The 576,716-nt window shown below is 36.0% G+C and overlaps 1 protein-coding gene and 1 pseudogene across 1 annotated transcript; one reads left to right on the top strand and one right to left on the bottom strand.

Annotated features, from left to right (window-relative positions):
• Positions 1 to 220,127: 220,127 nt before the first annotated feature.
• On the bottom strand, positions 220,128 to 220,452 carry LOC127206041 (HIG1 domain family member 1A, mitochondrial-like). Its single transcript, XM_051165395.1, is given in 2 exon segments — positions 220,128 to 220,335; positions 220,337 to 220,452. Coding segments are annotated over 2 exon segments (324 nt in total).
• A 213,697-nt stretch (positions 220,453 to 434,149) lies between these two features.
• On the top strand, positions 434,150 to 434,767 carry LOC127200314 (ubiquitin-conjugating enzyme E2 S-A-like; annotated as a pseudogene).
• Positions 434,768 to 576,716: the final 141,949 nt, after the last annotated feature.

Raw genomic sequence — 576,716 nt, 5'->3', positions numbered from 1 at the left:
GCCAAGACAGGCTAAGCAAGTCCTCAATAGTTCTGGTCTCACAAATGTGTCTGTCAGATATACTGGACCAGAAAGCTGAAGGTGATGCTCCAATGTCATAGAGAGTTTTGGGTGATTGTTCAGGGAGCAAATTGTATCTACCATTTTTTTTTCTTTTTGGGAGCTGCTAATCTGCACTTCCAGTATACTCAGATAATTTATTTGTATTCCTTCTCAAATTCCTGATGGGTTTGAATACCAGATAGTTTAGTTTTACCATACCATTTTTACTGTTGCTATACAGTACAGTTTGAGATCAGGAATGAAAATTCTTCCAGAAGATATTTTATTATACAGAATAGTTTTAGCTATTCTGTTTTTTAAAAATCTGGTTTTAGAATTGATCTTTCCAGGTCTGTGAAGAATTGTGTAGTTATTTTTATAGGGATTGCATTGAATCTGTACATTTGTTTTGGTAAGTGTAATTTTTACTGTGTTGATCCTCCCCATTCATGAGCATAAGAGATCTTTCTACCTTCTTATATCTTCTTTAATTTCTTTCTTTTTGACTTGAAGTTTTTTTCATACAAGTCTTTGACTTGCATGGTCAGAGTTACACTCAGTTATATTATTTGTGACTGTTGTGAAAGGTGTAGTTTTCTTAATTTCTTTCTCAACCAGTTTGCCATTTGTCTACAGGAAGGCTACTGATTTTTTTGGATTAGTCTTGTATCCAGCAACTTTGCTGAAGGTTTTTATTAGCTGTAGGAGGAATTTTGGGTGTCACTTATGTACACTATCATATCATCTATGAATAGTGATACTTTGACTTCTTTCTTTCCTATGTAGATCCCCTTCTATTCCTTTTCTTGTCTTATTGCTTTAGCTAGAACTTCAAGCACTGTATTGAAGAGATATGGAGAGAGTGTGCAGCCCTATTCTTGATTTTAGTGGAATTTCTCAGAGTTTCTCTCCTTTTAATTTTATGTTGGCTATTGGCTTGCTGTATATAGTCTTTTAAATGTTCAGGTATGTACCTTTTATCCTTGATCTCTACAAGACTTTTATCATGAACAGATACTGGATTTTGTCAAAGGCTTTTTCTGCATCTAATGAGATGATCATGTCATTTTTTCTTTCCATTTGTTTAGATAGTGGATTACATTGGTGGCCTTTTGTATATTGAATCATAACTCCATTCCTGGATGAAGCGTACTTGATTGTGGTGGTTATTTAATTTGTATACCTGATCTTGATTCAACTTTGATAAGTGAAATTTATCAAGAAAACCATCCATTTACTTTAGATTTTCCAATTAGGAGAATACAGGCTCTTGAAATAAGACCTAATGATTCTTTGGAGATCCTCAGTGTCTATTGTTATGTTCCCCTTTCCATTTCTAATTCTGTTTTTTTGGATATTCCCCCTCAGACTTTTCATTAGTTTGGCTAAGGGTTTGTCCCTATTGTTGATTCTCTCAAAGAAGCAGCTCTTGGTTACATTGATTTTTGTATTGTTCTCCTTTTTTCTAATTTACTGATTTCAGTATTTAGATTGAATATTTCCTGTTGCCTACTCTTCTTTGGTATGGCATCTTTTTTACTAGAGATTGCCGGTATGCTATTAAGTTGCTAGTATGGGATCTCTCCAATTTTTTTTTATGAAGGTACTCAGGGCTATGAACTTTCTTCTTAGCACTGTTCCATTGTGCTCCATAGGTTTGGGCATGTTGTGCCATCGCTTTCATTGAATCTTAGAATGTCTTTAATTTCTTTATTTCATCTCTGACCCGGTAGTCATTGAGTAAGGACCAGCTCTTTGTTTTGTTGATTCTTTGGACTGTTTTCTTAGTTACTAATTTGTTAATTTCAGCCCTGTGTTTGATTATTTCCAGATGTCTACTCCTTTCTGCTTCTTTTTTCCTAGGTCTTCCAGTTGTGTCGTTAAGATGTTTACATGTGATGTTTCCAATTTCTTTTTAAAGGCACTTAGGGCTATGAATTTTCCTCTTAGCACTGCTTTCAATGTATCCCACAAATTTGGGTATGTTGTTCCTTCATTTTCATTGAATTTCAGAAACTCCTTGATTTCTTTCTTTATTTCTTCCCTGACCCCGGTTTCATGTAGCAGAGAGCTGTTTAGTTTCCACGAATGTGTAGGCTTTTGTTATTTCTGTTGTTGTTGAATTGCAGCTGAAGAGCATGGTGATCTTATAGGATACAAGGTATTATTTCAATCCTAATGTAGCTATTGAGGCTTGCTTTGTGACCTTCAATGTGATCAATTTTGGAGAAGGTTCCATGGGGTACAGAGAAGAAGGTGTATTCTTTCTCTTTTGGGTGAAAGGTTCTATAGATATCTGTTAAATCCATTTGACCCACGGCATTGGTTAATGATGTTATTTCTCAGCTTACTTTCTGTTTCAGTGACTTATCCTTCAGTGAGAGTGAGGTGTTGAAGTCTCCCACTATTATTGTGTGGGGATCTATGTGTGGTTTAAGCTTTTTTAGCAGATCTTTTACAAATGTGGGTGCCCTTGTTTTGGGAACATAGATGTTCAGAATTGTGATGTCATCTTGGTTGACTTTCCCTTTGATGAGTATGAAGTGTCCTTCCTCATCCCTTTTGATTAATTTTGGTTGAAAGTCTATTTTGTTCTACATTAAAATGGTTACACCTGCTTGCCTCTTGTGACCATTTGCTTGGGATATTTTTTTCCAACCTTTCCAACCCTGAGGTAATGCCTATCATTATGGGTGAGATGTTTCTCTTGAATGCAGAAGAATGTTGGATCTTGTTTATGCACCCATTCAGTCAGTCTGTGTCTTTTTATTGGAGAATTGAGACCATTGATGTTGAGAGATATTAATGACCAGTGACTGTTAAGAGTCTTAATTTTGATGTTGTTTCCAGTCGAGTGTTTGTGTAGTTGTGTTTTTGCCATGGGATAGTTATCTATTTCCTGGGTAGTTTTGGTTATAGCTTGACCCTTTGGGATGGAGTTTTCCTTCTAGTACCTTCTGTAAAGCTGGATTTGTGGATAGGTACTGTTTGAATTTGTTTTTGTCATGGACCATTTTGTTTTCTCCATCAATGGTTATTGATAATTTTGCTGGGTAAAGTAGCTGGTCTGGCATCTGTGGTCTCTTAGGGTTTGCAGGATGTCTGTCCAGGCCCTTCTGGCTTTTATGGTCTCTGCTGAGAAGTCGGGTGTAATTCTGATAGGTTTACCATTAAATGTTATTTGGCCCTTTTCCCTTGCAGCTTTTAATATTTTTTCTTTGTTCTGCATGTTTTGTGTTTTGATTATTATGTGGCGGGCAGTTTTTCTTTTTCTGGTCAATTCTATTTGGTGTTCTGTAGGCCTCTTGTATGTTTATAGGCATCTCTTTATTTAGATTGGGGAAATTTTCTTCTATGATTTTGTTGAGAATAGTTTCTTGGCCTTGGAGTCTGATATCTTCTCTTTCTTCAATGCCTATTATCCTCAAATTTCTTCTTTTCATGGTGTCCTTAATCTCTTGGATGTTTTGTGTCAGGAGTTTTCCAGATTTGGCATTTTCTTTAATGGTTGATTCAAGATCTGTGATTGTATCTTCTAGCCCTGAGATTCGTTCTTCCATTTCTTGGATTCTGTTAGAAAAGCTCACCTCTGTGTTTCTCACCTTCTTCTCTGAGGTCTCACGTTTTCGTTTTTCTTCTGTCTGTGTGTTTATCATTGACTCCATTTTCATTTTCAGATCTTGAACTGATTTTTTGATTTCTTTCATCTGATTATTTGTATATTCCTGAGTTTCTTCCATTGCCTCTTTAAGGGTCTTCAGAGCTTGAACTGTTTTGTTTATTTTTTCATCTGGTTGTTTGTATTTCTGTAAGTCTGAATTGATCGAATATGGCTCAAGTAGTTTACTAAAGTACAGACATGTTTTAATTACCACTTGTCTTCAATAGTGCATACAAATACATACTCTCATAAATCATTTTCTATCTAGTATTTCTGTAGTTTACTCTCATGATTTTAATCTATTGCATTTCTTATATTTCAAAGTAAGTCATTTTAGCAATTTGAAATATTTTAAGACACTGGATCCATCAGCAGCACAGAAGAATATAAGACAAAACAGGCCTAAAACACAGAAATTAATTTCTTTACAAGAAATATAAAGTTGCTTCTCTGAAGCTACTACTGGTTCTTTAAAAGTGCTCAGAAGAAGCTGGGTATATTGGTAATCCCAGCACTCAGCAAGGCGGAGACAGGAAGATCTCTGTGAGTTCAAGGCCACCTGGTCTACAAAGTGAGACCAGGGTAGCCAAGGCTACACAGAGAAATCCGGTCTCAAAAAAACAAAGAAACAAAACAAACAAACAAAGAAGCCAACAAACAATAAAGGGCTTAGAAGAAACCAGTTTGAAAATGTTGTGGTAGGAAGATGTGTCAGTCAGTAACCCACTTTCTAAGCATGAAGATACAAGTTCCACTGTTCAGCCCCCAAGTCTGCTTGCATGTGTATGTAACCCTAACTCTGGTTGTAGACATGTATGGCAGTCTCACAAACAAATAGATACTAAAAGCTGTCTGGAGTGCCAGTGTAGTTGAATGTGAGCTCCTGGTTCAATGAAAGGGCCTATCTAAACAAAATGAGGTGACTAGTGTTAGAAGCTTCCTAGGACCTCTGGCCCCTAATGCATGGACATACAAGCACACACTCACACACACAGACACACACAATCACACATGCACACTCACACACACAGACACACACAATCACACACACGAGAGAGAGAGAGACAGACAGACAGACAGACAGTGCATTTAGTTGGGTAAGATGGAAATAGTGTCTATTTCAAACATAGTGTCAATTAGCTAGCCATTGTCATAACATTAAGAGGCTAGATATAATTGTGAGAGTATTAAATAGAAAGCAGTTATATTAAATAATATATGAGATTGGGTGACCCAAGGAAAAGCTACTGAAATATATATTTTTTCAAATGCTTTCATTCAATAGTTGAAATTATGCCAAGGTCATTTGTGTTTGAGAGCTATCTGATGATTGTCACTATTCTCTAGGAAAGAATTAATTGAAGGTCACAATTCTATTCTGAGTACAGAGCAGAGCTGGCTTTCTATCTTAAGGCAGAATTCAGGGAAAGGTTTTTCTAAAGAGATGTATTTTACTACTGTATTAATGGGCATTGCTGTTTAAAACAAGCTAGCATAGTTTTTGTACATTGGCAAGTATTTTTTAAATGTGCTTACAAGACACTACTCATGCAATTATCATTTTCAATTAATTATTATTTTTTATAAGTGCTTTGATTGGAAATAGCATTCCATATATTATTGTACCTAAGTTTTTTCTCTATAATATATTGACATCTTGTTATAAGATCATCTAATAAAAATGAAAATTTCTAATAAAATGTTATTATTTGCTTCATTCTTATATAAGATGTTTTCTTCTTCTCTAGTATAGATACACTTTTTAAAGATCACAAATGTTTAATTAATACTGAAATGTTTGTTTGTATAGTGCAAATGTACTAACTACAGTGAATGATCCTACATTTAAAATGTTAAGTATAAAGTACAGAAATGTAAATGTGAGAAACACACACACATAGACACACAATGAGTATTAACCATTCAATGTAAAGCATTACTTATCATCAATGGGTTATCTTCTGACATCGCACTGGGTTAGAACTGTACAGTAAATAATGAATTGTGGGATGCAGCCAGGCTTGCAGAAAATAACTATTTGAGGGATGGTGCATGAACAGAAAGCTGTAATTTTGACAGGTGGCAAGGTGTCGTGTCACCAAGCCTTTCTAAAGCCTCATATCTCATACCTATTGATTAATGGCTCTAATTAAGGAATGAAATCAAGCATGTGAAGACAGGGGATCGCCGTAGGTCCTTGTTTGGTAGTTTTCTCTTCCTGGCACATGACTCATCCATCTAAATACGACTGCGCTTTCATTTATTACTGCTCTATAGTACCACAAAAACAGCAAAAGGGGTACATTCTCATCTCCTGGTTTTTAAAAAAATGTGATTTGGCAAGGGATTAAAGAGAAGAAAATTCTGGAATATCATTTGAATGAGTTCCACTGAGAGAATGCACTTGCAAACACCTTGGTGAGGATTTGAGGTATCTTCCATGCCCTCTTAAGGCAAGCAGTGGTGCTATTTTACATTATGAGATAGGAGCTCTCAAAATCCTTACTTTTGGATTTGAAGTCCATTTACTTAATTTGAAGTGTTTAGCCAGGTTGATAAGACTAACTCCTTCAAGCATAGCCATTTGGGTAATGGAGAAGAAAAATAAAACAAAATGTTGTATAAATAATACAAAGGAGTAATGTCCACCCTGTTTCACAATGTGGCTTACTAGCAAGACCCCATATCTGACAGAGTGCCATGTAGCTAAACAATTCCCAGAGGACATCCATGGTCCTTTGGCCTTGCATGATCATATTGGCTCCATAGCAAATATTCAGTTTGTGTTAGTTGAAGAGAGGCACCAGCAGGAGCTTAAGGTATACAAACCAAATATTATTTTTCTTTTGTAATTCATAAGCTATACCACCATTCTAATAGTTAACTACAGTCCCCGAGAAATTTTTGACTAGCTAAAAGAATTCTATATTTAGTATCATCGGCAATAAAATAAAACTATTTCGTGTGAACTAGAAATAAAGTTTCAGTGCTCAAGAAGTATTCATTCAGGCTGTGCTTTTAGCCAGGTGTTATATAGGTAGCAAAGTACAGTTCAGATTAAATGAAGTAAATCCAGATATTTTTATCAAAAGATATTTTATTGTAAAATTTTAATTATATCATTCCTTTACCATGTTAACTGCTTCTCTATAGAACTATTATTTTGTTCCAGATATTTGACATTACCTTTTGCTTTAGAGAACACACAGTTTGCAAGCAGAATGTAAGTTTATTTCTATAGTAAAAACCGTCATGTTTCACATGACTCAATTGCATGCAGACATTGTGAAATATAATTTAGAACCTTTAACAAAATGAAAAAAAACATAAAAATGTACACAATGTCAATTATCTAGAAGTTATATTAAACCTTTGCATTCAAGAAACAATGTATTCAATTGCATCAAAAATTAGTGCAATTGTTTCAAGATATATATTCCTGGAATCACAGCAAAGCTCATGCAATGGCATTTCCTTTACATGGAATTGAAAATTAGGAAGACTAAAAAATGTCAGGTTTAATTTTTCTCATGAGGTATTAATTTCTATAGTAATATGAGATAAGATTATTGGATGCAAAATTCATGTTTATAGTAATGAAAAACAGGAAAATATATGCAGCCTGATTACAAACATAAAGTATTTCTTTCTTTTAATTATTGTGTTTATTCTGGCTAAATTTTTCATTATCCTACTTTTCATTTATTAATTTTACCTTCTATCTTTCCTTTTTATTTATTTTTATTTTTAAGAGAGAGTAACGATAAAATCACTGCTTACTGAAGCAAGTAGACATTGAATCCAGCTATGCACATTAGAACGATGTTACACACTGCATACTTTTAATAATGATCATTTAGAAGATAATTTTAGCATCCACACAAGGGAAAAATGGATTTTTGATGAGTTCTTCTATGGCCATATGTGGTATTAGTCAGTGTGAGGTATTGCTAGCAAGCTCATTGCTTTCAAAAATCAAAGTTAAATGGTTCATCTATCATCAGAATTTGTGTCTGGGCGACTTGTCTGAACATCAGTATGATTTATGGTTTGAATTGGAGGAGTCAACCATGCATGTTTCTTAGTTTATCGTTTTATGCTGTCTTCAATTAAATGTCTATAAACACAGTGATGGCTTTATGACATTGTCCATCAATAAAGACTATCAGATTTTGCATGAGAATATGTAATTTTCAGAAAAATAATGACCTTTCTTGATTTCTATGTATCCTATGTGTTACTATAGCCCACACATACATTTAGTACTTCTTCATAGAAAAATTATTACCTGGTTTGTCACATGATCAATGGTTTATTTGATAAAATAACTTTAATTATTGCTTAAGATATTTAATACATAAAACTATCAAATAATAATAATTGGCTCTGAACTCACAGCTCTGTTTTGCACACCTTGTCATAAGTGATTTTTATAGGAGGCAAAAGTCAGTATATACTACAGTATTTTCTTGCCTGCTCATTCAAAAATCCACTTCTTTTATGGATTCAAAGAATTTAAACAGGTCTTTGCTAGGGAAAATAATGTATGTGATAAAATTAAATTAAATTATTCCACATAAAGGATGAATCCTGGAAAATCTTGTGTTTTCATTTTCTCCAGACATTGAATAATGATACTTTCACTCTTCATATTTATGAGTGTGGTGTACGGTCTTCACACTGGCAGCTCGTGAAGGCTGAATCATTTGCTCTGTTCCTCTGTTCTGATATTACTGCTGACAGGAATGCATTGTTAAAAAAGAATTAGTATTCTAGGTATTAAAGCTATGTTGAATGTCTTTTCAGTATATTTTAAAATAAAAAAAAGTGAAGGTTTTTAATATAATAAATCATTTCTATGTAGTGTAAGCATTGATGAATAGAAATATTATATTTATATAGGCTCAGATATAAACTCAAACAGATATATTTTTGTGTATACATAATTATCACATATATGTGATGTAATTTCCTATTGAAAAAGTACTTTCTACCATATATGACAAATTTTCATACGTGGCAGGTATAGAAGGCTTTTTTTCCAATTATGATCAAGGCTCATTTTTTCATGGGTAACACACTAAGATCCATGTACAGCCACAGATTGAATCTCAAATGTCTTTATGCATTTTGAGAAACACACTTTATTTCTCTACTATAAATTAACACAGCTGAAGCTATGCATAAATTGGACATTGAAACCCAAAATGACCTTTGACTTCAATTATCTACATAATTCATGCAAGTGAAAATCATACAAAGAAATGAAGGTCCTAGGTATTATTCCAAGCAGCTACTGAAATCTGGCCGTTCCACATTCTGCACCATTGAAAAATGTAAGTGGTTATGAGGGTCCCAGACAGGTAGAGATGTAAATATTTCAATATTATTTTTCTAGTTATAACAATGAGATATGTGTTGTTATCTCATTGTTTAAACAATTATTTATAACAAATAATCTAAGTCAATGTACAAATATATTCTAGAAGTCAGAGAAACAGAACTTCAAAACAATCTTAAATTTTCATTTTGACCATATCTTCAAAAATAAAATATCTATATAGAGAAAATGATGTAATGTTCTTTTCAAACTCATGTGAGCTATAGATTTGTAATCCAATGTCGTCCAAAATAGGGCTGATGGATGCATATTTTGTGGTCCAACTTTTCTAAAAGAATCATTTAACAATAGTTTTATAAAAATATAAGATAATGGTTGTGGTAAATATAAAATTACTGCTAGTTTTGAGAATTCCAAAGAGAATTTCAAATAATTTAATTTCCTAAACATATTTTAACTTAGTTGTAGACATTGTGTCCTCTATGAAGGAACATGTTTCCGTCTCCCTTAATAGAAGGACTTGCCTCATCTGATGTGAAATTTATTAGATTAAAAATAAATATCTATGACCACTTCAGGTTTTATATCCCTTATGGCTAGGATTCTTAGCTAGATTCACCATCATAGATTCTGGAAGTTTCCATTATACTAGGTTTCTAGCTTGTCCCAGAGGTGTCCCCTCACCTCAGATTCCAGTGCTCTCTCCCAGGTCCCTTGCTCTGTCCTCCCAATAACTGATCTCTTCTGTGTCCCTTCCCAGCACTCCACCACCTTCCGTTCACCCCTTGTTTATTCTATTTCACCTTCTCAGTGAGATTCAAACTTCTCCTCTTGTGGCCTTCTGTTACTTAGCTGCTCTTTGTCTGTGGATGTTAGAATGGTTATCCTATTGTTTATGGCTAATATCCACTTATAAGTGAATACCATGTTTATCTTTCTGGATCTGGGTTATCTCACCCAGGATAATCTTTTCTAGTTCAATTTATTTGCCTCCAATTTCATGTTGTCATTGTCATTAATAGCTGAATAAAACTCCATTGTGTAAATGAACCATATTTGTTTATCAAATATTTGGTGGAAGACATCTATCTAGGTTGTTTCCAGTTTCTGGCTGTTATGAATAAAACTTCAATGAAGATAATTGAGCAAGAGTTTTTGCGGTATGGTGGAGTATCTAGGCAAGACTTTCAATGGACATATGAGGACACAAATCTATCCAAAACTTTCACCCCAGAATTTGTTCTGTCTAAAAGATGTTCAGTGAAAAGATGGAACAGAAATTGAGGACATGACAAATGAGTTACTGGCAGAACTAGAGATGAATGTCATCAGAAAAAGTCCACCCCTGATAATATTAATGATATTCTGGTATACTTTCAGACAAGAGCCTAGCATAACTGTCATCTAAGAGGCTTTACCCAGAAACTTCTGGAAACTGACCCAGAGACCTACAGCCAAATTTTGGTCAGAGCTCCAGGAATCCTGCGGAAGAGGGGGAAGTAGAATTGAAGGAGCCAGAGTTGTTAAGGACACCACAAGAAAATCTACAGAATTAATTATCCTTGGCCCATTGATCTCACAGAGACTGAACCACCTATCAGAGAACATGCATGGGACAGAAATAGGCCCTCTGCCCATTTGCAACAAATAAGCAGCTTGGTCTTCATGTGGGACCACTAACATCAGGGACAGAGGTTGTCTGCCTTTTAATCCTTTACCCTAACTACTCTGCCTTGTCTGGCCTCAATAGGAGAAGATGTGTGTAGTTTTACTGCAACTTGATATGCAAAAGCAGGTTAGTATCCCTGGGAGGCTTTCCTTTTTCTGAGGAGAAAGAATGGGAAGACTGGAGGTGAGAGGGAGGGAATGGGAGAAGAGGAAAGAGGGGAAGCTTATTAGGATATAAAGTTAATAGGTTAATAAAACTTTTATTTAAAATTAGTTATTAAATAGCGTACACTCTAAGGAACAAGTATTCTTAACATAAAAACATTTAGTGTATTTATTGTATTCATTTGGTTTTTATTTATTTTTATTTTTTTAAGTTTTAATTTCATTAATTTATTCAGATTACAACCCAACTGTTTTCACATCACTTGGATCCTCCCACTCCCTCTTCCCTCCTGCTTTCACCCTATTCCCCTTTCTTAGGTCTAAGACTGAGGGGGACCTCCTCCACCACTGTATGGTCATAGGCTAGCAAGTCTCATCTTGGTAGCCTGCTTATTCTTTCTTTGAGTGCCATCAGGCCTCCCCACCATGGGAAGGTAGTCAAATATGGGGCACCAGGGTGAATTTCAGAGTCAATCCCCAGTCTCCACATAACTGTGGAGAATATTCTGTCCATTGGGTAGATCAGAGTAAGGGTTTGATGTTTACCACTTAAAGAGAAGAGACCAGACTCCAAGGCCCAGAAAAGATCTTCAACAAAATCATAGAAGAAAATTTCCCCAATTTAAAGAAGGAGATGCATATAAACATACAAGCAGCCTACAGAACACCAAACAGAACAGACCAGAAAAGAAAATCTTCCTGACACATAATAATAAAAACACAAAATATACAGAACAAAAAAATATTGAAAGGACCAAGAGAAAAAGGCAAAGTAATATACAATGGCAAACTTATGAGAATTACACCTGACTTCTCAGCAGAGACTGTAAAAGCCAGAAGGGCGTGGACAGTGGTCCTGCAATACTGAAAGACCACAGATGCCAGGCCAGACTACTATACCCAGTGAAACTATCATTAACCATTGATGGAGAAAATAAAATATTCCATGACAAAAACAAATTCAAACAGTACCTATTCATTCTGTTTTTAAAAGTTGTTTTATGTGTATATGTGAGTGCCTCTCTCATCTCTCTCTCTGTGTGTGTGTGTGTGTGTGTGTATGTGTGTGTGTGTGTGTGTGTGTGTGTGTGTGTGTGTGTGTGTGTTGTGTGCATGCATGTTCCATGGATGAGAGAGGAACATTTTTGGAGATACAGGAGACTGAGAACATAAGGATGCTGAGAACAGATTCTGGGTTCTTCAGTTTGGTTCTGCCAATCTTTCTGCCTCCTCTTTAGATTTGGATATTCAACTAAATCTTTCATTCTCTTCGTGCCCTCTCTAAATTTACTTAACCTTCACATAAAACTATCAGCTCTGTTTAACACTTTTGGATATTATTGTTGTATGAACAGATGTCTTCCTCTTGCCTCATGCTTAGCTGTTGTTAATCTAGGTCTCCATGAAGAGGTGGTATTAGTCTCATTCAGGGGACAGAACATGAGAAACATTGTAGTATGGTAATACTGAATAGATGCCAAAGTGTAAGCACACAGTTCACTAAGGTGCTGAAGAAATAATCATTTTACCCCTTGTTATATAGAAACCTATCTTACTCAGATAATGCAAAAGGGAATATTTCACATATTATTGAATGAAATGTGAGCTAGCATATCTGTCTTAAAATAGAACTTGTTTGCCTAAAATGAGTGGACTATTGAAAAAATGAGACAAAACTGTAATTAGGATCCATTTTTATTTTTGACAGAAAGTTTTATATACAATAACTTCATGACTTCAAATTAAGAGAAAAATTTATATATGAGACTATTTAGATAGTAGGCATACCTGTATTCTTAAAATATTCCTTCCAAACAATAATTTTTCAAGTATAATATTTAGATATAGACACAATAAATTATGTTCATTAGAAACTTATGACAATTTTTTAGGAGTTAATTTATACATGATGTGATACATATTTTCAAAAGTTAAATTAAAGTTATTTCAGAAATAAATGAATACTAAAAAAATGCTGTTTTTATTGTTTTGCAAGGGCAGTTATTACATTGAAAGTACTCTTCATGAACTGTGGTGGCCCATATTTGACCACCTCCCCTTGGTGGGAAGGCCTGGTGGCACTCATAGAAAGAATAAGCAGGCTACGAAGATGAGACTTGATAGCCTCTGACCATATAGTGGGGAAGGAGGTCCCCCTAGGTCATAGACCTAGGGGAGGGGAATAAGGTGAAAGAAGGGAGGGAGGAATGGGAAGATCCAACTGGTGGGATAACAATTGAGTTGTAATTTGAATAAATTAATGAAATAAAAAAAAGAGGGTTTTTTGTTTTGTTTTATTTTGGTGTGTGTGTGTGTGGTGTGTGTATCCTTGGATAATAGGGTTACAATGTCTTGTCAGCTACACTGATCTCTTTATTAAACTCAATTTTTCTTCCACTTGCCTCCAGTCTCTTCATAATTTTTATATTAAGTAAAGAATGTCAATATAAATTTACATGTTGAAATTTTAATATATAATATGTTAATTGAGCCATAGGGAACACAAAAAAAATAGCATGCAAATTATTTGATCACAGAGGCAGTACTGGAACCTTAGGGAGAGACAGCAATTTAGAAAGGTTAACCATATTTTCTCCATTTGGTTTCAGTCAATACATGCAAAACTTCCCTACTGGTTCTCAAAAAAGAAAAAGAAAAGCAAAATAAAAAAACCCAACAGTATTTGAAATAATAATGACATCCTAAGTCTTCTACTAAGGATATATCATCTGTGGTGGTCCATTTTTCTTGCATTCTGGCCTGATGAAATAAATGTGACTCCTTTCCTTGTAGTTTTGTTTTCTTTGTTTTTCATATTAGTATTCACTGTCTTGTCATTCATTTTTAAGGAGAAAATATGGCAGTAGTTAATTTTCATTGTCATGATGACTGGATGTAGAATGAACAAGGAGACATACACTTCTGTGTGTCTCTCATGATATTTCTGGGATTAATATGAGGAGAGAAGACTTTTCTTGAATATGAATAGAACTTTACATTGGCTTGGGTCCTAGACTGGAAAACAAGAACAAGAACAACAACAACAAAGCAAAAACCAAGTCTGTGCAAACAGACCTCAGGCGTTGTGCTTTCTCTGATTCTTGATCCACTGAGATATGAGCACTCAGCTTCTTACTGTGGCAGACAGGCCTTCCTGCACTCTAACCAAGTAAGTAAAGGACTTGCTTGCAGAAACTTCAATCTCTGAAGAAAGAGATTGACGATTGCATCAGAAAATGGAAAGACCTCCCTTGCTCATGGATTGGGGAAGTAACATTGTAAAAATGGCCATCTTATCAAAAGCAATTTACAGATTCCATGTAATGCCTATCAAAATGCCTAAACAGTTTTTAAAGACATTGAAAGATCAATTCTCAATTTCATATGGAAAAACAAAAAACTCACAATAGCTAAAACAACCCTGTACAATAAAAGATTCTCTGGAAGAATCTCCACACCTCATATCAAGCTGTAGTATAGAGCAACAGTAATTAAAACAGCATGGTACTAGCATAGCAATAGGCTCACTGATCAATGGAATCTAATCAAAGACCCAGAAATAAATCCACACACAAATGGACACTTGATTTTTGATAAAGAGGCCAAATCTATACAACAGAAAAAGTTTAGCATCTTTAACAAATGGTGCTGGTATAACTGGATGTCTCTACATGTAGAAAAATGAAAGTAGACCCATATTTATAACCATGCACAAAACTCAAGTCCAAGTGGATTATAGACTTCAACATAAATAAGAGACACTAAATCTGTTAGCAGAAAAAGTAGGGAAGAGCCTGGAACACACTGTACAGAAATCCAACAGCCCAAGCCTTAAGGTCAACAATTAATAAATTGGACCTCATGAGGCTGAGAAGCTTCTGTAAGGCAGAAGAACCTGTCAACAGAACAAAGCAATGGTCTACAGACTGGGAAAAGATCTTCACCAACCTTACATCTGACACACATCTAATATTCAAAATATATAAAGAACTCAAGAAGTTAAACACCACCAAACCAAATAACCCAATTAAGAAATGAGACTGTGAGCAGGGCGTGGTGGCGCACGCCTTTAATCCCAGCACTCGGGAGGCAGAGGCAGGCAGATTGCTGTGACTTTGAGGCCAGCCTGGTCTACAAAGTGAGTCCAGGATGGCCAAGGCTACACAGAGAGACCCTGTCTCAAAAAAAACAGAAAACAAAAAACAAACAAACAAACAAAAAAAAAAAGAAGAAGAAGAAAGAAAAGAAAAGAAATGGGGCTGAGAATTAAACAGAGAATTATCAACAGAGCAATATGGAATGACTGAGAAACACTTAAAGAACTGCTCAACCTCCTAAGTCATCAGGGAAATGCAAATCAAAACAACTCTGAGATTCCATCTTACACCCATCAGAATGGCTAAGATCAAAAACTCAAGTGACAACACATACTGGCGAGGATGTGAAGAAAGGAGAACTCTCCTTCATTGCTAGTGGGAATGCAGACTAGTACAACCACTTTGGAAATCTATCTGATGCTTTCTCACAACCTGGGAATAGGGATACCTCAAGACCCAGCTTTTCCACTCGTTGGAATATACGGAGAAGATGCTCCACCACACAACAAGGACATATGCTCAACCATGCTCATAGCAGCCTATTCGTAACAGCCAGAACCTGGAAACAACCTAAATGTTTCTTAGTCAAAGAATGGATGAAGAAACTATGGTACATTTACACTATGGAATTCTACTCAGTTATTAAAAACAAGGAAATCCAGAAATTTGTGGACAAATAGATGGATCAAGAAATGATGGTACTGAATGACTTAACCCAGACTCAGAAAGACTCACATAGTATATACTCACTTATAATTGGACAGATTGGGATAGATGTGAGGACTTCCTATTGGGACTCTAGGTGAGAGACATATGGGAGAATGGGGATATAGAAGGATCCAGAGCATCTTAGAAACCTAGAAGAAGAACATCATGATGGGCAGATATGGACCCAAAGGTGTCAGCTCAAACTGCTGCACCAACCAAGGACAATTAATGTAGTGAACATTGAAGCCCTACTCAGATCTAGCCAAGGGACAGGACATTCTCCACACTTGTGTGGAGAGTGGGGACTGACTCTGACATGAACTCTGGGGCCCTATATTTGAACATTTCCCCTTGGTGGGGAGGCCTGGTAGCACTCAGAGAAAGAATAGGTAGGCTACCAAGATGAGACTTGATAGTCTATGACCTTATGGTTGTGCAGGAGGTCTCCTTTGATGACAGACCTAGGGAAGGGGAATAGGGTGAAAGTGAGAGGGAGGAACAGGAGGATACATGTAAAGAGAAAACAATTGAGATGTAATCTGAATAAATACATTAATTTTAAAAAACACACACAAAAAAAGACAAGCTCAGACACTCTTTTAAGTGGTAAAACTAGACCAGATTGGAAAAAAAAAAAAAAGAAAGAAAGAAAGAAAGAAATCAGCAGGAAAAGGCAAAAATTAAACAAGTAAAAACAACTATCTCAAGTAAATCTATTTTGGATTTGTATGTGATCTGAGTGCAGGTAAGGGGGAAAGATTGGAAGGTGAATAAGACTGAAGGAAGGTCATGCTGAAGATGTCGGGATAAGGATTCCACTCAAACCATGGCACAGCTTAGTGCTCACCCTTTTCTCTTTTTTAATGATTATAATTGAGAAGGCTTTAAAGCTTATCTCTGAGGATTGCGAAGAGCACACAACTTTAGAAAACCAGAACATCCTGTCGACAAAGGTGTTGTATGTAGTTTTATAGATTCAAAAAGCTTTCTGTATCCCATGAGACTGAGTGCGATACTGAAAAGCGTAAGAACGAACAGATAGTTTACGCCCTGCACCCAGCGATCAGCGTACGAACGAACAGATAGTTTACGCCCTGCACCCAGCGTTCATGGCAAGCATAACCATGGTTTCTTCTAAAGTGAACATTTTAATTGCTACTTCAAGTCACAGTACTTCTTCTCAGTTTAATATATGACTAGGAATCATTGTTGTTTATGTGATATCGATTTCTTAAATTACTTTTAAGATTTATTTATTTACTTAGCATTAATTGAAATAAATAAATGTATAGTGTTTGGGAGCATGCAGACATACTGGAAAGGATAAAACACACTGATTAACTTATGTTATCTCACATAAAATTATCTTTGCAATTTTCAAGTACAGAATATATAATTGGTTGTAGGTATCATGAAATTCAATACATCCATGGAACTTACTCTCCTGTCACACTGAAATGTTTCTTCCTTTCACCTGTTTTTTCTCAGTACTCATATCCTCCAGGCCTGGTAATCACCATTTTGATCTCTGTTTCTATGGCCTTATGTTTTCCAGAAGCGAGTAAGCATTTTTACACAGCATATACTTCGTCATATTAGAGATGGTCTTCTATTTCTTTGACATTCCAAAATAGAGCATGGTTTCTTTAATCTAGTGGACACATCATACATTTTCTAGTATATGAGTGTATGTGAGTGGATTGTGTATGTATCTCTTTGACCAGGTTTATCTATAATACACTGTGTTTAATCCATGTTAGGATATTGCAAGTATTATGACAGAAAATAAAAATACAGAAATACAAGACTCAATAGTGGACTTAAACCCACATATGTTTCTTAAGCATAAACATAAAAATACCTTTTCCTTGGCCAAAATACATGCATCTTATATCTGAAGAGATGGAATTTAAAATATCTACTTTAAGAATTTTGTAAATTCATCTGCACTGGGCCCACTAAGAGACTGCATTCCTTGCAGTTCTGCACAGATGTATTGCATTATTTCCTAACACTTGATGAGTATATGACATATTACATTATCATATATGCTCAAAACAAACGAACATATTGGGACAGTATCTCTGTGATAAAATATTGGAATTCAGTAAAAGAATTTGAGAGTGGGTTCATCACAGAACGATCAGTAACTTGCTGCCCACAATGGGGAGAATTTGTCCAACATATGCATTTCTTGGATTTGCCATTTGGGAGAAACTTATTTTTAAAATTCTTTCAAGACAATATCCCAGGTAGTCATATCAGGTTTGGAAGTTGATTTTTTCTCTTTGTCTTGAGTCTCCTGAGCTTTAATTGGTTTTGGATTTTAGTTGTGGTTCTGATAAGCACTAAAGATGCTGCTACCATGCTGTGGGCTGGGGCTATGTGTCTACTTTTAGTAAAACGTTCTATGCTTTTTAAAAACAGACTTTCAACCAATTATTTAAGAATGAGTTTGACAGAGTTTTCTTATCTTATAATTTATTAACAAAGTGTATTTTGCATGTGTTTCAAAATATAGCTTCTTCAGATATTGTTTTCAGGTAGTAAATCATAGTTTATATTCTTTTAAAATGACATTCATGTCTCCAAAGACTCTCCTAACTATTTACTCTTTCTGTACAAACAGTGTGTTTTATTGTATAGTCATACTATACATAATATGAAAATATGTATTTAAATTCATTCACATGGAATGATAATCTCAAAATATATACCTAAGTAATTATAAAATTATATTAGATTTTAAAAGTTCAAAATCAAAACTGCACTAAACTTTTAGGGTTTTGTCAACACTGCAATTGGGCATGTGCATTTTTGTCCACTTAATACAAATTGAAACAGAGTTATATTGTCTTCAACGGAGAAATGAAGTTGTTGACTGCCTTTAAAACTTAGCAGATCATCATAAAACAAGAGAGCATAATCAAACAGCTACATGTCAGTATTACCAAGAATTGGCAGAGAAAAATATTATACTTTAAACCTGAACTGACAGTCTTGTTATAACTTCTCAGAATGAACAAGATGTATTTTAAAATGAAGAGAATAAAACATCAACTTCATGAAACTTTCTGAGTCATTTAAGGTAATTTTAGTGAAATTTCTGAGCTGATTTCACAGAAGAAAAGTTTATATTTTTATTACTTTGTGAGCTTTTGGGTCTATTATAAAAAGAAAATAATTTATCTGGTAACAAGAAACTAATGGCGAAATGGGCAAGGTTACTTATAAATAGGTATATCTATGCATATTTTTCTTGAATCACTTCTATTTTTTTAAATAGTTCAATTATTTGTGATAATTAGGTTTACCTAGAACTTAACTAGGTGATTAGAGTTTGTACAGATTTCTGTGTCTTTGTCTCTGTCTATCTCTCTTACACACAGACACACAGACACACACACACACTACATGTATTTCCATTTGTGTGTGTGTGCATGTGTGCATGTGCATCTTAATTCTGAAACTGAGTTATGTAAAGAGATCAAAGAAAAATAAAACCAATTTATTAGTAACGATTCACTTCTAGGTACTTCTTGATCAATCTAGAATAGTGGAAACTTTCTTTATTCAAGGTTCATGTGGAACTCTGGAGAACGTTAGTACTTGTTACAGCTTGGTGCATGTATGCATGTAGATGATTTCTTACTGGTACTTAACTGGTGGTAGCCCAAAATTCTGAAATACACCATATGATAGAAGAGCCAACTTCAGTAGGAAGCTATTCCATCTGTCATATCGGCTTGACAAACCATGGCTTAGAGAAAATGACTATTTTAAAGGCAAAAGTATTTAAGCACCCTAAACACCAATGTGTAGCCCAGTTCAAATTATTAGTACAAATGTTTCTGTTACTTATAAGCAAAGATGCTTTCCATGTGGCCTTCAGAGTCATGTGACTGTTCTCCACATGTACAATTCCTTTGTATCTTAGAAGTTAGATAATAAACTGGAGTTTATTTCCAAAAATAATAGAATCCTGCCCTCAAAGTGACAAACAATAAAGAGACCATAGACCTACAAATCTCAGTGGTAGATTTCATAGCACATTTGTTGAACAATAAGCATCTCTTGTGCACTTTCTTGGGATTTTCAGTTCACAGTGTTTAGGCATTCTAAGGTTGTATTCCTACCAGTAGTAAATTATAAGTCCTTGTTCTTTTACAGACAGAATTATATATACTTTCATATACAGATTCATCCTCTGAATGTCTACACCCAGTGGATTTGTTAGGAGATGAGGGAGGGGGCTACAATCAGAATGTAAAGTAAACAAACTAAAATTTGAAAAAAAATTATAATACAGGCGGTAACCTTTAAACCCCTACCCAGATCTAGCCAATGGTCAGAACATTCTCCACAGTTGAATGGAGAGTGGGATATGACTTTCTCACGTACTCTGGTGCCTCACATTTGACCATGTGCCCTGGAGGGGGAGACCTGGTGGCATTCAGAGGAGGGACAGCAGGTTACCAAGAAGAGACTCGATACCCTATGAGCATATACAGGGGGAGGTAATCCCCCTCAGGAACAGTCATAGGGGAGGGGAAAATGAGAAAATGGGAGGGAGGGAAGAATGGGAGGATACAAGGGATGAGATAACTACTGTTATGTAACAAGAATAAATTAATAATAAAAAAAAGAAAAAAAGAAAAAATCTGGCTAATTAAAATTATCACATAGTTGATTATATAATGAGAAGAGTTAAAATCCATTACTATTTTTATTAGTTGGGGAGCCATTACTATACGAGGGAATTCTAAATGCATTCATTCTATACAATTGTAATCATCCATCTTTTCTATGGTGTCATCTCTTCCTCTTCCATTCTGACTGGAAGAAGCTACCATGATAGTATGCATTGCTCTCTAGTTTTAATTTTTAAATTAATTTTATCATTTAAAAATCCAGTAAATAACAAGATGAAAAAAAATCACATATGATATCCACAGTTTACCCATCTCATCAGACTTCTGTGTAGTTAGAGTATGCATTCTGAAATTTTGGGGCCTCATGTTTTTCTCTACGCTGTCATGATCAAATATGTTTGTATGTGCTTATCTACTACCCAACCCGAAAACACAGGACAGAGTTAGAAGTCTCACAATAATTAGCTTTATATCCTCTCTCACCACCAGTACCCATTAACCCATATTCATGAACACCTCCATGTTAAAAATACATAAATAATGTTCTTCTTGTAGGTTTGTAGGACCCTCTGTCTCCTTCATGCCTCCATTCTCTTTCAGCTTTTTATTTCTCCCTTCCTCCTCATTGCTCACTCTGTTTTTCAATTTTAAATACGTTGAGTCTCTATTTATGGTTGTTTCTGGTGTGTATCTTGAAGTGAAACTGTTGGATGATTTGATATTTTTGGAAGCTCTTTTTAACAACAACAACAACAACAACAACAATAATAATAATAATAATAATAATAATAATAATAATAATAATAATAATAAAATTTTTGCCTTCCTACTGGCATTGTAGGAGTCCTCCAGTGTCCTTATATCTTTTGTCTTTGTGTTATTGAGTTTTAGATATTTCTCAAGTTAAAAAAAAAAGAGCTTTCTCTCTCTCTCTCTCTTTCTCTCTAGTGTGTGTTTGTGTGTGTCTATGTGAGTGTGTTTGTGTGTGCATGAGAGAAGCGTGGGAAAATGGGGAAATAGAAGGATCCAGAGGGCCCTAGAAACCTAGAAGAAGAACATTATTTCTGTATTTTTATCACAGGTATTCATGAATATCCAAAAGTAGATTTTTCAGAAATATCATTAGAATTTTATATATTATTATTTCTAGTTTAAATTACACTTTTTAACTACAAATATATCTTTTAAAATCCTAATTATTAAAAGAATATTAACTATTTGGTACACAAATTTTATAGATACAAATAATATTTTCAGACAAGACAAATGGAATAATTTCTAGTTGTCTATATAGCCTAGTATTAACTGAGACATTTTTGTTAAAGTTCATTGATTTTAAAATAATGTATGCTGAATGTTCAATTAAAATTAACCTATGTACTGGGAAAATTTTATCTTCTAAGTGCTGCAGCAATTACATTTTAAGATATATTATGCTTTGACTTTCTAAAATGTGTATGTTTTTACTATATAAAACTGATATGAAATCATTTTCTTACATTAAGAATATAATGAACTAGAGACTTAGTTACATTACTGTATGTGTGGGTAAATATTACCTAAAAGAGTACTGTTATGATTAATAAATTGTGTTATATGATATGCATTTCCTAAATTTTCTCTTAACTTAAATTTTCTTGATATATTTCTTTGCTGAACCCCACCTTTTTAAAATCTTCATCCTCCTCACCTTCATTTTCTCATTATGCTGGTTTTCATCTCCTATCCATTTTGGTCCAGATATTATCATTTTCAGTATCTCTTTCTAATCTCCATTAAAATTTATATGTAAACTTAATACTTTGCCTCATAATCTAAATTTAATATAAATTTTAACCTTTATTGTAAGATATGTTTTATTTTCCATAAAAAGAGGGGCTTACACCAGAAAAAAATTTTCTTCACAATTAAAATAAAAATACATAAATTGAAACCACATATTTGTTCATGATTGTATTTCAGAGTTTGTATATTGTTTCAAACTCTGAAGAAGGAATATATATGTTCATATTATTTTTATTTGTGTTTTAGAAGTCTACTATGCAAGAAGTTACCCAAAGTGATGTTTATGGCAGCCGAAGAAGCTCTAGCCTACTCTCAAATTCCATGTGTCAAGACCATCCCTGGCATATTCTGTTCTTGAGCAGTTAGTGCAATGGACAGGCCCTCAGTTATAGACAGAGCTCCAGCATAGGCTTCCTGGCACTGGTGTTTGGGGCTCTGCTGCTGAATGAGCAAGGAGAATGTAGATTGCTTCCCTGAAAGAACTGCAGAAATGGCGTAGGAAGATATGACTCTCTGCTCCCACTTCATCCAAATGGTGCGAACTGATCAACAGTGCAATGGCAGTAAGAAACGAGACTGCTGTAGAAATCACAAGGATAAGTGGTGAATCTACCTTCAAGAGAAGATTGGAGGATAGGAGTACATATGTTCCTTGGGGAACATGGCAATAGATTTGCAAGAAACGATAGTCTCCTCCTCCATTCTTTAAATATATTTAATTATATCCTAAATGTTCTTAACTATTCTTTATGAAATGTAACAATAACAAACCTGCTGCTTTTCCAAACAGTTTTTAAAATTTTTGTTTTTCATGAGACATACCCCTTGGCCTAGTGTCCAGATATAAGTGAGTATATTCTATTTGAGTCTCTCTGCTTCTGGGTTAGCTCACTCATTATGATCATTTCTAGTTCAATCCATTTGTCCACAAATTTTGGAAATTCCTTGTTTTTAATAGCTGAGTAGTATTCCATAGTGTAAATGTACCTCAGGTCTTTGTCGATTCTACTGAGGGACACTTAGGCTGTTCCATGTTTGGGCTATTATGAATAAGGCTGCTATGAATATGGTTGAGCATATGTCCCTGCTGTATACTGGAGCATCTTCTGGGTATATTCCAAGGAGTGAAATAGCTAGTGGTGAGAACATCCTAAGGTGGGAGAAATATAGGAGATAGGGAAATAGATAGATTCATAGGGTCCTAGAAACCTACAAGAAGAACACTATGATGGGCAGATCTGGGTCCAGGGGTTCTGCTCAATCAATGGCACCAACCAAGGACAATATGTTCAGTCATCATCAAACCTCTACCCAGACCTAGCCAAGGGACAGAATACTCTCCACAGTAAGTGGAGACTGGGGAGTGACCTTCACCCAAACTCTGGTGCCCCTTATTTGGCCATGTCCCCTTGATGGGGAGGCCTGATGGGACTCAGAGGAAGGATAGCTGACTATCAAGAAGAGACTTGATACCCTATGAGCATATACAGGGGGAAGTAATCCCCCTCAGGAACAGTCATAGGGGAGGGAAATAAAGGGAAAAAGGGAAGAATGGGAGGATACAAGGGATGGAATAACCATTGAGATGTAACAAGAATAAATTAATTTTAAAAAAAGAAGAAGAGACTTGATACTCTAGCATCATATTCAAGGGGAGGAGGTCCCCGTCAGTCACAGTCATTGGGAAGGGGATTGGGTGAAAGCGGAAGGGAGGGAGGAATGGGAGGATGCATGGGATGGGATAGCAATTGAGATGTAATATGAATGATTTTATTTTTCAATAAAAATATTTTTAAAATTTTGTCTGGTTTCTTGAATAATAGTACTTCCTATTGTCATCTGATGATTTATTTCACACTTGTTAAATTAGAATTATTGTTTAAAAATAAATTTCAATGTTACTGGATTAAAAAGAAAAAAGATGAGACCAGCATTGATTAGCTCAAAAAAATTCTGTTCTGATGAATGCTATTGCTGCCATTGTAAAAAAAAACCAAGGTAGGTTGTTTCCTTTCTGCTGGCTGTATGAGAGGGAACAAGAAAATAGCTTCTCTGAAGCAGAGAGCTTTCTTCAGACCCAAACAATCATGGGTTTTTTCATTGTCTTGTTATCTTTCAGGACTATGATAACTAAAATTCTAACTAATTTATAAATTACCAAGTGTAACATAGTTTGTATAGAATCTTAAATTGACAAAGAAAAGAATGAAGTGGTAAAAAAGAAATTATTTTCACTACTATTCTCTTTATGGTACAATTTTCTGGAGAAGAAAATAGATGGATATTGGAAAAACACCTGTAACTTGATGTGTTCTTACCTAGAAGGTGCCTTAAGGACCAATGGAATTCCTCAATTCATAGAATAGTTGAACAAGGAACAAAGCAGTGGCAGGTTCCAAATGTACGGTGACTAATCGTGAAAAAATTACTCCTCTTCTTTTCCTGCTCATAAAAAGTGCCAAAAGCATTTTTACTTTTATTTTCTTTCATTGAAAACAGAAATTTTCATACAATATATTCTGATTATAGTTTTGCATCCCGTTACTCCTCCTGGTTCTTACTTACCTCTCCTTCCATCCAGACCCACCCACTTTCTATTAATTGTTAAGAGAAAAACAGGCATCAGAGATGATAATATAATATAATATATTGGGAAAAACAAACAAGTCAGAAGGGGCAAAATTAACAGAATGACCGAAGCCCAAGAAAAGGCATAAGAAACATATAGAGACCTGGAACCACACTTGCTCACATACTCAGGAATCCATTAAACACATATAACCAGTAACCATTATAGTCACAAAACTTGAAGGATAAAATAAATAAAGAAACATATAAAAATAAAAACAAAATGAACATAAAAAATAAACGAAAGTACTGATATAAGACAAGGAACCTCCTATAAAGTCATTGAACCTGTTTTGTTTGTCATCTACTGCTGGGCATGAGGCCTACTCTTAAGAGTGGTTTACTTTCCCCCTAGATATTCCCTTGGTGAAAATTATGTCCTCAATTACAAGTCATTAGTTTTGGAGACAATTTCTGGGTTATTGATGGGGAATGTGTGCACTTCTCCTTTCAGCTCTGGAATGTCAACTGGTACTGAGCTGTGCAGGCCCTGAGAATGCTACCTCTTGTTTGTTTGTTTTTCAAGACATGGTTTTTCTGTGTAGCTTTGGCTGGCCTCAAACTCATAGAGATCTACTTGCCTCCCAAGTGCTGGGCTTAAAGGGTGTGGTGCCACCACCCACTTTAGCTCAATCCTTTTGAGTATTTATGTGCATAAGTCCAGCTGTGTTTACTATGTGTAATATTCCATTGTGTAAATGTACCATTTTATCCACTAATCCATTAACGAAAAATCTATTTACTTTTTAAATTTCTGACTATTATGAATATAACAGCAATAAGCATGATTGAGGAAGTGTCTCTGTGAGCTTTGCTCATATTGATTTAGAAGGCCTTGTCTCTTCCACCCTACCTGGCTCTTACAGTTTTCCACTTCTTCTTCAGCAGGGTTTCCTGAGCTCTGAGGGGAAAGAGACTTTATTTATTGATAAGTGTCCCAAGGGCTCTCATTTTTTGTGTAATGCTTAACTGTAGGTCTTTTTGCTTCCATCTGATGTAAGAGGAAACTTCTCTAGTGGTATCTGAACAAGGCACTGGTCTAAAACTATGATGAGTACAGAAAATATCATTAGGAGTTATTTTAGCACTACAGATTTCTTTCTTGCCCCAAGTATTTGGTTTTATCCTAGCTTCCTGGGATTAGTCTCTGTTTATTGATCACCCAAACAATAATAGGTATCAGTTCCTTCTTGTCCCCTGGGCCTTAATTCAACTCAGATATTGGTTAGATACTCCCACAAGCTTTACCCTAGTATATCCTGCGGACAGGTTGTCATTGTAGACCAAAGGGTTTCTGGATTTCTTTATGCTATATTTTTCTTTTGGTAGCCTTCTTGTACCAAAAATTCTAGGAGATAGGGGTGAAGGTTCTATATAGGTACCAACTCAATTTCTTCATGTTCAATGAGTTGTGCAAGTGTTGCCTCAAGTGATGGAGCCTTCTTGTCAATTGTGGATAGCAGCCTATAGGCATGGCAACAGACTGTGTTGTTTGGGGATTCCCATGGCATCCCTTGGGCCAATAACTCAGGTATCAGAAATCTTGTGACTGTGAGTTTCATTTGATGGCAAGAAATGGTTGGTTGGAACTATGTATTCCACATTATTTGGCAATTGTTTTTAAATACTGACTTCATATAATTGTATATTTTAGGACATTTAAATACTACCCAAAAGTGCCTCTTAATTTTTGCTGTCTCTGCTCTTCCTCAATTTCTTATTCATTCCCTCTCCCAATTTGATCATCTTGCTTCAGGCTCTCTGCTCCTATTCTATCTATAATTATGAGTTCTCTTTCCTTTTCCTAATGGAATCTATCTGTATATCTATTTGCTGTTATCTTACTCTATACCTACCCCCTCTGATTCTATAGATTGTGGCTTGCTTATTGTATCTTAACAGCTATAATTTACTGATTAGTGAATAAATACATTTGTCTTTCTTGTTCTGTGATACCTCATTCAGAATGATTTTTTTGTTGTTTTTAGAGACATAGTTTTTCTTCATAGCTTTGGCTGTCCTTGTCTCCTTTTGTAGACCAGGCTGGCCTTCAACTCAAAAATATCCTCCTGCCTTTGTCTCCTTAGTGCTTTGATTACAGGCATGTACCACCATGCCCGGTACTATGGCTAAGTTACTGTTTATTGTTTAAATCATTAATTTTCTTTATCCATTATTCTGTTAAGAGACATTTAGGTTGTTTCTATTTTCTGGATATTATGAATAGATCAGGAATGAACATGGTTGAGCGAGTATCCTTGTGGTAGGATTAAATGTCCTTTGGCTGTCTGGTCAAGAGAGGTATAGCTGACTCTTAAGGTGTAATCATACCAACCTTCCACAGGAACTATTAAGCTTATTTTCATAGTACTTTCACAAGTTTACACCAGAAATGGATGAAAGTTCTTAGTATGTGGATGATGTTTTTGATGTGTTTTTGGATCTGGCTAGCAGGTGTTTTACTGAGAATATTTGCATCTATGTTCATAACAGAAATTGTTCCGCAATTCTCTTTCCTTGTTGTGTCTTCACATGGTTTGGCTATCAGGATAACTGTGGCCTCATAAAATGAATTGGTCAGTGTTCATTCTGCTTCTATTTTGGGGAATAATTTGAAGAGTATTGGCATTAATTCTTTGAAAGTAAGAATTTCCTTTATGCATGTTATTATATTCCCCATTATCTCGCAGATTAAGTTAATGTGGATTTTCTCTCTCTAACTTTTAGTTAATTTAGTTAGGGATTTGTGGATCTTATTGACTTCTTAAAAATCTCTTCGTTCATAGATTCTTTGAGTCATTTTGTTGTTTTTATTTCTATTTCATTAATTTCAGCTCTGATTTGATTCCTTCTTGACATATATAATTTTTAGTGTGACTTCCTCCTCCTCCATCTGTTCTTCCTCCTCCTTCTCCTTCTTCTTCATTGTGTTTCGCAAGTTTAAGTAGGTTGTATTTTCATTCTCATTAAATTCTAGAAATTCTTAAATATCTTAAGTTCTGTCTTGACCCATTTTTTCATTCCATTTTGAATTGTTAAGTTTCCATGAATTTATAAACATTCTGTTTTTTCTGTTGTTATTTATATCAATCTTTAATCAATGGTGGTCAGAATAGGGTGCAAAAAGTTATTTTTGTTTTCTTTTATCTGTTGAGAACTGCTTTGTGTCTGGGTATGTGGTGAATTTAGAGGAAATTTGGTGGCATCTGAGAAGAATTTTGAACTTTTTAGACTTGAATGAAATAGTCTGGTTTAATGTTAGTTAACGTTAGTATTAGTATTTTTCTGTTTAGTTTTCATTTGGATGACTTGCCTATTGGTGAGAGTGGAGTATTTAAGTCACCCTCTATCAGTGTGTCAGAGTCAATCTGTTTTTTAAGCTGTCATAGAATTTCTTTTATGAACTTGGGTAACTTTGTTTTTGGTACATAGAATATAAGAATTGCCCACGGACTCTGGTGCCCAGTATTTGACCATGTCCCCTGAATAGGTGGACCTGGTGGCACTTAGAGGAAGGATAGCAGGCTACCAAGAAGAGACTTGATACCTTATGAGCATATACAGGGGGAGGTGGTCCCCATCAGTCACAGTCATAGTGGAGGGGAGATAGGGGAAAATGAGAGGGAGGGAGGAATGGGAGGGTACAGGGATGGGATAACAATTGAGATGTAATATGAATAAATTAATAAAATATATTAAAAAAAGAATTGCAATGTCCTCTTGGTAGACTTTTTCCTTTCATCAGTATTTTGTGTCATTTCCTACCTCTTCTGATTAGTTTTGTTTGAAATCTTTGCTCAAATATATAAATTGCTATACCAGCTGGTTTTTTACGTCCAATTCTTGGAATTTCTTTTTACATCCTTTTATTCTGAGGTAATGTCTACCCTTGATATTAAGGTACATTTTTGGGTGCTGTAGTATAGGTTGTGTTTTTGTAACCATTCTATTAGTCTGTGTTATTTTATTGGGCTTAGAGACCATTGATGTTGAGTGTTATCAGTGAACAGTGTTTGTTGACTTCTTTTATTTTGCTCATGTCATGTTTTTTCTTACTCTTTGATATTCTAGCCTGGGGATATTTATTCCTTGTGTTTTCGTTGGTGTGGTTAATTTCTTCAGGTTAAACTTTCTGTCTAGGCTCCCTTTGTAGGGTTGATTTTCTGCATAAATACAGATTAAATTTGTTTTTTGCTATAATGTTTGTTTTCTCCTTCTTTGTGATTGAAGTTATCTTGGGCATCTGTTGGTTCTTTGAGTTTACATAGAATACCTGTCTTCTTCATGGCTTTATAATCTCCATTGAGAATTCGGGTATTATTTTAATGGTTTTGCATTTATATGTCACTTGCAGTTATTAATATTCTTTCTTTGTTATGTACATTTAGTGTTGTGATTATTATTTACCAATGCGGATATTCTTTTCTGGGATAGTCTATTTGGTTTTATGTATGAATCTTTTAAGTTGATAGGCATTTCCTTCTCTAGGTTAGAGAAAGTTTCCTCTAAAATATTGTGGAAAGTATTTTTTGTACCTTTGACCTGGCTTTCTTCTCCTTCTTCTGTTCCTATTACTCATAGTCTTGATATCTTCACAATCTCCCAGATTTCTTGGATATTTTGTGTCTGGTGTTCTTTAGATTTAGCATTTTCTTTGACCTAAGTATCCATTTCTTCTACTGTGTCTTCAATGCCTTAGATTCTCTCTTCTATCTCTTGTATTCTGTTGATGAGTCTTGTCTCTGAGGTTCCTGTATATTTTTAAATTTCAGAGTATTTGATGGACAGCAAATTACTTTTGTAGTATTGAGTTAGAGTACTTCTACTTTCCCAACTCTCTGTCATTATGTTGTCTTTAAAGATACTAATTGTTCAGGCAGTTCATAGGCTAATACTGTTAAAAATATGAGAGATAATATTTTAGAACCATGGAACGCAAAGTATTTTGGGTAACTTTTTAAAAACATGCCAGTAGTAAATACAGCCTGAAGGTTTAGATGTTTAAAAACCTACTTTATTTAGGGTTCTTAAACACTTCAACCTCCCCTCTAACCCACTGACCAGAGGAAAGGGAGAAAAGACGTTAATTTAAAAAGGGAGTTGTAGGCCTGTTTGATGTAGTTTCTTGAGCCAACTCTACTCTGTGCTGTCATGTTACCAGCAGCGCAGTCCAATAGACAACATCAAACATCAACTGTAGCAGTGGCATAATCCAGCAGATCAAATAGTCTCAAGACATTGGAATCAGCCAGAATCAGCCAGAGTACCATGAGAAGTTTACTGAAACATTTCTCTCTGTGAAATCTACAGAAGGCCAAGGAATACCAGAAAAGGCAAGTGGAGAGTTTCAAGGCATAGCAATGTGGCAATGTAAGAAGCACTGTACCACTGTCCATGGGGTTCTATTTACCCTCACTCCAAACATCATGCAGCTTTTCATGTGTCTGCTCTCAGCAAAATATCATATGGCCTTTCACATGACAGCTCCCTGAAAATCATTACATGACACAATTAAGTGTTCCAAGATACTAGAAACTTATACTTCAATGGCCTTTGAGTACTTAAAAGTTTAATACTTCACAATGTTGTGGGAAACATATTTGTTTAGAGCATATTCCCATTAGCACCCATGGTAGATATATAGATATTGTATTACTTATTCTTGTGGGTTTAGTAAGAATGGCCCATATAGCCTCATATATTTGGATGTTTGCTTCCCAGTTGATAAAACTGTTCGGCAAGAATCAGTAGGCATTGCTTTTCTTGGGGGAATTGTGCCACTTTGGTTGGCATTGCGATTTTAAAAGCACATTCATTTCCCAAATAAGTTCTACTTATTTTGTTAGGAGACCATTTCCTGACTCCAGCCATCTCAGGAACAACATGTATTTCACTTACAAGGACAAGGCTTCGGAACCAACTCCATCTTGCTTCTTCATATGTTTCATGTTTGTCTGTTAACCAGTTAAGGATATAAAGTGGAAAATTGTTGTCATTCTGCTATATTAACTAAGGCATACAAGTAATAAGTGTCCTGCCCAGTCCTTTGTTCTCTTATCATTCTAATTTTGTGTCTCTTGATTTAATTGACTATGTGCAGCTGGCTCATTCCTTTTTATTTGTCTAAATTTTGGACCAAAGTCTAAGAGGGTACCTAACTGCAAAAGCTGAATCAAGAACACTGAAACCAGGTGATCAGGAAAGTCCTAGTCACCAAAGTTAACATTCTTGCTTAAAGCCTTGTGTCAAAATATGATTGGTCAGAAACTCCCACTCACCCTCACTTTGTGTTCCCATCTTTTCAAAAGCTCAGATCCCAAACTAGCCACCTCTCTCTGCACAGAAAATAAATCTTTCTTCTTTAACCTCTCAAGTGAGCTTTCTCATTTTCTCCCTTATTGCAACAATTTAACATTTTAGAAGAATTTTTAATGGTAATGCTATGTCTTACTACATTTACTCAGTAAACAAAATAATACAAATACTTCATTTCAACTAATAAGAAACAAATAATGGAACAATATTGTCCACTATGGTAAGGTTTTGAACTTGGGTTCTCTTTCCTTACAATAACTTTTTCCTTGTTTTGAGATTGACCATCAAACTTCCTCCATGATGCCATTTGAATTTGTCATTCCACCATCAGAGTGTTGCAAAGAGTTGTCCACAGGCTTGCCTGATGGGACTTTTAGGCTTCTATTCAATGCTTTGCTTAGGAAGCCTGTATTTCTAGATTATCTACGTCACAAAAAAAAAAAAAGAAAGAAAAAGAAAAAGGAAATAAGAAAAAAGGAAAGAAATAAAGAAGAAAGAAAATAAAAAAGAAGGCTAAATTGGGATTGAGGGCAGGTTCTGTGCTTAAGAGCTCTGGCTGCTTTGCCAGACATCCTTGATTTGATTCTCAGAGCCCATGTGGAAGCAACAGCCATATGTAACTTGAGTCCTAGGGGACACCATGGCTTCCATGTCCAGCAGGCATACACATAATGCAGAACATGCCGAGAGAACACACATACACCTAAAATAAAGAGTATTTTAAATATTTTTTTAAAACTCTAACTAATTGAAACCTCTGTAGGTCAATATTTCTTCTAGCACTATAATTTTGTTAGACATGGCTTCTTTCTTTTAAGCTCTTTGCATTTTTCCTTACCCAGAGGTACATTTTGTTACGTAGAAGACGCTAGTCTAGCAGGGTACTGTTGGCATACACAAGTGTTCCCAGCACTTGGGAGGCAGAGGCAGACTGATCTCTGTGATTTTGAGGCCACCCTGGTCTATAAAGTGAGTGCAGGACAACCAAGGCCACACAGAGAAATCATATTGAAACCCTCCCAAAAAGAGGCTAGTCTAAATATTTACAAACTATAAACATTCAATAAGCACATACTATCAGTAGGATATTTATTATCGAACTATATTTTGATGCAACTGAAGTTCCTATAATTATTGAATATTATTGACGTTATTAAATGAAAATAAATATCAGCCAGAAAGGAGAAGACGGGAATCTGATTCCAACCTTATCAGCTACAAGTTTTATCGTCTGGCTTTTCTATGATAGGACAATGATACAAAGAAAAAAACCTCAAAGTCATTATAGTTTATTCAAGGTAAGTGACTTTTCTTTTTTAGTAATGTTTTATTTGTAGATTGTCAGAACAATGTACATGAATATAGCTTTGTGAGATTCTTAAGATCTTGTAAGAAAACTCCAAGTAAACAAGATTCTTGTAACCTCTGTCACTTTTTAAAAAATTGTTTTATTAATTTATTCTTGTTACATCTCAATGATTATCCTATCCCTTGTATCCTCCCATTCTTCCCTCCTCCCCCCCCCCCGCCGTTTTCCCATTTTTCTCCTCCCCTATGACTCTTCCTGAGTGGGATTACTTCTCCCTGTATATGCTCATAGGGTATCAAGTCTCTTCTTGGCTACCTGCTGTCCTTCCTCTGAGTGCCACCAGGTCTCCCCCTCCAGGGGACATGGTCAAATGTGAGGCACCAGAGTACGTGCGAAAGTCAGACCCCACTCTCCACTCAGCTGTGGAGAATGTTCTGACCATTGGCTAGATCTGGGTAGGGGTTTAAAGTTTACCTCCTGTATTGTCCTTGGCTGGTGCCTTAGTTTGAGTGGGACCCCTGGGCCCAAATCTGCCTATCATAATGTTCTACTTGTAGGTTTCTAGGACCCTCTGGATCCTTCTCCTTAGCTATTCTCCCATGCTTCTCTCATTTAGAGTCCCAATAGGATGCCCTTCCCTCTGTCCCAGTTTCCTGGTAAGTGAAGGCTTTCATGGGACATGCCCCTTGGGCTAATATGCAGATATAAGTGAGTATATACCATTTAAGTCTTTCTGCTTCTGGGTTAACTCACTCATTATGATCATTTCTAGCTCAATCCATTTATCCACAAATTTCGGGAATTCCTTGTTTTTAATAGCTGAGTAATATTCCATAGTGTATATGTACCACAGTTTCTTTATCCATTCTTCTACTGATGGACACTTAGGCTGTTTCCATGCTTTGGCTATTATGAATAAGGCTGCTATGAACATGATTGAGCAAATTTTCTTGTTGTGTGCTGGAGCATCTTCTGGGTATATTCTAAGGAGTGGAATAGCTGGGTCTTGAGGAAGCCCTATTCCCATTTTTCTGAGATAGCACCAGATAGATTTCCAAAGTGGCTGTACTAGTTTGCATTCCCACCAGCAATGATGGAGTGTTCCTCTCTCCCCACATCCTCTCCAGCACGTGGTGTCACTTGAATTTTTGATCTTAGCCATTTTGATGGGCGTAAGATGGAATTTCAGAGTTGTTTTGATTTGCATTTCCCTGATGACTAAGGAGGTTGGGCATTTCTTTAAGTGTTTCTCAGCCATTTGAGAATTCTCTGTTTAGTTCCAAGCCCCATTTCTCAATTGGGTTATTTGGTTTGGTGGTGTTTAATTTCTTGAGTTCTTTATATATTTTGGATACTGGACCTTTGTCAGATGTAGGGTTGGTGAAGATCTTTTCCCAGTCTGTAGGCTGTTGCTTTGTTCTCTTGACAGTGTCTCCAGCCTTACAGAAGCTTCTCAGCCTCATGAGGTCCCATTTATTAATGGTTGACATTAAGGCCTGGGCCGTCGGTGTTCTGTTCAGGAAGTTGTCTCCTGTGCCAATATGTCCAGGCTCTTCCCCACTTTTTCCTCTAAGTGACTTAGTGTCTCTGGTTTTATTTTGAGGTCTTTAATCCACTTGGATTTTCGTTTTGTGCAAGGTGACAAATATGGGTCCAGTTGCATTTTTTTACACATAGACCTCCAGTTAGACCAGCACCATTTGTTGAAGATGCTATCCTTTTTCCATTGAATGGATTTGGCTTCTTTGTCAGAAATTAAGTGACCATATATGTGTGGATTCATATCTGGGTCTTCGATTCGATTCCACTGATCAGCCAGCCTGTTAGTGTACATAAGTGACCCTCAAAATTCCACCAGAGAACTCCTACAGCTGATAAACACCTTCAGCAAATTAGCTGGCTACAAAATTAACTCAGAAAAGTCTGTAGCCTTCCTATACACAAATGACAAGCTTGCAGAGGAAGAAATTAGGAAAACCACACCATTCACATTAGCCACAAGCAATATAAAATATCTAGGAGTTACCCTAACTAAGCAAGTGAAGGACTTGTTTGAAAAAAATTTCAAAACTCTGAAGAAAGAGATTGAAGATGACCTGAGAAGATGGAATGATATTCCTTGTTCATGGATCGGGAGAATTAACATCGTAAAAATGGCCACCCTACCAAAAGCCATCTACAGATTCAATGCAATCCCTATCAAAATACCTACACAATTTTTTAAAGACATTGAAAGTCCAATTCTGAACTTCATATGGAAAAACAAAAAAACCCAGAATAGCTAAGACAATCTTGTACCATAAAAGGTGCTCCGGAGGGATCTCCATACCTGATCTCAAGCTGTACTCTGTTCCTTTGTAACATGGGTTGTCCCTGGGACTGTACCCCTCCCAGGTCTTGTAAATAGGGATGAGTTTTACTTCACACTCCCCATCACCTTAACTTTCTTATTTAAACATGTTTGTAAGTCTAGGTTGTACTTATGACTGTATACAGCCCAAATGCATGTGAACTTCTCTCCTGGCCTTGCTTAACTCCCAGAATACACTGCAAATTAAAATTGTCTGATGCTATGAATAAAGTTGGCATTCGCATGAGACTTCAGTCGGCCACATTTTTAGTCTCCACTCTCCCAGGTCCTGACCTGAGTGGTAAGAGTAAATGTTTATATATTATATTTATGCATATGAGCAGAAATACATATGTACATATTTATCTATATATAGGCTTATATGCATCTAAGGAATTTTATAAAGTCACATTTAACATAAGAAAAACTTCAAATAAATGTCTTTAATATGCAGATGGCAGCTTGTTCCTAACAGTGCTCATTGTGGAGCATTAAATCATAATTCATTCAGCTTGAGTTATTCTGATAATGATAGGGTTGCTATTGGGACTCTGTTGCCTTTCTTTTTTACTCACGTGGAAGTGGAATACACTGTCATACATTTTGTCCCTTTTCACATCACTGAGTAAATTTTAACCAGGCAGTGACTTAGAAATAAAGTCCTTTTACATCATGTAGGACTCATTACTGCATTCTTCCATTATAGGGGCCTTTTAACAGAAGATTGATTCCCAAGAAGCTAAGAAAAAAGAGGACTAAGCATTTAATTAATTACATAATCAATGCTGAGGTGTGGTCTGAAACATTTAGTTGAGCTGTGTAGTGACTTGCTTTTCATATACTTAAGAGCATTTACAGTGATAGAAACTGACATCTGAGGGTCACATTCCACATTTCAAGCAGTTTACCTTGTGCTTTTTCTTGGGTGAACTCATGTGCTTACTAAATGATTAGTTCAGTGTTATCAGTAAGTATTACTTTTCTCTGTCTTATAAAGAAAGGGATGAGTAAAGCAAGCTCATAAAAAAGAGCAATTTTCTGTTCACATTGAAATAATGTGTTTCTAACATTTAATTAAAGAAAAACTATTATTGTTGTTATGTCAATTCAGTTTTCTTTTTTCTATTTACCCATTTGGCATATAAATATCCTGTACTAAACATTAGAACATTAGATGTTAGAGGAAAATATTATAGAATTCAGTCTTTTCATGAACTTCATATTCTGAGGTTAAAAATACATACTCAATAAATAGCATGTCATAAAGTAATGTTATAGGGATAAAACTATTGTACAAAATAGGAAATGACTACATCAGGTGTTTTCCTTTTACATGAGTTCTGAGAAGTATCACGTTTGTTCCTCACTGACACATAACACTGGGGCAGGGAACTTATGAGGTGTTCATAGTTGGGGTTTTTGGCTATTTAATTGGTTCTTTTATCTACTGCCCTTCTTCACCCTTCTCCATCCTTACAACTCCCCAACAATAGCTAGAAAGAAGAATAGAGGAGAAAGGTGGCATAATTATTGTTAGACTAGGTCCTGATGATTAGGAGCATAAAGTTCCTTGGAGCAAATTTCATCTTCTTTGTCAGGATATCTCCAACCTGCAACTAGCAACCAAGCAGCCAACACTGCAGAAGGAGCAGAGAGCGGAGAAAAAGGAGGAGCAGCCTCCACTGTGCCTCTTGGAACACTGGAATTTATATACCCTCTGAAGTGTCAACAGAACTTCAGATGTAAACTATCTTCAGCTGGCACCATCTTGCCCCTACCAGTGCACAAGACAAATCATAGTTAGCTGCTATGGCTAAACTGAAGTAGCTCCATATCCCACACCTGTGTTTTTAGAGAAACCAAACAGGTGGACAGATAACAGTGAGTAAATGCAGAATGTGATTCAAGAGGATTAAAATGTGTTCATATATGACATTTTAAAAATGCAAAGGGTGTAGTCATTATTTATGTCTTGTGTCTCTAAAGTCGAAACATCAACAAGCTACTTGTACTGTGATTTGTACTCGGATGGCTGAGAAAGAACATTTGATTGGATGTATAATTTCACCTATCTTTTGCTTTAGGTGAATTAGTATGACTGATCTGTGAAGAATACAGTATAGAAAAATCAGAGTAAAACCAGAAATTTAACTTAGGTCAAAATAATAGTCCAGACACACCATCAAAGCTGAGCACTGTCAATAACAAATTAGTAGAGGAAGTTATAGAATATAGGGTTGGTCATTCTTAATTCACAGAGAGAAAAATATTTGCCCATGAATAGGTATAGGAAAATTAATTTAAATATGGCAAGGCAGTCAATTCCAATCCTGAGCAAATGAATTAAGAAAAGGAAAAGTTATGGTAGAATAAAAGAGAAACTGCATTATTTAAGACATGGTAATTTTAAGGTATATCAAACTTCTAAGTGTAGATGTCAACTAAATATTAGGTACAGTGATTCAAATCTGAGCTGTAGGTTGTGATTTCTGAGTCATCATGTAGATATCATAGTTGGTATAAGTGCTGGCTATTTTTTATGTCAACTTCACAAAAGATATAGTCATCAGAGGGGAGGGAGTCTAAATTGAGAAAATGCCTCTATAAGATTGGGCTATAGGCAAACCCGAGGGCATTTGTTATTTAGTGGGTAATGTGGGTGAGCGTAGCCACTGTGGGTGTGGCCACTCCTGACGTGATGGCCCTAAGTGATTTAAGAAAGGAAGCTCATAAAACTACATGAAGCAGCCCCCTCCATGCCTATGTAGAAGCTCTTCTCTCTAGGTTCTGCCCTGATTGAGTTAGTGTCTCGACTTCCTTCAATGATGGACTTTGATGTGGAAGTGTAGAATAAATAAACCCTTTTCTCCCCAACTTCATCTTGGTTATGGTATTTTATCACAACAAAGGAAACTAACTAGCACAGTGTGTAAAGCCACAGAGGCCATGGAGGCTAGATGACTGAATGAAGTTTTTTTTTACAGAAGGAAAATGGGAATGAGCTCAGGAAAATGAAAGGGGTATCCATTAGGTAAAAAAAAAAAAATTTTTTAAAGCATTTGAGGAAAAAAGCATGGACTCTATAAACAGTTATAAATTCTTAGGTAAATGGATGGAGATGCAAATAGTCATGCTAGTGAGGTAAACCAGATACAGAAAGACAAACATAAACTGATTTCCCTCCTGTGTGGGCAACAATGGGTCATATCAGTAGAATTTAACAAGGGAAAATAGGGAGCAGATGCAGAGAGCCATGGCCAAATGTTAGGCAGAGCTCAGAGAACCCTGTGGGAGAGGGGAAGGAAGAATTGCAGGAAGTTGAGGCCTTGAGGACACCAGGAGAACATGGCCCACAGGGCTCATAGGGCTCACAGAGACTGAAACGACAACCCAGGCCCCAGTACAGGTCTGTGCTATGTCCTCTGTATATATTCTATGTTTGTGTACCTTGTGGTACTTATAACAGAGGGACTGGGATTGGTGTCTCTGATATGTATGGGTTATTTCCTTGCAAGAGCATGCCCTTAAACATCACATGCTCTTGCTTTTCTTCTGGTCATCTTTCATACCTTGATAGCAGGGCTGTATTGCTAAAGATACTACAAAATAAATTGATAGGACATTGAGAAATCAATCTGATACCAATCTGGAAGCTTCATTCCTACTGTATAGTTCTGGAAGGTCCTAGTGACACTACCAGGGAAGAGAGGTATTCAGCAATCTTACCCAGATGCGAACCTTGTGAGCTACAATAGTCACCAATATGCTCAATAGTACAAATAGTGGCTTGAATGTTACGGGACCAAACAATCACTTTCGGACTTAAAGGCTACTCCCCAAGATGCAACCCATGTTTGGTATTGTTAACCTGACTAAAGACCTATGATTGTCCAGGACAATTTCCTATCTTAAATTCATACATCATCATAATCACCTCCCCCATCATCATTATTATTAATTATTATTAGTAGTAGTATTTCAAGACAGGATTTCTCTGTGTAACAATCCATGGCTGTTCTGGACTTGTGTTGTACACCAGGCTGGTCTACTGAGGAATGTAAAACTATTATTCTTCTAAATGGGCATATTAAACTAATTTGCAAACTCTTATCCTTTTTTAAAATTTTTATTGATTTATTCATATTACATCCCAATGGTTATCCCATCCCTTGTATCCTCCCATTCCTCCCTCCCTCCCATTTTCCTCTTACTCCCCTCCCCTAAGACTGTGACTGAGGGGGACTTCTTCCCCATGTATATGCTCATAGGGTATCAAGTCTCTACTTGGTAGCCTGCTAGTCTTCCTCTGAGTGCCACCAGGTCTTATATCTACAGAGTACACAAACCTCCGTCTTAATCAGGCATTTTTAAATTGGTAGATGGTGACTCTTAAGTGTGGGAATAAGAGACTAAGGGGGTCTAAGCTCAGAATGGGCTGATATTGAACTTTTCTTCCTCTAAGAGGATACCTGAGATCATCAGAAAAGATGTAAAAGTTCAAAAAGGTACAAGTTTTTAATTTTGGTAGGAAAAAAGAGAGATAAAGGTATTTTCAGGCATTCCAGGTCTGCTCCACACACGGACTCATAGTTGCTATGACTGCAAGTACAAATACCATACAAAAACAACCCATCCAACATCTGGGTATGGATACATGATGGTTCTGTGGAGTTTCAACCCTAGCTCAGGAACTGATGGCTTTGGTGGGAGGTGGAATGATTTTCACTCAAAGAAGTGGACTCTAAGAAGCTACCCATGTCTCAGGGCATGACCCTGCATCTATGTACATACTGGTAGCAAATAGATAGATTCAGTGGAATAAAAACAATATTCATATGATTTGGGAGAAAAAAGTTATAGAGAGACAAAAAAGTTGGAGGGAAGGGAAAGGGGATGAATTTTTACAAGAACATGAATATGTATTCATGAACGAATTCTCAATAAATTTAGAATTTCTGTTTACTAGGTAGAAGGAGTTCTTTTAGATAAGTGGAACACAACACATTTAAAAAAAATTCAGCAATTTTAGATACATGTTTTATTTTTTCATAACCTCAGGGGGATATAAATTTCACAAGGAGACAGATAATAGTGCTAAATTTTGATATAAATGGAAGCATGGAATTTAAGAAGTAGCTATAAAAGAATAATGTGAGATATTTTAAAAAATAATATATATCTGGGAGTGATGCTGCACACTTTTTATTCCAGTACTCTGGAGGTAGAGGCAAGAGGATATCTATGAGTTAGAGGCCAGCATGGTGTACAACACAAGTCCAGGACAGCCAGGGATTGTTACACAGAGAAATCCTGTCTTGAAATACTTCTACTAATAATAATTAATAATAATGATGATGGCGGTGGTGGTGGTGATGTATGAATTTAAGACAGGAAATAAAAATGCAGATGTGATGAAAGTGATACTGGCCATGTATACAGGAAAGGATAAGTACTAGCCTGATGGGAGGAAAATATATCAATTGTAAATTTAAGTGTGTCTGTGCAAACATGGAAGACACCTTTGAACAGAGAGATGAGAATATAAAATACTTCTTAGGAGTAAGATGGACTATGAAGTAATGAGTAAGCAGCACCAAGTGCTCATCAGAAGGTAGAGGTCAGCAATATAAAATAAAGTTAATTAGCACTGTTACATTTTCCTCCAATTGCAATTAGAAGAACAGAAATAAATTGAGGGTAGCCACATGTTGGAAATAACTATGTGAAGATTTAAGTAGGAGCTTGTTGCAGTTGTGTGATATACCAGAGAGGAACACGGACTCATATTAAATTTCTATAAGTAAAATATGACCAGCAGAGAAAGATAAATACTAATTGATCTTACTTTCATGTGGGATGAACAGTAATTTTCTCAAAAAGGAGAAAATGAAATGATGATTAGTATTGTCTATTAGAGTGGGGATTAAGGATTGGAGAAATGCTAGGAAAAGGATATGAAAATAAAACAGGAAGAATGTTTTTAGAGAACTACAGTATGGCATAGTGACTACAATTATTAATAATGTTCTACCCATGAAGCAATGCTAAGGGGATGTAAAATTTTGTCATTAACATCATACCAGTAGCATGTGAATTCACTATACTGTCTACTGCTATGTTATAACATTGCATGGTTATGTATGCATATATAGGTATATGTGTCTAGAACTTTGGAATATTCATTGTAAATAAAGACTGTTTATACATTCTACCAATTTAAAGTAATTAATTTTGAAAAAACAAGTCAGAATGATGATTTCTCCTATAGTAATGCTCATGGAACAAAAGTTGAATAAGGGAGGACAGAGCTCCAGAGGCCAGAAGGAACTGTGCCAAGTTTGCAGGTCAGTGGCAGAAATGATGATGAAGTCAACATTATTCATACAGATATCCCATAAATAGGACAAAATAGGAAAAATTTGGCTTTCGGTTCAATCTTTTAAAAATCCCTTGTAGTTATTGATAGAATGTTTTCCTTCTAATGTCTGTTAATCAATATAGTGTAGTCATTGCTACTAAGTAGAGATACTTTTCTATGACATAAATTCTATTTTTATTTGATTTTTGAATAATGTGGTTATCCAAAAGATTGGTTTAAAAGAATCTTTCAAAAGAAAGCATGCTTTGAAAAGCTGTTGGGGGCCACGGACCTCATCAGAGTTATTTTCAATAGTGTTGAGTAGCGAGTTTTGTGCAGCAGGAACTTTGAGCCTGAATGAGTTAAACCTTTTGGATTTGAAAACCTGTCTGTTTCTTAATATAATCAGATATGTGAGTCTCTGTAAACTTTCTTTGCTTTCAAAGGCAAACATAACTAATAATTTCTGTAAAGGTCTTGAATCGTTCCAACATCTGTTCTTGGTTTACTATAAAAACCCTGCCTCTGATCTCATGTGTTGAACTACTGTATGTTTGCCACTGTCTATTTCCTGTGAAAAAAATACATAGAACAATAATAGCCTTTGTTCCTAACGTTCCAACCACTAAAACAGCTGAACAAATAACATCCACGCTTTCATTTGGAATAATTTATTCCATGTACATGTTTATGCAGAGTCATTTGGCTTATTGGATGTTTCATCATTTAAAAATCAAATCTTAGAATTTTAGACTACTGAAAACTTGGGTCTAATAGTTTCCTCATGCTTACAGTAATTCTCTTAACAGCATTTCCTTCCTAATTCATCATCTTATTTTGTGTATGGTTTAGTATATGTGAGTAGAAGTGGTTAAAAATTTCCTTTATTAACAAAGTTAGAGGAATTTTCCATCTGAGGCCACACATTTTGCAAATAACATTAAAACATTAAGTAATTTGCCATTTTAATCATAAAAGTAAATAATTTTATTCTTTTGTTGCCTAAAGAAATAATAACTATAGATTAGTAATAATACAAATTATAATACATTTGTCCTAGTTCAACACATTCCAGATGACTTCATTCATGGAGGCTCCAGCGCACAGCAAGACTAACCTGCATTCCACAAAATATCTTGTTACATACATTTCTATTTTAGACATTCAGTAAGCCATGTAATGATTAAATAAAAGAAATAAAAACCCTCTAAATGTTAAATAAAGAAGTTCTTTTTAAAAGAGTTTAAAATCACTTGAAGTATTTAACATGTGAAACTCTTCTATTTTTAAAACACTTCAGAATTGTAACAAATAGTATCTTCAGTACAATAGCCTTTTGTAAAACAAAACCTGTGTTCTGGCATTTAGCAAAGGCAGACTACCTAGAACTCTAAGAGAGGGCAAATGATTCCAGTTTAGATTCAGATGTTGTAATATATGCACACTGTGCTATGTCAGTTCTAATTTGTGTTTTGATGCCAGTGTTTAAGTTGTTAAGGTTTTATCAGAATCCAGTCATTTAAGAACTCACCACTTTCTTCTTTCCACTTCTGGATGCAATCTTGAAATCAAGGTGTCACCCAATTCATGTTTCTTCCCAGCAGATTTATTCCAGGTCTTTATGGAAGTCTCTGAAAGTTCTTTGCTTTTAGCATCAGAACTTCATCTTTCTCCAGGCATTTCCTAGCCACAGTGTGCCTCATCCTTTCCAGCTTCATTAAAAGATCATCTGTTGCCTTAGTGCTCATACTAAAGACCTCATTTTAACCAGAGTGCTTTCGTGGACATTATCTCATAACAAGATGGTATAAAGGAATTTTAATTCAGAATATGGGGGCTGTTCAGGCAAAATATCACATCCAAAGACCTTCTAGTTCTGTGTGATCTGACTGGAATACAAATATTCCTTTAATCCAGGACACAGAGGCAAGCCTGCTGTAGAAAAAGTTTCAGGTAAAGAAAAGCTTAGGTCCAGGCATGGCGATACATGTCCTTAATCCCCCCAAGTCACCCATGTTTAAAAGTAATGTCTGCTGCATGGCAAAAAAAAGTAACAAATCCAACAAATATTTAAGAGACCAGGATATGCCCAACTTTCAGGAGAAGTGAGAGGAGAGGGAAGCTACTTAAGGGGCCATACACACAGAGAGAAGCCAGTTTGCCCAGGAAGTAGTAGAGATGTTTCAGAGAAAGAACTCAGGTGAAGACCAAAAGGGCCAGGCAATAAAAAGGTGACAGAAGATTAGAAAAGATGGCTGGAGCTAGTTGCAGGCCAAGCAGAGCAATTCAGGGGCTATGGGAAAAGCCAGATTGAATAAGTCAGCTGGGAGAGGAGTTTGGTTGACCCAGAGCTCAGTAAGAGCAAGAAAGGGTGAGCTTATTAAGCAGTAAATCTCATAGACTGAGAGCATCTGGATCTAGATTATGTTGTATCGAGCCTAGATTTTTCCAGGACTAGGCCTAGGTTAGCAGACAGAGGAATTAAACATCTCAGAAAACAATTAAAAGAGGCAAATAAAAGATCCTTTTACAGCTGGGCGTGGTGGCGCACGCCTTTAATCCCAGCACTCGGGAGGCAGAAGCAGGTGGATCGCTGTGAGTCCGAGGCCAGCCTGATCTACAAAGTGAGTCCAGGATGGCCAAGGCTACACAGAGAAACCCTGTCTCAAAAAACAAAAAACAAAAAACAAACAAACAAAAAAAAAATCCTATTACAAGATGGGCTTTAGCAATTCAGAAAGAATTGGGTTCTAACTTATTTAAGGTAGAGACAGTTGAACGCATAATAACGTTTGATTTTGCCAGTCAGATTTCTCATAGATATAAGATGTATGTTCTGAAACTCAACAACTTTTCTCAGCAACATTATCCTGAACTTTCTATAAACTATATAATCAATATTTAGTGTAAATAATGTTATCTAAAATTATATAAATATTATTCACAGTTGTGATATGAAACTTAGAATCTTGCAGTTAGTTTACAAATTCTGATTCCTCTACATTGTAGCTCTTACTGGATACCTTGGTCTTCTCAATTGTAGGGAGGTTGATGGATTACATGGTTCGCATACCAATGATTGTCTATTGGAGTCTAGCTTTCAACTACAGTGATTGATGGAGACCCAGTTGTCTCAGTAAAATTTTTTTAAAGTTCCTAGGTCTCCAACAAAAGCAATCTTTGATGGTTTCTCTGTTGGCCTGTCAATAAATTACGTTCTTATTCTTATTTTTTTGACTTGAAAGGAGACTAAGCAACAAATACCAACCTTATACACCATTTTATCACATCGCCTATTTTCTTTCTACTCTTGATCCCGGCACAAGAGTTAGTCTTAGAGCTGGGAATGGGGCTTGGCGAATGAGGGCTGGCCTAACGTTCTCAAGCCGTTGGTTCTATTCCCATCACATATAAAACACGACCTTTAAATTCTCACTTTGCATTCACATTCCGTTCCTCATTCTAATAAACTAGTCTTCTTCACACAGTCTAATTTAAAATTGCCATCTAGCTGTACTTGCTGTTGTACTCTTTTTCTCGCTGATTCTTAATTTTACAGAGAAGGCTTATCCTTAAACAAATGGTACTCTTTTTCATGTTTCATTTCAAGATTAGATCTATTTGGGAGGAGACTGTGCATTTTTCACCTTTTTGAGTCATAATTAAATAAAAAGTGCACGTATGTGTAATGAACAAAACCGTCTGAGATTTTGAGATTACTTGTACATTCTGAAAGGGTTATAAAAACAGAGATCATTAAATATCCATAATCTCATATGACTTTTTTTCTGTGAGAACAGTTTTTCTAATGAGAATAATTTACTCCATGTCTACCTCAGCTCTGGTGACCAAGACTGTAATTCTTGTGATAATGACAAAACCAAATTGCAAATTTAAATCTATTTCCATTGCAGGTAAATACCCAAAAATGTATTGTATTTACCATTTTTTCTATATAGAAACTCTCACTGAAATGTGTCAGGGTATGAGGTAGGAATGGTGAGATCGGGAGGGGGCTACAATAAGGATGTAAAGTTAACAAATTAAAAATAATGAAAAAGAAAGAAAAGGGGAAGGCGAGAAGAAGAGGAGGTAGCCATGACAGAGAGAAAGAGACAGAGGCAGGGAGAGAAACCAAGAGAGCAAGAGAAAGAGGAGTAAAAGGGCAGTGGGTGGGGCGTGGTGGCAGGTACTATTTTTTTATCCAGCACACACCTGGAGTGCCCCTGGTAGCAGAGGGCCATATCTGAGGTTGTTGGGTCCCTGGAAGGCAGGCTAGTGGGACTACCTGTATGCTAACGACTGTGAGATTTAAAAATACTTATTTTGCCACATTCTGATTATCTTCTTTTCCTGCCTGATGTAGACCATAGTATTCTACATTAAACTAGGAGGATGAATTACCCTACCTGAAAGCAAGTATTGCATGAGCCTGTACAGATGTTTGCACTGCCATTTTTACGAAACAGACTCAAAATCAAGTCCAACTATAAACTAAGCACAGGAAGTAATCTATGATTATAAAAATATAATAATTATATCAATATTCCTTAATATAATTTTGACTGGGGTCTCTCTCAAGTTATTTTGTATTGTGTTCAGGTTTTTACTGACAAAGAAACAGTCCTTGGCTTCTATTTGGAAATTCATGATTGTAAGAGTCATTGTTCTTGTGCACTGGGGTTGCCATCAGCTAAACAAAGGATTGTTTTATCAAAACATCCTGCTGCTGTAGTTGCTCAGTCAACCTAGACAGCTGTTAGCTGGGGAAATAGCAGGTAATAGGCATGCCTATGATGGACAAAGGGATTTAGCACTCCAGCCTGGGACAGCACAGGAGAATTTGAGATTTTGTCAGTATACACAGACTTTAAACTTTAGGAAGTATTTGCTGCCTGAATTTTCCATTTACTATTTTCAGACCATCATTGATCATGGGTAGTTGCAGCTCCAGAAAGCTAAACCACAAACAAGGGTCGATTACTATATTTTTATTTAAAAAAAAAAAAAAACCTAGTCACAACTCATTAAAGCTATCTTGAAAATCACTCCTAGATAACTACTCACAGTGGAAAAACCACAGGATTAAAGTGTGTTTGCTTCTGAAAATGTTGCACAAGGCCACGTCCACACATATGCACATACTATTGTTCTGATGACACTTATATTCAGATCCTCATCTGCTCTCTGTAGACTTCATGTTTTCTGCCCTGCATCACAACTTCTGCAGTCTATTTTCACATGGCACTTGAGGGGTAAGATTAAAACTGCAAATATGTAAAGTGCAATTCTGAAGAGTGTGAGCTCATCAACAAACACATACAGAGGCCAGCTCTCCAAGAAATTACTGTGATGAGTGAAATGTACAGATAACTTTTATACTTATTTATATGTATAATTTCCATAATAAAAAAACAGGACATATTTCAGAAATTTGTCCAGTTTCAAAGCTTCTTCCTTCTACAACTTTCCACTCATCCTCTCTTTCTTTTCTTAGTAAATATTGTGGATGAAACAATTTCCAGGAGGGATATCTTGTGAAGCCATAAAGCTGTCTCTCCATTCAAAAAGAAAAGAAAAGCACTGTTATGGCAGGCATGTATATACATACACACAAACACACATGTAGCCTTACACACGTGTGCAAACACAAACACACAAAAAGAGAGAGAAACAGAGAGAGAGACAGAGAGAGAGAGAGAGAAGAGAGAGAGAGAAAGAGAGAGAGACAGAGAGAGAGAGACAGAGAGAGAGACAGAGAGAGATGAGAGAGAGACAGACAGAGAGAGAGACAGACAGAGAGAGAGAAAGAGAGAGAGACAGAGAGAGAGAGAGACAGAAAGAGAGAGAGAGAGAGAGAGAGAGAGAGAGAGAGAGAGAGAGAGAGAGAGAGAGAGAGAAGGAGAGACACTATCTCACTCTCCTTGATGGGAAAAACAAGGAGAAAGAAGAAATGACAGGAATGAAAGAAAGGGAAATGTATATTGATTCCAAGTGAACATATGGAATATAATCTATTTGGATATGAAGAATTCTTGCTATGTAGTTTCTCAAAACAAAAGAGAAGTGACCACATTTTCATCAATTTGATTTTTCAAAAGGTCCTTTTATTGTGTGGGGCAGATATTTGTACTTTCCCCTCTCTTCTGGCAGGTAGGGCATCACAGATACATAGGACAAAATAGATTTGCTCCCCTTGCTCTTCCATTTTAACCAATTATTCCTTATTAAAATAGATTCGCCCTAAGTTCAAGCCTGGTCTCTAGACTGTTCTCCTTGAGTGGTATTGGCAGGAGACTCTGACTTTCATTGGGATTTTGAGCGTCAGTGTCAGGTTCAGTAAATGGTTGATTAAATTATCCTATTTTATTTCTAACATACCATTTTTAAATGTCAAATCATTGCTAGATGTTAGACCTTTTGTTGTATGTTGAAAGTGCACTTCAGCCAACTTTTAAAGGAAAAAAATACTCTGTACGATACAGAATCAATAGAATCCAAGTGATAGACTTTTATGGAGTTGTGCCCAGTCCCGTGAAAAGAAATTGCATCGAAGAAGTTGTAGAGAGGTTCCTGCCTTGGTGTATGGGACACTGCCATCTGGGTTTCTCTAGGAATTCTGACTTAGATAAATAACATCTTCAGAATGAGTTCTAAGCATTTTATCAGTCTATATAAAAGAGTAGTGTGTGATGACAAATCATGCAGCCGACAGATTCTCTCAGTGTTAGTATTTTATGTTGTAAAAATATTACAACAAAGTTTTAGGACTGTAGGTTTTGGGCTAATAAAATTTTGTTCTTTGGAACTAAGTATATACCTTTGAGTAAATTATTTAACATTAGCTTTCCCTAGCCAAATCTATGTTAAAAACTGACATAAATCATTTAAGAGGAGATTGCAATAAATAATGGGCATTAAATTAAAAAATATTTAGGGTAAGGGTACCTTTCTTAGTTTCTGGTTTTTTAAGAAAAATAAAATAAATATAATTGTCTTGTGCATTTTCCAAACAGTGTTTGTTAATGAATTTCTCAATTTTAGTCAGGTGTAGAATAAAGAAGGCTCGAAGAGAATACCAGTTGTCTGTCCACTCTCTAACTTCTGCTGCTTGAGAAAATGCAATCTCTTCCATTTCCGCCATGTGCTTGTACATGGGGCTCTAAAAATCTAATATGTCGTTTATTCGTGCAGCAGCCTCAATCCCCCAGGGTAAGTGTTACCCAGTGCCCTCCAGGAATGATGTATTGCTCCAAGTTATATTTCAACAAGTTCTTATAACATTTCTTGCTTCCTGTGACTTCAGTTTGCTCCCTAGAATCATATTAGATGGTCTTCTATCATCAGTTTTCTCTTTGAATCCAGTTCAGTGGATCTTTTTAATATCACACAATGTTTAAACACTACTGGACTGATTGCATTATAAGATGCATTAATCTTGCCATTTGATATTAATAAATGCCTCTAAGGTATTGTTTTCTTGGTCTAAGCATCAACACAATTCTGGGTTTGGAGATCTACAGAGATTGTTCAATGTATCCAGGCTGGTGAAATAAGTTCTTAGGGCCTATTGGTATGGGTTTACTAAATACAACATTGAAGTTGTTGTATTTAAAGTTCTTTAGATATGCTGATGATGTTCCTGGAAAGTCCAATTTCATTAAGTATTGCAAATTGACTAGAGACAGGCTTAGAAATCATTGCTCTCTTGCATTTAACTAAAATATGCTTTTCATACCCTCAAAATCCATCCTGAAGCCCTTTTAAAGGGAATTTATTTGAAAGTAGGAATATAACAGAGAGCTAATATTAAAAGAGGCTACACAAGGGAATGCATAACTTAATAGTGTTAATAACCCTAAGCAGTTGAGAAACAGGGAGAGCTATGTAAGTCTCTGTCATGTGAAGACGGTCTAGAAGCTGTGCCGCAGACTAGGATGAGAACCATCACCACAAAGAGCATTGCTGGTAATGGGATCCTAAGCTGTGAGACAATATCCACTTTTCACCCACACTTAACCTATGATACTTTTTATAATTGCCCAATAGCATACAGCATTCACATTTTCAGACATCCAAGGAATGGCTTCTGTTCTTGGTATTCTTCATTTAATAGTGTTTTTCTCAAGAACGTGTTGCTCTGATTATAGGATTTCTGCATGTTGAAGTTCTTATTTTATATTCTTTTGACCAGTATGCTAGAGATTTGTATAGCTTCTATATATACTTCTGTAATTATTAAAATGATATGAACTGATTTTAAATTTACAAAGAAGCAATACAATAAATGGTAACAAAAATTATAGAAGTGAATCAGAGAACATAATTTTTCGATTAAAGAAATGGTTAAAATTGATACCTTATTCATCTGATTTCGTCTATTTTCAAAGACTCACAAAATATTCTGTTTGAAAGTCTATTGTAGCATTATTTTTACTGATTAAAAAGAAAGAATACAAGGTAATACATGTTAATAAAGAAAAACTGGACTCACATGCTGTAATTGCTTCGCTTGGGGTGTTCTCCTCACCGTGGAAGATGGACTGTCTCTGACTTGGTCCTTCTCTTGAGACCTGTTTCCTCCTACTGAGTTGCCTTCTCCAGCCTTGATGTGAGGGTATATGTCTCTCCTTAATGCATTGTGCTATGCCATGTTTGGGAGGTGTCTCTGGGAGGCCTGATCTTTTCTGAAGGAAAACAGAGAAGCAGTGGATCTAAGGGAGTGTGTATGGCGTGTGGGGAGACTGAGAGGAGGAGAGGGAGGGGCTGTAGTAGCTGTGCACTGAATAAGAGAAGAATAAAATAAAATCAAAAGATTGTAAATTAAAAGCATGGGCTTTTATGTGCAACAACAATGAGCGCTTGACTGTGACTATTCTGTTGTGTTTGATTTTGTCCTTTTTGTCAATAAAACCTGTATGTGCGTAAGGCATGTGCATGTTCATTACTTATATTTTCAGTAAATATTCATTGAATGAATTTAAGTGCCATTATTACTCCATATGGTAACTGTATTTTAACTCTAAAATTGAGCTTTAATATTTGTTTATTTTTGAAAAGTTTTGTTTTAAGATACAAGACTTATCTGAGGACACTGTAGGCTAGAAATGACAAAAAGGGTTTTGAAACATTACATTTACTCCCAGCTGGGCACATACATCAGTAAAATATTGAAATGAACTTGATTCTAAGTGCCTGATAGTATCTACATCTTAACTATACAATGAAAATATTTAAAGACAAAATGATACAAATTGTTTAAGCAATCCCCATGGTAGCAAAGTCACTGTTATGTTACATTTTATAAAATATATATTATCATACCAAGAGGAACATCAGTGGAATTTAATTTCAAATTTGCTAGAAAAAATTTAGTTGTCACATTTTATCCTATTATTAACAATAACTTGAAAATAATGGCAAATATATGGTAGCAATTTTCATGAAATAATATAAAATTTTATTTTCATTTATTACTATATTAAAATGCAATGTGATACTAAGTTTGTTGTAGATATAGTTATGCACTTATATAAATACACTATGTGATACAATTGTAGATGTAAATTAGCAATAATGCTTTATCTAGTAGATGTTTTTGAGGAATGGTTTGAGAAGTGGATTATAGATAAATGAAAGTCCCACTCATGAACACCCACATAAAAGCTTTCATAAACTTTTATTTTGTAATCTCAAAAACTTCTTTATAATGTCCCATTCACATCAAATGAACCGAGGAATCAGGGAATAACCTAAGTTTTGAGATACTTGTGGATTGACTCATAATACAATATTACCTAACCCTGGAAACCATTGTGGTTCTGTATGTCCCATAGCTGGGCTGCTGGGGAGCACCAGGAGTGCACGGTTCTCTGGCTTCGGGGAGGAAAATGGTGAAACCACATTAGCAGTAGTGGCAGAGAGTGTGGATGAATGCTACTTCCTGATCCAGTGACATCCAGAACCCAGGTCGGTTTGCTGCTTTGCTGTGGCCAGCTGATCTGGACCACAGGCACTGAACTCACTGAAATTGGCTACAGAGGCAGGCATGGCAGATCCTCTGCAGCTGCCTGGCTCACAGTCAAGCCTTAGGTCCAGTAGTGAGTTATTTGGAGAGGAGGAGAGCCCTTCGTTTCCCATACTAAAAGATAAGTCTCAGACGGTCATTGATAAAGAAGATGGTGCTGGCCCTATTGGTACTGTAAAACAGGGACTTACAAACCTTGGGCAGAGGGAGCGGCTTTGACAATGAAGGTGTCTTTGACTGGGACTAGGATGCTAGCGATGTGTTTGCATGGGAAAAGGTAACAGGAGACAACCTCACTAGATTGCCTGTAACCTTGAATGGCCACCTGTATCCTTGGGGCTTTATTATGCGCCTCTGATGCAGGAACAGAAAACAGCCAGAGAGCTCTGTCTCACACTTTCTGTTCTCAGGATGAGATTTAAATATCAAGTTTTGGGATTTCTGCGCTTTGAACATGCTCCAATCTCACTAGGCCCGTGCTAATTCTATGAGCCCAACAAACACAATATCTCAATTAGGAAAATATCATCCAAGCACACCTACTGGTTAACCCAATCCAAGCAGTTCCTCAGTGCAGTTCCCGTCCCAAGTGATTCTAGCTCTTGTGAAATTAACAATTAACAACGCTATACATAAAAATTTCACTTTTGGCAAATTTCTCTTATTTTTATCAGGAAAAGCTAACGTGCTCTCTTTGTGATTGTTGAAAGCATGGGGTTATTGATGCTTAATTCTCATTCAGAACGGCAAATAGCATAGACACTAGAAGCAGTTCCTCTGAAAGACTCCACCCAGCAGGGGATCAAAACATATGCTAAGACTTATAGGGAAACTTTGGGCAGAGCCCTGAGAGTCCTGTGGGAGAATGGGCGAATCCAAGGACTTGGAGTGGGGGGAACAGAAGTTCCATAAGGAGACCAACAAAGCCAACAAATCTGTACCCAGAGGGCCTGCAGAGATGGATTACCAACTGAGGATCATGGAAAGAGAGGACCAACAGGTCGCTGAGTCTCCATGTGGATCCCCTAGTAAGGGCGGCGGGAGCTGTCTCTAATGTGGACCCTGATGCCCACTTTTTGATTACTTCTCACTGGTGAGGCAGCCTTGCCAGGCCTCAGAGGAAGAGGATGCAGGCAGTCCTAATGAGACTTAATAGGTAGGGGTCAGACGGTAGAGGAGGAGGCTCCCCCTTTCTGAGGACTAGGGGAGGGTCCAGGGAAGAGGGAGGGAGAGTGGGGACAAGAGGAGATAAGGAAGGGGGTTACATTCAGGATATAAAGTGAATAAAATATAAAGAATAAATTTTATAATGGAAAGCATGACCTTATTGATGTTTCTGATAATACAGCATTAAACCAAAACATGCAAACTAATCTGTTGCTTCGAATACATCATTGTTTTCAACCCTTAAAAAATTAAGAGTAGAAAACAATGATGTATTCGAAGCAACAGATTAGTTTGCATGTTTTGGTTTAATTCTGAAAAAAAAAAAATTAAGAGTAATAGTTCATTCCCAAAACATTGCTTTAGGAACAATCTTGATTATTTTGTTTCCACTTTTACTTGAAAAGAGATGAACTGCAATAAAGTGAATAAACATACTATGCCTTGCTAAATCTTAAAATTATATGCTTGACAGATAGCATATAGTGCTTTCGGTGGCTTTCCTGGCATCTGTGCAAATGATTAGTGGTGATTTGATTGCCAGTGGCAAAACATAGAAAATTCTGTAAATTAAAACATTTGGCTATGGCGATGGGAACTTCTACATGGTAAGCAGAGTTTGAGTTGGTGGTAGAAAACTTTTGATCGAGAAAACAAAACAAAACAAAAAAACCTGCTTCAGTGTTTTATGAACTTGTGCTTGCGGGTTGTTTATCTCAAGGATCACACTTTCTAAACAATGTGGGAACTGCAGTAATTTTAGATGCAGTACAGCTGAATTTACAAGTTAAACCCCAGCATTGAGGAAAGAAGATCAACAGCAGTCTACCTTCCTCATTCCAGATGCTATCAATCTCGACAGTGGGCTGTCAATTAAAGTGGACAACCACTTGGCCCTTCTTCAAGTCCACTCATTTTTTGCCAAATCATTTTTAAATTTTTTAAATAACACCAATCTCCTATTTCCTGTCATCATAAACACTTAGGAGCTTCATTATCCTTTCTGTGTCCAAACGGATAATTTTATTGAAAAGAACAAATGTATTTTCCATCAATGGTACATGAAATGTAAACCAATATAATTTTTAAGAATGGAATGCATTTTCCATAAAGAAGTAGTCAACCCTACGCTCATTTTTATTATACAGTTTCAACTTTGATATGGAATAAACACAGATATATGTTTGTGTTATATGTGTTTTGTTAAAATGCAATATTTACATATCAAGTAAAAAGACCAAGGTAAGTGCAATAAGTTACTATCAATGCATAAATAAGAAAAGGAATAACTGATAATTCATTAATTAAACTTGTCAAATAATTCGAGTTATTGTGACTCTCGCCAGCAACTGTCATACACTGATAACCTTTGAGTCAACAGAACCTATATAAATTTTCACTTGTTTGAAACATCTGTAGACCGTGGTAAACCTTGCAGCACACAGTTCTAACAGCATTGTATATAATTTGAAACTGTTGAGGCCTGCATTCACCTTTTCCTTCACAACCTGCAACCTTTCTATTTCCTTTGTCTTTGTCTCTTTAGGAGTCCAATCCTTATTAGAATTTTAAACATAGCACATATGGTTCATGTTAGTCTGTCAAACTCTGAACCTAACGTCCTTATATCTTTGAGTGCAGTGTACATACATGCACCAATTTTGTTATATAAATTATACATTAAATATTCAGATTATGCAAAAGTTACATATTTATTAACTATCTTAATTTCTGTAAGATAGCCTTATGTATCTTATGGTATAAATTGACTGCCAAAATTTTCTTTCAAGTGTTAATGCTTGTATGTAGGCAACATATAACCTGAATTCACTGGCTCCTCTTTGCCTTTTTATAAAAGATGCAGGAAGAAAAATTGAGACAGACAGAAAGTGAATATTTGTACTGTGGTAGTCACTCAGACACCGAGTTCTCTGAATGGAATTGTAGTCATGGGAACAATTTTCAATCTCAATTGTAACATACAGTTTTAAGAAACTGGTCAAACAAAAAATAAGGGGAATAATTATAATTATTTTTCACTACTATATTGTTGGCTCTCAAAATGTTGCATTATGTGATTTTAATGTGAAATAATTTGATTTTTAAGAGATTCCTGGTACTTATTAGACTTAGTGAGTTTCAAATTGTGGCCCAGTTAAAATAATGAAGCCAGGTCACTGTGAATCGATTGCTGTACATTGTCTCTCTCTCTAAACTTAACAAAGGCACAGCGGCATGTAGTCACACACACACACACACACACACACACACACGTGTACACACATACACACACACACACACACACACACACACACACACACACACACACACACACACACCATAAATGTAAAAGTAATAAAGCCAATGAGTTAAGAATGAAGATAAAGTGCAGAATGTGTGGTGGCGCCACAACAGGAGGACATGGCTTGCATAATTAACTCCTTCTAGAGAGTTGTCTGAAGGATTCATTGTTTGCTTTGGAAATTATCATTAAGCTTATCTGTTCTAACTTCTCACAATTCCAGATTATACAAGCAACCTCAGGCAAATTGAGTGATATTTGCATTTACACAGTTGTGTATGATCTGCTCAACTAATTAGAAAGCTAATTATTAAGGCTATACATAGAAAATTTTCCTAACAGCCAAATCAAAGGTCCTTGCACAGAAGCATGCTGCTAGAGGCCTGAGTGGATGCTGGATGTCTGTAATAGCATGGTTCTCGTTGAGTTTACTCACTTGAGTGGAATAAGCAATAGATTAAGGTAATGAGAACTCATGACATCACAGGCTGTGACTTTTGTCATTAACGAGATCCTTGATTCTAAGATCAGTTTACACATGTATAAATTCAAATTTCATCTCTTTTAAAATGCCAGAATGAATGTAATCAACAAATAATATGCTGTGTGTGAAAGAGAAAAGGACTTTAGAGAGTGTTTTTGTTTGTTTGTTTGTTTAATGTGATAGGATTAAACATATATAATAGAAAAACAAATTCACCAAATCCAGTTTGTATGCCTAGTCATTTTAACATGTTCTTGTGCATTCATGTATGTGTGTGTGCATGCACACCTGTGAGTACATGTGTGCATGTGTATGCACACAGATGTGTTTGTGCATGCATCCGTGTGCATGAGTATGTAAGTGTGCATGTGCGTGTTTTCATATGTGTTTGTGAAAGTGAGTGTGTGTGTATGTTTGTGTGTGTAGATACATTGTGTGCATATATGTTTATTGACAACCTTAGTTTCTGGTTCTTAATTGCTGTTGACTTCATTTATTGAGATGGGGTTTCACATCTGCCTGATATTCAGTTGACAAACAAGACTTTCTGGCCAGGGAGCTCCAGGCATATGCTTCTAAATCTTGGGGTAAATACTGCATGTTATTATGCATTTTTATATGAATGTTCTGTAGAATATAACTCATATGTAGATAGATAGATGATAGATAGATAGATAGATAGATAGATAGATAGATAGATAGATAGATAGAGATAGAGATATGGGAAACATGTTATAGCAGATGAACTATCCGCCTAGTTCACCATACAAACATACAAACATTTAATTATTGTTCTTAGTTGGACATATCTCTTACCTAACATGAAGGTTTTCATTGACAAATACTTATTGAATACAAGTTATAAACCAAACTCAACATAAAAGCTGTAAAATTGGAAAACAGTTCATTTTGTGTTTATAATTTATTTCATTTTGCTAACATACATTCTGACTTCTAGTGGTTTAGACACAAAAAATATATCATTATATATTTTACTCCTAGCATATTCACTAACTTGCAATTTTCTTAAGAATGCACAGATAGAGTGGGGATTTGAGAAGATGTAACCTTAATGCCTGTATTTTGCTTAAAACTCACAGGTAATCCTTGGCCAAATTCTATTGGATCTGAAGTCCATAGAAATTAGTCATCTCCTCTCCACAAGACCTCCCAGTTGAGTTAAGCTAATGCTGTCTTTCATCAGGATATTATACAACAGTCTTCGAACTACAATAGTTCTGTTAGCCACTGGTCCCTTCTATTCCTTCAACACCTCGGTGGAGTAATCCTTCAGAGAACTATGCAAGCCAACTCTCTTGCAGCCCTTAAAGACCCTGGTGTTATCGGGGAAATAACAGTGAATTTTGAGCTCTTTACATGTAGGGTCATGCACAGCCAAGCAGCGATGGATTCAACAAATTCATTTTATATCATGCAATTGCAGTTTCAAAAGTTCTTTTTTTTTTTTAATAGACATCCTATTGCTTTGTACTGCACCACCTACAAATTTGCATTTCTCTTTTGCCTAAGTGATTCTTCTCTCTTAGACGTGTGTGTGTGTGTGTGTGTGTGTGTGTGTGTGTGTGTGTGTGTGTGTGTTGGAGATGTTGGAGTTAATTTTTTAGCTCGATACTTAAATTTTGGCCCATTAGCAAATCCTTTCTTTACCTCAGTAAGTATAGTCATTGTCCATTAGTCAATCAGGTTAACTGCCTTTGAATTTATTCCTAGCCAGTTACTCTGCATCCCACCACGAAGTGCTGCCTTCAGCCATTAACTACAGTAATTTTTGCACCATAAAAAGCACTTTTCCCCTCAAAAATTGGAGGGAAATCAGGGTGTACCTTATGGTCTGATTGCTGTTTTTACTGTATTTCTTGTTTTACTGCTCTAAAAACTGGGTGTGCTTTATGATCAGCTATGTCTTATGGGCTGAAAATTATGGTAGTATTTAAAACAAGTGTTACTTTTCTTATTTATGTATTTATTTACAGGATTATTCTTCTACTGCAGATATTTTAGCTTTCTAGTGACAAAATTTTCCTGTTACTCAGAAATATCTTCAAAGCTAAATAAAGTCTGTATTATAAGAACAAAAAAATGGTCTTATATTAGTTTTTTAATGAATTACTGTTTGTCTAGTATTGATCATTTCTCAGTACACAGTCCTTTACATTAAGGTTGAGAAGGAACAAACAGAAAAGAGTTGATTCATTCAAAAAACATTTTAAGGCATCAAATAAGGATCAGCTCCTATCTATGTTAGACAAGAAATTATAACTTTGAAAAACAGTAACAACAGCTTCAAGACATTGATAAAGAGGGAACAATATACTTAAAAGCTGTACACTTAAAAAGGCAAGAAAGTAAATTTTATATTATATTTTTATTACCACATTAAAAGTAAATAAAAAACTTATTATGTGTAAACATTTCTAAGTAAGACATTCTTTGAAGAATCACAAATCTACAAAACTGAACTGCATAATTGAAGGACTTGAACTACTGTAGGGAAGAGGAAGAGAAGGATCAAGAAGAGACTGATGAAGGAATAGTGCTTACACCCCAAAATCAAAGATATATAGGAATTGCCCTATTTAAGAGAAACATTTAACATTCTAGACACAGCTTAAACCTTCAGGGCTCAAATTAGAGGCTGAAAGATGGTAAGAGTAGATGCTAATTTTGTAGAGATGGTAAGTGAAGTGGGAGTAGGTTGCTGCCCTTGGAACAATCCTGAATTCTGTCATCATCTAATGTCATTTGAACTAGACTTTAGGTTTTGATGGGGCTTTCTTCTTTTAAAATTATTATTATTACCTTTTGGGGGGATTTTATACACCTATGTACAATTTATTTTAATCATATTCTCCCTTTCTGTTCAACTCTATCCCCAGATTCCAGCTGGCACCTTTCCATCACAACTGCTTGTATGTCATTTTTTTCTCCCTGACTAACTCAAGGCATTCAATTAGTATTGGTCACATGAGCATGGGTATAGAGCCTTCCACTGCAGAATAATCAAGCTACTAAACCCCTGCCAAAGAAAACTGACTCCCCGCCACAGAAGCAGAGGAGAGAGCTTCTGCAGGACACAGTGGTAGGAAGAAAAAAGGGACACTCCAGTTGAACACAAAATATGAAGTAGGGAACAAGATGAGGAAGTTCATACCATCATTACCTCTCCTCTGTTCTTTTTTCTGATTCCTAGACAAATAAAAGTAACATTCAATGTTTGTCTTCCTAAGTTTAGATCACCTTGCTCAGGAATAATAGCTTCAAGTTTGATCAATTTACCTAAAATTTGTATTTTTATTAAAAACCTGAATACTATCTCATTGTGTAGATGTACCACAGTTTTAGTATCCATTTCTCAATTAATAATCATTAGGCAATTTCATATTCCTGATCATCATTAAAGGAAGCAGCAAAACCATGTATAAACAAGTCTCTTTAAAGGAACACAGGATGTTCTTTGGGTTTATGCCTAAGAGTGACATTGCTGGATATTGTAGTAGATCTATTTTCACTTTATGAAGTAACTGCCACTGATTTCCATAGTGATTGTACCAATTTGACTCCTACTAGCAGTGAAAAAACCAATTATATTTCTGAAAAATCTACATAGGTCTGTGCACTACTGAGTAAAAGACAACACAGAGACAGGCAAGTTGTCAGTGTGCCAAGAATAAGAGACTCTGGAATGCTCTGCCTTAAATGGCATGCCTAGGAGATACTTCTTTCCTCATGACTCTGAATCTATGTGGAAGAAGGGGCAGAAATATTTTAAGAGGCAGAAGTGGTGGCATCAAAGAAATAGTGTTTAGCAATACTACAATATAATTTCACATATGCAGTCCTGATGATTCCAACAACATTCATATGACTTGAAAAGTTAAAGCCAGACAAAATTCAGGCATGGAGGAAGGAAATTAAGCATGAGGTCTCACATTTTTTGAGTAGCTATTGATAGTGGGAAAGAGAAAGTCAGTTTCCTTTAGTAGTATATTGCCCACACTCTTGGAATAGCTGGCCAACACAAACTGGACTACTAGACTTGACCAGACTCAAAGGAGAAAAGGGAGAAAAGAGAGGAGAAGAAGGAGATACAAAGGGTGGCTCAGGGGAGGATACAGTGGTTAGGACAGGAAGGGAGAGGAAGAGAGAGAAGGAGAGCAAGAGCTTGAGAGCAGGGGAGAGAAAGACAAAGAGACAGAGAGAGAAGAGAGAGAGAGAGAGAGAGAGAGAGAGAGAGAGAGAGAGAGAGAGAGAGAGAGAGAGAGAGAGAGTAAAGATTGGGGTAGAAGGAGGAATCTGGAGGGATTAAGGGAGAAGGTTGAATGTGATAAAAATGCATTGCATGAAGTTTTCAAATTTTATTAAGAGAACTATAAAAATGAATAAATGCAGGAAATTTTGGACATTCACATTTTACCTGAATGAAAGTTACTTTAACACATATGATGACATTGAAGTGACTGTCAGTTCTTACCTGCTGCCACAACAGAGGAACAGAGGTAAGATGGTTTAAATAACAGAAATTCAGTTTCACTTCTAGAAAACTGAAGCCCAAATTATTGACTTGGCTGATGCTGAGAGTTGTAATAAGAGGTGTTTAAGGACCTCCTTAGCTTATAGGTGGACATCCCTTTCTTGAGTTCATATTGTCTTCCTCTGTTGATCTTACTCTGTTGTGTCGAAATTTCAACTGTTTGTAAGGACAAAACTTATACTGAAGGAGGTCCAAGTCCCACTTAATAGTATCACTTTATCTGGATTATCTCAGTATGATGGTCTCCCAAATAAGATTACACTCTCTGTTATTGCGTGGGAGATTCAAATATACTAATTAAAATGTGTGTGTGTGTGTGTGTGTGTGTGTGTGTATAAAGACTATGCATAAATGTACATGTATGCATTTGTGAGTGCTTGTATGTGAGTGGAAGTATGCATGCACCACCACCTGTACATGTCTGAGGATACCTAACATGTTGCTCCTCAGCTTCCTACATATTTGAGACATAGTCTTCTGCTTGAAACTTTGCATAGTAGGGTATCTGTCCTGAGGACTTCCAAGTAGTCTTCTTTCTCTGCCTCCAAGAATTTTTGGGTTACAGAGGAATGCTATCTTACCTATTTCTATCTGTGTTCTTGGCATCAGAACTCAGGTTATCACATCCATGAAAGTATATCACTCCTTGTGCCATCTCCTTAGCTGACAATAATGTGTAAAAGTATATTTGTAAACTGAATAAAATGACAATGAATGAGCCAACCGTTTATAATGTATCCTACCAGGAGGGAATAAAAAGACACAGCATCTGAATATGTGATTTAAGAGAAAATTTAGACTTAGACACTCAAGATGGTTCTTGGGTGTATGTGGACTATTAAAAGCTACTTTTATAATTCTCTTTTTGGGTACATAGTAGATTTTGGGATTATCATTTGAATTCAAAGAAAAAGAAAGTAAATTATTGGCTTAAGAGAGGCAGAAACAGAGAAACATCTAAGATCAGGTCCAATATTTTTATTTTGAAAACCTAAGGACCAAAACTGCTTTCAGTTACCTTTTTATGTAACATTTATTTATATAGTGTCAGAGGTCTTAAGAATACATAAATCTAACCATAAAACTGACCTTTTCATAAATCATATGCATACATATTGAAGATAATTGTATCCAGTGCTTGTAAAAGAACCATTATTTTTATTACAACCAATCACTTTGAAGCAAAGTGTGGAATTTTCCAATTTGGGACTATAATATTGGTTCTTGAAACACTTCAAAGATTTGAAGCTTCCACACTTCAGATTTCTGTACTAGGCATGTTATATTACACAATGAGGGAGAACTGTGGACTGAAACATGCAGAAAAGGCTAGAATTTAGATGATAGAAGCCAGAAAAATTTCTGTCTACTGTGCTGCTTCCTGCATTAAGATTGAGAGCACCTTAATGTTATTTTTACTATGTAATGTTACTCTACTTTGTAAATAAGGGTAATAATGCTCAAATTATGCTTTAAATGACTCAGAGAGTAATGTTTATTGTTTTGGGCTTTTGATAGAAGAAGACTGGTAAAACTGAATGGTAATGGACAGAGTTGGAAAGGGGAGGGAAAAGGAATGGAATAAATAAAGGAGGGATGGGAAGGAATAGAGGACAAATGGAAGGAAAAGAGAGCGAGAGGAGAGCGGAGAGAGAAGGAGAGAGGAGAGAGATGGAGAGAGAACGAGAGAGAGAGAGAGAGAGAGAGAGAGAGAGAGAGAGAGAGAGAGAGAGAGAGAGAGAGAGAGAGTGTGATATCACAGATACAGACAGGCATACAGGCAAAGAGATACAGACACAGAAACTGAGACATAAAAAGACAGAGACCAAGAAATTTTGAAACTTCTAATGAAAAAGTGCCCTGGGGAGCAGAGGTACATATCAGTTTGGTTCTGAAGCCTAAAAGCAGGATCACCAGATTGCTCTATTCAGTTTCCCAATTCAAATGCTTATTTTTAGAAATAACGTCATGGATAAATCTCTAGTAATATTTAACTTATATTTGGGTTATCACATGACCCAGATGTTGATGCCAAATTAATAATCTTACTTTATGAAGAGGATAAATAGTTCAATAATATTTTTAAATGGTTCACTGTTGTAAGATAAAAGAGCGAAAGCACAAACTATGGTAGATATGAATGTATATGATTGAAAACCTACATAATTCTTTCTCCTGAGACAATCCTAATATACCTAACTGTATAGGGTTGAAGAATTATCACTGGTTTCTTTCATGCTATCACTGTTTCCTGATATAGTTGCTTCACATCACAATGCCTGAAAACTTTCTAGTAAATTCACTGATGACAAGTTCCTCCTGAGAATGCATATTGTGGCTGCTTCACTGCACCAACTTTAGATATTCGCCTAACATTTTCTCAGGTTTACGTTTCCTTTATCCAAGTTTTTATTTTATTTTCATTTTTAAATATATTTTATTAATTTATTCATATTACATCTCAATTGCTATCCCATCCCTTGAAGCCTCCCTTTCCTCCCTCCCTCCCATTTCCCCTTACTCCCCTCCCCTATGACTGTGACTGAGGGGAACCTCCTCCCCCTGTATATGCTCATAGAGTATCAGTTCTCTTCTTGGTAGCCTGCTGTCCTTCTTCTGAGTGCCACCAGGTCTCCCCCTCCAGGGGACATGGTCAAATGTGAGGCACCAGAGTTCATGTGAAAGTCAGTCCCCACTCTCCACTCAACTGTGGAGAATGTCTTGTCCATTAGACAGATCTGAGTACGGGTGCCATAGTTTGAGCAGGACCCCTGGGCCCAGATCCACCCATCATAATTTTCTACTTGTAGAGCACAACAAGAACATTTTCTCAACCATGTTCATAGCGGCCTTATTCATAATAACCAGAACAAGGAAACAGCCTAAGTGTTCCTCAGTAGAAGAGTGGATAAAGAAACTGTGGAACATTTGCACTATGGAATACTACTCAGCTATTAAAACCAAGGAATTCCCAGACAAATGGATTGAACTAGTATGATCATAATGAGTGAGTTAACCCAGAAGCAGAAGTGAGATATACTCACTAATATCTGGACACTAGCCCAAGGGGCATGTCCCATGAAAGTCTTCACTTACCAGAAAAGTGGGACAGAGGGGAGGACATCCTATTGGGACTCTAGGTGAGAGAAGCAAGGAAGAATGGGGAAATAGAAGGATCCAGAGGGTCCTAGAAACCTTTTTCCATTTTTTTAATAATTTAGTGCTCCTCTCTCTCCACATCCTCACCACCATGTGGTGCCATTTGAGTTTTTGATCTTAGCCATTCTGATGGGTGTAAGATGGAATCTCAGTGTCGTTTTGATTTACATTTCTCTGATGACTAACGAGGATGAGCATTTCTTTAAGTGTTTCTCGCGGCCATTTGATATTCCTTTGTTGAGAATTCTCTGTTAAGTTCCAAACCCCATTTCGCAATTGGGTTGTTTGGTTTTGTGGTGTTTAATTTCTTGAGTTCTTTATATTTTTGGATATTGGACCTTTGTCAGATGAAGGGTTGGTGGAGATCTTTTCCCAGTCTGTAGGCTGTCGCTTTGTTCTACTGACAGTGTCTCTTGCCTTACAGAGGCTTCTCAGCCTCATGAGGTGGGAATGCAAACTAGAAAAACCACTTTGAAAAGTTATCTGGTGCTTTCTCAGAAAAATGGGAATAGGGCTTCCTCAAGACCCAGCTATTCCACTCCTTGGAATATACCCAGAAAATGCCCTACGACACAACAGGGACATATGCTCAACCATATTCATAGCTGCTTTATACATAATAGCCAGAACATGGAAATAGCCTAAGTGTCCCTCAGTAGAAGAATGGACTAAGAAACTGTGGTACATTTACACTATGGAATACTACTCAGCTATTAAAAACATGAAATTCCCAAAATTTGTGGACAAATGGATTGATCTAGAAATTATCATAATGAGTGAGTTCACCCAGAAGCAAGAAAAGACAAACGATATATACTCACTTATATCAAAACACTAGTCCAAAGGATACGGTCCCATGAAAAACTTTACTTACCAAGAAAGTGGGTCAGAGGAGAGGACATCCTATTGAGACTTTAGGCGAGAGTAGCACATGGAAGAATGAGGGAATAGTAGGATCCACAGGATCCTGGAAACCTACAAGAAGAACTTTATGATAGGCAGATCTGGATCCTGGCGTCCTCCTCAAACTAAGGCACCAGTGAAGGACAATATAGGCAGTAAACTTCGAACCCCTACCAAGACCTAGCCGATGAACAGGATATTCTCCACCATTGAGTGGAGAGTGAGATCTGACTCTTACACGAACTCTGGTGCCCCTTTTCTGACCACATCCCCTGGATGGGGAGGCCTGGCGGCACTCAGAGGAAGGATAGCAAGTTACCAAGAAGAGACTTGATATTCTAAGAGCATATATAAGGGGAGGAGGTCTCCCTCAATCACAGTCATAGGGGAGGGGAGAAGGGGACAAGTGGGAAGGAGGGAGGAATAAGAGGAAACAAGGGAAGGGCTAACAATCGAGATGTAATATGAATAAATTAATAAAAAAATAATTTAGTGCAAGCCATTATTAACTTCAATGCTTGTGCTTACTGTCTTTTTATTGTGTCTTCATTCTGTACTAAAATATTTCCCTTTATTTTTTTAATATGTGAAACTGGACTATTTTTACATACTTATGAAAGCAATGCATCATACTTTTAGCTTCACTATTTTAAAAATAATATATCAATGCACAAAGGAAAAATACACACACATGTGCTCATTCTACACACATGTGTTCATTCTTCACGTCTATCCATTCTAGTGGAAGGGTCACTTGTAATGGCTGACATCATATTAGTCTTCTAAATTATTATTTATGAGGCTCTTTTAAAAGTAAATAATTCGGGTGGGTTGGTGGTGCATGCTTTAATCCCAGCACTCACGAAGCAGAGGAAGGCAGATCTCTGTGAGTTCGAGGCCAGCCTGGTGTACGAAGATAGTGCATGGCAGCCAAGCCTACACAGAGGGACCCTGTCTAGAAAACCACCCAAAAAGTGAACAATTTGGGGGGTTTAATCAACTTCTACTTTGATGAAATAAAGAAAGGGCTGGTTAATTTTCACACTTCACTGTTTCTCATTCTGATATAATTGTGTCATAACTTCATTTCCCAAAAGGGAAATACTGCTTAAAAATAATATACATACCCACAGTAACATTGTAATTCTCCAGCTACAGGCATTATCAAGTGAATTTTAACCGTAGAGTCTAAGCTTAGTAATACATAAATTTTTTCATATTTTATTTTCCTAACAATTAAATTCAAACATAGTCATAGGGATCTTTTTATTTATAACATTATTTGTTTTGTTTCTATTATTCCATAAACTTACTCAAATAGAAATCTGAAAATTCTATTTGATATTACATTTCTATTATGAAAATTTTCTTTCAAAATATTATAATATGTGAGATTTAATGCAGATTTGTTTTTAATTTCATGTTGTATGAAATGCTCTGTTTTTTAAATCTTATTTTGTGTAGACATTTTAGAAGAATAATTTTAAGTTGAGTAACCTTGGAAACAACAGGTAAGTAGCCATGACATACATGAGCTGAAATGTAAAGGGTACCTCACCATGCTGGAGAAGTTGTCCCAATTCAGATACATGAGCATGAAATATTAGATGCCCTGTCAATATAGCATATGCTGGGGCCATCACCCTGCATAGGAAGGATCCTGTCATAACACTATATTCTGTATTATGCAAGATCAGAGATCATAAAACCATTCTAGGGAAGAGATATTTCACAAGTAACAAATGCGATAAACACACACTCACACACAGAGAGACACAAACACACATTCATACACTAATCCAATAGCTTTAGCTATTACATTAGTGTTATATTTCACTTATATTTTTAATGGCTGCACTGAGATTTTTATTAATACCTTGGAGATCCTAGACAGAGGAAAAAAAAACCCTGAATTATCAAAAACATGAACTCTTTTCAGAATCTGTATTTTTTATAGGCTGTAACTAATTGGGATGTGTGTGTGTTGGTGGTGTTGCGGCTGGTGAATGTAAGGGATGACCTTGGTATAGTTTGTGAGGTTCTGAAGCAATTACAGAAGACACTGATATGGGCACAATGGCACAAAGTAAAGAAACCCGCAAGGAACCATCCAATTCACAGATTTAGCTAAGCAGCATTGGATGACAGTTAACTTTTAATGAGGGAAGACACGATGTAATTAAATCTTGACATACAATTATGAGAGAAAATATCAGGTAACAATCGTGCTACACCATATAAAAGAAGAAAAGACATTTTCTGAGAACTTGCCTGATGCTCTGTCATCTGAAACTATTCTTTATGAGTGCAGGGTGAAGGTCAAGACGGTAGCCCAACTCCATCAATCCTTTGGACAGTTACAAATGACCTTTCGTTTTCCATAAGACATTCAATATTCTGAATTGGAGGGATACATTTTTCTGTGTTTAGAAAATGGCAAAACTGAAACCTTTCCTACTGCAGGAGGCATGCTGCTGTTGACTCATGGACAGCCTCCTCATCGCCACAGCTTGTTGAGGCTGTGATCTCATTTACATGAATTGCTAACATGGAGTAGAACAACAGCTTTATGCCTTTTGTCAAAATTGTTCTGCCTTCTGAATCATTCACTGTGGCTTTTTTTTTTTACAATGCAATATTTGCCTAGTAAAGAATATCCTTTAAAATATTAGAGTGGACTGTAAGTTCTTGTGGCACATATTATCAATTTTACATTTGCATAAAAAGCTAACAAGGAGGACAGAGCAAGATTTCACTTCCTGATATTATTTTATTTAAGAATCACTATTTTTGGTAACAAATACAGAAGAAAATAATTAAGTTAAAAACTAATAAACATCTTGCTTTAGTGAATTCAGATGTGTGTATTATTTAATTTTAATTTTTCTTTATTAAAGATAGTTGTCATCAACATATGAAATATATAGGAGCTACTACCTAAAATTACATTTGTCAATGCCTTAATATAACATGCGATTTATATCTCACTTCTAAATAAGTGCATCGTGGTACATGGTCAAACGGTTATAAGCATTAAAATTTTGCCTGATACCAGTTGGAAAAGATAGCTGTTTTCATATTCACTTATTTAATTATTCATTTAACATGAGAGCACTGGCTTTCTATAATGTGGTGAGAGTTCTCTAAATACTGAGAACACTGCTCAGATACAAAAATAGATGGTATTACTGCCTGTGCACCAGTTCCATCATGGAGAGACAAAAAGCATACAGGTAAGTATGAAAATAAATTAATTATACAAGTCCATTGAAAGTAATGAAATAGATGGGGATAAGTTTCAGAGGAATATATGTTATTCTGATGTCAAGCTTACTTCGAATGAACTGTGTAATTTTGCCTAGGAGGCTATTAGAATTGGAAAATAAATACATGCCATTGGACAAGTAATTGATTGACATTTTAGCCACTGATCATATTTTTTCAAAGCCATTTTCCAACCTGAATCACTCATGCTGACTTTTAGATAGTTTCATTATCTATTTGTCTAAAGGAAAAAACGATATTTTATATTATATAATATTATAGAGATTAGAGCATGCGCTTGTTATAGCTGCAGTAATAATAGAATGTTAAGTCAGTTTTGTTGAATAATATTCAATGTCAAATTTTGAAGGAAATTACTATAGACAATTTTTTCATTTTCTATATGTTGTCTTTATTATTTTTGTAAATTTCAGAATTTTGTAGAATACAAGTATGAAATTACCCAATATTCCATTATATATTTTATAAAGGTTTATTTGATTTCACTTATGAATGCAATATATTATGACAGTATTACTTGTAGGTGACCAACAATAATCTTTGTTGGACTGTACAAATATCCATGCCACTAAAAGAACTTGAAATGAACTGACATGAAAGGATATATATATATACGTGTGTGTGTGTGTGTGTGTGTGTGTGTGTGTATTATATACTGTTACACAGTTGAAATATTTTGAAACTTAGTTCAGATAATGTAAGCTCATCCTATGGTAAGTTTTGATGAGCTCCAGTAAGATTATAGTTGGTGAGTTGACTCAAAGTTCATATGAAAGGTTGAATTCATCCTTGCTTATTGTCTCTTCTCTTCTGTAAACAAAGTGTCAATTGGAAGTTCAATATAATTAAGGAAAGCACTAAGCTTTAGAAATTAAGTTTATTTTTAGCATGATTTATTTTTAAACTTAAAGAATTGCACTTGCATAATCAGTTGACTTCCAGGGTAAAAATAGTGATTTTCACTTTGCACACTGTAAGACAATACATAATATATCCTAGTTTCAAATAATACTCATAACACTCAGAAAACTTGAATACTATTAATGTTTTCAGGTAAAAGTCACATGATCCAGGTGAAGCTGGAGGAAGGCGGGGTCTCTGATGTGTTCCCTCTTCTATTCGGCTGTATATGCTAAACTTAACCCTCACTGATCCATGAGACCTCCAGTGATGCTGGAGAAGGTTACTTGCAGGGAATGAGATTTTAGTCCCTGGCATATTTATTATACACCCAGTGCCTTACAATGTTTAGATGTACCTTTTCAGGAATCATATAGACACATGCCCACAAACCTCCCGCTTCCCTCGTTAAGTGCAGAGGCAGCAGTGCATCCAGAATGGCATCTCCCTAGAAAGCATCAATTGTATTCGTTTGTTTTTATTTGATGTGTGTGCATGTGTGCGTGTGTGTGTGTGTTTGTGTGCGTGTGTGTGTGTGTTTGTGTGCGTGTGTGTGTGTGTGTGTGCACATATGATGGTGGAGTACCTGTGGAGGGCAGAAGACAACCTTGATTCTTGGTCCTTTCTTTCTACCCTTTGGACAGAGGGTGTCTTTAATATTTGCTACAGCACAAGCCAGACAAAATGGATTAAAGGTTTAGAGACCCCCTGGATCAGCCTTTCACCTTTCAATGAATGCTGGGATTACAGATGTGTGACTCTGTCTCATTTTTATGTGAGTTCTGGAGACTTGAACTCTGGTCCTCAAGAATATAGGCCAAGATCTTTGCACACTGAGATATTTTTCCAACTACCAATATTACTTTTAATAAAGAAGTTTCTCATTGGGCTATTAAAAAATTTCATGGTAACAAATTTATTGTAGACACTATCTCAAAATTATCTACAGCAAGAAGTAAAATAGGAATGCAAGAGCTTCTTTTCAACTATATCTTTTCAATCAGCAAAAATGTTAAATTCACATTAAATGATCAATTTCATGTTCAGACACACTTGTAAAGGAACCATTATGTACAAGAGCATTTAGAAATGTTACTATAAGCACACATCTGAAATAAAAAGAAATTATAACTAGGAATTGCAAATTAATAAAAGTATTGAATTCTATGAAATGAATAACAATGTTTAGAGTGTGTTGGGAAAATGGAGTTAAATTTTCATCCTCATAGCATCCTTTCTGGCTATCTGGTTGATTACACTAGAATGATTGACTTTTTTATATAAAAAGAATATTTCCCTTATTATTCAAAAGACAATAAAAATGTTGGCAATGTTGCTCAAAATGGCACTGCTGCAGCAATGACAAGTACAGTGTTAAAGGACAGGTTTACCAGTCAGGCAAAATAAATAACCAGTATGATGACATCACATTATGCTGGCTGATGACAAATCCCCTTCACCCACTGCTGTGGTACAACTATCCTCTTTCAGCTTATGTTGAGGTGGGAATGTTTAAAGCTTGGACAAAAGTATGATCATATTTTGAGGCCTGTGATCTCATGTTCCTTTGGCAGTGGGTAGTTACTGGTATACAAAGGATGCGGTTTAAAATCACTTTCTCTACTGGTCCATTTTCTTATTGTAGTATTATTTTCCAACTTTTTATCATTTAGCAAGAAGGTCTTCAGTACATCCCCTTTATCCAAACTTCCTAGATTCTTTAATTGTGAGATAAATAATTCTATCTCTTTATATATTTCTCAATCTGTGCTATTCCTTTACAGCAGTGTAAACTCGACAAGACCATCAACATCCTTTACCACCACAATACCCATTGTGTGAGACTAGAAGGGAGCTGTGGCTAAAGAAGTGTCTTCACTCAGCAGAAACTTCTTTATCAGTTTTCAGAAATATATAGGGGAAAATAGTTGAAAGACACATTTTGTTATTTAATAATTGAAAAGTCATAATCTAGGAGAGTTTTACTCTTAAATTTTATTTTTATTTGTTGCAAGTAATTGCAATGTTGACTGAAAAGGATGTTTACAGTCACTTCTAGTGGAGTTACAAGCTTTAGAAAAGCCTCTCTGTAAATGGATTACTCAATTATCCCATGTCAGAATATTAGGAAGATATAGATAAAAGTTTTTAAATTGATTCTACTGTAAAAAAAACATTTACAATGTGCATAAGAAATGGACAGAGTACTACTTACAACTAATTACAGTACTTTTTACATGTACTGAATCAAATATTTTGCTTTTTGATAGTGAAATGTCTGTCTGATAAAAAAAAACTCACAAAAATCTTTATAGAAAATTGTCAAATGGATGATCTATTTCGTCACTGCATTAGTGCTATCAGAAAATTATTGATTGATATGAGAATGACTTCATTAGTGACTATTCCCAATACACAGGTTCTTTCTTTCTTCCCCAGAAGGAAAAATTCTTTGATATATTTACCTTCTATTGCTGCATGACAAATCACAATCACTTAAATCATATATTTAAAAAAGTTATCTTCTGTTTCTTCAGATCAAGTATCCATAAACACTTAGCTCAGTTCTCTGTTCACAGTCTTACTAGGTTGTCATGGAGGCCTCAGTCAATATGTGTTGATATCTGGGGTTTGTATGGGGATGAATGTGAATTTAGAAATTCATGTTATTGTTAAAATTACTCAGCCAAGTACTGAGATCATCTCCTGGAGACCACAGAATAATGCAGGGCAGCAAATAACACTGGGATCTTGGCTTCAAGGCTGTAAAGGGAACTTCTCTAGCAAAGACATTTCAATTATTTATTTTGGGCTTTTATTACATCTTAATATCTCTAATCAGTACAGAATAACACTTCATCATAAGAGCCAAAATCCATTGTCTTTTTCCATATGCAATTCATTAGAATCAGGTCACTAGATTCACTGGAGAATTATTATTAAAAAGCATGGCTTCTGTTAATATTTTATATACTGATATATTACTTTGTATTTAGAAAATGATACTTCATAATGTTTCTAAGTCATGAATTCTGCTTATCCTGTGTATCTGGGTTTTCCCATGTTCTTAGGTTCTGGTTTCCTATTGGCGTCTCTAGGCATCTTACAGATTGTAATACTGATATCTTTTGTTATGACTTATAATTGTTGACATCAGAAAATAAAGTTAACAATATGAAAGTTAGAATTCACTGTGCAGAAATCAGGAGGCATAAAGAAAGTTAGAAGATTTAGTTAGTAAGATGCTAGGAGAAGCAAGTAGAGAAAAATAAAGGGTGGAAATATGACTGTACATGATTAATAGCATAATACCAGTATGTATGAAAATGTCCTAGAAAATGATACTATTAATATGTGCTAATAACTATGCTAGTTCCCAAAGCTATCAAATACATAAACTTATTCAACTTCATAGATTCAAAAAAAAGAAATAAAATTTTATAAAATATAAAATAATAAAATATTTGATAAAACAATGATTCCAACAAACATTTAGAAATAAGTAGTTTTCGCTAAGCATATTTTATCCAAATATATAAAATTTTGTACATGTTTATCATCTTTTTAAAAGTTGATATTAATTTTTCTCAGCAATGATAGTAAAATGCATACAAACTAGTAATACAGGCATTACTTTTCTATTTTATTTGCATTTATTTATTAATTCTGTTTTTCTTAGTTACTGTTCTATTGCTTTGAAGAGACAGGACAACTAAAACAACTTAGAATAGATGTCATATAATTGGGAACTTGCTTACAGTTTCAGCAGGTTAGTCTATGGTCATTGTGACAGGGAACATAGTTACAGACATGAAGGAATGGAATTAGAACGGCAGCTGAGTGCTCACATCTGATCAAAAAGTAAGTTATAAGGAGGAAGAGATGATACTCAAGGGAATCTTTGAATTGTACCCCTTTGTAGAATCAAAAAGTATATTATGTGTTTCCAATATACAATGACACAGACTACATTGCCATTCAAACAGGGAGTAAAGGGGTCCTTGTGAGGAAATGCTGGACCAAAGCAAGACTGAAACCCAGCTGGGCAAACTCCAAAGCTCTGTCTTAGCTCTTCCTAATAGGAAGCAACACACATTCTCTCTTGAGATGGTTCCATATCGGGTCTGAAGCAATCCTTGGCAGGGATCCCAGGGCTGCTTCACCAACTTGGGATCGCCAGTCCCTAGAGACTTCACCATGACAGCTTCAGGCATGGCATCTCTAGACCTCCACGAAGATCTTCCTTAAACAATGAGGAAGATTCCTCAACCCCTCCACACATGTGCCTTTCATAACCATGTGATCAAGCTGCCTGATTCCGCTGCCTGCTTGTGTAGGAAGCTGGCTCCTTCCTTGAATTACATGGGTATAAGATTTCAGTTGTTGATGGTTTATTTTATTATATAGCTTTCCCTTTTACAAGCTGTAGGATAACCTACCTGGGTCTTGCTCCTATGGGATGATTCCTTTTATTGCATTTAGCATCTGGCCTTTCTTTAAACTTATCATCTATTTGAACACTTAGACTTGGCTCCAAAATTGCAATCCCTGGTTCTTTTTTCCTCTTAAACTGTGTGTTTTATTATTTTGCTCTACTTGCTTGTTATCATTGTAGATCTGTATAAGAGTGATCACTAATATCCCTGTGACCCGGTCAATAATAAACTTTCTTGAACTATCATCTGCCAATGTAAAAGTCCAAAATTGTTCAGTTTATTCTCCAGCAGCATTTCTGGAAAAGGGCAGAAACCAGCCAATTTCTTTGGCACCATTTAACAAAAACAGACTCTACTATTCTTCCCCTCTGATACCTCCTGACCTTGGTCTCAACAACTCACATTTCTCCCAGCATTATTGTCTTAAAATATCCAGCGAGAATGGCTCATTATGCTCTTACAGTATTCAACTATTTTCCTAACCTAAAGTCCCAAAGTCTTCAATATCCCTCTATACAGGTGTATAGTCAGGCCATATACAGCAATGCCCCAGTCTTGGTACCAGCTTCTCTCTTAGTCACTGTTCTGTTGCTGTGGAAAGACACCATGACCAAGACAACTTATAACAGAAATCATTTATTTGGGTGCTTGCTCACAGTTTCAGATGATTAGTCAATTGTTATCACGAGGAGGTTCTCGGCTACATGCAGGCAGGCATGTTGTGGGAACAGTAGCTGAGAGTTCACATCTCCTCCATCATATGCAAACAGAAAGAGGGTAGGACTGTGTCTGGCATGGAATTTTGATCCTCAAAGTACATCCTGACTAACACATATCCCCCAACAGGACTACACCTCGTAATCCACTAACTATGAATAAGACAGTCTAATAGATGAGACTGTGGAGGCAATGCTCTTTCAAGCCACCACATTCTGGATTGTACTTTGGAATTAAGACAAAGCTCTACATTTTGCATGATCAAATTAATTTGTGAAGCTTAACAAATTATACTAATAAAACAAGTATATCTGAAGCCAACATGAATGACTTGTGAGCTGTGAAAAATGTACCTGAAATTTTATATAATTTTTCAATAAAACAGATGAGATTTAGTAAAAAAAAAAAAAAATGCAGAAGCTCAAGAAAAAACTTAAATGCTTACTCAATGACTAAATAAAATATATAAATGAAAATACAATCGATTTCTTAAGGAAATTTTCCTAAGCATAAAAGTGATCTGAACAGAGGAATAAAAGCAATGGTTTTGGCCAATATAAATTATAATTTCTTCAGTTAAATAAAAGTGTAGGAGCTGGGAAGATTGATCAATGGTTATCACCACATGCTACCCTTCCAGAAACATAAAATCAGTTCTGAGTACCAACATCATATGGATCACATCTGTCTTTTAAATCCAGACATTGCAGACCAGCACCTATATCATGAAGAACACAACTGTCAGTTCCAGTTCCTGAATACCTCTTGCCCTGTTCTCATCTGTAAAGACGCAGCATATACATGCACATGTCATGTATACCTCTTTATAAATCTAAAGTATTGATATAATGATAATAATAATAATAATCATTTGCCTTAATATCTAGATTAATTAATTAATCTAAGACCTGATTAATGGTAGACAAGTTTAAACTACAAATATCCATTTCTTGCCACAGATTTCTTATAATATAAAAAGGAAATAGCTAAAAATGGTAGTAACAGTGATAAAGACTATAGGTAACATTTCAGGTATTTATGTCACTAATAGCATATATTTATCTGTAATGAGGTGTATTTCTAAATACATGGATAAGCACTAGCAGAAAAACTGAGATCCTAGATCTGGAGAACCCAGCATAGTACGTAGTATATGGTCTGGCAAAAACATTTGTTAATGGTGGCCTCCTATCTTCAAGGATATAAGAGGGGCCTTGTTTTTAATCCATTTCAAATTATTTATTATGGGATTCATTGTATCTAAAAATTCCCCACCTCTATGGAATAAGACATTACCATGATTACGACGCTCTATTGTCTTTCCTAAAAAGAACAACAACAACAAAAAACAAAACAAAACAAAAAAACCCAGACAAAAACAAATGTCTTCTTTCAATAGATATTTTTAAATTAAAACTTTGTTATAAATGTATTTTATAGTGTATAGTGCATATATTTTGCTAAATCTAAAACAGCCAGATATTATGCCTATTTGTTAATCCGACCATTTCTATTCAGTAATTTATAATTTCAGCATTCTATCATTCACCCTTTTTGGAAACCATTTTACATTGAATGCCGTATTGTCATTGTGTGCCAAGCCTGTAGCACAGATTATATTTTATATTAGTGCACTACATCCCTCCATTTTGTTCTCCACTCATATGATAAAGATTGAGCTGCGTATAAGAAAATTGGCTTTTTTTTTTTAAAGTTATCATTGAATAAAGTGTAGCCTTGCCACTACTGTCAAGCTTTAGTTTCAGCTGTCTGTATTTGATCTGAGTTTTTAGAAGAGCAGCCAGATTTTACAAAGAGAGTTCATAAACTCTAATGTCTTCTTTACTATTCTACCCTGCACCATTGCCACATGTGTCATACTCAGATCTAGGTAGTCACCTCTTCTACCTAGGCACAGTAGATAAAATACAGCACTATAAAACACAGTAGATTTCACCCATTTGAACACTTCAAAAAGACCAAAGTACATACTTACATCACAGTAAGAAAAGCATATCAACTTCCCCACACCAAATCACAAAGGATCAACAGACTGGAAGCAGAAGGGTAAGGGAGATGGCTCAGGTGGTAAAATGCTTGCCACAGCAGCATGAGCAACACCTAAGGAAATGGGGTGCAATATATGAACTTGTAAAACTGAGTAAAATAATGTTTTTGAAGTGCCTTAAAACTTTAAAGCATATCCTTCGTATATTCAATTCATTATAGCTAATCAGAGAGTTTCTTTTATTTTTTTCAATGTATTCTTCTATCATGCAGTTTGCTTTCCTTCCACTCCTCTCAGTAACCCCCTCCATCTCCTCCAGATCCACTGCTCCTCTGTTTTCCTACAGAAAAGAGCAAGCCTCCCAGAGATATTAACCACACACAGCATAACAAGTTACAATAATACTAGGCATGAATCTTCAAATCAAGGCTGGACGAGTCAACCCAGTAAAAGGAAAAGGGTCACAGAACATTTACGACTATAAACAAATATGAGCAATTGGTTACTGCAGATGTGAAAATTATTGGAAAATCAAACTTAAAATGACAACTTTATTTTCTTTTTCCTGTTTTAGAGTGAGCATGCAAAGTAATAAGCTTTAGTATTCCATTTTTGGACAAGTTTCCCTTCTACACACTTTTCCCCATCTCCCTTTACTACTTTCCACACTTGTATCCTCAGTAGTCAGCACATGGGCTAATGAACAGAGAACCCCCAAGAATAAATAATTTTAAAATTGTTCAATTCTTTAGGACCATTGGAAATGCATATTAAAAGTACTTTGTGAATTTTCTTTCACCCAGTCAGAATTAGTAAAATAAGAAAAAGGAACACAGTTGATTGTTAGAATATTGAGGTAAATCACAACATTATTTGGCTTATGTATTTACAAGCTATATCTGAATATCAGAGTCCTCTATGTCAGAATTGGATATATGTCTATTTACAGATAGACAGCCACTTTAATAATACATATAAAATTAAGAATGTGTCTTTAAAAAAAGCTGTGGAGTATTAGTGTTTCAAACATAACTCATAACTATTAGCCATAGCATATAAAGTTTTATACAGTTTTTACAACTTCAATGAATAACATAATAATTTAAATGAAAGTTTCGTGAAATTTGCTTTTTGTGTTACAGAGAAGCAAAATGAAAAAAGAAATGTTTAAACCATAATACTATTGTCACTGATCAACTTCAAATTTCCATTCACATTCACGCATTTCTTTCATGCAATACTGGATTCAATTGCATTTAGTACATAGAAGTTTTGCGCCAGGTCTTAGAAGTTCCACTTATTAAACATGGCATGAGACATCTTATAACACCACACTCATACATTAGCACAGAGTGGTTCCATGACAGAACACCAAACACAGTTCCATAGATTTAGAATCTGACAGGTTGGAGTGACAACAAGCAAAATCCTTACACTCACTCAACCAGCATGAGGTCATGTGGAACACGATGCATGACCTAAGTCCAGATGACTATATTTCATCTCAAAACTATTCACATTACTTAACAAAACAAGATATCCCTTCCAGAAATTAACACTTCCATTTCAATGTTCCCCGAGGAAAACAAGTTACAACTATTTCACCTTAGCAACTATGAGTATCTTGAAGGAACTTGAAGCTTATTTGAATACATGCCTGAATGATGACCAAAATAATCACAAACTGTTGAATAAAATGATGGAACAACTCTTCATCAATAGGTTGGATCAGGCAGAAGAGAGAATATTGGGTTTAGAAAACAAGGAAGAGGAAGTGACTAGAACACCCAGTCAGAGAAAAGGAAACTTTCCATATCACATAACAATCCAAATAATAAATTTACAGAACAAGAAAAGAATATCACCAACCTGCAAGAAAATGGTGAATACAAACAAGAAGAAAAATTATACAAGCCCTGAGTGGAATATGAAGGAACTTTGAACATGATAAAGAACAAACCTGTTGCCCAAAGATAGAAAAAATGGAGATGAAAAACAATAGATACTTTTTAAAAATCATAGAAGGAACATTTTTCAGTCTAAGAAAAGAAATGCCAGTAAATGTAAATGTTTTATTTCCTCAGATCAGGGGATGAGACAAAAAGTATACTCACACTATGTGAAGACATTGCTTGGGCTGAGCCCAGAACGTTTCTTTCTCTGTTTTTGTTCTCCTGAGGCATACACCTAGAATCTTCTAGACTCCATACAATCTATTCTTCTGCAAACCCTAACCTTGAAGGCTTCAGCTTCCAGCCTCCATCTGCTAACCTAGGCCTAGAGTGTTTCAGCCTGAGACATCCTACTGAATGAACTCAGCATTTTCTGAACTCTAGCTGGCTGGTTCAACTTGGCCCTTCTGGCACAAACTCTGCTCCAAGTTGACTGATTTAATCTTGATTCTATCTCAGCTTCAGACTAAGTTACTATGTTTGGCCTCAAACTTACTCTGGTATTATTTTATAATCTTTTGGCTCCTTCTCATTCTCTGGCTGTTCTCTCTGCATCTGTTTCTATGAAACTGTTTCAGTCGAACTTCCTCACACACTACTCCAATTATTATACTACATTTCTCTCCCTGCATTGCTCTTTTTTATTACTTAAAAATTGTTTAATTAATTTATTTATATTACATCTCATTTATCCCATCTCTTGCATCCTCCCATTCCTCGCTCCACCCAGCTCTCACCTGATTCTCCTCCCCTATGTCTGTGACCAAGGAGCAAAGGGGACCTTCTCCCCCATTATATGATTGTAGGCTATCAAGTCTCATCTTGGTAGCCTGCTTATCTGTTCTCTGAATGCCACCAGGCCTTCCCTCCAAGGGGAAGTGGTCAAATATGGGGCACCAGAGTTCATGTCAGAGTCAGTCCCTGCTTTTCATTCAACTGAGGAAAGTGTCCTGTCCATTGGCTATATCTGAGTAAGGGTTCAATGTTTACTACATGTATTGTCCTTGTTTGGTGCACTAGTTTGAGAAGACCCAAATGGGTCCAGATCTGTCCATCATCATGTTCTTCTTGTAGGTTTCCAGGACCCTCTGGATCTTTCTATTTCCCCATTCTCCCGTATTTCTCTCACCTAGAGTCCCAATAGGATGTTCTTACATCTATCCCAATCTCCTGGTAAGGGGAGGCTTTCATGGACTAGTGTCCAATTATAGATGAGTATATACCAGGTGAGTCTTTCTGCTTCTGGGTTAACTCAGTATGATTGTTGCTAGTTCCATCCATTTGTCAACAAATTTCATGATTTCATTGTTTTTAATGGCTGAGTAGTATTCCATAGTGCAAATGTACCACAGTTTCTTAATCTATTCTTCGACTGAAGGACATTTAGGTTGTTCTCAGGTTCTGGCAATTATGAATAAGTCCACTAAGAACATGGTTGAGCATATGTCCTTGTTGTGTCCTGGAGCTTCTTTTGGGTATATTTCAAGGAGTGGAAAAGCTGGGTCTTGTGGAAGCCCTATTCCCAGTTTTCTGTGATAGTGCCAAATAGATTTCCAAAGTGGTTGTATAAGTTTGCAGTCCTACCAGCAGTAAAGGAGTGTTCCCCTTTCTCCCACGCTCACTAGCATGTACTGTCACTTGAGTTTTTGATCTTAGCCATTCTGATGGGTATAAGATAGAATCTCAGAGTCATTTTGATTTGCATTTCTCTGATGACTAAAGACATTGAGCATTTCTTTAAGTGTTTCTTAGCCATTCGATATTCCTCTGTTGAGAATTTTCTCTTTAGTCCTGAGCCCCATTTCTTAAATGGGTTATTTGGTTTGGTGGTGTTTAATTTTCTTGATTTCTTTATATATTTTGGATATTAGACATTTGTCAGATGTAGTATTGATGAAGTTATTTTCCCAGTCTGTGGCTTATCGCTTTGTTCTATTTATAGTGTCTTAGGCCTTACAGAAGGTTCTCAGCCTCATAAGGTCCCATTTATTGATTGTTGACCTTAAGGCCGGAGCTGTTGGTGTTCTGTTCAGGAAGTTGTCTACTGTACCAATGTGTTCATACACTTCCCCAATTTTTCTTCTAACCAAATTAGTGTCTCTGGTTTTATGTTGAGTTTTTTATTCCATCTGGACTTGAGTTTTGTGCATGGTGATAAATAAGGATCTAATTGCATTTTTCTTAATGTAGAAATCCAGTTAGACCAGCACTAATTGTTGAAGATGCTATCCTTTTTCCATTGATAGGCTTGGATTTTTTGTCAAAAATCAAGTGACCATATTGTGTGGATTCATTTCTGGGAGTTCGATTCAATTCCATTGATCAATCAGCTATTGCTGTGCCAGTATCATGCTGTTTTAATTAATGTTCCTCTATTGTACAGCTTGAGATCAGGTATGGAGATTCCTATGGAGGATCTTTTATTGTACAGGATTGTTTTAGTTATTCTGGTTTTTTTTTTTGTTGTTGTTGTTGTTGTTGTTGTTGTTGTTGTTTTTCTATATGAAGTTGAGAATTGGTCTTTCAATGTCTTTAAAAACTGTTTAGGTATTTTGATAGGCATTGCATGGAATCTGTAAATTGCTTTTGATAAGATGTTCATTTTTACTATGTTAATTTCCTGATCCATGAACAAGGGAGATCTTTCCATCTTCTGATGTAATTTTCTATTTCTTTCTTCATAGATTTGAAGTTTTTTTCAAACAAGTCCCTTACTTGTTTGGTTAGAGTTACTCTTAAATACTTTATATTGCTTGTGACTATCATAAAGGGTGTAGTTTTCCTAATTTCTTCCTCTGCACAATTGGCCTTTGTATATAGGAATACTACTGACTTTTTTTTAGTTTATTTTGTATCCAGCCATTTTGCCCAAGGTGTTTATCAGCTATAGGAGTTCCCCACTGGGATTTTGGGGGTCACTTTTGTACAATATCATATCATCTGCAAATCGGTATAATTTGACTTCCTTTTTTCCCACTTGGATCTCCTTGATTTCCTTTTGTTGTCTTATTGCTCTGGCTAGAACTTCAAGTACTATATTGAAGAGATATGGAGAAAGTGGGCAGCTTTGCCTGGTCTCTGAGTTTAGAGATATTTCCTTGAGTATCTCTCCATTTAATTTGACTTTGGATGTTGGCTTGCTGTATATAGCCTTTATTATGTTGAGGTATATGCATTGTATCCCTGATCTCTCCAAGGCTTTAAACATGAATGGATGTTGAATTTTATCAAATGCTTTTTCTGCATCTAAGGAGATGATCATGTGGTTTTTATTTCTTTCAATTTGTTTATATGGTAGGTTACATTGATGGATTTTCTTATATTACACCATTCTTGCATGCCTGGAATGAAGCCTACCTGGTCATGTTCAATGATATCTTTGATATGTTCTTGTATTCTTCAGTTTGCGAGTATTTTATTGAGTATTTTTGCAACAATGTTCATAACATAAATTGGTCTGAAATTCTCTTTCTTTGTTGGGTCTTTGTGAGGTTTAGATATCAAAGTGACTATAGCATCGTAGAATGAACTTGGTGATGTTCCATCCATTTCTATCTTTTGGAGTAGCTTAAAGGGTATCCGTGTTACCCCTCTTTGAATGTCTGGTAGAACTCTGCACTGAAACCACCTGGCCCTGGGTGTTTGTTTGGGAGACTATCAACGATTGCTGATATTTCTGTAGGGAAAATGGGACTAATTACTTTTTTATCTCTTCTTGATTCAATTTTTTGCAAGTGGGAATTGTTCATGAAAATGGTCCATTTCCCTTAGATTTTCAAATTTTGTGAGATATCTGCCTTTAAAGTAAGATCTTATAATTCTTTGTATTTCCTCTCTATTCTTTTGTCTCCCTTTTCATTTCTGATTTTGTTGACTTGGATAGTGTCTCTCTGTCTTTTAGATAGTTTGGCTAATAGTTTGTTTATCTTGTTAATTTTCTCAAAGAACCAGCTCTTGGTTTTGTTGATTGTTTGAATTTTCTCTTTGTTTGTAATTTATTGAATTCAGCCCTGAGTTCGATTATTTCCAGACATCTACTTCTCTTGGGGGTTTCCTCTTCTTCTTCTTCTTCTTTTTTTCCCCCAGAACTTCTAGATGTGTTGCTAAGTTGCTTACATGGTACGTTCCCATTTTCTATATAAAGGCACTTGCTGCTATGAATTTTTTTCTTGGCTCTGCTTTCAATGTGTCCCACAAACTTGGGTATGTTGTTCTTTCATTTTCATTAATCTCAGGATGTCCTCAATTTCTTTCTTTATTTCTTCCCTGATCCAGGTGTCATTAAGTAGAGTATTGATTAGTTTCCACGTGTGTGTAGGCTGTTTGCTATTTCTGTTGTTGTTGAAGTCTAGCATTAGACTATGGTCAGCAGATACGATACAAGGTATTATGTCAATCTTCTTGTATCTGTTGAGGCTTGCTTTGTGACCTACTATGTGATCAATTTTGGAGAAGGTTTAGGGGGTACTGAGAAGAAGGTAAAATCCTTTGTGTTTGGGTGAAAAGTTCTGTAGATATATGTTAGATTCATTTGGCTCATGATATTGCTTGATGTCATTATTTCTTAGCTTAGTTTCTGTTTCAAAGACCTATCCTTCAGTAAGTGTGGGGTGCTAAAGTCTCCCACTATTAATGTGTGGGGAACGAAGTGTGGTTTAAGCTTTGTTAATAGTTCTTTTACAAATATGGGTGCCCTTCTCTTGGGGATTTAGATATTCGGAATTGTGGTATCATCTTGGTTAACTTTACCTTTGATGAATAGGAAGTGTCCTTCATCATCTCTTTTGATTAATTTTGGTTGAAAGCCTATTTTATAAGATATTAAAATGGCAAACACCAATAATTTTCCTGTATTCGTTGGCTTGGAATACCTTTTTCCAGCCTTTTATCCTAAGTTAATGTCTATCCTTGTGACTGAGATGTGTTTCTTGAATGCAGAAGAATGTTGGGTCTTGTTTTTGCATCCATCCGGATAGTCTGTGTCTTTTTATTGAAGAATCAAGATCATTGATGTTGAGAGATATTAATGACCAGTGACAGTTAAATCCCTTGATTTTGACATTGGTTGCAATAGGGTGTTTGTGTAGGTATGTTTTTACAATAGTTTAGTTATCTAAATACTGAGTACTTTTGGTTGCAGTTTTTCACTTTGGGTTGGAGTTTTACTAGTAACTTTTCTACGGCCAGATTTGTTGGTAGGTACTGTTTGATTTTGTTTTTGTCATGCAATATCTTGTTTTCCCCATCAATGGTTATTGAAAGTTTCACAGGGTATAGTAGTGTGGCCTGGCATCTGTGGTCTCTTATGGTTTGCAGGATCTCTGTCCAGGCCCTTCTGGCTTTTATGGACTCTGCTGAGAAGTTGGGTGTAATTATGATATGTTTGCCATTATATGTTACATGGCCCTTTTCTTTTGCCACTTTTAATATTTTTCTTTGTTCTGTATATTTTGTGTTTTGATTAATATGTTATGGGAAGATTTTTCTATTCTGGTCTATTCTATTTGGTGTTCTATAGGCCTCTTGTGTGTTTATAAACATCTTCTTCTTTAAATTGGGGAAATTTTCTTCTATGATTTTGTTGAAAATACATTCTGGGCCTTGGAATCAAGTACCTTCTTTTTCTCCATTGCTTATTATCCCCAGGTTTTGTCTTTTCATGATGTCCTTGATGTCTTGGATGTATTGTGTCATGAATTTTTTATTTAGCATTTTCTTGGATGGTTATTTCAAGACTTACAGTTGTATTTTGTAGTCCCCAGATTCATTCTTCCATCTCTAGGATTCTATTAGAGAAGCTTAAATCTGTGTTGTTTGCTTTCTTCTCTACATTTTCTCTTTCCTGTTTTTCTTCTGTCAGTGTTTTTATCATGGTTTCCATTTTCATCTTCAGATCTGAACTGTTTTATTGATTTCCTTCATTTGATCATTTGCATTTTCCTAAATTCCTTCTAGTGCCTCTCTATAGGCCTCTTTTATGTTTTCTACCTGTTTGGCTGCATCTTCCTGCATTTGATTATGAATTTTATTTGTTTTCTCCATTATCATCTTCATTACTAAGGATTTGAGATCATTTTCTTGTATTTCAATTGTGCTTAAGTTCTCAGCATTGCTTTCTTTAGGATAGCTGGGATCTGGAGATGCCATATTGTTTTGGTTTTTGTTGTTCATGTTTCTACACTGGCCTTTAGTTATCCTTCTGTGACTAATGTTCAGAGGTATTTTCTGGAGTCCATCACTGGTCATTGAGAGTAGTTTGTTGGTGAGTGATTATGGGACTTTGCTTGTGGTGGTCAGGGAACTCTTCTCTGGGACAGGCAGGTGACCTGGTTTTGGCTCCTGAAGACTTTGCAGCACACCCTGGCCTTCCCATTCGGTTAGCCACAGTAGTGCTGGTGCTCTCTAGCTCTAGTATCAGTTAGCGTTAGTGTATTTGAGCTGGTTTTCCTTTCTTTGCCTGGGCTTGCAATACCCTGCAGTCAAGCCCTGGGGCTTTGGGTCTTAGGCTTAAATTGCTGAGAGTGTCTGAATCCCTGCTGGCTTCTAGAAGTTGTTGATGTTTTTGCCTGCTCTAACCAGGTAATGGGGCCTAGGTTCCACCTGCCAGGCAGAGTGCAGCTACTGTCTTTTGATGTTGGTTGGCTAGATATTTTCTCTATATCCTCTGACCTTCCTAGCCTCTCCCAAGAGTGTGAAAATCCCTGCTAGGCTGTGGTCCTGGATAGGTGGGTCTGTTGTGACCATCTGTGCCAGGATAGTTCCCTGTGGCCAGCCATTTGACTTCTGCCCAGCCCTGCTCAGATGGCAGTTGAGGACTTTGGCATTTCTGGTCTCAGGTCATGCAGCTGTGGCTATGTGTCTCCAGTTTCAGAGCCTGCTGTTGTGGCTCGGTGAAGTGTCCACAACCTTCTGGGCCCCATGTGGTGCTTGGGCTTTCTGTGGACTGGCATGGTGTGAGTGGAGGCGGGAGGGCTCTGAAGACCAGTCCACTCATTTCCCTGAGATTTCCCTAGGCGAGGAGGTCTGATTCTCCCCCATACAATTTAGCCCCAAATATTGACTCCATGTTGTCAAGCAAGGTTGCCACACATGAAGCTTGTGGGTGGGATCCTGATCAGTCACTGGGGACTGGTCTGCCATCCTTCTTGTGGTGCTGGATGACTGGAGATCTGACTCACCCATGGTCCACACTGTGTGGATCTCTTTCATCCAGTTATGCCCAGATCCTGCAGGCCATGGCTTCTGGTAACTCCTGGTAGCATCTATGGTGTCTTCCCTACAGATCAGACACCTTGAGTTTTCATCACCGCTGTCTTGGCTCCCTCCCTCTCTCCCCTTATCTTAAGTAGCCTCTTATCCCTGTGATGTTCTCTTGAGAGTGGCATGTGTCCTGTCTATGATTTATACTATCAAATCTTTCTCTGAGTCATCACCTTGTCTGCCCCTCAGTTAGACATCATTTTCAAACAAGGCTGCTTCTTTTTATAAACTAATTTGTTTTTCATTGTTTGGTATTAAAGGTGTGCCTTAAAGTCTTGTCTGTGTTCCAGCCAGATTATATAGATCTAGAAAGTCTTTAGTTGTGATAGCTTGTCAGAGCAACCATGTTACTAAGTTGAAATTACTCTACATTTTACTGGAACCTATAGTTACAAAACCATGGATATTTTTGAGAAGCATTGCAAATCCATTAGAATTTAAACTTTTATGGAGACTGCAGTTTTATTGAGGTGATGAATATTTTAGAAAGGCTTCAACGTTAAAATATATTTTTGATGTCTCAAGAAAATAGAACGTTTTAAAATGTTTAAAATTTTAAAACATTTGAAATGTTTTATATAGTAGTGTCAGTATCGAAATGTATGTTTAGATTGAGCAAGAAAAAAAAAGTAATGTTTCACAATGATATGTGTGTGTACAAAGTTTACAAGGCATCAATTATGCTGGCTGGTTTCCTGTCAACTTATTAAGCTAGGGTTATTTTGGAAAATGGAATATTAATTGAGAAGCTGCCCAGGACCTCTTTTCTGGATTGATAGCAATTGTGGGATATCCCAGATCACTGTGTGTGGTACAATTCCTGGGCTGCTGGGCCTGGATTCTATAAGAAGACAGACTGAGTAAGTCATGAGGAGCAAGCCAGCAGTGAGTAGTCTTCTATCGTTTCAGCTGCTGCCTCCAGGTTCTTGCTTTGAGTTTCAGACTTCTCTAGAGTATTGACTGTTATTTGGAAGTGCAGTTAAAACAAGACATGGTATAAACCTTTATTCCAAGTACCCAGGAGCCAGAGGCAAACAGGTCTCTGAGTTGAGGCTAGCCTGGTCTACAGAGATAGTTGTAAGACAGCATAGCTACAAAGATAAACTTTGTTTCAAACAACTAAAAACCAAACCAAACCAAAGTCAAACTGCAAAAATAAAGAAAATAAAAAATAAACAAACCCTTTTTCCTCTCCATGTTGCTCTTGTCATGTTGTTTATCATACCAATAGAAACAACAACTGAGGAGCTAGTGGTAATGTACAGCCCCTGGGAGATTGACTAGAACAGGTGTTGTAACCAAGATTATTTGGACAATTCATATTGGAGTAGATCCTGAAAGGTAAAAAATAAAAAAGACACTGGATACATAGAGAAGTTGTGGATCAGAGAGGAGTTGAGGTAGAGGAGTGAATATGATCATAATACAGTGTATAAAATTCTTGAAGAATTAATAAACATATTATTAAAATTTCTTTTCATCCCATATCAAGTATCTAATGATTCTAATCATCGAATAGTTTAAAATATTGTTTGTTCCTGAAGGATTCTTTTTTTTTTTTCCCCTGGGTCCAGGAGTGTTTGCTCAAACTATTGCACCAACCAAGGAAAGTACAAGCAGTAAACATCGAACCCCTACTCAGATCTAGCCAACGGACAGGACATTCTCCAAAGTTGTGTGGAGAGTGGGGACTATCTCAGACATGAACTCTGGTGCCCCATATTTGACCACTTCCCCTTGATGGGGAGGCCAGGTTGAATTCAGAGAAAAAAATAGGAAGGCTACCAAGATGAGATTTGATAGCCTATGACCATATAGTAGGGGAGGACATCCTCCTTGGCCATAAACCTAGGGGAGGGGAATAGGGTGAAAGCAGGAGGAAGGAAGGAATGGGAGGATACAAGTAATGGGATAACAATTGAGTTGTAATCAGAATAAATTAATTAAATTATTAAAAAAATAAATGAAATAAAATATTGTTCATAAGATGCACTTAGTAAGTACACACAAATAATTCCATTAATAAATCAGATATTTAAATAAAACATACAGAAGAATAAAGGAAATGTATCATTATAATTTAATTATAATTAATAGGCAGAATGTATATCAAATTAAGCTTTTACTGAAATGGAAATATGAGCTATAAACATTGACTCTGTCAGTATTGTTTAGATTATTTAAGGATTATAAAATAGAGTAATAATCTTGCAGGGAATACAGTGGATTCTCTCTGTGTGCAGCTGGTCCACTAGAATAACAGCATAATGAATACCCTGGAAATTCAACAGTTCTTATTGCTCATTAATGTTCAATTAAGTTTTTGTCATCCTATGTATCAAATCTTTAACAGTAATTCTGTGAGCACAACCTAAGTTTCATCACTTACAGTTGTGTTTTTTACAGAAGCTGTGATGATAACTCATTTACAAAAACACATCTTCCTACTCTCATGTAGTCATGTGCAAAACTTACAGAATTTATTTTAAATTTCAGTTCTACCAGAATTACAAAAACTTCACTATCTTTGTTCATTTGTTTAAGCACAGAGAGAGGAGATTCTTTGAATTCCTTTAGGGCTAAAAAAATGTTCAGCTTTCTGCAGTGCTAATATTTAGAACAGACTCCATGGAAGAGTGTCAGGTTACTGGCGGAGCTCAGAAATAGCACAATATTACTACTACAGAAATAAGTTGCTGTGACTGAGGGATGTCAGATGAGTAGGCTTACTATTGAATTGATATCAAAGAATCAGAAAATATAGCTAAAGCAAAACCTAAACCAAAACATATACTTGCTTTATAAAAAGAAAAATAAATAGGTAGGGAGAATTAATTAAGCTAACATGTTTTATTTTCCCAAGTAGTATGAATACAACACTGTCCGTATTTTTTCCATTTCAAACAAAGTATATCTCAACCACAGGAATATACAGCATGAAGTAACAAAAAAGGACCTGAATTCCAACACTGTGGAGTTTTTGTTTGTTTGCTTTTTAGGTAGAAGGTGGTTAGCATACAGAAGTTGGTGTGTAAGTGTTAAATGTTCCCTATAAAATACGTATGAATTGAATGTTTATACAATCAGTTCTGTATTATCATTTAAATTTTTCTCAACAGAGGATTCTCTAATGGCTGAGAAGCATTTAAAGAAATGCTTAACATCTTTAGTCATCAGGGAAATGCAAATCAAAATGACTCTGAGATTCTATCTTACACCTGTCAGAATGGTTAAGATAAAAAACTCAAATGGTAGCATATTCTGGAAAGCGTGTGGAGAAAAGGGAACTCCATTGGTGGTGGGAGTATAAATTTGTACAACCACTTTGGAAATCAGTCTACTAAAAGATCATCCTGAGTGAAGTAACCATACCCAGAAATACATACATGGTGATTACTCACTTATAAGCATATTTTAGCCATTTAGTACAGGATTAACACACTACAATACAAAGACCCAAAGAAGATGAGTAACAGGGAGGATGCAAGGAAGGATGCTACAATCTCTCTCAAAATGGGAAATAGAATAAAAAGGGATAGTGAGTAACAGGAGTAAACAAGGTAGGAGATGAAGGACTGAGAGAAATAAGGTGGGAGATCTGGCCTGGGGAGGACAGAAGGCCAGTAGAGAAAACAGAAACTGTACGTAGGGGCATCTCTGTGACAAGCTGGAATCCTAAGTAAGAATAGTGCTCTGGGAGGATGTAATGGTAACTCTAGCTGAGACTCCTGGTAGCAGGGGCCATGGAGACTGACAAGGGTACTCTCTAAACAGATAAGACTTCTTGTGGAGGCAGGAGAACACCAACTTACCCACAAAAACTTTGACCCACATTTATCCAGCCTTCAAGACTTGCAGGGATAAATATAGAACCTATAGAACATAAATTGAGGAAACATCCAACCAATTCCTGGCCCAACCCAAGACCCACCCCCTGGAAGAGAGCCAACCGCTGACATTATTAATGATTTGCTCTTATAAGGAGCATATCAGAGTTGTCCCCTGAGAAGCTCCACCCAGTAGTGGTTTGAAAGTAGATGCTGAGACTCACAGCCAAACATTGGGAAAAGCATAGGGAGTCTAGTGGAAAAGTGAGGGGGAAGGATAAAAGGATCTAGATGTGACAAGAGCTCCACAAGAAGACCAATAGAGCCAACTTAACCAGTGTCCTGGGGGTCTGTGGAGGCTGAAGCACCAACCAAGGACCATACATGGACTACAATTAGGTTTTCTATATTGATGTAACATGTTGGCATCTCAGACTTTATGTGAGGAGAGGGTTTTTTTTTTTTTTATTACTTCCTCCTAGGGGGACTACCTTGCCAGGCTTCAGTTCAGGAGAATGAACCCTGTCCTAATGCATCTTTATGAGCTGGAGTGGGGGCTCCCAATTTCTGAGGAATAGGGGATAGGGAATGGGAGAGGGAAGGATTGGGAACAGAGGAGGAAGGGAGCTACTACTGGTAGGGCTATAAAGTGAATAAATGAAATAGTAATATTTTAAAAAGAGAAAAAAAAATCCAAACCTCAGAAAACACACACACACCCTCCCCTCCACTCCATTCCCTCCTCCTCCCTGCCCCCTATTCTCTTCTTTCCTCTCCCCTACCTTTTCCTCCCCTTCCCTTCGATTCCTCTCTTATCCATATCACTCACCTTCGCTCCTTTTCATTCCTTTCCCATTTCTTAATTTCTTATCTCTTTTTCCCTCCCCTATTTCCCTATCCCTCCCCTCCCATTCCTCCTTTTCCCCCTTCCTATATCTCCGTTCTTCCCTCCCCTCACCACTTCTCTCCTCTTATCATCTCTTATCTGTGAACTAACTCTAACCTTATAGACAATAAAGTTCCACATAAAGTCCGTGTACCATAAGTATTATGCTTGTGACTTCATTAGTTTTTCAATTTGGTATACAAAAGGATGAGTTCATTATGATTTGAATGTTCTGTAGAAGAGACAGCATTATTTTGAATTCAGCACTTGTGTGTGTGTGAGTCCAGTTGCTTTTCACACATTATAATGGCAGGACAGAGGAGATGCGACAGCAATTTGGGTTTCTTCTCTTCTTTCAAAGAAACCAGTCCTTTATAGGGTCTCATTATGATTTTTTTTTGAATAACAATCTAGTCACCATAACTGAGTACCATCAACAAGTCTGGTGTAGTGACATATAACATATGTAAGTTATCTTAGTCCTCAGGTATCTGAGGCCAAAACACTAATAAAAGTTGAAGGGCAGCCTGATCAACACAGAGTACTGCAGGTCATCCTAGGCTATGTGAAAAAACCCATTCACACCAAAACAAAACCAAACCAAACAAAACAAAAACAAAAAACAAAACACCAAATGGCATCAATATATGAATAAGTGGGTTGTTTCTAACATATAGACTGTGAATTCTTGACTCTTATATAAAATAAAATTGATTTGGTAGATCTGGAAATAAATATACATTTACATTATCATATTGTTTCTAATATATTGACTCAAAAGCAAAAGAGAGAGACAAAAATTAATATTAAGATGCATTACATTTCAATCAGTTTGTCAATAGGCATTGCCAACAGAATAAAAATTAAATCCGTGATATAATGAGAGCCATAAATGTTAAAGCACACAAATATCTGAAATGACTTGGAATAAAAATGCATAGTTTGAGTGTGTCTTATCAAAGTTATAGATTAAAAAAAATTCCCAAGTTGATGGTTTTTTGAACAGTCTTTTAGGGGCAATCAGGGGTTAAAGGCTTCCAGTACAGAATATTAGCATATTTTTCAAAGCAGATCTGCAGAGCTTGCGTGTCCTTATACCTTCTCAGGACTTCTGAGAAAATAACCATTTTTGGACCACAGAACTAACCTTACAAATCTTCTGGCATCTTGACTTTCTATCTTACATTCCCATAAATATAAAACATAAAATATAATGTTTATAATCACATACATATACATATTTTCTTTTATTTTAAATGTATATTTTATTTATTATAATTTATTCATACTCTATCCAAATTATCCCTTGCTCTTATCTTCCTGTTCCTATCCACCCTCCCCCTTCTACTCTATTCTCTTCCCCTAGACCTCTGATACAGGGGCCCTCATACTCCACTGTCTGGCTACAGCCTATTGGTCCTCATCAGGGTAGCCTACCTCTATCCCTTTCCTCTGTGTATCCACAATGCTGTCTTGCCAAAAGGCAGTGACCAAATTGTTGGCACCAGAGTGCATGTCAGAGGATCAGTAGAAACCTCTCCCCACCCAGACATGGAGAATCAGATGTCCATTGGCTACATATGAACAGGGCATCTTGGTTTTCTGCATCCATTGTCCTCGGTTGATGCATCAGTTTGTGAAGGACCCCTATTTCCAGATCCATAGGTTTTGATGGTTTCTTAGTGGAGCTCCTATTCACTCTTGGGCCTTCCATTTCACCACTCTTCCCTACAACACTTAGAACTCTACCCAGAGTCTAGGTAGCTTCAAGGCCCAGTATCTGTCCTAATTCCCTACTGGGTGGACTCTCAGAGGATATCTATTTGCACTAATATCCACTTATAAGTGAATACATACCATGTATGTCTTTCGGAGTCTGGGATACCTCACTAAGGATGTATGTTTCTAGTTCCATCCATTTGCCTTCAAATGTCAAGATTTCCTTGTTTCTAATAGCTGAGTATTATTTCATTGTGTAAATGTACCACAGTTTCTTAATTCATTCTTCAAGTAAGGGACATCTAGGTTGTTTTCAGATTCAGCTATTACAGCATTATTGCTGCTATGAACATAGTTGAGCAACTGTTCTTCTTGTATGGTGGAGGATCTTTCCAGTATAACCCCAAAAGTGGCATAGCTGGGTCTCGAGGTAGCACTATTCCCAGATTGATTTCCAAAGTGGTTGTATAAATCTGCACTCCTACCAGTATGGAGGAGTATTTGTTCAGCCTTCTCCACATCCTCAACAACATGTGCTCTCTCTTGAGTTTTCTATCTTAACCATTTTGATAGGTATAAGGTGAAATCTCAGAGTCATTTTGAATATTGAAAACAACCCTGGGGAGGGGGGAGATCTGGAGAACTATCCATCCCCAACTGCAAGTTGTACTATAATGCAACAGCAGTAAAAATAGCAAAATATTGGCATAGAAATAGGCATGTCGATCAATTGAACTGAATTCAAGATCCAGAAATAAATCCGCACAATTATGGACACTTGATTTTTGACAAAGAAGCCAAAACCATACAATAGAAAAAAGGAAGCATCTTCAACAAATAGTGCTGGTCTAACTAGATGTCGACATGTAGAAAAACACAAATAGATCCACATTTATCACCCTGCACATAGCTAAAGTCCAAGTGAATTAAAGACTTCAACATAAAACTGGACATACTACATCTGTCAGAAGAAAAGTTGGGGAAAAGCCTTGAACTCATTAGCACAGGAGACAACTTCCTGAACAGAATACTAACAGCTCAGGCTCTAAAATCTACAATAAATTGGACCTCATGAAACTGAAGAGTTTCTGTATGGCAAAGGATACTATCAACATTTTTTTTCTAAAGTATCCTAGAGAGAGTAAAGTAAAAAGAAAACAAGAACACTAGAATAGTAACATTCATAGAATATATACTCCAAAATGCTTTAACTAATAAATACTTGTAAAATAAGTATGCTGGCGAGATGTGGAGAGAGAGAACACTCCTTCATTGCTGGTGGGAATGCAAACTAGTATAACCACTTTGGAAATCTATCTGGTGCTCTCTCAGAAAAATGAGAATAGGGCTTCCTCAAGACCCAGCTATTCCACTCTTTAGAATATACCAAGAAAATGATTTACCACACAACAGGGACATATGCTCAACCATATTCATAGTAGCCTTATTCATAATAGTCAGAACATTGAAACAGCCTAGGTGTCCGTCAGTAGAAGAGTGGATAAAGAAACTGTGGCAATGTACACTATGGAATATTATTCAGCTATTAAAAAGAAGGAATTCCCGAAATTTGTGGATAAATGGATTGAGCTAGAAATGATCATAATGAGTGAGTTAACCCAGAAGCAGAAAGAGTTAAATGGTATATACTCACTTATATCTAGACAACAGCCCAAGGGGCATGTCCCACAAAAGTCTTCACTTACCTTGAAAGTGAGTCAGAGGGGAGGATATCCTATTGGAACTTTAGGTGAGAGAAGCATGGGAGAATGGGGAAATTTAAGGCTCCAGAGGGTCCTAGAAACATACAAGAAGAACATTATGATAGGCAGATCTATGCCCAAGGGTCCTGCTCAAACTACAGCACTATCCAAGGACAATATGGGCAGTAAACTTCGAACCCCTACCCAGATCTAGCTGATGGACAGGACATTCTCCACCATTGAGTGGAGAGTAGGGACTAACTTTCACACGAACTCTGGTGCCCCATTTTTGACCATGTCCCCTCATGGGGAGGCCTGGTGGCATTCAGAAAAAGGATAGCATGCTACCAAGAAGAGACTTGATACCCTATGAACATATACAGGGGTAGGAAGTCCCTCTCAGTCATAGACATAGGGAACGGAGTAGCTGGAAAGCAAGAGGAAGTGAGGAATGGGAGGATACAAGGGATGGGCTAACAATTCAGATGTAATATTAGTAAATTAATAAAATATTAAAAAAGAAGTCTTACAATCATACATATTGTATAATTATATTGCATAATTATAGATACATAATTACATGTATGTAATCATACATATTGCATAATTGTATATAAAGATGACAAATTAATTTTCTATTACCATAAACAGAGGAATTAAACATGTCAGTTTCCCTAGTCAAGAGTCTGGGAAAAGCAAAGCTGAGATTGTCTCAGGTGAGATTCAGGGTTGTCTCTCAAGCCCCTATAATTTATGGCTAAATTTACTTACTTGAAGTTGCACAAGCTACAAGGTTTCACTCCTTTAAGAAAATTCTTTAAAGACGATTTTCTATCACCTCTCCCTTTTTTAAAGAGGCAAATCTCCTTGGATCTCATTACCTAAGATAACCTTCTATTTTATGAACTCATAGTCAACTAATTAAGAATCTTGATAACATATTTATAATTCTCACTTATTCTCACAATGATGGAAACTAATTGTAAAAAGAGAGAGAGAGAGATCCTTTATATTCACATGATCCATTTGCTCAAGGGGAAATAAATTTTCTTTTTTTAAATAAGAATGTTTTTAATAATTTATTCACATTACATCCTGATTGTAAGCCCCTCTCTTGTCTCCTCCTATTCCCACCCTCCTTCCTCTTCCCCTCTACCCCCTCCTAATCTTCTGAAAGAGGGATCCCTCCTCCCCTACCATTTAATTCCTCATGAGGACTGCCTGCATCTTCAAACTCTGTTGCTTGGCAAGGAATCCCTGACAGGAGGAAATGATCAAAGAGCAGGCATCGTGTCCATGTCAGAGATAGCCCCTGCTCCTGCTCCCCTTACTAGGAGTTTTAGCTGGCCCCCTCACATGGAGTTTTAGCTGGCCATTGACTAATCCGAACAGTTTGGTCTAGGTTTTCTGCCTGCATTGTCCTTGGTTGGTGCTTCAGTTTTTGTAGGTATCCATGGCTTCAGAATTGTTGTCATTTGTTGGTCTCCTTGTGGAACTCTTATCCCATCCAGGTTCTTCTATCCCCCTACTTTTCCATAAGATGCCCAGTACTCTGACCAAAATCTGGATGTGAGTCTTAGCATCTACTTTGATTCCCTGCTGGGTGGACTCTTTCAGAGGACATCTATGTTAAACTCCACTCCTATTCCATATCTTCAACTTCTTCCAGTGTCTATTCTGTTTGCACTTCTGAATGTGAGTCAGGCATCCTCCTTATTACTTAGCTTCTTTAGGTCTGTGGGTTGTAGTATGGTTATCCTGTATTATATGGCTAATGTCCAATAATAGGTGAGTACATATCATGCTTGTCTTTCTATTTCTGGTCTACTTCACTCAGGATGATCTTTTATAGTTCCACCCATTTGCCTGTTAATTTCATGATTTCCTTGTTTTTAATAGCTGAGTAGTATTTCATTGTGTAAATGTACTACAATATCTGCATTCATTCTTTGGATCAGGGACATCTAGCTTGTTTTCAGATCCTGGTGATTAAGAATAAAGTTACTATAAACATAGTTGAGCAAATATCTTTGCTGTATGGTGGAGGATCATTCCAGTATATGCTCATGAGTGGTGTAGCCGAGTCTTGAGGTAAAGCTATTGCGAAAGTAATGGAACCTAGTAAATCCATCTGAGAAAGCATCAGATTGATTTCCAAAGTGGTTGGGCAAGTTTTCACTCTCAGCAGCAATGGAAGAGTGTTCCCTTTTCCCACATCCTTGCTAGCATGTGCTGTCACTTGATTTTTTTTTTATCTTAGCCATTCTGTCAGGCATAAGATGAAATTTCAGAGTAATTTTGATTTGTAGTTCCCAGTTCCCTGAAAACTAAGAAAATTCAGCATTTCTTTAAGTGCTTCTCAGCCATTTGAGGTTGTTGTGTCTATAATTCTCTGTTTAGCTCTGTACCCCATTTTTAAATTGGATTATGTGGTCTATTGGTGTCTATTTTTTTTTTTTTAGTTCTTTATGTATTTTGGATATTAGCCCTCTATTGGATATAATGTTGGTGAAGCTCTTTTCTCCCAGTCTATAGGGTGTCATATTGTTTTTGCTGACAGTGTCCTTTGCCTTACATAAGCTTTTTGGTTTCATTCGGCCCCATTTCTTAGTTGTTGCTATTAGAGCCTGGGTTGTTGGTGTTATGTTCAGGAAGTTGTCTCCTGTGCCAATGAGTCCAAAAATCTTCACAAGATTTTCTTCTAACAGATTTAATGTGTCTAGTTTTATACTGAGGTTGTTATTCCATTTGGACTTTGGTTTTGTGCATGTGATAAATATGGATCTACAGATTTGTATTCTTCTACAAGTAGACATCTAGTTAGACAAGTAACATTTTTTGAAGATTCTATCTTTTTCCTTTGTATGGTTTTGGGTTCTATATTAAAATTCAAGTGTCTGTAGGTATGTAAGTTTATTTCTGGATCTTTCATTCAATTCTACTGATCCACCTGTCTATTCTATGCAAGGACCATGCAGCTCTACAGTACAGCTTGAGATTAGAGATAGAGATTCCTCCAGAAGAACTTTCTTTTTTTTTTTAAATTAATTTATTCTTGTTACATCTCAATGTTTATCCCATTCCTTGTATCCTCCCATTTCTCCCCTCCCCCCTTTTCCCATTATTCCCCGCCCCTATGACTGTTCCTGAGGGGGATTGCCTCCCCCTGTATATTTTCATAGGGTATCAAGTCTCTTCTTGGCTACCTGCTGTCCTTCCTCTGAGTGCCACCAGGTCTCCCCCTCCAGGGGACATGGTCAAATGTGAGGCACCAGAGTACGTGAGAAAGTCATATCACACTCTCCACTGAACTGTGGAGAATATTCTGACCATTGGCTAGATCTGGGTAGGGGTTTAAAGTTTACCTCCTGTATTGTCCTTGGCTGGTGCCTTAGTTTGAGCGGGACCCCTGGGCCCAAATCTGCCTATCATATTGTTTTTGTACTGGATTTTTAAAAATCCTATTCTGGGTTTTTTTTTTTTTTTTTTTTTTTCACATGAAGTTGAGAATTGATCTTTCGAGGTCTGTGAAGAATTATACATGTATTTTTATGGGAAATTCATTGAATACGTAGATTTCTTTTGGTAAGATGGCCATTTTTACCACATTGATCTTACCAATCCATGAACATGTGAACATCTTACCATCTTCTGATACCTTCTTCAATTTCTTTCTTCAGAGACTTGAAGTTTGTTTTGGTTTTTTTGTTTTTTGTTTCCATACAAGCCTATCACTTACTTGGTTAGAGTTACAACAAGATATTTTATAGTTTGTGTGTGTGTGTGTGTGTGTGTGTGTGTGTGTGTGTGCGCGCCTGTTATTTCTTTAATTTCTTTCGCAGCCTGTTTGTCTTTTGTATAAATGAAAACTACTGAATTTTTGAGTTAACTTTGTATATAGTCTCTTTTCTGAAGGTGTTTATTGACTGTAGGAGTTCTCTTGTACAATTTTTGGGGTCTCTTATGTATACTAGCATATCATCTGTGACAAGTGATACTTTGATGTCTTCCTTTCCAATTTGTATCTCCTTGATCTTCCTTAGCTGTCTTATTGCTCTGGCTTGGACTTCCAGTACTATAGTTAAGACATACATAAAATGTATACAGCCTTGTCTTGCCTGTAATTTCAGTAGAATTGCTTCAAGTTTCTCTCCATTCAGTTTGATGTTGGCTATAGGCATCTCCTATATTACATTTACTATGTTTAGGTATGTCCCTTGTATTCCTGATGCCTCCAAGGTTTTAAACATGAACTGCAATGGATTTTGTCAAATGATTTTTCAGCATCTAATGACATCACTAAATGTTCTTTTTTTTTTTTTTCAGTTTGTTCATTTCAATTTTGTACCATATAGGCTTTTGTAGTAAGACCTAATGATTCTTTGGATTTCCTCAGTGTCTGTTGTTATATTTCATTTTTCATTTCTGATTTTGTTGATTTGGATATTGTCTCTCTGCCTTTTAGTTAATTTGGCTAAGGATTTGTCTACTTTGTTGATTTCTCAACAAACTAGCTCTTGGTTTCATTGATTCGTTGAATTGTTCTCTTTGTTTCTAATTTATTGATTTTTTTTTTTTTTTTTTTTTTTTTTGACCCTGCGTTTGATCATTTCTAGCACTTTACTCCACTATGGTGTGTCTGCTTCTGTTTTTCCCCCTAGGGCTTTCAGGTGTGCCTTTACATTGCTTTTATTAGATGTTTACAACCTCTGTTTGAAGGCACATAGTGCTATGAACTTTTCTCTCAGCACTCCTTTCATTGTGTCTCATAAATTTTGGTATGTTGTACTTTCATTTTCATTGAATTTCAGGAAGTCCTTAACTTCTTTCTTCCCTGTCATTAGAGAAAAGTGTAGCAACATATCTAGCAACTAAAAATTACAAGCAATCTCACAAATAGTGTTAGGATTGTGAATTCCATTACCTACTTCATACTGGAATTTAGTCTCATTTACACATGCTTAGGTTTTTGTACATAAGGTCCCGACTTCTCTGAGTTTCTATTTGTAGTTGTCCTGCTATGAACTATTTTTTTCTATTAGCTATTCATGGCCTCTGACTATTACACTTTTTCTGTTTTATCTTTACAGTATGCCTTGAGTCTCGAGATGGTGTCAAGAAGGTATAAGCATTTTTCGGTCTCTTAGTCTCTGTACTTTGGACAGTTGTGCATCTCTGTATTGATCAACATCTACTGCAAAGGAAGTTTCCCAGTGAGGGTTGAGAAATGCATTTATGCTATTGTTATAACAATGTCACTAGGGGTCAGTTTAATTGTGTATATACTTAGCAGTATAATAGTATGTTCCCACCAGGTTTTTAAAATATATTCTTAGAATAATAATACTACTTCCATTTTGTATAGAATGTATTAAATACAGCCAGTTGGTTACTCACCTAATGTTTGTGCCACTATTCTACCAGTGAGTGGGTTATGCCAGTCCACCTCACAGATTCACTCCGGTAGCTCATGTAGCATCTTCCTCCAGAATGAAATCTAGCCAGCAGGGATGAGAAGTCTAGGTACCTACATACAGCTTGATTTGGCAGGTTCTATGGTTTAAGTATGTGTTGTCTTCAAAAATAAAGTTTTGACATTATATTCTGGAGGATGATCAAGACTTTGTATTAGAAGCAATTGCCTGTAATAGTTTATGAGACCTCATCTGCCAACTTCTGCAAAAAAAGTAATCCATTGCTGACACTGGAATTCATTATTCTTTAGCCTCTTGTACCTAGTAGAGACACTGTAGTTCTCATTTAAATGGGATTGCTGTGAGCTTACAGACTTTAGGACATTTGCTGTGGATTTATCATATGTAGCCTTAATTGAGTTTATGTATGTTGCCTCCATTTATATACTCTCTGGGATATGAAGACATTTTGGATTTTTGCCAATGACTGTTTCTGAATTTATTAAGATGTCATATGGTTTTAGTGACTAAACCCCTTCATATGATTAATTAGATTTGTTGACTTATGTATGTTGAAGTAGCCTAGCACCAGGGTAATGAAACCAACTTGATCATGGTGGATTATGTTTTTGATAAATGTCTATGTTTGGTTTGCAAGTATTTTATTGAAGATATTTGCATACGTGTTCATCATCCATATTGGCCTTCAGTTTTGTCTTTTCATGTGTCTTTATTTGGTTTTGATTTTAAAGTAATACTAGCTTATTAAGGAGATTGAAAGGGACCCTTCTGTTTTTCAAGGAAATCATGGTTGACATAATGTTACTTATATTATCTTTTCAGGGCTGATTATATGGTACTGAATAATGAAGTGAAATGCTGTTTTCTGTGGAAGACTTTGTCTCTCGTTCCAGGCATTCTTTAATTTTGAGATTTGTGGGGTTTTTTGCTTGGTTGTTGTTTTGTTTATTGTATAGAGTAGAGTCTGCTTTTACCAGTCCATTTTGATATATCTGTGGGTACCATGCTTGTTCAGTTCAAGTTTAGGCAATCATGTTGGTGAGATTTTTATGGGTATAGTTTTTAACATTACTAAGAGACTTAACTATACACACACACACACACACACACACACACACACACACACACACACATGCTATAACAATTAATGAAAAAGGTTTTTATAAAAATTTAGGAGGAAGAAACAACTGATATATGTTGTAATTACATTTTAATCTCAAAACTAAGAAGAAAAGGAAGAAAAAGAAAGAAAGGACAAGAAAAAACCAAGATCTAGTCCTTGTTTTTAAGAAAGTTCTTTAAAGAGTTTATTTACCTATTTTTGCTTTTAATTTATTTTTATTCTTCACATATGTGAAATCCTGCCCGCAGTTCCTCCTGCCTCCATTTCTCTCATCTCCAATTTCCGCTCTTCTCCAGATCCACTCTTACCCCATTTACCTTCCAAACAAAAATAAAAGGAAGAGCAGAAGAGCAGACATCCTAGGAATATCAACCAAAAAAGGCATAACAAATTACAGGAAGGCTAGGCACAAACCTTCATATCAAGGCTAGTAAGGTGACCCAGTAGGAGGAAAAGGTTCCCTAGAGAATTTAATTGACTTTCCTTTTCTTGCCAGCTGTATTTGGTTCTATTTTGAGTCTCGGAGCTGCCCAGCTTATGGTTCCTACACACCCATACACTGTCAAATGTGGGCTTCCTTTCTTGAAGTGGGCCTCAAGTTGGAGTAGTCATTGGTGGGCCACTTCCATAGGTTCTATACCAGCTTTATCTCAGTATATCTTGCAAGTAGGGCATATTGTAGGTATAAGGATTTGTGGCTGGATTGATGTCCCAGTCTCAATGTTGGGAACTTTGACTGATTATATAAAAGAGTTGACTTAAGTTCTGTATCTCCCATTATGAGGAAACCTCACTAGGCTCACTTTTTGAATTTAGGGAGTTTCCAATACACTACATGTTTACACATCATCCCCCAAATCAGTCATCTCTCCCTCTGTCCTCATTGCCCCCCTTGATTACTCTTTTTCTATCTTCACTTACCATCGGTCAACCCACAAAATCTATTCTATTTACTAGGGAAAAGCATGTATCATTCCCAGCCTCAGTCCTCCTTGCTACTTAGCATCTCTGGGTCTATGGGTATAGTATGATTATCCTTTAGTTAACAGCTATGTCCACTTATTAGTACATATTAAATTTGTCTTCTGGGACTGGGTTACCTCCCTCAGGATGATTTTTTTTCTAGTCCCATTCATTTGTTTTCAACTTTCATGATGACATTGCTTTTAATAGCTGAATAATACTTAATTGTGTAAATGTACCATATTTTCTTTATTCTTTTATTGAGGGACATCTAGGTTGTTTATAATTTCTGGCTATTATGAGTAAAGCAACTATGAAACTATTTGCCCATATGTCATTGTGGTAGAATGAGATATCCTTTGGTATATGTCCAAGAGTGGTATAGTTTGGTCTTGAAGCAGGATTACTATTTTTAAAACTACAAACAACAACAATAAAAAAAAACCAACAAAACAAAACAAAAACCAACTAAACACCAAGAAAGCCAACAACTCAGTGAAAATATGGGCTACATGGACTTCTCAATATGAGTGAAAGGCTAATAAACATTATCTAAGTTTTCTTTTTATTGGATGTTATAAAACACTTTGACCAAAAGCCACCTTAGTAGTTTTTTTTGTCTTACAAACTTATATCCATTATTGAGGGAACTCAGGGCAGGACCTGAAGGGAGGAAACAGGAGGCAGTAGCCTTGGAGGATAACTGCTTGTGGGGTTGCTCTCTCTGGCTAGCTGGATGATGCTCAGCTGGCTTCCTTATAGTGGCCAGAACTGCCTAATAGGTATTGTAGTCTCCATAGTGGGCAGTGCCTCCCTATAGCAATTAATAATCAAGACATTCTCTTTTTAAAATACCCACAGCCATTTTCAACCTATATACTTTCTCTATTGAGGCTTCTCTTCTCAGACTCTGTCTTAGCTGACAATTAAGATTAAGCAGGACAAGCATTTATAAAAAGTTAATATCATTATCCATCAGGGAAATGCAAATTCAACTACGTGCAGATCTAATCTCACTTCATTCAGAATGGCTATCATGAGGAAATCAAATGACAGCAGGTGATGACTAGGATGTGGGGAAAGAGGAACCTTTGTCCACTGCTGGTGGAAGTGTAAACTATTCAAGCCACTTGTAACTCAGTGTGCAGCTTTCCCAGAAATCTAGAAATAGGATAATCACATGATTAAGCTTCATATCCTACTAATAGGATTCTTACTCATTTATGGTTGTTGCTGCTTTATTCGCTGTAGTACAGAAATGGAATCAGAGCTGGCCATCAGTTGGTGAATGGATAATGATAATGTGGCCGGCATGCACAATTGAGTGTGTTCATCTATAAAGAAACGTAAAGGTTACCTTGCACACATATACTGTAATATCATCCTAATCTTTTAAAATAAGCAATGGGTATCAAGATTCTGGGGGGCGGCAAGTATGTGTAGTTGTGCTAGACATGGGAATAGTTCATTTCCTGCTTAGAAAGGACAGAGGCAGCATAGAATTTATCATACCACACAGAAAGACAACCACTTAAAGACAAATTGTTTGTTTCCAACATTTTTATTCAATAGTCTCAGACAATGCTGTAAACAGTTTCAAAACTGGAACTCAAAACTGCAGATATGATAGGACTATTGTAATACAAAATCTATTTAAACATTCTTAGAGGAACAGAACAAGAATCTTCTGATCTTTTTATGAAGGCAGAAAAGTATTAACCTAAGATAATAGAATACATATCTACTGTACCACCCAAAACAGATCAGAATATCATGCCGGTCTTAATGGTTTACAAAGATAGGTAACTTATTAGCAAATTGTCCACATAAGACTGTTATTATGGATGGAGTGAGCCTTATCTCATGGATATACTTGTGTTGTCTACAAGTTGGGCTGATCTTAAGCTAGTACACACATTTAGCCTTTAAATGCCATCTCACTCTGGGCAATATTTACCCTGTTATGGTTCTAGAATGTCTGCTATGCAGATAACTTCTGGATATCTTCAATGAAGCAGCCAAAGGCCTCATATGAATGGCTTGCTCTCAAGCAGTCTGCTCCTAAGAGTCCCAAGACTTCCCTTTGCTATAGGCTCCACTGCCTCGCTCTTTCTTTTAAAAGTTCACCTCACATTTGTTCTGCATTCCGATAAGATGGAAGTATTTTACACCAGGAACAACAAGTCTGGTATACATTGAGTACTTAGTTTTAGATAAAATTATAACTAATTTAGTGGTCACTTTAGGAGATAATATATTGATTGGCAGCTCTGCATTGAAAGCAACAAGCTTGAGTATATAAGCATATTATCATATCAAGAAAAATAGAAGTAATTATAAAATTAAAAAATAAGTAAAAGCAACAAGCTCAAACAATTTTATATATAAATGTTCTATTTTTCAAAGTTGAAGGTTAAGCTTTTAAAAATGATCATTCAGTTAGTGATGAAACCCAGGCTAGGTTACACTAAAACCTGCACATCCCAATGGATAGCTCACTTTTCTCATTGTTGACTTTTTCCTTCCTCCTTATTATAGTCAGCATGGTACAATGCCTGTTCTTCTTACTGTGACCCTATTATACAACCAATCCCTGAAATCTTCTTAAAGACTGAAACCAACTCTGGGGATAAACTGCCTGGTCAGATTCCTTTCTAGGGGACACTGGGTAGAATCGTATTTCCTTATTGAGAAAAGCAAATGCCTGTCCTGATTGGAGGGTAAGTGCTACTGTATCCTACGCCTACCATTCTTAATGCAAGAAGTAGCAAGATCAGAGTTAGTGCTGTAGGAAGGGACAAGAAATAAGGTAATTCTCTTTGGGTCTTGCCTGGACAAGCATAAAGAGGCCACTATAAGGCGTGAGACAACGTGTTGAAAAAAACCATGCAATTAAAGGTAGACTGACAGCAGGGGGGGGGGGGGGGGAGAAGGGACACTGAGGTTTTAGATCAGAAAGTAGCAAGTTCAGATTTACAGGAGTCCATATACCTGAGGTCTGGAGCAGGCAAACCAGCTTGAGGCCATCTATCACCAGAGCAGTTACTGCTGCAGAGGCTGTTGAGTCCAAGATTCCTGGAGAGAGTACAATACCAGAGTGACTAGATCACAGAGCTTCTGACCCTGTGATTCGGTAAGTAGATGTCCATGAAGTAAGGATCAAGAGGTTTGGCTTTCCCTGGGCTCTTAGCTCTGCTGGGGAGCAGACATTCATTAGAGAGATAAGGCTCAAGTTTGAGAGATAGTTCTTAAGTATTAGCAAGCGCCTATCTGAGCCATTCCAAAGAAAAACAGCAGGCCATTCACCACAGCAGAGAGGGCTCAAAGAAGATACAACTGTGGCATCATAGAGGGCTTGGACCTAGTACATAATTTTATTATAAATGATGGAATCATGAAGAAAAGAAAATTCATGAGACAGGATAAAGACTAATCTTTCTAGCTCTAAATAAAGACTTCTGTTTACTTACAAAGGATTTGAGGAATATTTTATTCCATATGTCTCAGTAACTATATGCAAAATTAAAATGACTTTTTAAAAAAGCATAGAGAAATAATGATATAGGTAATTCTTTCTGCTGCTTAACAAAATCATAATTGAACTCACTTCATTAGTTTAGTTTTTCTAATTTGTCTAGAATCATTCATATATTATGGGGTGGTGAGAGGAAGAATGAGTGGAATGGTCATCTATAACATAAAAATCTATTTTATTGCATCATGTATATAAAGTTTCTTCATAAAAAGTTATTTACAAAATGTTTCAGGTGCTTTCATTTTTTAATATCAATACAAAATTTCAACAGCTTGATATATTATGCTTGCAGGAAGGCAAGGCCTTTACTTGTCATGAAATGAAAGAATGGATTATGAACAGCTCATAGTTCCAGTGACCTGTTCTGATATAGTCTATGTGTATAACATAAACAAGGTACTGAGGATGTCACCATGTATGGCTTTAAATGTTGCATATATAGAAATTCAAACATAAGTACAGAGATTGCCAAGTATATCTATATAGTTGGGTTAAACATATAGGAATCTTTCTATCTATAGACTTATATCTAAATAAATAAATAAATATAAAGATTACATGTACAAAAATATACTTAGTGTTAATATGTAATTTTTTAAACAGTTGTTAATGATTATATGTATATTTCTAAAATAAAACAGATGAGACTGAGTACTTTTTAAAATAGAGACATATTTAGCTTATGGCATCTTACCAACTTTGGTCCCTGCTCTTATAAGATTACCGAAGGGAGCGTGTACAGGGAGAAAACACATGGAAAAACAAGATGTGAAAGAAAAATTGGGGATCAAGTTGATTTTAAAACCAGCCCTCAGTTGGTACTGACCAGGGTCTGAACCCCACACTCTATATGAATTCCTTCCCAAGGAAGTGTTTCAACATTTCACTTACTTGCCATTAGTGCCTTGTAAGCATTGTCATTATCATTGCTGCTTAACTTATTAACAATGAGGACCAAAACCAAAGTACAGGAACCCTTGGAAAACAAATTCTAACCAATCCAAGCCAAACAAATAAGACACATCCTCTCTTGAGTCAGTTCAGCTATAGAAAACTTTATTTACTGTCTCTGTAGTTCAAATTACCATTGCATAGTATATACCATAAAAAGCAGACTGATCCCAGTGGTCTGAATTGTCATAATCCAGCCACACTCTCTGGCGTTTGTTCTGTATTTTTCTTTGTATATGAAAAGCACAAGATGGTCATACATTAGGGAAGGAGGGCTTCCCTCTCTAAGGACTAATGGAGGGAGGGAATGGGATCAAGATGTGATGAGGGAGTGGGCTGCAATTGGGATGTAAAGAATTCAAACTGCAAAACAAGCAGGTAACTAATATTACTAAACGTACTACATGAGAATAACTCTGAGACTGGCTGAGATTTGAAGGTCTATGCATAGACAAGGCTTCCTCTCAATCACAGATTCTCTGTGACTTATAATTAGAGGCCAATCTTAGTATGGCATGAAGGAAGATTTGCAGATATCGTATTTCTGCTCATACAATGAAAAGAGAACCAGCCTTAATTGCTCTGTGCATCCTGCATACCTCATACAATCATAATGTTAGAACTGTATAAAGCTTGTGAGAAATTACGTTTTCAGAAAAAAAGAACCGGACACCGATGCTGGTTCAGACCTGACAGGAATCATTCCTCTCAGTATGGTGGATGCTGAAATCTTACATCCTCCATGTTCCAGCACTAGGCTCCCCAGTTGCTGTTACTCATCAGAACAGGACAATGTTGTAGAAAGCTTCTGATCCCCATTGGTCCAGAATTTCAGAAATTCCTACACAGGACTCTTATTAAGCCTGGGATTTCACAACATTTGGAAAATGGTCCTGGTTTACTTAATTTTCCCAAATTATTTTGGGCAGGGCCCCATCAAAGGTATTATTTGCCCTAAATCAGCCTGAAGAAACCTTAAGAGAATGACATCCCCTTTCCTCTTAGGGGGCTTGGATAGGTTTCTGTTTGCTCTCTTGGTCTACAGATGTTTATTCTCATCTGGAGATGATAAGTTACTATTGGTCTTATACAGAGAGGAAACTAGATTTGCGTTAGCAGCGTCTCTCTTTTCCTTTATTGTTCCTTTGTAGGTAAGGAGATAGAAGCTGAAAAGAAAGAAAGGAGGATATAGAAATATATAGAGAGGATAGAACAAAAGGTAGATTATTGAATCTACTCCTCATCTCAGGACCTTAATTGTTACTCACAAATAAGGTTATTTTTTAACTCAATGGTGTTGAATTTTGTATATTGATGCACATCATGGTCATGTCAAAAACTAGTCTAATTTTATCACAGGAATATATATTCTAGGTCTAATAGATAGATATGATTCTATAAATATATAAGGTAAAATAGTTAAATAAGGTCTTCAAAAGCCTCAGAGACCTGCAGAATATAGCATTTAAAGATGTTTAATATCCCAATTAAGAAATGGGGCTCAGAACTAAATAATGAATTCTCAACAGAGGAATATTGAATGGCTGAGAAACATTTAAAGAAATGCTCAACATCTTTAGTCATCGGTGAAATGCAATTTAAAACAACTCTGAGATTCCATCTTACAGCCATCAGAATGGCAAAGATCAAAAACTCAAGTGACAGCACATGCTGGCAAGAACATGGAGAAAACAAAACACTCCTTCATTGCTGGGGGGAATGCAAACTTGCACAATCACTTTGAAAATCTATCTAGCTCTATATCAGAAAACAGGGAATAGGCCTATTCCGCTTCTTGGATATATGCAGAAGATGCTCCAGCACACAACAAGGATATATACTTAACCATGTTCAAAGCAGCATTATTCATAATAGCCAGAACCTGGAAGCAGTCTAAGTATCCCTCAGTAGAAGAAAGGATAAAGAAACTGTGGTACATTTCCACTATGGAATACTACTCAGCTATTAAAAACAAGGAAGTTATGAAACTTGTGGACAAATGGATGGAACTAGAAATGACCATAATGAGTGAGTTAACCTAGAAGCAGAAAGACTGAAATGGTATATACTCACTTATATTGGACACCAGTCCAAGAGCCATGTCCCATGAAAGACTTCACTTACCAGGACATTGGGATAGATGTGAGGACATCCTATTAGGACTCTAGGTGAGAGAAGTATGGGAGAATGGGGAAACAGAAGGACCCAGAGAGGCCTAGAAACCTACAAGAAAAACATCATGATGGGCAGATCTGGGCCCAAGGGTCCTGCTCAAACTACTGCACCAACCAAGGACAATACATGCAGTAAACATCGAACCCCTAATCAGATCTAGCCAATGAACAGGATGTTCTCCACAGTTGAATGAAGAGCAGGGAGTGACTCTGACACAAACTCTGGTGCACCATATTTGACCACATCCCCCTGGTGGGGAGGCCTTGTGGCACTCAGAGGAAGGATAAACAGGCTACCAAGATGAGACTTGATAGCTTATGATCATATAGTGGGAGAGGAGGTTCTCCTTGGTCACAGACATAGGGGAGAGGAATAGGGCGAAAGTGGGAGGGAGGGAGGAACAGGAGGATACAAGCAATGGGATAACAATTGAGATGTAATCTGAATAAATTAATTAAATAAAAAATAAAGATGTTTTTATTATTCTAAATATTCTTTCATAACAAGACAAATTAACTCATGAAAACACCCAGTCGGCCTGGAAGAAGATGATGAGCATCAAAGAACCTCCTTATGGAGAGCTTCAGATGTGGCAAACAAGCCTCTGAGCAAAATGTCCTCATTTCTGCCACAGAGAGAATTCTGCCTAAAAATAGGCAAGTTTATATGCAGGCAGAGTCGATGGCTAAACTCGGCTAAGACAGGGTAAACAAGTCCTCAACAGTTCCTGCCTCACAAACATTTCTGTCACATATATTCCACTGAAGATGATGCCCCAATGTTATACAGAGTGTTGAGTGACTGTCCAGTGTATACTGTCTCATTTTTTTCATTTTGGAAGCTGCTGACCAGCACTTATGGTTCACTCAGGTATTTAAGTTTTATACCTTCTTAAATCTCTGATGGGTTTGAAGACCAGATAGTTTAGTTTTTCAATTAAGCTCAGTAGGTTAAAGGTTAAGATATTTTTAGATCAAGAGAGAGGTTTTAAGTTAACAGAGATGAGATATGATAGATATTGATCTTCATTCAGAAATTTATACCCAACAAGAGAGGAAAGATGTTTACTTCAAGTTTGCCAAATACAAATAGCTGAGTCCCTATGAATTTATATAATTCCTGATTGTTCTTCCTGTTGTTTGTAGTTTATTTTATTCATGTATAATTTAGAGTGTATACATACATGTATGTATAATGTATACATTATGAAAGAAACAATAAAAAATGCACAGGGTGGCTTAAGGTGGAATTTTCTCTGCCTCAGTTTTCTGACTGCTGTGAATATTTCAGGTCACTATATTGCTATATTGCATTTCTTTACCTCTTCCTCTTTGATTTCACCACTAGCTGGATCTTGATTTTATCCGGCTTCCAATAGTACTGTATTCCATTCTGTTTACTTTTCTTTCACATTGTTCCTCAAGACTCTGGTAGTGCTTGTCTTGTTCTCATGATTTTTTTCCATTTCTACACTTACTAATTATTATCTTAGTATACACTACCCATTTCTTTTCTTCCCCAAAGTTAGTAAAGTAAATGATTAAATTTTTAACTATTTTTATCTTGAGAATTTCATAATCAGTAGCATAATTATATTATTTTTTACTATCCTACTCTTCCCTCCAATTCCCTCATAGCCTATTGGGCCTTATCCTTGGAAAACATTGATTTTTTTTCATCTCCCTGCAACCTATAACTTCCTGCAGCTCTTCTTTTAGAAGGGAAAACTTGTAAGAGTTAATCCAGTCACCTCAGCATATGTCTTAGTTACATTTATATTGCTGTAGTAAGGCACTAAGAACAAAGAAACTTAAAGAAAAAAAAATTATTGGGGCCTTAGAGTTTCAGAGCATTAATGTTCCTGGCCATCATGGATGAAAGCATAACAGACAGACAATCAGGCATGGTGCTGGAGAAGCAACTGAGAAGTTAACTTCTAATTCACAAATATGGGACAGGGAGAGCTAACTAGAAATGCTGTGGAGTCTTTGAAACTTCAAAACCTGCCCCCAGTGGCACACCTCCTACTCTTTCCCAAACAATTCCACCAACAAGGGTGAAGTATTCAAATACACGTGTTTAGGGCTGGAGAGATGGCTCAGAGGTTAAGGGCACTGACTGCTCCTCCAGAGGTCCTGAGTTCAATTCCCAGCAACCACATGGTGGCTCACAGACATCTATAATGTAATCTGATGCCTTCTCCTGGCCTGCAGATGTACATAATAATATATACATATATATAATGATAAATAAATATTAAATATATGTGTTTATGGGGTTCATTATCATTGAAACCACCAGAGCATATAAATTGGTATTCCTGAGTACAGTTTTTCTATCATATGCAGAAGAGACAATATCTCAAAGCAGATATCTTGTCTGGTTCTCTGACTCTTATATTCGATCTGCCTTCACTTTCATTAAGGTCCCTGAGTGTGAGATGTGGGGTTTGTGTTGCACATGTATTAGTTTTGACAATCACTTATTTTCTTCATTTTGTTCAGTTATGACTGTTTGTTGTGGGTTCTGTCTTCTGCAAAAAATGTGCTTCATTGTTGAGGTATGAAAGATATACTTATCTGTGGATTTAAGAATGAGAACTTAGAATGTAATTAGTAATTATGGACCCTAAAAGTGAACTTATGTCTGCTGCTAATTTTTTTTATTTCTGTAGAAGAGCTATTATCAGATATGGTTGTTTCAATTTATGAATTAATTATGGAGGAAGATTAAGCCTTGTTCCCTCAGCATGTGAATTGGGTGTTTCACTAGAGGGACACACATTGTAAGTCCAGTACAGAAGTAACAATTCAAATGTAATACAGCACAATTTACCAGAAGGAACATAGATAACTAAAATGTCTTGCCAAATAACATAATCCAATAAACACATTACTCAAAGCAAAAAGAAAAAATAAGGAAAACCAAAGGAATATAACCGTTCCAAAATTACATTGTTATTTCTGCAGTGGCAACCTCAAACAATAACAATTAAGGGATATTACAAAGAATTCAAAAGAATGATTGTGAGGTTGTCCAACGAAATCAAAGCGCATACACAATTGCATGCAAACAACCACACTCAGACAGTGAAACTTATGTATGAGTTCAGAGAATAGAATCAGTTGAGTGAAATAAAGAAGTCAATTAAGAATATGAAAATTAATCAAATAAAGAGATAAAATACTGAAAAATAAATTTAATTGTTTTTAAAATTAAGGTAGAATATCAGAAAAAATAGTGTATGAAGAAAGCCTGACCAATAGAATGGATAAAGTGGAAGACACAATAACAGGGCTTGAAAATAAACTAAATAAACTTGAATATTTAGACAGTGATAATGACATAATATAAAATATAAACCTATGAGACATCACTCATCTATCATGTTTATGAATCATGGGCCCATGTGTGTTAGTAGGTAGAATTCTACAATTGAAAGACACAGACTAGTAAAAATTAACATCTAAGGAAAAACCAAGTACAGCATGAGGATTAAAGAGTGGGAAAGGACATTTCAAGGAAATGGAACTAGAAAGCATATGAGTATTGGTATGTGGGATATTTTGACAAAAAATTCAAATGAAGGGATCCAAGATGGCGGCGAGCAGTGTGGACCGTGTTTGGAGGCTCCAGTGAACAATTCAGGGAATTGCACAGATTTCTGAGCCAGGAACACCGAGGTCCGAACATCACGGCAGAGGGAGTGCTTCACGGTTCGGAGGGACCAGGATGCAGAGGACCTGCGTGCCCCTGCACACGGGAGGAGCGTGGATTTTCTCTGATCGGAGTGGCAGCGGCAGAGGCAGCAGCACCAGCGGCACCAGCAGCCGTGGCTAAGGTTTGCAGCTCATAGCCTTCTGGTGGAGGCGATTGGTGTGGTGGGAGTTGCTGCGGGAAAGGGGACTCGGGACAGGATTTGGGTTGCGTGGAGCCTTCGGACCCAGACTGGACTCGGCAGACAGTTCAGCCCCAGAGTCCCGGGTACTGGCCCAGCCCAGCAAGCAATTCTGCCCGAGGCACGAACTCAGCTTCGGCCACAGTTCCCCTGCTGTGGCACAGGCTTAGTGGAGCGCGCAGCTCCACACTAGGCAGCACCTCAGCTCAGCGGCAGCTCCCCTGCCGTGACACAGTCTGGGCGGAGCACTTGGTTCCACCACCAGTGCTAACTCAGAGCAGCGGCAGTTCTCCTGCTGTGGCGCAGGCTTGGCCGAGCACTCAGTTCCACCCTAGGCGCCACCTCAGCTCAGCGGCAGCTCCCCTGCAGTGACACAGTCTGGGCGGAGCACGTGGTTTCACCACTGGCGCTAACTCAGAGCAGCCTCAGTTCTCCTGCTGTGGCACAGGCTAGACAGAGCGCTCAGTTCCACCAGCTCTAAGACTCTGGCTGGACACAGTGTGCAGTTTGAATCCAGAACTCCTGGCTGAAATTGGTGGTCAGTTCGGGCCCTGAGTCAATAACTGACCACAGGATGCACTTTGGTCCGAAAGTCCCTAGCGAAGCTTCGTGCGTAGTCCCAGCCCAAAAATTCTGGCTGGACCCTGTGTGCATTTTGGTCCCAGAATCCCTAGCTGAGCTCGGCAGAAGGTTCAGGCCCTGAAAATCTAGCTGAGTTCAGCCCGTGGTTCGGGCCCAGTGTTCCTGGCTGGACTTGGCAGGGGACACAGAAGGCCATGGATAACTTGGCCTGACCCAATGCTCATTCAGAGACCCAGAACAATTGCAGGATCCACAGCACAGGGGGGCTGAAGATCACTGGCTGTGAGAGACCAGAACAACAGGGCTAACCTCCTAACATCCACACCAGTGAAGCTTTGAGTTCGCAGCCTAGGGAAATCGTGAGAAAACAAGTGAATCTATCCTCAGACTCCCTCCATCCAACTCTGGAAGCTACCCAACAAAAACAAAGATGGCAAGATGTCTAAAGGACAGCGTGAAATCATGCGCAAAAAAACCCAAAACAACATGGCGTCTCCAGTTTCCAGCTATCCCAAAGAAAACAACCCAGAGAACTCAAATACAATGTAAATACAAGAAAATGACCTCAAATCCTTAGTAATGAGGATGATAATGGAGGAAACAAATAAAATTCATAATCAAATGCAGGAAGACGCAGACAAACAGGTGAGAGACATAAAAGAAGCACATAGAGTGGAACTGGACATCACAATTCTGAACATCTATGCTCCGAATACAAGGGCACCCACATTTGTAAAAGATCTCCTAAAAAAGCTTAAACCACACATCAATCCTCACACAATAATAGTGGGAGACTTCAACACCCCACTCTCACTGAAGGATAAGGAATTGAAACAGAAACTAAGCCGAGAAATAACATCATTAACCAATGCCATGGGTCAAATGGATCTGACAGATATCTATAGAACCTTTCACCCAAACAAGAAAGAATATACCTTCTTCTATGCACCCCATGGATCGTTCTCCAAAATTGATCACATCGTAGGTCACAAAACAAGCCTCAATAGATACCAGAGGATTGAAATAATACCTTGTATCCTATCAGATTACCATGCTCTTAGGCTGCAATTCAACAACAACAGAAATAACAAAAAGCCTACACATACGTGGAAACTAAACAAGTCTCTGCTAAATGACACCTGGGTCAGGGAAGAAATAAAGAAAGAAATCAAGGAGTTTCTGAAATTCAATGAAAATGAAGAAACAACATACCCAAATTTGTGGGATACATTGAAAGCAGTGCTAAGAGGAAAATTCATAGCACTAAGTGCCTTTAGACTAAGGCACCAGCCAAGGAGAATATAGGCAGTAAGCTTTGAACCCCTACCAAGACCTAGCCGACAAGCATGACACTCTCCACCGTTGAGTGGAGAGTGAGATCTGACTCTCACACGAACTCTGGTGCCCCTTTTCTGACCATGTCCCCCAGATGGGGAGACCTGGTGGCACTCAGAGGAAGGATAGCTAGTTACCAAGAAGAGACTTGATATTCTGAGAGCATATATAGGGGGAAGAGGTCTCCCTCGGTCACGGACATAGGGGAGGGGAGAAGGGGAGAAATGGGAGAGAGGGAAGAATGGGAGGAAACAGGGGAAGGGCTAACAATCGAGATGTAATATGAATAAATTAATAAAAAAAAGATGAAAAAAAATTAAAAAAAAAAAAAGAAATTGGAAACATCGCACATAAGCATCTTAACAACACAAATGGAAGCCCCAGAAAAAAAAGAAGCAGAAACACCCAAGAGGAGTAGACTCCTGGAAATAATCAAACTCAGGGCTGAAATTAACAAATTAGAAACTAAGAAAACAGTCCAAAGAATCACCAAAATCAAAAGCTGATTCTTCGAGAAAATCAACAAGATAGACAGACCATTAGCCAAACAAACTAAAAGGCAGAGAAACAGTGTTGAAATCAACAAAATCAGAAATGAAAAGGGAGACATAACAACAGACACTGAAGAAATTCAAAGAATCATAAGATCCTACTTTGAAGGCATATATGCCACAAAATTTGAAAATCTAAGGGAAATGGACGATTTTCCTGATCAATTTCACTTGCCAAAGTTGAGTGAAGAACAGATAAACAAGCTAAATAATCCCATTTCCCCTACAGAAATAGAAGCAATAATCGATAGTCTCCCAACCAAAAAAAGCCCAAGGCCAGATGGTTTCAGTGCAGAATTCTACCAGACCTTCAAGGGCGAGCTAATACTGATACTCTTCAAGCTACTCCAAAAGGTAGAAATGGATGGAAAATTACCAAATTCATTCTATGAGGCCATAGTCTCATTGATACCTAAACCTCACAAAGACTCAACAAAGAAAGAGAATTTCAGACCAATTTCTCTTATGAACATAGATGCAAAAATACTAAATAAAATACTTGCAAAACGAATACAGGAACACATCAACGATATCATTCATCATGACCAAGTAGGCTTCATTCCAGGCATGCAGGGATGGTTTAATATATGGAAATCCATCAATGTAATCCACCATATAAACAAATTGAAAATCAAAAACCACATGAACATCTCCTTGGATGCAGAGAAAGCATTTGATAAAATTCAACACCCCTTCATGTTTAAAGTTTTAGAGAGATCAGGGATACAAGGCACTTTCCTCAACATAATAAAGGCTATATACAGCAAGCCAATAGCCAAAATCAAAGTAAATGGTGAGATACTCAAGGAAATTCCTCTAAAATCGGGAACAAGGCAAGGCTGCCCACTCTCTCCATATCTCTTCAATATAGTACTCAAAGTTCTAGCCAGAGCAATAAGACAACAAAAGGAGATCAAGGGTATCCAAATGCGAAAGGAGGAAGTGAAATTATCCCTCTTTGCAGATGATATGATAGTGTACATAAGTGACCCTCAAAATTCCACCAGAGAGCTCCTAAAGCTAATAAACACCTTCAGCAAATTGGCTGGATACAAAATTAACTCAAAAAAGTTTGTAGCCTTCCTATACACAAATGACAAGCTTGCAGAGAAAGAAATTAGGAAAACCACACCCTTCACATTAACCACAAGCAATATAAAATATCTAGGAGTTACCCTAACTAAGCAAGTGAAGGACTTGTATGAAAAAAATTTCAAAACTCTGAAGAAAGAGATTGAAGATGACCTGAGAAGATGATCTTCCTTGCTCATGGATCGGGAGAATTAACATAGTGAAAATGGCCACCCTACCAAATGCAATCTAAAGATCCAGTGCAATCCCTATCAACATACCTACACAATTTTTTAAAGACATTGAAAGTTCAATTCTGAACTTCATATGGAAAAACAAAAATGCAGAATAGCTAAAACAATCTTGTACAATAAAAGGAGCTCCGGAGGAATCTCCATACCTGATTTCAAACTGTACTATAAAGCAATAGTAATTACAACAGCTTGGTACTGGCACAGCAACAGGCTGGTTGATCAGTGGAATCGAATCGAAGACCCAGATATGAATCCACACACATATGGTCACTTGATTTTTGACAAAGAAGCCAAATCCACTCAATGGAAAAAGGATAGCATCTTCAACAAATGGTGCTGGTCTAACTGGAGGTCTATGTGTAAAAAAATGCAACTGGACCCATATTTGTCACCTTGCACAAAACTCAAATCCAAGTGGATTAAAGACCTCAACACAAAACCAGAGACACTAAGCCACTTAGAGGAAAAAGTGGGAAAGAGCCTGGAACATATTGGCACAGGTGACAACTTCCTGAACAGAACACCAACGGCCCAGGCCTTAATGTCAACCATTAATAAATGGGACCTCATGAGGCTGAGAAGCTTCTGTAAGGCAGGAGACACTGTCAAGAGAACAAAGCGACAGCCTACAGACTGGGAAAAAATCTTCACCAACCCTACATCTGACAAAGGTCTAATATCCAAAATATATAAAGAACTCAAGAAGTTACTTTGATTTTGGATCTTGGCTTGCTGTATATAGCCTTTATTATGTTGAGGAACGTGCCTCGTATCCCCGATCTCTCTAAAACTTTAAACATGAATGGGTGTTGGATTTTATCAAATGTTTTCTCTGCATCTAAAGAGATGATCATGTGTTTTTTTTCTCTTCAGTGTTTATATGGTGGATTATATTGATGGATTTCCATATATTAAACCATCCCTGCATGCCTGAAATGAAGCCTACTTAGTCATGAAGAATGATATCTTTGATGTATTCTTGTATTCATTTTGCAGGTATTCTATTTAGTATTTTTGCATCAATGTTCATAAGAGAAATTAGTCTGAAATTTGCTTTCTTTGTTGAGTCTTTGTGAGGTTAAGGTATCAATGTGACTATGGCCTTAGAGAATGAATTTGGTAATGTTCCATCCATTTCTATCTTTTGGAATAGCTTGAGGAGTATCGGATTAGCTCTCCCTTGAAGGTCTGGTAGAATTCTGTACTGAAACCTTTCATCCCTGGGCTTTTTTTGGTTGGGAGACTATCAATGATTGCTTCTATTTCTGTAGGGGAAATGGGACTATTTAGCTTGATTATTTATTCTTCATTCAACTTTGGCAAGTGAAATTGATCAAGAAAATCATCCATTTCCCTTAGATTTTCAAATTTTGTGGCATATATGCCTTCAAACTAGGATCTTATGATTCTTTGTATTTCTTCAGTGTCTGTTGTTATGTCTCCCTTTTCATTTCTGATTTTGTTGATTTCAATACTGTCTCTCTGCCTTTTAGTTTGTTTGGCTAACGGTCTGTCTATCTTGTTGATTTTCTCAAAGAACCAGCTCTTGGTTTTGTTGATTCTTTGGACTGTTTTCTAAGTTTCTAATTTGTTAATCTCAGCCCTGAGTTTGATTATTTCCAGATGTCTACTCCTTTTGTGTGTTTCTTCTTCTTTTTTTCCTAGGGCTTCCAGTTGTGTCGTTAAGACACTTATGTGCGATGTTTCCAATTTCTTTTTAAAGGCACTTAGTGCTATGAATTTTCTTCCTAGCACTGTTTTCAATGTATCCCACAAATTTGGGTATGTTGTTCCTTCATTTTCATTGAATTTCAGAAACTCCTTGATTTCTTTCCTTATTTCTTCCCTGACCCAGGTGTCATTTAGCAGAGAGTTGTTTAGTTTCCATGTACGTGTAGGCTTTTTGTTATTTCTGTTGTTGTTGAATTGCAGCCTAAGAGCATGGTGATCTGATAGGATACAAGGTATTATTTCAATCCTCTGGTATCTATTGAGGCTTGCTTTGTGACCTACGATATGATCAATTTTGGAGAAGGTTCCATGGGGTGCAGAGAAAAAGGTATATTCTTTCTTGTTTGGGTGAAAGGCTCTATAGATATCTGTTAGATCCATTTGACCCATGGCATTGGTTAATGATTTTATTTCTTGGCTTAGTTTCTGTTTCAATGACTTATCCTTCAGTGAGAGTGGGGTGTTGAAGTCTCCCACTATTACTGTGTGGTGATCGATGTATGGTTTAAGCTTTTTTAGCAGATCTTTTACAAATGTGGGTGCCCTTGTATTGGGAGCATAGATGTTCAGAATTGTGATGTCATCTTGGTTGACTTTTCCTTTGATGAGTATGAAGTGTCCTTCCTCATGCCTTTTGATTAATTTTGGTTGAAAGTCTATTTTGTTCGATATAAAATGGCTACGCCTGCTAGCTTCTTGTGACTATTTGCTTGGAATATTTTTTTCTAACCTTTTACCCCGTAGGTAATACCTATCGTTATGGGTGAAATATGTTTTTCTGAACTCAGAAGAATGTTGGATCTTGCTTATATAGCCATTCAGTTAGTCTGTGTCTTTTTATTGGAGATTTGAGGCCATTGATGTTGAGAGATATTAATGACCAGTGACTGTTAAGAGTCTTAATTTTGATGTTGTTTCCAGTCGAGCATTTGTGTAGTTGTGTTTTTGCCATGGGATAGTTATCTATTTCCTGAGTAGTTTTGGTTGTAGCTTGACCCTTTGGGATGGAGTTTTCCTTCTATTACCTTCTGTAAAGCTGGATTTGTGGATAGGTACTCTTTGTATTTGTTTTTGTCATGGAATATTTTATTTTCTCCCGCAATGGTTATTGATAATTTTGCTGGGTAAAGTAGTCTGGTCTGGCATCTGTGGTCTCTAGGGTTTGCAGGATCTCTGTCCAGGCCCTTCTGGCTTTTTTGGACTCTGCTGAGAAGTCAGGTGTAATTATGATAGGGTTGCCATTATATATTATGTGGCCCTTTTCCCTTGCAGCTTTTAATATTTTTCCTTTGTTCTGTACGTTTTGTGTTTTGATTCTTATGTGGCGGGAAGTTTTTCTTCTCTGGTCAATTCTATTTGGTGTTCTGTAGGCCTCTTGTATGTTTATATGCATCTCTTTCCTTAGATTGGGAAAACTTTCTTCTACGATTTTGTTGAGAATAATTTCTGGGCCCTGGAGTCTGATATCTTCTCTTTCTTCACTGCCTATTATCCTCAAATTTCTTCTTTTCATGGTCTCCATAATCTCTTGGACGTTTTGTGTCAAGAGTTTTCCAGATTTTGCGTTTTCTTTAATGGTTGCTTTGAGATCTGTGATTGTATCTTCTAGACCTGAGATTTGTTCTTCTATCTCTTGGATTCTGTTAGAAAAGCTGACCTCTGTGTTGCTCGCCTTCTTCTCTGAGGTCTCACGTTCTCGTTTTTCTTCTGTCTGTGTGTTTATCATTGAATCCATTTTCATTTTCAGCCCTTTAACTGATTTTTTGATTTCTTTCATCTGATTGTTTGTATATTCCTGAGTTTCATCCATTGCCTTTTTATAGGTCTCTAGAGCTTGAACCATTTTATTTATTTCTTTCATCTGGTTGTTTGCATTTTCCTGAAATTTTTCCAGTTCCACTCTATGTGCTTCTTTTATGTCTCTCACCTATTTGTCTGCGTCTTCCTGCATTTGATTATGAATTTTATTTGTTTCCTCCATTATCATCCCTATTACTAAGGATTTGAGGTCATTTTCTTGTATTTACATTGTATTTGAGTTCTCTGGGTTGTTTTCTTTGGGATAGCTGGAAACTGGAGACGCCATGTTGTTTTGGGTTTTTTTGCGCATGCTTTCACGGTGTCATTTAGACATCTTGCCATCTTTGTTTATGTTGGGTAGCTTCCAGAGTTGGATGGAGGGAGTCTGAGGATAGATTCACTTGTTTTCTCACGATTTCCCTAGGCTGGAAGCTCTAATGCTTCACTGGTGTGGATGGTAGGAAGTTAGCCCTGTCATTTTGCACTCTCACAGCCAGTGATCCTCAGCTCCCCTGTGCTGTGGGTCCTGCAGTCATTCTGGGTTTCTGATTGAGCATTGGGTCAGGCCAAGTTATCCATGGCCTTCTGTGTCCCCTGCCAAGTCCAGCCAGGAGCACTGGTCCGAACCACGGGCCAAACTCAGCTAGATTATCAGGGCCTGAACTATCTGCCAAGCTCAGCTAGGGATTCTGGGCCCAAGATGAACACAGGGTCCTGCCAGAATTTTTGGGCTGGGACTGGGCACCAATCTCAGCTAGGGGCTTTTGGCCCAAAGTGCGTGCTGTGGTCAGTTATTGACTCAGGGCCCGAACTGTCCGCCAAGCTCAGCCAAGAATTCTGGATTCAAACTGCACACTGTGTCTAACTAGAGTCTTAGAGCCGGGGTTGTGCCTAAAGCTCAGCTAGAGTCACTGGGCCCAATCTGTCTGCCAAGCACAGTTAGTGACTCTGGCCCCAAACTGCACACCGAGCTCCACCTGAGTCTCTGGGGCGGAATTGTGCACCGAGCTCAACCAGGGACTCTGGACTCACACTGTGTGCTGAGTTTAGCCCGGGAGTCCGGGCCTAAACTGCGTGGATAGTTCAGCCAGAGTCTTAGGGTCGCCGAGCCTGTGCGCATAGCTCAGCTAGAGTCTCTGGGCCCAAGCTGCCTGGCCACTCTAGCTAGGGCTTCTGGGATGAATCTGTGTGCTGACCTCAGTCTGCCTCAGTGCCCCAGAAATGCCTGTCAAGCTGAGGTAGTGTCTTGAGCAGAACTGCTTGCTGAGCCGAGCTAGCACCTCTGGTGGAATTGAGCGCTCCGCCCAGCCTGCCCAACCAACAGGGGAGCTGTGACTGCACTGAGCTAGTGCCCCGGGCAGAATTGCTTGCTGAGCTGAGCCAGTGTCTCCATGGCACTGCACACTGAGCTGAACCCGGGACTCTGGGGCCTAACTCTCTGCCGAGTCCAGTCTGGGTCCCAAGGCACCACGTGACTCAAATCCTGCCCAGAGTCCCCTCTCCCACAGCAACTCCCACCGGCCACCAAACCAATCACCTCCACCAGAAGGCTCTGAGCTGCAAACCTCAGCCACCACCGCTGCTGATGGTGGTGCCACTGGTGCCGCTGCTGCTGCTGCTGCCTCTGCCACTGCTGCTCCGATCCGAGAAAATCTGCACTCCTCCTTTGTGCAGGGGCACGCAGGTCCTCTGCATCGTGGAGCACTCCTGCTGCTGTGGTGTGGGGACCTCGGTGTTCCTGGCTCAGAAATCTGTGCAATTCCCTGATTTGTTCACTGGAGCCTCCAAACATGGTCCACACTGCTTGCTGCCATCTTGGATCTCCTCGGCATTTAACTTTCTACAAACATCCATTGCATATCTTAACAGGTTTAGTGGTCATAAATGGATGCATACATATTAAAATAGGAAGGCTATTCCCTAATATAATAATGATGAATGCAATAATCCATATGCAACATTATACTAAATGACAAATGTCTGAAAGTATTTCATCTAAAATCAGGAATGAAACAAAGATGCTAACTCTCAATGCTTTTATTAAATATAGTACACTTAGAGGTTTGGTTTTAGTTATAGGAATAGAAGAAAATAACATATAAAAAGGATATAAATGGCAAAGTAAGATATGAGCCTAGCCTAAAAGACTTAAAGACCCTACCAAAAGTCTTCTAGATGTGATAAATACTGTGACAATATACACTTTCAATGTACAAAAAAGTCGTAAACTCTCCATTAGTCAAATCATAAACATGTAGTGAATAAGCCAAAAAAAAAAAAAAAATCCAAAAAACAAACAAACAAAAACAAAAACAAAAACACCCATCTCTCTTTGTGATATTGTTAAAAACTTTCCAATTCTTTAGTAATCCTTACCGAAGTAGTGAGAGACCCCTTCAATGAAAACATTTTGATACTAAGACTTTAGTATCTTTAAGTAATTTTAGTATGTTTAAATTACTTTAAGAAGACATTAGAACATAGTGAGACTTCAAGTGCCCATGGATTGGCAGAACAAAATCCTGAATATATCCATGCTACCCAGAGAAATATAGAGATTCCATGCAATACTAATCAAAATTTCAACAAAATCCTTCACAGAAAAAAAAAAAAAAACTTTTAAAGTCTTAAAATTCACATAAACTCAAGGAAGATTCCAGGTGGTCAATAAAATCCCGAACAGTAAGAACACTGCTTGAGATGTTAAAAATCCTCAAGTTATGAATCAGAGCCATGGAATGTAAGCAGCCTGTTACTGGCACAAAATACCGATATGGAAATCAGGGGAATGGAACAGAGGATGCAAAAATATACTTATGCTGCATTGATTTCCTGATTGTTGATGAAGTCACCAAAAACATATATTGAAAGAAAAGCAGTTCTTCAAGAAATTGTGCTGGGAATCCTGGATAGTCTCACGAGGAAAAATGAAACTTGGTCTGTATATTTCACCCTGCACAAAAAAATCAATTCAGAATGGATCAAAGGTCTTAACGTAAGATATGAAACTCTGAAATTGTTAGACGAAAACACTCAAGATAGGGGTATGAGCAAGGAATTTCTGAAAGAGACCCCCCCCCCCAGTAGTTCAGGAAATAAAGCAAAGAGAAGGCAGGTAGGGCTGTATGAAATTACAAAGCTTTTGCCTAGCAAAGGAAGCAGCAGGGGGAGGGGACAGCCCAGAAAACAAGAGGAACCCTTTGGAGAATCTTAACTATGCCTTTGACAAAGGATTGACACATAAAAAAAATCCCTCAACTCTCAAATCAACAATCACAACAAATCAACCAATAACTGATCACAAATGATGAATTAAAGCAGGAAAGTAACATATTCACATATTTTACCACCTCAGAAATGCAAGTCAAAAACTACATATGAGAATCTATTTCACCCCAGTCAGAAGGACAAACATTAAGAAAATAAACAACAAATGCTGGAATGACGCAGGGATACAGGAATACTTACTGCTGGTGGGAGAATGTAAGTTGTACGGGTACTCTGGAAATCCAACAGAGATACAGGCCCATATGTGTTTACTGAAGCAATGCTCAAAAGGGCCAAATGTTCCAGTTAGCAGATCTGTCATTCTGATAAACACCTGTGACCAAAAGCAATGTGGGAGGAAAAGATTTATTTTACTTTGCAGGTTTTAGTCAACAGCAAGGGACATCCAGGAAGGAACTCAACCATGGAACCAGGAAGAGGAATCTGAAACAGAGAGGATCCTGGAGCTTGCTGACTTGTACTCCTGTGGGATGTTCAGCTTCTGTTTATAACCCAAAGCTATCTGCCTAGGATGGTAGCACCCATAGCTGGCTGAGCCTACATCAATAGGTAGCAAATATATCCCACAGACATGTCCATCAGCCAATTTGATAAAGGAAATTTGTCAATTGTATTTCTTCCAAGGTATGCTTGAGCTTTTACTATGCTTGACATTAACATAAATTTGACATGAAGATGTGGAGGCAGCCTATGTGTCGTCAACAGTGAGCACATTTCTGGTTAGCTATCTGTCAACTTGACACATGATAGGGACACCTGGGAAGATAGTATTTTGACTGAAAAAAAAAAAAACTCCTCATCCAGATTGGCCTATAGGGAAGTCTGTGGGACATTTCCTGGTTAGTGATTGATGTGAGCAATGCCACACCTTAGGAGGATGATCCAAGAGGTATAAATTAGGCAGCTATAAGTTGCCTTCGGGAAGCCATGAGCGATCGTGCACACTTGTGATCCCAGCACTTGGATAGTCAGAGACAGAGGGATATTTGTGCGTTCAAGGCAAGCCTGGTCTACAGAATGAGTGCAAGAAAACCAAGGGTACACAGAGAAACCCTGTCTAAGAAAACAAAACAAAACCAAACAAACAAACACTCAAACAAAACACTACCTTGCAGAAGTAGGGGGGAAACTGTTTCTCCATGTTTTCTACCTGAGTTCTTGCCTTATGATTCAGTTCTGCCTGACTTCTGGACTTGGCTTCCATGATGATGAATTGAAAAAAAGAAAATGAAACAAACCCTTTCCTCTTCATGTTGCTTTTAATCATGGTGTTTATCACAATAGAAAGCAAATTGATAGAGAAATTATATGGTACATATATAATGGGCTTTTATTCAGATATAAAGAATAATTACTTTCCGTGGGGGTTCAGTACGATGAAGTAATTAAGGACCATTTTTTTGTTGTTGTTGTTGTTGTTTTTTCTTTTTTAGGTTTTTCAAGACAAGATTTCACTATATAGTCCTGGCTGTCTTAGACTCATTTTGTAGACCAGGCTGTCCAACTCCTGTCTGTGTGTAGACTCTGCTTTATGATAAGAGTGAGGTTTTCTCCGGGATTCTATTTTGGCTACTATATTAAATGATTTAGAAGCCTGTGAAATGCCACCAAAGCACCAGTGATGATTAGTATCACATGCCAACAAGCACACACTACGAGTGCAAATGAAACAAGCTTTAAAAATAAATAAACAGATAAAGAAATGAACAAACCAAGACTCTCCTATTTACATCCTTAAATGGATATGAATAGTTCCATTTGGGCTAAAGGACTGTATGCTATGATGCACATGAGCACTTTTCCTGTTTCTCCCTCAAAATTAACATAGCCCCTTATTTCTGCTAAATTTACATTATTTCTATTGGGGACTGCTATTATCTTAACTACCAGGATCTGCTTATTCACACATTTTCCAATTATTGGACACTATAATTATTCTATTCCTTAAGTACTAAATCTCCAAATTAGCAGGAGCTGGAGAGATGGATCAGCTGTTAAGAGCAACTGTTGCTCTTGCAGAGGACCCTGGTTTCTTTTCCATTGTCCCAAAAGTGTCTCAAAACCATTTATAGCTCCAGTTCCAGGGTACTGAATGTGTTCTGGGCTCCACATGCACGAAGCACAACCATGGCACACAGACCTGTAGGCAAACGCAAATTTAAAACTGAAGGTTAATGTCTACCATATTTCATAATTTAGTCTTTCTATGGATATTGTTCACTGAAATCAAATGCCCAGATTATATTTAGTGTGTTGCCTTTGCAGTTATTGCATAAGTAAGCTTCTATACTTACTTTGCCCAACATCCATGTAAACATTTTATATATCAGGTGCAGAGGCAGGGTTACAGAATGCAAAAAACAAACACAAGGAAACCATGAGAAAAGTCCCATGACAGTCCTCATTGTCAATGAAATCGTTACATCACTCAGCACATTGTATAGAGTTAGTTTAAAAGGTATTCTCAAATGGTCACAGTGAGCTCAGATTCTGTAATAGGTATGGATGAAGTTTAATTTCTTTAAATTTTGTAGGTTAGATAGCATCAGAATCTGCCTAAAGCCTCCAGTAAAAAGAAATACATACGAAAAAATATCCCCTTACTCCCTTTCTTACAGTACTTGTTGTCCCTTACTTCCTGTCTAATACCTCCTGATTTTAACTCCAGTTTTTACTGGTTTATGTAAGTCAGCATCTTCTAAGGTTATGTGATATTCTGCCTGGTGACTTTGTACTACAGGTACAGTCTTTCTGACTGTGCTTTATGTTACACAGGGTTGACTAGAAACTGTAGAGTTTTCCAAATTCTTCAAGTTGGTTTTCTTTGCTGTCTATAGTTTTGTACATTTCCACTTCTTATCTCCTATCCAATAAGTCTTTGATGATGTAGCCAAATTAGTCATTCATAAGCAAGAGTGTTATCTTCAGTTTCATAATGATTGCTCTTTGGTAATGAGGACACCTTCCACCATACTCAAGTTCCCTATCTAGAGACAATAAGAAAATACAGTAGGGGGTTTGGGGGCTGGAGAAAAACAGAAAGATGATTCACTTTCTATTGTTCAGAATTTCAACTTAAAAACAAAAGGCATAAATTGCGAATCATGATTTTAAATCTTGAGATTAGAGTTTCTTGAAAGATGACTTGAAAGCACTGTGACTTGGACATCTGACTTATTTCGACTAAATTACTACCATGATATGACATTGTTGTGATAACACTCAAATTTTAATTTAAATATCAACATTAATGTATTGATTTCAAAAACAGAAATTCTGTCATCAAAAGATATTACAATGCAAAAATTTACTGATTTATTATGATCATGTGTATGAAATCCTTTTGCAAAGTGTAGTATATTTTTGTAGAATTTGATAAGCATCTAGTAATTTATTACAAAGGTAAGTCAAACTGCTTCTGCATATTGAAGCAATCCTTAATAGAGAAATAACTTGGTTATATAAAACAAGGGTGCAGGTGCCTTGCTTTAGGCTTGTTGCAAAAATATGATGGTATTTCTTCCTGTAAGATGCATATTCAGAGCGTGTGGCTCTATCCCCAGGCTCAGATAATTGGCATCTCTTTGGAATTCTTCAGTTTCTATATTTACATTAGCTATATTACCAGAAAGCCATGCTTGTTTATTTTTTCTAAGTGTGTCTTTAATAATGTTTAGAGACTATAATGAATGGAATATAACTAGAATCTTGCACATTAATTTCCCATTTTGGTTATGTTCTTAAATGCAACTCAAATATCAGCAAAAGTGTACAAATGTGAAGAGAGGCGAAGAACAAGAGGCAGGGAAGCAGCTAACAAACGGTCCATATGTTGGGGATAAAGCTGTTCTTGCAACTGAAAAAATAGAAAAGACGTAGCCGGCATTGCCCTTGGGTGTCAGCGCTACCCAACAAAACCGCAAAGTGGAGGTTGTTCACCTGGGAAGGCTGAGAAGGCAGCTTGAAAGGCATTTTGCAGTTGCCAGGAAACAGACTGTGAGAAAACAGGAGCTATCCTTTTAGAAATGACTTTGCTATTGATAAGAAAAAGGAAACAGAATCACATTATCAGTCGCACTGGTTTCCAAATTTTTGAGATATATTTAAGTTTCCTGAACTGACCTTTCTCTTGCTATACATCTCTAAATCAAAAATACACAGTGTTACAAGTACGCACACCATCAATTTCTATTCAATGTAAAGCTTATTAAAAATTTTATCTATTAAGTAATGCCTAAGTATGCCTTGATTATAAATCAGCCAACATTATAAGTATAAAGCCTTCCATATTTACTTTGTTTTGTTGAAGCAAGAGTTTATTTTTATTATTGAGAAAGATGATGGCTCTGACAGGAGAAATTAACAACAGCTATTCAATTTAATTCACTTGTACAGAGGAGTCTATATGGAGTTTGTACTTGACATTGTCAACACAGTCTGATAACTAGACCTCAGCTCTGGCATGCTTATATCTTGGGAGAAGCTTACCAGGCAGACCACTATGACACACAGATTCTGACTATGTGGTATCCTACTAACAAAATATAGTTTTAAACGTTTGAAATGTTCTCATTAAGACTTTATAAGAGCCAGGCACAATGAGACAAGCCTGTAGTACCAGCAATCAGGGAGCCAGAGGCAGGCAGATCTTGAGTTGGAGGCCAGCCTGGTCTACAATTATAGTCAGGACAGGCAAGGCTAAACAAAGATACCCACCTGGAAAAACCAAAAAAACCAACCAACCAATCAAGCAACCAAACAAACAATCTCCCACAAAACCCCAATCAAACAAGAGACTGTGTAAGAATTAGTATAATATTCAATTAGTCAATTGAAATGCATTCCAATGTCTGTAATGTCGTGTCTTAAGAGTTTTCTAGCTCCTGAGTTTAAACATGTGTTTATAAAATATTTATAATGAAATCTAGCTTAGAATTTCAAAACATAATTTTTTGTAAGTACTGTCTTTTTAAATATGAAGTTTTGTAGGTCTGCCTCAAATCTGGGGGAGGTAAATGAGGTAGGTAGCTATTGGGAGCTCTCAGACATTTGAGTTTCCATAGCAAAACACATCTAAATAATAAATAATCTGTTAAATTTGTGGGGACTTTTGAAATCTTTTCTTATAGATCTCACTATTTAATAAGGAGACAACACTGACTCCAGATCACATTGGACATTCCTTAAAGAAAAGCCACTCAGAAGTGAAGAGGAATAATAATAATAGTCCCTGAAGAAATGATACATGGGGTGAGGCATATTTACACAAAGGCATTGCATTGCATGCCGTTTACTGAGTTTTATATACCTGAGAAAATAGGTGAATGTAAATAATTGTTGTGATAAAATTATAGGGAAACATATCAGTGGGTTTTAAGCTGTCTCAAGTAATTTTATGTTCTCAATGAATAATGTTTAACATTTGAACCAAAAACAGTTCGGCAAGAATAATTAAAGGCTTAAGTTAAATACATAGACAGTCATTTAAATTTAGATCTGCAATAACATTTACTATTATTCTCCAAGGCTTTGACTGCTTGACAGAAACAAAGTACTCTGGGATTAATTTCAAGAAATGGTGCCAACTGTGCAGCAATTTGCTGTAATTAAGACATGAAAGAACACTAAATATTCAGATTAAAAGAAGCATGATAGAGCATGATAGAGAGTCAAGGTGTGGCAGGAAGCCAATAAAATAAAGTCAGGAGTACCATATCGATGGGTTTGAAAACAGAACCAGCGTAGTGTAGTAAGATTTTCATTAAAGGATCACATTTGCTTATCATTCTCATCTTTGATCATATTCCATATATTTCTCCAGTCAGTTTCGTGGCAGAGCTATCATGTGCTAGAAAGATAATAAAGCTGAGAAAGAAAATGGCAAACAACGTATTCTCATAAAGCTAATGAGTTTAAGTGGTGTGGAGAACTCATTAGGAGGGCGTCATAATTATCTTTATGGTGGAGGAATTTCCTCGTGTGTCACATTAACACAGTTCCTTTGGAGCTAAATGAAAGCGCTACATGGGTGTTAACTCAAAGAGATTAAATACACCTTTTGTATTCATTAAATTCTTTTTACATTTTAAAGAGAAATGATTCATTTTGATCCAACTAGTCTCTCTTTTTATTCTCTAAGAATTATGGGAAATATCTTATTTGCCTTTGAACTTCTATGTATTGATTAACACTGTATTGGAGCTGATGGCGAATCTTCTCTCCAACTGACTATTTTTTTTTTAAAGAGAGACCCTTGGGTTTTGATCTTACAAGTGATGTGCATACTAGACCTAGTTGCTAATGAGGGGCTGTATAGTCCCCAGTATCCCATAGCTCAAAATAGCAGAATGCAGTATAAAAAGTACATCATAAAAGAAACTACTGGAATTCTCTTTGTCTTCACAGGTGGTATGCAAAAGATATGACTTGCTAAGACAGTCAAAAGCTGGGCTCCCACAGGCACACACAGCCATCAAACCCAAAAGGGCAAGGAGAAAAGTACCTTGCCAGTGTGGCCAGGAGGCTGAAATGAAGTACCTAAGGTTTCCAGGGAGGAAAACATCTGGAAAGAGAGCCTGTTAGAGGAGGACTGTAGAATCTTCATGGAGCCTGACTGTGGCCAAGCAACAGTGCATTGTGGGCAAAGCCCCAATGTGCATGTGATCTAGCTTAACTAAAGAGAATTTCACATGTGGGATATATGATTGGAAGCTCAAAATAGAAAATACAGGTCCTTTTAGGCTGTAAGGTAGACGCAGCAAAGAGTCAGCATCTTTGAGAAAAGCCATAAAAAGCAAAACTGAGTTGTTTCCATCATCTCAGTTCTTTATAGAAAATGTGTCTAATGTCTCATAGACACAGTATTCTTGCCAACTCTGCCCCTGATGTTTTGAATCTTCACTTAGAAAGTTGCTTATAGTTTAGAGCTTTTTACAAATCAAGTGCAATAACTAGTCTTTAATTTAACCATTTAAGTAAAAAAAGTAACAGAATAGCTAAAGAGAGACATATGACTGCCTTACAGATATTGGTCTGCACAATTTATGCTACAGAAAATTTTTTTTCATAAGATAGATACTGCCTGTAATGTTTTGTGTTTCTGTACTTTTTGTTAAGGGTTCAATACATAAATAGTAATGAACATTATCATTATTACAGCTCAGCTATTGTTTGACCCAACTTTTTGGTGTAACACTTTTTGAAATAATATTTTGAACTTAGTTATTAATATAACTATTAAATGTACTATAGATGACCTTTTTATATCCCTTAATTTTTCCTTCCTCGGTTCACAGTGTTGCCAGATACATGTTTCTTGATAAAACCCCCTAGAGGTCTCCTGCAAATTCTTTTTCAATACAACCAGATCATTGCAGATAATTGTATTACACAGTGTATCGATCCAAAATCGTTGTGCACCGGAAACATCTGAAAAAAACATGATTATAGCTTTCTGTTTATTGTTCGTCCATCATATAAGCAGGCTTTTGTGTGAATCACCTGTAAGAAAGGCAAGGTGGAAACATCAGAGAAATTACCTCTTTACAAGAATCTATTGATCACTTTAAATCAAAGAAGTATGTTTGACATAAGATTACCTGCCAGTTTGAACATTAGGTACACTATGTTATAGCCTGGGGCAGTTGTAAGTCTGACAAAGGGATTGTAAATAAAGCATGCAGCTGTGAACGCCTCTGGCTTGGGATCAACTCAGGCTCAAATCCAAGGCATAGGTAAACTTAAAATAATTTACCCCTTTTTAACCAGCACATAAAGATTTAGAGTAGACTCTTTGGAGAACTCGGGAACACAAATCTTTTAGTTACTTTAAAATAGTAAACTTCTTAGAAATGTCACATCAGACCTAGTTGATAAAACAAATAAAAAAAAATGTCCTCAGTTGTCTTTTGTAATTTTAGTCCATCTATATGTACAAGGAACATCTTCAAAAACAAGACTCCCTAAAATAGTTTGCAACAGTAGTCACTGATTGGAATGTGATATGATGCATCAAAATCCTTTTACCTTAATGATTGTTCTGCTTTGTGTCTAAAAACACTTAACAGCACACTTAAAAGTGACAGTGTAATTTTCCTTTTAAGTGGAAAGTCAGACTATAGGAAGGTAGAAAAATATAAAATCAACTATTTCTTGTAAATTGTGTATACAAGTGTGTGGTCAATGCTAGAATCTCATCACTACAAAAATCCTGATATTTTTTCAGTTGCATTTTCTTATTGGTTAAGAGCAGAGACTGTATTAGTGACAAGCTTGAAGGATCTGTTTTTGTAGTTTTAATTTTGAGAAAACTTCTTACAAGATGTTTCTTGGATTTTTCCTTTCTACATTTTAACATGTGTTGAAATTATTAAACATTTAACCCATTTGTCCAAGAGAGATTCTGATGTACTTGGAATTTAATAAATACGCGCTCTGGGTGATACATTCTTCCTTGTTAAATATTTAGCTGTTTGTGTTAGCTCTGCACTCTCCTTAGGCACAATTTTAAATTGTTAATATATAGCAGGTTTAAGCTATAAAAATGTTAGAAGCTGTAATTTTTTTCTGGGGCAAAACTGGCCATTTTGCACACTTGCAAGAAAATAATGCAAACATGCATGTGCATATCTAGTGAAATATATGCTCTCACTAGCTCAGTCTATAAATGAGAAAACTGACAGGCACATATTTTTAGAGCTGCATTTTCAGAACCATCATTTAACGTCAAAGATGAGTGATAAATGCAGAATATTTATATGTAGTAGCTTTTTTATGGGGTTGCCTGTAAAAGATACCTCTGATACGAGATTTTAATATTTTTGTTCACAACTTTATTGTTGCTTAAGATAAATACTGTTCTTTGAACATGAACACAATATAAACATCACCAAAAGGGAAGATACTCCTTTTATAAAAAAAAACTATGCCAGCATTTAGTGCTATTTGTGTTTATTTGTAGATCTTAAAATTAGTTCTTGTCCTTTATATTTGAGCTTGCAAGAAGAAGTTATTGATTTCATAAATATCATTTTGTTCAATGAGAGGTAATAGATATTATGTTCTATTAAAGATACCTCCAAAAATGTATTATGTAACACAATGTATAGTATATACTTAAACATACAGTATCAAGAAGTCTATAATGTATGATATCATTTACATTTGATGGTTTAAGTTTGAGGAAATGAAAATAAAATGAGACAATTCTTTAATATAGGCAAAATATTTGAACAAAATGCACAGATGTATATCTCTGGAAACAGGATCAACAAAGAACAAAGGAAAAATGTCTTTGTCTTAAATCACTTATTTTTTGAGAGCTTGAAGCAAGCTGCCTGTTTGCTTGGTTCAATGAGAGAGCGCCATCTATTGGATGACCTTAAAAGTACTCATATTTCATAAACTGAAAATAAGCCCCTGTTAAAATGTCATTTTTGACATAGTATATTAAAAATTATGTAAGTATTAGCCTTTGTCTGTGTGGACACACACACACATGCACACAATATACACTTCAAACTATGCTAATTAAAGAAAAGTATTTCTATATGTCAATAATATTTTCCTATAATATATAACAAGTAACCCTCTCAATCATTTGTCATATTAATCCGTGTAACTTTATAAATTAAACACTTTATAAATCCGAGGTAAGGACATTTGTCTTTAGTCCTCAATACATACTTTGTTTTCTTGCAGTTTATGTAACAGGGTCTGAAAACTGACTGTACGAGCTTGTGTTTTGACAAGGATCTGTTTAAATCTTCCTTAAAGTTATATTGCATTAGTGGTAAACATTTAAAAAGTAAAACAAAACACATTAGCTGGTGTGTGTGTGTGTGTGTGTGTGTGTGTGTGTGTGTGTGTGTGTGTGTGTGTTGTAAGCAATGCTCTTGTTTTATCTTTCAGCCCAAGAACTTGCCAGTCAAGATGAAAAACTTCTTCTAATGGAATCCAGCTTGAAAGCTGCTCCAGAGCGGCTGAGCGAAGAGCAACAGTTCGCCAGGAACACAACAGTAGAAAACCCCAGGCCGAGCTGAAGACAGTGACAGAGGGGATTATGGCTTCTGAAGAAGAATCAAATGACTGCAAGTGAGTTGTTTTTCAGTATTTCACAAAGTTTGACTCTACATACTGAAATCAATTCAAATCTTTAACTCTCATTGTTAAATATTTAATTCTGTCTCTTGCAAAAGGCTCTCAGTGTATCTGGCGGTTTATACAGTACAGTGTTGGTTATAGAGCCGAAACACATGAAAAGTGCCTTATTTCTTAATTATAACTGCATAGGGTGAAAATCAGAGCCTGTCCCACTCCAGTGCTGAGCCATGGTGTGACAGTCAATGGTGTGACAGTGTTAGGTAGAACTCACGGATATGGTCAAGGTGGGAGCAATGGCGAGGAGCGCTGTGTCTCCGCAGCGCCTACCTGCCAGGGCCTTCTCATCTTACAGCTTTGGAGTCCAAAGGTTACATATGGCTCTGGTTGCCTTTCTTTTTTTGTTAAAGTAACTGCTCTAAGCAAAAGGTAATCACTTTGTGCTTAAACGGAGGGACATTTAGAGGAGAATTTGGGCTCGCACCACTGTAGCCTGGAAAGGACTACGCAGAAAAGTAATAGAACGTCTGGGCAAGCTCTGTAACATTCATGAAAATCGTTTCTTAGTGAAACAGTTTGAATATTAATTATTGTTTTTGATCATTCAGATATATATGTAATAAATATCTAATTAATAGGGTATGTTCTTATTTTATCTTTTTCTCTAAATAAACGTTGCAGACTCTTTTGAAAGATTTCCTCATTTTGTGGTCTGTCTTCTCTGCCTTTTTCTTGATTACTCTCAGTATGTTATTGAAGGTAATACTGAAAAATGTCATAACCCACATTCATTTTCCCCCTTCCTTCCACCCTCCTTCCCTCTCACTCTCTCCTCTGTCTTTATCAAGCATTATACTTTACTAACTGAAGTTTGATTTTATTGAGTATTCACAGTTAGATAAAACACACATATCTAAACTAATAATTTTTCTCTCATTCATCTTTGAATAAAATCCTGAAGCCAAAACTAAAATGTGCATTTGTTATTAACTGATCCTTGGATGCCAACTCATACACTCACATAATGTAGCATATTTTCTTACATTGCATTTCAACTTATAATTCTGACTAATGTTATTAAAATTTAAATTAATGAATTTATTTTTGGTTTTCAATCCAAAGGCTTAGTACTTTCAAAAAAAAAAAAAAAAAAAAAAGAAGAAATAATTCTATAATTTAGATCAACATTTTACGAATCTCTAAGTAAAATAAAACATTCTGATGAATCTTGTTTGCATTAATGTCTCAGATATCAGCATTTACACAGAAAAAGCTACACCTAATAATTGGTAAAGAGGAGGAATTGGTGCTAAGGACTGGAAGTATATTTGGCAAATTTTCTTTGCAAATGACTAAGTAATATATTATCAATATAAATATTGTAATATTTTAAAAGGATACATTATATTAAGAAAAATTATATAATTCTGATATATTTAGAAAACAGAAAGCATGAGAGACTGACAGTAGTGTTAATATGAGCTAAATATTAGAAAAAATGATGCTTAGTACTTCATAATATTAGAGGTCACTGTAAACAAACAAACAGCACAACAACAGATCAAAAAGCCAGTCTTACAACCTTAGATTCCATAAGAAAATAAAGTAGAAAATGAGTTATCTGGTTAACGTACAGTGACTGTTTAGGGTAAAGTTTTATTTTCTTAGCCTACAGCTCTTTGTTTCATTTTACATGTCAGTTAATGTGAAATTAAAATATCATTTCTTAATATAAAACACTAGTGTTGTGGGCAATTATCAGATAAGAGATGAAAATAGAATAGAAACTAATTTTAAAACATTGTATTGATAAACAACTAAACATTTTAAGTGTCAAATTAAACACATTATACCATGTTTATGAGGAAAATTTCAAACATGAAACTTAAAATTGTCATCCTCAATTGTGATATTTTCATAAAACAATGAAGCCCATCTTTTTAATTATTTTATTTTATTTTCTTTCCTTTCTTTAAAAGAGATGTAGCCCAGGATGGCCTTGAACTTGTGTTCTCTTGCCTCAGTTTCCCCAGTTTTAGGATTACAGGTATGCTTTATTACAACTGCTCTTTTTTTCTGAAAACTAGCAACCAAAAAAAAAAAAAAAAGGTATATGTAGTATTACTGAACTGAATATGTCTATATGCTAAATGAAGGTGTGTATGTGGAAAAAAAAAGCATGCTCATAAATTTAATCCCAAGCAAAACACAGGCTTTTGGGCTAGTCAACCAAACATTAGGTTTTCTCTGTTTTTGCCAACTCACTCCACCGGTGGCAAGGGATGCAGGAATTAACCATTGCTTGGGTACTGATGACACCAAGCATTCAGCTGTCCAGCCTGTCAGCAGGAGGCCAAGCCCAGCTACTTAGCCATTCAAGCATCTTTTTATTATTCTTTTTACTTTTTACATATACATTTATATTATTACAATATGTACAATAAACTACCTACAGCAAGAAGAACTGTGACAGAATCAGGAATTGTATAAATGTTATATTCTTAATGTTTTGGCTATTTGTATTTGACAGCCTTGAAAAGAATATCTTCTACTGTCCTGATGAGTCTAAAATTCTGAATGTTAATCAATATCTATCTTGTCATTATCAGCTTAAAACATCTCCAGGCCTAAAAGTATTTTAACCATTAAACAACTAAGCTGAATTGTAAAACTAAGCTGTCTGTTCTTCAACTCCGTCAGAGACTTGAGAAGGAATAAAATTAATTACCTGAGTATACTGGCAGTGCAGGTTAACACCTTCTTAAAGGAGAAGATGACACAGAGAGTTCACTATTCAGGCGTCTTAACAAATTAATTTAACTTAACATTTATTTTCTGGAAAAATAGCAGGATACAAGTAATATCAGGTAAATTAAACATTAAAATTTTTAGCTAAATGTTTGAGTCATATTTAGAATAGGAATCAGAGCAGAGTTCAAATCATGTAATCGTTACCAAAACGATTTCTTGTTTATAAAAGAAGGAATGGAATGTAAAATTTAAGTGTTTTTTTAACATGTCATAAAACAGAAAGGCACATACAATGTTAAGATTTCATAGTTGTCTTCTTAATACTCCTCTTGTATCTGAGAGCGTTTTTGACAACTATTCCCTTCAGTATCTGACCTAGTTATTCAGAAGTTGCCACATTGCCATAGTACTAAAAACTCGCTACTAGGTTAATTCATGCATTGATAAATGTAAAATAAACGTTGAGAAGAGATGCACACAAGACTTTGATTAGCAAAAGGAAAAAAATTGTAACACATTAAAACGTGACTCGGTTTCTGTTGTCACAAAGTTCCATTTCCAGGAACTGAAGCTGAACCTGTAAGAGCCGTCCAGGAAGGATCGCCGCTTTTCTCCTTTTGAAGTAAAAACAGAGAACACACACCATGCACTTGGTATAAGCCTGTTACACTTGAAAGATTTGTTCTGAATGTCCGGTGGGAACCTGGAAATCGTAATAATTTGTAGTATCGATTGAGTGAAGCTATGCAGCTGGGGCCTCTGGTGAATAGACAGAAATAGACATTTTATTGATTAACTTTTACAGTCATATTTCCAAGACTCTGCTGCAACATAATTTTCGCTTCCCAGCTTTGTGTTGTTGTATCATGAAACTTGGATTCTTCTCCCTTAACGTTTACCCACGTGTGGGGAAAAGTATGGGTATGTACTGCCAAGGCTATGTTCGGCAGAAATGCATAACTTTCTGAAAATGACTTCTCCCAAGTACTCCTTTCTTACAATCATCAGAAGGAAGCTTTTAGAACAGTTTCTTTTGAAATATCATAATATCACAGAGTTGGTAATTAAACTTTTTTTATATTTTGCTCAGTCTTCTCATAGTTACGGATTCTAGTTTTCTACCTTAAATATCTGCATGTACCCATCAAAATGAATTTTCCGATGTTAGTTTTATTTGTATTTATGTGTGCATGGTATCTTGCTTAATACAAGAAGCAGAAGAAAAATTGTTGTGATACCAGTCTACAGCATAAGTCATAGAAGAGCTCTTGCATCACCACTTTGTTTAATATCCAAGGATAAAGATGTGACTGTAAATCTTTTGCAGTTCCATGGATATTTGCTTTGTATTTAATTGAAAAAATGCTATATTTTTATAGATGAACATATTACAAATATTTGAAATTTGGTTACTTGTTAACTTCACATTCTCATTACTTTTTATTTGTGATCACTGGAGAAACTGGTGAGCAAAAATTTGTAGAAAAATTCTCAATTTGAAAATATTATACAGTGATTTTGTATAATATTGAGGAAATATTTGAAAGTTGAATTGGTTTGGGAAAACGTCCTTTTACTTATTACTCAATACTCTTTTTATTCATATCTACATTTTTAAAATTTGAAAATCTTAATACGAAATACTAAAATACTAAATACTAAAATAAAGTAATTCAAATGTAATTTTTAAATATTTCATGTCATTAGATGAACTAAGAATTCAAACACAATTAAATTAAAGTAAAAGATAACAGTAAATTGAACAACATTTGTTTCAGATAATTTGTGAAGATGATTTTATTTTAGTAGGGTTGATAATTAGTATACAATTTGGCACTAAATATTAATAGATTTGATTTAGAAAATAGTCAGGTCATATAAACTCCTCAATTTATTTCCTAGAAATTGAAATTCAAAATTGAGTGAAGCATTCCTTTTGCTTACATTAAACATTATTCTCACTTACAAATATACCTTATGATCTTCAAGCTTGTCATTTGTTTCTTATTGATTTTTAAAGACACATCTATTGAAAATTGGTTTTAACATTTTTCCTTGAAGCATTAATTTATTCTATATAAATTAAATAGTACTTAAGGGTTACATTTTAATATTTTAAAAGTTTTCCCTTTGTTTACAAAAGTTTTTATGTTTTGGTTTTGTTAATGTATAATTTATCCTTGTAATATACCTGATGGCTATACCATGGTGACCAGTTCAATTCAGTGTGTAAAGACAATTAATAGTCCCAGATATGTCATGCATATTAAAAAGTTAATGTGAAATCTTGATATCGCATGTGTCATGAAACTCCAATTGTATATGTAAAACAAGTAAAAAAAGTCCTTTAACTTCCCATTATCATTAATAATCTAACATATTATAACATTTCAGTCACTTACATATAAATTGCTATCGTATGTTTATATAATCGATTGGAATGGTTTTACAGTGCAAGATTTTTTAGAAATTATTTATTTCAAGTGAATAGAATGAAGAAAATGATATATAAAGATCATAGCCTATTTAAAAATTGCATGTCTCTCCAAATGGAAGACTCTTGCTTATAATTAAGTTTTAAATTTACCAACACACACACATACACACACACACACAGAGACAATTAAGACAGATAAGTAATAAACGTAAGACACAAGAACCCTGAACTGAGGTTGATTTCACTATAATCCTGTAGAGGAATCCCCATTTATTGATCAGTGTTGAAGCCCATGCATGGCACTTAGAAAGATAAAGTACGCGAGGTCAGGTAATCAAAGCATTTAAATAGTAAAAACAGCAGCTGCCACTGTAGACTGCTAAAATAAATCCATAATACAAATTGCTTTAGTAAAAAGCGGATGAGCAGCTGATCTTCCTATTGAACTCTGATACCGTTCAGTGACCACACTGGGAAAAGGATTGGGAGAAATGCTTTGCAGATCAATATTGAGTGAGATGTAGCACGGATTCATTTTGAACACGAAGGCATCGCAGGTGTGAGAATACAAGCATTGCAGGAGACGTTCTCACATTGAGAATGTTTAATGCAGTTAAAAATTGCTTTCTATGCATGATGTTGCCGAACAAGCCATAGAAATACTTTTGGAATTGTTTCTACAGGTCATGTGAATGCATTTAAAACAATTCTAGCCTTTGAAAGTGTAGAAAGTTAACTTCATAGTAAAATAGATGCAACCACTTTTAATGCAATGTATTACTTCCCTATAAAAAGATTTCATGTAAATTTATTAGTAAACACTTAAGATGCCAAATAATTATGAGATGTTAGACTACAGTTCAATTCAGAGTTGTAAAATTAATCACAAAACAGAAGACAGAAGAATTGTCTTTGGGAATTTTGTAGGACAGAAAACTTCCATAGACTTGAACTTGCTGGCCTTTAGAGAGTATTGCTTTAATACCATGATTGTACTCTGGTGGCTGACTACATGTTGGATGTTGTGAATACACAGGAGAGTTTTCAATTATATAGACATATGACCAGAACAATTAGGTTTTGCCTTTCATACTGTCTTATAAAATTTTGATTTTTAACTCCTTTTATTTAATGAGAAAGTGCAATGGGTTCAACAAAGCCTTGAGAGAAACAATGAGTGTGTACACGTGCTTGTAGGTTTATTATACCTTAGAGTTTAGTGATCTAATAGTCAAAATGCACGGAAATATGATTTAATCCCTACCTTTTCTCAGGTTCCCATAAGTGTCAGTGTTAAGTGGTCTGTTTCCATGTTCATATTTGTCTACATGTTTATCACACAGATAGTATCGTGTCTTGGCAATATGGTTTTCCATGCACATGCGTACCTTGTGTGTTTCTGATGGGTTGTAACCATAGTCCTCTGGTAAGTTCACTGTTGTGATGAGAAGTTCATGAAACTTCTTGTTGATCTACTGTATTCATACTAGCATCTTAAACTCAGTTCCTCGATTAAATGACCAGACATAGAATTACTTTAGTTCATTTTTCTTCTAGAATAGAGAAAATGAAGGCAGAAAGGAGAAAGGAGATTGGTTATATTTGTGACTGAATTTCCAAATCAAAATAAATTGAGAAATCAGTATCAAGGCTTAAAAGTTGTGCAACTTCAGCAGAGATTTTTTCATTCTCTTTTTACTGTGATGAATAGTTATTTACAACTATTGTTTGCCTCCTGTTTACTGAATGAATTGCTGATAGCAGCGATTTTAATGGTAACATTGTGAAACTGTATTCATAGTTGTCAGAAAAAGGTCATTCTATTTGCATTCATTAGGAACTTGCAGGACTATGCAGTGTGCATTTCCTTTGGGATGCTGCAGCTATTGATTTATATACAGCTAGGGGAAAAATTAATTAGGATTATATTTCACTTATTACTGCAGGCTGTGTAATAAGAAAGAAAAACACTTTTTTTGTTTCAAAGTTGGACAGAATTACATAAGTGAAATCATTGTTTCTCAAATCACAACTACATTATCATATAATTTTTCTCCTTATAATGTGGCTAGAGGCTTACTGAATTTGTGGAAATTTAATTAGCACTTTGAAAAATGGATGTTTTAGTATATACCATAAAATAGTTATGATGATAATTCAAATTAAGCAAAACAGACATTTCCTCTTGTTAATTGAAACTTTCTCTTTCTGTGCTAAGTCAGCTTATATTTGTCTTCCCTAAATTTTTTCAAATTGAGTAGCTTTGGGGCAAAAGAGTTAAACAAAACAGGGAACAAGATCAAGTGAATTTTCAGGATAGAGAAATAGATCCCAGATATGAGACTTACTGCATTTGAACATTCAGGCTTGGGAGCTAACAGTATTAGGCTCGTCTGTGAATTTAACACTTCAACTGAACTGGAATATGTTGTGTTAAGGATATCTTCACTGCAATGATTTGAGAAATCACGTTTTAAAAAAATCGATGTGGTTCTTCTTATGAACATCGTGCACACTCTAAGAAGAATATAATTGAATGCAGTCCTCTACATTGTTTATGTGTGACACATGTTTGAGATTAATCAAATTGTAGTCACTTCTCATTAACAGCGGAGAATAATTTCAAAATAGGGCAAAGCCAGATGACAAAGAATAGCTTGTGTGAATTCAAGACATATTTTATGAATGGAAACACATGCCTATTGTGACATTCAACTTGATGATTTTATTTTTCTCCTATTGTTCTATCCACATAAAGCATTTTAAGAGAGCCTGGCCTATAGTGGACTCTTGGGTACACAGCCAGTATTTGGGACTTAAAAATATCAATGTGTAATCTTTTTATGATTCTACAAAATTTCAGCACATGGATGTATTTGATATTATTGGACTTTGTAGATTTTATTATAGAGTTTATAAAAAGTTCATAGGAAAGCAGTATGAGTTCAAATTTCGGCACATTATTATGAATAGCACATCTTATTGGTATTGGATTAGAATTGTGTTCCTCTCATCCCCATTTCTCACCTGTGACAGTAAGGATCTAATACTCAATGTGTTTAGTAGAATAAGAGTTGGTCACCACCTTGCTTTCTACTTCTGCTTCAAGTGCTTAGTGCTTTTTTCCAGAATACACAATTTTTACTTTAAGAAATATGTGGCTTCACATTTCTAGACTGTTTTCAACTGTTTTATATTTTGTGCTGTATCACTCAAACTTCACAAGTTTACTATAAAGCGCCCATCAAAAATCCTTGCAATGACTTTTGTGCTGAATGTAACGTTTATAGTTTATTCTCAGGATGATGCTTCCAGCAATAACATAACTAAGCATTTTATAACATCGGGAGAATATAAGACTAAGTATTTTATTTTCTTTTTTAAACTAAAAGAAAAAGATCACAATAGTTTTGGAGACAATTGAGTCATCAAGTTTTATATTGGCCTATAATTTGTTGAAAGGGTTATATTTTAAAGATGCTTCCTTAGGTTCTCAGAACACTAAAATTAACTCAGTTGTGGGCCTTTTGAAGAAAAATTTGCTAGCTGGTACATAGGAATACAAAGAGATAGACTGTCACAAGACTAGGAGGACTGGTGGCATGCTTTCAATTATGTAGGGAAATTATACTAGTTTGGGCAATGAGCTAAGTGTTTTGTTCAAAGTAGTAGTAAATGGTCAATAATGAAAAAATCTTCTTTGACATGGGCAAATACTTGGTTGGATATTTCACGAGAAAACATAGGAACAAAGAGAAAATGAATTTTTAGAAAGGGAAACTGGCCATTTATTTTGTAGAGAAAGCCAGGTTGTGTACAATGCTGAGGTGAAATTGGACAGTGTGTATTCTTCTGTGTGAGTAGCTGGTATTCCTACCTGGTTTGAAGCTAAGGGGGAAACAATCACCAGTGGTGATCAGGGAAGTAGGTATGAGTGTAGTGATGGTTCTTCTCTCAGCTTTTCCTTCAGCATTTCTAGTGGTTACTTCTCAAGCATGCCTAAAAATCACTTTTTATTTTCTCTTTCCCTGTTCCTTTCTCACGTCCCATCTAGATGGACTGTTTGATATTCTTTGCCTCTGTGGTGGCAGCAAATGAGTGCCCTCAGCATGTGCCTTACCGTAATATAGTGATTTGCATACAAAGACAAGCCAGTTTCTTTCACTGAGTCTTTTTTGTTCATTATTATTATTTTTTTTTTACACAATTGTAGGCACAGATATTTTGTAAGATGTTAAGACAGTAGTGAGTGAAAAGAACGTGATTATGTGTCTGGTTCAATTTGTTATTTATCACCCTGAATAATGCTGAGTTCTAGTGTGACTGCTACCATTTGTGTAAATTATGAAGTAAAAGTTGACTTTCACAAAAGTGAAGCACAAAGCCTTAACCTTTACTGTACATGTAATACAGAGACTCCAACCAAGACCATGAGAAATGTTTTGGGCAAATAATAGCTTCAGTGATTTTAGATTGTGACTTATAGCATGTTTGAGAAAAGAACAATACAAAATGTGTTTTATTAATTTTTCTTTTAATATTTTGTAAGGGAAGAAATGAAATAATAAAGTAGTTGTTTAAAGATGTGTCATCTCAGAAGCTTTATTTTAGATCCTGTTCCAGCATGGGGACAATAGTTAGTCATTGTCATATTGTTAAACTGCTAAGAATAAAATTTAAATGGCCCCATTATAGAAGGATATTTAATGTGATGAATATGCTATTTTGATTTACTCATTCCACACTGAACACAGATCATGCATTACTTTCGACTCTATGTATGTAATAAGAAGTCAATGGCCAACACAGCCTTATGTGGTGTGTATGAGAATTTATGGATGTGTGGACAAGAGGAGCACAAGAAAGCACACAGATGAAAGGTTGAGAATTATACCAGACATCTGTGGGGAGGGAAGATAGGTATTTCGATGTATCTATGTTTGAGATGGCAGTCTAAAAAAATGACAATGGTAGGACAGTAGTAAGAAGGAGTAGAGAGATGCCAAGAAAAGGAGCAAAGTCTCTAACAAAACCTTACACTAGCATCAGTGTGGTATGGAACCATCTGAGCAGAGCCAGGATATTTGGTAAAAATTATTGGCAGTGATATGGAAAGGTTGTCTGTGCCTAGATGTGTATAATAAATGTTTATTAGACAAAAGTAACTCAATTCAAGAAAAATTGATATTTTAAATTTCTTTAGTTTTTGTTAAGTTCCTGATGTAAGCTCTGAATATATCATATACAAATTAATCTAAAGCCTTCACATACTACTCCTATGATGTCCAAAACAGTAGTGCAAGCATTAGGTATAGAATGTTTGTGTATGGATTCACAAGGTAGATTTCTTCATTCACTTTAAACATTGATGTTATTGAGACAAATATATATATATATATATATACATATACATATGTACACATATATATTTGTGTGTCTATAAACCAAAGTCATTCCAGTAGCCTGACTAGACAATAAACTACAGGGATGTGGCTGTCTCTCACCTTCACCATCAAAGTCTAAGAGGAGTAGAGGTATTAGTTTTTCTGTTAAATTCATTTTGGGGAAACCCAACAGTTTCCTTGTGTTCCTAAGACATACTCATTGGTTACTCCCACTTTATATATTTTTAACAAAGATTTAGTTTGCTATAGATTTCAATAATTTGTCTTTTTTATGGGCTACTTATAATTACTATAGTTCCCCCTGTCTTTTTCTCAATTTACTTTCTCACACATATCTGCTTGCTCCCTTTCAAATTTATGCCCTCTTTTTTCATTAACCGTTATATATATATATGAACATATGTAAAATAGCTTATGAAAATAATGTATTGCTGAATCTTGAATCACAAACACCAAATTATGTAGGTGAATTTTTATGGGACTCAAACCTGAATCAAGATAAACTTGCTCAAAGAGGCAGGTGTGATGGAATAAATAAATATCCCATAGTCCCGGGTTCACTATCTGCTCGAGAGAGTTGTAGAATCTTGGAGGTGAAAGCTTTCTGGAGCAAGTAAGTCACCAGAGTTATGTCTGAGAGTTGACTGCCTAGCCCTGACATTGGTTTGATGCCTCTCTGTACTGTGTGCGAGGTTGTGGATGTGATGCTATGCTTTATGCTTCTTGTTGCTATGCATGCCCAATGCCATGGACCAAAATACGCCCTTTCGTCCATAAGTCACTTTGTTACTGTTGTCACAGCAATGAAAATAGCTAATTCACAAGGCTTCTGTGTGAAAAAATGGAAAATAGTATTTAATAAATAATATTTACCATTTATGAAAATTAATTGTTGGCAAGTCGTCTTTTGTTTAGTACTCATTGTAAGGCAGTACAATAAATACTACTAATACAATGTTTTATTTTGTTTTATTTCTTAATATAAAGTATAGTTTTATTAGATGTGCATTAGTACAATTGAATAAATAATATTATTGCTAATTTTTATTTTTATTTTTGATTGTGTGCTGTGCTGGTTTGTGCCTATGCCTGTATGAGTGTGTTTGCACATACGTAGCCGAGATTCACCTTGGGTCTTTTTCTGTTCACTCTCTGACTCCCACTTGAACTCAGAGATGACCAGTTTTGCTTGTCTACTACATTATCACACTCTGTAATCACCCATCTCTACTTGATATGTTCTTTTTTAAAATATATTTTAATTTATTCATATTACACCTCAATTGTTATCCCATCCCTTGTATCCTCCCATTCCTCCCTCCTTCCCATTTTCTCCTTATTCCTCTCTGCCATGACTGTGACTGAGGGAGACCTCCTCCCCCTCATAAGGTATCAAGTCTCTTCTTGGTAGCCTGCTATTCTTCCTCTGAGTACCACCAGGCATCCCCATCCAGGGGCCATGGTCAAATATGGGGCACCAGAGTTCGTGTGAAAGTCAGTCCCCACTCTCCACTGAACTGTGAAGCATGTCCTGTCCATTGGCTAGATCTGGGCAGGGGTTCAGAGTTTACTGCACGTATTGTCCTTGCTTGGTGCCATAGTTTGAGCAGGACCCCTGGGGACATGTTGTTGAAATGAAGGCATTTAGTGGGTGCTGGGGTAAATCCACTCACCCATCTTTCTAGTCATTGTTGTCATTTTTCTATAAGAATGCTAAAGCTTGTAGAGAAAAGAAATGTCTGGTATTCAATACCACTTCTTAATTTTAATTAATTTGTAAAATTGAACATAAAACAGAGGGTCTTGTGAGTAGAGACAAATACTCTACCAATGAGCTATATTCTTAACCAGAACTTTCTATGTATTAGGCTTTGAAGCTTACATACTCATTCAAAAAAAAAAAAAAAAAAAAAAAAAGAGAGAGAGAGAGAGAACAATATCAATTTAAAGCTACATATATAAAATGAAAAACAAAATTTAGTTTTGTTCAAGAGGATGCAGAATATTTATATAAATAGTAAATTGGGGTCAGAATTTATTTCAAGGACTGTGGATTATAAAAATTAACAGATCACATCGATAGAGCTATGTACCTGGTAAAAAATGATAAAAGTACTATAAGAGAAACTTTAATCATGGTAAGAAATTCTAACAGGTTTATCAAAGGGCAGTGTAGAAAAAATGGTTCTAACAGATCAACTACTTCTAATGAAGAGGTCAGAATGTGACACTAATGAAAAATTTCAAGCCATAAAGACAGGAGGATCTAATTTTGCTTGAAATACTTACAAAATTTCTTAAGCTAACACATGTATGCCTCAGACAACTACAGTTTTATTTAGAAAGCCTGTAAAACTAGATCTAAAGATCTCTTCATTAAAAAAAAAAAAAGGAAATTTTCATGAAATCTCTAGGGTTGAGTTGACAAATGCTTTCTAACCTATGCAGAATGAAGTCACTATGATGCTTTTGAGAAATATCTAAACATTTACCCAAAATATTATCTGCTTTTTTTTTTCTGTTTGATTGTTTTGTTTTATTTTTCAAGACAGGGTTTCTCTGTGTATCCTTGCCTGTCCTGGACTCATTTGTTGACCAGGCTGGCCTCAAACTCACAGTGATCCCCCTGCATCTGCTTCTGGAGTGCTGGTATTAAAGATGTGAGCCACGGCACATGGCTTATCTCTGTGTTTATATTTATTTTTGATTATTTCTTTTACATGGAGGACTATGGACAGTTTGTGTAATGTTATTTGTATGTATGTTATGAGTGCTGAGCACTTGATATTAGATACCAATTGGAATGTTCTACCCTGGATAACTCTATTTTGACCAACTCTCAGCATTCCTTAGCTGCCAGCATTGCATTGTTTATTGTTTAGACCTTGTTGTCTTTCCCCTGTACACTTTGGTATGCCTGTTTTTGTTGAGTAGTGAATTGATAACTATGAATTTGCTTTTAAAATACCAAACAGGTATTAATACATTTTCTCAAAATTTACAAATGAAAATAATATGAATTATACAGTACGCTTTTCCACTAAAATTATATGACAATGAAACAATGGGAGTAAGTGATGCATGAAAGGACAGTGATTACAGAAGTGTGAGGAGGCAAGAACCACTGTGTGTGTGCAGCTGGGACTAGTAAACTGACAAGTAAAATGAAACAAAGTGAATTTGGTGATAGGTGGATCATTCTGGTATTTTACACTTCCCAATGATTCCAAAGAGAGCCAGGAGCATGGAGGTGGGAGGTCCTGCTAGTGGAGAAGTGAGTTGAACCAATTCCATCATGATAAAGAGCTACTGAGGCTCCTGTGTGGATGGGATTGGTTTTGAGTAAAAGATATGTGTTCATGGGAAATTCCTGGAGAAAGAGATAAGTTTAAAAGTCCAGATTAGGACTGAGTCTATGGCTTAGAGTCAGAACACTTGTAGAGTATGTTTGCAGTGGGTGGGGTCGAGTCTCAATAAGTTTTTAACACACACACACACAGACACACAGAAACATACACACAAATAATAATAATGACAACAACAACAATTATAAAAGAGGAGGTCATGAATTTAGAGGAAGAGGAATGAGATTTCTGGGGGAAAGGATAGGTGGAAATTATATGAAAGTACTCATGTATTAAATTTTCAAAATCTAAAATACATAAAAGTTGAACACCATTTAAAAGAGAAGAGTAAGTATACTAGAAAATTTTTTTATTAATTTATTCTTGTTACATCTCAATGGTTATCCCATCCCTTGTATCCTCCCATTCTTCCCTCCCTCCCATTTTCCCATTATTCCCCTCCCCTATGACTGCTCCTGAGGGGGATTTCCTCCCCCTGTATATGCTCATAGGGTATCAAGTAAAGTGTTTCAAGGTATTTTAAATATTAATCAATATGTACAGCTTTGTCTTATCTATAGTTGCAGCCTCATCCCCTTTATCATTTTACCAGTCTAGCATTGTTTTCTAAGATTATTGTCTAGAAAACTCCTTTTTATTCAAGCTACACACTTAGATATTGCTTCTCCTAGATATTTTTCTTCTTAAACAGTTAGTCAGGATTACAGATGTAATACCTTTACTGAATGTTAGACATTAAGTTGGGAATCAACAGCAGTTTTACAAACTTATCCCCTTTACAGGGCTGTATGGCGTGCCCCAGCCTCAATGACCCCTGGGTTCCTTTCTTCTGAATCCAATGCTGAGTGAACCGGCCATATTAAGCTTTCTTTTGGTATTAAAGAATATGTTTTGGGACAGTAGGACTTCCACTGGAATACATTTTTAAGGAATGTGTGTGTGTGAGTGTTGTGTGTGTGTGTTTGTGTGTGTATATTAAATGTGTATTTGGGTGCTAACAAAGGGCTATTGGGTTTTGGAGCTGGAGTTACTGGTAGTACTGTGGAAGTCCAGCAAACTCTCGTAATATTGAGCTCGTCTCCAACTCTGAAATAGTTTTTTTGATGTCTAGCCTGATGGGCCTTGAACTTTATAATTACGTTTACTCTCAACTGTACATCTCACACACACACACACACACACACACACACACACACACACACACACACACATATTATTTCAGATTACATCCTGATTGTTATCCCCTCCCTTGCATCTTCCAGTTTCCAACGTCTCTCTTTCTTCTACCCTATTCCCCTCCCCTAGACCTCCTCCCCAACCATGTGACCGCAGCCTATCAGAACTCATGTGGATAGCCTGCTTCCTCTTCCTTTGTGTGCCAGCTGGGCCTCCCCACCAAGGGGAAGTTATCAAATGAGGGTCAACAGAGTTCATGTCAGAGGCAGTCGCTGCTCTCCTCACAACTGTGGAGAATAAGCTGTCCATTGGCTAGATCTGAACAGGGGTCTAGCTGCTCTGCATGCATTGTCCTTGGTTGGTGCAACAGTTTCTGCTGTCCTTCTCGTGTCCACATCTGCCAGCCTTGTGAGGTTCCTCCTTGAGATAAGCAAAGCTCCTCACAACTGTGCCCATAAATTAAGGAACTTGCAGTCACTTATAGCAAGTAGCAAAAGGAAGAAAAGTAGAGAATAAGGATGCAAATGCAAATATTTCTTTGTATTACATTTGTTTTATATGGACATTGGAATTTTAACTGTATTATATAGCTAGAAAATTAATGTGTATTTAGGTTGCCAAGAGGATATTGATGCATCTGACATTGGAAAACTGTTTACCGTCTCATCTGGATCTTTCTTAAATTGGAGTTCTCAATGAAATTGGGTTTTATAAACATGTCTTTAGAGTAGATAAATTCCACCATGTTTACCTTAGCAGAAGAATAAGAGCTTTAGTCTTAGCATCGAAGCTGTAAGAATGCAGAGTTAAAAAAAAAAAAAAAAAGAAGAAGAATTCAGTGTTCAAAAGAGTCCTTACCCTCAGGTGAACATTTCAAATATGTTACTCAGTGCTTCAGGTTAAAGTAAATTTTTGCACATGCAAGAAATAAATTCTGCTTAGGCAAAATGTAGTGTGTTAGTTTCTTTTTTTATAATTAATAAATGCCTTGAGAAATCAAAACTGCTGAGTACTATGAGAAAGCATGGTGTAGATATATTTATAGAAAGAAATACTTTTTTTTCTGCAATGGGAATCTCTTTAGGCAAATGGTATCACATAAGTTAAATCTTCTCACCAATTTATATACTAAAGCATGTAAATTGTCTAGTAACACCAGAAAGTGTGCTTACTTGAGTCTAGGAGAAAGGGCATTTGAAACAAAAGAGAATCTTTAATGTCTAGGATCCAGAGCCCCTGGTTGGATATGACTTCTTTAGAGAGATGACAGCATCCCACCGAGGAAGCAGCCAAAAGAACAGCACAATACTCCTTCGCAAGTAAAATAGAAGTGTTCTTTGAAGTACTTTACTCCATAACTGAAATATACATGTAGTTACTTGCTCATGATATTTAGTTTGGGTTTAAATATGCTAAAATGAAGCTATGGAATCAGTTTCCATTGTTGCTTAAAATCCAAAGAGTAAGCACTCAAGGCTGAACACAGAGATTGAAACTTGGCACTCACTGTACACCTTGGCAGATTACTTCCCTTCTAAGAGGTGGGGATTTGTTCCATACTTTGGAAATAATGTGCTCCTCATTGGGATGAGAAGAGATGGTAGGTAACATAGCATTGGGCTGGATAAGCCAGCAACAGACGTTCTGTCAACGACACTCAGATGTTATAAAGGCAGGAATTCTTCATTGACAGGCAATGTGCCTGCACACTTTCTAACATCAGCAACGGCACTGTTAACCCCTGCAATTAAAGATGATAGACAGAAGACTAAACAGAAATACTTATGTAGAAGATATTTTTCATATTCTCACTTTGTTTTTTTTTAAATTTTTTTATTATTAATTTATTCTTGTTACATCTCAATGTTTATCCCATCCTTTGTATCCTCCCATTCTTCCCTCCCTCCCATTTTCCCATTATTCCCCTCCCCTATGACTGTTCCTGAGGGGGATTACCTCCCCTGTATATGCTCAGAGGGTATCAAGTCTCTTCTTGGTAACCTGCTGTCCTTCCTCTGAATGCCACCAGGTTTCCCCCTCCAGGAGACAAGGTCAAATGTGAGGCACCAGAGTACGTGAGAAATTCATATCCCACTCTCCACTCAACTGTGGAGAATGTTCTGACCATTGACTAGATCTGGGTAGGGGTTTAAAGTTTACTGCCTGTATTGTCCTTGGCTGGTGCCTTAGTCTGAGCAGGACCCCTGGGCCCAAACTCAGCTATTAAAAACAAGGAAATACTGAAATTTGTGGATAAATGGATTGAGCTAGAAATGATCATGAGTGAGTTAACCCAGAAGCAGAAAGAAGCAAATGGTATATACTCGCTTATATCTGCATACTAGCCCAAGGGGCATGTCCCACGAAAGCCTTCACTTACCAGGAAACCGGGACAGAGGGGAGGACATCTTATTGGGACTCTAAATGAGAGAAGCATGGGAGAATAGCAAAGTAGAAGGATCCAGAGGGTCCTAGAAACCTACAGGTAGAACATTGTGATAGGTAGATTTGGGCTCAGGGGTCCCGCTCAAACTAAGGCACCAGCCAAGGACAATACAGGCAGTAAACATATTATCACTTTGAAACATCAATATTGAGTACACTGTGGCAACTTCCAAAGCAAGTTCTGTGTTTTTTCAGGCTTTGTTTTGCTTTGGCAACACTTTAGATAGGGATTAGTGGCTGAAAGACTTCAAGAAAACTGAGGGTTTGTTGCCAAAGTTCAGGAGCACCATACCTACTTCATTACTAATATCTTTAAGGTAAAGCATAATATTATTTTGTTAAGATATTCTAAAGTATAGTCTTCAAAATTTCAGCCTTTTAATTCTGTGTTGAGCAAATGTAGATATAACATTAGCGTAAGGTGCAAGAAGAAAGAGATTAATTTTCTGCTGACAAGAGAGCTCATCTTTCCCCTGAAAGGATGCATCTGCTTCCTATTCTGATCATGGCTCTACTTCCCATCTAATTGCCCTGTTAGACACTGCTCTGTTATTTTCTGAGCCCGAGTCAATACTTTAGGCCAATCATCGAAGACTACAGGAAGTGAGGACTTGGAAATTGTGAGTTACACATATAGATACTAGTCTGCATCACTATAACTGCTTCATATTTTGTAAGCATAAAGTTCTATGGTTTAAGGTTGTCCTCACAATGGCCCCAGGTGGGTCAGAATTATTGTCTTCATATGAAGTATAATATTTGTCATCTAATGATAAATGTCTGAATTCTTCAAGACATCTCTTCCAAATCAACTTTGCTCCTTTCACAGACTCTTGACCACACTCTCAGAACAAATATATGAAAAGACCTTTTGACAAAACAAAATTAGGCTGAAGAGTTTTAGTGATTTTAGCACTATAAATATCATTGCACAAAGGAATTAAATGTAGACTTTGAAAACAGTCTAAGGAGAAAAATACTATTTAAAGAAGTAGTCATTTTGTAAGAACTAAATCTAACTCAGATTCCATTTTTCTTCTGGCTAATGGATTAATATAAGTTTAGGCTGGAATATTACCCATTCTCTACAAAACCACCAATGGGCCCAATTCCATAAAAGCAGATTCCTGGGTAAACTACAGTGAATGGTCTTTGAGAAACAGAACTGATGCTGGGAAGAGCTGTATTTTCAAGCATGGTGCACCTGGATGAAGACTTTTATTTTGTGTCCTCTTTAAGAAACAGAACATTTAATTGGGAACATACCAACAATGTTTCTAGTTAGCACAGGAAAGCTCAGTGCAAAGGTTAGTCCAGGAGATGGATTCTCTCTCAGAATAAAGCTATTAACCTAAGAACAGTGCAGTCAGTTCAGACCCCCTCAGAAACTGTTCTGGATATCAGTTTCACCGATTATCTCTTGGATCCATGGCTGCATAAATGAAAAACATGAGATATTTGTCAAAATAAGTGCTTACTATCCTTTACAGAATGTTCATATGCCATGCAATCTTAATGCACTGATTTGCAGCTGCATGCAAACTTTACAATATCTTTATCTTACGTATAGAAAAGTCACAGTGCTGAGAAACAGCAGTGTTGAAGTTTAAATCTGAAATCTGCAACTGCAAAACAAATATTTACTCAATTATGTTATACTGGGAAGTCATGATGTTGTGACAATGAGTGGAATTTTTAAAGGATAAAACTTCAGTATTTTTTATAGTCTTCCCCTCAAATGCCTGAAAACCAATAATCCTTTCCTTAACAAGTCATCAGTGTAGAGTCCCCTTTCTTCCTCTCCACACATACTGTATATAGTACAGTGCTCTCCAATAACTGATGCTGAGATGACTGGAGAACATTCTTCACATGATAATTATATGCTAAACCCAAAGATATGTGTTTCTAAAATGCATATCTCATCTGTCTAGTCATTCTAAAAATCATGAAACATCATGCTTTCTCATGTTATTCTGATGTATGAGGGCTTTTTTAAAATATTCTTTTACTAGGAAATGCTTTGACAAAATAAATTGAACCTCCACACTTAAAGAAATACTCAACATCTTTAGTTATCAGAGAAATGCAAATCAAAACAACTCTGAAATTCCATCTTAAACCCATCAGAATGGCTAAGATCAAAAATTCAAGTGATACCACATGCTGGTAAGGATGTGGAGAGAGAGAAACACTCCTTCATTGCTGGTGGGAATGCAAACTAGTACAACCAATTTGGAAATCTATGTGGTGCTTTCATAGAAAACTAGGAATAGGCTGCCTCAAGACCCAGCTATTCCACTCTTGGGAATATACTCAGAAGATGCTCCACCACACAAGAAGGACATATGCTCAACCATGTTCATAGCAGCCTTATTCATAATAGCCAGAACCTGGAAACAGCCTAAATGTCCCTCAGTCAAAGAATGGATAAAGAAACTGTAGTAAATTTACACTATGGAATACTACTCAGCTATTAAGAACAAGAAAATCCTAAAATTTGTGGACAAATGAATGGAATTAGAAATGATCACACTGAGTGAGTTAGGCCAGAAGCAGAAAAACTCACATGGTATATACTCACTTATAATTGGACACTAGCCAAAAAAGCATGTGTCATGAAAGTCTTCTCTTACCAAGAGATTGGGATAAATGTGAGGACATCCTACTGGGACTCTAGGTAAGAGAAATATAGGCGAATAGGGAAACAGAAGGATCTAGATGGTCCTAGAAACCTAGAAGAATAACATTGTGACAGGTGGATCTGTTCCCAGGGGGTCTGCTCAAACTACTGCACTAACCAAGGACAATACAACCAGTAAACATCAAACCCCTACTCAGATCTAGCCAATGGACAGGACGTTCTTCACAGTGTGTAGAGAGCGGGGACTGACTCTGACATGAACTCTGGTGCCCCATACTTGACTACTTCCCCTCGATGGGGAGGCCTGGGGACATTCAGAGAAAGAATAAGCAGGCTACCAAGATGAGACTTGATAGCCTATGACCGTACAGTGGAAGAGGTCCCCCTCAGTCATAGATCTAGGGGAGGAGAATAGGGTGAAAGTGGGAAGGAGGGAGGAATGGGAGGATACAAGTGATGGGATAACAATTGAGCTATAATGTGAATAAATTAATAAAATAAAACTGAAGAAATAAGAAAAATAAAAAAATAAACCGAACTTCCTCTATTTTCCAGTGAGCCAAGGTTCATTGTTTTTCTTCACATTTTGAGGATAAATTAAGAAAATATTATTAAGGCTCCAATGAGACTTGTAGTAGTATAATGAATGATAAATAATATTTCCAGTTTTTTTTACTCTGTAATTTATTAGCCTATTCACTAAAGCCTAGGAAATGTGAAAGAAGTTTGGAATCTGTCACAATAATATTACGTGGAATAATTTAAATGAAATGCTGATAAATTGATTTTAAATTTACAAAATATCTTTGTGATTCAAGTTTCCCATACTATTACTCCCTGGATAATACTAGTAAATTACTAACAAACTCTTAATTCAGTTTAACATTTAATGGAAGACACTGCAGATACTCATATTAATAAAGGAATTAATTCAGCTATGGTCAGGGGAATGCAAACATTTACTTCACTAAAATATTGACTGAGAATACATGGAACTTGAATTATATGTTAGACTTTTATATGTTAGAAATATGTTCTTAAATTTTTCTTGTTAAAATTTGTGTTCAAATTTTAATATAAACTCAAATTTTAATTTAAATATTATTCATTTGTAAGTAATATTGTTGATCTCATCAAAAACTCAGTCATCACATTCCAATAAAGAAGAGAAGTATATATCTTGCTTTCTAAAAGTATATTGACAAATATTTATTTACCCTTACTGTATGCTTGGCCATTTTGAAGACCACAGAGACATATAACAGGAAACAAGACAAACACACAAAACATTGCTTTTCCTACAGAACCAATATCTAACTAGAGATATAGGCAAAACTAGAAATATATTTCTGGTTTTGATGAATTTTGTAAGAGGAAAGCCTTTGTGTATTAAGTGTGTGTATAAGTAACAACAATGGTTCCAATAGGTTAGATGGTCAAGTCTGTTTATGGTGGGGTGTAGTTTAAAAGTTAATATTTAATTTTATAGAAAAATTCTTCCTTAAAATGTAAAAGCAAATCTAGCTCTGATTGTCAATGAGGTCCAAATGCATTATACTAAGGAATCAGAAATATCAAGAACCCATAACATTCACTTTGAATCATGGCTTTGCGGGTCATTTCATATACGAACAAATAAGGCATGAAAACGAAACTTATATCTTAATCATATGAATCAATACCACTCTAACAAAACAGGCTGTCTACTATCTCTTCATGTACTCAGCAACATCTGAATCTTATTTGGAATAAGCAAGTAGAGAATATTCTGTTAATACTTATTTATCTGTGTCTACAAGGGTGTGCAGGAACATCCATGCTGTGACCATAGGAGGATGCATGGTGCCTTTCTCTATCACACGTGGGCTTGCCCCTTGAGAATTCCACTGCCTTTGTAGTCAAGGATTCCAAACAAACTCCAGTGATACCCATTTCTTCTTTTTGCCCAAAGCACTGTGGTTACAGGCATCCACAGCAACATTTGTCTTTTTACATGAGTTTTAGGGACCCAAACATAGGTTGTTATGCTTCCTAAGAGAGAGTTCTTCCTCGTTGAGATATCTTCACAACTCCTAGATCCTATATTTGTATAAATATATGTGTATATAATTGAAAATACTCTTTTCTCATGCAATATATCTCAGCCACAGTTTTACTCTCCACTTCTCTGGGCTCTCCATTACCCCTCTCTCACAGATCCACTATCCTTCTATTCATTCCCTCTTCATAAAATAGCAGGCCTCCAAGAGATGACAGCCAAACAGTACAACACAAGATACAGTAAGACAAGAGAAACACCCTCATATAGAATCAGGACCAGGAAACCAAAAAAGAGCAAAGAGTCAGATGTTAGAGTTCTGTTCAGGAAGTAGTGTCCTGTGCCAATGAGTTCCAGGCTCTTCCCAACTTTTTCTTCTAACCGATTTAGGGTCTTTAGTTTTATGTTAAGTTCTTTAATACACGTGGACTTGAGTTTTGTGTATGGTGATAAATAGGGGTCTACTTTCATTTTTCTACATGTTGACATCCAGTTATACCAGCACAATTTGTTGAAGAAGCTGTCCTTTTTTCATTGAATAAATTTGGCTTATTTGTTAAAAATCAAGTGTCCATATGTATGTGGATTTATTTCTGGGTCTTTGATTAGATGATTCCATTGATCAACCATCCCATTGCTATGCCAGTACCATGCTGTTTTAATTACTGTTGCTTAATAGTACAGCTTGAGATCAGGTATGTAGATTCCTTTAGAGGATCTTTTATTTTACAGGATGGTTTTAGCGACTCTGAGTTTTTTGTTTTTCCATATGAAGTTGAGAATTGATTTTTCAATGTCTTTAAAAACTGTGTAGGTATTTTGATAGGGATTGCATTGAATCTGTAAGTTGCTTTTTGTAAGATGGCCATTTTTACTATGGTAATTCAGCCTATCCACAAATAAGGGAGATCCTCCCAACTTCTGATGTCATCTCCTTCTTCAGATATTTGAAGTTTTTTTTTTCAAACAAGTCTTTCACTTGCTAGGTTAGTCACTCCTAGATATTTTATATTGCTTGTGGCTATAGTGAAGGGTGTAGCTACCCTAATTTCCTCCTCTGCATGATTGCCATTTATATAGGAAGGCTACTGCTTTTTTGAGTTAATTTTGTACCCAGCCATTTTGCTGAAAGTGTTTATCAGCTGTAGGATATATCTGGTGGAAATTTTGGGGATCACTTATATACAGTATCACATAATCTGTGAGTAGAGATAATTTTAATTTCTCCTTTGTCATTTGGATTCCTTTGATACTCTTTTGTTGTCTTATTGCTCTAGCTAGAACTTCAAAAATTATATTGAAGAGATATGAAAAAAGTGTGCAGCCTTGCCTGGTCTCCGATTTTAGAGATATTTCCTTGAGTATCTCTCCATTTAATTTGATGATGGCTATTGGCCTGTTGTATATAGCCTTTATTATGTTTAAGTATGTACCTTGTATCCATGATCTCTCCAAAACTTTACAAATGAATGCATTTTGTCAAATGCTAATTCAACAATTAATAAATGGGACCTCATTAGGCTGAGAAGCTTCTGTAAGGCAGGAGACACTGTCAAGAGAACAAAGTGACAGCCTACAGACAGGAAAAGATCTTTGCCAACCCTACATCTGACAAAAGTCTAATATCCAAAATATATAAAGAGATCAAGAAATTAAACACCACCAAACCAAATAACCTAATTAAGAAATTGGGCTCAGAATTAAACAGAGAATTCTCAACAGAGGAACACTGAATGGCTGAGAAACACTTAAAGAAATGCTCAACATCCTTAGTCATCAGAGAAATACAAATAAAGATGACTCTGAGTTTCCATCTTACAAACATCAGAATGGCTAAGATCAAAAACAAAAGTGACAGCACGTGCTGGCAAGGATGTGGAGAAAGGGGAACACTCCTTCATTGCTGGTGGGAGTGCAAACTTGTACAACCATTTTGGAAATCAATCTGGCACTTTCTCAGAAAACTGGGATTACGGCTTCCTCAAGATCCAGCTATTCCACTCCTTGGAATATAGCCAAAAGACACTCTACCACACAACAAGGACATATGCTCAAGCATGTTCATAACAGCTTTATTCATAATGCCAGAACCTGGAAACAACCTAAATGTCCCTCAATAGAAGAACTGATAAAGAAACACTATGAAATACTACTCAGATATTAAAAACAAGAAAATGTAGAAATTTTTGGACAAATGGATGGAACTAGAAATGATCATACTGAGTGAGTTAACTCAAAAGCAGAAAAACTCACATGGTATATATTCACTTATAACTGGACACTAGCCCAAAAGGCATGTGTCATGAAAGTCTTCACTTACCAGGAGATTGGGAGAGATGCAGGGACTTCCTATTTGGACTCTAGGTGAGAGAAGTATGCGAGAATAGAGAAATAGAAGGATCTAGAGGGTCCTAGAAACCTACAAGAACATCACGATGGATGTTCTGAACCCAGAGGTTATACTCAAAGAACTGCACCAACCAAGGACAAAACATTCAGTAAACATTGAACCCCTACTCAGATCTAGCCAATGGACAGGACATCTTCCACGGTTGTGTGGAGAGCAGGGAATGACTCTGACATGAATGCTGGTGTCCAATATTTGACCACTTCCTTTTGGTGGGGAGATCTGGTAGCACTCAGAGAAAGAATAAGAAGGTTACCAATATGAGACTTGATAGGTTGTGACAATATGGTGGAGGAGGAGGGACCCGTCTGTCACAGACCTAGGGGAGGGGAGTACAATGAGAGAGGGAGTGAGGGAGGAAGGGGAGATAAGAAGTGAGGGGATATAAATTGAGATGTAATTGGAGTAAACCAATTAAATAAAAAAATAAAAAAAGAACTGCCTTTCAACCATGCACATCCAGAGCCAACTATGCACATGTCCAGAGTCAATTATGTTCTCTCTGATTTTCCCAAGAACTTAAGTATAATAAAGTATCTTTTCAATCTTGAAAAACAGAGGAAAGAGTATCAAAAAACAGGCAAAAGTGTCATAGATACACTTGCTCCTACTGTCAAGAGTCCCACAAAAACACAGTACCAGTCAGAGTAAAAGCTACTGTGCTGAGGAAACTCCTTAGAACTCAATAGTGTTTTTTCCATCCAGAAACAAAGACAGACAATATAGAAACATGGACAACTCATCACTTAAATATAGATAAAAGTATGAATGAATAACCTCTGTGTTAAGTCTTAGAAAAGCTTTTTTTTTCCTACAGAGTTTCTATTATCAAGCAATCTATCATAACATTCAAGTATGAAGTAAGCTTTTCTAGCACCAATAAGCCAGCCAACCATAATCAAGAAACAAAGCAATGCTGAATGGGCAAAAGCTGTACTGTTATAGTGCTCATAAACGTGCCCTGCCTTTCACATAGTGCCTGCGTTAATACTACTTTATTTGTTACTCAGTATTCAGGCTCATCATTTATTCCCTGGTAATGAGGACATTGAACCACAAAGAGCTAAGGTGACTGAAGCAAGGGGCAAAGCAAGGCCTTTGATTTAAGCTTTTCTTCTTATCAGCCCACCATTGTAGAAATGATTTCTTTACTAGATGGAGAAGAAAAATTTCACTGAAACCTGACTTTCTAGTTTCTAGTTGTCTACTTAGCTGCTTTCTGTGAAAGTGTCTTTATTTTTATATTCATTTATTTTGTAATCTTTTGTATGCTTATGAGGCTGGCCTTAAATTGCTGGCCTCAAGCTACCCCTCTGTTTCAGTCTTTTGAGTGACTGGGACTGCAGGATGTACACAGTCTCTCTCTCTCTCTCTCTCTCTCTCTCTCTCTCTCTCTCTCTCTCTCTCTCTCTCTCTCTCTCTCTCTCTCTCTCTCTCTCTCTCTCTCTCTCTCTCTCTCTCTCTCCCTCTCTCTCTCTCTCTCTCCTTCTCTCTCTCTCTCTCTCTCTCTCTCTCTCTCTCTCTCTCCTCTCTCTCTCTCTCTCTCTCTCTCTCTCTCTCTCTCTCTCTCTCTCTCTCTCTCTCTCTCCATATATATATATATATATATATATATATATATATATGTACATGAATATGTATAGGTATGTACATATATACATGTATGTGTGTGTTAATATATATTGAATAAATACACTTCATGTATATGAAAATTTATGGAATCTAAAGCTAAACATTTTCTTCTTGAAAAAGTGTCTTACTATGGCCAGACTGACATTGAACACAGAACATGATCCCCTTGAATATATTTCTTAAATGTGGAGATTACAATTTTGTACCAGTATGCCAAAAAACTCAAATCATATAAAAAGACACTAAATATAAACAAGTTGTTATTTAGCTATAACTTAAACTAACATATATTTGATTATGTTTAGATTTTTCAATTTTGAGAAATGAATATTTCAAATTCCAATCAACAATTGCATAGACACAGTAGTAAGTTAGATGTACAATAGAGTTTATAGTTACCCAACATGCCAGAAAAATCAAGAGGGATGGTTTCTTTCCCTTTGTGATTGATATTTATTTATTGTTTAATGCATGATAAAAGTTCTTTACTCATTTATTCAGATTACATCTCAATTGTTATCCTCTCGCTTGTCTCCTCTCATTTCTCCCTTCCTCCCTCTTTCATTGTACTCCCCTCCCCTAGGTCTGTGACAGAAAGGGATCTTCTCATCCACCATATTGTCACAGCCTATCAAGTCTCATATTGGTAACCTTCCTATTCTTTCTCTGAGTGCTACCAGGTCTCCTCACCAAGGGGAAGTGGTCAAATATTGGACACCAGCGTTCATGTCAGAGTCATTCCCTGCTCTCCACACAACTGTGGATAATGTCATGTCCATTGGCTAGATCTGAGTAGGGGTTCAATATTTACTGCAAGTATTATCCTTGCTTGGTGTAGTAGTTTGAGCAGAGTCCCCTGGGTCCAGATTTGCCCATCATGATGTTCTTCATGTAGGTTTCTAGGACCCTCTGGGTCCTTCTATTTCCCCATTGTCCCATACATCTGTCACCTAGAGTCCCAAGAGGAGGTCCTCACACCTATCCGAGTAACCTGGTAGGAGAACACTTTCAGGGACATCCCTGTTGGGCTAGTGTCCCATTATAAGTGAGTCTAATCCATGTGCGTCTTTTAAGTCTGGGTTAACTCACTCAGTATGATCATTTCTAGTTCCATTCATTTGCCCACAAATTTCAGGACGGGGATTTATATGTAAATACAGAAAACAGAAATAGAAATACAAGTTGTTGCTGTCATTAGAGGGGTAGAAACTTATTTGAAAGCAAAAACAGTAGCAGATTAGAATGAAAATCCTACTTTATTTTCTCTCTGAAAAGCATAAATCTCAGCCAAATGATGAGCTGGGGAAAGGTATTCTAAATCGAGTATAGGCAAGCTGATGTAGCCAGGGAATGTTGAGGTGGGAGAAAGCTGGTGTTCTAGGAATGGGGAGAGAGATATCCTTAAGGCTTAGGAAGCTGATAAGGCCTTACTAGAAAAGTCCTCTGGATCATGACTTGGGAGTCCTGGTTTGTCCAAACTCCACGGAGAAGCTACCAGAAGCACCAAAGTCTAAGTGGTGCTTAATCTAAGTCAGTTCCATATGACTGACACTTAATGAACTACTTTTTGGAGGATGAGCTCAGGTAGGACAAGCTTTTTGATGTACTCTTTAGATGAATGCTGTATATCTTTTACCCACATTACTTTAAGTATTTATTTTATTTATTTATGATACATCAATTCGATGAATACAAAGCAAAATAATTCCTCATAAACACTTAAACGTAGCCATTTTCTGTGAGTTAAATGAACAATATTACTTATTTGTCAGTAGACTCAATGCCATTCATACTTTGTGGAAGTTCCACTGAAGATTTTCACATTGCCTATATTTTACATATATGTATTTTTATGGAAATTTTTTTGTGTTCTTATGGTCAAGGCAGTCAGGAAAAACAGTGTCATAGCAAATGCAAATAACTTGTAAGTTTACAAATGTCATTGATTCATTGGAATATGCCAAGCTTTGTGCTGGGATTTGTGGTGTAATATCAGAACTTGTTTGCTGTAACTTCCCTTCTACCATCCATCTAAAATAAGTACAATGTGAGATACAGTGGCAGGATTGGTCTATGCTTTCAACCATCATCAGTGTACTGACATGTCAGTGGAGAGACTGATCCTCTTCTTCATTCAACACATTATACTTAGAAGTTGGTCACGGTAGAGCCTCCTTTTGTGAATTGATTACTACTTGGTAAATTCATAAATAGATACAATGAACATATGCCCTAGATGTAAGACAATAGTTGTTATATTTCTCTTATAATCAGATACCATTTATTGCACTATTTGTATGTCAGGTTTTGACTTATCTTGGCATGAATGTACATATGAAGGTAGCTGTATAGCCAGAAAAAAAATAGCATAGGCTATTTGGTTTTAAACTTTATAACTTACAATTTGCCTTATGAAAAACCGTTCTTTTGGGAAATCTATAGTACGATGTGGTCACAGCATTGATTTTTTTTTTTTTTTTCTAGCCTATGCTTCCCAAAACATAGCTCAATGAGATTATTTCTCAGTTCAACACTTTCCCACTACAATCCTTGTTTTTATCTTGTTCATTTTCAGTAGATTTTGTTCAATATTTTCTGGAAACCAATTTCACTTGTCATAATCTTTTTTTCTAACCTAAAAATTCCTCTGTTCACTGCTGCTCTTGATTGACATGTCATAAACCAAAATAAATACACCAATTTATAAGATTCTATCTAAAAATAAATAATAACTTTGTAGCCATGTCACATACATTTCAAATGTCAGATGAATTTCCATTTTTTCAAATATTGAAAAGATCTTAGAGGTCTGTATCCTTAATGATTGTGTGAGGGACTTAAAATAAGAGCTCATTTAGAAGAGATGTTTAGCAAAATTCTCACAATGTTCAGTTTGTGGAGAAAAATATTTCATCTTAGAGCCAAGGATGACACACTCCATTATCAAAAGGCCAAATACTCATGTAATAATTTGTCTGACAAGAGAAAAAGTCAAAAATATTAGGAAGACACATATAATTAAAGGAAATGGATTACAATCTTCTTATTGATCAAATTCATAATATATCTATAATAACTGAGCAAAAGTTTTTCCTTTTCAGCTAAAGAACAAGGAGTAGTTCACTTTTAAAATAGTGTTTTTAACTGAGATTTGAAGTCACTATTCTTTATCATTTGCTGAATTCCAAGAAACTGTCTGTATCAAATTTCCCAGTTTGGGGGCTATTCAAAAGCAAGGGGAATTTGAATTGGCCTGAGCTAGTGACTGCCCTGTGGTGACCAATAATTATGCAGACACAGGTTTAGCAACCACTCTCTTGGAACCTCTGCTACTGCCAATTGGCTTTAAACATTATCATTATTACTGACCAGTTCAACATATTTTATAACATCCTATATGATTTTTTCCAGTGATCACATTATTTTAGAAGTATATTTCATTGATTTAAAGCTAATACTTATTGTAGTTTTAATTCTGTGGATTCAGAGCCTAGTTCCTGGCCTTTAACAACTCCAATTCTTTTACAATTTGAACAACGTTACAGTATTTTAGCATTTGATTTGGTTTGCTGGTGTTTATTTTCTTGGGTTCTTTATATATTTTGGATATTATTATATCTCAGTCCACTCTCTCTCCCTTCCTGACTCTGGTCCATACCTCCCTATTCCTCAGAAAAGGGGAGCCCCACTTCCCATCCCACTCCACCTCATCCAGTTGATAAAGAGTAAGCATGTCCTCTTCTCCTGCGGTAGAAATTACAATTCCTCCAACTTGTATTTTTCATTTGGGTAAAATCAATGTTTTTTAATTGCTTTTATCTTATTATTATTTTTTTCTTTTTACAAATCTTTGTTTGCAAATTGATCTCGTGAATGCCAATATCTCATGCTTTTTTTCAGTTCATGATATTTCTTTTCATTTTCACTGAGTGATAAGACTCATCCATGTGATGTAGATATATCCATGGGGGCTGATCTTCCCTTGATCCATCCACTGATCTCTCCATCATGCTCACTGTGGTTTTCTGCAGTGAACTCCGTGTGCTGTAAAGAGAGGCTTTGTATTAGAAGTAGCTGCACTTAGCTTGAGGATATAGCAAGGAATTAAGTTGTACTATCAGTGTGACAGTAATAGATCCATTTCTTATGCTTATCATACCAAAAGCCCCAGAATGTTGGCTACGTGTTCAGTCCATGATTCCATCCTTCTTACATAGACACACATACACATGTGTGCATGTGTGTCACCTGTGTTTGTATATAACAATATAATCAAAGCAAATGAAGCCATCCTCTTGAGAATAGGGGTACATGGAAAGGGTTGAAGTTGTACCTGAAAGAATCTGGAGAGAGGGAAAGTAATATAACTATATTACATTTTTTAACTAAAATTTTTGTCAATGATTTGTAGTTTATTTTAGTGCTACATAATCATAGCTTTAAAATCAAAGAGCCTCCAAATACTGCAGCTTCCAATGGGAAAGCTCATTGTTTCACTAAGATGGGAGACAATGTACAGCTAATCCCTTTGATCAGATACTGAGGCTCCTTCAGTTGCTGAATTCTCTACACGTAGGTCGCTGTGCCACCAGGTCCATAGGCTAGGGTGACTTAAACATTAGTACTTTTGGAACTAAGGGGTTTGTTCTCCTATTAGGGTTCTAAGTTTTAATCTAATCCAAAGAAAGTTTCAAGTCCAGGCAAAGGCATTGATAAATCAACTTGAAAAAAAAAAAACTCAATGCTTTTGATTTTGTTGTGTTGCTTTGCTTTCTCTCTTCTGAAGCTGTCTTTACTGGCTTCTCAGTCCTCATAAGATGCAGCCTTCAATCTGCACTTTCCTTCCCCTCCCTACAGGAGACTAACATGCCCAGAGTTCAGTTTACTCTGGAAAGGACTTTGCCTCATCTAATAGCCCCAACTTTGAAATTTTAAAATTCATAATAAATATGAACTACTGATTGACTAATACAGCATTTGGCAATACTGCACACTTATAAATATATCAGACAGTGTATTCAAGGTATACCTTAGAGTTTATTGTCCTCGAAGAGGTAGCATGAGAGTTACATACATTCAGTTGTTCATAAATGCTCAAGTTTTAAGTGGGTTATCTGTCACACTTATAATGATGTTTTATGTTATAGTGCTTCAGCAATTTCAGTGCGTGTGTAGAGAAAGCACAAGAATTTGCGGTGAAAACAAAACTTTCTGAAACCTGAAATATCTAATTAGAGGACTCAAAAATTTACAGAAAAGAAAGATGAATCCATATCTTTAATCCATAGAACTATTAAAGGAATGCTTTTTATATTTTTATTTTCTTTGTTTTATACACCTTAAAGATTTAAAGTATAACAAACACTTCAGATGCAGCTAAATAAAATTAGTCGTATTATATTTAAACTACGGGTGTTGTGTAAGGAACTATGCAAACAAGGGAATTATATTTTAAAGAATAATCTTTTAAGGTCTCACGTTCTCGTTTTTCTGTCTGTGTGTGGAATACTACTCAGCTATTAAAAACAAGGAATTCCCGAAATTTGTGGATAAATGGATTGAGCTAGAAATGATCATAATGAGTGAGTTAAGCCAGAAGCAGAAAGAATCAAATGGTATATACTCACTTATATCTGCATACTAGCCCAAGGGGCATGTCCCATGAAAGCCTTCACTTACCAGGAAACTGGGACAGAGGGGAAGGCATCCTAGTGGGACTCTAAGTGAGAGGACGCATGGGAGAATAGCAAATAAAGGATACAGATGGTCCTAGAAATCTACAAGTAAAAACATATGATAGGCAGATTTGGGCCCAGGGGTCTCGCTCAAACTAAGGCACCAGCCAAGGACAATACAGGAGGTAAACTTTAAACCCCTTCCCAGATCTAGCCAATGGTCAGAATATTCTCCACAGTTGAGTGGAGAGTGTGATACGACTTTCTCACGTACTCTGGTGCCTCACATTTGACCATGTCCCCTGGAGGGGGAGACCTGGTGGCACTCAGAGGAAGGACAGCAGTAGCCAAGAAGAGACTTGATACCCTATGAGAATATACAGGGGGACGTAATCCCCCTCAGGAACAGTCATAGGGGAGGGAATAATGGGAAAATGGGGGGGGGGGAGGAATGGGAGGATACAAGGGATGGGATAAACATTGAGATGTAACAAGAATAAATTAATAAAAAAAAATAAAAAAGAATAATCTTTTAAAATAAAAATTAATTCTAATGAAATTATTTTTTCTAGCAAAATATATCACAATATTTTAGTTGACATTTTGAACACATTAAAGAACTCCTATGAATTACTTTTCCTGCTCATACAAAGAGCAGAAACCCAGCCTTAATTGTTCCACGCATCATGCACACCTTATACACTCATAATTTTAGGACTATATAATGCTTATGAGAAATTATATGCTTTCAGAACAAAGAACCAGACACTGACATTAGATCAGACCTGACAGGATGCATTCCTTGCAGCATACTGGATATTGACATCCTGTTTGGAGAAAGTGGTTGAAAAGAAAGAAGAGGGAATATAGAAATGTACAGGGAAGATAGAACAAAAAGTAGATTAGTGAATCTACTCCTCAATTTAATTGCTCAACTGTCACTCACAAGATAATCTTAATTCACCGACATAGAATTTTGTATATAGATGCAAAATAAGTCCTAGACACAGTGGTATAGAATTGAAATGTAAGATTATCCTACACACTTTATATATTTCTACTCTAAGATGAGTTATTGTATAACTCAATTATAATACAAACTTTACTTCCAGTGCTTTGAGAGTGCTATCAAGCTGTTTATGATAAATAAGTTATACAAATTAAATATTAGTAGCTTATATCATGGTCATGTCAATTGCTAGCCTACTTTTATCACAAGAATATACATTTTAGGTACAGCAGATAGATATGACTATAAAGAAAGACAAGGTCTTCAAAACCCCATAGACATGCAGAATATGGAATTTAAAAATGTTTTATTACTTTAGAGATTCATTGACAATGAGAAAGGTTAACTCCTGGCAACACCCAGCCTACCTCAAAGTAGATGATGAACATCAAAGAACCTCCTTACGGAGATGGCTTCGAATGTGCCAAACAAGCCACTGGGCAAAAGGCCCTCATTTCTACCACAGACAGGATTCTGCCTAAAAATGAGCGAGCTTGGAAGCAGGCAGAGTTCATAGTCAAACCCTGCCAAGACAAGGTAAGCAAGTCCTCAGTAGTTCTTGCCTCACAAATATGTCTGTCAGATATATTGGGCAAGAAGGCTGAAGAAGATGCTCCAACATTATAGAGAGTTTTGGGTGACTATTCAGGTAGATACTTGTTTCTGTCATCTTTTCATTTGGAAAGCTACTAACCTGCAATTCTGGCATACTCAGATAATCAAGTTTACTCCTTCTCAAGTTTCTGAGAGAGTTGAAGACCAGGTAGCTTAGTTTTACAATGAAGCTTAACTGTTTGGGGATTAAGATGTTTTTAGGTCTAGATAGGTATTTTAAGTTGATAATGACAATATGTGATGAAGATTGATTTACATTCAGAAATTTAGATGCATTAAGTTAGGAAAGATGTATTCTTCAAGGCTGTCAATTACAAATAGCCAAAACACTAGGAATGTGATATTTATATAATACTCGATTGTGTCATGGTTCTTCTTCCCATAGGTAATCTATTGTATATGTGTGTGATAATATAAATGTATATGTAAAAAATAAACTAATTAAAAAAGAAAAAGAGAAAAAAAAAACAAAACAAAAAGATAAAATACCTATAAATAGGTAAATACTGAGGACACAGTTAACATTCTCCCACTAATTACTAATGCTAGTTATTATATATCTTGTTATTCTTTGCTCTTATTAAAGTACCATAAATTAACTGCAATTTATGCATGTTAAGAAAATGTTTTCCTATGTTAATATTCAAGTTCTTCCTTTAGTGTTGATTAAGCGACTACTAATAAGTCAATGTTATTTAATTCAGACACTTAAATAATTTGTAAATGATCATGTGTATGCATACCTGTGTTTGTGTTTTACCCCTGCTTTGGACAATGACACTGTTGAAGGGTTAGAGGACCACAAGGAAGATTCCTTAGGCAGCATCTCTCATGTAGGGGTGTTCTTTGGAAATTATATTTATGGAGTACAGAACTGACAACATACATATTTTCTTCTATCATTTTCTCCTTTTCCATAGAATAAAAATTTGTTCGTTCATAATGTGGTGATATTTTTAGTTCTCTTAACTTCATGACCATGCATAATTTATTAGCAACTCCTACTTGAATAGTTAGACTTCCTTCTGTCTCCAATCTTCAGTGATTTTCCTGAATAAAAGTATCTTTTTCCAAAGGAAAAATAGCATCTTCTGCTACATGGGCACAGACACCACACACATACACATGTGTACATGCATACACACATATGCAAATACACATGGTAAATCTGAGGTACATCATACGTACATACAGACAGACAGACATATACACATACATACATACATATATACATACATATAATTTTGAATGTCTTTTTACCCTCAATCAATAATTGTTTCCTACTTCTGCTGAGGAAGTTGTAGGTGTGTTTCTCCTTATCAACTTTCTCAGATTTCTAATTCATTCTCTCTTTCTTTGCTTTTTCTAGAACAGGGTGTCTTTGTGTAGCCCTGGCTGACATGGACGCTGTTTGTAGATGAGGCTGGCCTTGAACTCTTCAATACTTGCCTCGGCAGCTTGTTCATTATCTGGGAAATACTAGGTACTTGATACACAGTTGAATAGAAGACCAACAGGTTACTTAAAACATTTCCACTGGCTTCATTTAAGTTTTCTTTTTAGCTATTGAGACACACCCCTCATACCTGAAGTGTTTTTTTCCCCAAAATTTCTGTGATATCCTGTCTAATTTATGCTTCCCATGTGTTTTCATTTCCCACACTGGAAAGACAATTATGATGGAACAGGGATCTTGTGCTTGAATCTTGAGGCTTTCGCTGTTGCATTATCATGATACTTAAAAATCAATTTATGAGGATGAGGACTACTTTTCAGTGGTTATAAGGACAAATATTTAGAATGTTTTAAGGATTATGCTGTTTTAGTATAGTGGCAGTTATATATTTCACTAGGCCTGGGTAGCTGATTAGGTTTCCAATACCACATATGATTTCTGTCTTGGTGAATGGGTCTTTTTATTTTAAACCTAATTAGAGAGTTGTTGGTTACTGACAAGGTATGCATGCCCTCACTGCATCTTTAGGGTTATCGCGACATGCTGGTACTTGTGGTTCATAGGCATCATATATAGGTATAAGTGTTGTTTATTTCTCTCCTCTGTAAGCTTTCGTGATAACTGCTGGTGCCGGGAAAGCACTCAGTTCCATCGAATACCTTTATAAAAGTACTCCAGCTCTGAAGGCTCAGCAAATATTGAGGAAGATGAGACAGGAATATTATAAAAACCAGAGGATCAGGTAGCTTGATGTGAGATTATACCTCTTTGTAATGTCAGAAGCAAAACTCATAAAACCTCACCAACATGGCCTCCCAAACATGAGTTGAACAAGGACTACAGCAATAGACATGCTAATGTGGCCCACGGGGCCTCCATGCTACACAAAGAACTATAGGAGGCTAAGGTTTGATGAAAGAAGGAGAAATAGTCTTCCACAGGGAAGAGCACAGCAATTAGATATTCAACACCAAATGGTCTGCCTTCACACATAGATACAAATAATAGTATTCAGACAGAGCAGGTTGTATTTATGTATGTAGTAATATGTTTAAACATACATATGTATTTAACAATTAGTGAAAGGGAGATGTGGATATTACAGAGAATAATGAGCTCTACATGGGGAGATTTGAAAATTGAAAGGAAAGTAAGAAAGTATATATTTATATTATCACGAAGTGAACAAAACAAATAACTAAACAAAAATAATGAGTAAAAACCCTCAAAGTTTTACTCAATTTATTTATTGTGTGACTGCAATGATTGGCAAGAAGAAATCAGAGAACAAGTTGGGTAAGTTGCAGGAGTGAAATCTTCCCTTCAAATATGTAGGCCCAGGAGATTAAAGTCAAATCATCAAGCTTGTTGGCAAGCACCATTATTTTCTGAGTCTTCTCACTGGTCCAGAAATCAAATGATAAATGACACTAATTAGTGCACTGACTTCTTAGAGTTGTAATAAGGATCAAACCAATCTTGACAAAGAGTTTGGAATGAAAATAGTAAATGGTTGATATGGTCTTTGTTCTTAGTAATGTGCAGTGATAATTATATGCTCATATTCTGATAAGCACTGATCTAAATTCCTGGTTTATATTGATAGAACTGTTAGTCAAAATGTTGTCTACCTCTGCTGTCTAACATGCTGGCCACTGCCACTCTGGACTGCGTGTTTGAAATGTGGCTTATATGAATAAAGTTATAGACTGTTAATATTACTTGACTTTGAACGCTATAATTAAAATAAGAGGTCTATGACCAAGGTCCTTCCCACTGACCACAAAGCTCTAGACTTTTCCTTTTAGGTTCTTACAGAATGCTGTACTAGCACATTTTAAACATATTTGAAAACCTGCTTATTTGTCCATTGCAGACAATGCTCTTTTTCCAGTTCCTCTTAGTTAATAGCATCACCATCCTCCACAGCAAAATGTTCAGATGTTTTGTGATGTATTAGGATTCATTCTGAAATGAAAGGGGCATGACCTTTGAATCAAACACACCTGGCTTCAAACAGGGCATCTCCATTTCCTTGCCATTTGACCTTGGGCAAATTCAATAACCTGTGAGTCTCATTTTTTTTCACTTGTAAAATAGAAATATATATGTGTATCACACAGGGCTATTACGAGGATTAAATGGCATAGCATATGTAAAACACCTGGCATAGTTCTAGGCATAAAAAGCACATATACTTCATAAATATACATTACCTCTTACTTTCCTTCCCTTCAAATGGAGGAACAGATCCAATTGATCTGCAGCTGGTGTATTTTTTTTTTCAGTTTTTCCTTTCTTTCTAATCCTGTTGAATAAATTTCTATTAATCTTCTCATCAAAAATTTCCACTGTACAGTCTCAAGCAATACCTTCCCCCCAGTTCTGTTTCAGAAACCTCTTATTTCCAATCCATTCTCTAAATTTCCACAAATATTTTTATAAAGCAGATTCAATATCTTAATAATTATTGATTCATCCCCTGCTCCCTATCTACATAATTTTATGAAGCCAAGGTCTATTTTTTACATGTGTAGTACCGCAAAATGTATTATAGTAAAAATTTGCTGAACTGTAGGCTTTGGGTTCACAAACATGCTTTCATGTATACATAATTGTGATTCATATCTATTTCATAGCATGTATTAGGTACTCTTTTTTACTTTATTATATTGATATGTATTTAAGGTTGTGTTGAATGATCTAATACATTTTTATTTTGAGTACAATTGTGACATTTGGTAGGATTGATAGACACCACTAGCATGGAATTTGGAATGCAAATCTTTTTTTATGATTTTATTTTTTTTTTTTTAATTTTTTAAATTAATTTATTCTTGTTACATCTCAATGTTTATCCCATCCCTTGTATCCTCCCATTCTTCCCTCCCTCCCATTTTCCCATTATTCCCCTCCCCTATGACTGTTCCTGAGGAGGATAACCTCTCCCTGTATATGCTCATAGGGTATCAAGTCTCTTCTTGGAATGCAAATCTTAAGTGTACAACTCATAACAATGTTTTCTTCGCAGTTGTAGAGATCAGACTCATAGCCTTATGAATCTTGCCAGTAACGATGTCCTCACACATTATATTTTATATATACATTTTGATCATAACTAACATCTGAAGGGCTTCAAAATAAAAGCATATCTGAGTATTGAAATGATATCATTATATATGGAAACTTTTATAATTATGTAAATGATTTCACTAAAAATATAGAGAAACTGAAAAGATTGCATTACATCTATCTTCATAGGTATGTACATATTTTTTAAAGGTAATTCTTTGCTCAGACGTGTGTCTTTCCCAGATATCTCTACCATGCATAGGCAAATGTTTCAACGTTCAGAAAAACTGAAAATCTATAATGCCACTGGGCTCAAGCATCTCACATCATTAGAAACTCAGCCTGTGTATAAACTTCGAAACTACAAGCCAGACTAAGGTCTGGAAGAACTCCAGTATCTCAGAATGATTTCAATTTTCCATGACCTCTGGGAGTACAGCATTCATTCTGTCAATATTTCTTAGAGCATAGGATAAATATATCTTGCTGTAGGTCCTCCCTCAGAGTGAGTCGGAATGCCACTAATTAAGTGACTTTTGGTTTCTTATATCCTTTATAATAAGTGTTCCAGTTCTGCTAATGTGAAAGAATTTCATAAAGTTCTGCTATTGTTTTATTTTTTCACTAGCTATTGTTTTAAATTACCTTTTCATTTGACCACTACAAGGTGTATGATTATTTTCTACAGTTCTTTCTAATTACCGAACCTGTCGTTTTATTAGTTTATTTTTTGTAATTTACTGCTTTTCAAATTATGTAGTCTGAAATGTTATTCTTTAAATCATATAAAACTTCAGTTAACTAACTCTGTGGTATGTTTTTCTATTTGGTAATTTACATTTGATTGAAATAAGTTCTAAGTTTCATGTAGTACATTTTTATATATTTTTATTTTCGTTAATGAAGTCATCGTACTAATTAACATATTAAATTTTTCAAAATACTCCAGGGTTTATTTTCTTTGCATTTCATTGTTCTAAATGTTACATTTATTTCTATGAATGATCCATATGGAAATAATCTGCGAGAACAGAAGTAAGTATTGTTACAATCCATTCTTTCCATGTGAATATTTGGTTGACCCACCATCATCAATGAAAACATGATATTTTCTGATACTGAATTATGGAAGTAATTTTGTTATAAATTAAGTTATTAAACAATAGTGTGTATTCTGAATCTATTATCAAATTCTATGCCATTTAAGTACTTCCTTTCCTTTATTTTAATGCTAAAGTTTTAAAATATATTTTATAAGAGTGAATGCAAGAAATTTCTGTGTGTATGTGTATGTGTGTGTGTGTGTGTGTGTGTTATGTTCATGCATGCACATGTGTGCATGGTACAAGTTTATATGAAATCCGTAGGTCAGTGCTGAGGGTTTTTCTCAATTTTTCTCCACCTTGTTTTTTTTGAGTCAGCATCTTTAAATTTTGCTAATTTGGATAGACTGGCTGGCCAGTAATCCCCAAGGATGCTGACATTTCTGCATTCCTAGTGATAGGGTTACAGGAGGATACTATTGCTTTGGGAATATGAGTCAGTGTTTTAGGCTTTTCAGCCAACACTTTACCAACAGAGCCATGGTCTTAGCTCCAGGCTTGTTAATTTGAAGGTGATCCTTGCTATTATGGTTTTTAGATGCTTTGAATTTCTGTATATAACTTAAAATTAACTTGCTAATCTTGAAAAATATCTTCTGGAAATTTGAAAATTCCGTGAAGTTAAAGTCAAATGGGCTAAGGCTTGACATTTTAGAATGGGGTTTTCTATGCCTGTACCATGCTGTTTTTATTACTGTTGCTCTATAGCACAGCTTGAGATCAGGGTCTTCAGTATCAACACACAGTGCAGCTATTTACTTAGCTCTTGTTTGCTTAATAATTTTGCACACAGAAAATTTACATATTGTCTCTTCACATATAAGTAGGTGAAATATTATGTATTATTGTTATTTCTTAAATACATTCTACTGTGTTTTGCTTTGTATGTAGAACTGTAATCCATACTCATAAATTGATTTCTATATGCTAAACTAGGGAAATTCTCTCTCTGAGGATCTCAGCTGGTGAGTCACAATCTAGGCTGTCAAACTTCTATCTCCAAAAATCTTTTCTTACTATTTGTAACAATAGCAAAATTACAGTTATGAAGTAGCAACCTAAATAAATTTATGGCTGGGGATCACCACAAGATATGGAACTTTATTAAAGGGTTGTTGCATTAGGAAGGTTGAGAACCATTGAATCTAATAATACAGCTTATAATTAATTATATTCCGATGTTTTGCATAAAACTTATTGCTTTAAAATGCTGACAGCCGTAATTTTCCTTTTCAAAATTTGTAATTTAAATGACATTTATCTGCCTTAGTGTACTAAATAGAATCCATGCAATGATCTTTACAAACAAGCAGAGAAGACTTTTAACTGTCTAAATGATTAATTAGTTAATTTACTTTATATCCTGATCACAATTTCCTCTTCCTCCTCTCCTCCCAGACCCTCCCTCTCACCTCTCTTCTTCCCCTTCCTAGCATCCTCCCTTTTCTCCTCATAAGAAGATAGGCCTCCCATAACTATCAGTTGTCCTTGGCATATCAAGTTGCATTGCAGAAAGACTAGGCACATCTTCTGTTGAGGCTAAACAAGATAGACCAGTTAGGGGAAAGGTATGAAAAAGCAAGCAACACAATCATAGACAGCCCCTGCTCCAAGTTGATCATGTGGTTTACTGTAAATATTTTAGCAATTATCATTGAATATTTCTATGCAGTCAAAATTCGATAACTATGGCATAGGAGAGTTTCAAATTTTTGTTGAATGCATTGACAGTGTTTTTGGTTTTTTTGTTTTTGTTTTTGTTTTTTTTAAGCAAAGACGTCAAACTTTATATAGCTCATACAGGCAAGACAGATGAATTGTTTGAAAATAACAAAATAGTGGACAAACTGACATCATGTTTAATGAAGACTAGGATATTAAATATTTGCCAGGAAAATTTTCAGAATAAATCAGCAAGCATGATAGATTATACATTTGAAATATGTGAAAGTTTAACTCTACCACTATAAAAAAGGTGGGGGAGAGGGAATAGAGAACCAAATTAAACCAGGGCAACCCAAGGACAGTGTTTTCTGAGGGCAAATTTAACTACCTTTCTACTTTGTTCTTCTTCAGCTTTTGTTCTCCAGAAGAAGGTGTGTATTATTGAAACATTTTGTAAAGAGAACTCTTATTTGCCTGAAACAATTCTCCTCTTCATGGATTACTGCCTCTGTCTGCTAACATAGGCTTAGTACTGGAAGTTTCTAGCCTCTGTACAACCTAACCTAGACTTAGAATGTTTGAAAACAGAGGCCCCTGAGACCTACTGCTTAATAAGATCACCTTTTCTTGCTCTCGCTGAACTCTGCTAGCTGGTGCAACTTTGCTGTTCTGGCTCGAACTCCAATTCCAGTGGACTTTTTCACTTCATTCTGGCTCTACTCTTGGCTTCTGAATTGCTCTGTTTGTCCTAAAGCTCACCCCAGCAGTCTGTCCTAATTTCTGGCTTCTTCTCATTCTCTGGCTTGTTCTGCCCTCACCTGTGTCTAGCTGGTTCTCTCATTCAACTCCTTTCTTTCTAAAACTCTCCTGGTAAAACTGCCTTTTTCCTCTGAGTTGCTCCTTTAAGTAGCTTCCCTTTCCCTCTCTGTTCTAAAGAGTTGGGCTTATGCCATTCTGTCAAATCTTTCTCTGATTTATCACTTTTCTGCCACTCAATTAAACATCACGTTCAAACACGGCTTTTTCCTTCTACAGACTAACTTCACCTTAATTGTTGGGGATTAAAGGCGTGAACCCCTATGCCTGGACATTAGCTTTTCTTTACCTAAAACTTGCTGCTTGTCTCTTTCCTGGATTAAAGGAATTTCTGTATCATGATCTCTTGCCAGAGCAGCCATGTTTTAAATTAAAATTCCTCTACAGACATGAATATAATTTATCTTCAGACATGAATATGATAGGCCCTGACTGTAGACCTGCATCTCTGCTCCCCTCTGTCCTCTGCTCTCTCCTATGGCCATAATCAATTTTCTTGATAGTCTCCCCTCCACTTCCATGATAGGAAGCATGTGTAAATTTTTTGTCTGATTTCAGTTTATTCTATCTGGAATCAGAGTCATCCATATTTTAGTAAACATCATAAGATCATACTCAGATACACACACACACACACACACACACACACACACACACACAGACACACACACACACACATCCTTTCCAGTTCCTGTTCATGCCACATCGTCTAATTTTATAACAAACATTGCACATATTACTGCATAAATACAGACATGTGAGTAAGTCTACTGCATACTGATTTAGATTTTTTATTTTATTAATTTATTCATATTACATCTTAATGGTTATCCCCTCCCTTGTATTCTCCCATTCCTCCCTCCCTCCCATTTTCCCCTTATACCCCTCCCTTATGACTGTGACTGAGGGGGACCTCCTCCCCCTGTATATGCTCATAGGGTATCAAGTCTCTTCTTGATAGCCTGCTATCCTTCCTCTGAGTGCCACCAGGTCTCCCCATTCAGGGGACGTGGTCAAATATGAGGCACCAGAGTACGTGTGAAAGTCAGTCCCCAGTCTCCACTCAACTGTCCTGTCCTGTCCATTGGCTAGATCTGGGTAGGGGTTTGAAGTTTATGGCCTGTATTGTCCTCAGCTGGTGCCATGGTTTGAGGGAGACCACTGAGCCCAAATCTGCCTAGAAGCAGAAAGAGTTAAATGAATTATGATTTGATTTTTTAAAGGAAATTGGTAGAGCTGAATGATACTTTAGCTCTATTTTGAACTTGAAAGTAAACTCAATATTGACTTCCATATTTTCAGTTTAAGTTACACTAATAACAACAATATACAACCTTTTTTCTTTTCCCACCTCCTTGCCAGCAATTATTATATCCACATTCATGATGACGGACATTCTATGAATGGAGCAAGAAGAAATTACAATGCATTTTTAAAATATTTATTTTACATATGTGTATGTATATCTATGTGTGCATGTATTACATGTGGATGCAAGAAACCTGATTAGGCCAAACAGGGTGCAGATTTACTAGAAGTGGAGTGGTTCCGAGATACCATGTGGGTCATGTGTGTTCTGGGAGCTGAATCTGGCCTCAAACACCCCATTCTCAATGCAGTTTTGATTTTAGTGTCCCCTAAGATTATATCTATATAGACAGATATGCATATATATCTCAAATGATAGTTTTATAAGATTACTTATCAGGTATCCGTTTATGACATAACTGTTCAGTTCCTTTCTCTATTTACAAGTTGAATTGCTCGCTATCATTTTTATTTTAAGCAGTTTGTGTTCCTTATATGATCTAGATATAATTTTTTAGGAATGTTGGCAAATGCTTCCCTTCTAATGTATTTTGCCTCTTCACTCTGATGACTGTACACTATGCTGTACAAAGGTTCATAAAGTGATGGCACTAAATTTGTCTAGTCTTATTCTTTCCTGAGTTTTTGAAGTCCTGTTCAAGAACTGTTTTTCCCCTGACTGTGTCCTAAATCATTTCCTCTCTATTTTCTAGTAGCTTCAAATTTTTAATTATAACCTTCATATGCTTGGTTGACATTTTACATTTTTTCGTGGAAAACGAGTTTGTTTTCATATGATATATTTTGACCGTTTCCCCTTCTTGCATCATCCCAGGTTCTGCACACAGCCCCACCAACCTGAACCTGCAACCTTCTTTCTCTCTCCATTTACAATGCAATAAGCATCTAAAAAGCAATAAAACAAATGAAAACAAAACAGAATAGGACAAATCAAACAGAGCAAAAAGAGGCAGAGGAGAAAATACAGATGCTGAGAGATATATTCACATACACACACACACACACAAGAAATCATAATATATAAGCAAAAGTCTGATTTTTATAATTATTTTTGTCATAGTGAAAGAGTCCTACTTCTTCTACAGCTTATCTAGTTTTACCACCACAATTTCTTAACGTTTTGTGAAGAATCAATGTTTCCATGTAGATCTCGATGTCCTTCTAAGCTAACACTAACTAGGCGATGGTATTATGGCTGATGGTATATTACTCCATCAAGTATTTTGTATGCTTCAGCATTGTTCTTTTTGGTCAGCATTGCTTTAGCTACTTGAAGTCTTATTTGCTTCAGTATGAATCTTTATTTAGCTTTTTCTCCTATTGTGAGGAATATTATTTCTATTTTAGTGTAGACTTGAATTTTAGAGGGGAGACTTTTATATCACTATTATGCATGATATTATTAATGACTCTATGACTTTTAGCCTTTATTTTTGAGGAAGTATCACTTTATTTCTTACAGGTTGTTTTGAAGATAAGTTTTATTAAGGCTTTATTATCTATGTATTGAGGTGGTGTAGTATTTCCTCACTATGATTCTTTTTCTCCCTGTTGGAATGTTAATAGCATATATGGCACTGCTGGACTTGGGCGCTGGTGGCTCCTGGTGAGCAGTTGGGATAGTGCTCAGGAATGCTGAAGGAGCAAGGCTCTTGAGAGGGACAGGAGAGGGATTTCCTGGATCATGTGGGGGAGGGGAAGGGGCAACCAGAGATGCCAACCAAACAGTAGAAAGCAGTTCATGGTCTCAGCTCTTCCTCCCTGAGAGGGGAAGAATCCAATATAACAATATAGAGCATGACTGGAGAGTTCAAGCATGCACAAGTGAACAGACAAACTGCCCTGGCTGTAGCAGAAATCCAATTTTTTAAAGTTTTAAATATAGCATGGAGATTTTGTCTGAATCCTCTGCTATGCCCAGCTAACAGGGTGGATAAATTAACCACTGTTTTGCTCATTATGTCTCAGAGTGATATAAACAGCAACAATAAAAAGTGGCCTTATTGTTTTAGAATGAGATCTCCTTAGAATCATAAAACAGAACACCACCAGTTTAGGAAACTTAGGGATAAAGAGCTCTTGTCTCAGGGTAAAAGAGGTCCACAAGAACTTGGGCCATGTTGGGCATTGTGTTCATTGAGTATTAGCCTTCCTATCAATGCCAAGGAACAAATCCCATAGATAAGACTAGTTTTGGTCCGGGCCTGTGGGTAGAAAACAAAAAGCAGAAGCCCAGACCAGGCAGGTTCCTCTGTTACCAAAGCCTATTTCTTGTCTATAATAGACTTTTTTACTCAATTAGCATTGTACAAGAAATGACTATAGGTTATCTAATGATCTTTGGACTATAGAAACAATGCTGCAATAATAGATTTCTGTCAATTTTATTTGTGCAATAAATTAAATACATTCTTTTTGAAGTAGTGATGTTTTAAAACATGTTTACCTGGTAGAATGAGTTCATCAAGCAAATTCACTGTAATTCTCTCATATATTTATCTTTCATGGTTAAGACACTTAAAACCTCTTAATAGTGACCATGGGGTCCAGTATTTGATTATTAATTATATCTACAATGATGTATGATAGATATCTCAAACATTTCCATTTTCATTTAACGTGAATCTCTTGTCCTTTGACAGTTTCTTAATTTGCCTGTGGTGACTACCATCCTACTCTCTGCTTCAGTGTTTTTTGTTTTCATTTTTTAAAGATTCTACATATAAATCAATATCTATCATATCTCATCTCTATCAACTTAAAAAATCTGTCTAGACTCACCAAGATAAGAAAGATGTTTTCTTCAAGGTTGCTAAATACAAATAGGCAAAACGCTACGAATGTAACATAGTTCCTGATTGTTTTGTGGTTCATCTTGCTGTGTGTAGTTTATTTTATTTATGTATAATAATATAAATGTATATATAAAAAAGAAATATAATAATAAAAAATTCTATATACATGAAACAGCAAATTAGTCTTTCAACACCAAAATTATTTAATTTTTTTAACTATATGCAGATTACATCTCTATTGTTATCCCATCCCTTACATCTTCCCGTTCCTTCCTCCCTCCCACTTTCACCCTTTTCCACTACCTATGTCTGTGAGTGAGGGGAACCTCCTCCCCCCACTATATAGTCACAGACTATCAAGTTTCATCTTGGTAGCCTGGTTATTCTTTCTCTGAGTGCTACCAGGCCTCCTCACCATGGGGAAGTGGTCAAATATGGCGCACCAGAGTGCATGTCAGAGTCAGTCCCAAATTATTTAATTTAACACAATATTTTTTCTTCTTTTTTCAAGTGTGTATATACACTACATTCTCTTCACAGCTTGATGAATCTCCTTGGTTCTGTAGAACAGTGCTTCAGTGAGCATGGGTACATAGATCTCTTCCAAACACTGATTTCATTTCCTGTTGATATATATTTAGTCCTGCAATTACTGAATCTTATGGTCATATTACTAATTTTTCATGAACGTCTTAACATACACACTGATTTTTATTTTGAACTGCTTATCCTGGATTGCATAAGGGAATATAATAATTCTCTTGGCAATAATATTAGTTCTATTGATTTGGCTCCTCTAGAGACCAATAACTACTACATATCCTAAAGTCTCCTGTATTAAATGTGGTTTGCCATATCAGTGAGCTTTTTGAAAATACCTTCATGGGTATGGATATGGATGTATCAATGGATTAATTAAATGATATGATAATATTTTGTTAGTGTTACTTAGACAGGTAAATAATTAGGAGGTGGGGATTGGTTGGGCAGTTGGCCAATGTGGGCCTGTCTTTGCAGAATACCTTGTCTATGACAATTATATCTCTGCTATTGGCCTCTTTGAGTTGAAAACATTTATTTGCCTGTTTAGGCATACATAACATTCTGAGGCATCATATCCCCACAGCAAAAATGTAAGCTGACAGTGTTGAAATGACACTTCTGACACCAGAATTAATTCACTGTAAACACACCTGGCCTTTTAAGTTGATTTCCCAGGGATTTGTGATAGTGACAAAAGTTCTGGCCTGAAAAGTGGTTTGAATATGTTCAGTTGCTATCTCTGCTGAATCCTGTGGCACATCTCTCTATATGGACAATCATTATTTTGAAAAGATTTAAATGGGGATGGCCTTCTTGCTTATTGTGTAAAGATCTTGAGAGCTAGAATTGGCTATTTCTTTTGTGAAAAAGTGATATTTTAAAAAGCACAGTGGTATGAAAAGTTTTGCATGTGCATATAATTTATTTGTTCTTCTACCATGGTGAAGTGTCTACTGTTTTATTTTCTCTTTATTATTAGGTTGGCATATTAGTGTACATATAAATTTTATGCAACATGAATGATAGATAAAGATTTCCTAATCCTATGCTTGTCTTTCATCTGATAAAAGATGTTTCCTTAACAGAAGAAACTCATAACTTGTATGATGTTCAGAATAATATATTTCATTTTATGCACTGTTTTGGAACCATATTCAAGGTAAAAAACTAAGGTCATGAGGTGTTCGTTCTACTATTTATTTTTAATGCTCAACTATTCCTAAATTTCGTTTTGCTAAAGGCTGCCTGTTACTTTCATGATACTCTCAAAGTCAGTTGATTTTTAAAGGAGTGCACATGAGTAGCATATGAGTGTATGTTTCAGACTGTGAAGTGATATGCATATGTGATTGTATGTGGCCATATCAGTGCATTGGTCTATTATTTATACTTATTATGTCACTTATTGGTATTTAGGTCAATATCATAATGTATGTAGTTTTATACACCTTTATGTACAGATATTGTTAATATTCTAACTTGTCTTGCAAGTTATTGTGGCTTCCTTAATTTTTACTTTTGGAGTCCTTTATGAATATCAGAATAATGAATCTAAATCTTTATACTCTTTGTTACTTTTATTGAACAATGTTATCATTCTCATTTATGTTTATTTTATTACAAGGTTTTCCTTAAATTCTAATCTCTGATTTTTATAAAATATAGGAGTATGTTTTATATGGCTATTTATAAATTAATATATAGGTTATGAAAGTTTGAGGCTTTTTTATATAGATTTAGTGTGTGTGTGCATGTGCGTGCCCATGCACATAATTGTGGATGCCCTCAGAAGCCAGAGAAGGTGTCAGACCCGAGAGTTGGAGTTCCGGGGGGGTTGTGACCCACCAATAATATGTTCTCTGTATTAAATGCCAGCCTCTGAAAGAGCAGCAGGCAGTCTTGACTGTTCAGCGACCACCCCAGCCCATGTTCCAATTTTTTTTTTTTTTTGTAGAGTGCATGGGGTCTACTGTGTAGATAATTCACTTACTCAAAGAAAGTATTATTTTCCTTTTCTTATTGTACCTGATTTTTTTCCCTGCCTTTCCAGCACATGTTCACAGTAGACCTGTGTGAGTTGTTTTTGATTGTGTTCATTCTTTCACTATTAAAAATGAAGTTATTTTTACTTTTGTGGGTGACTTAATTAGGATAATAATGTTGGCTTCAATTCCTAGTGTGTCAGAATTGCCTATGGATTTATTTTTAAACTTTAACAGAAGCTTATCTCATATAAAATGATCATGATTTTTTTTCAGTAAGATGGGAAAATTTTATTATTTTAGAATATTAACATTAATTTTATTTCTTGCTATCACCACACCAACTATTGAAATAATTACATTTTATGCGTTTCCTTCATTGAAATTTTTCTTTTTTTTTTCTTTTTTTTTTTTTTATTAATTTATTCTTGTTACATCTCAATGTTTATCCCATTCCTTGTATCCTCCCATTCCCCCCCCCATTTTCCCATTATTCCCCTCCCCTATGACTGTTCCTGAGGGGGATTACGTCCCCCTATATATTCTCATAGGGTATCAAGTCTCTTCTTGGCTACTTGCTGTCCTTCCTCTGAGTGCTACCAGGTCTCCCCCTCCAGGGGACATGGTCAAATGTGAGGCACCATAGTATATGAGAAAGTCGTATCACACTCTCCACTCAGCTGTGGAGAATATTCTGACCATTGGCTAGATCTGGGAAGGGGTTTAAAGTTTACCTCCTGTATTGTCCTTGGCTGGTGCCTTAGTTTGAGCGAGACCCCTGGGCCCAAATCTGCCTATCATATTGTTCTACTTGTAGATTTCTAGGACCATCTGTATCCTTTTATTTTGCTATTCTCCCATGCATCTCTCATTTAGAGTCCCAATAGGATGCCTTCCCCTCTGTCCCAGTTTCCTGGTAAGTGAAGGCTTTTGTGGGACATGCCCCTTGGGCTAGTATGCAGATATAAGTGAGTATATACCATTTGATTCTTTCTGCTTCTGGGTTAACTCACTCATTATGATCATTTCTAGCTCAATCCATTTATCCACAAATTTCCGGAATTCCTTGTTTTTAATAGCTGAGTAGTATTCCATAGTGTATATGTACCACAGTTTCTTTATCCACTCTTCTACTGAGGGACACTTAGGCTGTTTCCATGTTCTGGCTATTATGAATAAGGCTGCTATGAACATGGTTGAGCAAATTTTCTTGTTGTGTGCTGGAGCATCTTCTGGGTATATTCCAAGGAGTGGAATAGCTGGGTCTTGAGGAAGCCCTATTCCCATTTTTCTGAGATAGCACCAGATAGATTTCCAAAGTGGCTGTACTAGTTTGCATTCCCACCAGCAATGAAGGAGTGTTCCTCTCTCCCCACATCCTCGCCAGCATGTGGTGTCGCTTGAATTTTTGATCTTAGCCATTCTGATGGGTGTAAGATGGAATCTCAGAGTTGTTTTGATTTGCATTTCCCTGATGACTAAGGAGGTTGAGCATTTCTTTAAGTGTTTCTCAGCCATTTGATACTCCTCTGTTGAGAATTCTCTGTTTAGTTCCAAGCCCCATTTGTCAATTGGGTTATTCGGTTTGGTGGTGTTTAATTTCTTGAGTTCTTTATATATTTTGGATATTAGACCTTTGTCAGATGTAGGGTTGGTGAAGATTTTTTCCCAGTCTGTGGGCTGTCGCTTTGTTCTCTTGACAGTGTCTCCTGCCTTACAGAAGCTTCTCAGCCTCATGAGGTCCCATTTATTAATGGTTGACATTAAGGCCTGGGCCGTTGGTGTTCTGTTCAGGAAGTTGTCTCCTGTGCCAATATGTTCTAGGCTCTTTTCCACTTTTTCTTCTAAGTGGCTTAGTGTCTCTGGTTTTATGTTGAGGTCTTTAATCCACTTGGATTTGAGTTTTGTGCAAGGTGACAAATATGGGTCCAGTTTCATTTTTTTACACATAGACCTCCAGTTAGACCAGCACCATTTGTTGAAGATGCTATCCTTTTTCCATTGAATGGATTTGGCTTCTTTGTCAAAAATCAAGTGATCATATGTGTGTGGATTCATATCTGGGTCTTCGATTCGATTCCACTGATCAACCAGCCTGTTGCTGTGCCAGTACCATGCTGTTTTAAGTACTATTGCTTTATAGTATAGTTTGAGATCAGGTATGGAGATTCCTCCGGAGCACCTTTTATTGTACAAGATTGTTTTAGCTATTCTGGGTTTTTTGTTTTTCCATATGAAGTTCAGAATTGAACTTTCAATGTCTTTAAAAAATTGTGTAGTTATTTTGATAGGGATTGCATTGAATCTGTAGATTGCTTTTGGTAGGATGGCCATTTTTACTATGTTAATTCTCCCGATCCATGAGCAAGGAAGATCATGCCATTTTCTCAGGTCATCTTCAATCTCTTTCTTCAGAGGTTTGAAATTTTTTTCATACAAGTCCTTCACTTGCTTAGTTAGGGTAACTCCTAGATATTTTATATTGCTTGTGGCTAATGTGAAGGGTGTGGTTTTCCTAATTTCTTCCTCTGCAAGCTTGTCATTTGTGTATAGGAAGGCTACAGACTTTTTTGAGTTAATTTTGTATCCTGCCAATTTGCTGAAGGTGTTTATCAGCTTTAGGAGTTCTCTGGTGGAGTTTTGAGGGTCACTTATGTACACTATCATATCATCTGCAAAGAGGGATAATTTGACTTCCTCCTTTCCCATTTGGATACCCTTGATCTCCTTTTGTTGTCTTATTGCTCTGGCTAGAACTTCGAGTACTATATTGAAGAGATATGGAGAGAGTGGGCAGCCTTGCCTTGTTCCCGATTTGAGAGGAATTTCCTTGAGTATCTCACCATTTACTTTGATTTTGGCTATTGGCTTGCTGTATACAGCCTTTATTATGTTGAGGAAAGTGCCTTGTATCCCAGATCTCTCTAAAACTTTAAACATGAATGGGTGTTGAATTTTATCAAATGCTTTCTCTGCATCCAAGGAGATGATCATGTGGTTTTTTATTTTCCGTTTGTTTATATGGTGGATTACATTGATGGATTTCCATATATTAAACCATCCCTGCATGCCTGGAATGAAGCCTACTTGGTCATGATGAATGATATCTTTGATGTGTTCCTGTATTCGTTTTGCAAGTATTTTATTTAGTATTTTTGCATCTATGTTCATAAGAGAAATTGGTCTGAAATTCTCTTTCTTTGTTGAGTCTTTGTGAGGTTTAGGTATCAATGAGACTATGGCCTCATAGAATGAATTTGGTAATGTTCCATCCATTTCTATCTTTTGGAGTAGCTTGAAGAGTATTGGTATTAGCTCGCCCTTAAAGGTCTGGTAGAATTCTGCACTGAAACCATCTGGCCCTGGGCTTTTTTTGGTTGGGAGACCATCGATGATTGCTTCTATTTCTGTAGGGGAAATGGGACTATTTAGCTTGTTTATCTGTTCTTCACTCAACTTTGGCAAGTGAAATTGTTCAAGAAAATCGTCCATTTCCCTTAGATTTTCAACTTTTGTGGCGTATATGCCTTCAAAGTAGGATCTTATGATTCTTTGAATTTCTTCAGTGTCTGTTGTTATGTCTCCCTTTTCATTTCTGATTTTGTTGATTTCAATACTGTCTCTCTGCCTTTTAGTTAGTTTGGCTAATGGTCTGTCTATCTTGTTGATTTTCTCAAAGAACCAGCTTTTGGTTTTGTTGATTCTTTGGACTGTTTTCTTAGTTTCTAATTTGTTAATTTCAGCCCTGAGTTTGATTATTTCCAGGCGTCTACTCCTCTTGGGTGTTTCTGCTTCTTTTTCTTTTCTAGGGCTTCCAGTTGTGTCGTTAAGATGCTTATGTGCGATGTTTCCAATTTCTTTTTAAAGGCACTTAGTGCTATGAATTTTCCTCTTAGCACTGCTTTCAATGTATCCCACAAATTTGGGTATGTTGTTTCTTCATTTTCATTGAATTTCAGAAACTCCTTGATTTCTTTCTTTATTTCTTCCCTGACCCAGGTGTCATTTAGCAGATAGTTGTTTAGTTTCCACAAACGTGTAGGCTTTTTGTTATTTCTGTTGTTGTTGAATTGCAGCCTAAGAGCATGGTGATCTGATAGGATACAAGGTATTATTTCAATCCTCTTGTATCTGTTGAGGCTTGCTTTGTGACCTACGATGTGATCAATTGTGGAGAAGGTTCCATGGGGTGCAGAGAAGAAGGTGTATTCTTTCTTGTTTGGGTGAAAGGTTCTATAGATATCTGTTAGATCCATTTGACCCATGGCATTGGTTAATGATGTTATTTCTCGGCTTAGTTTCTGTTTCAATGACTTATCCTTCAGTGAGAGTGGGGTGTTGAAGTCTCCCACTATTATTGTGTGGGGATCGATGTGTGGTTTAAGCTTTTTTAGGAGATCTTTTACATATGTGGGTGCCCTTGTATTGGGAGCATAGATGTTCAGAATTGTGATGTCATCTTGGTTGACTTTACCTTTGATGAGTATGAAGTGTCCTTCCTCATCCCTTTTGATTAATTTTGGTTGAAAGTCTATTTTGTTCGATACTAAAATGGCTACACCTGCTTGCTTCTTGTGACCATTTGCTTGGAATATTTTTTTCCAACCTTTTACCCTGAAGTAATGCCTTTCATTATGGGTGAGATGTGTTTCTTGGATGCAGAAGAATGTTGGATCTTGTTTATGTACCCATTCAGTTAGTCTGTGTCTTTTTATTGGAGAATTGAGGCCATTGATGTTGAGAGATATTAATGACCAGTGACTGTTAAGAGTCTTAATTTTGATGTTGTTTCCAGTCGAGCGTTTGTGTAGTTGTGTTTTTTGCCATGGGATAGTTATCTATTTCCTGGGTAGATTTGGTTGTAGCTTGACCCTTTGGGATGGAGTTTTCCTTCTAGTACCTTCTGTAAAGCTGGGTTTGTGGATAGGTACTGTTTGAATTTGTTTTTGTCATGGAATATTTTGTTTTCTCCATCAATGGTTATTGATAATTTTGCTGGGTAAAGTAGTCTGGCCTGGCATCTGTGTTCTCTTAGGGTTTGCAGGATCTCTGTCCAGGCCCTTCTGGCTTTTATGGTCTCTGCTGAGAAGTCGGGTGTAATTCTGATAGGTTTACCATTAAATGTTATTTGGCCCTTTTCCCTTGCTGCTTTTAATATTTTTTCTTTGTTCTGCATGTTTTGTGTTTTGATTATTATGTGGCGGGCAGTTTTTCTTTTCTGGTCAATTCTATTTGGTGTTCTGTAGGCCTCTTGTATGTTTATAGGCATCTCTTTCTTTAGATTGGGGAAATTTTCTTCTATGATTTTGTTGAGAATAGTTTCTGGGCCCTGGAGTCTGATGTCTTCTCTTTCTTCAATGCCTATTATCCTCAGATTTCTTCTTTTCATGGTGTCCTTAATTTCTTGGATGTTTTGTGTCAGGAGTTTTTCAGATTTGGGCATTTTCTTTAATGGTTGATTCAATATCTGTGATTGTATCTTCTAGCCCTGAGATTCGTTCTTCCATCTCTTGGATTCTGTTAGAAAAGCTCACCTCTGTGTTGCTCGCCTTCTTCTCTGAGGTCTCACGTTCTCGTTTTTCTTCTGTCTGTGTGTTTATCATTGAATCCATTTTCATTTTCAGATCTTGAACTGATTTTTTTATTTCTTTCATCTGATTTTTTGTATATTCTGAGTTTCTTCCATTGCCTCTTTATAGGTCTTCAGAGCTTGAACCGTTTTACTTATTTCTTTCATCTGGTTGTTTGCATTTTCCTGCAATTTTTCCAGTTCCACTCTATGTGCTTCTTTTATGTCTCTCACCTGTTTGTCTGCGTCTTCCTGCATTTGATTACGAATTTTATTTGTTTCCTCCATTATCATCCTCATTACTAAGGATTTGAGGTCATTTTCTTGTATTTCCGTTGTATTTGAGTTCTCTGGGTTGTTTTCTTTGGCATAGCTGGAAACTGGAGACGCCATGTTGTTTTGGGGTTTTTTGCGTATGCTTTTTCGTTGTTCTTTAGACATCTTGCCGTCTTTGTTTTTGTTGGGTAGCTTCCAGAGTTGAATGGAGGATGTCTGACGATAGATTCACTTGTTTTCTCCCGATTTCCCTAGACTGCGAGCTCAATGCTTCACTTGTGTGGATGTTAGGAGGTTAGCCCTGTTGTTCTGGTCTCTCACAGCCAGTGATCCTCAGTCCCCCTCTGCTGTGGATCCTGCAATTGTTCTGGGTCTCTGAATGAGCGTTGGGTCAGGCCAAGGTATCCACAGCCTTCTGTGTTCCCTGCCAAGTCCAGCCAGGAGTACTGGGACCGAACCACGGGCAGAACTCAGCTAGATTCTCAGGGCCTGAACCGTCTGCGAAGCTCAGCTAGGGATTTTGGGCCCAAAATGCACACAGGGTCCAGCCAGAATTTTTGGGCTGGGACTACGCACCAAGTTCCACTAGGGCCTTTTGGCCCAAAGTGCGTGCTGAGGTCAGTTATTGACTCAGGGCCCGAACTGACCACCAATCTCAGCCAGGAATTCTGGATTCAAACTGCACACTGTGTCCAACCAGAGTCCTAGAGCTGGTGGAACCGAGAGCTCTGTCCAGCCTGTGCCACAGCAGGAGAACTGCGGCTGCTCTGAGTTAGCGCCAGTGGTGGAGCAAGTGCTCCGCCCAGCCTGTGTCACCGCAGGGGAGCTGCCGCTGAGCTGAGGTGGTGCCTAGGATGGAACTGAGCACGTCACCAAGCCTGCGCCACAGCAGGAGAACTGCGGCTGCTCATAGTTAGCGCCAGTGGTGGAACAAGTGCTCCGCCCAGACTGTGTCACCGCAGGGGAGCTGCCGCTGAGCTGAGGTAGTGCCTAGTGTGGAGCTGCGAGCTCAACTGAGCCTGCGCCACAGCAGGGGAGCTGTGGCCACGCTGAGTTAGTGCCTCAGGCAGAATTGCTTGCTGGGCCGGACCAGTACTCGGGACTCTGGGGCCGAACTGTCCGCCGAGTCCAGTCTGGGTCCAAAGGCTCCACGCGACCCAAATCCTGCCCCGAGTCCCCTCTCCCGCAGCAATTCCCACCAGCCACCACACCAATCGCCTCCACCGGAAGGCTATGAGCTGCAAACCTCAGCCGCCGCTGCTGGTGCCGCTGGTGCTGCTGCCTCTGCCGCTGCCACTCCGATCAGAGAAAAACCACGCTCCTCCTGTGTGCAGGGGCACGCAGGTCCTCCGCACCCTGGTCCCTCCGAACCGTGGAGCACTCCCGCTGCCGTGATGTTCGGACCTCGGTGTTCCTGGCTCAGAAATCTGTGCAATTCCCTGAATTGTTCACTGGAGCCTCCAAACGCAGTCCACACTGCTCACCGCCATCTTGGATCTCCTTCTTTATTTTTAAAATTTTTATTATTGTTATTATTCATTCAGATTAAATCCTTATCGTTAGCCACTCACTTGTATCTTTCTGTTTCCACCCTCCCTCTCTCTTTTGCCATACTCCCCTCTCCTAGACCTCTGATAGAAGAGGACCTACTTCCCCACCATATGACCACAGCCTATCAGGTCTCCTCTTGATAGCATGCTTAAGTGCCACTGGGCCACTCCACCAAGGGGAAGTGATCAAATTGGGGACACCAGAGTTCATGTCAGAGGTAGTCCATGCTCTCTCCACAACCATGGAGAATGAACTGCCCATTGGCTATATCTGATCAAGGAATCTAGGTTTACTGCCTTCATTGTCCTTGGTTGGTACAAGACTTTGTGCAGGGCCCCCTGGGTCCAGATCCATCAGCCTTGAAGGCCTCCTAGCTGGGCTCCTAACACTCTGGGTACTTCTATCCCCATATTCTTCCATACCACTATTAACTGGAGTCCAGCAGTAATTCCCAGCATCTGTCCAGATCCGCCACTGAATGGAGACTATCAGAGGACATTTATGTTGAACTAATATCCACTTATAAGTGAGTATATACCATGCATGTCTTTCTGGGTCTGGGTTACCTCTCTCTGGATGATTATTTCTAATTCCATCCATTTGCCTGCAAATTTCAAGAATTCCTTGTTTAATAGCTGAGTAGTACTCCATTGTGTATATGTATCATAGTTTCTTTATCCATTCTTTGGTTGAGGGACATCTAGGCTGTTTTCAGATGCTGGATATTATTATTAAGGCTGCTATTAACATAGCTGAGCAAATGTCCTTGTTGTAATGGCAAGCATCTTTCTGGTATATGTCCAGTAGTGGTATAGCTGGGTCTTGAGTTAGCACTATTCCCATTTTTCTGAGAGGGAACCAGATTGATTTCCAAAGTGGTTGTACAAGTTTGCATTAACTCCAGTAATGGAGGAGAGTTACCCTTTCTCAATGTCTTCACCAGCATGTGCTGTCACTTGAAGTTTTGACTGAGGAGTATAAGATGGAATCTCAGAGTTTTTAAAATTTGCATTACCTTGATGACTAAGGACACTGAGCATTTCTTTAAATGTTTCTCAGTCATTGGATATTCCTATGTTGAGAATTCTATTTAGCTCTGAACGTCATTTCGGCTTTTATTTGTATTTCGTTTTTACATATATATTTATATTATTACACCTATATATAACAAATTACCTACAGAAAAACCGATGAAACAACCAGGAATTATATAAATGTTAGATTCATAGTGTTTTGGCTATTTTTATTTGGCAAACTTAAAGAAAGTATCTTTCCTATCTTGGTGAACTAAACTTCTGAATGTAGATCAATAACTATCATATCTCATTTTTATCAACTTAAAATATCTATCTAGACCTAAAAACACCTGAGCCCCACAAAAACTAAGCTTAATTGTAAAACTAAACTATCGGATATTCAATCCCATCAGAGACTTGAAAGGAATAAAATTATCTGAGTAGACAGGAAGTGCAGGTTATCATCTTCCAAAATGAAAACATGAAATGACAGTTTGCTGCCTGAACAGTCACCTAGACTTTCTATAACGTTGGAGCATCATCTTCAGCCTTCTGGCCCAATATATCTGATGGACATATTTGTGAGTCAGGAACTATTGAGGACTTGCTTACCCTGTCTTGTCAGAGTTTGACTGTCGGTTCTGCCTGTATACATGCTGTGACTGTACCTGAAAAAAGACATTTTGCTCTGTGGCTGGTTTGAACCCCATTTCTTTATTGGGTTATTTGGTTTGGGGGTGTTTAGTTTCTTGGGTTCTTTATATATTGTGAATATTAGCCCTTTGTCAGAAATAGGATTGGTGAATATCTTCTCCCAGCTTATAGGCTGTTATTTTGTTCTGTTGACAGTGTCCTTTGCCTTACAGAAGCGTTTCAGTTTCAGGCGGTCACATTTATTAATTGTTAATCTTACAGCCTGAGCTATTGGTGTTCTGTTCAGGGAGTTGTCTCCTGTGTCAAATAGTTCAAGGCCCTTTCCCACTTTTTCTTCTAACAGATTTCGTGTGTCTGGTTTTATTTTGAGGTCTTTAATCGACTTGGACTTCAGTTTTATCAAAGGTGATAAATATGGATCTAATTGCACTTTCTACATGTAGGCATCAAGTTAGACCAGAACCATTTGTTGAAGATGCTATCCTTTTTCTAGTGTACAGATTTTGCTTCTTTTTCAAAAATCATGTGTTCATAGATATTTGTATTTGCCTCTGGACCTTCAATTCAGTTCCATTGATCAACCAGTCTATCCCAGTACCATGCCATTTTAGATACTGTTGCTCTATAGTACAGCTTGAGCTCAGGGATTGAAATTTTCATTACTCAATACACTTCAGTTTTTCTAATAGATGCATCTATCCATTTGCTGTGACCTTTCCATATTCCCAAAAAACTGTTTATACCTGCCTGTGTAGGGTCGGTTTTCTGTGATGATTTAATTTTTTTTTTTACATTATAAGCAACTTATTTTATTATCACATTTGAAATAAATTTTCAGTGGTTAGAAAATATTACATTGCAGGTATTTTTATTTTTGTATATTATAGATATATTTCTCTCTCTTTTGCTTATGTTGCTATGATTACTCTTTAATGTTTGTATGCAAACAATGTTTCTGATTTCTGTATAGTCCTTACTTCTTTATTATGTCAGGCTTTTTTTTTATATTTGAAAGATGTTCACAATTATTACTTTCACTTCTTTTCTTTCACTCCACTTTTCTTCCTTTTAGGAGAGGTAATCTTTTTGAAAGTCACTTTGCTGATCACTAGCTTACTGGTGAGAGCTTAGCCACATCAAGCATGTGAAATCATGTGCTTAATTATCATGATTGCACTTTAAATTGTGCTTTAGAAAATATTTTCTTCATTTTAGCTCTGCTAATTTGTGTTCGTTTTAAAATTTGGAAATATAAAATTTGACAGTAATGTCTTCTTCACTCTTTTTGATATCATACATTCTCCTTGCTATATTTTTAAAGATTTTTTAAATTTTATGCAAAATCTATAGAATCTTTGAGTCATATGGAAAATATTAAAAACTTTAAATAATATTTACTCTAAAGTTTATTAACTGTTTTGTTCAATTCTTATGCAATGATGAAAACATACATTTTAGTAACATGGTACAGTCTAAGAATACTATATTTAGGAATATATGTACATATATAAAAAGATGTTGTTTATATTAATTTTGCATAATATATAATTCATTATATATAATTTGAATCATCATAATATATTATTTTGTATTTATATAATGTATAATTCATCAAATATAATTATAATCATTATGTTATTTATATTAATTATATATAATAGAGAAATCATCACATATGATTCTAATCATTGCAATTATGTTTGTAATATATAATTAACTTTAATTGTTAATATATATTTATGTAACATGTAACATGTAGATATATATGTGCACACATCTACATACACACACATATAGCACCAACTAATGAAAAAGAAGCCATGAATTTGAAAGAAATAATGGAAGGGCTCATGTTTGGGGTTGGAGAGAGGAAAAAGAACAGGGAAATGATGTAATTATTATAATAAAAAACAAAAGAAACAAAAATATAAACCTGGTGGGCTTGAGGAAATGGTTCCACTGGAGAAGTCCTTGCTGAGCAAACATTAGAACCAGAGTTTGGAACCTCAGTACCTATGGATGCTGCAGGTAAGCATAGGGACCCATCTGTATCTTACTACTGAAGAGACAGAGACAATCAGAGGACCTATTGAGAAAACTGGCTCTCTACACAAATGACATCAGGGTGCTCTTATTAATTCAAGTGCAAGAAAGTCACTTGATAAGCAGTGCTATCTAACTGACTAACTAGTATGAAATTGACAAGAGTCTATATTTGACTTTAAATTCCCCAGTTCCACAGGTATTAAACAACCTTAGGAAGACTTTCTTTGTAAAAAAAAAAATTGTTCCTATTTCATTTCTACTGCTTAATTCATTTAATTAATTTATGAAACACATTATAATTTAAAAGTGAAATCTTTATTTGGCAAATAATGCGAGCATCTTTCAATTATTTATTATATTACATGCCTATCATTAGACTTAACGTTGTATCCCAAGTGAGGAAAAAACAAAGCTTACACACAATTCTTTGCCAGCTCCCAAAGAAAACAAAATCAAGTGCTTTGTTTTGTTGACTTAAATTCTTTTTACCAATTATACATCTATTTTTGTATATATTCTGTGAAGTACATTAGAAATTTACATTATTTTGCTTCTGGAAATTAAGTTTTCAATAATAACATGAGGGAGAAGACAGTTTAGAATTCGATGTTGCTTTCGGGGCCATCGTGGACCATTGCCTACGCACTGGTATTCCTGACCGCAATCCAGTAACAGCTGTGGAAGCTGAGCTTGGCTCCTGCTATCACTATCAGCAGAGCAGAGCAGCTATGTGGAGCCAAAGGGACATAGCCCTCTGTTTTTCTTTCTTCTATCTTTGCTTCCAGTTCATTTCTCTGAATCAAAGCCTCATCTCCCTGTGCTTACCTTGAGCATAAGCTTATTGCCCGGGTCAGAGTATAAACACACAGCACAGATGTGTTCACTCTGCAAACAGGCACACCCATCAAGAAACCTTATCCTATTAACACTAGTACAGAGACCCACGGTTTCACTGTTCATTCGCCTCGGACTGAGACAAGAACATTTGCTCAGATAGTGAAAGCCCAGAGTCAGAGCTTCTCTCTACACACTCAGATTTAATTCCTAAAATATATAATCCTTGAAATATATTTAAAATGTCATAAAAAGGATGATAGGTTATATTCCTGTGCTAGTCCATAGCATCTTTTAAAATAATTATCTTCAAAACAGCAAATATGTGAGTAAACATATAGGGACTTAACTATAGTTGTTCGACAGTTAAAATGACCTTTCTGGAAAGTTTAATGTTCTTTTGGTTTAACATAGCAAATATGCTTATTAGTACTACACTTTTCATGCGTTACTTTCAAAAATGTGAATAAATCATGTGCCTTGGAATAAAAAAATATTATATTTACTTACTTGCTTCTGAAGATGTTCCTTAGTGTAAGCAACCATGAATAAATCTCAACTAATTTCCCAACATATGCAGTCAGGGTATGGCAAACCATTTATATTGAGATGCTTTGGTCAAAACAAAGCTCACATTAGCATAATAAAAATTAAATATATTTTTATCTCTACTCAGAAATAAAATGTTTGTTTTTTAAAAGCCTATTTGGAACAGTGCTACATAATATCAACTGTGCCAATATCTTTTCCAATTTTATTTTAATAATGACATTTTTAGCTAAAAAAATGAAATGATTTGTAGAAATCACTCAAACAACTTTCTACAGATTGACGCTTGGGTGAAGTGCTCTTTTATCTACTTAGACTATTAATGGAAATACTGTGCACATTTGAGTTTTCCAAGTATTTTTATTTAATTTTCTAATAAAACAAAAACATTTAAGACATATTTCTCATGTCTTTAAAAGGAATCTTGAATCTAGCTTTCAGCGGTGATCATCCAGCCATGTAGGATGTCCTGAGGATGGGAGCTGTCTGTGGATACTGATGGCTTTCAAGTTTCACTCAGCTGAATTTCTTGTATTCTAATGAATATTTGATGTCACCTGAAAAATATAATAACAATTCCAGAGTTAAATTTATTGAATTCATTTTAAAACAGTAATATATAGTTATATTCTTTATATTGTATACCCTTTCTGTAATTCATTTGTGCCGTTGGCTAACAGCATTAGCCTTGGACTTTGAAATTGTGATTTTTAAAAAGACAGATATTGCAATCAAGAGCACAGAAGAAATCCCTCATCAAATTAGAATCCAGCAGAAAATTTGGGCCTTAGCTAATTAACTATGCTCTTAAAAATTTTGCTAAGAAGTGAACTCAATTTAAAATTAAATTAAATAAATTAAATATATTCTAAAATATGATAGCTCAAACCCCATTAATTCCAGTTGAGCTGGTTCTATGGCCTGAAATGCCTCTCACTTCAAGCAGCCCCAAAATTAGCAGTGCAAAGGAGAGGTTGGCATATGGGAAAGTGTCCAGAGCCCTTTATTTATTTACTTGGGCTTATTATATTTACTTAACACAGAAGCTCGAGGGATACAGAGGCATGTCTAGCCTTCTTGGTAGGAACCTAACACAGGTATGTAATTGCAATGAACAATGGCCTAAGTAGCCGAAGGATGACTAGTCTGACATCTTGTTGTTATTTCTCTTTAGTAGATCTTCTCTGGTTCTTAAATTCTTTCTACCTCCTCTTCTTCTTCCTTGAGATCTGAGGACCGGAATTTGGAGGGAACATCCCATTTAAACACTCTCTCTCTCTCTCTCTCTCTCTCTCTCTCTCTCTCTCTCTGTGTGTGTGTGTGTGTGTGTGTGTGTGTGTGTGTGTGTGTGTGATGTCTGCCTGTGAGTCTCCGCCTGTCTTCCCATCTACCGGCTTCTAGAGGAAGCTTCTCTGGTGATACATCAACAATGAACTGACCTATGAGTATAGCAGAACACCATTAGATGTAATTTTATTGATCGTTATTTTTTAAACTAGCAGTGTTCAGTATTACTCAAGGACTCTGGACTACTTAGTGTCTGGTCCTTGGTTACCTAAGCAGACACATGAACTTGGTAAGTTTTTCAAAAATAGGTCCAAAGTTAAGAATAATTGCTTTTTCAGAGGATGTGGATTGAGCTCTTTCAGCACCCACATGGCAGTGCACAACCTTCATGAATACCAGTTCTAATATACCTGATGCCCTCTTCTGGATTTCTCATGCACAGGACATGCATATGGTTCTCAGACATACATGCAGACAAAACACCACATACATACATTCTTTAAAGTTTAGGAAAAATTACATTAAATGGAAGAAACATTATGCTCCCAATTTTAAAATACTTCTAATCTTGATAACCTCGAACTTAAATCTGAGTGGAATATATACAGTAATATGTGTCTATGTTTGTTCTTCATCTTTATTATAGCTGTGAAGACTGCACTTCTTATGCATATTCATTTCCTGTTTTTTCCTATAAAAATATATCAAGAGTAAATCTTTATGCCACTAAGTACAAACAAAATCTGGAAAGCTAAGCACAAAGTACTATGTGATCAGAGCACTTTCATCCATAATTCAATGTCCTCCATAGATTATAGTTCCAGAATTATGCCTAAGGATATTTCCTAGAGTCTATGGCAAAAAATCTTATGTGAGGTTCATTTGAAACCATTTGTTAAATCTTTGTAATTCTTTTTGTTGAAGAAAATATCCTTCAGCAGAGTTGGCTAGTAAAGTGCAAGAAAATTAACTCCATTGTGTGGTGCCCCAGGAAGACGAGAAAGTAACAGACCGCTCCCTCCATGGGGATTTTCTACAAGCGCTCTTATAACCCACCATGCATCAAGAATGTCACTCTTGCCGGCATTTTTACCCTATTGTTTTGACAATATATCCAACATGATGAACTAAATAAAGAACAGCCAATTTATTCTGGCTTACAGTTTGAGAGTACAGTCCATTTTCCTGGACAACATGACATTAAGAACCCAAGACAGGGGTCACATTACATCTGCCCACATGTACATCCGGGACACCCATAGCAGCATGGGATTCGTACCAGTGGGCACATCTATATGAAGTGATGTGCATCTTCACCTATATGTGGACCCCCAAAAAGCATTAAAAGGGGATAGAGTAATTAGAACTTTATTTTTCTTTTTATAGTCTCCGGGATATGATTTTTCTCTTCATTCCAAAGTATCACTTCCTTTTGATGATTGACCTGCTGAAATTCTTTCAGCCAGTTTGGGTCATGGTAAGTCAATATCAACTATGGCATATAATTCTGTTGGGTATAATAGTCTAGTTTGGCAGTCATAGCACATTAAAACGGATTGCAAAGCTTCATTCTCTTCTGTTTTTCAAAGTTTTCATTGAGAAATGAGCTGTCATTCTCCCATCTTTCCTTTGTGTGTGATTTTTATTTTTTCTCTTGTGGTTTTCAGCATTCTTTCTTCATTCTCTAATTTAGTGTTATAACTATAATGTATCGAGATTTTTTTTTGTTCTGGTATTTGATGTTCTGCATTTTTTGTATCTCTATAGGTATTTTATTCTTTGGTTTGGGATAATTCTATTCATATAATGTTAAAGATCTGGCCTATGTTGATTTGAGATTCCTCTCCGTCATCTATACCCAAGGCGCAAACACTTTTTGTGTTTTGTGTTTTTGTCTTTTTGGGTGTATCGTACTTCCTGTATATATCCTTCCCATGCTTATGTTTATGTTTATTATTTCTTTTTATGAGAGTATAATGTAGGGGTCCATACAACTACCAGTTTGCTAAGTCAGCACATTCTGTAAAAACTTTCCTGTACTTTTTTTTTCTTTCTAATTTAAAGAATGGTCAGAACATTCTCCACAGTTGAGTGGAGAGTGTGATATGACTTTCTCACGTACTCTGTGCCTCACATTTGACCATGCCCCCTGGAGGGGGAGACCTGGTGGCACTCAGAGGATGGACAACAGGTTACCAAGAAGAGACTTGATACCCTATGAGCATATACAGGGGAGGTAATCCCCCTCAGGAACAGTCATAGGGGAGGGGAATAAGGGGAAAATGGGAGGGAGGGAAGAATGGGAGAATACAAGGGATGGGATAAACATTGAGATGTAACAAGAACAAATTAATAAAAAAAATAAAAAATAATAAAAATTTTTAATTTATTCACATTATATTCTGATTATAACCCCCTTGCTAGTGTCTTCCAGTTCCTACCCTCCCCCCTTTTCCCTCCCTCTTCTCCTCCCCTAGTCCTCTGATGGAGGTGGCTCTTCCACTACCATCTGTGCATTCCCTAGTAAGAGGAGCTTAGACTACCTCTGATCTGAACTCTGGTGCCCCATGATTTGATCACTGTTCCTTGCTTAAGTGGCCTTGCGGGGCCACAGAGGGAGCGGATGAAGGCTTTACCATTCTTTTAAAATTGTTCATACCATGTTTATTTGTTCTTGCTCTTCTACTTTAAGTCCTAATATTCCATCTTCTTCTTGACACATTCTGATAGTAAGGTTTTTCTTTGTGTTATTTAACTGAATAATTGAGCTTTACAATTCCACCCCCATTTGAGTTTAAATTCTATTCAAATTTTCTCTCCTTTTAAAATTTAGTTTGCAAGTTCAGCGAGAGCATGGAAACAGCCTAAGTGTCCCTCAGTAGAAGAATGGATAAAGAAACTGTGGTACATTTACACTATGGAATACTACTCAGCTATTAAAAACAAGGAATCCCTGAAATTTGTGGACAAATGGATTGAACTAGAAATGATCAAAATGAGTGAGTTAACCCAGAAGCAGAAAGAATCAAATGGTACTCATATCTGCACACTAGCCTTAGGGGCATGTCCCATGAAAGTCTTCACTTACCAGGTAACTGGGAAAGAGGGGAGGACACCCTATTGGGACTCTAGATGAGAGAAACATGGGAGAATGGTGAATCAGAAGGATCCAGAGGGTCCTAGAGACCTACAAGAAGAACATTATGATAGGCAGATTTGGGCCCAGGGTTCCCGCTTATACTATGGCACCAGCCAAAGACAATATGTGCAGTAATCTTCATAACCTCTACCCAGATCTAGCCAATAGACAGGACATTTTCCACAGTTGAGTGGAGAGTGGGGCCTGACTTTCACAGGAACTCTGTTGCCCCATATTTGACCACGTCCCCTGTCCCCTGAATATAGAAGCCTGGTGGCACTCAGAAGAAGGATAACAGGCTACCAAGAAGAGACTTGATACCCTATGAGCATATACAGGGGGAGGAGGTCCCCCTCAGGCACAGTCATAGGGGAGGGGAGTAAGGGGAAAATAGGAAGGAGGAAGGAATGGGAGGATACAAAGGATGGGATAAAATTAATAAAATACAAAAGTAAAAAAATTTAGTTTGCACGTTATTTTTTGACTTTGTTATTTCACTCAAACTTATATTTGGTTTTCTTGGGCATCACTTTGGTGTCTATTCTTTTCGAGTACCTTCTCTTACATTTACTGAGTTGGTTCCAGTGCTTTCTTTGAAGTCATCTAATTCTTTGATGAAGTTGTCTTCTGCCCATAATTAGTTATCAATGCCTAATGGTCATCTCTGAAATCATATGCATACAAGTAAAACTAAATTGGTTCTAATTATATTTAAATGTGTGTGTGTGTGTGTGTGTGTGTGTGTGTGTGTGTGTACCAAACAATAAAAAAAAAAAAAACAAATAAAAAAAGGAGAACGACAGGGAAGTTGAGAGAGTTGGTGGGATACGGTTGTGGCACAGAAGGAGTTGAAAGAAAGAATGGGAATTAGAGAAAATTATGTAATTATATTCTAATGAAAATATAAAAGTAAAAGGATAAAATGAAGTTATGTCTGGGGCTTCTTAGTTCAGAGCACTTGTTGATTTTTCACAGGACATGGTTTCTAATCCCAGAATCCATATGGTGGCTAACAGTCACATAGGATGCTGGTTCAATAGTCTCTGATTCCCTTTCTGTCTACTTTGGCTCTGTATACACACAATGCATTGGCATACATTTAGACAAAACACAAATACACAAATGAAAATATCTTTTAAACATAGTTTTTAAAAATGTTATATTTTGGAATTCGTACTAATTTATTTATTTTAAGCATCTTGAGTTGGCACTCTAAGATTGGATTTGAGGCCTGTTCCACAAGAGGAAATATAAGCCTGGTTCTGTATCAAAAACCCTTATCAGGAAAGATCTTAGACCAAAGAATGAACCTCACATCTTTCTTTCTTTATTTGGCAGCAAATACCAGTCTAAATATGGATGCTTGTATCTATATACAATGCTCTATCCATCCTTCTTCAGGGTAGGGAAAAGGAGGAATGTCACAATAGCTAGATGTAATGAGTGACATGGGAATCAGAACAATCTAAAGACTGTGTGTAAAATTACACACTTCCTCACACTACATCAATTTCTAACTATTTTATTTATTTATTTTATATTTTATTAATTTATTCATATTATATCTCAATTGTTATCCCATCCCTTGTATCAACTGGAAGCAACTGGAGTTTTACCAAAGGAAGCAACATAATATTCAAATTGAAAAACACTCCTGTGGGTAGAATATCCCATTAGACTTGAGCATAGCAAAATCAAGCAGTGTTTATAAGAAGTCTAAGCAGAGATTAGCTCAGTTATCAAGCTTTAAAATAAATAAATGGTTGACTTTAATATACACTAAAAACTAAAATTGTATGAAGTATGGGATATGAACATCACAAAAGAAGTATCAGCTGTCTTACTTCCATTTTTATCTCAAAAACCTATGTATAAGTTCATCATACAACAGAGAAAGAGATCACAAGGCAGAAAGCAGGTTAGGAGAGTCTAGTCAGCACTACAATTTCAGTTTCAGTCACATATCCTTGTTATAGCCAATATGTGATGCAAACAATACCTCTGTGAAACATCTTTAATGTGTGTACAGATATGAGACATGCACATATTTGTACTAAGGAACTGATAGAATCATCTGCTTTGATAATAAGATTGTTGTCAGCATCCATTAAAAAGATAAAAGTGTTCCATTGTTATTTTTTAATCTTCTAGAAAATACAAAATAAATGAAGACTTTCTGGAAAATTTTGCAGTACTAAAATAAATGAAAAGAGAGGAGGAAAAAAAATACAAAGATAGGACAAAAGAAATATGAAGAGAGAAGGATCACTGGGACATAAAAAGAAAAGGAAAGAAAAGGGAGGGAGGGAGGGAAATGAGGAAGGAAGGGAGAGACAGACAGACAGACAGATACATAAATAGATAATAGAAAATAGATGATAGATAGGTTATATATAGAGAGAGAGACACAAACATTACACACACACTGAGAGAGATAGGGAGAGAGACAGAGAGAGAGAGAGAGAGAGAGAGAGAGAGAGAGAGAGAGAGAGAGAGAGAGAGAGAGAGAGAGAGAGAGAGAGAGAGAGAAATTTCAGTATCATACAGCCAAGTTCAATCTTCTGCCAAGGTCATTCTCTTGTTTTTAATGAAGACAAATGTAATATACTTAGCCCTGCTTATGTTGTATGAGCATCTATTTTTCAGCTCAGGGTTGAGAATTATATTTTTGTGTTTCTTCTCTTAAATATTCAATTAAATTTGATTTGTTGCACTTGTGAATTTAGGTTAAGTTTAGTCTGATGTATCTCTTCTAAGAAAATGACTTATTACTGCTGCAAACCATAACGTGAGACAAAACGAATATGTTTCTATTAACTAGATGTTTCCATTAAAGTTTTGTGGTTTTTTTCATATCCTAAGAGAATGTCCAAGAATAATTTTAAAAGAGAGTTTTCAAAGGTTACCCTCAATGAACCTAGGTAGAGTAAACACAATGGGAAATCTCGCCCAGGTTGGCTCTGCAGCGCCGGTTTTGTAGGGTAATATGAAGAACTCTTGGCATGGCATTATAATTGAAGCACTGTTGTGTGTTACAAGATTCCATTTTTTGATTTTCCTTCCATAATAGTCATTCTTTAATCTTTTTTCCTCCATTGACTCATTTTACCTTCTTGGAATATTACGCATGCTGAATACCATTATTGCTTTTCATTATTAACTAGGGATGAATTTGGAAAAAGTAATTTTGTGCAGGCTTGATGTAACAGAATAAGCTGTCAAACATCATAGCAGGTGACAGTGTGCTGTCCTTCTGTGGAGCTGCAGCACAGTGTGTGCTAGAGCTGGAAGGTTATAGGTAATCAGAGAGGATTACGGACGGGAGCTTTATTAAATATCTGTGGAGGTCTACTGTGGCTAAGGCCAGATAATATGAGCTTCCAATATGAAAACAGGAAATTATTAATAAACTGGATTGGCTGTTCTGAATGCCCTTGCAAAAGTTTATCTAATTTTATTTTCTAGGGAGATGAATGTCAAGTATTAGATTTATTATTACTTAAGGTGTAGGCCTTTTATTCTTTGAAGTGATTCTCTTTTAATTTGTTATATTTCCCTGGATGTTTGATGATATTAACATTGTTTAAAGCAGAATGTTTCCACTCTCATTTTCTGGTAAGTAAATTTTGACAGCTCAGAATACAGCAGATTTTGTGTGTTTTCTTTCTGATAGTATATGATAGCACATGGCTTGCCAGGAGACTTAGACAGGCTCGGAAACAGGCACAGTGATTTTCTACTTTCTAATAAGTCATCCTCATCAACCAGCAACAGTGCTTACTATTTCAACTTTCCTGTGCAAGGTTCTCAAGCTGAAAACCTGTGCTGCTCACGCTTCGAGAGAATGTGGGTGCTTACAGCAGAGGAAACTCTAGATGTAGGCCTTGATTTCCCCATACACAGCAAAACAAAGCCTGCTAAGAACACTAGCACCTTCAACATGCCTTTATGTACTCCTGGAAGGGAAAGAAACATCACCTTGAGTTTAACACTGTGAAGTTTGACAGGCATTGAAACTAAAAAGGAAGTGTAAATTTACTTATCAAAACATCTGTACTGTGTAGCCATTTACATTTTCCTATCAAGACACAAGAGAAATGTTAATTTTAGACGACTCTTTTTATGACCTATAATTACTGTCATTAAGAAAGCTCAGGAGACTTTCAGGGAGCTTTGACTGAAATACAGTTTGACATGTTCTATAATTAATGCTGAATTAACGCACTACATGAAGTGCCTAGAAAAAAAAAGGAAGATTTCCTTTGCTCAAAGAGAAGTCAAAGAAATTGTATTACAGGAATGCCCGCTAGCACTTCAATGTTTCAACCTGTTTCACTGAGCCAGCAAAGAGCTGACTTCTCAAGTTCTTCATGTCATTGTTAAAACATTCCTTTGCAGGAACATGTGCACATACAAGTGAAAATTCATGTTTCTGTGTTATTTTTATGTCCTTCAAAGCAGTTAATTAATACTTGAAAGTCATTATATCTTTTGGACTTAGTGAGAGAACTCACAAAGTATAAAACTTTTTAATTGATCATCACATATATAATTTATGCTTTTTTTTCTGTGGGTTTAATGCTTTCATTTAAAAATAATTATCAATTCTTCCTGAGAATAGTATGTCCTCTGGGAAAGGTAATGGCATCTTTCTCTCTTTACTGTTAAGTAGCTCAGAAAAACTGTGCCTGGCAGGCATTTGGTGTCCAGTAAATATTTGTTCAATATTTGAGGGAAATAGATAATCAAGATATGCCCATGTTTCCAAAGTGTTAATTATACTACTCCACTGTTTAATTTTGATGTTTTTTTTTTTTTTACTGTCGTTTAAAGAAATAGCATTTGGTGTGACATCAGAACTCCTAAACAGGACATGTCTAGGATGAGAGTCTAGGATTTAATCTGAATATTGATCAGCAGCATTTTAGCTGCCCATTCTGGACAGTAGATTCATGTTATACTTTGGATAATGACTGCTCTCCAAGAGCCCAGAGAATTCCAATCTCCATTTTCAGCGAGGACCAGGAAGTGGTAGGGCTTTAGACGTGGGAGAGAATCTTAGATAACTAAGTGTATATTGCACATGGATGTGAAAAAGGAACCCCCAGCTTACATTTTCATTTTAATTGTTTTTAGATTTGTTAATTTCATTTAAGCATGTGAGTGTTTTGACACTCTGTATATATTTGTGTCAAGAAGGTATATATTTCTGCCGTTTGATCTCCTGGGTTTGCCAATTTAGATGGTCATCCTGTGCCACCATATGGCTGTTGGGAAACAAACATGGTTCCTCTATCACACCAGCAAGTTCTCTTAACTTCTCAACATCTGTTTAGCCGTCCAACCTGTCTCAGCCTGTTTTGTGTTACTTCAGACATAGCCGAGAAACTGAGCTAAACTGGGGAGAGAGTTCATTTATTCATAGTAAATAAGAAGAAATGATACAATCTTGATAACTACAATTTAATGAAATTCAGAACAGTGTGCAACTTACTTTTCTCTTGAGCTTTATTTAAATGCTTGCCATTCTATAGCCCAATGATTTGTAACTTTCTTTGTAGGCCAGGCTATCTCAGCCTTCTGAGCGCACAGATTCAGGTCTGACAAAATTACAAGCGGCAACATATGTTTGTAGAAACATTTGTCCACTTCTCTCCCACTGGACAAAGGAAAAATAAGGAAGTTTTTAATGTGTTATTTTTCTCATGAGTGTCTATTTTGTATTTAGCAGAATATTTTCCTATATGATTTTGCATCCCTGAGGAAAGGGACCATGTATTGCCCTTTCAGTATGTTACTGTCAGTATTGGTGCTGAGACAGTCTCTGGCTCCTAAGTGAATGTTGGTGTCTCAGAGAATGAACCAGTCCGGGAAGCTGAGGTCTCTTCTGTCAGAGAAGATGTAGATGTCATTTGGCACAAACACTAAAATCCACTGCCAGTTCTTTTCATGTAATCATTAAAAAGTATTTTTTGAACAGCACCAGTAGAAAGGATAGAAATTTTGTATAGAATCCAGAATTGCTTGTGCAATAAAAGGTGCTCCAGAGGAATCTCCATACCTGATCTCAAAATGTGCTATAAAGTAATAGTAATTAAAAAAGCATGGTACTGGCACATCAACAGGCTGGTTGATCAGTGGAATCGAATCGAAGACCCAGATATGAATCCATACACATATGGTCACTTGATTTTTGACAAAGAAGCCAAATCCATTCAATGGAAAAAGGATAGCATCTTCATCAAATGGTGCTGGTCTAACTGGAGGTCTATGTGTAAAAAAATGAAACTGGACCTATATTTGTCACCTTGCACAAAACTCAAATCCAAGTGGATTAAAGACCTCAACATAAAACCAGAGACACTAAGTCACTTAGAAGAAAAGTGGGGAAGAGCCTGGAACATATTGGCACAGGAGACAACTTCCTGAACAGAATACCCACAGCCCAGGCCTTAATATCAACAATTAATAGATGGGACCTTATGAGGCTGAGAAACTTCTGTAAGGCAGGAGACACTGTCAGTAGAACAAAGCAGTACCTACAGACGGGAAAAGATCTTCACCAACCCTACATCTGACAAAGGTCTAATATCAAAATATATAAAGAACTCAAGAAATTAAACACCACCAAACCAAATAACCCAATTGAGAAATGGGGCATGGAACTAAACAGAGAATTCTCAACAGAGGAACACCGAATGGCTGAGAAACACTTAAAGAAATGCTCAACCTCCTTAGTCATCAGAAAAATGCAAATCAAAACAACTCTGAGATTCCATCTTACACCCATCAGAATGGCTAAGATCAAAAATTCAAGCGACACCACATGCTGGCAAGGGTGTGGGGAGAGAGGAACACTCCTTCATTGCTGGTGGGAATGCAAACTAGTACAGCCACTTTGGAAATCTATCTGGTGCTATCTCAGAAATATGGGAATAGGGCTTCCTCAAGACCCAACTATTCCACTCCTTGGAATATACCCAGAAGATGCTCCAGCACACAAAAAGAAAATTTGCTCAACCATGTTCATAGCAGCCTTATTCATAATAGCCAGAACATGGAAACAGCCTAAGTGTCCCTCAGTAGAAGAGTGGATAAAGAAACTGTGGTACATATACACTATGGAATACTACTCAGCTATTAAAAACAAGGAATTCCCGAAATCAGTGGATAAATGGATTGAGCTAGAAATGATCATAATGAGTGAGTTAACCCAGAAGCAGAACACCTCAAATGGTATATATTCACTTATATCTGCATACTAGCCCAAGGGGCATGTCCCACGAAAGCCTTCACTTACCAGGAAAATGGAACAGAGTGGAGGACATCCTATTGGGACTCTAGATGAGAGAAGCATGGGAGAATAGCAAAGTAGAAGGATCCAGAGGGTCCTAGAAACCTACAAGTAGAACATTATGATAGGCAGATTTGGGTCCAGGGGTCCCGCTCAAACTAAGGCATCATCCAAGGACAATACAGGCAGTAAACTTTAAACCCCAACCCAGATCTAGCCAATGGTCAGAACATTCTCCACAGTTGAGTGGAGAGTGGGATATGACTTTCTCACGTACTCTGGTGCCTCACATTTGACCATGTTCCCTGGAGGGGGAGACCTGGTGGCACTCAGAGGAAGGACAGCAGGTTACTAAGAAGAGACTTGATACCCTATGAGCATATACAGGGGGAAGTAATCCCCCTCAAGAACAGTCATAGGGGAGGGGAATAAGGGGAAAATGGGAGGGAGGGAAGAATGGGAGGATCCAAGGGATGGGATAACCATTGAGATATAACAAGAATCAATTAATAAAAAAAAAACATTAAAATCGGAAAAAAAAAATTGTATAATTTGGCCTCCAAAAGACCCTTGTTCTTTCCTGCTCTCTATGAGTGTTTGGGCATGATATTTATGGTATAAACTTTGAATAATTAACATATTAAATGAATGGATTACAGTTTGTGATGTAAAATTTCCTTTGAACTTGCTGCAAACTCTTGTTAAATATTCCCCCAAATTATCATAAGTTCTTTTTCAAAGAGATCATTTCTGTGCTTATAATCTGCCTTGTTCAATATATTAGCCAGTTTCTTTTTTATTTAAGTAATTCATTCAGATTACATCTTAATTGTTATCCCCTCACTTGTATCCTCCTCTTCCTCTCTCCCTCCCTCTTTCATCCTATTCTCCTCACTTAGGTCTCTGACAGAAGGGGACCTCCTCCCCCACCATATGATCACAGCCTATAAGGTCTCATCCTGGTAGCCTGCTTACTCTTCTTCTGAGTGTCACCTGGCCTCCACACCAAAAGAAGTGGTCAAATAGGAGGCACCAGAACCAGTGTCTTATCCTCTGTACATAAAGCCAATTTTCTAAACCGTGGCAACACATATCAATGGAGATCAGATAGTTTAGTTTTACAATCAAGTTCAGTTTGTTAAGGGACAAGATCTTTTTAGATCAAGATAAAGGATTTATGCTAATAGAAATGAGATATGATAGATACTGAATTTCATTCAGAAATTTAGGTCCAACAGGATGGGAAAGATGCTTATTTCAACTTTGACAAATAGAAATAGTCAAGTCATTATGAATGTAACATTAATATAACTCCTGATTGCCTCATGGTTCTCCCTGCTGTATGTAGTTGTTTTATGCATGTGTAATAAAATAAATGTATATGTTTTTAGAAAAGACTGTATTCTGTTATATTCACTCTTGATTAATCCTGCATTTCCTTTTTAATTGAGGTAAAGCATAGCATAGAGTACTAGGTACCAGTATGTGCTCTTCTACATATTTTTGAAGATGAGGCAGTACCGTGTATTTTGTTTTAATGAGTATGTATCAGTGACCTCCTACAGGCCTCTGGAACTTTGTTACCAGGTGTGTTGGTTACTTTCAACTGTGAATTTGGTTGGGATAATAGATGCCAAGAACACTGGTAGAACATATTTTCTATAGTTGTACCTATGAAGATTTTTACATTATAGATTATCATGTGGTGTAGGAAAGAAGATCCATCATTATCATTGTGAATGGGCATTCGCCAATTCATTGAAGACTTAGAGAAAAATGTGACAGCAGAAGAATGATTTTTATTATCCCTCCTAGGGAGAAAGAATAAGTCATCAGATGATGAGGCCCTGCCCTGATGCAATTAGCAATTGGTAGGAATCTGTTTCTCGATGCATTCCGGGGATGCAGCTCACATGACATATCACGTGTACTGCAGTCCTTAGCAGTGACTCAGCTGCCAGACTCTCCCACAACCTTGTAAGTAAGCCATCACCTGTTTTCCTTTAAGAAATCCTAATAAAATATTTGTTTATTAAAATAAGATTTGGTGCGACAATTTCTTTGGTTTGTCATTAAAGTGAAGATAGCTCTTTTAATGCCGCCACAAATAATGCCACACAAAATTTTTATAGGTTGATTATCCATCTACTTCCATCACCTATAGGAAATGCTGGTTCTCAGACATTAGTGCTCAAACGCGATAAACTGAATCCTTACCCCTGATATCTTGGCTCTCCATCTATAGCTAGCACAATTCGAGACCAAAGAGACTCCACAATTGTATGACTCAACTCTTCTCACAAATATCCTCTTATAGCACTTTTAATGTTTTTTAGAACATTTGTTTTCTGTAAAATTCTCAGTAATATACACATCATGGTCAGGAATTCAGCTTTCTGCCATGCACCCAATATTGGAGATCAGACAGCCATATTTATAATATACTTCTAGTATCCACCCCTCCCCCTCTTCTCTCTGTCTTTCCCTTCTCGTTTACCTCTCTTGTTCTCTAACTCTCTTCCCATAACTAATTGTCCAGAAATTACAAAACCTATGAATATACCTTTAGTAAATGTGACATTTCAAACCTGATATCTTTTTGTCTTCTTGGCAGCTTCTTCTGCCATCCTACCCCATTTCAACTTCATTGCAGGAGGTGTAAAATGGTGCAAATTAGGTTAACAAGTACTTTGAAGCCAAACTTCAATGTTTGTCCAAGTTTTAACATAGGGGAGCTCTTTCATCAAAGGAAAACCTACTTATATATGAAAAAAAAAAGAAAAGAAAACCCTATGTCATTGAAGTAGTTTCAGTACTCTGAGAAACTAGGTCTGGGAAACTAGGTTTCTTCTTTTCATTTTTATAATTCCTTTTCCTTGAGTGTCTTCCACAGGAAGCACATTTTGACCAACTTTTCCTGAATAATATGTGATGAAAAATAAAAAGGCTTAAAATAAGGCTGACCAGGACCAAACAACTGAGTTGGTATACATGAGAAAAGTTCTATGAGAGAAATAAAGAAATATTTAAAAATCATAGGTATAAAGAAAGATTTAAGAAGATAGTATGTTTGTGATAGTGGATGACTAACCACAACACACACTTGACTACTCTTTTTGGTAACATTATTTTGGAAGTGGCATAAGTAAAATTCTGTGTTAACGTGTAGACCTTGAAGACCATTCAGGACATTCCACCCATGTTTTTCTGGCAACTGGAGACACAGGTTCTCTGCCTAGAGTCTAACAATGAGAAACTCATACAGGCACCTGGACACTTTGTAACCATCCAAAGAGGATTTTGTACTTAGGGAAGCATAATCATCTCAGAATTTATTTCATCCTCAGAATGGGACTAGCTACTTAGATAATTGATTAAAGTTCTTGAGATTGAACATGATAGTGGACTTTCCAGGAGAAAGGGTGCAGAGTGGCTCATGATTTAATTTTACATGTAAAGAATGACTTTCTAGTTGCCATAAATGCTTTCATGTTGAAGAGATTATAAATTTTTACCATGAAGATGCTTTGTTTTTAGATGACTATTGGCACTCTGTTAGTCTGGATGCAGGATATTCAATGATCTAATGGCCTATTAGCTCCTAACTACTACCGTATGCTTTAGTCTTCAATAATGTCCTTATTATTTTTCTTCCAAAGATGTTTGGATTCAAAACTTAAATGCTGACAAATAAGAAAAAGGATAATTCTACTGTCTGTTGGCTACACTTCCTTGTGACTTATTTCAGTCTATTTGTATTGCCTTAGCTCACTTGGGTTTAAGCATCCACTCAATAATAAGCAAATTAATAAGACACATCTTAAACTACATGATTTTTCACGGTTGGATTTTATGTATTTGGCAGTGGCACTGTATGGCACCAATGACACCAAATGAAATTATGGTCATGGCTCACAAATCCTCAATCCATGTACCTTTCTAACCTAGTATATATCTGGATGCTTTCTTGCAGTAAACATTTATGGGGGATTTGTCAGTGACTCAGTCTTCCCAGATAATGTCTGAGCTCCGTTGAATGGCACAAAAAGTGTGCTCTAACTTTGGCAGGCGGGTAGAGCGTCTTCCCATACTCATCTCATATCACATTTGGTTTTGTACTAATTATAATTTTTCTTCTTCTTCTTCTTTTTATTCTTCTCTTCTTTTCTTTTCTTGTGGGAGAGGATTCTTCAGACAGAGTTTCGTTCTCAGTGTACCTCTGGCTGTCCTAGAATTCTCTCTGGAGCCCAGGCTGGCCTCCAACTCAGAGATCCTCCTGTCTCTGCTTCGGAAGTGCTGGTATTAAAACATTCACCATCCCTGCCCTCTTGAAAATTTTCTAATTCTCAGCATTAACTTATAAGCCACATACCTATTCCCAAAATGTATCAATTCCATTTTATCCTAGAAATACCATTATTCTACCTGTAAGCTTTATCAAACATTTAAAATTCTGTTATAGTGACTATTTCTTTGACAAACTTATAACTCAACATTGAACTGGTACAATTAATAGAAGAGCTAGATGTCTTACAAATTCTGTCATTTTAAAGGGTATATAGATATGTGTGTGTGTATTATAAAATATAAAAATATTTCGCCTCACGATTTGCAGGTACAATACTTTATGATAATTAAGCAAGGGTGCCAGGATTATGAGGGGACAGGTCACAGGGTTCCTTTTGTCAGGAACTAGAGATAGACTAATTCTGGCGCTCTGCTCATTTCTCCTTTTAGGCGGTCCCAGACCTTAGACCACATGATAGCGTCAAGCATTTTAACAGTGAGTCATCCTCCCTCAGTTAAACCTTAAACCTTTGTGAAAATACTCTTTCAGACAAGTCAAGCCTTGTGTTTTCTGGGTGTTTCCAAATTCAGCCAAATTGATAGCAACTAACTACCTTGTGTTTTTTGTTGTTGTTGTTGTTGTTGTTATTTATTAATTTTATTTTTTAATTATTTAGTTTTTTAAAAATTTTTATTAATTTATTCTTGTTACGTCTCAATGGTTATCCCATCCCTTGTATCCTCCCATTCTTCCCTCACTCCCATTTTCCCCTTATTCCCTCCCCTATGACTGTTCCTGAGGGGGATTTCCTCCCCCTGTATATCCAGAGGGTCCTAGAAACCTACAAGTAAAACATTATGATAGGCAGATTTGGGCCGAGGGGTCCCGCTCAAACTAAGGCACCAGCCAAGAACGATACAGGAGGTAAACTTTAAACCTCTACCCAGATCTAGCCAATGGGCAGAACATTCTCCACAGTTGAGGGGAGAGTGGGGTATGACTTTCACACGTACCCTGGTGCCTCATATTTGACCATGTCCCCTGGAGGGGAAGACCTGGTGGCACCTTGGCATTTTAAATTTTACTTTTCTGAGGTCTAACAATAAAAAGAGAAATTAAAAACCAGTTAACTTTATTTAGATAAAATATTTAACAGAAATCAAAGAACTTTTACTAAAACGAAAGTGGCTTAGTTACTTTTCAATTGCTGTGATGAGACATCATTTTCAACGCGCTTTATACAAGAAAGCAGTCGTTGGACACTTTCTTACAGTTTCAGAGGATGTGAGTCCGTGACTTCCATTTTTGGAAGCATGGGAAGAGGTGGGAAAAGTGCTGGAGCAGCACCTAAGAGATTTTATGCTGAGATTATAACCATAAATAAGAGTAAACAAGACCCAACTGGACTGGTGTGGGCCCCCATTTCCTCCAACAAGACCATACCTTTCAATTTGTTTGCATTGTCTTTGTTTACCTGCATTTCAGCATCCACACATTAGGAAACAAACAAATAAGGCACATCCCTAAACAACATAAATTTTCATGCTTGGGTTTTAGTTTTTTGCCAATGACAGTATATATTGGTCCAGTGACACTGTTCAGTTCCACCACATGCAGACCAAGCCTTAAAACATAAGAAACTATGGGCACCAATTATAGAAACCACCATAGAAGTTAAGAATATAACTGACACACTACCATTATGTTAAAATTCTAGAACACAGAGTATGCCCTTGATTAGAATGCACTTAAATTTAGAGACACAAAGCCAAATCTCCTCAGCAATAAGTTTCTCCTGGCTTCTGTGTTTTCAAGGTGTCTCTGTAGAAGATTCAAGTTCGCAAGCTCTTTCTTTCCCCACTTTGACACTGCACTTGAGTTAAGAAGCCTTTTAACATTCTTAAATGATTGAACAAAATTATATTTAGCTGTATTTATTACTATTTGCATATACAATAATAAAATTTCTGTATTCATAAAGCTTTATTGGTACGCAATCACACACACAATGTACATAGTTTCTGTGTCAGATTTCTTGATAAAAGAAAACATTAAATTACATTCTGTAGCTAGGCAGTGGTAGTGTATGCAGTAAGGCCAACACTCATGAGGCAGAGGCATATGGATCTCAGTGACTTTGAGGTCTGCCTGGTCTACAAAGTGAGTTCTAGGACAGCCAGGGTTACACAGACAAATTCTGTCTCAATTTTTAAAACCACGATAGACTGAATGGACCGAAAACCCAAAAATATATTTACCTTTCAGCCCTTGACAAAAGAAAGCTTGCCATCTCTGTTGGAAGGTTTTTCATCATAGACAGTATTAATGCTCCCTTATCAGTGTTAGAATTCAAGACAAGGGTGATATGTAAAAGGAGGCAAGCAGCTCCAGATCAGGATATAGCCTACAAATTAAAGAAGTGTAAATTAAACGAGCAATATGATCTCCATCTACCAATCATATCTGATAATTCTCCATTAGAGAACAGTTCACTAAGAAATACTCATACAGAGTTTCTATTGCAGGCAGAATAGTGTTGAAGTTCCTACTGTGTTTTATCTGTAATCTTAGACAACCAACTGTTCTCTAAAAATCATTATTTACTATATATAAACTTCTTTAAAAAGATATATTTTCAGTGAATATTTACATTTTTAATTTAGTACACAATCTTCCTAATAGATTTTACTCAATAGTTTTGTCATCAATATTAAAGGAGTACTTTTTAAAATGTTATGTAAGCGCACGAATAACTGAGCCACACTCAATGTCAGGATAGCCAATTTAAAAATATTGTGGACCTAAATATCACTAATAAAATGCTATAATTACATGATTCATAAGGGAATATAGGCAAATACATAATGTTCTTAGAAAATAGTTTATTTTCAAAGGAAAAACAGACATTCCTGTATAATATTTATATATAATATTAATCAGGAAATATTAATTTTTTAAATTCATAACATATTTATATAGTTTATTCGATAATTTATGTGTTGCCCTATAACATTTTAAATACAAGAAGTTAAGGTTGAAAAACTTGTATGCTTTTTTCTCAAAAAACCAAAGAAAAAAGAAAAATTTGTATGTTTTTAAATAAATAATTTCAAACCTAGTTTTAAATGTACATTGTAAAATTTCATTAAATATAGCATCATAAATTTTTTTTCATATGGCATTGTTGCATTTATTTTCCTTGTTGAAATGTTAACAATACTGAAAATAACTTCAGACAGTTACATTTAATTTGAGCTTTAGGGCCCCTTGGAGTGGAAAAGGGAAGAGCTTGCGATTTTCTGGACATGGAAACTCGCTTTTCGTGGTAAACTGGATAAACGCTTGTGCAGCCTCATGGGAATAAGGTAAAAAATGAGTGGGGAATCTATTTTGCTAAGATGCCAAGGGCTCCATCTTCTTTGAAAATCAGTGGCCTTTGAGGGATCATGAATCGCTGAGGTAGAACAATCCTTATTCCTCTTTATCTCTCATCCACTGCCTTTGAAATCAACTGCAGCTTCGGACTTGGAAGCAGCACAAAGGGCAGGGCTGGGAATAAAAAATATGGCCCAGGATTTGTGATGCTCAAGTGATTCCGACTCATTTTTGCAATCTCCGCGGCTCCGAAGCAGGCTAGACTTATCACTGATATATTGCATCTCATAGCACTCTAATTCATTTTCCAGAGGTAAGCCCAGCCAGCTCTCCCATTACTCTTCTAACGCGAGCTTACGGTTTGGTTTCATTTGAAATAATTCATCCTTAGTTCATGATTACTGATTTTATCAAATTATGCAGATCCACAGAACATCCCAGAATTCTTGGTGGATAAAATCAAAGTTGTTAAAATGTCCCACAATACAGAATGCCCACCTGTGATGTAATACCAGCTTTCCAACTACCACGTACTTCTTTCCAACTGATTAAAAATAGGAATAGGGCAGGCTTCATGATTATTCAGCAATGAAAAGTGTACAGTTACTCTTTCTTAAATAAATTAGGTTATATCAATATAATTTTTCACACCAAGGTTTCAGAATTCAGAAGTCTCAGAGAAGAGGATTGTAAGGGGTTTGTGTCCAGCTGCCGCTATATAGTGAATTCTAGGTCATCCTGGGGAATACTACGGTGTGACAATCTATTTCAACAAACAAGTAAACCCACTGATAACAACCAGAAGCAATCAAATTTCTGTTCCTGACATACATTAAAGTGTTGCCTATGCTTTTGAAAAGCAGAGTATCTGAAGTGCAACACTCTCCACCAGAATGGCTGTCCACGCAAGGCCAGAAGAACAGCATTATTAGTGTGTATGGTAGAAAATGTGTTGTGTCCCATTCATAGACAATGAACCACAAGCAATTATTGACTGTTGTGATAAAGGGAATTTGCCTTTCTGTGGATGAGCCCTTTCTTGGTTGTCCAATACAAAATGTTAACCCTCATAGTAGATACACACAAACAACAAATATAAATTCAGCAGGATATAAAGGAACGTAGGCTGTTAGCCTGAGAGTGGAGAGGACAAGGAAGATGTTAGAAGCATGGATGGTACCTGGGAGGCACTGGAGGAAGAAATGGAAACCAGGAAAGTCATAAATTCTATTTCAAATAAATATATTTTGTAAATGCTCCACTGTTATCCATAGTGCTGTCTCAAATTTATTAACCTGCTTTATATGTTATTACTGTTTTTATTTTGGTTTTTAGAGACTGGTTTTCTCTGTGTAGCCTTGGTTATTATTGTTATATCTGTCCAAATTTGGTGTGTCTATTTAACGTTGCTTATATTAAGGTATATTCGTTTTGACACTGATGGAATGTATCTTGAAATATAAAGAAAATTTATTTTTACTATTAAAAATCTCAGACAAGGCTACACATACTCATTTGGTACCTAACTGAACATCATTCTCCAATCCATGGTTTAATTCTCCACGCTAACCAGGTATGTCAGAATACACCTGAGACTCAGAACTCAGGGTTTGCGTGCAGAAAGATCAGAAGCTGGAATTATTCTTAGTTCCTTAACAACATGGTGAGTTTGTGGTCAGTCTTGGGTACATAAGACACTGATTCAAATAGAATTTCAGAAAATAATTATTACTTCAAAGTATTTCACTATGAGCTATTACCAAACTAATACGTTAAGAATAACCTTATTCTCCTAATTTGTAACATTATCAAGCACATTTTTAATTTTTATTTGTTTTTATTTTTTATATTAAGCACATATTAAGTGAGTTAAGTAATAGGGATTTTTAACCATTCATTACAATAAAACATTTACTAATAACAGTGGGAAAATAACTGTAGTTCCCAGATAGTGTTAATGTGATCATACTTTTTATAAAAAATTATCAAGTGATTTAAACATCCAGAGAGGTTATAGACAAACTGTCTTCACATTATATTATTTGAACATATCAAATAATAAGAATTGATTTTTTTTAGAAAATTTCAGAGTCAAAAGATACTCCATACTTCATTCTAAAATGTAATCCTGAGCACTAATTGTCAATTTCGCCACCAAACAATGTAATAGTTCAATGTCTTTATAATCTTGCTACACTTTTCGTACTCTCATGTTTTCAGTCAAGAAACTATAACTAATCATAAAGGAACGGAGATGTGTCTGAAGTTGGAAGGAGCATGTGTGTCCTGCAATTCAGATAAGGAATTTTACCTCTCTCTTGAGAAAGGTCTTTCCAGGATATAGCCTGGCGATATTCCAAGATTTCTTTGTAAAAGTAACTCCATATGTGGGCTGAAAATAAGCTAGTGATGTTTTAAATCAATTGGAGAGAGAGGCAGTACTTTTCAATATTTTTTCCTGAGCATGACTTTGAAGTGCAGCATTCGGGGATTATGAAGGTTTGGGTTACCTGCTGAATGGAAGCATGGAAAATTATTTGAAAGTACATTTTAAAAATATACTTGAAACTTATGAAATACTACCTGTGGTTAAGAGGAGGCATGCAATTCAAAACATGAGTTAATTTTAAATTGAGATTATGTTAGCCATGCTTTCTATGGCAGCAAGATAATATACAAAAGTTTGTGGCTCACTTATTTTTAAAGTCAATAAATGACCAGGATGAGTAAATGCTAGTAAATTAAGCATATAAGTAAAGTTATAATGAGTCATATACTATGAGAAAATGGAACCAAAGACCACAGCAAAATTAGCAGTATGTTAATTAGTATTTCACAGCAGTCAGCATTTTAAGCCATTTCATTTTCAAACATATATAACTTGTGTCAATTTCCTTGTAACATGTTCTGAATTTAGTTGATAATTTGAAGATTTGAACGTATATATATGAAACTGGAATGAATATATATACTCTAATTTCTAATTCCTATACTGATCCTGAGAATTTTAAACACACACATACACACACACACACACACACACACACACACACACACACACACACACACACTCACTCATTACAGTGATGAGTATTCTTAAGCCTCTTTGATATAAATGGAACCTAACAAGCATGTACTTGGACAGGCACTACTACTCAGAAAGAAAGATACCTTCAATATCATATACTTGGTTATATAATGAAAATATCTTCTCTTTAGGACATAACAAACATAAATAATATATTTGATATTGTTAAACAAAATTCGACAAAACATTTTATTACAGTCATAGAGGCATTTGTTGTGTCTCTTCTTTATCAGTAACATTAACAACAGCAATGATAATAATAAGAACTAAGTTTGATTGCTAGTACCTACATCCAGTGTTACACAATGATCTGTAACTTCAGTTAAGGAGGATCTAACTCTTCTCATTCTGCAGTCCTCACATTCACAAACCTACACACATGCACAAAATTAATATAATAAATTATAAAATATATAAGATGATCTTATCCAGTAATAGAATAGTGTGCTGCTATGCACTTAATCAAACAGACCAATATTACCAATATACATCTTAATAAAAACAAAATGTCACAAAGAAAATATAGACTACTTTATATATTTTTGAAATTATATCTACTAAAATAAAATATAAATGTTGGTATAAATGCGTAAAATATTAAAATGCATACCTTAAAATTAAATACAACAACTGCTTTTGGGGGCAGAAGACTGGAGAGAGAACATAGAAGACAATCATGTCTACCTTGATATATTTCTCAAATTAAATGAGTATATGAATAAATAAAATAAACCATTACAATTTTAGTAGAGCATGTGTCTTGTAATTGTGTGTGTATGTGTGTTCCCTCCACTGACTTCTGCTCTCCCTTCCAGCCATTCCCTTACCGTCCCACCCTTTCCCCTCCCTCCTACCCATGCTCTCCCACACCTGACCCCCATCACTTTTACCCTCCACACCCCCTCTCCCACCAGTTACTTCCCCTTCCAATGTCTATTTTAATTCCACTTCTGAGTGCAATTCAATCATTCTCTCTTGGACTCTCCTTGGCCTTTTTGGGTCTGAGGATTATACATGGTTATTATTTACTTTATGGCTGATATTCACTTACAACTGAATATGTACCCTCCATGACTTTCTGGGTCAGATTTATCTCACTCAGGATGTTCTTTTCTACATCCATCTTCCTCCACATTGCATAATGTTCCACATTTTCTTTATCCATTCTTTGGTAGAGAGGGACATCTAGGTTGTTTCCATTTTCTGTCTATTAAAAATAAAGTTGGTATGAACATAGCTGAGCAACTGTCCATGTGGTATGGAGGAGCATCGTTTGGGTATATGTCCAGGTGTGGTATAGCTCTAAACTTTATGCTGATTTATTTCTCAAAATAAATGAGTATATGAACAAATAAAATGGATTTATATAATTGCATGTGTGTATTTAATGTCTTTCTACATATTCAATCTTATAAAAGAGATAACCAGATTCTCTATCTCTCTGTCTCTGTCTGTCTGTCTGTCTGTTTGTCTCTCTCTCTCTCTCTCTGTCTCTCTCTCTGTCTCTCTCTCTCTCTCTGTCTGTCTCTCTGTCTCTCTGTCTCTCTGTCTCTCTCTCTCTCTCTCTCTCTCTCTCTCTGTGTGTGTGTGTGTGTGTGTGTGTGTGTGTATCTGTGGCATTGTATCATTATCAAATCTGCTTAAAACACTTGGCTCTTAGTAAAGGATTTTAATTAAACGGCATCTTGGACTTCCTTCCTTAAAGATGCTAGTATATATATGTATGTATGTATATATATATATATTTATGTATATAATGTAGACTGCAATTTTAATAGATAAATTAATAAAAGTAAAGCTTTAAAATCATTTTAAAGTCATTCTGTTTCCCCATTCTGTATAAATAGTTTGAAATGAAAATTTACCTAAGACATTATTCATAGTTACCTTGCATATGCTTACTGTTGACTACTGGTTATAAGAAAGTAAGATTATTTTATTGAATATTGTAACTTTGAAAATTTTTTAGCATATGTGTGCACGTGCATACTTGTGGAGGTGCCTGACAAAGCTAGAAGTGTTAAATACACCAAAGCTGGAGCTCAAGGCTATTGAGAGCCATCTAGTGTGGGTGTTGGGAACCAATTTTGGTCCCTCACCTAAAGGACTGTGTGTTCCTCACTGCTAAGCCATCTCTCCGGCCCCTTATTGAATGATTTCTATCTAAACACAATTTAGTTGATAAACACAAAAAATTTAGCAATGGATTGCCTGAATTTTCATTACCTGATCTCATTCATATTACTAACCTTTAACAAGAGAATATTTTAGGAGTGTTTCTGGTGGAATATTGTACCAAGCTGTCTTGTTATTACAGTCAGATCTCACCCAAGCTTAATTGTCATTCTTTTTGTTGTTGTGAAAAGGGAAGTAGCTCTGCATATTCTCTGTGAAATTCATCTGTTTTGATTCATGTCTATTTATTCTTATTTAATAATCACTTAAAAATCATGTCTAATTAGTCCCTTCCCTGGTAATACTTTAATAATTTTAAATTGTTTTGTGGTCAAAGGATGGAAATCCTTAATATATGGTTTAAATACTTGCAATCATATTATTCTTGTTTTCTACATTGATCTTGATTCTAATCCATTTACCCATTTACAGTCACACTTTTCTTTATGTCTTTAAAACCATAATCTCCCACTATAGGAAAGAAATGAACACATGCAGTGTACTCAAGCAAGTTTTCCACAGCACTTTAGATCCATGTCCTATAGTCACACTCTCTAAGTCTCCAAAGAAAATTCTGAAGCCTCCTTCCAAAGGTATCACTGCTCTATAGCATTGCTTCTTCCTGTTTTCTTGTTACTGTTAGTGTAAGCTGTTGTCTTCATATATCTAAAAAGTGAGCTTTTCACATAGAAGGCCTAAGTTAGATTACAGCAAACACAACCAATCCTTCACAATTGGTAGTGACATCTTCATACTGTTGGGCCTTCTCCTGCAACTGGATTCCAATTTCCCTGATGACATTTCCTGGGCTGTCTTCAGGGACTCTAGCCCTGTCACACAGTGGCAAGCCTCAGCTGCTCTCAGTATCCTTTCATGCCTTCAAGATCAGTCCCACCTGGGTGACCCTTACACTACCAAGTTTATTCGTCAGTGTGCAGTACAAAGTTGGCCTCCTTTGGGAACACAACCACTGTGTACAAATTCTGTTTGTAGAAGATTTTGCATCAGTGATGCTGCTCTCTTTTTCTTTCCCCCTCCATTCTAGTAGTTCCACATGAAGACCCAGTTATACAACTGTTACATTTTTGCAGACTCTTAGGTCTGTCGCGTGCATGCTCTCTGGTTTTCAATTTAGTCTCTGTGAGCCCCTATGGGCCCAGGTTAATTGATTCTGTAGGTTTTCTTGTGTCTTTGACCCCTCTGACTCCCTCAATCCTTCCTCCCCAGCTCTTCCTCAGGATTCTCAAAAACAAAAAATCAAACAAATGAACAAACAAACACAGCCATAAAATTTTAGAATCACAATTTTTCCTTCCTACCAGATGTCTAAGGATAAAAGATGGAGCAGAATTTGAAAGAAGAGTCAATAAATGACTAGCCAAGCTTGAGACCCATGCCATGAAATGGAGCCTACCCATACTAAGGATATTCTGCTGTACTTATAGACAAAAGCCTTACACGAATGTCATCAGCAAGGTTTCACCCAGCATCTGATGGACACTGACCTGGAGACCCACAGCTGATCTCTTCCTAATTGTGACAAATGGCGCAGTTCCAGCTCACCATCATCGTGTATTCCAAAAGTTTCACATTAGTGATTCTGACTTCTTAATCACAACCAGTTCTTTATCCATAGCTTAGCAAAACCACATAATTCAAAATAGGATTATCTGATCATGGAAAGCACTTCCATTCAGTCTTTTTAGCTTTTATAGAAATTTTTATGATAATATATTTTTATATGATAGTAGATTTCTGTGAAGCTTTTCCTTATATTCTTGCTTTTGTTAACCAGTTCCTCCTCCTCAGTCTTCTACCTAATCTTTAACCTCTTTTTGCCCTTTACAGATTTCCTTATGTCCTCACACCTCACTCCACTCTCATGTCTTGTGTTGTACTGCCCTTCGCACTTCTCTATAATGGCCACTATTTTCCATCTATTGTCATGGAATTTTTTTTAAATTTTTTTTATTAATTTATTCTTGTTACATCTCAATGTTTATCCCATCCCTTATATCCTCCCATTCCTCCCCCCCCCCATTTTCCCATTATTTCCCTCCCCTATGACTGTTCCTGAGGGGGATTTCCTCCCCCTATATATTCTCATAGGGTATCAAGTCTCTTCTTGGTAACCTGCTGTCCTTCCTCTGAGTGCCACCAGGTCTCCCCCTCCAGGGGACATGGTCAAATGTGAGGCACCAGAGTACGTGAGAAAGTCATTTCACACTCTCCACTCAACTGTGGAGAATATTCTGACCATTGGCTAGATCTGGGAAGGGGTTTAAAGTTTACCTCCTGTATTGTCCTTGGCTGGTGCCTTAGTTTGAGCGGGACCCCTGGGATTTTATTATTTTTAAGAATTATATTTCCTTATGTACATGTTTCAAATATTTTGATATTTATGTACTATTTCCTCGTATTCTAATGAGTATGTCAGATTTTTATTTTTGAAGCTGTATTGTCATTTGAAAAGTTCTTCCAGTATCTCTCTCATAACTATAAAGCATGCACATTTTTATGATTTATTATTTATCTTTCATTAACAATTATAGATACATAATGAAAATGTATTACATGTGTCCAATGGACTTTTTGTTGGCTATGAAAATCAATGACATTAATGATAAGAAATGATGAGATGAATGTGTCTAGAAATTATTACATGACCCAGATACAGATAAACAAATAATGCATTTTATCTTCTCATATGTGGATCTGACCTCATATGTAGATCTTAGATCTTAAAGTGTGTGTGTGTGTGTGTGTGTGTGTGTGTGTGTGTGTGTGTGTCTGTTTATGTGTGATAAAACTAGAAAAGAACCATAAGAGGGAAAACAAGAGGATAGGGGTAAGGAGAATCATGGAACACATGCCACTTGAAAGTGGAAAACAATGGTAGATATTCAGAGTACAAGGATACTAGGTGGGATAGCATGGATAAGGATGGGCAAGAAGATGAGGAAGGTCAGCAGAAACAGATTATTTTTGAATAATATAATAAGGCCTAATACTTTGTAGACTAATTTCATTAAATTAAAAAAATAGTATTCTTAGAGCTCTTGTGGACAGTGTTTATCAATTAAGAAGACATGCATTAGATGGTGAAAGTACTTTTAATTTTTTTATACTAATTAATTGATTTTAATTTTTACACTTATTTTTTGTTATATTTCATATGTGTATCTTGGGCACGCATGCCAGAGAGCATGGGTAGATATCAGAGATTTTCTTTGTAGAGTTTGTTCTCTATTTCCTCTGTCTGATTTCAGAGATCAAGCTCATGTCACCAAGCTTAGTGGTGAGAATCATTACCCACTTAGCCATCTTACCAACCCAAAGACAAATAATTTTAAGTAATAACTATTTTTTTGTCATCTAAACCCACGTTATTTATTACAGACACAAACATTGAACCTCGATGTGAGATGCCTAACTACACCCAGGACTTCCTAGGCTCGGCAGCAGCACTTCATCTAAGGCTTGGGCTTGGCCCAGAACACTTTATACATGGAATAGCCCATACCAAGAGTCATGGCTCCCACCCCAAAGCCCTGGGCCGCCACACGCTTTTGGATCTGGTGAATGGACATCTTCGTATTTCCCTTGCTCTTCAGTTTGTACAAACCATATGCAACGATCGCTGTGAACCCTACCATTCCAATGGGGACAAATGGTGTCTCTAGCTTTCCGAATAAACTTAGACCCCTAATCTTCAGCATATGAAGAAAGATAAAGGTCTGTGTTGGTTGACACTGTGATTTCTTGTAGAGTCTTCGGACATCCGTAGCCCCTTCCCATCCTGCCAGCTTCTGGTCGTGGATCCCCCTAAGAGCCATAAATAACTATTTTTGAAGATAGCTACAATGCTCTTTTTAAGAAAAGTAATTTTACATGGTCAGATTTCTTTTCAAGCTTATAACTCTGAACAATTGTGCTGGATTGCTTTACATCAACTTGACAGAAGTTGAAGTCGTCTGAGACAAGAAAACCACAATTAAGAAATTGTCTCTACAAGTTAAGCCTGTAGAACATTTTCTTAAGTACTGACTGATGGAGGAGGGCTCATCTCATTGTGAGTGCTGTCATCCCTGGCCTAATGGCCCTGGGTTCTATAATAAAGCAATCTGAGCAAGCCATGATGAGCAAACCAGTAAGCAGCACTCCTCCATTGCCTCTGCATCAGCTCCTGTCTCCAGGTACCTGCCTATTTGATTTCTTGTCTTGATGTTCCTTAGATTGATAAATAGCAATAGGTAATTGCAAGCCAAATACTCCCTTCCTTCCCCACCTTGCTTTTTTTTTTTTGGTCATCGTGTTTCATAGTAGCAATAAAAACCCTAACCAGGACAGCAAACACTACAAAAGCATTTGTGTACAGAGCCTATGTAGTAAAGAAAGTTATGAATGAGAAGAATGTATATTTGTTTCTCATTGTTTGTTGAGTTCCTACTACCTCTAACAGTGCCTTTACTGCACGCCACTGTTGGGACAACCATTTGTAATCAATAAAATTTGTCTCTATTATGCAGATTTAAGACTACTGAGACCTAGACTACATTGTGCTTATAAATCTTGCCCAAGGTATAGTAAGTAATATGATCAAAGCATAGTTTTACATTTTCACAAGGATCTTGGGATGCCTTTCTACACTTTAATACTCCTCCTCTCTCCTGAATTAGTCCCTTGGTGAGGTTTGAGGACATTGGTCTAAGTAGCTCCAGCCTCCTTTCATCCACGGAGTGCACAGCTATAAAACTGTGCTAGAACGGAGTACTTCACTTTTACAGTCACTGTACAGAATATTTTGAAACTTTCAATTTCTCTGTGCAAATTATGGACTCCCATTTTAGAGAATTAGCTGTACAGACATCCTGTTCTGCATCTTGCAAAATGTCTTCAAAACGCACCACAAAGTTAACATTTCGTCCCTATAATAATATTTACTTCACTATGCATTAAGACCTCACATTTGGCAAACCATCATGTGTACCCTGAAGTAAATTATTCATTTTCTAGTTTCTTTACTCTCAGAGCCTAGAGATTTCATGTCTTTGCAAGACCCATAGATAAGTGATGGGTTACCAGCTTTCGTAGATTACAGGAGGTAGGGGAAACTTCAATGGGTGGACCCCAGTGAGTGGAGATTAGGTTATTGTTCTTGCCCTCGGAGAGGTTGTTATAGCTCTCCCTCTCCTCCTTTCTCTTTTAAGCCCCATTTGGATTAGTATCTCAGCCCCACCACCCCACCACATGCTACCCACTGTAAGATTTGCCCTCTTGTTTGTCAGCTGAAACTTTCATGATTCTAAAGCAAAACTATTCTTTTCTCCTTTCCATTAAAATGGACTTATTCCTCAAAATCATAACTACGAAAAGCCAAATGATTTATATTAAAGAAGTAGCTAAATTCTAAAATATGGCATATTTTCTGTATCCATAAAGCAGATACATTCCCAAGCCATATTTCACATAGGAATGTTACGGAAGTCAAATAATAAATTTAAGTGGTAACCAACACATTCAATCTTATTGTGAAAGTCATATCTAAACATGAAAACTCCTTGGTAACATTTATGAAAAATACAACATCAAGAAGAAAATTTCCTTTTACTTTCAGTAGAAGAAAATTGAATTCACCTAAACTAGAATGTTGAGCACAATAAGTCCTGTGATATCAATGTCTAAGCTTTTACTGGACTGATTTTACAGGCACTCCATGGTCCCTAGGGCCAAATATAACATGAGTATGGATAATGATTTATGTCTTATATATTAAAACAAACTACATTTTATACTCTAAAATAAAAGGAATCCATCCATTGTTTTCTTCTAGTTTAAGAAAATCATTCTGAAATACTTGCAAATTTCTTTATATATTCAACAAAACTAGACTATGACAATTAAAGAGTGTTCTATTTCATCAGGCTTTATCATGCTCACAATTTCACACAGCCATGCTCTAACACTATAGAAAGTGAAGCAAGCTTATGATATATCCAATTTCCAGAAATCAGATAAAAGTTTTTGATAACCAAAAGTAATGTAATATATGTAGGAAAGTGTGTTTGTAGTATCTCTGGCTTTGTTGTTCAGCCTTCTCTCAGTGGTACTAGGAAATGCTTCAAAGTCCTATAAAAACACAGTATAGCTGGTGAAACTAATAGGTTGATGTAAGTAGAAATTCAATATAAACAGGTTTGACAAATGTGAGGAAATTTAACATTGAGCCTGTGGGATTTTCCACAAGACATTTAAATTTGATTGATAGACAAGAATTGTATATATATGGATTCAATACAAGTGGGTATCATGGCATCATAAAAGAAGTATTATCAACTAAAAAGTTACAAAATTCTTTCTCCTGGGCATTGGATTCACAACGTCTTTTTAGCTCCTAAAGTTAACTGCTACAGTCTCCTTGTTTTTTTTATCTAGTTTTGATGTGATTCTACTACTTAACTTGTTCCTGGCTGAACAGCTTCAAAGTCACTCTTTTCATCAAATAGGCATTTGGTGATGCACCCTAAGGACAACTGTTCCTTACCACTCTTTGTTTGATTAAAGTTTAATTTTGAGTGCTGTCTTAAAATTCAGTTAAATGAAATGTTTTTTAGATTGGGCTCTAAAAAAGTCTCTCCATGTTTTGGATATATTCTTATACATATCTTTAGGTCCAAAATGAAGAAATGAAATGAACACTGTCTTTCAAAGTAGTATTTTATTTTATTTATTCACAATTCTATTTTCTTTTAATGAAAATAGAGTTTTTTGATACAATATATTCTGATTGCAGTTTCCCCTCCCTCAACTCCTCTAAGATTCTCCCCTCATCACAAGTTATATTCTTTCTGTCTTTCCCTAGAAAACAAACAGGAATAATGATATAATAAAATGAGATAAAACAGAAACAAACAAATGGCAGTGGAACAAAATGAACAAAAAAATTTTTAAATGAAGATAGTACTTTTATTAAATGTTAGAAAGATATTTAATAATTTAAAGGCATGATGTATTAAAAATCATGTCCCCGTTCAATTCCAATGGTATTAAAAATAACTTTTGATCAAATATGTTACAATGGCCTTATTTTCTGATTGTTTAATTTCTTCCTTTCTACACCTTAGAAATAAAAGTGTATATTGAGAATTTTTTCTGTTATTTCAAAATATGTTTATCAAACATATTATAGTCAATATTTTTTAAATGAAGACATAATTTTTTATTATTATTATTATTATTATTATTATTATTATTATTATTATTAGTGTGTGTACGTTTGTGTGTGTGTATACATGGGTGCTTATGCCATTGGTGGCTAAAGTAGTGTCTGGGATGTCCTGGAGTAAAGTTAAAGGAGGTTATGTGCCACCCAATGTGGATCTGGGAATGGAACTCCAGTTCCCCAAAAGACAAGCAAGTGTTCTTAACCACTGAATCATATATTAATCCCTTAAATATTTATTTTAATAATTTTAATTAATAATAGCATATATTGAAAGCACTGATTCTCAATGAAAATATAACATTAAGTTTGATTTGTATCTGAGTATGAGATTCACACTTATTTGAAACTTTTTTAAAATAAATCAATTAAATTTTGAGTATTAAATACACTGCATGCTCAATTGCAAATTTTGATTTATGCATGAACTAGATTAAGGATTCAGATTAGCTAATAATTAACTGTATATTATGTTGACAAAATGTGTGGAGACATATGCTTCATGAACCTATACAAGACATGGAGAAAGAAAATGGAAAGGGAAGCAGAGAGAGAAATATATCTTATTTTATATGTACATCTGACTAAACAATGCTTAGTGAATTAATGCCTAAGAATTCCATACTTAATTGCAGTTAAATTTAACATGCTGAAAACATTTATGCAAACTATAAAATAATTTTCTCTTCAATTTGAACTTTTTTTGTGTTTTTACTGGATTAAATAAAATTCACACAAAGTTATGGCTCATTACATAATATTTTTAATAAAATACATGAAACAGTTTACAAAATTTCTTGGCCACTATTCAATGTTTTTATAATACATTTTCTGAAATATTTTAATACTCTGAATGAAAACCAGGGATTTTTTTAACTATCCCTCATTATGGAATTGATCTTATAGAATTAGAGAATGCATGAAATATGAATAATGAAAATTAGTTTAGAGACAAAACATCATTTCAGTATTCAGTCTGTCTGAAGTTTGGCGGACAGGGCACCTGGGTTTCCTTTTCCCCATTTCTCCATTTGATACTTTCAATTACTACTCATTTTGGCTGCATAGCCAACTGCAGTAACTGTGACAAAGGTTTCCTGTCTCCTCTGTCTTGCTACCTCCCATTCTACAGAAACAATGTGATAAATTCTTGCCATCCATGTCCACATAAATTTTATTTGAATACAGGGTGATTCTTTCTTGTAACTCAATACAGAACTTTTAAGCAGTCTCTGCTTGCAACATCTTTTAGCACTCAAAATGTTTATGTAGCCATTATCCTAGAAATATAATAGATATACAAATCAAACTTTTATCAATAATGAATCATGAAGAAATATAAATAAATGGTTCCTTGGTAGATATATAATTCTATCATTTGTTAAAATGAAAGGATTTTTACTACTGAAATGGATGTACTCTTTTATTTTTACACAAAAAATTACATCTCTGGAGAACGTTGAATACTGATCTGAACATAAACTATCCAACATTTCTCAGCATTGATTACAGTTTAACTTTCATAACAACCAATGCTGAGCATACCACTAGATAACTATATGGTATAAAAAGCAGAAGTGTGCTTAGGGAAGTTTCAGAAGTTGTTGGAAATTTTGTCCTAATCACAAGTGAACGTTCATTAAAAAGTTGGCTTTTATGAAGCACAATCCAAAATTCAAACAATATTTAAAATCAAACAATAATACAGTGCATTCAATGGATATTAATTTGATTCGTGCTGAGGAATTATGGCAGGGGAATATTTATTCTTTGTTTCCTGTAATTTAACCAAGATGTTACTGTAACAGCAGAAAACAGTACAGAAAGAAAAAAGTGACTTCCTAAATAGTGCACATCATCTCCCATCTGAGCCCAGTTCTTCAGCATGAAGGCTTAGCTTGGTGTAGTGTGCATGTGCACACACATGCATTCTTCACTGTGGAGTGCAGTATGCTCCAAACCATGGCTTCAAGGAAATATCACTGTGAGAGACACAGACCAGCACCTGCCACCACTACCACCAATGTTCTTACACGTTTGATTTTCAAGTAATCTTTGGTTTCTGCATGTTCAGAGACTTTCCTCCTCTGCCAGATTTCATGCATTCTACCACCCAGGCTCTACCATACTTTACTGAGCCGTGGTTTGAAGGATGATATTTTACAGTTATTGATTGGGGATAATGTTTTGATTTTCCTTTTAAAGTTTTTTTACTGTATTTTCTTTTCACTTGGATCATTTCGTTGCACACTCATTTATATCTTTAATGTTATAGGATTTAAAGTATCAGTATTTAAACTGAAGCTCACACAGATTCCTCTTTCTTCCCACAGGTCATGGAGAAATTGAACTAAGCAGAGCCAGAGAAGTTAACTGCCAAGAACAAGACAGCTTTAATTCACCACTGTCTGAGGGCTTCATTGATCCATACTAAGCCTATAGCTTTTCAGGCCAACCATACCAGACTACACACTCATTTTAGGCTAATAAGTTGGTTTAGGTTTCAATCACTTTCAACCTCAGGAGAAATAATACTGTATGCATTGTCTTAATACACACGATGATAGGATACTGTGTTAGCATCATATACTATCATAGATGGTTATTATCACATTGTTATTTATGTGATCTTTTATTTGCAAACATAAGAAATATAGGGTCTAATTTAAATATTTTAACAAAGAGTTCAATATGTGTTCAGTATCCTTTTCCACACATATTTTTATGTGTATTTATTTTTGCTGCTGTATGTAGAATTCATTTGCCTAATGAATTTATTTATTTTATATGATTTTTGATATCACAAGCTATATATATGTATATATAAAATTATGAAATGTATGTATTTTTGGTATATATATCTCAGAGTTCTTTCAAGTTAAATAAATGTGAGGAAGAGTTGCAATTTAAGTAAATACCAATTGTAATATTATTTTAAACATAAAAAAAGAAAACCCTAAGCAAAACAATGAGGGTCGGAATGATCATAGCAACTTATGGCGTGAGATGACTATGGGAGGACACAAAACTTAGGCAACCAGAATTGCTAATCATCTTCTTTTTTAAAAATATATTTTATTAATTTATTCATATTACATCTCAGTTGTTATCCCATCCCTTGTATCCTCCCATTCCTCCCTCCCTCCCATTTCCCCCTTACTTCCCTTCCCTGTGCCTCTGACTGAGGGGGACCTCCTCCCCCTGTATATGCTCATAGGGTATCAAGTCTCTTCCTGGCAGCCTGCTATCCTTCCTCTGAATGCCAACAGCCCTCCCCATTTAGGGGATGTGGTCAAATATGGGGCACCAGAGTTCATGTGAAAGTCACACCCCACTCTCCACTCAACTGTGGAGAATGTCCTGTCCATTGGCTAGATCTGGGCAGGGGTTCGAAGTTTACTGCATGTATAGTCCTTGGCCAAGAGGCATGTCCCATGAAAGTCTTTACTTACCAGGAAAGTGGGACAGAGGGGAGGATATTCTATTGGGACTCTAGGTGAGAGAAGCATGGGAAAATGGGGAAATAGAAGGATCCAGAGGATCCTAGAAACCAACAAGAAGAACATTATGATGGGCAGATCTGGGCCCATGGTTCCTGTTCAAACTATGGCTAATCATCTTCTTAAATAATTTTCTCTCGAAACTGGAACACTACATGATCTTGAAACTAAATTTCATATACATTTTTGAAACAAGGTTTCATCATGTAACCCTGGCTGCCAAGGGACTTACTCTATAAAACCAGGCTGGCCTAGAGCTCATAGAAATCTGCCTGTCATTGTCTCCTGAGTCTGGGATTATAGATTTTTATGCAGTGCTTTCAGAGACTGTGAAAGGATCTCATTCCCCTGGAGTTAAAATTACCGATGTTTGTAGATGTTGACGCTGGGGACAGAAAGCTGGTCCTGTGCAGGACCAGCAACTGCTCTTAAGCATCAAGGCATCTCTCAAGCCTTTTTACCACATTTTTTGAGACAGGTTTTCTCTGTGTAGCCTTCGCTGTCCTGGAACTTATGTAGACTAGGCTGACCTTGAACTTACAGAGATCTACCTGCCGCTACCTCCCTGAGTGCTGGGATTAAAAGTGTACACCACCAGGCTTACATTTTTCCTTTTTACAACAAAGTCTCTTTTGTCTCTCGTCAGTCCTTGAGAGTGCTATGTAGCTGAAGAGAGAGTGACCTAGAACCTCTGATTTGACAGCTTCTCCTTCCTGGCTACTGAGATTTCACTGACAGTATCACCAGGCCCTGTGCACGTGGCCTCAGCATCAAGGCAGATAGATCCCTGAGCATCTGAGGCAAGCAGTCTGTCTATGATGTAATATCCCTTGCCCAGATTCAGCATTTCCAATAGTGTTATAACAAATGGCTTTCATATTTTATATTTTAGTAGTTTATTTCTTGGCAAATATATTCCCATATAATGCTAAGCAATACTAATTTTGTGGAAAGATATTACAGTTCCTCCATATTACTATATCTTTAAAACAAGAGTAAGATAAAGCTGAGAAAATCTAGACTTACAGGAAAAGGAGAATTAAGAAAGCTAGGGTCACTGGCTGAAAGAAGTTTATTTCTTCTTATTTCTTTGTTTGTTTTCTAATAAGCCCTTCAACTGGTTCCTTATTCTTTTACTAAATCTTGATTAACGAGTCACCTAAAAAGTATATGTGATGTATATGTATATATGCATATGCACCACATGCATGCATATACATTATATTCAAATTGGTAAAACTTCAAAATGGCTGTCATTGTAGAAAATATTAAAGATAAATATGTTAATGTTACTAGCATTAAAGAGTTCATTTCTCTTTGAACTCTGCATCCACTCCCATGCCATTATACTTGTGTTATACACACATATAATAAGACTAGTCATTTTTACTGGGTATTCTATATTTCAAAGTACAATCACCCTCTCAGTTTCACTTGTAGAAGAGACTGGATGTACACATTAAGCCTGGTTTCATGAGAAACTTATAGCACAGGAAGTTTACTCCAGTGAACAGGCAGTGAGTTATAGCTGTCAACCACCACATCTATCCCCTTGTTAGAAACGCCCATCAATCAGATCAAAGAGAGCCGTGGCCATCTGACCAGCTGCAGGAAGAAGAGGATGTTGAGTAGATTCAAGGGAATGGAGCTGGCAACCTTTCACCTCAGCCATGTGCTGGAGGAAACATCTGATAGATACACACTCTAAATGCAGTTCTATTGTTTTATTATCAAGTGTATCTTGTGTTGTTAGCTTAATAGAAATTGTATGGACCGTTATGATTTCTCAAAGTTGTAGTAGAAGGTTCATTTCTTAATATTAATACATCCTGCCTATTTTAACTTTTTACCACTGTTTACTTCCCCAAGTGAAATACATCTTTTGAAATCTATAGTGTCTCCGAAAAGAACAAAACATATTAGTGAGCTAGTGTGAAGGGCCCATAGTCCTAGTCTGTGGGTTAGATTCTCATGTTCATCTTAGACTGTCAACTTACATTGGCAACCAGCTCACACCTTCACCCCTCCCTTTACATGTGGCTCTCCCAATTTTTCAGAGGTTTTCCGTTTGCCCTTTTTATTTTTAGACTTCATTTTTATGTCATAATTTTGGAAGATGTTTTTGGCTTAAGGAAATTCCAGTATTAGTTATAAATAAACAAAGGAAGAAGGCGGGATGGAAGAAAGGAAGGGAGGAAGGAAGGAAGGAAGGAAGGAAGGAAGGAAGAAAGGAAGAAAAAGAAAGAATCCAAACATCCCCAAATCTCTGAAGCAAACATGCCTTCAGTGCCACCACTTCAGTATACTGCATTACCCACGACTGAGACAAAATTATTCTCTCATCTCTTATGCTGGTTTTCTTAGCTATTTTGTCTTAGAAATGATTGCAGTTACTAATGCAAATATCACAGCTATTAAAAGAAAAGGCTCATAATATTGGTTCGAGAAGGCTAAGAAGACCTTACTCAAGACTTGTAACTACAGTGGAGCTTCGCTCTCAGGCTCACCTCCTCATAGAGCAGGACAATGGAATTATTTGGCCATGGAGCTATCTCTGGACTGAAACCCCAACTTGTAAATTGCTAACTGGAGACACAAAGGATCAACAACGTTGATATCTCAGTATCTTTTCTTTTTCCAGCCTCAATCTTTTTTGCTCAGATCTATTTAGAAAATTTAGTGCTTTAAGTGGGTATCATTTATGAAGCTATCAGGAATCATATAATTTATTGTTTCTCAATTTTGCAGTCCCAACAGAATCAAAGAATACAAACTGTTTTTTAAAAATATAGACAATTCTAAATTATCTGAACAGAGAATAAAATTGGAATATTTGATTGGTGGATTTTGGAAGAAATGAAAACCAATTACTGTCAACTTTAAAACTATAGACCTCAGCCTTTCCAAGTGTGATCAGGGTGAGGAACACTATTACTCTTTACCAGGCCACTAACTACTCCCTTCAAAACTTTAGAATGATTTAATAGGACTAAGCATTTTCTTTGTGTATCCATTGTAAAATATTAATGTCTATCAAAATGTGTGACAAAATCCTACTCAGAAAGTTAAACAGCATCAAAATTGAACACAATAGGTGATAACTTCTAGATTCACTACAGTAAAACACACACACACACACACACACACAAAGCACAGCAAACAAGGCTAGGCACCACAAGACTTACTCATTCCGTTCTTATGAAAAAAGGACCTGATTTGAATTAAATCCACCTCTGGAGGTAGACTAATGCATATTATAAAAAATGAGTTAGTGTAAGGCGTGGGAAATGCTCAGACATTCCTTTCGCATATTGAATCAATTAATAGCATGTACAAGGAAACCCTGATTATTTGAAGGAGTGGAGAAAAATGACTTGATTCTTTACAAGTAGTACAGACTATTATTAGTATTCCAGATAGACTGTATTGTAGAGAGTCCATCACCGGCTTTGATCTGTCTGCGTCCACAGCTGGACACTCTGCACAGGGCTCTGGAAGCCGCACCAGCTGACAGTTGCCCCCATCAGGAAAGTGAATTAGTGCTTGCAAATGTTAATGAGTGGATCAAAGCACAAAGGGGCAGAACTGGGTTCTTCAGAAAAAAAAATCTGATTTCATTTCCTGTGGACAAAAATAATTAAAATATTCATAACTTCTCAACTTACTCTATACTTTTAATCGTCACCTTCTGGCCTGGTCTTCTATCATTCTTTTGTTCTCTCTCTTTTTTCTCTCCCTGTGCTCGTCAAAGCTCTTGCATTCCCTCTTATGTTCTCTCAATTGTCCACCTGAAAATATTTGATTTTAGCATAAAATAAACAGTGCCTTTAATGATCAGAAGGATTAACACAGATACTTAAAACATCCATGTGTAATATTCTTGCTGTTTACAATCCCACCTGCACACATGCATGCTACAAGTAGCCAAACCAAATCATCCATGCTGCAAATATTTCATCTAACTAATGAAGCGTTGGGGAAACTATCAAATTAGAGATATCATACTGATTTATACGTCTCAGCTTTTTACACTGAGGGACATGACTTAAGTTTTATGTTTCTGGATTTTCTTGTATTAGTGGAGCTGACTTATGTAGGATTCTCTGTTTGCCATCCCATGTTATGGTGCATCCCAACAGCTGTGCTAGAAATTAAGGTAAAGAAGATAATTCTAAACACATCCATTGATTCTATAACTTTAGAAATTAAAGTAATTCTTCTTCCATAAATTATTCTTCCTATTATTTAATATCCTGCATGCTGGCTTATCATAAAATGTATGCTGTACTAAATGTCAAGACATATCACAGCCGAAGAGACAAGAATTCAGTGATAGTTGCCAAGTCTGGTTTTTGAGCTCTTAAATGGTAAAGTATGTAAGTAAATCTCTTTAAAATTGAGCCACAGCCTTCACCGTCCTCTAACTCCTATACTCACATTTTCCTTTGTCTTCCTCAATAATGTCTTTACATAAGAATGTCCTGTAGCTCCACAGCTTTTTTCACTATTAAGATTGTAATGTAATTACATAATTACATCATTTTCCCCTTCTCTTTTCTCCTTTCAAACCCTTCCATATATGCTTGTTCTACATACATTTCATGTTTTTTTCCATTCATTGCTATTGCATACATGTATGTGTATATAGCCCTACATACATGATTCAGTCTGATCAGTATGCTACTTGATTAAAGCACCCACACCTTTTAATGTATTCCTTGCCTTCAGACACACTAGTAAATATGTTTCATGAAGCCCCATGATGCTATAGCTACAATAAAACCAAACTCTTCAAGTCTTCCAAGACAGGAACATTTTACAGATCAAGAAGCACTCAGAACTTAAATATATAGATTTTTGTTAAATTATATTTAAAGGTGTGTGTCTGTGTTTTTTATGCTTGTGTAGACCTGGATATTTAGATGGTTGTAAACTATTTGACCATGTCCCCTGGAGGGGGAGACCTGGTGGCACTCAGAGGAAGGACAGCAGGTAGCCAAGAAGAGACTTGATACCCTATGAGAATATACAGGGGGAGGTAATCCCCCTCAGGAACAGTCATAGGGGAGGGGAATAATGGGCAAATGGGCAGGGGGAGGAATGGGAGGATACAAGGGATGGGATAAACATTGAGATGTAACAAGAATAAATTAATTAAAAAGTAAAAAAATAAAAAATTAAAAAATTAAAAAAATTATAGCCTTATTAATAAAATGTCAAAGATTTAAATACTCACCTAAGTCAGCTAAATAGGTTAAAGTCGTGCTATTTATTTATTCTGAAAATACACATATTAACTAAGGAAATTCCATTTTAATATCTTTAAATGCTTCAAGTGTCTCCAGATACTATTTACTTTTTGTGACTGCTGTGGTGGATGACCCTTTAAGACCATCACTATTACATGTTTATTCTATTAGAATTCTTGCCTAAGCTAACATTTTACATCTTAGTTTCCTTTAATTTATTTTATTGTCCTTATTTGTGTGCCTTTTTACATTATCACATATTTAATACAGCAAGACTTTATTAGTTTATTGGGGAATATTTGTCAGTACAGAGCTAAAGTAGAATGCGATTTTCAAAAGATTTTGAAATTGCTAATAAAATTCAAGCAATAGATTCTTCTTTAATTTTATTAATTCAATGCACTTGAAAGGTGTTGGGTTTGCTGAGTAACTATGCAAAGATGACATAACAAATTCTTCCTAAATACAAAAAGTTTAAATGTATTTGTACCACTTCATCTTTTTGTTTTGCTTTGTATTTTTGCTTTTGATTTGGCACAGGATCTCACTAAGCATCCCTGGTTGGCCTAGAACTTGGGTGTGTCAACTATGTACATCAGGTTGCCTTCTTATTCACAGAGATCTATCTGCCTCTGCCTCCAATGAACTGGAATAAATGTACCAGTTTATTTATTTATTTATTTTTTGGCTGGGTAACATGTCAGACCCAAATATAGTGCTTTAAACAATAGTACTTTCTTTACCTTGTGATTCTTCTATTATATAATTATTTTCTCAGTTGACTTGATTGATACAAGACCAACTGATTCTTATGTGTACAATCACATGGTACTAAGTGGAAATTACTCTACAAATGGATAGTTTAAAAGATTCTCATTCGTATATCATGTTGGGATCAAGCAATAGACCAAAGTGATGAGCACAGCTGCTATCTGTGCATCCTGGTGTCGTGTATATTATCTTTGGTTTATGATGAGTTCCCAAGACCAATCAAAATACAAATTCACTGTACAAGTATTTGTTAAGTGCTGCTTGTATCACATTGATTTTAGCTCCTGGAATCAAAGGGAGAGTGTGTGGAAATTCCCATAATTCATCTGTCATTGAATGAAGTTTGAGCTCAGCTCTTTGCTCTGTTCTTAAGGTTAAGTCATTTTCTGCTTCACTTTCTACCTCCCATAGTGTGGAAAAATATGTATATGTGTTCCAAAATATATTAAAAATCAATAGTTAACACTTGCTTTCAATTTCAGCTAAAATATACTGAAAATATAAAGCTTGACAATAAATTAATAATATAACTCATTTATATCAAATTAATTTTGTATTATAAAATCATAAACTTAAACAGCAAAAATAGAATATTTTGCTGTCTTTGGTTTTCAAACAGAAGAATTTTACTTGCTGAAGGATTGATCTAGAGTTCCTAAAGCCATAGTTAATAGAATTTCAGTGGCTATCGCGAATTAATAATGACAGAATTTGAATGCAGACCTAATTCTACACCAAGAGGGAACCCAGTATATTTCATGGATAGTTTAGAACTGCATCCATTGTTTTTTCTTCATATATATAGTTGTTCTTATATCTATATTTGTGAGCACATACCACAAAGTGGAATAATCACATTCTCAATTTAAGTATTTGCTTTGAAGCTCCATAAAAACAACCATTCAGAAAAGATATAATGGTCTCACACTCTCTGCTGCTATAGAAGTCACATTGCTTTTTTGTTTTGTTGTCACTGTTGTTGTTGTTTTTGTGGGGATTTTGTGTTTGTTTGTTTGTTTGTTTTGAGACAGAGTTTTTCTATGTAGCTTTGGCTGTCCTTGAACTCACTCTGTAGATCAGGCTGGCCTCAAATTTGTAGAGATCTGCCTGCCTCTGCCTCCCAAGTGCTGGCATTAATGGCATGTTGCAACACTACCGAGCATCACATTGTAGAAAAGATTTAATTCAGAAAAAATGGGTGCTCTTTCAAGAGAGCACATCCAAAGACCTAGGTCTGTGTGATTTGTCTCCTCCAAAATGTAGAAGATAGAGGCAAGAATATCTAGATTCAAGGGTAGCCTGGTGTAGAGCAAGTTTTAGGTAAAGAAAAGCTTAGGTTCAGGCCTGGTGGTACACATCTTTAATCCTAAATAATACAGGTAAAGTTTGTTTGTAGAAGGAATGACCCATGTTTGAAAGTGATGTCTAATTTAGTGGCAGAAAAAAATGACAAATCAGAGAAATATTTGACAGAATGGGATGTGCTCCACTCTCACTGGAAAATACAAACTGGATGCTACTTAATAGAAAATCACTAAGAATAAAAGTAGGCAGTTTTACAGAGAAAGGTTGAAGAGAACTAGGTAAGGACAGATGAAGACAGAACAAGCCAGAGAATGAGAAGGAGGCAGAAGATTTGAATAGATTACTGCAGTTAGTTTGAGCACAAGCAGAACAATTCAGAGGCTAAGAGACAAACCAGACTGAATAAATAAGCTGAGAGAGGAGTTTGAGCCAGAACAGCTGAGTTGAGCCATCCAGCCGGAGTTCAGAAAGAAATAGAAAGGGTAAGATTATTCAACAGTATCAGGGGTTGAAACATTCTAGGTCTAGATTAGATGTATCAAAGCTAGAAGCTTCCAGAACTAGGCCTAGGTTAGCAGACAGAGGCCTAAGAAGACAATTACTTCAGGTGAATATAATATATTGTTACATCACATTTGTTTCTTATTATTAGAGTGTTCTATTATTAAATAATATTTCACTTTAAAATGTCAAAATAAGCATTCAGATTGGTTTTACAGAACTAACAGCCTAGAATTTTGTTTCTAAAATTCTAACTCTATAAGATATGCTTACATTAAGTTTCCAACAATAGATATGCTAAAGCTAGAGACCTCACCACTATGCAAAGCACTACAAGCAATTAAGGAATGCTGCTAATGGGATCAGCAGTCTATCCTACGGATGTAAGGAATGCTGCTAATGGGATCAGTAGTCTATCCTACGGATGAACACACCAACTAGTTATCTAATAGCAAAAAGCCAGGTCTGAAAATACATCCAGGTAATATTAAATAGATTGAGTAGTCTTTATTTATATATTTAGAATTGAAATGTATATACACACACACTTATATCAATAATTAATGAAAACAGAAGCCATGAATTTAAAAGAGAGCAAAGAGATGTATATAGGACAGTTTAAAATGAGTATATGGATGAGGGAAATGATGTGATTATGTTATAATTTAAAAAATAAATAATTTTTGTTGTTGTTGTTGTTGTGTTTTGTTTTTTTTTTATTAATTTATTCTTGTTACATCTCAATGTTTATCCCATCCCTTGTATCCTCCCATTCCTCCCCCCCCCCATTTTCCCATTATTCCCCTCCCCTATGACTGTTCCTGAGGGGGATTACCTCCCCCTATATATTCTCATAGGGTATCAAGTCTCTTCTTGGCTACCTGCTGTCCTTCCTCTGAGTGCCACCAGGTCTCCCCCTCCAGGGGACATGGTCAAATGTGAGGCACCAGAGTACGTGAGAAAGTCATATCACACTCTCCACTCAACTGTGGAGAATATTCTGACCATTGGCTAGATCTGGGAAGGGGTTTAAAGTTTACCTCCTGTATTGTCCTTGGCTGGTGCCTTAGTTTGAGCGGGACCCCTGGGCCCAAATCTGCCTATCATATGTTCTACTTGTAGATTTCTAGGACCCTCTGTATCCTTTTATTTTGCTATTCTCCCATGCTTCTCTCATTTAGAGTCCCAATAGGATGCCTTCCCCTCTGTCCCAGTTTCCTGGTAAGTGAAGGCTTTCGTGGGACATGCCCCTCAACTCTGAGATTCCATCTTACACCCATCAGAATGGCTAAGATCAAAAACTCAAGCGACACCACATGCTGGCGAGGATGTGGGGAGAGAGGAACATTCCTTCATTGCTGGTGGGAATGCAAACTAGTACAGCCACTTTGGAAATCTATCTGGTGCTATCTCAGAAAAATGGGAATAGGGCTTCCTCAAGACCCAGCTATTCCACTCCTTGAAATATACCCAGAAGATGCTCCAGCACACAACAAGAAAATTTGCTCAACCATGTTCATAGCAGCCTTATTCATAATAGCCAGAACATGGAAACAGCCTAAGTGTCCCTCAGTAGAAGAGTGGATAAAGAAACTGTGGTACATATACACTATGGAATACTACTCAGCTATTAAAAACAAGGAATTCCCGAAATTTGTGGATAAATGGATTGAGCTAGAAATGATCATAATGAGTGAGTTAACCCAGAAGCAGAAAGAATCAAATGGTATAAAAAATAAATAATTTTTAAAGTCATTATATAATAACAATTTTGTTTTACTAGCTTTTAAGTTCCTGATGAGAAATTATTAAGAAGATACTTATGATTTCACTGAACCATAATAATTGCTTGTGAGTTGATTTATTTATGTTTCAGTGTTGCACTCTTTTGACTCGCACTGTGTTATATTAAAATTGATGACTATAATGATACTTTGTGCAACAAAAATAAAGTTCTGCAAATTTTGTGAAAAATTATTCCTAGATTACTTTCATTGTTTTTTCTTAATATTAACATGTCTAGAGTCTGAATGATTGGGTATTAATATTAATAATCTCATATTCTCCAGAAGCATTTCTGGACACAAAGAACTGCCCTGCATACTAAGTAACTGTTAATGGTAACTACCTCACTGAGGCTCTGGTTTGACTAGACCAGGTGAAGATCCCAAGCCATTTCCGGATCTAATCCTGATTCATGTAGAACTCTCTGAGCTTTCTGATCTTGTTTACCAGAGTGAACTTTTTTCATCTGAAAGACACACACTGAAGTTCAAAAACATAGTTCACTCATTTTTTAGCATTTCATAAGATTAATTCATTTTACATAGGTAAAATAGAGCTCTACACAGTATTTACAAACATATGAAGTGCTTAATATTCAACTGGAAGTGATGTTTTTCTGACTTTGTATCTTTCAGTAAGTACTTACATGCAGACAAGTTTAGAAATCTTTTTAGCAAAACTTCATTTACTGACTCAACAGAGCTACCTATGACTCAGGCATCTGTGCCAAACCTCACCTACCATGTTGTGTCATTCTGCTCTCTGGGTCACAGAAATATGGAGATAATGACAATGTAAATCTGAATGCTATTGCAACAATCATAATTCAAAGTTAGTCAGATTTCATTCTAGGAATATTCTCTGGCAACTTTTGAACCCATCAGGATAAATATTTTCCTAGATAATTAACGGAACTTTTTGTCTTTGTAATGCTGCAAAATGATAAGCTTTGTTTAGGCATAGTCACCTGCGAAGAACAATCATAAAGCTTTCATGAATGTGTACATACTGTTTTGTATACCAGCTTAAGATACAGGCCATGGTACCTGTGATAGAGAAGCCTAATTTCATTACAAGATGAAAAGAAATCAAAGGACGAATTGAAAATTTAAAAGAAAAAGTTGATGTGAATGTTCTTTTCTTCCTTACCACTGGGCCTCAGAGATCAGAGGAATATGTTCCCACAGAAGAGCAGTGTTGTTAAGAATTTTGACTCACTTGAACAGCGATTTTGTTCACCCTATGTTCAGTGTCCACTCTGCTAGGTGCATGATAGAGTGATAAGATGCCTCTAATTTTTATAAGAACAAGCAAAAGTAAACATTAAAAAAAATCTCCACTTTGGCTATAGGAGTATGTTTGTACTTAATATAGAGAAGGAATTTTTAGTAACTTGTTCATAAAAATAAGCAGCATCTGATGTTTTTTATAATTATTATAAAACATAGAATGCTTGTTTTGTTTCTTCCAAGAAACTTTACATTACCTTTGAGAATATGGGAATTGCAAACATTCGTGTTGGCAACTGATATTGTTTCTAATACAAAAAACATGTGCAAGTCTCGTTAGTCTCAAAACAGTTGTGAAAAATATGCAAATGTCTTGGGTCTCAAAATATTAAGGTTGTCCATTTTCTTCCTATTTCCCAAGTGTCTGTTTTTTTTAATTTTATGTATAAATAATACTCGAAATCTTGGGTCATTACCAAATTAATATCATACTTAATTCCCCTTTGTTTTAAATACAAAATCCTATTATTGTATTTTTAGATATAAGGTCTTTAGTTTCAAGAACCAACATGGAACATTATAAAGTTGACTTTTAAAGATTACACACTTCTGTAAATCAGTGTTTGGTTACATGAATAAATCCTACATTTTTAAAAGTTTATGTCATTTACATATAAATTTTATTGTAAAAATCAGTTTTATTTTAAGTACAGTGTTATTTTTTTATATTGTGAAGCCATATTCAAGTATTAAACTGAATGAAGATTGACACCTTTAATTAAAATAACAAGAAACTCTAACTAATTATATTCCACAATAACTTTACAGGTTAAAATAGCATGACAACAGAATAATTCATTCAAGGAAATTAAAAATATATTTTAAGGTAACAGCACTGCTAAGAAAGTTATCATTTATATATAGACTTATTAAAACTTATCTGACTACTTTTCTCCACATTTGAAAACCTTCACAAAGTTTGTTTAGGATACAATTACATCAAACTATTATTTTCTCATTTTTAGTCCTACTAAATGTATGTTAATTGTCCATTGATTTGATAAAAATGGTTTCATGACATACCTAGTTTGTATGTGACATTTATCTTTAATTATATTTTTAATGTTAAATTTACTTCATACTTTACTAGACTTTATATTTTTATTTTTAACTCTGACAAACTTCAAGTAAATAAATATGTTATTTCACTTTTATCCTTTTTTAAAAGCGTGTACTCAAGAAGTTGACATATTTGATGTCACCCAGCTACTGACCAATTAGTTACTGAACAGAATTGAACCTTGATCTTTTCATAACACATATGATGAGTGCTCACATTGGACACTGAAAAAACAGTGAAGTTAACCCTTATAATCATAGAAGATATGAACTGAGCAGTGTATAAAACCAACTTTTCCAATATATAAGGGACATTGAAAGTTAAATAAAAAACTGGCATTGAAGCTGGGAAGAAAATTAAAAACAAGTAAAATATCCATCCTATTAAGAAGTGATTGCTAATATTAAATGATATAGGCTTGGGTGCATGTGTTCATGTGTGTGTGTGTGTGTGTGTGTGTGTGTGCATGAATGGCCTTTCTCCCATCTCTCTCTCTCATTTGTAAATGAACAATGGATTACCTATCTGACAACAGTTATGCCTATAGCATGAATTCTCTAAAACTTGCTGTGTCATTTATCTACTCCCCTATTTCACCCTCTGCTTGACGTAGTAACACATCATGAACAAGACTGTGAAAATAAGGGATTAGCTGAAGAAAGCAATGACATTGCAGTTTTGGAAACTGAAGACAAGATCATTACAATCCAAAATATAGAGAATAGATACTGATTTTTCAAATAGACCCATAAATTTCTTTCAGTGTGAGGCAAATTGGAAAATAATCTGATAGTTTTAATGTCTTCACCAGCTGTGAACTGAAGGGCATGCGGTACACATGGAATTTGTTTTTATTTTTGTATAATGTTTGAGCACATGCAAGGAGTTAGTTCCCTCTCATCACTCATGGCATGTTCAGCTAATTTTTGGCAGGTTGTGGCAACAAAGTGTCCGCAGTCACCCCGCGGATCCTTTCATTTAAGTAGGGAACACTAGTTAGCATTCAAAAATAAACACATACCAAATCCACTGCAAAAGTACAAACAACTCAAGAGGAAACGGGAATCCAGTCAATGACCACACATCCAGCGACTCCATTTTTCATCCCCGTGAAGTTATTTGAGCAACTCCAGATGTTTCAGACTTCTGGTAGACTTGAGATAATTCTTCTTTTGCCAGTATTCCTGATAGAAGATGAGGAGAGGTGCTGTAGCCAAAGGAAAAGAACAGCTGGATAATTGAAGCCCTCAAGCTTTCCCAAGACCCCTTGCTCTTGCCTCTGTTAACACTTCTTTTCATCTTATCTTTTCAACAGTTGTTATTAAAACTCTTAATTAAAGGGGGCAGAATATGTGGTATCAAATATATAAACACTTGGTAAATAGTATTAGGTGGGAATTTGTCAATACTTGACTTGCTCCTACACTTTTATTCACTAGAGTATATTTTTTTATTTGTTTCTCATTTTTGGGCAGGGGACATTTCTGATTTTGCTCTAGTGACACCAGTTAAGACTATGATTCTCTTAGTGTGATTTTAGTAATTGAGATTCAGATAGATCAGTGCTTCTCACCCTTCCATGCGCTTTAACCCTTAGATACAATTCTTCATCCAGTGGCCACTCCCAACTATAATAAATTTAGTTTGTTACTATTTCATAAATGTAAATGTGCTACTGTTAGAAATTGCAATGTAAATATCTGATGTTTAATCCCTGTAGGGGTCCCGGCCCACAGGATGAGAACCACTGAGATAAAGCATTATGCATCTCCAATCTCCAGGATTCTTTAGGTTTCACTAAGGAGTATTTCTGGTTTCTAAATTCCCTTGTGATACATTTTTTTCATAGAGTTTATTTTGACTAAATCAAGAAAAAAAAAAAAAAAAGCAAATGATTATTAGTAGTCTGCTGTAACTCCTATACCCAAGCTTTTGCAGTAGAATAAGATGGAAATTTTTATTTCAAGATAATATTGATGATGGTAGCCCCATTAAATGTAAAAACAGTAAAATAAAAGTGATAATCATTTTAAATTAGTTATTTTAAGGTTTGTGAGATTATAACTGTACATTTGAAAGAAGCAGTTATTTTTTAAATTTAAATATACAATAACGTGTTTATGAAATCAAATTATAATTTAATGCTTCCTTGTCTAATATTTAGTTGAAATAAAGATTGATAAGCTTGACAGAGTATACTGTGGACACACAACTGACTTTTCCCTTTAGCTCTATTTAGAAGTAGTATATATCCTGAATCAAGAGAGGAAAGAAATAAGCATGTATCTAAACTAACAAGAGGATATTTAACAAACCACAGGGGAATAAGGTACGTTTAAGCAAGAGGAAAACAAGTTGGGTCATGTTCAGAAAAATGTCTTTAACCATGAGGTCTCTAAGACAACCTTGAAGAACAAGAGGCAGTCCATTTTGATATTAGCAGGGTGAAAACGATCTAGAATTGGACCTAAGTCAAATTATTGCATGACATTCAGAGCATGATAGAAATGGTAAATTTAAATTAGTAGTAAAATAAGTATACATTATTGAGGTAGAAAAGGAACATTTGGTAGACAAATTGGCACAATTTTATGGAAATGTAGTGTTAATCTCCATACTTTAATCTGAAACTCCTGGGAGAAAAGCAAAGTAGAAGGATCCAGAGGGTCCTAGAAACCTACAAGAAGAACATTATGATAGGCATTTGGGCCCAGGGGTCCCGCTCAAACTATGGCACCAGGCAAGGACAATACAGGCGGTAAACTTTAAACACCTACCCAGATCTAGCCAATGGTCAGAACATTCTCCACAGTTGAGTGGAGAGTGGGGTCTGACTTTCACACATACTCTGCTGCCTCATATTTGACCATGTCCCCTTGATGGGGAGGCCTGGTGGCACTCAGAGGAAGGACAGCAGGTTACCAAGAAGAGACTTGATATCCTATGAGCATATACAGGGGGAGGTAATCCCCTTCAGGCACAATCATAGGGGAGGGGAATAAGGGGAAAATGGGCAGGGGGGGAGGGAGGAATGGGAGGATACAAGGGATGGGATAAACATTGATATGTAACAAGAATAAATTAATGAAAAAATTAAAAAAAATAGTATATTGGCAGATACAAATTTTATATATCTTATGTATTTTTCCTCTTTTTTCATATCCTATATTTTTTCTAAGATACAAGGAACTTCTTAGGACAGATGTTTATTTATACATAATCACCCACTTTTGGAAGTGACATTTGTTACAAGTTACTAAGTGCATGATATTTTCACTTGCTTATGGGAAATAAGTAGTGATGTAAAAAGGGTTATTTATAAATCAGAGTATTAGAGAAAATCCAATGTATATCCTGTTCCAAGGAATAAGCAGATGTCAAGTTTGGACACAAAACACTGAATGTCTTAGTATTGTGTACTTAAAACTCACTCTATGCATGTAATACAGTTCTTTTTTTAATGAACAATCTATGGAAAGTGCATGAACGTCTAATTTTGTATTATCAACATTTTCACAACATAGTTCCAGAACAATGTATCAATCACTTCTTTCAACTGTCCATTTAGATGCATTAAGACACAATTTTGTGGAAATCAAAACAACAAAAAAGTCCTGCTGGTCTACATTCAGTAGTCAGTAGAGAACGCTGACAGGGTTTTTCTATTGAGGCTACACACACACACACACACACACACACACACACACACACACACACACACACACACACACACACACACACACACACACATATATATATATATATATATATATATATATATATATATATATGACCCGTGCAGAGCATCTTACTGTAGCAGATGTGAAGGATACTTGAGCAAGAACACCAATAGGTTTTATGAAGATTTTGGAACTACAGAAACTCTAAGGAGTGTATTTACTAAGTTTGATGGCAGAGAAAGGTTGGACCTTGACTAGCTAGCCTCTTATCTCACCATATAAACGTCCATGTTTTTGGGGTATGATCAGCATGCCTTTAATCCCAGCCATCCAGACGAAGAGGCAAGCAGATACCTGTTGTTAGTTTGATGTCAGCCTGGTCTACGAAGCATATTCTGAGACAAAACAAAATAAAACAAAAAATAAAATAAAGTAAATTTCCCTGTCACACAGATTTCCACTGTTAGGCTATCTGCCATAGTCCCATGGTGGAAGAATGCCACCAGGATTCATGCTAATACTTCACTTTTGAGTCTTAAGATCTCTAATTAGGAAAGCTTTTTTATATATAATCTCCCTTGAAGCATTGTTTAAAACAACAGAAAATGTAGCAGTATTTTAATATAGAACTGAGGGATAGCTGTTCACCATAAATTAACAAATGGGAAAAAGTTAAAGAGCAGTTGTACATGTGGTGTAGTTGAACAATTGAATATTTTGCAATAATCAAAGATAAAGACACTTATCCCAATAAGCAAGAACAAAATTAGAAATGAGAAGGTGCTATATTTTGGGATAAATATAGATTATTTACTTAGTAACCTATATTTAAGAGTTGTATATCTTTAATTATGTGATTTAGATAAAACAGCAGGTGTTGTTGCAATTACACTATCATAGCTGTTTATATGTATTGCTTTCTTGTATTGTGACATTACTAGTGCTTCCTTAGGTAATTACTCATTATTTCTACTTTGGAAAGTTCTAATTTTTTTTTTTTTTGAGTTTTTAGGCATCTGTCATAATAATTTCTACAATAGTAGTTTTTATTCAACTTATATAGTTCTATCTGTAATTTTTATTATCTATTATTAAAAAGGTAGTTGAAATGAAGAAATTTTTAGAAAATAATAAAATTTCATTACTTATGCAATTATACTGAGATGCAATCTTGAACAATGATATTGCACAGTCAGAGATTATGCTGCTCCCCAAAACACAATGGAACACATTGTTGTTGCATTCCCCCTGTTTTCTGTGTTGCTTCTAATAATCTGCCATCTAGACAAGAAACTTGTGTGTGTGTGTGTGTGTGTTTAAATACATATTATATATATATTTATTTATATATGTTTATACACATATTGTATATATACATATGTGTATATATGTTTATATGTGTGTTTATATATATGAAATTACATATCCATCCCTTGGTGAACAATATGTTTCAGTACATAGAGGAAATAAAACATTTAATTATAATTATATTTAACTGGTTAGGAATTTTTAAGTTAAAGAATGAATCTAAATATGCTAATTATTGATATATATGATATGTTTAAGGTAGATGCATAAATAGTATTGTGAGGCTCCAACTGATAATTAACTTTCACCAATAGGAGAATTTTTAGATTAAATTTTTGTAGGGCATCACTGCTCCTACACACGTACCAGTCTTCCATTTCACCACCTCATTCAGGGATTTAGCAAATAGGACACCACAGAACATCACTCTCAAATTCAAATTCATGAGCAGAACCAGATGCATGTGGAAAATGGTTGCTCCCAGCTTCCTAAAGTTTCTCCTTTCATAGTGGCAAAATCATCATGTATTAATCTTTAACAAATTCACAGAGTTTTATTTGGCTGATTTAAAAACATTTTCTTCCAAACTCCTATAAAAATAGTCTCTAAATTGGTTAGCATGGATTGCCCATGGCAGCACATTTTTAAATGAAAATTTTCATTGTCAATGGATTTTATGCAGAGAATCAAAGGCTGTTCAAATCGCCAGCAGTCAATTTAGCCATGTTAATCTTCACACCTGCGGGCACAATTCTTAGAACGGCTTTTGGCATGTTTTTATAGACTACTCTTATAATTATATAGAGGGACAGTGGGTTCTACTTGTCTGTATTATAATAAGCTCGTTTTATGTTTTGGTAAGTGGAAAGAGAAGTCACTTTCCCCCCAATTACACACCATGTACCCCCACACAAATGCTTATAATCTTTTGGAAGAAGCTTCTGAACATCCATCTGAAATGAATAAATATGCCTTTGCAAAGGTAATATTAAAAATAGTGTGTGTATACATTTGAACAGAGAGAGTACAGCTATAAACATATGCTCTATTTGGCCATTTTCAATGATTGTTTATGGTTTTATAAGACCTCCACAGTTACCATAGCAACAATTTAAGGTAGCTATGGTCCCAAATTTATTCTACTGCAGCAACCAAAGGTACTTTAACAAAATGTATGCCACACCGTGTAGTTGAAAATGGAGTTTTAGAAAATTCTCTTCCTTAAAGTCACCATTCTGATGTTAAAGTGTATTATCGTGAAAAGAAAATATAATCCCAGATCAAGTAATCCAACCAGAAACACTATCTCAGAAGCACTCAGGGCAAGGTGCTGTTCAGACTGCATACTGCTTTTTTTTATCATACTTGTCTCTGTCTATTTCTCTTAGTCTTCTTATGTATGTGTTTTATCTGTATCATTTGTTTATTTTCTCTTTCTGAGACAAAGCCTCTCCATGCTGGTTTTAATTCACAGTATTTTCCCTTCCTTGGCCTTCCAATATCTAAGGACCTCTAAGCCTGACTTAGACGCCTCCTCTCACAGTAAATATCCCAGTTTGCATCTGTTTCATATGTGCTTGCATACTTTGAACATGCATTTTTGGGAGATATAATGTCTACTTCCACCTTATATTTGTTGAAGCTGATAGATTCAAGTAAAAAACAGACAATGCGTATTCCCATAATACAGTGTACCTTTTCCTTTGCTTCTTTGCTTAAAATGAAAAGATAAGCGACCTTAGAGCTGTTTCTTTCTCTAAAAACTTATTTTATCATTGTTAAGCCTTATTTTATGTATACACACATATACCTAATAGCACTCCCACATGATTTTGAAGGTACATTTTGTTTAATTAACTGAGTCAAAATTGAAGCTTGTAGGATAAGTATATTCATTTTTGTGCAACCTAGATGATTAGTTCTAAATTATGTATTAGTTACTTATATACTAGCATAATAAAGTTTATTTAATATCTAGACTTTAGAAAGCATTATGCCAACGAGATGTATAAATCAGTTTCTTACCACAGAATTTTACAAGAAAATTAGAAAAATAAGACAACGAAATTTTCTTAAAATGACTAAAGTCTAAAAATTGTATGTAAATAAATATGGTGGGGTCACAAGGATGAACAGTTCTGAGGAAGAGGTAAGACTTTTCTGGAAAGGAATATGGATGGAGGGCAGCTAACAGGAGATGTGTGATTTTTTTTTTTTCTGCAATCTGAAGACTACTTAGGTGTGCTTCTCAATGATTCCTAACTGTGAATGGACATTAGAACAATTGATTATCAAAGGATTCCCAGGCAGGCTCAGTGCCCCCCCCGCCCCGACTTCAAACTAAGCTCTTCAGAAAGCTGAATTGAAAGACTCATTTAAGACTAGGAAGGTTAAGGTGGCCAGTGCCACCAGTTAGAGCCTGTTTTAAGGAAACAAAGCAAGCAACGAAATAAGCAACAGATTCCCAAAGAAGATCCTTTCCTGAGCAATGGAGAGAGAAATAAGGTCTGTGGGCTGCAAAGGGGTACTTTTAAAGGTTTTGAGTACACCAAAATTTGCAGCTCAGTGTGGCACTGAGATCATCATCACAGAAAGTAACTGTATTTTAGAAAAGAACATTTGCAAACAAACAAACAAACAAAGGAGATAAATACACCCACCGCACAGAATATGAAAAATCTAAGGAAGTACTAACATATTCAGCAGAGAGAGAGAGAGAGAGAGAGAGAGAGAGAGAGAGAGAGAGAGAGAGAGCGCCCTGGGTTGTTTTCCATATGTACAAAATACCTACAGAATGTCCAAGAGGTAATATATTTTATGTGAAGCTGGCACATAGAAAAGTAGAATGAATTAGAAGGAAACAACAAATATTGGCCTGTTTCACACACTACCAGCACTTGGCAGACACACAGTGTCCGACCCAATCCTATATCTGAGTTACTCATTTGTAAGACATTTTTGTAACAAAGAATATGAATGTTCTTAGAGAAAAATAATTCCTTCACAAGATTCTTTAGAAGTGTCTTAATTGTGTTTGGAATCGTAGCTTGGGGCTTTGGAGGACAGGCCAGCAGCACAGGATGTTTCTTATATAAGGGGCAGTTTTCTTTTTCTTTCTTTTTTTCTTCAGTGTGTGCCTTTACTCATACACTTCCCATAGCTATGCTTCAGACAATGCAAGGAGAGGGAGGAAGATGGTCTCTTCCTTTCACGGGTTCTCAGAGATCTCTGTTCTGAGAGTCAGCCATTAGCCCTCATACAATCTTCCCCATGGTGTTATATTTTGTAACCACATATAAGAATAAAACATTCAAAATAATGTGTATGATCTGGTTCTGTTCCTAAAGAAGACAAAAATGCAAATATGCACAGCATTAACGTGGAACCTAATAAACCACCATGAAATTATCCTGGTTTTCAAGAATAGCAGATGGAATCAGTCCACTTTCTCTAGAATTCTGCATTAATCTTATGAGATAGATACTGATGCTATGTAATCTGTAGAGAGAGGTCCTTTTTTAGGATTTTAGCTACGAACAAGATTGGTTTAGTTTGTTATAACACCTTATCAAAACCATAAAATTTAAAATAGCAACAGAGTATCAAGTCTCTTCTTGATAACCTGCTGTCCTTCCTGGAGGAAATCCCCCTCAGGAACAGTCATAGGGGAGGGGAATAAGGGGAAAATGGGAGGGAGGGAAGAATGGGAGGATACAAGGGAGGGAATAACCATTGAGATGTAACAAGAACAAATTAATAAAAAAATAATTAAAATAATAAAATAAAATAGCAACAGAGTGATATTCAATTCAAAATAAAACTTTACTGTTATATTTATTAAGACTGGTATTCCTTGAATTGGGATGATAATAATTAGTCTTGTTAGGTATGCATACATAGTTCTCTGTACATGGTACAAAATTATAAGGTTTACAAATGATTTTTGAAATACTCAAGAGCCAACATGGTGGCACATGCCTAAAATCCCAGCACTTGAGGGGGAAGAGGCAGACTGATATTTGTGAGTTCAAAGCCAGCATGGTCTACAAAGTGAATCTAGAATATTAAAAGCAGCACAGAGAAGCCCTATCTCAAAATACCAAAAAAAGGAAACAAAACAAAACCAAATAGAGAAAGAAAGGAAGGAAGGAAGGAAGGAAAGAAGGAAGAAGAAAGAAGAAGGAAGGAAGAAAGAAAGAAAGAAAGAAAGAAAGAAAGAAACAAAGAAAGAAAGAAAGAAAGGATATACATATCTTTGCAGCTTTCAGGATTAAAATGATGGCAGAAATTGAATTTATGCCATCGGTAATTGCAGAGAATAGGGCATTTTGATGAATATAGTCACAAAGTTCCTACTCTTAGACACATGAAAACTAAAATTAAAAGGTTTTGCTTTATTCTCTGGAAATTTTAGGTAATTATTAGGCTGAAACACTCATGGTTATGCGATTTGACCAGTTAATTGATTTTTAGGATCTTTAAATTCACCTTTATCCTTATGCTTTCAAAGATTACCCTCACATTGTATAAATTTCAACAGCACATAAAAAGGCAATATGTTGCTTATTTTAAAGACAATTTTTTTTTTTTTTTAGCATTGCCGTGTTAAAGCTTTGTTGATCCAGAATCCAACACACCTGGTATCACTTTGAATCCAATTTAGACAAGTTTGACTAATCTCACCCTGCCTCAGAAAACTATAAATATTAAGCTGTGACTAAAAGTTCTTTGTGATATTTCTGTCTCCTCTTCAACTCTGGCTCCCTTCGCTTAATTCACACCAGCCTCTCCATCTGCCAGGTGACTCGCTGTACAATCTACCAAACAGCTCCAAGTCTGCCAACTACATGTGGTATTTTTTCCATTAATAATTACAGCAATTTTGCCCACAAATATCACTGAACATGTTAAAGAATACTCCAAACATTAACAATTCCCTAACTATACTTTTATTATACCAACTTGTGCCTCCTTTCTTCACAGATAAAGAAAGGTGGGAGAGTTGCCTGTCAGTGGTAGTGCTCTGGAGAACAAAGCCAGTGGATAACCTTTGCCCCTTAAGTAGAATGTGGGGTAATTTTATCTTAGTTGGACATATGGCAAAAAGAATTACTGGATATTAGAGAAAGTGAGAGTGACCTGTAAAATCCCCCCAAACCCATTCAACTCAATGTTTTTGGTACAATAATACTTTTTTAGTTTGAACTTTTGTTACTATTATGTTATTACACTTGAACTACTTGCCTTTTACAGGATGTTGATACAATGAGTAGATAATTTCATGTTTTATCATCACTCTCCCCAGAACAGTAAGTAAAGGTGATTGTATTCCCTTTATTAGAGTGTTTTCTATGCATTTTAAGTACACAGCACCAAGCATGAAAATGTATATTTGCATAATTACCTTGAGTGTCCGTGTCACTTTGGCTCTTCACACTTTCCTAACTGTGTGAGGATGCAATCCAAACATAGGCAGTTTTTTTTTTTACCCCTTTCTATAAAATTTTGAAACATTACCATGATGTCATGAAGACTCTTGTTTATTCAGATAGAAGTAGGCATCTTGTCATTCCCTGAAGAAGGCAATGCTCATTTTATGCCTTTTCCACCTTATGAGTTACCAAATACACACTGTTGATTTAAGCTATTAAAAACAAGGAAATCTTGAAATCTCACGCAAATGGATAGAACTAGAAACGATCATCCTGAGTGAGTGAGGTAACCCAGAACCAGAAAGACACACATGGTTTACCCTCACTCATAAGCAGATATTAGCCACATAACACAGGATAACTACGCTACAATACAGAGACTGATGCACTAACCAAGATGGGTATCTAGACCCTCTTCTCAGATGTAGTAGATACATAGCACAGTCTCCTTGTGGCTCCTATATATGGGGAGTAGGGACTTCTTCTGACACGGATTTTGCATGCCACCCCCACGGGTTGATCACTTCTCCCTGGCAAGGCAGCCTTGCCAGGCTGTAGAGGAAGAGGATACAGATAGTACAGATGAAACTTGGTAGGCTGAGGTCAGATGTTAAGGAGGGAGGTCTCCCTTTTATAATCTGTGAATAAGGTACAATTTTAAGAGTCTGACTTAAAAGTAAAACTTTTAATTTTGTTATTCTACATGATTCTGGATGGCTGGAGAAAACATCTCTTGGTCTATCGTGTGCAACAGAGTGTCTAGATTGGTAGTCACTCAAGCACACGTGCACTTTTCAGATCATCAAATGGTAAGTGTAAATGTGTGACATGTAACGTTCCTGCAGAACCAGGGTTGGACACTCCAGCGAGGGTACCTGATTGTAACGAGTCAGCAGTACAGCATTTGATGATGCATGAACAAAAACAAAACAAAAAAAGAATAAATAGAAATACTACCACCAAACTGCAAATTACTATTGATGGATGGATGCATACACCAAATATTTGTTTTTATGTATATAAGCAGTGTTTGACATATATTGAAAAACAGAAAATATCCAACGAGTTCTTTTAAGTTCTGTGTTTTTGTAATAGCCACAAGGTTTCAGTTAATGTTACACGATTTACTGAAAGTTTTCAAAGAATCAAAATGCTGGGGAGCCACAGATGTTTGTAGTTTTCAATTTGCAGACTTGAATAACTGCAACTGTTTATTTAACACATATATGATTTCAGTTGATGATCATTTTTATATGTCTCCAATCAGTATTGCCTATGATTATGAGAGGAGGTCTGGGATTATTTTCCCTATGGCCTGCTTCAAGTTATGGGAGACAGGTATGCTTTGTATTTGTGTTGCGAATCTTCATCTCAGAAGATTTTCTACAATAATTTTCTGTACATTTTCATTCTTCTATCTCATTAGTTCCTTACTGTCAGCCTTAGTTAATATCATTGCTTTGGGGGAATTGACCTAATTATCTAGTACACAGAACATATTGAATAGGTTAACGTTTCAGGTGCACTTATAATCGACATTAGTTTGGATGAAGACTCTTTGGATAGCACTCGAAAAACAGTTGGAACCAATCCTTCCATATATTATCTATGTGTAGCTTTATTTCAGAAATTGCTGAAAGATAATTAGTAAGTATTTTATATTTTGACAGAAGCATCTTCAAAATACAAAATAAACCTGTTAGAAGAAAAATGAAAAATGTAGAAACTAAGAGGAAAATGCCTGCATTTTTCACTGAGACTTTTAAGAAACTATTCAATTTTAATTAATTTACTAACATGACTGTTTCTTAACATTAACTTGATGAATTCAGTCTACTAAGTAATAGCACCAAAGTCTTACATATTTGGGTTGATTTATTTCAGTTCTTTGTTTGAATTCACAGGAAACAATTAATTTGAGTTAGGCAAGCCAACAGATATTTAATGACCCTTTGTGTAATATGAGAATAGGATTTTCAAATGCCTAGTCAGGGGTAAAATTAATTTCTTTAACATTTACTTTTGTTGTATTGAGTTTTATTATAGAAAGGAAAACCCCATATAAAATGATATCCTCATATGTGAGTTTGTTTTATTTTAAATTTTAATGGTGATCTTATGAATCATAGTTTTAGCACTAAATATTCAGAATTGTGACATAACATAGGAGAATAGTGAAGAAGGAAACTTGAGAGGTTGACAACAGAGAAAGACAGCCAGAGAGCATGTGCTTGACAAAAATCTATAGGAACTGGAGGTCTCCCATTTCACTCAGTTCCATTATATTCATTCGGTTCCACAGACCTTTGTAACATTATACTGTGAGGAACACAAAGGTGGCTGTCACCATGAACATGCTTGAAATTTACCACTTGAGGATGACATGAAGAGGGCGAGGCCCTGGGAAGTAACAGCTCATCATTTTCTATTCACTGTGACTAAGGGTGTTTGGGGACATTTATTGTATCTTCTACAGTATTAAAATGTTAAGGAATTGGTGTTGTATTCTTACATTTGGAGTAGAAGAATAAGCATTTTGTATGGAGTAAGTGGTTGCCTCTCTGTATGCCCCATTGTAATCCATTTTAGAGTAAGGACGTAAAAGTTAGTTTGTAAGTGAGCCAGTTTTTAGTTTACAAAGTTTATAATTCTACACAAAAAGGCCATGTACTTTGCAAATAGTTCAAACTAAGGGAAAGTACTATTAAACACCTATATTTTAATTTAATGTGTGTATATTGATACTTAAAATTATTTTTCCCTCATTGAAGGATATGCATAAAATCCAGCTTTGCTCAGGAAACACAATTAGGTTTCCCTTGCACATAGCGTAAATGGTGAGAACAATTCTTCAGGAATAAAGAACAGTTTTGTTTGGCTTATGCATTGCCTGTTTGTAATTTTATCCGTGACTGACATTACTTGGCCAGAAGAAAAGCCGGCTAGAAATGGCAATCAAGTCACTGAAAGAGTAGCTTATTCTAAGATGCACTTGCCACAGAAGCATGAATATCTGAGTTTGGATTCTCAGATATCCACAAAGGGAGCAATTTGTTTTCATATACCTGTAAGGCTACAACTTGAGCAGTGGGACTGGAGACTACCTGAAGCTCACTGGCAGATGAGTCTTGACAACTCAGTGAGCTCTAGGTTAAATAAGAGACCCTGACTCAAGAAGTAATGTGGAGAGCACAGCATTGCCTTTGGTCATTAAAGCCCAGCACAAAAAAGTGTACATATATCAATACTTATACAAAGTCAACATGCACACACACACACACACACACACACACACACACACACACACACACACACACCATTTAGAAATAAAGAAACAAATATTAGTCAAACAAAGTTTACTTTATTTCTATCATGTGTACAAATTTGTATGGTTCTCCTTCTTATAGCTTGCACAGATGTAGTCCATAGACAGGTGACATTTTATTTATTAAAGGACCTTTATTGGTGACCTTGATTGAAGATGTATGTAATGAGATGTTGGCCTCTTGAAGAAACCAGAAGGCAAGTAAAAATAAAAACACATACTACTGTGTCTACTTGAGGTTCCTACTCATCATTTTTACCCAGAACGCAGCATTGCTATGCCTATATTACTGCATAAAACAAAACAAGTCAGTACACCCTTAGTTATAAATTTCCAGATAAATCATATAAACAAAATTCATTATTCAGAGTGAGCTTACTCATTTAAAATTACCATTTTGCTCAACAGCATCAGTGAAAAGATAAGATATACATTAGTTGTATGCTTGTGCCTTTTAAAGTGCATACAGCCAAATTTGTCCAGGCCATAGGCACCATTTAATTGCCTTAAAGACTGAAAACACATCACAAACTTGATAGAAATCAACATTTAGCAATGGAAAATATCTGGATTGGGAGAAGATATAGCAAAATTTGCGTTTTATGAAAGTATAAGATTATCAATATGAAATAAGAGTTAATTCATATGAAAAGCATTTTTTAGTTTCTCAATTTGACATGAACTCTCTTTAGAATTTTGAAATGGATGAGCAGACTCTAGAATTCTCTGTAATTCACTCACCTATTCATTTGTGCACTGAATTCTACTGAGTAGTTACAATAAGTTAGAATCTGGAGACAGACATTTGATGTAAAGCAAACACTTGTTTTGAGAGTACTCCTGACATTTGTATTATATACAATATGTATATTTTGTATATTCATGTGCATATGTGTATATAGTTTGTATACATGTGTGTATGTAAATAAATATATTTACTTTCTTTTATTTTCGAGATTATAATGTATTTCTATTATTTCTTTCTTCCTTTTTCTCCCTCCAAATTCTCCCATAGACCTCTCTTTTCTCTCTTTCAAATTCATGGCTCCATTTTCATTATTGCTGTTACTTGTATTGTAACTGCTGTTATTTGCATAGTACGTGTAAATATACATTTATATTCTAATATATAACCTGCTTAATATGTACATACTTTTGGGGCCAATTGTTTGGTATTACCCAGCTGACATGCTGTTCCTTGGGCCAGACTTTCTTATATTCAGCAGTCCTTAGTTTCCTTTGCCCTTTGTGTAAAGCTGAGGCTTCATGGTCTTTCCTTGTCTACTTTGACATCAATAAATACATTTTAACACAAAGATAATTTTTTTTTATTTTAGTGACTAAGGCCAGAAAATATAATCAAACAGACAAATGAGGAAGAGAAGCATATGTTGTGAGTTGCGATGTGCTTCTGAGGGAAGCATAAGAGTTATACATTAAAAGTGATACTTGGGACCTCGTTTTAAGTAGATTAGCAGGAACTACTTCTTTAAAGCCACTGCATTTTCAATTAGACCATAGGAAGAGAGTGCGCCAGCCATCTGCAGCTTAAGAAGCCTGCTATAAATCAGAGATGGTAGTTTGGAAGAATTGACCGGAAACATAGCTAAAGAAGAATACTGAATAAAGTGAGAGGCAGGAGCTTACACAGAATAAAGAGCTCTTGAAGCACAGATGTGCAAAAGAGTTTAGAATTTGTTTCCTTTTGGCATCAGAAAGCCACAAAATAAATTCAAGCAGAAAAGCAGCACCAGCTTTCTGTGTTTAAAAGGATGATCCTCTTCTCTGAAAAGAAGACTAGAAAGTTATGGCATAATGGTCTCAAGAACAAAGGGGCCAGTCAGCTAAGAAGCTTTTCATTGAAAATATGTTAGCAGCCTGGTCATAATCCTGAGTATCTTTATTTTTCAGACATGAGGTTTTACATTTAAAGCAAGTTAAGTCAGGAAAATAAGTGGTGAAAGGCAGGAGGCACTTGCTGTCATGGCTGAGAAGCCAGAAGAATGTGTGAGTGTGAAAACAATTAAAAGCAAGTTTACAGAAAGATTGAAAGAAGAATTTAAAATTTTTCTCTTTATTATTAATAATATGTTTAAATTAACCATAGGAATGTATACTTGAAAAACACTAAAACAAATTATTTGGTCACATTTTTGTGATAATGTAATATAATCATTCTTCAGAGAATGAGCCCAATACATACTGATGGATACAACATGGACATAATCATATTAACAGAAGTTGAAAATTTACATCAGGGAGGAGAAATGGTAATCAGAAAATGAAATCTGAATTTTCAATAAAAAGCCTCAAATCAGTAGAAAAACCTCCCCTGCTGCAGTGTAGTTTAATAACCAATTAGAATTATTTAAACTGATTTCTCTCCAAGAGTAATGTAGAAAGCTGGGTAGAGCTCATCGCAGCTACAGAAAGCATTAAGCTGAGCTTTAATGTCATTCATATTTCTTTGAAGGAAAACACTACCCCTGGGTGCATCCTCCTTGCTGCCGAGCTCTCTCTCTCCTGGAGGAATTTCTGTCTCTATGGAGACTGGAGACTGCCTCCATTGCGTTCAGTCAATTAGAGGTGAAAGGTATTCCATTTGCAGTCACCTAACCCATGGAGTCCACCTATTTTTATCTTCATTCTTTTCACCAAATAATATCTTCTTATCAGTGCAGAGAGAACCATATCTGAGTATCATGGTCATTTCATTTAAGCTTGCTCTATCTTGGGTATTCCTTTTCCTTTGTTTTCAATGTAGAATTTTCTGTATGTCAGTTAAAGGACTGTATCATTATCCTATCATCTTTGAAAGCTCCCTAATTGCAGCTTTTCTGCCTAAGTCACTGAAGTTAAACATTCTATACTACATATTAATTTAATTGTTTTTTATATTATTTACGTAGGTGATTGCACTTTCAACATTTTCTTTAGTAACCTTAGAGCATGAAGAACTATAACCATATTTTTACAAGAGATTGAAAGTTATAGACTAGAAATTATCTTTATTTATCTCTGCTTCTATAGCCTGCTCTCTCCTGAACCAAACGGATGCAAATACTGATTTTTATTATGAGTGTAGTTGCATCTCCTGAAAAAAATAGCATTGAATATGGTTAGATCAAATTAGTGTCTTGATTAGAGTACTTAAGATGTACATAAATGGAGTCAATTTAATTGTATAAAAACCAACTACTAATGACTTATTGTAATTCCCATAGATTAAAACAGTTCTCTACCCTCATCTGAGAAGCATTATTTGCAGTAGATGGAAATTAACACAAAGGCCCATAACTGGCCAAGGTGCAGAGAAGTGGAGACTACAGATGCTCGTTCTTCCCAATGCTCAAGTATCATTTAGAAGAGGGTATGAAAAGATTGGAAGAGACAAAGCCATTGATGGCTATAAAGAATCACCTTCTGGGCACAGCAGGGCTATTACATAAATGAACTCATACAACTTTCAGCATCATAGACAAAACCTGTGCCTGCTCAAGCCAGACAAAATTTCATCAAGTCAAGGAGTATGGGCACACAATTCCACACTTGCTATGGAAGAATTGGCAATTATTAGCTGCTGGAAAAGGGAATGTCTGTTTTCTTTAAGGGTGTAGCCTCTGGTAAGTAAATCACACTAGTAGAAGAATAAACATTCAAGAATATTTTGGGAAGAACAATTAGACTTGACATTTTTGTTTTTCATTTGTTTGTTTTTGTTCTTTTTGTTTTGTCTTTTAAAAGGATATGAAATTGAGTGAATAGAGAAAAGGTAGAGATAATTAAAAACTTTGTGACTACAAATAACAAAGTTCAAACCATTTAGATATCAGAGAATCGTATTAGACGTTCTCTGGAGAAATTTGAAATTTATGATTCACTTCTTTGCCCTCTATATTGTTTCTAGAATCCATCTAGATACCCACAAAGATCGTTTTTTAAATATATCTTTATGCCCAAGAGTGTCACCAGTCATGTATTTTAAATCTAGGTGACTGAAAATACTTTGTAAACATTCTCTGACTGAACTGGCACCTATCAAATACTGAGTTATCCTAAGAACCAGCAGGTCCTATGTTGGTTGACTATCATGTGAGCAAGCTCATTGAGGTCATGGGAATCTCAGTATACTCCATATAAATCAGCTGGAGTTAAAATATGGGGAATCCTTTCCCTAAAGAAATCAAAGTTATTCCCCACTCTCCACTCAACTGTGGAGTATGTCCTGTCCATTGGCTAGATCTGGGTTGGGGTTTGAAGTTTACGGCCTGTATTGTCCTTGGCTGGTGCCATAGTTTGAGCGGGACCCCTGGGCCCAAATCTGCCTATCATAATGTTCTTCTTGTGAGTTTCTAGGACCCTCTGGATCCTTAAGTGGGGTATGACTTTCACACGTACTCTGGTGCCTCATATTTGACCATGTCCCCTGGAGGGGGAGACTTGGTGGCACTCAGAGGAAGGATAGCAGGCTACCAAGAAGAGACTTGATACCCTATGAGCATATAAAGGGGGAGGAAGTCCCCCTCAGGCACAGTCATAGGGAAGGGGAGTAAGGGGAAAATGGGAGGGAGAGAAGAATGGGAGGATACAAGGGATGGGATAACCATTGAGATGTAACAAGAATAAGTTAATAAATAAAATAAAATAAAAATAAATAATCTTTAAAAAATAAAAAAGAAAAGAAATCAAAGTTAATATTTCTAAAAGAGGATAGGCAGCCAAACATTGAAGATATGCAGGCCTAGCCATCATTAATTATGTCCTTTTTTGCATATTATTAAATTATTAATTATTAATCGGTCTATTTAACCAAATCTATCTATTTGAAAGGCAAGTTTATATTTGATATGAATTCCATATGAAGCTGCACTGCTTATAGCCAACCTTTAAATAAAATTTACCCTGTTTCTATTGTTCCACATTTTTCGCACACAATACACTTCATTCCATGTGTCCTTCCCAGGTCACTTTTCCTCTGTTGACTCTTACTAATATCATGGACTGTTGAAGGTAGAAGTCAGGCACCAGACAGCCCCTGAGCTTGGTGCTAAAACGATGGCCTCCCTTAACAGCTGGATTTTTCTTTTCCACCTGATTTGGGGGGAAACCCAGATACTCTAACGAGTATCACACATCCCTCAGGGAGATTATAGGCCTGACCCTTTCCTGATGAGAGAACACTCATTGTGCATCTGGGGATGCTTATAAATATTCCCCACTCCCCATGCTAATGAGATGTCTTGGTTTAGCTTACCACCAATGACCTTTTCCCATACTTCTAGCCATAACTGCAGTTCTTACCTCACTCTCCCCACAACATTGCCCATACTGAATTCCTCTTCTTCGGTGAGGACTGTGCTGCATGTAAACGAAGTAGCCCTGGCCCTCCAAGCCCCAGCGAATCAAACACATTCACATCCAAAACCCCTATCACTGCCCTAGGTTTACACTACCCAGTTTTATATGAAATAAAGGGGGATGCCACCATCTGTTTCACAAAAGAATATCTGATATTTTCATTTATTCTGGAGAAGGAAGAGCGCCTCCTCCTCCATGAAGGATTCGCTGCTGAATCACGAGTCTTGACTGCTGATCAGGCAGCCACTTGCTCCTGGATGACTTGAGCTTCTCAGAAAAAAAAAAAAATCTAATAAAAATACCACAAAAGCAAGGTGTTATCATTAGTCAACTATGATATTTTCCTTAAGTACATGATGCTTGAAACTGCCACAGCTATCCTTTACAATATATTGAGGACAAGCTAGAGAGCCTTGCACCTGTTTGGCACCCAAAGAGGATGCATGTGTTCAGAACCTGAACTCTCTGGATTCATTATTTAACGCCTGAACCTACATGCTTGTTATCGGAAGAGATAGTATATATTTCTCATTGCTGAAACTCTTCTCCATTACACATTTTGTTGCTGTGGGAGAGAAACTTAAGTGTCCTCAACACAATAGAAACTCAGGATTATGATATATAAAATGACCAAAGTGATTGATGAAGAGAATTGATAACCAGATAGCACCTCAGCCTGGGTTTTGACCAGTTAATTAAAGACCGCTTTCATCCCTCTACCTTTCCCCATGGACATAATCTGTATATTGGGTATAGTAGATGAGTTTCATTAATTTTCAAATCAAAGATTACGAGTTTCTCCATTATTGAAAATCTTTGATCAACAGAAAGCAAACGACAGTGCAGCCAAAATATGTATTCTTTTCAAGAAAATATGAAGCAAAATTTTTAAAATAAAAGGGAAAATTATCATTCATTCATCTGCACATTGCCTTTTTTTTCTAAATATTGAAGACATTCCAAGTGGGTCTATTCTTTTAATCACATAATTGTCTAACAGGTGTAACAGTCGAGCCTCTTTAATAAGGAAAAAACACTAGTTTCATGTTATTTTTTAGTGTTCTTTGAGAAAATATCTTTAAATGGGGAACACTTTGGCCCATGACCTTAGGTGTTTCACTCCATAGTCTCTTATTCTTTTTCTGTTGACCTATAATTAGGCAGAAATTTTACAGCAGAATGGGCCTGGAACAGCAGAGCTTCTTTACCTTATTAATGATGTCCAGGGACACAAACTTACATACATGTGGAAAAAAAATGGCACAAAAGGACATGTGGATATTATAATCAGATAGGTCTCTATGAGGAATTCCAAAAGTCCTGACCTTTTGAAGTAGGTCCCAAAGCAAACTTGTCATCATTTCCCAATATTCTATTAAAAACTCATCGTTCAGCTTCTTACCAAAGACTCTGCTGTGATAATCTCTGCACTGGAAACTAGTCATAACAAATGAGCATTTGGGGGACATTCCAGATAAAAAAAGGATTAACAACTAATTAAACTAATGATAGCATATGTGCAATGAACTACAGCTTAGGTGATATTGATACAAAAGTAAGCAGGGCACACATGAAGATCCCATCTTTTATAATTTTAAAACTCTCATTTAATATAGATTTATTGAGAGGACAGAGAAACAGATGGACAAGGCTATGCAAACTGTTCAAGTTCACCTGCTCAAAATTATGAGAAATTCAAGACGTTTTGAAGGATGAAGAGAATTAGGCTATGTTTAGTATATTTTTATGCTGAGAAACACCTCAATAAGGATGTGACATATAAGACCTTGAAGAAACAAATCAAAAAGACATGCTGGGAAAAGAAACTCCAGGTAAGGAAGTAGTCAGAACACAGTGAATAAAAAAGGACATCAGAACAGGAAGAATAAACCATTACTAAAAGTCTCCTAAGCTGTAGCCATGGCAGGGCACACCTGTATTCTCAGCTGCTGAGGAAAGAAAGATGGGATGGTCACAAGTCAGAGGCAATGTGGGCAAACCAAATGAGGTCTTGATCTTTAATGCTATTTCTTTAGAAAAGGTTGATCAGTGATAGAGAATTTGCATATACATTAATTCCTAGGATCAATTATAGCTAGAACAAATAAAAAAACCCAAATAAAATAATTGCTTAGCTATAAAATAAGTGCAAACCTTAAAGAGATTTGCATATGAAATTCTAAATTAATTCCTTAAAAACAAAATGTAGCAAAGCAAATTGCATGAGTATGTGACAGTACAGAGAATTAGTAAAATAAAGAGTTCCATCTAAGTATATAGTAATCATATAGCAGTTGCTAGCTGTGGGTTAAAATTGACCTCAAAGTGAAAAGTTTGGTTTGCTGCATGATCATCAGAGCAATTTTGGAAGCAATAGACCCAGATAAATGTGTTTTCTTAGAAATAATTATGATATAGGCAGTGGGCATGTAACAAAATGGTAAATTTCTTGCCTACCATGTGCAAGGGCAAGGATTTGATTCTCAGCACTATCAAAAAGAAAAAAAAACAAGAAGAAAAATGATAACTTTCCAATCATTTTGAAAGCTTATATAAATTCTGGGGTATATAATGTAGCCTTAGATACATCTGCAGAAACAATGATTTATGAAACTCCTACTTAACCTTTTTTCCACATAATTATTACTTACAGAAACAATATTTTTTCTAAAAACAGTAGGATTACACAGATGTTTATCACTACAAATATTCACTATTTACATAATTCACAGGCATAAGAATGTAAATATTAAATGAAAGTAGGTTTCTTAATGTAAGTAGGTCTTGTTGTTCAAGAGTGAGACTATATTACTTTTTATTTTGTATTGCTTGATGGCCTGACTTTCTTTGGGACCACAAATGTGAGCAGTATTGTGTTTCCCACATTACTAATGGAGCTTGAAATGAGTATGGTTGATTGTAAAATGCAGCATGATGACTCAGCCGCTGACGTGAGAAGTGGAACATGGCCAGTACAACTTTGACACCCACAGAAATAACACTTCTGACATATAAAGTTGGGTGACTACAATATTAGCTGATGAATTAAAGAAAACTCTTAATTTTTGTTTCATTTTGTCTTGTTTTCCAAAACTAATGACAAATTAAAGACAAATTTTGTAAATGTAGTCCTACAGTCAACAGCTGACCTTAATACAGCCTAAGTGTCCATCAGTAGAAGAATGGATAAGGAAACTGTGGTACATATACACTATGAAATACTACTCAGCTATTAAAAACAAGGAATTCCCGAAATTTGTGGATGAATGGATTGAGCTAGAAATGATCATAATGAGTGAGTTAACCCAGAAGCAGAAAGACTCAAATGGTATATACTCACTTATATCTGCATACTAGACCAAGGGACATGTCCCACGAAAGCCTTCACTTACCAGAAAACTGGGAGAGAGGGGAGGACATCCTATTGGGACACTAGATGAGAGAAGCATGGGAGAATGGCAAAGTAGAAGGATCCAGAGGGTCTTAGAAACCTACAAGTAGAACATTATGATAGGCAGATGTGGGCCCAGGGGTTCTGCTCAAACAAAGCACCAGCCAAGGACAATACAGGCGGTAAACTTTAAACCCCTACCCAGATCTAGCCAATGGTCAGAACATTCTCCACAGTTGAGTGGAGAGTGGGATATGACTTCCTCACGTACTCTGGTGCCTCACATTTGACCATGTCCCCTGGAGGGGGGGACTTGGTGGCACTCAGAGGAAGGACAGCAGGTTACCAAGAAGAGACTTGATACCCTATAAGCATATATAGGGGGAGGTAATCCCCCTCAGGAACAGTCATAGGGGAGGGGAATAAGGGGAAAATGGAAAGGAGGGAAGAATGGGAGGATACAAGGGATGGGATAACCATTGAGATGTAACAAGAATAAATTAATAATAAAAAAAAGATTAAAATAAAATTTAGTTGGTCCTAAATATCACCATATATGTTGAATTTATTAAGTACTATTATTTCATAAGCCTTACTTAATAAAATAATGATTTCTAATTAAAATTCACACCGTATATCATGAAGTATTTAATCCCCTTATATTTAAATCTCAAATGTACATATGCCAACTCAACCTCAACCAGAATGTAAATATTATGGCCAAAGAAATTGTCGATAATTGTAATGATTAATTTTAAAGTTACGTAAGTATGCTGATGCCAAAAAATATTGTGTTAGATGTGAATTGAGCATAAAGCCTTACATCTAAGGCAAACTTAACACTGATTGTTGTGAAGGTTCCATTCTTCTTTAATGAAAACCAACTTCAGTTTATTTAAAGATGTGGCATAACTGGAAGGTCTTCAAGATGCAGAACTTCTACAATGTGACCCTGAAGTTATGAATAGAGGGTTCTTTGTCTTTATTGAGAATTTGTACTCAATTCTTCATGACAAGGCCAAGGACTTCCCTATTCCAATTAAGAACAAAGATTCTTCAGTTTAAGGAATCGCTACAAAGAGTAGCAAATATCTAAAATTTTAATGTGGCTTTAGTTTTTTGTTTGTTTGTTTGTTTGTTTCATCAGAAAGATTGACACTAGTGGTTATAACCACAAAGAACTTCATTCCTACCTCTCAAGTATGACTTTTGGGAATGAAAATTGCATTTGAGCTCTGAGGATAACATATAAACGCAGTACCTTGTAGAAGTATGTATAATTCTTTTATTGGGTTTTAATCCAATAATATAATCTTAAAAATTAACCCGAACATATCCATTATATAAATGTGGAAGTACAATGTCTTTTGATATTGTGTACCTGTTTACTAAAATGCCACCGTCCCCGCCGCCACCACCCAACCAACACACAAACCTCACGTCAGCACTCTTGTTAACATCTTTGTTACTTTCTAGTTCTATGAGGCGTACTTTGTTTTCTGATGTGAGCGAAATTGAAATGCCTTTGCCTTCCTTGTGATCTGCTTCTGGCTTGCTTCACACTACATTGAAATGATTGTTACTACTCCCCCCTGTCTCTGTCTCTACAGGAATGTGAGAAGAATATTGCCATAACACATGGCATTTCAGAATACCATCTCTTATTAATACAGTATTTATATAAGTCTCTAAATGCTGAACATATTCAGGAAGCATAGACGAGAGCTCTAAGAACTCAAAATGATCTTTGTATCTAAAGACGCTGTCCAACACTGATCCAGTTATAAAGTTACTCACTGCACATATATAAAATACACACACAAAGCCAATTTCTTTCAGTATGAACCTATATACAATTAATTTTAGAAATGTGAGAAATATTATATAAAGTGTGTTTAGAAAGAGCAAACATGACTCAAATTTTTATATTCCCAGTGCTTATTGCCATAAAAAAACCAAAAAACAAAAAACAAAACAAAAAATATAAATAAAAACAAACAATCCCCCAAACAACAACAACCCTTTCAGAAATTCTTGACAGAAAACAGTTTTATAAAGATGTTTATCACTATCATGTTTGTATAAAAAATTATATGGAAAGATTTCCCAGCCTTCTACCAAAGGTTGCTGTTATAAGCATTCGAGTGTGAGTGAATGTTAACTCCACATCTGCTGTGGTCTTTCTTCAAGAGTATCTTCCTCTTCACCTTCTGTATGCTCAATGAAGTTTATTTCCCCTTTGTGGCACTTTCTTTCCCTGCTCAACAGCTTCTATACACTTGCTGAGAGAAAACAGCTCATTTTCCTTCATGTTTAAATTTTCCTATTTTGTGTGCTAGCTACTTAGCAGGTGTTTAATAAATTCCTTTGACTTGGAACTGAATTAGTCCCATATGAAAGTGTCAGAAGTTTCGCACGTGTTAGAAAGCAGAGCTAGCATGAACAGTTCCTAATGACCATTCCACCTCTCCAAATGTACGTTGTCCAGAATGATTGCTCGATGATCCAGATGTTGTCATATGTTGGCCCAGGCCGGCTTAAAATGATAGTCTATAATATAATTATGCCATCTTGTGGAAACACATGTCTAAGACTTTATGGTCTTCTCTGTCTTCATCAGAGTCTGCTCTTGTTTTGATTTTGCCTACACAATATTTCAACACAATGGAGCAAATTATGTATAACAAATCTTGTTCAGGAATGAGTAGGTGTTTAATTTCCCAAAACATCACTTCCCGTGCTCTTAATTTTCTGTCCTTTTTAATGTTATCGTCATTCAAAACTCTTTGAGTCTGTGTATTTCTCTATGTGTTTTAGTGGAAGAAGAAAGCGCAATTACAGTCATGGTCTTCAAACAGTGGAGGATATGGCAAATGGCTTTCATTTTTAATATGCACTGTTACATAATTAAATTTTCCTGTCTAAACTAAATCTTCAACTTAAAAACTGTAACCTCTTTGCCTCTGGCTGCTGCTGTGGTTTGAGCTGCTAAGGTAGGTATGAGTGCTTAGTTTGGTCCCAGCTGATTGTGCTGTTCAGGAAGCTGTTGAATTCTTGGGACCTCGTGGATTACTAGCTAGCTCAGAAAGGTCACTCTTGGATGGCCATCAAGATTGTGTTCACTCACCAGAGGGGGAAGCAGACTATCCGGGTGAGATCTGATAGGCTGTGATCATGAGGTGGGTGAGGAGGTCCCCTTCTGTCACAGGCCTAGGGGAAGGGAGTAGAAAGGGAGTGAGAGGGAGGGTGGAACAGGAAGATAAAAGTAAGTGGATAAAAATTTGGATATAATCTGAATAAATTATTTTTAAAAGAGATTTTATTCACCTCCACTCCCAGCCAAGCGGTCTAGTTTTGAGCACATATCTGGGTGGAACTGCTGTGTCACATCCCTTCAAGCAGTGACATTATTATCCTCATGCCATCTTACCTTATGAGACACATCAACTTTTTCTTGACGTTTTTCTGCCAAAAATTTTGTCCCAGATGTGAGACACTAAAAGTAAAATCTAAAATAATGAAGCTTTAAAAATGTAAAGTTAATTTGGATCTTCTTTTGTCCTTTTGCACTTTTATTCCCTTTCCAATTTGCACCATAGATATGTATCTTCAAGATGTTTCAATAGCCTGAACTTTCATATTGATAATGAGACTGTTAGTTCTCTAAATATTCAAACAAAATCCAATCACATGTATTTGGATTTTTAAATGTAATTCTTATACATGTCATTGATTTTAACTCTACAACTGATATTAATATTTGTTCTCAGTGTAATAATTATATAATTATAGAATTGAGTCTTCTCTGAAATAACCTTAACTGTATTTATCCATCTTATATTTGTTTTTCTATAGTAACCTCTCAACTTGTAATAGTAGCCACATTTTGTATTACCGCTTTACTTTATCCAGATGATCTTCTATTGTCTTTTCTTCTGCAAAGAATGCCTGGATTCATTCCAAATATTTAATGAAAAGTTACTTTGTCAACCATTCTGACTAAAGCAACGAAAGTGTGTAATCTTGAATGTAGTCTAAGATAAGAGTAGTAAATTCACTCATCATTCAGAATCTGCAGTGGTTTTCAGAGTTCACATTTTGCAAAAGTCTTGCACAGATAGACTATCTTGCATTGTTGGAGGTAGAGTTCTCTTTCAGAGAGATTAGCACTTCATAGACTATTAAAAAGGCTTAAAAGTTTTGCACAGAAAACAGACATATTTAAGCTAATTTGCATTATCTATTTGCCTATGCTTACATAGTGCCCTATTAGCTAATATTGGTTCTTGATATACTCTGTTTGAGTAATTTCCATCATTCATTTCAACAGAAGTCAGAAAGTTGCAGAAATGAAAATTGTCTCAGTCTTGAGCAGACATTTTGTCATTCAGAATTTTAGAGGCTTTTTGTCAATATTTATCATTCTCGATATTATCAATGAGTAAGCATATAACAAGAAAAATTTAAAGCTTCTAAAACCTGCCAATTCACAAGCAAATTTGAGAACACTGAATAGCAATTTTTCTTTCTGCATCCACTTTCTGCCCTCACCGAGCTTCTATTCTCTGAGAATATTGTGAAATATTACGTGTATCATGCCACAATGGTCTCAATGAAAACATGTTCCTTAATCTTTTTTTGAACCGTCTCATACTTACAGGCACTACTTGCATTCACAAATAATAGTGCTCTGAGAAAACCATTTGTTTCTGATGGTAGGATCCATGAATTATTTTCTGTATACATTATGCTTCCCTTTGAAGCCAGTATACATAAGCAAAATGCACATCAGATATTAATTTCACTTACAATGCCAAGAAGAGAAAGAATGGAGTCAATGGCATCATTAGTAGGAAACTAGATCTCGTCATCAGTGGACAGGCACTGAGCACTAACCTGTAAAAGTTGATAAAGATCATGAAAAGGACAACCAGGTTAGAGAAGGGCCACTTTCTTTAATTGAAGCTAACAACTCATTACTGATATGATTAAGGTGCCTCCCTGAAGTCATTAATAAATGTAAATGAAGATGGAAATTTTAAAATTGTAATATGAAAAGGGAGTATGTGAAAATTAGAAAGAATGATTTAATAACAGGTGTGAACCCAATGATGATGATGATTACAGAGCTAGGGGAAGGAGGCAGAGACATTGAGGAGGGTAGTATTTCTCTAGCACAGTCCTTAGGATGCCTGTACTGTAATTCTTAATGAGCAAATATGTCTCCAACATGTATAGCAGATAGTGCATTGGGCTGGCATGTTGGTAGACTTAATACAATCCATTGTTTCTCATAAAATACTTGTGTACTTAATACTAGTGTCTTCAGTGGGTGGCAGGGCATATGACTAACAATATCAGATCTGAAAATAAATACTGACGAGCAATTGGATTTTTATTTAGTATAAAACACTGAGCATTGATTTCAAGTCCTATAAATATGTTTCCTGAATAAATTAATACATATTTGCTTAGAGTGAATATATTTGTCGGGAACCAACCAAATGTAAACAGTAAGTAGAGAGTGAGGATTAAAAGATATCATGACACTTACTTTCTCTATCAATGTCAACCAATGCTGGGGACATAAGTCTTTGTTGTTTGTAATGGTTAATATTGACTGCTAATATGATAAAACTATAATCATATAGGCAACAAAGTCTCTGCTCATATCTGTGTGGGATTCTCTAGGTTAGACTAACCTCTGCACAAGCTTGTGTGGCGTTTTCTTGACAATATTGACTGAAGTGGTAATACCTACCCTGATCTGGTACTAGTGGCCCAGATTAAAGATGATTTATCTGAAAAGCATTTTGCTTTTTGCCTACTTGGAAGTGATTTTTATGTGCAAGTTCATCTCTTCTGTTGCTTGGAAAAATGGAATCTTGTTTATTCAGGTTTTCACTTGAGCCACTAGGAATCCACCAGCCCTTTAGGTAAACATTGGAACTGTTGGGGAATCCAATTGTATGGACTGAATAGCCACAGTTCTCACTCGCATGAGTGTGAATAGAGCATTTTTGGATTCTTCCTTCCCTGTAGAGCATGCCATTCTAATACTCTTTACTTTTGTTCATTTGTTTTTTGAGCTTATAATGTAACTACGTCATTTTTCCCATTTCTTCTTTTTCCTCCTAAATTTCTGATATACACCCCCTTGTTCTTTTTTTAAACTTTTTGCATTAATTGATGTTCCATGTACAATAGATAGTTCTAAATAGAATGCTGTCATTTTGTACAATGTTACTTGGATTTATGTTTTCAGATTGATCATATGATGTTGGATAACAGTTTGGTGTACTTGTCCCTGTAGAAAGCTATTTCACTTTCTGAATTCCTTAGTTGCCTCAAGTTCTTCTGATAGTGTAGAAGCCTCATGGTCTTTCTCATGTCCACTATGGAATGTCTCCTGGTGATATGTTTCTGTGGGTCATGTTTAGGTAGTCATGTTAGTGAAACTTTATTGTTGTAGATTCTGAAATTATTAGGAGATAGAATCTTACAGCAAACTCCCTGACCCTCTGGCTCTTTCATTCTTCCTGTAACTCTGCCTTTGATAAATATTCATCCTGTTGATCCAATTCCTCAAGAGCACCCTGAATAACACACACTTTTATAGTTTTCTTTTGTTATTTTGTTACTGTGAAAGATAACTTGGAGGAACAGTGTGAAGGAAAATGTGTTCTGATATACAGAAAGGAAATAATTTTATTTAAACACAAGATTAATACCCGAACATAGAATAGAATTTAACTTTTGACTCTTTATAAACATAAACCAATGAAATCTTGGAAATGCCAATAAGAATTTATGTATGAAGAGCAAGTTCTGGAAATAGTGAGACTTCATGAAAATGAGAATATTTGTGGAATACTTAGGAAATCTTCAGATAGGCCTGAATAAAAAAGAAGACAGGCTGGAGGAAGGAATAAGACAGGGAAGATGTTTTCTTCAAGGCTGTCAAATACAAATAGCCAAAACTCTAAGAATGAAGCATTTGTGTATGTCCTGATTATGTCATGGTTCTTCTTGATATAGGCAGTTTATTGTATATATGTGTGATGATATAAATGAAAATATAAGAAGTAAAAATGTTTAATTAAAAAAATAATTGAAATAAAGCAGAATGGATAAAACAAAAGAGAGAAATCAAAGGCAGGAAGACAGGAAGGAAAACAAAAATGGAGGGAGGAAAATCAAAGAAAGAAACTAAGTCCCTCTCCCTTGCTTTTCTCATTTCTCTCTTTAGTTCAAGAAGAACGTAAAGTAACAGTAAGGATGTCTGAAAAACATCATAAGGAGACCTGACTTCTATCACTAGTAAATCACACTGCTATCTACCTAAGAATGCGTATAATACATATAAATCTCTGTATATACGTACATGTATAATTTAAAGGGTATTTCCTATTTGGAATTGCAATAATCTTCACAGAGCCATGGGCAATCTACAGAAACCTCATTATCAAACATGAAAAACTCCTTTTATTAGTTGGTTGTCAGCACTGGGCAAGAAATCTTCCAAGATAATATAGGTTATTGCAACAACCCTTGACTGCATTCCAGAAGTAGAAAGAAAGTTCACGATGCTGACGACACCATGCACTTTGAATATGGGCCCAAAGGACTTGAGGTGGATCCGAAAGCCTTGTCCCTGAGAGCTAGGTCACGTGGTACCAGAAATCCCCGTGCAAGATCCCAAAGGAGGGAACAAGGGACGCAGCCAATACTTATTTCAAGCTATGAACCACAACAATGATAAGCATTGTTATAAGCCTGTGGGTACAGTGGTGGTACACATAACCTTAGAGAAAATAACACCTATCTAATTGGTCTTAAGGTCTGCTCAACAAGAGGAAAACTATATCTGGAAATGGAAACCTAGCACCTTAGAGTGAACTAGAGAAGTCATGGATCTTGGAGGAGAGTCTATATCCACTTTATTAAACCAGCCTAAACCTAACTACATTCCTCACATTTATTCTTATGCCAAAATTAAGTGTAGTTTTCACACCTTATGAAGGGAACTGCTCTTTACAACGTATGGATATCACTGAAAAAAGTATTAGAGAAGAAATGGAGCTAATAACAAAGTTATTTCAAATTCCCAGTGTTTCACAGTGAGGATGATTGTAGGCCTTTTGGGGGCGAAGGCTCCTCATTATTCATCTTTCTATTTCCAGCCTCTAGCATTGTGCATGATAAATTAAGTACTTAAATAGAATTAGAAAAGAAAGTTCTCATTTCTTTGGTTCCTTACAGCAAAATAAGATTTGATAACTCAAAGAAAAACATGTCAAAAGTGAAGCGATTCATTCACCTCTGAAATATTTTGTGACATCTTCATCGTGTGAAAACCTGACAGTGGAACAAAAGTTTATAAGGAAGTGCATAATGTGTGGCTCAGTTTTATTTGTATGACTGAAAGTTTTATGGTGGAAAAAAATAATTAATATAATGCTCCTGTAAAAATGTTGGAATTTCCTCTAATCCTCAATCTTATTCCAAAAGAGTGTGTATGTGTCAAGGGTGTGGGATGTGGGTGGTAGTGGTAGTGGTGCAAGGTAAAAGCGGAAATTAGTTGAATAATGAAGTAGTTTAAACAAAATCAATTTTGTCTTGTAGGTCAATCAGGACAGGGTTAATCCATTAATAAGAGTCCCCGACATTGTTGTATGGTTAATAAATATGGGGAACATATAACAGAAACTTGGCTTTTATCATAACTATTCCTGTTTTTGTCTATAATTGCAAACAACCACAATTGTCATCTCATGCATGCTGCAAAAGCGCTTCACCACCAGGGCTCTTTCTTTGTGATGCACTCACTTCTTCTATCCTCCGTGAACTTGGAAGCACAAACCAAACTCAAAAGGAACATGGGTGGAAGGATCACTCCTGAGAGCTTTCACCTATTTCTGTTGCTAGGGAAACACTTTCTTTGTACACGTTGAGAATAGCCCGTTCCTTTGAATTCTTCCTTTCAAGCTGTAGTTCTTTAAAGCAAACATATAGATGCACCCCCATATTTTGCATTGTATGTGGTTATATTATACTCCACATTTTAAGTAATACATACTTGCAGATAAAAACATTATAGATGTAAATTTTCTTTTTTGCTGTTTTGTATCAAAAATATAAAATGTTTTCTAGTACAAAATATATAAAGAATCTGAGGTGTCCCTGTGACCTTTGAATATATATCTCTCAACATTGGCTGAACTAATTTGCTGCATATGGTGCTTGATAAAGTTGGGAATGGTAACAGTTATTATGTGGTGAGAATAATCACATTACCTTAATTATTTTGAATTTCTGTATTGTTATTACACGGTTAAAATAGGTTTCCTCCTTCAATATCAGTTCTTATTTGGAAACACCTATTTTAATGAAAAAATAGCAAAAGAAACACAAACAGCTGTCTATTAACATGTATCACACATGTACATGTATATACCTAGGGAATCAATAGTGGTCAGAACAATTACTTTCAATCCCAGAAGGCTAGCATCTTCAATAAAAAACAGTAAATTATAGGAGAAAGAAAAGGAAAGGACGCTCTGTCTCTGGGGCGACTACAGTTTGTGGGGAGTCAAATAAGTAGCAAAAACTAGTTGATATAGCTTGCAAATAGAGATTCTTCTGTGTTTTTCTATGTCAGTGATGGTTAACCCTTGTTCTTCCTGAGTTAAAGGATTGGTAGCTGATCACTTTTATTTGGAGGAATTGACATCTTGTGATTCGGCTGATGAATGGAAGGAAGACAGTATTCCTATATCTGCTTCTTTTAAGTGTCTTTTCCTCTTATTTTGGTGTTTTGTTTAAAATTTTCTGAAGTATTGTTGATATGTTCAAAGTTTGGTTTTTAAAATATTTTGTGGAAACATATATGCAAAATTCAAAAGAAATGATGGGAATTGGAGTTCTGTTATGATACAGTGATCTCTGTGTTTTTAACCAGCTATTAACAGCATGTGTGAACACTAACCATCAATACTGGTTTATTTTATAAGTTGGATTGTAAGTCCTATAATTATATGCAGTAATTCACATGATACAACTGAGAATCACAGCACATTTGCTTTATTGCAACACCCTCATTAATGTACTGTTTGCTTAAGACCTGTCATAGAATTCCTTTGAGCGCCCATCATGATATTTTTTAATTATAATCTTCATTTTCTTCACAGCGTTTTGGACCTGTCTCATATATTTTAATGTGCATTGTGTCCTGAAACCTCAAATTCCAAAGTCAAGTTATATCACAACAGAGTAAAATTGAATTAGATTATTTTGTTTATAAATTAATTTCCTTTATTTGTGTATCTCTTTCCAATAACTATAGTTTCTTTGAAGTTTTTTGCAATTTCAGGAAAGAACACACTGAGTAACTGATGATGCTTATTAACTTCTAAAGACTTGTGCTTTCACATGTGCTTATGTAACTTGCTTATTGCTCTAATTGAACAACCGTTTATATAACACGTATTTCCAACAGAGAAAACATTTTTATTCGCAAGGAAAATGAAAAATAATATATGTTTTAATTTCAAAATTATTCTTGTGGTAAGAATATGAATACACAATAATTTAGCTATCTTCTTGCTTTTCTCACATTAGCCATGTATAAATATTTGATCAGTAATATTAAGCATTAATTTAATTTAATAAAACATACATTTACATGTATCTATTTCTGGCTTATCTTTGGTTTCATGCTTCCACATTTTAGTAACTTGTTTAAAAATTGATTTAAATTTTCAGTAGTTGATACCAGTCTATTCCTTAGAGACCCATAGTCATTCTAATTTCACTAGTCAGTAGTATATTGGCACTTTGATTTTAAAATCAAAACAATTACTTTGGTTCATCAGCTTTCTATTTTGCCTCTGGTAGTATAATGTTCAATGGCTTTTGTTGGCTTATTGCACTTTAATTAGCATGATACTGTGTGCCTTTAGTAGCATGCTGCTATGCTATCGTTAATTGAAATCTTTCTCTTGTGTCTGTGATCATTATATCACCTTGATGCCCAGAACAGCTTCTCCTAAGGTATATGGCAAAGTTGCATTAGTCTTTGAAGCTGAGGAGTTTGATTAGAAGGATCAGAACAGTTGCTAGAGGGTACCCAATGCAAACTTGCAGTCTCTTCAAATGAATTTTTAATATTCTCTGCTTGCTTTAATATGATAAATATACAAGTAAATACACTGTTCAAACTGTTTCAAAAGATATTACTCCAAATAGTAAGAAATAATCTTAAGAGAATATATAGGAAATGCAGTAATCTTTCTGTACATCATTGTTCATTTGGCTATTATTATATATCATTTTTCTTCTAAAGTGTGTATTGTGTAGGCAAATTTGCATGTATATATATATGGATGTGCATGCCTGAATAAGTTTGCATGCAGAGAGTGTGTGTGTCTGCATGAACTGGTTGGCATCCAGTGTGTGTGTGTGTGTGTGTGTGTGTGTGTGTGTGTGTGTGTGTGTGTAGGACCAGATCTACATTTTTGGGGGGAGAGGGGCATGCTCTCTCACTGAACCTGAGCTAGCCATTTGTGTCTAATGTCGCTTGCTAGCTTTCTTTCCTTTCTGCATTTCTAGTGGTGGGATTACAGACAGCCCTTGTGTCTAATGTCCCTTGCTAGCTTTCTTTCCTTTCTGCATTTCTAGTGGTGGGATTACAGACAGTCCTTTGACCTGCTGAACTTTTACATCAGAATTACAGATCCAAACTCTGCTGTTTATGCTTAGATGGCAACCACTTTATTAAGTGACATCTTTGGCTCCTACATAGAACATTCTACATGATAACTTTTCCCTTTGTAGACATTCTCTCATTCTTTAGTACTAAGGATTGTTTTTCATGCTGCTCAGGTCCCATCTAAAGAGCAATTGGGAGATATATATATTCCAGAAAATGAAAAATCAAAAGGGGAAGACAGACATTTAAGGGAATACACAGGACTCCTTTGACAATACGATCTTCTTTACTTTTCAGAAACACTTATATATCCAAAATAGAAAAAGAAATATGGTAACCATAGTGTAATATATGGAGTCTTCCAATAATCCCAATAAGTGTAGTTCTTTGACACACTGAAATGGTGAGCCTGGCTCAAAGGCTACCTAATTCATCCCATCCTTAATACTGGAAACATTGAAAGCCCCTTCCAAAATTTCAATTCATTTTTATGAAGATTATATCTAACAAAGGGGAATACAATGGCTTCAATCTTTTGACTGAAGTTTTATTAACCCAAGAAAATTAGATTGACATCATAGAAGAGACTCAAAATCACACATAACATCAAGAGATCTGAAATTATCTGGTCGTAGTCTCAAGTCTTCATCTATAATCTGTAAGACCCCCCAATCTATGCATGTCAGTTTTTATGTTTGTTTTCCCGCCAGTCTGTGTGTTTTCAGTTCAATTGAGAAAATCTCATTCTAAACTTCAAAGGATAACTTTAAATTTCCTTATAGAGTTTTAATGATGGTTTTATAAAAGTATATGTGGAAGAGAGCTTTAAATTTAAACAACACATAGTAAAATGAGTTGTATTGTAGTATGAAATAGTTTTCAGATTGATGGGAAATGATTTGCAAAATAGGTAGGAGAGATATTTCAACAAATAGTGATGGGCTATTGCTAAAGATGAACCTTTTAACAATCAAGAGGTAAAGTGTCCTGATTGTTGGCCAGAAAGAGCAAGTCAATCTTGGAGTCTTCAAGGCAGAAAATAACTTCACATGGTCTGACTCTCCAAGGGACTGACATAAACCACAGTAAAATGGGGCAGACAAAATTTAAAGCCCACTGAATTTATCATCTTTTAATCAACTGATTACAGGTGATACTATTTTTTTCTGTGACAATCTATATTGTATGAATTTTTATAATAGATAGGCATATTTTAGCTATATTTTTCTTTGTTTAGAAAGAAACCTATTAAGAATAAGGAAACATTTAAAGCAACTCCCACACTTATAGCATCTTAGCAATATGTGCAAATTTTATAAACCAGCTCATGATCCTAGCTGCCATATTTACTTTTGTGCTGCATGTATGTGATTTGAGTTAAAATGTATGTCATTTAAACTAACCCACGATGTTTCTATTCAGTTTTTTTACAAATGTATTTAAGGGGAAAGCACTGCTTAATTTGAGAAGTTTTACCATCATGAATATCAATGCAATAAACTGTTGGTGAATGGATTAACTCTTTTATATTTCACAGCAATAATAATAAACACACTGATTGGTATTATAGCAAGGCACAGAAGTTTGGCGAATTACTTGATTGAATTGTTTTGAAATTACAGAAATTACTCCATTGCATTATATTGCAGTACGTATGTTTGTAACATAATACTCCTAAATACTGTGATAATGTGAGGGCCAACTTCATGATAGTTATTAATGGATCCACAGAGGTGTTTGTATTTATAAACCCAAAGCATGTGAGCAGTTGCCTTCCAGGCTGCTAATTTGTACTGTAAGTTTTGAGTTGAAAGATAAAAAGAGCCTGCCTTTTATTTTTAACTAAATATGAATAGTTCTATTTTTTTTAGGTTCACAAATAATAGTTATGGTATATAGTATATAAAAGCTATTATTTTATATTTGTTTTTACTTTATTTTAAGCTATGTGTATTTGTGTATATGAGGTATGTGTGTGTGTGTGTGTATGTGTGTGTGTGTGTGTGTGTGTGTGTGTATGTGTGTGTGTGTGTGATAGTAGTACATGCGGGAGCCAGAGATATTAGATTGTCTGGAGGTGGATTTGTAGGTGATTAGCGAATTACAGATGATTGGAGGCCGGTGGAGAAAACAAAACTAGTCTTCATCAGATCATTATTCACTATTAACTACCAAGATACCTCACTAACACACATAGAAACTATTTCTAAATATTCATGAAACAAACAAATTTATGTACTGAGGATACTCATCGACATCTCATCTAGATGGGCACTGACAGTTGACAAAGGCTAAGAAACCATTGTGTTGCTCAAAGTGGAACATGACCAATTAGGGGCCGATATGCTGAGTTGCATGTAGGGTTACAGGTTTTTTGTTTATTTACTAACAAGTTAATAATGTTAACTTAATATTATTAGGTTATGATATGGCTTTGAGCTCATATGTGCCATGCAGCTTCAAGTCCAAACATCTCAGTTTTATAGTAAATGGGAGAACATGCCTTCCTGTCTATCTGGTGGGCATCTGGAAAGTTAGGTAAAACAAGACAAGAGTTCTGTATTCTGACATTTTTTTAAACATAACAAGTTCTTTTATTCATTCAAATGTCAGATAAATTTTGCATTTTAACCAATCCTGAAGCTTTGTTTGCAATTTTCTTTTTAAAAATATATTTTATTAATTCATTCATATTACATCTCAATTGCTATCCCATCCCTTGTATCCTCCCATTTCTCCCTCCCTCCCACTTTCCCCTTACTCCCCTCCCCTATGACTGTGACTGAGGGGGACTTCCTCCCCCTGTTTATGCTCATAGGGTATCAAGTCTCTTCTTGGTAGCCTGCTATCCTTCCTCTGAGTGCCGCCAGGTCTCCCCATCCAGGGGACGTGGTCAAATATGGGGCACCAGAGTTCATGTAAAAGTCAATCCCCACTCTACACTCAACTGTGGAGAATGTCCTGTCCATTGACTAAATCCGAGTAGGGGTTTGAAGTTTACTGCACGTATTGTCCTTGGCTGGTGCCATAGTTTGAGCAGGACCCCTGGGCCCAGATCCGCCCATCATAATCTTCTTCTTGTAAGTTTTTGAAGCATAAGTACAGAACTTTACTATCAGTGTAGTAAGTGTTTCTCAGTAGAGAAACTCAAGGCTTTAGGAAAGAAGAGGATGTACCATTTAATTCAATAAAGGGACCCTCTCACAGTGGTCATGCTGCATTGTGCCACAAACATCTGCTCTCAGATAGAGGCAAGGGATGTGTTGTGGTGTTTCTGGAAAACGAGATCATGTCCCTATGAGAGCCAGTCACACAGTGACTTTAATTCCATTACTACAACCCTGAAACCACAGACTCATTAAAGGCATGGTTTCAACTCAAGACTAGCATAAATATTTTTAAAGGATTAAAATGTATATCAACTAAAGGATATCTCTTCACTTCCAGTCGAAGGAAAAAAAAGGAAAACAAGAATTAAATTGAAATTTTTGAGTAGTTATTATGCCAGAAATTGTGTGTGTGTGTGTGTGTGTGTGTGTGTGTGTGTTGTTACTGTTTTTCTGAGGAGATCAGTGTTTTCTGAAAGACCACACTTGCCATGCTCTGAGGAATGCCCCTCTGGAGTCAAACGGCCACTCCCAAGCCTGGGGACGACACACATCCCTCCTTGTTTTCTTTCAAATACATGGTCTTCTTTTTCATTAATTGTTGTTGCATGCATGTAGGTGTATATATACGCACATGCACGCGCACATATGTAAATAAAACCTTCTCAGTCTATATAATGTTACTTGTATATACATTAGGTATCTGTATATACATTAGGTGTCATGTCCTCTCCTGGGTAGCACTGTCTTGTCTAATATCCATTGTTAAGTATCCCTTAGCATTCCTCTCCTTTTCACATCAGCCTGTAGCAAACGCTGATGTTTCTAATTTCTTTTTGTATTTGTATATCTTATTTTCTGGTGTTTATAAGTAGTGGTGTGTAACAGAGAAAACACCTAGAACACTTGTTTGCTAATTTTAACCCACCGAACACATAGAGTATGCATACAAAATCTTTCTTGATTCATGATTTCATCCGTGTCTCACTTTCTCAGGAGCACTCTCTGTGTCTTATTCCCTTAGTGCCCTTTGGGTTTTTCTCTGTGGCCAGGTGTTTTTCTTTTCTCCTCTTCTATAACTTCTCATTCCCTCTGATTCTTAGCCTCAATCCCAGTTTCATAAGTAATTCCTCACAAGCCTTTAGGTTTCTCACCCTTTCACCTCACAGTGCAAAATTACTCTGCTCCCCTCCCAGAAAATTACTTTCTCTTTCATCTTGTACCTTTGGCATTCATTTCCTGTGGGGTTTCATCACAAACAGCAGCAGGTGCTGTTAACTGTTTAAAGGCCGTAGAGGAGGGGAGCAAAAAAAAAAAAAAAAAAAAAAAAAAAAAAAAAAAAAAAAAATTCCCAAGACTCAGTTGCAACAGCTGGACTTTTAGGTGCAGTAAATCGTCACTAACAGGTTCATATGGGCTCTGTGACAATAATTGGTGGTATCCCACTTGAATATATTAGGGAAAGAAAGAAACTTAAAACATACAAACCCTTTCCTTAGACTTGCAAAGGAGAAGCGAGATCACCAGGGTGTAGCTTCAAAACACCTAATAGGTGTGTTTAAGCAACCAATTTCTTAGTGCAGTTCAGACTTCCCCCTTGATATGGAGTTGCTGTACAAAAATGCTCTTAGCCTCTGGGATCTTTTGACTGCTGAAGCAAAGTATTCACACTGCTATTTCGAGTTTTTTTTTTTTTTTTTTTTTTTTTAACGGGCCATTAAACTGAGTGAAAAAGTCATAAATTATCTATTAAAGTTACTCAAATTATTGCTGTCTGTGGTTTTGTGAACTCCAAGAATGTGTTTTTAAAAACACACCCTATTGCATGGAAGCCAGCCAAGCATACGAAATAAGTGCGTTCTCTCTATCACATAAAAATTTCAGTCAGTTAAATGTTGCTACCAATCTCCTCCTCAACAAGAAAAAAACCTGTTTATGCAAATTGGCAATAAACACTGTTAATTTCCTTCCTAGTGCCATCCTATGAAGTAGGAAAGTCTTAGCTTTTATTTTGGCTTGGTGCTTCAGTGTCATCTACAAAAGACATTATGACAAAAAACACAATTAGTTTTTTTAACTCCACAAGATCATAAAAATACAATCTACCTGAGTTGAGCTAGTACAGCTGGGTCTCATTAAGATGTTTACTGAGAACACTGAACTTCAAAGGCAGAAACATCTGCACTCTAAATCAGGCATTGTGAAATGGAAGTCACACAGTTCTTTCCATTGTTGAAGTCTAACAAATTTCCTGGATCCTGACACTGTATGAATGATTATGTTAGAGCTGTACCTTACAGACAGTAGACAAAACTGATAGGCATTGTTCTTTTTCTAGTTACAGTAGAAGATACTAATAAACTGTGATATTTATACTTTAATCCACATAAAACTTTTCATCATGCTCTTTTTGTATACTTAGATCAAAAAGTTTTCTTTGAGGTATCACCTAGGGAATAAGCTAAACAGATTTGAGTCACAGAAAATATAATAACACTAAATAACTTTGGAAAGAACGCTATATATATATATATATATATATATATATATATATATATATATATATTGTGTTTAATTGCACACAGACAGTGTTCAGAAAACAAATTGTAGTTTTTGTCCCTGAAAATAAAGGAAAAACAGATAATTTGAGAATCTGAACTTTGTGAAAGCCGTGATCACAGGAACATTCCAGTAGTGGTCATCTTTGTGTTTAAAAAAAAAAATGGATGATGCAGAAACATCTCTGGCCCATCCTGTGGGAGAGTTCATTACTCCATTGTCAGGAAACTTGTGAGGTTTCTTCAAAGCATTATCTGGTGCCAAGTCACCTTTCCATAAGAAGAAAGAGGGGGTGAGTATTGGTTCATGCCTGTATTATCAGCAGTAAAGTGATTTAAAGTCTGGCCAAGACTACAGGGTGATTCACTGCTTTAAGAAACGAAACAAGTCCATTAAGAAAAAATGGCGAGTGGCACATTGGTATGAGTGGTCCCTGAGAGTTCTCATCAGTTTATTTTCCCAAGTCAGTATGCAATGTCTGCTTTTCTTCTGTGGATGAGTTATGTATTAATAAGATTATGTATTATGTTTTCAGATTAATGATTAATTAAAAAGTTGTGAAAGGGGGAGAAATGGTCTCCTTTTCACTATCCTTTCTTCTCTTTTCTCCTTTACCTATGGATTAACCCATGATGTTGTTTATTGTGTAAAATCTCTTTACCATAAGTTACATCCCCATTATGCATTTCCAAACTTTACTATTGAAAAAACAACATGGACCTTGTGTTTGGTGAGTGCTTATCATGAAGAAAGGATGGATAATTATAAATTATTTCTATAACATATTTTTTTTTAGAACATGGTTTAAAATGTATCCAGAGGGCCTGGAAACAGGCTTTTTGGTGAAGACTACTTCCTGCTCTCACAGGACCTGCTCTCAGTTCCCAGCATCCACTTCAGGGCTCACAACTCATCAACTCCAGACCATCCAATACCTTCTTCTGACTTTGTTGGCCCCAGAAGTGCAAACAGTGCACATATATACATACAGGCAACACACTCATATACATACAATAAAATAAACAAATTTAAAATATTAGGTATGCTAATACAGTAACTGGGATACTCAGCTTTTACAGGAAATCATGGAAGCTGTTTTTCTAGAAGATTAACTCCTCCTTATGAGCCAGTTAAAGTTTAAAAGTTAAATTCAAATATAGAATCAGGGTTGCACATAGTTAGAACAGAACTCTTATAGTAGCAAGAATATTATTACAGTTTCACTTATAACAATAAATAACTCCAGTCTCTCATCTTGGTTAGCAGAAAATGAACTCTGTTGCCCCATATTTGCCCATGTCCCCTGGATGTGGTTTCTTTTTTAATTTATTCTTGTTACATCTCAATGCTTATCCCTTCCCTTGTATCCTCCCATTCTTCCCTCCCTCCCATTTTCCCCTTGTTCCCCTCCCCTGTGACTGTGCCTGAGGGGGATTACCTCCCCCTGTATATGCTCATAGGGTATCAAGTCTCTTCTTGGTAACCTGCTGTCCTTCCTCTGAGTGCCACCAGGTCTCCCCCTCCAGGGGACATGGTCAAATGTGAGGCACCAGAGTACGTGAGAAAGTCATATCCTACTCTCCACTCAACTGTGGAGAATGTTCTGACCATTGGCTAGATTTGGGTAGAGGTTTAAAGTTTACTGCCTGTATTGTCCTTGGCTGGTGCCTTAGTTTGAGAGGGACCCCTGGGCCCAAATCTGCTGGATTTGGTTTCTTACATTGTGTTAGAATTAGCATATGCACATACTTTAAAATTCAAAGATTTAAAAACAAATATTATAAGTTTATCAAAATGAGTATATATCTAGCTAAAATAATTATGAATACCATCTAGAAAAATAATAGTAAATGGGAGTATAGTCATTAAACATAATTATTTAAAATCAGTAATATTTAATATACATTTTCTCTAAATAAATGCACTTTTTCTTCACTTAAAATACATTCAAATTGATTGTCTAATTTTCACATTCAAGAAGTATTTGTCATTTTAATTAATAAGAATAAGAATACACTTATAGTTGGGGGAAGAAGGGCTGAATATGGTTAAAATCATGTCCAAGAACTAATGTTTTACCAAGCAACCTCTCCTACCTTTCCATTACTCAATATGTGTGCACAGCCTGTGTATTTGTGTATGTGTAAGTTTAATCTTATGAGTGTGTTTGATATATTTTAATTTGATGATACATGTTTTTAAAGTATTACTAAAATAAAAACTTTAGAGTTTAAAAAATATAACTTCTGAGATGCCCTTTTTCAATAATTCATATTCTTTCCAAATAATAGTAGATGTCAGGCTTTCTACAAAACTCTTGCAGTTATGCTGCATGAAAGGCAATTGGAATACTCATTCTGACTATTAATAAATGTAGTTCCACCCTTGAGGTTTTAGTTAAATCTATAATGGTGCAAAGGGCAAGGTTGCTTCCTGCTTCCTAAAATACAATCATAGAAAATGAAGGATAACAGGTATTGGCCAATTTGAACAGAAAGGGAAGTTTGTTGTATGTTTATTAGGAAGGTAAAGTAGTGTAAGTAGTTTGGAAACCACTTCAGAAGTCTCTCAGAAAACTAAATACAGAGCTATCATAAGCCCCAGCAATACCAATTCTGGGTGTTTCAAAGAACTGAAAATAGTTAGACATCCCCTCTCAGGTTTATTGTGACATTATTCACAGAAGAATATAAGCAACCCAAGTGAACACAAATACATGATCTTAGAATGTATTTGTATACAAATGTCCAAACTAAGTACACACACACACACACACACACACACACACACACACACACTATACACATCCACACAATGGAATTCTATTCAAACTCAAAAAAGAAGCTCTAACATTTACAACAGGGATGATTTTGAAATGCAATATACTGAAAAAAGACAATCCAGGTACGAGAAGCCAAATACCATATTATTTGTTACATGAATTTTAAAAAGTTAAACTCAGAAATAGAGAATAGAATCATACCTAAGCCTGAGAGAAAGGTCAAAGCAAAAGAGGAAATGCTGACCAAAGCACACAAAGATTCAGTTAGACATGAAAAATAAATTAGTATTTTGTTGCAGAGCATGGTATCTATAGCTGAGAGCTGTATTAGGGAAGAGAACACATATAAAGGTAAACCCAAATGTTAAATGTAAAAAAATTAAATATTTCCAATCATTTATTCTATTATACAATGTGATATGCATATGTGTGTGTTTGTGTGTGTGTGAATAGATGTGTATAATAACAAAAGGTTTTAAAACATAATTGGACACTCAAATTGCACATAATTTTTCATACATTTATGAATGAATCATGCTCTTATATTTTCCTCTTCTTCTTCTTCTTCTTCTTCTTCTTTTTCTTCTTCTTCTTCTTCTTTTTCTTCTTCTTCTTCTTCTTCTTCTTCTTCTTCTTCTTCTTCTTCTTCTTCTTCTTCTTCTTCTCTTCTTCTCTTCTTCTTCTTCTTTCTTCTTCTTCTTCTTTCTTCTTTCTTCTTCTCCTCCTCCTCCTTTTTCTTCTTGATTTATTGGGTCTTGAAATATATTTTTATGTAAGATATTTGTCCCATATTCATCAAGGTACTTCTTTACTTACAAAAGAAAACATTTTTAACTACATTACCTTCAAATGTTACAAATGTTATATTTTAAAAATGATATATTTTCAGTTAATAGTATTTTAAATAAATTATTTTTTACATTGTACTTAGATTAGCAGTCAACATGTCTGTAATATACATTAAATGGCTTGACAGTAATTAGTTTTTAAACATGTGTATTTCTAAATTATATGTCGTTTTATTCTAATTTCTAAATAACACAGCCAAGGAAATGAAATTGATACATATTTATTTTAGCTCCTAAGATTTATATTTAAAAACTCTCATTACTGAAAATTTTTGTAAATGTCTATAATATCAGCAAAAGTTTATTATGACAAGGTCTCACTGTATAGTTCTGGATGGCCTGGAATTTACAATGTAGATCAGGTTGGATTGAACTCAAAAAGACCCACTTTTCTCAATTACTACAATGCTGTGAACTACCATGTTTGACTTAAAAACTTCTATACCCATACATATTTACATATATACCTGTGTGTGCATTATATACAACTAATAAATATTACATATATGTATTTATTCTATATTCATATAAATTTATTTATATAATATTGATGTGCAACAGTAAGTTGAAACATAGTATGAAACATATACCAGTATTATAATTTATACTTTGAACATAGAGCAGGTTTTCTTTTGGCTTTTAATTAGCACAACTACCTGTAGACCTTCAATTTTTCAAACTTATTTTATTTGGGGTTCATTAGTGCTTATACCTCCCTTCCAACCTACCTACCCTATGTAGGAGAGAAAAGAGGTTAATGGGAACAGGAGAAGTAAACCTTTTTAGACTCAGTTCCTTGGAGAGAGTCTACTCTTTATAGTCAGGGTTTCAGCAGACATTTTAAACAGCAAACCAGCAATTCAGCAAATGTGACTGTAACTGCAGCATCTGGAATCCAGAGAAGCAGGCACAATCTGGAACCTTAAAGTATGCTCTGGACCAGCTCTGTCTAGCATGGTCTCAAAGTTGAGCATTGAACAGCCAAAAAATAGAAAACCACGCCAAGACCAAAAAGCCAAAGCCTCTTGATTGAGGCAGGCACACACACACACACACACACACACACACACACACACACACACACACACACACATCCTCTCAGACTCTGTACTAGGATGTTTATCAATTGGCAAAGACCATGCCCCTGGAAGAGGCAGTTCCTTTTATAATGCACAACCATGTATCCTCTCACAAGTCTGTTTCCTGCAGACAAACACCACACACCCTCACACAAGTCTGTTTTACATCCCACATTTGAGATAAAAACAAAAACATGTTTACATCCACTACACCTACCATGCAGAGAAGCACATAGTGCCAACTGCTTTTGTCCTAATATCATAACAACTTCCACGGACATTATCGTTAGATTTCTAATCAGCATTCTCAATGCTTTCAATGTCCACATGACAGAGGTACAACACAATCCGTGGCTCAGTGTCAGCTTCAGCAAAGCAGAGTATGTTATTAAGAACATGGAGTCACTCTACAGCTAGAGCAGGGGCTGTCTCTGACTCTATTGCTTGCCTTTGGATATTTTCCCCTAACTGGGGTGCCTCTTTTAGCCTCAAAAGAAATCTTACTGCAACTTGATATGTAGGCACAGGTTGATGACCATGGAAGCCTCCTTCACCTTTGGGGAAGAAGGAGAGGAAAAGGTGGATTTTGGGATGATATGGTAATGGGGAGTACTGGAAGGAGCGGGCTAAGGGTATTATGCAATCTAGATGTAAAGTAAATGATGATGATGATGATGATGATGATGATGATGATGATGATGATAATAATAATAATAATAATAATAATAATATGGTATATCAAATTGCACTAAGATAGGGGCATCTTCTACTGAGGCTACACAAGGCAGCCCATTTAGGAAAAAGGATCCCAATGCAGGCAATGTAGTCAGAGATAGCTCCTGCTCCTCTTTAGAAGTTCTACATGAAAACCCAGCTGCACAACTGTGAGAAATGTGCAGAAGGCCTAGGTCCATTCCTTTCACGCTCTCTTGTTAGCAGATTATCCTCTATGAGCCTCAATAGGCCATGATTAAGTGATGCTACAGGGTTTCTTGTGGTGAATGCCAAGGGGCTAAAGAGCCCTGGGACCTGGAGAGCTAACTTAGAGCAAGAGTGAGGTTAATACGTTTTCAAACCCAAGGAATCTCGATCTGAGACTGGCAGGAATAGGAATCCTCCCTCTCTACCCTGGGCCTCTATGTCCCTGCACATGTCATCTTAAAACCCCCATCTTTGCCATCCTTGAAGTGGTCGTGTAATCTGGCAGCCAGGTTATATGTTAAACCTTCTCTCTCCTTATACTGTCATGCCCAATAAACACCTGAAATTCCTCTTCATGCCAATAAGGCATTTTCAGCACCTGAGCCCTGGCCAATGAGCTACACTCACCTCATAATCCTATACCAACTCCCCGAAAGGAGCTCTTCATTACACTAAAATCAGGACAAGAAAAGATTGCCTACTCTCTCCATATCTCTTCAATATAGTACTTGAAGTCCTAGCTAGAGCAATAAAATAACTAAAGAAGATCAAGAGAATAATAATTGGAAATGAAGAAGTCAAAGTATTGCTATTGATAGATGATATGATGGTATACATAAGTGGCAGCATAAGTTATACAACAGAATTACTACAGGTGATAAATCCCTTCAGTAAAGTGGCTGGATACAAACTTAAATTAAAAAAAAGAAGCAATTGAGAAAAAAAAGAAATTAGGGAGACAATGGCCTTCACAATAGCCACAAATAATATATAATATCTTGATTAAACTCTAACCAAGCAAGTGAAAGATTTGAATGACAATAATTTCAAGTCTCTGAAAAGAAATGGAAAAAGATTTCAGAAGATGGCAAGATGTCCTATGCTCATGGTTCAGTCTGATTAATATAGAAAAATGGCCATCTTACTAAAAACCAACTACAGTTTCATGAAATTCTCATCAAAATTCCATCACAAAGCTTTACAGATGTTGAAAGAACAATCCTCAACTTCATTTAAAAAAAGAATAGCTAAAACAATCTTTCACAATAAAAGAACATCTGGAGGCATCACCATCCCTGATTTCTAACTGTTCTATGGAGCAGCAATAATAAAAACTACATTGGCATAGAAACAGATAAGGTTATTAGTGGAATCAAATTAAAGGCCCAGAAATAAACTCACACGCCTACGGACATTTGATTTTTGACAAAAAACAAAACAAAACAAAACAAAAAAACAAAAAACAACAACAACATCAAAAACATCCAAACCATACAACAGAAAAAGACAGCATCTTTAACAAATGGCACTAGTCTAACTGATGTCTGAATGTAGAAGAATGCATATTTATCACCCTGCACAAAACTGAAGTCCAAGTTGACTAAAGACTTCAACAGAAAAATTAGATTCACTGACTCTAATAGAAGAGAAAGTGGGGAATATTTTTTTCAGTTCTTTTTTTTCTACTTATTTTTTTTATTAATTTATTCTTGTTACATCTCAATGGTTATCCCACCCCTTCTATCCTCCCATTCTTCCCTCCCTCCCATTTTCCCCTTATTCCCCTCCCCTATGACTGTTCCTGAGGGGAATAGTTTTGAACTCATTGGCATAAGAGACAATTTCCTGAACAGAATGATAGCAAAGCAGTAAGATCAACAGTTAATAAATGAGACCTCACGAAACTTAAAAGCTTCTATATGGCAAAGGACACTTTCAGTAGAATGAAAGGACAGTCTACAAATTGGGAAATGATCTTCACCAACCTTGCATCTGACAAAGGGCTAATATCCAAAATATACAAACAACTCAATAAATTAGACATAAAGGAACCTAACAACCCCAATTAAAGATGGTGTACAAGGAATTCTCAAGAGAGGTCTATCTAATAGCCAAGAAGCACTTAAAAAAATGTTGAAAGTCCTTAGTCATCAGGGAAATGCAAATCAAAAGGACCTTTAAATTCCATCTTACACACACTAAAATGGCTATAATAAAAACTTAAGCAACAGCGCCTGCTGGCGAAGTTGTGGAGAAAAAGGGACACTCTTTCATTGCTGGTGGAAGTGCAAATTTCTCAGACCATTGTGGAAATCAACCTGGAGCTTTCTCAGAAAATTGGGAATAGTTCTAAATAAAGAGCTAGCTATACCACTCCTGGGCATATGCTTAAAAGTTGCTCCACCACATCTCAAAGACACGTGCTCAACAATTCATAGCAGTTTTATTCATAATAATAAGAACTCTTGAAAAAACATATATGTCCCTCAACCAATAATTGGATAAAAATGTGATATATTTATACAGTGGAATACTACTCTGCTATTAATAACAAGGACATTGAAATTTACAGGCAAACGGATGGAACTAGAAGATATCATCTTGAGTGAAGTAACACAACCTCAAAAAGACATGCATGTTATGTACTCACATTTAAGTGGATATTAACCTAAAAGTACAGGATTACCCTTCAGCAATCCACAGACCCAAAGAAGATATATACCAAGGAGGACTCAAAGAAGGGTGCATGAATATTACTCAGAGGGAGATCTGGCTAGGTGAAAAAACAGAAATTGGAGGTGGGGGACATCTTTGGTATTTTACAGAGACCTGGGATAGTGGAGATCCCAGGAAATCTATAAGGGCCACTGTAGCTGATATTCCTAGCACCCGTGGATTTGGAGCCTGAAATGGCCCTCTTCTGTAGTCATGCATGACTTCCAGGAGAGGGATAAGGACATCAACCCACCCATAAACCTTCAGCCCAAAATTTATTCTGCCTACAAGATATGCAGGGACAAAGATTGACAGAATGACCAACAAAAGACTGGCCATCCCATTGGAGAGAACCAATCCCTGACACTATTAATGTTACACTGCGATGGTTGTAGACAGGTGTTGTGCAAATTTTGGTTTATATGAAAACATATTTTTGTTTACATGTGATGTTTTGTCAGCTGTGAACTACCGCAAAGTGTTTGACGGTGGTGATAAAACCATACCGAAAGGGAAACTGGGGAATCAGAGAAAGAAGAAGGTTGCTGGTGCTTCCTCCTGATGTTCCTGGGTGCTGTTGATGCAGTGTGAGGAGAAGTCCTAGATATCCTGAAATGAAGATTGGACTTGCCCCAAGAAACTCGACGACCCTAAGCAGCAGGAAGCTGGTAAGGAAAACAATCCCCCTGCCCCACGACCTTTCTTTCTTCCCTACGTGGTGTTTCAGTGTTGGAAGGGATTGGAGTGGAGTAGGGAGGAAGAGATTTTAGGAACCCAAAACAAAAATAGTTTGTTAAAAGAACACCAACAGACAGGACCCTACTATAACTACTCTGAGCGGCTACACTCAGCGGTTGATAGAAACTAGATTCAGAGACTTACAGCCAAACATTAGACAGAGCTTGGAGAGTCCCTTGGAAGAGTTGGAGGAATGATTTGACAGAGCCAGAGGGGTCAAGGGCTCCAGAAGAAGACCCAGAGGGTCAACGAACCTAGTCCCTTGGGAGCTCACAGATACTGAACTGCTAACCAAAGACCATGCATGCACTGGTCCTAAGCCCCCTGCATATATGTAGCCGATGTGCAGCTTGGTCTCCATGTGAATTCTCCAACAGCATCTGACTCTGATGCCTCTATTTGGATTTCATTCTCCTACCTGGGATGCCTTGCCTTGCCTCAGTGAGAGAGAATGTGCCTAGTTCTCCAGTGACTTATTGTGCTAGTGTGTTAGGGTAGCTTAGTTCTCATGAGGCCTCCCTCTTCTCTGAGGAGAAGAAAGGAGAATGGGGTAGAGGGATGTGTGGGGAAGGGGGCTGGGAGGAGAAGAGTGGAGCTGCAATCAGGATATAAACAATTTTTTTTTAAAGTTGTTCAATGAAGCCTGCCTTCCTACAGTCTGTTCTCCTAGAACTCATTGCCCAAGGTTTCATCACCCCCTGCCATCCCTGCCTTGCTTTCCATCTCAGGCCACTTGTCAGATCACAGGAGCATGTGATCACTCTGTTAATAAAGGGAGAGTGGAGTGGGAACAAGGACTGGTTGATATACATGGGAGGCCTCTCCTTTTTGGAGAAGAAGGGAAACAGGGATGGATGGATGGGGTGTTTGTCGGGGGACAAGCTGAGACGGAGTGAGCAGGAAGAGAAGATGAAGGGGAGACTGCAATTGGGATATAAAGTAAACAAACAACTTAATAAAATTAAAAAGTTTCTAAAAAAAGAACATGAAGTCATATATAAGATGATTCTTTCTAATGTTATATTCAAATATTTTTATTTTTATTTATAAATTTTTTTCTTAGATGTATGAAACAATTTTAGTTATAACATCAATGAGGAGTTTTGGGTTACTGAAGAACATAGTGGGATAAAAAGTGCAGTTAGTGCAGCTCATGTGGTATTTTTCTTTCCACCTCTACAATATCACCACATAGTATATTTCTTAAATTCCATGAGCACAGTCTTATACAATTTGTTAACAGGGACAGTGAACAGTTTCGGTAGCAAAGAAGTCATTATCAGTATGAGTGTTTCATTTATGCTTTGCTGCTTTAAGTTTTTTTAAACATTATAATTTTAGGACTCAAAACAACTGTCTAAGTGACAAGGCCATTTCAGTTTGAAATTTCCTTTCAGAGCCTTACCTCTCTGGGTTTTGCCATAATTCTATATAGGGTGAATGACTTACACATCTTCACTCTGGTCTGTTGTCTCAAACACAATGGTTTGATGACTCTAGATGACTCTTATGGTTGGTATTTCCCTGGAACTTGCTTTCTTCTCCATAAACCTTTATTTTTCAGGCATTGCCACCCACATGATAACAAAAACATGAATTTTTATTTTATCTGGATGGTATCTAAAGGAATAAGACACCTAATTCTAGATTTGGAATTGGGAAATAGCATTTCTACCATCTTCTTTTAATTAAAGTAAACTCAAAGACTCCTAAGACCTAGGAAGGTAGAATGGACTCACCCACTTTGTGTAAATATTGGCATAATTACATGGAGATCCCAAAGTTTCTGATGTCAAAATTATTGAAAAAGTTCACTATTGAATAGATTCATATTGTTATTTGCAACTTGGAAATGGAGTAAATTTAGGCGCATTACTCATTTCCTAAACTTATTAATTCTTAAATGCATGAGTTTGTCAACCTTGGTTTCCTGATAATTTTGAGCATAAAATGAGAGCATGTATATACAACATTGGGTATATAGCTAGCCACACTGTACACTTAATAAATAAGAATTATTACAAATGCATGTTGTGTGATTTCCTTTAACCTCCAACCCATGTTAATAGAATACAGATTATAGACATCAGGTTTCAGCATTAGTATAGTCTCTGAAATGTTGTTTTATAATAGTTTCTGCACCACAATATAACAGTGTCTTGACCAGAATAGTCTGGGCAAGGGAGCTTTTAGTAAATCAAAAGGCTTTCATTCTAGCCATATGAAGCTTGTTGACATAAGCACTTTCCTCTTTGTTTTATGCATATCACACAGTATAAGTTGAAGATTGTAGCATGTGGCTGGTGGACATACCTGCTTAAATACACTTGTGTGCTACTTGCTTCAGCATCATAATTACTAAGTATTAAATTCAGCCACAGAAATATTTTTGAGATGGCTAATATAAATACAAGGATTGAGAAGACTTTAAGAAATTCATACACTGTTATAAAATAGCATTTCAGATGATATACAACTGCTCATTCCTGAATCTATTATTTCTTAATAAATTAATTAATATAATATGTATACTCTTTTCTTATTATTGAATATACATTTCCTTATAACATTGAGACTCAATAAAATTGTCATGGAAAGACAAGTTACTAAAATGTAAATTGTGTCTCAATTACAACATTTTCTGAAGCTCTTCACCTCACCTCTTATTCCAAAAGTTAGTCCTCTGTTTTCCTTTGCCAGAAGGAAAACAATGTTAAAGACAAAGTCTGTTTTACAAAACTCTTTATTCATAGCTCATAGAAGCCACCTTAATTGAAAATTGTATGTTATGTTCTTTAGGTGGGTGGACATAGAAGAAAATAAAAAAAAAATGGAGAAGAAATGAAGTAATATCCAAAGGGAGAAAGTTGATTCTTAATTTCTTTTTTAATTTCCTGAGAACCAGAGTAGAAACTCCAGCAAGTTTGGTGCTTCTGTAGTGTGGTCTACATTTACAGCCTTCTTTGAGTATCTTGGCTACCGTGTGTTAACTGGAATAAGGGACAGTACCTAGTTCCAGAACTTACCATCATAGAAAAGCAACTGGCTTGGTGATACTGACCTTATGTTAGGCAGCTGTTGGGATATGAAACACTTTCATTGTGAGGGTCTTGTGCTTGAGGGATACTGTCTGGGTTGTGAATGTGCTCTGAAGGATGAGAGCCTAGGTAGGAGGACACCCACTTTTTCTGCATGCCCAGAAGTGTATTCTAAGTTCATTAGTAAAAATCACAGGGCACAACAAAATGATTGTATCAACTAATTCTGGACAATGATGTTCAGTGTTGAATCAGACCATTTTCTGCTTTGGTGTTTCAGAATAGCTTCTAAGTCTTTGCACTACTTAGACCCACTCAACCTGTGTCTCTTAACTACAAATATAGAGAGACACAAGTACAAAATATCTGGACTGGAATTATAAGACTGGGCAGTTCTTGAGAAGGACAGAGAATACTGCTAGATAAATATGTCATACTAAAATCTATAGTGATAAAATTTTAAATTAAATAACTACATAAGTTACCCAATACAGTTCTAGTAGACTCTAATAGAACTTGTATTTTTTCATTTGTTTCTTAAAGTTGAATATACCACTATTAAATAAGTTATTAATGATTTGGTCCAGATTTTATATCGTTATTCTCTATTTAGTAGCAATATTATAATATCTATTGCATACCATGCAGATGTTCCCGAGCTTAGAGTAGGCTTATATCCCAGAAAACCCCAAAGCTGAAATTGTCCTGAGTGCAAACGAACTTCCTCCCCTTGGTAAGGAAACTCGTGGATCATTTCCTCTCAAGAGCATCTGCAATTCCAGGCACTGAAACCTACTACTACTGCCTAGGATCACCAGGCAATGCTCTAGGGATTATTCCTGGTTGGGACATTGTAAACATTAAAAAAACATTAGAGCATTAGTGATGCATAGCATTTATGATTTTTGACATTATAAACCATAGTTAATGAGGTAAATGAGGAAGTATCTGATAAAGTTCAGACATAAAACCTTGCTTACATATTCATTACCCTCTATAAGCAAAAACTTAAGAAAGAATATTTTGGTACTGTTATTTAATATTTAAATTTGTGCATGTACAGGTAGGCATGAGAAAGCACACATTAATTTTGTACTAAATTTATATGTGCACTCCTAGGCAGGAGTACACAGTAAGCATACACATCCTAGATTATCTTCTTCATGGTCTGTCAGAATATACATAAGGATGTTTTGTCAGTGTTCAGATTATAAAAAGTAGAATACTATGATTTCAAAATTATTTGCATTATTTGAGTGTCTCATACATGTATATAATATGTTTTCATCAAATATACCAAAAAAAAATCTTCTGGTCCAATTCTGAATCTGTTTTCCCACCACTTTCCTCTTCTTGACACCATGTGCCTTGCCTTTCAACTCACTTCATGCTTTCTGGGTGGAGTGGGAGTAAGACATTCTTCTAAAGCACGTGTTGTCTCTCTGGAATCAGATCCCTAAAGCAAATTGGTCCTTGTTTGCCAGAAACAATCAATGCCAAATATCCCTTCAGCTAATGGGTTTCATGAGCCCCACCCCTTCTGTGCTGGGTTTTGGCTAATTTGATTTCACAAAAGTATTGAGATTGTAATCACAGTCACTGTGAGTTCATATGAATAACAGCCTTTCTGTGGCTGAGAGTACTCTTTGCCACTAGAAAGAGCTTGTATCTTGTACCTCTACTTGTATCTCTAATAATCATTATCAAAAATATTTTCTTCATTAGCACAGGTTTATATTAGCAAAATAATTATTTGAATGTATGAATAATATAATTTATAATAAATGTCACTTTTAGGATAAGCATAGTAAATTTAATACAGGGGTTTGCAAATGACACTTAAATATTAGAGTCTATTCTTAACACTATAATTATAGCTTGTTATATCTAATTGATAATCCCATTGAATCTTAGTCTTAGTAAAACAATATTAGGCAAATTATTAGTTTGCTCAAGTTAATCTCTCTATTTATAAAAGATGAACACCAATATTAACCATGTAGATTGAGGCTTTGGATCGTTACATCATCTACATAAAACAGTTAATTATTTGTGATATGTATATGCATTTATATAAAAAGAATAGATGTAGATATTCTACATTAGACTTCTTAGGTTTTGAGTTTGTATTAGTTTCCATTTTCATCAGTTATGATGGAGATGTGTTGCTTATGAATCAGCTTCTTTGATCACCTAGAAATCTAAAAACTGCAAAGCTGAGAGTGAAAAACGTCTGCTATTCATTGATGTTTGGGACTGATTTTCACAAGTCAAAAGACAGAAAGAAACATTTACATGGGGACCCACCTTTTCTTTGCATCATAACAAGGAAACCAGTGTCTGTATCTCAACAATTAAAGAGTCTAGTCATTATGCATGGTTGTTTAAATGCTGGTGCCTGCATCTGGGTATTATGATTTAAGTATGCTCCTGTGGTAAAATGGTTTATATTACCAGCGTTCATCTAATTGAATCTGACATTTCACATTCCTATGTATATAATGCATCAACTTAGACTATCTGATTAATAAAATACATCTACTACTTGCTCTATTTCCTACTCCCCCCCCCCTTTTTTTTTCTTGGAAGGCACCAAAAAGAAATTAAATACCTCGAACCTTTTCACCTTAGTGATTTTTGTAATCTATACTTTAGAGGACAGCAATTTCTCTATTTTCCTTTTTAAGTGTAACCTTACTTTCTGAACTATGAGTATCACTTGCAGCTCACATATCTATTAAGGAATAGAATAATGGACTGTAGATTAACCAAATGCACGTGGAACATACACATTTTGGAAGTTATAAGTCACAAAGTGCAGGACTCTGACTTTGAACTTGAATATTTCAGGTATAATTGTAGCCTAATTGGAGGATCGTGTTGCTCTTTTATTTTCAAGCTTCAGGACTAATGAAAGATAATTATGCCATAAACCTGGAGACATTCCCTTTTAATAGTATACCAGATTTCCAACATTCAATACCTTTCTTGGGCAGGCCCATACCCTCGGAGTCCTTGACTACTTAAATCTACAAAATGGTAAAGCTTTTACCTTCTGCTCATATATGTTTATGTTTATAGAAGGCTGCATTAAAAGTCTGACTTTGTTAAAAATCACATCTAAGAAAGAGCACATAAGCTTGTCCAGAAGATAGTGATGAAATTCAACAGATCAAGTAATTACATTTCAGTTGAAATGAAAGAAAAAAAGCTGGTTCCAGCCAGTCATATCCTATGACATGTAAGCAAACCAAAACACTAAAATTCTGGTCCATTTTGGACATAAAATAACAATAGAATGTGTATTGAATTGGTTTATTACACTGACACAGATAACAAAATATACTCTGAATTTCTAAAATAGAACTTTTGGGAAGCTTTATATGGTGATTGTGTTAAGGTAGATGAATCATGACTGGACTTGACCTAGGACCCATATCAAGTGAAAAATCTTTTCAAAAAGGCAGATATGGTCCCTGTACATGCCCACATCTGGAATGTCATTCATTGTCTCACTCTTTCTCATCTCATAACTTTGGGTCATATTAAAATTTGACTTTTTTGTGAATATATATATATATATATATATTTGTATGCATTTATATATATATGTATAATTTATATTCATATCTCATCATCTATTATGTTTGTTTGCATGTATGTATGCTCACTGAGTTTGTGCCTGCAGAGGTCATAGGGCATTTGTTCCCCTGATAATTAATCTATAGACCATTGAGAGCTACCATGTGGGTTCTGTAAAACAAACCCCATGTCCCATGCAAAAACAACATATTTTCATACACACTGATCCTTCACTCCAAGCAAATTGTGAGAGTTTGATATAAAAAATATATCACATGTAAGATGCCTAGCACCTACCATATTCTCCTGGCAACCTTGCAATAAATAAGTACCCTTCTTGAGAAGCAATAATGTCCTAATTTTCAGACAGCTTTATGTGTCTTTATTCAAGTATTATTGGCGATTGTCAGACACTACTTTTAATGGCTCAGTAGAAAGGACACAATATCACTTTTGTGGTTTTCTTCTAAAAATGCAGGGCTTGAATCTAATAATGAGAAAATATTATAAAAGCCCAAATTGGGGGACATTCTACAAAACAAATAGTCTGTATCTTCAAAATGTCAAAATCATAAAATATTGAAAGTATAAGTAAATAGGAACTTAGAATATCATATAGATTAGAGAAGATCAAAGGTGGATGAGCACTTAATGAATTGTGTAATTTGGCTTTGGAATACACATAAAGAAATTGAAAAAAAATTTGTTATAAATCAGTCAGGATGCTCATGCTTCTTCCATTTCCTCATATATTCACTGGATATGCTCTGTGTCCTATGTGTTTGTGACCTTATTGGTTTTTGTTTATACATTATGGTTTCAATTTTTTATGGGTCTATATTTTTTCTTTTTTTCGTGTGTGTGTGTGTGTGTGTGTGTGTGTATGTGTGTGTGTGTGTGGGTGTGTGTGTGTGTATCTGTATATGTAGGTGTTTTTCTTCATTTTTGTTTCATTTTTTGGCTTGTTTCCTGCTTGTTTGTTTTATTTTGCTTTGTTTTGTTATTTGCTTCTTTGTTTTCTAGAGAGAGAGAGAGAGAGAGAGAGAGGAGGTGAGGAGGTGGGTTATGTGGAGATGAAGGAGGATCTGGTAAAAGATAAGGTACACTTTCCTGGTAAGTGAAGACTTTCGTGGGACATGTCCCTTGGGCTAGTCTACAGATATAAATGAGTATATATCATTTGAGTCTTTCTGCTTCTGGGTTATCTCACTCATTATGATCATTTCCAGTTCAATCCATTTGTCCACAAATTTCAGGAATTCCTTGTTTTTAATAGCGGGGTAGTTAGTATTCCATAGTGTAAATGTACCACAGTTTCTTTATGCATTCTTCTACTGAGGGACACTTAGGCTGTTTCCATCATGTGGCTATTATGAATAAGGCTGCTATTGGGACTGTAGGTGAGAGAAGAATGGGAGAAAGGGGAAGTAGAAGGATTCTGAGGGTCCTAGAAAACTACAAGAAGAACATTATGATGGGCTGATCTGGGCCCAGGGGTCCTGATCAAACTAGGACACCAGCCAAGGACAATACATGCAGTAAACTTTGAACCCCTACACAGACCTAGCCAATGGACAGGACATTCTCCACAGTTGAGTGGAGAGTAGGGTCTGACTTTCACATGAACTCTGGTGCCCCATATTTGACCACGCCCCCTGCATGGGGAGGCCTGGTGGCACTCAGAGGAAGGATAGCAGGCTACCAAGAAGAGACTTGATACCCTATGAGCATATACAGGGGGAGGAAGTCCCCCTTAGTCACAGTCATAGGGGAGGGGAGTAAAGGAAAATGGGATAGAGAGAGAAATGGGAGGATACAAGGGATGGGATAACAATTGAGATGTAATATGAATAAATTAATAAAATATATTAAAAAGAAGATAAGGTACAGAAACCTGTGATCACATTATATTACATGATAAAGTTATATGAAAATATAGCCATTAAATATGATTATATTATACGAATACAATTTTTTAATAAAAAAGTAATCTATTTGTTTTTGTAATATAGTTTTACCAACAACCTTGATGGAAATGTTGGTAGAAGGTTGAAGGAAAAGCAGAGAATGTCAAAGAAAGAATGAAATAAGAAACACAAGCAGCCTTAAAAAAAGAATAATTTTTCAAATTCATTCATGAATAGAAATAAATAAAATCTTTTCTCCAGTGTATCTGAAATTTATATTTGACTTTGAAATATTTGTGTGTTTTTACTATTCTTCATAACCCTTTCACTAATTAATTTAAAAAATATAAGGCCTCTATGGCATTGTGATTAATTGTTTACATATTGAAAAAGCATGTAATTTACCAACATATTTTTACACATGTGGTAGTATCCTTTAATCTTTTCTTATGCAGAAAGAATTATACACCCAATTCTATTTGAAATTACACAATGAGCTTAAATTCTGAACCTCAATTCCCATGAACACTTAAATTTTATGATTCATAGTTAATACTTTTCATTCATAATCACCATTCTTTTAAAACATCAAAATGAAGTCATCACAATAAAACAAAAATAATAGTCACAATAAAGCTTTAAATATAACCTATGTTTTAGCTATAAGGTTAAGTTTCTAATGTCAGAAGTTACATTTATAGTTCATAGTTAGTTAGACATGCAAATATTAAATTACATACTATAATTCACAAATGCTATTGCTGAAATGACTCACCATATTTGAATTATGCAGAGTAAATTTCTTCTAAAATTACAACACATACATGTGAGAACTGTTTAATTCTCTTTTCTGTACTTTGTGTGGCTTATTCTACTTATAATAAGCTTGTTGAGTTCTTTGTATATTGTAGATATACCCTTTTTTCTGATACAGGATTGATAAAGATATTTTTTATTGTGTATGCTGGCTCTTCATGGTGTCATTTCCTGAATCAGTTCTTTTTAGTTTCATGATTTCTCTTTTGTTATTTGTTGGTCATTGGTCTTTATGCCTGTGCTACATGAATCCTGCATCTATATTCAAAAGGTTATCAGCTTCCCAAGTGAGAAGATGACAGGGACAGTTTGCTACCTGAACAGTCACCCAAAACTCTCTATAACATTGCAACATTTTCAGCCTTCTGTACCAAAATATATGACAGACATAGGTGTTAGCAGGGAACTATTGAGGACTTGCTTACCCGGTCTTGGCAGTTTGTCGACTCTGCCTGCATCCAAGCTTCCCCATTTTTAGGCAGAATTCTATCTGTGATAGAAATGAGAATATTTTGCCCAGTTGCTTGTTTGTCACATTTGAAGCCATCTCTATAAGGAGGTTCTTTGATTTTCATCTTCTTCTTTGAGATAGGCTGGTTTTTGCTAGGAGTTAAATTGTCTCATTTTCAATGAATCTTTAATATAATTAAGATATCTTTAACAGCCACATTCTGTATGTCTGTGAGGTTTTTGACGGCCTTATCTTCAGCAGTTCGAATCACGTACCAAGACTCACAGCCAAACATTTGGCAATACATAGGGTGTCATGTGGAAAAGTGAGGGGAAGGGTAGAAGGACCTGGAAGTTACAGGAGCTCCACTAGAAGACCAACAGAGCCAACGAAACAGGTTCGAGAGCGACTTGTTCAGACTGAAGCCCCAACCAAGGACCTTGCATGGGCTGGAACTAGGCCTCCTACACAGATATAGCCAATGGGCAGCTTGGCTTCCATGTGAGTCCTCTAGTAAGGGGGTAGGAGATATATCAGACATGATATATCAGCCCTGGCTGGGCTTCCTCACCAGGCCACAGGAGAATAGCATGCACTCAGTCCTGTTGCGACTTGATATGCTGGGGTGGTGCCCTCCTTCTCTGAGGACTAAGGGAGAGAGTATAGGGGGAGGAGGGAGGAAAAGTGGGACATGTCAGAGAGAACAGGTGGGGCTACAATCTGGATGTAAAGTGAATCAATTAATTAATTGAAAGAAAGAAGAAAGAAGTAGGTAATTTTAAAAGTAACAAGAAGATATTAATTTTGCAGGTCCAGGGAAACTGTTATAAGAACATCAACAGAAATTTCAGCTATTCCTCAGGACAAAAAGAATGAGGTACTATGGCCAAATTTCTAAAGATAACAAAACCTACCAAAGTGAATTTCTTATTTTCCAAAGTGTTCTTCAACATGGAAAGACAGACCCTTTAAGAGGTGTAAAGAATCTGGTAGAGCTCTTTTTCAGTAGGCTCAACTTGCAAGAAAAACTAACAAGTATAGAACATTTTACAATTACAATATTGTAAATAACTTTAGGAATACTAAATGTTAGTGGATATAGCATAAAATAGTTATGTGTGAGATCAATGACATAAAGAATAATGTATAGAGAGTCAAAGTATAATGATTTTTGTTTGAGATTGAATTTAACTTGTTGTCTGCTTAAGGCAGGTTTTTTTTTATCATTTAGTAATGATAATACAGATTATACTCAACATCATTATGATAATAACAAATCAAATGCATAAGATACAAAAAGGTAGTAAAATGGAATAAAAATACAGCTTTCAGCAAGATATAAACAAAACGGAAAAATCAAGATGCAAAAGAACTTTATGGAAGGCAGAAAAATAGTTGAAATTTCTTAGAAGTAGTTGCCAAGAAGAGACTTGATACCCTATGAGCATATACAGGGGGAGGTAATCCCCCTCAGGAACAGTCATAGGGGAGGGGAATAATGGGAAAAAGGGAGGGAGGGAAGAATGGGAGGAAACAAGGGATGGGATAAACATTGAGATGTAACAAGAATAAATTAATAAAAATAAATAAATAAATAAATATAAAATGGTTACTGTTATATTATATATAATTTAAATACATTAGATATATGTATTATGCTATAAGTATTATATTATATATAACATAACTATGTACTTACTATATGCTATATTAATAATATAGAATCTAAATATATAAATAAATATATAAACTAAAATATTTTTACATAAAATTATCTTTCATATAAAATGGTTAGTATTTCCAATAAAGAGATTTACAGTAGTCATGTGAATATATATATATATATATATATATATATATATATATATATAGGTATACACAAATTCCTATAAAAAATCATGATACAAAAAGAGAAAAAGGATCTTATTCAAAGGATAAATTCACCCAAGAGATAAACTACTATAAACACAGATGCTCTACAATCCACAAAGTTAGCACTGATGAACGTGAGTGCACAGGTAGACTGCAACACAATAGCAATAGGAGAAAGCCAATATAAATCTCCAGTAATTGACATAAAGTCTAGACAAGATTCTCGATAATGAAGCATTTAACTTTCATGAAAGTTCCTAATTTCTGTGGGAACAAAGGCCTTCATGAAGGGTAAAAAAGACTCTAAATAAACTAATTTTATACCCAAGAAAATTATAGAACTAAGAAAAAGAATAAGAACTAAGCTTAAGGTCAAGAACATTAGAACAAACCACAAAAAAAGATTAGAAATAAATAAAATATCCTTAGACAAGGAGTAGTGGTGGTGGGAGTAAAAAAGTCCAGCAAGTTTTTAGAATAGTTACCTAAATTGACAGAACTATATGTAGATAAAATATAATAGAAAAATGATGATTTTATAAACTGGACAATATATGATAACTGACACTATAAAAATAAGTATATTAACAAAGCACCTCAAACAACCCCTGATCTCCTTACTAACGAAACCACACGAAGCCTGAGCTGCCCATTGGCTACATCTGTGTAGGGTGCCTAGGTCCAATCCTTGCATGGTCCTTGGTCAGTGCTTAGGCTCAGCAAGCCCTTCTGGGTCCTGTTTCGTTGGCTCTGTTGGTGTTCTAGTGGAGTTCCTTTCACCTCCAGGTTGCTTTTTCCTTCTCCCGACATTTCCACATGACACTCTGTTTTGCCCAATGTGTTTGGCTGTGGGTCTCAGCATCTGTTTGCATCTGCTGCTGGCTGGAGCCTCTCCGAGGATAACTCTGCTACACTCCTGTCTGCAAGCATAGCAGAATATTGCTTAGTAGTGTTAAGAGGCGGTTCTCGCCCATGGGATGGGTCTTGGGTTGGGCCAAGAATTGGTTGGACATTCCCTCAATCTGTGCTCTATTTGCTCTATCTGCTCTATCTTTATTCCTGGACATGTTGTAGGCAGGGTAAATTTTTGGTCGGAGTTTTTGTGGGTGGGTTGGTATTCCCCTCCCTTTGCTAGGAGTCATGTCTAGTTAGATGCTGTCACTATAGTCACTGTGGCCCCTGATACTAGTAGTCTCTCCTAGAGTACTCCACGTATTAACCCTGGAGCCTACCATATCTTAGGCCTCTAGCTTGTCATAGAGATACCCTGGTCTACACTGCCCCAGATCTCCCCATGTCTGTGCTCCACCCTCATATCTCTCTGCAATCACTCTTCTGCCTTTTCCCTCTCTTCAACCACTACCTCTGTCTATTCTATTTCCCCGTCCTGGGTGAGATTTTATCATCCTCCCTTCGATCTTCTTTGTTACTTATCTTCTGTGGGTCTGTGCATTGTAATATGCTTATCCTATATTATATGGCTAGAGTCACTTATAAGTGAGCAATGTCATGTTTGTATTTCTGCATTTGTGTTACCTTAGTCAGGAGGATCTTTTCTAGTTCCATCCATTTGCCTTCAAATTTCATGATTCCTGTTTCCAGGTTTTTGATCACTTCTCCTTGGAAAGACTGCCTTACCAGGCCACATGGGAAGAGGATACACACAGTCCTGATGAACTTGATAGGCTTTCCTGGATGGGAAGGAGGCTCCCCTTTTCTGAAGACCAGGGAAGTGAGCATAAGGGATGGGGGGAGGTGGAGGCTGAGGAGAGAGGAGGGATAGAACTTCAACCAGGACGTAAAGTGAATGAATGAATGAATAAATAAATGAATAAATAAATAAATTTAATACAAAGTATAACACAAATTTGTGCAATCTATAGTTAATAATAATTAATTAAATTGCCTTTATCTGCTCATTTTAAAAAAGTGCCTCTGAGTGGATGAATACTTAACATTTTTTCCTGAAAGTAATGGATAATTTCAATAGACATATATTATACAATGTCTGAATTTTGAGGAAAAAAATCTGAAAATAAATTTGATCCAATATGGAACTAAAAAATAATCAATAAAGAAAAATGTGTGTGTATATTGCTTCACCAGTGATTAATACTGAATATTACTGAATAAAATAAAATGATTGACAATCCTTCACAACTTCTTCCTTAAATAAAAATGAGTAAATGCTGCAGAATTAATTCTTGAGGCAAGCATCATACTAATAATATAACAAAGACACAAAAAAGAAATTAAGGACAAAATTACTGTTGACTCAGATGTAAACTTTCTTAACAAATTGCTAGCAAATCAAATTCAAAGGTACTTTGAATGTCTCTGATACCTTATCCACATTTATCTCAGTGTTATGACAATCAACATCTTGTATATATAATCAGGAATTGCACCTGGTAAGACAGATTAGAAGGAGAAAGAAAAACAACAAAACTCTTGATCATCTCAGGAAATACAGACAAGGCACTTCGTAAATTTCAATGATGTTCATGACAAAAATACACATCAAAATTGTTAGAACAATTAGTTACCTTAATGGGATAAATGACTTGCCTGAGAATTCCAGAGATAATGCATATTCAATGGAAATAATCGGAGAGATTTTGATAACCTAGAACACAGGACAAGGATGTCTACTTGACACTTGTATTTCAGGTAGTATCTGAACGGACTGAACTACTGAACAGACAATTAGGTAAAAACAGAAATATGGTTAACTCCAGTAAAAATAAGGGAATACCCAGAGAGCAAATGATATCCTCAGCCATAATCATAAAAGCCTCTCTTCCCAACAAATATTAGTGAATGCAGAGACTCTTGGAAGCACAAAGTGCTGAGAAAAGTCATCCAGGAGTGCTCACCAACAAACCAGATGTTTATACTACCCATGACTTTGGGAACACTGTAGAAAAGCAGACAGAAAGAAAGCTGGTCAAGCAAGAAGGTTTTGTAGTAATATTGTCGCACATGACACAACTTTCACAGTCGCAAATGTACAGCCACTTCAGATGCGTACTTTGGGCCTGCATTAGAAGAGGTCCAGCAGCACTCTGGCATTGGTGAGGTAGGAACTCATAGAGCCCTACCCATCACTGATGAGCTATTTGCTATGGACAAACTCAGTTTGGGTAACCTTCTGTCTCCATTAGGCACCAACGAATAATTCTAACCTAATGGTCATGCATTCTGCACTGGTTAAATTAAGTGGCCCCCCAAAAATAAACCGAAAGCCATGAATCTGGAAAGTAAGTGGTAACAATGTGAGGTTGGAGGAGGGGTGATGATAGTGAGGCTGAGGCTATAAAAGATGGTTTGGGGAAGATATTAATCAGAGCACATTTTATGCATGTATTAAATTGTCAAGTAACAAGAGTAATAATATGTTGAACAGTAATACACAATTAGCACAGAAGCACTTAGGTTTCTATACACTCTGAAAAAAAAATAGTCATTAAGAGAAAGTAAAGTTAAATAATGATGATCTTAAACACAAACAGGTGGGAGGATAGACCCCCCACATTTCTCTGGCCACCTGACTAACTAGTGGCAGTAGCATCCGTAGGCCAGTACACTCCCAGCCTAAGCTTGCCCTACCATCTCTAATGGAGAGGGTAATGATATTACCATTTTCTAATCCTGATTTTCATTCTGGATTCCCTACTATTTGTATTTTATCCACATTCTAATTGTCTACTAAATAGAAATTATTGTGGTGATCATAGCAGAGCTGTCACTTGCTTTTAGATAAGGTTATTTTAGATATTTGCAGTTCTGTAGTTCTGTTTTCCTCAGTGTATTGATGTGATTATTGTTTTATGGAGTTGCTTATCTTTCTGTTTCCACCTCCAGTCAGGTGTTAGTGACTGTTGTGTGTGCACTCCTGGTGCTTATAAAGAGAGCAGCAGAACTTACAGTCTGTCTAGGGATGCCATTTCACACTACTCTCAAATTCACAATACATTTTCCTTTTATTTCTTCACTTTTATATATGCCTAAGTAATTAAGAAAAATCAAAATATTATTTGTTCATATATATATATATTTATTTATATTTACAAGATCTAAATAGCTAAAGCATGTGCATGATAGCTTCTAGAAGTAGTTGAAAATTGGCATAAACAGACAGTTGTTTCATCGGAAGTAACCATCTGCCACAATTAGAATAGATTTTGAAGAAAACCTAAAATCCTCCTTTTTCAGTTCACTAGAATCTCCTAGAACATCCCAGGCATATGTAAAGATGTATAAAAATAAAATAAAATCCTGTAACTTTTGTGTCTCTACAAATAAATTTAAATTAACTAGCTATGTGGTATTTGGTAGCTATGTCAAGGCATCCAAATTAAGCATTTCTAAATATCCGTGATTTTACCATCCAGATGCTTTAACTCACATTCAGTCATGTAACATAAAGTTTCACATGACAAAGTCAAGTGAAGGGCCATCAATGACATTGAACTCAGTCTTTATATAGTATTTCCTTTCCTAATACTATTACACTTACCTTAGAAAATAGATAGAGGTTATTGGTTTTTCCTCAAGGGCAGGAGAATTGGCAAAAGTAAAGGAGAAGAAGCGAATGTATTCTGTTTCAATAATCCAAGAGAGGCATTCTATCTTGAGAGAAATTGATGGAAAATAGAATACTCATTGCAGAGTCTGATTTTGAAAATGATAAGAAGGAAAAGAGAATACAAATTTGAAGGAGTTTTTTTTTTTTTTTTTTTTTTTTTTTGTTCAATAGGAATAATTTTAAGAGAGTCTGATAAGGTCACACTATTTTGAAACATTATATTGTGGACTTTGGAAATAAACTCTATCAGGTACTTAAATGAGACAGAAAAGGATAAGGATGTACATTCTTCAGGGTTCTGTAATGAGGAGAGTACTTTTCATTGTAGTTACCTGTAGAGATGTAAAAGTTTTACCTGAAAAGAATCCATTTGCTAGTTCCCTCTAAGGAGGGTCAGAAGCCATTCACTTCATTTTAAAGAATTTAATGTTAAAATCAGGAAGCATGGATACTCATTGAGTCAGGGCAAATAACAGTTGCTAGTTACAAACTTAATTTTAATGACAAATTATACACTATAGATTTATGTATGTGTTAAGAAAAGAAAATGAGCAACTCAACTAAAAGCATAAATATGAACAGCTATGCAGTTACTGAGTTGGTCTGTGAGAAACCGTCTGTGCTTCCATGCTCCTGAACAAAGCTTTAAAGTCTGTATTTTCATTTCTCTAAGGAAATCCATGTTGTCCTTAATCTACAAACTTAAAATAATGTCCTTATTAACACACTCTTGCTACATTCTCTGTGCACCAGATGCCTGCAGGCAGCTTGGATTGTCTCATGCCATCTGCGCTGCCACGTCTCAGCGTCTCTCTTCTCCTCTCTTTAAATGGCTATGAACTATCTTTTCAAGGCAATGAACTTAGAACGTCACTGTGCTTGTTGCCAGCTGCTCAGCTGCCACACTGGCCTTTTTCCTTATGGAAGGATTATGAACTTTTAAAGCACCATTTACGACAGGCATAGATTATACCTGTTCATAGCAACGCAAAAATCGAGGGTATGTAAGTATCAAAGCTCAATATAAAATTTAAAAGCCTCGGATTGAGAAACCACTCACAGGAAAATACCTCAACATGTTTCATGTGGTCAGTGCAAATTCTTAAATATTTCATGTCTTATCAGTTTATTTTTAATTTTCACAAAAATGCAAGGTACGACAACCTGCCAAAAATCCACACCCCCAAGAAGTAAAACTGAAATTAGTCACCTATACAATGCTGTCTCAATCCAGATTCTACCAGACACTAAATAGTGGAAACTTCATTAGTTAAAGAATTATCTTTTCTATGATTGAAACAACAACAACAACAAAGCAAATCCAAACAAACATACCAAACACAACAGAACAAACAAGTCAGATACACAATAAATAAGAATGTATATTCCGTTTCTTCTGCTCTCCTGAAAGCATTCTGTAGTGGGCCAGTCCCACAGATAATAGAAGGAAACTTTTAAAGCAGAAAGCATTTGTCCAAGCAACTGTGGATGATCAAGAATAGCCTACAGCCCCATGTCTCTCACTGCTCTTTAGAAAGCACAGGATAACAACTATCAGTTTCCACCCTGCTCATGTCTTAAGGAAACCATGTTCGAACTTCTGCATTTTTCTTATCATTGCTTCAAGTAAAGCGGCTCACTCACAGGCCTACCCCTTTCTTTATCTCTGCATACCTGATACTGTATACCTTTGTTTAGAAGCTATGGCTTCTATTAAATTTAATTACTTACCCCTGTGGCTTTAAATTGAGGGTGGCTATAAAACAAAGACGGCATCTATTAAATTTAATTACTTTCCCCTGCGGCCTGCATAGGAAGGGTGGCTTCTATTAAAAACTGCTTGGTATAGGTGTGGCTGTAGAGCAAGGAGGCTTCCAAATGAAGATATACCATCAGTGGTAATAATTAATCAAGGAGAGATGTTAGGTACAAAAGCAATCACATGATAATGCCAGTTCTGAAATGTATTAAATAATCAGACTTCTGAGAGAATTGTCATAATTTATACTCTTATGCTTTTCCAAATAAAAATTATAGGTTACATCTGTGTGGAGGATATAGGATATATTAATGTTCTGTGATGACGGTAAATATTTTGAAACAGCACAAGCGATCAGATAAAGAGCATGGCTCCATGGTTCTTAAAGAAGATTTTTGTCCCATTTTGATAGTAGCTGAATAAAGAAAATGGCTTACAGATTTAGCCATGTATATAGTTTGAAAGTAACAACTGAAAAATGATGTTCATAATCTGAATTGCAATGAAACCAATTATCTGTGCTGTGGTTATTCACAGGGGAATTCTCCTAAAGGTTTAGTATTTCTTAAAAGAAATTAAAAACAGCTGTAAAAATACCATAAAACAAAAATAGCAGCTGCAAAAGAGATTAACATTCCTAAATTTCATTTGAACCTGATATGTTATTTTTTCAAAGGCAACATATATTCTTATTTTTTAAATCTATATGAGATTTTACCTTAAAAAAAAAAAGCAGGACTACTGAATATATGTTTTATGTAGGAGGCTTTGATATTCTCAGGAACTGTATAAACTTCTCTACTTTTAATGTGTTTTTATTATTATTACTATATCCTTTAGACTGAACTTCAAATAGCAACTATCATTACAGAGTATACTAAAAGGCATTTAAGATTTAACAGTTACTAAGGAAACAATTTAAAATAAGGCTCTCTCTCTCTCTCTCTCTCTCTCTCTCTCATATTAAAATTATTAATTATCTTTCACACTGAATTGGGATAGTCAAAGAACTTCTACATTTTTCACATAGTGTCTGCTTTCCAATCAAGCAAACAAACACAGATAAAAAATCCTGCTTGATATTTGTGATATATGTACCCAGATGTAGAAAGACAAAATGCAATTTATAAAGCAGATCTGGAGGTGCTGACAGTATGAAACAGTTAGTATTACAGCGCTGTGCAAACATATGGCAACAACTTTTTTAAACTTGCACCAGATGGAGGCCTTTAATCGATCCGGGCTGTTATGCCGTATGTTATTTCTCCAGTAAAAAGAGGCCCCTTTTTTCCAATTTATAAATTAAATAAATTGCTGCATTTTAAGTACAAGCAGAAATTATTTTGCTACATAGATTAAATTTAGGACATGTTATTTTAAAGAAGTAGCAAAATTACTTAATATAAAAAGTATCTGATGCCCACTTTTATGTTCTCATAGCTGTTAAACTGTTCTCTTATTTGTTTGGGTTTAATTATCATGTTCCTTTAAAGGAGGGTCATCTGCCACTGACTTTTTTGGAAGCTTTCTTTTTGTAAAGCTATATTCACAGAGACAAACACACTAAGTAAAAATTCCAGTGTTTACTTTGCATCTGCAGGAGTAAAAATCCCTGCATTTTTTATAGTAAATTGTTTCCAACTTCTGTGCACAATCCAAAAGTAGTTTTGTGAAGTAGATACGTCTGTGCTATTGCTATCTAAAGAAAGTGTGAAGATATTTTAACTTAAATATGAAGAGAAATATTTAATATATGTTATGAAATTTTAAAAGATAAATATAATGGATAGTGCAGTCATAACATCAAGAAGGACATACTTTATTTAATTTACATGTGTTAGGATGGCCAATTTCAACACATACATATACATATAATTTAAAAAATATGTAAGGACTTGAGAAATAAAAATACAGCACTTTGAAAGGGGTTACAACTATTGTTCTTCTCTTATAAATATTATTTGTAACAAGGGTTTCAATTTTCAAGTAAACTAAAGATATTTGCAGACCGGAGATCAAATGAAAGCAACTGTTCTCTGGAGAAATGCACAATGCTTTCATAGCACTAGCTTCAGCTTAAACCAGAGCTTAACACACTCACAGCTTAGACAACTTGTGAAGTGGGTGACTGCTGAAACAAAATATCAACCAGGCCTAGTCTCTTTAGCATGTTTATTTATGACTGCTTTCTTCTGAAAGGAACCAGGGTATGATAATGGTTGCATGTAGACTAAATAGGCTATGTTTTCATGAGCACTAATCTCATAGAAATGCTGCAGAGAAAAAGTGTATTTTTCCAATATAATACTACAAGACCAAATGACAGCCTTACCTGATGGCTGATATCTTTTATAGTACAACTGTGACATATTTTATGCATCACAAAGAATGATCAAAGATGTCTCAAGAGGCCCTGTGTCAGGGAATGTGGCCCCATAGCCCCTGTCTGCCTTTAAATCAGGCAATAATGCACCTTTAAAATCAGTCAGGCATGCTTTCAAGAGCAATGATTATTTTGGATATATTTGGGTGTGATTTGGAATTCTTTTCATTTATATAATTTTTGAAATTATATGCATGTTTCATTCCATTGTAAAATGGAAAGTGACTAAAATAAACATGAGTGTATATTTGTAGAAGTGTGTGGCTAGCATACATTTCTTTTTGCTTTTATTGCGTTTGTGGTAAAGTGTAGTTAAATGAAAAACTCACTACAGACAATAGCCAAATTGTTCCCATTTGTTCCCCATTAAGACATATTAATAACGTAACTTCAGCATTTTTCCTTACATAGAAAATTGTGTATTTTAGCTATTTTTAAATAAAGGTTACAGGAAGATGTGGATGTCTATACCAACACAAATTGAAACTTCGTTGCAATTACTCAATTAATTTTAACATATAGCTGCCAATCCTACAATGTTTGGATGTTTTCCAAAAGAGCTACTTTCCAAAACACCTTCAGAGCTTTTGGTGATGAATTCTAGTTACTCAGACTTATCCGTATAATTAAATTATCTCCATTTTGGAGTTCCTCTCTATGCAAAGCCAAAGACCTTGCAATGATTCACTTACTTAACTTGAGATTAGCATTACTATCTTTCATCAAATGCTTCACAAAGGGAGCAGATTCTTAACAACTAAGCAAAATCTCATGTGTTTGTCAAGGACCCTTGATAATGACCCAGGGCAACACACTGTCATATTCAGCAGCCTTAAATTTTGTTGCAGTGATAGAACAGAAATTTTTTAAGATATGTAATGAAAGCTCCATGAGAGGGTGAGCACTTCCTTTTGGATTTTTTTTTTCTTATTCTTTTCATGCATTTGTTTCTGGAGTAAACACATATTTGTACATATGTTCAAATGTGTGCAGGCTCATGTGTGTGTCAGTATGTATTCATTTTTGTGCACAGGGCTTGATATAACTCTTTCACAAATGTTTTTGTTCTCTTCTTGAGGTTGAGCCTATCAATCAAACTCAAAGCAGACCAGTGTGCCCAGTCTGGATAGTCAGCTTGTTCTAGAGAGTCTCTGTCTCTACCTCTGCAGCTGGAAATACAGGAGCAGCGGTGCCAAGCTCACTGATCATGTACATGAAATTGTGTAGCCAACCCTCATCCCTTTACTTATTTCATAAGCACTTTAGTTGCTGGGTAATCTCCATAGACTGCCCCTTTCCCCTTTTTTCTGTTTTATTTCTTTATATTTTAGATATTTATTAGTCATGTTCACAGGATATTGGAGGTTTCTATCATTTGACTGCTTTTATAAATGAGGGAGTTGATAATGACAAAATGTGATGGAGATTGATTAACATTCACACTTTAGACACACCAAGATAGAAAGGCTGCAGATTTTATTGACAAAAAAATTCATAAGAGAATTCATTCAGCACACCATTTATAAATTGTTCAAAATGTACAAATAAGTCTTAGTTTTGGCTTAGAATACATACTTGTGTAAAAGAGTCTAAAGGAAAAATGGGAATAATAATCACAAAATTCAAATTATTTGGCTCACACCAAGGGAAGGATGGTGGGGAGAAAGTGTTATTCTAGGAGCTCTGGCACTGTTTTAAGTTGAAAGGGAAGGCACAATTTTCATTGTTAAATTTAAAAACTAGTTTTGAAATATAATAAAATCCATGTGCTTATGAAACCACACATGTGAATAAATATATCAAATCTCAGGAGTGTTCATGTTTTAATAACAGTAGTACGTGTTAATGTTACATTTTTATTTGTAACTGACTATTTTCTAATTATTCTTATAGAATGGAATGCCAAGAGGGAATAGAGAGTATACATTCAAACGGCTTGCCAGCTAAAAGAACTTGCCCTATAAAGCCTTATAAGTGTCAATGAATAACCTCTGGGAAAGCAAGATAGAATGGTACTTATTTCTAATTCCAACAGTGATATTGGGAGGTAGAGCAAAAAAATGTCCAGGAAGAAATTTTAAGATGGTGGCACTTATTACTCACTGTATCTGATCTATGCACAGAGACCAGGGACCTAACTGGGATCCAGAGACTAAAGAAATGGAGAACACTAGATGAGTCAATCCGGTGCTATGCAGACCACAGGCAGGCCATGCCCTGGGTCAACAAACAGCCAATGGAGAATGAGAGCCCACTCCCGAGACTCTGGTCTGGAACCAACCTGCAAACTGCAGCTGGGCTCTATAACTGGACAATGAAGCATCAGAGTGCCCGGCCTAGGGAAATCTCATGGAAAAAGGTGGATCTGTCCTCAGACAACCCCACCTGGCCTGCACCAGTCCACAGAAAACCCCAGGGACCACAGGAAACCCAGGCAGCTGTGAACATGTTACCCAGCCCCAGCAGCTCAGTCTAAATGTGACCAGACAGGAACCTAGCTACCAGCCACAACAGACCTTGCCTGCACAATTGGGCAGATAGAACCCAGCCTGTGCAGGCTCCACAGCCCAGCAGGATTTTCCATACTCTTGGGAGAGGCCTGAGGGGTCAGGACAGAAAATTAGACAGTGGCCACAATGCAGTGGGACTGAACTGCCAAAGTTGTGCTATCAAAATAGGGCCAGGCAGGATCTTCCCTCTGCTGACCAAGTGCAGAGCCTAAAATGTAGAGCAAAGTCTTCTGGAGCAGAAACCACGTCACCTGCCTATTCCCAGGAAGAATTCTGTGTTTCCCAGAGGTAAGGGCACTTGACCTATAATAACTCACCAAGTGTCCACACTCAGTGATCAATGTTGGACACCAGAATCTACCTCCCAGCATCAAAGACAGCAAAATGACTAATGGCCAGCTTATGAATGCAAACAACAAAAACCAAAGCAATTCAACATCTCCAGATCCCAGCTATCCCAAAGAAAGGAGCCCTGAGAACTCAAACACAAGTGAAGTAAAAGAAAATGACCTGAAATCCTTAGTAATGAAGATGATAGTGGAAGAAATGAATAAAACCATTAAACAAATGCAGGAAGATGCAACAAAACAGGCTGAAGACATAAAACAGGCCTATAGAGAGCTACTGGAAGAAATTCACAAAAACACAAACAATCAAGTGAAGGAAGTCAATAAAACAGTTCAAGATCTGAAGATGAAAATGGAAACAATGACAAAGGCACAGACAGAAGAAAAATGGGAGAGACCTAAGACAAGAAAGCAAGCAATACAAAGGCGATCATCTCTAAAAGAATCCAAGAGATGGAGAAATGAATCTTGGGACTGAAAGATATAATCGTAGAACTTGAAGCAACCATCAAAGAATATGATTAATCTGAAAATTCTTGACAAAAATGTTTCAAGAAATCAAGGGCACCATAAAAAAACGAAACCTGAGAATAACAGGCATTGAGGAAAGAGAGGAAAAAAGGACTCCAAGGCCCAGAAAATATCATCAACAAAATCATAGAAGAAAATTCCCCCAGTTTAAAGAAAGAGATACATATAAACATACAAGAGAGGCCTGCAGAACACCAAATAGAATAGATGAGAAAAGAAAATCTTCCCACCACAAAAAAATAAAAACACAAAATATACAGAACAAAGAAAATACATTAAAAGAGGTAAGGGAAAGGGACCAAGTAACATATAATGACAAACCCATCAGAATTACACCCTACTTTTCAACAGAGACCAGAAAAGCCAGAAGCACCTGGACAGAGGTCCTGCAAACCCTAAGAGAACACAGATGCCAGGCCAGACTACTATACCCAGAGAAACTGTCAATAACTATTGATGGAGAAAGCAAAATATTCTATGACAAAAAAAATGCAAATAGTACCTATCCACAAATAAGGCCTTATAGAAGTTACTAGAAGGAAACCCCTAAACCAAAGTGAAAAGCTACAAGCAAAATTACACAGGAAATAGATAACTACACCATCACAAAAACATAACCACACACTCTACCACAACAAAAATCAAATTCAAGGAACATAACAGTCACTGTTCATTAATATCTCTCAACATCAATGGTCTCAACTCTCCAATAAAAAGGCACAGGCTAACTGAATGAATGCATAAACAAGACACAGCATTTTCTGCATTCAAGAACCACATCTCAGCCACAAGTATAGACATTACCTCATGGTAAAAGGCTAGAAAAATGTATTCCAAGCAAACAGACACAAGAAGCAAGCTGGTATAGTCATTTTAACATCTAATAAAATAGACTTTTAGCCAAAATTAATCAGAAGAGATGAAGATGGTCACTTCATACTCATCAAAGGTAAAGTCAACCATGATGACATCAATATTATAAACATTTTTACTCCCAATACAAAGGCACCCTCATTTGTAAAACAACTATTAACAAAGCTGAAACAACACATTGATCACACACGATAGTAGTGGGAGAATTCAACAACCTACTTTCACAAAATGATAGGTCAGCAAAACAGAAACTAAACATAGAAATAAGGACACCAACCAACATTATAAATCAAATGGATCTAACAGATATCTTCAGAACTTTTCACCCAAACATAAAAGATTATACCTTCTTCACAGCACCCCATGGAACATTCTCCAAAAGTGGTCATATAGTAAGTCACAAAGCAAGATTCAACATATTTAAGAAGATTGAAATAATACCTTGTATCCTATCAGACCACCATGGCCAAAGGTTGGACTTCAACAACAACAGAAATAAAAAGAGTCTACACACACATTGAAAATAAACAACTCTCTACTTAAGGACACTTGGGTCAGGGAACAAATAAAGAAAGAAATTAAGGACTTCCTGAATTTTAATGACAATAAATGAACACCATACCCAAATTTGTGGGACACATTGAAAGTGGTACTAAGAGGAAAATTCATAACACTGAGTGTCTTTAGAAAGAATGTGGAGTCATCCCTTTAAGCAAATTAACAACACATCTGGAAGCTCTAGAAAAAAAAAAAAGAAACAGAATCACACAAGAGGAGTAGACGTTTGGAAACAATCAAACACAGGGGTGAAATCAATAAATTAGAAACAAAGAGAACAATTCACAGAATCAACAAAATCCGGAGGTGGTTCTTTGAGAAAATGAAGAAAATAAGCAAACTGTTACCCAGACTAACTAAAATCAGAGAAACACTATCCAAATTAACAACATTAGAAATAGAAAGGGAGACATAGCAACAGACGCTGAAGAAATATAAATCATAAGATCCTAACTCAAAGGCATACATGGGACAAATATTGAAAATCTAAGGGAAATGGACAACTTTCCTGATTGATTCCACTTCTCAAAATTGAATCAAGATCAGACAAACAAATTACATAGTACTATTTCTCCTACATAAAAAGGTAGCCTTTATAGTCGCCCAACCAAAAAAAAAAATTCAGGGCCAGATGGTTTCAGCACAGAATATACCAGACATTCAAAAAGGAGCTAATACCTATACTCTTCAAGCTACTCCAAAAGATAGAAAGGGATGGGACATTATCAAATTCATTCTATGAGGACATAGTCCCCTTGATACCTAAACCTCACAAAGACTCAACAAAGAATGAGAATTTCAGACCAATTTCTCTTATGAACATTGATGCTAAAATACTCGCAAACCAAATACAAAAACATATCAAAGATGTCATCCACCATGACCAGGTAGGTTTCACTCCAGGCATGCTTGGGTTGCTTCATAAATGGAAATCCACCAGTGTAATCCACCACAAAAACAAACTGGAAAAAAAAAACCACATGATCATCTCCTTAGATGCAGAAAAGGCATTTGACAAAATCCAAAACCCATTCATGTTTAAAGTGTTAGAGAGACCAGGGATACAAGGCACATACCTAAACATAATAAAGGCTATATACAGCAAGCCAATAACCAACTTCAGATTCAGTGGAGAGATACTCAAGGAAATTCCTCTAAAATCAGGGACCAGACTAGGCTGCCCAATTTCTCCACATCTCTTCAATATAGTTCTTGAAGTTATAGCAATAAGACAACAACAGGAGATCAAGGGGATCCAAATGGGAAAGGAAGAAGTCAAATTATTGCTATTAGAACATGATATGATAGTGTGTGTAAGTGACCCTCAAAATTCCACCAGAGATCTCCTGTAACTGATAAAGACCTTCAGCAAATTGGGTGAATACAAAATTAACTCAAAAAACTTAGTAGCCTTCCTATATACAAATGACAATCATGCAGAGATGAAGTTGGAAAACTACACCCTTCATAATATCCACAAGCAATATAAAATATCTAGAAGTAACTCTAACCATGCAAGTGAAGGACTTGTTTGAAAAGACTTCAACTCCCTGAAGAAAGACATTGAAGATGAAATCAGAAGATGGATTCTTCCTTGTTTGTGGATTGGGAGAATTAACATAGTAATAATGGCCACCTTACCAAAAGGAATTTACAGATTCAATGCAATCTGTATCAAAATACCTACACAATCTTTAAAGACATTGAAAGATCAATCCTTACCTTCATATAGAAAAACAAGAAACCTAAAATAACCAAAACAATCCTGTACAATAAAAGATCCTCCAGAGGAATCTCCATACTTGATTGCTAGGCCAGCTAGTATGGAGAGTGCAACACCAAGAAGAACCAATGTGAGAAAGAAACTGTTCCTCACCGAGTCAGAAAGAGAGAATCAATTCTTCAAAATGAAACTCTGATTGCCAGACAAATAATATGGCTTACACACACACACGTACGTGTGCATACACACACATTCACACATACATACAAACACATGAGAATACATGAAAATTATATATATATATGAACAGATATTTATGTAGTTTAATACATTTTGCAATGAGATCCACATCAAAAATTTAAATTATGAGTTGTTTTAAGTACTTTCAATCAGTATTTTTTTATACATTGAGTTCTATGTGAATACAAACTTTCTTGCTTTTCTCAGTGTATGTTCTATACCTGTGTTGAGTAAATCTTACATGTGATGTTTTACAAATCCTCCCTAAATGATTTGTAAACCTGTTTGCAGAAGAAATCAGTGCTTGGCAAGAGATGTTGAAGTCATTTAATACTTTCCTGTCCTTAAACATTACAGATAACAATTCACAGACTGTCTTGTCTTCCTATTATTGTGCACATCCAATTTCCAGCCTAATTTTAGTTTAATTTTCCATTAGCTATTCGTTTTTTTTTTCCATTTTTTTCTCCTTTAACTTCTCAGTCATGAAATGCACCTTGATTCATTGTTTTAAAAGATCATCTGTGAGTTATTTGTACTTTACAGAAACCCCCTTATTCTGAAGGATGTGTGTATTGGTTCAGTTGCACATGAATGCAGTACTCATAGAGGCCAGAAGGAGATGTTGAATTTCTGAAGTTGGAGTTACAGGCACTTGTGAGCAGCCCTGCCCAAAATGGATACTAAAAACTGAATTTGGGAGAAAAAAAATAAAAAGAAACAAACAAACAAACCAGTTGGTGCTCTTATCTGCTGAGACATCTCTTTGGCTACATAAAATACTTTGATAACTTATCTACATAAGAGGTGTGTGACGAACATTTAGATTGAGCAGTCATAAAATGTCACCATACACATGTGGAAAATATTACTTTTATATGTGACAGATGACACATGTGATAGCAATATGTAGCATCATTCTCTTGGACATTATAATTATAATGAAATGGAAAAGATTAAAATAATCATAAAATTCCCTCTTTGAAGAATCATATTTTCATAACTCTAATTTTTCATAATTTCCTAAATATTTGGTTCAAAGAGAATTCTGAATAATATTATTGAAAAACAGCCTTTAATGAACAAATTTTAAGACATAATTATTTATATGGAAAAGGCAAAAGAAGATGGAATATTTCAAGGTCTTCTTCATTAGCCCATAAATATAAATTTTGATATTTATTGTTTCTCTAAGTTCATACATGTGTATGTTCAATGTTGAAAGGTAGAAATTTGATAAAGGTATTGTAAGATCTTTTCAGCTGTAGTATTGTGAAGCTTTACTTTTAAAGATAGTCTGGATCTGGATTGCATGCACTCCTCAATACCAGGAATGACACAGTTGTCTCACCAGCAGATTTTAAAAGTCTTATATTCTATGCATTTTTTACATACCTCAAAATACTTCTTAAAAGTCAATTTCTTATTTATGTAGTTTTTCTGTGTAGGTGTTTTGTCTCCGTATATTCCTGTGCCCCACATGAAAGCATTAAACCCAAGGAGCACCAAATAGAATGTTAGATCCCTTGGGATTGGAGTTACAGATGGCTGTGAGATACTGGGAGTTAAACATGGGGCTATTGGAAAAAGAACCATTCCTCTTATCTGTCGAAGCATCATCATTCCATTCCCTGCCCCAAGATCACAGAATATTTTAACATATGTTATCTAAAGCCATTCATCCAACAGCCTACAAAATAGCAGATTTCAACATACTTTTACAGTATGATGATGAAACCGATTCAATGAGTCATTTCCTTTTAATGTCTTGAAAATGTGGTCAACTGGGAAACAGAAACCACTTCTATTTCTAGTGCAATATATTTGCACTGTCTTGCTTTTTATAGGGTTACCTCAATAGTTTTGGCAAGTAACAATTCCATTTCTTAGTGGCAAGTTGCACATTACAGTGAGAGTCAGCCCACATCTTGATGAAACCACTTTGCAATAGAATAATGTAAGAGTTAAGAATACCCTGTAGTTTGTATGTCATGTGTGCACATGCCCATGTTTACATATATGTATGCATAGGCCAGAATTCTACAACTGATTGTTCCTTGTGGTGAAGATTTGTGCTTTTGTGAGATAGGGTCTCTCAGAGAACCTGGAGATGACTCTTTTTGTTAGACTGGCTAGTAGGAAGCTTTTCTGATTTTCTTGCTTCTGCCTCCTGAGCTTCAGGATTATGAGTATATTGCTCAGCACATGCCCTTATATGCTTCCTAGGATCTGAACTCACATCCTTCTGTTTTCTCAATAACTTTAACAACTGACTTCTCTTTGCAATATTTTGTTTCATAATTGTAAAGCATTCTTTGCCTGAAACCTGCTATGATGTAAAAAAAAAAGTTCTCTTTTACAGGTGTCATTCTTGTGGCATTTTAGTCTAAACTGAAACAGTCCTGCTTATAAATAGCTCTCCCACATTTGGAAAAGTACAAACACATATAGGGAAAACAATTATATGTAAGTGCTTTACAAAGACATGAAATATAAGCAAAAACTACTAAATTTGTTTTCAGATACTAGGTGCCTTTGGACATTTTAGACTGCTTTATTTTTTTTTAAAGTCCTACAGTAAACATTTCTACATATAGCAAGTACCCTGTATAGTTGATAAACTCTAAAATTTGCAAGAAGTAATGTTTTCCTCTTCTACAATTTAGGCTCTAAATAATGTAATTAAAAAGTAATACCAATTTTTTAATATTTTCTCCACATGAAACAGAGGCGGTATTGTTTTAGAATAAAAACAATATTTGAGTTAAAAGAAAACAGTAAAAATAGAGTGAACTTAAAATATGAAAGTGTTTTGTAGATTTTCAAAAATGAGAATAATATGTAGATTTTCCATAAGCTTGTCTTGAAGTTGTGTCAAAATTTGAAATTACCAATTCTGACCAAATAAGAAGATTTACTCTAGACTGGCAAGCATGGATCTAACAGAAGCCCTCATCTAGTCTTCAGCTCCTCCAAATCCAATCCTCCAGTCTTTGTTTATTTATTTATTTGTTTGTTTATTTATTTAAAATAGATTTTCCATCATATATCTCAACCGTAGTTTTTCCTCCCTCCACTCCTCCAAGCTACCCCATCCTCTTTTCCCCGAGATCCACTCCCACCCAATTTTTCCTTTTCAGAAAAGAGCAGGCCTCCAAAATACAAGAAAATCAGACAAAACAAAGTAAAATAAGACAAGGCAAAAGCTCTCATACTGAGGCAACCCAACAGAAAGAAAATAGTCTCAAGGGTAGGCAAAAGGGTAAGAGAATCACCCACTCCAGCTATTAAGAGTCCCACAAAGCACCAAGCTAACACCCATAACATGTGGAGAGGGCCTGATGCAGACTCATGCTGGTCCATGCATGTCATTTTAGTCCTGTGATCCTATGTAAGCCTCCTTACTTAATTTGGTTGGCCATTTTGATTTGCATTTCTCTGATGACTAAGGATGTTGAACATCTCTTTAAATGTTTCTGAGCCATTCAATGTTCCTCAGTGGAGAATTCTCTGTTTAGTTTTGAGCCCCTTTTCTTAATTATGTTATGTGGTTTGGTGGCGTTTAATACTTGAGTTCTTCATATATTTTGGATATTAGACCTTTCTCAGATATAGGGTTAGTGAAGATCTTTTCCCAGTCTGTAGGCTGTCACTTTTTTCTGTTGACAGTGTCTTCTGCCTTACAGAAGCTTCTCAACCTCATGAGGTCCCATTTATTAATTGTTGACCTTAAGGCCTTGGGCTGTTGGACTTCTGTTCAGAAAGGTGTCTCCTATGCCAATGAATACCAGGTACTTCCCCAATTTTTCTTCTAACCGATTTGGTGTTTCTGGTTTTATGTTGAGGACTTTAATCCACTGGACTTGAGTTTTCTGCTTGGTAACAAATATTGGTTAATTTCATTTTTCTACATGTAGACATGCAGTTAGACCAGTACCATCTGTTGAAGATGCTATCCACTTTCCATTGAATGGATTTGGCTTCTTTGTCAAAAATCAAGTGACTATATGTGTGTGCATTCATTTCTGGATCCTTGATTTGATTCCATTGATCCACCAGCCTATTGCTTTATCAGTACCATGCTGTTTTAATTACTGTTGCTCTATAGTACACGTTGAGATCAGGTATGGAGAATCCTCCAGAGGATCTTTTATTGTATAGGATTGCTTTAGCTATTCTGTTTTTTTTTTTTAATATGAAGTTGAAAATTGATCTTTCACTATCCTTAAAAGGTGTTTAGGTCTTTTGATAGGGATTGCATTGAATCTGTAAATTGCTTTGGTAAGATGGCCATTATTACTATGTTAATTCTCCCAATCCACAACACGGGAGATCCTTTGATCTTCTGATGTCATATTAAATCTCTTTCCTCAGAGATTTGAAATTTTTTTCAAACTAGTCCTTCACTTATTTGGTTAGAGTTACCCCTAGATAGTTTATATTGCTTGTGGCTATCATAAAGGGTATGGCTTTCCTAATTTCTTCTTCTGAATGATTGTTATTTGTATATAGGAGGGCTACTGAGATTTTTGAGTTAAATTTGTATCCACCCAATTTGCTGAAGGTCTTTATCAGTTGTAGGAGTTCTCTTGTGGAATTTTGAGGGTCAATTACCTACATTACCATATCATGTTCAAATAGCAATAATTTGACTTCCTCCTTTCCCATTTGGATCCCCTTGATCTCCTGTTGTTGTCTTATTGCTCTGGCTACAACTTCAAGAACTATATTGAAGAGATATGGAGAAAGTGAGCAGCCTAGTCTGGGCCCCAATTTTAGAGGAATTTCCTTGATTATCTCTCCATTTAATTTGATGTTGGCTATTGGTTTGCTGTATATAGCCTTTATTATGTTTAAGTATGTACCTTGTATCCCTGGTCTCTCTAAAACTTTAAACATGAATGGGTTTTGGATTTTGTCAAATGCCTTTTCTGCATCTAAGGAGATGATCATGTGGTTTTTTTCTTTCAGTTTGTTTGTATGGTGGATTACATTGATGGATTTTCATATATTAAACAATCCCTGCATGCCTGGAATGAAACCTACCTGGTCATGGTGGATGACATCTTTGATATGTTTTTGTATTTGGTTTGTGAGTATTTTAGCATCAATGTTCATAAGAGAAATTGGTCTGAAATTCTCATTCTTTTTTGGGTCTTTGTGAGGTTTAGGTAACAAAGTGACTCTGGCCTCAAAGAATGAATTTGATAGTTTTCCATCCCTTTCTATCTTTTGGAGTAGCTTGAAGAGTATAGGTATTAGCTCCTTTTTGAATATCTGGTATATTCTGTGCTGAAATCATCTGGCCCTGGACTGGTTTTTGTTGTTGTTGTTGTTGTTGTTGTTGTTTGTTGTTGTTGTTTTTTTTTGGCAACAAAAGAGGCTGCTTCTATTTGTGTAGGGGAAATAGTACTATGTAATTTGTTTATCTGATCTTGATTCAATTTTGACAAGTGGAATCAGTCAGGAAAATTGTCCATTTCCCTTAGATTTTTAATTTTTGTCCCATGTATGCCTTTGAGTTAGGATCTTATGATTTATATTTCTTCAGCATATGTTGCTATGTCTTCCTTTCCATTTCTGATGTCTTAATTTGGATAGTGTCTCTCTGCATTTTAGTTTGGCTAATGGTTCATCTATTTTCTTGATTTTCTCAAAGAACCAGTTCCTGACTTTGTTGATTCTATGAATTGTTCTCTTTGTTTCTAATTTATTGATTTCACTCCTGTGTTTGATTATTTTCAGATGTTTACTCCTCTTGGGTGATTCTGTTTCTTTTCTTTCTTTTAGGGCTTCGAGATGTGTTGTTACTTTGCTTAAAAGGGATGTTTCCACATTCTTTCTAAAGGCACTTAGTGCTATGAATTTTCTTCTTAGCACTACTTTCAATGTGTCCCACTAGTTTGGGTGTGGTGTTCTTTCATTTTTGTTGAATTCCAGGAATTCCTTAACTTCTTTCTTTATTTGTTCCCTGACCCAGGTGTCCTTAAGTAGAGAGTTGTTTAGTTTCCATGTGTGTGTAGGCTTTTTGTTATTTCTGTTGTTGTTGAAGTCCAGCCTTTGACCATGATGGTCTGATAGGACACAAGGTATTATTTCAATCTTCTTGAATCTGTTGACACTTGCTTTGTGACCTACTCTATGATCAATTTTGGAGAAGGTTTCATAGGGTGCTGTAAAGAAGGTATAATCCTTTATGTTTGGTGAAAAGCTCTGTAGATATCTGTTAAACCCATGTGATTCATGGCATTGGTTAATGCTGTTATTTCTCAGCTTAGTTTCAATGTCTTATCCTTGAGTGAGAATGTAGTGTTGAAGTCGTCCACTATTATTGTGCAGAGATCATTGTGTGGCTTAAGCTTTGTTAATATTTCTTTTACAAAAGTGGGTGCCCTTGTATTCAGAGCATTGATGCTCAGAATTGTGATATTATCTTGGTTGACCTTACCTTTGATGAGTATGAAGTGTCCTTCCTCATCCCTTTTCATTAATTTTGGTTGAAACTCTGTTTTGTTAGATATTAAAATGGCTACACCAGCCTGCTTCTTGTGACTATATGCTTGGAATATTTTCCAGCCCTTTACCCTGAGGTAATGTCTATCCTTGTGGATGAAATGTGTTCTTTGAATACAGAGCAATGTTGGAACTTGTTTATGCATCCATTCAGTCTGTGTGTTTTTACTGAAGAATTGAGATCATAGATGTTAAGAGATATTAATGACCGGTGATTGTAAAGTCCCTTAATTTTAATGTTGGTTCCAGTAGAGAGTTTGTGTTGTTGTGTTTTTGCGATGGTGTAGTTATCTATTTCCTGTGTAATTTTGTTTGTGGCTTGTCCCTTTGGGGTGGAGTTTTTCTTCTAGTAATTTCTGCAAAGCCATATTTGTGGAGAGGTACTGCTTAAATTTGTTTTTGTCATGGAATATTTTGTTTTCTCCATCAATGGTTATTGATAGTTTCACTGAGTAAAGGAGTCTGCCCTGGCATCTCTTGTTTCTTTGGGATTGCAGGACTTCTGTCAAAGCCCTTCTGCCTTTTACGGTCTCTTCTGAGAAGTCATGTGTGATTCTGATAGATATGTCACTAAATGTTACTTGGCCCTTTCCCTTGCAGCTTTTAATATTTTTCTTTGTTCTGTATATTTTGTGTTTTGATTGTTATGGGAAGGGAAGTTTTCTTTTGTGGTCTACTCTATTTGGTGTTCTGTGGGCCTCTTGTATGTTTATAAACATCTCCTTCTTTATATTGGGGAAATTTTCTTCTGTGATTTTGTTGAAGATATTTTCTGGGTCTCGGAGTCTGGCATCTTCTCTTTCCTCAATGCCTATTATCCTCAAGTTTCGTCTTTTCATGGTGTCCTTAATTACTTTGTTGTTTTGTGTCAGGCATTTTTCAGATTTAGCATTTTCTTTAATAGTTGTTTCAAAATCTAGGACTGTATCTTCTAGAACTGAGATTCATTCCTCTATCTCTTGGATTCTTTTAAAAGCTAACCTCGGTGTTGTTTATTTTCTTCTCTAAGTTTTCTCTTTCCTGTTTATCTTCTGTCTGTGTCTTTATCATTATATCCATTTTTATCTTTAGATCTTGAATGGTTTTATTGATTTCTTTCATCTGATTCTTTGTATATCCCTGAGTTCCTTCCATTGCCTCTTTATAGGCCTTCAGAGATTGAATTGTTTTATTGATTTCATTCATCTGGCTGTTTGTATTTTCCTAAAATTTTTCCAGTGCCTCCCTATAGGCCTCTTTTGTCTTCCACTTATTTGGTGCATCTTCCTGCATTTGAATACAAATTTTATTTGTTCCCTCCATTATAATCTTCATTACTAAGGTTTGAGGTCATTTTCTTGTATTTCAGTTGTGTTTGAATTATATGGGTTATTTTCTTTGGCATAGCTGGGATCTGGATATGCCAAATTGTTTTGATTTTGTTGTTGTTGTTGTTGTTGTTGTTGTTGTTGTTGTTGTTGTTGATGACGATTTTTACCTGGCTTTTAGTCATCTTGTAGTCTCTAATTTGAGGAGGTAGCTTCTGGTGTTGGGTGGAAGGAGCCTGAGGACACATTCTCCCATTTTCTCAAGATTTCTCTTGGCCAGGAGCTCTGATGCTTTCACTGGTCTGGATGGCAGAGGGCCAGACCCACAGTGCAAGCGTCTCTCAGCCAAAGATCCCTAGCTCCCCTGGATCACGGGTCTCCAAAGCATCCCAGGTCTCAGATTGCACTCTGAGTCTGCCCAAAGTGTTGATAGCCTTCTATGTCCCAGTGTGGCATCGGGACTCATTCAGACCTGACAGGGGGTGGGTGGAGGGTGTCTGAGGGCAACTCTACTTTCTTTCTCCCCAAGATTTCCCTAGGCCAGAAGCTCTGACACTCCACTGGTCTGCTGTCCCTGTCAGTGTCTTGGGACTCAGACTGTGCACCGAGTTCAGTTAACATCTCAGGACCCAGGCCAGGAGCTCTGACGCTTCATCACCTGGACAATTCCAGTCTCAAACACTGAATTTTCACTGTGGAGCATGGTCACAGTTCCCGGCTTGCAGGATGCCCTGTTCCAGGCTGTGGAGACTGGTCTTCCCACCTCAGTGTGCTGCCAGATATTAGGAGTTTAGACCTGCCCATGGTCTGCACCGTGCAGACCTCTCTCATCCAGTGATCTCCAGCAACCGCGGTAGTCTGCAGCCCCCAGGATTATTTGTGACCTTTTCCCGGCAGATCAGACACTGCTCATCCTTGTTTCTGCCATCTTGGAATCCTTTAAAATGAGCATTTACTTGAAGCAAGACAGATATTACCTCCTAAGCTATCTTCCAATAACTCCCAGTCTCTATCTGCTTCTAATAATATTTATCTGTGCTAATTCCCATTCAAAATTCCAAATTATACTTGCTATTTTTGTTAATTTGGGCTAACTCTTTCCATGAAGAAATGCAGAGTTCCTGCCCTGGGCTATGTGGCTCTATTCATTCTCTTCGACGTTCACTTTCTTCCCCAAGATTCTCCCTGTCAGAATCTTTATCCAAGCCTATACCATTTGTCTGTCCAGGTGTGTTGGCTTTTTATTGGTCAAATAGGAATACATTTTTATGCAAGGTTACATAGCAATATTGGGGCACAAAGACAAAAAGCAGTAATTAGCATCAAATACATCAGACCATGGACATAGTGGAACACACCATTAATCCCAGCACTTGGCATGCTGAGGCAGAGAGATCTCTGTGAGTTGGATAGAGGCTAGCCTAGTATATAAAAAGAGCCCAGGAAAGCCTGGACTCTGTGTAACAGAGAAAAAACATCATACCAACCTCCAATGTGGCTGTGGTTCTCTGCACCTGGTTCTATCTGCTGCTAAAGAAAATCTCTCTGGTGTGACTGAAAAAAGCACCATTCACTGAGTGTATCAGAATATCATTAAGAAGCACTTCATTGATGTTTTTCCTAAAGAGGAGTCACCAAGCCCCAGGTCTCCTGATCAGCTTAGCATGTAACCACCTGTTTGCATTCTTCCTTCTCCCACCCCCTTCTCTAATGGGTCACACAGTTTTCCCCCTCCAAACTTCCCTTCCATGACATATTACTTTATCTTAGGATCCAACTCTGGCAGGCATTTCCTTGGATTTGGGCCAATCCAACCATGGAAACAGGTAACCTAACTGCAGATCCTTAGTCTCTTCCTCTAAATCCAAATCCATATCTCATCTCTAGCTTTGCAACAAGCTTCCTAATACAACTCCTTCCTTTCTATATCCTTAACTTGTAGCTGACACAGATATTTCCCTCCAAACTTCCTCTGCCTCACTCATTACTTTATTCTAGCCTCCAACCCAAGCAGGAATTCCCTGAGAACCTGCAATCCATTTTAGGCAGGGAAAAAGCTAGGCTAATAGAAGATTTTCACCTGTTCCATCATTCCTCCAAGTTCAACCCTCCTTCTTACCACACACAATGTAACAGACCTTCTACTGTGGCCTTACCTCACTCTATAACCTCATTGACAGGGTACTAAACGGATCATGTTGTAGTACCCTGATTTCCTCCCTCCTGTGCACCCCTTCAGCAATGTCTTCTAGCCTATCACCATTCCTTGGTATAAGCTTTCAATAATTGAAAGAGAAGGAGAATGGGGAAGAAAAATGGGGTAGGACCAGGAAGAGGAAGAGGAGGAGGAAGAAGAAGAAGAGAAAGAAGAGGAAGAAGAAGAAGGAGAAGGAAGAGGAGGAGGGGGAGAAGGAGGGAGAGGAGGAGGGGGAGGAGGAGGAGAAGGAGGAGGAGGGGGAGGAGGAGGAGGAGGAGGAGGAGGAGGAGGAGAAGAAGAAGAAGAAGAAGAAGAAGAAGAAGAAGAAGAAGAAGAAGAAGAAGAAGAAGAAGAAGAAGAAGAGGAAGAAAGTAAAAGCCCATAAAGAGGAAATGAATACATCCCTTAGTAAGGTAAATCTATGAAAATGCAAACAAACTCTGGAAGAAAGTGAAAAAAAAGTTCAAAACTTCAAAGTGGAAATAGAATAAGTAAAGAAAACTCAAACCCAAGAAAATCTAGAAATGAAAAATTTGAGAATTTGCACAGGAACCTCAGAGCCAAGCTTCACCAACAGAATCGAAGAGATGGAAGAGATAATCTCAGGCATTGAATGCACAATAGAAATAATGGATAAATAAACGAATTCTGATTTGAAGAAAAACCTGGCCAAAGTATCCAAAAAATCTGGGACACTATGAAAAGAAAGTCTAAGACTAGTAGGAATAGAGGAAGGAAAAGAAACATTGATCCCTCAATAGAAAAATAAATAAAGAAATGTAGTAGAATTACAGTATAGTATTACTCAGACAGTTTTAAAACATAAAATGATGAGATCTTTAGAAAAATGGATGAAATTAGAAAAAAAAAATTATTGAGTGAAGTATCCCAGGCCCAAACAGAGAAATATATATCTGCTGATATGTGGATATTAGCTGATAAGTCAATGATAACCAAGCTACAACCAGAAAACAGAGGTTAAGTATGGGGTAGAAGATTGGGGAGGACAGATAGTTATAAGAAATAGAATAGATAATTGCAGATGGACAGAGGAGTAGAGCAGAAGGATCAAGTGGGGAGTGGAAGGGAAGAGTAGGACAGGGGAAGGAATACAGTGAGAGACAGATGAAATGAAGGACCAAGGAAGGGAGGTATGGAAACCCAATAGGGTAGAAGTTTCCAAATACCACAACCTGTTAACAAGATTTTGTACTACTCTCCACAAACTGACAGCAAGGTGACATTGACATTGCTGAAGACAACCCCTACACAACTCATCAAATATGGAGAAGTTATGAGGTGTCTATATAATCTTCAACCATACATAATAGCATCTGTGGCACAGGAAGATTTTCTGCACACCACCGAAGGATAAATGTATACACCAAGCCATCCACAAATCTTTTCATTGACAGATTGTCCTGCCTGCAAGATATGCTAGATACTGTTGGCCCAAAGCCTGTGGGAGTAACAAAGCAATTACTGATTGGACTTAAGGCCTGCTCCACAAGATGTAACTTAAATCCAACAACCTATCCAAAAATCTAAGACTATATATCTCATGGACTTACGGTAAAACAAATACTACTGTTATTTTTTTAAAGTACCAATAAAGTGATTCCTAATGACATTCTGCTAAGTGTCTTACTAAGCCATAATCAAAGAAGCTTCCCTTTCCAGCCAATGGCAAGAAATACAGAAACCTATAGCCCTAATGGGGAAGTCTCCATTAAATCCGTGCCCTCAAGGCTAAGGGAACCCTGCTCAAGAGGAGACAGAAAGAGTGTAAGAGTCAAAGAGGATGGGTCTCTAACTCTGATGTCTTCTTTTGAGGTCTTTTTCTTTGGTCATTTAATCCATATCTGATGTTATGATTTTATCTATTTAATTTATTTTATTATTATCTCTTAGAAGCCTGTTGGTTTTTAAATGAGAAACAGAAAGGGAGTGTATCCAGATGGGGTGGAGGTGAGGAGGATATTGCATTAGAGCAAGGTGAAGCTGTAATCAGGGTATAGTATATGAGAAAAATTTATTTACAATAAAAGAAAAAATAGTTTATTTGAATATTTAGTAACTGACATGATCCAGAGTTTTAACACAAAGTACTGATCACTCAAACCCCACATTACAATGAATCAAACATATATCTTGTTTTAATATTATAATATATCTACATTTCTCTCCTCTCTTTTGTACCTCAAAACTCTCTCATATATTCCCATCTCCTTTTCACAATTATGGCCTTTTTAAACTCAGTAATTCCTGATGCATTCATATATGTGTATGTATGTACATATATTATCTTAAATATAATCTTTAAGTATTTAATGTTATTTGCATTCTGTTTGGAGGGATTGACCATTTGGCACTGGACCACCAAGTACTGTATTATTTCCTGGCAGGACCATCCATGCAGATGCCAGATTTCTTCAAATTGCCTACAATTCTTTGTTTAGGGTTGCAGACTAGTAGGCTCTCCCCATCTACTCTGACATGTTGATTTGTGTGTCAGTGGTTAGTTCTTGTTTGGGTAGACATATGGGTGAGACTTCACTAGAAGAGTCAATATCAAGCCAAATTCTCTGATCCTCCACGTCTCACAATACTTCATACAACCAGCCTTTTGTAATGTTCTCAAAGCGTTATATGTATGAGTGGTTTTGTTTTTTGTTTTTTGTTTTTGTTTTTGATGTATCAGATGTATCCTTTGGGACTGGGCTCCATTCCTATGTCTTCTGATTCGTCGTGGTTAATTGTACTGCTCATGGTGGCCTGTCCCAAAAGAAGTTTCCTTGATGATAGTAAGAGACAAAATATCTATAACCTTCTGTTAGGGATTATGTTGGTTTACTAAATATGTGGTTATATATTGTCTTCCAATCACCATGCCTTCACTAACACTGGCTCATTAACTAGGCTTCCACTAGCAGGCCTGGCTTTCCTCTTGTTGAATATATTTCAACACCAACAAGAGAACTATCTATTACTGCTAATGTCTGTGTGTCATGACTGCAATCATAGAGTTACTGTTCCACAGGCATCGTTGGTGTGATTCATAGGAGTCATAGCTAAGTAGTACAGTTGGTTACCACCTTTATTTGGATACTTGCATGGAGCCTTCCAGTACCAGGAACGCTCATCCTCAGGGAAGGTGCATTTGGATTAGTTCAAGATTACAGGGTTTTTTTCTTAAGTAAATATTTTCAGCAATAGGGATTGACCTTCAACTTCTGCCTAACCAAGAGTAACAAAAATAGGCTCTATTTGCAAGTTCCTTGGAAAGCCCTGATTAACAGCTTAAAAGATGGCTTCTCCTGTCTGCAATGGAGTTTTTTGTTAGGTGGTCTTTGGTATTAAGAGAGAACACCACCTTGCCATTTCAGAATAGTTGATCAAAACTATATTTGTAGATTCATATTTAGAATTACAGGTATCAAGTGTATTAGATTTTGTTTTTGTTTAGGTAAGTAGTTAATATTATGATTCTTGTGGCTTGTTCAGATATCCATATTTTTTAAACCTTCCATCCTCCTTTTTCTGTTTTATCTTCCTCCACTGTTTCTAAAGAGACTTCTCTTTCTCATTTCCCTTATCTCTTCATTTTTATCCTGCTAGTCCCTTACTTTTGTGTTGTCTTCTCTATCTACCTCCAAGCATCATAATGAGTTATTATAGTGATTAGTTTTTAATAATATAATTGGAGTTACCTTGTTTGGATATTTCAATAATAACAGATATTTTATTCCTCTCTCTATATGTCTATTTGACTCTGTTTATTCTCTCTCTCTCTTTCTCTTGTTCTTTCTCTCTCCCTCTCTCTTTCTATCTTGCCCTCTGTGTATGCATGTGTATGTGTTTGTGTGTGTGCAAGTGTGCACATGCATGTGTATTTTGCCTGAATGTATGTGTGCTTGATGCCAGCAAAGGTCATCAGAAGGTGTTAGACCTCAGTTCTGTCATCACAGTCAATTCTGAACCCCACGTGTGTGCCTGGAATAGAAAATGTGTCTTCTGAAAGAGTAGCAAATGTCTTTATTTCCTGAACCTTTCTTATTTCGTTTTTGTAGTGCAGTATTTCTACATAGTGGCCTACACCAAAAGTAAGTAGTTTAACTCTCAAGCAAGTGGCATAAATAGAATTTTATATAATGGGTTTCTAAAAGTTTAAATTAATACTTCTGTGATAAAGAATATTGGTCTTCAATGAGTCATCCCAACTATAGAACCAGCACTTAGAAGAAAGAGGGGGAGACCTGGTGGCACTCAGAGGAAGGACAGCAAGTAGCCAAGAAGAGACTTGATACCCTATGAGAATATATAGGGGGACGTAATCCCCCTCAGGAACAGTCATAGGGGAGGGGAATAATGGGAAAATGGGGGGGGGGAGGAATGGGAGGATACAAGGGATGGGATAAACATTGAGATGTAACAAGAATAAATTAATAAAAAAAAAAAGAAGAAAGAGAAAATTCTGAAAATTCTTTACAGCTTTAAATAAACATTCTTATAAATATTGAATTAAAATGTATTGCCAATAAAACACTAAAGTGATTGTGCTTAAGAACATTAAGGTGGTAGAGTAGAACATTTATATCAAGGTTAATAAAATGAATGCATTCTAAATATTGGAAGTAGCTCTTGAATCAACCATGGGTTCCAGCACTCAAATCAAAACCTCAACACGGACTCTCCTGCTGGAACCACTCAGAACTTTAGGTCTGCTTCTTTAAACTTTCTCTGTATTTAGGCAAAGAAAAATGAGAAATGGTGACAATTAGCCAGATAATTTTCCAAAAACAGAACAACTAAAGAAGTAAATTGTGCTTGAATTTGCCCATAAACTTGAGGAGAAAATGCTCATGGTCCTTGATTAGAAACAGAATGGCCACACCCAGCAGATCAAACAGCCTTGTGGAAGCATGAAGGTATGAAAATCATAAAAAGAAATCAAACTCATTGTGTAAACTGTCCTCAAATTTCTATTTCAGGTGAACATTAAAAAAAAATAAAATCCTTCTTTTTTTTTTTTCTGGCACAGTGGTCTAAGTGGAATGATGGGCATCACTGTTGTGGTGTTGTGTGTGTTTCTGTCCTGGTGTCACCTTCTGACTCCTCTTTGGAAGCCTTATATGGAGATATAGATGAAGAAGTGTGTGCATCATTAATATAATTTTAATGAAAACTGATTTTTTTATACTTAGAACATGTATTTTCCTAATGACTTAGAAATATCTTTAAAAAAGTAGAAGGTGATACAAGAACCAGGCCTGGCGAACACACACTACACATGAAACTTTTGGTGGACAGGCTCTTCTGTAGCACATGACATAAATACAACAATCTGTTGCCTCTTGAATACTTTATGCAAACCAAAATAGCAATAACCAGAAGTGACATAATTAAAATTCACTTTATAGCACCCAAGTTTTAAATTTATATTATTGAGGAACATGATAACTCCCTGTTTCTTACACGAACTCTAGAAGAGCCCAATGGTAGACTGGGGATTGATGAAACTCAGATCTCTGATGAATGTGGAAGAAATTTTGCAAACATGTATGGTACCAAAATTCATAACTGTGCAATGTAAAAAAATAACTAGAATTTGATATTTGTCACTTAAAAATTCATGTTATATGCTGTGCCTCTTATATGTGTACACACCATATATAGTGATACATTTATTATTTGAATGATATTGAAAAGCAAATTTTTTTCCTGGGGAACCAATGAGTTTTACTTACAGGAATATGGGTGAGGGGTTACCTATAGGAGCAGAAATGACTCAGAGACAGCTGTGTCACCAAAGCCCACCCCAGCGTGGGTGACGGATCACCAGAACTGGGGATCTGGAGCACACTGTAAAGCCTACAGGCAACTCAACTGGTTGGAAAAGGCGGATGGTTTTATATTTTGTTTTAATATTATTTTGATTTTTCACAATTGACTCATTATCATTTGAAACAATATATTTTTTTTCAAGTCATGTCCCATGTTTTTATTTCCTCACTATTTTAAAATCAGCCTCCTCAGGGAATGCTATTCTTTTTTTTTTTTTTTTTTTTTATTAATTTATTCTTGTTACATCTCAATGTTTATCCCATCCCTTGTATCCTCCCATTCCCCCCCCCCCCATTTTCCCATTATTCCCCTCCCCTAAGACTGTTCCTGAGGGGGATTACCTCCCCCTATATATTCTCATAGGGTATCAAGTCTCTTCTTGGCAACCTGCTGTCCTTCCTCTGAGTGCCACCAGGTCTCCCCCTCCAGGGGGCATGGTCAAATGTGAGGCACCAGAGTACGTGAGAAAGTCATATCACACTCTCCACTCAACTGTGGAGAATGTTCTGACCATTGGCTAGATCTGGGAAGGGGTTTAAAGTTTACCTCCTGTATTGTCCTTGGCTGGTGCCTTAGTTTGAGCGGGACCCCTGGGCCCAAATCTGCCTATCATATTGTTCTACTTGTAGGTTTCTAAGACCCTAGTTGGAAAAAACAGAAAATTGTCATTTTGTGAATAATTGATTCCATATTTATTCATGTGTTAGAGAAAACAAAGTTTTAGTTAACAATTCTAAGCTTTGCATGAGCAACACTATACTGCACATACGAGTGTTACTTAATGCATTTTTTCAGTCTCTATTTTTTTGTTTTATTTTGTGTATAGTGGGACTTTGGCACCTGCTGTTAGTACTGATAATGACACAGAGGCTTTTTTAATATTTTAAAGCTTAGGCTTTTTACCTGGCAGATTCCCAACTACTTATCTAGCTTAACCTCTAGTCTAAGACAAAACACTAATTGATTGTAAGGCCTCTGACGTACCATATCCACCCATAGGAGTACAAGACACTGCAGAAAATATGCGGCTTGCCACTCACTAGTAGTTCATTAGTTGGAACACATCCTGGGCATTTTAGAGCGCACATAATCTCCCTCCCCAGATAGAAGGAGAGCAGTGCAGCAGATCCGGTATGAGGTCTCATTATGGAGATGTCAGTTTTCTTCTGAAACATAAACATATTTTTATTCATGCATTAGTGTTCCTAGTGATCAACAAGAGCGTATATCGTATACTAGGATTGGTTTTTGATCAGCAGCGAAGCAATTATTCATAAAACGGGAAACAGAGGCAAAGCTGTGAAAGAAAGGAAAAGAATTATAGGTTTCATACAGGGAAGGTAATTTTAATATAGACGAGATTGGTCCCAAGTTCTGCCATTTGGATTGATAGATTATCTAGTAAAGCTATCATTTCAATAATCTCAATGACAGTGCAGCACTGGAAACTTGGTACAGTGTTATAAATTAAATTTACTGCAAATGTTATTACAGAGACTATGGAAAAAGATCTATTATTTGTGTTTGTGAAAGTAAAGATAGGGAAAAATTTAAGATTCTTTGACAAAACATAACAGAAATGATCTATTAGATCTGACTATATTGCCAGTTGTCAGAAATCTCACTTTAGCTCTTACTTCTTCATTGGTATTATTGAATTATAGTGACATGATTCCACTTGTGAAAGAAAATACAATATTAATCAGCTTGAGTGATACCCATGTAAGGTTAGAGCTTTGTGCTATGTCTCAATGCTTGAGGAGATTAACTTTTAAAAAATTGTATTGGTTTTTATTTATTTTACTTAACAGTAAAAACTTGTAGAACACAATATATGGATACTGAAAATTCCTTCATTGACAATAATAACCATAATGAAAGCATAGGGAGTATGTCATTTAAAGCTTACATATTTTAACTGGCATATGTATATCTTCACTTTATTCATATCTGAATAAATATTTATTAATATTTGAAAAGCAACAGATAACATAACTAAATATACATTCACACTAATATCTATCATCTTGGTTAAGAAATCTCTACATAAAGAAAAATTAAAATTTTTGTATCTTTTTCAGGCATATTGGTTTTGGTACATTATATCATTGTATTGTATTCATCTGCATTATAGGATTTGGTTTCAATATCATCTAAATTTATTGTAACCACCATTTCCTTTCATACATCCCTGTGGCAGTTTGAATATAAATGGCTCATGGAGTCTCATCTATTTGAATACTTAGTCATCAGGGAGTGACACCAGTTGAGAAAGATTATGAGGTGTGGCTTTGCTGCAGTAGGTGTGGCCTTGTTGAAGGAAACGTGTTTCTGGCGGCGGGCTTTGAGAATTCAAAAGCTCATGCCAGGCCAGTGTTTCTCTTTTCCCTCTGCTTGAGATCTGGATGTAGAACTACGGCTACTTTTTCAGTACCATGGTGTCTAGGTTTCACCATGACCCCTGCCGTGATGATAAATGACTTAATCTCTGAAACTGTAAGCCAGTCCCAATTAAATAATTTATTTTATTAGAGATGTCATGATCATGATGTCTATTCATAGGAGAAGGACATGGACTAAGACAGTTTCTTACCATCATTCACCTATCACCCTTTCCTGTTAGAATCCAGAATCCCCTGGAATATATAATCTAGGCATGTCAGTAGGAGATTATCTGATAATCGTGATTGCCTTCACTTATGTAGGAAGGCCTTCCCAATATGAATGGCGCCATGGAATATTGTATTGTATACCCGGAGAAAAGGAGCTAAATTAAGTATGCATTTATCCCTTTCTGCTTCCTACATCTGGAGGTGATATGTCCAACCAACTTCCAACTCCTTCATCATATCTTCTGTGCCTGTTGCCATGTCTTTCCCTGTGGTGGAATGAATCTCACACTGCAAGCCACAATACATTATTTCTCTCAGAGGTTGGGTTTTGATAGGTATTGTATCATATTGAAAGAAAAAAAAATAAGAAGCACACTTTAATATATTCTAATTTTGGCTGTGTGCTTTCAATATGCCTAATTATCTTTGGAGGTTCTTCCTTTTAGCTACCCTGTTGTCTGCATTCATAACACTATTATTATCCCCATGATCAAATGAAGTACAAACACAAGTACCTGTTTCACAGCATAACCAGAAAGAACTAGTTTTTAAATATCAAATTTAGAGGAGAAAAGATAGATTCAGTATTAGTATCTCAATTTCCTCATCAAATTAAGCTCATCTTAATGATTAATTAAACATTGGGCTTTATACATGAAATGGAAGCACTCTACTACTCAACCACCATTTGAGCCTTCATACCATGCCATAATCTCCTTTCTCTATAGCTGCTTCAATGCGTGTTCATTAAATATCCTACCAGAGTGTCACCCCTGGTAATTGTCATAGCATTCTAAGAGGCCATGGTCTTATATTCTATGATAGACATTATACCACGGAATTTTTTTTCGTAAATCAGAGAATCCAACACAGTGATAGGTTATATCACCTGAGGTTTCCCCTATCACTGTGATGCATTTCCTGAGGCAAGATGGATTTAAAAAATTTTAACAGTTTGAACTTTACACACTTATGGTTCTAGAAAATAAGAGGTGGTTCTAAGCAAGAGATTATGACTGTTGAAACGTAATGAAACACTGAGTGAGCTTCTCATTAAAACTTAACATGTTAACATGTCCATTGATTTTGTAATTGTTTATGTAGCCCTTCTAGGACTAAGTGTTTAAAGCTTCTGCAATTTTCTTGCTCTGAAAAATAGTACCAGGAGCTGTGAGATAGGTGTGTGTGTGTGTGTGTGTGTGTGTGTGTGTGTGTGTGTGTGTTTTCATACATATACATACATATATATGCACACACATGCATAGATGTGTGGGAAACAATAATAATCAAAGAACAAGAGGTTATCTACTTGAAGGTGTTTAGGTGGCTGGATTGGAGGGTAGCTCAGAGGAATTTCACAGAGAAAAGAAAGGGATAAAGAGATGTAATTCTATTTTATTTGAAACATTTATATCAACATTAACACAAAACATAAATAATCAAATATCAATAAAACATTTCACATATTTTTAAGAACATATATAAATTATTGCATATTTAGACACATACATGTACACACATAGATAAATAGATGACAGATGTAAAGATAGCAGATATAAAAATAGATGACAGACAGACAATGATAGAAAGAAAGAAAGACAGATGATAGGAAGAAAGATAATCAACAAATAGACACATATACATACAATTATACTGTGAGATTTAAAGAAGGTATCTCCTTTCTCAGTTAATAGGGATGTTTTCTGTTAATTTGCTGATAACAGGACTTCAAACATATTAAAGTAGAGTAAGTGAGACATATGTATAAATAATATGCTCTCCAAGTTCTATCCAACTTTAAGTATATACTTAAATACAGGAAAAACTCCAATATAAAGGAAGAATAAGTTTTCTTGTAGTTCAGAGACCCAAGAAAATGAAAACCCAGGCTAAATTTAAGAGGGACTCAAAAAAATAGAGTCCAGTGCATAAAGCTTACTCTGTGGTCAAGGATGTTTACTTCTATTGTAACCACATAGGAAAGATTAGGTTTTAAATAACAAAATTTTGAGATGTAAAATGGAAATATTTCAGCAATGCATAAAACGACCACAGTAGATTATAGCACCACCACTTTGACCCATTATAGCCTCATGTCACGGTCACTGTTTATATGAACTGAGGGAGATGAGGATGACAAACACATAGCAGGCTCTTCCTCTTAAGTAGCTTGTGTCCAGCTTTGAAAATTTCTCAGGTAGTCAATAGCTCATTTCCAAAATCCAATAAAGTTTGAAAAGTTTCTATGTATACAAAAATTTTTATTATATTTTCACCACCTATAATTAATCATATCCCTTATAATTTTTGGGCTTTTTTCTAATCTTTATTTCTACACAAAAGTCTGATATATGCCTCAACATAAAATTAAACACATCAGAATTTTAACTCAAAACATAACATTTGAGGAACAATTATATTGTATTATCAGAGTCCAAATCTTATTTGGATCATTCAAAAGAGTTTTTAAAAACTGTAGCTCTACGTGCTTTCCTATTTATTGTTTGATTTGTCAGATAATTCAGCTATTTTTATATATCTGCTGTATGTTGCTAAACAACTTTCTAGTTTTAAATTTTTAACATGTGCATATTATTGTTCACTTGCATTTATAATGTTAGTATGTTTATATGTTCATATCTAAGAGTAGTGTTCAGCAAAAGGTGAATATAACTTAGTTACTTATTAGGAGTAAAAATGGCCTATAGCTTTAGTGAAATAATTTAGAGAAACAAATGTTTTCTGATTTTGGAAGACTAAAGTAAAAATTTGGCTTGTTGTACTCACCCTTCACACTTGACACAGCTCATTTGCCTAAATTTGCTTTCATTTAGTGGCACAAGTGCATGTAAATTAAATCAATGCAATATCCTCTTGAGATTCTGTGAATCTGAAGAGCTAATATAAGAAATTACAGAGTAAGTATTAATTTTAATGTTCTAGTAAATAATATTGAAATAGATGATCATTAATACTATAAAATGCTAAGCATGAGAGTGCCACAAGAATTCCAATGTTAAAGGGCACATGATTATAATAGAATTTGAAATTAAATATGAACCATATGCTTTCTACTGCTTAACACATATGAACCTTCATAAGGTAATATGATGATGCATGGCTGTGTATCTTCGTCAGCTTTTTAGCACTGCTCTGTGTCATTCACTTCTTGCACATAAGCACGAATCTGAGCTTTTAGATCCTTTGTTAAGAGCGCATATTACATCAAGAACATCAAGAATATAGTGTTTGTACTGTAAAGTGTTTAACTAGAGGTTTGCACTTTGGGCTGTAGAGCTGAAATTTCACACTCGAAAGCTCTCTCCTTTTAAACAAGTTCCTGTATTTGAGTTCTTTCTAAGCTAGTAGTAAATATTCTATTTTGTATTCCAGTGGATTTGAGCCTTTGAATAGCAGTACGTAAGGTGAACAATGAAGGATCTGCTTTCTCAGTGTGGCTCACTTTGTTTAGTGTAATGTCTTTTTAAAATAACAGAAATCACAATTTCAAGAGGCATCACTCATGTAGGTATATCAGCAGTTTTCATAACAACTAAGGTGCAAAAATTCATCTATGTATTGCATCATATGAAATGGTTAGAGCACCAATATATACAAAGAGGTATTATAGTGACTCTATAAATAGAAAGTCTTGCCATTATTAACTTAGAAAATCTGCTCTAAACACTGTCTTTATTATACAGTTCTGAGTATACTACAAACTCAAGAGTTAATACATCTCAAATTTCTCTTTTGAAATGAATTTTCCTTTTATTTTATTTATAGTAAACAACATGTGTAGATCACATACCAAGTTAAGACAGGCGAAGGATTCAATGAATAAGAACACTGGCTGTATAATTATGACAGGTTTGTATTTACTTATTGACCTAACAATTTCCTTCTACGGAATCATAGGTACATCTTCCAGAATATCCCCCAAAGTTTTTATTTGTCAAGTCAGAAGTTTATGCTCACTCTCTCAAGTAGAATTTCTTCAACATGTTTTTTTCTCCACTTGATTAAAACTAAATCCCAAATCCATTCTTAAAACTTTTCTTATATCCATACTTTGACAAATATATTATTGGACATTTAAATCATCTAGTTTGGCCTGCTAACTACCCTTAAATGAAAGAGCTTTTATTTAAGTGTCATTATATACACATATAAACATATATATGGTTTTAATGTAACTTTAGGGAGTAATTTGTTCATTATGGTGTACCAATTATGGGTCAAGGCCTAGGCATCTCTTACTGAGAACACTTAAGGGTCACCTTCATCGTATTCTTCTAAGCCTTGTCTTCTAAAATATCATGATGAATAAAATTTTCTTAATACTGTGATTATATAATTGTCTATTGTGGTTACTCAAAAGATCAACCAGTTCTTATTTGTGTAATTGCCTAGTAGTTGTGATTGTTAACATATAACAGATTTTACTATAAGTATCAGATAGATTGTTGTATATCTATGTGGGCAGAATAAGAAAAGGTTCCCATCATGCTGACAAAAGCAGAAAAGTAGACCATAATACATGTAAATAATTCAGTATACATGTATATCTTTACACCAGAAGTCTGTAAATTATAAGAAATCTCAATATATGTATGTAAAGTCTAGCTCATATAAGTGGCGCTTAGCTGAATATAAGTCCTCATTTCAGTGAATATCTCAGTCAAGTTTTTCATTGTTATATTATTTTAAAATACATTTCTTTGATATTGCTTAGAACACCCATCTAGACCTAAAAACATCTTAACCCCTAAACAATTAAGGTTCATTGTGAAACTAAGCTACCTGGTCTTCAACTCCCTCAGAGACTTGAGAAGGAGAAAACTTGATTATCTGAGCATGCCGGGTGTGCAGGTTAGTAACTTTACAAATGAAAAGATGACAGAGATAGTTTTCTATTTAAATAGTCACCTAAAACTCTGTATAGTGTTGGAACATCTTCTTCCACCTTCTGGCTCAATATATCTGACAGACATATTTGTGAGGCAGGAAGTATTGATGACTTGCTTACGCTGTCTTGGCTGAGTTTAGCCATCAACTCTGCCTACATCCAAGCTTGCATTTTTTTTTTTTGGCAGAATTCTGTCTATGGTAGAAATGAGGCCCTTTTGCAACATTTGAAGCCACCTCCATAAGGAGGTTCTTTGATGTTCATCATCTTCTTTGAAGTAGGCTGGGCATTGCCAGGAGTTAACCTGTCCCATTTTCAATGAAACTTTAAAGTAATAAAAACATTTTAAAATGCCATATTCCACATGTCTCTGGGGCTTTTGAAGACCTTGTATTTCTATACAGTCATATCTATCTGCTGTACCTAAGATGTATATTCTTGTGATAAAAGAATAGCAATTGGCAAAATGATGATTTAATCTACTAACAATAAATTGTATAACTTATTTCTCTTAAGCAGCTTGATAGTACTTTCAAAGCATTGGATGTAAACCTTGTATTATAATTAAGTTATATGGGTACATAAACTCATATTAGAGTAGAAATATATACAAAATGTGTGTGAATAATAATATTACATTTGAATTCTAAACCACTGTATCAGGAACTTATTTTGCATTTATATACAATATTCTATATCAGTGAATTTAAAATATCTTGTGAGTGACAATTGAGGCATTAAGTTAAGGAGTAGATTCACTAATCTACTTTTTGTTCTATCTTCCCTGTACATTTTTATATTCCCCCTTCTTTCTTTGTAACTACTTTCTCCAAACAGGATGTCAATATCCAGTATGCTAAGAGAAATGCATCCTGTCAGGTCTGATCCAACGTCAGTATCTGGTTCTTATGTTCTGAAGGCATATAATTTCTCACAATTATTATACAGTCCTAAAATTATGAGTGTATAAAAGGTGTGCATGATGCATGGAGCAATTAAGGCTGGATTTCTGCTCTTTGTATGAGCAGGAAAAGAAGACCTCTGTAAATCTTCATTCATACCATATGAAAAATGGCATCTAATAGTAATTCATAATGGTTCTTTAGTCAACAAGAATCATTGTCTATGCCTAGACATTCATGTTTCAGTTTTAGAGCTAGTCCTATATGGTGGTATTACAAATATGTTACTTGCTTGTTCTGCAGTTTAAATTCTTCACATCGTAATTGTAGCCCCCTCTCTCATTTCCACCTAGTCTCCCTCCTTTCCTCCCTTAGTATTCAGAATGGGGAGCCCTTTTCTCCTATTATCTGACCTTAGCCTATGTAGTCTCATCTGTATTAGCTGTAATGTCTTCCTCTGTAGCCTGGCATGGCCTTCTTGCTGGGGCAGTGATCTAAGTTCTGTGGCCAGAGTGTATGCCTGATGTAGTCCCTACTCTCCAGATGTGGTAGCCACAAGGAGATTGTGTTATTTACATCTAAGCAGTGGGTCTAGGTCCACATAATACATGGTCCTTGGTTGATGTTTCTGATTCTATTCAGTAGTGTAGGTATCCTATATTATGTGGCTAATGTCTGATTAAGATTATGATTATATACTATACATGTCTTTCTGGGTCTGGGTTACCTCACTCAGGATGATCTTTCTCAGTTACATCCATTTTCTTGCAAACTTCAAGATTCACTTGCTTTTAATAATTGAATCATATTACATTATATAGATGTACCAGTTTCTTTATCCATTCTTCAGGTGAGGGACATCTAGGTTGTATCCAGATTCTAGCTAATATAAATAAAACTGCTGTGAACATTGTTGAGCAAATGTCCTTGTTGTGTGTTGCAGCATCTATTGGCCATACTCCCAAGAGTAGTATGGCTGGGTCTTGAGGTAGAGTTATTCCCAATATACTGAAAAAAGACCAGATTGAGTTCCAAAGTGATTTACGAGTTTGCGATTTCATCAGCAATGGAGGAGTGTTCCCCTTTCTCCACATCCTTACCAGCAGGTGCTGCCACCTGAGTTTTTGATCCTAGCCATTTGGATAGGAGTAAGATGGAATCTCAGAGTTATTTTGAGTTGCATTTCCATGATAACAAAGGAAGTTGATCATTTCTTTAAATGTTTCTTGGCCATTAGGTATTCCTCTTTAGAGAATTCTCTGTTTAGTCCTGTACCCCATTTTATTTATTTTTTTTTTAATTTATTTATTTTTTTATTAATTTATTCTTGTTACATCTCAATGTTTATCCCATCCCTTGTATCCTCCCATTCCTCCCCCCCCCCATTTTCCCATTATTCCCCTCCCCTATGACTGTTCCTGAGGGGATTACGTCCCCCTATATATTCTCATAGGGTATCAAGTCTCTTCTTGGCTACTTGCTGTCCTTCCTCTGAGTGCCACCAGGTCTCCCCCTCCAGGGGACATGGTCAAATGTGAGGCACCAGAGTATGTGAGAAAGTCGTATCACACTCTCCACTCAACTGTGGAGAATATTCTGACCATTGGCTAGATCTGGGAAGGGGTTTAAAGTTTACCTCCTGTATTGTCCTTGGCTGGTGCCTTAGTTTGAGCGGGACCCCTGGGCCCAAATCTGCCTATCATATTGTTCTACTTGTAGATTTCTAGGACCCTCTGGATCCTTTTATTTTGCTGTTCTCCCATGCGTCTCTCATTTAGAGTCCCAATAGGATGCCTTCCCCTCTGTCCCAGTTTCCTGGTAAGTGAATGCTTTCGTGGGACATGCCCCTTGGGCTAGTATGCAGATATAAGTGAGTATATACCATTTGATTCTTTCTGCTTCTGGGTTAACTCACTCATTATGATCATTTCTAGCTCAATCCATTTATCCACAAATTTCGGGAATTCCTTGTTTTTAATAGCTGAGTAGTATTCCATAGTGTATATGTACCACAGTTTCTTTATCCACTCTTCTACTGAGGGACACTTAGGCTGTTTCCATGTTCTGGCTATTATGAATAAGGCTGCTATGAACATGGTTGAGCAAATTTTCTTGTTGTGTGCTGGAGCATCTTCTGGGTATATTCCAAGGAGTGGAATAGCTGGGTCTTGAGGAAGCCCTATTTCCATTTTTCTGAGATAGCACCAGATAGATTTCCAAAGTGGCTGTACTAGTTTGCATTCCCACCAGCAATGAAGGAGTGTTCCTCTCTCCCCACATCCTCGCCAGCATGTGGTGTCGCTTGAATTTTTGATCTTAGCCATTCTGATGGTGTGTAAGATGGAATCTCAGAGTTGTTTTGATTTGCATTTCCCTGATGACTAAGGAGGTTGAGCATTTCTTTAAGTGTTTCTCAGCCATTTGATACTCCTCTGTTGAGAATTCTCTGTTTAGTTCCAAGCCCCATTTCTCAATTGGGTTATTCGGTTTGGTGGTGTTTAATTTCTTGAGTTCTTTATATATTTGGATATTAGACCTTTGTCAGATGTAGGGTTGGTGAAGATTTTTTCCCAGTCTGTAGGCTGTCGCTTTGTTCTCTTGACAGTGTCTCCTGCCTTACAGAAGCTTCTCAGCCTCATGAGGTCCCATTTATTAATGGTTGACATTAAGGCCTGGGCCGTTGGTGTTCTGTTCAGGAAGTTGTCTCCTGTGCCAATATGTTCCAGGCTCTTCCCACTTTTTTCTTCTAAGTGGCTTAGTGTCTCTGGTTTTATGTTGAAGTCTTTAATCCACTTGGATTTGAGTTTTGTGCAAGGTGACAAATAGGGGTCCAGTTGCATTTTTTACACATAGACCTCCAGTTAGACCAGCACCATTTGTTGAAGATGCTATCCTTTTTCCATTGAATGGATTTGGCTTCTTTGTCAAAAATCAAGTGACCATATGTGTGTGGATTCATATCTGGGTCTTCGATTCGATTATTCCACTGATCAACCAGCCTGTTGCTGTGCCAGTACCATGCTGTTTTAATTACTATTGCTTTATAGTACAGTTTGAGATCAGGTATGGAGATTCCTCCGGAGCATCTTTTATTGTACAAGATTGTTTAGCTATTCTGGGTTTTTTGTTTTTTCCATATGAAGTTCAGAATTGAACTTTCAATGTCTTTAAAAAATTGTGTAGTTATTTTGATAGGGATTGCATTGAATCTGTAGATTGCTTTTGGTAGGATGGCCATTTTTACTATGTTAATTCTCCCGATCCATGAGCAAGGAAGATCACGCCATCTTCTCAGGTCATCTTCAATCTCTTTCTTCAGAGTTTTGAAATTTTTTTCATACAAGTCCTTCACTTGCTTAGTTAGGGTAACTCCTAGATATTTTATATTGCTTGTGGCTAATGTGAAGGGTGTGGTTTTCCTAATTTCTTCCTCTGTAAGCTTGTCATTTGTGTATAGGAAGGCTACAGACTTTTTTGAGTTAATTTTGTATCCAGCCAATTTGCTGAAGGTGTTTATCAGCTTTAGGAGTTCTCTGGTGGAGTTTTGAGGGTCACTTATGTACACTATCATATCATCTGCAAAGAGGGATAATTTGACTTCCTCCTTTCCCATTTGGATACCCTTGATCTCCTTTTGTTGTCTTATTGCTCTGGCTAGAACTTCGAGTACTATATTGAAGAGATATGGAGAGAGTGGGCAGCCTTGCCTTGTTCCCGATTTGAGAGGAATTTCCTTGAGTATCTCACCATTTACTTTGATTTTGGCTATTGGCTTGCTGTATATAGCCTTATTATGTTGAGGAAAGTGCCTTGTATCCCCGATCTCTCTAAAACTTTAAACATGAATGGGTGTTGAATTTTATCAATGCTTTCTCTGCATCCAAGGAGATGATCATGTGGTTTTTTATTTTCAGTTTGTTTATATGATGAATTACATTGATGGATTTCCGTATATTAAACCATCCCTGCATGCCTGGAATGAAGCCTACTTGGTCATGATGAATGATATCTTTGATGTGCTCCTGTATTCGTTTTGCAAGTATTTATTTAGTATTTTTGCATCTATGTTCATAAGAGAAATTGGTCTGAAATTCTCTTTCTTTGTTGAGTCTTTGTGAGGTTTAGGTATCAATGAGACTATGGCCTCATAGAATGAAGTTGGTAATTTTCCATCCATTTCTATCTTTTGGAGTAGCTTGAAGAGTATCGGTATTAGCTCGCCCTTAAAGGTCTGGTAGAATTCTGCACTGAAACCATCTGGCCCTGGCTTTTTTTGGTTGGGAGACCATCGATGATTGCTTCTATTTCTGTCGGGGAAATGGGACTATTTAACTTGTTTATCTGTTCTTCACTCAACTTTGGCAAGTGAACTTGATCAAGAAAATCGTCCATTTCCCTTAGATTTTCAAATTTTGTGGCGTATTGCCTTCAAAGTAGGATCTTATGATTCTTTGAATTTCTTCAGTGTCTGTTGTTATGTCTCCCTTTTCATTTCTGATTTTGTTGATTTCAATACTGTCTCTCTGCCTTTTAGTTAGTTTGGCTAATGGTCTGTCTATCTTGTTGATTTTCTCAAAGAACCAGCTTTTGGTTTTGTTGATTCTTTGGACTGTTTTCTTAGTTTCTAATTTGTTAATTTCAGCCCTGAGTTTGATAATTTCCAGGCGTCTACTCCTCTTGGGTGTTTCTGCTTCTTTTTTTTCTAGGGCTTCCAGTTGTGTTGTTAAGATGCTTATGTGCGATGTTTCCAATTTCTTTTTAAAGGCACTTAGTGCTATGAATTTTCCTCTTAGCACTGCTTTCAATGTATCCCACAAATTTGGGTATGTTGTTTCTTCATTTTCATTGAATTTCAGAAACTCCTTGATTTCTTTCTTTATTTCTTCCCTGACCCAGGTGTCATTTAGCAGAGAGTTGTTTAGTTTCCACAAACGTGTAGGCTTTTTGTTATTTCTGTTGTTGTTGAATTGCAGCCTAAGAGCATGGTGATCTGATAGGATACAAGGTATTATTTCAATCCTCTTGTATCTGTTGAGGCTTGCTTTGTGACCTACGATGTGATCAATTTTGGAGAAGGTTCCATGGGGTGCAGAGAAGAAGGTGTATTCTTTCTTGTTTGGGTGAAAGGTTCTATAGATATCTGTTAGATCCATTTGACCCATGGCATTGGTTAATGATGTTATTTCTCGGCTTAGTTTCTGTTTCAATGACTTATCCTTCAGTGAGAGTGGGGTGTTGAAGTCTCCCACTATTGTGTGGGGATCGATGTGTGTGGTTTAAGCTTTTTTAGGAGATCTTTTACATATGGGGTGCCCTTGTATTGGGAGCATAGATGTTCAGAATTGTGATGTCATCTTGGTTGACTTTACCTTTGATGAGTATGAAGTGTCCTTCCTCATCCCTTTGATTAATTTTGGTTGAAGTCTATTTTGTTCGATACTAAAATGGCTACACCTGCTTGCTTCTTGTGACCATTTGCTTGGAATATTTTTTTCCAAACTTTACCCTGAGGTAATGCCTTTCATTATGGGTGAGATGATGTGTTTCTTGGATGCAGAAGAATGTTGGGTCTTGTTTATGTACCCATTCGGTTAGTCTGTGTCTTTTTATTGGAGAATTGAGGCCATTGATGTTGAGAGATATTAATGACCAGTGACTGTTAAGAGTCTTAATTTTGATGTTGTTTCCAGTCGAGCGTTTGTGTAGTTGTGTTTTTGCCATGGGATAGTTATCTATTTCCTGGGTAGTTTTGGTTGTAGCTTGACCCTTTGGGATGGAGTTTTCCTTCTAGTACCTTCTGTAAAGCTGGGTTGTGGATAGGTACTGTTTGAATTTGTTTTTGTCATGGAAATTTTGTTTTCTCCATCAATGGTTATTGATAATTTTGCTGGGTAAAGTAGTCTGGCCTGGCATCTGTGTTCTCTTAGGGTTTGCAGGATCTCTGTCCAGGCCCTTCTGGCTTTTATGGTCTCTGCTGAGAAGTCAGGTGTAATTCTGATAGGTTTACCATTAAATGTTATTTGGCCCTTTTCCCTTGCAGCTTTTAATATTTTTTTTTTTGTTCTGCATGTTTTGTGTTTTGATTATTATGTGGCGGGCAGTTTTTCTTTTCTGGTCAATTCTATTTGGTGTTCTGTAGGCCTCTTGTTTGTTTATAGGCATTTCTTTCTTTAGATTGGGGAAATTTTCTTCTATGATTTGTTGAGAATAGTTTCTGGGCCCTGGAGTCTGATGTCTTCTCTTTCTTCAATGCCTATTATCCGCAAATTTCTTCATTTCATGGTGTCCTTAATTTCTTGGATGTTTTGTGTCAGGAGTTTTTCAGATTTGGCATTTTCTTTAATGGTTGATTCAATATCTGTGATTGTATCTTCTAGCCCTGAGATTCGTTCTTCCATCTCTTGGATTCTGTTAGAAAAGCTCACCTCTGTGTTGCTCGCCTTCTTCTCTGAGGTCTCACGTTCTCGTTTTCTTCTGTCTGTGTGTTTATCATTGAATCCATTTTCATTTTCAGATCTTGAACTGATTTTTTGATTTCTTTCATCTGATTTTTTGTATATTCCTGAGTTTCTTCCATTGCCTCTTTATAGGTCTTCAGAGCTTGAACCGTTTTAGTTATTTCTTTCATCTGGTTGTTTGCATTTTCCTGCAATTTTTCCAGTTCCACTCTATGTGCTTCTTTTATGTCTCTCACCTGTTTGTCTGCGTCTTCCTGCATTTGATTACGAATTTTATTTGTTTCCTCCATTATCATCCTCATTACTAAGGATTTGAGGTCTTTTCTTGTATTTCCGTTGTATTTGAGTTCTCTGGGTGGTTTTCTTTGGGATAGCTGGAAACTGGAGACGCCATGTTGTTTTGGGGTTTTTTGCGTATGCTTTTTCGTTGTCCTTTAGACATCTTGCCGTCTTTGTTTTTGTTGGATAGCTTCCAGAGTTGAATGGAGGGTGTCTGACGATAGATTCACTTGTTTTCTTACGATTTCCCTAGGCTGCGAGCTCAAAGCTTCACTGGTGTGGATGTTAGGAGGTTAGCCCTGTTGTTCTGGTCTCTCACAGCCAGTGATCCTCAGTCCCTCTCTGCTGTGGATCCTGCAATTGTTCTGGGTCTCTGAATGAGCGTTGGGTCAGGCCAAGGTATCCACAGCCTTCTGTGTTCCCTGCCAAGTCCAGCCAGGAGCACTGGGCCGAACCACGGGCAGAACTCAGCTAGATTCTCAGGGCCAGAACCGTCTGCCAAGCTCAGCTAGGGATTTTGGGCCCAAAATGCACACAGGGCCCAGCCAGAATTTTTGGGCTGGGACTACGCACCAAGCTCCACTAGGGCCTTTTGGCCCAAAGTGCGTGCTGTGGTCAGATATTGACTCAGGGCCCGAACTGATCACCAATCTCAGCCAGGAATTCTGGATTCAAACTGTACACTGTGTCCAACCAGAGTCTTAGAGCTGGTGGAACCGAGAGCTCTGTCCAGCCTGTGCCACAGCAGGAGAACTGCGGCTGCTCTGAGTTAGCGCCAGTGGTGGAACAAGTGCTCCGCCCGCACTGTGTCCCCGCAGGGGAGCTGCCGCTGAGCTGAGGTGGTGCCTAGGATGGAACTGAGCACGTCACCAAGCCTGCGCCACAGCAGGAGAACTGCGGCTGCTCTGAGTTAGCGCCTGTGGTGAAACCAAGTGCTCCGCCCAGACTGTGTCCCCGCAGGGGAGCTGCCGCTGAGCTGAGGTGGTGCCTAGGATGGAACCGAGCACGTCACCAAGCCTGCGCCACAGCAGGAGAACTGCGGCTGCTCTGAGTTAGCGCCAGTGGTGGAACAAGTGCTCTGCCCGCACTGTGTCCCCGCAGGGGAGCTGCCGCTGAGCTGAGGTGGTGCCTAGGATGGAACCGAGCACGTCACCAAGCCTGCGCCACAGCAGGAGAACTGCGGCTGCTCTGAGTTAGCGCCTGTGGTGAAACCAAGTGCTCCGCCCAGACTGTGTCACCGCAGGGGAGCTGCCGCTGAGCTGAGGTGGTGCCTAGGATGGAACCGAGCACGTCACCAAGCCTGCGCCACAACAGGAGAACTGCGGCTGCTCTGAGTTAGCGCCAGTGGTGGAACAAATGTTCCGCCCGGACTGTGTCCCTGCAGGGGAGCTGCCGCTGAGCTGAGGTGGTGCCTAGGATGGAACCGAGCACGTCACCAAGCCTGCGCCACAGCAGGAGAACTGCGGCTGCTCTGAGTTAGCGCCTGTGGTGAAACCAAGTGCTCCGCCCAGACTGTGTCTCCGCAGGGGAGCTGCCGCTGAGCTGAGGTAGTGCCTAGTGTGGAGCAGCGTGCTCAACTAAGCCTGCGCCACAGCAGGGGAGCTATGGCCACGCTGAGTTAGTGCCTCAGGCAGAATTGTTTGCTGGGCCGGGCCAATACCCGGGACTCTGGGGCCAAACTGTCCGCCGAGTCCAATCTGGGTCCAAAGGCTCCACGTGACCCAAATCCTGCCCCGAGTCCCCTCTCCCGCAGCAATTCCCACCAGCCACCACACCAATCGCCTCCACTGGAAGGCTATGAGCTGCAAACCTCAGCCGCCGCTGCTGGTGCTGCTGGTGCTGCCGCCTCTACCGCTGCCGCTCCGATCAGAGAAAAACCACGCTCCTCCCGTGTGCAGGGGCACGCAGGTCCTCCGCACCCTGGTCCCTCCTGCTGCCGTGATGTTCGGACCTCGGTGTTCCTGGCTCAGAAATCTGTGCAATTCCCTGAATTGTTCACTGGAGCCTCCAAACGCGGTCCACACTGCTCGCCGCCATCTTGGATCCCAGAAGAAAGCCTGTACCCCATTTTAATTGGATTATATGGTTTAGTCGAGTTTAATTTCTTCAGTTCTTTATGTATTTTGGATATTAGTCTTTTGTCCTATGTTGAGTTGGTGAAGATTTTTTCCCAGTCTGTACGCAGTTGTGTTTTGTTCTGTTGACAGTGTCCTTCACCTTACAGAAGGTTTTCAGTTTCATAAGATCCCATTTATTAATGGTTGATCTTAGGGCCTGAGCTGTTGGTGTTCTGTTCAGGAAGTTGTCTTCTGTGCTGATGAGCTCAAGTCTCTTCCACACTTTTTCTTCTAACAGATTTACTGTGTCTGGTTTTATGTGGAGGTCTTTAATCCATTTGACTTCAGTTTTATGTAGGGTGATAGATATGGATCTATTTTCATATCTCTACATGGAGCCATTCAGTTAGACCAGTACCATTTGTTGAAGATGCTATCATTTTTCTATTGTATGGATTTGGCTTCTTTGTCAAAAATTGTGTCCACAGGTATGTGGGTTTATTTCTGAGTCTTCAACTCAATTCCATTGATCAACCAGCCCATTTCTATGGCAGTACCATGCTGGTTTTATTACTGTTTCTCTATAGTATAGCTTGAGATCCCAGATGGAGATTCCCCAAGAAGATCTTTTATTGTATAGGATCATTGAAGCTATTCTGGGTTTTTGTTTTTCCATATGAAGTTGAGAATTGATCTTTCAAGGTCAGTAAAGAATTGTCTCGGTATTTTGATGGGAATTGCATTGAATATGGAGATTGATTTTGGTAAAATGGCCATGTTACCTATGTTGATTCTCCTGATCCATGAGCATGGGAGGACTTTCCATCTTCTGAAATCTTCAAATTCTTTTTTTTCAGAGATTTGAAAGTTTTTTTTTATACAAACCTTTCACTTTCTTGGTTAGAGTTACACCAAAATACTTTATATTATTTGTGGCTATTGGGAAGGGTGTTGCTTCCCTATCTTCTTTCTCAGTCTCTTTGTCACATGTATACAGGAGGGCTACTGATTTTTTGAGTTGAATTTGTATCCAGCCACTTGGCTAAAGGTGTTTATCAGCTTTAGGAATTCCTTAATAGAAATTTTGGTGTCACTTATGTAAGCTATCACATCATCTGCAAATAGCAATAGTTTAACTTCTTCTTTTCTGATTTGTATCCCATGGTCTCCTTTAGTGGTCTTATTGCTCTAGCTAGGACTTCAAGTACTATATTGAAGATATACAGAGAGAGTAGATAGCCTTGTCTTGTCCCTCATTTCAGTGGAAGTGATTTAGGTTTCTCTCCATTTAGGTTTATGTTCTCTATTGGCTTGCTACATATTGGCATTATTATGCTTAGGTATGTGCCTTGTATCCCTGCTCTCTCCAGGACTTTTAACATGAAAGGGTGTTGGATTTTGTTGAATGGTTTTTCAGCATCTAAGGAGATGATCATGTGTTTTTTCTTTCAGTTTGTTGATATGCTGAATTACATTAATGGATTTCTGTATATTGAACCCCCTGCATGCCTAGGATGAAGCCTACTTGGTCATTGTGAATGACAGTTTTGATGTCTTCTTGAATTTGGTTTGTGAGTGTTTTAGAGTATTTTTGCATCAATATTCATAAGAGAAATTGGTCTGAACTTCTCTCCCTTTGTTTATTCTTTCTGTGGTTTAGGCATCAAGTTGACTGTGGCCTCATAGAATGAGTTTGCTAATGTTCCTTCTGTGTCTATTTTATAGAATAACTTGAAGAGAATTGGTGTAAGCTCTTCTCTGAAGATTTGGTAGAATTCTGCACTGAATCCATTTGGTCCTGGGCACTTTTTTGTTGAGAAACTTTTGATGACTACCTCTATTTACTCAGGTGTGACAGGACTATTCAATTTGTCTACCTGATCTTGTTTCAATTTTGGTAGTTGGTAGCTATCAAGAAAATTTTCCATTTAATTTAGGTTTTTAATTTTGTGGCATATAGACTTTTGAAGTAGGACCTGATGATTCTTTGGGTTTCCTCAGTGTCTGTTATTATCTCTCTCTTTTCAGTTCTGATTTTGTTGATTTGAATTCTCTCCATCTGCCATTTAGTTGGTTTGGCTAAAGGTTTGTCAATCTTGTTGCTTTTCTCAAAGAACCAGCTCTTGGTTTCATTGATTCTATGAATTGTTTATTTGTTTCCAATTTATTGATTTCTGCTCTGAGTTTGATGACTTCCAGCTGTCTACTCCTCTTAGGAGTGTCTGCTTTCTCTTCTTTTAGAACTTTCAGGTGTGCTGTTAAGTTACTAGTATGGGATCTCTCCAATTTCTTTATAAAGGCACTTAGTGCTTTGAGCTTTCCTCTTAGCACTGATTTCATTGTGTTCCATAGGTTTGGGTATGTTGTGCCTTCTGTTTCATTGAATTCTAGGAAGTTTTTAATTTTTGTTTTTATTTCATTCCTTGCCCAGATGTCATTGAGTAGGGAATTGTTCAGTTTTCATGGGTTTGTAGGCTTTTAGTTGGTTCATTGGTTGTTGAGTTCCATCTTTAATCCATGGTGGTTTGATAATATGCAAAGGATGATTTCTTTTTTCTTGTATCTGTTGAGGTTTGTTTTGTGGCCAAGTATGTGGTCAATTTTGGGGAATGTTCCATGAGTTGCTGAAAAGAAGGTGTAATCTTTTGTATTTGAGTGAAATGTTCTGTAGATATCAGTTAGATCTATTTGTTTCATGATGTCTGTTAGTTTCCTTGTTTCTCCATTTAGTTTCTGTTTTGATGATCTGTCTATTGGTGAGAGTGGGTGTTGAAGTCTCCCACTATTAATGTGTGGGGTTAGATGTGTGGCTTGAATTTTAGTAATGCTTCTTTTACAAATGTGGGTGCTTCTGTATTTGGGGCATACTTATTCAACATTGAAAAATCAGCTTGGCATATTTTCCCTTTGATGAGGATGTAGTGACCTTCCCCATATATTTTTATTAGTTTTGGTTGAAAGTTTATTTTTTCAGATACCAGAATAGCTACTCCAGCTTGGTTCTTAGGTCCCTTTGCTTGAATACAGTTTTCCAACCTTTTACTCTGAGGAAATGTTTATCTTTATTGCTAAGGTGTGTTTCCTATATGCAGCAGAATGATGGATCCTGTTTTCACATCCATTCTGTTAGCTTGTGTCTTTTTAATGGGGAGTTGAGGCCTCTGATATTAAGGATATTAATGACCAATGTCTGTTAGTTCCTTTTGTTTTGATGTTGGTGGTGGTAGAGTATGTGTGTTTCTGTGTTTTGAATTTGTCAATGTGGAGTTATTTTTCCCTGTGTTTTCCTGGTGTTGTTAGCCTTCGTGTGTTGGAGTTTTCCTTCTAGTACCTTATGTAGGGCAGAATTTGTGGTTAGGTACTGATTAATCTTGCTTTTGTCATGGAATATCTTGTTTTCACCATTTGATTGAAATTTAGCTGGGTATAGCAGTCTGGGTTGGTATCTGTGGTCTCTTAATGTTTGCAAGATTTCTGTACAGGCACTTCAAGCTTTCATAGTCTCTGTTGAGAAGTCATGTGTAATTCTGATGGGTTTGCCTTCATATGTGACTTGAACTTTTTCTATTGCAGCTTTTAATACTCTTTCCTTGTTCTGTACATTTAATGTTATGATTATTATGTAGCAGGAATCTATTCGAAATTTTGTAGGCTTCTTGTATGCTAATGGGCATTTCTTTCCTTAGGTTGGGGAAGTTTTCTTCTATGATTTTGTTGAAAATGTTTTCTGTGCCTTGGAGCTTGGAGTCTTCTTCTATACTTATTATTCTTAGATTTGGCATTTTTATAGTTTCTTGGATTTCATGGGTGTTTTATGTCAGGAACTTTGTAATTTTAACATTTTCTTTGACTGAGGTATCAATAACTTCAATTGTATCTTCCACACTTGAGATTCTCTCTTCCATTTCTTGTATTTGGTTGGTGTGGCTTGTGTCCTTAATTCCTGTTCCCTTCTCTGTATTTTCCAACTATAAGATTGCCTCAGCTTATGATTTATTTGTTGTTTATAGTCCCTCTTTAGAGTTTGAATCATTTTATTCATTTCTTTCTTCGGTTTGATTGAATTTTCCTATAATTCTTTATAGGGTTTATTCAAATCCTTCATCTCTTTGGATGTATTTTCCTGTAGGTCTTTATAGGATTTATTCAATTCTTTCATCTGATTGAGTATAATTTCCTGTGTTTCTTTGGATGATGTATTTTCCTCGTTTAATGCTTCTATCATTTTCATCACCTCAGATTTAAAGTCTTCTTTTTTGCATTTCACGGGTGTTCATATCTCCAGGGATTTCTGCATTAGGATCACTTGTTTCTTCTGTTCTTATACACCTCTCAGTCTTGTTTCTAGTCCTTTTGTACTGTCCTCTAGTCATCTGGTTGTCTCTGGTATTAGCAGGCCTAGGGGGTTCCTCCAATGATGTTGCTATCTGTGTCCCAGTTTGGACAGGCAGATTGAGAGCAAGCAAGGAGAACTCCAAGCCAAAGGTTGTTTGCTAGGGCTCCCCAGAGGCCTTCTTAGGATGTTGGACAGTGGGTGTTAGAGCCTGTACCTAGCTCAGCTCAGCTGGGTAACTTGACTGTATTATAGTTGAGTCAGGCTGGTGAGGATTTATCTACTATATTTCTAAGCCCAAATTTGCTCAGGAACCCTACAGTCCTTTTCAAGATGGCAGGGCTCTATCTATCTGCTGTGTTTAATACAGATGGTTCTCTGTGCCCATTTGAGTAAGGCCAAGGGAAAGAAATTAGACCTTCAAGTTTCTCACAAAACAGCAGGCAATGTGGGATGTGGCCTGCACAAATCTCTAGTCTATGACCTAAATGGATCTGGCCAATAGGCTATAGGTAGGCATGGTGAGACCCGGCTGGAAGCTGCTAGCAGGATTGAAGTTAATGACTAATGTGGTGCAAGCTGGTTTCTGCTCATTGGGCTTGCCTTGTGTCTTAGCTGTATCTGAGTGGTATGCTTCGGGCAGGTGTGCATATACAGAACAAGGCCTGAAGTTGCTCATAGGATGTGGCTAATGTGGATTGTGGCCAGAACCTGGATTCAGCTCCACCAGCCCCAGGTTTGTTCCCAGCTAGTAAGCAGTTGGAGGTGTTGTATGAGATCGGGTCTCCAAGCTGATCATAAGTTCCATAGGCTCTCTTGGGATGGCAAGGGTATATTTATCCACTCGATGACAAAATAGTCTAAGTCTGCCAGCACCTGGAGGTCTGAGATAGCTCAGGGCTCAGAGGTACTTGAATGTCCCACACTCTTTTCTCAGAAGGCAGCTAATGTTGATTGTGTCCTGTGCTGGGACTAAGCTCTGCCTGTTTGCTCCCTATCTGGTATCCAACAAGCAGAGGACAGGGTCTGGGGGAGGGGCAGTGAGAGTCTGGAGCTGCATGTGTATCCCACAGTCTTTCTCTCTGTAGTCCCTCATGCAGTAGCAGGTAGTGAGGTTCAGTAGCTACATGGGTTTCCTACAGTCCTTCCAAAATTTTGGCTAATGTGGGCTGTTTTCAGGGATTTTTCCCTGGTTTGGCTGGGTGGCCAGAGGTCAGACCCACCTGTGCTCCAGATAATTTAGATCCCTCTCACCTGAGAATCAGAAGCACTAGTGTTTGTAGTTTGGTCTTTAGGTCACTGTGCAATCCTGTATTTCCTCCTAAGCAGATGCAGTGGGTGCTTGGTGCCACCTTCTTGGACATCCTTGTATAACCTTTTTAAAAGTCCAAGAGCTTCACGTGGAGTATCCTTGTAAGTTTGGTCACATTAACAGTCCTAATGCTGCAATCTTTTAATGCAATTACTTATATTGTGTTGACACCCAAGCATAAAATTATTTTTGTTGGTACTTCATAACCATAATTTTGCTACTGTTAGGATTCATAATTTAAGTAGCCACATTTTTTGATGGTGGTAGGGGACCTCCATGAAAAGGTCATTCAAACTTCCATAAGGCCACAAACCACAGGTTGAAAATCGCTGTTCTAGATAAATCAAACTTCTTTTTACACCAGCCTCTTTTATGTGTTTGCACATCTCTATATCTGCTGCTATCTTTTGTATCACCTAAGCCAGAAATAAAAAAGAAATGGAAGAATTATTTTTGCATAACTACAAAAACTAAATTGTCCACAAATCAGCAGTGAGTTTTAATTTTAAAGACTTTAAAAATCTGTCAGGTTTTTTTTTTTTTTTTTATGAATTTCTGACTGAACAGGTGTCTGCCACCATTTCTACAGCTTGTTGTTTAAATACAGTTATATACTCTTAGTTTGGGCCCAACAAATGTATGTGTTTTCTTTGCCCTCTCACCTACCACAGAGTTGCATTTATATTTTTTTACCAGTTGCACACATTTTGACCTCAAGGACTATCTGAGAGATCTGGCAGGGGCAAAGCATTTAGAATTTGTAAAAACACACTGGAACAACACAGAATACTTTTCTGTATTCTTTCTTTCATCGTAGGTGTATTAGGCAGTACAAAACCTGCACAAAACTGGGCATGTTTGTATTGTACCATGGAAAGTGTAATCCAGAATGGAGTGTCCCTTCCAGGACTTGTGTGCTTATAATTACAGGTGTAAGAAGGCCTCCTGATAACTACTGCTCCAGCATCTAGCAAAAGGCATTAGCTGGGAAGTAGATCAAGAAAGGAATTAACAGTTAGAATGGAAAATGAAAAGCAACAGGTAATGGAAAATTAATATGGTAAAAACATTATATATTTTTATGAAAATGTGACAGTGAATTATGTATATAATTAATACACTAATCCATTTGAAGAATCATTTTACATTACATACAATAAGTTGTATAAATTATAAAAAACAATACCTTACCTGCTTTTTCTTTATTCAAATAGTAAAACACAGTGCTATTCACATAGTATTGATCAAAATTACTGTCAAATATTCTGCTAAGTTCCAGATCTGGATCAACCTCTTTTAAATCTACTGGCAAAGCAAAAATACAATTGAAAGCCAAAGGAAAATGAGAACAAATAGTGCCTTGATTTTTTGGATAAGATGGTGCAGCAGGAAGGGCAAGCCTGTTTCTGCAGTAAGAAAGGGTAGATGCAGACGCTGAATTCTTATAATCAGAGAAGTGGTGTCACAGATAGTGACTGTTAAAAGGTACTGAGAATCAAAGACACATCTCTGCAGAATGGTAAAGAATGTGAATTTACCCCTGTTTTTACCCCGTGGACATATTTCCTTTCAGTCTGTAGTTTCCAAGTTAATATCAATCTCCTACTTAGCACATTAAATAAAAAGTTTGCATTTGCAGGTTTGGTTCTCTAATGAGAAAATCATGCCCTTCATAAAGCCCAGATTACATAATTCTACCACACGAGTAAACCAAGGACATTCTCAGGAGGAGTAGCATAGGTATTACAACCCATAAATAATAGAGTAAGATTCTGCCTCATGCTGACAAGCACTAGGAAGTTTCTAAGAGACCCTGGTAGTGCAATGTTTAAAGTATAGGGATGTGAGGTGAGGTGAAGGGGGATGCTCATCTTTTCCTTGTGAATTGAGATGTTTAAATGTGCTACATGTTGTTAAGCACTATAAGTCATAGACTGTAAGGGGAGATCCCCTCAAGTCCTCAGAGAATCTACCGTAAGACCACGGGCCCTTGATTTGGACGATGTCAACATTCTGTTGTATCTATTTTAGTAATACGCAAAATATAAACAATGGGTACAAATTAGATAATGATGTTGTATCAATTAATTTGTAGATTTAAAGAAAAAACATGAAAATAACAGATTATATTTAAGGATATGTATGTGTCAATGTATGCAGTATCAATTAATTAAAAATGAGGCTAGGATTTTCAAAAAGAGCAAAGAAGGACATGTAAGAAAGTTTGGGATGAGTAAAGGGCAAGTCCAATTATAATTATTACAATGTCAGATATTAAAAAAATAATACTTGAAATGTGTATCCCAAAGAATATTTCTGTGTTATTAAAAAACATGGGTTGGCAGCTGGAAACGGATGACAGGGAACCCCACTGGCAGAATCTATTCGGTGGTGACTGGTGGGAATTTCTGTGGGAGAGGGGACTCTGCACAGAGTTTGGATCCTGAGACCCTAGCTGAACTCAGCATGTGGTTTGAGCCCCTAGACCCTGACAGAGCTCAGCATGCAGTTTGGGCTCTGAGACTCTAGCTGAGTTCAGTGTGCATTTTGGGCCCTGAAACCATGACTGAGTTCAGTGTGTGATTTGCTCCATGGGACACTAATTGATTTCAGCATGCAGTTTGGTCCCAGAGACCCTAGCTGAACTCAGATTGCAGGTTGGGCCCAGAGACTGTGAGTGAACTCAGACTGTGGATTGAGCCCAAGACCCTGGTTGCACTCAGCGCTAAATAGACTTAGCATGTGGTTTAGGTCCCAGACACACTTGGGTCCAGAGATGAGAACTGGACTCAACGTGTGGGTTGGGTCCCTAGATGCTAACTAGACACAGTGCTCACTGAGTTTGGACCCCCTGATGCTAACTGGACATAGCATGTGGTCTGGGTGCCAAAACGCTGATGGGAACCACAGACCAGTGGAGTATCAGAGCTCCAGGACTAGCAAAATCCCAGGGAGACAGGGAGTACAATGGCCATAAAACCCCCTCCACCCAACCCGGGCCAGTCTCTGGGGAGCCCTAGTGCCACACTAGACCCAAGAATGCTGTGGACACTTTGGCCTGACTCGGTGCACATTCAGAAACCAAGGATGATTCCACAACCCAATGTACAGGTGACCTGAGGATCACTGGCTGTGAGAGACCCAACCTATAGGTCTGGCCTCCTGCCATCCAGACCAATGAATCATCAGAGCTCCTGGCCTAGGGAAATTGTGAGAAAACAGGTGAATCTATCCTCAGAATCCCTCCACCTGAAATCAGAAGCTACCTCCCAAAAACACAGATTGCAAGACAGCTCAAAGTCAACTTAAAATCATACACACACACACACACACACACACACACACACACACACACACACACAAAACAAAACAATATGGCATCTCCAGATCCTAGCTATACTATAAGTCCTGTAGCGCAAAGAAAGCAACCCAGAGAACTCAAACACAACGGAAATACAAGAAAATGTTTTCAAATCCTTAGTAACGAGGATGATCTAGTGGTGTAAAAAAATAAAATTCATAATCAAATGCAGGAAGATGCAGCCAAACAGGTGGAAGACATAAAAGAGGCCTATAGAGAGGCAGTGGAAAAAATCAGGAAAATAAAAACAACCAGATGAAAGAAATCAATAAAACTGTTCAAGCTCTGAAGGACTATAAAGAGGCATGGGAAAAACTCAGGAATATACAAGTAGAAGAAAGAAATCAATAAAACAGTTCAAGATCTGTAGATAAAAATGGATGCAATGATACAGAAACAGACGGAAGAAAAACATGATCAAGAGAGCTCAGAACAGAAGGCAGACAACACAGAGTTGAGCATTTCTAACAGAATACAAGACATGGAGGAATGAATCTCAGGTCTGGAATATACAATCATATCTTGAAGCAACCATTAAAGAAAAATGCTACATCTGTAAAATTCCTGCCACATACCAAGCAAAAAATCAAGAACACCTTGAAAATGAAACCTGATGATAATAGACTTTGAGAAAAAAGAAGACACCAGGCTCCAAGGCCCAGAAAATATTTTCAACAAAATCATAGAAAAACTTCCCCAATATAAAGAAGGAGGTGCTTATAAACATAAAAGAGGCCTACAGAACACCAAATGGAATAGACCATAGAAGAAAACCTTCCCTTCACATAATAAACAAAACACAAAATATACAGAACAAAGAAAAAATATTAGAAATTGCAAGGGAAAAGGACCAAATAACATTTAATGGCAAACCTATCAGAATCACACCTGACCTCTCAGCAGACATAAAAACCAGAAGGGCCTGGACAGAGGTCCTGCAAACCCTAAGAGTCCAGAGATGCCAGCCCAGACTACTATACCCAGCAAAACTATCAATAACCATTGATGGAGAAAACAAAATATTCCACGACAAAATCATATTCAAACAGTACCTATCCACAAATTTGGCTTTACAGAAGTTACTAGAAAGAACACTCCACCCCAAAGGGACAAGCTACAACCAAAACTACACAGGAAATACATAACTACACCATCGCAAAAACACAACAACACAAACTCTCTACTGGAACCAACATCAAAATTAAGACTCTTAACAGTCACTGATGATTAATATCTCTCAACATCAATGGTCTCAATTCTCCAATAAAAAGACATAGACTAATGGATTTGGTGCATAAAACAAGATCCAACATTCTTCTGCATTCAAGAACTACATCTTACCTATAAGAATAGACACTACTTCAAGATAAAAGGCAGGAAAAACATTCCAAACAAACAGTCACAAGAGTCAATACAGGCAGTAAACTTTAAACCCAGATCACGCTTGAGTGGAGAGTGGGGTCTGACTTTCACATGAACTCTGGTGCCTCATATGTGACCATGTCGCCTGGAGGGGGAGACCTGGTGGCACTCAGAGGAAGGATAGCAGGTTACCAAGAAGAGACTTGATACCCTATGAGCATATACAGGGGGAGGAAATCCCCCTCAAGAACAGTCGTAGGGGAGGGGAATAAGGGGAAAATGGGAGGGAGGGAAGAATGGGAGGATATAAGGGATGGGATAAGCATTGAGATGTAACAAGAATAAATTAATAAAACATTTTTTTAAAAAGGAAAAAAACGAAAAAAAGAGGCAATCTTGTGTAGCCATTTTAATATCTAACAAAATAGACTTTCAACCAAAATTAATCAAAAGGGACAAGGGAGGATACTTCATACTCACCAAAGGTAAAGTCAACCACGATGACATCACAATTCTTAACATTTCTAAAAGAACTGTTAACAAAGCTTAAACCACACATCGATCCCCACAAAATAAAGGGGGAGACTTCAACACTCCACTCTCCCTGAAGGATAGGACATTGAAACAGAAACTAAGCTGAGAAATAAAGGCATTAACCAACATCATGAATCAAATGGAGCTAACAGATATCTACAGAACTTTTCACCCAAACAGAAAGGAATGTATCTTCTTCTCTGCACCTCATGGAACTTTCCTCAAAATTAATCATATAGTAGGTCACAAAGCAAGCCTCAACAAATACAAGAAGATTGAAATAATACCTTGTATTATTTCAGATCACCATGGTCATAGGCTGCACAACAACAACAGAAATAACAAAAAGCCTACACACACATGGAAATTAAACAACTCTCTACTTAATGACACTTGGGTCAGGGAAGAAATAAAGAAAGAAATTGAAGACTTCCTGAAATTCAATAAAAATGAAGGAACACCATACCCAAATTTGTGGGACACATTGAAAGTGATGCTAAGAGGAAAATTCATAACACTAAGTGCCTTTATAAAGAAATTGGAAACATCCTACATAAGCAAATAACAACACAGCTGAAGCCCTACAAAAATAAGAAGCAGAAACACCCAAGAGGAGTAGACATCTGGAAATAATAAAACTCAGCACTGAAATCAATAAGTAAGAAACAAAGGGAACAATCCAAAGAATCAACAAAACCAGGAGCTGGTTCTTTGAGAAAATTAACAAGATAGACAAACCATTAGGCAAATTAACTAAAAGGCAGGAGACAGTATCCCAATCAACAAAATCAGAAATGAAAAGGGAGACATAACAACAGACACTGAAGAAATACAAAGAATCATAATATCCTACTTCAAATGTTTATATGCCACAAAATTTGAGAATATAATGGAAATGGATGATTTTCTTGATAAATTCTACTTGCCAAAATTGAGTCAAGAACAGATAAACAAGCTAAATAGTTGTATTTCACCCACAGAAATAGAAGCAATCATTGATAGTCTCCCAACCAAAAAAAGCCCTGGGACAGATGGCTTCCTTGCAGAATTCTTCCAGACCTTCAAGGATGCACTAATACCATTACTCTTCAAGCTACTCCAAAAGACAGAAATGGAGGGAACATTACCAAATTCATTTTATGAGGCCATAGTCACATTGAAACCTAAACCTCACAAAGATGCAACAAAGAAACAGAATATCAGACCAATTTCTCTTATGAACATTGATGAAAAAATATTCAATCAAATACTCACAAAACAAATACAAGAACACATCAAAGATATCATTCACCATGACCAGGTAGGATTCATTCCAGGCATGCAGGGATGGTTTAATATATGGAAATCCATCAATGTAATCCACCATATAAACAAACTAAAAGTAAAAAATACACATGATCATCTCCTTAGATGCAGAGAAGGCATTTGTTAAAATCCAACAGCCATTATGTTTAAAGATTTGGAGAGATCAAGGATACAAGGCACATACCTAAACATAATAAAGGCTACGTACAGCAAGCCAATAGCCAAAATCAAATTAAATGGAGAAATACTCAAGGAAATTCCTCTAAAATCGGGGACCATACTAGGCTGCCCACTCTCTCAATATCTCTTCAATTTAGTACTGGAAGTTATAGCCAGAGCAATAAGACAACAAAAGGAGATCAAGGGGATACAAATGGGAAAGGAAAAAGTAAAATTATCCCTATTTGAAAATGATATCATATTGTACATAAGTGACCCCCAAATTTCCACTAGAGAACTCCTACAGCTGATAAATACCTTCAACAAAATGTCTGAATACAAAATTAACTCAAAAAAGTCAGTAGTTTTCCTATATACAAATGACAAACAAGCAGAGGAAGAAATTAGGAAAACTACACACTTCAAGATAGCCACAAGCAATATAAAATATCTAAGAGTAACTCTAACCAAGCAGATGAAGCACTTCTTTGAAAAAAATTTCAAATATCTGAAGAAAGAGATTGAAGATAACATCAGATGATGGAAAGATCTCCCTTGATCTCTCAGTTAAAGAATAGTTAAATTGTGGTACATTTACACTAGGGAATACTACTCAGTTATTAAAAACAAGGAATTTCCAAAGTTTGTGGAAAAAATGGATGGAACTAGAAATGATCATGCTGAGTGAGTTTACACAGAAGTAGAAAGACTCAAATGGGATATACTCACATATAATTGGACATTAGCCAAAGGGGCATGTCCCATGAAAGTCTTCACTTACCAAGAGATTGGGATAGATGTGAGGACATCCTATTGAGACTCTAGGTGAGAGAAGTAGGGGGGAATGGGGAAATAGAAGGATCCAGATGGTCCTAGAAACCTACCAAAAGAGCATTATGATGGGCACATCTGGGCTTAGGTGTTCTGCTCCAACTATGGCACCAGCCAAGGATAGCACATGCAGTAAACAATGAAGCCCTACCCAGATCTATCCAACAGATAGGACATTCCCCACACTTGAGTGGAGAGCAGGGACTGACTTTCACACGAACTCTGGTGCCCCATATTTGACCATAGTCCCCTTGATGGCAAGTCCCAGTGGCACTTAGAGGAAGGATAGCAGGCTACCAAGAGGAGACTTGACACCCTATGATCAAATAGAGGGGGAGGAGGCCCCCTCAGTCACAGACATAGGGGAGGGGAATAGGGTGAAAGCAGGAGGGAGGAAGGAACTGGAGAATACAAGGGATGGGATAACAATTGAGATGTAATATGAATAAATAAATTTTAAAAAAAAGAAAAAAGAAAAATGTGGAAAATTGACGTAAAATATCCATAATAAATTCTTTTTTTTTTTTTTTTTAATTTTCTCTTTTTGGTAGCTAGAAACTCTGATTATTTTTGAATAGGGCATATTTTATTTATATTATAAAATTATTATAAAAGTAATTCCAAGGATAGTTAAAAAGTTATTCCTGATACTGGATGTATTTTCTATTCAATAACAGGTAGATATCTTTAATTAAATCATATTTACTCTTCAGAATTTATTTCTCAGAAAGTAGTTGAGGATAAATTTTTATATAGATTGCCGAAAACTTTCATTGGTTTCTGTTTAACTTAAACTCTTAAACTTTGTTCTCTCTTCTTTACAGAGCATATAATTTTGGACTTTTCCCATAATCCCACGAGTACAGAACATACACAATGTTATATCCAAGATTTTACTGAAAGATTTCAACAAGGAAGCCCTGAGAAAATTCCAGAAGACCGCTGATTTACTCAGCAGGAACTTTTGCCTGCACAAGTTCACAGTGTTTCCTCTCATATTAGGTTGGTTTAATAAGGAGAGTGTGGCTTTGGCATATTTTCTTGAACAATTGTTCAAATGTCTTGGGTTTGGCAAAGTTAACGTTCATTTTTTTCATTCCCCCTTTTCTCATGATTTACAAAGCAATGCATACTTGAAGGGAAATTTAATCCATATGTCCTGATTCATTTGCACTTAACTTGCCATAATGTTGTTCGTGAAAGTCATCTCCTGTCTGAGAAATCCAGAGGAATCTTTTTAATAAGTCCCCACTTCCTCTCTCCTCTAAGAAGCTGCCTTTTTCACTTATTAGGCAAGTGGGAACCCTCAAAATGCAGACTGGAAACTTATAAATTTCAGGGGAATGAATAATTTGTCAAAATTTTCTGTCTTCTTTAGTTACAACAGTAAAGCTGCTGGCATTGAACTAAGGAAGAAGGCACACAGCTGCCCAGTTCTGAGTGTTTTAAAAGTCACTCCTTAAGAACAATTTTTGCATAGCTTTATATTTAGTAAATATGTTCCTACAAACATGAACCAGGTAAACAAAGTGTTACACTTCTCCAAAGAAAAACTAAAGCACAGATGAATACTAGATTTATGAGATACTTTTGTCAGCAGCCGTTCCTTGGAGCCCAGAGGCAGCCACCAATAACAAGTCTAGCTCAGAGGATAGAGAACAAAACACTAAGGGACTAACACATTCTAAAATCATAATTCTTGTGCTGCACAGGATTTGTTTCTGTCCCCTCAGGTAAGATGAAGCAAAGGGCAAGTTAGAAATTAAAGGACTTGTAATTAAATTGCACATGAGATGCAAGTTCTCGAATACTAATTAAAGAACATTTCAATTTAAAAAGTTATTTTATGTACATTGTGGAAGTCTGTAGATTACACTTTACTACGAGTGCTTCTAAGTAATCTTCCAGGTATATCACACAATACTTTTGTATTGTGGTTGAATAATTCTTTGTCCCCCCGATGATTCAAGGACGCGTTAAGTGTGGTAATGTGAAGAGCAGAGCATCCTGCACAACTTTTGGGGATTGAGATGCCAGTAAAAGCTCCCTGGAAAGAGGGAAGGAAGGTACAATATAAGAATAAGATTATGAAAATCAGGATTTTAACCAGTTCTAAAACTACAACCTGCATCTATTTAAGTTGATGTTAGATGACGTATCCCCTGGGAAAATGAGTACCTATTTTTGCCATTCTATGAGCCATTTCAGAACAGAAATGTTATATATTCTCCAATGAACATTTATGTGCACTTATGGATATATGAATTAATTAATGGGTTATTTACAAGTAATTACCACATCTGAAATCCAACATTTTGATTTTTGGAGAATTTGTGGTTGCAAGATTAAGTTCTCAGTAAAAGGCACACACATTCACAAACTTACAGGCTTCATTTCTCTAACCTCCATCTCCAGTGATAAGTGAGAACTAAATATACTTGGAGCAGATTGATACTGCTGATTAACTTCATTTGACATTTAAATATGTGTTTCTGAAAGGGAAACATATTTGCCATTTGAATGTATGTATATATATATATATATATATATATATATACATATATATATATACATATATATATATATATAAACTATTTTAAGAAATATAACATTGTCAAATGTGAGGCACCAGAGTACGTGAGAAAGTCATATCCCACTAATCCCCCTCAGGAACAGTCATAGGGGAGGGGAATAAGGGGAAAATGGGGGGGGGAGGGAAAATGGGAGGATACAAGGAAGGGACGGGATAACCATTGAGATGTAACAAGAATAAATTAATAAAAAAATTTTAAAAAGAAATATAACATTGTGGCATGCAGTATGGGTTTTAAAAACGAGTCAGTTTTATGTCTAGCTCAGTCTTTTACCTAAGATTTTCCTTCATAAACTTTGTAGTCAAACCATTATTACTCACTATACATTTTTTAAGTTTTTTCTTTGAAAATATTATACATTATATTTCTTTTTTATTAACTTTATTAATTTATTCATATTACATCTCGATTGTTAGGCCTTCCCCTGTTTGCTCCCATTCCTCCCATGTTCTTCCCCACCCTCAGCTATTTACAAACCCTCTGACTTTCCAACTCATCAACCATTGTGTTTTTCTCTATCTTATAAAAAAAAAAACAAAAAAAAAAAAAAAAAAAAAGAAGCCCAAGAACCAACCACCACCCCCCCCAAATAGCAGAAAACAAAAACTTAAAACAAAAAGCAGAAAGAAAGAACTGTAATGAAAAAAGCTATTAAAATCAGATGGAACCAACTTTTTAATAGCATAAACTCCTGGGCATGGGGCCAGTCCTGGAATATGCTTGATAAACCCATTAAAGAAGACTAACTTTTTCTCTCCTATAATTTTTCTTGTTCAAATACCTTGTCTTGAAGACTATGAAATTTTAAATATAAGGACTTTGGCTTGGAAATGAAGGAGGTTATAGACAAGCACTCCTATAACTGTGTTCTGGAGGTAAAGAAGTTGGCAGTAGATCATTCCTAAAACTCAAGGTTGTATGACTATTTATTAATAAACTTAATGAACACAGATCTAAAGTTTGAAGGTTATAGACAACAATTTGATGTTTAGAACTTTTTAAATGTTACTAAAAATAGATACGATGTTTTCATTTGTTTGATGCTATATTTCTGTCAGATTTATCTGACTTGGCACTATTGTATTTGTTAACTCTAATGATGTTTGTGTTATGTTATATTAAGCATCTGGTGTACTAGCTACATGTCTCTTCCTCAATTGCCTGCATACACATTAAATTACAAAGCAGTGATTGCCTGGCATGTGTGAAGCTCTGAGGTCAAACATTAGGAAGGGAAAGAAGGGTTTAGGGAGAAAGTTAAGGGGAAAAGAAAATTTCAAGGAATAAATAAAATTACCAAAGATAAGTAGTGGAAAATTTTCAAAGAATGAATTAAAATCTCTTAAATAATTATGAAATTCTAGAAGGTAAATGAAAATCTTACTTGAAAAATAATTTTTAAAGAGTATATAATCAGCCGGGCGTGGTGGCGCACGCCTTTAATCCCAGCACTCGGGAGGCAGAGGCAGGCGGATCGCTGTGAGTTCGAGGCCAGCCTGGTCTACAAAGTGAGTCCAGGACAGCCAAGGCTACACAGAGAGACCCTGTCTCGAAAAACCAAAAAAAAAAAAAAAAAAAAAGAGTATATAATCAATGTAGACAATTTTAAAATGGAAGAAATAAAGCTTGAGCAGCAGGGATGGTGTGTTGCCTGGTAACTTGTTTCCCATCCAGGGACCAGGACCTTAGTTTTTATCTTAGGACACACTTACTTAAGTCCTGGTCTACAGCCCCAACCCTGGGATGTGGGGAATAGAAGAAAGCTGGAGCTTGCTAGAAAGCCAGCCAAACTAATACTCCAAGTGTCAGGTTCAGTGACAATTTTTCAAAAGACAATGTGGGAAGTTTGAGAAAGAACATAATGTAGATTTCTAGGCTTCACAAGTATGTGGATACCAGCACAGATGTGTACACATAAGGTCATACACACACAAACACACAAAAAAAGCTTGAAGATATATGTAGATAATATTTATTAAATCCCAAATTCATTTAAGCCTAGCATTCATTAATATGTCATATCTAGAGGTTTTTAGGAGTTTGTTTTTCCTTATTCAAATCGTAACACAAAAGCAATATAAGGACTTTAATGTCTAATACAATTTCAAATTCATGTCAGGAAAGCCTAGAAAGGTACTAAACTGAAATCTGAAAGCTAGGTATTTGAATGTAACAAATCTTTTGTTCACATACATTTCAAATGTTTGGAACAGTTCAAAGTATACACTAAATAGTTGTTAACTGACAGGCCTCATTGGTTAAGGATAAAATAAAAAGGACTTCAGCTAATATAACAGCATTGAGCACCTAGTTATTCTTACAGACTTCTGAAAGTAAATGTCTGTTGAACACCTAGAAGAGTCCTGATAAACAATAGATTTTATACAATATTTATGCCCTTACTGCATAAACATTTTACTGCAGCATTACATTTGATTGGCTATAAAACATACTACAATAGTACAAATGACCTGCAGACATGATGATTCTTTAGAACAACACTGCCTGTGGGAAACTCTGTTGTGATTGGGTTATTTTTATAATCTTTGCTGTCCAATGCTGGCATTTAAAGTCATAAGTGACTATTTTGTTCTTAAAAGTACTTGAGAGATGTATTTTCCAGGTTAATTATTTTAGTGAAATTTACATGTAAATTGTCATAAATATGTAGACTTATTTTTTAAATTTTGTTAATTTTTATTTTGCTGAAAAAGACAGCACCTAAAATTATATCTTTTGTTTTCTTTTTATTTTTTAATTTTATTACATATTTTCTTGTACTTTTATATTATTACACATATATACAATAAACTATCTACAGCAAGAAGAACCATGAAACAATCAGGAATTTATGTTATGGATGACTGTTCAGGCAGCAAACTGTCTCTATCATCTTCTCATTAAGGAAGCTGCTCACCTGCACCCCTGTATACCCAGGTAACTAATTTTATTCCTTCTCATATTTCTGATGGGGTTGAAGGTCATATATATTACTCTTACAATAATGTTAGTTGTTTAAGATGATTTTAGGTCTAGAGAGATGTTTTTAGTTGATAATGATGAGATTTGATGTATATTGTTACATATTCAGAACTTTAGATCACTAAGATAGGAAAGATGTTTTCTTCAAGACTGCCAAATACAAGTAGCCAAAACACTATGAATGTAACATTGATATAATTCCTGATTGTTTCATGTAGACTTACTCTATTCAATAAGATAGCTCAGTAAAACAAATCCAGAAAAATTATTTGACTGTGTTGCTTGTAGAGTCTATTGTGTTTTCTATCTTTATCTTTCTTTACACTCCACCTCAGGAGGTATGAGCAAGAGTTTTTGTTCTGCAATACTGTCTGGTGATAGTATTCCAGAAAGGTGGATTTCCAAAGGTACAATAGCAAACCTTCCAGTCACGCCATACACCACACTGCTTTAAGTAGCCAGTTGGAGAAAGAGCTACAGAGAGAACTCCAGAAGCCATGTCTACTAGTACACACATTCATTGTCAAATAACCTATAATTGAAAAGACATTTAAAAACAGGGTTTCTCATTATATGAAATATTCATGGAGTCAAAATCAGCCAGAGTGAATAATATATCTATTAGTTGGTTTTGATTTTTCTTTTTATTCTGAAAAAAAAAAAAAAACCTCAAAAGAACAAAACACAACAACAAGAACATAAAAACATCAAAACGGTTTACCAATAGAGAAATTTATTTTAATTTCTAAAATTCAACCAACTACAGCATACCGTTCTCTTTCCATAAAGGGGTTTAAACACTACCATTTTGTTTACTTTTGATATTGCCATTTAATTGCATTTATCCCTTCCTTCTCTTCTGGCAAACTCCTCTCCACTCTAATCCAAATCCATATAACACCCCTATGTTTCATAGGCTGGATTGTGGGTAGCTGTAATGATGACAATGCACTATTGAGCACCCCTAATGTAAGGCAAGTGGCGCAGAGCGCACTGAGCACCTTATGTCCCCAGGCACAAGGCAGTGCCAAGAACACTTGGGTATCTTCCCGTTTTTACTACCCTGGCTGCTCTAAAAAAGCCCATAAATTCTATGTCTTTCCAGGGCAATGAAGAACTGGGAAACAGATTACTTTCAAGATCCATGTGTCTTTAAGCAGGGTTTGTTGGAGCAGCTGGGCAATGAATCTGGAGCCGAGCCCACCTTGGGATACTACAAAATATGGTATTATAAAAGAGCTATTTACTATTCAGTTTATAGCTGTCTGTAAATTGTACTTATTTTCTGGAGATAAAACGATTACTTTGAATTCCAAAATAGGGACGCTTACCCTGATGTGCTGTTAGATGTGGGATTTCTTTGAATTTTGGTAAGATTAGCCATGGCTTCTCCTGTATTCAATATTTATATATAAATACATACATTTTGCCCTTGAACACAGTGTACCAGTATATTAATATCAGTTAAACAGCTACTTCTGAACTGTTTGCTCACCCACTTTTTTATTAATGTAACAATAACTACATATATCTAATATAGAATGCCAAGATTTTATGGAAATATTGTCTAATGTTTCTGAAATAGACTTTGTAAATGTTTCCAAATAAAATTTTAGGTGGTTTCTTTTTCAGTCCCGTCTTTCCCTGTCCTTGTTCAGCTCACTTTCTCACACCATCCCTTACATCATTTCTCCTACATCTCTCCCATCATCCCTTACCTCATTAATCGTTTCATATCTCTCTCCCATCATCCCTTCCTCCCTTCTTTATTCATCACTCTCTCCCATCATCCCTTACATCATTTCTCCTACATCTCTCTTCTCTCCCATCCTCCCTTACTACATTTCTGCTTTCATCTCTCTCTCCCGTCATCCCTTACCTCCTTTCTTTGGTCATATCACTCTCTCTCATCAGCTTTTACCTATTTTCTCTTCTCTTCTCTTCCTTTTGTTGAATGCAGAAAATTATTTTCTTACTTTTGATACTTAGGTTGTTTCACGTATTTCTTACATCGTCAAATACATTCTAAATTAGGGACATGTGAATGCACTGGGAGCAGATAAAGGTAAAAGAAAGATGAGTAAAATAAAAATTTTTAAAATCTCAGGGCCAGGTGGTAGTGGCACGTGCCTTTAATCCCAGCACTCTCGAGGGAGAGACAGGTGGATCTCTGTGAGTTTGAGGCCATCCTAGTTTATAAGTTAGTCCAGGATAGCCAAGACTACAAAGATAAACCCTGTCTCAAAAAACCAAATAAATGTATAAACAAATAAATTTTAAAATATTTTTTAAAATCTCAGGATGAACTAGTCTGTTTTCTTTACAGCTAAAATAGACATTTATAATATAAATTACCTGTTAAATAGGCATAATATGCAGACTAGTGGTGAATCTGGATGTTAAAGGACACAGTGTTTTTCTTTTTTAGTGTGATTTACATTTAGATTAAATTACATAAATTTCCCTCTCCCTTACCTTCATCCAGTTCTCACCCAGCTATCCCCTCTACAAACTCTCACATGAACCCTATTCCCAAGTCAATAACTCTTTTTATTGGCTTATTACTGTTACTTATGTGTATGTGTGTATATATGTATTTGTGCATGCGTGTATGTATGTGTACAAATATGTACAAACACAGCATGAATCTGTTTTTGTTCTTTGTGTGTATATGGTTCTAAATCTTGCCACTCTTCATTGAACAACCAATAATGATGCTCATGTGAGGACCTGAGTTGTCCCTAGAAGTCTCATTACAAAATAAAATAACATTCATCAGAAATCTGCTCTTTAGGACCACAAATATGTAGAAAGGTCTTGTCTTACATTCTTATTTATGGCCAAGGCATTTGGTATGATTATAAATACTGTCAATAAAATGTTGACAGCCCTTTACAGCCTTAGATTATAAAAATTCATTTACAAACTAATATTCTATTTTCATTATTCACACTCCTCAAATGATTCATTAAGAGTGTCACACAATACTCATCTTAAGGACAAATGGACTCATGTTTGGCCTCTCTACTCTCCCCTATCTGTATGTCAGAGATCTCTCTCTCTCTCCTTTTTCCCCACTAAGAGAACACACATCACTTGACCCTGAAATTACAGGAATACCCACTTAGTCTTATTCACACTTAGTCTTCATTTGTAGATTTTCCATAACAGGCTTTTTGGTAACTTTTCAGAAGTCTCCTTCCTTGATTTAGCTGATCTACTGGGAAAATTTATCCCACTGGGACACTACAAAGAAAGCCTTGGAAAAACAAAAATCCTAAGTATTTTTTATTTTTCCTTATGTAGATCTCCTGAACTTAGTGTCACTTCTTGGGTCAAGAAGTTTGGGTGAGGCTTGCAGACCAAAGGACATTAAATGAATATTAAAGACGTGTGTAGTCAACATTTTAAATTTACTAACAACTGTACAAAGAGAGAAAATCAGAACATGACCACACACACACACACACACACACACACACACACACACACACACTTTCTCATACATTAAAATAGGCAGCATTAAAACAAAGAATTCAATGGCATCAAACATACCATAAGCAGAAATAAAATGCACAGCAAAATTGAATGTGTGCAAAAATTATTCATTCAATGAGGGAATTGAATAGCATCAATGAGATGCATTTATTTTATGAAGATAAAGTACTAAAAAGTATATATCTCTGGTGAGATCACAAAGAGACTATAGGATTCGCACATACAACACAGTGATGTGGGCCAAACATCCACTATTCAACCATGGTTCTACCATTTGACCTTGATTATACTTAGATACATCAAAGGCCTTCACTTTTTCATATCTTCTTTTCTCTCTTTTGCTCTGGCCTCCTCTGTCACAAAGGGCCTGATGGCCACAAGTAAATACACCTGGCATTACGCAACATTTTCTATAAGCTTTGGGAATATTGAATATGTTTGGATTAGAATAAAACTCATTATAATAGCTTAAGAAACTGGAATTATATATTTGGCTAATTCTTTGTGAATTATCTGTAGCCTTGGCACAAATTACAAGAATATTTGTTAACAACTTGAAAGGAAATGACATTTTCCCTTACTTATACGTGCATAATGTGATTATTGAAAATTAGTAGAGTTACTTTTTACTGGCTTAATATTAATATTTATTGACTATTCTCTGATTAGATATTTGTATCATATGGCTTTAACAACCATTCTCTTAATTTTAAAGATGTTTTACATGACTTTATAATTTATACGTTAATTAAAGAAAAACTGTATATTCTACTGTCAAATGTATCTGAACTACATATTTGGGATCTTGTTCTGTATGGGGAGAAATCCCTTTACATGGCTTTCTTTCTTCTTTATCAGTTTCATTTTTTAAAAATTGAAGATAGACATTTTTTCAGCCTTAAAGGTCCTCTGCACATATATTATGGCTTCTGGGTGTGTTTTTATGGTATTCTTGTATGTGTGTGTTTGTGTGTGTGTGTGTCTGTCTGTCTGTCTATCCATTTGGTTCTATATGTGTATCTCATGCTTTCTCTTTGGCTCTTTTTCTTCTATTTATGTGCTTTGCCATACTCTATTTTGTGTTTGTTTTACCTGAAATTTAACTTTTGATATTTATCAATGCAATTAATATTGTTAGAAATAAAATTAGATCTCTAAATTTTTATCATTTAACATCTTATATCACAGAATATATAACTTTTTCCATATTTTATGGGTTTCTCCGACTTTAAATTATTTAAGTATACTTTAGAATAATTTTTACAAAAGTTATAAGTGCCATTTGAACTGGTATTTATAAATGACTTGAGGATTTCTAGTAGCTTTACAACATTTTGTACTTGGCTTCAATATTTTTTCAATATTTTCACTCAGTTCTACAAACATTTCTTCTTGAAATAGTTTCTGTTGTTATGTTTTCCATAATATCATTAAAGGACGTACTATGCGTGGATACATATTTTGTCACTTGCTGAAAAACATAAGTACTACTTTTAATATTTATCCAACTAATCTTATAAATTCATTAATGTTTTAGCAACTTTTACTTTATTCCCTTTATATTTCTAGGGAAAAGCATCTATTTATATATAGATAATGTTATCATCTAAAACATGTTGTATTTACTATCATGTGCTAAATTTTGTTCAGTATTAGGGGTAGTTGGTGGAATATTACATTTTCTACTAATTTAATGAAAATATTCTAAATTTCTAGTGCTAAATATGACAGCTTAATTACTAATATTTTACAAAACTAATAGTGTTTTAAAGTTATCAATTATACTAAAATACAATGCAATGTGATAATTTTCAGACTCAATTGAGAATGATTATATATTAAGTGTGAATATTATGAAGTACAATTTAATTAATTTTGCTGAAAATTTTAACAACAAGATTTGAAATTATACATGTCTTTAGATACATTGAAAAATACTACATAGATAGTAATAAAATTAACAAAGTTTTTCAGAAAGTCAAATGGCAACGCTTCTGAGAAACCACATTCTACATTTCCCCTTTATACAAAATGTTCTCATTTCCATACTGTCAAGAGTTTAATGTCCACCATTCTACTCCCCTGACTTTAACTGTCATATACTCCTTATGAAACTGAAAACTTTTCATGTAGGTATCTCCGTGCCTGCCTTATTTAGGTTAATAAAACAATATCAAGGTTCACCATGTTCTTGCAAAATATAGAATGTCTACTTTATCTTAGGCTAAATAGCATTACATTTTCAAACTGGCAATGGGACATGCAAAGCACAGATTAGTAAGTAGGATTGTGGATATGTGACTAGTTTGAACTAGGAATCACAAAGTGTGCATAATGTCATAGCATAAGCTTGCAATCCATAATTACATATTTATAGTTTGCCACAGAAAATAAAAGATGAATGATCATTGTAATTTGAAATTTTGAGCTAGCATTCTTCAGTTAATATCATTATAAGCAAATAACATTTTTTGAAAAACCATTCACACTTACTGTTTGATGTAACATGGATGCTCACAAGGGCTTCTGTATTTACATCCATATTTTGCTGAAGGCTAGCAACCCTGGTATATAAGATGCTATTATGCCTCTTAGTTCTTTTGGGATTTTGTCATACACCTTCCTGAGAAATGAAACTGTTTAGTTAATAGAAAAGCTTTCTGGCCTTTTCTTCCTCACTTTCTTCATTTTGCACAGATATTTCCTCAACTGACAGGTCACACTTGTTCGAATCTACCTCCTGGAGTTTTTAAAGAGAACTTTATTAAACGGATCTGAGAGTCACCTTTTCTTCTAAGATCTTTAAAAACATTTCTAGTGTATGAGAATATTGCAGACCATAGGCAAAATATCGGTAAAGTAAGCGTATTCTGGAGGGGAATGATGGAAAGAGGTGTGAAATAGTGTATAAAGGGGTGCCTGAGAAGGAGGGAATTAACTAAATCAAAGAGTATAAAAATCATATGAAAATTTAGTAACATAATTCAAAAATTTAAAAGTATTAATATCAAGCATGAGATGCCTCCTTAAGCATTTTTGGTCAGGGAGGCCCCACAGGTTGGCTGAGAAACACAGGATCTTGTTTCTGGATTTTTACCATAAATAGGTACTGAGACCTTATTGCTAATAGCTTCAGTACTTTGCTTGCAACATGTAGACACAGAGAAATCAACACTTTCTCAGATGTCCACCTTCCATAGTGATGGAATGTGCTGTGCAGCAACTGTGGGTAGATGGTGGGAGATGAAAAAAATCAGTCAACTTATTCAACACTAGGCCCAGCATGCTAATGCTAATATACCAGAAAAAAATGTGTAATAGGATAAACAAGCTTTTACTGATTAAATATTAAGCTTGATTCATAGAAGGAAATTTATTCTGAGTACAGTGATCCTGGTCAAATTTCTTGCCTAGGGACATTAGAGGCCCTAAGAGGGAACCTACTAGGGTTATTTGGCTAAAATTTATCTTCTCAAACTAGCACCTAAATATTTATGTGTATACCTACATGTATTTATTATTCTTAACTTTGATAGAAGAAACTCCCTTTGGAAGTGGGCAATGATTAATAAAGAGACTCAAAACTAATCAGTGTTGATATTAAGTTCTGTGAGTGTTTACCTACAAATGAGTTATCTATATCAGCTCTCTTCCTCATAACTCTCAAGAGACATAGGATGGAAAAAGTGTGAGCACCCAAGAATAGAGTGCTGGACTGTGAAGAGCTGTCTTCTGGGCATGTGAAGACATTTGTTCTCATGCCAAACATCATTGGTTACATGGATTAGGCCTGCAAAAGATCAGTGCTGTCAAAATTCTAGTGTTGATGGAGAAGAGCTTCATGAAGTCCCTCTCCTATCTGAGGAGTTATCGCAGCTGGTGGGCATTGAGTGAGAACTAATACTCTGTCGAGGATAGGAGGTGCAGCTGCTAGTAAGTTGTCTGTGCTCCAGGGGATGGTCTTACAAACTTGCACAAAATTCCCAAAGAGCAAAACTATTAAGACACAATCGATAACTGTAAAAGAAGAATGGTATGAACACAGGATGGGATGGATGTTGAAATAAGGCAATTTAGGATAGAAATATAATATCAAGAAACATTGTATCCATGTAAACTATAAATAAGTGCCAAAAGTATTCACATTGAAATATTTAGAAATCATAGATTTTGTTGACCAATTTGGGGCAAATTGTTTTGATCTTACCTTTTTATGTTTTTTTAAAAATATGATTGCACCATTTCCTGCTTCCCTTTTCTTTTCGTCCAAACCCACTTATATATTCCCCATTGACCTTTTCATATACCCATGGCCTCGTTTTTTCATTAATTGGTAATACACACATTGTTACTCTAATGTATATTTTCAAAATGACCATTTGGTACTGGATACCCACTTGGTTTATTCCTCCCATTCATCTTGAAGGAGAACTTTCAAGCACTGCTCTACTAAACCAAACTAATTCCTGAATGCATTCTGAATCATTGTAGATCACGGCAGGGAGGGCGGTGTTGTAATAACCAAGAAACAATAAATTTTCTGGGAAATTGTTTCTTCTAGGAATGTCAAAAAGCTACATCATAAAGTCTCACCAACGTGACTCCCTAAATCTGAGATGAACAAAGGTTATCAATAATAGATATGCTAGCATGAATGAGAAAATCCCAGTATGTCTTGACCCTACACAAAAATCTAAAATCAATTAAAGAATATTAAGTGTAGGAGAAATTGTTTTCCTCAGAGAAGAGTATATCAATTATTTTGATTTCTTACACCTTATATTCTTTTAAAGGTTAGTTTGTATTGTTGATGTTGCTACCTTAAAAGCATTTATATGATGTGAAAAGTGCATAAAATTACATTACTTTTTTATAGAATTTATGTTTATAGAATTAATAAAGTCCAAAATAATACATTTGCTATAACAGAGATGGTACAGTGATTTAAAATATATATGCATATCTTTAACTAGTTATAAAGTAGTCTATCATTAATATTAATATAATACACAGTAACATAAAATAATTGAATATAACGTGTAACCAACTTTTTAATTTTTTCTTATTTTTTCAGGATATAACATAATTACACCATTTCCCCTTCCATTCCTTCCTCCATATTTCTGATATATCCCTCTTTGTTTTCTCCCAAATTCTTTGCATTTTCTCTATTAATATAAATTATTTGGCTAGAAATCACATTTCCTTAAAATCACTTACATATTTTATTTCCTTAATTTATAAACTTCAGATTATCCACAGTTATATTATTCTTTTTATTTCTAATCTTTTAAATAAATAGATTTGTATGAAGTTGTGATAAATGATACATTTGATTTACTTTTTGTAGTTCAAGGGCAATTTTAATAGAGTGGAAAGAAAAATCTGAGAAAAGAGAAGCTGTACTTCTCTGCAGCTCCTGGGGAGAGCGGATAGAGGTGAGGCAGAAAGAAGGCCATGTCCGTAAGCAGTCCTGGAGGATAGACACATAGAAGACAATTAACCACATGGTGCAAAGGAGGACTGCACAGAAGAGAAAGGAAACACAAAGTACTGGTGAAAGCATGCTTAGAAGAGCAATAGAAGAACAATATCAGTTACACTCTTCTGAATAATTTTGAAAAGCTGGGAGACCTAGGAAGCTAAGAGTAATACGCTGAGCTAGGAGCATGATTCTTGGGTGCGGACGTAGGATATACCATTCAAGGACTATTTATTCTACCCATCTCCTCAGCATGGCTTGAGGTGAACTCAAGTAACACTATGGACATGTGAATGAACTGTCCTACTGGAATGTAAGCTCTCCACTGGTCAGAGATTATGTTGTCTTGACTGGAAGCAGTCCACCTTCTAGAGATGTAACTCTAAAATCATGTAGGAATAACGTGACTTATTAGAAACATTTCTGTCATCTTTGGCTACTGCAAGGATGAGGCAGCCAAAGGCCCTCAGAGCATTTCTGGTTTTTAGAAACAGAAGGAACTGGCTAACTTTGTTTGAAGACTTTTTTCCTTAATCTGCCTAGCCAATTTTCCTACTCTTCTCATTTACCCCTCTGAAGAGAAATCCCTCATATACAATATGCAATTTGGGCAATGACAATGTGCCTTTTTCAATCCAGAGTGAATGGAATGTCAGCTGTGGCAGTTGGTGTAACACTTCTGTAGGGGAGATAAAGATGTTTTTGTTTTGATCCAAAGTGTGAGATGGGGAAGAGACTTGTGAGAGAGCTGGTGATGTTCATCCACTTAGAAGTCAAACCACTTTGTGGGGGAGCTTGGTGTTTGCCAGATGAAAAACATCCTTGAACAGACTCTGGGAGGAGTAGGTATATATGCCCAAAACAGGAGGATAAGCTTTTTGATGGGACTTGGTATTGTTTGGCTGTTGGTTACTCCACTTCGAGAGTCTACTGGAGGTAAGGCTTCAAAGTTTTGAGCTCCGGCTCAGGCTCCAGGTTCAGGCTACTCCAGGTGACAGCAGCAACTTTGGTGGAATTGCTGGTTTGCTTAAATCCTGATGACTATGCCAGGAGAATTGTTCTTAGAAACTGACACCCAGAAGGTTTCATTTTTGTTTTCCTTAAACTCCTTTTCCTATTGTTTAGGCTAGTCAGGTTATAAGGGAGGTATGCTCATTTAATAAGTTCATAATAAAGTATAATTGTTAAGGAAATTGAGCCTACACACATTAGTAGACCTATATAATTTTTTAAAGTGAACCAATGGTTTTATTTATATATTTGTAAAATATAGGGAAGAAAATAACCCTTTGACTATTATGTAAAATCAAAGTCCATTGCAATCTCCTGATGGGCTCAGAAAAACATCTGTCTATTGGGTGCAACCTCCTTTTTTATTTTATTGCCAATTTTTGATTTTAACATTCTTTAATATTTATATTTTTGCCCCTCTCTCTCTCTGTCCTCCCTCTCTCTGTGTTCTCTCTCTCTCTCTGTCCTCCCTCTCTCTGTGTGTTCTCTCTCTCTCTCTCTCTCTCTCTCTCTCTCTCTCTCTCTCTCTCTCTCTCTCTCTCTCTCTCTCTCTCTCCTTCTAAAGTAAATGAGGGCAAATATTTTTGTATGAACAGTAGGAAATTGAGAAGGTTCTAATTCTTTATCAAGGGCTTTCAGATCGAAGAAGGATAGACACAAAATCAAATTTCTAATGTGATCTGAAGGTTGATAACAGGAAAATGTAAATGATAGTTAACATTTCAATCCTTTTCTCCCTCTCCTTCCTTACTTTTTTGATTTATTTTCTTCCCTTCCCATTCTTTTTACACACGTTCACACTTGTCCAAGTGTGTGTGTATGTGTGTGTGTGTGTGTGTGTGTGTGTTTGTATGTGTTTTTCTCTCTCTGTGTGTATGTATTCTGTGCAGATTTGTGGATGCAATATGTGGACATATATGGCATTGGGTCTATGTGTAGAGACATATAGGTTGTTTTTGCCTACATGTCAGATTGCTTTCTGTATGGATATCTTTCTCGTTTTTTGAGTCCAGGTCTCTCTATGTTTTTATTCAGAAGATTTTTATTATTTCTTTCCTTTTTTATTATTAATTTATTCATATTACATCTCCAGAGGGTCCTGGAAAACTACAGGCGGGTCTGGGCCCTGGGGTCCTCCTCAAACTATGGCACCAGCCAAGGGACATATAGGCAGTAAACGTCGAACCCCTACCCAGACTAACCGATGGATAGGTCTCTCTATTAAAATTAGTGTTCACATTACTTGGGATATTTGTTCCAGAAAACTTCTGTTTCTGCCCTTGACTCTGTGCTGAAATTACATATGAATGCATCTGGCTTTTATGTGAGTACTGGGATTACAAAGTCATATTTGTGCTGCAAACACTTTTACCTATAATACCATCTCCCCTTCTCTGTAAACTTTTATTTCCAAAACCCATTACTGTTTGCATGGTTTACAAAGCAACAACTACTGAGGGAGTAATGTAAATTATTTGTAAAGATTTGAGACTTGTTTCTCGAGTATGCAATAATATCAATTAATATCTTTTCAATTCATTATAATCTCATATACATTTAGTACATTTAATCCATCAAAACAGTATTCATGCAGTTATTCACCAGATCTAATGATAAATTATTTTATTTATCAAGTGTTTTCTCAAAGGTTATATCTGTACAATTTGTATGCAATAAATATAAAAAGAATAAATGCTAGGAACTGGAAAATGTTTTGTGTTTATCTATAAGAATCTTATAATCAGGCCAAAATCATGATTACTAGTACAATATAATGACCTTTGCTTTCTTGTTATTTGTTTCTCAAATTGTCTAATGCACCAAAGTGCGATTTCTACAAAAATGGTAAGAGAAATAGCAAACACTGACATTCATTACATAAAGATGGAGAAAGCCTGTCAGTGTGACTGTGTCTGTATCACAAACGCAGATGTGGAGGTAATTATTCTAGGGCAGCAGCTCACCTCTGGCCAGCCTGTGCATTCATGCAGGCAGTGGCGTTTGAAGCCATTTCAGACTGTTTCACCCTGAGAGAAGCTTTGAGTAAGCTGGGCCTCTGGATGCCTCTTTTCCCTTTCATTTTACTTTTGGAACTTTGTCTTTGAATATTAATACATTTGTGAATATTCCAATATCCTCTTGGGCTATCGCCTGTCCTTGTTTAAGCAAGAAAAATAAAGATTGCTTTTATTATTCCAACTGGAATATGAATACATATATATATGTATATAAAGCCTCTAAGAAGTTTTTCGTAGTGTGAGCATGCTTTGAGATCAGAGGATTTGGAGTAGATACAGCAGGCTATAAGCTCAGTAATTACTTTGAACCTCTGTATCTTAGAATTAGTCCTTCATGGTGTTAAACTTCCCCTTTTCAATTATAGAAAAATATTTTATGTTTCATTTATTTACTATGTAAGTTATATTTATTTATTATGTGTAAATGTGTATAGATACACAAGTCACTGCACATATGGAAGGCAAAGGATAACTTTTAGTTGTCCTTCAGTTGGAGTCCTAGGGATCAAAGCCAGGTTATAATCCTTGATAACAGGACCCTTTACCCCTATCCCATTCCTCAGGCTAGGTAATACTCAGTGACATTTTATTGTGAATGTATTTGGATGTTTAAGAACTGTTGCACATGAACTACTAACAAATGATGTGTAAGACAGACAATCCTATGCATATTTCAATTATTGCTATGAATAATTCCAATTTTTTTCCAAAAGAGCTAGAGAAACAGATGCTGAGTTATTGAAAGAAATTCATTCATAGGTATCTTGGCGTCCACCAAGGTTGACTCAGTCAGCATGGGTTCAAAAACAACCTCTGCCTTTATATACAATGGTAAATTTGGAGTGAGCAACATTAGGAATGTGTTGTATCTATAAGTTGGGGCACATTGCAGCAATATTTTGGATCTGGAAAGAGGAGTTGCTGAAGGGAGGATTTTTATCTGAAGTTTTCAAGTTCATCTTGATTGTTTAGAGATGAGAATCAAGGAAGTCCTGCTTCCAAGAAATGGAACAGCAAATCATTTGAAATGAGAATAGTGTGCTAAGACACACTGAGAAACTTTTAGTAAATTTAGAACTTATCAGGTTTCTGCAAATCATAGCAATGCCATCATCAAACAATGAGGGCAAAAACCATGTTGAAGTGTGCATATTGTCAATGAGAGACAAGTAATAAAAAATTAAATGTGTACTGCTTATTTCCCTCTAACTATCTGGTGACAAAAACAAACCTGTGCCTTTTGCTACAAATGGGCATTTGTTTTTGATATTTTCAGCAGAATTCATGTGGACTTTCTTCTGTAAAATAAATGCCAGTTGTAGACAAGTGGTACTTGTGGGATGTTCATAACTTAAGGAAGAAAGGGTAATTTATCAACTGTGTCCTTGATTCTGAAGATAAGAGTTAAAGAGGGAATTAATAATTTAAAAGAATATCATTTTGGCATATTTCTTCATTGATTTTTATAATTAGATGGTGTCATGTCAGTACAATTTTAATATATTTTTGCAAATAACATTTTTGTTGCAAAAAATAAAATAGGTTATCTAAATAAATGTCACTATTTACCTTCACACAGTACCTTTTTATAATTCATCATATTAGGGAAATTTTCTTGAAATAGTTAGTGAATAATATAAATACGAGGTAAAGAATTTGAAATCTGTTCCTATTCTACTGTTCAATCATAGAATCTGTATTTTAGTTGCACAGGAAGAAAAAGATTAGAAAACAATGCCAATAAAATGCACAAACACTAGTAATAGAACTATGACCTATAAAAGTAAAATAATATACCATAGAAACTATATTATGTTTATTGCTTGTTTAAGACTTCGCTTGTGCAGTTTAGAGATAGAGTAGACGCCTACATTTTTGCTGTAATTATGCAAAGCTTTTGTTTTCTGAATTTTCATTTTTGTGTTTCAGTTTTATACCCAATATAAGAGTAAGACATGGTATAAAATGCTATTATTGTAAAAGTCTGATTCTTCATCTCATAGCCTCCTCAGTTTGTCAGGGGTCATTTCATATGGGATGTATTCTGCATCTTGCTACAGCATAGTTGCACTCATGGTATTTCATGCAGGACTTTTACCCTGAACCCAGTAAATAGTATATTAAGATAGACACCCAGTAGTGAGCATCAAGTTGATACATTGATTAAGTATGTATTATTTTTTAAGTTGTCAGCTCCTTGATAACAGGTGTTTTATTGGAAATGGGTTCAGATAGCCTTATTGTCACACTGTTACACTAGTCAGTCCTAGAACATGCTGCATGATTTATTTTATTTTATTCAGATTACATCTTGAATGTTATCCTCTCACTGGGATCTTCCTGTTACCACCCTCTCTCCCTCTTTCATACTATTCCCCTCCCCTAGACCTCTGACAGAAGGGGACTTGCAGCCTCCAACATATGGCCACAGCATATCAGGTCTCCTCCTGATAGCCCACTCCCCCCTTTCTCTTTGTGCCTCTGGGCATCTCCACCAAGAGGAAATGATCAAACCAGGGGCATGATAGTTCATGTCAGAGGCAGTCCCTACTCTCCCCACAACCACGGAGAATGAGATATCCATTGGTTAGGATTGAAAGGGGGGGTATGTTTACTGCATGGATTGTCCTTGGTTGATGCAACAGCTTGTGCCAGCCCCCTTGGATCCAGATTCTCCAGCATTGATGGTCTCCTTGTGAGGCTACTGAGCCTTCTCCACACTTCCTTTTCCCCAGTCTTCAATGCCACACTCAGCGTGCCACCTGGAGTCCACCAGCAAGTCCCAGCATCTGTCTGTATCTCCCAGAGGACATCTATGTTGGGCTAATATCCACTTATAAATGAGTATATACCGTGCTTGTCTTTTTGGATCTGGGTTACCTCACTCAGGAGGTTCATTTCTACTTCCATCCACTTAAAAATTTCAAATTTTCCCTGTTTTTAGTAGCTGAGTAGTATTGATTTGTGTAAATGTATCGCAGTTTCTTTATCCATTCTTTTGGTCTGTGATTTTTATTTTCAAAAAAATTTTTTACTCAGCCTTCATCCTGTAAGAGAATCAAGTTCAACACAATTAGTACATATTCTTGTCTGCTTTACAGTAGTCTTTTCAGACAATAAATTTCAGGTCTTTGTTTATTCTGTTTCTAGACAGCCTGATACAGAGAAAAGGATGTCATGCTTCAGGTGAGGTTGAGTCAAAGGATGACGTGCTCCTCCTCGGGTGCTGTGCCTCAGAATAGCCATTCAGGACCACTTTGCTTGATCAGAATCTCGTTACTTAGCTAGCTTACATTGGGGTTTCCAAGCCTTCCCACTCTCTTGAGATTGGATACAGTATAGATAACTTCTTTTTGCTTTGTTTTGTTTTGTTTCTTCCTCTGCTTGCCTTGTTGTCCTCAACACACTGAACCAATTCCATCAGCATTTGAAGCTACTTGACAATTCTCAATGACTGAATCAGTTAACTGGAAAATTTTTGTGTTTTTAGAGCCATCATGGGTGTTGGTAGGGTAATGGCCACTTCTGGTCAGAGCACTTCATCCACCATTTCTGCTCCTTCTTAGATGCTCTGTCCACAGGAAGGTGTTTACACTATGTTATGATTATTCTTGGTTTCATCAAGTATTCTCATGTTTAGGGTAATTTTGCTACTATTCTCCCCAGGTTACATTTAGTGTGGAAAGTAACAATTTAGATTTACTTGCTGTCTACCTGAACATTTTTGAATATAGACTTTGTTTTACTTGTCAGATCTTGAAGAATTTGTTCAAGCCTTTCTCCTTCTCACCTACTCATATTTAACAATGTAATGATTTTGGTTTCAGGGAAATAATTTGCTTCAAAACAGGATATGCCAGTAAAACCACAAGCATACAGCCATCTACTATTTCTCTGCCTAAGAAAGTATCCACAGTTCTGCATTTATCATCAAGCTATTCTTAAGATTGTGAGCAAAATAGTGAAGTGTCCTTAGTAATTATTTAACGTTGCATAGACTATGAAATTATGCATTCCTAGTGCACTTCATTCAAAGATGAAAATTATCTTAATAAAAATATCATTATTTCTTCAGGCTAAGATGATGTATTTTAACAGCATACAAATAATTCTCTGAAAATATGATTTTCATCATAGCATAAGAACATATAAAGTTATTATTTATTAAGTATCTTATAATTAAAAGTTACTTGATCACTTGTACACTTTTGTAATGATGTTATAAAAATAACTTGTTATAGATAAATACCTTCAAATAAAACTTTCTATTCTGCAACTTTATTCTGTTTTATGCATTTGTTAGTTATTAATATGACTACACAACTATTAATATTTATATGTATATAGTTCTCTTTGAACATTTTTCTAAGTTTTAATTACTGAGTTCAAGAAAATAATTTATTCACATTCAACGAGGATGCCTATTTCTCTCCTCTGTCAGGTAAATATTTATCTGATGACATCTGAACTAAGCCTACATATATGCTAGAGCATAACATAGCCTGTCTTTATCTTTTATTTTTATATGATTCTGTGAAAAGATTTTGAACAAGAAACACTAACATAGAGAAACATAACTTTAGTACAGGTGTTTTTAATATGAGAAGTATTTAAAAGTAAAATTTTCAGCCCACAATACTGGACCACCCAAGATGGCTGTGGATTGATTCAGTTGCTTATTCCGGAGCCCTTACCATAACTACATACGCAGTTTCTTGTAACAAATTTTGTAAGTGTCCAACCAAAGTATTATATGGAGAATAATTTAAAAAATGAAAAGAAGAACAACAAAAATTATTTTAGAATGGAGGAAATATAATTTTAATTTTACTTATTGTTGGACCATATCCGAAAAGTGTGCTAAGCCTAGTGAAATTGAAATTTGCCCTGGGAGACCAGAGAACTCTTGAGAAGAGGCAATGCAGTTACCTATGTGTGAAGTTTTGAGGAATTTTGCAGATTTTATAGTTTCCCATAGAAAGCAATAAAGTTCTCATTAAAGTAGAAATACTGAGATGGAAAACAGGCAAATGTCGCTTCTTTTATTCTCAGCATGGCTGTGCTACTTCAGAGTGATTATAGCAGTTCCATGAGGCTCCTGATGCCCCTTAGAAAGAAAGGCCACCTTGCAGCTTCCTCTCTTGGGCCAGACCATCTTTCTAATCTTGTATGTAACTGAGAAAAAAGCAACATGCACAGTAGATCCTCTTCTTCCAGAGACCTTTTTTTTAAGTACATTTTTACAATATGAGAAATAAAATGAGTTTGAAAAAATACTTCCACAAGACCTTGCCTTAGACCTTCATTTTCTTCAAGTTTGACTAAAAAATGATGCCAATAAAACACATTATGTTCACCAATCAGTCAAAGTTCATTTAAGTAATCTGAACTAATATATTACTACTTTAAACCACATCAGAATTAATCACACATCTTTCTTCTGCTACTTAAAATGTTATAGAGAAATCTGTGTCTGCTTCCTATATATTTTCTCTTTTCCCAGTGCTTACAACTTAAAATAATCAAAGAGAGACAATAAAGACAGTGTGTGTGTGTGTGTGTGTGTGTGTGTGTGTGTGTGTGTGTGTGTGTGTGTGAATGTGTAGTGCGTTCACACATATCTTTTCATCTTTAAGGTAAAACTATCTTTTCTTCTGATGAGAGATACATGACACTGCCTTACTTCTCTAGGTCTTTAGGGGCATTACTAATTTTTCACCTTTATTTTTATATTCCCTATCTTCCTCAGTTGTGTCTTTCTATCTAATTCTTAATGGTACACAACACTCTAACACACTCTAACTCTATTCTAATGAATTCAACTTTCACAGAATGAAGATTAAAGTTTGAAAAAATACCCAAATGATTATACAGGGATCATATTTATTAAATTATTAAAAGATCATCTCTATAGTGAATTTTAACAAATAGATAATATGTATCAGAGGTGAGAAAGACAGTTCAGTCACCAATATTTGCAGCTTTGAAGTAATGTTCTCGATAGTAAAGCAAGATGATCCATGAAGTGGATACAATGAATTTTATATCACTACTATATACAATGTTCCAGAGAATTCTTCTTAAATTGATCACTCGAAATTAAGGTTTCACCTCCAACTCATGTAATTTCTCTCTTGTAATGTGCATTTCTTCTCTTGCACTGATATTAAAATATCTTAAATCATCAATCATATGCTTTTTCTATTATTTTCTCATTCAGGAAATACAGGCATTTCCTTATCCCACTATTAATAATAAAAAATATAGACTTATTACTGCTTTTTTTAGATCTACATCTATACTAAAGCATTAATACTCTTTTTGTGAATACAAATTTATTTGAATGTATAATTTTTGAAAGTATGAATGAAGACTGGTCATACCAGTTAAACATGGGTTCTGACATAGTTTCACTGGTGTGATGAAGCACGTCCACACACAGAGAGATACACAGATACACACATGCACACACACACACACACACACACACAGAAGGGGGGAGCGGATGGGCAAGACTGATGAACCATGAGTAAAGAGAGGAACATAAATAATTCCAGCAACCACAATGGGCTGAGAAACAGGAAATCAAACACATTCTTGCTCAGACCCTACAGTAGCAGCTGAGCCCTTGATTTCTGACTGCTAGTCTGCACACCTGTGTTAAAATAAATCCCCTCAACCACCCACTTTACGTACTTTCTTAACAGAAGATCTAAAAAAACAAAGTCAGCAACAAACCAGTTGCAAAATTAAATTTGAGCTTCCTGTGGCATGTCTCCATGTCTTTGGCATGAGTAAAATAAAGTTGTACCATCTTAAACAATACATTTCTTATACTAGCATAATTAATGCTTCTAGAATTGAGCAGGAAAGGTACACAATAATACCCATCAACATTTTAAAATTGTGTATTAATTTTAAAGAAAACTGTTCAAGTCATATTACATTATAGCTTCTTTTATTGATTTGAAGAGTTATTCTAAGGAAATATATACTTTTAATCAGGTTCCCTGGATATGGATTTGTTCTTATTGCCAATAAGATCACTGAGGAAATTTTCCTTTAGAAAATATGATCATTGAATTTTAAGATCCTACACGGCTAACTTTGATTCTATTGTTATTTATCATTAGCTTGTCTGTCTGTCTCTCTTTCTTTGCTTCTTTCTTCTTTCATTTCTTTCTTTCTTTCTTTCTTTCTTTCTTTTTCTTTCTTCGTTTTGCTTTGTGATTGTTCTGCCCCTGTCCTCAATTATGAACTAAAATATTTTGAAGAACTAAATGATGAAAACAATAGAATGATACAAATATAAGTCCGTAATTCTTCATTTTTCCAATAAAAATATTTAAATCCTCTAAGGAAATTGGAGGAAAGTATGCCATCTTACTCTTATACTGTGAAAATCATATTATTTTGATTGCCTTTCAAAACTAGAATATGAGAGGTATAGCACACCCCATCATTAATTTTCTAATATTCTGGAATATCATTTTAATGTATTATCTGCTATTATTTGGAAAAGAGAAAAAGAAGATCTTTCCAAATGATTAATATGTCAATATTGTTTTGTGTGTTGTTTCTCTCTTGAGAGCTGTCTAATTCATTAAAAAGAACAGTAACAACCATAAACAAAAATAAAAACAAATCATAATTTTATCAAAGGGACCACAATACTTTGCTTTACAGATTTTCAAAAGATCAGGATGGCATGTCTTTAAGTTATTATAGTTTCTGGATTTCATACCCTTTAACACTTTGTAATTCTAACATGAGTGTAACCATATGAGAGATGAGTTTTTTTAAATTTACTTCCTTAATGTTTTAATTTAGTACAAAATAGTGAGAATTGTAGAAGTGAGTCTTCATCTATGTTTGTCTTATGAAATCAAATGAATTTTGAGATTCAAAAGCAACTTCAAATGCTCAAAACATGTATGAACATTAGATTTATGTTAATGTTACCCTTAACAAAGACAAAAGATATTTTATTTTGTTTTCAAACATTAGCTACACTTAACTAAGCACAGAAAATAAGTTCAAAGTTATTCATGGCAGACCACATTGGAAAATGTCTGTAGTTTTTAAAGCTTATAAGGAAATGATTCCCAGTTTTTATGTGGTTTTAAAAGACAAAGGGTCTATAGTTAACATTAAAAATATTCTAACTTTAGTACCTCCATCTAGACATTTTAACTATATTACTAACTCTAAAGAAAGAATTTCTATATTGGTACAACTTTTTGTTCCTTGGAAATATTTTCAAAAGCAAGTGATCTAAATAAAAGTCATTACTTCATCTACAAAGTGTTCTTTGTATATTGGTATTGCCATGAACTTCAAGATCCATTGTGTGTATCATCAAGATGTTATCGTCTTTCCTCCCTTACTTTGAATACCGTATTCCTAAGGGGCAGGATCAGAAGAACATCTTGCATTTCTAATCTTAATCTTTTTTATGAAAGAATCTATTTTAATTCCCTCCAGAGCACTTAACAGAATAATAAAGGGTATCATGTATCATCTTTTACTGCTGTGGTTATAAGCAATTTATATACAAATGTGTAGGGCAAACCTTTCCTTAAGAAAAAATATGAGAAAATATGCCAGAATTCTAAAATATCTAGACAAAACACAGTTTTATTGAATAGAGCCACAAGGTTTCTTTGTCTAAGAGCAAATGATAGGGACACCTATGATAGTGATTGATCATGAAAAGGAACCCCAGGAGCTCAGAGACCTACAAAAGATCTTAGAGGAAGTCATTATGCTGTTGAGGGAATAAAATTGAAAAAAAAAAAACTCAAGATAGGAAACTTGTGAAATGTTGTCAGTATAGGTCATCTTGGTGATTATCTAACATCTACAGGCAGAGTCACTTCTGGATCAAAAAGATGAATCATTTCAAATATTGCACCAGACCAAAACTTTTAAAATAATTAGTGTTCACTAACACAGCATGAATTTAAACTTAATTTATACAACTACTTGGTATAGTTTTATAGTAAATAGCAAAGACATTATTTATGTATATTGGTGACATATTAGATATAGCCAGGAGTGAGTTTGGCATAAATACTAAGATTAAAAAGAAATAAGATCATTGATATTATTTTATTAATATGAAAAATTATAATTGTCTATTGCAAGAATTACTTAGTGTTAAAAATATAGAAATTTAACATAGTTTTATTAGATAGGGAAGATAATCTCATGTCTTACTTGTTCTCAAAATAAAAGTTGTCATTGTTGTGATGGTCAAACAGTTCAGTAAACAAATATGACTAAATTCTAGCTATATTGATTTAAGCTTGGTATTAGTTGAGTTTAGAAAACTTCAAGAAGATGGCACGTAATGCATAGATTAAGAACTTTGAAAAGACAGGCAAGATAGAAGAGGTCTGGCTGTACTACATTAGTAGAAAAAGATTTAATGAGATGTTGAAATGAGAAACACTGATTGCTGTTCTGCCACATGGCTCACTTTAGAACCACGGCCCTCTGTCCTTTTTATTATGGCCTTTGATGTTGACAGAGGAGACAGAGAGATAGAGAGTTCTAGGGGAAAAAGTAGTTGCCTCAATATTGCAGAGTTATGTGATAAATAAAATTCTTCAGAAAGTTCTTATAACATAAACAAACTAAAGAGGAAGGATAGAAACAAATAAGGTAGAAATGGAGATAGCAAGAGAGGAGAGAGAAGGAGGAAATAGGAGGGATGTAAGAGGAGAAGGGCAGCTAAAGGTGTGGTCTGGAAATACAGTGCTATCAATTACAGATACTGAGACAAATAAGCCCTTTGGATATAGATCATGGCTAGCATAAGCAACACAGTGCGGTAGAGACAGAAATGGAGGTGGAAACAGATTATTGATAGATAGGCATGTACATAGATAGATCGTATGTACATATATTCATACACACATGCATGCATACATACATATCTACTGTTCCTATATGGGAACCACAGAATGACTAAACTATAGATAGCACCAAAGTCCAACTCGGCGGAACAATGAGTTTTGTTGCAATTACTTACAGGAATATGGGTTTACTTACAGGAGTAGATAGAAATGACTCAAAGATATCTGAATCACCAAGGCCAACAGTTCACACAACCTGAAAACCTGGAATACATTGCACTGCCCACAGCAACTTATCAGGAATGTGTCTCAGCTCATCTGTCCCTCTTCCAGTAGGTCTGTTTCCCTCTGCTCTTCCCAGGGAGTTGGGCTTTTCTAGGTCTGTTTTGCAGCTTGCCTCTTTTGAGAGTGATTCACAACCATCTGTGCTCTTTTATATTCTAGGTTTTGAAAGAGATGTAGTGATCATTTTCAGGAATCCCTCAAGTTATGTTGAGTTGTTTACTTCCTACCCTAAGGAGCTAGGCTTCAGAATTTTATCTCTCCTTTGGACATTCCCCTCCCTATAAACATGCTGTCTTAAGAAATGCTTTAATATTGGTGAATACTGCTACACTAGGAGAGAGAGAGAGAGAGAGAGAGAGAGAGAGAGAGAGAGAGAGAGAGAGAGAGAGAGAGAGAGAGAGGAACATGCTGCCACTTAGCTGAAACAGAGAAAGTGCATGCGATTGCAATAAACTCAGAATTGACTTCTACTACTACATACACACCAAGAACAAAGGGCCACGCATTTCATTATCTTTCCTTTATCAAAACAGTAGATAACTTGGGGTGCTGTTGTTGTTGTTTTGTTTCTTTGGTAATTCTGCAACTTTATTTGACATTCAACAGGTTAATGACAGTCTGTAGATTTTTTTAATATGGTAATAGGCACTTAACTTACCAATGTCTAGAGCTTGTGTGGTGAATCCTCATCTTCATTATGCTTTCTGGACAAATGTACTCGGATGCGATATGGAATCTTCCTTATTCCTTTGACCTAGAGAGCTTTATTTAGCCTGGTTTCTATGCGCACATCTTGAGTTTCCATCCCTTCATGGCACATTTACGAATTTCTTTGAGTGTCCGTGGAGCACGCTTCTTGAAACCCACTCTACAGATGTGCTTGTGAATGTTGATAGTGTGTGTATTCTCGGATCATAAACTCGTGGTTGTCCCAACAGCCCTTCTTTTCCTTGCCACCTTTCTTTGTGGGAGCCATTCTACCCAGCCCATGCTGGAAAGGCTAGGTGCAAAGGATTGTGGGAAGAAATTTTAATTTCAAAATGTCTGCACTGAAATTCTGGCCTCATCACGTATGTGCTTGGAGAAATTTCTATTTCCTCTGCAAACATAGATAATTCTCATCTCTTTAGTATTTCTGAGATAAACAAAAAAACTATGTGGTCAAACTGCAAAGCACACTGAGCCACTGCTCACCACGTGCTTATCTGAGAAGCATCTGATGCCCAACGTGAAGAAACGCTGTTTACTGGTCAGTAGTGATAAAGAAAGCATAAAGAATTCGCTTTGTGCTTAAGGAAAGTGCCTCTTTTCATCAATTTAATAAGCCACCGTGATCCACTTACTGCTGCTGTTATAAGTTAATGTTATAAACATGTGACTGCTAATTGACTGTGAGAGTTTGACCCACATTAATTATTAAAGATAAAATGGGGTGGGGACAGAAACCTGTGGGAAACAAAAACTTTAAAAAATATAGACTATGATGTTTACTTTCCACAAACTGATGCCAATAGCTTGCTTAAATTTTGTAAGGAAATATATTTTAACAGTACTTAGGGTCGACACAAGTATTCCAATGAAAGCTCTTATGAGCTATGAAATAAACAAAGTATAATTAGTGCTGAAACGTTTTGAAAATCATTCCATTTTCTTAAGCTCCTATTAACTATTATAAGACACATATTATGTTACCTGTCTCTACTTTCTCTTTCATACTGACTTTTCCATTTCAAGTTTTTTATGAGTCTAAATTATTGCAAATCCTCATGAAACATAAGCATAAAATGGAAAACCAAATTTAAGCAAGACAACATAATAGTCTAAAGGTTAGTCCAAATGCATATAGGTGTTCATTATCTTTATATAAGATAGTGCAGATATAGAAGCATATTGCTTTTATTAACCTGATGTACTCACACTCCACAATTAGAAAACTGAGGAAATGAGACTTTATAGTGGCATAATGAACATCACAGGGAGAGTTTCATGATCCTTCTTGAATTTACAGAAAATATGTGGGTTTCTGGTGAGATAGAAAGAAGGCAAGATATTCGAAAAAGAAAATAAAAAGAAATATTCAGCTAGCTTTAACTTTATGCCTTTCATGGGTAAAACAATGATAAATTAAGGCTAGGTAGTTAGTCTACTTTTTACAGTTGGCCACTGTGCCTAGTGACTTGAAGGAAGAAGGGATACTACTGTGGCAGTAAGCTATTTTTTTCTTTCAGGTATTAACATGGATCTCTGTCTTAAATTTCTTCTTAGCTTCTACCTTCTCAGATTAGATGCAGTTCCAAAGTCATAATGGATGATTAGGACTAATTCTATGTACATTGCAATGGATTCTAGGTGACTTTATTATTTTTAATTATCATTTAAAATATAATGAGCTGTAATTCTCTCATCTTTTTAGGCTCAAAAAGTTAAGCAAAAATGATATTGTGTGGTTATGGCAGCATGTTTATTGATGTCATCCTTGTTTAAGTCTTGTTTAGAAGCCATGTTGATGAGATATCATGTCAAGCATTTCTAGAAGACACACTATCAGAGCAAAATTCCTGTTTTCTGGTTCTTATAGCCTTTTGTCCTCTTATGTGATGACTGGAGGACAGAGGCCAGGGTCTTAACCATACACAAAGAACTTACTTAGGCTTATAAGGAATGCTCAGGATGGGAGAAATAGGTTTTGCCAGGGGAGAAATTCCTCAAATTTCTTTTATCTAACACCAGGTAGATATTTGTAAAATCATGTATATAGAAATAATTTTATACAGACTTAGAGGAATGTGTGTATTAATATAAAATTATGAAAAGCAGAGCATGCATTTGTGGGAAAACAAAAATTGGGGTACATGGGAGAGGTTGGGGAGGAGGAAAGGGAACTGGTAAATCTATATTTTCAAACAATGAAAAGCTATTTTAAAAAATGTAATGTTATAAATCTCTGTAGTCATTAGAACCCAATCCCACTTTTGTTTCCTTTACACAGTGGAAAGTAGGTCCATCAAATGGGTTGCTTCTCTATCTTATGTATGTATGTATGTATGTATGTATGTATGTATGTATGTCTTCATCTGCTGGATCTGAATTTAATTTCACCATGTTTTTTCTGAGATTCCAAGGTTTGTTTGTTTATTTTTTTTTTTCATCCTGTGCTGTCAAAGATAGTTGAACCTTGAATTGCTATATTTAAAAAACAAAAACAAAAAAAACTCAACCAACTGAAAATCTATAACACTTTCATCCTAAAATTACATCCTAAACTTTAGAGACAGGTTTGCAGATGCAAATAATCTTGGGTTCAAAGAGCAAAAGCCCACCACAGAAGCCACAAGGAATTTGAGCAGGTGGATGAGTGATTCATTAATTGTTAGAAGTTGACCATCAGGGATGAGTTTGTAAGATAAAGGAGCTGCTGGATTTGGAATAATGGATGATTCACTTATTGTAATATTTATCAGTGGCTTACTGCAAAGAACAGATTGCTTGGCTAGGTTCACAATACCCATCATGCATGCCTTCCTATTGAGCATGAGCTATTGGTATTCTGTTCATGAATATGTCTCCTGTGCCAATGAATTCAAGGCTTTTCCCCACTTTTTATTCTAACATGTTTAGTGTGTCTGGTTTTATTTTGAGGACTTCAATCCACTTGGAGGTGAGTTTTCTGCAGGGTGATAATATGAATCTAATTTCATGTTTCTTTTTTAATTTTTAATATTTTTATTTAATTAATTTATTCAAATTACAGCTAAATTGTTATCCCATCACTTGTATCCTCCTATTCCTCCCTCCCTCCCACTTTCACCCTATTCCGCTCCCCTAGGTCTAAGACTGAGGGGGACCTCCTCACCCACTTTATGGTCATAGGCTATCAAATCTCATCTAGGTAGCCTGCTTATTCTTTCTTTGAGGCAATCAGGCCTCCCCACCAAGGGGAGTTGGTCAAATATGGGGCATCAAAGTTCATGTTACAGTGAGTCCTCACTCTCCACATAACTGTGGAGAACGTGCTGTCCATTGGTTAGATCAGAGTAGGGGTTCGATGTTTACTACTTGTATTGTCCTTGGTTAGTACAATAGTTTGAGCAGACCCCTCTGGGTCCCAATCCACCTGTCACTATGTTCTTCTTAAAGGTTTCTAGGACCCTCTGGGCCCTCCTATTTCCCCATTTCCTATATTTCTCTTACCTAGAGTCCCAGTAGGATGTCCTCACATCTATCCCAATCTTCTGGTAAGTGAAGACTTTTGTGAGACATGCCTTTTGGGCTAGTGCCCAATTATATATACCAAGTGAGTTTATACCATTGTGAGTCTTTTTGCTTCTGGGTTAACCCACTCAGTATGATCCTTTCTAGTCCCATCCATTTGTCGACAAATTGTGTTCATCACCAGGAAATATAAATCAAAACCACGTAAATATTTCATCTTCCTCATGCCGGAAAGGCTAAGTTATAGAAAACAACTGGAAAAAAAAGTCTATAAATATGTACAGAAAGGAGAACTCTCATTCACTCTTGGGAATGCAACATAGTGCAGACACTATGGAAATTAACGTGGAGCTTTTTCAAAGAGCTAGACACAGATCTGTGGTAATTCTCAGCTATATCACTACTTGTCACATTCCCCAAAGGACTCTATACACTACGCCATAGATACTTGCTTAACTATTTCCATTATTGCTCCATTTACAATAGCTAGAGAATAGAAATAGCCGAAATGTCATTCAGTTGATGACTGATAATGGAAACGTGGTACATATCCACTATGAAAAAGTCTCAAAGCCTGGACAAATGGCTAACTGAGGTGCCTGTGTTACATATCAAAGTGGACCCGGCTGCCAGGTGCTCCCAGCATCCCTTATTCCTTACCTATCATAGGGTATGGCTGGCATACCTCACTCTCTACCCTAAACTTCTCCAGTCCAGGGGCTAGTATGCCCTTCCCCTATATAATCCAACCATTTTGGTTACCTTACTCTTTTTGTCTACCATTTACCCTCTGGGCCACTCTTTTGGGCCAGGCCACCCCTCTTGGTCACAGGCTCCTCTCTCCTCTCCTCTCCTCCCTTTCCTCTCTCCACCTCCTTCCATGGCCCAGATCTGGCTTATGTTCACTCTGGATTCTTCCAGATGTCCCTGCCACTTGTTATGCTTTCCCTATTATCTTCATTAAATCTTCTCCTTCACTAACCTGTGAGAAGTTATATTCTTTCCTTTTTAAAAAATTATTCTTATTGTCCAAAAATGCTATTTATATGTAAGGCAAATAAATCGGAATAGATAATAGCTCTTATCCTGAAAGACAAACACCACATAAAAAAAGCAAGAAACAAATTTTATACCCCAAAGATAAATAACACTCTTAGTTGCAAACACCAGCTCCCATCCCTAGTTTGATAAAGTAACCATAGAAACCCTGGAGATGAAATGGTTTTTTTGGAGTAAAAGGAGATCCAGTGACACAGATTCTGTGAAGAAAGAACTGGGAAAGGACTGGGGATGCAACTCAAGGGATTTCTTGCAGGACTTGTTCAAAAATAAGTGGGGCATAATCGATCAAGACACTCATTGCTAACTTCAGACCTTCTACCTACCTACCTACCTACCTATACAAACACACACACACACACACACACACACACACACACACCTCAAAATGAACTAGGATACACATACACATGCGTATACACACAGTGACTTGAAAATGTATGTTCACACACTCACTTTTTACATAAATACACAAACAGACACACAACACACACACACACACCTCAAAATGAACTAGGATACACATACACATGCGTATACACACAGTGACTTGAAAATGTATGTTCACACGCTCACTTTTTACATAAATACACAAACAGACACACAACACACACACACACACACCTCAAAATGAACTAGGATACACATACACATGCGTATACACACAGTGACTTGAAAATGTATGTTCACACGCTCACTTTTTACATAAATACACAAACAGACACACAACACACACACACACACACACACACTCATACTCACACACACTCAGAAAAGAAAATATGTTACTGAAAACCAAAATTGTACTCAGATCTATGTTGCTTTTCAATGAGGTGCACACATAGGATCCTTTGGAAATTTGCTGCTTTTTTCCTTTGCATTTTTACTAACAAGATATAAATTACTCAGACTATATGATAGTTTTGAATTACAACTATTATTTTAAATGGGCTTGAAAATTTTGACTGTGTTTCCTGGCTATTATTAAGAAAATTGGAGAGCACAAACACTTGATCCTATTCTGTTAACTCAAGTATGTTTTAATGGCTTATTTCATATGGCATTTAGCTAAATGCTCTCAGCTAAGCTCAAGCGACTTATTTATGTATTTACTATTCTCAACAATACTTCCCAAAATGCTATGCATGTTACTCGCTAAAAGTATATAGATTATGATAAACTAAGTATCATTTGTCAGTATGACACAGACACCAAATTGGAGCATAGATAAATTGGTCACCCATTCTCACATGGATAATGGCTTCAGTATATTGCATTTATACATTTGAAACTTTGAGTGTAAATATTTTATCATGATTATTTGAAATAACTGTATATATACACCAGCCTTCAGAACCTTTTGTAGAGTTAAAATTGTTTACAAGGACTACTGTTGTTTTCTTAGATTTATGGCATGGCTGTCTTGTTAATAAGTTTTAGAATTCTTTCTTAAGCATGTTGGTAAGTGGATATGTACTTAGTGCCATTAGTAACATTCTGGTCACTTAACACATGAGTGATCCCTGGTGAAAAGGATTATGTGATTTTTTTTCAAAAAAATTTCCTGTATTACAGGAAATGTATAAAAAGATAAGTATAGGCTCAGCAATATGCAAATCACACACCAAAGGGAAAACAGACTCAAGGTGCATAAATCTGAGACTTATTAGACATAGAATTATATAACCTGCTCAAACCTGTGTTCAAGATTAGCCAGGCATGTTTATTCTTTCAGGTAATGTCAGCTCTTACGGAACTCAGTCTTATAGTCAAAGGCAGCATTAGCAACACAATAAAGCTCTGTCCTAAAATATCAATAATAGTTTTTCAGGACAATATATATATGTGTGTGTGTGTGTGTGTGTGTGTGTGTGTGTGTGTGTAATGTGCACAGAAACATGAAGAAGCAAGTGAAAATGTATAACATTCTAGATATCAAAGAAATATTATCAAAACTATTGTTTGGTAGGGATAATTTTATGTTCAAAAAATTTGAAGCTTTAAATCCTTTCTCTCTGAACTAGTATAGTGTGCATCTTTCAGATTGAAAGCCAACTATAATTGTATCAAAATTGAATTAGAAATTGAGATAAGAAAATTTGAGTGAATTTTACTAAGAAAACCTAATTTTATTCTATTTTCTTGCCAATATTTAAAAAAATAAATATTGAACTTAAAATGTTCCTGTGTAAAGATAATAATCTTTAAAACAGTGCTATTGTATTAAAGAAAGGGTTTGCTTTACCCATGTGTAGACAGTGAGGGGATGTGATATAATTCATTAAGTACTCAAGATGTTTATGGTAGCAAGGTGTCAAGGATTAGCTATCAATTGTTTGTTAGAACAAGTTTTTGTAATTTATTTCTACAGCTTTTAAGAAAAGCATTTCATATTATATTTCTACAGAGATTTTAAATTTATTTGGCAATCAATTATGAACACATAGATGAAAGATAGATAGAGATATATAGAGATGATATCTATAGATAGATAGATAATAGAGATAGATAGATAGATAGATAGATAGATAGATAGATAGATAGTCTCTATATATGTTAATAGGTAGGTAGGTAATTAAATTATTAACTACTTAATATACTACAATACTTTCCAAATACATCTCATGTGAATGAATAAATAAATTATGTTATTTTACTTATGAGATCAGATTCTTTTCACTGTCCATGAGTCATGATGACTCATTTGGATTATAAAAACCATAGTCAATGGGTGCTTTCCAAAGCTTGAAAAGGAAGACCCTGTTTCGGAAATCAACATTTAATTATGTCATTCAACACAGAGAAGTCAAGCTGGAATCAAACTGGAAGTATTACCCATATTGACTAGTGTCAGCTGAGAACAGAAGAGTCATTTTTTTCTCCAGTGGAATGTAATTGGCTAAGTCAAGCATATATTGCAAGGCAGGGCCCATGCACAGCAGTACATATTCAACACAAAGTGAACTTAGTGTAATTTTGAGAATTTTTGTTTCCTCTTGACAGCTTTTGTCTTATAGGTTTTGGCTTGTGTGTGTGTGTGTATGTGAGAGAGAGACAGACAGAGAGAGAGAGAGAGAGAGAGAGAGAGAGAGAGAGAGAGAGAGAGAGAGAGAGAGAGAATGAGGGTGAGAAAAATAAAGAGAGATTATGTAAAGGAGAGAGAGAAAATTTAGTCAGTAGAGAGGTGGGGATAATCTGGGAGGATTGGGAGAAGAGGAAACCATTATCAAAATATATTGTATAAACATTTTATCTATAAAGCAGTGGAGAGAATTGGTAATCAAGAGAGTATAGTTTTTAATAATAATTCCTTGTAGTAAATAACTGAATGATCTTAAAACCATGTTCAATAAAAAGAGAGCCGTAGTGTGTATGTCATTCTATGAATGGCCAGACTATTTGCAGGAGTCTGTGGTGGTGGAGTGCTCGTGTGTGATGGGATAGATTCAGAATTCCTAAGGAAATGGTGAGTATTTTCTGGATGGCCATTCTACTGTGGACAAGAGATTATCAAAGAATAGCAAAACATCACACAACTTTTAGCCACTTAATGTAGCCCAAGTCTGGCTTGTCTTGTTTCTCTGCTAGTCTTACTCTGTCTAAAATTGGCAATCAGCACTAGCTGCACTTACAATGACTAGCAGACTGCCGGGGGAGAATCTGCTTCTGCATTCACTGAGATTTGTGTAGGACTGAGCTCCTCTGGGATGACTGACTGCGAGCTGTGAGGGAAATATCTCTGGTGTGCAATATATGAAAGCATTTAACATCTGACCGAGCAAATAATAACCACATAATACATCACTGCAGCTATTTTATTCTTCATGACTTTTCAATTACGATACTGAACAATGACTAAGTTTTAACAAAGAAATATTCAGTATAGTTGTACAGATTTTGTTAGTAAAAGAGCACAAAGGTTCGTAAAATAGAAATTTCAGTCGTAAAAAATAGTCTCTCAAGATTTAATTTTCTTAATGTTTTCAAAGAATGAAACTTCTTGATTGCAACTAGAAGTAAATAAATAAATAAAAGATTTCCCACACCCACTTTAATCACTCTATTAATGCTCATGAGAGTTTAGTTTAAATCTAATTTCATTCATTTTAATTCCTCATTAAGCCAAATGGTGTTCCATCTGTAGCGTAATTGAACATATTCTTAATGAGAAAATAGTAATCATTGAATTCACCATTGACACACTGGGAATGAGCCTGATATTATTCTTCATCTTGCCTGCTAAACCAGGCCACGATTGCTGCAGTAGCTATGATTGAGAAATTATGTGATTGCTTTCAAACAAGTCACTGAAGAAGTATGATCTATTAAAATGTCCATATGCTCGTTAAAATTGGAAGGGAAAACATATGGCAAAAAATCTACTCACTTAAAAATAGATAATTGCTTTAACATAAATATGATGTATGTGTCCAGCCTTAGAAGATTTGAAAACAATAACAGATGCTTCACCATTAAAATGTGTGCAAAAAGGTCTGCAACTTAATTATGTGGGATAGAGAGCAGAGACTATTTACAGTGCTGTAAATAATGAGGGATATTTTATTTCTACCATCAGATAATGGTCCCCTTAATTTTGAGCAATTTAAGGGTACTTATTAAAAAGGTGTAGCGAAATGTAGTACTTCGGGATTCTTCAGCTGCCTAAGAAACCAGGTCACAGTTGTAAGAACTGGCAACAATACATGCTGTTTTTATGAAACGTGGCTTTAACACTTAGTAAGTATCGATAAACTTTTAGAATGAGACTTGTAGGCTTAGAGTAAAATAGTTCATTAATTTAAATTTTTTATACAATGATTTTATGATAAATCAAACATCTTTTTAAAGGACATAAGTTTTTATTTTATTTTTTTCAAATGGATTTTCAGTGTGAATACTGGGATAAACATTTAAGGAATGCTTTCTTCCTTCCTTCCTTCCTTCCTTCCTTCCTTCCTTCTTTCCTTCCTTCCTTCCTTAATTTCTTGCTTGCTTTCTGACTGAAATCCAGCCAAACTGTCAATAGAGCATTTGACTAGCTTATACCTTTTTCATTCTCTACACTTGTAAATTAGTGATGTATCAAATTTTATGCCTTGTTTAATACAAGGTAGAGCTTATGATAGTATAAAAACTTTGAAGACTAATCAATGACTCTTTTAAAAAGAAGTTTAAGTATCTTACTATCGAGAATACCAACACTGGAAATTGAATGTTTCTGAGGAAGAAAGTAGACATGATTCAGATCCTCTGTAGATAGTGAAAATAAGTGGTAATTAAATTTCAAGATGAGATGGTTTTGATGTGACATAATTCTAGCATAAGAAATATATATATATATATATATATATATATATATATATAAACTTTCTAGTTTTACTCTTTCATCTCTGTGTTCTGAATCCATCTGGAGGTTAATTACAATACATATAGATGGTTTTGATTTTTCTCAAATGCTTCTAAATCTGTGCTTTTAGAAGAATAACCAGACATAATTACATAAAATGAGAATGGAAACTTTTATTGCTTTGGAAAGCCTATGTCAGGCATTTTTCATAGAATCTAAAGAAAAAAATTGCAATGCTAAGCAAATTAACACACTGTGGTCTAATCTTCCTTCTAAGTTTAGAAAACTCGGGGTATGACCTGTGTTCATTAGAGAGTCAAAACATACAAAAATAACCAAGTCTGATTTCAATAGTGTAAACAGAGTCAATAAAGGTAACAATGTAGTACCATTTATTTGTACATTAAAATATATTTGTTTTTCCATCAGTAAAGATAAATTTTAAGTGGATAAAAATAAAACATTAAAATGAAAGTCAATAATCATGTTTATTTAAATGATCATTTGGAAGCTTATAGTCATAAGCCAATATAAAAATGAGAAAAATTACTTTTATTGGTTTAAATGGTCATGTTTTACTTTATTTTAATCCTGAAATATTTATTATAGTATCAATGAAAATCATTAATTTGGCACTCTGCCATTATATGGCAATTCTTAGACTAAGAATAATACAAAAGACATACCTATATATTTAAAGTAACTAAGAATCAGCATAAGTTATAAATACATAAAAACTTCAAAATCACTATGCAAATTTCCAAATTTTAAGATTTTTCTCCCCAAACCCAAGGTATTTATATGCCTGTGGTAGATATAAACAGAAAATAGGTTTGAGAATTTGGTGCTTATTATTTCATTATGAACTCTCTTCTACTTCTCTAGCAAGTAAATAGTATTGCAATTCACAATTTATGTGAACCCAGTGAGACAATAATTTATGTTCAATAAAACACAAAACAAAACAAGAAAAACAAGCGAACAAATTAAAAGCACTTATAATTCTTCCCTTTCCTCATGCCATGATTTGTTTAGAATTAACCTGCTTCACAGAATTTTTCTCTTCATTTGTAATGTAACTTAATTTGAATTTTTAATCCTTCAGCCATGGAATCACCAATGGAATTTCCCAAGGAAGGTGTTTTATTTATATAACTTTTAACTTACCAGAATAAAAATGAATATTCATGTTTGTTGTCTCAGAAGTCCAGCCTACTGTACCATATCACATCCTGTTCTTGGGCAGGGGTCACGAGTGCAAAACCATCTGTCTCTAGTTATTTGGCCTCAGCTTGCTCTTCACATTTAGTTTCAATTTTCCCTTTTTCTTTACTTTATTCTGTTATTTTTGAGATTAGGACATAATTCATTATTTCTGGTTTTGAGCTCTTTAAAATTCATGGACTCTTATTCAGTATTTGTTGTCATATGTATACATGTGTATGTATATAGATTTCTAAAGTTACCCTGGACATTCTGTATGATATTTTTTCATATGTTTTCTGGGTTTATCAATTTGTACAAAATAACTAGTTGATGTGCTATTTACTGGAAATGACTATATCACTGTTTTTTAGCATTCTTTAGTTGGCAGTACTTATTAGTGTAGGGTTGAGACCCTGTAGGCTTTCCCTGTATGCACTATGGAGATTATATATCATTTACTTTTCACATCTGCCTGTTCATTTTTGTTATTGAGTTTTTTTCTACTTGTTATTATTTCCTGTATTTTTCAGAATGATTATTTTAGGCTATGATTGACAGCAAACCTTATGTCACCCTTACTTTGGGTTGCCCACTAATCAGGTGTCCTAACTTGGGAAAAATATTAGAATAAATATTTAAGCTAAGAAAAGAACTGAACACACACTGTAAAATGGCATGTGTATATAAATATATTCTTAAACAGGAAATAAAAAGATATTTTCTTGTTTTGTTTGTTTTTGGTGATTTAAAATAGTTTGCTCTTTGAAAGGCAATGCCTTGATTTTTTTAAATTGTCTTAAAAACAACTCATCTATTAAAAATACTTTTGAGATCTTTGAAGTTTCTGTGGGCTAGTGGAAGCAATTATGACTTCAGTATTTGCATCCATGTTACTGTGCCTTAAGTGTCATCCCGGTGTTCTAATTTTCAAATGTCAGGTGTTTTCATTTAATTTTTGAGCAAAAAAAAAAAAAGTGTTTTGTATTTTACTCTTCATCAAGCTTTGAGTCTGGGGGAAGTCAGTCCAGAGTTATTTGAACTAAGTACTATAGAGCAGCTGTGTTGATGAAAAAGACACATTCATTTATTTTATGTTTACACGTCTATGAAGCTATGCAAAAGCTTTGGCTTTATGAGTCAAATGAATGGGTATCATAAAAAAAAAAAAACACAGGAATAGATTCAATTAGCTCCTAAATTTTACAGTTAAAGGAACACTATAGACTAGACTAAGAAACAGTCATCTTCAACACATGTCTCTTGGAGAAACACTGTAACACCACCTGCTTTTAGTGCAACATCACTGTCGACTTAATACCTAATAACTGTGTTTCTTTGCCATTTTAAAATGTCTGACATTGAACATATTTATGTTTATAGAATATGACCTATTGAGCCCAACAATATACACTAAAAATAAAAAAAATAAAAAATAAATAAAACAGCAATGTTGTCTGTCATTGCTGTGTTTGGGGCACCAACATAGACATAAAACTTTTTAACTATAATTTGTCCTGGCTACGACATGTGTTAAGGTAAAAGTAGAATAGAAACTGTGATAGTAGCTAATCAATGATTGGTCCAGCTTTAAACCCATGCCATGAGAGGGAGCCCACTCCAGCCAGTGCCTGGAGGGTCAGGATCCAGAGGTTGTTAACCCAGAGACCGAGGGTAGAAAATGATTCCTAATGATACTCTGCTATAGTCAGAGATTTGTACCTAGCTATGTTGTCATCAGAGAGCTATCATCCAGCAAATGCTGGAAACAGATACAGAGATCCACAGTCAAACTATAGGCAGAACTTGGAAATCTTAAGGAAGATGGGGAGGAAGCATTATAGGAAACAGAGGAATCAAGGACTTCAGTGTAAACCCTTGGAATCAGCTAACCTAGGATCAGAGTAGCTCATAGAGACTTCACTGACAATCAGGAAGTATGCACATAGCTGTCCGAGGTCCTCTACACATATGATATTGTTGTTTAGCTTGGTCTTCATATGGGACTCCTAAGAGTGGGAGCCAGGGGTGTCTCTGACCACTTTGCTTGCTTTTGGGAACCTTTCATTCCTACTAGACTGCCTAGTCCAGACTGAATATGAGGGGTGTTGCCTACTTAGTCTTACCTCAACTTAATATACCATTGTTTGTTAGTATTGGTGAGAGGCCTGCTCTTTTCTGAATAGAAATGGATGGGGAGTGGGGGAGGAACAGAGAGGAGGCAAGGGGAAGGGACCAGAAGGGGAAGAGAGAAGGGAACTGCTGTCCCGATATAATAAATAATAAATAAATAAATAAATAAATAAATGTATAGGCATATGTATATAAATATATACCTACATATATATATATATATATATATATATATATATACACATATAATTTATACTTTTTTATTTAAAAACTACTCAGGTACACTAAAAAGGTATCACCACTTTTCTAAGAACAAATACAGAAATAGTGAAAATATATGACTAATCGGAACTATTGACAATAATTTTGAAAGGAATCCCTCCCCAAATATTATTTTTTTTTAATTTTGATGTCTTGAATCAATGTTCCAATATTAAACAAGGCCCTCCCTTTAGGCTTATTAATGACATATAAAGCTATCTGATGTTATTTGTACCATCAAATCTTGAAAAAATAGGACAGAAAAAAAATGGGAGATTGCTTTGGATCTTTTAGAAAAATAATGTAGCTTAGAAAACCGCTTTTTAGAGAGGTCTGTGAGTCAGAATCCAGTGTAGTTCCTAACTGAGAACCATACAATGATCATTTTGAAGACAAGTTTGTGTGACATAACACTTGAGAGAAACTCATAGGGGGCTGCAATTTATGAAGAAGTCCCAGATTGTGTGGGTGCTTACTATATTTAGTGAAAAAGTTTCCTACAGTGAATCCATTATTTTGGATCAATTATATGACAAACACTATTAAATACAATCAGAACTCTCTTTAGAATTAGTCCCTGTTTTGCTAGAACAGTACAGCAGAGACTTACCCAGGCTCACAGAGGGTTGCTGCTTGCACATCAATATCACTTCACATTCTAAATCTCCAAAGGAACTTGAAAGTCCTGCGCTATGAGAAAAATATTTTTGAAGTTTGTATCTAGAACCATGATCCCCAAACCCTGAGATTTAATTTGGTTATACAGTGTCCTCATTTCCTCAGCCTCTAAAACTCTAGCATGATTCTAAGTAAGAACACTATATGGAGTGTATGTGAAGATCTAAAAAATTAATGCTTTAAATATTATATTCTTTCTAGCTTATTTATCTCTTAAAAATACAGATACAGACACTTCTGATTATGCAGCTTCCATGGGGAATCAATTCTTTATTTTAATTTTAATTTATTATAATTTATTCAGATTATATCTCAGTTGTTATCCCCTCACTTGTATCTTGTATCTTCCAGTCCCCACCTTCCCTCTCTCTTCTGCCCTATTCCTCTGACAGAAGGGGACCACCTCCCCATCCCTGGGGCCACAGCATATCCAGACAGCTTGCTTCCCTTTCCTCTGTGAGCCACTGAGCCTCTCCACCAAGGGGCAGTGATTAAATCGGGCACACCAGTGTTCATGTGAGAAGCATTACTCACTCTCCCCTTAACCGACGGAGATTGAGTGGACCACTGGCTACATCCAAACAGGTGTTCTAGGTATACTGCATGCATTGTCCTTGGTTGATGGAGCTGTTTGTGCAAGCTCCCTTGAGTCCAGATCCACCAGACTGGATGGTCTCCTTGTGAGGTTCCTGAATCCTGTGGCACCTAATATCCCCACCCCCATTCTTCCACACAATTTTCAGTTTCCACATGGAGTCCAGAAGCAAGTTCTACATCTTTCCTAATCCTTCTCCTCTGGCTGGAGTCTCTCACGGGACATCAATGTTGGCCTAATATACAGATATAATTTAGTATATACCATGCTTGTCTTTCTGGGTCTGGGTTACCTCACTCAGGATGATTTTTTTCTAGTCCCTTCTATTTGCCTGCAAATTTCAAGATTTCCTTGCTTTTAGTAGCTGAGTAGTATTCCATTGTGTAATTATACCACTGATTCTTTATCCATTTTTTTGGTTGAGGGACATCTAGGATGGTTTCCAGATTCTGACTATTACAACGAAAGCTGCTATGAATATACTTGAGCAAATGCCCTCATTGTATGATGGAGCATTTTTTTAGGTATATTATCAGGAGTGGTATAGCTGGGTCTTGAGGCAACACTCTTCCCAATTCTGAGAAAGTGACAGATCAATTTCCAAAGTGGTTATATAAGTTTGAACCCCCACCAGCAATGGAGGAGTGTTCCTGTTTCTCCACATCTTGCAGCATGTGCTGTCACTTGAATTTTTATTTTAGCCATTCTAGTAGGTGTAAAATGGAATCTCAGAGTCATTTTGATTTCCATTTCCCTGATGACTAAGGATGTTGAGCATTTATTAAGGTGTGTTTTGGCTATTCAATGTTCCTCTGCTCTGTTTAGCTCTGTAATCCATTTTTAAGTGGATTATTGGGTTTGGTGGTGCTTAATTTTCTGAGTTCTTTATATATTTTGGACATTAGTCCTTGTTTGGATGCAGGGTTGGTAAAGATCTTTTCCCAGTTTGTAGGGTGTTGTTTTATTCTGTTAACAGGGTCCTTTGTCTTACAGAAGCTTCTAAGTGTCAGGAAGTCCCATTCATTAATTGTTGAGTCTGACCTATTGGCGTTCTGTTTAGGAAGTTGTATCCTGTGTCAATGAGCACAAGGCTCTTGCTTACTCTTTCTTCTAACAGATTTAGTGTGTCTGGTTTTAGGCTGAGATCTTTGATCAACTTAAACTTTAGTATTATGCAGGGTGTTAAATATAAATATATTATCAATTTTTCCACATGTAGACATCCACTTAGACCAGCACCATTCATTATAGATGCTATCCTTTTTCCTTGTATGGATTTGGCTTCTTTGTCAAAAAAAATCCAGTGTCCATATATGTCTGCTTTTATTTTGGGGTCTTCAACTCAATTACATTCATCAACCAGCTTTTTCCTGTGCAACCACCATGCTATTTTTAATCACTGCTGCTCTATAGTATAGCTTGAGATCAGAGATGAGGATTCCTTCAGATGATCTCTTATTGTACAGGATTGTTTTATCTATATATGAAGTTTAGAATTGATCATTCAAGGTCTATAAGGAACTGTGTAGGTATTGTGATAGGAAATTCAATGAATCTGTAGATTGTTTTTGGTAAGATGGCTATTTTTACTATGCTGATCCTCCCTATACATGAGCATGGGAGATCTTTCCATGTCAAGTAAGTCATTTCCATGTCCTGGAAGTCCTAGGAAAAAAGAAACAGACACACCCAAGAGGAATAGATGGCGAGAAATAATCAAACTCAAGGCTTAAATCAACAAATTAGAAATGATGAGAACAATTCAAATAATCAATGAAACCAGGAGCTGGCTCTTTGAGAAAATCAACAATATTTATAAACCCTTAGCCAAGCTAATTAAAAGGCAAGAAGGCACATCTAAGTCAATAAAATCAGAAACAAAAAAAGAGACATAACAATACCCTGAGAAAATCTAATATGTTGGGAATTTAGGTTAAGAAACTTATAACAATACAAAAAATGTGTTAAAGTCTATAATGGAAAAGATAGACTATAAGTGAAAACAGGTGGAAATGCTAAAAGTTAAAACATTATAGCAGAAATTAAAAATGTTTCTTCTGAAACCACATGTAGACTGGAAACAGCATAAAATGCGACACTGGTGAAAGTTCAAGACAAGGTAGCATCACTGAAAAATAAAGAGAAAGTAGTGGATAAAACAAAGGAACTAAATGGAAAAATCTAAACTCCTTAGGAGTGATTTTAAAGGAGACAATGATGAGAAGAAAAATGGAATAACAGGGAAGGTGTGGTAATGCCTAAGAACATTCCAGAATTATGGTAGTTACAAAACAATATATAAGAATCTGAAATGAGCCTGCCAAATCCCAGCATGGATAGGAAGGGACCATGGAGTCCCTAGAAGAACTGAGGAGCTATGGAAAAGTCTTGGCTCGTGGAAGAGAATGACTCATTTTTATTCAAGGATAACACCACTGGAAGGCTTCCAGGAAATTTCCCTGTACCCAAATACTTAAAGAAAGTGGAAACTAGGTTAAGGTGGTTTGAAACAAAAGAGAATATAAGTTTGAAGGGAAAATTGGTACAGAAAGAGGGGAAGGACTGGTGTAGATTTGACCATAAGATACCGTATTTATATATAAAAATTTAAAAATATTAGAAAATTTTGAACAGAAAGGGAAGGCAGAAAAGAGAAGAGAAAGAGAAACAGAAAAGAAAAACCTAGGCAAGTGAATTTACAGGAAAAGCTCAGCAGGTGAGATTGCCTACAGACACACTTTGCAGCATGAATTGGATCCACAAGTTTACATTACAATCCTGGTGTATAGAGTTATTTCTAGGAGAAAATATTTCACAGGTTTTCTGGTATTCTCATCTGACATTCAACATGCAAGCGGGAGGACAGTGGGCCATTAGCTAGGAGGTACTAGATGCAGGCAAGGAAGGAGTGGAAATGCCACTTTTTAATTTAAACCTAATTTTAAAATGGAACAAATAAAATAAAATATACTGTACACATGAAAAATGCTTATGTGGGTTTGTGCATCTGTAAGAGTAGCACTCCTGGACTAGATGAGAGGTAGAGAATTCCCATAATTTTATTGGCTAAATCCCTGGAGGAAAGGGGTAGAAACATGAGATCCTTTAATTTGACAGGACGGAGATGAAGAGCCCATTGTTGGGAGCTGACCTCTGACTTCTACTGCCTGTGTGTCTGTGTACACACATAAAGTCAAAATTTTAAAAGTAACTGTTTAAAAAGACTTCACATTATTAAAGTAAGCAGAAGTCATTTAAATTTTTGCACTAGACCGGGTAGGACAGGTCTTCAGTCACAACTACTTAAAGAGAGTAAAGCTTTGCAGGAAAAATAAGATCAAAACCAACCTAGTCAACTTAGGATGGACTTGCTCCAAAATGACAACCAAATTGGGTATGTAGCTCTTTGAAAGAGTGCTTTCCTAGCTTATGTGATGCTTATGGGTATGTTTGTACTTGAGCTATTATTTCTTTTTTATTAATTTTTTTTAAAAATTATATATATTTATAATATTATATATATATAATAAACTACATACAGAAAGAAGAACTACAGAACAGCCAGGAATTATATAAATGTTACATTCATAGTGATGTGGCTATTTGTATTTGGCAACCTTGAAGAATATATCTTTCCTATCTTGGTGGGTCGACAATTCTGAACATAAATAGGTATCTATCATATCTCATCTCTATTCACTTAAAACATCTATCTAGACCTAAAAACATCTTAACCTCTAAACAACTAAGCTTAATTGTAAAACTAAACTATCTGGTCTTCATTAGAGACTGGAGAAGAAATAAAATTACTTACCTGAGTAAATAGGAAGTGCAGATTAGCTGCTTACAAAGTGTAAAAATTACAGAGAAAGCTTGCTGCCTCAACAGTCACTCAGAACACTCTATAACATTGGAGCAACATCTTCAGCCTTCTGGCCCAATATATCTAACAGACATATTTTCTACATAGGAACTATTGAGGACTGGCCTACCCTGCCCTGGCAGAGTTCGGCCATTAACTCTGCATTCATTCAAGCTTGCTTATTTTTAGGCAGAATTCTGTCTGTAGCTGATATAAGGACATTTTGCCCAGTGGCTTGTTTGCTACATTTGAAGCCATCTCCATAAGGAGATTCTTTTATGTTCATCATCTTCTTCGAGTTAGGCTAGGTGGTTTTTGTTTGTTTGTTTGTTTGTTTGATTGTTTTTAACTATTGGCAAATAATCCTGAATAATCTTTTTTCTAATTTATATTAAAGAGTAATTATCCCAAATATACACAACTTCCTAGCAGTCTTAAACAGTACTGCAACTCCACAGCAAACGCAGTAACTTTACATAACTTTATCCTAGAGTGGGGATAACACTATAAAAAAATGACACTCAGTTCATCAGAGACTGAAACAGAAAATAAAGCCCCAGTATGTCAAAACAGAAAGCTGTAAATAATATGAATTCAACTTGTCGATACAATCTTTAAATTCAAATGATAGAAACACATTGATTAAATAGGAATAAGGAAAATAGCCTACACGATTAAAAAGACTTTTAACACAAGGGGCCATTGTGTGATGAAAGAGTTTGGGACACATGGCAGGGTCTTTCTATAAAACAAAGCAATATTTAAACTAAGTTTACAAAGAAAAGTAAACAGAATTTATTTATGTATTTTATAGTAATAAACTTTGTTTTTATGATTTTTAAGTTTTATTTATTTTAAAATCATATATTTTTATTATATTACATTTTTAATGTATACATTTATATTACCACACATGAACAAAATAAACTATATACAGAGGAAGAACTACGAGACAATCAAGAATTACATAAATGTTATATCCATAGTGATTTGGCTATTTGTATTTGGAAAACTTGAAGTAAACCTCTTTGCTATCTTGTTGTGTCTAAATTTCTGAATGAAGATCAATATCTATCATATCATATCTCTATTAACTTAAGACATCTACCTCAATCTAAAAACATCTCAACCCCTAACCTACCAAGCTTAAATGAAAGACTAAACTATCTGGTCTTCAACCCCATCAGAGATTTGAGAAGGAATAAAACTTAAATACCTGAGTGAACCAGAAATGCATGTTATCAGCTCCCAAAATGAAAAAAAATCACTGATAGAGTTTACGGCCTTAACAGTCACCCAAATTCTCTATAATATTGGAGTATCATCTTCAGCTTTCAGGCCTAATATATCTGACAGATATGTTTGCAGGCAGGAACTATTGAGCACTTGCTTACCTTGTATTGGCAGAGTTTCCCCTTCGACTCTGCCTGCATATAAACTTGCCTATTTTTAGGCAGAGTTCTGTCTGTGGCAGAAATGAGGACATTTGGCTCAGTGGCTGGTTTCCCACATTTTGAAGCCAACTCCATAAGGAAGTTCTTTGATGCTCATCATCTTCTTTGAGGCAGGCTTGGTGTTACCAGGAGGTAACTTGTCTTGTTGTGAAAGAATCTTTAGAATAATAAAAAATATCTTAAAATGCCATTTTCTTAAGTCTCTGAGGCTTTTGAAGACCTTATTTAATTATTTTGCCTTATAAATCTGTAGAATCATATCTATCTACTAGATTTAAAATATGTATTCTTGTGATAAATCTAGACTAGTTTTTTACATGACCATGATTTGCATCAATATACAAAATTCAACAATATTGATTTAAAAAATAACCTTATTTGTGAGTAATAATTAAGGCCTTGAGAAGAGTAGATTCAATAGTCTACTTCTTGTTCTATCCTCCCTCGATATTTTTATATTCCCCTTTCTTTCTTTTCAGTTCCTACCTCCTTACCTACAATAGAAAGATAAAATAAGAGAGAGACATCCCTGCATCAAACCTAGTTTCCTTTCTGTAATAGATCAGTAATACTTATAAACAACTCCTGATGAAAATAAGCATCTGCAGACCAAAAGAGCAAACAGAAACCTATCCAAACCCCCATAGAGGTAATGGGATGTCATTCTTTTAAGGGTTCTTCAGGCTGATTTAGGGCAAATAAAACCTTTAAAGGAAAACCCTGCCCCCAAAAATGGAGAAAATGGTTATGTAAACCAGAGATAGCGTTTGTGGTCCATTTCCCAAATGTTGTAAAATTCCAGGCTTAATAAGAGTCCTGTGAGGGACAGTCTGAAATACTAAACAAATTGCGATTAGAAGCTTTCTACAATGTTGTCCTAGAAACGGTCCTATTCTGATGGGTAACAGAAACTGAGGTGCGTGGGGATGACAAAATTTATTTTAAATATAAAAGCTTGATGATATATTGTCTTAGAAGTCTAAATCCACCAAATAATTTTAAAAATAAATGATTAATTGAAGAACATTAAATTAACTAACCTTAACCAGTGTAGTAGCTACATAAATTTATGACAAGACAGATATCTGAAATAAATAGAAGCTTCATAATTTGATTAATTTGCTGGCTGTATAAGAATAAATAGCAATTCTAAATGTACATGCATCTAACAACAACAACAACAACAACAAAACATTAATGTCAAAATTGGTCAAAATTAATGTCAAAATCAGCAAAATAGGATGAAGAAGAGAAGAATGGTTTGTGGGAAAATAGAGTTTCTAAAAAGACTTAGAAATTGGGTTTCAATCATATAGCCCACTTTAGAAGGAGACAACTGACTGAAAGTTGCTATCTGGCCTCCACATGAATCCCACACTGGTTTTCTCATGCCCCTACACAAATAAAAAATGAATAAATAAATAAATAAATAAATAAATAAATAAGTGATCTATATTTTTGTTAAAGTCTACATATTCAATTTCAGTAATTAAGAGACTAATCAAGCATAATTTCTGTAAGAACATATTTGATCTGGGCAGTTATTATCTAATTGGCCTTTAAAAAACAAAGAGTAAGAAAATTAAATAGAAAAAATTGGCAGATGGTGGACAGATGAAGAGGAAAAAAGGTATAAAAAGAAGTAATGTGAAGAAAAATCTGAAAACACTTAAATCAAATTGAGACTGGACAGCAATACCCTCCAATACTGTACAAAGGAAAGCAGAAAGTGGGGGTGGGATTAATACAAATACAGACACTTGGATTTGAAATTCAGAGAACCAAGGCGACAGGAGCGGAAGGCCACAGTAACTTCATTCGTAAAAGGCCTGTGGATACCATTGAATGTGTGGCTTACTGAAATGCTCCTGACTTTACTTCACACTCCTCTCAGCCTTGGAAACCACACTTCTCATCGATGCCAACAACAACTTCCACCTTGCCAATCCCAGTATTTCAGACTGAGCATACATTTTATTCTCAGCAGCAGCAATTAATGAGCTTGAGCACCTCTTTTCCCCAAACCACCTCTTGTTAATTTTCAGAACACTCTACTAACTTGAATATTTAGAGACCCTCGGCACACCTCCTCACTTTCACCTGCTAATTCTCACATTTGCACTACCTTTCCCCAGAGCTTTGAACCGGGAAAGAGTCAATGCTTTTCCAAAGGAATATTTAGCAGGAACTACAAGCATAACGTGCCTAAAATGTTATTTCTCTCTTTTCCCCATCTTCATTTTGACAATAAAAGCTCATTAAAGCTTCAGTCGTTCACTAATGATGAACCACCTATCACTACAGGGATTTCTCCTGGAAAAAAAAGCCTCCTTTTAAGATTAAAACATTAAAGTTATAAAACATTAAGACCTAAAATAGTTAAAATATGATTACCCCATTTCCTCCTTTCACTTACCAGTGACACCATCAGACTCAAAGCTATTCTTTTTGGGGGAATGTTTATCACTTTCATAATTCCATAGTTAGTTGTACTTCATAAAGACTTCCTTCCTGTTGCTTAGTCTTAGCTTTTCTGTGTGAAGGAATTAAGTTTATTTAGGCTATCAAATTTGTCTTTGATTTCACACACTTATGATACTTTTATTTAGCAGTTATTTTTATTTATTTTCTAGTAAGTTGGACTATTTAGTTTATACTTAGTTACATTTATATAAAAGTTTGACTATTTTGTCTATCTTTATAAATAATCACATTTTGTTACATATACTGATTCTCCACCCTGGAATAAAGGCACATAAACTGCTTCACTGAATATCACTTAAGAATTGCTGTTTGATCCTGGGAGAACATCTCCTCCCTAAGGCACTCACAGCGGGACGTGGTTCTGAACTATGCTTCATCATTCTAGACGCAGTGTCCAGTGGTATCTGCCACACCTGGGAGAAGCTGAATGGTGTGTTTATAATTAGGTTGTTGGTTTAAGATATCTTATTTCTTGACCATGTCTCCTGGAGGGGGAGACCTGGTGGCACTCAGAGGAAGGATAGCAGATTACCAAGAAGAGACTTGATACCCTATGAGCATATACAGGGAGAGGAAATCCCGCTCAGGAACAGTCATAGGGGAGGGGAGTAAGGGAAAAATGGGAGGCAGGGAAGAATGGGAGGATACAAGGGATGGGATAACTATTGGGATGTAACAAGAATAAATTAATAAAAAATTAAAAAAAGAATAAATTAATAAAAATTTGAAAAAAGATATCTTATTTCATAATATAAGCATTTATTCCTATGAATTCCCTTATTCCCTTTAACACTGCTCTCACTACTTATGTATAAGTTTTAGTATGTTGTATTTTCATTTTATAGATAGATAAGGTAAAATAGTTAGACAAGATCTTCAAAAACTCAGAGACCTACAAAACATGGCATTTAAAGATGTTTCTATTATTTTAAAGATTGTTTGACAATAAGACAGTTTATCTCTGGCAATAACCAGCCTACCTCAAAGAAGATGATGAGCAATAAAGAACCTCCTTATAGAGATGGCTTCAAATGTGGCAAACTAGCCACTGGGAAATATGTCCTCATTTTGTCCACAGAGAGAATTCTGTCTAAAAAGTGCAAGCTTGGATGCAGGCAGAGTTGACAACCAAACTCTGTCAAGACAGGGTGTGTAAGTCCTTAATAGTTCCTGCATCACAAATATGTCTGTCAGATATACTGGGCCAGAAGGTTGAAGATGCTCCAATACTGTAGAGTTTTTGGTGACTGATCTGACAGCAAACCATCTCTGTCATCTTCTCATTTTGTACTCCTCTAACCTGAGCCTCTTATTTACTCAGGCAATTAATTTTATTCCTTCTCAAGTCTCTGATGCTGTTGAAGACCAGATAGTGTAGTTTTACAAGTAAGCTTAGTTGTTTAGGGGTTAAGATGTTTTTAGGTCTAGATAGATGTTTTAAGTTTATAGAGTTGATATGTGATAGATATTAATTTACATTCAGAATTTTAGACTCACCAAGATAGGAAAGATATTTTCTTCAAGATTGCCAAATACAAATAGCCACATCACTATGAATGTAAAATTTAAATAATTCCTGATTGTGGCATGGTTCTTCTAGCTCTATGTTTTTTATTTTATATATGTATAATAATATTAATGTGTGTATAAAAAGAAAAAAATTTTAAAGAAAATGCAATCGACAGGATTCCAACCACCAATTTTCAATAGTATGTATTTTTTCATTCAAAGCTATCAGATTTGTTTCATATATACTTCTGTGATATCATGAGCACAAATGTGTATACCATAGCTATATCTTCTTATTCTATTTCACTTTTATTAGCAAATATGGGTTTTATTTTATATATTATCATTTGATTACGTTTTATACAGTCTTTGCATATCACTTTACTTTCATTCTGTAGAGGAATTTTCATCCTGCAACATGGCTGCTCTGAAAAATGATCATATCCAAAGACCTTCTAAGTCTGTGTGATTCAGGTGGAACTAAGACATTTTTTAGATCACAGTGTGATCTGGAGGGAATATAGGTACTCCTTTATACACACTTATAGCCCAAACAATAATGGTAAGCTTAGTTTACAGAAAAAGCAGCCATGTTTGAAAGAGACATATAATTGAGGGGCAATCAAAGTGAAAATTCAGAAAAAGAGTTTATAGAATTATTCAAAGATTGTATATGCCCAACTCTCAAAAGAACAGGACAAGAAAGAGGCTACTTAAGAGGGAGGGAGGGAGGCAGGGAGAGAGAGAGAGAGAGAGAGAGAGAGAGAGAGAGAGAGAGAGAGAGAGAGAGAGAGAGAGAGAGAGAGATTACTGAGAGGTGTTTTACTGGGATAGTTTTACAGAGACAGGTTACAGAGAGAACAAGTTAGACACAGGTGAATGAAGATCCAGAGGATGAGAATGAGCCAGAAGGCTAAAAACATGTTACCAGAATTAGTTTGAGGCCAGGATGAGCAACCTAATCAGAAGCCAAGAGAAGCCAGATTGAGTCAGTCAGCATGGAGAGATGTTTGTGCCAAAACAGCTGAGTGGAACCAGCAAGGGATAGTTCAGAAAAAGCTAGCAAGTCTTGGGGATGGCTCTCATCTTATCCCCTCATCTGAGGAAACAAAAACAAAATTTACTTCAATCTAATTGTGTTTTGGATCTAAAGTCTTTTGTAGAAAATATGTAATATAACTCGTTATATTTCTAAATCCTTCTAAATTCTAAATCTATGAGAGTGAGGACTAGTGAGCACTCCTAGTAATGCAGGCACTGAAGTCTGAACTGGCCATCTTTTTTTTTTTTCTTAACCAGGCAAAGTTCCCTGTGTTGTGTTTGGTTGAGTTGTTGGCAAAGGATGCCCTGTGGAGATCTCAAACAATCCAGGATTCCTAGGACAGCTGGTTGCTTTCAGAAAACTGATGGGTAAGGTGAAGGTTGTTGCTGAGGACATCCACACAGACCTCAGAGAGGTGGAGCTGTCACCTGAATGGGGTCTTCACTCCTACACCCTAATTTATTTGGTGTGAGAAGATACTGTGCAGGCTACAGACAGTGGAGCCTAGACACCAACCCAGTCTTAAAACCTTTGATCTACAATCTGCCTTGCCTGTAAGATATGCTATAAAAACAGTAGCACACAACTTGTGGGCATGGCCAACCAATTTCTGGTTTAACATGAAAGAGCCCACTGCCTAGATAGCCAGGATCCAGAGGGTGGATAGCTCAAAGAACTAGGGTACTCAACCCATGTTTGACTGTGGGTCTTTGCATGTGCTTCCATCAATTGGGTGACACCACTCAGCAGGCAGCTATGCTAGGCTCTCATCCACAAGCAAACCACTGTGTGGTCTGTAGTGCCAGGGATTGGTTGTCTCCCATGGGTGGGTCTCATGTTGGGCCAGGAACTACCTGGATATTTCCTTAATCTCCATTCCATTGCTGTCACCCCTCCACATCTTGCAGGCAGGGCAAGTCCTGGGTCTATGTTCCAGTTGGTGTGTTGGTGTTCCCCTCCTTCCACTAGGAGTCACTTCTAGTTACAGAGTGACCTCTTCTGTCTCTGTGACTCCTGCTACTAGGAGTCTCATCTAGAGACACCCTAATATCCTCCCTGGAGCCTAGCCTGTTGTAGGTCTGCAGCTTGTCACAGAAAAGCACCTGCCCATGGTTTCTTTTCTCTCTGCATGCCCTCTGTGCTCCCACTCCTACTCACCTCAGGTCTGATAGTGACTCTCATTTTTTTCTGTGCTCCCTCTCTTATCATGTTCTCTCTTTTTAATCCCTTGGACTGTCTATTCTATTTCCACTTCTGAGTGAGATTTAAGCATTTGCCCTTGGGTCCTTTTTACTTATGTTCTTTTGGTCTGGGGAAGAGTGGGAGGAAGGATGGAAGACTGAGATGGGATAGGTGCTCCATGGCAGGACCAACAGAGCCTATCAACCAGGGCCTAGGTGTGCCTGTGGAGACTGGGTTTCCAGCCATGGACTGAACCTGGATTCTCTGCACAGATATAGCTGATGGACAGCTCAATCATCATGTGGGTACCCTAGTGAGGAAAGTGGGGGCTGCCTCTGACAAGGACTCTGCTGTTGCTTTTTTGGTTGCTTTCCACTGTCAAGGGCCTGCCTCAATGAACCTCATGAGAATACGATGCTTTCAGTCCTAATACAACTTGGTATGCTGAGATTAGAGGGGATTCCCCTTCTCTGGGGAGTAGGGGTGGGGAATGGGAGAAACTGGAAGGGAGAGTTCTTTGGGAGAGGAGGGAGGTTGCTATGACCAGGATATAAAATGAATAATTAATTGTTATTTTTGAAAGATATATTTTAAAAAGTACTAGGACAGAACCAAACATTCCTGGAAAAAAATCAATTAAGATTCTAATTTTTAATGCTATCACCTGTGCATCTTCTATAGCGTGTTTGTTAGTCCACTTGATAGTGTTGTACATTTTAATCCAAATGTTAATTTTTCTGTTTTGCAAATTGAGGAAATTCAGTTGTGTCGCTCAAACCTTCTTTCGAGTCCCTTCAGGGAAATTCTCATTTCAGCTAGTGTGTTTTCTAGCTTCGGCATTTCTCTGAGGTTTATTCTTTACTTTCTTATATCTTCACTAAACCTTTATTTGTACACAAATTTTTTTGTATACTGCTTTTTTTATTTTGGTAACTTTAAGAGACTTGCTTCAAAATCTCTAGTAAGCAAGTTATACATACACACATATATATTCTCTTCATGATTTTTGCTGAAAAGTGTCCAGTAGAATAAAATTATGTGATGAATCTTAGAATGAGATTCTCCTTCTTCTGGGTTTGGAGTTAATTAATTTTTGATCACTGTTCTTCATTTTATGGATTGTTTTTATGCTCTGATGGTTACATCTCCTCTCATCTTAAATCTTATCTGAAATATGGCTTTCTAAGGAAATGTAAATTCTCATTCTAATTTTTGTCTATGTATTAGTATTTCTAAGCATCATTTTTACTAACACTTACTCTGCCTTCTGAAAATAAGGATTGGGTAGTACAAAATGAGGTGTGTCACACAGTAATGGTGCTATAATTCTTTAATGATTTTATTTTATTTTTTGCATATACATTTATACTATTAAACACAAATAAAAAATTACATACAACAAACAGGGATTATATGAATGTTACAATCATGGTGTTTTGGCTAATTGTATTTGGCAACCTTATAGAAAACATCTTTGCTATCTTGGTGAGTCTAAAATTCTGAATGAAAATCAATATCTGTCATATCTCATCTCTGTCAACTTAAAACATCTATCTAGACCTAAAAATATCTTAACCCTTAAAGAGCTATGGTTAATTGTAAGACTGAAATATTTGGTCTTCAATCCTATCAGAGACTGAAGAAGGAATGAAACTTAATAACTTGAGTGAACCGGAAGTGCAGGGTAGCAGCTTCTAAAATGAGAAGAAGAAGAAGAAGAAGAAGAAGAAGAAGAAGAAGAAGAAGAAGAAGAAGAAGAAGAAGAAGAAGAAGAAGAAGAAAATGGCAGAGACAGTTTGCTCCCTGAACAATTAAACAAAACTCTGTATAACGCTGGAACATCATCTTCAGCCTTCTGGCCCAATACAGCTGACAGACATATTTGTGAAACAGAAACTAGTGAGGACTTGTTTATGCTCTGGTGTTCGTTTTAGTTTGAGAATCATGATGTGGCTTCCATAGATTAAGGAATTGTCACTTAATGTTGCTTTGTGTGTGTCACAGAAGCTGCAGTTTGTGATTGGGGTGCATGGACACAATATTTGAAAAATATTGGGCATCATTGTTCTTGTGAATAATTGTGTAGCATCTTGCCTCGGGGATGAAGATGAGGGAGAGTTAGTCTCAATTGTCGCAGATCTAAAGCTGTCTGGAATGAACAACAGTTTACTATTAAAGCCTTCATCTACAAGTTGTAAGTCTTCAGGATCAGTACTTTTGCATTAGTTATGTCATAAAGGTCTCTCATTCTCTTATTTCCCCATGATTCCTGCTCTTAGAAATAGCAGCCCCACCACAAAATATTTTAATTTACAGAAAGTCACATTAGTAGAAATACATTTAAATTCTAACAATATTATTATATTTAACATGTCTGTTTTTAAATTTTAGTTTAAATCCATGTAAATGTTCTTAGTTCACAAAATTTATTTTTATTATAATTGATAGATTATAATAATTACATCACGTTACCTCTTAACTTTTCTTCCTTCAACCATTCATTGCTACCACTCTTTCAAATCCACAGTTTTTTCTTCTTTTATTAAATAATTATATATAATACAAATATTATAAATGATAAATAAATTATATTTATATAATTTTATATAAAACATTGACCTGTGTAATGTTTTTGTTTGTACGTGTTCCAAGCTTGCCAATTGGTACTGGTCACCAATCTTTGTTTCTTCCCTTGGGAAGACAATTTCTTCTATTCTCAGCCTTCCTTCATTTCTTGTGGTGCTTTGTTTATGACTGAGACTTCCTGGAAACATCAGAGAAACTATAATCATGAAATCTCACCAATATGGATATCCATACAAAACTGAACAGTGTTAACACCAGTAGACACGCTATTATACGAGAAATGTGACCTGAGCTAATGAAGTACATAAAACCCTAAGCATTTGAGAGTTATTCAAATATTTTTCTTTTATGGAAAGATTCCATTTAAAGTGTCATTTTAAAAAATAAATGAAGATTGGTGGAAATATGAAGGTATTGTGAATAAAGAATAGCACTGTTTCATGCTTATAGGAAATTTTTTCTTTGTGAACTCAATATATAGTTGTGAACTCAATATATAGTTATAACATTATATGAGAAATTGGCATGAATTTCAGGCAATTGTTCTTATGACAATTAAGAGTAAATATCAGCAATTATATGTGCACTAATGTTCATCATTTTTTTTTTAAATTTTGGAAAAGTTTTATTTTTATTAAATAGATAGACATAAAATATTCAGACTTGTAATTTAGAATTTAAAAATAAAGCTACATACATGATAGCAACATCTTATTTACCATGCTAAGTATGATACACACACATCAATCTAATGGCTAAAAATCCCACATGCTAAATTTACTTTTTGATTGCTAATCTCTTTTTCTGACAAGCCATTGTTCACTTGGTTAAACAGGCATTATGACCCACAGATTAACAATTACCAGGTTTTACATCTTCAGAGCACTACCTACAAGGCTCTAGTCACCAATGCTTTCCTAAAATAAACTTTTGTTTTACCTTTGCCAAAGTCAAAAGGTGCTTAAATTAGCACTTAATTAAGACGCTCTTTCCAGACACTAGCCATGATCATGCTTTGCTGACTCTACGAACACGTATTTTAAATTTCAATAACTCACACTTAGTTTCCTGGGCTCCTTTCTCAACTGCCAATATATATGGAGTTTAACCAAGTGAACAATGTTCATCATTTTATACTTTTGGCTCTGGTAAAGATTTTTATTCATGAATGTTTCATAGTTCTAAGGAAGAATTTGACATTTTAAAGAGAATAATTTACACTAACAATTGGTAAAAGTTCACAAACAAAATATACTTTATATGGCCTCAGACTGCTAAGTTGTCACTTCTTCATGGTAATTTAAATGTGCATACACAAATCTAATGTTTTGGTAATGGCACTAAGTTGCTCATGTGTAAGACATTATGCACAGTGTGTTTCCTGTTATTTTGTATTGCAATATTCTTTGTAAAAACAATGTTTTGGCCTCAGGAGGAATATTACTAATAAATGCACAGCAATAGATTTTTGGTAGAGAGCCATATGTTGAATTTTCTGAATTACCTTACAGAGAAGTTAACACAAAGAGAAGTTTAAGTAAGTGCTTCAGGAAACTTTGGATAACATGAATTTTTAATATTTTTTGTTTGTTTTTTAAAATAGTGTATTTGCTGGTAGATGCAAATAATCTGTTTTTCAATACATAATTTGTGTAATTACTTTAACATTTACTATGAAAATAAGGCTTTGAAGTGAAAAATCTGGCACATGAAGAAATTTTAGTTTATAATAATTCAAATTAGAATATAAAACTGGAAAAATAAAGTATTTTCTATTTTGGAAGATAATTCTATATTAGTGAGATTATGTATTGCTATTAGGTATTATGTATATACTATATTAATCTATAAGATTTTATTAGTTTTTATTAAATATCAACTTGCCTTTATGGAAAAAACTAACTTCATCTGTAAAAGATTCATAAGTTATTTTTTACTTCCTAATTTAATACTCTCTGATAACCATTCTTTTCATAGATATATAGCCATATACTTCTGCATAGACACACTTTAGTTTATATAAATCTCTTTTATTCATAATTGGCTTTCTATATTTCTTCATGTTATGTTAATGTGTGTGTTGGCCTAGTCTGTGCCAAATTGCTTAGTGCTCCATATTAATGATATATTTAATGTATATTTATAAACATTAGTAAGTGACAAGGAAAACATTTTAACTTTTAAGAATAAAACACATAAAGTTTGAAAATATTTGAGTATGTTTTATTGTTTATATACAAGTAAATATGATAAAATAACTTTTTGCCTTTAAATTATTTATGAAAAAATAAATATCTCAAAATTTTATCTTGGAGGGGTTAGGATTCTAACTGTGCTGTTTCAAATGGCACAGGTATATTGGCTTATAAGACAAGTAGTGCATGAATACATTTTTGAATAATTTTCAATAGTGTATATCTTCTAAGGTGAACAAAAGAAAACAGCTCTTGATGGTAAGTCATATGTCCAAATGCTTTAGAAAGGTGGCTTCTGCTTTCTATTTAAATCTGCTTGTGTGTTTTTATTTTGTATTTCAGACATCTAATATTGAGAGTTATTAGGCTGCAGTATTTATCCATTCCTGTTATTCTGTTGTTATAATGTGGCTTTTCTCATTTTGGCTTATTTTGAAGACAAATATATGCCTTTTCTCTCTTCATACAAGAGCATTAATAATTTGATTGATGATTTTACCTTCATGACGTTATGTAAACCTACAATCTTCCTTCATGTCTCAACATTAATATACAATAGAGGCCTCAGCTTCAACAAATGAAAATTAGGTAAGCATATTTCATTTATTACAACACCAGAGTTAAATTTTATGTCCTCCGCTATCCACAGTATCTATTAGAATGCTTTAATATTTATATGTGATATCCACATATGTACATATATGTAAGAAATAATGTCTCTATATAATAAAGTGTAGTAGTGCAACATATATATTTATATATGTCACAAAATTTATATTTTATTTCTATGCTTCCAATCAAGATCTAGTTTTATGAAGGCAAATAGTAATTGCCGTTATAAAGGAAATAACTTGTCTTTTTTTCTAGTATAGTCTCCAGTAAGGCTTTTTGGGAACAACAGTAATTTTCACTAGATCAAAGTCTCTCATAGATATTATTGTCTTGCTTACTATTCAGTAAAAAATTATTGCTGTATGCACTATTTTGAAAAATTCCCTTCACTAGTACACATTACAGGCATTTTACCCTGCTGGAATTGTGTCCTAGTTTTTCTAGGCTCCATTAATGACTATTCTACTCCCCGGCCATAAACCCAACACTTGCAAAATTAAGTGATAATATTTTGTATTTGTCTTTCTGCACCTGATTCTTTGCACTTAACCTAATACCCTCTAGTTGCATCTGTTTCTGAAAATGAAAGAATTTCCTTCTTTAAACTAGGTATCTGTATTAACTCATTTGCAAATATAGCAACTAAGTATCTCCCTCTCAATGTATGTGAAAACAACTAAAAATGAAACAGAGATGTAAATGTAAAACCTTGTAATGAGCGCACACACACACACACACACACACACACACACACACACACACACACACAGGCACACTGCACCTTAGACAGGTAAAAAGAGCTTATTCAGGATCGCCACTACATCCAAGGCTGCACCTGATAACCAGAACTCAGTGATGTTACTCCATCAAGATAGCCAAACAGTCCTAGAACCCCCATGACACCCACTGGACAGTACATAAGTAGAGACCAAGAGAAATGCTCTTCTCTGCACATCTGGAGAGATACCACTTTATTCTTTTTTTTAAACACATTTTTATTGAAAAATAAAATAATTCATATTACATCTCATTTTCCATCCCATCCCATGCAACCTCCCATTCTTCCCTCCCTCCCGCTTTCACCCCAATCCCCCTTCCCTATGACTGTGAATGACGGGACCTCCTCCCCCTGAATATGGTGCTAGGGTATCAAGTCTCTTCTTGATAGTCCACTATCCTTCCTCTGAGTGCCATTGGGCCTCCCCAACAATGGGACATAGCCAAATATGGGGTATCAGAGATCATGTGAAAGTCAGTCCCCAGTCTCCACTTAACTGTGGAGAATGTTCTGTCCCTTGGCTAGATCTGGGTTAGGGGTTTGATGATGACTGCACGTATTGTCTTTGGTTGGTGCCTTAGATTAAGCAGAACCCCTAAAATGATTATAATGAGTGAGCTAACCCAGAAGCAGAGAGACTCAAATGGTATATACTCACTTATAACTGGACCTAGCCCAAGGGGCAGGTCCCATGAAAGTCTTCACTTACCAGGAAAGTGAGACAGAGAGGAGGACATCCTATTGAGACTCTAGGTGAGAAAAATATAGGGGATAGGGAAATGGAATCAGAGGATCCTAGAAACCTACAAGAGGAACATTATGATGGGTGGATTTGAGATGCCACCTTTATCAACCCTGTGGCTGGAGTCTTCCCCAGAAAACTGACCCTCAATTGGGAGACTTCTGTTAGAGACTAGATCTGACCTTCCACTAAGATAAGTCATACAGGTGAGCAGCCTTGCGAAGAAAGACTTAGGACCTCAGTTAGGAATTTAGAGTATGAACACTATGTGAAGACTCTCATTATAATAAACTATTACTTTTGTTATGCTAAATATGTGTATCTACCTTATTGTTTGTGAAAAACCTGAAATTCAAGATTAACCACAGAAGTATATAATATAAACTACAGGCAATTAGGTAGGGCTATGGTTAAAACATATTGGAAATTATCCCCAAAACACAGAAAAACCAAAAGTTTGATAAATGGAATTATACAAACTAAAAAGCACATTAAAAAAAAGAAAGTAATAAGCAAGTATGTAACAACATAAATTATGGGAGAAAATATTTCCAACCTAGTAATTGAATTCATACAGATTTAGTAATCACAACAACATTTTCTTGCTCATGTGCTGTCAAAACACCTAAACTGTCTGATGGTTATCAGCAACTAAATGTAAGTGTAACAATTACTGTTAGTGTGCTCTATCTTATTTCCAGTTCTTAAAGCTTTATATGTAACATTCAACATTGGTAATCAGAAAATGAAAAAATAATAGAAACTGTTGAGACAGGATAAGTAGTTCTCTTACCCCTTATTCAAAAATATAGCATATTGTTACATACAGTGTTACATAATGTATTACAGATTTCAATATATTTTAGCCACTGAAAATTTTATACACTTCAAAAAAAGAATCAATATAGTAAATACATAAACGATAGAAATACATAATATATTTTCACAATAAAACAATTATTTCAAAATCTGATTTTAAATTGTAAATGGAGCTGGAGAGATGGCTCAAGAGTTACAAACACTTAGCGTACTTGCATAGGTCCAAATCTCAGAGCCCAACATTCACACCGGGATGTTTACACACAACCTTCCATAACTCTACTTCCAGGGACATTGACCTTTGAGACGCCAAGATATTTTCACTCATGAGCACATACCTACAGAAAAATACATATGCTTAAGATACAAGGAGGCAGAGGCAGGCAAATTGCTGTGAGTTCGAGGCCAGCCTGGTCTACAAAATGAGTCCAGGACAGCCAAGGCTACACAGAGAAACCCTCTCTCAAAAATGAAAAAACCAAAAACAAAAAAAGCAAGATACAGAATCAATCATCAATCGAGAGGTCTACTGATGCATGGATTGATACATATTGAAAGAGGATCGTTTCCTAGGATTGCAGACCAATTTTGGTTTTGAAATCTAGTCTCTTTTCCCATGTCCTGTTATGTACCAATTTCTTGGACTTATAGAGGATCTATTTATAAATTAGCAATTCATTTTTCCCTGACTAAGAAAATAAGCACTGTCCTGAAGTCTGCCATCATAACTTTATGCATTTTATGAAAGTGAAGTAGCATGACAAGATACTAAATTTCTCAATGAATTTGAAAAATTCTGTTAATCTTAATCACAAAGAGAATAAATACATTTACAGGGGTTTATTGTTCTGAGTCATGATAATACTTTTTTTCCTCTGTGATATAATCCACTAACAAAAAATGAAATTTCCTTTGGAGAGATAAAATGTTGTAAGGCTTATTTACATATAAAACCACCATGTAAATAAGGGGAAAACATATCAATAAGGACATGCCAATAAGGACAGGAGTTCAAAAAAATCAACAATCAGGGATCGGCTGGAGAGATGGCTCAGAGGTTAAGAGCACCACCTGCTCTTCCAGAGGTCCTGAGTTCAATTCTCAGCAACCACATGATGGTTTACAACCATCTATAATGTGATCTGATGCCCTCTTCTGCAGATAAAGCACCCATATACAATAATTAATTAATTAATTAATTAATTAATTAATTTAAAAAAAAAACAATGAGGGATCACACCCAGGAACACCAGGAATGACTGTTGGAGCAACACCTAAACTACTTGACTTTACTTACAATCTCTGCCACTGTGAGAGAGCAACAACCACAGAAAGGAGTGTAATTTACATCAGAATAATGTACTGATGTACATTGTGAACTAGATTGCTTATAGTATTTCTTTCTTTATTTTTCACCAGTCATGAAGTCAGTGCTAAGGCTAAAAGGAAGGGCCATTTGGGAATTCAGGTATAAATGACAATACCTTAAAAAAAAATAATAGCAGGGCAGGGCATGTAACTTTGACAGGAAAGCATTTGCAATGCATGTGTAGGGACCCGAAGTTTTATACCCACAACCCATGTTAAAAAGAATAAATAAATAAATAAATAAATAAATAAATAAATAAATAAATACTCCATGTCAACTATGAGATTCTTTTTTATTTATTTTTTAATTATAAATTATTCAGATTATATCTTGATTCTTTTTTTTATATATATCTTTTTTTTATTATTAATTTATTCTTGTTACATCTCAATGTTTATCCCATCCCTTGTATCCTCCCATTCTTCCCTCCCCCCATTTTTCCATTATTCCCCTCCCCTATGACTGTTCCTGAGGGGGATTTCCTCCCCCTGTATATGCTCATAGGGTATCAAGTCTCTTCTTGGCAACCTGCTGTCCTTCCTCTGAGTGCCACCAGGTCTCCCCCTCCAGGGGACATGGTCAAATGTGAGGCACCAGAGTACATGAGAAAGTCATACCCCACTCTCCACTCAACTGTGGAGAATGTTCTGACCGTTGGTTAGATCTGGGTAGGGGTTTAAAGCTTACTGCCTGTATTGTCCTTGGCTGGTGCCTTACTTTGAGCAGGACCCCTGGGCCCAAATCTTCCTATCATAATGTTCTACTTGTAGGTTTCTAGGACCCTCTGGATCCTTCTACTTTGCTATTCTCCCATGCTTCTCTCATTTAGAGTCCCAATAGGATGTCCTTTCCTCTGTCCCAGTTTCCTGGTAAGTGAAGGCTTTGGTGGGACATGCCCCTTGGGCTAGTATGCAGATATAAGTGAGTATATACCATTTGATTCTTTCTGCTTCTCAGTTAACTCACTCATTATGATCATTTCTAGCTCAATCCACAAATTTCGGGAATTCCTTGTTTTTAATAGCTGAGTAGTATTCCATAGTATATATGTACCACAGTTTCTTTATCCATTCTTCTATATCTTGATTCTTAATCTCCCTCCTCCTCTTCTGCTGTATTTCCCACACCTGGACCGGTGACAGAAGGGGACCTCTTCTCCCACCATATTACCTCAGCCTATCCAGTCTCATGAGGAGACTGGGCTGGTGGTCCTGGGTTCTATAGGAAAACCCATGAAGCAAGCCATGGAGAGCAAGCCTGTAAGGAGCATTCCTCCATGGCCTCCACATCCACTCCTGCTTCCAGGTTCCTGCCTTGATGTTGTGCACTTCTGCTCTTCTTGGTGTTTGCAGAGACTCCCACACATTTGATAATGAAAGAAACAATCCCTTTTCACCCCAAATTGCTTTTTTTTTGTCACGATGTTATTACAGCTATAGTAACCCTGACTAAGACACTTGTATTTCCTTCATTCAAGAGATGAAGGCAAGAGGATTTTCCATGATTTCAGCTTAGTTTACATAGTCAGTTCTAAACCATCCAGGGCTATGCAAGAAAACACTATCTAAAATAAAACAAATAATCACTAAATTATATAAAATAAAGTATCAAGAATGAGAGAGGGACAGGGCTCTTAGGTTAAGTGTTTTTTGTGTTTACATGAAGAGTAGGCTCAGAATGACAGAACTTACACACAAGCTGAACAACCTTACATGTGTTTAACCCCAGGGCTCGGTTGTAGAGATGACCTTCAGTTCTCTGGCCAGACATCCTAGCTGAATCAACAAGCTACAGGTTCAGTAAGAATCCCTGTTACTAAATATGAAGTGGGAAGTGTTTTAAGAAAACACACAATGCCAGATACAAGTATTCATGGATGGATGTACATTCACAAGAACATGCACACACACACACACACACACACACACACACACACACACACACACACACACACGTAACATGAAAAAGAAAAAGAAAGAATGAATGGCATAGTGAAAAAAATATGAATGATATTTTTGCCAAGATAGTAAGACTTGTAGACAGAAATACATTAATTCTGGTTTTATTTTAACTACATCAGTCAGTATTTAGTCCTGAAATTACTGCTTGGGGCTTTTCTAGTACTCAGAAAAGAAAGACTACATTGGACATTATTTTCACATCTCCATATCTAATTCCCATTTGTTCAAGAACATTGAGGTAATGGAAATGAATTCCATATGGTTTGCTTACATATGCTGGAAGAAAATATCATTATCCTCATCTGTGACCATATCTATAGGTAACATTTTCGAGTATACGCAATGAATGTTCTGTGCTTACTACACACTTCTGCATGCCCTGGTTCTCTTTCCACCCAGACACACAAGTGCATCCTTAACTAAGTGCTTTAATTAACATGAAATTGATAGCTGTGAGGTTTTTGTTCTTTTCATGTTTGTGCCTAATTTCTCCCAAAGCCGTGGAAAATCAGCATACATTAAGAGCTGTAGGGAGAAATAAAGCTAAAGGAAATCAATTGTCATACATACAAAAGGACTCTATTCTAATCAGAAGATGACAAGTATCCTTTTATGTTGATCACACGTGCAGATCATATCACTCTCAGTAAAAATTAGACAGCACAGTATATTTTACATAACAAAAAAGGAAGCCAGTGTTTCATGATTTTTAACATATTACAAAATCTGCATTTTGTGACCCTTAAATAAATGAATTATGATGAGCTGTGAACAAATCAAAGATCTGTCTTAATTAGTCAGTTTAGCTAATTTCATTTTATATGGTTAATATGTTAATTTGGTAAGCCTTTCTAATTACAATATCATACAGTTTGTTGTGCTAATGAAAAACATGTTGTATAAGTGGTTTTCATTCATTATTATTTTATGTATGTATTATAGAATTTAGAAGAAGACTATGTAGCAAATTCTTATACAAAAGGGGTCTCTCTTTTCTTGAGTTTTCAAAATCACCACAGTTTCAATAAGGAAAATAAGGCTAAAAAAATTGTGTATATACATTACAAAAATATGATCCACGTGCAAAATAGGTCATAGTAGTACAAAATCAGTGCAAGCCCAGCATAGTTTGCAGGCTGTGGGTCTTTGCCCTAGTGTGGTTTTGCTGGAAGGCAGCTGCTTGCATTCAGTAGTTAATTCTCTGGACTTATATTTTCTAAATTCCAATTTAACACTGAATACATCTGTTTAAAGTTTTGATTACTTCCTAGGCCTTACATTTTTTACCTATTCATGCAAAATGACATACTCTAAAACATATGTGTGCCTATTAATGACACAGAACTTATACCTAGCATTATTTTAGTCTCTATCTTTATTTTTCATACACCTACCCATACAAATAGACACATTTACGCCTTACAGATTATGCCAAGAGTAGGAGTAAAGGTGGCTAGGCATAAGTGATTATGCCTTTCCTCTTTACATAGATGGTTTCAATCAGATAATTGCATTCTACCTTGAGGTTGTGGCACTTACCTAAGCTGCTATGAAAATATGCATTTCTATTTAACTAATTTTTACTAGAAGAGAGGAAAGCAGTGTTTTACATTAAAAAAGAAGCTATTTCCATGATAAATTCATTCTTCAGCTATGAGTCATGGCACTGCACTTAATTGTTTTATTGACATTGACGATAGAATACTGAAACATTTTCTTTACTGCTTATCACTTTAGTAGATTGGTCTATTGCTTTCCACAGATTAAAATGGCTATTTTGTACATCACTTGCTTCTTATAGTGTCAGTTGATATTTAAAAGGAATAGGTAATTCATCTCCCTTTCATAGTTTTTGTAATGGTTGAAATTTTTGCAGGATTTCCATACACCTCCCAAACAAAACAACTCAAAATGTTAAAGGCAAGATACAATCTTCTGACTGTAAAATATATGTGATTAGAGAAACAATTTGAGAATAATAGTCTAGGAATGAATTGAAGGTAATTTAGATTATCTTCAATGACATGCTAATTTGATGGACTACAAATAGGAAAGTTGAATTTCTATGAGATGGCCAAAATACAAAGGATGACATATTTTAAATGTACTTTATATGATATTTAGTAAATTGGTATAAGAAGAAATTAATGATTTTCAGATCTAGGCAAAAGTGTTTTATAATTTTTCATGGATAAATTAAATGGTACAGGGAAATTTGGATGATGCAAGATAATATCTTTTTATTAAAGAAATGCCTAACACCTAAATTGCCAAGTATCACTTGTCTTTGATGAAGAATAAACATAGATATTACCACTATTGTTATTTACACTGGTTAAATACTGGGAATATACAGCATATGATAATCACCATGCTCTTAATAGTTTCTCAATTTCCTCCATTTCTTCTTTTGTCTAAACATATGGAATGCCTTCTTATTTTATCATTTTATCAAATCGGATTATACTTATTACTTTATAAGACTTTATTATTGATTAGCATGATAAAATCATTTTGGGAAGAGATATGAAGAGAGACTCAGTGAGGATTCCTTCTAGATGGTATCACCTGCTCAAACTCTCAAACATTTAAGAGATGCTTGAGATTGATGTAAAATTGTTATTAGGATTACAGGAATGATGTACAGCAAATAAAACCCCTTATGCAGGATGTCTCTTCTGCCTGAAGCTCTTACTGGCCTTTGTTGTCCTGGACTTGCTTTCTAGACCAGGCAGGCTTCAAACTCACAGAGATCCAAACTGTACTACATAAATATAGTAAAAAAAAAAAAAAAAAAAAAAGCAATATGATGTTGGCACAAAGCCAGACTCATTGATCAATGATATCTAACTTACGATTCAGTCATAAACACACACATTATCTTTGAAAAAGAAGCCAGAAATACATAGAAGGGGGGAAAAAAGCATTTTCACCAAATGATGATGGTCAAACTTGATGACGGCATGACGTCTTGTAGAAGAATGCAAATAGATCCATACTCACCACCTTGAACCAAGTTCAACTCCAAATGGATCCATGACTTCAACATATAACTCATGCACTCAAAGTGATACAAGAAAATGTGGGGACTACTTTGCAGTTATTGGCACAGGTAAAGACCTTTTGAACAGAATAGCACTAGCATGAGCACTAAGATCAACAATGAAGAAACAGAACTTCATTAAACTAAAAGCCTCTGCATGGCGAGGACACTATCATTAGAACAAAGTGGCAAGCTACAGAGTGGGAAAATATCTACACTAACTACATATCCAACAGAAGGCTAATATCAAAATATAAACAATTCAAAATGGATATGTGTTACCGTATTTTGTATCTGTTCTGCCTACAAAGCAAATAACTGACACAGAGAGACTAAAACGTACTTTAAAGCTACCAGCACTTCACCAGGCAGAGTCTGAACTGATTGTAATCTACTCGTAAACTAAACAAACTACTCTAAACCTTATAACATACATATATTCCAAACACTTGCACTATGACCCCTGGGCCGGTCCACGTCCAGTTTCCAATGTCCTCCACCAACTATCAAAACAAAACAAAACTTCCCACTCCTCCAGGAAGTCTCGCCTTCCACTTCCTGTCCTTCTGCCCAGCTGATTGGCTAAACAGCACTTTATTGATGGTTGCTACATTCACTTAGCATTCCTCCATAGACATGAAGAAAACAATTAGCTCAATTAAAAGGTGGCGTACAGATAGAAATAGACTACTCAGAAGAGGAGACTCACATGATTGAAATCATGTAAAGAAATGGCCAAAATCCCTAGTCATCAGACAAATTCAAATCAAGACTACTTTGATGTTTTATCTTTTCTGTTCTTTTTTGTTAAGTCTATTCTTTTTTGATCAATTAATTAACTAACTAATTAGTTAATCTTTTTCACTTTACTTCACATTTGTAACTTTCCAGTCCTTTCCTCTCAGCTATTCTCAATGCCCTGCTATAGTCCTCCTCTTCTCCTTCTTCTCCTAAAAGGGAGGCTTCCCATGGCTATTAACCCACCTTGGCATATCAAGTTGAAGTAGGACTAAACACATCTTCTCCCATTGAGGCTAGACAAAGCAGTCTAGTTAGAGGAAATAGACCCAAAGGCAGGCAACAGAGTCAGAGTCAGCTCTGGCTCCTGCAGTTAGGAGTTTCCTATGAAAAGCAAGCTGCACAACTGTTATGCATGTGCAGAGGGATTTTCTTCATCCCATACAGGTTCCCTGAATTGGCAGTTCAGTGTCTATGAACCAATGGGCCAGAGTTAGTTGATTCTGTAGTGCCTCTCATGGTGTCCTTGACCCCTCTAGCTCCTTCAATCTTTTCTCCCCCTATTCCACAATATTACTCAAGTTCTCCTTAGCGTTTGTCCATGGGTCTCTGCATCATTTTATGTCAAGTTGCTGGGAGACGTCTCTATGATATAAAATTATGCTTGGCTCCTGTCTGTAAGTATAGCAGAATACTATTAATAGTGTCAGTGTTCAGGTCCTTCTCATGGCACATGTCTCCTGCTGAGCCAGTCATTTGTTGACCATATTCTCAGTTTCTGTTCCGTCTGTTCTCCTACATATCTTGTAGGCAGAATAAGTTTACATTTCAGGTTTTGTGGCTATGTTGGTATCCAAATCCCTCTACTGGAAGTCTTTTCTGGCTACAAGAAACTATTTTAGGTTCCGTATTTCCCAATTTTAGGAGTTTTAGCTAGTGTCATCCTCATAGATTCCTGGGAGTTTCCATTGTCCTATGTTTCTAGTTCATCCCAAATATGGACATCATTCCCTTACCCCAATTATCTCTCCTAGTACTCTCTCCCTCTCTCCTCATCCTGCCCTCCACTTGACCTTTCTTGCTTCTCAATCGTTCCTCCTCTCTTCTACAAGATACCCAAGCTCTCCCTAGTATTTGGTTGTGAGTATCTGTATCTATTTACATCAAGTTAAAGTACATCTCACCTGCTCCCATCCCCACCCCTCTGCCAACCAGTCTTCTCCCTCCATCCACCATGGGTGTCTAAGCTACTTCCTTTTCTCAGTAGATTGGACTGTCCCTGCATTGAGACCTCCATGTTACTTAGCTGTGGGTTTTAGCACAGTTATTCTGTACTAGAATTCTCAACAAAGAGATTTCTAATGGCCAAGAAGAACTTAAAACATTGTTCAGTATCCTTAGTCATCAGGGAAAGAAATGCAAATCTAAATGACTACTCTGAGATCCTATCTTATACCTGGTGAGGACATGGAACAAGGGTAACACTGTTCCATTGCTGGTGGGAGTACTAACTTGTACAACCCCTTTAGAAATCAATTTGGCAGTTTCACAGAAAAGTGAGAACAGCTCTACTTCAAAACCCAGCTATACCATTCCTGGGCATACACCCAAAAGATGTCCCACAATACCACAAGGACAATTCCTCAACTATGTTCATAACAGCTTTATTTGTAATAGCCCCAAATTGGAAACAACCTACATATCCCTCAGCCAAAGAATGGATAAAGAAACTATGGTATATTTACACTATGGAATATTATTCAGCTGTTAAACACAATGATATCCTTAAATTTGCAGACAAATACATGGAACTAAAAAATATCATACTGAGGGAGGTGACTCAGACCCAGAAAGACCAACAGGGTATATACTCACTTATAAGTGGATATTAGCGATAGAGTACAGGATAACGATGCTATATTCCACAGAACAAAGAAATTTAAACTTATCCCAGCAGAATGGCAAAGAACAATGAAATAAAGCACAATACAAACTGGAGAGGATTCAGGGAAAGAGGAACAGCAATTCATGGCTGGTAAGGGTGAAAATGTGTACAGCTACAATGAAAATCAGTGTGGAGGTTCCTCGCGAATCTGGGAATGGATCTCCTTCAAGGTTCATATGTCCAAAGGATGCTTCACTCATGTTTGATCACTCATGTTTTTTTCTGCTCTATTCGTAGTAGCCTGAAATTGAAGATATCCCAGTTGTGTCTCAACAAATGAATACATTATCAACAAAAAGGACATTTACACAATGGGAAAATTCAGTTCCTGTTAAAAATGAAATCATAAATTACACAGTTGAATAGATGGAACTGTTAAAAATAATCATCCTTAATGAGGTAGCGCAGATTCAGAGAGAAAAATATGGCATGTATTCACCTATATGTGAATGTTATATGTTAAGTGAAAGACAAACAAGTTATAATTTATAGAACCACAGAGCTTAGTTTTGATTAAGGTACTGGGGAGCTGGGACAATGATGTTCCCTCTGTAAGGTATTCTAGCGCCATGATAGTACAAAAGTTCTGGGATACCATATTTCATTTAGTGCCCTTTCCACAGATGGAACCTATCCCTAATGTTGCTTTGGAGACCAGAAGACTGCAACTAGATAGCCCAGTGACCTACAGAAAGGCAGATATGACTGTTCTACCAGAGGAATATAGCAAAAAAAATTTACTCCTGATGACACTCTGCTATATTTATTGATCACTGCCTTGCTCAGCCATCAGCAGAGAACTACTTCCAAAGCAGTTGGGACAAATGCAAAAACCCAGAGCCAGAAAATATGCAGAAAATGAGAGACCTAGGAACACTCAGCCCTTAAGGGGATGTGTCTATCAAATCTTTCCCCAACTTAGAGAACCTGCAGAAGAGGAGGCACAAAGAGGGTAAGTGGTGAGGGTCTTGCTAGTGCCAAAGCAGCCAGAAGTTGGTCCCCTACCGCCTCTGGCTGGTGGTTCAAGAAGTATAGGAAGGGGGTGGGTAGGCCCTTCCAGGAGACCTGCCCTGGGCCAGCAGAAGTCATGAATTCCAATGAAGAGACTCTGCCTCCCCACATCATCTGCTTAGTGTGTAAGGTGACAACACTGACGGTAGACCCATCTGATGTCATTAAAGTCTTCCCCAATTAGGAGGATCTCACAGACCTGCAGGTCACCATCAAGGGCCCTGAGAATACCCCTTATGCTTGAGTCTGTTCTGCCTGAAGCTCCTACTGGGCAAGGACTTCCCTGCATCCCCACCCAAGGGCTACTTCCTGACTAAGATCTTCCACCCAAATGTGGGTGCCAATGTTGAGATCTGTGTCAACGTGCTCAAGAGGGACTGGACATCTGACATGTGCTGCTGACCACCAAGTGCCTGCTGATCCCCCCTAAGCCAGAGTCTGCACTCAACAAGGAGGCAGGCCCCCTCCTTTTGGAAAACTGTGAAGAGTATGCTACCTGGGCCCAAGTGCTCACAAAAATCCATGGGGGTGCAGGTGGCACCAGAAGTGGCATGGCTGAGGCCACTCCAGACCTGGCCAGAAGGACTACAGCCTCCTCCATATGAACCCAGGCTAAGAAACATGAAGGTAAATGAGATAAGAAGAGCTAGCAGCCAAGAAGTTCCACAGGAAGCAGGCCCTGAGGCAACTGTAGTGGGCTCTTCTCCCTCCTCCCTCCCTTGTGTTCTGTCTCCTCCCTCTCCGTATATAAGTTATTTAAATTACAGCTAGGGTAGGAGAGACAGTGGGGAGGCACCAGAACCTGGATTTGAATTTCTAAATAAAAAGTTGGAAGAGAGAAAGAAGGAAAGAAAAGAAAAAAGAAAACACTAAGGAAACAAGGCCTTCTAAACATATTGGAATCTAAACAGATGTGAACTCAGACTAAAGCCGAGTCCACCAGGATGCACGGGTCCTTGAGCAAAAAGGAGATGTGGACATATACCTCCATCACTAACTCTGAAGCGATCTCCAGTTCTTAGCTAAATTTAACTGTTGTTTTTTCCAAGGATGTCTGAGGTGGGAACAAACTTCTTTTCAGTGTAGGTGGCCAACAGAGAAGGAACTCAATGCAACTTTGGAGGTTCCTTGTCTCATAGTGTCTATCAGGACTTCAAAGAGACTTATCATTGTTGCTGTTGTTGTTAACATGTATTGGATCCAGTTTTATATTTTTATGGGATTCCTAGTGTACAAATGAGTGTGTTTCTCTGTCTCTTTTTACTGACTTTTCTTGTGTTCTCTTCCTTTTATTTGTGTTTTTTCCTATTCTTATTGTTTTATTTTATTATTATACATTTATATGCCTGATTATTTTCTAAGGAAAGACTGAAAGAGAGTGGATCTGGATGGAAGGGTATATGAGGCGGTATTGGAAGCAGCAGAGGGAGAGGAAACTCTATTTAGGGTATACTACATAAAGATAAATCTATTTTCCTAAAAGACAAAAAGAAAATTATTAGATGTCTAATCACCAGCTGAATTAACAAGCAAGTAAGAAAAAATAGTGTTAAAAAGGAATGTTTCATGTGTTAAGAAAACTTATGGCACTTAAAAGATTCATACAGGACTGTTTCCCATATCACTGCTGCTCTTTCAAAGATCACCTCTGCTGTCACATAAAATGATGACCCATTTAAGTGAGTTTTTCTATGATTTACATAGTGCCTGAAAAAGACTGAATATATTTGGAATTTTTGTACATATTTGTGGTGGAAAATATAAAAGTGTTTTTCAATAAAAACAAAACACCTTGAAGATTTTGTTCTGTTTGATTGTTTAAAGACAGGGAAAGTCACAAAGATTTCATTGTCTACAGAGTATTTTATAAGGTGACAGGCTAACATCATGAGTATTGGCCAGAAAGCTAAACTCACAAATGGTCTTATTTTGAACTGAAATGTATATAACTACCTTTTTAGGTTTCAGATTCTTACATAAAACTGATAAAAACCATATGTTAACAGTTATTGCAAAAAAGGGGGCGGGGGAGCAGGATTAATAGTACCACAAGATAACCCAGCAAAAAAAAAAAAAAAAAAAAAAAAAAAAAAAGGAAGATCAGTGACATTCCATTGTCTGTCTTTTTTCTCAAATCTGGGAGAGTTCCAGACAAATCTAGCAATGTTAATCTAGAGAACTGATTAAATTCAGAACTGATTTCAATAGGTTGTACTGTATAGTTGAAGTTGAAACTGTTTCCATAAAATCAAAAGGAGAATGGGTACAGTGGACAAGACAGCATCTTTCATTGAAGGAGTTTCTATTTCACTCAGTGAATATGAAACTTAAAGAATTATCTTCACCACAGGAAAAATGGGGCATGAACAATTAAAGTTGTCATATTTCATACACATAAATATAACACATGTTGCATAATTTTACACACTCCCTATTATCAAATCACTCTGAAAATATGTGTTAAAATGTGACTGTTATGTTTACCCATTGGTGCTTAATCTCACACAAATCCAAGGTGTTAGCAGGGCTGGCTGGAACACACAGGCCTTTCTGTAACACATCCTCCTGCCACATTTACTTCTCCCCCTGGACACAGAAGTCTTTTTTTTTTATTTTTTTTATTTTTTATACTCCTGTTGACCCTCCATCTGCTCTTCTCCCTTTTATTCCTTTTGCCATCATTGGAATATACAGACATAAACCCATAAGTGGACAGGGTTATCAGTCTCTTAGGCTACTAAGGACTATTGTAAGTTAGAGAAAATTAAGACATGTCAAATTATTATTTTCAGTCTCTGAGATAATAGTAATGTTTCCATACAGAAATGTTAATGTCCGATGACAGTGAAAGGAAGAGGGAATCAGTACACGTGGTTACTAATTATTTATCTTTTGAACAATGAATATGTGTCCATTAAGCAGAGAAAATGTTAGAAGAGACTCCATAAAAGGGAGATCACTATACAAACACAATGAATTTGAGGACATGGGATGCATGACATGGATCTTTCTCAAACTAGAAAGCAGAACAAGATACGTGGCTCTCTAAACCTGGATGCTACTAGGAGTTGCATCAATTCTATCATCTGATTTGTTCAGTATCACTTATCACCGTTCCATTGGTCAACTCAACTGTCTTCATGACAATGCCTTGTTTTCTATATTATGCACTTTGGTAGCAAATGCTTCAGAATTTGTTCTCCTAAGCTAAGTCTTCTCTTGAATATCTCTTGCCTATCTTATGAACCACATTTTTTCTATAGATTATATCCCATGAATGCCCACATATACATGACTATGCTAGTGTAGTTTGTCTATACTCACTTAGTCTGAAAGATTGAAATGAATTATTTAGGAATTAATTTATTCATTAATGGTGGGCAGCAGTCTAGAAAGAGTGAAAACAACTTCTGATGACTTTTCCAAGTACCTGTGACATACCCCTTCAGTGTTACAATAATCTGCCAAACCTTTTTAATTTTGCTAAGAGTCTGTTCATTTTAAACAGTCCATGTTTTTTTAAGGGATACTGACTTTGTTTGTACCTTGGCTCCCTGATAACCATTGTATTTAAAAAATCAACTATTGATGAATAAACAGAAAATCTACTTTAGGTGTCTAATTTAACAAGTTGCCTTGACATGGCCAAACTTGGTTACAGACATCTTCATTTCAGAAGTGATAAAACTTTAAAAACTGACCTTAACATTTTAGTGTTATAAGTTTAAGACATAATGATAGTGAGAGTGGAGGTATTTATGCACCCCAGAGTGCTCAGCCTTTGTGAGTAATTAGGGTAGTTTATGTTGAGAAAATAAGGTGTGGTCCTAGAAGGGAAGACTGATGGTGTCAGCAGGTGTACCATGAGTAGACGATGGGAGTGAAGGACAATTTTTTCTAGAAAATAGCTCGTAAACACATTCCATTTAAGGAATGTCAAAAAAGGCATTGAGCAGTGAGCCGTTTTGGAGAAGCTTAGAACTGTGGACAGATTTCTAGAAGACAGAGAGAGTATGACTCCCAGGTCTCATGGAGAGAGGCCATGTATTCTGACAGTTAAGTTCTATGTGATCCCCTAATTCTCAAATGCATATATTAAAACACAGACCATGTCAAAGCAGAATCATCTCTATTTTTATGTTCTGGTTTAATCATCATAAGCTTGACCACAGTCATTGATTGCTTTTAAATTTTTTTCTCTTTGGTAAGTCTTACCTTTTAGAACAATTTATCAAGAACTGAAATTATAACACAATTATAAGTGTGAGCAATATAGCTAGGAAACAGTGTGATGGTAAAGAATATTACTTTCCCCTGAATTCTAACTGAATGTGGCATGGTCCTCACTTCACCCATTATCACTGCAGTAAGGCACACTGACCTACTTGTCCCATGCAATCCTTGAAACTACCTACTGTTTTCCAGTCAATGCATTGCATTATTTATTAATCTTTGAAAAATATGCCAAATCTTTCAAAATTGTACTTACATAAGGAGAAATGAGTATTTCACTTCAAAGTGGTCCATTTATTAATATCCTTAAACCGACATGTACGCATCACCATCCTTTAAAGTGAATAGTTTACATGACACTTTACCTTGAGCACTGTACTTTGGTGTGTTCATATAGTATCTCTGACAATTTCTGCATGTACATTATAAATTCAGGCCCCTCTCCCACCTTTTCTATCTCCCTACAACCTCCATCTCACCCCCAACTTCCCACAAATTTCTTTCTCTGGTTCACAATTCATGTCTATTTCTTTTATCTGTTGACGCACTGAGTTTAATCAGGATTATTTATGTGAGCCAGGGTTTTTGAGCTACCCTCTGAGGCCTGGAAGTGTCAGCTATATGCCCATACCCAAAATCAGGGGTTCCCCTTCTCCGGGTATGTCAATGTAGCAAAACAGTAACTGGAGTGAAGGATGCAGGAAAACAAAAGAATGAAAATAAGGAACATTTCCTACATACTAGAAAAAGCAGATAGGTATCTTGGTCTGATAATAAGTGTCTCCCATAAGCACTGCTGGTTGAGTATGTGGTCCTCAGCCAGTTGCATCTTTTGGGAAAGTTATGGATCCCTTTAGAGGTAGATCCTGATTGAGGAAACACATCCCTGTGGATGGCCTTTGTGGTTCTTATAGCCTGACACCACTGCATATTCTCTCTGTCCAGATGAAATGTGATCAGCAGGCTTTCTTTCCCTGCCCCCATGCCTTACCCCATGTTGTCATGTCGACACTACCATAGTTGACTCTATCCTTCTAGATCAACACCTAAATTGAACCCTTTCCTCCTGAATATGCCTTTGTCAGGTATTTATCATCACAGCAGAAATAAACTAATACAGTAGCCTGAATTTAAAAATTCTATCCCAAACATGGAAGAAAAATGTATAAAGCATCATTGTATTATCACTTCATAAGTACACATTTGAGGAGCATTTGTACATTTAGAATATAGCTAACATTTTTATTCTTTCATATTATTTAAAAAGGACTTTGCTGGGTGTCTTTGGCTCTCCCTCAGCTTGCATGTGCCAGGCTGCTCTGGAACTCTCAGAAATTTACCTGCCTCTGTCTCCTTATTGGTGGCACTACAGAAGGGTAGCGTCACGCTCCACATGGAAAGCATATGTTATTCATGTTCACATACCTGTGGGATTACCAGAGTTTTCTGCACATTTGCAGTAGGGAATTGTTGATATTTGAGTAATTAAGCCTTATTTTTTAAAACTGGAAAAAAAAAAAAAAAGCCTATGTCTGTGCAGGCTAATTCGCTTTGTTATAATATTCACCACCAGGAAGAAAATGTCTTGTTATTGCGGTTCATGACGCTGTGTAGAAGGATAGGCTTTGTCCTCTATCTGCTCAGGCATTGCAGACTATACTTTCCAATTTACAACAGGAAATCCAAACCTATAAAAATCCAATTATTTCATATGGGGGACTCAGCATGACTCTCCCTCCACTTCTCCCCGTCTGTTTGGCTGGGGTGATGAGGGTAGTTTCTCTAGGGTTTCATTTTTTTTTTTTTTCAAGCAAAGCTAGATTCTGAGAACACACACAGAAGAAAGGGATTTGGCAAACATCCCTTCCCATCTCTTTTCTGTAATTATAGTTAATGAAACTATGTGTGTTTTTTCACTTGTGTGGTCCTCGGGAAATAAGTGTCTATTTTATTCCAAAAAAATGTCATTTCAGTACTTTTGGTTGGTTCAATATTATCTTTTTCAAGGGGTAACAAGCAGACCTTTCCAAAAATATGTTAATAATTATAGTATTAACCAGTGAAAAAAAAACTGTTATATTTGAAAATTAAAATTCATTGACGGCCTTGCTGCACTGTAATAACTGGGTCATGATTTTGGGTGCTCCTGCTTAGCATGCATTTACTGTTCATATGTATTCCCTCACCTAGAGGCCTGATATTTTTAATGAGATTATATCAAAGGATGTGGAGGCTGGAGAGTAGTAACAGCCTTTCACTAGATAATTCCCAGAACTCTGATCCATCTCAGTGAGGCAATTAAGACTTCTGACTAGGATAAATGATACTGGGAGATTATACAGGTTTTTCTCCATGCATGCATAGTTTTTTTAAAAAAAAAAAATCTAAGTTTACTTAACATAAAAAGAAAACTACCTCTAGAATGGTAAATTTGGGAATTTTTCTCTTCATTATTCTCTGAAGTGATTGTCTCTTCCTGTATCTGGGTGTCACTTCTCTGCATTCTGATGTTAAAGATTTCTGTGAGGCCTACTAAAGGAAGATGCCAAATTTTCACATTAGACATACATGTAATGTATATAATATATACAATATATACATATATATTATTTGTTTTCATAATCGTCAAATTATCCCCCATTTTCTTAAGCGATGGAAAATAAATATGACTAAATATTCCTTTTTTTCAAAACTAATATGTGTTTTAGCATCTTCCTCCCTGCTCCGCTTGCAGCTGCCACCGCTCTCAAAGACAATAGGAGACTACCCAAAAACAAACACAGGGAAAATCCAAGTTTGTTGTATGGAAGAGTTAATATCCCATCACAGAGGTGACCTTTATCCCTATATACTCTCTTTATTTTATTATTTTATTTTATTTTTTTCATCAAGCCTCTCCAAAGGGACTCATCATATTCAGGGCTCTAGGAAGAGAAAAGATGAAGCTTTGTCCTTATCACCCCCTTCCAGAAAGCGCAGCGTAATAGGACTTTGTAAGGTGAAATGAAGCTCAGTCTGATGGCTGCTGATTAAAAATTGACTCTGCCACATCAAAGAGGAGTTGAAGGTGAAAATGATGATCACCTCCCTCTCCCAGGGACCCTGCACCGTTTCTTTTATTCAACCTTGAAAGGTTCTTTCTGAATAAGATAATATCCCTCGAGTCCATTCTGCCTTGGCAGCATGGAAAAATGTAGATCAGTCTGCCTATTCTTTATGAAAAAAAATAATAACAGGATTTTGTTAATGACATAGCACTTTAAAATGATGGATTGTACTTGATAAATGCTGAGAAATTAATTATAATATGCTTCTTAGATTACAGATCAAATTAATTGTTGGTAGGCAGCTACTAAAAAGAGCATTGTAAATCTGAGCTGTTGTCACTGTCTTTTCCTGATTGTTTTCATATTTAGATACAACATTTCTACCCAAGCTCCCTTTTGTTTTCATTATATTGTACGAATAATGAATTCTCAGGAAGGTTGTCATATGTGGTATAATATCTTTATCACTAAGATTAAAAGTAATATCTGTAGTTTTTGTCAACATCAATTTCACACCTTACTTTCAATTGTCTTAAGTTACCCATTTGGTAATCTGGATCCCATGGTCCCCAGAATACATAAAAAAATATACTTACACACAAACATGCACACGCACACACACATGACTATGGATAAACAGATTACAGTCCAACTAGGAAATACATTTGCATAACAGTACCTGTGAAAATAAATTTTACAAGATATACATAAATTTATAAATATACAGCTATATTTATAAAGATGCACTCTGAATCTATGTGTCTATTAAAGACAGGAAGATAGCATTTTATCCTTCTTGGAATACTCAAAGCTTTGATACTTAAGGAAAATTTTCTGCATCTTCTTATCTTCATTATAGATGTCTCTTTTGCCTTTTATATTCATTACAGTGGACATAGCATTTGCAAGCAGAGACATCTTATTATCTAGAATTCCTATTAACCTCATATGATACTAGTCATGGATTACTACAAAAACCAAAACATTAACCATTTTAAATGTATAAAGAATTTTTAGTGCCTAATTGAAAATTCTAATATTTACATTGAAAATGAATAAAGTGTGAGTTACGTTTTTGTATACTTGGCTTAAAATATTATCTTCCTGAATGATAGCCTTTATGAAAACTAGGTTATCACTTTGAAAACAGTGTGTGTGTGTGTGTGTGTGTGTGTGTGTGTGTGTGTGTGTGTGTGTGTGTGTTCAATGTTTTTATATGGATGCGTAGAACAATGTTACCAACACAGGCTTGTTTTCAGTTCTTCAGTGATTTTCATATATGACACGATGTAGTTTTTAGTTGAATTCACAGTTGGAAATGTAGTGATTATAATGTTGTAAAATTTACAATCTTATTTATGATGCTGGAAAAAAGTATCTTTATTATCGCTGACATTGTCAAGTACATGTATAGATTTAGATATATCTATGGCAAAAAACCTGCAAGTAAATTTCTGAAGTTCAAATATTTGATGACTGTTCACATGTATATGGATATAAAAGATATATAAAACATTGATAATAAACATATTCTAAAATATATGTGGTACTTATGACTATCCAGACTGATGTTTATTTCAATATAAAGGAGCCAAGGTTGTTACTTATAAAACAATATATGTAATTTGTAATTAAAACTTAAGATGTCTGTAAATTTCCAGTATTATACGTTATTTGTGCTCTTGAGTAATTCACCTTTCTAAGCATGTTAAGAAGATATGTAAATTAAGCTTACAGAATTCAAAAGTACATAGGCAATAAACTAAATGCAAATTGAAATGACGGGCCAAATCCAACACAATATATTTCAATTAGAAACCCATAGAAAAGCTATTTGAGAATTTTGTTTGCATTTATTAAAAAAATGTAAGAGCTACACATAATAAAAGGTCTCTGCTTAGGCTTATAGCATATAGACCAACAATAGCAGGGAATATTGAATGAATTGTGTACTTTTCAAATGTATCTGAATCCTGACAACAGGCACACTAATGAAAAAGATTGCAAAAAAGGGTATAGGGAAAGGTTACAGTGTTTCTCAACATGTTGGTTTCAACCCCTTTGAGGGTCACAGATTAATATCCTGCATATCAATGAAGAGGAAATGAGTAATTATATTACAATATCACAGAATAAAATAACTAATAAAAATCATTATTGACAACCTAGTTACATAGGTCAGACTGGATAAAAGCGAGCCTCAATACAATGACTAGCATCCTCATAAGAACATAGAGATTTTAGTCACAGACACAAAGAAAAAAAGGCATGTGAAGCTCATAGAGGCATAAACACCTAAGAGGAGCCTTGTCTGTGCAATGGGAAACTGGGGTTGAAGATTGGGGAGAGACAAGTGCAAGCAAAGACACGCTAAACATGGACAGTCACCACCAGTGCTGAGTTTGCCTTTCTGGATCCCTCAAAGACAGCAAGGCCTTGAGTTTAGATCTTCAGTTTTCATAGTTGTGAGAGGACAAATTTGTTTGAAAATAATTGATTATTGTTCTCTAAAGCTACGTATTCTTCAAAATAATAAAATGAAGAATTTCAGAACAATTGCCAGTAATGTTAAATCACACAGTCTCACATTTACTTTGTAATAGAATCTCCATGAATGATGCAGAATTATAGGAGCAATGCACATTTTGGTTCAGTGACAGAGGTTAGAGTGAATAATCATGACAAATGCCAATGAAAGCTAAGCTAAGGAAAGTTCAGGATAATCTTTAATATGTGGAAGACAGAAAACAAATACCAATAATACATACATACATACATATAAAGAACATTAAAGCATCAACTTAACTTATGGCTTCAGAAATTATAGGCCACAGTTATTTTGTTATGTTGCCTTGGGCTGATTGTTGAGGCAACACTTTGTGACAAAGAAACACTGTTAAACAACACTGTTCACTACATTGTGGCCTAGAAATGGGAAAAAAAGAGGAAGAAGAAAATAATTGCATTTCTAGGAGCAACCCTTCAGTGACTTCAAATTCCTTGCACTTGGCTTCATCTCTCAACAGTACACCTACTTCCAACAGATACAATAGGTGAGGAACAGACCTTTAGTACAATGTCTGGCAGCACATGGAAGGCTGTTCATCTCAATCCTAGCAGCAATGCTCAAGTAGCTTGTAAGATAAACATGTCCATAACTAAGGAAGTTTAGGTTCTAGCTAAGTACTTGGAAGTCAATATCACATAGATATAAATAAAACTATGAGCCAGAGAGAAATCTTAGTAGGAAGGGATGTTTGCACACATAAGCTTTGCAGACTGAATTTAATCCCCTGGGCATACAACCCCTACACTTACACAAAGGAATTCAGGGAGAACAAAATAAATAAGTGGAAAAAAAAAAAAGAAAAAAAAAAAGAAAGAAAAAAAAAGAAATGAGGGTCAGACTGTGGTGGCTCACACCTTTAATCCCAGCACTCAGGAGGCAGAGGCAGGCGGATCTTTGTGAGTTCGAGGCCCATCTACTCTACAAAGTTAGTGCAGAACATCCAAGGCTATACAGAGAAACAATTTCCCAAAAATCAAAACAAGACAAAACAAAAATAAACAAAAAAGGAAATGAATACAGTCACAATAAAGAGAACCTTTAAAATAATAATAGTATTTTATTCTGATTTCTTAAGTATTTAGAGAACTTATCTAACTACTAAAAATATGAAATTGTAAAATATCAATTATACCAGAAATGAATATAATTTTGCTTTTTTGCAATGCCATGTTCATGTCCATTCCAGGTGGTGCCATGCTCTGCATATAATTTCCAAGTTACATTTTTAGATGTGCAAAAGTATATAGATACAGAGAGATCTTCAAGTCTCTTATCAAAGAATCTGAACAAAACAGCCAATTTAAAACTGTCTTTTCTGATATACAACATTTCAAAAGTATGTACGTAGGCTGATAATTCCATGGAGAGTCATTGTTCAGGATATTCATAAACTATGAGCACAATTTTTCAACAGACATAAACTATTATTGGTTATAAATAATTTATTCCAGTGTAGCTTCATCTTTATAGAGCCAATTTGTCAACCAAGACCCCATAGTGGGTAGACACAGCCAGAGCGCTGTGTCTAAACTTGTCCCCATTGTACTCTTCAGTTTGGTTCCAACATTTCAACCCAGGGTGTTCACTCTTCTCTGAACAGTGTGAGTGCATTTAATTGCAGTCTGACATGTGTATTCGTGAGAAACAAGAGGCTGTAGACTGAGGGTGATGATTAAGTGTTCTACTGGATAATTGCTTAAACTACTGCTTCTATAATGCAGCATTGTCTCTCTTGAGCAAAGCGATTATCAGCCTTTTGTGTAGTGATTATACAATGTAAGTGCAATCTCGCTGTTTTAACTCTTGTCAGAGTTTATGTTTAATACACTTCCATATCAAAGAGGGATGAACCTTTGGCATCCTGTCTTTCACTGAGAACTCCCCTAGACCCAAGCTTTTCTGACTTTAGTTTTTTAATATACAAACCTTTCTGGTCTTCGGGAGAACAGACATGGTAATACAGGAGTCAATAGGAAGATAAAAGCACATCTTCTGTATGCATAAGCTCAATGGCAACTGTGTCAATATTATGGGGAAAAAAAGCTTCCTTTAAAACTTATGATAAAACTGAAGTCAAAACTAGTTAATTTTTTGCGCTCATAAAATCACAGACAGAAATATCACAGAGATCATGTAATTGTATTAATATATGTTTAATACTCTTTGAAAGTTCTCATTTGGACCTACATCATTTCACTAGAAGGCTATTCGGAGCCCTCATTCCTTTGTCTCAATCGCTTTTAGTTCGCAACAAAATCTTAAAGAACTTCACTCTTTTTTGAGTCTATCCATCTTTTCATCCCATATTTTTTCAAAAGCAAATGCTCCTATTCTCATTCATTGCCTTTTACTGACATAATGGCCATTCAAAGAATTGATGTAATACTCTGATAATGATGTAATAAATTTCACATAAATAAAATGTCCCATCTTACATTCTTAGATCTGGAGATAAGAGTTGAAAAGGAAGAAGGGGAATATAGAAATATATATGGAGCATAGAACAAAAAGAAGATTAATGAATCTACTCCTAACTTATTGCCTCAATTGTCACTCACAAGGTTGTTTTTAATTCATTGATATAGAATTTTGTATATAGATGCAAGATAAGTTTAATTCTAGATACAGTCCTATAGACTTCAAAAGTAAGATTTTTCTCCCCACATGTAATCTACATACATACATAATACATACATATGTATATATTTTGAATCTAATATGAGGTATTGTACCCTTATAACTCAATTGTGATACAATACATTTAAAGTGCTATTAAACACATTTCAATAAATTGGTAGTAATGACTCTTCAGTTTTTATATAAATTATTTCATATTATGAGTAGTTTTAATTTAGTATACTGGAACAGTTCTCTTTTAATTTTTACTTTTTATTTATTTTACTTTACATCCCGATTGCTGTCCCCTCCTTCATGCCTCCCAATTCCATCCTCCCTACCTGATACCCTCTCCCTCCCTCCCGTAGTCCTCAGAAAGGGGAGCCCTCCTCTTCTAACATCTGACCTCAGCCTATTAAGCCTCATCTGGACTGCCAGTGTCCTCTTCCTCTGTTGCCTGGCAAGGGTGCCCACCATGGAGAAGTAACTGACAACATCTGGGGGCCAAAGACCATGTTGAAAGTAGTCCTTACTCCCCATATTATGGTTCCCAGAAAGGGATTGTGCTGTGTAACTATTTAAAATGTTTTCTGTGCAGTGGAGCTTGGAGCCTTCTTCTTCTATTCCTATTATTCTTAAGTTTGGTAATTCTCTCATGTGCCAGATTTCTTGGGTGTTTTGTGTCAGGAATATTTTAGTTGTAACATTTTCTGTGACTAATGTATTGATAACTTCAACCAGGTCCTATATATTTTCTCTGATTAATGTATCAGTAACTTTAATGTATTTTCTACACTTTAGATTCTCGCTTCCATCTCCTGTATTCTATTGGTGTTGCTCATGTGTGCAGTTCCTGCCCTCTTCCCTCATTTTTCCAACTTCAAGATTGCATCCAACTGTGTTCCCTTTGTAGCTTCTAATTCCTGTTTTGGTCTTGAGTAGTTTTATTCACTTCTTTCTCCTATTTGATTAAATTTTCTTGTAATTCTTTATAAGATTTTTTAAATTCATTCATCTGTTTGAATGTATTTTCCCATATTTGTTTGACAGATTTATAGTCCCCCTTCAAGGCTTCTACCATTTCATTACCTCAGACTTAAAATACTCTACGTTTCCTGGGTGTTCATATCTCCAGGCTTGCTGTGTTAGGTTCACAGTTTTCTGGTGGGGTCATATGCTCTGAGTTTTTTGCTTGTTTTCTTATGCTGACCAACATTGATTAGGAGGTTTTAAGAGCATGGGTAAATACATAGGAATGGTTAAGTGCTTTATTATGCAGAGCATAAATATCCATATTTGTTTATTATCAAGAATATTTTCTGATTGGTTCAATGTCTTCCATTCAACTTACTTCAAAGTCCTCTATTCTTCATCTGTTTTTCTCAAAGCAATTTTAAAAATATTTGATATATTTAAATTTATTTCACTTCATATTTGAGTAAAACTAGTAGGGACATAGGAGAAGGAAGGAGCCCAGACCCAGATTATGTCACTTACAGTGGGTGTTTTTATTAGTTCCTGGAGATTTTCTTATGTGTTTTTAATATATCTATACCCTTTCTCCAGTTTTTCATATTAAACTCACTTGTCTACCTATCCAAGTTTGCGTCCTTTTCCTTTTAATTCTAGGACAAGTTTTGTTGCCAGAATATTCTTGGATGTGTGGTCTTCTGCTGGAGGTGAATCTACTTACAAAGGACTGAAGTCTAGGAGAAAATTATCTTGCCTCCAGGATCTAACAAGTGCAAAAAATTCCTTGGCTTACATTGTTATTGTGTTTTGAACTCTCCTCTCCAGGCTAAAGAACCAGTCTTGGGTTCATACAAGTTTTTTATCTACTGTCACAACTGAGTCATAGGCACAGCTGTCCTCCTTTGTAATACTGTTACCATATAGTGATCAATTGCTTCTAGCTCTTACAAGCTTTCAGATCCCGTGTCCAGAGTGATGACAAAAACTTGGAATAGGGATTTATACCTTAAATTTTTTAAACTTTTGAGTTCCTTTTGCATGAGAAATTGCATGTCTCACTTTCACATGTATGTAAAGTAGGCACAAAATTCAATCATTAAGCAGTACTTAAACATAGTATTTTGCCTATTAAAAACAAGGAATTCCCGAAATTTGTTGAAAAATGGATTGAACTAGAAATGATCATAATGAGTGAGCTAACCCAGAAGCAGAGAGACTCAAATGGTATATACTCACTTATAATTGGACACTAGCCCCAGGGGCAGGTCCCATGAAAGTCTGCACCTACCAAGAAAGTGGGATAGAGGTGAGAACATCCTATTGAGACTCTAGGTGAGAAAAATATAGGGGATAGGGAAGTAGGTGGATCCAGAGGGTCCTAGACACCTACAAGAGGGACATAATGATGGGTGGATCTGAGCCCTGGGGTTCTGCTTGATCTAAGGCACCAACCAAGGACAAAACGTGCAGTCAGCATCAAACCCATACCCAGATCTAACCAAGGGACAGAACATTCTCCACAGTTAAGTGGAGACTGGGGACTGACTTTCACACGATCTCTGGTGCTCCATATTTGGCCATGTCCCTTTGTTGGGGAGGCCCAATGGCACTCGGAGGAAGGATAGCAGACTACCAAGAAGAGACTTGATACCCTAGCACCATATTCAGGGGGAGGAGGTCCCCCTCAGTCACAGTCATAGGGAAGGGGGATTGGTGTGAAGGTGGGAGGGAGGGAGAAATGGGAGGATGCATGGGATGGGATAGAAAATGAGATGTAATATGAATTATTTAGTTTTTCAATAAAAATGTGTTAAAAAACATAATATTTTTATTTGAGACATTTTTATATTTATACAGTCTTATAATTTACTAAAGACTATAGCATGTTAATGGATGCAATTTTCATGCTAATTGATGGTTATGCTTATTTACTCTTACATAAGTAATGAATTTTGTTGAATATTTGATACTTCATGATATAGAGTATTTCAATGTCTTTAAGACTCAATCTATATTTTCACTTAAAATTTATTGATGCTGAGAACTCAGAATCACTCACATCTATATCATAAAATGACTGAAAATGGGTCTATTCAGAATTTGTCAAAATTGTTATCCTAATCTAGAGCTCAAATTCACTTAAAATTAATCTTTGTAAAAGTCAAGCATGAAAAATAAACACCAATTTTTAAAATCAAAGAATCTATCTCAAACTCCAAGGTAACACTTAATTAACACTTAACCCTTGCTGATAAGTGATGGTGACCAGAAAAGTAAATGACATTTGTTTTTCATTATTAAACAATATACTTCTATAAGAGAAGAAATTTATGTGTGGTAACAATGCTCAAATTCATAATATACGATAAGGTAGAGTTTAATAAAAGGTATTATAGGGGAGTTCTGTATTGGTATGTACTTGTAAATGGCACAACAGCACCTGAATTATAGAGTTCAGTTTTTCATAACCATGGCTTCAGTGAACTCAGACCACACTAATTCAGCTTTTGAAACTCTCACTTTTTTTGAGCACTTTTTAAATTTTTCTTCTTTCTTTTCTTTTTTCTTTTTTTTTTTAAATTTTTTTAATTAATTTATTCTTGTTACATCTCAATGGTTATCCCATCCCTTGTATCCTCCCATTCTTCCCTCCCTCCCATTTCCCGTTATTCTCTTCCCCTATGACTGTTCCTGAGGGGGATTTCCTCCCCCTGTATATGCTCATAGGGTATCAAGTCTCTTCTTGGTAACCTGCTGTCCTTCCTCTGAGTGCTACCATGTCTCCCCCTCCAGGGGACATGGTCAAATGTGAGGCACCAGAGTACGTGAGAAAGTCATATCCCACTCTCCACTCAACTGTGGAGAATATTCTGTCCATTGTCTAGATCTGGGTAGGGGTTTAAAGTTTACTGCCTGTATTGTCCTTGGCTGGTGCCTTAGTTTGAGCAGGAACCCTGGGCCCAAATCTGCCTATCTTAATGTTCTACTTGTAGGTTTCTAGGACCCTTTGGATCCTTCGACTTTGCTATTCCCCCATGCTTCTCTCCTCTAAAATCAGGAACAAGGCAAGGCTGCCCATATCTCTTCAATATAGTACTTGAAGTTCTAGCCAGAGCAATAAGACAACAAAAGGAGATCAAGGGTATCCAAATGGGAAAGAAGGAAGGCAAATTATCCCTATTTGCAGATGATATGATAGTGTACATGTGACCCTCAAAAATCCACCAGAGAACTTCTACAGCTGATAAACACCTTCAGCAAATTAGCTGGATACAAAATTACCTCAAAAAAGTCTGTAGCCTTCCTATATACAAATGACAAGCTTGCAGAGGAAGAAATTAGGAAAACCACACCCTTCACTTTAACCACAAGCAATATAAAATATCTAGGAGTTACTCTAACTAAGCAAGTGAAGGACTTGTTTGAAAAAAAATTCAAAACCCTCACGTTTATTGCTTCAGCTCATCAAGTACCGCAGTGTAAGGATCGTGATGTGAGAACATAGCCCTTGTGGACAAGGACTTTCAGAGCAACACTCAGAGTTCATCATCAGGTTTCAAAAGTCACTATTTAGACAACACCTATAAGCAGATGTCTGCACTACTTATTTATTTATGTGTACTGTGTGAGTGATGCAATCTTATGTACAGAATAGGGGTTTTAGAAGGAAAATGTTAAATATTGAATGGACAAGGCTTGGAATACAATGCACTGTGAGCAGTAAAACCAGGAAGAAAGTGGCAGCAGGTCTGCTATATCAGAGAAGAATAATGTGAGGGGGCAATGAAGAATAAAACCTGGGGTCTGTTAGAGGAAAAAGTGCTAGCCACAGGGCAAAGATACCTGCAACAATTGTCTATGAGGTCTTACCCTTCTCTAGATGAATCATATAAGTGCCACAGTGTATTTGTAGGGTATAAAACCTGGAGACTTGTGATAATGACAACTGAAGATGACATAGGCAGAATAAGATTTCAGATGTCTCCATAGTATTCCCCTGTGCCAAATTCACCAGCATTGATGACAATCTTCTCATTTCAGTCACGACTAAAGCACTGAGCTTTGCGTCATATTTGACTTATAGAAATCCTTTGCAACTCATTTGCAAACAACCAGTACAATGACTTTTTCCCCAGCACTGCATCTTTTCACATAATTGTGTCCTGATCATGTGAGTACCACTAGGAGGACAGGAGATTATGAGACTTGAGTTCCAGCCTCAGGTAACAGCATCTTGCATCAAAGCATGCCTACATATTAAATGGAAGTAATCAAGAGAACCTCAATTCATGGAACAGCAGGGGTGCCAAGTTTGATTACAGTTTGGAAATCCCTGTAAACATTAGCCATTACCATTCTCATCAGCAGTGGTGGTGGCTTTTCCATCTCTGGTTTAATTTCTCCAAGTTTTCATCTCTCCATCTTTAAAAGAACATAGCTATAAAAGCTCCTCTTCACATCACTGTGAGTTTCAAAATCAGTAGTATATAAAGATCAAGCTAAAGCATTTTATATAAGATCATTGATAGTTCCTTAAGGATCATTAATGACAGAAAATTTAATAACAGAAAATTTAAACAATTATTTTTTGATGTATGAATACTATGTATGTGCCCTCAAATATTTACTCATTTTGCTGCTTATGGATGCCAGTTTTAAAGCTTCCTTTTCTTGATACTACTGCTAAAATTTCTGTGTTTTTAGTGACAGGAATTGGTGAAACTCTGTGTTTGGAAGCCCTTGGACACCTTTGTGTCATATGGGCTTTATCATGATGGCCCGGAATTAGGTACTCATTTTATTTTTTATTGTTGTCCTATCAGCTCAGATTTTCTGTTACTAGTAAAGCATTATATTACAATTTTCATATCTGGCAGTTTTTCTCTGACCCATAACATTCTTTTTATCTTTTCTTTTTTTTTTTTAATTTATTTATTTATTTATTTATTTTTAAATTTTTTTATTATTAATTTATTCTTGTTACATCTCAATGTTTATCCCATTCCTTATATCCTCCCATTCCTCCCCCCCCCCATTTTCCCATTATTCCCCTCCCCTATGACTGTTCCTGAGGGGGATTACATCCCCCTATATATTCTCATAGGGTATCAAGTCTCTTCTTGGCTACTTGCTGTCCTTCCTCTGAGTGCCACCATGTCTCCCCCTCCAGGGGACATGGTCAAATGTGAGGCACCAGAGTACGTGAGAAAGTCCTATCACACTCTCCACTCAACTGTTACATTCTTAAAGACACCATAATCAGGGAGATTTAGTTTAGAATTGGGCATGCACTTAATTATAATATAACAAGTGAAATGTTAATCCTTACAGATTTGAGCATGTAGAGATTTAAAGTAGAATTAATTAAAATAAAATTTATTTAACACTCAATATTTCCTTCATGCAAACACATTTCACATGCTATGTGGTTTGTGAGGTCTGTGAATGGTTACTACCTTGAAGAATATACTTAGAAGAATTTCTGTCATTGACAAAGGTTAAGCTCAAGATCCTTAGATTGAACATGTATTTGAAAAGCTATTGGGTCAGTGGCCATAAGGCCCTATTTAATTTGCTAATGCTCACCAACCTATTCACTTTTATATGAAAGCGGGAATTCTGAACATTATTTTTTTACCTATAATATGTATATATTGTTTGATTTTTTTAATTAAAAGACCATGAAATATAACTCATTATTCCTACTGCATTAATATTATATACCTGTAATTGAGTATACTATGCAATGCAAAACTTTAAAATAGTAAAATTGCAAATATATCTGCATATGTCTATATCTCCATATTAGGATTGTGTGACCTATCATTTGTCATTTTGACATTAGAAGTGAACATTCACATATGATTCATTTTTAAATGATATAGCCTAAAAATACAGACAGTAACCTACTAAATACTACGCTTTATGATCAATATTCCTTGAAAAAATTCAAATGTCAATGAAGTGCATCACTGGACATTTTAACGCATTTTATATCCTTAGGAACATTTAATTCATTGAGTTGTTCACCCGACATTTTTACAGATTGCTTTGATTGTAAAACCGTCATCTTCAAATGACATTTTTATATGGTCTTGGTCTTAAAAACATCAAATGGGGGATAATTCTTCACTTGAAGTTATTAAACATGGCTATAATCATAAAAGTGCCATTTAAAGATAATTCTTCATTTGACCTTTTTACCCTTACTCACTCTTTTCTTCCTTAAAAATTTGATATTAGAAAAGAAAGTTAATAGAATTTTAAGGCTGTACTTAAAAATTCAAATTAGGTTTCATTGCTCATGTTGCCATGGGCTTTAGGGAATGGTTCAGCAACTCACCAATACCCAGTACATTTCATCAGACTGTGTGTGTAAGTGTAAGTGTGTGTGTGTGTGTGTGAGTGTGTGTGTGTGTGTGTGTTGGAGGTGGTGGAGGACGGAACACAAAGTGATAAACAACTGTCCTTAATTATGGCTTGTCAATAGTCATCACTCAAAAATTTTAGTGGTATCATTAAAATTTTCTAATATATTATTCTCTGTAGGCAACTCATAATATAGTCTTGTGTTTTTCAGTTGCTATCATTGTACATATAGAGTTGAAGTAATACAATTTCACACAATTTTACCTCTGTCCAGATTCTATGCCTTATGTTACCATAATACTTATTTGACTCCATTTTTTTTTTCAAAAGATAAAAAACTGTTAGAATACAGTATGTGGGTTTATTCAATGAATTTTCAGGGTATAATAAATATACTCACATATGAGGCAAATTAAATACTAATAATACTTTTGAAGTATTTTGTCAATCATTCATGAGGATGTAACCTGACTGGCCTATTCGTATAGCAGTTATGTAAAGGGTATATTATCCTGTGCTTCATAAGAATAGGACTTTAAAATAGGGATGAACCAACATTTGAGAGCAGGCTGACACGTGATTCAGACAAGTTAGCATTCAGTATATTATTCAAAGCAACTTCCTAAATGTCAACACAGATGCTCTCTCATGTTTACCTTCAAGAGTAGTACTGACAAATGATGACCAATCTGGGCTTTGTGTTATGAAGAAAGTAATCCAAGTAATTGACATGGTGATATAAAGTTACCCATTTTAGTTGTTGAGACAAAGCATAACAGGTATTTATGCATTGCTCTACAACAATGCTTTTTTTGATGTTGCAGGCATGAAGGGGAAAGCTCACAGTATATGTGCTTACTCATTTTCATTCACTTATTATGTCTGAAATGTACATCAGATATGTTAGAAGAATTAGCAGGCTTGAGCATGCTGCATTAATGTGAGGAAAACTGAGTCCCCCCAAAATTCAGCAATATAGTAAAAAAATTGTCTTCCATGAAACTCAGCTGTATGATTTCTCTGCTTTTGCCCAAAGGACTGAATATCTTAAGTCCTATAGGTACTAGTTTAGCAGTGTTCACTCCTCCTCTATTCAATATAGCTAGGAAATAGAAACAATTTAAATGCCATTCAACTTATGAATGGATAATGAAAATGTGGTAGATATACCCTATGGAATATTATACATCGGAACACAAAAATTTTTTAAATGAACTTTGTAGGTAAATGGATGGAAATAGAAAAATATCATATTAAGTGAGGTTATCCCAATGCTGAAAGACAAGCATCATCTGCTCCTTCTCCCTGAATGTTTTTACCTCAAAATATTCATTTGTGAGTACTTGTCCAGAAATAACAAAAGAAACCTCTGGTGTAGAAAAGTGAAAGAACAATAGAGATGAAGAGTGAGGTACAAATGATTTGATAAAGAAAATTGCAGTATAACAATCAGAGAAGCAGGCTACCAAGAAGAGACTTGATACCCTATGAGCATATACAGGGGGAGGAAATCCCCCTCAGTCACAGTCATAGGGGAGGGGAATAAGGGGAAAATGGGAGGCAGGGAGGAATGGGAGGATACAAGGTAGGGGATAACCATTGAGATGTAATATGAATAAATTAATAAAATTTAAAAAAGAAAAAAACATTCAGAGAAGTAGGTGAAAGATCAACTTAGAAGGAGAGAGGAGAATAACGTAGCAGTAAGGATGGATGAAAAGTCGGAAAGAATAAAACTATTAACTATTTACACCTTTCAGAAAAACAAAACAAAACACACGTAACTCTCTCTATTAATGCACATATAAAATTTATAAAAAAATTTAGTCTTGTTGGCCGACAATGTTGCCTACAAGCATCAAAGCCCACCAAACAAAACTCCCAACACAGGTATTAATATCATTCTTTTGAGCTGATGATCAGGAGTTTCCAAAGACACCTAAATCATATAGGCTTTTGCTACTCCCCTTGGCTGCCCTGTGAAGTGGAAGATAAGTCCCTAATGCTGAAGATACCATTCACTTCAGCCACAAGGCCCAGAGCCCTCCAAATGGAAATGGATTAAAATGCTTCCTCCCTGAGAACTAATTTTCATGGTACCAGAAGGCACCATATAATCTTCCAGAGAGGAGAAGCAACCAACAGTACTACCCATTTTGTATATCTATCGAGAACAACAACCAGCATGGTATGATATAACCCTAGAGGTACACTAGTGGCACACCTACTTTGGCAGTATTCCTCAATATGAGGAAAAACTTGCCTGGTACTGGAAATACAGTCAACTACCCCGGATCTTAGAGCAGAACCTACAACCACCACTCTACAAATCATCATAATCCTTAACTATATTCTAAATGTTCGCACTTACATTCACAGTAAGTGTAGTTATTACTCATCATGAAGGACCCTTATCTTTACAATAGATGGAGACCATCATAGAAAATCGAAGCCAATCAAAATCCAGAGTTGCAAAGCCCCGATCCAGTGGGTATATCTCCGAAACACTTCCACAGCCAAGGCTCAGGCAACATTGCCAGAGAGTGGGCAGAAAAATTACATAGGACAAAGTATCAGGGATTTTACTGGAGGACTGTGTCTCCTAGAAATGTTAGAAGCTACCCACCCATAAAGTCTCATCAGTGCGTGTGCCTAAAGTGAGCTGAAAGAGAGCAAGAGCCGGCATGCTAAAGTGGATGGGAGAAAACTCCCAAAGATTCAGCACTACACAAAACAACAGGAAGAAGCAAATGCTGTGAGTGGGAGAAAAAGTCTTCTGCAGTTGGTTATTCAACAGCAATGGTCAGCCCTGAAAATGTTCATGCTGATGATATTATACAGACTAAGAAGTTTATATTTAGGAATATATATGATACATATACACATATAGGTATATGGATGCCACTACAATTAATGAAAAAAGGGAGGCTTAGTTTGAAAGAGTGTAAGGAGAGATATATGGCAGGATGTGAAAAAGATAATAGAAAGATGAAATTTATGTAATTATATCTTAATGACAAAATTAATATAGACAAAAAGAAAATAAAATATTTTAAAATAAAATTTAAGGAAAACTGGCAAGGGTATGTGCTCATTTTGTATAGTATGGCCTACAGATTTTTCAGTAATAATAGAACAGTAGCTGTTATTTTCTCCTTGCTCTGTTCAGGTATGTGGTGGTTACTGGTGAACCTACCAGGCACTGGAAGGGACAGCAGTGAGGTAATAAAGAAACTTGGGATAGGCTTGCAGGCTTTCCATATTATTTGTCATCTTGATCACTGGAACTATTATTAGAAAATACCTAGGTATAAAAATCTGGAGTAAATTATGGAAAAATTTTGTGTAGTGGACACCATATAGTCTTCAAGGAAATGATGATTCAGACCATTTCATAAGACTCTCCTAATATTCTTTGCTTCCCAGGATATTCCGTATTCAGAAGACAAAGCATTACACCCTGTGACTTGCTAGTTCTAGGAAAACTGTTGCATGGCATTTTCTGCAGAGACCTTTGTTTATATCAGATATAGAACACATTTTACGGACCATAGTTACATTTTCATCTTAGCACAAATTGGTAAACAAGTAACTTTGTTGGGATTTCTTACAGAAACATGGAGCCTACGGTATTGTGGTCTGGTAAAAGAAAACTAGATGGTTATTAATACTCTGTGTAGATACCATAAAGAGGGCTCTGTACTTCTTTCACAACGTCTGTTTCATCTGGTCTAACAGAACTACCACTGTCATAAAGAAGCAGCCACTTCATTCTAAAGTCATGAAAACATGCAAGGAAACTTTTATTTGATGCATTCTACTAACTATGTCTAAGATTCATTAAATTAAGAAAACACTAATGAGAAAAAGAGTGAAGTCCAGAAAACAGAATATATCCAAATGTCTTAGGGAATAAGAGCAAGCTCCAATAATGCCAATATGCTTGGCTACACATCTTCTTGTTCCTGCCAAAGAAGAGACCGATAGTAATATTTATGGAAATTAACATTTAGCACATATTAAAAGAATCTCTGTGGAACAGAATAAAGTAATTGTTCAGGCCAAACATTTTTGGAACATTGAAAAAGTGGAATATTATAATTGAAATTCAAGTTAGTGTCTTTTAAGAGCTGTACAAAGGGAGAAGCAAAGGAAGAAATCACCTGAAACTATTGAAAGAACTCAATTTGCACTCTGAATGATCTCAGCAGATGTTGTGGTATTGACAAGAAAATTGCTCTTAGGTATTTAACCATTGCCAGCTACTAAAACCAAAGAAAACATTTCACAAGCTTCCAAATTATATATGAATAATTTATTTAAAAACAGAATTAGAAAATATTCCACATGAACCATTTGTGACATGATGCTAGATTATCAAAATACTATACATGAACACAAAAGGAGATAGTGGTGGTTTAAATGAGAATGACTTCTCATAGAATCATATATTTCAATATTTCTTCCCTAGTTGGTGGAACTCTTTAGAAAATTTAGGGTATGAATTATTGGAGGAAGTATGCCACTAGGATCATCTTTGAGGTTTCAAAACCCCAGGCCAGGCCCTGTCTGTTTCTTTCTGCTTTCACTGTGGATCAGAAGTAAGCCCTCAGCTATGGCTCCAGTGCCTTTCTAGTCTTCCTGCTTCCATGTTCCCCACCACGATGGTCACTAACTCACTCTCCGAAACTATAAGCAAGGCTCCAAAGCAATGCTTTTTAAAAAAAAGTGGTCCTGGTCATGATGTCTTTTCACAGCAGTGAAAAAGTAACAAAGACATATACCACCCAATTATCTAAAAATTTTAGTCAAATGTGCAACAGAGAATATTGTAACAACTGAGAAGAAGTGAACTCACCGAAATGTAATAACAGAGCAAATGCATTGGACACACTATGTATAGAGGCAGCAAAGAAAGCAACCACAAGGCATAAGCCATGAGATTCTTATTTGAAATGTCCTTCTGAATGCCATCAGGACTCCCCACCAAGGGGACATGGTCATATATGGGACACCAGAGTTCAGGTGAAAGTCAGTCCCCACTCTCCACTCAACTGTGAAGAACGTCCTATCCATTGGCTAGATCTGGGTAGGGGTTCGAAGTTTACTGTGTGTATTGTCCTTGACTGATTTCATAGTTTGTGCCGGACAAAGAACATTTGTTCAACCATGTTCATAGCAGCCTTATTCATAATAGCCAGAACATGGAAACAGCCTAAGTGTCCCTCAGTAGAAGAGTGGATAAATAAACTGTGGTACATTTACACTATGGAATACTACTCAGCTATTAAAAACAAGAAATTCCTGAAATTTGTGGATAAATGGATTGAACTAGAAATGATCATAATGAGTGAGTTAACCCAGAAGCAGAAAGAGTGAAACAATATATACTCACTTATATCTGCATACTAGCCCAAGGAGCATGTCCCACGAAAGTCTTCACTAACGAGGGTCAATTTTCTTTAGGGTGCAGCCCTTGAAAGGCCATCATGCTTCAAAATATAATACTACACCTCTGCACATCTAGGCAGCACCACTACTAGGTGATCTTGGTGAGTATTAAAAAGAGAAACACAAAAAGTAAGAAGGAAAAGCATAGGGCAGGACTTTGGCAGCAGGTAGCAATGATAAAATATGCATTAAGTGTGCAAACAATAAAACATTATACAAAAAGAATGAAAAGAATATTTATCTACTATCAGCTAATGACTCGGTGCTTCTGAAATCATGAGTATCGGAGGAAAGTCTATAACCCCTAATTTACTAAATCGGGATAATCCTTTACAATATTCTAAACATTTGTCTTCAAGTATAGTAGGTATAGGTGTAGTCATCACCCTTCAAAATAAAACTTCTTTGCAACATAGAAAGACCATTTCACACAGCCACACCAAGCAAAATACAGAGTTTTGGAGCCCAGGCCAAATGGGTTCATATTCAAAACACGTAAGGTTCAGGAAACACTGCCTGAGAGTGAGCAGAGAGATTCTAAGAGGCAGAGTGATAAGTGAGATTGTCTTCTAGTAATGTAGGAATCAACATCCCAAAAAGTCTCACCAACATGACTGTTCAAATATAAGCTAAGCAAGGATTATACCAAAAAATGTGCCAGAGTGAATGGAGAAAACTCATGAGGTCTCAGTCCTACAAAAACAACGACATGCAACTGAGGAGTAGTTCCTGCAGACAAAATAACCTTCCCAGGGAAGAGTGCACCAACTGGTTACTCGATACCAAATAGTCATCCAGAAAATGTAAATACAAATAACAACAAATGGACTGAACTGATTATATATGTGTATGTACACATACACATAAGAATGCGATGGCAATTTGTTAAAAAAACAACAACCACATCTATAAAATATGGTTATGAGTTTAAAGAGAATAAGGAGGAATATACAGAAGGCTTTGAAGGGAGGAAAGGGAAGAAAGAAATTTGACAATTATATATTATTTTATTTTTAAATTTTTATTTTTAGAATATATTCTTTCTGAGTTTGTAAAGTCACTTTCTATTAGCAGATGAGGCCTGATAGGCTGTGACTATATTGTGGGGGAGAAGGTCCCCTTCTGTCACAGACCTAGGAGATTGGAGCTGGTGAAAGACAGAAGGAGTGGGGAATGGAAAGATACAAGGGAGGGAATAACAATCAGGATGTAATATGAATAAATTATTTAAAAAGAAAAATAAAATATTTTTTTAAATTGGAAAAGAAATAATAATGAACTATAAAAAGCCAAGGAAATGAAGTAAGCAACTGTCTTTGGTCAGGAAACAGTAGTGCGAGCATCGGGGAAATGATAGTGTAAATAATGGCCTGCGGAGGGAGTGGAAAAAATGACTAACTTCCTTTAAGGGATTCAGTAAGTAAAGGGTTTATGCCCCTGAGTTTTCACTAATTGAGGGGACAAAAAGCAAAGAGTACTGGACTGCATTTCATTTGACTTTATTTGGTGTGAAATGGAGGTGAGAGCTATGTCAGACATCAGTCAAAGTAGTTGCACCACAAAGAGGATGTGCAATGTGCACATGTGTGCTCAGTGTAAGGTGCAATGAATACATATGTGCTCAGTGTAAGGTGCAATGCACTCATGAGTGACAAGTAATCACAAATTGCCTAAGCCATGTAGTCAGCAAATGGGAAGTCAAACCTACCAGCACCTCTGTGTCTGTACAATACTGAGCTGACCCTCACAAAGTATATATTCTTATTCAGATAATATCTTCCATTCTTGTCATTATATGTTCCTACAATAAATCCTCAGAATACACACCCAGGGACTGTACTCTACAATTATGCTTTCTTTTTATTTTCACTTTTTAAAAAATTAATTAATTAATTGATTCAGTTTACATCTCAATTGTTTTCCCCTCACTTGTATCCTCCCATTCCTCCCTCCCTCCCACTTTCCCCGTATTTCCCTCCCCTAGGTTTGTGACAGAAGGGAACATCTTCCCCCCCACCATATGGTCATAGACTATCAAGTCTCATCTTGGTAGCCTCCTTATCCTTTCTCTGAGTGCCACAAGGCCTTCCCAGCAAGGGGAAGTGGTCAAATAAGGGACATCACAGTTCATGTCAGAGTCAGTCTCCATTCTCCACACAACTGTGGAGAATGTCCTGTCCATTGGTTAGATCTGAGTAGGCGTTCAATGTTGGCTGCATATATTGTCTTTGTTGGTGCAGTAGTTTGAGCAGATGCCCCTGAGTCCAGATCCCCCTTTCATGATGTTCTTCTTGTAGGTTTCTAGGACCCTCTGGATCCTTCTATTTTCCCATCCTCCCTTACTTCTCTCACCTAGAGTCCCAAAAGGCCAAGGATAAAAATGTAGCTATTTTCCTGAGCTTCATAATTAGTGAGGGTTAGGGATACCACAGTAGCATCCAAAATTTCCCATTACTGTTAATGTTGCCTGCTCTAGAGTTGAGATTTTCTAGTGCATTATTTTTGCTTGTGGTACAGGTGGATTTATTAGGCGATTTCATATATTTAGAAGCTATACTTGACATATGAAATCTAATGATAATGATGGTAAATTGTTTTCTTGGCTTCTTTTCTCCATATAACTTATCTGCTTACATTTGCATGCCACTATTAATTAAAGCTCGGGTAAATTATAATACTATTTCTGTGAAATTATATTTTACATCTACATGATAACCAAAACAATTCAGTATGATTCATGCTCTAACAATGAATACCAAAGTAAGTAATAGAAATTGTCTCACTTATTATGTAGCCTGTTGCTGAACAATTATTATGTGAAGTTGATGAACATTTGAATAAGTGCCATAATATTCTATATTCAATTAGAACAATAGCACTTATAATTAATACCACAATTATTCATATCAAATTATAACACGGTTTTGTGTCTTGTAGGGAATGACTAGAAGAATGAATGTTCATTTCAATTTCATTTATATATTTCTCTGGTGTTTTAAAGTGTAATTTGCATGAATTATAAACAATAATTCTACAACATAGCTGTATTCCAAAAGAACATAGTTCTTTGGGAAAAACATAATGCATAAATATTTTACAATTTATTTTGTCAATAAAGCATCTAGTATTTTTAGTAATTCATTTAGTGATTAATGCAGTTAGGATGATTAAATAATTTATAAATTTAGTGATAGACAAAATATTTTTGAAGACCTATTGATCCATGGTTTGAAATGAAAGTTTCATTTAATTACCAAATTACCCAAGGTTTTATCAATGACTACAGAAAAGATGTAAGCATCAAACAGCTTTTTGCATTAACATATCTATAAGGATTTGCTATGGACACTCTATATGAAGAATGAGAGAGAGGGATGTATTCTTTGATGATGAAGCTGGCAAAAGCATTCTACAAATATGTATGACCTACAGTCCGTCAATGTGTTTGGTCTTATATAGTTTTACCATAAAAAGGATGAAACAGATTTGAGACCAGACACCAAGGCCAGATATCACATAATTATAATGTTTATCTGCCCACGAAAAATTTAAATATAAATTGTACCATTCTAACCTCTTTAAACTCAAAAGACTGCCTCCTATTTGTCTTAGTACAGATCTCCCAACTCTCTAAAAATAATTTACTTATATTGGAGTCTTTCTAAGCCTTCAAGTGTCACATTCAATAAAATATTGCATCTTAAGATGGACCAAATATGTAAATGAGGACAAAGAATTTAATAAATATTCTTTCCATGATTCAAACAAAAAATATTGCCTTTCTAGCCAGCTGAGGATCAATGAATTAAAATACAATGATCATGAGCTTACGATTATTAGCTTCCGGATTTTATTTCAAGGTAGTCTAGAATCCATATAAATTTAGCAAAAATTATACTTCAGATTTGAGTATTTAGCTTTTCATGAACTAGGGATGATTAATATGACTCTTCAGTGATGCTAGGTAATGTTAAGGACCTACAACTCTCTATCACCTCGTCACTCAGGAACACTATGTAGACTTTAGCACTCTTTGTTGATAATCTATGATGTTTACAGATTAGATGTGGCCAATGAATTTTCAACTTTTCATCTTAAACATGTGTTTATCAGAACACAAGGCTATCATAAGTTGAGGGATATGTATATGTGGTTTTTCTATGAAATATTCCTAGTCTCATTGCTGGAGAGGTGTCCAATGGGAAACAAAATAATAACTAGATGAAGATTCTCATTATTGTGCTGACAATGGAAATCCAGGTATATAATCCAAAACAACATTCTAGCAGAGTGTTTTATGAAGGATGATCCTAATTTGACTGTTTACCGTCTAAAAAACATGCACTTATGACTAAGACTGTGAAGACAGTGCTAGGCACTGTACAACCCTCAGGGTATGAAATGGAGATTTTTTTTCAGAAATTACAATCACTGTAATTGCTGTATCAAGCACAATTATTTAGTAGACTAGTCTATCAGTCAGAGAAGAAAGAAACCAGGAAAGGAATACCCAGATGCACATAGGATCCTCCTGAAACCCTGCTGTCTTCTCTGTATATATTGATGTGTATATCCTTAATTTAGTGTGGAAACATAAAACTTGAGACTTGCAATATAAATAATCTATGTGCTCTGTCACTCAAGGGTTATGTAGGAACAAAAAGTGACTTTAATTAATTAATTTATTTATTTATTATTTCTTCAATTACATCCAGATAGCAGCACCTCTCTCCTCTCCTCCTGGTCTCAGCCTCCCTCCATCTTCCCTGTATCCATCCTCCTCTACTCCTGAGAATGGAGCCCCACCCCCAACCAACCCACCCAAGTACATCAAGTTGTACATCAGGACTGAGCTCATTCTTTTCTCTTGTGGCCTCTAGAGGCAGCCCTGCCAGGGGAATTAATTGAAAAGCAGGCAACAGACTCCATGTCAGAGAGAGTCAATTCTCTGCTTACTAAATCTGTGTAGGGGAGTAAGGTCCAGTCCATGCATGGGTCTTTACTGGTACTTCAGTACTGTTGTTTTTCTCTCTCACACAATAATTAGTTTCCTTTGCCAAGACTATGAGCTCAAATTCCGGATGGATGGATGAATGGATGGATGGATGGATGGATGTTTTCCTGATATCTACTGTCAATATTACTAATTATCGGTGGATTAATACACATCTATACCTATATCTATCTATTTATCAAATACACACACACACTATATATATATATATATATATATATATAGTGTGTGTGTGTGTGTGTGTGTTCCTCACCAAATTATGTGTATTTTCTATATATGGACTTTTTTCTGGATTAATATTTGGCTGGGAGACCAAAGAATATTAAATTCAAAGAGTTTAAATTTATAAACTATCTATTTCCTTTAACTTCAAATTATATTTTATTATTTTCTTGTGCCTTATTTAAAAAAATAAAGGATTTCTGATACTTAGCTTTTCTCCAAACATCAAAAGTTAGAAAACTCCCAACTCAATCATGTAGCCATCTATTTACACATCATTTAAATATACTTTCTCTTTTCATAGATTCTTTTCTATGGTAAGAGTGTTATACAAAATAGGTAAACAATGCTGAGTTTTACGGTACCTTGAAAATGACCTCTGCCACTGCTTCCTAGCTCTGATGAAATCTTTCATGGAGATCTTACTCAATAATACCAGCCCAAGCCTGAAGCCTATGACCCAAGGAAACTCTACAGACTATACTCAGGTGACTGGCAAGTTTACTATAGCATATATGGACACCTCAATAAACATATTCATAAGAAGTGATAGTTCCTAGGTAGTTCATACCAGATTTACAACATTAATGACATGTACAGCTAAAGCTGAGACTATAATCCATTCCAAAGGCTAAGAACTATAATGAAAAATGTTACTGTTCATATTCCACATTCTTGCTTTCACTTAGCTTGAATCAACTGAGTAGAATGATGCTTAAAAACAGAATGGGGCTATTACAATACACAATATAGCACAGAAATTGTGTGACACCACATATTTTTTTCTTGGACTGAGAGATTCTAAATTTAGGAAATTTGATAGCACAGTGAAAATATATCTTGCGGTAGATCTACAAGGAGACTTGATTCTAAAAATCAAGAAATATACTTCAATCCATAATTCATTCTTTAACAATGTATTTAATACACATTATCTTTGGGGGAGTCTTTACTTATTCAGAATGAAGGTTCATTTTCTCAGCCAAAGGTTAGAGTAATAGTATTTATTTGAAATGTAAATGAGGAAGGCGTCCACCAAGGAATATATATTTCATTGTGCATTTGTCTCTAATCAGAATGCCCTATGAATAATGTAGTTTGGCACCAATGTCCTCATTAAACAAGTTTCCCATTATTGCACCTTCTGATTATAATCTCCTCATTAAACTTCTTTTACTGTTCCTGCTGATGATCATTCATATGCTTAAGTCTTCAATATTAATCTGAATATACACACAGATAGTGTCCTGTAGATGAGAATCACATTATATTGGTGACCAGATGTCCGTTAAATAAAGGTTTGTTATCTATTGTATGTACGAGAAATGCCATGGAGTTGAATTGTTTGACTGAGCTAAAAGAGAAAATGAGTTTCAAACTACTCTTAATTTATATCCATCTATGAGACAATTTCAAAATTATGCTTTATTGACAGAAAAGACCAATAGAAAATAATGATCAAAGAAAAAGACTAAATAAATGTCTAGTGTTGTTATTTTTGGTTTTCTTTTTTTATTTATTTACTCATTATCTTCAAGAAACATAGAATCACACATTAGACTGTATAACATTTAGAGATCTGTATTTAACCATGTGTGATCTTAGAGGTAATGTTCTCAATTGTGGGAACAATTTTTTTCAAATTTTTAAAATAGAAATAGTACATTTTACATTCTTCAAATTTTGACGAGGTTAAATATTGAAATTGTATATAATGATAGTATTGACATATCAAAAATAAGATGGATGTACCAATATATACTACACATGCATGACTTCCACATACACTATTTCTAGACACAATCCTTGAGTTTCCTAAAAATAGCCTTATGCCATATTTGAGGATCAAGACAATAATTCTAATGATGGAAACTGTTCATATATTCATTTGCCATTTATTTTTAATTAGTGCAAGAAATATGTTCATCCTATTCTATAAAAAATGAGCCATGTACATTTTGCATAGACATGTTAAAGCTGTAGAAGAGATATAAACTAGGTACAAACCATGCAAATTCGAAATTTCTGAGGAGGGTGTTGAGAATCAAAAAACATTCTCATTGTTTATGATTAATGATTAATATTTTTTATATAAGGATTTCTGAAATACTTGTAATTATGTTTTCATGTTTCTAAGAGTTTTCTTCTTTTAAAGTAGCACAGATTTCCAAATTCACAAAATAAATAATTTTCAACACAAATTTTACTAAATGGCTTGTAGGCTATCTTTTAAAGTTTCTTATGTTTTATTAGCATTATTCATGATTGGACATGGTTCTTTGTAAGCACTCAACTTATAATAAAGTATTAAGTTTAATTTTATCCATGTGATTTTCTTGTTCCTTTTCTTTTGATATATATTTTTGGATGTTTTTTTTTCATCCTCTCATCATTCTTTTGTGATATTCCTGTGAGTTTGGAGACCATGTGCTCACATTAAACCAGTTTAGACTTGCTATTGCTAGTGCCTATTTACATGTCTCAGGCTGTTTCTGCCAAAAAGTAAGACAAGGCACATGCAGAGTTTCTCTTGTTGTTATCAGTTTCTTTAGAAAATAAAGTATGTCTCATTATAGAAATTGGCTATTACTATTTTCTTTCTTAGTGGAAATTGTTGGAGAATATCAAACGAGTAATGTCAAGGCATGCAATGTGCATTTATGTTACTCAAAGTTCAGGCTCCAAGATGCAAAGATATAAAGAATAGTTTCTCCATTGACTAAAGCGTTCATCATTTTCAGAATCTCTTGCAGAGCCAGGAGCCATACTAAACCTTTTCAGTGAATCACTGTATTTACTCAGTATCATATAGCTTGTATTATGTTTACAATGCCGGAGCATGAGGATTGTTGAGATTAAATAACTAGCAACTGAAAGTGGCAAAGTTTTGATTTGAAATTCAGTCAACTCTGAGATTCCATCTTACACCCATCAGAATGGCTAAGATCAACAATTCAAGCGACACCACATGCTGGCGAGGATGTGGGGAGAGAGGAACACTCCTTCATTGCTGGTGGGAATGCAAACTAGTACAGCCACTTTGGAAATCTATCTGGTGCTATCTCAGAAAAATGGGAATAGGGCTTCCTCAAGACCCAGCTATTCCACTCCTTGGAATATACCCAGAAGATGCTCCAGCACACAACAAGAAAATTTGCTCAACCATGTTCATAGCAGCCTTATTCATAATAGCCAGAACATGGAAACAGTCTTTCAAATTCTAAAAAAAGGGGAAAAAAAAGATAATCTCTCATCACACACATATCATCTTCAACTTCATACGTATTATTAATTTGTATGTAGTAAATTTTATTGTGAGGACATTAAATCAAGGAGTTATCCGTAGGGTGCATTGGTTCCCCCAAATACACCAAGCTCTAACTGCCATAACATATACACAGAAAACCTGGTATACATCCATGAAGGCACCATGTTTGCCCCTTCAGTCTCTGTGAACCCATATGTGCTCTGATCAGTTGATTCAGTAAGCTGTGCTCTCCTGGTGACCTCCATTCCATATGACTCCTAGAATATTTCTTTGTGTTATTAACTTGGCGGTTTTGTGGAACTCCTAACAGAAGGAGTGGGTGTGTCTCTTACTATTTTGCCTGTTCATGGGACCCTTTTTCCTCCTTGCATTGTTTGCCCAGCCTCTATGTGAGGGATTTTGCCTTGTCTTGCTATATTTTGTTTTTCATCGATTTGCTGCTACCTCTAGGAGGCCTGGTCTTCTCTGAAGAGGAAACCGGAGTGTGAGTGGATATGAAGAAGATGGAGGTGAGAGTGAGGGAGGGAAAATTACACTTGGGATTTATTGTATTAGAGAAGAATCTATTGTACATATAATGTATGTATGCGTTTATGTATGTATGTATGTATGTATGTATGTATGTATATGTTTGTCTGTATATGCCACAGTCAAGCATGTAGGCAACACATAAATTATACAAAATGAAATATTTTCTCAGTTAGCTATGTAATACTTAGTTTAATAGCACAGTGGGAATGCTCTAAACTAAATTTAGAGAAATATGATTAGACTAATATTTAGAGAGAACATTTTTATATAGAGGACAGTAAAGACAGTTATGAGATGATGAAATTCTAGGGATAATTACATGAGATTCATGAAGAGCTGAAAACCATTTAAATATACACACAGAGTGAGTAACTGCATAATATCCAACTCTTACCTAGTTGGAGCAATTCAATTAGTAGATAATAGGCACCGTACTTTGATTAACTGGGCAATGATGTGCTTTAAGGTCTAGGTAATTTGGGTTATTCACAGGCAATTTAAAAGGTATCCAATGTTCAGTGAAATTACAGTATTGCCTGAGGTATCAGCTATGATTGAATCTGAGTTCAGTTTTAGCACTGCTTCTTCTCCTTTCATGGTGACTTTAGTAATGTGGCTGCTCAGGCTTGCAACAGGTCTGAATAGAGCTGTATCAAAATGCCATATTGGGAGTCCAATTTTCCCCTACTTTGCTAATATTTTACCAGATCTTACTCTGTCAGCAAAAAACCCACTTGTATGAAGAATCAAATAATTATAGTAGATCACATAGATAACAAACATGTCCATACCAATTTCATGGAATTTATTTGTGCCACAGAATCAGAACTTACCCTTATTTCCAGTCCTACTTCCTTCTATGCTCTGGAAGGTCAAGAGCAGACAAGTGGAAGTCCTCTCACTATCTTTTAGGTATGTCTTTGAGCTGCTATGTATGATAATAGCTACTTCAACTATGGGGCCCTTTGCAGCTAAGGTAAGCTTTGTAAATATCCTCTGTGCCATGGAGGCCAAATCACTAACTCTTGCGTTGGATCAGTGTTAGGTGCTTAATCTACAGGAGCAGACATCCTTTCATTTTAGTTGCTTCTGATCAGTGAAATATCTGGAGGCAAATGGAACTGATTGCCAGCAACACTCCTTGCCTATAGGATACCATAGTCTTCAACAAGATCTCCAGACTTCCATGCTTTGAATTGCTTTTTATGAGAGAATCATGACCAAATATGCAATATATTTGTCACTTTCTCATGAGGAACAGAAGGAAGTCATTATAAATACATTTTCATTTACAGTCTACATGTACTAAGACACAAAAGAATGTGCTTCCTTGGATAATTGCCTTTATTTAATCATAAGAATAAAGTAATTATATTTTTATCCCATTCTCTTGGGGAAATTATGGTAGTGGTGAGATGACTGACAGAGAGGCTTCAGGAGGATGTAAAAGGAAACACATAGTAAATAAAACTTAATAAAACTTTTGTTTGGAAACAGTAAACAAAGTATCTTTTTTCTAAGCATTTTTCCTTTTTAATTTATTTTTATTAAATATTTCTACACAAACATTTATATTATTACACGTGTATACACAATAAACTACCTATAGAAATAAGAACCATGACACAATCAGGAATTATATAACTATAATATTCTTAGTGTTTTGGCTATTTGTATTTGACAGTCTTGAAGAAAACATCTTTCCTATCTTCGTGCATCTAAAATTATGAATGTAAGTCAATATCTATCATGTCTCAAAAGTATCTTTTTTTTACACCATGGCACTGGAGCAGTCATTAAGTTTCTTTCTATCATGTAGTGACAGTTGGAAGCATACTGCTCAGCAGCCACATACCAAATTTGTCAACAATTCTGAAAGATAATGAAGAAAGGCTCAAAACCTTAAGGATTGAAACAATGTTTGAGTTTTGAGGATTTTGAATCAGTCTTACAACAGTAAAACTCATTCGTCATTAAGAAGTATGAAACCACGCCAAGTCAAGTTTTAAGGAAATCAGAAAGATGTATAAACCAAAAAGAGTTTTTCTTTCAGGTAGGTGTCAGTGTAACATTTGATGTTCTATTAATAAGCCAAAGAGTTACGTGCTGCTGTCGTATGGAGTCTGGCAGGAGACTCCATTATTATTAACAGCATAGCAAACTTTGTGCCTTCATGTTTGCTTCAGTTCACTCCAATCACTAAGCGTGGAAGTGTGATGGGCAGGAACTGGAAGGAAGAAAATCTCACCCCAGATGAAATTGCAGCACATGGGAAACCATTGTTTTGTACAAGGGCATAGTCACAATTATTTCTCATAGAGCACAACAGTCATTAACCAATGCAACTTTTTATCTTCTAAGTACCAAGCAAGACTATGCTTGGCAGCAAGTTGGCACATCCTGTAAGATGTGAGAAAAATCCATGAAGGAAATGAAGAAGAAAACAGACTCACTAAGAATTGCAATAGCTGTGGTAAGACTTAGGTCTCAGGTCTTTAAAGTGTAGAGTTGACGAGATGTCTACTTAAGATCTACTCTTTTTTGGGGGGGGGGCTAATTCTTTTTTTCTTTTTTACATATACATTTATACTAACACACATATATATTATATTATATTACTATATTATATATAATAAACTACCTACTGCAAGAAGAAACATGAAACAATCAAGAATTATATAAATGTTATACTCATAGTGTTTAGGCTATTTTTATTTGGCAGCTTTGAAGAAAACATCTTTCCTATATTTGTGAGTCAAACTCCGAATGTAAATCAACATCTATCATAGCTCATCTTTATCAACTCAAAACTATCTATACCTAAAACATCTTAACCCAAAATAACTAAGCTTCATTGTAAAACTAAACTATATAGTCCTCAACCCCATCAGAGACTTGAAAAAGAATAAAATTAAATATCTGCAGGAAGTGCAGGTTAGCAGCTTCCAAAATGAGAAAATGACAGAGACAATTTGCTGCCTAAACAGTCACCCAAAATTCTCTATAATGTTGGAGTATCTTCTTCCGTCTTCTGGCCCAATATATCTGACAGACAGAGTTGTGAAGCAGGAACTATTGAGGACTTGCTTACCCTGTCTTGGAGGTGATGAGGGAGGGGGAAACTTTGGTTTTTAAAGAAATGTGTACAATGATTATACATTTCAATGAAGCATAAGAATAAATAGAAAAATTCCCAAGATATTAAGAATTTATATACTTCCCCAACACATATCCACATATGACACATAATACAAAAACAATAAGAGGTCAATAGCTATGTTGTCTTTAATAATACTTAGAGTTTACCGAAGCCTCTACGAATTAAAGATATCAGCATATATACTTCCCATGTTTTCTAAGTATTTAGTATGCATAAATACACAAGATCTTTTTTAACATATTAATTCTCTAAATGTGATCAACTTCGTCAAATGTTTTTCTTTTATTTTGGAAGCATGAAGTTAATACCACTACTCTGAATAGATCTAGTTTGTTATCATACAAATTTGAAAGTACTGTGAAGTTAGAAAATGTAAAAATTCACCATTAATAGAAACAAAATATCAGAGTGCCTGGGAAAAGTATGTATTAGTTACACAAGTTGTCTGAAAACAAGAAGAGGATATGTGTTATAATTTCAATAATAATCAAGACAGAGAGCCATCAAGGATTGTGTAGTATCTTAAGGGCATTCTGTAAAAGAAGAGAAAATTCATGGCTAAAGATATTGGTCTCAGATCTCAAAGAAATCCAACCAAACACTTGAAAAGTGATTTGGCTGGATTAGAGCTATATGGTTAATTTAGAAACCAAAAAGTCTAAATTCAAATGAAAAGAAAGGAATGAGAGAAAAAGGAAGATGCCACACATGAAGAAAGTGTAACAAACATTGTAGACAGCTGTTGAGTGTGAGAACCTTTGAAGCACTCAGTTCTAATGGGAGGTCTTCATCAACTTCTCCCTGCAGCTTTCAGGGAGCTATGTGGGAGAGAGAGCAAAGGGGTTGTAAGAGCCATAGGGGATGATACTGGGAGAACCTAGTCTTCCAGACAAAAGACTGAGCCATATATTAACTCACAGAGATAGTGCCAGCATGCATTGCAGTTGCGGAAGTTCAAATCACACATGGCCCCAATGCTGAGAGGGTGGAGTGGATATGAACTCTCATCCCTAGCCAAAAAGACATCTCCATGTAACAGCCACTCACAGATTAAAAATTCACTTCTCCAATGGAGCTCTACTGGGTATATTAACCACACTAAGGGTAAGCCTCATGCCTAGCAGTAGATATCCAACACAAAATGACTTTACAGGTATTTCTGTTGATTATTTTTACTGTATCACTTTGGGCATGTTTTTATCTCACTGGACATTTGCTTGTATGTTATATTCTCTGAGTTTTATTTTTACAGATTTTAGGGTGTGTGTGTGTGTGTGTGTGTGTGTGTGTGTGTGTGTGCATGATCTGCACAAATGTTTCTTGTGATTTATTTTGTTATTTTTAAAATAATCTGTTTTATTTTTGTTTATATTTCTGTTTGTTTGCTAAAAAGAGAGAAAAATGGTGTGGAATCTAGTGCATGGCTGGAGGAGAGGATATGGGAGGTAGTATTCAAAGGAAAAATGATTAGAACATATTGTTTAAAATAGTAGATTCAAAAACAAACAGAAAGAAAGAAAGAAAGAAAGAAAGAAAGAAAGAAAGAGGAAAGAAAGAAAAGTTCTAGGGTTAAATATATCCACAAAGGAGGTTAAATTTCAAAGAAATAAATTATATGACAACATATTTACAAGGTACTGATTATATGTTAAATATATCAGGCTAATATTGGGATAGCTTCTTCACCTACCAAATCACCCACAGCCTGGCATGGGCCACAGGTTACTGCTTCTTCCCCTCCTAGGTCAGAGAAATTGATGTTTTCCTGGTGATCCACCACCAAAACAAGCTCTCTCAAGGCCACATCCCAGATTATAGCTAAGAAATTTCTCCCAGAAAGGCCATATCAAGACCAGATTTCAAAAGCTCCTTATCTGCCAGAAATTCTATCCAATCGATAAAAACAGAAAAGCTTCCAATCCTATTTTCCAGTTCCCACACATAGATCTGATGGAGTGAGAACACTAGCTACAATACAGCTTTCATTGGCTCATTCATGAAGTATAATTTTTACACCAAATTGGAAAGCCCAAAAGACTAGTGCCTAGCTGCACAAACTGATGGAGGTACGTAACAAGAATGGCATTACGTATAATCTAGCTGTAGTCTTAATCTCTATCTCTAGCCAATAAGGCCTGAAACTATACTCAACATAATTTTCTGTGTAGGAAATGAAAAACAAAATGCAGTAATACTTACATTTATCTTACTGAAAAAAATAGAAAATTAACAAGCATTGATGAGAATATGCAGAAATTAGAAGCCTCATACATTTCTGAGGGAATACAATCCATGTTTTCAAAAATATAACTTCACAATTCATCAAATGTTATAACTGTACCAAAAATATCACCCAGAAATATCACTTTTCAATATACTGGATATTCAAAATAAATACAACCATAGATTTGTGTAAAATATGGAAATTTATGGTGGCTTTATTCATTACTACCGAAACCCGGAAAGGACTTTAATGTCCATCAGATTTTGAACAAAAATATAAAAGGTTGTAAATGTATTATACATTAAGTGGTATACAGATATGTGTGGCAACATGGCAGTGTCACAAAGACAGTATAGTTAATTAAGGAAACTGTTCATGAAACATTACATGTAGCATAACTTAATTTATACGGTATTTCCAGAGTTGGCCAATCTGTAGGAACAGAAGATAGATGAGCCATTTAGTAAGAGGCCTGTGGGGTGTTTGGACCATTAATCAGTGTGTAACTTCTTTGTGGGCTAATGAAATTGCTCTGAAATTGACTGTATAATGTTAAAGACAACTCTTTCTTGGGCCCAACTCTACTTGAGATCTAGAAACTTCTAGGTTCATTTCGAAACATTCTTGTAAAACTTGCATCTAAGTACAAGCTTTACTAAGTTAGCTTACCAACTTTTGGTTAACCTTCATATCTGGATAGGTTCTTTACTCATCTCCATCCTCCGTGTTATGTCTGTTCACCTTTACCTATGTTTACCAAACATATTCACTCATAATATTCTTTGCGTTGCTTTGCCCTTCACTTTAAATTCTCATTCTTGCAGTCCATATTCCAAATACATCTCCAAACTTTTCCATAACTTCAGTGGCCCCCATTATCATGGCTCCCTTTTCTTTTCTTTTTCTTAAAATTATTTTATTTTTGTACATATACATTTATATTATTACACATATACACAATAGATTACCTATGACAGGAAGAACTGTGACACAGTCAGGAATTATATAAATGTTACATTCTTAGTGTTTTGGCCATTTGTATTTGACAGACTTGAAGAAGACATCTTTCCAATTTTGGTGCATCTAAATTTCTGAATATAAATCAGAGTCCATCACATATTGTCATCATCAACTTAGAACTCCTATCTAGACCTAAAAACATCATTACCCCTAAACAATTAAGCTTCATTGTAAAACTAAGCTACCTGGTCTTCAACTCCCTCAGAGACTTGAGAAGGAGTAAATTTGGTTATGTGAGTGTGACAGGAGTGCAGGCTAGTAGCTTTCAAGTAGCACAATGCTAGAAATATAATATGATTTAAAGCTTACTTAATACATATCAAAAGCAGGGTTTTCATCAGCACATAGACCTTAAATGCTAAAAGCAGCATTTATAATTATGCATTTTAAATGAAGATATTTTAGATTAGAGGAGAAAAGTAAAACAGACTGGAATTATGTGCTTCTTTTGAGTAGTTGAGCTTCAACCTCAGTAACCATTTGCCACTTTTGCTTCTTAGTTTCCCTCTTTCATTGCAAAATAATTATTGCTTTGTTTTGATGTTGTTCTTCTATAGATTGGTGTGACTCAACGTATTATACCAAAGGAAATAATAGATGCAGATTCTTAGGAAATTGGCATATCATTGTGTTGTCTATAGTTTTTATAGGAAGACATATTTGAAAAGCAGAAAGGATTTCTTAGTTGGACCATATTTTTTCTTAATATAAATGTTACTTTTCCTGTGTCAAAACTTATTTTCAATTTTCCTGCTAATCTTACTACTCTCATCAAATTTCAACAATATTTTCTTCAACTTCTAACTTTTACTTCTTATTTCATGTTTTAAGAAACATTAAACACAAAATATTATATGAAGCTATATTGCAAAGTTTTATTTACTCTATACCTAAAGAAAATTTACTAAAGATTTATAATCCTTATGAAGCTTGAAATAAATTTCCATTTATATGCTTTAAGTGTTTATTCCTGAAAAGAAAGGGGATTGATATCATGCTATGTCATACTCAGAATTTAGAATGTGGCCATACATGTGTTTATAGGTAAAGCCTATTAAATTCATTTGCTATATGGATGTCATGTTTGTATGCATATATATATATATATATATATATATATATATATATATATATATATATATCCATTATCCAACTATATTTACTTGATATACACATACTTACAGAAAGACACATGGATACATAGATATATAGAAAGAATCTTCTAACATAAAGGCTATATATCATGTTTACTTCCCAGTTTCTGTTTTGTCATACCATGTTTATGGACGTGCAATCTAAATTAAAGAAAGTGCAAGGAATCATCAAAAATAATTATTTATTAGCAATAATAGATCTCGAACAAAACTGACTCTCTTTAACTATTAAGACATCCTTTTGATATTTCCTTTATACGCTGATTCCCTTACAGTACATGTTATTATTATGCTGCCATCTCCAGAGGCTCATTCTGCAGACAACCTTCTATTTGTTTCTGTCTACAAGACACACCAATGTTCAACTCAGCACCTACATCACTTGCCTTTCTTCCTCTCTTTCCTGAATTTCTCTTTCACTGCTGTTCTTGAAATTTTCTTTTGTTGTGAAATTCACTTAAAAGGATTCATTAAAACACAATCCACAATAAAGAACTATTAAGTTTTTAAACCCCCAGTTCAGGCTTTTAGACAAGTTACATTCAATACAGCCTTTGAAAATGTGTCGATGCCTAGCTAAAGAATTTCTCCTTTTACTACCAAAATCTAACACCTATCCAAACCCCTTACTTGAAACCACTAACCAGATGCTTGCAGTTTGGCCCTTTGCCATCACTGGAAGATACATGTTAAAAAGCGGCCATTGGGCCTAAAGTTTAAGTTTGTTAAACGATAGAGTAGTTCACCACATCATAGTTCATAAATTCATAACCTGAGAAGGTTTCTGCTGGATCTGCAAGAAATGAAAGCTTCACTGGCATCAAGGATATTTCCATTTCTGTTCCTGCTTGGTGTGCACTGTTTGAATGTTGAAGAGACTCAGGAAAACCAGACCACAACAGGTCTTGCATCAAAATATACATGAATGCCTAAATAAACAAATAACAATGCCCTGAACTATTATTAATGACCAACAATGAAATGTTGGGAACCATGTGTGAGAAGTTAGCCCTATCTGCTGTCATCTGCCACACTTCTTTGGAAACAGAGGTTTAAATGCCACCCTCCAATGAAAGGTAGAAAGCAGTTTGTTGATACCAGCAGTCAGTACTCTTTTAGGGAGAAATAGTTCTCATCCAACAAATGACCTTAGTATTTTGAGTTAGAAAACAAAGCATGTTAATTAAGGGTGTTAATCCATGGGAGCAGTTTAATATCCAAGAAACATAGGAAGTCAGATGATTATTGGAGGGAGAATAAGAGCATCTCTTCCCATGGTTTGGAGACATCGGTCATTTGTCCACCTAACTTCGTAAAACTCTGCTTTATTTCACAGTTTTAGAATTCTCTATGTTTGTTCCATAGTCAAGCTGTTAATCTCTATTTCCAGATGTAATCTCTATTTCCAGATGTCCTCATTATCAATAATGTCCCCAATAATTGAACTTAATTACTGCATGGTTGTTTTAACAATATTTTTGCTTTGAACTTCTTTAAATATTTTTTAAAGTTTCTATTTTGTACACCTGTTATCATTTCCTGACTACCTCTGGCATGAACTCTGGTGGCCCCAGTTTAATCACTTCCCCTTGGTGGGGAGGTCCAGTACCACACAGAGGAAAGGGAAACAAGCTATCCAGAGGAGACCTAATAGGCTGTGGTCATATAGTGAGGGAGGAGGTTCCCTTCTGTCAGAGGTATAGGGGAGGGGAACAGGGTGAAAGAGGGAGAAGAGCTAAGGGAAGATACAAATGAGGAGATAACAATAGGGATGTAATCTAAATAAATTATAAAAAATAAAAAATAATAAAACAAAATATTGACAAAAATGTTTCTATTTTAAAGTCACTGTTGATAAATACCATAAAAATAAAGAAAAACCACAAAATGGACAATATAGGAAGTAAAAAAATTCATGAATGATGAACATCATTCAGAAAAATAAACCAAAAATTTTCATTAGAATTTTGATTTTTTTGATTGATGATCTGACCCACAGCTACTCAAGGTACTGAAACATGCTGCAAATATGCAGTCTTAACCAAAACAAATATTGCTCTCTCTCTCTCTCTCTCTCTCTCTCTCTCTCTCTCTCTCTCTCTCTCTCTCTCTCTCTCTCTCTCCCTCTCTCTCTCTCACATACACACACACACACAGAGGCACACATGCACACACGCTCTCAAACATGTATGTACGCATACACAAGGCTCAAGTATCATTGCAGAATAGGCGCTGAGAAAGTGTAAGACCCTGAGGCGAATGATCACACTAGCACACCCAAGGGCAGTTTTCACTAGGGTCACATATTTGGATGTTCATCTAAATACCCTCTCAGACATGCTCCGCAACAATGTTTGTCAACCCTCTGGACATCCACTTGTGAGTTCAGTCAAGTCAGCTCATAAGTTTAGTTTAGCATAAGTATAAAAGCCTTCTAAGAGATGAGGTTTTAGTTTTGGTTTTGTTTTTTTTTTTTTTTCTTTTGTTGTTAATAATGATAAAGGTACTGATCAAGAGGGTATGCTAATATATGTAAATTCTAAATTGCTGGTAAATTAAAAGAATAGGAATATAAGTAATAAAAATAAATTAAGTAAAATATCAAATATACATACATATAGTGATATAAGAAGAAAAAAAAAACAAAACAAAAATGAAGAAGATTTCTTTGGGCTGGGTGTGCTGATGCACAACTTCAGTCTTAACACTAATGATGAAGAGGTGCAAGTAACTCCGAGAGTTAGAGTCCAGACAGGTCTACATAGCAAGAACCTGCCTCATTATAAGAAAATAAACTAAAAATAAAACAAGTAAAATGAGAACAAAGAAAAACCTAGAACCCCACATCACAAAGTCTGAACTCCATAGCACACATCTGCCATATCAGCAACTAAAAGACTAAATAAGGAAAATTTAAAACCAGCCCAGGTTATATAGTGAACCACAGGACCACTCAGGCTATGTATTGAGACCATGTCTCATGAGAACAACGTAAGTAAATACCAACAGCCTCATTAAACAATTTCAAAATGGGTTTATTTTGAATGGCATTACTACGATATCAAGTCAAAAAAGATATTTGTGGAAAATAGAGACTACACATAATGGTGACTGTTTTGAGTTTCTTTGCTCTGATGATGTGCTTTACTATGCATAAGGAAACACTGAAAATTATAGGCAGATGCTTGAAACTCTATAACATAAGCTAAATATCTCAGCATTTAAGTAGTTGATAATTAAAATAGACAATGTTATTAATTCTACAAAGAATTCTGTTGTACTGATAAGGATTAATTGGAGTAGCTCTGGATATATACTTCCATGTCACTGATAATATAATTGCACCCTAAATAGAACAGAGACATAATTGTACAAACCTGTTTGCATGAAAGTATTTATAGTATCAATTAAACCCATTTTTATCACATGACTTCTTCATCTAGCTACTAATGAACATTTAAATATGTGATAAATGTTTGCTTTATTATAGCAAGACTTTATAGAGCAATTGTAATTAATTGTACTCTATGAAATAGCTATTCACAATTTATAATTAGCAGTTCACAATAATTTTAGAGATAGGCTAATTATAAATGAATTCAAATGATATATAACAGAATCTTTGTAATTTAACATGTCCATTTATATACACATACATAGAAAATGTTCCACAACCTACTCAAATCATCTTCATAATAAAATTGTATCTGGGGAAAATCAATGCCATTATTTCTTTGTATAAATGTGGACATTCTGTTTTTCATTAAGGACATACCCTGAATATTTAATATAATGTTGCCTCTTATTTTAAAAAAAAGAAATCATATGATTGTGTGATATCTCTTTTGCATACATTCCATATGTTAATATCCTTTATTATTTATAATGTAACCTGAAATAAATATTTAAACTAAAATATAATGAATTCTAGATTTCTTTAAAGCAGAATGAACAGACACATGGAGTGCTCTTACAGGACAAAGGGTGGATGCTTTTAAACCACCTGTAACTTCGACAACAGTATAATCTGATGTCTCCAGCCTCTGGTGACACATGTACTCTATCCCCACATGTTTATAAATTTTAAAATGAGTGTTTTAATAATTACAAAAATATTTGTTTCATGTTACGATGACATATTTGAGTTAGAAGTCATCTCAGGTTGTAAATATCAATCAAAAGTCAAATAACATGAAAGATTTTTAATGTCATTTGGTAACATATTTTATAGGTCCCAGAGATTTACATATGTTTACAGGGGTGCATTTGTATGTGGACTGGTGTGTGTGTGTGTGTGTGTGTGTGTGTGTGTGTGTGTTTGACAAGGGTTATCCAAAAGTGAGATAAATGCTTCTTTCAAAAATGTTATGGTGCCAAATAAAAACACTCAGTTCCAAGGGAGAGATATCTTCCCCTGAATTGATTATCAGAAATGTCCAGAGTTGTTCTCACAAACAATACAAATTACTGTTACTGCTTTTAGTTTACAAGCAGAACTTGATGGTAAAGTCCTATTGTTGATGACACTGTACATTTTAGTCATAGGATATAGAGAAATGAAGTTGATACTGTCCAGTAATCTTTGCCCCTCAAAGATGTTAGATAGTCTGCAGAAAGAGAAAATCTATATGTAGTTTATGCACCTCTGTATCACGTGAGGGATAATAGGGACAAGAGTAGCAAAATATTTCCATAGGCACGACAATTGAATGCCACCATGCTCCTCACTATGATAAAATTGAACTAAAATTTTGAAACTCTAAGCAAGCCCCCAATTAAATGCTTTCTTTCATAACAATTGCTGTGGTCATGTTTGGAGAGATGGTTCAGCTATTAAACGCTGGGATCACAACCCAAAATATAAGAATTGTTGTCATCCTGGTGTCACTTCCAGCAATGGCTCTCTGATTAGGACAGCCTTAAATGTTTAGAATTACTAGATTTGATTTGAAATGAAATTCCTAAATTTTGGAAACAATCAAAACAATTATTGTAATATCCTAAGCTTTAAAAATGTTTGTTTACTGAAATTTGTTTCTTTCCTTCTCTCTCTCTCTCTCTCTCTCTCTCTCTCTCTCTCTCTCTCTCTCTCTCTCTCTCTCTCTCTCTCTCTCTCTCTCTCTCTCTCTCTCTCTCTCTCTCTCTCTCTCTCTCTCTTTCTCTCTCTCTCTCTCTTTTAATGAAGTGCAGAGATTTTCTCAGTGGGCACATGATCTACCACTGAGCTTTAAAATATGAAAATGTTTTTAAAAGAAATTCTTTAGATGTAACTTATTTTACATTTTAGGGAAATTTAGGTTTAAAATAACTAATATCATGTAAAGATGCTTAAGGCAAAAAAGACTATATATTTTTTAAAATAAGAAAAAAATTTCCTTTTAGCAGTCAGAATTCTGAAAAATGCAATTAAATATTTATCTCTGTTAAGAGACTTAAAGACAGACAGAATTCTGCCTAAAAATTGGGCAAGCTTGGATGCAAGCAGAGTTGATGTCCAAACTTTGCAAAGACAGGGAAAGCAAGTCCTCAATAGTTCCTGTCTCACAAATATGTCTGTTGGATATATTGGGCCAGAAGGCTGAGGACAATGCTCCAACATAATAGTGTTGGGTGACTATTCAAGTAGCAAACTGTCTTTGTCATCTTCTCATTTGTAAAGCTACTAACCTATACACTCCAGGCATACTTAGGTAATCAAGTTTATTCCTTCTCAAGTCTCTGAAGGAGTTGAAGACCAGATGTCTTTGTTTTACAATGAAACACAGTTGCTTAGGAGGGGTTAAGATGTTTTTAGGTCTAGATAGATGTTTTAAGTTGATAATGACAAGATGTGATGGAGATTGATTTACATTCAGACAGGAAAGATGTTTTCTTCAAGGCTGTCAAATACAAATAGCCAAAACACTAAGAATGTAACATTTATATAATTTCTGATTGTGCCATTGCTCTTCTTGCTATAGGTTGTTTATTGTCTATATGTGTAATAATATAAATATACATGTTAAAAATAAAAATTGTTTTAAAAAAAGAAACATAAAGAAACTTGGCGAGGTAAAGTTTTCCATGGGGACGTACCCCTTGGGCTTATGTCTCGATATAAGTGAGTATATACCATTTATCTCTTTTTGCTTCTGGGTGAACTCACTCATTATGATAATTTCTAGTTCAATCCATTTGTCCACAAATTTCGGGAATTCCTTGTTTTTAATAGCTGAGTAGTATTCCATAGTGTAAATGTACCACAGTTTCTTTATCTATTCTTCTACTGAGGGACACTTAGGCTGTTTTCATGTTCTGGCTATTATGAATAAGGCAGCTATGAACATGGTTGAGCATATGTCCCTGTTGTGTGGTAGTGCATCTTCTGGGTATATTCCAAGGAGTGGGATAGCTGGGTCTTGAGGAAGCCCTATTCCCATTTTTCTGAGAAAGCACCAGATAGCTTTCCAAAGTGGTTGTACTAGTTTGCATTCCCACCAGCAATGAAGGAGTGTTCCTCTCTCTCCACATCCTCGCCAACATGTGGTGTCATTTGAGTTTTTGATCTTAGCCATTCTGATGGGTGTAAGATGGAATCTCAGTGTCATTTTGATTTGCATTTCTCTGATGACTAACGAGGATGAGCATTTCTTTAAGTGTTTCTCAGCCATTCAATATTCCTCTGTTGAGAATTCTCTGTTAAGTTCCAAGCCCCATTTCGCAATTGGGTTGTTTGGTTTTGTGGTGTTTAATTTCTTGAGTTCTTTATATATTTTGGATATTAGACCTTTGTCAGATGTAGGGTTGGTGAAGATCTTTTCCCATTCTGTAGGCTGTCGTTTTGTTCTCTTGACCTATCAGGAAAGTGGGTCAGAGAGGAGGACATCCTATGGAGACTTTAGGTGTGAGAAGCCTGGGAGAATGAGGAAATAGAAGGATCCAGAGGGTCCTGGAAAACTACAGGCGGGTCTGGGCCCTAGGGTCCTCCTCAAACTATGACACCAGTCAAGGAAAATATAGGCAGTAAACTTCGAACCCCTACCCAGACTAGCTGATGGACAGGACATTCTCCACCGTTTAGTGGAGAAGGAGATCTGACTTTCACACAAACTCTGGTGCCCTATATTTGACCATGTCCCTTGGATGGAGATGCCTGGTGGCACTCAGAGGAAGGATAATAGGTCATCAAGGAGAGACTCAATACCCTATGAGCATATACAGGGGGAGGAGGTCTCCCTCAGTCACAGACATAGGGGAGGGGAATGGGGGGGAAGCGGGAGTGAGGGAGGAATGGGAGAATACAAGGGATGGGATAACAACTGAGATGTAATTTGAAGAAATTAATAATAAAAAAAGGAAAAAAAAAGAAACTTGGGGAGGAAGAGGCAGGCAGATCTCTTTGATTTCAAGTCCAGACATGTTTACAAGCTGAGTCCAGGAGCACCAAGCCTATACAAAGAAAGCCTGTCTCAAAATAAACAAATAATCCTTATTCATTTGGGGATTAATTAATATACTCTATACAATACTTCATTATTTACCTGAGTTCCAAGAATACGAATTGTATATTCTTAAACTCGTAACAATAGCAATATCCCTCTATATTGATCTAATAATTTTGAAAATTGATAGTTTTTATTTGAAAATTACCTATATGATAAACATATACTATTTAGTATGTGAACATAACTGAGATAGAATAACTTATATCTAGATATAAGAACAATGGGCTTTGACAACCACCATATTCCCACCTTATTGTAAAATCATAAGAAAACCCATGGAGGAGGGAATAATATTTTTGTCTGAGCAGTGGTTCTCAGGCTTCTTACTGTTTTACCCCTTTAATACAGTGCCTCATGATGTAATGAACCCAACCATAAAATTATTTTGTTGCTATTTCTTAAGTGTAATTTTCTATCTTATGCATTGTAATGTCAATATCTGATATACAGGGTATCATATTAAAGGATCATTCAACCCTCAAAGGGGTTGTGACTCACAGGCTGCAAATTTCTGCATTTGAAGACTGTATGTCTAATGAAAATTTTAAAAATTGGAGTGCAATAAGAATACTAATGAAGTACTAAGTTACATATGATTATGTTTGCAGCCTTTTTATTAGATCCAAATGTTGATATTAGATGATTAGATGAATCTACCCCCCATGGAACCTTTACAGCTGAAATTCATTGTCACTCTATTCAGATAGATCTTACCCCTTAGTATAAAGTTGTGTCATTACTTAAAATTGTCAAAACAAATAGAATTTTAGGTGAAAACATCTTTTTAAAATATATTTTATTAATTTATTCATATTACATCTAAATTGTTATCCCATCCCTTGTATCCTCCCATTCCTCCCTCCCTCCCGTTTTCCCCTTACTCCCTTCCCCTATGACTGTGACTGAGGGGGACCTCCTCCCCCTGTATGTGCTCATAGGGTATCGAGTCTCTTCTTGGTAGAAAACAACATCTTTTAGTGTTACTTGTTTATTAATTTTTTTCATTGGTTAGGACACAGTTTTAGCTGTTTGTTTCTCAGTGTAGCTGATAGAGATCCTCTTGCCTTTGCATTTTGAATTTAAAACATGCATCATCGCTACCTAGCAACAACACTTGTAATATAGACATATAGGAGACAGGAAAGCACTTGTTTGAAAAATATAAAGCACCAAATTAAAAAGATATGGCTTTATGTGAACTCTATACCTAAAGACTTAGATATTTTTTCTTCATAAAAACAGCTTGTCCAATTGGATGACTGCATGGAGAAGACTGTAAATAGATCCATACTTATCACCCAGATCAAAAATCAGCTACACATGGATCTAAAGATTCTGACATAAATCCAGATATCCTGACTCTGATTAAAAAGAAAGTCTTGAACTTATTGGCAAGGACACTAAGATCAGTAATTAATAAGTGGAACCTTATGAAATTGAAAAGCTTCTGTATGGCAAAGGAAACCATCCTTCACACAAAGTGGCAGCCTACAAAAAGAGAAGAAAAGCCTTACCAATTACACATCTGATAAAGGGTTAATATCTAAAATATATGAAAAATTATAAACATGGGCATCAATAAAAATCTCAACTTAAAATGAAGTTACAGAACTAAATAGAGTTCTCAAAGGATGAAACACAAATGACCGAGAAAAACTTAAATAAGTGTTGATCATCTTCAGTCACCAGGAAAATGAAATTTAACACTACTTTGCAATTTTATCTTATACCGAACAGAATGGCAAAGATCAGTACAACAACAGATAGCTCATGCATGTGAGGATGTGAAGTAAGGAGAATGATTACCCATTGCTGGTGAGAGTGCAAACTTGCATATTCACTATGGAAGCCATTGTTTTGCTTTCTCGGGAACCTGGAATTGGAACTATCCAATACCCAGCTATACCACTCTTGGGCATATGTCCAAAGGATACTTCATCCTACTACTAGACACTTGCTTACTTGCTCAACCATGTTGAAGGCTGCTTTCTAAATAGTTGTCAGAAACTAGAAACAGCCTAGCAATCCATCAACAGATCAATGGATAATGAAAATATGGCTAAATATGTTTTTAAAAAGAAATCATAAAATTCATAGGTTAACTGGAATGAGCTGGAAAAAATCATTTGGAGTGAACAAGACAGACAGCAAAATACAAATATATTGAGCCCACTCATACAAGTTGTCCTATCATCTACACATTCAAGTCATGGTATAAACACACACACACACACATGCATACAGCCACACAAACACACAAACAAAACCAAATAAATAATTATAAATAGAATATACACACTATGTAAATTAGATACATACATACATACATACATACTTAGATAACAGATAGATATAAATCTTGATTATAATATTTACACCCTGATGGACACAAGTGCCAGAATTTTATTATATTATATACACAAATATTTCTCATATGGTTGGGGACATTTATTGGGTATTAAGAATCTTGCAACAATAACCAGAATGAAGAAATACCTTTAACATTCTGTTTTTCTTTCCTTTAAATGCAGAGGCAATAATAAAACCAATGGGTTATATAGCATGATTCTAAATTCAGTTTATTGTTGAGCCTGCATTTTGTTTTCTATAATAGCTGTCCTGGAATTCATCCTTTGCCTTATGCAGACTACGCAAGCACAATGCTTTATGCTTCAGTCTTTGTGAGCTCATAATCTTCGCCCAGTTGAATAGAGGCCAATACTTTCTTGATGTACTCCATTCCTCTGGCTCTTCTTTCTTCCTCCTATTCTACAGGGTTCTCTAAATCTTTGTGGTGATGGATTAGATGGAGACATCACATTTATACCAATATGTTCCCTGGGCTGTTTCTCTACATGACGTCTGGCTATATGTCTCTACATTTGTTCCCATATGCTGCCAGAAGAAGCTTCTTGAATGATGGTTGAATAAGGACTCATCTATTGTAGCCCTCCTTTAAGCACGGGTCATTGGCCACAGGACCATGAGGGCAAAGGGAGCAGAAGTGACACGTCTCTGAGTAAGATAGACAAGATATTGGGGAGTCACCTTCAGAGAGGCAGCTCATTTTATTTTTTCATGGGGTGAGGTTCCTGGATTTGTTGGTAGGAAAAATTATCCCTAGTTTTCATATAGGCAGGGGGAAAAAGCAGGATTCATATGCCTAGTCACATAGTACTTGCAGGAAGCCCTATGCAGAGTCATCCTCCAAGAAAGCTTAGGCATCTGTGCCTAGGGACACTCTCCAGTTAAGGCAGGCATAGAAGAGGAAGTGCCTTGAGAAAGGGAGTCCTTCATTATGTGTTGAGCTCTGAAACTATCTGAACATGGTGGACTGTGACCTTAATGGCAGAGTCTCCCAAGAATCTATCAGTAGCAGAATAGCAGAATATCATTACAAGTCATTTTAGTGCTACTTCTGTTTTAAAAAATTAAGAGCAGTAGTATTTGGTTTTACCATAGGGTTCTGGGCTATCAAATCTCTGGTTCTTTGTCACCCAAGCTATGTCTGAAATGGGGTCCTATCTCAATGATTGGCTCTTAAATTGAATCGACATCAAATGGTTAATCCCACAAGCCTTGTGCCCACATTGCCCTAGTGTATTTGTCAGGCAGGACAGCATTATAGATCAAAGATTTTGTGGTCTCTCTTGGTAGCCTACAAAGTACCTTCCCATAAGAAAGACTTTAGAACACAGGAGTAAAGGTTTTATGTAGGCACTAGCTAGACCTTTTCATGTTGGAGTCAATGTGGATTTGTCCAAGTTTCTCAAATTGAGATGATTATATATCTTAGCTTAGAATGCTTTGAGCTTCTATTGTAACCTTGTCCTATTGTATTTTGTTGAAATATAGCAATCAGTAGTAGCTGCTAGTTGAACATAATTTAATCATATTCAAAATAAATTATAATGAAGAAACTTCAAAGATTCTCTAGCTCTTAAAATATATGAACCTATCAATAAAGAGGCTAATTTTATATAAATTATCTTGAGCATTAATTGTTCAAGGCATTTAATATAACTTCTTTTACTAATTGTAATATCTTTTTTGTTTGTTTGTTTTTATTAATTTATTCTTGTTACATCTCAATGGTTATCCCATCCCTTGTATCCACCCATTCTTCCCTCCCTCCCATTTTCCCCTTATTCCCCTCCCCTATGACTATTCCTGAGGGGGATTACCTCCCCCTGGATATGCTCATAGGGTATCAAGCTAAAACAATTTTGTACAATAAAAGGTGCTCCCCAGGAATCTCCATACCTGATCTCAAACTGTACTATAAAGCAATAGTTATTAAAACAGCATGGTACTTGCACAGCAACAAGCTGGTTGATCAGTGGAATCGAATCAAAGACCAAGACATGAATCCACACACATATGGTCACTTGATTTTTGACAAAGAAGCCAAATCCATTCAATGGAAAAAGGATAGCATCTTCAACAAATGGTGCTGGTCTAACTAGAAGTCTATGTGTAAAAAAATGCAACTGGACTCATATTTGTCACCTAATGTAATATCTTAGTTGAGTAAGAATGAACATAAATACAGAAAGCATTTTAATATGAGAAGGATATATTTTATTATATATAGATAATGTTTTAATGTTAGTATTTTGCTATAAGTTGTATTAAGACTGTGTTTTTAAAATTATTTTTAATAATTCATTCAATAATTCCACAAATACCTATTTTATACTTATTTGAAGATTTAAAATACTTTTTAATTTTTATTTTATTATTTTTGAGGTTATAATCTAAGAATATTTCCTTATTGATTGTATAGAAAGCAGTTACCTAGTTATTGAATATTTAACAGTGAAAGACAAAGAGAATGGCTTCTTGCTCCTATTGAATTTATCATCTACACAGGTTTTACGTAAGCTGTTACTGAAATAATTTAATTATTCTCATTACACAAAATGTACATATATATATATATATATATATCCTGTCTCTTAAAAACACATTATATATATATATATACATATATATATGTATATATATATATATATATGTCAGAGGGATAAATCATATATACACAAAGTTAACTTATCAGGTAAATTAGCATTATACGTGGAATGCTGTTGTGAAGACAGAGGTGCAATTGGAAACATCTGTCCCTCTGAAGCAAGGACAGGTTAACCCAGACTCCAGTTATCAGCACATTTCTCTATTTGATGAGACTGTGGAAAAGCAGTTTCTGCTGGATCATTCTCCTCCTGCAAGGGCCTGTATCTTGTGACTGCTGGAGGCCAAGAGAAGGCTAGGTTCTACCAAAGTGAAGAAAGAGCTCTTCTTTTGATTCACAGCTCCTTGGGAAGAGGGATAGACACTTGGCGTGTAATTTGGATTTTCACTGTGCCTGCTCTTTGTATCCCTACCTGTAGTGGGAACTTTAGTTTCTTTAAAACCCCATTTAGCATATGTGAATATGTTTTAGTTTTTATTCCAGGCATAAGAAATAGGGCGGCTTTAGTTTGCCCACAGACATTGACTATGATTGTCTCATGCCTGCTTTTTGCTAGCTAGAGATAGTAAAATTCTAGAATATCTGGAAAGGGTATAAATAGGAAAGCTCTGTGAGGATCCATGGTGCTTGCTGCTCTTCAAGCTGCTGCTGTTTCCTCCTACTGTTTTCTATTGCTGGATTTCTGGTTGCTGCTTTGCTGTTTTCCTGTTTTGCTGGATTACTGGAGATATTCTGACAAGGAAAATTGGACTTGCCCCTAGGAACCCAACAACCCAGGTCAGGAGGAAGTAGTCCAAAAAGGTCTCAGTCCTCTACCCCCTCTAACTTTCTTTCCTACCTAGGGTTGGAGTGCTGGAAGGGATTATGGTAGTATAGGGGTTGAAAGGGTGGTACATAGAAGAACCCAGTAAAATAACTAAATATGTAAACTTACAGCCACACTTCTCTTGTACAGATGGCAAACTCCAACAATCACCTCATCTTTCAAACAACTCAGTTTCCATTCTGCTTCGGAATAAGTGAGTCTGCAAAGTTTGGTAGCAGAAGTGGTCCCAGAAAGTAGGCAACAATAAGAATTACCTTGTGTTTATTAGCTGCCATAGGGAAACAAAATTTCATTCAGGGATGTGATTTCAAACGTGGGAAAACAATACATTTAAATAAATTACTCTGAAGGAACATGGTAATTGTTGCTTTTAAGACAGTAGATTATTTGATATAGTTTAGGAGATCAGTGAATAATGGAATTTGGTTTTGTTACTAACAGTGCAGAAATAGAAACATAAGTTCTTGATAATTAGCAGACATCTAAGAACTAAATGTGAAATACCTTATTTCAGTTGGTCAGAAACAAATAGAACTCTGGTATTGGCACACATAAGTAGAGGCTCATTAAGACTTAGATTCCACAGAATTATTTTTCGAGACAGGGTTTCTCTGGTAATAGCTCTGACTATCCTAGAACTACTAATAGTCCAGGCTGGCCTTGAACTCACAGACACTCACCTGGCTATGCATCCCAAGTGCTGGGATTAAACGTTTGCACCATCACTGCCCAGCTTCTATTCTACAGATTTTTATGGAATGATATATCCCACTATTTAAAGAGTTAATATTTCACATTTAGTTGTGTAATATAGAGGAGGCTTGTTGAACAAGACAGTAGCTGCCTATGTTTCTCCTACACCGATTATACCTACAGTTAGAGTAAAGGTTTGGCATGGCTTCGCTAGAGATATACTGATCTGAAAGGAGGAAACAAGCAAAAGTGAAAGTAACAAAAATTAGATAATATATATCAACAAGAGCCAAAAAATTATGGAATATTCTGGGAGCGTTTGAGTGATGTTTTTGGAACATAAAGCTGAATTAAAGGAATGTTTATTCATTTGGCCACAGTGAGATGTAGCTTTAAACTTTTTAAACAGTAACACAGAGATTCACAGGAATCTTTCTTCCCATTCTGAGGAACAAAAAGACAAGGACTGAAGTGATAATAGAGACACAATCTTAGAATTTCTGAGAAGACTGTGGACAATTGGAGGAAGTATTCAAAGTTGTGAGCATGCTGCCACATATGAAGCAGGAGATTCTACAACAGAAGGAATGGAAATGTACCATTACCAAGGGATGCATTAGGGAGAGGAGTGCCAGCAGGAACCTACAGCTTGGCAAAAGCTCTCTTCTTTATGGAGAACTAAGAGCAATAGAGTCTCATAACTATGACAACAAACAGAAAGAACAAGAAACCCTGGTTATGATGGATTAGCATATAAAAAGAGCTGCAACACCAAAGGGATAGGAACGGGTCGCTGATCTACAGTGTCATAAACATTGTGAAAAAGCAGTTTCTTTATGAGCACACTACAAAAGCTTATTTAGTTCAAACTATAACAACAAAAAGGCAGAATATAAGGACCTGCTCTCACCCTATTTTTGTCTCATAGTTTCATGATGCAGACATGTTTTCACATCCAGACCTAAAGCCTAAGATATGACCATCCATTTAAAGGCAACATACTCTGGTTATTTTTATGTTTAGGTATAGAGAAAAATGAGACTTTATCTAGTTAATAATTGCCTATGTGATAACAGGATTTGCCACTTTACTCAACAATGAATCCATATCTGGTAAAATTTCAAGGACCTCAGGTTCTTTCACAAAGATTTCTTTCAGCTCTTCTGAAAGGTTTGTCTCCTGGACCTGCCTAGGTCTCTAATGGGAACTTCATAATCCATAATTCTAATATTTTCAGATTTTTAATCTTAAGTTTCAATTTCACTGAATTTGGAATTACCCAAGAGCCATATTTCTGAGCGTGTATGTCACAGATTTTTATTAAGCATTTTTTAATTTTTTACATACACATTTATATTAGTACACATATATACAATAAACTACCTATAGCAAGAACCATGAAACAATCAGGAATCATATAAATGTTACATTCTTAGTGTTTTGACTATTTGTATTTGACAGCCTTGAAAAAAAATCTTTCCTATATGAATGTAAACAAACATCTATCATATCTTTTCATTATCAACTTAAAACATCTATCTAGAACCTAAAAACATGTTAACCCATAAATAACTAAGCTTCATTGTAAAATTAAGCTATCTGGTCTTCAACTCCCTCAGACACTTGAGAAGGAGTAAACTTGATTAGCTGAGTATGCTGGGAGTGCAAGTTAATCGCTTTCCAAATGAGAAGATGGCAGAGACAGTGTGCTACCTGAATAGTCACTCACAACTCTCTATAGTGTTGGAGCATCTTCTTCAGCCTTTGGCATAATGTATCTGACAGACCCATATGTGAGGCAAATGTCAGAGACATGGCAAATATGACTTTTAAAAATGTTTTTATTAGTTTAAAGATTCACTGACAATGAGATAGGTTAACTCCTGGCAACACCCTCAAAGAGGATCATGGGCATCAAAAACAAAAAACAAAACAAAACAAACAAAAAAAAACAAAAAAACCTCCATATGGAGATGGCTTCAAATGTGGCAAAAAAAAAAAAAAAAAAAAAAAAAAAAAAAAAAGCCACTGGGCAAAATTTTCTTCTTAGTACCACAGACAGAATTCTGCCTAAAAATGGGCAAACTTGGATGCAGGCAGACTCGATGGCCAAAGACCGGCAAGACAGAGTAAGCAAGTCCACAGATATTTTTAATCTGAGCATATGAATTATTACAGCTCACTAGCCTACTCCTATTCTCAAGAGTATATTTCTCTTCCTCAATAAATTGTCAGTGTTTCAGTGACCTTTCCATATGTCCCTGAAAGAATTATATTTCCTAGTGTACAAGAATCTAAAACTCTTAACATCTTTCCTGTATTCTGGTCCACATAGAGTCAGCTGTACCTTTTTGAAGTTGAGAACAAATAAGTGTGAGAAGAGCTACATCATGCTTTCTTCTGCCCTGTGGTTTTCCATGATGTGAAGATGTGAGGGGTACAAGGCCATCACTTCTGCCACCGTGAACTTTACTACCACTTCAGTATTGAGAAAACTGCCAGAAGAAATATTTCTTTGCTTTGGTTGCTTTTTGTCTGGCATTTTGTCACAGAAGTGAGGAAAATCAATAAAACAGCCTGTAAATCTGTTTCTTTATTGTCAACTAAGTCGGAATTTGCACATTAGGCCGTCTTATTATTGAAAACATTCTGGCTCATGTTTCAGGTAGCAAATGCCAAACTTAGAGTGTAATTCATTACACTACAGCATTTTATTTTAAAAAAAAAAATTTGTCTTGGCACTTCTGCTAGAATGGAAAGGTATCCTGGGACTTGGGATACTAGGAACATATTGTCCCACTCACGTGGGACAGTGTCCCAATGGAAGGGTTTCCTGAGTCATGAGAGCCCAGGCACCAAGAGCTTAGGGAGACTACCTCCTCAGGCGAGGCAGTGCAGCCTTGAGGGAGCATGTCACTGGCTAAGCAGGAGCACAACAATGTAACAATTCCACTTGCTACTTCTCTTCTTTGGTGTTTCAGTGCCTAAGGGAAAGTGGGTATCCCGGGATGAGATGAGAAGCTCAATAGCCTCAGCCCTCCTCCACTTCTTCATTTCTCTTTTTGTTTTTGTTTTGTTTTGTTTTGTTTTTGTTCTTGGCTTCTTCTGATAAAAGAGTCACACCAGCCAGCGAATTTCATAAGATTTATTGGGAGGGAGGATTCCAAGGTTTGGGGGAGTGGCTGCCTTTGCTCCTCCAAAGACAGCGAGGAACTGAACAATAGGCAGGCTTATATAGGGTTTCTTAGGGGGCAGGGCTTTCCAGGGTGAGGACTGGTGGGATTTCAAGTCCTGAACTTGGGGGAGCTCAGTGATTGGTACATTTCCCTGTTATAGAACTGATGGGATTTTACTTGTAGGTGGAGTCTGGGCACTCTCCTGCTTCAGTAATGGGAATGACAGTTTTAGCCTTTAGAAAATAACCATGAGGACAGTTAGGGAAGTCTTTGGGAAAGGTCTTGGCTGCTGCTTTGGTGAAGGGCTTGACTGCTGGAGCTTCTTAGGTGCATCCTAGCCACTTTCTTGCCTTGAGGGTTTACAAAGTATACAAAATTTACAAAGAGAGACATGCCATTTGAATGGAAAGAATAGCCAACAATTTGTGTATATATGTAGTGTATTGTAGTGTGGACATATGTGTTCCATGGCCTAACTATAGAAATCAAAGGATGACCTTTCGTTATCAATCATTCCTTCCTTCCACATTGTTTTGAAGCAGAAATTTCTTGTTTGGCAATTACACAAGTGTACAGCCTGTTCTCCTGATTCTTACCCTTGCCTTACCATAGGAGTGAATGTTCACATGTCCATCATTACATTTTTCTACTTAGGTTGCAGAAACTAAGCTCAGATAGTCAGTAAATTACAGCAAGCACTTTTACCAGGTGAGCCAGCTGTTCAACCTTTAATGGAAAATCTTTGTTTAATGGGTTATTATCAATAAATTCCATCTGGATCCACTTTATATCCTAATATTATCCCAGCCTTTAATATGCATTCCACACATATTCCCTGGATATCTGTCTCTGTAGCTCAGAGCACTATTGTAAAGCCATTTCCTCTGGGCATCCAATGACCATTAGTCATTAGGAAGCAGAAACTGCCATGGTAACCAACAGAATACCTTGTCAATTGTGATGATTTTCATTGTTAATCTGAAAACAATCTAGAACTATCAAGGAGACAAATGTCTAGTTTTTCCCTGAAGAGGTCTTCAGATTGGCTTAAGAAAGGTTAGAAGGCTCATTCTAAATGTAGGGAACACTGGTCCATGGGTTAAAGGTCCAGCCCAAACAAAAGGAAGAAAGCAAGTAAATGATCATTACTCATCTGCCTCTGCTTCCTGATGTGGACACAGTATGACCAGTCACCACAGGTATCCACCACCAACTTGTGAGGCCAAATAAACCCTTGTTCATTTCAGGAAATCGCTTTTTAAAATATTTTGTTAGAGCAATGGCACACAATACAGCCATGAAGCAAGCAACAACTATGATGACATCTGGGATTATGGTGATAGCAAGAAAACTGCTATCATGGTGTTAGAATGGGTTGGGGGGGTCATCAGACAACCCCCTGAGATTCCAATTCCCATCTGTCCCAAAGCTGCCTGTACTTGAACACTTTTGGAGTTCTGGAGTGCATGAGAAGTAAATGAGTGACTTTTGGCTGGTACCCTAGTAATGTGGCATTTATTAGTTGGCATTCAAGCTGGGTGTGACATCCCAGTGATGGATCTGTTTCCAAATATACCATGCTTGCTAAATAATATCAATACAGTGTGGTTCATGAAGGCAAACTTAGATGGATTGTTTGATGCCTATGTGCCCTGGAGAGATTGAATAAGCCCTATACAGAATGAATATATATTTTTATCATTTTCTACACAGAAAGTAACACAAAATTTACTTATGATGTAGTTCTTTTAAAATGTAATGTACCTCCTCTTTGTACATCATGTTTAAACACTTGATGGGATTTAAGTAATAATAGATGTATAAGAAAAAAAAAAGAAAATGAAAGAATGGAAAAATCATATGCACAGGTCCTGAGACATGCTGTTGCAAAACCTCCCAAAAGATGATGTATTTTTCTCAGGAAGGTAGGACTAGACCTGCGTAATGAAAACATACTCTACATGCCAGTATAGAAGAGGAAATTTCACAAGTCCCTACTCCTAAAGTAATTGCTAAATAAAATAGTTACTGTGAGAAGAGGAGAAGGTCTTTTGTACAGTGGTGAGATAGTTTATAGGGTATCCATTTTCAACGAACAGCCCTGAACACAGGCACATTTTGTTTATATATGTATAATATATATGCTTGTCCTGATTTTTCACACTAATGGAGCTTTAGATTATGGATGTATTATCATCTGTAAACATGTAAACCATATCTTTACTGTAATGATATATGTATAACAATGTAAATATATAGGAAGACTATATCTGTTTTTCTGAGTATCCATAAATAATATATACTATATTACATATTCTATATTATAATTTAATATTATATTATAATATGTTGTTCATAGTATATATTGTGATTATGTAGAAAGGGAAGATATCTTAAATAAAATTTTTTGAATTGACTTTAGTTCTGGAAATGAATCATGAGACATTAAACATACGAAATTTCTATTCAGAATTATTGAGAGGACACTCAGCCTATGACTTGATATAACAGAAAATACTTGTAAATATTACAATGAAGAACTTTCTGATTCAACAATTATCAGATGGTAGTCTGAATGACAATAGGTATAATATCTTCAAATAAGTTTTCATCAACTTCTTCAAATTTGCAGGTCTTGTTCAGGCAACCACAGTTTTAAAATACCTTGGCTATAGCTTCCCCATCATGTCTAGAACACACTAGCAGTGGAAATTCTGGCTTTCTGGTAACTTCCACATGTTATTCCTTGGTGATTCTTAAGCCTATTTGCTGGTTTTCTCCCCTGCTTTCAATCCTACCACATTAGGTGTCTACTGTTTTCACAGCTGTCATTCCATTTGGAGGATAATAAATTACTTTTAGAGTTGTTGGTTTTCAGTTCATCGATTATATTGTAAAGATCAGGTATGTGGCATGTAAGCTTTATTTTAAGGGTATGATATAAAATAATTAACAAAAATTTCAAAAAGAAATAAAAATGAAAGGAAGAATTTCACTTGTTGAAGACTCTACAAGGTCAAATGTCTGAATTTCTAAATCACAAAAGATTTTTTTAAATTATTACAAACCAGAGACAAGTTATCTTGTGTTAATTTTAGTCCCTTTGGAAATTATCTGCTGTACACAAGGGTATCTAGTCTAACATATTACTATCAAAACTTGAAAATGTATTTATAGCCTGCCATTAAGTTTTACCAATTCAAAAGCTAAGAATGCTATCAGATATTTAAAACTCAGAATAGATTTTTTTTTCCTGTTTTGCTCTAAGCCAGCCACCTGTGTCCCAGATAATAATTCTGATATACATTTGATATGGGACTTTCCTTTGTTCTACAACCAAATTTCCTTCTAACCAATAACTCCCATAATATAACATAGTATTTTTGGAAATCTAAACATGTGTTCTCAGGACAGGGTCACTCATATTTAACTCTAGAATCAATTACTTATATTCTTTTTGTTCTATGAACCATGTTTGTATGTAAACAAATTCAATTCAAATTAGGTTCTACATTTTCAGCATATCTTAAAATAACCAATAAAGTAATATTTGTTTGATATTCCAGAAAAGCTTGACATCCTTAAAACACCTTGAATGGTGAATGATTGTATATGTTGAACTGTTCTCTAGATGATTAAATAATTAAAATTGTTTGGATGAACTGAATCAGAAAGGGTAGAAATGATGTGAACATCTAAGAACAAACCAATATATAATTTATCTGGATAATGTTACATATCTAAATAAAGTCTGAGAGTAAATCAGGCGAAGTTAGAATTCTTGGGATACAATATACAGATGTGAAAGTAATAAGGTGGAACTCTTGGGACAGAAAACCTTAAGCAGAGGGAATGTGGGAGGATGAGAGTATCATGGGTTGGGAGAGAGGCTTATCTAAAATAAGGGAGTATAAAAACACATTCACAGTTCCACCTGCATAATACAGCTTAAGAAAATAAAAGCAGGATAGTGAACCACATATGGAAAAAGAAAGGTGATGGGATATGATGGTTAAACAGAGATGGGGATGGAGTGCTGGGGAAAGAAGGGCTAGTAGGGAGGCTAGCCAAAACTAAAGGTGCAAAAGTCTTAAGGAAACTCAGTAGTTAGCTAACTCATTTCAAAATAAAATAGTACAAACAGAATTAACTTGTGTGGGTAGACAATGTAACTCATTTTTTATCAAAACCAAAGCACAAGGTATGGCATATGTATGCTTATTAGTCAGGGATTTCCCTGAGGTCACCAAGTTAATACCACTATTTCAACTGCATATGTTTACCCAGTATAAATACATGGTAAGTTCCTATTAGTAAAGACACTAGACACTTTAGCTGCAAGGCACAGATAATTCAATCTCATATCAACTGGGAAGTGCTCTTCTGTAGGCTAGCTTTCATCTTGGTGCTTGAAGGTACTATGCTGACTGCTGAAGAGAGCAAAGACATCAGTAGTCTTACCCAGCACTGGACCCTGTGTACTGTAATACCAACCTGCCAGGCAGATTTGTCTATTCGTGCAATGGTGGCACAATTGTTACTAGGTAACTAAAAGCTTTCTGCTTAATTTCAGAATGCTCCAGGAGAGGTAATTTCATATTTTGTTAGGAAATTCTGGTCAAGCCAAGGCTGGGAAGGTTAGACATTAGGGAGCCATATAAAAGGAACAGCAAAACAGCTTTAGAACTCATAGACTAGAGCCTATAGATTAGCACAACCACGATGGGTGTACCTTGGAGAGGCAGAGTTCTGAAAACCACACGCCCTGAGGACTTCATGCTTTTTGCCTTCACAGTCACCACGTTCCTCATAATCTACAAGTTGTATGAAAACTCTGAGGCTTCCAGCTCATCTCTGGGCACTATCATTTGCACTTATAGTAATAATGCTTGATCTTTTTCTAGCATTGCTGCTGGAGCATATTAAAAAGGACTTAGATGTCGATTGTTAGCAGTGTCCACCACCCTTAGAAAGAATTTGGAGATGTAGATTGGTATTAAAGTTAGGTTAGGATGTTTTTACTAGTGGTTAATTTTCTACTAAAGTAGTCAATATTTGGGGACACTTGGAAGCTGAGAAAGGGAGACCCAAGAGTTGAGGTAGGGGTTTCTTAAGGTCAGGGAAAAAGAAGAACGGCGCCCTGACTAGCACGCTTCTGGCTAAAGTTGGACTACTGATCAAGCATTGATTAGGTTCTTGTACGCGTTTTTGTCCTCAGCTTCCTGGTATAATTTAATAAAAAACTGTTAGTGGCTGTTAACCATGGGCATATAAAGTAGAAGTGGCTGACTTATTTATATAAAAGTTTAGATTTGTGATTGTTTTAATATTTTATAAAATTATTTTTAATATAAATAATAAAATAATTAAAAATAAAGTAATTGATTCTTTGTGACCACGGATTGCAGCCTGCCAATAAGGGAAAATGACTTAGCAAATTACCTTGCTAACTTACCCTTTGTTAATCTATAGCAAATTGTTTAATTATGAATATATGTGGGTTCTAGGAAAAAAATTTATTTTTCAGCAATAATATACAAAATATTGGAACATGTGAGGGTCTTAGGAAACATTTTTTTTTTTAGTTATACTCATTGTATCATTCGCTTAAAGAAAAATACAATGTAAGTCATTGTGATTTTTGTACTCCTTGAAAGAGTTGCTGGGATATATAAGCTATGGGAGAAAAAATAAAGTTGTTGGGGCTTTGATCCATCTACGCAATGTGTGAATGTGTCTGAATATGCAAAAATGGTTGGAGCTCTGCTCCATCTGTCAATAGTTCATGTGTATGTGTTTGGGGTTTCTCCATCCACAAAATATGTGTCTATGTATGGATGGATGCATGCACATATGCATGTATGTATGTTTGCATTATGTTTGTATGTATGTGTGTGTGTGTGTGTGTGTGTGTGTGTGTGTGTGTGTTAATTTGGAGCTTGCTTCATTCACCAATTGTGTGTCTGCTTTACATTTTGTTGACCCTTTATCCCTTCTTGGATCACTGAACATGCTGTTGGAGTTGGTCTTTCGTAGTCATAGACCCCAGGACAGAACCAGCTTTTGTTATTTTACTAAATCGTCACGCTGTCAAATTTCCTTCTAAATGTTTTCCTGTGGTTGCTCCTAGGACGTTTATGCTATTATGTGTAGTATAAGCACACAAATAGTTAAAATTCAAAAGACAGCAATAACTGAGGAAAGTACTAATGAAGGAAAACTCAATGAATCACAAGAAATAAGCTGAGATAATCAAATAAGTCACCACGCACTTTCCTAATGCAGAGTTCTTCTTTTTAATATATTTGAAATAAACTTAGCGCAACTTATATGTACATAGAAATTGTTATAATTCTAATATTACTAATACTATGCTGGGTCCTATGTTGCTTCCCATTGTATTCACTTTATAGAGCAAAAAGGAAAACTCAGAACAGTACTTACCTGCACTACCTTACAGCACTCTGCACTGTATCTCAAGTGTCAATGCATAATTTAGTTTTCCAGTCCATTTAATTCAAGCACTGATCTACAGATATAATTTGTTATGTAACTCACAATGACATTACAATTATTTTCAAAGTTCCTTGTAGTTCCTGTACTCAAATTAAAAGTTTCAGTTTTATCTAAGTCATACTCATTTCTCATTTTAATGAATAGTAACACAGAGACAAGAGAAACTCTGTTTTAGCCTTCAACATTAACATTTATTTACTTTCATTTGCCCTAAATCATTTCATTAGAAAAATTATGACTGTTATGAATCTAGAGTTTACATGTATTTGAAAATCACAATTATGTAGAGTGGGCATAATTTAACATGAGTAGAATTTTTAGAATATAAAATTAATTGGCTCACACCTTTACCTTTTATAAAAGTAAAAATATTATAATTTAATGTTACTCCAAATATGTTCAAAAGCAATTATTAGCAAAAATAATATTGGTAATTGGAATTAAATAACTAACTTTTATAAATTGATACCAGCCCTCACTATGATAGAAAAGTGCTCTGCTATTTGTAATATAGCTCTAGACTGGTACACTATTAAGTACTTGAATAGATGTGCAAATAATCAAATAGTTTCTTTTTATACAAATATGCCCAAGTTGTAGCTTTTAAAAGCTGGACATATTTTCACCTGTTTCATCTGAAAGGCACACAGTTACCCTTGATGATTGTTATTTCCCCTCTAATATCCTTCTATTTTCTGATATATTGAATTTGTTCATACTAATACTCTGTCAGAAAACATTGATTTTATTGAACTTAAAAAAAAGAGGACCTATTTTAGACCAAAAATGTTTATTTCCCTTACTTTTGTTTTATTTGGTTTTTTGGGTACAGAGTTTTTCTGTTTATCCTTGGCTGGCCTTGAGCTCACAAAGGTCTGCATACCTCTGACTCCCCAACTACTGGGGTTGTAGGTATGTATCACCATGCCCAGCTCCCCTTATGGTTTCTGTTTGTTTGTTTCTTCTGCTTGCTATCAGTTTAATTTTATTTATATTCAAAGTTGTTGGTATAAACATTTGAGTTTTCTTTTCTAATGTCTTCATCCAGTGATACAAAAATTTCTTCTACAGTATATACGCTTCCTGGAATGAATTTCTGCAAGGTATGTTTTCATTGGTTAATATGTTGCACGTCACGCTTGAGATCAGTCTCATGGGAAAGTACATAGTTCAGTGTCGGGGTAGTTTCAAGTGATGTATTTCTGCTACTGAGGGCAGATTCAAGACCTTGTTGTAGCCTTTCTTATGGTGTCTGCTTTATGAATGGATCTCTTTCTCATGTTTTCTTAGATTGCCTTGAAACTTGCTAATGTATTAATCTTTTAAAAGAAATTGATTATTGTGATCATATTTCTTTATGTTTATTATGTCATTGATCATTATAACAGTTTTATTCTACATTTTCTTCTGTAACTTTCTATTTAATTTATTCTATTTTACAGTGTATGCAGCTTGTGTTCTCAATATCACATAACCTAGAATTCCTCTTGAGAAATTGTCCATGGCCATGAATTCAATAGTGACTATATGATATGTTATTTGAGTATATGGGCATTTCAGTATACCTCTAAGAACTTATTTCTAGTTTAAAAACTTATTTATACTAAGTTTACTAAACATGTTCTGTGATCATGAATAAAGGTTATCTTGGTGATGTTTCCTTTGATCTTGAAAAGAATGTAAAATCTGCTGTTGTTTCAGGAAGTAAACAAAAACGATGAATGATTCTTTTCCTGAATTTCACTATTTTGTTCTTTCTGTTCCTTATAAAGGGATGGTAAAATGTTTACCAAAGTGGCTGAGAAATGGCTCAGTCATGAATAACACTACCTGTTCTTTCTTAAGAATGTAGTTTGATGTCTAAAATCCACAAAAGGTTCTCACAACTATCTATGACTCCAGTTCCAGTGGACTCAATGCCCTTTTCTTACCTCTACCAGTCCCAGCATACAGAGACAATCAGGAACACACACACACACACACACACACACACACACACACACACACACACACACACACAAAGAGAAGGGGAAGAAACAAAAGAGAGAGAGCGTGGGGGGAGGAGAGAGAGAGAATGTGAAGAGAGAGAAAGAACTTTTTTAGAAAATAATGTTTTCATCTATTTCCACATTAATTTTTACAATGACTTTTTCTGTAGTTATTTGACACATTTTATACAGATGTATTTAAGAGTCTTATTTCTTCTTTAAAATATTAAAATCCCAATATAATTCTTTCCCTTTAACTTTCCCTGCTTTGAAACCCATACTGTTTGAAGTTAACTCTGACAATATTTATAAACTAAACATTGATTTCTTTGAACATTGTTCACTTTGTTTATTCAACACAAAAATGGCAACACAAGACATAGACTATTTATAATGATCTCCAAGACTCAGTATTTTAGGTTTGTAAACAGTGATGCCATTAAGGATATTGTAGTGTCTTGGAAATCCTGCAGTCTTGGTGTCTTGAGTTCACCTAAAGAAAAGAAAGGAAGATCCGAATGAAGTTTGAGGTGACACAGGAAGTTCTTGGTTTGAATTATGTGAGATTGTGATTAAATTATACCACAGAATATGCTTTTTCTTGTTCAGTATTGTCTCAGAGATAAAATGTCAAAATTAAAAATATCAGAAGTATAAAGGAGTTGAAAGATATTAAACCACGGACATCTGAAGCATCCTCCCTTCTAGTACTCCAGAAAAAAAAAAGCTAGCTCCAGGTGAGTGCTCTACTGGAAAAGGCACAGAGCCCTTGAAGAATTGGTTTTATTGGAGCCCTTGATCCTCAAAAATAACCAGTTGTTAGCAGAGATTCAGATTTTCTACGTATTTACTAAATATTTATATTTACTGTTTAAGTAATCTCACAAAAAAAAAACTGTCACTAAATGTTCTAGTACAAAAAACTTAGAGTTTCTACACTGTTTAATTAAGATGAACAGCAGACATTAAACAAATGTTAGCACTGGCTCAGAGACCAACATATTTCTCATTGAGTGTGGTTTCATGTCTCCTTATATTGAGTCTGGGAATATACTTCTTGAAATCTGTGTAGTCCTCTGGAAGCTGAGAGAGTCTCCCTCAGAGGATAACCTACTTCTTTTTCTAGTCACAAAGATGTTTTGCTGAAAGCCCCAGTATAATTGCTTATTAAGAATCATTAAATCTTGATCTAATGCTTATGCAAATATTACATCTTCAATGACACTCATGCCAACTTTTGGCATTGACTCATGTTTATACAATGAACATGGTGTATTTGTTGACTCCTTGCAACTTGATTATGTTCATTCTTCTAATTCTTTAGAAGATAATTAGGGCATATACATGTTTTCTGCCTATGTAAATTCGCCATGGGATATAATGTGATTTAAACATTGCCATATGTTTAATGAAAAACAAAACAAATAAATGAAAATAATTACTGAGATTGTTTTTGTTTTGTTTCTTAGTGTACATTTTTGGTTTCTTTTAAGTTTCCTATTCTACTGTGTATAGTTTTCTTTCCCTAGTTTCCATTCTTCTAAATATTTTTCATTACTTACTAAAGGCTGTGTTCTTCTATTTTTATTTTATATGTTTGTCTGCATAAGAATACAATTTATAAATTGCACAAATATCATGCCTATGGAAGCCAGAACAGGGCATTTCGTCCTATAATCTGGAGATACAAAAGCTGTGATCTGCTATTTAGGTGCTGGGAATCAAATCCAGGTCCTCTGGAAAAGCAAACTTCTGATTTTAACTTCTGAGCCATCTTCCAGTCCCTAAAGATGGCCTTCTTAGGTAAAATCTATTCACGCTGTTCTGAAATATTTTACAGACTGGCAGGCCTTTACAGTTCCAAGTTCATGTCTGATTTTAGTCATAATACACTAATATCTACCAGTTAAGTCAACCTTTGTTAACTTTCAATATGATAGGCGTTGTTATAAGCACATGGCAATGGTAGTTTATATCAAGTCTTAGTTTATAACCATGGTAATATCTTCACTTTGTGGTAATGATGCTGAGTCATCAAGTGACTTACCAACTCAACTATAGCCATACAACTTAGTAAACTGAATTCAGATTCAAATTGAGGTGTGTGCTCCTACCCTGTTTTTCTAGACAACATTTCCATTGTTGCTATGATTCCCGAAACTTACTAAGTAGAGAAGACTTACCCACTAAGAGCTTGTGTCTTTTTCACTTTATTTTTTCCAGTCAGCGTCCTTTGGTTTTTCTTTCCTGGAATCTGAAGGACATGGTGAATTATACACAAACTTAATCATGTGAAAATAAGGGCTATCTACTGGAATTATCATCTCTAGGAAACTAGTTCCCTCAAATCTCTGTATTTCTTTGAAGAGAGGATCATACACAGAGGAGAGAGAAAACAGATCAAATAGATTAATGCAGAGATGATCCTTGCACAATGCTGGCTTCATTATTTATAACAGGTCAGGGTGCTAGAAATCTGGTCCTATCATTGCTTGACTGCAATGTTAGAGGGAAGAACTAAGGCTCTGAAGCTCATTCTCTCAAGTCTAGCAAAAATAGCTAGCTTTGTACTACCATAAAGATGGAATGGGAAACTACTCAGCAACCTTCGTAAGGGGAGCTCAAGTCAATAGAGGAGTATCACAATATAGAAGAGAGCAAATGGAGTTTTAGAGTAAAGCTTAGAAAGCATGATGAGTATGATATGGAAATTAATACAGTGTGATAGCATGGGATTACTTTTCGGAGGATAGAGGGTGGAACAGAAAACAGAAAGTGATGGATTGGTCTGGGAAGAACATTGTAGCCAAATGGCTGGAAGAACATACAGTAAGGGGGACTAAATCAGAGAGAATGAGAAGTAACCCAAGTTGGAAATTGAATTTAGCATGTATAACCCAGTAATTCTTATTTGTTACCATTCCATTAGACCCTCCAAATTAAAATCCATGTTTGAGTTTACAAGCACTTGAGTTACGGTAGCCATAACCTCAAAGGAATCTTTGTTACATCTCAGGACAGAATGTCTATGGCGAAGTATGAACACTTTGCCTCTTGGTCTATGGCAGCAGCCTTACTAATGAGGGAAGCAGCCCATGGGTGTATGTCTAAGAACAATTTCGACAAAAGGCAGAAGTAAAATGCAGCTGGAGCATTAGTCTGTTCTCATGAGACAGCATGGACTATCCCCTCATTTGGTAGAGATCATTAAAGGCATAAACAGGGACACTTGTTTGGAACTAGGGAGATCTTTCCTGACACAGAAATTAGGAAAATATTAAGAAGTTGGTACATCATAAAGCCTATCTTTATTTAAAAAATTTCTAAGTGATTACAATGAGATGTTCAGTGCCTATTAGCAACAAAAAGAGCTATAGGAATCCTTTGATTTTTTAAATGCATGTGTCTTTAATCTATTTTTTCTTATTGATAATAAATATGTTGGTCTTGTGTTTTCCTTTACTTGTCTAGGCCAGTTTTTTAATTAAATAAGTGCTTAGGTGTATGACAGGAGGTTTATGTGTCATAGCACACAAGTAGAGGCCAGAAGGAAACTGTTATTAGTTCTCTACTTTTTCCTTCTGTGGCTTCCAGGAATGAAGTTCAGATTGTCAGCATTATAAAGGAAGCATCTTTTCTGAAAAAACCACCTTGCAGGCCTGTAACTAAGATTGATAAGATGATCCATTTTGCATTTCTTTGGCAATTATATATTATACTTGATAGTCTTAACTATCTGTTCTCTTTCTATATATTAGTATCTTAACCTGAATTCTTTCATATTATTATTGATTATTTTATATATCCTTAGTATACCTCCTTCTCCTGTCAAGTATCAATTGTTTTCATTGCAGACCTTTTTGCTTCTTATAATTTGTAATATACAGTAAATATTAGTCTAAATATACTGAAAACTTTTCTTTTGGCATGAGCAATACATGATAATAGCAAGATATTCTATTTAAAATTAGTATAAATAACACCTCTTAAATCTTCAGTATTGTCTGTTTCTGCAAACTCTGTCTCTCTCTCTCTCTCTCTCTCTCTCTCTCTCTCTCTCTCTCTCTCTCTCTCTCTCTCTCTTTCTTTGTGTATTTATAAATATATACATATATATTTCTTTGATCCAATACCTTATCTTTCTTTGCCTATTTGTCTTTTTATCTCTTATAAAATACTCTTAAACCCCTTAACTTTGGGAGCATGGTATAATTACATATACTTCTCATTTACTATGTCATTGACTTTTCTGAATACGTAACAAATCTGTGCTACTTCCATTTTATGGTCAAGAAATGGAATCCTACAATGGCTTGAGAATTTACCTATAATCAAAACTACATGTAGATGGAATCCAGGTCCAAACTTAGGCAGATTGCTCCTTTTCATCCTCTTAGCTATCATCCCCATAGTTTCTGTGCATTTAACCTTACTAAGCCAGACTTACCACAGGTCCTGTAATTCTTCCATTCCCTCGAGTGTCAGTCCGTGAGTCAGTATGATTCTTATTCAAGCACTGAAACATGTAATGAATTCTATTAAAATCCATGTGCTAATTCGCAAGGAGGAAAAAGGCTGCTCTGGTGACTGAGAAACTCCGTTCTTTGGGCACCGGTTTATTTCAGAAAGTCTGGGTCTCACAGTTACATCCAACATTAGAGAAGAAGCAAAATCAGTTGCTATGGCAAATGGGTCCAGGCCCTAAACTGACTACATTCTATTGCTGCTGTTGTGTTCACAGCCCAGGATTCTTCCAACAAAGCTTACTACCTGAATTTCTGAAATAATCCATTTACAGGAAATCCCATACTCTTAGTTAAGATTTTAGACTTACCCAGTCTGGATGAGAGTGGCTAGTCTTTTGGTGAGGGGAAGAGACTGGGGAACCAGTCAGTGAAGGGATTCTTTTAGAAGGAAGAGTAGCCATGATGGAGGAAAAATAGGAAAGAAATTCAAAGGGAATGTGGTACTTGAAGGAAATTTTGGTCAGACAGGAAGAGGTGGGCATGGAGATCATTAAGATGGGATAGTAGGAAGTATTCTTCAGAGGCGGGAAAGAGACAGGGCAGAAGACAGAGAGAGGGTTAGCCTGGCGACAAACCTCAACGCAGGCAGCCTGAGAAGGCAGGAGATGAATGCGATTTGGAGAACTAGATGGAAAAGAGACCAGGGGAAGAGGATGGGGCTGACATGAAAAAATGCAAGGAGAATTTCTTCTCATCTTTCCAGATGCCCCTCTGGATGTTACTTCACCAATATCAGCTAGTGACTGAGATGGTGCTTGAACAGCTCTGACAGCTCACAGGTCATTCCTTACCTCCTCCTATGTCACAATGCCCATGGTGAAGCAAGCACACTCCTCAGCCTTGTCACCCAGAAAATATAACCAGGAAGTAGCTGTCAAAGTGATCATGGTAAAAGAGCACTGAGCAAAAATGAGAGTTATAGTACAGTATCTGCCCTTGAGGCAACCCTAGGTTTTCTGCTATTAGCAAAGCACAGGTAGCTGTAAGCAATGAGACTTTGACAGAAGTCCTGAAACAGAACGTGGGAAAATGAATAGAAGTCAGTTCATTGACTATATTTCAATTATCACTTAGTAAAAAAGAGATTATTTGAGAATTAATTTCTTTCCCATTTTAACAAAGAAGGAAAACACCTTGACTCTGGGGCGAAAAACTGTCATAGGTAAACAAATCAATCATTCAATGTTAAATACATACCAATGTTTATATTTCAATTAGGATACATAGAGACAACATGCAGTTTGGACTTTTCTCCATCTTTTATTACGTGAACCCATATTATTAAGATCCTAGTTAATAACTGATAGAAGTTGGACCAGTATGAAATATGTTTGCTTTCTTTTTTGCTCTCTCAGTATTGCACCCTATTTTTTGTCAAAAATCACCTTTTCTACTTTGTATTTTTGAGTATTTGACATAAATTATTTTCTACATGCTTATATTCTTGGATTATTAACTGTACTTCCATTTGTAAATCTTTAGTGGGTTCTCTAGATCAGCTAGTACACATAAAATTAATCTAAATTTATTTTCAAGTAACATTATTTCACTTGCAATGAGACACATTATAACAGCAACTACACTTTATAAAATTTTATATGAACTAGTCATATATGCTAATTATGAAGTGAAATAGGTTTCTCTGATATTCTTTAAATTCTTCATTAATTTATGAATCTTTTTCCCAAAAAGTTCTTGGCCTTCCTTCTATTTTTAAACATTCTTATTTTCTTTCCTTCCTGCTCCTTATATATTTGTTAATTTTGTTAAAGGTTTGCAAGATGATGAATATATACATAGACCAACATGTTTATTATGTATTTTAAATGTAACTGCATACAAAGGCTTACATAATTTAATATGTTTTTGTTATTTTTATACAGTTCATTTTTATTAGAGCTTATAATGAAAAGATGCACTTGTGAATATTTTCACTCGTTTTCATACACCTTTATTATTGCACTTTACTGTTTTATTTTCCCCCCATTATTTTCAAGGTTCCACATTTAATCTACAGGCAAGCCCAATTTGTTTTGTTTCTTTGGTGTTTTGTTTTGTTTTGTTTTTCATGTGACTATGTGATTATCATTTTGTTTTGGCATACAGCTGTACATGGTACAGAATCCTTAGTGGTTGAGTTTATTTCTGTGACTACTAAAATACCTTTCTCCTTCCCTTAATCTTTATTACTGCTTTACTATAGCTGCTCTATTTGGGACTCCTTCGACTCTTAGCCTTTGATCTCTGAAGTGGAGGTTGATATCTTGTGCTATAGGTTCTCAGCATTTTTTTCTCACACCTGTGATCTCCCTGAAGTTGTGGCCAGATGTCTAATGTTAGGCTAATACCTGGAGGAAATTCCCTCATACAGTCTTGTGTTCCATTTTTACAGGTTCTTATAAAAATTTCATCTGTGTTGGACCTTTGCCTCTGGCTTATTTGCTATTTGTTTGTTTGTTTGTTAGTTTTTCTGTTTCCCTGTTTTCTTTATTGTCCTTGACACTTTTTCTTTTATTCTTCTTTGGTTTGTTTTCCTCTTTTTCTCCCACATGCCATCTTATTTTCTTTTTGCCTTCCTTTCCTTTCTTCTCCACTTCCTTCTCCTTCCCCTCCCTTTATTTTCCTTCTCTCTGTTCTGTTTTTTCCTTCTGTCTTTTAAGCTCTATTTTGCCCCATTTATGCTTCAGTTTTTAAAGTTTCACCTGTGATAGCTTCAAGATCAGAGTTGGGTGTGTTGTTTAATTGGCCATTCCTCTTTACTAAAACACACATGATGTTTTTCAAGGGTACTCTTCCTTTTGGCCCATCAGGAATCTGAACAATTCTCTACTCAAAATGATCCCTGGGTTAGGGAAGACACAAATTAAGGCCTTGCTAGACTTCAGTAAAAATGAGCTGTTCACTTCTTATCTGTTTGAGCTTTCCTTTAGAACTTCCTGAATCTTAACATTATTAAGAATGTCTTGGGTCGTAAAGGCATTGACCTTCAGAGGAAAGTGGCACAAAGGTGTATAAAGCGAATCAGACCTTATAGGCCATCAGCTGTTTCTACAGTATTTATATTTGCAAGAAAATAATATTTTATCCCTATGACTAGGTCTCAGGCTTTTAGTGTGGTTCTGTTCTTGTAACGTCACTGTGTTTCATATTCTAACAGTGGCTTCCGATGAGGATGAAACAGGGCCCGGGGGGAGTATAGATCTCCTCTCTGTAGGTTAAACTAGGATTAAACCTCATATAGCTATCCTCTAGTAAAATTATTTTCATTGACCACAAAGAAAAGATCAGCTATGTGGCTTTGCAATGGTGTTTGTTTGTTGGTCTGCCTTTTGCCTCCCATCTGTAAGAGAGCATTAAATTTTTCTTTAGTCTTCAATATGAAGAGGACCTGGACAATGCAAATTCATATGTCAGTTTTTACCATTGTTGTGTTTGTCTGGACTGATTGATTTCCAGGAGCTCTCAGTTAAACCATCATCTTTCCAGTCCAGGAGTGGCTCCAGAGAGACTCCACTTATAAGTTTCTTCTCTTCTAAACTATCTTTGTATCTGTCTCAACAATGGCAGATGCCTAAGTTTGTCTATGATTTGTCTCCTCTGATGGGTTTTATATATATATATATATATATATATATATATATATATATATATATATATATATTCGCTTTACACCCTGATCATAGTACCCTCTTTCCTCTACTGCCAGTTCCACCTTCTATATTTCCTCTATCTGCCCTCTCCTACTCCTCAGATAAAGGGAGCTTCCTCTAATGATACATACCAGCACATCAAGTCACATTAGGACTAATCATGCCTTCTTCCCCAGTGGCCTGGTGAGGCAGCCCCAGCAGAGGAAAATGATTAAAAAGGCAGACAACAGAGTCCATGTCAGAGGCAGCCTCCTCTCCTCTTTTTAGGGGACCCACATGAAGACCAAGCAGCCCACTGGCTATGTAGGTGTAGGGGGCTTAGGTGATGTGCATGCATCAAGGGTCCTTGGTTAGTGTATCAGTCTCTGTAAGCATGCCTGAGGCCAGGTTAGTTGGCTCTGTTGGTCTTCTTGTAGAGCTCCTGTCCCATCCAAATACTTGGTCCTTCCCTCTACTCTTCCACAGGACTCCTTGTGCTCCGCCTAATGTTTGGCTGCCTCAGAATCTGTTTCAAGCCACTGCTGAGTGGAGCCATTCAGAGGACAGCGATACTAGTCTCCAGACTGTAAGCATAGCAAAGTATCATTAGTATATTGGGGGTTATTTCTCTTCCATGGAGTTGGCCTCAGGAATTGGTTGGACGTTCCCTCAATCTCTGGTTTATTTTTATCCCTGCCCATCTTGTAGGCAGCATAAATTTTGGGTTAAAGTTTTTGTGGGTGGGTTGGTTTTCCCCTCCTTCCACTAGGAGTTCTGCATAATTAGAGGGTAGACTCTTTAGTCTCCATGAATCCTGCTACTAGGAGTCTCAACTCGGGACACTTTCTGAGTGAGATTTAAGCATCCCTTCTTGTGTCTTCCTTGTTGCATCTTCTTTTTGTCTGTGAACTGTAGTATGGTTATCCTGTACTATCTGGCAAATATCCACTTATAAGTGAGTACATACCATGTGTGTCTTTCTGTGTCTGGGTTACCTCACTCAAGATGATACTTTCTAGGTCCATTTGCCTTCAAATTTCAAGATGTTTCTTTTTAATATCTGAGTAGTATTACATTGTGTAAATGTAACACGGTTTCGCTATCCATTCTTTGGTTAAGGGACATCTGGGTTGTTTTCAGTTTTTGGCTTATGAATAAAGCTGCTATGAACATAATTGAGCAAATGACCTTGTTATATGGTGGAGCATCTTTTCATTGTATGTCCAGGAGTGGCATAACTGGATTTTTAATATATAATATATATTATTAATTTATTCATATTACATCTCAGTTGTTATCCCATCCCTTGTATCCTCCCATTCCTCTCTCCCTCCTGCCTTTCCCCTACTCCCTCCCCTATGACTGTGACTTAGGGGGACATCTATGCTTATAGGGTATCAAGTCTCTTCTTGGTAGCCTGCTATGCTTCCTCTGGGTACCACCAGTCCTCCTCATCCAGTGGATATGGTCAAATATGAGCCACCAGAGTTTATGTGAAAGTCAGTCCCCACTCTCCACTCAACTGTGGAGAATGCCCTGTCTATTGGCTAGATCTGAGTAGGGGTTCAAAGTTTACTGCATGTGTTGCCTTTGGCTGGTGCCATAGTTTGAGCAGGACCCCTGGGCCCCAATCTGCCCATAATAATGTTCTTGTAGGTTTCTAGGACCCTCTGGATCCTTCTATTTCCCCATGAAATTTCTGCCATGCCTCTTTCACCTAGAGTCCCAATAGGATGTCCTCCCCTCTGTCCCACTTTCCTGGTAAGTGAAGACTTTCATGGGACATGCCCTTGGCCTCATGTCCAGATATAAGTGAGTATATACCATTTGAGTCTTTCTGCTTCTGGGTTAACTCACTCATTATGATCATTTCTAATTTAATCCATTTGTCTACAAATTTTGGAAATTCTTAGTTTTTAATAGCTGAGTAGTATTCCATAGTGTAAATATACCATAGTTTCTTTATCTATTCTTCTACTGAGGGACATTTAGGCTGTTTCCATGTTCTGGCTATTATGAATAAGGCTGCTATGAACTTGGTTGAACATATGTCCTTGTTGTGTGCTATAGCATCTTCTGGGTATATTCCAAGGAGTGAAATAGCTGGATCTTGAGGAAGCCTTATTCCCAGTTTTTGAAATAGCACCAGATAGATTTCCAAAGTGGGTGTACTAGTTTGCATACATTATGTTGTATGTTGACCTGTTCATGGAAACATACTCAATATGGTGTCTAACTTTTCTCCATTGAACCATTTTGTTCTTAACTTGTCATCAGGTCAGATAGGAAATAAAAACTTGAATGTCTTAATATGTTGATAGCTCTTTATAGCATTCAGGTCCAACAAAAATACATTTGTAATGATACATTCTAATATGTCAGTTTTGAAAACAGGGTTGAAAAGAAGGGTACAAAAGCTTCAAACAATTCATCTTACTATCCAATTTTACTTGAAAGAGAGGCAATGTAACAGGTTTTCATCAATTTATAGAGCTGATGACCAGTGGATTATCTGGATGGTTAAGGTATCAGATGGAAAACAGTGGGGAAATTTGATGTCATGGTAAATCAGGGAACAGGTTTGAGTGGGACAACACTCTGAGAAGCTGTACCATGTGAATGTTAGGCAACAGTGATGTAAAGGTGGGAAAACTGGATGAATCAAGAAAACTTAATCTATGCATATTAGTCAGTATACTTATTAAATCTTTAATATTCCATTAGAATAAGTACTTTTATCTATCCCCATGGTTTTTACTCATCTAGATGCATGAATTACGATAGGAGCAATAGTCTCATCAAAAAAAAAAAAACCCACAATGATATTAACATGAATGTTGAGAATGTCACCTTGTCTCCTCATAACTTTTAAGTAATAGACACAAAAGACTCATCATACGGGCCAGAGTGAAAAAACCTATCAAATTTAAAATGAATTATTTTGATGCAATTTTTTAGAGGTACGCATGGATGACCTCCCCTATTGCTTATCCAATACAAAGATGTTAGCTTTAAAACAATATATACACAGACAACATATATATATATAAACAAATATATATACATGTATATACACATATTACATTGTGTGTAGCAAATGATCAAAGACAAAGACATTATCAACTTGAGAATAGAAGTCATGGGAGGGATTGAGCAAGAGTAGGTAGGAATGGCAGAATGGAAGAAAGCAGGGGGAAGTGATATAATTCTATTTCAATTTAAACATTAAAATTAAAGTTGTAGTAGTTGGAAAAAGTTTACATGGAATTCAGGTGATATCATGAAGTCTAAGTAAAGAACTTAAATCAAATTAAATCCAGTGTGTGGCCTGTACACTTTACAGGTAAGTATTTGCCCTACCCTGGGTAAAGTTAATTAGCATGGCCATGAAAAATGAGGAATGAAAGTTGGTAAAGCACTTTTACATACCATACATACATAGACAGTTCAAGAGACTGAAAATATTATTATTATTTACTTTATTTTATTTAGTGGACATATATGCTAGATGGTTGTTTTTAATTCTAATTATTAACATAATCTTTGCTTTCTCTTTCTTATCTTTTAAGATAAAGTGTATTAGAGAGATAATGAATAATTTTATTATTTGTGTTAAACACTATCAACTGTTAATGAATATTTTCCTCTAAGAACTGTGTATCACTTCCTCAGTAAAGTTTTGTAGGGTTTTCTGAAAAAAAAAAATTCAAGCTAATTTAAGTAAAATTATGACTTAGCTACTGTCTTCATTTGATTGTTAAATGTGGGTGAGTGAAGCAATGCAGGTATATACAGGATTGACAGGAAGTTAGGTACAAAGGCTTAGCTTTCATCTATGTATAGACTGCTTCATCAAAAATACTCATTTTCAATAATTTGCAGTATAAATTATAGCAGAGAAAATGTAGTAGAGTTTCTTAATGAGAACTAAATAGTATCAATCAGAAAAGACCCGAGTGTAACTTTTCTACACAACACTCAGTGCACACCACAAAACCTCAGTGGATGTTACCATGGGTAATTGCAGATGTAATTAACATGTTAAAGGAGTAAATTTTTAATTAATCAAAGCAAATCTTATTATGATTTGGTCTGATTAAATCAGTTAAAGTGTTTTGAAAGCTATAATTGTTTTTTCATGAGAATTAAGGGTTCTAAACGGTAGCCAGAACTTGGTTGTTTCCCTTTTCACAGGGCCTGTTCTTCCTGAAAGTAATGGCTATAGATTCTGGATTGCTTTAGCTTGCAACCTAATTGTGAGGGAAAATTCTTCACACACACACACACACACACACACACACACACACACACACACACACACACACACCTCTTTAGAACTGCATTTTGTTAAACCCCTATTGATATATATATATATTTTTTTTTTCAGGCTTCCATATCAGTGTTCCGTAACCTCACATTAGTGAGGCTTACTCATTACTGAGGCACCGTCATCAGAGCACTCTTTTTATAAAAGAAACAATGAATATTTTTTTCTGGCAAATTGTGTAGTGATAACAGTTGTACCAGAGCGTAAATCTATCCACCATCACCAAGTACCTATAGGAGTGGTGGCATGTATGCACCTTCAGTGGTCCAAGAATTCTATCAGAGCATCCACAATACAGAAGTTCACGATGTGATTTTGTTCGTGTAGTTTTCCTTCTGTGTGACAATATCATGATAATGTATAGTTACTCTTATGTCATCTCTGACAGGTACCATGTACACAAAGTTCTAGCACATTTCTTTCCTTACTAAACAAAACTGCCAGGCTCAGGTTACAAGTTCGAGCACACCCACTCATCCCAAGTCACACAGACAGAAAATTATTTATTTGACTTCTGCCAATATTTTCTAAGGAGTATGTGGACAAGAAAATGTGTTTCTTGCAGTTGGTATTACTGAACTAATTAGAACTAATTGTTTCCTGCTAGTTTTAATTGTTGTTATTATTTTTCTATTTTTATCCACTATTCCTTTTCTCTTTAACAGACTTGTTAGATACACAGACTCTAAAATTAGACTATGTGAGTTAGAATAGTCGTTCTAAATTTAGTCAGCCTTGGAAACTCAGGCATAATGCTTTAGCCTCATATGCCTGAGACATTTCATAGGAATGTAATGGTACCAACTAATACAAAGGAACTAATGACCCATTTTAATGTAAAAATACAAATAAAGGGCTCATTTACTATTTGGTTGTGGTGTTTCTCATTCTCTTTGAGTCCTTATGTTTTTGGGGTTTTGGGAGGGAGGTTAAATTTATATATATATAGTTTTGGATTAATATCTTCTAGGAAAGCTTTTATCGCATAATTATATTATAGAAAATGTTCATTGTACTATAATATATGTGAAATATATGATTTTCCTTATGAGTATGCAATTTTGAATTATAAAATAAGAACAAATAGTATTTTAATTTCCGTTCCTAAGGTAATTTTTTTCTAAGTGCAGAATGGCACAATTATGTGGAGACAGAGGGTTTAATGATATCATTATATCAGTTTCCTTCACCACTCTGTGGAATGTTTGTTCACAGGTATAAATATTGGGTTTATTCCCAAAGCGTTTTGTTAGGAAGCAATAAAATAATTCATGCAAACAAATAAGAGTGCTTTCAGGAAATCTGAAATTAAATATGGCTACTACTAAAAATATATTGCTGAAGCATAAAATATGTATGAAATTATGTAAATAGGCTGGAAAAATATTCCAGCTAAACTTGTCCACTAGTTTTCTGAAGGTTTGCCAAATTCCAAATAAAAGCTCCATTGAGCTGAATGTTTAGACATCTGGATACTTTCTCTTGAAGTTTTAGGAGCACATTCTGCATGGAGTTGAGATATGACTACCAAAGCTGCTGTTTCCACTGCAGTCAAATAGTTATCCTTTGCAATTTCCTGTTTGTCATCTTACTTCTTTCAACCAACAGATGATCAAAGATACATTATTTTTTCATCTCCTATCCTGTCTAATTTTCTAGCTAGTGTTTAACACACTTGCCTTGTCAAGCAAAGTTTCCTTTTGACCTATTCGTGCTTGTGCTTTCAGTCTTTCATCTTTGTCTTGCCAGAGCTATTCAAGTTATTAAAATTAAATTGAACACTGCAAAAATATTAATAAACTTAGGCAGTTCACCAAATATGAGGTTTATAATTAATTTCCAGTCATGTTCATGTCACTGGAAACTTCTTGAGTATCAAATCTATCTTAAACAACTTCAATCTGCAATAAAACCAGGAAGTAGGCATTATAATAAATGTAACTATCTTCCACAAATCTTGTATACTAGTGTCTGTAAGACAAAATGCACTTTGTTCAGTTCTGTTATGTAAGCTACATTTGGTGTCCTTATTATTTCACTGGGAACCTTCCAGACTGATCAGAGCTCAGTTAACATTTACTTAATCACATATTAATAAAATGCAGACAGTTAGGACAGTATTCAAGACATGGATTTACACAGTTAATGTAACTTCTGCATAAAGAAATTGGAATTCACACAAGTTAAACATATGTTTCATGGAAAATGATGTGTTTTCACAACTGTGCTCAATCTACTGCCATGTTGTTTCTCACTTACTTTTCATTGGCAGTCAACATGTATGCAAGCATATGGTAAATATAAAGATATGAGCCATCGGAAAACAGAAATGTCTGTTCACTAATTTTGAAAACGATTTGAAACATGGATTCAGAAATGATCTATGTCTCATAACACATAAAGCAACAGTTTGCCCTTGATTACATCATATAGTATTTTCTGAGTGTAGACTCAATGGGGATATTAATATCTATATAATTCTATGTCACAATAATATGTCATATATTAACAGTGATTATTTTCTTTATGAATTAGTACAAACATTATGTTACATATATACATATATGCACATATAATTTGCATTTAACTTTACTTACTTCCTGAGAATCGCTATATATATATGTATATATATATATGAATAACTATAGTATGTCTATTCTACTCAAATATTTTTGTTGTTTGAAACATTTAAAAGAAAATCTTGTATACAAAGTTGGTTTTCAAAGAAGTGTATACATGTAGTTCAGATGATACTTGATAGGCTGAGGTCAGTTGATGGGCTAGAAGGGCTCTCCCTTCCTGAGGATTAGGAGATGCAGGAGGTGATGAGAAAGGGAGGGTGAAACAACAATGAGGAAGGGGCCTACAAACAGGATGTAAAGTGAACATTTTTTTAAGGCTACTTGTTCTAGATCATAGTAACAGAAACAATTGTGTAATTTTGCAACGTTTTGCTGAGCATCTCTTCTTACCTTATATTTACTGTGAGATGTAGAAGCTGAGTTAAAAAAGGCAAATATAAAGTCTAAGAACCTACCTAATAATTATAGACTCTCATGAATCCTATGCATTATGATACTGTGTAGTTTTGAATTCTGAGAAATATATTGTTGGATAATTATACATACTTACTTTTTGAAAAGACATAACAGGTTAGGTTATGTATAATGTGTTACAATGATATGAATAAATTCTGATTTTGAAGACAAATAAGATATATTGTTAAATTATTAAAATAGCTCAATTGATTTTTGTTTGTTTGTTTGTTTTTGTTTTGTGTTGTCCCTGTATCAGTCAGTTTTGCCTATCATTAAGTTTTCTTGGAGAAATTCTTGTTCCAGCTCTATAGTATATCATAATTATCACTGCCTTTTACTTCCACAGTTGTGGAGTACTTTTTAAAAATTTTTTATTATTAATTTATTCTTGTTACATCTCAATGGTTATCCCATCCCTTGTTTCCTCCCATTCTTCCCTCCCTCCCATTTTCCCCTTATTCCTCTCCCCTATGACTGTTCCTGAGGGGGATTACCTCCCCCTGTATGTGCTCATAGGGTATCAAGTCTCTTCTCGGTAACCTGCTGTCCTTCCTCTGAGTGCCACCAGGTCTCCCCCTCCAGGGGACATGGTCAAATGTGAGGCACCAGAGTACATGAGAAAGTCATATCCCACTCTCTACTCAACTGTGGAGAATGTTCTGACCATTGTCTAGATCTGGGTAGGGGCTTAAAGTTTACTGCCTGTATTGTCCTTGACTGGTGCCTTACTTTGAGCGGGAACCCTGGGCCCAAATCTGCCTATCATAATGTTCTACTTGTAGGTTTCTAGGACCCTCTGGATCCTTCTACTTTGCCATTCTCCCATGCTTCTCTCATTTAGAGTCCCAATAGGATGTTCTCCCCTCTGTCCCAGTTTCCTGGTAAGTGAAGGCTTTGGTGGGACATGCCTCTTGGGCTAGTATGCAGATATAAGTGAGTATATACCATTTAAGTCTTTCTGCTTCTGGGTTAACTCACTCATTATGATAATTTCTAGCCAAAGTTGAGTAAAGAACAGATAAACAAGCTAAATAGTCCCATTTCCCCTACAGAAATAGAAGCAATCATTGATAGTCTCCCAACCAAAAAAGCCCAGGGCCAGATGGTTTCAGTGCAGAATTCTACCAGACATTCAATTGTGGAGTACTTTTAAAAATGAGTAGGCCAGAGACCGTCCCCATCCCCTATAAGCCCCATTCAAGGTGGGTCCAATGTCCCATCTCTGGAGGGCCTCAGAAGCAACATGAGGAAGACAAGCGAGATTTCTAGGAGCCAGCTCCCTGCTTGCACCAGGCCACTGGACAACTAAGGCATCAGTGAGCTACACAGCTCCATCTGCTGGACCTCACTCTTACCTGATATCCCAGAAGCCAGTGGGCCCCAGGGACCAGCAGCTGACACTCTGCTGACCAAAAATTCCAGACTGAATGGTCCTCCTGGCAAACCTAGCAGTAGAAAAGTCTGCTGCATCCACTGCATACCCTATTGCAGGTCTAGCACCTCAATCCTTGGATGCTTTTGGCGGCCACCAATGCAAGACAGACTTGAAACCATCAGGGACCACCAGGTAAAACACCATGAACCAAAATTCTGAGCTTGCCATATCCTCCTAGCAAACCTAGTAGAAAGGAAACCCATTCTTTGCCCTGCTCACCCCATTCCCCGACCAGTGCCCCAATCCCTGGATATGCTTGGTAACCACCTGTGGAAGATGAGAGGTCTACAGCCACCTGGAAAAGACAGAGGCCTATGGACCTTAGGTACCACAAGGCCACAGGATAAGCAAAGCAGAGGTGAGTTAAGCCTGGTCCCATACACTCTCCATCTACTGGACCTCACACCTATGTACATTCCCAGAAGCTGGTAGCCCTGAGGAACCACCCGGCAATGCCAGAGACAACTGGATGGCTAACAGCCAGCATAAGAACACAAATAAGAAGAGCCTAGGCAATCTGTCAACACCAGAACACATGTATGATTCCACAGCAAGATCAGGATATCTTTACACAGCTGAAGCACAAAAGAAATATATCAAGAAGATGATAGAGGCCTTTAAAGAAAAAAATTAATAAATCCCTTAAGTATAGACAGGAAAAAAACAAATAAACAGGTGAGGGAAATGAATAAAAATTTCCAAGACATTAAGTGGAAGTAGAAGCAATAAAGAAAACACAATCTGAAAAAATCCTAGAGACAGAAAACCTATGAAAGAAACATGAAGAAGAGACTCAAGCATCTATAACAGAATACAAAATATGGAAAAGAGATTCTCAGGTGTAGATGACACAGTAGAAAATTTGATATGTCAGCAAAGAAATTTTTTAAAGCTAAAAAAATTCCAGAGAGAAAACATCCAGGAAATATATGGACACCATGAAAAGACCTAACATAATAATAGTAATAGAAAAAGGTGAAGAATCTTAGCTCCAAGGACCAGAAAATATTTTCAACAAAATCATAGAAGAAAATTTCCCCAACTTCAAGAAAGAGATGCCTATAAAAATACCAGAAGCATACAGAACACTAATTAGACTGGACCACAAAGATAATCCTCCAACCACATAATAATCAAAACACAAAATCTACAGAACAAAGAAAGATTATTAAAAGCAGTCTTGGGAAAAGGCAAAGTAACATAAAAGCAGACCACCAGAGACTCTAAAAGTAGGAAGGGCCTGAAAAGATGTCTTAGAAACCATAAGATACCAGAAATGTCATCCCAGACTACTATACCCAGTAAAGCTCTCTATCACCATGGATAAAACAAGATATTCCAAGATAAAACCAAAGTTAAACAATATTTATTCACAAGTACAGAAAATGCTAGAATGAAAACTCCATTCCTACAAGGGTAACTACACTGAAAAAAACATAGGCAATAAAAATTCCACACCAGCAAAAGAAAAAGAATGGAATCACACATAAATACTAACACCACCAACATCAAAATAACAAAATTTAACAATATTTGGTCATTAATATGTATCAATATCAATGGTCTCAACTCACTAATAAAGACACAGGCTAACAATGGTTACAAAAACAGGACCCATCATTCGGTTGTATAAAAAAGCATGGTGAATGATATCTTTGACAGGTTCTTGTATTTGTTTTCTGAGTATTTTATTGAGTATCTTGGCATTAATGTTCATAAGAGAAATTGTTCTGTAATTCTCTTTTTTTGTTGGGTCTTTGTGAGGTTCAGGTATCAAGGTACTGTAGCCTCATAGAATGAATTTGATAATATTTCCATCTTTTGGAGTAGCTTGAAAAGTATTGGTATTAGCTCTTCTTTGAAGATCTGGTAGAGTTCTGAGCTGAAACCATCTGACCCTGGGCTTTTTTTTTTTTTTGGTTGAGAGACTCTGAATGATTACTTCTATTTCTATAGGAGAAATAGGATTATTTAATTTGTTTGTCTGATCTTGATTCAATTTTGGCAAGTGGAATTGATGAAGAAAATTGTCCGTTTCCCTTAGATTATCAAATTTTGTGGCATATATGCCTTTAAAGTAGGATCTTATGATTATTTGTATTTCTTCTCTGTCTCTTGTTATGTCTCCCTTTTTGTTTCTGGTTTTTTTGATCTGGATAGTGTTTCTCTGCCTTTTCATTAGTTTGGCTAATGGTTTGTCTATCTTGTTGATTTTCTCAAAGAGCCAACTCTTGGTTTTGTTGATTCTTTGAATTAGAGAAATAGAATGACCCAGAGGGCCCTAGTAACCTATAAGAAGAACATCGTGATGGGTGGATCGGAGCCCAGGGGGCTCTGCTCAAACTATTGCACTAACCAAGGACAATACAATAATAAACATCAAACTACTACTCTGATCTACCCAATGGACAGGACATTCTCCACAGTTATGTGGAGAGAGGGGACTGACTTTGACATGAACTCTGGTGCTCCATTTTTGACCACATCCCCTAAGTGGGGAGGCCTGGTGACACTCAAAGAAATAATAAGACTACCAAGATGAGACTTGATAGCCTATGACCATATAGTGGGGGTTGAGGTCCCCCTCGGTCATAGACCTAAGGGAGGGGAATAGGGTGAAAGCAGGAGGGAGGGAGGAATGAGAGGATAGAACTGATGGGATAACAATTTAATTGTAATCTGAATAAATTAATAAATTTAAAAAGACATACTTCAGCAACAAAACTAAACATTACTTGAGAATAAATGGCTGAAAAAATGTTTTTCAAGCAAACAGACACAAGAAGTAAGCTGGAGTATCTAATCTAATATCAAATATAATAAACTATCAACCAAAATTAATAAAAAATGTGTAAGTGTACTTCATTCTCAAAGGAATAATCCACCAAGATTACATCTCAATTCTGAACATATATCACCAAATGCAAAGGCAATCACATTCAAAAAGGAAATACTACTGAAGCTTAACACATCAACCCTCATACACACAATAGTGACTGACTTCAACACGCCTGTCTCATCAAAGGGTTGGTCAACTGGATAGAAACTAAACAAAAATAATGAAACTAGCCAATGTTATGAATCAAATGGACCTAACATATCTACAGAATGTTCCATTCAAACACAAAAGAATATACCTCCTTCTTAGCACCTAATGGAACCTTCTTCAAAATTGACCACAAAGCAAGCCTCAACAGATACAAGAAAATTGAAATAACACCTTTTATTCTATCAGACTGCTATGGCTGAAATATGGACATCAATAACAATAGAAACAACAGAATGCACACAAACTCATGGAAATGGAACAAGTCTCTACTCATTGACCAATGGATAAAAGAGGAAATAAGAAAGAAATCAGACTATATAGAATTTAATGAAACTGATATAACAACACACTTATGGGACACAATGAAGCACTCTAAGAGGAAATTTATAGCACTAAGTGTCTTTATAAAAAAAAATTGGAGATATTCTATACAAGCAATTTAAAAGTACACCTGACAGCTCTAGAACAAAAAAGTAAACACAGCTAAGAGAAGTATACCAGAAGAAATAATGAAACTTAGGTCTGAAACCAATAAAGTAGAACCAAAAAGGATAATACAAAGAATCAAAGAAACTAACAGCTGGTTCTTTGTGAAAATCAACAAGATAGACAAACATTTAGTCAATCTGATTAAAAGGCAGAGCAAGAGTATCCAAATTAACAAAAAGAGAAATGAAAAGTGGAACATAAGAACAATCACCAAGGAAATCCAAAGACTCATTAGGTCATACTTCAAAATCCTGTATGCCACAAAAATGGAAATGGAAAATCTAAATGAAAACTAGAGCTGAACCCAGTCTCTGTAAGAATTCTGTGAAGGCTTTTCCAGGCGGGGCCTTGAAATACCATAGTAAATGTGGTGGTTGTTTTTCCAGGATCCTCAACCATATCCCAAGGTCTTAAGCCTGCAATACAACATTGCTCAACTACTACATCTTAAGACAGAGTTTGTTTTCATAAACCAGCATAACGGCCTTCACCAAGCAATTGACCTTTAACATTTATCCCCTTTGTTAGATTTTGTTGTGCTATTTTTGTGATTTAGATTCTCCACATAATAATGTCTATAACTACTGAGCAGCTTCTAACACAGCTGACACCAATCCTTTCCAATCTTGTAGAATAAGTCTATGCTGCATAGTCCAGTTACTTAATGTTTGTTTACCAAAAGACAAATGTGTACCATACTGTACAAAAGACTCCTTAAAATGCTATAAATCTACTATATCAACTGGACGCCATACCATCTCATCATGAGATTCATCACTATCATTGGATGGGATATGTTGCACAAAGACTAGAAAAGTTGATGGTGTCTATATAACCCTAACGAATTCCTCTAACTAGTGGTGCACCTTTTAGACTGTCCAGCTTTCCATTCTTCAGGAGGTCTTTTTGCCTCCCCAGCTTCCAGGTCTTCCCCACCCTCTTCCGCACACAGGTGCTATGAATACCTAGTGCATATAGCATGGGAATGGCTGCAATAGAGAACTCCTGTTTTTAGTTACCACCAAATCTTAATGCTTTTTATCTCTGTTTATCAGTAGTGCTGTTTGCTTCCCAAGTGCTTATAAATCTACCTGTAAACTGTCCTGTTCTATTACCAACTCTGAAGTTATTTCCAGAACTATAGAAGTTAGTGACTCTTCTGGTTTTCATATCTCATCAGTCTTTTTTCCAATCTTTAAAAAAAATGAAATATAGGAAAAGGACAAGGCAAAACCAGAAAATTCCCTGTGGGTATAAGGTAGGAAAGAAACCTGCAACAGAAACTGCCATTTTGTTGATATCCTGAAACAGTATAAAGATGGTGTCAGAACCTGTAGTTTCCTCTACAACATTAGACATTAAGTTACCCATTATGCTCACACCCCACATATGGGCACCAGTTGTATGTGTATTTTTAAATAACTACCATATTTTCCAGTGTATAAGATGATATTTTAAACCCCCAAACTTTGTTTCAACGTTGGGGGATGTCTTATATGTCAGGTACTTACCTACAGCTGCTTCCCCTTGTTTCATACGATGGGCACATATAGTGAGGAGTGCCTTTGCCGATTCCTGACTCTGTGTGGGGAGTTTGAAGCAAGCTGCACACATCTTTCTCTACCTTTAGGAGGAAAACATGAGCATTGATTGGCTCTCCACCAATACCCACACATTTGACTCAGAGGGCTGTGAGTTTTCAGGTTGAGTATGGAGCACACATTAAAGAGCATTTAATAAAGTGCCTGCTGTCTATATCCTGTCTGCAAATTGACACATGCCCAAGTGTGCTACACAGGGTGTGCTTTGGAAGAGGGGTAGTCTTTTATGATGAGTATATTCCAAACTCTATATATTAACTGGAAAAGTTGGGGGTTGTCTTATATGCCCAGTCATCTTATACATTGGAAAATACATTTTTTTTATCTTAGGTTCCTTATATCTCTTTCTTTCTACTCCACCCAAATTCCTTCTAACACCTAAACATCAGGCAGGGCAGGAAGAAGGTTAATGTGGAGAGGAGGCATAGTTTTCTTTAGCTGCTTTCTGATTTTCAGGGTTGTCTGGTTCTTTGGGGCAAGTCTAATCTTTATTTCAGAATATCACTGACTTCTCCTCTCAATGCATCAACAACAACCAGGAGCAGCAGGAGGAAACACTAGTAGCCTTTTTCTTTCTTGGAGGCCCCCGTCTCTCTTTGGGGCTGGCTTTTGTCCCCACTGACAAAGATCATACCACTGTATGAGGTAGTTCACAGCTGACAAACATCACATGCACTCTCAGGAGGCAATTATTGGCTATGGACAAATTGGAGCAGCTCCCATATCCAACACCTGAGGTTAAAACAAAAAATGTTTACATATAAACCAAATTTCCACAACAGAAATGGATGATTTTCTTGATAGATACCCCTTATCAATGTTAAATCAATAACAGAATCTCCTATGCTCATCATAGGATTAAAAATGGCCAAATGAAATCTATAGTTTTAAAAGAATTCCCATAAAAATTCCACACAACTCTTACAGACTGTAAAAGAACAATTCTCAACTTCATATGGAAAAACAAAAACCCACAATAGCTAAAATAACTCTGTACAACAAAAGAACTTCTGGACATATCTCTGTGTCTGATTTCAAGATGTACTACAGAGCAATAGTATTAAAAACTGAATTGTACTGGCATAGAAACAAACAGTTGATCAATGGAGTCAAACTGAAAACTCAGCAATATATACACAAATCTATGGATACTTGATCTTTGACAAAGATGCCCAAACCATACAATGGAAAAAAAGATAGCATCTTCAAAAAATGGGCTTGCCTAACTGGATGTCTACATGTAGAAAAATGCACAAAGATCAATATTTATCACCCTGAATAAAACTCAAGTCCAAGTGTATCAAGGACCTTAACATAAAACAAAAAACACTAAATCTATTAGAAAAAAAAGTGAAGAGTCTTGAACTCACTCATTGACACAGGCAACCACTTCCTGAACAAAACAACAACATCTCAGGCTCTAAGGTTAAAAATTAATAAATAGGACATGAAATAGAAAAGCTTTTGTAAGGCAAAGGACACTGTCAACAGAAAAAAATGATAGAATCAAGCCCTATATCTGACAAAGGGCTAATTTCCAAAATATATAAAGAACTCAAGAAATTAAACACCAACACACCAAATAATCCTATTAAAAATGTGGTACAGAGCTACATGGAAAATTCTCAGCAACAGAGAAATCTCCAATGATTGAGGGACTGCCTATGACATGAACTCTGGAAGCCCCAATTTGATTACTTCCCCTTTGGTGGGGAGGCCCAGAAGCACACAGAGGAAGGAGAAGCAGGTTATCTGGATGAAATCTGATAGGTGTGGTCATAGGGTGGGAAAGGATATCTTCTTGTGTCAGAGGTCTAAGGGAGATAAATAGAGCAAAGGAGGGAGTGAGGGGGAATGGGAAGATTCAAGTGAGGGGGATAACAATCAGAATGTAATCTGGATTAATTATAATAAAAAATAACGCACAAAAAGTGAAGAAATAGTTCTGTCCCCACACTTTACTGCTGTCTCTTTATACCATAACTTATTTGAATAAAGGATGCCTAGATCTGTTAGATTTCCAAAACTTAGGAAAAGCATCATTAATTTACTCATACCAGTCTTGTGGGAGGACTTAAGAGGATTTAGCATCCTCTTCCAGGTGTGCTAGAATAGAAGAATATCCCTGTAGATTGCAGGTCTGATACACAACACTAATGGTGATTTTATGCTTTCCCCTGAGTTACCTGCATAGTTCTGTGGGTCACCAGCTCAATCCTTTTAATTGCATTGAGATTATGAATAAATCTGTATTTGGAATTTTTATCTGTAAAGAACATTGCTATTTTAAAGAGAGCATCAATGTTGTATTTGCCTTTAGATGTAGATAAAACTAGAAACATTGCTGCTTATTTGAGTGAATTAGCAGACTTTTAAAATAGATTTTGCAGTACTCAAACACTACTTTAGATTGTTTATGACCCTTGTAGAGGGTCAGTTTTACTTGTATACACCATAAACAAATATACTATGATCAGTGCATTGTGGAGCAGCACTGTACTTAGTTTTAAACAACAGGTATTTAAGCATTTACGCATCTCCATTAAGAACCAGCATGCAGGGTCTAGAGCTCGCTTTTTTATGTCAGGGTGATTCTGTATGGTGTCCCAGAAGAAACATTTGTTACACACATACACATTTTATTTTTCTGCTTATATTAAGTCTTTGTTCCTGTGAGCTTAGTGAGAAGTGAAAAATCTAGTGTTTACAAGAATTGTTTCCCAGAACTCTAGCCACCTCTCTATGAAAGCAAAACTGCATAAATCTACTCCAAATTATCTAGTGCTTAGTGCCATTATATAGTAAATGAAGTCAGTCAACAGAACACAGTTAACATATTGAGTTTGTAAATATACAGAAGATGGTATTTGTATATGGAATCTGTGCACTCTCACATTTTTCCAACTATTTGGTGAGTAAAATATTAACATGTTGTTAGTGGAAATTATATAATTACTCCTGATAGAAGACACTTATGAAAATAAAAACCAAAGACTATAAAAATAAAAAGAAATGCTCAATGTTATTAGTCATCAAAGAAATGCAAATCAAAACTAGTCTGAGATTCCAAGTTACATCCATCATAATGGCTAAGATCAAAATCTCAGAAGACAACACATTCTGGGAGGATGTTGAGAAAAGAGAACACTCCTCCTTTGTTGGTGGGAGTGCAAACTTATACAATGACATCTGTGATTTCTCAGAAAACTTGGAACAACTCTACCTCAAGACCCAATTATAGCACTTTTTGGCTTATAACCAAAAGGTGCCCCATCATACAATATGGACATGTGCTGAACTATGCTCACAGAAGCATTATTTGTAATAGTCAGAAGCTGGAAATAACCTAGATGCCCCTCAACTGAAGAATGGATAAACAAACTGTGGTATAATGGAATATTATTCAGTTATTAAAAACAAGGAAATTATGAAACTTTGAAGAAAGTGGACAGAACTAGAAATGGCCATCTTGAATGAGGTAACCCAGACCCAGAAAGACACACATGGTATGTATTCACTTATAAGCAGATATTAGCCATAGAGTACAGGATAACCATATTACAATCCACAGACTCAAAGAAGATAAATAACAAGGATGGCCTAAGAGAGGATTCAAGAATCTCCCTGAGAAGGAGAAATAGAATAGACAGAGAAAGTGCTCAAATAAAGAGGACAGATTAGGATGAGGAGAGCTGATGGAAATAAAGGTTGGTATCTGATGTGGGGAGAGTTAGGGGTGGGGTGGGAAGAAGGACAGAAGACTTACATATAGAAGAGAAACCATGACAGGGGATATATCGGAGACATTCTGGAGAGCTACTGGATAGGCTTCTGTGAGAATATGTGTGTGAATCTAGATGAAACCCTTACTAGTAGCAGACATGGAGATTAAATAGGCTACCCTCTAACTAGACATGATTCCTTGTAGAGGGAGGAGAACACCAACCCACTCACAAAAACTTTGGTCTAAAATTTCCCCTACTTATAAGATGTGAAGTGATAAAAAAAGAACAGAGATTGAGGGCTGTCCAAACAGTGCCTTAGACCCACCCATGGCAGAATGCCAAGCCCTGACACTATTAGGAACACTCTGCTATGCTTGCAGATAGAAGCCTAGCATAGCTGTTCCCAAGAGGCCACAATCCAGCAGTAGATTAAAACAGATCCTCAAACTCACAGCAAAACATTGGGCAGAGTGAAGGGGGCCTTGTGGAATAGTGGAAGGGAGGATAAAAGGATTCAGAGGGAACAGTATCTTCACAAGAAGACCAACAGAGCCAACTTAACCTGAGCCCACAGGGGCTTGCAGAGAAAGAAACACCAGCAAAGGACCATTTATGGATTGTACCTAGGTCCCATACACATATGCACCCTATGGAAAGCTTAGTCTTCATGTGGGCCCCCTAGTAAGGGGAGCAAAGACTACCTCTGACAAGGACATTTTTGCATGCTTTAAAATCACTTCCCGTAGTGGTGTTGCCTTGGCAGGCCACTGTGGTAGAAGATGTGCTCAGTTCTGGGATGGGTAAGAGGGGCATGCTCCCCTCTTCTAAGATGTAGCTATGAGGGTGTTTGGGGAAGAGGGATAGGGTAGGCCTGGGAAGAGAAATAAATAACTAATTAATCAAAATGGAAACTAATATAATCAGTAAGCCTGGGTAGATGAAACTGGTAAGCACAAAAGAAATCTTTCCTGATTTTAGGTTAGATGCAGCAAATATAAATAGCCTGTATCAAACAAGTATCAAATAAAATGTGCATTCAAAAGCAATTCATTATTCTTTACATATTCTCATTACCAATACAGAGGGTTATATCAGAAAAAAATATGAATTGTGTTTGAAAATCTCACATCATTTCCTAACAAGCAAATAAAAATGATTCCCCCAAAACTAGAACAATCAAAAACAATTGTGATTACAAAGAATTGAAGGAAGATAAAACAGATAGAGTAAAACAAACCAGTAATATCAAGTAATAATTAATTAAAAAGAAATACCCATAACTTAATCTTAAATTCAACAAAACTATCTTAGGTGAACTCTTTAGTTACTGTTGTGTCAAGATCTTACTATATTGTCTGGTGTGGTCTTGCATGAAAGTTCTTTCTGACTAACCCTCCTGGGTGTTCATTTTATAGACAGCCACAACTTGCCTTGCTTAGATAAAATTTTAGCTGCACAGAAAAGTATATGGAAGAATATAGTATAATTAAATAAAACTATATGCTTTTCCTTGGGAAAATTGTTGAGAATTTATTGTAACAGGAAGTACCTATAAAATCCGTAGACTAAATACATCTGGAATTGTTTAATCCATACTAAAAAATGTGTACATGATATTATGATGTACAAGGTTTGGCATTTCTAGAATAAATTTAAATCACAGATTTTGCTTTGTTTTGTTTGTTTTTGTTTTTCTAAATATAGCCTATTTCTCTCATAAGCATACTCCCAAATTTATTTGGTGAAGAATAGCTCCCATTAACTCTCATTTGAAGTCTTTCAATACCCAAGTCATGAGAGCCAAGGAAAACCAGAAAAAATCTTATAAATTTGCTATTCATCACAGTTTTACTCAGATGAGAACCAATGAATAAAGATAACTCCTTCAAAAGTTATCAACTTATCTGAAGAAAAGATAGATCCTCACAGGAGAAAAAATCATATCATCAATCATTTCTCTGACTTTCATAGAATGTGTGACATTCATCTAAACTCACATGACATACCAAGAGAGGCACACACCACCATTTCTACCCAACAGACATATACATATAGATGCTTCTTGTAATATTTACATATTAGAAGGGTATCTAAATAAAGTTACAAAATAATGGGGAAACAATGTTGTAAGTAAATGTTTTTCATAACCAACAAACTTCCAGCACCAGGAATGGGTTACATATAATTGAGCCGCTGGCCAGAGAGGACTCATGAAAACCACCAGAAAACTCAGACTGTGAAGGCTATTGATTGCCCTCCACAAACTGATGAGAAGGACCTATAGCTGAAGACAATGTATCCTTGGACAAAAAGAAGTCGAGGTGGTACATAATTAAACACTTCACGTCTATTGACTAGTGTTCATAGTACTAGAAAGTTCTCTGAATTTTACTAAAGGAAAAAGATAAACACCAAGTCAGCTACAAACCCTATAATCTACAGTGATGACTAGACTGCATGGTCACTGCTGTGATAGTGGCACAAATATATTGTGGGATTAACCAACCTCTACTTGATTAGATTTAAAGCTCACTCTGAGATGGAACCAATAACTGACATTGTTTGGGTGTATAGATATGATATAGGTTTAAGGGAATAGCAAATATAATTGTTCCTCTAAAGAAACATAGCAATAAGTTGACTCCTTGTGTCATTCTGCTATACCCATAGATCATTTCTTGCTAAGCCATCATCATAGAAGTTTCCCCTTCCTATATATGAGATCTAATACAAATGGACAATGTGAAAAATGTGAAAGACCTTGTAATGCTCAGTCCTAAATTAAAAGTATTCATTAAACCCTTTAAAAAGAATAATGATGATGATGATGATGATGATGATGATGATGATGATAATAATAATAATAATAATAATAATAATAATAATAATAATAATAACCTTTCCATAAGAATCAGGAGGCTATGTAGAAGAGGAGGTAGAAAGTAAGAGTCAGAACAAATGAAAAATAAGAAAACAGTGCCTTCCAGAAACACTAGGACTGATTCAAATGTTAATTCTCAAAGCCTCTGTACTCATGCACAAGGCCTACTGAGGTTCAAGACAGATGAGTTCTCAGAAAAGAAAGTGCCACAAAAATGTTAAAAACAACTCCAACACCTATGGCTCAGGAATTACTTTGAAAAAGGGGTGGGAAAATGTCTCTACAGCTACAAACTGAGTTTGAGTATTAATGCTTGTTGTATTCTTTCTTTTTTTTTTTTTCTTTCTTCATTCTTTTTGTTTATCTCATTTTTGTTGTTCCTGAAGTTTTCTTTGTCTATTTGCTTTCTGAAAGAGAACATAAGAAAGGGTGTTGACTTGATTAGGTGGGACAATGTGCAGGATTTGGGAGGAGAAATCATTATTTGATTTTATATGAAATATGAAGGGATGGAGCCTATCTGGGTGAGAACTGATAGCTGGTGGCCATATGGTAGGGGAGGAAGGCCTCTTCTGTCAGAGGTCTAGGAAAGAGGAATAGGACAGAATATGGAAAAGGAGTGGAAACAGGAAGACATAAGCAAGGGGATAACTATAGAAATGTAATATGAATAAATTATAATAAAGTTTAAAATACAAATTAAAGTATTTTACACATAAAAAAAGAAAAATGTCTTCAATAAAAAAATATATAAAACAAATTCTAAGGTAGCTTTCTTTACTAAATTTGAGGGCTACAAAATAACTCTGGACCACAGGGTTCAGGGATAATTGTGAAAGAAAGAGAAGCTCACGCATATTGCTATAAGATTGTTTCCTAGAATTTCCGAAGCTACCTCTCTAAAACCTAACTGGTATTTCTCTCTAAACATGAGCAAAACAAAAACACAACAATAGACATGCTACAGTGCATGAAGAACATGTGGCCGCAAACATACATAAGTAACTACTAAAAAATAAAGAAAGTGGGAAGAAACATAGTCTTCTCCAGAGAAAAGCATACAAATAGGTTAGAAACTACCAAACAGTCAACTCTGAACACACACACACACACACACACACACACACACACACACACACACTTGAATGTGTCAACAACCAATTAAAAAAGAGGACATGCTTCATCTACACTACATCAAACTGAACTTTGGGCTGCAGTACACCAGCACCAGGCTGTGCTGACCCAGTGGGGAGCTCTTAGTAATGAAAATGATAATGGAGGAAATGAATAAAATCTGTAAACAAATGCAGGAAGAGGCAGCCAAACAGGTTGAAGATATTAAGATGGCATATAGAGAGGCACTGGAGGAAACTTGGGAAATTACAAACAATCAGATGAAGGAAATCAATAAAACAGTTCAACATCTGAAGATGAAATTGGAAACAATGATAAAAGCACAGACAGGAGAAAGCTAGGAATGAAAGAAATTAGAGAAGAATTCATAATAGCCAGAACATGGAAACAGCCTAAGTGTCCATCAGTAGAAGAATGGATAAAGAAACTGTGGTACGTATACACTATGGAATACTACTCAGCTATTAAAAACAAGGAATTCCCGAAATTTGAGGACAAATGGATTGAGCTAGAAATGATCATAATGAGTGAGTTAACTCAGAAGCAGAAAGACTCAAATGGTATATACTCACTTATATCTGCATACTAGCCCAAGGGACATGTCCCACGAAAGCCTTCACTTACCAGGAAACTGGGACAGAGGGGAGGACATCCTATTGGGACTCTAGATGAGAGAAGCATGGGAGAATAGCAAAGTAGAAGGATCCAGAGGGTCCTAGAAACCTACAAGTAATACATTATGATAGGCAGATTTGGGCCTAGGGTCCCACTCAAACTAAGGCACCAGCCAAGGACAATACAGGCGGTAAACTTTAAACCCCTACCCAGATCTAGCCAATGGTCAGAACAGTCTCCACACTTGAGTGGAGAGTGTGATATGACTTTCTCACATACTCTGGAGCCTCACATTTGACCATGTCCCCTGGAGGGGGAGACCTGGTAGCACTCAGAGGAAGGACAGCAGGCTACCAAGAAGAAACTTGATACCCTATGAGCATATACAGGGGGAGGTAATCCCCCTCAGGAACAGTCATAGGGGAGGGGAATAAGGGGAAAATGGGAGGGAGGGAAGAATGGGAGGATACAAGGGATGGGATAACCATTGAGATGTAACAAGAATAAATTAATATACAAAAAAGAAAGAAAGAAAGTAATACAGAGGTAAGTGTCTCTAACAGAATTCAAGAGATGGAGTAATGAATGTCAGGAGTAGAAGATACAATGGCAGAACTTGAAACAACCATCAAATAAAGTGTTAAATCTGAAAAATTCCTGACACAAAACATCCAAGAAATCAAGGACATCATGAAAAGAAAAGACCTGAAAATAATAGGCACTGAGGAAAGAGAAGATGCCTGGCTCCAAGGCCCAGAAATTATTTTCAGCAAAATCATAGAAGAAAATTTCCCAAAATTAAATAAGGTGATGCATATAAACATACAAGAGGCCTACAAAACACCAAATAGAATAGAACAGAAAAAAATCCTCCCACCACATAATAATCAAAACACATAATGTACAGAACAAAGAAAAAATATTAAAAGCAACAAGGGAAAAGGGCTAAGTAACATAATGGCAAATCTAAAAGAATTACACATGACTTCTCAGCAGAGACCATAAAGCCAGAATGGTCTGGATTTAGGGCCTGCAAATCCTAAAAGACCACAGATGCCAGGCAAGACTACTATACCCTATGAAACTTTCAATAACTGTTGATGGAGAAAACAAGATATCCCATGACAAAAACAAATTCAAACAGTACTTATACACAATCTGGCTCTAGAGAAGTTACTAGAAGGAAAACTTTAACCCAAAGTGACAAACTGCAACCGAAATTACTGAGGAAACAGATAACTATACTATTGTAAAAACATAACCACACAAACACTCTACTACAACCAATAAAAAAAATTACTCTACTACAACCAATGAAAAAATCAAGGGACGTAACTGTCACTGGACATTCATGTCTCTCAACATAAATGGTCTCGATTCTTCAATAAAAAGACACAGACTAACTGAATGAATGCATAAAAAAGACCAAACATTAATGTGCATTCAAGAAACATGTCTCAGCAACAGGGATAGACATGACCTCAGAATAAAAGGCTGGAAAAGTGTATTCCAAGAAAATGGGCACAGGAAGCTTACTGGTGTAGCCAATTTAATATCTTATAAAATAGACTTTCAACCAAAATTAATCAAAAGAGATGAGGAAGGACACTTCATACTGATCAAAGGTAAAGTCAACCAAGATGACATCACAATTCTGAATATCTAAACCCGCAATAGAGGGCACACACATTTTTAAAAGAAATGCTAACAAACCTTAAACCACACATTGATGCCCACACATTAATAGTATGAGATTTCAACACCCCAATTTCACCAAAAGATGGGTCAACAAAACAGAATCTAAACCAAGAAATAATGACAATAACCAATGTCATGAGTCAAATGGAACTAACAGATATCTCCAGAACTCTTCACCCAAACACAATGGATTATAACTTCCTCTCAGCACCTCATGGAACCTTCTCCAAAACTGATAATATAGTAGGCCACCAAGGAAGCTTCAACAGATACAAGAAGATTGAAATAATACCTTATATCCTGTCATATGACCATGGACTAAAGGTGGACTTCAACCACAACAGAAATAACAAAAATCCTACTCAATGACAACTGGGTCAGAGAAGAAATTAAGAAAGAAATTAAGAACTTCACAAAATCCAATGTAAACGAAGGAACAACATACCCAAATTGAAAGCAATGCTAAGAGGAAAATTCTTAGCACTAAGTGCCTTCATAAAGAAATTGGAAATATCTCATATAGGCAACTTAACAACACATCTGAAATCCCTAGAGAAAAAGAAGCAGAAACACCCAAGAGGAGTAGACAGCTGGAAATAATCACACTCAGGACTGAAACCAATAAATTAGAAACAAAGAGAATAATTCAAGAATCAATAAAACCAGAAGCTGATTCTTTGAGGAAATCAACAAAATAGACAAACTGTTAGCCAAAATAATGAAAAGGCAAAGAGACAGTACCCAAATCAATAAACAAAAAGGGATACATAACAACAGACACTGAAGAAATACAAAGAATCATAAGGTCCTTCTTCAAAGGCTTATATGCCACAAAATTTCAAAATCTAAGGGAAATGGACAAATTTCTTGATCATTTCCACTTGCCAAGTTTTAATCAAGATCAGATAAACAAATTAAATAGTACTATTTCTCCTACAAAAATAGAAGCTGTCACTAAAAGTCTCCCAAGCAAAGAAATCCCAGGGCCAGATGATTTCAGCACAGAATTCTATCAGACCTTCAAAGAACAGCTAATACCAACACTCTTCAAGCTACTCCACAAAATAGAAGTGGATAGAACATTACCAAACTCCTTCTATGAGGCCACAGTCAACTTGATAACCTAACCTCACAAAGACCCAACAAGGAAAGAGAATTTCAGACTAATTTCTCACATCGACATTGATGCAAAAATACTCAATAAAATACTCGCAAACCAAATCTAAGAGCACATCAAAGATATCATTGACCATAACCAAGTAGGCTTCATTCCATCTATGCAGGTTTGGTTCAATATACAGAAATCCATCAATGTAATCCACCATATAAAGAAACTGAAAGAAGAAAACCACAGGATCATCTCATTAGATGCAGAAAAAGCATTTGACAAAATCCAATACTCATTCATGTTCAAAGTTCTGGAAAGATCAGGGATACAAGGCACATACCTAAACATAATAAAGGTTATATACAGCAAGCCAATAGCTAACATTAAATTAAATGGAGAGAAACTCAAGGAAATTCCTCTAAAATCAGGCACCAGGCAAAGCTGCCTACTTTCTCCATATCTCTTCAATATAGTTCTTGTAGTCCTAGCCAGAACAATAAGACAACAAAAAGAGATCAAGGAGATTCAAATGGGAAAGGGGAAAATCAAATTATCTCTATTCACAATGATATTATAGTGTACATAAATGACCCCCAAAATTGTACCAGAGATCTCCTATAGCAGATAAACACCTTCATCAAAGTGGCTGGATACAAACTTAACTAAAAACAATCAGTAGCCTTCATGTATGCAAATGCCAATGATGCTGAGAAAGAAATTACGGAAACTACACTCCTCATGATAGCTATAAGCAAGATAAAGTATCTAGGAAAAACTCTAACCAAGCAAGTGAAAGACTTTTTAGAAATAAAACTTCAAATCTCTGAAGAAAAATTGAAGATGACATCAGATGATAGAACGATCTCCCTTGTTCATGGATTGGGAGAATTAACATAGTAAAAATGGCCATCCTTCCAAAAGCAACTTACAGATTCAATGTAACCCTTATCAAAATACGTACACAATATTTAAATATATTGAAAGATCATTTATCGATTTCATATGAAAAAAACAAAAACCTGGAATAGCTAAAAACAATCCTGTATAATAAAATGTCCTCTACAGGAATCTAGATTTCTGATGTTAAGTTGTACTATAGCACAACAGTTATAAAAATAGTATGGTACTGGAATAGAAATAGGCTGGTTGACCAATGGAATCAAATTGAAGAACCAGAAATAAATCCACACAAACACTTGACTTTTGACAAAGAAGCCAAATCCATTAAATGGAAAAAGGATAGCATCTTCAACAAATGGTGCTGGTCTAACTGGATGTCTACATGTGGAGAGATGCAAGTAAATCCATATTTAACACCATGGACAAAACTTCAGTCTAAGTGGACTAAAGTCCTCAACATAAAACCAGAGACACTAAATCTGTTAGAAAAAAAGGTGAGGAAGAGCCTGGTATTCATTGGCACAGGAAACAATTCCTGAACAGAACACCATCAGCCCAGGTCTTAAGGTCAACAATAAATAAATGGGACCTCATGAGGCTGAGAAGCTTCTGTAAGGCAGGAGACACTGTCAACAGAACAAAGCAACAGTCTATAGACTGGGAAAAGATCTTCACCAACCCTACATCTGACAAACAGCTAATATTTAAAATATATAAAGAACTCAAGAAATTAAACACCACCAAACCAAATAACCCAATTAAGAAATGAGGCTCAGAACTAAACAGAGAATTCTCAACAGAAGAATATCAAATGTCTGATAAATGCTCAGTGTCCTTAGTTATCATATAAATGCAAATTAAAACAACACTGAGATTCCATCATACAACCATCCGAATGACTAAGATCAAAAATTCAAGTGACACCACATGCTGGCAAGGATGTGAAGAACTCCTTCATTGCTGGTGGGAGTGCAAACTTGTACAACCACTTTGGAAATCAATCTAGAACTTTCTCAGAAAATTGAAAATAGGGCTAACTCAAGACCTAGGTATTTCACTCCTTGGAATATACCCAAAAGAGTCTCCATTACACAACTAGGACACATGCTCAACCACATTCATATTAGCTTTATTTGTAGTAGCCAGAACCTGGAAACAATCTATGTCCCTTAGTCAAAGAATAGTTAAGGAAACTGTGGTACATTTACACTATGGAATCCAGAAATGTGTGGAGAAATGGATGGAACTAGAAGTGATTATACTCAGTGAGCTAACCCAGACCCAGAAAGGCTGACATGGTATATACTCACTTATAATTGGACACTAGCACAACAGAGACGTCCCAGCAAAGTCTTCACTTACCAAGATATTGGGATAGATTATAGGACTTCCTGTTAGAAAGCTAGGTGAGAGGTAAGGCAGATGGGGAAATAAAAGGACCAAGAGTGTCCTAGAAATCTACAAGAAGACCATTACGGCTGGCAGATCTGGACCCAGGCATGTCAACTCAAACATCTGTATCAACAAAGGACAATGTATGCAGTAAACCTAGAACCCCTATCCAGACCTAGCCAATGGACACCATATTCTCCACAGTTGTGTGGAGAGCAGGGACTGACTTAGACATGAACTCTGGTGCCCCATACTTGACCACTTCCCCTTGGTGGGAAGATCTGGTGACACTCAGAGGAAGAGTAAGCAGGCTACCAGGAAGAGACCTTATAAGCTGTGATCTTATAGTGGGGGATAAGTTCCTCTTTTCTCACAGACCTAGGGAAGGGGTATAGGATGAAAGATGGAGAGAGGCAGAATGGGAAGATACACGTGAGGAGATAACAATTGATATGTAATCTGAATAAAATACTTAAATAAAAAAATTTGTAAAGTGGCCATGAATTTGAAAGCAGTGAAGTGCATATGGGAGGGTGTTATGATGTACATATATTAATATCTCAGAAACTTATATAATCAGTTAATAACTGTCAAGAGAAGTAGAATCAATTAAATTATTGGGCTGAAATTTAGCTAGTAATAGAATTCTTGCTTAACAGAGGAGACCATGGGATTTATACTCAGCATTGCAATAGTTTTCTGCAAATAGCAGTTGTTCTCAGCATTTTGACAAAATGTAGATTCATGTAAAACTTTGTTAATAAAAGAGAGTTTATAAAGAGGGATCATAGCTCTATTAATTGTGGGAATAAGTATAACTATTCAGAATGCAATTAGAAATCATACAGGTTTAGGAAACTGGCAGTAGTCCATCCATTATTTCACCAACAACAGGTATTTGACTAAGTTTACGCTAACAGAAATTAATTCCCCATATATAGTAGGCGTCAAGTCCAAGTAGAGGGCTGTCAGTTATATCCAAGATATAATGGCACTATTGCACCCTTGGGAATCTCTTGACAAGCTGGGTTTTGTTGAGGTTCATAGACTTTACAGCTAAGTAGAACTATTGATTATTTTTCAACCCTAATACCTTACATGCCATTTTTTGATTCTTTGAAAGCTAGTCCTCAGAGAGGAGTCTTCTAGATCAATTCCAGATTGATTTCTCCAAGCGCTATGTCAATATATGTAACGTCTTCAGCATAGGAGCTTCAAGTTCTGGGAGTCAACAAAAGGCAATGGGTATAGTCTATATTATTTTCATAGTTTCTTTGACTCCACTGACTAACAATTTGAAGGAAAACTTTTTCATGTCTAGAATTATGGTTTTGATCCTCTATTGATTTACCTGTAATGCAACTATTATACATAAGCCTATGGGAATATTGTGGAAAGGGAGTAGAAAGATTGTACTACTTGACCTCATAAGAATATATCTAAGCATACATATGTGTGTGCAATAGATACATATGTTACAATAATTAAATCTGCCATCAATTTAAATGAATGTGGTCACCCATGAAAAACATTATAGGAACTATACAGGTTATATTTATATATCTATAGTACACACATACACACACACACACACACACACCACATATGACAATTAAAAAATAAAGTTCATGAGTCTGAGAGAGCAAGGGGATATATATGAAAAAGGTTTGAAAAAACTGAATGGGTGGAAACAATAAAATTATATTTTAAATTAAAAAGCATGAGAACTTTAAAAAAGATGGAGAATTGGGTGTAGAGGAAGGAGTAGAGATAATGTAAATACATTCCTAACACACTGAAATGTTCAGACAATTAAAGAAAAATGATTGTGGTATAAATAAAGATTCTTAAAATCCAAAGAAATTAAAATAATCTAAGAAATTTTTAGAGAAAATAAAGTATAGAAAAGGATTAGATAACAGCAAAGAAGTTGGGGTGACAAAATATAGGATGATGATTACACAGCAAGAAAGGGACATGAAGAGTGCTTGCAAAACATGTGCAAATAAGACTGAAGAGAAGAACAAAGAAAATGGGGCAAAACTATGTTTAAGTCTATATGAAAAAAATTGAAAACTGGCAAAAAGCATGAAACCACAAATTGAACAATCTCCATGAATTATAAACTTAACCATTGAACATAGGTATTCACATTGGTGAAGTCACCTACCTGCAAAGTAGGTCATGACAAGTAATTGGTTTCTCTAAAGCAATGATATTAACTACAAATGAGCCATATATGAAACATAATTGAAATTTCCCAATTAAAGCATCTCAAAATGGACCAAAACAAAAGGACACAAGGGAAGACTCAAGTATCAAAACACTGGAAAAAAACTATGTGGTTTAATTTATGTTAAACAATATAATGTAATTCCATCTTGCATGGTACCTCAAAAATGCTAAAAACAAAACAATCAATGTACCATTTTGGAAAATGTATTACCTAATTTGGTCCTTAAGTGCAGGCAAAGGTCCGTGTGGTAGAGATTCACTCCTCCCTGTGATGATACTGAGTTGTTATAGAGTTTTTAGGGTATCGTTAAGGTTAAGAAGTATTCCTTCAAAGGGGAGTATGGTAACCTGATAGGCTGCTTTTGTAATTTACTCAGTGTCCTAAAGGTGGGAACTTTTGCCCCAACACATGTTCCTGCCATACAGGGTTACCACAAGCTGAAAGAAAGAGGACCAGACAAATAAGCATCAACTAAGTTCACCAAAATTGAGTCAGAAAAACACATCATAAATTGAATATCTTGACATTTGTCAGATTAATGCAAAACTAGCAGTATCAGCATAATCACCAGACCAAATTAATCACATTTGTAGAACATAAAAATTAACCAGCTAAATTTTGGTGAGAATATCAGTTTTTGAGCCAAGTGGTGGTAAAACACTGAGAAAATAGTATTCATAGTCTGAGATATAAAAAGAATAATATCTTACTGGATTGCTGCTTGTTAAGGTTTTAATACTTCAATGTGATACACCATTTCTAACAGTTCTGGACTGATTATAAATGCTGCAGAGACAGCAGTAAACACAAATTCTGAAATTAATCAGATCCTAACTTTGAAATTACACCATTCTATTTTTAATGCCTTTGACAAATTAAAACTACTGGTGAATTCATCTGTAAGAGTCCGGGGTTCACACTTAAAGGAATCTCAGACACTTTAATCTGAAATGTGTCCTACAAGATTATGGTTCATGATTCTTTTCTACCAGGTGGAACTAGCTTGTGAGGTAGTGGGATATTTCGGGGGGGTGTTTCTAGATTGCTATGGAAGGCTATTAAAAGCCGTGCCTGCCACCTTGGTTTTTGCCTTGCTCTCTGCTTCCTGGTCCACTTGAATGAAAACAGAGTCTACTACATGCTCTAGCCACCTTTCTTTCCCAAGCTTGATTGCCTGGCACCCTCTGAAACCACCAGCCACAAGGAATCTTTGTACCTTTACTTTCCTCTCTCGGGTACTGTGATCATTATGGTGTAACGTTAACTAATAAAGAAAACTGGAAACAAAAACTAAGGCTATTGCTATACCTAAGCCTGACTAGTATCCAAACATTTGAAATAAATTTCTAAGAGAAATTTGGAAACATTAAGGATATAATACTATTAAATATTTAAAAGGAGCTATATGAGTGATTCTGATAAGAGTCTAGCAGTATGCTGGAACAGTGATAAACATTTAGATAGTAAAGATAGTGTTCACGGATGTCAAATATTAGCAAAAACTCTCACAGGATTTGAACTGCAAGACTTTTTAAAAAAAAACTTTCTAGCAGAGGATTAGTGTACACTTTGGCCATGTTCTCAAAATTTGAATGAATCTAAGTGTAAAAGACGGTTGAGTTAGGGCTTCCTCAAGACCCAGCTATTCCACTCCATGGAATATACCCAGAAGATGCTCCAGCACACAAGAAAATTTGCTCAACCATGTTCATAGCAGCCTTAGTCATAATAGCCAGAACATGGAAACAGCCTAAGTGTCCCTCAGTAGAAGAGTGGATAAAGAAACTGTGGTACATATACACTATGGAATACTACTCAGCTATTAAAAACAAGGAATTCCCGAAATTTGTGGATAAATGGATTGAGCTAGAAATGATCATAATGAGTGAGTTAACCCAGAAGCAGAAAGAATCAAATGGTATATACTCACTTATATCTGCATACTAGCCCAAGAGGCATGTCCCACGAAAGTCTTCACTTACCAGGAAACTGGGACAGAGGGGAAGGCATCCTATTGGGACTCTAAATGACAGACGCATGGGAGAATAGCAAAATAAAAGGATCCAGAGGGTCCTAGAAACCTACAAGTAAAACAATATGATAGGCAGATTTGGGCCCAGGGGTCCCGCTCAAACTAAGGCACCAGCCAAGGACAATACAGGTGGTAAATTTTAAACCCCTTTCCAGATCTAGCCAATGATGAGAATATTCTCCACAGTTGATTGGAGAGTGTGATATGACTTTCTCACGTACTCTGGTGCCTCACATTTGACCATGTCCCCTGAGGGGGAGACCTGGTGGCACTCAGAGGAAGGACAGCAGGTTGCCAAGAAGAGACTTGATACCCTATGAGAATATACAGGGGGAGGTAATCCCCCTCAGGAACAGTCATAGGGGAGGGGAATAATGGGAAAATGGGGGGGAGGGAGGAATGGGAGGATACAAGGGATGGGATAAACATTGAGATGTAACAAGAATAAATTAATAAAAAATTAAAAAAAAAAAAGAAGGTTGAGTTAATTTGGTAGCAGAAGTTAAAACAGAATACTATTTGAGCTATGATATGATAATAGATGGCTGCTTTTAGACATGATTTTAGTGAGATTCAATGAAGAAGGTTTTAAAGACTGCCCTCAGCCAAGTTGTTCAAGTAAACGGAAAAGTTGACTATAACAACATTGGAAGGGCTAAATGGATTAGTAACGTTTAAGAGAAGGGAAGCAAATTGCATTGACAAAGTAGGAAGGGTTTCTTCAGGCCAATTCATACATTGGTGATACAGTGCCCTCCATCTACCACTATGACAACCGTCAGTATACAAAACTATCAACTCATTTGGATGACTATTGTTTACAGGGGGAATGCTCCTGACATGCTCATCTTCCTCCAAAAAGATCACCTGGATGTGCTTTTCCTCTGGTCTAGCTGCACAGATATTTCAAAATCCCTGCATTCGTGGTCCTTAGAGCACAATTACTACTTAAGGTGGTAATAACTTGGTACTGACTACCTGATACCCATTCCACAGGCGTGCTAGAGATAAAAGTGATAAGGATGCAGATGCTACCAGGGAAGTCAGGCATGTGTATCAGGGAGTGTAAAGTCTACATTCCAACAGAGACCTAAAGATGTCGGACATACTGGGAACATGGCATGTCTCCCAGGAAATACAATAGCTATCACACAGAGGCAAGTTCCCAGAAGCCATGTGTGCAGTGAATGACAGAACTATAGACGTAATGAAGCTCAAGTCTGTTAGAACTCTTGTCTTAATACCATGTGTCCTAAGAACAGTACTTAAAACTACAAGATTCAAAGATTATCCTGCTGAGTTTTGTCTCATTTCTGGTGAAATTATTTTTTTTATGTTTATTTTATTTACTGTTGTTGTTTGTTGTTGTCATTGTTGCTGTTTTTCCATTTTTAGGGACCCACAATTAAAAAATTGGCCTAAGTCTTAGTAGATACTCTGGACACTCAGACTTTCAAATAATAGGGAATTGCTAACTTTTAGAACTCTTAAGGATAACTCACTTTACATTCTCTGATGGTTGTGAGTCTTTGTGGGCCCAGGCTGGAATATTATGGTTTGGACATAAAGTGTTGCTCATAGGTTCCTATTTCCTATCATTCTTCCCTTCTTTGTGGTTCTATCTTTTCAAGAGCATTTAGGAGGTAGGTCCTGGATAGTGGGACCAGATCACTGGAGCTGACCTTTGACTGTCATGCTTTTTCTTATGCTTCCTGCAGCTCTGTGTGTAGTACCCTCTTTCACGATCTTCAGCTGCCGTGAACTGATTTGCTCTGTGTGCCTTTCCTGCCAATATACACTGTACACACCCAAGGTTGTGGCTGAATGAATGTTTCTTTCCTTAAGTTATGTCTGCCCAGCGTTGTGATCACAGTAATGTAGAAAGAGCTAATAACACCACGTAATGGAGATACAGTTGCTAAGTTAGAGAACACAAATAAGTCATGAATGGAGGTATAAAGAAAATGCATGTGTATAAATATATGGCTGTGTATGTTTGTGTACACCCATTATAAAGTTCATTATATTTATTATGTTACAATGAAGCTGTATCATTTGTAGAAAATGCAAAAAAAGATCAATTATAAAATAATAAATTATAAAATAATTTACTATACTTATTATATCACAATGTAGCTTCATAATTTGTAAAAAATGCTAAAAAGTCATCAAGTTAGGAAAAATAAGCCAGATTCACAGTGACAACAAATATTATTTATTTTCTTTCATAATAATATAAAATTAAAAAAAAACTATAAAGGTAGTTTTGGAAATTTAACCACTGTGAAGAGCAGAGAAATTCTGGTTTATAGACAACATCAAATTTTGTCCTGTAAAATATGGGCCTGTTCCTTTGTTTCCTGAACCTTAACCCAGTAAAGAGAGATGCTGCTTCAGGAGGAAACAGAAGGTCTCGCGAGAGCAAGCTAAGGAAAGCAGGGTCATGTCAGCTGGAGATTTCTATTCATGGACTCTAAAAGTTAAGGAGCTTGTGCTAATTTCATAGCCAAGCACAATGTATGACCATTTACACATTTGTATGCTGGCATTAACAAGGACTAATAAAATATCAATATATATTTTTAGATGTTCAGCAAATTATTTTTGTTCTTTTAAATTTGCTTCAAACAGTACCACTATATTGTATCTCTAAGCTTTTGATTTGATTGTTCAATGCCCTATGGAAATCTTCTCAAAGATGGTATTAATGAGAAAGCCATACGCATCTGTGTTGTTATTACACTGCTATACTTAGAATAAGCATATGTTATTTAAGTAGATGGGCATACTTACAGTATAAGTGCCTTAACTTAACCCAGAATGAGGGCAAGTTTAGTATTCTAGTATCATTCTGGGATGAAGGATTGTAACATTAGCATTCAAACAGACACAGTGGGATTATTTTGTCAAATCTTATTTTGCTAGCATTAATTACACAGTCAACAGTATGGAACATACAGCAGCAGAGCATCAAACGACTTAATCTGATTCAAAAATAGAAGCATTACATAATTTATTTTTAGTAATTTTTTGCTACTATACAATGTATGTCATATGTACACCAAGAGAAATTGCTTCAAAATGGAGTAAACTTATTTATATATTTGTAATTAAATGTTAGTCAAGCTTATTTTTATATAGAGTATATCACTGTGCTTGCTAGGCATCTCCAAATAGGCTAGCATGTCTAGACTGTAGACCCCTGGGATCCCTCTGTCTCTATATCCACAGTGTTGAGGCAGTGAATAAAACTCATGATGCTTTCCTTTTTAAATATAAATTGTTGAAGAATTGCATTCATGTTATTGCATGTCTGATGTCACCATCATGGACAATTACACACAGTTTTCATGATTCTGTTGCTTATATAACCTGCATTTCTAAATGCTTCAACATTTCTCCCAAAAACTAGACTCAAAGTCTTAACAACTACACTGTCAGGTTTCTCATCAAAATAACCATGATTCTAATATGCCAATTTTTATTATTCCTTATTTATGGATTGCTGTGATTTAAAGTGTGATGGCAACAACTTAAGAAATGAAATTATTATTTTAATTCATATTTCCTAAGTGTTTTATCCAGCACAGAGTGGAAGGCATAGCAAAGACCAAGTCAGGAGGTGGTTGTGGCCAAGCCATTAATGATACAATGGCAGCAAAAAAAAAGAGAGAGAGAGAGAGAGAGAGAGAGAGAGAGAGAGAGAGAGAATAAAGAGACAGGTATGGCGGCACACTCCTATAATCCCAGCACTCAGGAAGGCAGAGGCAAGCAGATCTCTGTAAGTTAGAGGTCTACAAAGGAAGTGCGGGGCCGCAAAGCCTACACAGAGAAATCGGTCTCAGTGGACAAAGCATATCAGAGCAAGAAGCTGGTAGGGCCTTCAAAAACCCAACTTCCATGAACCATTTCCACCAAATATTTCCATCTCCAGACATGTCTGTAGTCTTAATGTTATATAGGATTGAGAAAAACAACCAATGCATGAACCTGTAGAGGACGTTTCAGACTTATACCATAATAATATTCTATGTTCTTCAGCGGTAAGTATTCTGTTATATTAACACAATGAAAAAATAATGATGCACCTATGGACACATTCTTGTCAGTAAGTGAATAATATCTGTGTTTGGTTTATACAGTATCTGACAACACTTTCTCAATTCAGTGCTGTAAAAGTCATGAACCAAGATCAGGTCAAAGTCAACAATGGAGTTCAGTGATGTCCAGTGAAAAACAGAGACAAAGGCTTTGAAAAGTGAGGACAAATAACTAGGGTGAACAGGTACTTGAGAAACAAGAGCGGACATTCAAAGATACGAATAACATGCAAGTGTATGCTGGGAAGTGAGGCACAGTGAATTTAGAAATCTCCAAAGGAATTTAAGAAACACCACAGAAGTATGTGAATATGTTTTAGTCATATTGAACTCTACTCAACTAAATATGTGTGTAATCCATTGTGTCAGTAATTGAATTTTAATTAACAGTGAAAGTTTTCACTTATTAAAAACTTAGTATTTCCTCACATTAACTGAAGAAATAGTGAGCTACTCCTTCAGATATCCTTGTTTTAAAATGAAACAAAAATCCCTGTCATCAAATCAGGTAAACAGACTGTAGAGAAAACAAAGTACTCATTCTGGCAAAGTATTTTTTTTTTTATTCTTTTGAAAGTATTATACTCCACGCTGCATTAAAACATGCATAGGTGCTTTAAAGTTGGGATTTATGATTACATAAACAGAACATGCTATAGAAATGAACTGAAACAAACATCAATTAAGTTATTTCTTTTATTGTAGCAATGGTGTGATAAATTATCTTCATCTGGTCTCTGGGTAACTACTTAGCCCCATAGAGGATGTTGCCTTTCTGCATGAGCCAGTGCTCAGAAAGAGTTAATTGAGAGCCTATGGAGAAGCTTTACTCTCAGAAATCTCCCTCCTTTCTCCTCTGTTCTCCACAGGAATGAGACAGTTAGTAATGATATACATCTCTGAAACTGCTGTGATGAATAAACGGTTCTCAAAATTACCCAAAGTACTTTCAGCGGGTTGCAAAACTGTCTACCTTACCAACTTGCTACAATCCGTTTTTGTTCAAATGAGATAGCTCCAGAGACAAGCCTTTCTCTCAGACTTGTCTACAGAAACAAGGACAAATGGAGAAAGTGGGACATTTAAAGCTAACAAAATGGGCCAACAGAAATATCAAATATGTGCTAGCATTCTCCACCAGTGTTATGATTTTCACTGTTATCTTAATCATCCATTCAGAATAGATATCACAGTTAAGCCCACTGGTGTATTGTTGATCTCTTATAAATAAAATATTTTTTATTTGATCTCTTGTAAATAAAATTCTGTAGAAATATTGTCTCAATTCTGTCACCCTGTTTTTTATTTACTGTCTTTAATTTTTTTTATTCATTTTGTGAGTTTACATGAGTACTGGAAATTGAACGCAGGTCCTATGGAAGAACAAACAGTACTCCTGATCACAAAACCATCCTTCTAGGCCCCTTAAAAACTCCTTTAAATATCTCCATACTTCTTACAAAATCCAATATTTTAGTAGATATTCCTTTGAAATTTTATATATTTAGAGTACAATTTCTTCCAGCAACTTTAGTGTGAAGGTAGAAATGGGATTGTTTATAAATGATAAATTCCTCTGAAATCTTATTCCGTTTGTCAACATAAATTCTCATCATGAATTTACATGCTTTTTTATTTTACATGAAATTACATGATTTACAGTAAACTAAAAAGATTTGAGGTAGAAAATGCTCCCTTTAAAAACATATGGTGTTACTAAGCTTAAACAACCAAATTAATTTCTTGGTTTCTTTTTAAATTTGGGCTTGAAATTTAAAGTTCATTTTTATTCAAAGCTTTAAGTAATGAATTTTTTTATAAAGATCTAAGGGTATAAATTTAAAAGTATGTTTTTCTGTGTGTGTTTTAAATATACAGAAAAATATCTCTGTGTGAATTACAGAAAAACTGTGCTAATAAAAAATATTACAAAATTTAATGCTTATCATTAAAACTCTTGTGAAGTAAAAATATGTGGAATTGCTGCAAGAAGTCTCATATATTAGAATTTGAAGTTTGAATGTACGTCCAGGCTATGGAGCCCTCTGAACCTCTTTCCCTCCCATTTTGGTAACTATCACTTGACATTAACAGCAGCACTATTATGGAAGACATATGCAACTATTTCCCTCCTGCATCTATGATGGAGATATTAGGTAGAAATTTACAATAAAGGAAACACCACAGCTCAGGGGTAGGATGCTAACACTAGCATGAGAGGGTGTTAGATTCAATATATACCACAGAAAAATACCGCTGACTTTAGCTGATGAATATTGAATATCTTTGAAATTGAAAGTCCGAGGCACTGCATATTCATACTGAATGGGCAAAACAATGTCCCTGAAACCAGGACAATCGAAGAAACTATTAGAGAACAAAATGTTATTCAAAGAAGACACTGACACTAGGAAAGTTGCTACAATAATTTTAGAAGACAGGTAAGGATAAATATATTGCACAGTTATCTTGATTGAGAGTTTATTATTTATCTGCACTGGATAAGTAATACAAACTGTTTTGCCACTATAAAGGAGGAAAGATCCAAGGAATCGTATAATCTAATTCCACATCATGAAAAATGGTGAATATTTCAAAATACTTATAATAGTTAAATGTACATGCCTTAATAGGAACATTGTGTTGGTAAATAAAAGAGAAGGCTTTGTGACGTAAAGGATTATCATTACAAAATTCAGCAGCTTTACAAAGTAAAAGATTAGGGATGGTTATTCATATTTATAGGATTTTTATAAAGGATTTTTCATCCAGCAATACAGCTGCTCTGGTAAAGGCCTTCTAGGTCTGTGCTATCAAGGTGGAATGTAAACACAACACACACCTCCAATGCCTCTGGCTAGAAAACAAACATGCCCTGAGTACACACCTTTAATCCCAAACAATGATATAACCTGAGGGACAAAGTGATGAGTCAGAGAAAGATTTCACAGAGTGAACCAGAAAGGATATTACCAACTCTCACAAGAAAGAGAGGCTACTTAATAGTAGCACACACCCAGAGAAGAGAGAGAGAGAGAGAGAGAGAGAGAGAGAGAGAGAGAGAGAGAGAGAGGAGAGGAGAGCGAGAGAGGAGCGAGAGAGAGAGAGAGAGAGAGAGAGAGAGAGAGAGAGAGAGAGAGAGAGAGAGAGAGACAGAGAGAGAGAGAAAACAGACAGACAGACAGAGACAGAGAGAAAGACAGAGACAGAGAGACAGAGACAGAGAGAGAGGGAGACATGGAGAGAGAGACAGAGAGAGAGCCAATCAGAGAGAGAGAGAGTACAGTATGAGAAGAGGAGAGGACAGTAGAAGAAAACAGGATATTTGAGGAGAAACTACATTAGAGTTCAGAGTACTGTGCCGTTTGATGCAGTTCAGTTAAGTGCAGTGAAGTTCATGCAGTGAAGTTCACAGAACTCAGAGGCAGTTTTTCTATTCAGTCAGGTGTTGGTAGAAGCCACTTTGAATCAGTCAGCTTGGAGAAGAATTTTGAGGCCGAACAGTTGAGTTGAAGCAGCCATCCAGCATTCAGAAAGAACTAGAAAGGGTGAGCTAATCTAGCAGTAAGTCTTGGAGGCTGAAAACATTCTAGGCTTAGGTTAGTAGATGGCGGCTAGAAGCTGAAACCTTCAAGGTCTGGGCCTGCAGAAGATTAGATTGTAGAAAGGCTAGAATCATCCAGGCCTAAGCTTAGGGATAGTTAGATATAAATGTTCTGGGCTCAGGCCAAGCCATGTATTTGTAAAGCTTGGGTATGGCGCTCATCTTGTGCCCTCTTCTGAGGAAAGAGAAACTACATTTACATGTATTAATATGTGTATCTGTATGACACAATGCCTGCAGATAAAAGTGAAACAACAAAAATAAGTTAAGGAATGCATTTATTTGGGTTCATTTATTTTTTAAAGAAAGATAGGGGGACAAGATCATGAGGTCTTACTGAATCCATAGCATAAGGTCATAGTGAAACGTTAGCCACGAAAGAGAAAGATGGATATGGGTGCTCACTGGCTTTCTTCTCTGTATTCAGTCTAGGACCACATCCTCTGCAAAGATGCTACATACTTCAGGGCAGCTCTTGGCATCTTAGTTAACATCTTTTTGGAAACATTCTAACAGCCTCACCCAGTAACTTTATTTCCTGGGTGATTCTCAAATCCTGTCAAGTTGATAATCATGATAACAACTATAGAAAATTCCTACCAAAGATGGCATAATAATGAATATGGTTGAGCCTTGGGACTATTGGTTAAGATGAAGAAGGCGAGTACTAAAAATGAGTTCTAAAAAGGAAATTTTCCTTGTCTCTACATCATAACAATTAGTTGGCATTGTGCAAGGACACATTGTCAGGAGCTTTGTGTTACTTTCAAAGGTAGGAAAAGACAATAGTAATTAAGACCTCTGCCTTTGAAGATATTTTCTAGGACTGTATATTGTGTGAAGTGCCTAAACCAGTCAGTTTTCGATTATAAACAGAATTTGTGTATTGAATATAATAGGATAGAATGCTGGAGACAGAATGTAATTGTTTCTGGTTTCTAATTCTTTCTTGCTCTGGTTTTTTATTCTCTCATTCAAAACATTGTGACTACAGTTTCCTCATCCTCTACTCCTTCCAGTCTCACCCCGACCTGCTAACTTCTTATTTTCCCCAGATTCACTCCTCTTCCATTTGCCAAACACAGCATAACAAGATGAAATAAGACTTGGCAAAACTTTCATGTCAAGGCCAGATGAGGCAACCCAGTAGGAGCAAAAGAGTCTCAAAAATAGGCAAAAGATTTAGAGACAATCCAAATCTCACTGTTAAGAGTCCCACAAAAACTCCAATTTATCAACCACAGAGTATGCTGAGGGCCTAACTATGACCTGGGCAGGCTGGGTAATTTCTGCTTCAGTCTCTGTGAGCCCATATCTGCTAAGTTAATTCAGTGAGTCCTGTTCTCCTGATGTCTTTGATCCCTCCTGCTCCTCTAATCCTCACACCCCCTCTACTTCCACAGGCTTCCATGAGTTTGGCTTAATGTTTGGGCTATGGGTCTCTGTATCTGCTCCCTATCTGCTGCCAAAGGAGCTTCTCTGATGATCCTTAGGCATTGACCTATGAGTGTGGCAAACGATCACTGGGAATATTTTTCTTTCTTTCTTTCTTTTACAGTCATGGCTGGTTTTACCCTAGGTGTCTGGACCATCAGTTCATGGTGATCCAGGTAGTGTCAGGCAGAATATCTGTCTCTTGGGTTGGACTTCAAATTTGATCAGAGAGACTAAATAACAAGGGTTACTCAAGGAGGACATATGTGTATCTCTGGGAAGAGGAAATAGAATAAATGTTGCAGGTGTACTCAAGGAGGAAGGGATAGGAAAAGGAGGGATTAAGAGGGGGAAGTAGAATTGGAAGGGGAGAATAAGGGGAGAAACAACTGAAATTGGGGTTTTTTAGGGTATTATGTAGGAACCTAGTGCTGTAGAAACTTCTGGACACAATAAGGCTGACAATAGTGAGGACTCCTAGTAATGGAAAATGTGAAGTCTGAACCAGCCATAGTCTCTAACCAGATAAGGCTTCCAGTGATGGGAATAAGACAACAACCCAGTCTCAAAGCACTTGATCCACAACATGTCCAGTCTTCACGGTGTGCTGTGGCAATGGCGCCTCAGAGCTTGTTGTATTGGCTAACCATTAACTGATCAAATTTGAAGACCAACCCAAGAGACAGATATTCTGCCTGACACTACCTGGATCACCATGAACTGATGGTCCAGACACCTAGGGTAAAACCAACCATGACTGTAAAAGAAAGAAAGAAAGAAAAATATTCCCAGTGATTGTTTGCCATACTCATAGGTCAATGCCTATGTCCTCCTTGAGTAACCCTTGTTATTTAGTCTCTCTGGGTCTGTGGACTGTAATGTGATTATCCTTTACTTAACAGCTAACATCCAATTATAAGTAAGTACATATTATTTTTGTTGCTATGGGTGTGGTTTCCTTCGCTCAGGATGATTTTTCCATCCATTTACAAGAAAATTTCATGATGTCCTTTTCTAATAGCTGAGTAATATTTTATTTCATAAATGTACCATATTTGTTTATTTATTCTTATGTTGGGGGACATCTAGGTTGTTTCCAGTTTCTGGATATTATGAACAGAGCTGCCATTATCATATTTGAGCAAGTGTCCTTGTGGTAGGATGAAATGTCCTTTAGCTATATGCCCAAGAGTGGTAGAGCTAGATCTTGAAGCCATCTTTCTGAGGAACTGTGATATCGATTTTTTCATAGTGGCTCTACTAGTTTGCATTTCCACCAGCAATGGAGGACCATTGTTCCCCTTCCTTTAGCCAAATCCTCTAGGATGAATTATCACATGTGTTATTGATCTTAGCCATTCTGATAGTTGTAAGATGAATCTCAATGTAGTTTTGACTTGCATTTCATTGATGGCTAAGGATGTTTAACATTTCTTTAAGTATTTCTCAGCCATTTGAGATTTCCCCTGTTTATATTTGTACCTCATTTTTAAATTGGATTATTTGGTTAATTGATATCTACTTTCTTGAGTTCTTTATATATTTTGGATATTAGTCCTCTAAAAGATGTAGAGTTGATGAAAACCTTTTCTCATTCGGTAGGTTGTCATTTTGTCCTTTGCCTTTTAGAAGACTTTCAGTTTCATGACACCCCACTTAATGTTTATAGATCTTAGGACCTATGCAATTGGTGTTCCATTTAGAAAGTTGTCTTCCGTAACATGTATTCAAAATTATTTTCAACTTTCTCTTCTGTCAGGTTCTGTGTGTCTTGTTTAATGTTGAGTTCTTTGAAACAAGTAGAATATTATGATAGACAGATTTGGCCCCAGGGGTCCCCTCAAACTAAGGCACCAGCCAAGGACAATACAGGTGGTAAATTTTAAACCCCTACCCAGATCTAGCCAATGGTCAGAACATTCTCCACAGTTGAGTAGAGAGTGGGATATGACTTTCTCACGTACTCTGGTGCCTCACATTTGACCATGTCCCCTGGAGGGGGAGACCTGGTGGCACTCAGAGGAAGGACAGCAGGTTAACAAGAAGAGACTTGATATCCTATGAGCATATACAGGGGGAGGTAATCCCCCTCAGGGACAGTCATAGGGGAGGGGAATAAGGGGAAAAGGCGATGGAGGGAAGAATGGAAGGACACAAGGGATGGGATAACCATTGAGATGTAACAAGAATAAATTAATAACAAAAAATTTTTAAAAATTGGAGTTTTGTGAAGGGTGATAAATAATGATTTATTTGCATTCTTCCAATATGCAGCCATTCAGTTGATCATCACCATGTTTTGAAGATGTTTCTTTTTTTCTTTTTTACATTGTGTATTTCTGTCTTCCTTTTCAAAAATCAGGTGTTCATAACTGAGTGAATTTATGATATGCTACTCCAAAAATTATTCCATGAAACTCCTATATCTAATAAACTCCTTCAGCAATGTAGCTAGACACATGATTAATTTTAAAAAATCAGTAGTCTTCCTATATACAAATGACAATTGACAAATAGACAGGGTAAGAAATCAGGGAAACAACAGCCTTTTCAATAGTAGCAAACAATAGAAAACATCTTGGAGTATCCTGAACCCAGCAAGTGAAAGTTTCATATGACAAAAATTACAAGTCTTTAAACAAATTGAAGAACATATCAGAGGATAGAAAGATTTCCCATGCTCATGTATTAGCAGAATTAACATAGTAAAAATGGCTATCTTGCCAAAATCAATGTACAGATACAATGCAATCCCATCAGAATTCCAACTCAATTCTTTACAGACATTAAAAAAATATTAAAAAGCAAATTCTGACAATTTCTGGGATAATAGTGAAAATGTATTAAGGAAGTAAAAAATAACCATCACTCGTTCCCCCTTATAATTCTCTACAGCCTTCTCCATTTTAGGAGAGGTGAACATGTTTCTATACCACACCTCTGGTGCTCCGGTACTTCCCTTTGTACCCTAAACTATTTTCAAAATCTTGGCAATCCTCTAGCATCAGTTTCTCAAGTCTGGAACACTTTCTCTTTAGAGTATAAGGCAGCAAGAAGACATACAAAAGGCCAAGATTGTTCATTGAGTCACTTCTGTGACCCTGTAAGCCTACATCAAAAAGTCAACCTGCAAAAGAAGAGCTTGAGATGGACCAAGTGCAGCTTCGTACTGCAGTTCTCCATTCACCCAGCAGGGGGACTTTCCTATCACTCGTGCTAGACTCCCAGGCGTGTGTTGGGAGTCAATCAGAACATGGAGAAGCCAAATAAGTGGAAATAGTTATGAGAGATGGTGAGCCACACCCAAAAGCTACACAGTAAAATATGGCCTTGTATCTATACCAAGGCTTAAAAACTAACTTTCAAAATACAGGGGCTATAAGAAATGGCACCACAGGAAAGCTAGAAGTTAATTTTAAATTTGGATAATTTGACAATGTATGCAACCCAGTTTTAATTAGAGAAAAATTATATAAACATGCAATTGAGGAACAAAAACTAATGTACATTTTTATAAAATCCTAACAATCAGGTCACACATAAGCTTCTTTTGGATCCTGATGTAAGTTAGCCAAAATTATAAAGAAATCAGAAAGTTTAATAACATCGATGTTAGTTCATACCAATACTTTTTATTTATGTAAGTGGAAATTTCCATAGACATTACATAAATTTTTATTTACATATATATATATCAAGTGCATAACATAAAATCTGCAATTAGTTTATAAAATTTCAGGAAATAAACGGAAAGAGAAGCCAAAATTAGCGTGAAAATATTAATAACATTTGAATATAATCAGCAGCAATATCACTTTGTTAAGTAAATTTATTTTTATGAAAGTTTAGAAATTATAATAATTTAAGTACTGTCAGGTAGGCTCTAAGTTTTACCTTGGTTTGATACAAGATTTCAGATGAGTGTCATCTCAATTCTTTATTAAAACCCATATAAATATATGGAAAACTAAAAAACTGTCAATCATACTGCATACCAAAGGATAATGCAAACAGAGGGATAACTTCCTTCAAATTAAAAATTAGTTGGACTGGTGGAAGAAATGCAAACTAATGTTCCTGAAATCAGACAACATGTAGCTGATAATATGTAAAAATATTTTAATTTGCTTCCCTTAATACTGCTTAATCCAGATTATAGGGTACTTTAATGAATAGATAATTATCTGTACTCATAAAGATGCCTGGAATTAACTACAGAACCTGCTTGAGTAATGACTTTCTCTCCTCTTCTGCTTGTTCGTCAGATAGACTCTTTGTAAAATGCTTTAGACTATGTATCTATCAAAACACAACATTGTTGAGGGATATGTAATCTTCTTGGATAATATGCTGAGGATTACAAAAATTTACAAGAACTGTCTTAAAGTACTGTGTTTGAGCAAAAACCAATCTTAAACCACATCACTCGAACAAAGAACATGCTGCACCAAATGCTTAATATTCGGCTGTAAAGGAGACTATTGTATCTCAAATGAAAGTTGCTGCATGTAATTCTGTCTATTGGGCACTGATATTTTCCTGTCTTGTCCGTATAGTCTAATTAGTCTAATGGCTATAAAAAAATATTCAATAGCAAAGCAACTACAAAGCAGAATGGTTTTCAAACCACCTTTTCAAACATGAATATGTCGGAGAAAATTTATGTATATATGTATATATTAGAATTTCTAAGAAAGTAGCATACCTTTGAACTTTGCTGACTAAAGAAACCTGAAAAAAAAAAGTTTAGAGAGCATGTGTTATATACCACAAGAAGATACCAGTTAGATAGTCATTAGCTTTTGGAGGAAGCATTGTCCACCCAAGATGGGAAAGCTTCATATAATATATGCATGTCTATCTGTACACCAATGTGTACATTATAGGCGTTTTTAGATAGTAATTTCTATGATTCTTTTTTACTTTTAGGGACACCATTACTGCTATTGTACCTCCTTCTGTATTTACTTATCTTCCTCACCCTTAGTAAGTAGAGCCCACTGCTTTTCTCCCCCTCATCTTCCCCACCTGATCACTTTCACTGATAGTCACATCTTGGTGTACAAGTAGCTATTGTAACTCATGGAGTTCCCAGCTATGAAAGGATGTTGGCTTTTCCCCCAAACACTTACAATGAAAGCTAGTCAACAATAAGTAAACTTCCAATTCATATTTGTCTTGATTTTTTTCAATTTCTTAATGTCCAAGTGCATCATGTTTATAATAATAGGGTAATATGACCTAGCTCAGGTAGGCAACCAAGAAAATTGGCAATAGCTTGTATTATTTAGTATTCTCTGGGTCACAAGGACCACAACTGGTACTGGTTTTTAATTAATAACTCCTGAATTCTGACTGGAACATTACCTACCCATGAAAGACGCCTTCTTTGAACACATAAATTTTATTTGTTCAACTCAAAGAGATACAACCCTTCTTTGAAACATGGCAGTTAACAATAATCCATAGTTTTATTGTGATGCTGAATTAACCAATTGTTTAAATAGTTTCATCTCTTATTTATTTTTCAACTATTTATTGAGAATTTGTGTTTGCATATAATTTTAAGTGTTAGCAATTAGATCTGTATTTATAATCTTTACCTTCTAATGCAACACACAAGACAAAACAAAACCCTATAAATCCCGAAAGCAAAGGAAAATATTTAAAAATTATTTACAAGTGATTAAAAAAACAGTGCAAATATATATTTCAAATAAATAAAAACAATATTAAAAAATGAAGAAAAAAATTTAATTGCATTTTTATCTCACATTTTGATTATATATCCATCAGTTGAGAGACACATAGACTTTGTCCATTGCCTAGTTGCTGTGTTAGAGCAGCAGTGGAGGTCCATGAGCGTGTATCTCTATAGGAGGACAATAGGGTCTTTCAGGTATGTACTCAGCAGCGGTAACACTTCGTCACATAGTAACTTTATTTCTAGTTTCCTTGAGGAGCTTCTTAACTGGTGTAGAAAGACACCCCATTCCAGTGCATCCAAGAGTGTGAAAGAGCTCCTCTTTTCCTCCATCCACAAGCATCTGTTATCATTTGCATTCTTTTTGCTGGCCAGTGTGACTAATGGAAGACAGAGTCTTTTTTTTTTTTTTTTTTTTCACTTAAGTAATTTATTCAGATTACATCTCATTTTTATCCCCTCACTTGTATCTTTCCGTTCCCCCTATATCCCCTCTTTCATCCTATTCCTCTCTCCTATGTCTGTGACAGAAAGAGACCTTGTCCCCCACTATAAGATCACACAGCCTATCGGGTCTCTTTCTGGTAGCCTGCTTACTCTTACTCTGAGTGTCACCAGGGCTCCTCACCAAGGGAAGTGGCCAAATAAAGGACACCAGAGTTCATGCCCACTCAATCCCTCCTCTCCACACAGTTGTGGAGAATGTGGTGTTCATTAGCTAGATATGGATAGGGGTTCTAGGTTTGCTGCATGCATTGACCCCGGTTGGTACAGTAGTTTGAGCTGACCCCGCCTAGGTCCAGATGCACCATCCTTAATGGTCTTCTCACTTCACCAGAGATTGGGATAGATACTGGGACTTCCTACTGGGACTCTAGGTGAGAAAGGTAAGGAAGAATGGGGAAATAGAAGGATTCAGAGGGTCCTAGAAACCTACAAGGAAACAGAGTGTTAGAGGAGTTTAAATCTGCATTTTTCCTGGTTGCTAAAAATACTGAATTGTGTTTTCTTGATTTTTGGTTGGTTGGTTTGTTTTTGTTTGTTTGGTGTTTTTTGTTTGTTTTTTGTTTGTTTGTTTGTTTGTTTAGTTCTTTTGTATTACAGACACTAAACTTTGTGTAATAGCTGGTAAGGATAATCTTAGACTCTGTAGATTGCCTTATCACTGTGAGGCGGAGGTTCTCAACCTTCCAAATGCTGCAACCCTTTTATACAGTTCCTCATGTCATGGTGACCCCAACCATAAAATTATTTCCTTTGCTATTTCATAACTGTAATTTTGCTACTGTTATGAATCATAATGTAAATATTTTTGGAGCTAGAGGTTTGCCAAAAAGGCAAACCCAGAGGTTGAAAACCACTGCTAATGGCTTTCATTTGCTGTACAGACTTTTCTGCTTCCTGAGTATCTGCCTGGTGATTGTTATTTTCATTTCCTGTGCTACTGGAGTTCCATTTGCAAAGTCTTTTGTGCCAGAACGCTGAAGTCTTCTCTTTACTCTTTCTTCAGCAGTTTCAGAATATCAGCTTTTATGAACTTGTTTCATTCTTCTGCATGTTGAAATACCATTTTTTTAGCACCATTTGTTAAAGATGCTGTGTTTTATCAAATGTATGTTTATGGTTTCTTTGTCAAAAATAAAAATACGTATTTAGCCTATCAGTTTATTCTATGTTTTTGTGTATTTGTTTCTGTGAGAATATCATGTTACTTAGATCTATAATATACTTTGAAATCTGGTGTTGTCAGATCTCCTAAAGTATTTTCTTAGTTGTAAACAACATAATGGGATTTTACTAAGCTGTAAATAAAATGGTAATTATCAAATTTCCAGTTAAATTATTGGAACTAGAAAAGATTATGCTGCATAAGATAAACCTAGGTTTGAAGAACAAATACAATATGTTTTCCCTCATGTATACATCCTAGCTTGTGCTTCTTAGTTGTTTGGTGTTGTCTAAGCCTGACTACTTATAGAACTCATAAATTAGATGGGAGACAAAGAAGTTATACCTGAAGTATACCTTAAGTAAGGGAGGTGGCAGAAAATAAAGTGGAAAATAAAGAGTGGATAACAGGGGATGAAATCATTTAAATAGGGATGAGGTCATCATATGGCAGGTGTTGATCAAAATAAATAACTGACAAACAATGGCACATGGAACCATAGTAACCTCTAACCCATTTCAAAAATAAAAAATATAGATTGCATGGAGGATACTCTGCATAGGTAGATAATGCTGCTCCTGGTAGAAATGAAGTTTTAACAAAATTCCCAACGCAGATATGGGAAACTTTGTAAGAGGTTTTGGTTATGGAGGTTTATGGCTTATCATCAGCTCACTGTCTCTGCCTCCAAGTCCAGGGATTACAAAAGACCACCATGATGTCTGGCTCATAATGACTCTTATTTATATTCTTCATATACTTTTAGTAATAAAGTAGACATCTACTGGATCATTTTTAATAACGGTGACCTAAACCCTATGATAAGTATAGAAATTGCAAATAAATTAATTTTTAATATTATTCAACATTTATCTTGATTTTTTGTCTCCTATTTATTTTATTTTTTATATTTACATTCAGTTTTCTATGGTTTTCTGTTCTTAGCTTTTCACTTGTCTTTGTTTTCTAAGAGATTTATATACATTCCTATGGACGGTCTGGAGAGTTGGTTCAGTCACTTAGGTGCTTGGTGCACACTCTGAGCCTGGATCTTCCACATTCAAACTATTTTTTTAAAAAACCAATTATAAAATTTATGCCTGTAATATCAGTAGAGACAAGCAGATCCCTGATGGTTTGTGGCCACCCAGAGTAGCCAATCAGTGAGCTAAAGTTAGTGAGAATATCTGTCACAAAATTACATGGATGGGAGAACGGTTAAGTGCTTGGGATAATCTTCCATAGGACTTGAGTTTGGCTTCGGGCACTCATATGGCTGCGAGCATATACAGGGGGAGGTAATCCCCCTCAGGAACAGTCATAGGGGAGGGGAATAATGGGAAAATGGGGGGGGGGGTAGGAAAGAATGGGAGGATACAAGGGATGGGATAAACATTGAGATGTAACAAGAATAAATTAATAAAAAAAAAGGAAAGAAAAAAAAATAAAAACAACAACAAAACCAAATAAAAAAAATTCATCTGTAACTCCTGTCTTAGAGCATGTAATACAGCCTCTTCTGGCATCCAAGGGCACTGCATACATGTGATGCATAGACATACATATAAGCGAACTCTGCATACACATAAAACAAAACAAATAAATCCTTTTAAAGTTTAAGGAGACTGTGTAGGGAAAACCCCAGGCGTAGATCTCTGGCCACCATGAGCACATGACTCACACACTTCCTCCCTTCATGCCTGTATGCCTGTAGTAACATACACATGCACACACACAAACGTGCACTTATGCATGCACATGCAAAGCTCCATGACAGAGACAGGTGAGTTTTTCAAAAGGCCCTTCTACAATGTGTTTCACATGTTTTAATATAATTATTTATGTTCTGAATACTCAAACGTATTAATAGATACTATATAAATAGCAGCTGTAAAAATATTGCATGAATGGTCAAAGAAATTAAATTCAAAGAAAAATGTTACTAGAGCATATCAGAAAAGGAAGAAACTGCATTTGTTGTGTTATAGTATGTGTTCTTTGCCTATTCCTGAGTTACTATGACAACAGGATGCCAGTATTTGCTTCAATTAACTATTAAATATTAGTGTATTTATGTTAAATAGCACTGTCTCTCTCTGTGTCTCTCTGTCTATCTCTGTTTGTCTCTCTCTCTGCCTCTGTCTCTGGGGCTCTATCTCTGTCTGTCTGTCTGTCTGTCTGTCTGTCTGTCTCTCTCTCTCTCTCTCTCTCTCTCTCTCTCTGTGTGTGTGTGTGTGTGTGTGTGTGTGTGTGTGTATTTGTGTGTCTTTCTCATTCTCTGAATGGAATCCAGTCTTGTGCATGGGAAACATGTCTTCTTCCTCTTTATGAGGCTTTGTTCTCACTTTAAGGTAGTATTGTCAAGGGTTTGCGACGTTCCGCCTCAAACCATACATTCATTTGTTCTCAGATATATGATACCATCTTAAACAGTGCACACATTTCAAATTTGATTACACAGTGCTCATAGGCATTAGTTTTTGTTCTGAATCTAATCAAGTTATTGGAACATTGAGTACCGTGGTGACTTTTAATGTAATAAATGTTTTTGAATATGTATTTATTCTAATGTAAAAATGACAAAAAAAATTGTATTTGGAGGATATAATGGTGTTTTGGAAGGCAGATATACTATAGAAAGTTGAATCAGAATTATTTTCATCTCTCATATTCATTGTTTTCCAATGGGATAGAGAAGAAACAAAAGTAGATAATCACTTCACTGTTTTCTGACTCAGGAGCATTGCCCCATCATCATTAACAACAGTAGTATATAAATAATTTTCATTGGAGGGTACTAAGCCAGATGTTAAACTCTGTATGTGGTGAATAGTTTTGAACTCTGTAAATGCACACAAGGAAAAGACTGGAGACCACCAGCTCACTAGTGAATTTTAATAATACCGTTATTTTCCACCACCTCCTTGCCTTGTTGTTGTTGTTGTTCGTTTGTTTTTGGTTTTTTTTGTTTTGTTTTGTTTTGTTTTTCTGGGCCACATTACTTTATTTCTCCTTTAGTTGACATTCCCACAATGTAAGGTTATATTTCACCAATCTGCAGAGGGCTGTTTGGACTAACATAGCAACACAATATTAAATATTACACAGGTTTAATTTCATTCAAGTAGCAACTTTGGAGGTACATATAAATATTCAGTAATAAATATTTAGCTCATACTCGCTTCTCTTGATGTGTTCATGAATGAGTGAACGAATAAGCAAAATTTATTTCTCTGTGCACATGCAAAAACTGAGTTCAAGCTCTTTTTGAGGCACTACATCACCATACATGCTAGAGCTGTATACACCAATATGAGCAAATGGTGCCCAATGAGAGCCTAAGAATTCCTACATTAACGAACATACGTACACATCAATAATTGGGGGTGCTTATCAGCTTTGCAGGTGTGTTGTTGTTATTATACTTATTTCCTAATAATGTCAATTGGGAGAAGTTTCTCTATTGATATTGTTATTCTTAGAGTGTTAGAAAACAGATAAAACTGTAGCCATCTAGCGTTTTCTGGCAAATACATTTAGAAGCTGGAGTCCTGTATCTCTTCTCTTGAGAAATTATTTGCAGGTGTTTTTTTTTTTTTTTTTAATTTATTCTTGTCACATCTCAATGGTTATCCCATCCCTGTGTCCTCCCATTCCTCCCTCCTTGCCTTGTTATTTCCTTGTTTTGACATAGAACTATTTAACATTTCTCAGAGGCTCAATTCCTCCATTTTGTTTGTTTATAGAAAACACAGAAATATAGAAAGTGTGTGTGTGTGTGTGTGTGTGTGTGTGTGTGTGTGTGTGTGTGTGTGTGTTTTCAGTGTTAATGTTATATCATCTTTCCAGGTCAATGATCTGCTTTCCGGGGATAAACCCAATGTCCAAACTGTGAGCAAGAAGAAAGGACAAAATGGAGAGGGGCACTAATCAGATACTGTGAATATTCAAAATGCCTATACTGAAACTCTTGAGGTTATATTACAAAGGCCAATTAAGTATAAAGCCCATCTTTTGTGTATGGGGGGGTATGCTTTGCTTTGGTAAACTGTTCTTCATGTGAGAAAATGAGACACAAGTACACACACACACACACACAGAGAGAGAGAGAGAGAGAGAGAGAGAGAGAGAGAGAGAGAGAGACTCTTACTTCTTGTGCTCTGGGAAAGGGAGCAATATTACATGATGCGCATGGTCATGGGCTAGCCAGTCAGCCTAGTCAGTGCACTCTAGATGCCTAGAGTTATCTTGTCTCCCAATTTTATTTAGAGACCCATTGATGAAGACAGCCAGCATGGATCTCTAGGCTCCATGTGTGTGTGTGTTCACACGTTCACACAAGTACACAATACATGCAGCATCCTTTACAGTATCATGTGATTTAGAGTTTTACTATTTATTATTTTTTGTTACATTATCAAATATTCATTCAGTTTGGAATGACATTAGCAAAAAAAAAAAAGTATGGAACAAATGTTTTCCTCTGAATTACTTAGAACTAACTGTTTTACTGTCTGATAACGAAAGGGCAATGAGCACTAGTCTGTAATACTCGTGCATAATGCTGTTTAGCATTTTCTACAAACTTGATCTATCCCATCAGTGCCTTTGAACTGGGCAGCTTAATTATCTCTTGAACAATGGGTATCTTTACTTGCACGTAAAGCTGCCAGGAAGATTTTCTTTAAAAACAGCAAAAGGGACAGAAAAAAGATCAGATATCTTTGTTGGCAAGTCTTTAATTCCCGTTTCAGACGTCCGCAGAATACTGTTTAATATGGAATCCTTGTCTGTGAACAAAGAAGGAAAGGTTATGAGAAAACGTAGTTCTCCATCATAGATGCACAAAGACCGCTGCAGGCATTTGTCCTGCAGCTCCCCCACATGCTGCACTCTGATATTGCTGAGTCTCTGCGGTGTTAGGGAGAGGAGCTCCACCATAGCCTCCCTGCTGCTGCTCAGAGCCCAGCTTGACAAGTCTCACACCCAACCTCTGTGTCATTTAGCATTTTTTGCTCAGCTTCTCCTCGAGCAGCTTCTCCTCAAGGCAGGAAATGTCAGGTAATTTATAATATAAAACAGAAATAAAGGTGATTACCACTGACTGCTCTTTCTCTTCTCTCAGAGAGAGAGAGAGAGAGAGACTGACAGAGACAGAGAGAGAGAGAGAGAGAGAGAGAGAGAGAGAGAGAGAGAGAGAGAGAGAGAGAGAGAGAGAGAGAGAGAGAGAGAGAGAGAGAGAGAGAGAATTGACTATGGACCTAAGGAATTTCTATTCCCTTGTACTCCATTACAGCTTAAGAGAGGTAGTGTTTTCAACTTTAGTCTACCCTTTTCTCACTTCCTTTCTCTGTACTTTCTCTACAAGTTTCTCATATCCATGGGTCACTCTCATGAAACTTAAATGATATTTAAGTTAAATAGTAATTATGTTGAGAATGTGGTTTGTCCTCTTGTAGTTCTAATCTATGTCTAAATAGGGGGAGGTGCCCATTGAATGAAGGCAGACTTCTAATAGAGCAAAATCTACAGCAGGATGAAAAACGTAAGAATGATTTTAAATGAATAGGATGATTTCCTGGTGAGTTATTGCCCATAACCAACTAATGTTTGTTTATTATATTCCAGTATTATGCAGTTGGAAACTTACCCCGACTCCCTTCTGTGTGGGTAGCACAATAAGATTAATCCCTTTAAAATTTCTTAGCTCATCAAGAGTATCCACCACCATTTTGACATGGATACTGATAAGAATGGCATGAAAAATCTCTGTATTTTTTCCAGATTGCTACACACACACACACACACACACACACACACGCACTGCCTTTTGCATGCCACTGTTCATTCTTAAGCGTATTTGTCTACATTTTCGTAATTGCAATTTACAATTCCATCTTAAAAGATGTGAATTTATACCATAATAATTTTAAAGGCGAGCAGCTATTTCATTGGGCTGTCACTCTTTCCAGAAATCACACCCTCCCTGTCACATATAAATAGATTGTTTGATACACATGCAATATCCTGTCGGTGCCACACACTCTTTTCTTTAATCTGAGTGACACGGCACATAATAAAATGCTCACTTCAATATATGTCTCTTGCATTTTGCCTAATTCTGGGCTTAGTTTAATATTAGTCATGAATATTTCTTTACAACTAGACATGGATTTGAATACCTATAAGCCACAGTTTATGTTCCTACTAAAGCATGAGCTTCAACCTGATTTTTTATTACTTACCCTGTTTGTGATAAATTAAGTCATCTCAAGGAATGAACTGAAAGCAACAGAGAACAGACCTGTTATCTTTATCCACAAGTCAGGTGGAGTGTGAGTGGCTGAGAGTCAGCTGCTGTTTTGCCCTCTCCCTGGGCATCAGAAGGGAGGGTTTGGAGAGGCCTACATAGTGAGTGAAAATGACAACAGATAAAGAAGACACACTACCTCTCTGCGTCTCTTTGATGTTAAACGCCAGATTAGATCCTAAAGCCCCCAGTACCTTTGTTATGTTCCCTTTTGTTTTTGATAGCAATGGTTTTGTCATTTCCTTCTGTTTTGTTTTAAATCTTTCCAAATTAAGCTTATTGAGAGGACATGATTGATGGTCAGGAGCACACACCTAGAATTCATACATATAGATTTGTTAATATATGTACATGGTAGATTTATTCCTATAAATTTGATTTCAAATAACCTGAACATATTTCCTCTCAGTTTAAAATAGTCATCAAACTTTTGAGCATTTACTTGACCTACCTCACCTATTTAATAAGATAGAAAATGCACATATATTTTCTCAGCAAATTCTCATTATGTTTTTCATACATATACTCATATGCTCATTTATAACTGTAATAACAATGTTCATCAGCATTTCTCATTTTATACACACTACAGTGTTTGTTACTTAAACTGCAATGCCTTGATGTCATTTGTTCAATAAGAACCAACTCATTAGTTGGCTTGTGTGCATTACTGTGACTTTACTGCCTATAAATCTAAGTGGAATATTCTTACTAAAAACACTAATATACAACAACTTTATATTTTGTGCCTTATAGGATTAAACACTTTTCTCATAATAATTGTAAAATATGTTAGATGTACCCGTGAACATACAAGTACAGCTCTGAAAGCTCTAGTCCTTACAGTCTAGATTTTAATGCTTTTTTTCTCTTGTTATTAGTGTATCATGAGTTTGTGCTTATTTGTGTACCATTTTTTTTGAAGAACCTTTTCCTCCAAAGAGATTTTTCTCATAAACCAGTTTAGTGTAAATATTTACTGTGTGAAATACCCATTTCATGTAAAAAATGTGAAACATTTTATTTAAAGTTTCATTTTTGAAACAAAATTTTACATTATTTCTACAAAGAAATGGAACACACATCTCTATTATTATGAACAGTTAGATTCTTGGTGGAGCTACACAATGAATAAAATGAACTACAGGCTAAAACAGATTAGATGACAAACTCAGTTAGCCTTTGCCTAATTCTATAAAAGTATGTCAGTTAGGGGCTTTCTTGACCTAACGAAAAAACAAATCTCTCAACAATATTCTAGCTGATTACTTATTCCAAATGATTATGCTATGCCAGTGTTCTGTGCAAACACAATACAGCCATGTAAGCTTTGCCCATCCTTTTGACCAGCTCTCATAATGAAGAGACCATTAGAAGACATTTTATTCAATAATATTAGTAGCATAGAGAAGACAAAATATGAAAGAGAACATTGAAGCAAAATTATGTCCTTGTAATGCACATTTCTATATTTTACACTGTTCCTGATATGTTTTTGCAATATGCTTGGCATTTTCATGACAAAATTGTTTTCAAAGTAGCCACCTACAACTGTTCATAGCAGAGGTCTCATCAGATGATTAGTTATGACACCTCAGTGTGGGAGACTTCCAGAATGGAAAAGGCAAGCATTTTAAAAAGGAGAAAAACGTACATCCATCAAGCTGGGTAGGTAAGCCTTTGTGCAGGTCCATTGGACACACATGCTAGAATCAAAACTCTAGGTAGATGCTATAATGCTCGAGTTAAATGATCCAAAGGGGATGAGAAAGAAATTTAGAATTGTAAATGGCACTTCAAAAAAATGAGTCTGGGTCGTCTTATATGAGCACTAACTTGAGTATGGAGTATAATATAGCAACTTGTTTTCTGAAAAGCTAGGCACAGTCTGAGGTAAGCCTATTGTTCCCCAAAGGCCACTCGTAGCTACTGTTAACACACTTCCCTGCTTTGACCAGAGTCTTCAGGAGCTGTGACAGTGCTTGCAAATGAAATGCTCATGACAAGCCTGTCTGCCGCTAAAGCATGTCAAGAAAGCCCAACACTATTAATAAATCCAATGGATGGGCTATCTTTAGCTCAGATTATTTTTCTCCTTGGATAATAAAAGTTAGAGCTTAGTTTGAATAACCCCATTCTTTTCATAAAGGATACAGGAAGCGATTGAGCTGGTTTAAAGAAGACTTCCTTTCCTAATTCTCTGCTCAATTAAAATAAATTTAGTTAGTCAAAGTAACCTCTTTGCTGGTATGTTTCAAAGATATAAAGCGTAACAGTAATAAAATCATCAGTAACCATTAGGTAGAGGAGAGCATTTGCAATACTGTAGTGATAAAGGGACTATTGTCTAATTAGAACATGGCTATGAAAGAGACACTGTTGCAGCAGGCTTTAGCTGGCCCAGCCGCACTTTTGCACTGGTGCTTGCCAGAAGGTTCTTCAGTCACCAACTACACAGAATGAATGTGAAAATTTCCCCAGGAAAATATGCAAGCAGAACCTAAGGATGTAGAAAATAAAGAAAAATGTTTTAAAATATAAATCTGCTATGACTTTGACAAGCAATACACTATCTCTAAGATGACATGCGCTCCTAAACAGGGCTTATATGAGAAAATGGATACCAAGCCCAGACGATTTCACAAAGCGCTTCTGAGGTTCTACCTACCAATTTCAACTTATTGTCTAAAATGAAATGTTTTCCCTGAGTCCAAAGAGGGTGTTATATGAACTTAATATTTCAAAGACTTCAAAGTTCTTTACATAATCACCTTCCAAAAATTTAAAGCTCTTATTTTTCATTGTAAAACAAGAGCCTTTTATTCTCCCACCATCTCCTCCCTCTCCCTGTCTCTCTCTCTTTGTGTGTGTGTGTGTGTGTGTGTGTGTGCGTGTGCGTGTGTGTGTGTGCGTGCACGCGTGCATGCATAAAATTTAAACAAACCAAAATATAAGATAAAATCAGGGAGACCAATTCCAACTTATTTCCCTTTACCAAGACTGGTTCCTCCTGGACCTTGGCACTTACTTTCTGAGCCCATTACCATCCTGACTGCTTTTCTCTTTTGTCATAGATTTCATCCAGAAGGGGAGTTTGCCTTTAAAACTAATACTGTCTCCTGTGTTCAACCCTGCTCTGCACAGCTCAACACAACTTATCACAACCTGACAGCTAATATTTAAAAGAGAACACACACGTATTTTGAGGTTTGATAACTGCTATCAATCTCGATAATGGGTACCCAATCCAAAATTGTGACAGATATCTAGTGGATGGAACATCCAGCACGAGCAGCTAATGCTGAAGTAATGAATCAGTGAAGCGGCTGCTCCACACCTGTAATTAAAAATGAAACAAATAAATGCCACATCAGGAATGGAAGGCTGAACACCCCATGACATGGCCACAAAAATGTACCTGATAATGAAACTCCCAAATGCCTAGTTCTAATTGACCCTTTAATCCTCCTTCCATAATTTTTAAGTGAAAAGACTGTAAGAATTATACTAAAGGTTTACTCCATGGCAAGTCTCAAGACTTTCAGTTCAAGGAATCAGTACACCTTGTTTTCACAGAAGCTGCCAACAGAAAATACATTGGGGCTCGAAATAGCACGGCGCTGAGGCTTAGAAAGTGTTCTTTTAACAGAGTCGATCAAAGCGCTGTGCCCTCAAAAGCCAAAGAGAAGCACAGAAGGGAATGGGTAATGCTATATAAATTGCTATGCAAGGAATGGGTAGCTATTAGAGTAGACCAAATAAGTAGTAGTTGCTAATGACCTTGACATTTGATTTCTAGGTGAATTTTATTTTTTTTTTTTCCACTCACCTGAAAATGTATCTGAGACAGTAGCCAGAACACACTGATGACACCAAATCAAAAGTGAAAATTTCTTCATAATTGCTGTTGTTCTTTAAAGCAAGCAGAGGCAGCCAAGTTGCTTTCAGGTTTCTCTAATCGGGCTGATATATAAATCAGGACAAGATCAAAATCTTATTTTCAATTTGGAGGCAGATTTCTTTATACCTTCCGCCCCCCCCCCAAAAAAATGATGTCTTGCAGAATATTTGATTTTTAAAAATGCATTTGAAATCATGAAATACAAAAAGAGTAAAAGTGCACATTTGATTTAGCCTTCTAGTGCCCCTTGCACATTTGGCAGTAAATTACTCAGGGGTGATAGGACAGTTTTAATAGCCATTTGTTCTGGTTAGTTCAGCCGTTGAATATCACAACATCATTTTTATACTGAAATGAATTCGAGTCCTGAGCTTGCGCATTTTTTTTAGGTGAAAATAAAATGAAAATGTTTCACTAGGAAGAATTCCCATAACTCTGGTTAGGAATTTAGAAATAAATCATAACAAGAGCACCAAGAAAATATTTATTGTTCTTCCCAGGCATTAGGAGAAATACTTCTCTGGAACTGTCATTCAGAGTGACTCCAGATAGCGCTGTTCAGTCATTGAGAGAATCACTTTGTGAAGAGTCAAGCCTGGGAAGTACCACCCATTGTCTTTTGGTTGCCTATCTATTTACAGCATTTAAAAACCACGGATAAAAGTATGAAAGTAAGATTTTATTCTGTTGAATCTCAATTAGTTTTAGAGTGGCTTAAATAAATTTTCCGGTCATATAATTTCTTATAATATTGCATATGTCACACTGAACCTCTCTATAAGTGCCACTAATTTGTGTGGCTTTTCATAAAAAAAAAAAAAATGTTTCTGCTTCTTTAGAAATTGATGCCGTATAGGAATAATGGTGTGTGTATACATATGTTTACTTATACATATGCATATGTGATTTTAATTTATTTTGCATTTATCTGATTTAGGATAATCAAATTGCTTAAAGTCATCCAAATGCCATTTCATTTGTTTTTCTTGTTAAACTGTCACACAGAAAAATGTCTTCCCTTTTGATAACTGTACTCCGTAGGTAGAAGTTTATGAATAGAATTCTTCTCCTTTTTCTAAAGCCTCGTGTATACTCATTTTGATTTATCTTATATCCCATTATTGGTTTAGTTCTAGAAAATATAAATTAAACAATGAATAGGCTATGGATATTTCCCATGGGAATGGGCACTTGATTTTATTTCTCTCTTCCTACATAATATTGCAATAAGCATCTTCTCAATTTTGTGACAAGCAGCCTATGTTGCCTCTCGTCTCTCTCTCTCTCTCTCTTCTTTTTTTAATTTTAAGGCACAATGTATGCATAAGCAATGTTGGACATGATGATTTTTCATTAAATATGTTTACACATTAAAAATGCTCCCGTGAAATTTTTAAACAGACTTTGGTTAACACAGCCCATGTCTGTTTCCTATAGCACAGATAATCTCCATGCACACCTTCTCGGAGAGACTGTCACAAAGGCACAGCAATACAAACCAGAGAACAATTCTCCTTGATTTGCCTCTGCAGTCATTTTATCAGGGACAGGGAATATTCCACAGTGCTGCCCAGATGAAGGCTGCATGCATTCCCCAGCACTGCATTGTGGAAGAAAATGAAAAACCTAATAGCATTTTGATGTATTCCAGTTAGGTTTTCCATTAAGAGAAAAAGGTGATATGTTCACACCATTTGTCAGAAAAAGAAGAAATGAAGAAAATGTTGACAATTTCATTACACTCTGGTTATGGGGTGATCTGAACTTACCTACTCCAAGATAAAAAAAAAAAACACTCCAGATATTATTAGTAGAAAACACTATTGTTTATAGTTGCTTTAACATGTGCTACAACTATAAAGTAATGTAAATCTGTAAGCTCAGACTTAAAAGAAGATAATTTATATTATTTGCAACCTTACACACACACATGTGTGTACTCCTGAATGTTGCAGCATCGGTATCCACTTGCATACTGGCAGACACTTCCGATAAACCTGTACTTGATAAGAAGCTACCTGGATGCTAAGAAGATGTCACTGCACAGACCACTCCATCCTTGGCCTACATGGTCACTCAGAATATCTTTTCTTCATTTCTCACACTTTTCTCTTTATTATTGACTATAGGACTCATATATTTTCTGCTAAGGCTATTTCCCTAGGGACAGCAGTAGTTTTCCATTTAAAAATACAAATTTAAAAACAAAACAAAATAATAATGAAAGCAGAAAATTATATACAGCATCATTTATGTTTCCTTCAGTAATTATCCTATTCATAGTCAACTCTGACATTAAGAGTTTTAATATTAACTGTATTCAATGAATGGATAAAAAGATCACGTCTAGTAAAACATAGGTTACTTAAGGGGTTTTTATTTTCTTTAAATGTGTAATTTATGTTGTAGCTTAAATGTAACCTTTTTACCTACAAAGTTCTATGAGCATAAGCACCTCAATCTGCTTTTAACAAACACTACAATTGGAGTATCACTAAAAATGAACACATCACACTAAGGGCTGTTGGCTGATGGCTGCCATCCACAGCAGTTTTCTCTTATGAAAAGTACTATAATAAATATTTCTGCATAAGAGGATGCAGATTAAAGTACTAGCCAGGAGAAGGTGCCCAAAGCAGTGACCTGCTACTCCAGGATGCATGGAAAAACTTGTAGTTGAGTACAAAACAAGACGTGTAAAATTATCCAGAGACAGAGCGGGAGGAACGACAAGGGAATGAGGCTGACAGAAACAGTTTGTCTACCAGTAAAGAAGCTCAGGGTTACTCATATGGACATTACATTCATTCAGACTAATATTTTTGCAAAGAATCATGCCAGCATATGTAAACTGTCCTCAGTCCTGTGTTTCTAATACTGTGATCAGAGACTCACTGACATTTAGTTGGGAAGAGATCCCTAAAGGACTTGTAGTGTCCCCACAGTATTCGGTGGGACCTGTGCCCAACCCAGAGATAATGGGCTTCTGGGCTGGAAGAGGACACTTTTAAGTATGGAATCTGTTTATGCTTTCCTATCCCTTGCCAAGCAATGTTACAAAGTTTCAAGTACATCACAATTCAAAGTATTACAAGCTACTGGTTATATGCACAAACAAGATAAACATAGAATGAGATATTAGTTTATCATAAGGATGGTAGTATTAATTATGCAACACGTCTATATTTTTGAATTTCCTAAACTTCTTTCTAACACATGGTTTCCTTTCATCCAAACACTCACTGGGGTCACTAGGAGAGTTTGCAAAAACCCTCTTTCCTTAAGATAATGTCTGTCCATTCCCATGGACAGAGCCATTTACAGTCTTACGTTCTAGTAAATGCAATCTCCCAGCATTTGACTCATCCCAAAAGCATGTTCTATGAGTAATTGTGCACATTCCCACATCTGTCTGCCTGTCTGTCTGTGTTTTGCCTTGGTGACCAATGGCTTTGATAATAGTTGGTTAATCTACACTGGTCCTCAGGGAAGAACAGGGATGGCATCAAATAGAGCCCAGTGAAAATTAGTCTTTTATTGTCTTAAGTTTTGTGGTGTGGAGGATTTCACGAGGCATAGGATCACTGGCATAGTGACGGCAGCAAGCATCTTACATTTAGGGAAATTAGTACTCTACCAATATGTCCGATATTTTGACAAGTATGTCTAACATGAAAACTTAAATTTTGTGCTTTAATATGACAAAAATAACCATGCGATATGGTCTATGTGAGCAAAACGATTTACAAACAATGTCATCATCTTGTTACTCATGTGATATTCTGACAGTACATATTTTCCAGTTTGACCATGTCCCCTGGAGGGGGAGACCTGGTGGCACTCAGAGGAAGGACAGCAAGTAGCCAAGAAGAGACTTGATACCCTATGAGAATATATAGGGGGACATAATCCCCCTCAGGAACAGTCATAGGGGAGGGGAATAATGGGAAAATGGGGGGGAGGAATGGGAGGATACAAGGGATGGGATAAACATTGAGATGTAACAAGAATAAATTAATAAAAAAAAAGGGAAAAAAAAAAGAAAATACAGATTTGATGAGTTTAAACCACTTGTTTGGCACATTGAAAATGGTAAATCAGACAATTATTTTCAAATCACAATCATCATACTTTGTTTCCTATCAGCACACAACAAGTGTCCAACTTGCAATAATTTTAATACCCCTTTTCCTGGTAATGTGTTATAATGATCTTTCCGTGACTACTGTTAGCAACAGTGAAAATATCTGTGTTTACATTTGAGTGTTTACAATTATGTAAAGTCTACGGTTGTGGTATTTTATAAGGCACCAGTTAATAGTAACATTTTCAACTAGAAATATCGCAAATTGAGTGAAAATTATGGGAGTAAATAGGAGATAAGAGAAGATAGTTGCCAAATACAGAGATAGCACGAAGTAGGTCAAAGATCACATATCTACGCCACATTAGCATCAGTGGTGCTATCTAAGTCATCCTGTCAGATTAGATGATCCAATGTGAAGATTTATTTGCCATTCGTTCCCAAAGTGTTATGTCAGAGAAAGGAAACATGGCACTCTTAAGATGCAATTTCTACTTACAACAGCCTCACCATGGCTTTTCCTGTCTTTCAGTTAGATTTTCAGGGCTTGCATCATTTTAAAAGTCAGCCCATGGGACTCTCAATTGCTAATTGCAACATCTGTTCTGTTTATAACATCATAAGTTAAATGTGTTATGGTATAATTCTGAATGTGAAAATAGTTTTAAAACCAAATGCTAACACACACACACACGCACACACAAACACACACACGCACACACACACACACACACACACACACACACACACACACACACACACACACCTTGATTACTGTTTCTCTTGAAACAAATTAATAAAACGAGTAGGTAGGAAAATGTGTAATTTATTTTTAATTTTAAATTTTAATTTATTTTACTATATTTGAAAGAGATGAGAGAAATAAGAACTTAGAAAAATCATTCAATGCTGTTTGTCAGTTATCAATAATCTGCTAATTTAAAAAAAATATTCACTCACAAGACCAAATATGAGATCTGAATGTACTAGGTAACCTTCATGAGGGTACATATTTATAGGTTGCTAGATTGAGGAGTCTTTTAATTTTTGCCATTCGTTTCTCTTTTCTCTGAACCATATACCAAGGGAGGGCAAGTGTAAAGACTGCAGAGTGTAGGGTCAGGACCAGCGTTGTAAAGAAGTAAGGAATATCTCTGAGGTGCTTGAAGACCTTATCTAACTAATTTACCTTATCTTTCTATAGAATCCTATCTATCTGTTACACCTAGGATGTATATTCTTGTGATAAAAATAGACTAGTAATTGATATGACTATGATTTGGGTGACTGTTCAAGCAGCAAACTGTCTCTGTCATCTTCTCACTTGGGAAGCTGTACTTCCTGTTTACTCAGGTAACCAATTTTATTCTTTCTCAAGTCTCTGATGGGGTTGAAGACAGGATAGTTTAGTTTTACAGTTAAGCTTAGTTGTTTAGGGGTTAAGATGTTTTTTAGGTCTAGATAGATGTTTTAATTTGATAATGAAGAGATATGATAGATATTGATTTACATTCAGAATTTTAGGATCATCAAGATAGGAAAGATGTTTTCTTCAAGCTGCCAAATACAAATAGCCAAAACACCATGAATATAACATTTATATAATTCATTGTTCTTCTTGATGTAGGTAGTTTATTGTATATATGTGTAATAATATAAACATACATGTTAAAATATTAAAAAATTGAAAAATGTATTTAATTTTAATTGATATTCTCAAACTAAGAAAATAAAAATAATTAAATATTTTCTATAATTTTTAAAGTAGTAAGGAATATTCTGCTTCCTGGATTCAGAGCTCAGAAGAGTTCAGAGCAGATATAGTAATGGATAGGACATGGAGGCAGAAAAAAAAACACTGATTTTCTTTCTTTCTTTCTTTCTTTCTTTCTTTCTTTCTTTTTCTCCTCGTTCCTCTCCTCCTCTTCCTCCTCCTTCTTCTCATTACTATTATTAATTTATTTATTCCTGGTCATAGTGCCTCATTCCTCTCCTTCCAGTTTCACTTTCCCTGTTAGCTTCCTCTGGGAGTCCAGATTGCCCGCCTCTAGTTTGCCCAGCAACCTTTGATGTCATCACTTGAGGCCACCACATGTTTGACTGAATATAAGAGAACCAACACACCATCTTGTCTCTATCCCTTACATTCTCATTTCCTTGGCCTACCTTTCTCCATTGTATCCCTAAGGGGTACCCCCTTTTCCCCCCTTCTCTCTCTCCCACTATCTCCCTGTCACTGTCTCTCTCCTCATAACCCTCTCAGGCCCTAACCCCTCTCTCCTTTCCTTACCCCAAATAAATCTCTCCATATCAGAACTGATTATGTTGCTAAAGCCTGGGAAAGTATCTTTTGGTGATGTCTAGACACATAGAAACTCCTTCCACCACCTGCAACAGATTCCTTTCCACCAAACCTTACTTTCAACCTGCAAACCCTCATCTGCTCTGCCTTTGACTCTGCTGCCCACTGACCCTTGATCGGACTAGCAGGCGTACGCAATCTGTGAGTAAATAAGAAAACATGTGCCGCAGCCCAGGGAAGCCTTAGTGAACACAGGCCAAATGATTCTAAAAGGGCTCAGCTTTACCACACTTTGCCATTCTTTTTTTTTTTTTTTTTTTTTTTTTTTTTTTTTTTAGTTTTTTATTTACTATAATTTATTCACATTACACCCTAATTGTTATCCCCTCACTTGTATCTTCCCATTCCCATCCTCCCCCCTTCTTAGGCCCTATTCCCCTATTCCCCTCCTCTAGACCTCTGACAATGGAAGCTGTCCTCCCCCACCCCCATCAGACCACAGCCTATAATATCTCCTCAAGATAGCCTGTACCCCCTTCCTCAGCATGGTCTCCCAGCAAATGGGAAGTGATTAAGTCTCAGGCACCACAGTTCATGTCAGAGGCAGTTCCTGCCCTGCCCAGCACCATGGAGAATGAGCTGTCCATTGGGTACATCTGAACAGGATATCTAGGCTGTCTCTATGAGTTGTCTTTGGTTGGTGCATCAGTTGTTGCAGGCCCCCTTGGGCCCAGGTCTGACAGCTTTGATGATCCCCCTCTGGAAATCCTGATACTACCACCACCACCACCACCACAACCCACCCACCCACCCCACCCACCACCCGGGTCCTTCCATCCCCCTATTCTTCTTGGACATTCATAAAGCCACAGCTGAACACACACCTAGGCTCAAGCTCCAGCATCCTCCTTGGAGCCACCTCGACTTAGGATATTGCCACACCATGGAAGAAAGACCAGACTTCTGGATTTTTGCTGCTACTATTGTCTGGGGACAGGATGCAGGAGAGCTGGGCTACCCACCCCCTACCACCACCACCACCACCACTGGAGTGCAGACTTGGATGCTGCTCCTACTACAGCATGCTGGGTAGTAACAGACACTACATCCCATGCCTGCCCCAGTCACCAGGCCACGATTTTGACCACTGCTGAGGTATTATTGAATCATTTGTCTGTTAAATTTGATCCTAAATTCTTAGAGGTTCTCTCATGTGGCTCTCCCATGTGGCTCTGGCTTGCCCCTCCCCCCTCAGGATTCCAAGCATGTGCTCTTTCCTTCTCTTTCTCTATTATAAAATCCTGACCTCATTCAAAGCCAAAAATTGGCACATTGATTTTCCAAATTCTTACAGACAGGTGATTCCCAGATACCTAAAACTATGTTCTTCTTTCCCAAATGTCTCTGCTCTTATCTCTAAGACTCTACTTACGAACTGTTAAAAAAATTAAAATTTAAAAAAAAATCCTCTCTTTCTCAATTCTTTTCTACTCTCAAACAAACAAACAAAAAAAAACCTCTTATCTCCTTTTGGACAAAGAAAACAACAAGTGTCATTTAAATTGCAATGGATTTCTATAGAAAATCAAAGTTATAGTTTTACAACATACTGTATATATGATACAACCCTGGCTAAAAATTTTTATTCCAAGTTTATAAAGGTTTATTCAGATAAACAACCTAATTTAAAATGTCTAACTACTTATGTCTTTCCTAGTTTCTAGGGGCATGCATGAATGAATGCTGTTTCTCCCACCACCAGGTGCCTGTGCCAATGGGTTTGATATAATAAATTCAAGTGCAGTTTTAAAATTGTTCATGTTCTAAAAATTCTACTGTATTTCTGACCCTGAAAATGAGTAATTCCAAAGACACTTTTAATTTGGTACAGATATTAGTTCTAAAGACATTCATTTGTTTACAAAGTAAAAACTGGTCATTACGCTTTATCTTCAGTCTCAGAAAAGTTAAAAATCACTGCCTTAGACATGGGTTTAACCTTGTTTTCTCAATACGGCAATGTTACTAATCTACAATACTTTACACTTTTCTAAGTTGTGGACTTTATGTAAACCAAATAACCCAGGAAACAATGATACTCTCTGTTTATGGAGAATATTTATGATTTCTAAGGCTCCAGCCTAACAGAGATGAAACCTAAAGTCTTAGTCTTTAATGATTAAGATAAGCTTGATTGCAGGATGAAACTTTATTT

The sequence above is a fragment of the Acomys russatus genome, chromosome 2, assembly GCF_903995435.1.
Source record: "Acomys russatus chromosome 2, mAcoRus1.1, whole genome shotgun sequence".
Lineage (NCBI taxonomy): Eukaryota > Metazoa > Chordata > Mammalia > Rodentia > Muridae > Acomys > Acomys russatus.
This window is presented reverse-complemented; position numbering and strand designations above follow the sequence as displayed.